The sequence below is a fragment of the Chiloscyllium punctatum genome, chromosome 48, assembly GCF_047496795.1.
Source record: "Chiloscyllium punctatum isolate Juve2018m chromosome 48, sChiPun1.3, whole genome shotgun sequence".
Taxonomy (NCBI): Eukaryota; Metazoa; Chordata; class Chondrichthyes; order Orectolobiformes; family Hemiscylliidae; genus Chiloscyllium; species Chiloscyllium punctatum.
The window spans coordinates 33,665,929-34,242,644 of NC_092786.1; the positions used below are offsets into that span (position 1 = coordinate 33,665,929).

At 40.6% G+C, this 576,716-nt stretch overlaps 1 long non-coding RNA gene and 1 pseudogene across 4 annotated transcripts; both read right to left on the minus strand.

The window, feature by feature from the left end:
* Positions 1 to 7,586: 7,586 nt before the first annotated feature.
* LOC140468876 (uncharacterized) lies at positions 7,587 to 422,972 on the minus strand. 4 transcript variants are annotated; one of them, XR_011955865.1, is made up of 8 exons: positions 422,713 to 422,972; positions 413,014 to 413,111; positions 384,168 to 384,194; positions 383,293 to 383,398; positions 368,526 to 368,620; positions 75,678 to 75,807; positions 57,138 to 57,206; positions 7,587 to 7,739 (listed from the first exon to the last, which is right to left on the minus strand). It is a non-coding gene; the product is annotated as an uncharacterized lncRNA (long non-coding RNA). The 4 variants fall into 4 exon arrangements; XR_011955866.1 differs by lacking the exons at positions 7,587 to 7,739; positions 57,138 to 57,206; positions 75,678 to 75,807; positions 413,014 to 413,111 and adding exons at positions 365,696 to 366,675; positions 405,048 to 405,195 and having other exon boundaries at positions 383,293 to 383,425; XR_011955862.1 differs by lacking the exons at positions 7,587 to 7,739; positions 57,138 to 57,206; positions 75,678 to 75,807 and adding an exon at positions 365,696 to 366,675.
* LOC140468791 (cartilage intermediate layer protein 1-like) lies at positions 396,688 to 403,297 on the minus strand (annotated as a pseudogene).
* Positions 422,973 to 576,716: the final 153,744 nt, after the last annotated feature.

The following is a 576,716-nucleotide window of genomic DNA, read 5'->3' on the forward strand; positions in this document are numbered from 1 at the left end:
GTGTGTCTCTGGCCTCCCTGTCTCATCCTGATCATTTTCCAGAGGCAAGGTGAATTCAGATGGATCAAAATAGATCCAGGTTCGGACAGTGTCTGGGACCTTTTGTTTATTCTTTGTGCTAGATGTTAAGCCCCTCCTCGATCTTGTGGATCTAGAATGGACATATCCATCCAATGCATCAAAATCAGTCTTTGCACGCCAGTATAGACCATATCCACTGATGAATGGTGCCTCCTCTCCCTAAAAGCCCTATCAAACATCATTCGCTAACTTCAAATGGGTGGATATGTCTATAGATACCCCATATGGATGAGTGAAGGATCAGTTACCACAGCCACTTTTATTATTGTTTAAAGATGTTCTGTAGATTAGATTAGATTACTTATAGTGTGGAAACAGGCCCTTCAGCCCAACAAGTCCACACCGCACCGCCAAAGCGCAACCCACCCTACCCCTACATTTACCCCTTACCTAACACTACGGGCAATTTAGCATGGCCAATTCACCTGACCTGCACATCTTTGGACTGTGGGAGGAAACCGGAGCACCCAGAGGAAACCCATGCAGACACGGGAAGAACGTGCAAACTCCACACAGTTAGTCGCCTGAGGCGGGAATTGAACCTGGATCTCTGGCGCTGTGAGGCAGCAGTGCTAACCACTGTGCCACCGTGCCACCCAGATGTTGACTGATCTGTTATTTTCCAGATATGGTCTTTTACACTAATCCAACTCTGGGCTCCCCGTAAAGAAACTGCTTTGATCTGTGAGTCTGCGCCACATTAATTCTCAATTTTAAGGAGGTGCTGGGCAATGGGTATCCTACCTCATATCTTATTGAATCAGCCAGCTGCAGATGACTAAACAGGGACAGAAATGGCACGGAGGTCTGTGGTCAGGGATGATGTTCACTTTTCTGTGTTTTATAAATGCTTACCTTTTACAAACTTCTGCTGAGAACTTCCAAGTGCCTTCCACTTTCCACATAAACACTGTGAAGCTCTTCCAATTTGACAATAGAGCCCCGAATTTGATTAAGACATACTGGTGGAGCTCTCAAAACCCTCTTGAGGGCCCGTTGCTGGGAACCTTGTTGTACAGGTCAGAGTGGGTAAGGGCACCAGATTCACCCCTGTGAGAACATTTGGAAATCTAAGGGCTATTTTTACAACAATCTGACTAATTCATGGTCAGCTTTCCTGATGTAAGCATTTCATTTCCAGAATTTAAGTTCTGAAATACCCAAGCTGTGTTTTGAAATGTGGATTAATTGCCTAGTCCCTGGATCCCTGGCCCAATAACATAACCACCATCATGCCATACTCAACAAGCTTCACTGAAGAAGGTTTAAGCCTGACAGCATCTTTAGCAATTGACCTATGAAAGCAGTAATTATCATAACAAATTTCACTTTGAGTGTTTTCAGAACTCACAATTCAGAATGTAAGCCTTAGGAAAACAATGACCTTTATGGGGTAATAAGGACATTACGCTGGTTTAGAAGGCTTATGCCAGGAGAAATGTTCATTGTCTAGCTGTCTGCCTTTGCTGTTTCTGGACAGCATGTTAAATTATTAGGTTTTCATCAGCATTGATACATATCTGGACGTATGAACATATACCTAAATGCTCCAAAGATTTCCAAGTACTTCAAGGGAAGCCAAAAGTCTCAGAAGATGATCATCTTCTAATGGACAATGTTAGCAGACTAAGCACTGGTGAAACTGATAAAGTATTGTTTTCACAGTGAGAAATGGATTAATGCCCTGAAATATAAATAGATTCAAAGGAGAAGCAGTTTTTTTTTATTTTGGTTTCCCCAGGGCTTATGATAACACCTTTTGCCAACTGGCACAAATCTCAAAGCTCCTGGCAGTCAAAGAAGTACTTTTGAAGTGAAGTCATTGATGTAATGGAGGAAATGTGGCAGCACATTTACATAAATAACAATGTGATTCCAACCAGATGATCTATCATAGACTCATAGGGTCATACAGTACAGAAATAGACCCTTCGGTCCAACCAATCCAATATAATCCCACACTTAACTAGTCCACATGCCTGCTCCTGGCCCATATCCCTCCAAACCTTTCCTATTCATTTACTTATCCAAATGTCTTTTAAACATTGCAATTGTACCCATATCCACTACTTGCTCAGGAAGTTCATTTCACACGCGAACCACATTTGGTGGAAAAGATTTGCCCCTCATGCCTTTTTAAAATTTCTCTCCTCTCCCCTTAAAAGTGTGCCCCCTGGTGTTGAAATCCCCATACTCCAGTGAAATTGGTTGAAGACCATGGGGAATAACTCAGCCACTTTTCTTCAAAATCATGTTGTGGGAAATAATACCGATCCTGGGAGGGAGAAGAGGCCTTTGACTAATATCTTACCCAAAAGCCTGTACATCTGGCACTGCAACATTCCTTCAATGGTATTCAAGAGTGTCACCATCAATTTTTTGTGCTCAAGCTCTGAAGTGGGACATGAACATGGAATCTTGTGATTCCGAGGCCATTCATGCTTCGAACTGAGGTATGAGCTGTTGTACAATAAGTGTAGTCAATGGCTAATTATGTATTTCAATACCAGAATGTTGTCTGATTTACAGGTGGATAACGTGCAGGTAACTAGTCTTTACCCTCAAAACACCACATGCTCAGCCAATTCAGAATGAAAGGTAACAGCGTAACAACTTATTTCTGCAATTAACAATAATAACTAGAATGGACATAGCATCATTAATATAGAAAAATATCCCAAGAGGTATTGTGCTTTCAAATAAACCTGTTGGACTATGATCTGGTGTCATGTGATTTTTGACTTTGTCCACCCCATTCCAACACCAGCACCTCCACACCAATAGGTCAAAGCAGGGCTAAATGTATGCTGAGGGCACGAATAGGGTGGGTGTAGAGGTAGCTGCAGATAAAGGGGGTGGTGGGGGCAGGGTGTGAAGTGGGGATAGTGAGGACAGGCAAAGGGTACGACCTGCTTGGTCAATGGGAGGAATGTACATGGATGGTGGCAGGGAGGAGGAGGGGTCTTCTCTACATTGGGAGAGGAACATAAACTTAGGGAATTGTTCGCTTCTGAACAGGACATATCAGAGTCCCTAGGGCAAAGGCTTTGAGGCTGAACATAACTTAGATTATATAAACTACATCATTGACTTGTCGTGCATTCATATGTAAGATTACTTGACTTGTTCCAGATTCCTTGGGTTGAGGTACCAGATTCCACATTTGGCCATCTGAAAATAAACAGTTTTTTGCCCAGTTACCCATGCCCATTCAAGAGGCAATTGACTGTCAATAGGCTACATGTGGGATTAAATTTCTTCTGGACCAACTGGCATTCAGACTTAGGAAATGGACCAGATACTGGGAAAGTGGTGGCAAAGCAGTAATTTTTTTTATTAGATTCCCTACTGTGTGGAAATAGGCCCTTCGGCCCAACAAGTTCACACCAATCCTCGGAAGAGTAACCCACTTCCCTCTGACTAATGCACCTAACACTATGAGTAATTTAGCATGACCAATCCACCTGACCTGCATATCTTTGAACTGTGGGAGGAAACCAGAGCACCCGGAGGAAACCCACGCTGACACGGGGAGAATGTGCAAACTCCACACAGCCAGTCACCCAAGGCTGGAATCGAACCCAGGTCCCTGGTGCTGTGAGGCAGCAGTGCTAACCACTGAGCCACCATGCCGCCCATGTCACTAGATGAATAATTCAAGGGTATAGGCTATCACGCTGGGGATATGAGATCAAAAGCCACCATGACAGCTGATGAAATTTAAAATCAAACAATAAATCTGGACTATAAGGCTACTTTTAGTCATGGAAACCACCATTGTTGTTAAAAACCTGTCTCTTCCCAAACATAGTTTAGAGAAGGAAATCTGCCAACTTTACTCAGCCTGACCTATATATTAGATTAGATTACTTACAGTGTGGAAACAGGCCCTTCGGCCGAACAAGTCCACACCGACCTGCTGAAGCGTATACCACCCAGATCCATACTCCTACATCTACCCCTTCACCTAACACTACGGACAATTTAGCATGGTCAATTCACCTAACCTGCACATTTTTGGATTGTGGGAGGAAACCGGAGCACCCGGAGGAAACCCATGCAGACACGGGGAGAATGTGCGCACTCCACACAGAGTTTCGCGAGACCCATAGCAATTATTCTTGATGATGTCTGAAATAGCCTGGCAAACTACTCAGTTCACCAACGATGAGAGATGAGCAACAAACCTTCCTAATAATGTTCATATCTCATGGAAGAATGAAGAAAATTTAGATGTGCTGTACATATTGTTTGTACCCAGCCCTGGTGAGCAAATGACATTTGAGAAGTCATTGAGAGGGAGCAATCAGGAGCAAGTAACACCTTGTAGACAGTCTTTCTTTGAGGCCAGTCGGGATGGCACTCTTTGCCACCAGGTCAACTTGCCCTTTGTCTGCTACATCTCAGCAGTGGACTAAATGGTCATTTATTTGGCATTAATTGCTCACTCATGGGCCCCAATCATCTTACTGGCAGGTGAGCCACCTGACCATGCCATTCCTATTGGCATAATTGTGATGGGCATTGGGTGGTGGGTGTCTGCAGTAAGGTGGAGGGGGGGGGGCACAGGTAGCCCTCTGGATTTAATGAATCTCTAGCATTCTCATTCCCTTTGGTGGGGGAATTGGGGGTGGTCTGTTAAATCTAATCTCACGTCATAAAATAAGGGCGTAGACGTTTTGGAGCAGTTTTGAAAGAAAATGATTTTGAAGTATGATAATCAGAGCTCAGAGGTTATACTTATGAGGAAACATGAGTGTGCTGAGGTCCTTTATTCTGGAGGAGAGAAATCCTTTACATTATGAAATGGTTTGATAGGGTTGATTTGGAGAGGTTGTCTGCATTTGCAGGGAAGATCGAAACTAGAAGCTGTAATTATTGCACAGATTCTAATCAATTTAATAGGGAATTCATGAGAAACAGTTCTACCCAGGGAGTCACTAGAATGTGGAACTCACTCCCATAAGAATAGGTAAATAGCATAGATGCTTTTAAGGGAAACTAAATAAACATGACGGAATAACAATTGAGGAATGTTCCCAGTATAACAATGAAGCGCACTTTCAGAAAGTTACAAATTACGGGTGGCGGCACTTTTATTCATCCAGAGTTAGGAATGTTCTGCCGCCTTCTATCATGGCTAAACTACCACTCACCGCCATCCTGACTTGGAAATATATTATCATTCATTCGCTGTTGCTTGGACAAAATCCTGGAATTCCCTCCCCAGTGGCATTATGGGCAGAGCAGAACGACTGCAATGACTCATGAAGGCAGCTCACCCCCACTTCTCAAGGGCAACGAGGGATGGGCAATAAACACTACCCATCCAACGATGCGCACATCCCACAAACAAATAAACAATACTTAAAGGCAAGCTGTAAACACAGTGGTCTGTAACCTACTGAAATTATCCCCAAGTTAGTATTTTGCAAGACTCAAAAGATCTGAACTTTAAAGATATAGCTCTGGGTTAGCGCTGACAAATTGTTTACAAACTGGAAAGATTGAGATCTTGCTGAAATGACATAAAAAAAACACTTCTTTACTCTAACACAGCATGTGCTACATTGCACTCACTGCTGGGTAGTCATTCATTTCTCAGTTACAAATTGAGAGGCAATCTGAAAACAATTTATAATTTCAATACAAGAAGAAGTCTTTGTTTTATAAAAGCTTTTTGACAGGCCTTTAACTGCAAAACCGTTTCTGAGAATGTAACAAATGGAATATTCATTGGTGGTAATGAAGTGCTCTTTTTATCGTTAGGAGCCTCGATGCAGTACGTACACTTTATTATGGGTCACGAACCAAGCACAGTCAAGTTTCATAGGAACCAGACCTGGAGGCAGTGAGCCAGCATCCCAGAAACATTTTAACCGATGGTCAGAGTTGGGTGGGGAAGATTGTTAATGTCGCAGTGAAGAGATTCTGCATGAAAAGTATATTTTAGCCAGATAATCCCATTAATGCTATTCTGATAGGCAGGTGCAAAGCTTATACATATAAACTGGAACATACATAGCGACTCAGTTCACATCCTCAACGCTGCTGCAGACTGAACACTTTCAAATGAAGAATGTGCTCTCAACACTGAAATTTCAGCCGATTAATTCCCAAGCCTGTTTTCTGTATTGCAAACTTTGTGTAAAGCGTTTCCACCTAGTGACAATGATCTGCTTCTAATGAAGAATCTCCAATCAGTAACATTCATCTGTTCCTGATGAAAGATCTCTGGTCAGAAATGTTAACCTCAGAAATGCATCTGATGAAGAGCTTTCACCTGGTATCATTAATCTGTTTCAGATCAAGGGTGTGCACTCTGCAACGCTAACTTGCTGCTTGTGAAGAGTTTCCACATGGCAACATTAACTTGGAACTAACAAAGGGTCTCCATCCATTAAGTTACCTCTTGCTGACAAAACATGCCCATATCACGAAGTTAGCCAGCTTCTGATTGACGGGTCACCATTCGTCATCAGTAACCTACTGCTGATGAGCAGTCTTAACCCAATACTGTGAAACAGGTTTAACTGTTGCTGTTGTGCTATGTCCTTCCAGCCTTTTTCAGTTTGTATTCTTAAATAAGGCTCCTGAGCTGTTTTCAGAATGTGTCTTAAGCCCTGCTGCCTCACAGTGCCAGGTTTGATTCCACCCTCAGGCAACTGTCCGTGTAGAATTTGCACAATCTCCCTGTGTCTGCGTGGGTTTCCTTCAGGTGCTCTGGGTTCCTCCCACAGTCAAAAGATGTGCAGGTTAGGTGGATTGGCTGTGCTAAATTGCCCATAGTGTGTAGGGATGTGTAGGTTAGGTAAATTAGCCATGGGAAATGTAAAGTTACAGGGATGCAGTGGGTCTGAGTGGGATGTTGTTCAGAGGGTCAGTGTGGACTCGATGGGCTGAATGGCCTATTTCCATACTTTAAGGATTCTAAAAGTATGGGGTCAAAATCATAATCGGTGGGAAAAGAAACAGAAATTGCTGGCGAAACTCAGCAGGTCTAGCAGCATCAGTGGGGAGAAAGCAGAGTTAACATTTCCAGTTCGGTGACTCTTCATCAGAATGTTTGTTTTAGAAAATAAACAAGTTTGTGGCAAACAAAGCCACAGTTTCGCTGAGCACCAGCATGCACAGTTCTACCAGAAGGGCATCAGGTAGAATGTACACATTAATTAGTTCCCAATTACATGTGAATTGGAGAGAAAGTGAGGTAAGTCAGCATGAGGTACCAATTCAGCCAATACCACTAACACCCCTCTCATTCCACTTGAACAATACCCCCTTCCTTGTTTACAAATTAATTTACAAGTACTTGATAGGTGACCTTATTTGCTTAGTAACTGTAGATTCATTTATCTTTAAATTAGTAGGTAATGAAGTGGAAAACCACAGTTGTTTAGGACCAAGAATCCTCCTGCTAGTTAACATGATAATAAAATTGTTTTTGTTGTGTGGGTACAATTAGCATTTATCTGCTGTGAGAAGAGATCAATAAAATGCCCGAGGGTGTCACGTCACAAGAATCTGACCATGAGGCCAGTCATGTCATGCTTGTTGCTACAAAGCAGACCTGGAGTTCCAACATCTGGTAGCTCAGTCAGACTTCTGTAGGTGTGAGGAGAATGGCATCACCATCGCTTCAATGAAGTGCCTTCAGCCTAATGACAGAAATAAATTTGACACAGTTCAGAGCAAGTAATCTTTCTGTGTTATCTTAACCTCTTGAAGTCAGTCAGTCTTGACCCACTCACCTTTTTTTCCCCTTGCCTGTTTTGTCTCTCAGCTCTGTCTTCAGGAAAAAAACCATTAATATTTACCCAGTTTTACGACTTAGCGCTTAAAGGGTGAAGTGGGGGAATAAAATGCCTTCAGTTCCACCTAGTGTTAACTAGAATAGGCTTCTAATTTACTGTTGCCCTTTTAAGAATAATACTGGTCTTTGCAAATCATTTACCTTATCCTGCAATTTGATAAACCTCCACATTGGTAGGCTTTTCCATTTTATGTTGACAGAACAAACCTAACAAATGGATTTTTAGCCTTTTTGTTATGAACAGGGGTGATAGGTATATAACTAGCACTTTTGCGTTGGCTAGCCTTATGGTTTGATTGATGGAATTATATTCAAAACTACTAGTTAAAACAATCTGCTAACTTCAAAGGCATTTGGACCATTCCTGCACTGTTGAATGCCTCCACGAAACACATCAGGGTGTGCTATTTGTACCTAGTCCCCTGTTCAAGTACTTCACAAATTGACTGTGGTTGCCTGTGAGATAAGGGTGGTTCATTTTGATTAATTATACAGGAGAATTAAAGCTAGATTTCAATTTTAGCAGAGCTTGCCCTCTGTGACCTACAGCTATCTGTTTTGATTGTTGCTTGTAATTCGGGCCAGTGGGCAACAGAAGGTCACTCGATGGTCAATGTTACTTTTATCGAATGAATGGAAAAATGTGCCATTGCATAGGACTGACCCTTTATTCCCCTCCCCCGTGCAGACATTTTCAGACAATCAAAAGTCTTTGAAAAAAAATGAAACAAGTTTGAGGTAGCAGACACATGCAAACAATTACATGAAGTAATAAGACTTTTAAAAGTTCATTTCCTTACAGGTCTACCTCAGATGTGTGGATGAGGTTAAATGTACTCAGCTCTTTACAAGAAGCCATACACCTTTGCTAATTGTGTTCTTTTTGTTTGCTTCAAACATGAATGAAAAGCATGGGCAGCCTTTCCAGATTGTATCTTTACATTCAACCAAACTCCAATTCTCTTTTATCCCACCCAGAATTCGGAAGTTGAACCATGGATTACAAATTAAATGTACCACACTGAAGTCGAGATTCCTTTGAGCTGGGATTATATCATTGCATCTGCTGAAATGAAGTCAAAGGCCAGAAAACACACGCAATATGAGTGGGAGCGTGTCACGGGGTTGTAACAGAATTTGAAAGGTCCTGGCAATGCTATCGACAGCAAGAATGAAGCTCCAGCAGTTTGTAAGGTCATCACAACCCTGAGATAGTGTTGCAGTCCACAGCTCCTTCCACACATTTGCTCCTATTTGCAGTTGGACACTTAATCTTAACACCATCAGTGTACACAGACCAGTAATCTGAATGGGGGAAGAGCATTTACTATATGATACTTGAAGGAGTTCCTGCTGGTGTAAGTGCTTGAAATGAGCAGCATGTGCTCTGCATTGTACAGATAAGTAAATCCTGCAGGAGGAATTTTACAGTGAAACCAATGTTCAAAAGATTACGTTTCACATGTAGTTTTTACCTTCAAACAAACAACTTTGCCAAGCAAATCACCATTTCCAGCCGTATTCAATCCTGACCAAGCTAGATTATTAGTGATCCATTTGTGCAGCTAACCAATCCTCATGAAGTTTATGATTTCATCATGAATTATTAACTGAGTTATGAGTACTGAGTCTTCTGCTGTATATTATTACTCATATTGTTGTCATAGGACTAATGAAGAAGGATAAAGTGGATCAGATGGGCTTGGGGGATTTGGGGCTATTGTTTTGGAGCAATTTTAACAAAAGCATACTGGGCAACCATGAAAGGAAGAGCTCATATACCTTCTGGTCTGGCAGCATCTGTGGAGAGAAAGCAGAGTTGATCTCTGCAGCTCCTGTGATTCATTTGGAAACTATTAGTTGCTAGGAAAAGGTGGTAGATATGCTGGAGGCAGGAGTCAGGTTGTGGGAATGGGGGACTAGGGGGGTGGGAATGAAGTGAGAGAATTGGTGGATACGATGTCCAGAGACAGAGAAGGACATGGATAATGGGAAACTAGGGAGAAAAAACTAATGACGGGGAACAAAATGGGTGGAAATGGGTTGGGTGTGCTGAAAGCAGTCCATGTTATGAAAGGGTGACAGGATCCCCAGTATAGAGGACACCACTCACAGACCAAAAGCAGACTGGTACCACTTTGTGAATCACCTACATTCCATCTGTAAAAATGACCCTGAGCTTCCAGTTGCCTGCTATCTTAACACACCACTGTGCTCTCTGGCCAACATGTCTGTCTCAGACTATCTGCAATACTCAGCGAGGTTCACAGCAAGCTGAAAGAACAGCAGCTCATTTTCCACATGTGAACCCTGCAACCTTCAGGACACAATATCGAATTCAATAATTTTAGATACTGAATACCTTTGTTCATGTCCTTTACCCACCCTCCACACCCCAGATCTATCTTGGCTGCTTTCATAGGCTGCTTTCTGTACAGCCAACTCATTTACGTGTACTTTGGTCCTCGTTATTAGCTTTTCTTTTTGTTACCATTATCCATCCTTTTGTTTGCCTAACTGTCTTTCTCTCACTCTAGGCTCTGTCACCACCTAGTCGTTCTCTTCATCCCCAGCCCCACATCCCACCCCTGTCTTCAGCATATCTAATAGTTCTGAAGAAGAGTTATTGGACCCAAAGAGAGTCATAGAGATGTACAGACCCTTCGTTCCAACTCGTCCATGCTGACCAGATATCCCAACCCAATCTAGTCCAACCTGCCAGCACCTGGCCCATATCCCTCCTTCCTCCTTGCTTGAGGCATGGCAACCATCAGGTTAGACCACCACCAGTCACTTCTCTCTCTCTCTGATGAGACAGCAGACTTATGGTCTGCTAGAATTATGGTGATTTCACCTTTATTGAACTGCAGAGCTAGTACTGTGATCCATAGTGTTGTAGTAAATGTCCCCCATGTAGATCGAACAAAGCCTGACTAATGTGTTAAAACCTTTAGCCTCCTTTGATAACACTCCGCCCATTCTTTTAGTAGCATAGTAGTTGAAAAGATGGCTAGAACTGTCCTACAGGTTTTTATAGATCAGCATGCGGACAATGATAGGAAAAGTTCCTTGACTAAAGTTTCTGAACCTTCTAGTCGAATGAAATACAATCACATTAGAAAACAATCAATGGAGAAAAGTTACTCAAAGGAAACCATTACAGTGGCACGATATGCACCAAATAGGAAAAGCATTACTTCATATCGAACGTTTATAATAAATGCTCATGAATGATAAAGCATTATTGAAAAAAGTTTAATTTTGTTGTGGCCATGTAAATATTGACACATTTCTAAAAGGTGTTGTATTATTTATAATGGAAATTGATACTTCAAAAAGCTATATTAAAATCAAATGGATGTTTCATGCTTTTGATATATTAGATATGTTGTATATCCTAGAATAGATTGGCCAAAAAGGTCATTAGACAAGATTTCAGGAGAATTAGAAAAATCACAAACACAGCCGGCAGCCAGGGAGTTACACTCCAGGGTAAACAAACATTGTAGCGAAAATGCGCTTAACCTTCTGTCTTTAACTAGAGTTAAACTGTTTGACCTGACCTCTGAAAAGTACATAAAAACACTGGTTAATAGCTTGAATATTAACTCATTCATTACTCGAGGCAGAACTCATTTCTTCAATATTAGACCTGGAGGAAAGTAAAAACAGACAACAGCCCCTTAACAAGATTAACATCAAAGCAACAACTGCTGTAGTCTGTCAGATCTCCTCCTTCATGAGCAGATGGACTAAAGGTGTGGAATTTGGTGTAATAATATCACCCGCATGAATCTAAAACATCTGGAAACATCACCGCCTTTTCTCAAATCCATGATGTGTTTTCTGATAGTCACTTTTTTAAAAAAAACTCATTCTTTGGTTTTCTGCCATTGGGAATGTTCGTTTTCACCCAATGTGGCCTACCAGGTGGCACAGTCTTAGCTCTAGACTCAGCTTTAGACCTTGTAATGAGGCAAAAGGTTGCAGTAAATGAGGAATGAGACAAACTGCACCAATCTTTCTCCCCCAGGTTTTCTTTGACTTCCACCTGTCACATCATCTAGCAGCTTAATTAAGAACTGTTTAGGCACACCCAAAAGGGGCTGAAGGACAGCCAAGGTGTCGCAGCTCAAAAAGCTGTGAAAACCCAATGCTCTTCATCTGAACATTTTGTTGCGGTTGCAGGCCCATATCCTTTATCCGATAGCCTTTGGTTAAAGTGTTTTATTTTTGGAGACCAGGCAGTAAATACATTTGCACAGTTGAAATCGCTTGTTCTAACTTGGCAAATAGGGTTAAAATCAAGGTCATGGTGTCTGTTCAAATTCCAGAACTTATTAAACTGCAGTGAATTTTACAATGTTTACCTTAAGGAAATGAAAAGAACAGAGTGTGTGTCAGATTAATTGATCAAAGAAATAGGTTTTGAATCTTGCAAGATTTTCTGGGACCTGTCAAGTTCTGCTGACTGTGTTGGAAAATCTTTGTCACCTTGTCTGACGAATCAGTCAGAATGGTTAATACCTCCTGCGATAGCTGCACCTAACTATTATCGGTCGTGTTGTGTGCATAGGTCTGTATAATTATTTGCAGAGGAGAAGAATCAGGTACAAAGCAATCGCCAAAAGAATTGCATTTACCAGGATACATTTAGATCCACTATAGGCCTGTGCAGGTCTGTTTGGGCCTGTTGGAAAGAGATTTCACTTAACCCGAAGGGACTCGAACAGACCTGAGCAGACGTGTCGACACGCTGACTTTTGGCCCTTTGAAAGAAAATACTTTGCTTTCAGAACCAGTCAGGTCAAGCACTGTTTTTTTTTCAGAAAGGCGCAAACTCCACATGTCTACAAGTCCATTGAGGTCTGCTTTTGAAAGGACCTTCAGTTTTAGGACTTGCAGATAAAAATCCAACCTGTAGAATGTTTTTCTCTCTACCAATGCTGCCAAACCTGCTGAGTTTCAACAGCATTTCCTAGAATTGATTTCCACTTTCCACAGTATTTTGTGTTAATTGTAAGAGTTAGACATTGGTGTTAATGGTCTGCAGTTATAGTGTTATGGAGTCATAGAGATATACAGAACGGAAGCAGACCCTTCGGTCCACTTGTCCATGCCGTGCAGATATCCCAACTCAATCTAGTCCCATCTGACAGCACCCAGCCCCATCCCTCCAAACCTCTCCTATTCATATACCCATCCAGATGCCTTTTAAATGTTGCCATCGTACTAGCCTCTGCCACTTCCTCTGGCAGCTCATTCTGTACACGTACCACCGTCTGCATGAAAAGTTGCCCTCAGGTCTCTTTTATATCTTTACCTTCTCACCCTAAGCCTATGCCCTCTTGTTCTGGAATTATCCACACCAGGGAAGAGACTTTGTCCTTTCCATGCTCCTCATGATTTTATAAACCTCTATAAGGTTACCCCTCAATCTGCAGGGAAAGCAGCCTCTGCCTATTCAACCTCTCCCTATAACAAATCCTCCAACCCTGGCAAAATCCTTGTAAATTTTTCTGAATCCTTTCAAGTTTCACAACATGTTTCCGATAGGAAGGAGACCAGAATTGCATGCAATATTCCAAAAGTGGCCTAACCAATGTCCTGTACAGCTGCAACATGATCTCCCAACTCCTGTACTTAATAATCTGACCAATAAAGGAAAGCATACCAAACTCCTTCTTCACTATCCTATCTACCTGCAACTACACTTTCAAGGAGCTATGAACTTGCATTCCAAAGTCTCTTTATTCAGCAACATTCCCTCCGACTTTACCATTAAGTGTGTAAGTCCTGCAAAGATTTGCTTTCCCAAAATGCAGCATTGCATATTTATCTAAATTAAACTTCACCTGCCACTTCTGAGCCCATTGGCCCATCTGATCAAGATCTTGTTGCAATCTGACTAAACCTTCTTTGCTATCCACTACACCTCCAATTTTGGTGTCATCTGCAAACTTACTAACTATACCTCTTATGCTCACATCCAAATCATTTATATAAATGACAAGAGACTGGTTAGCTCAGTTAGATCTCATGGAATACAGGGAGAATTGGATACAGAATTAGCTCAAAGGTAGAAGACAGAGGGTGGTGGTGGAGGGTTGTTTTTCAGACTTGAGGCCTGTGACCCGTGGAGTGCCACATGGATCGTGCTGGGTGCACTACTGTTTGGTTGAGCCATTGAAAAAAGACAGGCCAATCCCCAACCCAATTCCCAGGGTTCACAATTTTCAAGAGAGCTTTTTTAAAGGTGCAGTTTGTTTTGAGTTGCAAGCCCATGCCCTAAATTTCAGACTTGGCTGATTTTTTAGGGTGGCATGGTTAGCACTGCTGCCTCACAGTGCCAAAGACCCGGGTTCAATTCCTGCCTCAGGCAACTGTCTGTGTGCACATTCTCCCTGTGTCTGCGTGGGTTTCCTCCGGGTGCTCCGGTTTCCTCTCACAATCCAAAGATGTGCAGGTCAGGTGAATTAGCCATGTTAGATTGTGCGTAGTGTTCGGTGGATTAGTGAGGGGTAAATATAGGGGGGTGGATTTCTCTTCAGACGGTCGGTGTGGACTTGTTGGGCCTAAGGGCCTGTTCCATACTGTAGGTAATCTAATCTAATCTTATTGTGGTGAAATCATTGTGATATGGCCTGCAGCTCTGCCATTTTTAAGGAGTTCAACCGGCTTTTCAAAGAGTAATTCTTTACTGTTGAGAAACATAGTTTGCATGAGGCAAGCTTTTGAAAGTTAATTTCAAACAATCTTTTGCATGGACCTCATGCCAAACTATTTGCCTCACCTACTTCCCAAAAACCCTCATATACTAATGCTAAACTGTGGTCCTTCATTGCCTATTTGCCCACTGTCCATTTATGGAGAAGAAATGAATGCTATGGTGTCAAAAGGATGCATTAAAAAAGGTTAAAGATTCATCTATTACTTTCCACTTTCTTATTTAAAAAAATTCCCCACTTTCTTATTAAAAAAAATTCCTTAACACAAGACAATAGAAGTGTATATCATCCAGCCCCTTTAACCTAACAATAGCAGAATCTGCAAGCACTGGAAACCTTTCAGTCTGTTATAAATAAACATTGAACAATCATCAGAAGCAATGAGAGAGCCAGAGGTGTTCATCAAACAGTTTTCTCTGCACTCAGTGTTTCAATCGTTTCGTGGATATCTGGACTCAAAGTCAAGATTTTCTACTGAGGCTTTTTTCCAAAGCTGACAGGCATTTTCCTGACTCCTTCTATCCGGCTAGAATGAAAATCCAAGCTGATACTCTTATAACCAGACACCCTTTCCACAATGGGTGGGTGCCTATAAACTGGTTTATTGCTGGTTCTGCACCAGAGGAGTGCATGCTGGAAGCTCAAGCCCCAGTGCTCATCTGAAATTGGGCTTCATTTCAATAACCATGTTAAACTGGTGGTACCTGCTTAAAAGGCCCAATCCAGGCTATCTGAATTCCATGTAAAACAGTTGCTCAAACAAGATTTATATTGTAGCGAGAGCCTTGGCAACAACATCTTTAAGGGCCATCGCTGGGTCACATGTAAAAGTGAAAAACATGCAAGATGGGCTTAGAATTTTGGATTATATAATCGTTTTCAAATGAAATACCTCAAGACATTTTGAATGCTGCTTAGACCTCTACAATGTTCACCACTTTTTCTAAGTTCTGTACAAAATGTCTTCTGCCCATTAAAAGGATGATGGGAATAATTATAATGCTGGATCTCATTCAAGGCTGTGGATATGCCCTTTATCCTCTTCATTAGCGTGTAGTTTGGTTCCATGTTGAATAATACCTATGGTCATACTAGTCTGAAAGAGCCTGATCTCATCTGAATATTTGAATGTTTCTTCAGGAAACTGTGCCTGCTCTAGATTATCTCCAGATTCTCTCTGCTTATGATTGACTAAGGTTGGATTTTTGTAGCTTTCTTCAAAATTACTTTATTTACACGACTGTACATTCTGCATTTCTACGTAATGACATCCCTCCCTTGTGCTAACTATTCCATCCCTCCAGACAGGAGAGGATGGGACTGCTGATGTCACTGTTACAGTAGCCTACATGCCACTACTTCAGACATCCTACCGTCTCTGGAACTGTCCTTTGCTTCTGTAAAGGCATCTGTTAAATATTTGTGGACCTGAGTTTAATCAAGAGCATCCAACAATCTTAATTTAACTAAACAAACCATTTTCCTTCAACACTGCTTTAGGCCCACATTCTTTGGAGGTCTATCTTTACTGGATGCTTCATCTAGTCTTTGAGATTACATGAGAACTTTACTCTTATTTTCTTTAACACTATTGCTTGCAACAGGTGTTAGTTATCCCAGTTGGTTAGATAACTAGATTGTGGTGCAGAATAAAGCCTATGTGCTATGTGAACTTCTCTGCCTGCTGTTGTAGCTCATAAAGGGCAGCCTGATCAATTTGCATCTTGTTTGTTGAATGCTTGCACTCAATAACCAATGATCTTTCTCGAATGAAAAGAGGTACTTACGGTTCTTTGAAAATTATGGCTTCTGACTTACCTACCACTTATACTGAGTTTCAATATTTTTATTTTGTGTTACAAGTCGGTTTGTAAAACCATTTTTCAACTTACTTACGATACACTTCATCCTCTCCATGAACCTTAAGCTTCCCTGTTAATCTATTAATATAACTAGCAAAACAAAACTATTAACAAATATGTATGAATGCTGCCCTTAATTGTGAGAGGAATTATATATACAAGTGAAAATGTTCTGCTTCAGTTATATAGGGCATTGGTGAGGCTATCCCAGAAATACTATGTTTGGTTTACTCATTTAAAGAAGGATATAAATGCATTGCAGGCAATTCAGAGAAAGTTTATTTGATTGATAAGTGACATAAACAGTTTATCCTGTGAGGAAACGTTGGACAGACAGGGGCGTGTTTCCAATGGAGTTTCAAAGATTGAGAAGTGGTTGATTGAAGTTTTTAAGTCCTGAATGGTCTTAAAGTGGATTTGGAAAGGATGTTTCATCTTGAGGGTGAGTCCAGAATTACAGTATCATGTTTAAAAATTGGTAGTTTCACTTGAAGAACAGAAATGAAGCATTTTTTTTGCTCAGAATGCTATGTAACTTTGGAATTCTCTGCATCAGGAGATAATTGAGGTAAGATGATTGAATATTAATAAGGTGGAGCTAGAAATATTCTTGCTGGGCAATGAAATTGAAGGTTATCAAGTGTAGATAGATCAGACTGAGTTCTAGCTAATCCAATCTTTTATTTGGGATATTCCATATTCCAGACCTACTCAAGCACCCTCTCTCACCTTTTCTTTCTGGCACATTGCTAACCATATTGGTTTGATTTCTTACTATCTCTGAACTGAAAATCCTCTGCGACTTAACTTCCAATGTCCGGTTTCATAGTCTATTTCAGACTTTTCCTTTTGCTTCCTCAACTGAAGCTACAGTTAGTTTGTCAATATAACCCTTCACAATTATAAAGACCAGAGAATACAAATACTTTACAACATTAAATGAATGTAAATATCCATCCTCAGTTTTACAGACAATATGACCCAAGACCGTATTACAGGCATTTTATAGCAACATTTTTAGACATTAAAAAATATTCTTACTAAAGTTGACAACATTTTCAATATATTTTTAATGGCAAGAAAAATGCCATGTTAAAAAAAAGCTTCCACAATCATATTTTTGAGCATACTGCACTTGCTGTGGATAATTCATGATTTGATGGCTTTAAAAGTAACCAAAATAAATGATCTGGTTATGACCTTGCTGTGCGTAAATGGACTCCTTCATTTTCTACTTTACAATTCTCATGATATTGCAACAATACTTCCATGGCTATAAAGGACTTTGGGACATCCTGGTGTTAGGAAAAGAGCTATGTAAATTCAAATTCTTTTTTTTAATAAAACCTTTTCTAAAATTAATGAGCTTTAATAATTCTTAAGCAGCTAATGAGTCACCTAACCAAATCAAATTTGTGCATGTGCATTAATTCAATTGTGTAACGTACAATAATTTGTCTAAATTTCTCAAAACTGTGTTCAAATAGTTTGCTTGACCAGACCTGAAATGACCCTGCAAGCTGTTATGGAGAATTATCAGCAGATTGTTTAGATGGGTGAGTGGGTCCAAATATGGATCAACTTTCATTTCTATGGCACCAATAAAGTAGTCAAAAGTCCTTCAGTTCTTCACAGATGCATAAGCAGGTACAGCACTACTCAGAGGAGACACAAAAAGGGTGGCTTTAGTAAAATGGTTTGACTAGTTTCTTGGAAGTCATGACAAAGACCATCATGATAGATAACGAAAGCCTCTGACACTAAGGGTGGATCATGGGGTTGGGATGCAAATGAACAGCCAATAATGCCTGAATGTCACCAAAGAAATGACCATGGTGTTAATGTTCAGAAAATCTAAAAAAAATCTGATGAATCTCACAAATTTAAGAAGAACAGAAGATAAAGCGTGAATATTTCTGTGCAGATATATGGGGACATGTCTGTTGAGATTTTAACGAGGTCAGCCAGGTGGATCTCATAGAATATGAGTTCCCTGATTGGGGCTGTAAATTTGATCCAGTCAGGGAATTCTGGCTGACAAATATAAACAGGAGTGTCAGGGGTTCTGCTCGCTCTTGGAGCTGGTTCCATGCTAGCTGGGTCAGTGTCAAGTTCTATACATGTATAAATAAAGGGAGACAATGACAGGATACTATTCTTCGTGCAGTTATTTCAATGTCGAACCTGAAGGAAGGCGATAGTTGTTCAAGCCATCTATATAACACATTGTAGTGGCAGAGAGAATATTATTAAGGATGCAACAGTAAATTTGAAAATAAAAAGGTTATGCAAACTACTTTATTATAATCTGTGAGAAAGAGAATGCATTACAGGAACTATTGGAGGACTTTTGGCAGGTTCCACATTTATCATACAATCATTCTTTTTGACAGTCTGTTAGTGGATCAGAAGGTAGATTCTTCAACTTTCTTCCAGTCAAACGGGCAGATGTGGCATGTTCCAGCTCCTTTTTTTTAATATTCTTAAATCTCTATTCATTGTTCGTACATGTATCATACAATAACAAGAGTTAAAATGATGGCATAGATTGGTTATACCAATATCATTCCTCTATTTTTCAAAACCAATCTCTAGGTTTTACCTTGTGCTACTAATTTCCTTCTCCAAGCAAGGGAAATCACTCCCTCATCTTTCTCATGATCAGTCACTCAGGAGTATTTGAAATGATATACAGCATAGTGAATGTGAACTAATATATAATAGCACTAATAATATGACATGACCCAAATGTATAGATAAAACACTTCTGTATCTAATTATTCATCTGCTTTTTTCACAGAGGATTCAATGAACTTTAAGGTGCAGCTAAAGAAGATTACTCACCTAAAGACCAACCCTGCTTGAGATATTCTGTGTCTCACTCACACACATTGCTACATTCTTAAAGATATTCAAGGAGCTTTCGGTCACTGAGTTTTTACAGCATGGAAAAAGGCCTTCAGTCCATTGTGTCCACACCAGTCATCAACCAGCCATCCTTTCTAATCTTATTTTCCAGCTCTTTGCCCATAGCCTTGTACACGCGGGTGTTTTAAGTGCTTATTGGAAAACTTCTTCAATGTCTTGAGGGTTCCTCCCCTGCTACACTTTCAGGCTGCAAGTTTCAAACCTACCACCCTCTAGGTGAAAACATTTTTTCCTCAAAAACCCTCTCAACCTCCTCCTACTTACCTTAAACCTGCTTATTGATCACCCTAATATGTACCCTATCTATGCTCCTCTTAACTTTGTGCACCTCAATTCGATAGTCCCCTCAGCTTTCTCTGCTCTCAGGAAAACAATTCCAGTCTATCTAGTCTCTCTTCACTTTGAATTGCTCCAGTCTAGGCAATATCCTGGTGAATCTCTTCCATACCCTCTCAAATGCAATTCTATAGTGTGGTAACCAGAACTGCATGCAATACTCCAGCCATGTCTTAATGAACATTACATAAAGCTCCATCATAAACCCTTTGCTCTTGTTTTCAATGCCTTGACTGAAAAGGCAAGTATTTAATTTTCAGGTTAATAGACTCTAGTTGTGGCATGCATGGGATAGTACAAGAATGGAAGGTTAGTCACACCTTGGTGACATTATCAGACTTGTTTAAATAAACACTAATTCTTAATAAAATTAGTTCACACTAGCTATTGCAAAGGCTATCCACTAAGGCATGGTTATATACTAGTGGTAAGAAGCCTTCAGCCCTGTAGCTCACTAACCAGCTAAGTAGTAACCTGCCAACTACTTTTCTGTGAGTTAATGGAGAACATCATACCAATGGGCATGTATAAACAGCAGGCAAACCAAGCAATATACAAGCTAATGAGCAATGACATTTGATGGATACACCACATCCTGTGCAATAAATGTATAGAGCCAGTTGGCTGGAAGCCTGGTTTGCAAATCCAACGTTCCGACCTGAAATGCAACTTTCCTGCTCCTCTGAGGCTGCTTGACCTGTTGTGCTTTTCCCAGCTCCATACTTTACCAACTCTAATGCAAAGTGCTACCAACAGCATGTGTTCAATTCCTGCACCAGCTAATGTAACCATGAAGGTCCCTCCTTCTCAACCACTACCCCCCACTTAAGGTGTACTGACCCTCAGGTTAAACCACCACCAGTTGCCTCTCACTAATGAGAGAGTAGCCCTATAATCTGCGAGGACTATAGTGACTTTATCTTTATCTTTATGATACCTTACCAGAACAAAATGTCCCTACACACTTCACTGGGGTATTATGTTATAAGACTTGGAGTCACAGAAAGAGATATAAGGGCAGATAACAACAGCTTAGGGCCTAAAGACACGGCCACAACTGGTGGCGTGAGTGAATTTGGGGGTGTTCAAGAAGTAGGAATTACAGGAAAACAGATATCATGCAGGGTTATGGGGTTGGAGGAGATTACAGACAAAGGGAGAGGTGAGGCCTTGTCGAGGCTGGAAAACAAAATTGAGAACTTTAATATTCGAGACATTGAGGGGGTTAAGAGAAAGCCACTATGTTTGTGAATGTAATGATCATATGGGTAAGGGGTGGATGAAATTTGGAGCAGGTTAGGATACGTTGGATGATTTCAAGTTTACCCTCAACAGAATATGGGAGTTTAGCATAAGGCGCTCATGAGGCTACTCAAGTCTAGAGGGAACAAAAGAGTGGATGAGGTAAGTGATTGCAGAAGAGCTAAGGCAGGGACAGAGCTGAATGATGTTACAAAGACGGAAATAAACAGTCTTAGTGATGGTGCAAATATGTGGTTGGAAGCTCATCTCGCATGACACCAAGTTGTGATCAATTCAGCCATAGACAGGGCAGCACGGTGGCACAGTGGTTAGTGCTGCCTCACAGCGCCAGAGACCTCGGTTCAATTCCCACCTCAGGCGACTGTCTGTGTGGAGTTTGCACATTCTCCCCGTGTCTGCGTGGGTTTCCTCCAGGTGCTCCGGTTTCCTCCCACAGTCCAAAGATGTGCAGGTCAGGTGAATTGGCCAATCTAAATTGCCCGTAGTGTTAGGTAAGGGGTAAATGTAGGGGTATGGGTGGGTTGCGCTTCGGCGGGGCGGTGTGGACTTGTTGGGCCGAAGGGCCTGTTTCCACACTGTAAGTAATCTAATCTAATCTAATTGCCAAGCAGAAAGATGGAGAATGTGGTAAGGCAATAAAAGCTGTGGTAGGAGGCTGAAGACAATGTCTTCACAAAACTTGATTGGAGGAAATTTTTGCCCATTGTGGAAGTCAGAAAGTGGCCTGAAAACTTAGAGATAGTTGTAGGTTCACATGAGGTAGTGGAGATATCCAGCTAGGAAATATAGTATTCCTGAGAAAGTTAGAATTAACTCATTGTGTAAAATTAGGCAAATGATCCAATTGTTAACCTGATGTCTGGATGCTCACAAGATGTCAGAGAACTAAAGGTTGATTGACTTCTCTTGTCATTTATAGTCCCTGCCAGATGATTGCTGTGCAGAGGAGGCTGAATCCTAATGAGTGGTCAGCAAGGCAAATGCTTCAGAGTTCCACAGTACCTTTGGCCCATTCAATCCCCTATTTCATGGATGACCACCATAGCCCCATTCACAAACTGATATGTCAATCTGCTACTTTACTGTAGTGCTAATCCTTTAAAAACATCTTCTTCATGAAACAAACTGTTGGATCAGATCTGGAATAAGACAGTCACTTTCATTTTACCCATGCAGCTAAGGAACCTTGCATGAGATCCTTATCAATGACAGTAACAAATAAACAGTGTTCTTTAGAATCTCATCATGCTGTTTTTAGTATCTATCATTTTGTTAATCTTAACTGTGGGGATCAATGCTAAATATGAACCAGTGTTTGTTTCTTCCCAGCTCCTTTCCACACTTTTCATTCATATAGGGCGGCACGGTGGCACAGTGGTTAGCACTGCTGCCTCACAGCGCCGGAGACCCGGGTTCAATTCCCACCTCAGGCGACTGACTGTGTGGAGTTTGCACGTTCTCCCCGTGTCTGCGTGGGTTTCCTCTGGGTGCTCCGGTTTCCTCCCACAGTCCAAAGATGTGCAGGTTAGGTGAATTGGCCATGCTAAATTGCCCATAGTGTTAGGTAAGGGGTCGATGTCAATGTAGATGTAGGGGTATGGGTGGGTACGCTTCGGCGGGGCGGTGTGGACTTGTTGGGCCGAAGGGCCTGTTTCCACACTGTAAGTAATCTAATATAGTCTTTTAGAAAACGTATGATCAGTTTAAGCTAAATAACTCAAACGTTGCTTGGAAAACTTAATGTTTCCAGTCTGTGTGTAGTTTTCTTTCCAAGATGGCAGAGAAAGGGTTAACACTCCAGTGGAGCAGCCTGATTTCAGGTGAAGGTCTTTTGATTTCTGAAAGAGTTACACACGCAGATGTTTAACTGAATTTTTAACTTTTCCAGTCATTACGAATTAGATAATGAGAGATCTGAAAGGTGCAGTGAAATTAGAGCATTACTGGTTGATTTTAACCAGATGATTATTCCAGTTGGACTCCAGAGAGTTTTAATTAGTGGGCACAATTTACAAGCCATCCACTGCATTCCAAGGCACACAAACTCCCCCAGCTCCTCAGGAATGCCAACCTTGGTTTTTAAGAAAGGCTTTAACCAAGATGCTTTAATCAGTAAATCAAGAATTTGCAAGCTCATAATCTCAAGGAAATAGCCCTGGGTGAAATGGGGCTGACACTAGCTCAGTATTTTAAAGTGAAACTATAACAAGCAAATATTGTTTCACAGCTGGGTCAAATAGATCTTCATTTGTGCAAAATAATTACTAACAGAGCACATTTAAGGCCAGCTGCAGAGTTCAAACTGAAATTAAGGTGCCTGTTTCCCTTCAGGCATTGGATCTAAAAATGTCCTGAATTGTAGTTTGTAGTCCATGGCTATTGGTGACTGCTGTAACTATTCAAAAAAGACCATTTTCTTTTGGTTCTCTGTGAACCATCAACCTTAACGCATCAAAACAAAAAATAAATGTTACAATGGAGACATTTACATGTCAAGAGATTTATTTATTAATAATAACAGCCTGTGCAAAATTGACAGGCCAACATGTTTTGAAAATAAAAACAGGATTTCCAATTGAAAATAAATAGCCCATTCTGTAATGCAAAGGTATCCTATGACTGGATTAAAGACCTACAAAATTTATCACATGACTGATTAGCAGAACGACTGTTGCTATGAAGAAAGACATAACTGTACATCATAACCTTAAGATATCTCAAAGCACATCATAACTAATTGTGTACTTTTGAACTGTAGTCACTATGATAATGTAGGAAATACAACAGCCAATTTGCATACAGTAAAATTAAACATTTTTTTTTAAAAACAAATCTTTTCATCACTAGCACCTTAACATATCTAAGCTTTGAAAGTTCATGTAAAAAATTGAACATTTTGCACATTGTCATCCAGTCACTATATGGTATGTCTGGTGCATGTTGGATATTGTAGCTCTGCAGGGGTGGACGGAGAACAAAAGTTTGTGTGATGTATCTCTCTCCCTCATGTATGCACACATACACATATACATCAGGTTGAAATATAACTTCATTCACAGGTAAAGAGTCAACAACTAGAGAACAGGACGAAACTCAAATTACAGGCATCAGAAAAATTAGAAGGCCAAAGTGGAGCAAACCTGTTGGAAACATTTCTCCAGTGGCTACATTTAGTGGATTTAGTGGGAATTTTTTTTAAATGTTGCACTTATAGATGTATTTATTGTTGGAAGTTGAATTCTGGCATGTAAATGGCATGGAGATGCAGAGTGGAGCTAATTCAACATCTCCTTCAAAGAGTTGGCTGACACAGGATTTATGGGCCAAATCACCTCCTTCTCTGTTGCGTCCTTTGTGATTATTTGCACTTTGGAAATGCCAACATTCAGGACCATCCTGATGTCTGCAGCAAGTTAGAATTAATTTCCTGGATGTTTCTATTAGCAACCCAGAAGAACAATCAAAGGGGCATCAAAAGTCAGTGTGTGTTTCTTGATGTTTCTTTGAAAACATCATGTTAATTTGATGCAAAATTATTGGAGACAGGAGAAATTGGCTGTTTGACCAAGCATTGTGTTTGAAGGCAAGGGATCATATGATGGATGGGCACACATTATGCTTTAAAGATTATACTAGATTACAAAGATAGTGTTCATATGCACATCTACATAACAGAGGATAAACTCAAGAACAAATTAAGACAAGCCACACAAGATTTATTGAACATAAAAATGGGGTTTAATGTCAAATTGCAACACGTTTCTTTCAGGCATTTCTAAATATAATGTTATTCCCTGATTCGTGCATATGATCAGTTCAAACAAGCCTTTACTAGTCGAACTTAAACTTACTTTTTTGAATCTGAGTTAAATAAGTAACATTATTACAATGGTATAATATTTTCTAAATATTTTTAAACACATTTAAATTGGCATTGATTCTACTGCACCTCAAATTGAAGCTAATCTTTTAAACATTGTCCAATGTAGGAAAACCTTATAAAATATGATAACAAGCAATTTCTAATCCTGTTAAAAATGCAGCTATGCAATAAAATAACAAAGGTAAGAACTGATTGTCAATTAATTTCCAGTGAATAATGCAGGTGAGGAGTGGATACTGCTTCTCCTCAATTCATTGTGTTGGTTGCATGTGGACGACAGATAACATCTTGAGAAAATCATCTAATTTATCATCTAATTTGACTAAGAGGCACTCTCTCAATATTATATGTGATAGCAAAATTGCCCCAGACCACTTCACCCTTTGTAAATACTCAAACCATTCTTTGTTCTTTATAACAAGCCATCCTTCAAATGTCTGCCTTAAATTCAGTTCTTTCCCAGTTACCTCATCAGTAGCTTGTTAGCTCACTCCTACAACATACCATTTGCATATTGTAACAATCACTATCTTTATTATACATAATGATGCTTCTCCCACACTGTGACATAAGTGCCAGATGCGGCCTGAACAATCAAATACTAAACTTAGCAGGTAATACTGTAGATTTTATACTTTTGTCTGATTAAAGCCAATAATTTAAATCAAATAGAATCACACCAGATGCTTAGTGCAGAAATGGCTATTCAGCCCAACTAATTCATGCAGGAATCATGACCCAGCCACAATTTCTTCTAATCTATTTCATCTAACCTAATCAGCATAACCTTCTATTTCTTTATTCCTTGTGTGGTTAACTAGGTTGCCCTTAAATACATCTATGATATTCATTTCAACTACTCCCATGGTTAGAGTTCTAACTCAAGAGGAAAATTTCCAGTTGTCCATCAAGTCAATCTAATATCATAGATTCCAAATTAGATGGTGAGCATCAGTTTGGGTGGTCTATTGGTTCAGTGTTACCTCACAGTTCGAGAGACCTGGGTTCAATTCCAAACTCGGGCGACTGTCTGTGTGGAGTTTACATATTGTCCCCATATCTGAATGTGTTTCCTCCCACAGTCCAAAGATGTCGAGGTTAAGTGGATTAGCCATGGGAAATGTAGGGTTACAGGATTAGCATCAGGGGTGTGGGCCAGGATGGAATGCTCTTCAGAGGCTCAGGGTGGATTTGATGGGCTGATTGGCCTGCTTCCACATTGTAGGGATTCTAAACATATTGCAAGTGAGTGATGTATTGTAATCTATAATTCACCAAGCTGTAGTTCTTGGTATCAACCAACTTAAACAACATAGAGATCTGGAAGGCCATAGTTTCCCTATAAAACTTAGAACGCCTCTCCAGTCAGAGCAAAGGGTAAGATTATGGTTATCTCTTCTAGGAAATCTCCATAATCATGACTAATTGTTACCATTAAAATGTAACAATGAATGAGCAGAAACAGCGCTATGGGGCAGCAATATCCTGGACTACATATTCTGGCATGTTTCATGTCAATGCTTCTTTGTGTAAATCCAACAAAAGGTTGGCTGTCATAGTGTTAGACGATTGTCAGACATTTCTTAACCTCCCCCAGTCAGGGTAAACTGTCATTCCATATGACTGGGACTAGAATGGACAAAACTGCAGTCAACAATGCCAGGCGAGCTCAAGTCACAGGAAGCTCTGCGACTTGAACTCACAGCCATCTGGTTCGAAGGCAGGTGTTGTACCACCTGTGTTACCAGCCTGCCCAAGGCTAATTTTTTTCTCTTTTTTTCCTTAATCAAATGAGGGTCAAGCAGCTGGACTGTGTCCCATAACAAACAATGTGACCTCTCATCACAGATGATAGCTGGAAGACCATGAGTATTTTGTTACACTTTGACTTGAAAATCAAGTAATTGTAAATATTTAATAGGGTGAGACAATGCACTGGAAAGTTATGGGTATTCACTACAGTTTAGGCACTAGAGGACTTTCATTAGGCATCCTTCCTCACTGAACACCGGTGACCCTTTTGTGACTTTGATCGGTGAAATGGGGCTTGAGAATATTCTGAAAGCCCAAATAGCAGATCCTTAAGGTAAACCTTGTGGTTGGGAGAGCACAGGTCAGAAAGTTCCCATCACGAACACGAATCATGACAGGCAGCATTAGATTGCAGAATGGGACTGGACCTTCCATTCATCTTCTTGAGTCAAAGGTCATGAATGGCATTTGGAAATTTCAAGAAAAATGATAAAGGCATGCTGAAAACAGGCAAAAAAATTATTTTCTATTAACAACTGTCACTGGATATGTAGGTTCCAAGTACAAGGGGCAATCGAGCCAAACCCCATTGGTAAGTTCTGGAAATGCAACAGTAGTCATTTAATCTGTATCATATATTTAGTCTTGTGATAATCAGATTACATTTCATGACCATGACAAAACTAATATGAGACAACATTTGAGACCAGAATCCTGTTGTCCTCTAAATGTAAGATATTGGGTCAAATTTTCTTCTCCTCTGGAGGAGACTAGACAATGAAATAGTTGGGTGAGCTGGCCCTGGAGAGAATATTTCACCATTCATATAGCGTCACCACTTAATTCTGGACAAGAAGTTAGAGACTCCTCACTAACCTATTCAGAGATATTATTGAAAACTTCTGGAGCAGTTGGGACTTGAACCCCAGTCTCCTGGCTACCACTGTGCCAAAAGAGCTCTTTGGAGACTTTCTGAAGTTGCTGACAATTAAGGTTGGTATGGTGGCTCAGCAGTTAGCATTGTTGCCTCACAGTGCCAGAGACCTGGGCTCAATTTCACCCTCAGGTGATTGTGCAGAGCTTGCGCGTTCTCTCCATGTCTACATGGGTTTACTCTGGATGCTCCGGTTTCCTCCCACAATCCAACGATGTGCAGATTAGGTGGATTAGCCACGCTAAGTTGTCCATAGTTTCCAGGGATATGCTCGCTGGTTGGGTTAGCCATGGGAAATGCAGAGATAGGGTAGGGGGTTGGGCCAGGGTGGGACTGTCATCTGGTGGACTTGATAGCCCAAATAGCCTGCTTCTACACTGTAGGGATTCTTTGATTCTAAGGTAATGAAGCGGTTAATGAATAGCCACATGAAGGGCTCAATGTGCCTGTAACCCATTACATGCTTTTTGGCAGGTAGAAAATTGGCTGCTTTCCAATTCAGTGGTGCAGGCCTCCTGTCTGCTGGGATTTTGAAAGGGGTGGGGTGTCCATTTGCCCCAGTTTGGGGCCAGTTAAGGCTCTACAGGGGATAGGGTGAGATCTAAACTTTGCCTGGACTTGACATGTCATCCCTGTGAGTAGGTGTTGAGTTTCTTGAATGTTGCAGCTACATTTATCCAGGCAATTGGAAATTCTTCCTTGTAGATGGTGGACAGACTTTGGGAGTCAGGAGGTGAGTTACTTGCTTCAGGATTCATAATGTCTGAGTTGTTCTGATAGCCACGGTATTTATATAGCTAGTTTGGTTCAGAATATTGATAGTAGGCAATTTTATTATGTCAATGCTAATGAATGCCAAGGAACAATGGTTAGATTCCCTCTTGTTGGGGATGGTCATTGCTTGGCACTTGTGTGATGTGAATGTGACTTCCCATTTTTAATCTCAAATCTCCCCCCCCCCCGATTCATATTAACTCTACTTTTGCTGGAACTCCTTGATGCCACACTCAGTCAAATGTAGCCTTGCTGTCAAGGGCTGACATTCCTACCTCACCTCTGGTATTTAGCTCTTTGTCCATGCTTGAGCCAAGGTTGTAAGGAGGTCAAAGAGCTGAGTGGCCCCAAACTGAGTGTCAGTGAGTACATTATTGCTAAGCAAGTACTACTTGATAGCACTATTGATACCACCTTCCATCACTTTATTGATGATCAAGGAATTGGCCACATTAGCTTTGTCCTGCTTTTTGTGTAGAGGACAGATCTGTGCAATTTTCCACCTTGTTGGGTCAATGCCAATGTTGTAACTGTACTGGAAAAGTATGGCTACAGATGCAACAAATTCTGGAGCAAATGTTTTCAGAACTATTACTGGAATGTTGTTAGGACCCATAGCCTTTAACCATTTCTTAATACGGTGTGGAGTGAATGAAGTTGCTTGGAAACTGGCATCTGTGATGTTATGGACTTTTGGAGGAGGTCATGGCTGAATAACGCTTCAGCGTTATCATTTGCACTGACATGTTGCACATTGTTGTTAATGGGAAATATTTGTGGAATCTCCTCCCCCAGTGAGTGTAATTGTCCACGACCATTAGTGACTGTATGTGACAATACTGCAGAGTTTAGATATGATCTGTTGGCTATGGAAGTGCTTACCACTGTCTATCACTTGCTGCTTGCAAGTAGTCTTATGTTGTAACTTCACCAAGTTATTGCCTCATTTGTAGAAATAAGGTAAAAACAATGACTTCAGATGCTGGAAACCAGATTCTGGATTTGTGGTGCTGGAAGAGCACAGCAGTTCAGGCAGCATCCGAGGAGCAGTAAAATCAATGTTTCGGGCAAAAGCCCTTCCTCGGATGCTGCCTGAACTGCTGTGCTCTTCCAGCACCACTCATCCAGAATCATTAGTAGAAATGTGTGGTGCTGCTCTGAGCATGCTCTCTGTCTTCTTCATTGAACATGGGCTGATCCACTGCCTTGATGATAATTATAGAATGGGGGACTATGCCAAACTATGAGGCTACAGATTGCTTTGGTGTACAATTCTGCTACTGCTAATGGTGCACAGCATCTTGTGGATGCCCAGTCTAGAGTCAGTAGATCAAATTCTAGTGACACACACATGATGTAAGGTATTATCAGTGTAAAGGCAGGATTTCATCTTCACAAGGGCAGTGCTGTGGTCACCCTTACCAATATTGTCATGGACATAGACATCTGAAACAGGGAAATTTGTGAGGATGAGGTCAAGTACATTTTTCTCTTTTGTTGGTTTCCTCACCACTTGTTGCAGATCCTCCAGTCTAACAGCTCTATCATTTAGGACCTGACCAGCTCTGTCAGTAGTAATATTGTGGGCCCATGCTTAATGATGGACATTGAAGTTCCCCACCCATTAGAGTTTGCACTATTGCCACTTTGAATGCTTCCTCCAAGTGGTGTTCAACATTGAGTAGTATTCATTCATCAGCAAAGGGGGTGCAATACATGGTGCAGGATCTATTCTTATATTTTTGACCTGATGCCATCAGGCTTTGTCGTTTCCAGAGTCAATATTAAGGCCTCCTCCCTGCAGTTTCTCATTACGCTGCCTCCTCTTGTGTCCTGCCCACTGGGACAGAACATATCCAGGGATGGTGATGGTGGCGTCTGGGATATTGTCTTGCTCATCGAACAATATTTTACAGATAATGTCAGACTGTTGCTTGCCTAATCTGTGAGACACATCTCCAAACTTTGGCATGAGCCCACAATATTCAGAAAGATGCCTTGATTGGATCAATAGGGTTATGTTTGCCATTGTCATTTCCAGCCTCTCATAAATGGTCAACTGGCTTCATTTCTACTTTGAGGCTTTTTGGGTGTTGATCCAACTGAATGCCTTGCTAAATTGTTTCATACTGCAGATAAAGAGTCAACTGCATTGCTATAGTTATGAAGTCTCCAAATTGAGAATGCTACCTAGAGACAACCAAATTTACTAAGTTGGGAAAGGAACAAATTATTAACCTGAATTTTAAATCATTTAATTTATTAATCATTTAATTATTCTGGGTTCAAAGGAGAGTCATAGCAGACTTGAAACATTAACTTTTTCTCTTTTGATGCTGCTAGATCTGCTGAATTTCTCCTGAATTCCAGATGTCAAGCATTCGTTGTATTTTGTTTTTATTTAAATTATTGAGTTTTTGTCTCCTGAGCACATGCAAGCAAGGATCAGTGATTTATATCGTGATTCCATCAGTTTGAAAATACACTGGATCATGTTGCCATCGAGGATTAACACCATGTGCAGTTGGTATTTGCTTATGCCAATGTTTATTGGCAAAAATAAAAATCAGTACTTAATGTGTTAAATAATTAGCTCTTCATCAAAATGTTTCAGAACCCCAGAGGCTAGGGCAAATGGAACACTAGAGTCGGAAGACACATGGGCGATGCATCAGTAATCTGGTCTTCAGCCAAAGTTTTAAAACACAACCAAATTGTTGAACTTTATCCATGCAACTTTAAGTATTTCTCTTCAAGTGATTTAGCCTTTCACATGGCTGTCCTTTGTTCCAGCCTTTGATCCCTTCCATTTCAAACAAAAAAAATTAAACCTATTTCCAGAAGCTTGTCTAAAGTTATGTAAAACAATCCTGAGGGTATTACTGTGAGAATATTGCTTGAAATTAGAATTATTTTCTATTTATTGATGATCCACAATTAAATAATCCTTTTACATTAATTTTGTCATTAAGCTACGTCAATAGAAACAATTTGGAAGTAAAGTTTATGCTTTGTTTTCCTCCTTTAGATGAAAAATAAATTCCATGTAAGATATTTCTGATATGTGGTTGGAACACAGCAGCTGTGAATATAGCATCGTGACAGCCAAAGAGATTGTGTTACGGTTATGTGTTTGTGGTCATGATCTGATGTACGGAATATAAGATTGCGACAATGAGTGTAATGGGAATGAAAGAATGTCTCAAATATGTGACAGGAGGAAGAGTACAATATGGTTCACTACAAGCTGCAGCCAATTTATTTCATGCAGCATGTTTCTCCAAATAGTACAGAGCTACAAAATACTTAGATGTGGTTTGTAAATACCATGAGTACTCAAGTTGAGAATCCCCGACCTTTTATTAACATTAAAGCTACACAAAGGCACTCCCACCAACATGTTTACCCTAATCTGAAACAAGAGAATTTTACACAGGTTACCCTTTTTCTTCTTAAGCAGACTCTGGGAGAAGGGATAACTTGCATCCACATTGGTTGGAAGTGTGATAAGTTCACAATACCACTGGTAGATCAAAGGTGGCTTGGTGGTTCAGTGGTTAGCACTACTGCCTCATAGTACCTGGGATCTGGGTTCAATTCCACCCTCAGATGGCTGTCTGTGTGGACTTTACATGCTCTCTGTCTGGGTGCTCTAGATTCCTCCCACAATCCTAAAACGTGCAGGCTAGATGGTTTCGCCATTGGGAAACATAGGAGGGTGTGGGTCTGGGTGGTTTGCTTTTCAAAGGGTTGGTGTGGGCTTGATGGACTAAATGGCTTGCTTCCAAACTGTAGGGATTCTACAATATTGCTACATGCAGCACAAGAAGTGCTTAAAAAGCATTCCATAGCAAAAGAATTCCAACCAGAAATATGGAGAATTTCTGGGCCTATTGCGAGGAGAGGCAGTGTGAAACTTGCTGTTTTCTGATTACTGTCTGGATTAAAGAGAAAGTGTTGATCTAAAGGAAAAGGAAAATTGGGGGGAATGAGTCTGCCAGAAAAATCATATCAGTCAATTTTTTTCATCTTTCACTTATCAGGACAGTTCACAAGAATATCACTTCAAGGGGAGACAAACAGTTATGCTGCATGAGAGGAGAGTGCCGAATGGTTGGCAAATGGACTCTGAATGTTAAAGGCATTTCTATGGAGACGACTTTCCACCCATAGAGTTTTACAGCAGGGAATAGACCCTTGGTGCAACCAGTCCATGCTGAACGTTATTCCAAACTAAACTAGTCCCACCTAACTATTCCTGGCCTATATCCCACCAAACCCTTCCTATTCATGTACTTATCGAAATATATTTTAAACGTTGTAATTATATCCACATCCACCACTTTCTCAGGAAGCTCATTCCACACATGAACGACTCTCTGTGAAAATGTTTGCTCTGCATAACCATTTTAAATCACTCTCCCCTCACCTTAAAAATATGCCCTTTAGTCTTGAAATTCCCCATCCGAGGGAAAAGACAACTGCCATGAACTCTATTGATACCCCTCATTTTTTTATAAACTTCTATACGATCGTCTGTACAAATGTTGGTTTCCCCTTGCTAGTTGGCTTGTTCAGCGCAAGATAAAAGCTTTCACAAAGTGTGTCTTATTTTCAGCAACAATCAAGTTCAGTACCACCAACGATCAAATTATCAATTAACCTGATGGTTTCTTGATCGCACCATCATCGGAGATGATTTTGGCAAATATGAAATGATAAAAAAGGATAGACCACATCTAAAAGTTGAAGTTCTAAATTGGAGAAAGGCCAACTTTGACGGTATTCGGCAAGAACTTTCGAAAGCTGATTGGAGGTAGATGTTCGCAGGTAAAGGCACAGCTGGAAAATGGGAAGCCTTCAGAAATGAGATAACATGAATCCAGAGAAAGTATATTCCTGTCAGGGTGAAAGGGAAGGCTGGTAGGTATAGGGAATGCTGGGTGACTAAAGAAATTGAGATGATTTGGAAGTGCCGGTGCTAGACTGGGGTATACAAAGGTAAAAATCACACAACACCAGGTTATCGTCCAACAGGTTTAATTGGAAGCACACTAGCTTTTGGAGCATCGCTCCTTCATCAGGTGGTAGTTGAGGGCTCAATTCCAACACACAGAATTTATAGCAAAAAATTACAGTGTGATGTAACTGAAATTATACATTGAAAAATTGATTGTTGTTAAGCCTTTCATCTGTTAGAATACCATGATAGTTTCACTCCTTTCATGTGTAAATCACAAAACCTTTTTTTAAAAAGTTGTTGCATTCTCAGGTTAGCTGTTAACAATGGTGATAGCTAGACAATATGTTGAAGGTGTTAGCCCCCTGTGTTCTCTGTCTATGCCATGATGTTTAGATTGATCCTAATCTAAAAACCTGTTGGACTATAACCTGGTGTTGTGTGATTTTTAAAGAAATTGAGGGTTTGGTTAAGAAAAAGAAGGAAGCATATGTCAGGTATAGACAGGATAGATCGAGTGAATCCTTAGAAGAGTATAAAGGAAGTAGGAGTATACTTAAGAGGGAAATAATGAGGGCAAAAAGGGGACGTGAGATAGCATTGGCAAATAGAATTAAGGAGAATCCAAAGGGTCTTTACAAATATATTAAGGACAAAAGGGTAACTAGGGAGAGAATAGGGCCCCTCAAAGATCAGCAAGGCAGCCTTTGTGTGAGCCACAGAAAATGGGGGAGATATGAAATGAATATTTTGCATCAGTATTTACTGTGGAAAAGGATATGGAAGATATAGACTGTAGGGAAATAGATGGTGACATCTTGCAAAATGTCCAGATTACAGAGGAGGAAGTGCTGGATGTCTAGAAACGGTTAAAGGTGGATAAGTCCCCAGGACCTGATCAGGTGTACCTGAGAACTCTGTGGGAAGCTAGAGAAGTGATTACTGGGCCTCTTGCTGAGATACTTGCATCATCGATAGTCGCAGGTGAGGTGCCGGAAGACTGGAGGTTGGCAAACATGGTGCCACTGTTTAAGAAGAGTGGTAAGGACAAGCCAGGGAACTATAGACCGGTGAGCCTGACCTCAGTGGTGGGCAAGTTGTTGGAGGGAATCCTGAGGGACATGATGTACATGTATTTGGAAAGGCAGGGACTGAGTCGGGATAGTCAACATGGCTTTGTGCATGGGAAATCATGTCTCACAAACTTGGTTGAGTTTTTTTGAAGAAGTAACTATGAGGATTGATGAGGGCAGAGCAGTAGATGTGATCTACATGGTCTTCAGTAAGGTGTTCTGAGCTGAAAATGTGTTGCTGGAAAAGCCCAGCAGGTCAGGCAGCATCCAAGGAACAGGAGAATCGACGTTTCAGACATCAGCCCTTCTTCAGAAATGAGGAAAGTGTGTCCAGCAGGCTAAGATAAAAGGTAGGGAGGAGGGACTTGGGGGAGGGGCGTTGGGAATGCGATAGGTGGAGGGAGGTCAAGGTGAGGGTGATAGGCCGGAGTGGGGTGGGGGCGGAGAGGTCAGGAAGAAGATTGCAGGTTAGGAAGGCGGTGCTGAGTTTGAGGGATTTGACTGAGACAAGGTGGGGGGAGGGGAAATGACGAAACTGGAAAAATCTGAGTTAATTCCTTGTGGTTGGAGGGTTCCCAGGCGGAAGATGAGGTGCTCTTCCTCCAACCATGTGTTGCCATGGTCTGGCAATGGAGGAGTCCAAGGACCTGCATGTCCTTGGTGGAATGGGAGGGGGAGTTGAAGTGTTGGGCTACGGGGTAGTTGGGTTGGTTGGTCCGGGTGTCCCAGAGGTGTTTTCTGAAACGTTCCGCAAGTAGGCGGCCTGTCTCCCCAATATAGAGGAGGCCACATCAGGTGCAGCGGATGCAATAGATGATGTGTGTTGAGGTGCGGGGGGATATGGAAGTGTCCCATGGGGCCTCTTCAGTAAGGTGTTCGACAAGGTTCCCCATGGGAGACTGATTAGTAAGGTTAGATCTCATGGAATAAAGGGATAATTAGCCATTTGGATACAGAACTGGCTCAAAGGTAGAAGACAGAGGGTGGTGGTGGAAGGTTGTTTTTCAGATTGGAGGCCTGTGACCAGTGGAGTGCCACAAGGATCGGTGCTGGGTCCTCTACTTTTTGTCATTTACATAAATGATTTGGATGCGAGCATAAGAGGTACAGTTAGTAAGTTTGCAGATGACACCAAAATTGGAGGTTTAGTGGACAGTGAAGAGGGTTACCTCAGATTGCAACAGGATCTGGACCAGATCGGCCAATGGGCTGAGAAGTGGCAGATGGAGTTTAATTCAGATAAATGCGAGGTGCTGTATTTTGGGAAAGCAAATCTTAGCAGGACCTATACATTTAATGGTAAGATCCTCGGGAGTGTTGCTGAACAAAGAGACCTTGGAGTGCAAGTTCATAGCTCTTTGAAAGTGGTGTCATTGGTAGATAGGACAGTGAAGAAGGCATTTACTTTTGCTTTCCTTTATTGGTCAGAATATTGAGTACAGGAGTTGGGAGGTCATGTTGCGGCTGTACAGGACATTGGTTAGGCCACTGTTGGAATATTGAATGCAATTCTGGTCTCCTTCCTATCGGAAAGGTGTTGTGAAACTTGAAAGGGTTCAGAAAAGATTCACAAGGATGTTGCCAGTGTTGGAGGATTTGAGCCACGGGGAGAGGCTGAACAGGCTGGGGCTGTTTTTTCTGGAGCTTCAGAGACCGAGGCAAAACTTTATAGAGACTAAACCTTATAGAGGTTTACAAAATTATGAGGCATGGATAGGATAAATAGACAAAGTCTTTTCCCTGGGATTGGGGAGTCCAGAACTAGAGGGCCTAGGTTTAGGGTCAGAGGGGAAAGATATAAAAGAGACCTAAGGGGCAACTTTTTCACGCAGAGGGTGGTACGTGTATGGAATGAGCTTCCAGAGGATGTGGTGAAGGCTGGTACAATTGCAACATTTAAGAGGCATTTGGATGGGTATATGAATCGGAAGGGTTTGGAGGGATATGGGCCAGGTGCTGGCAGGTGGGACTAGATTGGGTTGGGATATCTGGTCAGATTGGAAAGGTTGGACCGAAGAGTCTGTTTCCATGCTGTACATCTCTATGACTCTATGACTCTATGCACCTTCTTCTGACAAGGAATGAGATAAGGATTCATTGGAATAATGAAGAGTTGTATCCAGACTTGCAAATTTTAGAACCTTTTTAACTTGAGTTAGGAAAGCTAAGAGATCTTCAAGATGATGGCAATTTTTTTTTGTTTTGCTGGTAAGGTGGGATAATAAACAAATTAAAGTTGAGGTCAGAACAAAGCTTCCTAGGGTGTGGTCAGGTCAGAGTTTGAAACTTTTTGCAACCTAAAATTACTGAAGCAGAATGGTAATCAAATCATTGCTTGAGAAAGAGCATCATTTGGAGCATGAAGAATGAGCTGAAACTAGAGTATGCAATAAGCTGATGACTCAGACTGAACAGGCCAGCATTTATTGCCCATCTCGAATTACCTTTGAGAAGGTCATGGCAAACTGTCTCTATGAAGCACTGTACTCCATGGGAGGTTACATTCAAATGAGATACATGAGATACATATTGCTGTTATGAAGGGAATTCAAAGATTTGACTGAGCTACAACAGAGGAATATAGTTCCATTTTGGGATGGTTTAGAGAGGAATTTGCATGTGGTGATACTCCCATGAATCTGCTGCCTTTGGCATTTGCTATGTGTATTGTCGTTGCTGACCCTCGAAGGTTCTGACTGCTCTTTGTGGGAGAGTGACAGTAGCTTCCATCGGGGTTGCCTGTTACACAATGCATTCAGCTCTCAGTTCCTCATGGTATTCCGGGGCCTCCAATTTAGGGCACTTACCATTAAAGGAAATACCATGGAGTGGGTCCCAGAATTTATTCAGGTATTGGTTTGCTGGTTACACAGACAAGATCCAATCTCACAGGCCAGTAGTTCGGATTGTAGGAAATGGTTATGTCTTTCAATTCTCCAAACTGACAGGTACCCAATTCCAGGCATGGAGTCTGACAAAACTGATGCAATTATGAAGTATAGGTGTATGCAACTATAGGTAAGAAAAAGAAACTGGTTTATTAGAAAAAGGGCAAATGTAAAGAACTAAAAAGATCGAAGCATTGTAATCTGGTAAGATGATGGTGGAGTAGGGCTTTTGACCCCAGGGCTCATCCACTCCAACCACTTTTCTTTTTGTTTCTTTTACTTTCCTTTCTCTGTAGCACGTTCTTTATTTTCTTTTAACTTACCTCTTGTTGAAGAGCCTGGTCACAGCAACCGCATCAGCATGAGTGGGTCCAGCAATGCAGACTCACTGCACCAGCGGTGGAAACGGGTTTGGATTCCAGAGGGTGCCTACTTCCAGCACAGATTCACAGAGGCAGCTTGGAGACAAGTTTGGATTCCAGAGGACATCTGCTTCTCGCACAGATTCACAGAGGCAGCGTGGAGATGAGTTTGGGCCCAGTACAAGACTCAGCGGTATCAGTAGCGGCTGCGTCAATGAGGTGGGCCCGAGGTGGACTCACGGTGGTAGAGGAGTCGAGTTTGGGCTGATGGGGTACCTGGTTCCATCTGCATTGGTAAGGTCCATTGAGGAATCAGAGTGGCGAGCGGGGTAGGTGGAGATGAGATGGTGCTGAAGGGTGGGCAACTTTCATTCCCTTCGCTGAGCCACCACTGATGGACCTCATGCCTGGCCACCATGCCCATGATGGAGCACTTAACACGCAGGATTGTAAAATTGAACTCTTCATTTTTCTGCCTTTATATTCAATGTTTTAATTTATCTTTCTGTGTTTTATGATGGTGCTGGAGAGTTGTGACACTGTACAACACATTTAACTGTATTTTGTAGCAAACTACACGTGACAATAAATAAATCAAATAAATCAAATGGGAAGACACAAATAGATTCATGAATTAGATCTAGGGATAAGAGCTCAGCACATGTTAATATATTCATCCAGCTAATATAGGGGTCATGCACACCTGTATTCATGTGCATCAGGTGTAATTTTAAACATCATGCAATAGATAGCTGGATATTACCCAACCAAGCGTTAAGGTACAATTGCATTTTGTTGTTTGTGACTTTTCTCCATCAATAATTTTTCACATCATCTGTTGGCAGTTATTCATGAGTTTTACTGATGTACTGCCAAAGTCATTAGCCTGTTTCCAATATAAAAGCTAGTTATTCTAATCCTAGATCATGGGTCTTCATATAAATGAAGTTTAATTGACTGAGAACGATGCTAAAACCCACAATAAACAGTCTGACTCAGTCCCATAACACTCTATTTAATCAATAAGTATTGGATAGCAGAATATGAAAAATAAACTATCAAGTAAATGAATTCCCTCAAGTAATTTATTTTTCATAATCTGTTTTATTATATTTATAGAACAACTTTAATGCATTTTCTCAGTAGATTTAAAAATGCAAAGTGCCATTATGAATAGCTGTACCAACTCCAGTCTCGTATCAGATTCTGATACTTTATTCATCCTGGCAGTGGAAAGGTTACAATGAAACACTGATTGTGACCAGTGCTAGAGATTGAAGTCTCATAATACACATCACTTTTTTGGTGCCTGTACCAGTAGGTGTTCCAGGTTGGGCCACGATAATGCTCAGTGTGGATTTTTTAAAAAATCAATGTGTAAAAGCTTCGCCAGTTGAAGAGACCTGCAGCCCTAAAGAAGCCTGGCTGAGCCAGGTTAATCCAGATTGTGTGGCTGGATAATATGGCTGTGATACTTGGCAGCCGACATTGTGCCCTCACTACATGATCTTTGCAAAGAGTGGTTCCAGCAGTAACATGTGCAGGTAATTAAACCACTGCTGGAACCACCAATACATGTGTAGCATAAATACAACAATTAACAAAACCTATAAACCTTTAATCCAACATCATTAATGAATAGGAATCCCATGATGTTATGGCATACTGATATATAGTGACATGTAAAACCCATGGTAATCATTATAATCTGTTTTCCCCTACCGTGATAATTGTAAACCAAGGCAATCAAGATAATTGTGATAAATCAAGTAGTTAAGACAACTATAGTGAGGCCTTCTTTACCTGTAAGAGATTTTCAGGAAAATTAAACAAAGTAAGAAAACATCTGTTTCACAATATGCTGACTACGGATCTAGCAAAATACTGGCCACAATTTAAAATAGTCATTTAATAATTTTGCAATTAATTAACTCACTTATTGCAAGTCTTTGCACGCCACAATGCTTTTACATATTGTTTCACTTCAAAATAATTTGGAGTGAAGGACATCCAAACACTGAGAGCATACCTCTGTAAAGACTTACTGCACAGATATAAAAATAACAATCCTTTAATTGGGAGTTGATAGTTGTATAACTATGGCATCTCTGTTCTGTCCTGCACAAAAGCTCTCAGTCCTTTGTTAGGAAGACAGCAGTTCTACAATGCATACTTCAGTCAAAAGTGCAAAATAATGTGTATGCTTGTTCCAGCAAAAAAAAGATTCATGTTGCAGGCCTGAAGATTGGTATCAGAGACTAGTCTCTATTCATCATCATCTGGGCAGGGAGACCTTTGAGCCTCTTTGTTCCCAGTGAGGAAAGTGAGTTGGGAAAGTGTCAGGAAAGTGTAAAAGCTGATATATAGGCTGCAGTTGTTTGTCTCAGTGACCTTTTGTGGGGACAGAGGTGATCTGTCAGGCACCCTTCAGCAAAAGTCATGCCCTGAGGTTGGTGGCCTTTGACCTCTGAGGAGCAATGGGTCAGACTGTGAGCAACTGTGCAAGCGCCAGTGATAGGACTACAGACCACTGAAACAGAAGAAAAGGCGCCTCACAGAAGAAAGAAGTCGGTGGGAAAAAATGCTAATTTATAGAAGTCGAGTACATATTTCACAGTGCCACGGTGGATCAGCTGACGGCACAGGTTAAAGGCCACAGTTAGCCTTGATTTTCTGAGCGTGTTACTGTAACATCTGTGTGTTAAGAGACTGCCAAGACCAAAGTTCTGACCCTAAGACATACAAAAAGGGTAAAGTGGGAGATTATAACTGCAACCACTGTTTGACTTAAGTTTAACCATCTCAAAGCTTTCATTTAGTCACCTCACTGTTAAATAGATTCAGCCTGGAAATTCATCATCTTCCTCCAGCAAACAGTGCTGCTGTTTATTACCCTGCTCCCAGCGTTAAAACAAAACAGTCTCTTCTCTTTAACTTGGAATTTGAGGAAACAACATATTGATTTGTATTTTTGTACAAAATAAAGCATTTGTGGGATGACCAATGTTGAGAAATATGGCATCTGGTAGCATTATTATTAGATATTTAACAGAAATTAAAATCTGTTTTTGCCAAGCATTACCTGCTGAACTTTAATGATGTTCACTCTGTCTGCATAGTGGGAAATCAACAAAAGCAATGTGTTTGTGCTCTATTGAGACACATCATTTCACTCCAAAAAGCCACACCGTTGCCCACAAATTAATTCTCAGCCAATATTTTGATGTGATTGATTATTGACACATGTACCTAGGTACAGTGAAATGTTTTAGTTTGTATGCTGAACAGGCAAATGATACCACACAATGTGCACAGAGTAATGGAACAGAAGGACAAATACAATGTTACAGCTGCAGAGAAGGTGCACAAAAGGCGAGGTTAACATTCAATTTGAAATTTGAGAGATCCATTCAGAAGTTCAGTAACAGTGGGGAAGAAGCTGTTCTTGATTCTGTTGGTGTGTGTGTTTAAGCTTTTGTAACATTTGCCCGATGGAAGAGGTTGGAAGAGACTAAAACCTGGGTGAGAGGGGTCTTTGATGATGTTGGCTGCCTTTCTTAGACAGGGAGAAGAATACATGGAGTCAGTGGATGGGAGGTTGGTTTGCATGATGTACTGGGCTGTGGTCACAGCTCTCTGTAGTTGTTTATGGTCCTGGACAGAGCAGTTGCCATACCAAGCTGTGGTGTATCCAGATAGAATGCTTTCTATGGTGCGTCTATAAAAATTGGGAAGAGTCTTTATGGACATTTGGGGTGACCGCCAACCACCCTCAAAGATGGAAAGTAGCACACTTCAACAACCAAGGCACTTGTCGCCCTCATACCTACTTGACTCAATCAAAGAACAACTTCATTTCATTCAACATTCACTGTGTATTACTAACAATATGTATGCAACTGGATGAGATACTTTTATGATGAAAGGTGCTAACTCTCTCTTCACAGTGCAACCTGAGTTTCTGGTTACTTCCAGCAATTTCAGTTTTTATAATACAGTAAGCACTTTTCATTTATTTCCTATTGCCATGTAACTCATAATTCACCATGACTATGAAGCATGTAAATAAGCTCATTTAAAAGAATTTTTATTAAAAATCTTGATTTTCTACTCCATAGACCTTTAGAGTGGGAAGAGAATTTATTATACATAAGAATCTAATTCCAATATTATTTTCATTAAGAAAACTTGCATGTAAATTGACTACAATTACAAATAAAAACTTATAAGACTCTTGAAGATTAGGTAGATAAGTGTTTGAAATTTGCATCTGAGGTGGCGGGGTGGTGTTCCACAGTTGAGAGAATTATGGGAGATAACCTCAAGCATGCTTCCCTTCTTTGCTTAGATCTTTGAATATAGGAGTTGGGATGTTATGTTGGGGATGCACAGGACATTGGTGAGGCATCTTCTGGAATACTATGTCCAGTTCTGCTGCCTTGTTATCGGATGGGTAATATTAAACTGGTAAACAAAAGATTTACCAGGATGTTGCTGGGAATGGAGGGTTTGAGTTATAAAAACAAGGCTGGACAGCTAGGACTTTTCTCACTGGAGCATCAGAGGTTAGGGGCATAGATAAGGTGAACAGCAAAGGTCTTTGTCTTAGGGTGGGGGAGTTCAGAACTACCAGTTATATTTTTAATAGGACAGGAGAAAAGATTTGAAAAGGACATGAGTGGCATCCTTTTTTGGAAAGAGAGTGGTTTGTGTGTGGAAGAACCACCAGACAATGTGGTGAATGTAGACACAGTTATGTTTAAAAGACATTTGGATAAATGCATGAAAAGGAAAGCTTCAGAGAGATATGGACCAAGCACAGGCAGGTGTGACTAGTTTAGTTTGGGAACATGGTTAGTGTGGACTAGTTGGACCAAAGAGTCTGTTTCCATGCTGTATGACTCTATGACTCTACATCTCAGCAGTTACCATCACTTCCTCCAGCTAATGACTGGAAAAATGTTTGATTTAATTTTAGTAATCATGATTTGAAATTCGCACTTGTTCTGATCTAAAAATTGTTATATCAAAGGGGTTGTTTATTTGTTAAAATTCAGTCTTAACGTTCATAGCTCCCATTCGTGGATGGTTTTAGGATCAAGGGACTATGGGCACAAACTCAAGGTTTTGGGCAAGAGATAAAGATGAATACAAGAAAGTAGTTTTTTTTAAGACAGTAAGTGGCAATGACCTGGAACTCACTGCCTGCATGGATGGTGGTAACGGTGGGAATGAACGAATTCAAAGGAAATTAGATTCGAACTGGAGGGAAAATAAACTTCAGGGTTAGGGTACGGTAAATAGACAAGGTCTTTTCCCTGGGTTGGGGAGTCCAGAACTAGAAGGCATAGACTAAGGGTGAGAGAGGAAAGATTTAAAAAGGACCGAAGGGGCAACTTTTTCAGCAGAGGGTGGTTGGTATATGGAATGAGCTGCCTGAGGAAGTAGTGGAGGCTGATACAATTACAAAATTTAAAAGGCATCTGGATGGGTATATGAATAGAAAGGGTTTAGAGGGATAGGGGCCAAGTGCTGGTAAGTGGGACTAGATTAATGCATGATATCTGGTCAGCATGGACGCATTGGACTGAAGTGTCTGTTTCTGTGCTGTACATCTCTATTACTCTATGAATAGGGGAACGTGACTGCATGTTCCACAGAATGTCAGTACAGAGTGACCTCCTACTATTCTGTACTGACTTTCTAATTATCCTTTGGCCCAGTATTTGCACGGGCCTGACCTAATTTCCATGGGTAGAAGGATGTTAAATGCATCTTTGAATTCTCTTCTCTGTTATTCGTTCAAGTTTTGAGACCCACTGGCTGTGATTTATAGGTCGTGGGGTGGACATGTTCAGTGGTGACAGACACACTCAGAAAGCTCATTGGATCATGCGCTAGTTGGTTTCTGACTTGACTGGTGAACCTCTTGATCTTTGGCAGACCTCAAAGGTGGAGTGTTTCTTGCCAGAAGCTGCCATCCAATCAGAGACCACAGTTTCAGGATCCTGAAGACCTTCGATCAAGTCTTAGTCTTCAGGAATTAGAAGGTTGGGTGTTTTCTTTTGTTTCTTGTCAGGAGGTGAGGTCATGGGGAGAGATGATATAGGGAAGATGGAGGCAAAGCTAGTGGCTATTATAAACCATGTCAGGACCTGATTCAGGAGAGAGTTGACCAAGTCCTCCATGAAGGTCCGAGACCAGTAGTTTATTGACAAGTGTTGAAAAGGGGAAATAATTGAGTGAATTAATCTCGTCCCCTTCTCACAATCTCTCTCACCACTTCCAAGGAGGAGAAAAATCTGCCTAGTTTGTGTTTAGTTACATGCACAGCACAATCCCATAAGTAAGTGTGAATATCACACACTAGAAATAAGTTTGGACCCACGTGCAGGATTAGGTAGATGAAAATTATTGTTCATGTGTAGTGGGGAAATAACTCCCTGCCTGTCCCATGAAATGTTTTCTTATCTTGCATTCAGCGCATGCTGGCCCAACTGTTTGTGGGGGATGGGTCTATTTCTAACTCCACCCGAAGCATCATCAATACAATTGTCAATGGCTGGCAGGAGGCACGAGCTGAAGCTGAAGAGAGGCAGGTTAACCCCCCCCCCCCCCACCGCCCCAGAGAAGATATGCCCCACTATCGCGTGGCATGGGGCACTGTGAGGAATTGAATAAACTCACCCGTGTAGGAAAAGTGAATTTAAGTGACAGACAGCCACTGACCCTAAGACCATAGCTTTCTTGCTGGGAGTTAAATGCTGAAGTTTTGTTTTCTGTCCACCCACTTCTGTTTCTTAAATTTACCTTGAGAAACCGTAGCATTATACTTGTGGAGAGAATTCAAAGACTGACCGATGCAGAAGTATATGAAAAAAAAAGACAATGACATTTTTTTCACCAAGTTTAGTTGAGCGAAAGAGTGACACAATTGTGTCTTGGCTCTGGCAGTAAACGGAATATCTCACTGCCGATGAGTAACTGGTGATCATTTATTCTTTCAAAAAGGCCACCATAACTCAATTCCATCTCACAACTTGTGAATTATAGCTCTTTCACACTTAGAAAAGAACAGCCATAAGTCAGCGTCATTGGTGAGGGACTCTCAATTTATTTTTGTGCAAAAATCTTCACCCACTCCTCAAGAAGCTAAAGGTTTGCCTAAGAATTTGTTCTGTGTTTACGGGCAAAAAGATTACGTGAACATGTACGCACTTGAAACTGAGAAAAGCTTAATTCTTAAAAAGGGAAAATATGATAACAATTTGGTTTTAACACAAGGCTTTCTAAAATCAAAACTTTAGGAATAATGATCCAGCAAATGTCCAGTTCGCCTCAGAGAATAGTAATAGATAAAAATGTATTTCAAGCAATAAATGCACATTTTGAGTAAGAGCAAAGTAAGTTTCTAAGCTGCATCTCTTTAAAGATCAAACGTGTTTTATTTTCCCATTTTATCATTCGTATTAATGAATTTATCTCATTATTCTCCTTTGCAAAGTAGACACAGAACATTTCAGCAAAGAAAACACATCCCCGAAGCAGTTCCCATTGTAAAAAATAATCAATTGGAAAGTGCTGCTCCGACAGATTGTAGCACACACCTCTGGAATCCCATTCAAACACTTTTAATAGGGGTCACAACTGACAAGCAGAGGGCTACTCCGTGAGTTCAGTGGGAAAAAAAAGTTCCACTGCAAGTGTATTTTATTTTTCTTTCATTTATCAGGCTCCCATAAACATGCTGAGCAATTTTCCAGTACATTAACTGGGGGATCCTTGATATCCAAGGGGGGAGAAGTGGACAACAGGCTGGAGGAAGATGAATGAGGATGGGATAGGAGTGGGCAGTTTTCCCACTGCCCCAGCCAGAGCCCTGGACAAAGTGCTCATTGACTGTGATGCTTGACATGAGCATCATAAACTAGTACAGGGTACAAAAGGTCTGACACCTCAAAGTGCCAGGCACTGTCCAGCTCTATACAACAGGCCTAAAGGGGCTGGCCCAACAGTTGCATCCTTTTGTGACTGGCTTCGACAAGAGTTTAAGATGAATAGAGCTGAGCTGAATGCATACGTGCAATTTTTCATCCCAAAAGACAACATTTCCTTACTGGCATGACATTATTGCAGTGAGTTGAAACATCTTCCCTTTTTCGCAAGAGGCTAATTTCATTTGTACCTTTCACAGCGAGGTGAGCTTGTTTTATTGTCCTCTCTGTTTGTTTTGGACTCTTTCTTTCTCATGGGAACCTTGAGAACAGCTAGACAGAAAAGGCAGCCAAATTAGTCTTGAATTAGTATTTTGCCAGGGAAAGTCTGTGTGCAATTTAGGATTACAGCACCTTACTGAATTAGTACTGAAATTAGGAGCTTAGGGTATTCTAATTATTCAATGAGTAATTGCCTTGCCTTAAGTTTTTAAACTTTTGTGTTATAAAAGATCTTTTTTTATTGTGGTCGAGCTGGTCTGTCACTTCTTGCTGAGCTAATAAATTATGAAAGATTGAAATAATCAGCCCTGTCTGGTGGATCACTAGAACTTAACTTAGTTGAATAATTTGTAAAGAAAGGAACAGAGGGAATGTGATGTTTTTATTTACTGAGCGACATGTGGTCTGATGTGTGGCCAGAAAGGGTGATGGAAATAAATTCAATCATAACTTCCGAAAGGAAATTGGACAAAAACAAGCGAAAATTGTGGAAGTATTTTCTAGAAATGCGATTGAGTTTGTTATTGCATTAGTGGTGCTATATGAACGCAAGTTGCTATTGGTGCACTGCAGTGCAATGGGGAAAGTGCAAGGGAGGAACACTAATTGAATAGCTGTAAGTAAGAGCCTGTAATGTACAATTAACTGGAAGACCTGCTTTGTGCTGCATCATTCTATATCATTCAAGATAATTGATACAAGACACTACCTGCTACACCTACCTAAATGCTGTTACTCTGCCGAATGCACACGTTAAAGTATGTAGCAGCAATATTGAATTCAGATTTGCTAAGTTTAGAATGTGGTCTGTAATGAACCAAGTAAGTGACAACTGGTTAATATTAGCATATATTATTATGGTTTAATTACTGGAAGTACATTTAATCACAGCTCTTTTCTCACCATGTTAAAATTATTTCATAAACTCTGAATGGCTAGTTAATCCTTTAGAATATTAAACATTAAATTTGCAAGTTTGCTCGCTGAGCTTGAAGGTTTGTTTTTCAAATATTTCATCACCATACCAGGTAACATCATCAGTGAGAGTCTCCGGTGAAGTGCTGGTGGTATGTCCCGCCTCTCTATTTATAGGTCTTGGTTTCTTAAGGTGATGCCATTTTCAGGTTTTTTTCAAGGGGTGGTAGATAGGATCTAAGTGGATGTGTTTATTGATGGAGTTCTGGTTAGAGTGCCACTCTCTAAGAATTCTCGTGTTTATCTTTCTTTCACCTTAGAGCCTTCACAGTGCATTCTTTTTAATGGATTACTTGAAAAATTAGCTTTCTAATGTCACATTTGATAAAGTACGATCTAAATTTCTTTAAAACTTCCAAAACATTTGCCTGTGCACCTGTTTTGAAAGGGTTAAAGTTTGAGGTGCATATATTAATAAGTACAGCAGAATCAGTGATGCTGTCCATTCCAATGAACATTTGAACACTGGTAACTGATCAGAACAGCCTGCCAAGTTGCATGGTATTCTCAACCTTCCAAGGAGTGACAACTGGCACAGATGAGGCTGCACTTTGTTTGGTGTAGCCACACTATCTGCCCACTTGATCTTTCGAATCAATGCCAAGTGACCTAGCCCTATTAAGCCCTAGCCAATACAGCAAGCTACCAGTCACTGCAAACCCCACGAAGCATATACAGCCAGGTGGTTAAAAGGGAGAAGAAAAAGTCAATGAATTTATCAAAGGTGCAACAAACAGTTGGCTCTCAGTGAACCTTAAGCAAACATGGGGGAGTAGTTTATTAAACAAGGCTATCAAAATGTGCAAAAGGCTGCCAAGATGAAGCAAAAAATATTGCAAGCTCAACTTTACTCACAAGAAGAAATGCCAAGCAACATAGGCTTTTTATTAGTCTCCTGTACTTAGTGACTCATTGCAATTTTTTTCTGCTTTACCTTGCTAGAAAAAGGAAAACAAAAAAAGAATTAACTTGTTTGATGATCTTAAATCCTACTACATGAAAGCAGAAATGATTATCATTAGGATTATGTTAAAATTACAATGATATTTGGTTCAATTGTAATTGGGGTGGTCCAGTGGTAAAGTGCCAGGGCACTAATGACACTCCATATGGATTTCCTGTAGAGACTAATGACCATGGACATCTGATTAAAACAAGCTATAAATCACTGCACAATGTTTATATTCGCCACATTATCTCAGATATTTTGTTGGCACTACTGAAAGATGAGAAGCCACTGAGCATCCTTTCCATTGGAATAAAAAGAAAGAAGAAACAAATTGCTCAAAAAGAGAAACATAAGCTTGATTGCACATTTGTGGACATGTGTGTCTGAACATATGGGCATAGGGAGTCAGAAATCCTCCCACTGGGAGGATACAGGAACAATGTCAAAGTGTTCGAACTTTGTCATTTTGCAGGTTTATGTCAGTCATGCATGAGCTTACAGTAAGTATCAATGTTGCCTATAGGTGCATAGAGGTAGGGATATATGACAGAATTATTCCCTGCATCTCTACAATTCTAAGTAAATATATTCCTCAAGTATTTTATTGTTATGTGAACAAAGTGACCAAAATATTAACCTGAAAATTATTTGAGATAAATATAGTTTGGTTGCTTGATGAACAAACAAAAAGCAAATCGAAATTCTGTGTTTTATTTTCAATAATCTGCCATCTAGCTCTGCTTGATCCCATGGAACTACCCTTCTGGGTATGGTAACACAACACTGACCAGCACTGGCATATTAATGTAAGATATTCTGGAAGATATCCAGTTCTGGTAATGACATATAATTATGCACGTTGCTCAAGAATTGATTCCAGACTAAAAGTATGTCAGGGAAAAGCACCAGAGTCTCTGTCTCTTTCCCAGAAGCAACAGCTGTTTTTTTAATAATGTGCCTGTTTTGTTTTCTTTACAGTCGGTCACTAAAAGGGAGCTATACATCACAAAGCTAATTTCAGGCTGATTGCAACATTGTTTAAAGGCCTACATCTGGGCAAGGCAGCCTGACTGGATTTATTTTGTTTGTTCAGGCTCTCTCTTTTAATGCCAATTAGATATAGACCATTAAAGCTGCAAGTTGCCATACCTGTCTCAATGAACTGTACAGGTACAACCTCACATCAGTCATGACCTCTCAGCTGTTACAGTTCACTAGGAGTTGGTGATGGATTTGTATTTATGGTTGGCCATTACGTCCAGCTTAGGGTGCAGTTGAGTAAACAAAACACACTATCTTCATCAGGATAACAAAGAGGCGGCAATGTCAATATTCCAGGCACAATGGGAACAGGATTGATTTGAACAAAAGAACTGCAACCTTTCAAAGCAGCTTTGTATTGACATCTGTATAACTATGAATACGAGAATCTACAATTGACATTTTATTGTGTTTTATTTCCATTAAAGGTAAAGGAGGTACAAATTGAAAAATTCATTAATATGACAGTACTATACCTGATCCAGGTCACAGATTAATAACAATTCTATGGAATCTGGAAGCCTTGCATTTAAATAATACCTTTCACTTCCGCTGGATCTCTCAAAGATTCAAGGTCAGAGAAATATTTCAGAAGTTAGTTACTGGTAAATTGTAGGAAACCAATGAAAGACAATGTCTGAACAGTAAATTCCTACAAGTAGCAATGATGTCCAGATGCTGATTAAAGGATAAACATTGGCCAGGACATCAGGCGTTAACACCCTACACTTTTACATCTAACTGAAAAACAGACGGTTTAACATCTCATGTAAATACAACATCTCTAACAGTGCATCTTCCCTCCCTACTTTGTTGGAATGACAGCCTCAATCTTGGTGCTTGAGTCTCTGGGGTGGGACGTGATTGCATAAGCCTCTTTTGCTTACAAGAATGCCGTCGTACTTTGTGAGGTTAAACTGAGTTACTAGAATATCCTGAGACAATTTACGACTGCTGGTTCAACATTTTGCTGGATTCCGAATCAGAAGTAAGATGTGTGCTCTAAAGTTTGCATAATGAGCTGATCAAAATAACAGCCGAAATGGCCTAAGGAGGAATGGTTGTCCCAAACCAAAGAGGAATATGACCCATGAATTTTACCCATCTTTCAATGCTATTCCTCAGTCATTTCCTTTCTGCAAATTGTTCACCGTAGTTTATTTGGAAGCAACTTCACGGCGGAATCAAAGAATTATAGCTTCAAGCTCACTCCAGGAACTTGAGAATAAAAATTAAGGCCACACTATTGGAGCTATTGTCTTTGGGATAAAAAGTTAAACCGTGACTTTGTCTCCCCTCTAAAGTGCATGTCACAATCCAACAACACTACTTCAAAGTACAGAAGGGAAATAGTGTCCTGGTAAATACTTTTCTTTCAATCAACAATATAAAAACAGATAATCTAGTCATTAATTATTTGTGAAAACCTGCTGAGTGAAAATTCTCCCCCACATTTCCCATATTACAACAGTAGACACTGGGTCTAAAATGCTTTGGGACATCTAATGGCTATAAAAGGTGCTATGTAAATGCAAGTTTCTTTTTGCTCGCATTATTAAATAGAAGGAACAATGGATTATTTATAGACTTCACTTACATTCTATCAATAGTAGCAAGAAATATTGTTGTAAAGATGTGCAGCTTAGGTGAATTGGCCATGCTAAATTATCCATAGTGCCCAGGGAAGCATAGGTTGGGTGGATTAGCCATGGGAAATGCAAGGATACAGGGCTAGGGTGGGATGTTGGGGTCTGAAGAGGATGCTCTTCGGAGGGTTGGTTGAACTTGGTCAGCCAAATGGTCTGCTTCCACACAGGCATTCTATGATTCTGTGAATGCATTGACATTATCCACAGACCTGATAAGGGGAAAATAGATACTTGGTGTCAGCCGTGGCCTTGTAACTGAAGTTTATATCTTGATTTGAGAGCAACATTTTAGGTGACAGATCAAATGTAACAAGTGTCCAGCATTGTCTCAGTTCAGAGTAAATTTTGTGCTGGGAATCCAAGTGAGGCTATGAGCCCAAATTCTCAAGTGGATGGAAAGATACCATGGCACTATTTTGAAGAAAAGAGCTGGTGGGTGATGATCAATATTTATATCTCAACCTGCATTAAAATAAATCATCTGGCTGTAATCGTATTGCTGTCTGTGGGATATTGTTAGACATTTTTTTCATGACTAATTTCTTACATTATGACAGTAACTAGATCGTAAAAAAGATTTCATTAGCGGAAATGAAGAAGGGGAGGAGAGACGACCCTGGTAATTATAGACCAGTGCGCCTTACTTCAGTTGTGAGTAAACTGTTGCAAAGGATTTTAAGAGATAGGATTTATAATCCTCTAGATTAAGGATAGTCAACATGGTTTTGAGAAAGGTAGGTCATGCCTTTGAGTTCTTTGAGAAGGTGACCAAACAGGTGGGTGAGGGTAAAGGGTTGATGTGGTATATATGGATTTCAGTAAGGCACATGATAAGGTTCCCCATGGTAGGCTATTATTGAAAATGTGGAGGCAAGGGATTGAGGGTGACTTAACGGTTTGGATCAGAAATTGGATAGCTGAAAGAAGACAGAGGGTGGTGGTTGATAGTAAGTGTTTATCCTCGAGTTCAGTTACGAGTGGTATACCGCAAGGATCTGTTTTGGGTCCACTGCTGTTTGTCATTTTTGTAAGCAACCTGGATGAGGGCGTAGAAGGATGGGTTAATAAATTTGGAAATGACACTGAGGTCAATAGAGTTGTAGACAGTGCGGAAGGATGTTGCAGGTTACAGAGGGACATAGATAAGTTCCAGAGCCTAGCCGAGAGATGGCAAATGGAGTTTAATGCAGAAAAGTGTACGTTGATTCACTTTGGAATGAATAACAGGAATACAGAGTACTGGGTATTGGTAAGATTCTTGGTAGTATAGATGAGTAGAAAGATCTCTGTGTACATGTGCATAGATCCCTGAAAGTTGCCACCCAGGTTGATAGGATTGTTAAGAAAGCATACAGTGTGTTAACATTTATTAGTAGAGGGATTGAGTTTCGGAGCCATGAAGTCATGTTGCAGCTTTGGTGTGGCCACATTTGGAGTATTGCGTACAGTTCAGGTCACCGCATGATAAGAAGGATGTGGAAGCATCGGAAAGGGTGCAGAGGAGATTTTCCAGGATGTTGCCTGGTATGGAGGGAAGGTCTTATGAGGAAAGATTGAGGGACTTGAGCCTGCTTTCCTTAGAGAGAAGAAGGTTGAGAGGAGTCTTAATAGAGACATACAAGGGTGGACAGTGAGAGCCTTTTTCCTTGGATGGTGATGGCTAGCATGAGGGACATAGCTTTAAATTGAGGGGTGATAGATATAGGACAGATGTCAGAGGTAGTTTCTTTACTCAGAGATTAGTAAGGGCATGGAACACCTGTCTGCAGTAGGAGTAGACTCATCAACTTTAGGGGCATTTAAATGGCCATTGGATAAACACATGGATGATAATGGAATAGTATAGGTAAGATGGACTTCAGATTGGTTTTACAGGTCAGCACAACATTGGTGGCCGTAGGGCCTGCACTGTGCTCGAATGTTCTATATTCTTTGTTCTAGTTATGCAATGTGTGGGGACACCCTGAGGTGATATGTAAATCTAATTCATGCTGCTTTTGTTGGCTGGCCACCTGGTTTATGATGACAAATAATGCCAATAGTGTGAGTTCAATTCTTGTACCAGCTGAGGATACCATGAAGGACTCTCCTTCTCAACCTCTCGCCTTCACCTGAGGCATGGTGACCCTCAGGTTAAACCACCAGTCAGTCTTCTCTCTCTCATGGTCCTCTAGTCCTACGATGATTTCACTTCTTTTTAAGCAATGGGGAAGTAACCCAGAAGCCTAGGCCAATGTCCTGCTGATGTGGGTTCAAATTCAACATGGGAGCTAACGGAACTTAAATATAATTAATTAATATGCTTAATTATTTCAAAAAATTCTGGAGCTGTATTTTAGTATCAATGATGGTGCCAGGAAACCATAATTATTTGCCACAAAAACCCATCTGGTTCAGCAATATCCCCTGAGGAGGAAAATCTACTGTCCTTGCATGTGACTGCAGACCCACAAATAGTGGTTAACTCTTAACTGTCCTCTGAGATGGTGCAGCAAGCCATCCCGTTGTACCAAATGTGACAGAAATAAACCATCAGGGATCACCCTGTATCAACTTAGTCATCTGTAATGACAGAGCAAATTTCGCACAGTGGGCCCTGCGAAGTCCTCTTTACGAATATCAGGGAGGGAGGCCTGTGTCAAACTTAGGAGGGGCTGTGGCCACATGTAGTGCCTCAGCATTGACTCTGGCTGCCATGGAGTCTAATGGTATCAGATCAAACATGGGCAAAGAAACATTCTACTGATTAGTACTCAACAGACTGCCCCTAGCCGATGAATCAGTACTCCATCTTAATAAAACACTTGGAGGAACCACTGTGAGTACAGAAGCACTGAATCTTGTCTGGGTGGGAACTTCAATGGCCATCACCAAGTGGAGTCCAATAGCTACAATTACTGACTGAGCTGACTGAATACTGAAAGACCACGTTGCTGCACTGGGCCTGAGGAATTTGTTGAAGAACCAACAAGGAGAGACCTACTGGATCTAAACCAATCTGCCTGAGCCTCCTTTCTATATGTATACAGTGATTTCCACTGCACAATCCTTGTGACAAAGTTCCATAATCACATACTGTCCATTGGGTTGTGTGGTCCTACCACTACTACATGTGATAAGTTCACAATAGATCGAACCAAACTGGGTAATGAGGTAGTATGGGCCATCACAGCACCAGAATTGTATTCATCACCGTCTCTAACTTCATGATCAGCATATGGCCACTGTACCATTACTCAAGACCAGGACCACTCCTGGCTCAATGAAGAATGAAAAAGAGGAAACCAGGACAATCACCAGGCATATGAGAGCTGTCAAACTGGTGAAGCTACAATGCAGGACCACTTTCATGTCAAAGCAGCGTGTGATGAACAGCACTAAGCGACCATCTCACAGCCAAGGGATCACATCAAATCTTTGCAGTCCTGCCACATTAATTGTGAATGCTGGTGGACAGTTAAACAACTAACAAGAGCAACTAACAAGGCTGAAGCATTTACAACCACCTTTACACAAAGGTACTCAGTGAATGATCCATCTCAGGGTCTTTTGAGATTCATCACGTCACATACCAAAGTTCAGCCAATTCGATTCACTTCAAATGATATCAAGAAAAGGCTAAATGAGCTTGAGAGTATAATAATTACCAGCCCTGATAGTCGTACTGAATACTTGTGCTCTAGAACTAGCTGTGCTCCTGGGTCCAGATATTCCATGACAATTATTACACTGGCATCTACCCAAAAATGTTCAGATTTGCCTGGCTATGTTCTGTATACAAAAATCTGTGACACTCCTATTATGACCAATTACTACTCCATTAATTTGCTGTTGATCACTAGCAAAGTGTAGGAAAGTCACCCTGATAGTGCAGTTAACTATCATTTACTTCGCAATAACCTGCTCATTGACGCTCAGGTTCGGTTCTGCTAGGGCCACTCAGTTCCTGACCAAACATGGAGAAAACAGCTGAATTCCACAGATGATATGAGAGTGACTGCCCTTGCTATCAATGTCACATTTAACTGAGTATGACAACAAGGGATGCTGGCTAAATTGAAGACTATGGTAATTGGGGACAATCATACTTCAGAAAAAAGAATAAGGCTATGGTTGCTAGACTTTAATCATCTCAATCCCTGGATATCACTGCAGGAGCTCCTGCAGATGTATGAGGCACAATTGACTTCAGCTCCTTCATTAATGACCTTCCAACCATCATGAGTCAGAAATGGGGATATTCACTGATGATTGCACAATTTTCAACAACATTTGAACTCCTCAGATAAGGAAGCAGTCCCTTTCCAAATGCAGCAAGATCTGGATAATATTCTAATTTTAGCTGATAAGTCGGAACTTAATTTCTCGCAACAGATGAGTACCAGGCAATGGTAATTTCCAGCAAGACCAAATCTAACCATTGTCACGTGGCAGTTAATAACATTATCATTGCGACTCCACTGACCATAAACTGAACTGAGCCAGGTGTGTTAGTATGGTAACTGCAAAAGCCATTCAGTGGTTGGGAATCCTAAGCAAGAAAGTCACCTCTTGTCTCCCCGAATCCTGATACCATCTTCAAAGATGTAAGTCAGGACTGTGATGAAATACTCTGCACTTGCCTGGATGAGTTCAACCCCAACAAAACTAACAAAGCTTAATGCCATCTTGGACAAAGCAGGTTGCTTGATCAACACCCCAACTATTAACCTAAGTTTTCCTTCTCTCTACCACTGATGAACAGTCTGTACTGTTAAATATGTACCAGACAGCAAGAATCTGGAATTAATGGTGACCATGTCAGCCCTGTCAATTGTGATTAAAATCCATCTGGTTTGTTAATGTTCCTTAGAGAAGGAAATCGTGTTTCCTGATCTATGTGACTCCAGCCATCGAGCAATGTGGTTGACTCTTAACGACCCCCTAGACAATTAGGGTGAGTAATAATTACTAGCCTAGGCAGTGATCCCCACATCCTGTGAATATGTTTTTAAAAACCCAAATGCAAACTGCACTGACCTCAGCATCATAGTCCCTTTTAAAAACGCCACCTAAACCCACAAACTCCACCATCTGGAGGGATAACGGCAGTGGACTTATGGGAACACCACCTGCAAGTTCCCTCCAAGCCACACACCATCCTGACTTGGAACAATACCGTCATTCCTTCACTGATGCTGGCTCAAAATCCCGAAACTCTCCTCCTACTTCCGATATGGGTTTATCTGGGGTAAGTGACAGCTTAATGGTATTATCATGGGACTGTCAATCCAGAGATCCAGGTAATGTTCTGAGGACCTGAGCTCACTAAGAAAAACCTGGAATTAAGAGTATAATGATGATCATGAGTCCATTGTTGTAAAAAAAACCATCTGCTTCACTAATGTCCTTTAGGGAAGGAAGCTGCCATCCTTACCTAGTCTGGTCTACATGTGACTTAGGACCCACAGCAATGTGGTTGAATCTTAGATACCTGCTGGGCAATTAGAGTTGGGCAATAAATGTTGGCCTAGTCAGTAACACCCACATCCCATGAACGAATAATTAAAAAAAGCATCTGGAGCACATAGACCAAAGATTTCATTGCTGACTGCTCCCATTTCAAGGTTAATTGGGACGAGCAGCTAAAGCTTTGTTAGCAATATCCACATCCCATGAAAGAACTTTTATAAATTACTCTCTTTGGGGATTCTGCAGCATATGGTAACTGCAGACTAGTCTATGACCCTCAGTGGGTGACCACAACTACACACTTAGGAGAAAGTAAGGACTGCAGATGCTGGAGACCAGAGCTGAAAAATGTGTTGCTGGAAAAGCGCAGCAGGTCAGGCAGCATCAAAGGAGCAGGAGAATCAATGTTTCGTACACAAGCCCTTCTTCAGGAATCCTGAAGATGAGCTTATGTCCGAAATGTTGATTCTCCTGCTCCCTTGATGCTGCCTGACCTACTGCGCTTTTCCAGCAACACATTTTTTTCAGCACAACTACACATTTACCAACATCAATTTCAAGGCTTTTGAGGCAATCCATGATAATTCTAATTACACGACATCCAAAAGGCTAATAATTGCATTATTTGAACACCATGCACTATTCACATCAGCAATTTATATCCTTTGCCAAATATTGCAACCTGCACTAAGAAAGATATAAAAGAAAATTTAAAAATGCCTGGAATGAGAAAGGAGCAGAAGTTTTTAATCCTTTGACCAGTAACATGACACTTTAGATTTTATCACCCATTTTCCACTCTTGTCCCTTCTGTATAATCTTCATTTAATTCAATAGTGTGAGTTTTGGTCTTAGCTTTGCAGATACTGAGCTGAAACTTTACCTTGACCATCAGTGTGTGCTTAAATCTAGAGACTAGACGATCGATGATGAAATAACTGCACAGAGGCCGGTATCGCGTCATGTGCACTGTGCATGGGCTCTTACTAGCTAGCTCAAAGTGAGGAAACTCTCTGAAACCTCTCTTTATATCTGTCTGCCAGGGCTCCCTGATTGGCCCAATCAAGGATCTCATACTCAACAAGATCCACTTGGCCAACCTCATTCCAATCAGTACAGATGAAGATCAGTCCTTGGGACTTGTCAGCATTCTTAAAGCAAATGTCGGCAGTGAACACAATTTCCCCAAGAAAATTTACAAAATTAGGCAATCAGTTACCTTGCTGGTTCTGGCTTCCAAGTAAGTCACAGGAGAGCTGATAATTTTTAAAGAGAGATGTTAATCAACCTAAAGGGAAAAACAAAAAAGAATTTGGAAATGAATGTACTGCTCATACTGGTGCTCCATTTTGAGGTATACAAGTCAGACCAGTATGTGTCATTTACCAGTTTTACTAGGGTTTTCTTTCAGGGAATTCATTTGTTTGGTAGCTGCTGAGGGTTACATGAAGAATCTTGAGTATAGCAAGCCCAAAGATTATTTTAGAAGATTCTGGTTAATATTCTCCAACAGCTGTGAAGCCCCTAACGAAAGATTTCCAAAATGTTAGCAGCAGGACCACATACTACACCGATTAGACACAGGCTGTCGTACTAATGAACAGGTATTTGTTCACACTATGTTACCCTTGTGATTTGGAATTATCACTTACCAACTCTGCTGTATCTAACAGTGACAAATCCACATGTGATTTGCACCAGATCAGAGATATTTATCCTTGAATGGAAGTATATGAACGTTCATTGTGTCTGACGTTGAACTTTATAAGGCCACAAAATTTTATTTGGAGAGGTCAAGGTTACCAATTGCTCGGATTTCAATACTATCGGATTCTTCAATAAAGCTATAGTTCCCAGCAAACGTTATTTAATTGACTTATTTCTATAATATATATTCTTTTGTCTTGTGGTTTTATGCCAAGATCGAAGAATTTGGCTCAAGACGGACTGGTCAAGAAGATGAGGTCTTCAGTCTTGGCTTTCTCTCGAACTCTGTTTTTTTTTTTGCAGATTAGTACCAAACACAACTGTACATAGTAATCTAAAATAATCCAAGCTCTAATCTTACTGTTACATTATTAAGAGATTATCTCCTGAACTGTATTGACCTTCCATTTTATACCAAACAAAGCCTCCCCATGCTGTGCCATTTGTGCCAAACTGTGAAATCATTGTAAGGTGTCTCCAGGCTCCTAAAGCCCTTACACATCTGTACAAACTGGGAAATTGTATTTTAATTCCTCGTGGCTATGGTGACTAGATAATCTGTGCATAATTCCACTATGTTGGGCTCTTCTGTTGAATCCCGAACTTGCACAGAGGCAGATACTAGGGATGGGGTGTTGAGGTCAGCACCTGCTCAACTGAGCAGCTCTTCCCAGTTTTCCATCCAGACCAGGAAAGCCTCAGAAAGGAATACATTAACAATGTGATACTCCTCCACTTAAACTGGTGCAGGGAAAAAAATAATTAAAGAGCGATTATAGGGCCACTGTAGTTTTAAATAGCTATTTGATTTATTTTTCAATTTTTAAAAATGGATGCAGGAGCTATTAACAAACAGCTATTACAAATGGGGCAATTACTTTAATAAGAGGCAAGGGAAGCAAAAGGCAGTCATTGTACAACCTATATTGACTGTCTGTGACATGGTACCCAAGTGATCTCAGAACAATATTAATCTGGGAGTGTGACACTGGAACACTCTTTCAAGTCACAAAAATAAAGATGGACAGTGAAGAATTATTTGCCATATTGCAATAATGTGGCTGTATAAGCTCACTTTGCATCTTAAAGCATAGGAAGATTCACATGTACTTTTTAAAGGCTTTAATCTCAGCTTTAATATTTGCACAATCTTTGATAAAATAATACAAATAATCCATGTAGTGGGACAGATTGATCATCCCTTGTGTTCTTCTAAACATCACTATGATTATTTTAAAATAGTATTGAATTAGATAACACAATATTAGCAATAGATGGGTAAGTAGTCAATTTTCACAATTTAGGGTTTATTTCACTGTATGTTTAAATTGGATAAGCATAGATGTTTTACCGACATAGAAAATATAGTGGGAATTTTAACCAACCAAAAAAATGGGAGTTTGTATTTGGTGAGAGGTTAAAGTGTTGAAAAATCTTCATTTCAACCCTCAACCCATATCCATGGCTGGCAGCCTGATATTTACCACTGTTAGAATCTTATGTGTACTGTTTAGACTGATTCTAATCTAAAAAAAAACATGAGTTAACAGAGTCTTACATGGATTCATGTAGTTATTGAGCTAAAATAAAATGTAACTCCGCAAGCACAACTTCACCTGACAAATGTACATGTGTATGTGTACATGTGTGTGTGTGTCTGGGGTGAGATGTTGTGAGTGTCTGTGAGAGAGGGTGTATGTGTGTGTGTGAGTGTAAAGGGGTCTAAGACTGTGAGAGGGTGCATTTGTGAGTGTGGGAGTGTGTGTGTCTGTAGGAGTGTATGTGAGTGTCTGTGTACGTGTATGTGTATAAGAGTGTCTGTGTGTGTGTGTCTCTGTGTATGTGTGTCTCTGTATGTAGGAGTGCCTGTATGTGTAGTGGTGGTCACCTGTAGTGTGACATCAACCCAAGGTCTCGGTTGAGGCCCTCTCTATGAGCTTAGCTATCAGCATCTGCCCGGCCACTTTTTGCTGCTGCTTATCCCGAAGTCTGCCTTGGAGGATGGTCACCCGAAGGTCCAAGTTCAAGTGTCCTGGACCGCTGAAGTGTTCTCCAACTGGGAGGGAACACTCCTGTCTGTTGATTGTTGTGCGGTGCCCATTCATCCGTTGCCATAGTCTCTGCTCAGTTTCACCAATGTACCATGCCTCAGGACACCCTTGCCTACAGTGTATGAGATAAACAATGTTGGCCGAGTCATATGAGTACCTGCCATGTAACATGGTGGGAGGTGTCCCCACACATAATGGTGGTATCCATGTCCACACTCTGACACATCTGGCAGCACGAACTGTGGCAGGGTTGTATGGAGTTGTCCTTAAAGCCAGACAGTTTGCTATGAACAATGACCTGTTTGAGATTTGGTGGTGATTTAAAGGCAAGGATGTCCTGAGACATGGTGCATTGGTGAAACCAAGCAGAAGCTATGGCAATGGATGAATGGGCACCGCACAACAATCAACAGACAGGAGTGTTCCCTCCCAGTTGGAGAACACTTCAGCGGTCCAGGACACTTGAACTTGGACCTTCGGGTGACCATCCTCCAAGGCAGACTTCGGGACAAACAGCAGTGAAAAATGACCAAGCAGAGACTGACAGCTAATTTCGGTACCCATGGGGAGGGGCTCAACCGGGACCTTGGGTTCATGTCACATTACAGGTTACATAATATATATATATATATACACACACAAACACAGATGCAGACATACACATGTAAATTTGTCGGGTGAAATTGTACTTGCAGAGTTACATTTTACTTTGCTCATAAACTGCATGAAGCCATGTAAGACTCTGTTAACTCATTTTTTAGATTAGAATCAGTCAAAACAGTATGGCATAGACAACAGCACACAGGGGCTAACACCTTCAACACATTATCTGGGCTGACACTAATTGTTAAAGTTAACCTGTGAATGTATCTTTTAAAAAAAATGTTTTGCGATTTACAGATGAAAGAAGTGAAACTAACATGGTCATTCTAACAAATGAGAGACTTAACAAACAATCAAGGTATTTTTCAATGTGTAATTTCAGTTACATCACTCTGTAAACTTTTGCTATAAATTCTGTGTCTTACAATTGTGTATTCCACAACCACCTGATGAAGGAACAGTGCTCCGAAAGCTAATAGGATTCCAATTAAACCTGTTGGACTATAACTTGGTGTTGTGTGACTTTTAATTTTAGAAACTCAGGTATCAGAAGGTAAATATCAAGAAGCTCGAGGCTGCTGTATTTCAGGTTGTCACTCAATATATTTTGCTTTATAGAACATAGAAAAGTACAGCACAGAACAGGCCCTTTCGCCCACGATGTTGTGCTGAGACTTAATCCTAATGTAAAATATCGTAACTTAACCTACGTACCCCTCAACTCACTGCTATCCATGTGCATGTCCAGCAGTTGCTTAAATGTCCCCAATGACTCTGCTTCTACCACCTCAGCTGGCAACGCATTCCATGAATTCACAACTCTCTGTGTAAAGAACCTACCTCTGATGACTCCTTTATACCTTCCTCCTAATATCTTCAAACTATGACTTCTCGTACCAGTCAATCCTGCCTTGGGGAAAAGTCTCTGGCTATTGACTCTATCTATTCCTCTCATTATTTTGTACACCTCGATCAGGTCTCCTCTCTTCCTCTTTCTCTCCAGAGAGAAAAGTTTGAGATTATTCATAAGGCAAGCCCTCTAGTCCAGGCAGCATCCTGGTAAACCTTTGTTGCACCCTCTCCAAAGCCTCTGTATCTTTCCTATAATAGGACAACCAGAACTGGATACAATATTCCAAGTGTGGTCTCACCAGGGACTTGTAGAGCTGCAGCAAAACCTCGTGGCTCTTCAACTCAATATCCCTGTTAATGAAAGTCAAAACACCATATACTTTCTGAACAAACCTATCCACTTAAGTGGCAACTTTGAGGGATCTATGTACTTGCACACTCAAATCCCTCTGTTCCTCCACAAAGTCAAGAATCCTGTCTTTAATACTATATTCAGCATTCGAGTTCGACCTTCCAAAATGCATCACTTCGCATTTATCCAGGTTGAACTCCATCTGCCATTTCTCCACTCAGCTCTGCATCCTGTCAATGTTGCGCTGCAGCCTGCAGTAGCCCACAATACTATCGACGACACCTCCAAACTTTATGTCATCTGCAAATTTACTAACCCACCTCTCAACCTCCTTATGCAAGGCATTTATAAAAACTACAAAGAGCAGATGCCCAAGAACAGAGCCCTATGGGACCCCATGCAACACTGTCCTCCAGGCAGAATACTTTCCATCTACAACCACTCTCTGCCTTCTGTCAGCCAGCCAATTCTGAATCCAGATAGCCAAATCTCCCTGTATCCCATACTTCCTGATTTTATGAATGAACCTACTATGGGAAACCCTATCAAATGCCTTGCTGAAATCCATATACACCACATCCACTGCTCGACTATCGTCAACCTGTCTTGTCATCTCCTCAAAGAGCTCAATAAGATTTGTGAGGCATGACCTGCCCCTCACAAAGCCATGCTAACTGCCTTTAATCACACTATGCTTTGCCAAATAGTCATAAATCCTATCCCTCAGAATTCTTTCCACAACTTTGCTGACCACAGACGTGAGACTGACTGGTCTGTAATCACCAGGGATTTCCCTATTATCCTTCTTGAAAAGTGGAACAACATTCGCCTCCCTCCAATCCTCCGGTACGACTCCCGAGAGTGAGGAGGCAAAGATCCTCGCCAGCGGCTTAGCAACCTCCTTTCTCGCTTCCTGGAGCAGTCTAGGATAAATCTGGTCTGGCCCTGGGGACTCATCAATCTTAATGTTTTCCAAACTTTCTAGCACATCATCTTCATCAATTTTGATCCGGACAAGACTGTATCCCAGATACTCTAAGTCTTCATTTACAACAGGTTCCCTTTCCTTGGTGAAAACTGAAACAAAAAACTCATTTAGTGCTTCCTCTATCTGCTCAGACTCCACACATAAGTTCCCTCTGTTATCCCTGATTGGCCCTACCTTTTCCCTGATCATTCTCTTATTCCTCACGTATGAGTAAAACGCCTTTGGGTTCTCCCTAATCCTTCTTGCCAAGCCTTTCTCATGCCCCCTCCTGGCTCTCCTCAGTCCATTTCTGAGCTCCTTTCTAGCAAACCTGTAATCCTCTAAAGCTGGGCTAGATCCTTGCTTCCTCAGCCTTACGTAAGCTGCCTTCTTCCTTTTGACGAGAAGCTCCTCTGTTCTCATCATCCAAGGTTCCTTGACTTGACCCTTTCTTACATGTCTCAGAGGAACAAATTTGTGCATCACTCGCAACAGCTGCTCCTTAAATAATCTCCACATGTCTGCTGTGCCCTTTCTGTGGAACAATTGCTCCCAGTCTGTACTTCCCAACTCTTCTCTGATAGTGTCATAATTTCCTTTTCCCCAATTAAGTAACTTCCCTCGGTATCTGCACCTTTCACTCTCCAAGGCTATGCTATATGTGAGGCAGTTGTGATCACTTTCACCAAAATGCTCTCCCACTGCAAGATCTGGCACCTGTCCTGGCTCGTTGCCGAGCATCAAATCCAAAATGGCCTCTCCCCTCGTCGGTCTGTCTATGTACTGAGTAAAGAAACCCTCCTGAACACACTTGACAAAAACGGCCCCATCCAAACCATCTGCACTTAGGAGGTTCCAGTTGATATTGGGAAAGTTGAAATCACCCATAACAACAACTCTGTTACTTCTGCATTTTTCCAGAATCTGTTCGCCTATGAGATCTTCAATCTCTCTACTGCTATTAGGTGGTCTGTAGTAAACCCCCACTGTGGTGGCTGTTCCCTTGCTGTTTCTAACGTCCACTCATACTGACTCAGTAGACAAACCTTACTCAACAATCTTCATTTCTGTAGCTGTGATGCACTCTCTGATTAGCAATGCTACACCCCCTCCTCTTTTTCCACCCTCCCTGTTCTTTTTAAACGTTCTAAACCCTGGAACATCAAGCAACCATCCCTGCCCCTGTGAAACCCACGTCTCCATTATGGCCACAACATCGTAGCCCCAAGTAGATCGTAGATCCATGCTCTCAGTTTGTCACTCTTATTCCGGACACTCCTTGTATTAAAGCAGACACACTTTAATCGATCCCTTTGATTCATCACGTGAGAAACCTTCCTGATAGATTCAATATATCCTATCACTGTCCCTGTCTGCAACTGGCCCCCTCTCAGACATGTGGCTCCGATTCCCACCCCCTGCCAAACTAGTTTAAACTCTCCTGAATCACACGAGCAAATCTCCCACTCAGGACATTTGTACCCCTCTAGTTCAGGTGCAACCCCTCCTTCATGTACAAGTCCCATCTTCCCCAGAAGGCTTCCCAATGGTCGAGGTATCTGAAGCCCTCCCTCCTGCACCAGCCTCGCAGCCACGTGTTAAGCTGCATTCGCTGACTGTTCCTCATCTCACTATCTCCTGGCACCGGTAGCAAGCCTGAGATCACTACTCTACTCGTCCTGCTCTTCAGCTTCCAACCTAACTCTCTGTAGTCACTTTTCAGATCCTCAATCCCTTTCCTGGCTATTTCACTGCTGCCAATATGTACCATGATTTCTGGCTGCTCACCCTCCCCCTTCAGAACCCTGGCACCAGGGAGGCAACATACCTTCCGGGAGTCCCGTTCCTGATCACAAAATCTCCTGTCAACCTGTTAAACTATTGAGTCCCCTATCACTAGCGCTTTTCTATTTTCCCATCTTCCCTTCTGAGACACAATGCCAGGCTCAGTGCCAGAGACCTAACAACTATGGCTTTCCCCTGGTAGGCTGTCCCCACCAGCAGTATCCAACACGGTATACTTATTGCTGAGGGGAGCAGCCACAGGGGATCCCTGCTCTGACCGTCGGTTCCCTTTCCTCCTCCTGACAGTAACCCAGCTGTCCTTATCCTTTGTCTGAGGAGTGACCACCTCCCTGTACATCCCCTCAATTTCCTCCTCAGCCTCCCGGATGATCCATAGTTCATCCAGCTCCAGCTCCAGTTCCTTAACTCGGTTTTCGAGAAGCTGGAGTTGGATGCACTTCCCGCAGATGTAGTTGACAGAGACATGTGAAGTGTCTCTCACCTGCCACATTCTGCAGGAGGAACATGCAACTGCCCTGACATCCATATCCTGCTACTCTGAAAGCCCGCACAGAACTAAACAAAGGAAGAGAATTTAAATAAGAGAAACCTGAAAATTTACCTAGTTTACAAACTCTTAGTAAGGTTAGTAAGGTTATCTTATGTTCCTGGCAATAAAGGAATTTTCCATTAATAGAACACAGTTTTACACATGCCCAGAGTGCAAGAGCTGCCCCAGAGTTCGGAACTAACCACCTGCCAGACATCACATGATCTGTAGCTTCCTATATCAGAACAGGGAAATAGAAGTATTCAAATTTAACCAAAGGTCAACCACTGCAATGCATCAGTGAAGCAGTGTAAGCTACAAGAATAATAAACGATACAAATCAGTCCACATAGGATTAACATATTTCCACTTGTGTGATTATTGTCAGGGGTCTCCATGAATAACCTTTTTTTAAAAGCATCACAATATAATGATTGTGAGGGAGAGTGAGCCTAATTTGATGATGCAGTTCACATCTTAAGTCAAAACTAAAACCTGTTTTATTTATGCTCCATTTCATTGAGTACTGTTTATGGCACAGTTGGTCTTTAAAGTTAGTTCTCACCTCTTGCCAAATAAGTACTGAGATCATTTTTTAAAATCTTAGTCAGTCTGACAGTGTCTGTGGAAAGAGAAGCAGAGTTCACATTCTGAGTCCAGTATGACTATTCTTCAGAATTGAGTTTAAGAGCAATATTCATCTTGAAACGTTAACTCTGGTTTTCTCTCCATAAATATTGCTGGAGTTTCTCCAGCATTTTCTGTGTTTGTTTCATGTTTCCAGCATCTGTAATATTTTTCTTTTATTTGAATGTTTTCTATCTTCTTGGATACTCTTCTCCTTTGGCCTGCAACCAGATGTATAACAGTTGACTATTGACCAAGGAGCATTCTACAAGTGCTGCAGTCACATGGCAGGCCCCGAAGCACGGAGGGAACATAATTCGATATCTTCCTGCCTGACCCAAATTAGGTTCTGAGTGGGAAGGGCCAAGCTCCACCTGCTGCCAAAATCAAGCCCTTAAGTAGTCAACGAATAACTGCCAGGGCCTCATCCTTCCTGGACCATATGAGAAAGTAGTGTGCTACCCAACTAGTGTGGCCAGACAGTCATTTTGGAGGAGAGGAGCAGTGGTACTATGGGGGCTCTTGATCTTTGCATGATATAGAGTCATAGAATCATAGAGAAGTACAGAATGGAAACAGACCCTTTGGCCCAACTCGTCCAAGCCAACCAGTTATCCCAACCCAATCTCATCCCACTTGCCAGCACTTGGCCCATATCCCTCTGAACCCTTCTAGCCCAAGACCAACAGCAACTTCAAACAGCTGCCAAACAGCTTCCAAATGAAGACGACACAGCCCTCAGGATGGGCAGGATGCATTCTCAATGCTATTTCCTCTAGATGACAGATGTTGTATCACCACAGATGGAGGATGCACTGAGACACTGGAACAATGCCAACTAATTGAGCTGGACCTATGAAACTGAAGGGATAGATGAAGACTCAGGATTAGAGTGGTGCTGAAAAAGCATAGCAGATCAGGCGGCATCCGAGGAGCAGGAAAATCGACGTTCCGGGCAAAAGTCCTTCATCGGGATAGATGAAGATCCTAGCCTATTGCTGTAAAGATGACAGTTACATTAAATTGTCAGATATCAGGAAGGATTTGGCAGAAGGGAGGGGTGGTGAATGCTAAGAGCCAGCCCCTTCTGCCCTTGCTTTTCATCCCTCTGCGCCTGTCCCACTGTAAGTCACACCCTGCAGTATCCCAGCAATAGTTTGACATCTTCTGTGGGTGGTCCTCCATCCTAGATGTTCGGGGGCTGCTGTACTGACAGCAGCCATTTCCTCCACTGTGACACTGCTGAGTTCTAGAACTGCTGGCCTCTGATTGGTCAGCAACTCTTGGTGGCCAGGATTTCCCTGTCTGGGACCAAAAGCCAGTAGAAAACTCACGGGCAATCAATCAGCTACTTGGTTACTGGAGGCTTTCCCAACTTTGTGGGCTGGGTTTTTTTGTCTTTTGCAAACTATTCCATTTTGAGATTTAGTCTGAAAATGGGAAAATACCAGCCTTAATTTCTGAACTCCTGAGCATCGCTACAGATACAAATCATGACAAACAAGACAGAGATTCGCATTGATTGCACTCATTTGTCTGGCCAGGTTACACACAGCCGACAACACGGTCACAAAAACAAAATGATTCCCTCCTGAGACTAAAGCAGGTTAATACTATCTATTTGAGATCATCTGACATATAATACTCCCCACTTTATTACGATTGATCCCTATCCAAATATACTTTCTGTGACTCAGAGCTACGTTGTTCAGCCTTTTAATGGACTCTTTCTCCCTTACTGCTGAGGACCATATGTAAGAATTTGGATGAGTTTGCAGGGATTTCCTGATGAAAATAACAGCATGGGAGCATAAAGACTGTCACTAGACACAGGCAAGAAATAGGGGAAAAATAAATGGAAACAATTTCAATCACAGTACTGTCCAAAAATTAACAACATATCTAAAGATCAACTAAAAAAATTGTTAAAGCAACGTAAAATAGCTTCAAAGATTTAGAAGCTTAACTTTGAACATAGAAACACATTAGTTAACAGGCATTCATAATTAATAAGGATGTATTTCCTGCCAGGTTCAACTGTTTGCAGCATAGTCTCAGTGAGTTGGAAGCAGCGCCTTTCCCTGCTTTAAACTCACACCCACCTTCTCACTGACAAGACCAGAGGGAAATGTACTGATTGATTTTAGTATTCGTCAAAAGAAGCTCACAGTTTTGTGGAAATATGTGCAAGATCTCTGATAGGTACAATAAAGATTTGATTGCAAGCTAACTCATTTCACTAAAAGTCTCCAGCATAATGTCAAAAAACAAATTTGAAACTAATGGGGTGTTACAACCAATTCACCTCTACCTCTTGAATAAAGGGTCTTTGTCTATGTCCTGAATTGTTTGGTGTGTAATAGTCAGTCTGATTTTCAAACAGAATTATCCATATGACAATTAATTGCACATAACTTCTAAAGAGAATAAAAGGTGCTAATCTATTTAGAAAATTATGATTTTTTTTGTTAATAATTTCCATTAAAGCACATAAAATCCTTTTCTCATTTCCCCTCATTCTGAGTAACAAGTGCATCAAAAGCAGAATCCGCACATTTGGAATTTATTTCATTTTTAAAAAATCTGGATCATTAGCTTGCAAACACAATGTTCTACCTGTGTGCAGGAGATGGTGAACCTCAGTTTAAGTTTAGAGGTTGTTTATGTTAACTTATTTTCAGTTTTTGCCACTTATAAAGCAAACCTTTTGAAATATACTGAACATAATTCAGCACAATCAGAGTTTTAAGATTCAGGATTCATTGCTAGATGATAAGGATTTGAGTGTTAATTTTGAAATTAAAGCCACAGTCATTCAACAATCAATTGAATTAAGAACCAGAGATTTCACAAAGATATAATTACAGCTTATTTGGCAGACACAACTATTGTAATTGTAATGTAGCATTCTAACAATCATTTTGGAATCAAGCTCAAGAATCCCATCTTCACTCAGACAGAGGTAATAATCTTTTTGGTACTTGGTAACAAACGATTTGAGAAGGAGAACACAACCAAATAAAACATTGAGTAAATTGTGAAAAAATTTCCACTTCTTAAAGATCATCAGCAAGGCCATGTTGTGCTGTGAATATCTCCTCCTTGGAGCCAATACTGTGTTTCAGTTCCTCTCCAGGTCTTGTGGACCATGAAATGTGTGTGAATAATGTAGCCAAATAGTTTGATCAAAAACCTGTAAATCTTTTCTGTGGCAGGTGGTAACAGTGCAAATGTTCTTTGATCATCCGTACATATTTGAGTGGTACCCTTCAAACTATGGCCTCTGGTGAGAGACTAGCAATATACTTCAGAAGGAAGAAAAATTGCTGTGGGACCAGATATAAGCAAAAGCTTTATCTACTTAATTTACAATGTAGCATGGGAAGAGAAAAATGAAGGAAGAGACATGAACATATCTTGAGTATGGAGTAGAATCATGCAAAGTATGCTGGGACAACAGTCCACTTAAGGCAATACCCGACTTTCATAAATAAAATGGTCTGACCTGATGTCAGCACAGATGCAATATCTTTCCTGGCAAATCCAACTGTCTACACTAGATTAGATTACTTACAGTGTGGAAACAGGCCCTTCGGCCCAACAAGTCCACACCGCCCCGCCGAAGCGTAACCCACCCATACCCCTACATCTACATTTACCCCTTACCTAACACTATGGGCAATTTAGCATGGCCAATTCACCTGACCTGCACATCTTTGGACTGTGGGAGGAAACCGGAGCACCCGGAGGAAACCCACGCAGACACGGGGAGAACGTGCAAACTCCACACAGTCAGTCGCCTGAGGCGGGAATTGAACCCGGGTCTCTGGCGCTGCGAGGCAGCAGTGCTAACCACTGTGCCACCGTGCCGCTCACTATGAACACTGAAATAATTCATCTAGATTTGGGTTAGGCCAAAAGCCACATGACACCATGTTGTTGTCCAACAGGTTTATTTAAAATCACAAGTGTTTGGAGTGTTTGTCAGATGAGTTGCAGAAACTTGATGCCTGTGTCGATATGCACGATATTCTTCAAGATCCTGTCCACTTTGACCTGGCAATTTGTGGTGTTGATGACAGCCATGATGTGGAGGTGCCGGTGTTGGACTGGAGTGGACAAAGTCAAAAATGCCAAGACATTATGTTGTAGTCCAATGGGTTTATTTGAGATCACAAGCGTTCGGAGTGCTTTATCAGGTGACAAAGGGGCAGTGCTCTGAACGCTTGTGATTTCAAACAAACCTGTTGGACTATAACCTGGTGTCATGTGGCTTTTGACCTTGTCCCCCTCAATCCAACACAGACACCTCCACATCATAGATTTGGGTTAGCTGAAGATTAGAACAGATAGAAAGTGGAGGAAGAGCAATCCTGGGTCCTCCAACAAGAATTGAAAGTATTGAAATGTTTGTGATTGGTAGATTATTAGTTTTGTGAGATAATGACTTTAAAATTTAAAGCACAGTATTTCAGATATTGGAGAACTTCAGATCAAAAATATATGAGGTTGCACTAGCAGCTTTTAACTCAGTGTCATTATATACATTAGATTATTTAGACAAGCAATTGTGGACTGCTTTATTCTTGGAACAGAATTGGCTCTGTAGAAAAATAGAAAATGTAAGAAAGGTTACCTTTGAATATTTGATACTTTTAGTTTGCTTTGTTTGGTTTGAATAAATCATGTTATGTAATGTAAGTGTAATAACTCAGGAAGCCTGGCTAGTAAGGAACATCTTTTGTTGTTGAAAACCAAATTGGAGTCATGATTTGGAGATGCCGGTGTTGGACTGGGGTGTACAAAGTTAAAAATCACACAACACCAGGTTATGGTCCAACAGGTTTAATTGGAAGCACACTAGCTTTCGGAGCGACGCTCCTTCATCAGGTGATAGTGGAGGGCTCGATTGTAACACAGAATATATAGCGAAAATTTGCAGTGTGATGTAACTGAAATTATACATTGTCTGTTTAGCCTTTCGTCTGTTAGAATACAGTGATTTCTAACTACAGTGATCGCTGTATTCTAACAGATGAAAGGCTTAACAGACAATCAATTTTTCAATGTATAATTTCAGTTACATCACACAGTAAATTTTCGCTATAAACTCTGTGTTACAATCGAGCCCTCCACTATCACCTGATGAAGGAGCGTCGCTCCGAAAGCTAGGGTGCTTCCAATTAAACCTGTTGGACTATAACCTGGTGTTGTGTGATTTTTAACCAAAATGGAGCAACTGCTTGTGGCATATATCAGCTAGTCCCAGCCTGGGACAAACAACTCTAGACCTGCATTCACCTTTTCCCAGAAATGTATTAACACACAACCAAAACCATCATGATTTTTTTAAACTAGTAACTACCACCAATAAAATCACTCATGTATCCAGTTGAGCATTTACAAACAATGCCCATTATGGGTTGGATCTGCTTTTTAAAATTTACTTATTTTTCTGTTCAGAGACACACCTCAGCAAGTGCCTCCTGGTCCAGGAGTAGGGACACAACCACTACACCACAAGAGGACAAGTGAGAGTGGCTCATGTGAGGGGATCTAACAGGGCAGGCCATTTCTGGTTACAATGGGAACTCATACTCAACAAGCTCCATGAGGAGATGAATAAATGATTCTGTGTGTGCCTTGTTGGTTTATCACAGTAAGAATTGTACTTTTTCCATTTGCAAGATTGTTAATTATTATCCAGATATTTCTGGGGAGCCCAGCTTTCTTCAAATTCCATCTTCAATGATAATGTTATAGTGATAAAGTATCAGAGTCATAGAAATGTACAGAATGGAAGTAGACCCTTTGGTCTAACACTTCCATGTCAACCAAATTTCCTAAATTAATCAATCCCACTTGCTAGCATTTGGCCCATATCCCTCTAAACCCTTCCAATCTTCAACACAACTGAAATTTGTGCATCGTGTTAACCAGGCAGTCACACAATACAAAGCCCATGACAAAATTTGGTCTCAATAAAGGTGACACCAATGGTTGATTTTTCAAGTGATGGTGAGGCCTTGTCATAAAGCAGAAACTAACGTTGCTTTAGTCAGTGACAGGATCTAGGATGGTATATAATTCACGGTGTCAATTTGGACACTGCCCCAAGACTTGCCTGCCATATCAGAGGCAAGGTAAGTCAGTAGCTGAAGCAGAGCTGCTGGAAGCTAATGTTATGGTTGCAAGACAACAGTACAGGATTGTCATTGGTAGGATGCCCTCAAAATGGGAAAAGTGTGATCGAGGGAAGCCAGGCAAAGCAGACAGGTCTCCTTGATTGGAGTCGGTATTGAACACTGGCAGACCTCTGGTAGGGTGATAGTTGCTAGAGAATGCCCAAAAAGGAGGGCAGGGGTTACCCATTGAAACGTCACATGGATTTATCTGGCTGTCTTCCCAGGTGATGGTGGGCCCAAGCCAGGTAAGGTGCCCAAGACCACAGTAAGTAATCCTGAAGAGACCTAATGGGCTGAGCTGCCAACCTTGCCACAGCCTGCTACGTGGGATGGCAGCAGGAAGGTTTCAGGCTGCCTTCTTGATGTACTCATACTTCCACTGATGTACGGTGAGCCTGACATCAGTGGTGGGCAAGTGGTTGGACGGAATCCTGAGGGACAGGATTTACATGTATTTGGAGAGGCAAGGACTCATTAGGGGTAGTGGGCATGGCTTTGTGCGTGGGGAATCATATCTCACAAACTTGATTGATTTTTTTTGAAGAAGTAATGAAGAAGACAAAGCAGTGGACATGATCTATATGGACTTCAGTAAGGCATTCAACAAGGTTCCTCATGGTAGACTAGTTAGCAAGGTTAGATCACATGGAGTGCATGAAGAACTAGCAAAGTAGAAGACAGAGGGTCGTGGTGGAGAGTTACCTTTCAGACTGTAGGCCTGTAACCAGCAGTGTGCCACAAAGATTGGTGCTGGGTCCACTGTTTTTCATCATTTGGATGTGAACATAGGAGATAAAACCAGTAAGTTTGCAAATGACACCAAAATTGGAGGTGTAATGGATGGTGAAGAAAGTTACCTCAGAGTACAACGGGTTCTTGATCAGATATGTCAATAGGTCGAGGAGTGGCAGATGGAGTTTAATTTAGATAAATGTAAGGTGCTGCATTTTGGAAAAACAAATCAGGGCAAGACTTATGCACTTAATGGTAAGGTCCTGGGAGTATTGCTGAACAAAGACACCTTGGATTGCAGCTTCATAGTTTTTTTGAAAGTGAGTCACAGGTAAATAGGATAGTGAAGAAGTTTTTTGGCATGCTTTCCTTTACTGGACAGACCATCGGCGGGGTGGAGTGGGGGGAGAAGGGGGGAGGGTAGGAGTTAGGACATCAAGTTGCGACTGTACAGGACACTTTTGGTTAGGCCACTTTTGGAATATTTTGTGCAATTCTGGTCTCCTTTCTATCGGAAGGATACTGTGAAACTTGAAAGAATTCAGAAAAGATTGTCAGATGTTGACAGGGTTGGAGAATTTGAGCTATAGGGAGAGACTGAATAGGCTGGGGCTGTTTTCTCTGTAGCATCAGAAGCTGAGGTGTGACCTTAGAGAGGTTTGTATAATCAAAAGGGTTATGGATAGAGTAAATAGACAAGATCATTTCCCTGGAGTGGGAGAGTCCATAACCACAGGGCATAGATTTAGGGTGAGAGAGGAAAGATTTAAAAGGGACCTAAGGGGCAACTTTTTCACCCGGAGGCTGGTGCGTGCATGGAATGAGCTGCCGAGGAAGTGCTGGAAGCTGGTGCAATTGCAGCTTTTAAAAGCCATCTGGTTGGGTATATGAATAGGAAGGATTTAGATGGAAATGGGTCAAGTGCTGGCAATTGGGACGAGATTAGGTTAGGATATCTGGTCAGCATGGATGAGTTGGACTGAAGGGTCTATTTCGACACTATACATCTCTATGACTCTATGACTCAACCATATCCATAACTGTTGTCACGGTAAACATAGGAACTTTCTATTGGGGACCTTGAATTTGGAGTTACACCCATATGAAAAGAAAATCAGTATCCATGGTTATACACGGAGCTCTGCTTATTCTTTTTGAACTGAATGATTGTTGATTGTACATACTCTAAACAGGAAATGCTGTTAAATTGACCAATTAGGACACTTCAGAAGGTTGGTTTTATGTAATTCCAGATTGAATAAGCATGCTGCTTGTGGCTTTTCCCTAATTTTGTGTAATTAGACTGTAACTTAAACTTTCCAAGTTCATTTTGTGTGTTTCTGGCTGCCTTTCTAGACCCAAGCATATCCAGTTTCAGCTTTGCTCTTTTTTTAAAGATTCTTTTTATTTAAGCCTCTTGCACTCCATTCAATTCTCATGACTCTTGTCACTCCTGCACTCTTTGACATTCTTCCCTACCAATTCCTTATCCCTTCAGTATTCCTCAACCTTCATGCTCTGTTACTTCCATCCCACACTCCTTCCATCTAACCAGCCAGCTCATTGAGGTAGTTGATACTAGCCCATGGAAAAGCTTGCCTTAATTTTCACATCCTAAACTGTCATCAATCTGGGCACCCAAAGCTTTGGCTTGGGGGTGAATCAATTTGTTGTGGAAATTGCTGGCCGTGTTAGCATTAATTGCCCATCCTTATTTGCCCTTGAGGAGGTGATGGTAAGCTGCCTTCTTGAATTGTCACCTTGGCAACTTTGTCATTATCTAGTTACAATTGTTGGTACATTCAGTTTTTTTTTCCTCTCAGTCACTTTCTGCCACTTTCTGACGATCATTTCAATACTACTAATTCCCTCTCTTACTTTGTATGAACTCGTTTATATTCCACACCATTCTACATTTGATGCCTTGTTTCTATTGTTTTATTTAAAACCCTCTTTACTTCCTTAGTTATGCAATTTTTAAGAACATGCCCCAGCATTGGCCCAACAGAGACCCCATTTTGGGTGCCAATGGCCCATGAACAAGGAACCATTTTCCCATATCTATCATCGATCTGGCCCTCTAACTATGTACCCTATGCCAATTAGCATGTAGCTCAGGTAATAATTTAGTTTCAATTTTGAGCCTAGATCCTTATAACGTCCCTGACGAACTTGATTCCTACTTCTACCTATGTCATGGCTACCAAGGTGGATCATGACGATTGTATCCTCCTATCTCACTGCAACTTCCTTTCCAGCACTGAGCAGGTGTCCTGCCATTTGCAATGGCTAGCAACACAGTCATTTGGACTCTTATTCGTTGCTGGAGAGAATGGTGTTAATCCCCTTCACTATACTCTTTTTACTATATTTCTTGTTGCTCCCTCTACCCTGAATAGCTTTATATTAGATCCCCTACAGTGTGGAAACAGGCTTTTTGGCCCAACAAGTCCACACCAACCCTCTGAAGAGTAACCCACCCAGACCCATTTCGCTCTGACTAATGCACCAATCCACCTGACCTGCACATCTTTGGACTGTGGGGGGAAACCAGAGCACCGGAGAAAACCCACGCTGACACGGGGAGAACATGCAAACTCCACGCAGACAGTCACCCAAGGCTGGAATTGAACCTGGGTCACTGGCGCTATGAGGCTGCAGTGCTAATCACTGAGCTACCGTTATGCCCCTTGAACCACAGTGGTAAAAAACAAGAACTGCAGGATGCTGGAAACCAGATTCTAGATTAGAGTGGTGCTGGAAAAACACAGCAGTTCAGGCAGCATCCGAGGAGCAGGACCACAGTGCCAATGTCAGTTTGCTCATCAACCTTGCAGCCTGGCTTTCACCCAAACAGTTTAGATGATTTCAAACCTATTGGACAATTGCAGAAAGTGACACTTCTGCTCTTTTGTCCTCTAGGTCCCCTTATCTGTCTCACTCACAGTCACACACTCTTGTTGTTGACCACTGACCAATTAGAAAACTCTATTCCAAGTAATGTGACTGGCTTCTGGCACAAGGAATCCAAGGAACGTACCCACTTCCAGTTACATCTTCATGCTCTGTTAGCATATGGCAGCCGTGATTCCTTTGGATCACAATGGTATCCAGGAGCTCCCACATGCTGCACAGCATCCAAACTCCAATTCTTAATGAATTTTAATTAGTTTTATAATTATGTTCCTCTTTAGCTTTTCTTACCTTTACCACTATTTTGTATACTATGGTAAAACTTAAGAATAAAGAAAACCTTAAAGTCACCAACCAGCGAGCTCTTATCTCGGTCATAGAGTAAGATCCAATTTCAATCAGCTCCAATGAATCTAGTTCTGTCTGTGTTCTCACCTTGCCTGCCCATCTTGGTGCTGACGATTGGATGTCTTGTTTTCTGCACGTTTCCCACTCCTCCTGATGGAGCTGACCTCCAGTCCTGGGGTTGTCACTTCACCTGCTTGTCTCCACTTTCCTTATGTATCTGGCTCAATGGAAGAAAAAGGTCTATTGTCAAATTAACTTACATCTGCACATCCATAATTGCAGCTATCTAGCCTTTGGTGTTCTATTTAACACAATATTCCTGTAGCTACTGATTTACTCAACCACACTCTTACTTGTATCACTGATATACTGCCCCCCCCTCCCCCCCCCCAAAGATATATTACCCTTTTCCATTCAGGTTTTTCCCCCAGCATAGCCATTATCTTTGATCCTTTAGGTCTAAGTAACACAGACTTGAAAGGATTTGGAGAGCAAATGGTCTAACCATCCATTAAGGTAGTTTTTTAGAAATGATTTACAATTCATTATTTTTAAATCAATAATTCCTAAGAAAACTTTAGGTTGAAAAGGTGAATGTGGGAGTAAGATGAGGTTGAATTAAGTTAGAATATCACTGGGGATATAGCAAACCACTTACAAAAGTTTGTCATGAGGTTAAATTAATTGAAAATGAGCTGAAGTTACAGTAATTTTAGAAAATGACAAACTTTACAAGTAATTATCTCTGCTGAACCATCCTGATGCTTCTTGTAAAAAGATTGCAAAATAACAGGCTATCAAAGAAATTTATTAAAATATCATCTTATAAAAATTTGTTAATATAGATCACAAAATCAAAGTAAAGATAGACTATTTTACAAAGCCATAAGAATTTAAACAATTCATGAACCATGTGGCATTAAGATGTGAAAGTTTGCTTTTGTAGGGACTATATTTTCCATTAGGCTTTCATTTGCTGATAAATATTTATGTCACTATTATGTTGCTTTTCTTGACTCAGTATTAATGGTGCATTGTAAGTTCAATATATTCCATGATTACATACATTTCTTCTGCAACTGGTTCAGGTTTGGACGTCTTTATGCAAGACCCATAAGTTTAAAACTAACAGCTACTTTAAGACACTTGACTGATCCAGCAATCCTTTTATTCTATTAGACTCTTAATACACATCTGTAAGTGTAATTTATGATTGCTACAATTTTCAGTCCCATTTTTCACTTAATAAATTATGGTGGAAAAAGCATATCACTTTGAATAATTCCATAGTCACCTGAAATTGCACAACTCAGAGCTATATTCAAGCACTAATTTGGAGAAAAAATGTTCAACACCATTCTTCAGTTTCTAACTGATAAATGCTGGACTAGAACTTCTCATAATTTAAATGTCACTTTTTGGTACTTTCAGTCTAACTTGATAAGATGTGTGCATCCAAAATGTCTCTTTGTCCAGTCTTTGGCAATTGCCTGCAGAAGTTACCTGTTAACAGTTATTCCATTTCCTGCTCTCACTGCTTGAGACCGACAGATTGAAAACAACACTGGTACATTTAATGAATATCCATGATCATTGATTGGCTGCAGGCAGTGAGAATGAACTTAAAGGGAGTCTTCTTTGGAACGTGAAATTGCTCAAATCAATTCATTTACTCGGTGCTATTACTTTCAGCTAAACCTCGCTGTTTGTTTAAGTGTCATTCTCTGGGTTTTTGGCTTCTGTCTATCACCTGAAACTATTTCACAGGAGAGACAATGCAATGGCCATTCAGCATTTCCCTTCATTTTCTCTGCGTTGAGGAAGAGGAGGGGAAATAGAGTCATAGAGATGTACAGCATGGAAAGAGACCCTCCGGTCCAACTCATCCATGCCGATCAGATATCCTAACCTAATTTAATCCCATTTGCCAGCACTTGACCCATATCCCTCTAAACCCTTCCTATACATATACCCATCCAGATACCTTTTAAATGTTGTAATTGTACCAGCCTCCATCACTTCCTCTGGCAGCTCATTCCATACATGCACTCTGCATGAAAAAGTTGCCTCTTAGGTTCATTTTAAATTTTTCCCCTCTCACCCTAAACCTATGCCCTCTAGTTCTGGACTCCCCCATGCCAGGAAAAGGGCCTTGTCTATTTATCCTATCCAATATTTCAAAAGTGGCCTAACCAATGCCCTGTATAGCTACAACATGATCTCACAACTCCTAAACTCAATGCTCTGTCCAAGAAAGGAAAGCATATCAAACACCTTCTTCATTTGTCTTATCTACCTACCACACAACTTTCAAGGAACTATGAGGCTGCACTCTAAGGTTTCTTTGTTCAGCAACACTCCCCAAGACCTCACCATTAAGTGTATAAGTCCTGCTAAGATTTGCCTTTTCAAAATGCAGCACCTCACATTTATCTTAATTAAACTCCATCTGCCACTCCTCGGCCTGTTGGCCCATCTGATCAAGGTCCTGTTGTAATCTGAGGTAACCTTCTTCGCTGTCCACTATACCTCAAAGTTTGGTGTCATCTGCAAACTTATAACCATACCTCCTATATTCGCATCCAAAGCATTTATATAAATTACAAAAAGCAGTGGACCCAGCATCGATCCTTGTGGCACACCACTGGTCACAGGCCTTCAGTCTGAAAGGCAACACTCCACCACCACCATCTGTCTTCTACCTTTGAGCTGAAGGAGCCCTTCCTTCAGCTCGAGGGTAGAAGACAGAGGGTGGTGGTGGAGTGTTGCAGACCATCAGACAGCAGTGGATGCATCCAGCACCCCCTCACAGATACAAGCATCCATACAAATTTTAAAAACAGCATTTTAAGATTTGGAGATGCCGGTGTTGGACAGGGGTGTACAAAGTTAAAAATCACACAACACCAGGTTATAGTCCAACAGGTTTAATTGGAAGCACACTAGCTTTTGGAGCGTTGCTCCACTATCACCTGATGAAGGACCGACGCTCTGAAAGCTAGTGTGCTTCCAATTAAACCTGTTGGACTATAACCTGGTGTTGTGTGATTTTTAGCTTTTTAAGAGACAGTGGTGAAGTGATAACATCACTAGACTAATAATTCAGAACCCAGGCGGAACGTTGCGGAGACAAGGGTTTGAATAGGATGATGAAATTTGAATTTAATAAAAATCTGGATTCAAAACCTAGCATAATGGTGACTATGTAACCATTATTGGTTGTGGTCAAAACCATCTGTTTCTTTAATGTCCTTTAGTGAAGGAAATCTCTTATCGTTATCTGGTGTGGCCTACCATTGGATCCACAGCCACAGCATTGCGCTTGACCCTGGGATTATTAGGGATGGCTAATAAATAGCCAGAAACACCCATGTCCCATGAATGAATAAAAACGTTTCACTTTGAGCTCAGGAATGCACTATAGTTAAGAATGCTGTGAGACAATATAGATGCTGTGCATGTGATTCTATGACTCTAAGTGGCACAGTTTTGACAGTGTCGATAAAAGTTACTGCAGTCCTCGGCCTTTGTGCCTGAGAGTTATTTCAACCTGCTCTTGATGACATTTACAACATTAGCCCTGACACTGATGCAGTAGTTGACCAATGCATACACTTCCCTATGGACCATGATTTGCAGTGCACCTTTAGGGGGTGACAGGATGTTAGTGACTGAATACCACACTGCCACACATACACCTTTTTACAAAGCAATAAACTTCCTCAACAATGGGCTTGTACTCAATGATAACAAATACTTTTCATTGATGGAAGTACTTGCTAGTGAGGAGTAGCAATATGGTTGATGCTAATTAGGGTCCCCTGAGATGGCCTTCAAAGCCAGTCAATTTTCTCAAGAACAATTCTAATGGGTAATAAACAAGGGCCTTGTAAGCAATGCCCACATCCTGTGAAGGAACAACAAAGGTCACCATACTTTGTGGTATGTTCTCCATACCAGTGCTGTTTACAACGCAGACATATTTCTGTTGATTCCTTGGCATGTTGGACTCACTTGTGAAACAGATCTTGGTCCTGGTTCAATTGCCTAGAGCTCCAGATTAACATCTATTGGATGAGGCACAGAGTGTAACCTTGATTATCATGGAATTTGGAGTTGGCATTTCAGAAATCATGCTTCAGCTACTTTGACAGACCTGAGGAGCTCGGCTGTCCACTACAGTTGAAGAGCATGGGTGTGTTTCTGCACCTCAAATGCTGTGTATATTGCTATTTGAAAGAGACTCCTCAACTCTCCTCAGAAGAAAAAGGAAAGCACAGTACAGCTAGGCCATCAAGAAAGAGGCAGTTGCACAAGGCAACCCTCTGTGAGCTGCAAAATACCTGTGAGTACAGCTTGTAAGGGAAACACTTTCTTAAGTGCTACCTGTGGCCTCTGTGCAAAATGTCTTGCCACCCTAAACTCCATTTGATGTAACTACAACTTAAAAACTTTTGGTTCTCCCACACAACTCTCATGTCTACTGATTTGGAAACAATTTACAAGTTATTCTCCAAGGTGTTCTCCCGTCTTGCCAAAAACTGGTTCCTATTACAACATCTGTTCCAACAGCCTATTAAATTATAGAGCTCTCAGCGACCTCCTGTCACTTATTTTTGTTTGCGGCCATACGTCCTCTCACGAACCCTAGTCCTAAACTCCAGTTTCATGCATAGTTGATTTGTTTGGTTGTCTGGAGGGTTTGAGCTATTGGGAGAGGCTGAATAGACTGGGGTTTTATTTCCGTGAAGTGCCGGAGACTGAGGGGTGACTTTATCGAGGTTTATAGAGTGAACAGCCAAGGTCTTTTCCCCAGGTTAGGGGAGCCCAAAACCAGAGGACATAGATTTGAAAAGGTACTGAGATGTAAGTTCTTTTTTAGAGGGTGGTGCCGGTATTGAATGAGCTGCCAGAGAAAGTGGTGGAGGAGGGTACAGTTTACAGCATTTAAAAGGCATGTGGGTAGGTATGCAAACAGGAAGGGTTTAGAGGGATATGGGACAAATGCTGACAAATGGGACTAGGTCAGATTGGGATGTCTGGTGGGCATGGACGTGTTGGAAATTGCACGATGCTATGACTCTATGACTCTATGACCTCCTTCATTTGGTGCTAAATAATTGTTATCCCCCTTGGAATCATTATTCTTGTTACTGCACTACCTCCCTGTCCCTTTAAACTGTTTTAGCACATTCAAAGTTGCTGAATTATTGGTTCCCAGCCCAAAACAAAAGCAAACTCAGTAACAGTGCTGGAAAGTGAGTCTTGTATATGATAAGAACCAGGTAAGGGATTTCTTTCACACCAAACATGGCAAAAATTTGGAACACTATCCCTATAAAAAGCGAGAGATATTGTGGCATTTGAAGTTTTCAAGACTGAGATGAGTCTTTGTTGGATAAGTTTATCGAGGGATACAGAATTGTTTTTCAGATCAGACATGAACTAACTGAATGGCAGAACAGGCTTGAGAAACTAAATGATCTACTGTGCTAATATTCCTGTGTTCCTGACAAAAGATATTGGGATTACAAAGAGCTCCCCCATGACTGTTCCCCCAACTGCCCCTCCAAATGCCAAGTCAACAGAATTACAATAAAAACACGAGCAAATTGTGTACAAAAAAAAGTGCAAAATGTTGGCTTATCTTTATAGTTGAAAGAACAATTAACTTGGCTTACAAAGGTACTCATTCCTGATGAAGGGCTAATACCCGAAACGTTGATTCTCTTGCTCCAAGGTTGTTGCCTGACCAGCTGTGTTTTTCCAGCACCACACATTTTGACTGTGATCTCTGGCATCTGCAGTCCTCACTTTCTCCTGACAAGTGTACTATAACCGATTTTGCTATTTTCACCTTTGCTTATGAAGCTAGCAACCAAACAGACCCAACTCACAATCATTCATAAACACCATGATATAGGGCTGAATTTTCCCAGCCCCTGAACAACTTGGGCAATGGTGACTCAGTTAAAAAAAAATAATGATATCAGTAAAGTGAAACTCCCGATGTTGGAACATAAAGTCCAATTTTCCACCCAAGGCTTGAATGGCAAGATGAGAATCTCACTAAAGAGCAGCAGAAAGTCTTTTTGCAGGAGTTAACTTCTCAGTATTGCCTGTTTTTGCCTCATTTATATGACGTTTACTATTCTCCCACACATGGCAGAGAGGAAATAAATAGCAACAATTCTGAACACGACTGTCCGAGTGGCCACTTAGCGACTGCAGTTCGCCACTTGCTCCTCTGGGCCAATAGTCCCCGACACCTCTGGGCAAACTCCACAGGGTGATGATGTCCTGCTGTCCCAGCTTTCCAAAGATTGGATTCAGACATGCACCAGCCTCACCACGTCATTGTGGCATATCTCCAACTCATTCCGAATACAGTTTTCCACTGAATACTATACTTTGGACCACACAGCCAGTTTCATTGTAATGTTGCTGCCCGAGTACATTGTGTGCATGGAAAGACACTCACGTCACGCATTGAAGTATGGTATAACTCAGGACTATTTGCTAGCTTTTTCTGTGCTATCTCACTTTGTGCCTATTTGGATGCTCAAAGCATCTTGCCTTATCCTATCCTTTTTGCTGCCTCATTCGGAACTGAAGGGCTGACAGTACTGTAGCATGCCTTGTTGTTTAGTGCAGATGGGAACATAGACAGCTCATCATGTCTGGAGCAGTGATCAGTTAAGAGGAGGGACATGTTGCTGAACGGCACCATGCTACGTCAATGTGACACCCACAGTCATTTACACGGCAAACACACATTTGCATCACTGAAATGGTCTTACCTCTAATGAAAGTAGTCCTCAGTCAAGTAAAAACAACTGTCATCAGCCAGGGCATCCCAGCATAACAAGTCAAGGGTAGGGGTTACTTTTAGTCCAGGTCCTTGGATATGGTCATTCGACTACTTAGGGTAGTCGGGATCAGGGGTTCGCTATCATTAAAGTCTGGGTGTGGGACATAGTCAGTCCTGCAGGTCCAGTGCAAACAGTTAAGAGATTAGCAATAACTCATAGTCAAGGAAATCGGTCAAGGGTTTGGTCACTCCTTAGTCTTTCCAAGTCAGTCGGAGGGGTGTGACCCATGAGCAATGACAAGATGTTATGCAACATTGAGAATTAGGGAAGGACACACTCTCCTTTAGATAGGGTTCTAACACGGTCTAGTGCTGAGGATGGATAGCTTCATCCTTGTAGCTGCAGTTACAATGACATTCCATCAGGCAGGTGATGATGTAAAGCATTTTCTGGATTAGTGGTGCTGGAAGAGCACAGCAGTTCAGGCAGCATCCAAGTAGCTTCGAAATCGACGTTTCGGGCAAAAGCCCTTCATCAGGAATAAAGCCTGAAGCATGGAGAGATAAGCTAGAGGAGGGTGGGGGTGGGGAGAAAGTAGCATAGGGTACAATGGATGAGTGGGGGAGGGGATGAAGGTGATAGGTCAAGGAGGAGAGGGTGGAGTGGATAGGTGGAAAAGAAGATAGGCAGGTAGGACAAGTCCAGACAAGTCATGGAGACAGTTACTGAGCTGGAAGTTTAGACCTAGGGTGAGGTGGGGGAAGGGGAAATGAGGAAACTGTTGAAGTCTACATTGATGCCTTGGGGTTGAAGTGTTCCGAGGCGGAAGATGAGGCGTTCTTCCTCCAGGCGTCTGGTGGTGAGGGAGTGGCGGTGAAGGAGGCCCAGGACCTCCATGTCCTCAGCAGAGTGGGAGGGGGAGTTGAAATGTTGGGCCACGGGGCGGTGTGGTTGATTGGTGTGGGTGTCCCGGAGATGTTCCCTAAAGCGCTCTGCTAGGAGGCGCCCAGTCTCCCCAATGTAGAGGAGACCGCATCGGGAGCAATGGATACAATAAATGATATTAGTGGATGTGCAAGTAAAACTTTGATGGATGTGGAAGGTTCCTTTAGGGCCTTGGATAGAGGTGAGGGACGAGGTGTGGGCGCAGGTTTTACAGTTCCTGCGGTGGCAGGGGTAAGTGCCAGGATTGGAGGGTGGGTTGTTTGGGGGCGTGGACCTGACCAGGTAGTTGCAGAGGGAACGGTCTTTGCGGAAGGCGGAAAGGGGTGGGGAGGGAAATATATCCCTGGTAGTGGGGTCTGTTTGGAGGTGGCGGAAATGTCGGCGGATGATTTGGTTTATGCGAAGATTGGTAGGGTGGAAGGTGAGCATCAGGGGCGTTCTGTCCTTGTTACGGTTGGAGGGGTGGGGTCTGAGGGCGGAGGTGCGGGATGTAGATGAGATGCATTAGAGGTCATCTTTAACCACGTGGGAAGGGAAATTGCAGTCTCTAAAGAAGGAGGCCATCTGGTGTGTTCTGTGGTGTAACTGGTCCTCCTAGGATCAGATACGGTGGAGGCGGAGGAATTGGGAATACGGGATGGCATTTTTGCATTAGAGGTAGGGTGGGAAGAGGTGTAATCCAGGTAGCTGTGGGAGTCGGTGGGTTTGTAAAAAATGTCAGTGTCAAGTCGGTCGTCATTAATGGAGATGGTGAGGTCCAGGAAGGCAGCAGAATACTTATGAATGCAACATGTCATTTCCAACAGAGTGTCACCCATATGCCCTTGAATGCTTTTCTTTTTCCATGTCTCCCTCACTGTGTTTCCTGTAAAGAGCTTTTGTGACTGGTGGTGATTAAGCTGGTGCATAGTGGAACTTTGAATGTGATGCCAGTGGTGGAATGCTCAGAGGAATCCGGTTGTGGAAAGTAATTCTGTTGCTAGTGACTGTAAGAGTGGTACTGTAGAAATGTGGTGCACATATGGTGTGGCAAACTGCAGAGTACTGCATGAGATAACTCGCTAAACCTCCTGGAAAAATAACCACAAATCTCCCCGAAGCTGACACTCCTTAGCCAACTTTCAGTTTCTTCACTCGTGACTCGATTTTGCCAATGTACCTCACTGTTCGTCATTCAGTGGAGATCTTCACCCAGAATTAAAGAGGTGCTGACATTGAGAAGGAGCAGGTGAATATTTAGCTATACCCTTTATTATTGCTCAATCAGATATGTATTTTACAACAGAGACATAGATCAGATAAGCAAATATCTTTGATAACTTTGCCAGCTTTAGAGAAGGTTGAGCTGCCTTCAGTGTTACTTTGTCAGTAGCAATTAGTATGATTGCTGTGCCCATCTTCAGTGCATGTCGTTCACTTCAGAAAGCTCAATCGTCAAAATCCTTTATGTTTTGAGCAGACCTCACAGGCAACACTTGCAATGATCAAGGGATTAAGTAATTATACTTCGTTTCCTTAGAACACCTGCCTGAACAGCAACAGCAAACAGGAATCTTGTGGTATTAAAGCAAGTCTCTACTTCCGAAGCTTAAAAAAACTGCTGCATAAAGGGATCATCATATTCAGACACTCAGTCACAAAGGCGGACCAACTTGCAAGTGGATAATCAGCCCAAATCCCACAAAGAATAAGAAAAAGCTGAAAAGAAAGAGCAAGAAGGTGATGTAATGGCCAAGTCACGGTTAGGTAGCATTGTGTAATGTATGTTGGATAAATACTAAAGCAAATGTTCCATCTTGAACAAAAGATTTGTCACTGGTGCTGATTAGGACAAGGCGGCAGCATCAGATCTACTGAACCTGTTTCTTTATGGATAAGCAATACAAGACTGAACATCGCACTGACTTGGACTTGCTGCTGTTTTGTGCAACACAAAAGGGCAGGAATTTTTCCCTGACCAAAACTGCACCCAGGAGCAGTCCTGTGAAAGCAGGCATGAAACCAACCTGAACTCAGATTCCACATGTCATGAATGTTTTTGGAGCCCATTGTGCCCCTTGGGCAATTCTCACCTTTATGCAGAATAATATTGAATAGCTTGTTCTAGAAAGCTCAGATCAAGGATATGTGACTGACTGAAGTTTTCAACAGGAAGAAAAGGTTCTCAATAAGAGTGTGCTCCATGTTCAAATCACTTCAAGTGTAGAATACTGCTTAGAAAACCCAGATAAACTAAAATTAACAAACTGTTTAATATCATTATAAACTGTTATTTTCAATCAAGATGTAAAACTCTAGGACTGTTAAAGACACTGGAAGGTATTGAGTAGATTTAAACGTGCACTAAATTTACCATCAGTCTCAAAGCAAGATTTTGCTTAAAACAATTATTCAGCTTTTCTAAGCTAGATCATTTTGAAAATATCCTGATTGTGGTTCAGAATGAGTGACCACAAAATTGCAACAACGCAGAATAAGGCCTAGGTATCAGCACCAGCTTTTTGAAGAAGCAATTCACCTTGTGTCATTCCCCTGTTTTCTCCCCTTAACTTTGCATATTGCTCCTTTTAAACAAAACAGTTACACTGCCTTTTATTGAACTTGCTACCAGCATACTACCAGGCAGTGCATTCCAGATCTTAACTACTACTGCATAGAAAAGGTTTTCTCTCATATCACTTTTGCTTCTTTTGCCAATTACTTTAAATCTGTGCCTTCTCATTCTCGGTCCTTACATGAGTGTGAACAGTTTGTCCTGAGCTCCTTGGTCCAAACTCCTCAAGGTCTTGAAAACCCTTATCAAATCTAAAAAATTGCTGTGTGTATGAAAATGTCCCATCCTTATTAGATTCTGCTTTACCCTGTTTATTTTTAAACTTGTGTTGTACTGCTAAAAGTGATGCTGAATCAGCCACATTTCTGAGAAACAGAATCCAGAAGTTAAGCGCTATCCTGTCTATTGGTCTTTGGTGAGGAAAGCAATGCCACTGTCATGCAAACTAACTTCTAGAGCTTTTTAGCAGCCTTCTATGGCTAGTGAGACTTCATAGCTGTAAAAGTTACAGGATCGTCAATTCTGCCTAATCATTAGTACTCCCAAAATAAGCGGGGAGATCGTCTGAGTAATTTCTGCATTCCAAGTTTTTCTTTTAAAAAAAGATTCATTTGACATTAGTTCATTCCATGATTTCTAGAGCAAACCACCGAGGTTCTCAGTGTTGTTATCTTTTGGTGTTAAAATGCACATTGCCCAATGCCCAAGACCAAAAAGCCATTGTATTCAGGCCGATCCCAAAATAAAATGCAACTTCATTGCAGCTACCAATTGTAATTGGTGTTTTAATCTTTTTGGAACCAACTACAATCAGTGATAAAAAGCAAGTCAATTACAAAGGGTCAGAATATTTTCTAAAATACTACTGGGAACCTAAGCTAGGAAATAGGTTCCTCGTTTACACATGTTAGATACCCAATTCCTGTTTAGACACTTGGACCTTTTCAGGCCTCCTCAGGACACAGGACAATGCTCCTTAAGTAAAACCTTTTTACAGTGGCATTAAGGTTTAATTGGGCTTGTCCAGAGTATGTTAATTGAAATGTACATGCTCTCACATATAGATCTATGAAGGCATGTGTTGATGCATTGGCACATGAACTTAAACATCACTATTATCTTGCTGTCTTGTGACAGTTCTCGTAATCTATTTATTTAGATTATGTGTTCACAGATGTTATTAAATGCACTTGTTTGCTAAATTATTAATTGGCTATCTTTTTTAACCTAGGTTACTGACACAAGCTTTATTTTCTAAATCAGCAACTCCTACATCTGATCTTTAAAACCAAGATTTTTTAATGGCAAATAAATCTGAGACTGACGCCTGTGTGTACCACAAGTGCTCTGAGCTGAATTCCGACCAGGCATCCCTGAACTCTTTTTTTGCTTCTTTCAAGGCAATAATTCCTGTTGATTCCACTGTTTTTCACAATCGCTTCCTGCATTCTTCCGCATCCCCTTTAGATATCTTGCATGTTTTCTGTTTTAATGCCCTCTTTCCAACCATCCTCAAAAATTCTTTGATGGAATACAGATCTGATTGGCATGACCATCATTTGTTGTCCTTAATTATCCTTAAGCCAAGTGGTTTGCTTGGATGCGAGCATCTAAGAGTCAACCACATGGTTGGGGGTCAATACAGAAGATTTACTTCCCTAAAGGGTATTTGTAAACCGGATGAGTTTTCAGTTTGTTGATGATTGTTTCATGGCCATCCCAGATAACTGAGTCAAACCCACAACCCTGGCATTAACCTGGGTTTTTGAATTACGAGTCCAGTGACATTATTTCTACACCACCATATCCCTTATATATATAAATATATATGTCTACTGTACATATATATGCATTAACTTTAAATCTTTTAATTTTACATTCATATTCTATTTCACATGTTGTAAATTGTATTGATGTATATCGTAATTGTATTAAATAAAAAGTATTGAAACAAATAATAACATGCTGTATCCTACTTCCAACATTCTCTTCAAATCTAAGAATAGGTTGTAGAGTCATAGAAGATGCACAGCACGGAAACAGACCCTTCAGTCCAACTCGCCAGATATCCCAAGTAATCTAGTCCTCTTTGCCAGTACTTGGCCCATATCGCTTTTAACCCTTCCAATTCACGTATCCATCCAGATGCCCTTTAAATGGTTTAATTGTACCAGCCTCCACCACTTCCTCTGGCAACACATACCATGCATACACTTTGCCCAAAAAAGTTGTCTCTTAGGTCCCATCTCATCGAAACTTATATCCTCCAGTTCAGGACTTCCCCACCCCAGGGAAAAGACCTTGTCTATTTACCGTATCCATGCCACTCATGGTTTTATAAACCTCTATAAGGTCATCCTTCAGCCTCCAACACTCCAGGGAAAAGCACTGTAGCATTGAAGAAATTCATCTAGCCCATCATATCCATGCTCGCTCTCTACAAGAATAACTCAGCTAATCCCACTCTCTGCATATCAGAGGAGCTCTGCATTTTTTTTATCTGTTTAGATAATCATCCAAGTCTTAGAATTCAATCTGCGTCCACCATACTCTCAGGCAATGCACACGAGATCTGCGTCACGTACTTTGTACAGAAGTTTGTTTTGAAGGTCTTAGCTTCAATCTCCAAATAAGGGTCTAGAAACTGTCAGGAATAGTTATACCCATAAATGGTGTTTGTTGTATTTTAAAGGAAAGCAATACCTGTGTATATGTAAAGATTATCACGAAAGAGAAGCATTTACTTTAGGGAAGGATAAGGTGTTAGCAAGACGCTATTTAGGATTGCAGTATTTTATGCAGCACAAGGATTATTTCAACTAGCCACTTTGTAAATGCTGAAACAACAAATCCACTGGAAATGTCTAGTTTTTATACAAGAAATGAATGCCCGTTGTTTACATGCTGGCATTTCATATCTGAGTCAAACACAATCATCAGCAATGTTTTATTTACTCTGTGTCTTTGTGGAAGAGAATAACAATTTGAAGGTTAAAGTGCTTTAATTTTGGCAAAACAACAAGGTTTATAGTGATTAATACAACATGTGGCCAAAAAAAAGCTTTAAGTACTAAAGAACAAAGAGATTAAAAACAATTTACATCCAAGTCTATGTGATATTTTGTGGTAAATCACTTACTACATTATATTACAGGGTAGGACATTAGTATACTACTATTGGCATACAAATATTGTTGATATCTCACAACAGTTTTTAATTCCTGTAACCACCAATGCAGCATCCTCGATTGAATGCCTCTTTCTTGCATCAAGATGAACAGATCTACTAACAGCTGTGGGACAATAGCTTAGCCTAATATTATTTCCTGCTCACCGTCAAGCCAAGAAACCAGGCCAGTTTCAATACAAAGCACAACACAGCATGCCAGGGGTAGCATCAGGCACACCTTACAATGGTCTATCAACTCTAATGAAGCTGTAACACAAGGCTAGCTGGATGCTAAAGAGCCAAAGCAGCTGGTGATGGACAGAACTTTGCAGTACTGGGCAGATCTAGAACTAATTTCCAATAAGAATGGCAGTGGGCAACTGGCAACAAATAAACAACACCAGAATTTATCATGGTGGAACCCAATTTGTGACTAACTGAGTCAAGGTTAAGTGGTTTCCAAGTGTCTTCAGGCAAAAGATTTGAATTGACCTCTTGTTAAACTGTCCACAATCTGTTATCCAGCAGATTAGGTTCACCCCACATGAAATGTAGAAACAGCTAGGTGGATAAATCACAGCAAAACCTGTTAGCCCTTACAAAATGAGTTGTAGTGCTGAAAATCTTTGCAATCGAAGTAGTTGTTCCTCAGCCAAGTTATTCCAGTAGCACTATGAATGGGCATCCAACTAATAATGAGGAATAGTAATCAGCTATGTTGTAGCTAAAAAGGAGACAAATCTAAACTGGCATTTACCACCTTCTCAGTCTGCTCCCAATCATCAATCGAGAGCTATAAGGAGTTATCAACAGAATTATTAACTAACTCCCACAACCTGCTCATCACTATAATGGAGTCTATACTGATCCTGCTGTGGATAAAAATGTAAATGTCAGAATTTAAATGAAAGTAGTCCTCTTGAAATCAAGGAGCAACTGACCATGTTTGACAGAGGAGAGTCCTAGAAAGTCTTGACTCAATGGAGGTCAAGGAGAAAACCAATCTATGGTGAGATGACACCTGGTTGCTCTCTCTGTAACTACCATTAGCCCTACAATACTGCACCGTCTCTGCATTCTTCCAATTTACTTTCTGTTGCTCTATTCTGTTCTTCTGTTGGAATAGTATTTTCACTGAACTAGTAGACCAGAAACCCACGCTAATATTCCATGGACATGGTTCAAATTCCATTTAATTAAATGGTGAAATTTTAATTCAAATAATAAATCTGGAATTAAAATCTAGTCTAATGGTGTCACTCAAAACATTCTCGATTGCTGTAAACCCCTACCTGCCCACTAATGTCTTTTCGAGAAGAAAATCTGACATTCTCACCTAGTCTGGCTTATACGTGACTCCAAATCGATAATAATGTGATTGACTCAATTGTCGTCTGAAATGGCCAAGCAAGCTATGGAGTTGTATTCTATAATTACACAGATAAAAATAATATAATTTGATGGAAACACCAGAGACAATAACAGCACACACAGTCTGCAAAGACTTGTCACACAGAGCCTGACTTGTCACATTTGCAACAGCCTGACATTATCTGTAACATAGGACTCCATGAGAATGACAATATCCCACACACCACCATCACCGTCTCTGGTTATGTCCCACTGACAGTACAGATCTACCAGAGATGGTATTACATGGTCAGGAAGGAGTTGCCCTAGGAATCCTGACCACTGACTCCAGACCTCTTAAAATCTCATGGCATCAGGTCAAACATTAACAAGGAGACCTCCTGTTCATTATCATCTACCAACACTGCTTAGCTGATGAATCAGTTCCAGTTCTGTTTGGAAACCACTTGAAAAATGCACCATGGGTGGCAAGAGCACAGCATGTCCTTGTTCTGAGGATGGGGTCGGTTGTTGTTGGTGGTGGTGGCAGAGATCCTCAATGTGTGCTAGGTACCACCAGTACTGACTTAAAGGACGTAATTACTTCACCAGGCTGTGGCAGGGTGAACCAATAAGAAAGGAAATGGTATCTGGCCTCATTCTCACCAATCCACCAATAGTACATGCGTTACTCCATCAGAGGATTGGTAAGAGAGATCACTTTGTGGAAATGCACTGTTGTCTTCGCATTGAGGTTACATTCCAAGGTGTTGTGTGGCACTTTCACCATGCTCTGTGGGTCAGATTTTAAACAGATCCTAGCAAGTCAAAACTGGGACCATCAGGTGTGTGGGCCATCAGCAGGAGCAAGATGTATCCAACCACAATCTTATGGCATATTTCCCACTCCACCAAGCCGTTTAAGGTGCATGTGACTGAACAAGCTGCCAACGAGATCAGATCCAAGCTTTGCAGACCTGCCATATCCAATTGCAAAAGATAGTGGACAATTTAAGATATGACAAGAGGGGGAAGGTTCAAAAATATCCACACCTTCAAAGATGGGAGAGCCCAGAATATCAGTATGAAAGATAAGGCTGAACATTTTGCAAGCAAGAAGTGTAGAGTGGGTGATCCTCATGAGCTCCCAGCATCACAGATGTTCTAGTTTCAGTGTGCATTTAAGCTTGGACTGAAAATGGAACAGATATACCACATAACTGCCAAGTAAAGACCACCTCAAACAGATGTAATCCAAAATAACTGCCCTTGACTTTAAAGGGCTCCATCATCACCAGCACTCCGACATGAGTATCTTTGACAAACCTTATCAACAACTTGCCTATAAGAACAGGGAACAGATTATACATGACAGAGGCTTGAACCATTTGAAAAGGCCATTCGGCCTCTAATGCTTGTGCCAGCTCTTTGAAACAGTGATCGATTTAGTCCCATTCCCCTACTATTAGCCCATGTCTCAACAAGGCGAAAGTCTCAGGAACAGATGGAGAAAATGTGCTTCAAGAGGTTTGGGCATAGCCAGAATGTAATGAGTCTACTTTGTCACCTGGTTTACAGTGATCTGCAATTACACTTGGGTATCGACACTGCCTTTTCATTGTAAGTGAAAGGTCGATGCTACCTTAAATTTTTAAACTACTTGTAAATTTCAGGCACCCACAGGAGACAGATTAGTGGGAAGTCACTATGCGGTCAATTGCTACATTAAAGCTGTGACTGACATGCTGCTTTGCCATGCAGAGAGATGCATCAACTTCATTAACCACCCTAACATCAGCAATAGAGACAGCTGCACTTTTATTGCTTTGCAAACTTCCCCAAGGTGCACGACGTAATTGAGTGCACACATTTGTGCACCAAGCAATAATCCACAATACATATGTCAATCAACATATGTACCTTCCTTTATAAGTGCAAATGGTACACAGTACTACCAAAGAGGCAAGTGTGTGTGAATGCCAGATTTTCAGGCATTATGTATGATCTGTGACAAGGACATGAGGCAGTAGTTCAAAGAGGTTGGAAGGAGGAAATGAATGTGGAATATGTGTTGAAGACATTGCTAATAAACTGCTGAGGTGAAACCCATTTGGATGCAGCATACAACTAAAATGAAGTATTCATTTTTCAGGGCAATTCAGATGTTTTTCCCAGTAAAGGACTGAGAGGAAAGACATTGACATATTCTCCCTTAATCAGATGGAAATTCATTAAGTTTTACTTCATGTTACATCATTTTGTTATTGAACTAAAGAACTGCAAAAAATGGAGGGCTTTCAAGGAGGAACTAGACTGTACAATAGTAGAGCAGATAATATAATCAGAAGAGGAGGCTTAGGAAGCTGGTATTGCTACCAATATGTTTTCGGGAATGGTCAGGTGATCAACATTGACTTTCAGAATAATTTCGATTAGAGATCAAAATATTTTTTGTTTCAAGTGTTAGACTGTTCTCAGGTTTTTGAGGGTCACAACTTTGGCTTTCAGGGCCCATTTTTAGCTTTTATCACTCCTTTTTGATTCTCACTAACTCATGTATTAAATGACGCAGTCACATGGTTACAGTAACTTTTGTATTTGTAAAGGCAGAATTAGAAGAATTCATCAACATCCTCAATAATTATCAAGACTCCTCTAAATGTAAAGCCAAAATACACGAGGTAAGCATTCACTTTCTAGACACCACAGTATTTAAAATGCTACAAGACAACAGGTGCAAGTTAACAATTAAAGTTTTTTTTTCAAAATAATTGAGACTCTCCACCACCGAAGATCCTAGCCTCATTCCTGATGAAGGGCTTTTGCCCAAAACGTCGATTTTCCTGCTCCTTGGATGCTACCTGACCTGCTGTATTTTTCAAGCACTACATGTTTGACACACCTTTACACATAAGCAACCATTGTCTTAAACATACCTTCCTCAGACTGATGAAGTCACAGCAAATGCTTTCCCATCGCATAAGCACAAATTTGGAATATTTTAACCAGGCAGTTATTACCCTTTTCTATTGAATCCCAGAAGTTCATCTCAGATTTAAATTTAACAATTGACTGTCCTCAATACAATACCATTTATTATATTTCTCCCTATGTAGCAGCGCCTGAAAACATGCAGCGTTATGTGAGAGAATCCACATTCATTTGCATGGAATTCATTACTTCAGGTGATTTCTATTTGTCTATGTCCTGGTTAACTGGGGGCTCCTTTGCGGACAGATTTTTAAAAGATTGTTTTTCTCACTATTGTTACCAAGCACAATATGCATTGAGGAGGATGTCACCAACCTATGATTGGAGGAGCATGTCCTCACCAATTCCACCAAACAGGATTTGGTGTAGGGAGAAGTAAAGCCGTTTTCTGTTACCTTGTATGCTTGCCTTCTATACGTAGATGGTATCTCTAATGCCTGCAAAATTTCATCAAGCATAATACATTTGTTATATAGGCAGTTAATTTCTGAAACTGAAGCTCACACTGGCATTTGCATTTAAGAAGTTCAGTTAACAAAAGTAGCTCTTATTCACATGGTAGCAGGTACAATTTCCAGTGCATCTATTTTTTCTTTAGTTATCCCCCCACACTACTGTACAGCAGTAGTGCCACATTCCAGCACCTATCTTGCATATGTCTAGGGGCAAGTAATCACAAGTGAAAACAACTTCATTAATACTCCACCACCAGGAAAATCATCCATGTGACCAAGGAAGCAGTGACAAGCAAAGCCCAGATCCAGCAATGTTCACATGAAATCAAAGGTGACGGGGAGGGCAGGGATTAAATCAAAATAGAATCCAGCGCATCTTTATATGGAGGGCACAATTAGTCAAATCATGCTCAGACAGAATAAAGTATGAACTATAATTTAACAAACTGCAGGGCTGGCTCGAAAATGGGGTGCTCTCCATTTTAACTGTTGTGTCACTTTGATGGTAATGAGCACAGCTTAATTAGAATGCTGCAATTTTGAACAGCTTGAACCCTCAGGACCTTTCCCCAGAATCTTTTGGGATACCTCTTTGCCCTTAGAAACGGGAACAAAGCAGTTTAATTTCTTTAGGAGCAAGACATCTGAGAATATCTGGAAAAAGTCAGAAACTGGAACACATTCAAGGAACTACATAAATGTAAAACCAGCACATAAGCCAGCAAATCACTTACCCTCTGCACTGCACTAATAACCTCAGGAGAGGAGTCTGATGCAAATGCTATCGTTATTAGAGTGGTACAAGCTGGCTACATTGAATTGCACCAAGAGTTCTGCATCACCTATCAGAAATGAAACACAACTGCAAAACAATGCTAGATGCATCGAAGATAAATTTTTAATGTTAAATGGAAATTAAAGATGGTTCCATAAGAACATCCTGAACTTTAAAATGAATGTTCGATATGTTGGTTTTTCAACTGCAATGTGTGGGGCTGTATCCCTGCGTAGAATTTAATCTGAAGCTGCTTTGACTGCTGGTTTGGAATGTTCACTTTTCAGTCACATCTAATGTGCAACCTGACTTCCAAATAACAGAAACCACCACATTGAAAGGCTAAGTTTTAACTAACCAATGCAGGTAAATTCTGATTGCTAATGCCAAGTGGAGCCACTGAAATTATTAAAACCCAGACTTAAGGACAGAAAGAAATTGTGGAGAAAGCGTCAGCTAAAGAAGTCCAATTTGTTGTGCAGTTCTCAGGACAAAATAACTCTCTGTTGTCTTTGATGGTGTTAACAAATCCCTTCAGTGTTGGTGCCAGGTAATATCTCTTTCAAAGACAACAACCATAGGTCCTTTTCCTTCCCAATCCTCCACGGTAATCGATAGGCCAAATTTATTCTGCACCAGTATTCCTGATCCCATTGTTGTTAGCTCACCTCTGCCTCTCAGCAACAAGAGCTAAGTACAGGCAAAATGTTGGCCAGTCTACAAAGTGTCGCTCTAAAGAGGATTTGTTGTTTCTCAGAACTTCGCAGCTTTAGCTCCTTGTCTTTCAAGTTCCAACCATTCATCTGTACTTAAGTCAAATGGTCTCCAGATATGTTGTCAGCACTAAGACACCGTGGGGATCAATACTGACTGGTGGTCTTAAGCATGAGGGAATTACAACCCACACAAGTTTTAAATGTTTTTTTCTCAAAATCTCTTTTGAGTCTCAACATGCTCATACAACAATCATCAATAGCTAAGAAAAACTTTTTTAAGGCTTAGATCAGCAAAGAAGACATAAGAAAAATAAAATGTACCGCATAAAGGATTGGAGAAGTCAAAATATCAATTGAAAAATGTGGACTGCTGTTTAAAAGAAAATTATTTCATTCTTGACTCATGACAGATCAAATGGAGTGAGGAGGATAGTGGGAAGATCTGCTTTATTGTAAATGCATTGAAAGGAGCGTGTCATGAGTTTGCCATTATAAGAACATCTGCAATACTTCCTCCAAGGTTCCCAGTGTGAATTAATACAAAGAAAGAAAAACAACAATGCTGAGAGTGTTGATATTTCAATAAGTAACAGCAGCTTTCATGATCACTGAAGCTCTCTTTAACATCTTCAAGATTGTAGTTTGGGCCCCGTAAATATTTAAAAGGAATGTTTGCTATTTAAGAAATTCAGGCAGGACCTAGATTGTTTTATACAATTGCTGATGACTTAAGACTTCAGGTTTGCCTGTTTATTTGCATTGGATCATTTGTAATAAACTGGGTCTCAAAAATGAGGAGAATTGGATTGTTTGCCAGTTCAGGAGGTTGGACCTGACCCAAACCTTATGGCTCCAGCTCAACATGAATGATGATAAAAATGGGAAACTTTAGCTGAAGATATGAAACTGTACATTACTGGCAGTTAAGTACTAACCCCTACATGAATTGTATTACATTTTATTATATTTAAAACAATCTGTTGACCTGCAAAAGGAAAGCTAACAAATCATATCTTAACTGGAATAGAACGCCGGAACAGAAGGAGGCCATTCAGCCTTTCATAACTATTCGGCTATTCAAGTAGATCATAGCTGATCTGTATCTTAACTCTACAATGATGTTTTAACTCTATTCCCAGTTCCTATCAAAGATCTTGCAATCACTGTTTTGAAATTTTGCAATGACCCAGCCACAAGAGACAAGTTCAGGATTTCCATTACACGCTTGTGTGAAGTGTTTTCTCGATGAAGAAATACCAGCGTTGGACTGAGGTAGACAAAGTCAGAAGTCTCACAACACCTGGTTATAGTCCAACTGGTTTATTTAGAATCACAAGCTTTCTGTGCATTGCTTGTTCGTCAGATGAGGTGACTTCACAGTACTTCACCTCAGGAAGGAGCAGCACCCTGAAAGGAAGCATTTCCTGACATTATGTTCGACTTTTCTGTTGCTTTAATTTTATGATTTTGTGAGAGGAAATAGTTTCTCTTTATCCACTCGATGGATCTTTGCATTAGAATTCACATCAGCATTGTTTGTCAAATGAGCAGATCATCAGGGGTTGCCACCTTTGCCAGTCATTTGTCACTGACTAATGCCAGGATACCCAAATTAAAACAGGTTAATTGAGAAGTGTGGAACAAATGGGATTCATTAAAATATTCAGAATTGTCAGATCACAATAATAAATTATATTAAATCCAAAGGACTTTGGTTTCACAAAGCCCACATGGCCTCTAATAAAGAAAATTGTAATTGACTAATATTAATAGGCTATTGAGGAGAGACAGAGGAAACCTGAAAGAAGCAAATTTAATAAGTTTTGGCATGAACCTTTCTAAGGATTTTAAATAAATATTGAAACTGATTTTTTCTTTGTTTAAGTGACTGGGAAGTACAATGATTCCAGAGGGCAACTCACCACAATCTTCCCCAGGGCAATTAGGGATGAGCAATCAATACTCACCTCACCAGTGATATTCATACCCCCCTGTAATAAGAAAAACATGAAGCCCTATCTCTGCCAGGAGATTGCCATTTGTTACTGGTTGGTTTTGAAGCAATCTTTTCTGCCTGCAGTTGATGATTCCATGTGATATCAGCTTGGTTAGTCCCGAGATAGTTTTTGGGTTAAAGGGATAAAGTTACAGCTGAAAAGTACAATAATTTGTCCTAACTGGCAATCATTCTCAAAACATTCATGTTCTGGAAAAAGAATTCTCACAACTAGTACACAAAAAGGATCTAACTACAGATTGTTTTTTTTAAAGTTGAGGCTCAAGCACATTATTGAGTAAGAATAACGAGTACTCCTCTCTGGATCTATTTCTGTAAGTACCTGATGTAGTTTGAAGAGGCAGAAGTAAAAAGTGACTAATTTTGTATGGCTTCAAAGAGTTCAAAATGAATTATCCACTCCCCACACCCAAAATCTAGATTAGATTCCAATAATGACAAAATGATCAGAGCAGTCAGCATAAATTTACCACAAGAAAAGAGTTACACAAACCCAATTAAATCAGATCCCCTCAGCCAACGTTACCTGGTGCCTAGTTCATTGTTCAGTTCATAAAAAATGCTTCTATGCGTGTTGGACTTTCATCCTAACATAAATATACTCTCAAGACTGCAAGGATCAAGTGCTCACAATGAAAACTTGATACTCCTATTCAAAGGCTGTAGAGGAATTTTAAAAGATAACCCACAACTTTAAGATTAGCATCAGCATAAAGCATGAGTAATGTTGGGAGTGCAAGAGTCATAATCATAGAGTCATAGAGATGTATAGCATGGAAGCAGACCCTTTGGTTCAACTTATCCATGCCGAATCAGATATTCCAACCTAATCTAGTCCCATTTGCCAGCACCTGGCCCATATCCCTCCAAACTCTTCTTATTCATATACCCATCCAGATGCCTTTTAAATAATGCATTTGTACCAGCCTCCACCACTTCTTCTAGCAGCTCATTCCATATGTGCACCACCCTCTGTGTGAAAAAGTTGCCCAGTAGGTCCTTTTTATATCTTTCCCCTCTCACCCAAAGCCTATGCCCTCTAGTTCTGGACTCACCCACCCCAGGGAAAAGACCGTGTGTATTTATCCTATCCATGCCCCTCTTGATATTATAAATCTCTGTGAGACCACCGCTCAGTCTTTGACACTCCAGGGAAAACAGCCCTAGCCTATTCAGCATCTCCCTATAGCTCAAATCCTCCAACCCTGGCAACATTCTTGTAAACGCTTTCTCAAGTTTCACAATATCCTTCCAATAGGAAGGAGACCAGAATTGCACACAATATTTCAAAAGTGGCCTAACCAATGTCCTGTACAGCCAAAACATGATGTCCCAACTCCTATAGTCAATGCTCTGATCAATAAATGGAAGCATACCAAACACCTTCTTCACTATCCTATCTACCTGCAACTCTACTTTCAAAGAGCTATGAACCTGTGCTCCAAGGTCTCTTTGTTCAGCAACACTCTTTAGGATCTTGCCATTAAGTGAATAAATCCTGCTAAGATTTCCTTTCCCAAAATGCAGCACCTCACGTTTACCTAAATTAAACTCCAACTGCCACTCCTCAGCCCATCGGTCCATCTGGTCAAGATCTCGTTGTAATCTGAGGTAACCTTCTTCACTGTCCACTACACCTCCAATTTTGGTGTCATCTGCAAACTTACTAACTATACCTCTTATGTTCATATCCAAATCATTTATATAAATGATGAAGTGTAGCCAGTACTGATCCTTGTGGCACTCCACTGGTCAGGCTACACAGATACTGACATATTCAGTCATGGACAAGTGCAGCACATCAATACAAACAACAAAACTGTGTCACTTATATCTTTAGCCAGACACACCAGGTTATATGATCCATCTTGCCTACCTCCTGAGGACCACAGCATTACAACTACCATTCCTCAGCCAATTCAATTCACTTCACATGATACAAAGAAATAGCTGAGTTCTTGGATAATGGCAAGGTGAGGAATTCTGACAAATTTCTGGTAATAATAGGCAAGGGAGTGGCAGATAGAGTTTAATCTCGATAAATTTGAGGTGCAACATTTTGGTAGGGCAAATCAAGGCAAGACTTATATGCTTAATGGTAAGGTCCTGGGGAGTATTGAGAAACAAAGTGACCTTGGCATGCAGATTCATGGTTCCTTCAAAGTGGAGTCACAGGTCAACAAGGTAATGAAGAAAGTGTTTGTAAACTTGCCTTTATTGGTCAGTGCAATGAGTAGAGGAATTAGGAGGTCATGTTATGTCTGTACAGGACATTGGTTAGACCCACTTTTGGAAAATTACATTCAATTCTGGTCTCCCTACTTGAGGAAAGATGTTGTAAAATTTGAAATGGATCAGAAAAGATTTACAAGGATGTTGCCAGGGTTGGAGGGTTTGAGATCATGGGAGAGGCTGAATAGGCTGGGGCTATTTCCCCTGGCACATCAGAGGCTGAGGGATGACCTTCTCGAAGTTTAGAAAATCATGAGGAGCATGGATAGGATAGTTAAAAGTAGAGGACATAGGTTTATGATAAGAGGGGAAAGATTTAAAAAGGACCTAACGTGCAACATTTTCACGCAGAGGGTGGTGCAAGTATGGAACGAGCTGTCAGAGGAAGTGGTTGAGGCTGGTACAATTACAACATATAAAAGGCATCTGGGTGATTATGTGAATAATAAAGGTTTAGAAGGATATATCCAAATGCTGGCAAATGGGACTAGATTAATTTAGGATATCTAAAGGGTCTGTTTCTGTGCTGTACTCAATGACTTTAATATTGAAAACATGTGCTCCATGTCTCTTGTCAAGCTTTTCACATACAGTTACAAAACCAACTCCTGCCTGGCTATTTCAAAAGCTGAGAGCTATATCCTGCTAATAGAAAGAAGGACAAATCCAAACTGGCAATTGTGGCTCTTGTTCAGTAATTGCCAGCTCACTGACACTCAGGTTGGTTCCATCAGGAACGCTTAGCTCCGGAACTCAATACAGCCTTGCCTAAACATGAACAAAAGAACTCACCTCCAAAGGCAGGTGAACTGACTGCCTTTGACATGAATGCAGCATTTGACTGAGAATGGTCTTAAAGAGCTAGGGTAGAACTGGAGTCAATGGGAAACAGGGAGGATCATCTCTAATGGTTGGAATTATACCTAGTACAATGGAAGATGGTTGTGGCTACTGGAGGTCAAACATCTCAGCCCAAGGATATTGCTGCAGAGATTTCTTAAGGTAGCACCCTAGGCTCAAGCATCCCCAGATATTTCAATGATGGTCTTCCCTCCATCACTTAAAATAGCTATGCTTTCAGAAGATTACTCAATGCACAGCCCTATTCACGACTTCTCAGATATTGGAAGTGTCTATGTGCAGCTCAAATTAGACCAACTTCCAGGAATGAGATGATAAATGATAAGTAATGTTCAAACCACTCAACAATTCCAAACAAAAGGCAAATCTGGCTGTCATGTCCTGACATTTAATGGAAAGACAATCACTGAATTCACTATCAGCATCCTGGGGGTTACCTTTGACCATTGTCAATAGGTGTCTCCTTATTTTCTAATAAATCTCTTCAGAAATGCTATCAGACACTACACGAGCTGGTAAGATTCGACCCTGGGCTACCTAGCTTCAAAGCAGGGACACTACAACTATGCCATAAGAGCGTTTTATATGTACTCACGTAACCAATCAATGAATACTTGCTACCTGCATATCATTAACCTTAATTTGTACAATTAACAATTGTTTCTTTTACTTTTTATCCTGTGGGGCCTGTGTTCACAGCTGAGAGAGCAGCACAACACAAAAAGAGAGTTTCCATGAGAGGAAATGGCTAAGCAAATCACTAAAAATACAAATTTTAAATACCCAAAAGGGCAAATGAATCAGCCAAATTGACTCTCGTGGATGCAATACTTCTGTGTAAGTCTTAATAACTGAGTGATGTCTCAATTAACTTAGTTCCTGTGTTAGAATGCTGCTTTGCCAAGACCACACATTTTGATGAGCTATTTAATCCCTTAGGATAACAATCTCCTATTGCAATTAAGAATTGCCTTTTACTATGTATCAGGTGTGTGTGTGTGTGTGTGTGTGTGTGTGTGTGTGCGTGTGTCCTTCTGAGACGTGAGGGAATATTTATTATCTACATCGGCACAGTGCAAATGGTTTGTTGTGAGCTCAAATCCTGATTCTTGATTTTTAAAATTTGTTTAAGGTTGGGAATACATTCAATGCTTGTTTTGTCCAAATGAAAACAATTGTGATACCTAAATGATAATCTTCTGCAGAAAGATATATTGGCTGTTATTATGAGAAATATCACACAGATCTGACAGGAGGGTAGAGTTTAAACATCACTCATAGGTGATAGTGCAAGATCCATTACACTACCTCAGCAGGGACTTATATGTATACTTAACTAACTATTGAGGGACAAATGGTATTGTTAGTCAAACCAAAAGTATATCTGCATTTAGGGTGGTATGGTGGCTCAGTGATTAGCACTGCTACCACCTCATAATGCCAGGGACACAGGTTCGATTCCCACCTTGGGTGACTGCCTGTGTGGAGTTTGCACATTCCCCCTGTGTCTGCGTGGGTTTACTCTGGGTGTTTTGGTTTCTTCCCACAATCAAAGATGTGCAGGTCAGGTGAATTAGCCTTGCTAAATTGCCCGTAATGTAAAGTACATTAGTCAGGAGTAAATGTAGGAGAATGGGTAAGTTATCTTTCAGAGGGTCGGTCTGGACTTGTTGGGTTGAAGGGCCTGTTTCCATACTGTAGGGAATCTAATATACAATTGACTGACAGTTAGCAGGGTCCTGATTATCGGCCAGGGGAACAGAAGAGGATTATTTATGCTGGAGTACTTCTGAATGTGAATGTGGTGCTTAATCCAGTGACTAAAATATTAAGGAATGGAAGGAATAGGACAACGTAGAAAGGGCAACTTTAAGAAGGAGGGGTTAACATGGAATTGAGTGATGAATGTACGCACGACCTGACTAATGATAAAAATACCCATTAGAAAAATGCACAGAGCAATGTTATGTGCAGGAGGTTCCCTCCAGGTGGGATGGCACAGTGAAGTGAAGGACAATGAGAGCTGACCTCAAGCTCCAGGACAAATTCATTAGTTTTCATGATTGTGACACAGAATCAGCGCACACATTTTGTCTCAATCTGCAACAAGTTTATTTATAAATCTGATATTTTATTTCTGGAAACTAACATTAAATGGACACACACAGTGATGTGGGTCAGCACCAGGGTGAATAAAAGGTTGATAAATTACCTTTCGGGGTGAAAAGAAGCTGGAAATAAATATGCAAATTAAATGGTGAAATGTACAAGAGTTGCTCTTCTGCCTTTTTTAAAATGGTTAAGATGCCTTCCTGACAAAGATTCATCTTAATACAGAAGGTTTTAGAAGTTAAAACATAGTTACTGTACATTTTCAGTTTCTTTTACAACATTGATAAGTAATTATAATTAAAGATGATTTACAACTGCACTTTAAGATCCACAGAAAATATTGAAAAGGTACATACCTTTGCAAATAGCTTAGTTTGAATAATCTATCACAAAGCTGGAGGAGGAAAAAGTAGCTATAATTTAAAATTATATTTATTCCTCATTTCAGGGTTAAGATGGCTGTGCTGAAAATGAAATACTTTATTTTGCTTGGCCACACTATTAAGCATTCTTCTGAAACTTTTGCAATACAAATGGTCACATATGATGTGGTAGAAATGTATCAGAACTAAAAATGTGTTGCTGGAAAAGCGCAGCAGGTCAGGCAGCATCCAAGGAGCAGGAGAATCAACTTTTCAGGCAATAGCCCTTCTTCCTGAAGAAGGGCTCATGCCCGAAACGTCGATTCTCCTGCTCCTTGGATGGTGCCTGACCTGCTGCGCTTTTCCAGCAACACATTTTCAGCTCTGATCTCCAGCATCTGCAAGTCCTCACTTTCTCCTATGTGTCAGAACTATTCAGGTGAAACATTACATAGTTATTATGTTGTCATCAGTTATTAATTGGACATTTTTGATGAGATTGCTAACATTCAGTGATTTTACAAAATTCCTCTGAACTCAGTAGGTGGGAGAAAAATGCCTTTGATATATTTGTTTCAGGTCAGGAATGTAAAATGATTTTTCTATTTTTATGCACAGTTTTATCTGAAACTGGAATGAACTGACATTTAGATTAGATTAGATTAGATTACTTACAGTGTGGAAACAGGCTCTTCGGCCCAACAAGTCCACACTGACCTGCCGAAGCGCAACCCACCCCCCTACATTTACCCCTTACCTAACACTATGGGCAATTTAACTTGGCCAATTCTTAGGCTTGAACAAAATTTACCATCAATGTGCAGGGATGAAAACAGCCATAAATACATGAAAATTGTATTAGGCACCAAGTATATTGGCAACATGCAGAGGTTCAGTCAGATTCAGAGAAAGAACGAAAGCTGAATTTGGCTGGAAATTGGTTATATCAATTCTGATGCATTACACAGAGAATTTCTGTTCTTTAGGACTAGCAACTTTTCTCGTGTTATCTCCCCAGCCTCCTCTCATTACGTATCCAACACGTTATTATGGCATCCCATTTATCATTTCATGAAATCCCTACAGTGGGGATGCAGGCCATTCAGCCCATCAAATCCACATTGACCTTCTGAAAAGCATCCCACCCAGACAAACCACCCTGCCTCCACCACTATCTCTGTAACCTTGCATTCCCTGTGGCCAATCCACTTAACCTACATATCCCTGGACACTGCCGGCAATTTAGCATGACCAGTCCACCTAGCCTGCACATCCTCGGACTGTGGGAGGAAACCGGAGCAGACACGGGAGAATGTACAAACTCCACACAAACAGTCACCCAAGGATAGAATTGAACCCAGGCCCTGTTGCTGTGAGGCAGCAGTGCTAACCACTGAGTCACCAAGCTGCCCGTTCCCCACCACGCCCCCAACACAGTATCCTCCCTCTCGCCACCGGTGGGGGTGCCTGTCACTGCCAGAGTCTCCTCGGATTGCCACTGCCATCTTTAAAATGCAGTTGTGCACGAAATGAAGCAATGTCAGTTCTGAGTGGCCTCTACTGTTTCTGCCAGTTGCCCCACAGGTATTGGATAAAGGGTAATTGTCATCTTACTTTGCTGGTAGGAATCTGGAGGACCTTGTAGATGAACTGGTGCACAGGGGATCCATCCTCTTCCTGTGGGACTGGCGGAGGAGGTCATGCCACCTGATGCTACCAGCCTGGCATGAAATTTCCATGTCCGTGCCATTCCCACAGGACAAAACACCCTGTAGTGCAGGAAGAAGGTCAATGACTTTTGCTGCTTTACAAAAGGGTAACTACCACTTCGTACTTTCTCCTGCACCCACCTTCCATGAAAGCTCATTATCTACCATTCCCACTACAGCATGCAAAAACATTCCTCACCCGCTCTCAGCCACCTAATGGCCCCAGCCTCAATCCTACATGACCTCAGCACTACCTGCTCTCTCACTTAGTCACTTCACCACTGATCTCCTATCTGCACCAACAGTACTTTTATCTCACTCAATTCCTTTATTTCAGTCCAGGAGGAAAAAGGCATACAACGTGCAGGAAGAGCCAAGCTGGATAGTGCGGGGGTGCCAAGGATTTGGTTCCTTCCCATACCCCTGCCACCAAGAGAAGGCGATCCTAATCCTAACTACTTCCAAATAATTGATTGACAGTGCCAAAGCCCCCAAACTGATATTGGATACTACTGTGTGCATATTTTACATGAATGGACTCGTGAAAGTGGTCTCCCTCGAATTGACTGAGGACTACTCCCCTTAGATGTTAAGACATGGCTAGTTGGTTGGTTCACATGCAGTATGTTTGCTGTGTGTGCTGGTGGCACGTGATGCAGATAAAGGATTAGGTTGACATGGTGCCATACAACATGTGCAAACTCTTGATTGTCATGTGCTGACCAACATGACAAACTTCCTAGCTTTGTGTCAGTTCTAAAAACCAAGTCAGAATAGCAGGACCGTGAGCCTTTGAGCTCTGCTTGGAAGGGACAAAAAGCAAAAAGTCATGGTAGGACAAAACTTAAATGGTGTAAGCATTCAATAGCTGCAACGTGAGTGAACGCTGTGATGGTACTGTGGCTTTAAGAGGTATGTTTTGTCCTGGTTTCTTTTGGAGAAAGATTGTGGGATAGGTGCATGAGCAGTCTATGAGAAGATAAACAACTTGTGAAGCCTTGGGTGATTTTTTTTTAAAGGTTTGAACAATAGAAGCAGCCTGAATGGGTGTGGTCAAGCTTTCACCCACAGAACTAGGAGTTGTAGTTCTTAGTTTTTAGCAGTTGCTGTTGGGGTCTTGAAGAAGTAGAAGCTGTGCCTTCCCTGTCTTGGTTACAACCAGAAGCTGGAGATTGTCTGCCCGCTGCAAGAGTTATATGTGAGACAATCTGATTTCTGAATTTGCCTTTTTCCAAGGTTGTGTTTATGGGATGTTACTAAATTGGAACAGCTAATTAGTAATAAAGACCGTATTTATTATTCTATTAAGTTTTCTCTGAGAGTTAAGTTATTCCAATTCTTTCTTTCTTTTGTTATATTTTATCTATTGTAAAAGTCATTGACAATATCAAAAAAGTAGCCAAAACTCAGCACAACTAAAAAAATGGGCATGAAATTCATAAAATGGGTCAATTTAGTGAAATAAAATTTGGTGTGATTACAAATTTTTAATTTTATATGCATGCTACCTGGCCATATAGACTCTGGGATGGAGCATCAGTATTGATGCTGGTCAGCTTCAGTATTGATATAAAATTGAATCCGTAGTGAAAAGTAGGAAGTTGCACAATGTTCCCTTTGATCTAGGAATGCTCTTATGTTTGACAGTTGTGTGTGGTTAAGTTAAGGTGACTAAGCAAGAACAAAAAAAAATCAAACTTCTGAAATGATTTCAAGCCTCTGACTAATTAGTCACACACACACACACACACACACACACACACACACACACACACACACACACACACACACACACACACTCCTGCACAGCCTTTCATTCACCATTGACGTCTGGCTACATGCCCTGACTCACTATTTCCATTCAGTACTGTTCTTACCTGGGACCTAAACATCACATTGCGAGAAAAAGGCTCAAAATAAATTCATTAGTTGTATTTACTCATGATTTCTGACATCTACACACAAAATAGTTACCGTAATGCATTACAATCAATGACCAAACACTAAATTATTAGGGTCATTTAGTTCCTTTTCTTCATAAATCTAGTAAGTCGTACAGTGGATTTACATATCTTGTATACAATGATACAATAATGAAGAATGATATAGTTCAATGACTTTGTCTAGTTGAACTCGAAACGCATCATGTAAAACATAGAAGTACACGATTACCTTTCCTGAGTGAAATGTGTATGCTGTATTGTTTATTTATGCCCCATCTTGTTTAAACTGAGAAAGGCGGAACAGTTTTTTAATTGTCAGATCTGTACTGCACTGCATCAGAGAGGAGAAGGTAGGGAGTATTCATTTTCAACTGTGCCTTCCGTGTATGCCAGCATGAGTAAGTTGTTAGTTAATAATGATGACAAGTAGTGCAAAGAGTTATTTTTCTATGTTTAGTTTACAGCAGTCTAAGATGCATTATGGACATGGTTTTATTCCCAAGGTATTGACAGTAGGGAAGCCTGCAGTGAAGCGAATGCATTTTGCACCTGGTGTAGTCACAAAAAAGGAATTTGTGCCAGCATCAGTGAGCAAGCCTTTTTTCTGAAGAAGGTGCATTTATACATAATACACTGATGCATCTATATGGTATATGGACATATGAATTAGGAGTACCATCTAACCATTCGGCATCTCAGGCCGACTCCATCATTCTGTAAGAGCACAGCTGATCGGATTGTGGTCCCAACTCCATTTTCTTGTCTCCCCCTTTGTGTCATTGCCTTTTTAGTCAAAAATCAATCTACCTCTGCCTGAAAAAATACTCAGCAGACCTGCCTCCACCACTCTCTGGAGAAGAGAATTCCACACACTCCAGACCCTCAGAGATTAAAAAAAAATGGCATTTCCATATTAAACGGGAGAGCTCTTAATTTTAAACCGTGTCATCCAGGTTTAATCTCTCCAACAAAAGGAAACATCCTTTGAACATTCACCTGTGATTCACTGTGTCAAGTTCACTGAGGACCTTCATAAGTTGTAATAGGATCACCTCTCAATCTTCTCAATTCCAATGAATACAACCCCAGATTGCATATCCTTTCTTCACAACATAATCCCCATACCAAGTTTCAGTCAAATAAACTTTAATTAAACTGCTTCCAATGAAATGAAGCCCTTTCTTAAATAGTAATGTTGTCTCCCCAAGGCGTTTACAACTGTAGCAAAATATCCCTGCTTTCCCTTTATAATAGACTAACATTCCATTTGCCTTCTTCATCACATACACTTGAAATTCCAAACCCCAACTCAATACAAAATTCTGATTCACAGTCCAGTCGTATTAACTCACAACAAAGCTAACATTCATTATCCAATTTTAAATGCCTTTCAGTACATGGAAAAGAACCATCAAAAAGTTGGTTACAGGATTCTGAGGCAGTAACAAAGAAGGAATAGTTGATATAGTTCTAAATCAGGATGCAGTGTGGCTTGCAGGTGATATTGCATGTGATGGGTCGTCCCATGCACCTTCTGCCCTGTTCTAGTAAGCAGTAGACTTTGTGGATTTGAAACATACAGCTGACCTATATTGGTATATTGGTAACTTGAAGATGGGTGAAGTAATAGTATAATGGTAACACCAATGGATGAACCAACCAGAAGTCCAGCTTAATGTCTTGGGGACATGGTTTCAAATCCCACCAGAGCAGGAGGTGAAATTTGAGTCCGACAAACATCTAGAATTTAAACTATGGTGACCATGTAACCATTGTTGATTGTTATAAAAATTTATGTAGCTCACTAAAGTCCTGCAGGAAATAAATCTACTGTCCATATCTGGTTGGCCAACTCATGATTCTAGACTCACAGCAATGTGATTGACTTTTAACTGCCCTCTGAAATGACCAGGCAAGCCAGTGAGTTGTATGAAATGACTACAAGAAGTAAAGAAAGGAATGAAACTAAATGAACCACACAGCATGGACTCTGGAAACGACAAGAGTTAACCCTACTGTGTCACCCCAGCAAAAACATCCTAACGTACTCCCAACTAACATATGAAGACCTGTGCCAAATTTGGGAGAGCTGTCCCACAGACTAGCCAAGTAACAGCCTAGCATAGTCATATTCATCATCACTGGGTACGTCCCATCCCACCAAAACATCAAAATCTCTAGTGGTGATAGGACAGTGGTATAAAGTCAAGAGGGAGTTGCCCTTTAAGTCCTTAACATTGACTCCAGACCTCATAAAATCTTATGGCATCAAGACAGGAAGGCAATCGCCTGCTGATTATTATTCATTCCAGCTCAGTTTATGGGTCAGTGCTCCTCCAAGTTGGACATCATTTGGAAATGGTGAGGGTGGAAAGGACACAGAATTTATTCTAGTTGAGGGACTTCAATGTCCTTCACTCATATTGGTTCAGTCACATGCTACTGATCAAACTCATCAATTCCTGAAGGACATCCCTAGTTAAACTGGGTCTGTGGCTAGGAGTAAGAAAACCAACAGGAGGGAAAAAAATCTGGTACACAATCTGGTCTTTACCCATGTACTCAGTACAGATATGTTTGTCCATTACAAAAATAGTAGGTGTGCCAACCACCCAGTCCTCATGGAGATGAATTCTCATCTTCAAACTGAGGACAGCAACCATTCAGCTTTATGGCACCACAGCCATCTTAAATGGGACAGATTCAAATAGATCCAGCAACTCAAAACATGGATGTCCGTGGGATGCTGTCGGCCATCGATAACAGCAAAACTGTACTTAACCACAATCTGTAACCTCATGGTCTGACATAATCCCTACTCTACCATTGCCAGATGATCAACCCTGGTTCAGTGGAGAGTGCAAACTTGACAATGAAGTATCACACTTATGAAGCTAAGGCACAGGACTGGTTGTATGCCAAACAGCATAAGCATCGTGCAATAGACAGGGCGAAGCAATCCCACAACCAATGGATCAAACTGAAACGCTGCAATTATGTCACTTTCAGACATGGTTGGTGATGGATGATTAAACAACTTACAGGAGGAGAGGACTCTATTAATATCCCCATCCTCAATGATGGGAAAGCCCAGAAGAACAATTCAAAAGGTCAGGCCAAAATATTTTTATCCCTTTTCATCCAGACGTACTGAATGAATGATCCACCTCAGCCTCTTCCATATCTTCTCAGCCAGTCTTCAGCCAATTCGATTCACACCATGCGAAATCAAGAAACATTTGAAGGCATTGGAGACGAATGAAGCTGTGGGCTTTGATAACATTCCAGCAATTTTACTAAAGATTTTTCCTCCAGAACTTGTGTACCTGAAATGAAGCTATTCCACAGTGGATCTAAATCATTGGCATCTACCCAACAATGTGGGAAAGTACCCAGGTACATCCTATGTATGGCAGGCAAGACAAATCCAACTGAGCTAATAAGCATTTCTGATGAAGGGCTTTTGCCTGAAATGTTGATTCTCCTGCTCCCCAGATGCTGCCTGACCTGCTGTGCTTTCCCAGCAACACACCTCTTGACTCTGGTCTCCAGCATCTGCAGTCCTTACTTTCTCCATTCAGCCCCTCGAGCCTGCTCTGCCATTTAATAAGATCATGACTGCTTTGTTTGAGTTTTGAATGCCACATTTGCCAATAGCCTTTGATTCATTCACTAACAAGAATTTGTCTACTGCTATCTTAACAATATTTAAAGATCCTGCCTTCACCACCTTCTGAGGCACAGATTTTCATTATGATTAGATTAGATTACCTCCAGTGTGGAAACAGGCCCTTTGGCCCAACAAGTCCACACCAACTCTCCGAAAAGCAACCCACCCAGACTCATTCCCCTACATTCACCCCTTCACCTAACACTATTGGCAATTTAGCATGGCCAATTCACCTAACCTGCACATTTTTGGACTGTGGGAGGAAACCGTAGCACTCGGAGGAAACCCACCCAGACACCAGGAGAATGTGCAAACTCCACACCGATAGTTGCCTGAGGTGGGAGTTGAACCCAAGTCTCTGGCACTGTGAGGCAGCAGTACTAACCATTGTGCCTTATTAAAGATCCAAACATGGGCAAAGGTGCTGAACTCCAAAGGTGAAGTGTAAATAACTGCCCTTAACATCAAAGTTGAGTATGCCATCACATAGCCCAAACAAATCTGGAGTCAAAGGGCTATTTTGAGACACACCTAGCTCAAAGAAGATGGCTGTGATCACCTCAGTTCCAGGACCTCTTTGCAGGGGAGTGTCCTAGACCCAACCATCTTCAGCTGCTTCATCTGTCCACCATAAGGTCAGAAGTGGGGAGATTCACACTGTGCAACACAATTTCTAGCATTAACCTCATCAGCAGTTTGTATCCACACGCAGCAGGTCATTGACAACATACAGCCTTGGGCTGAAAAGTGCTGAGTAACATTCATGCCACCCAAGTGCCAGTCACAGATTATTTCAAACAAGAGTGAATCCAATTATTTTGCCTTGATATTTCACAATTGCCAAGTCCTTTGCCATCAACATCCTCGGGATTATCATTAATCAGGAACTGAACTGGATTAGCAACTGAATTGTGGCTACAACAGAATGAATATAATAAGCTACAGCTCAGACGTGATATACCCGTGATGGGGAAAAGGTATGTTAAAGCCAATGGATGGGGCAGTTTACTCCATGATGGTGATGAATGTTGTTGGAGCTGTCAGACAAATGGAGAACGTTTCATAACATTCCCTGATGTGGACCTTGAAGATCATGGTTATATCAGAGCAAAGGGTGAACATTTGTACTGCATGCAGGTTTGCTCCAGACCTGAAGTTAGTGTCATATGTTTTTCCACAAACAAAAACATAAATTGCTAGAAACACTCAACAGGTCTGGCAGCATCTGTGCAGAGAGATCAAGGTTAACACTTCAGGTCCAGTGACCCTTCTTCCACAATGTTAACTCTGATTTCTCTCTAAAGGTGCTGCCAGATCAGCTGAGCTTTTCCAACATTTTCTGTTTCTGTTTCTGAGTTCCAGCATCTTCAGTTCTTTCAGTTTTTATTCTTATGCATTTTGTGTCAGGATACTGTTAAAGACATTTGAAGTTCCAGGTATTTTCTAATCAACTTGTTTATTCATTATTGTAAGGGAGCCATAGTGCCAGATGATGTGTTATCTCTCATACCTGAAAGAACACAAGCAATTCACTATATCTGAGATGCAAAATTTCAGTACCTGGACAGAAACATAGGTGACATACGGTATAGAATTCCACAGCAGTTATCCTGCCATGTCACTCAAAGATAAATTTCTTGCCCTATATCTTAGCGATACATGAAGACCTGCAAGTCTTGTTGAGTTGCTAACTTTAAAACATTTAACTTCACAGAACTTTCTCAATAATGCTGAACTTTGTTCGTGTAGAATCAAGGGATAAGAGTCTTGTATTTAGATCACAATTCTAATTTAGAATATGTATATGAGAACAAATGTGGCAAAGCCATTTCATCTAAGGATAGTATTCACTTATCCGAAACAATGAGACAACTTACATTGTTGAAGCCGATAGAATTCTGACCGTCAACCATGTCTATGCATCTCCTAATTTTATAGGTTTCTATCAAGGCTCCCTCAGCCTCCACCACTCCAGAGAAAACAACTCGTGTTTGTATCTGCACATACATACTATCAGCTTGTGGGGTGGCACCAGCGAACCAGTTTCAATTCCACCCTCAGGTGACTGTCTGTGTGGAGTTTGCACATTTTCCATATGTCTACATAAGTCTTCTCCAGGTGCTCCAGTTTTCTGCCATCATCCAAACATGTGCGGACTGGGTGCATTGACCATGCTAATTTGTCCATAGTGTCCAAGGATGTGTGGGCTAGGTGGATTAGCCATGGGAAATGCAGGGTTATAGGATAGGGGGATGGGTCTGGGTGGGCAGTTCTTCAGAGGGTCGGTGTGGACTCGATTGACCGAATGCCCTGCTTGCACACTGTCTGGGTTCTATTCTATCTGTGAAATTTACCCAAACCTTTTGCAAAATCTGACTTCGTAGCATTTAAATTATAAAATGCCACAATTTGGCTGTTCTGCAGCTATGTTCTTTCAATCTCACGGTTTGCCTTAATTAAGTTTGAACTATAATGTATAATCAAATCTGGTTGTTTTTCTGATGAAAGCATTGTTTCCATTTAATGGGATAGGCTTTGGCTTTGTGTGATCATGTTAAATGAGAGACGCCATGTTGGCAGTCCATTTTACATCTCATCTAAATTTTATATCTATTGAATTGACTGTCTATAAAAATAAGGAATGATGTCAAACAGACTGCTGATTCATTCCAGTGTCAGACAAAGTCAAGAGCTACTCTGCTAACTCTACACTTCAATATCTTTACTGACACTCATGGATGAAGTTCTATTTTATAGTAGTCGAGTGAAGCCATAAAGGATATTTGGCAGCTAACTTTGATAAATGGAAATATTCCATTAAAACCTGATTGCATAACCTACAATCAACAAGGTCATGAGCAGGTTATGTCATGGGTAAGTCATCATGCATTCCTTTTATCGTGTACAAATATCATAAAACTGCAACCTTTTAATACATTTTAATTGTGAGACCAACTATTTTTAAAATGAAATACTCACATTCACAGAGGCAGAATGATATTCAGTAAATGCAGTCAAAAGATGTCATTTTTACAGCATATCATTAGGCCTCCAAGTAGCCCTGGGTCAAACATCCATTTGCTGTTGCTATGGCATGTTGCTAGGCCCCAAGCAACCCTATGTGCTGAGGTATTCGAAAGGGTCTTGCTGAATGGTTCAGTTTTATGGTGCAATTAAGAGGTTACCAATTCAGGCTATACAACAAAAACGTTTGATTTCCTACGGTACAGTGCAGTCATCGTTTGAAAATGCATGTAAATCTTGCCACCAGGAGGTAAAATGGGGGATTTGATGCATATCCAGTGTAGGTCATCAAAAAGAATATAGCAGTTTTAAAAAGGACCCCAGCACTGGTGACAGTAGCAGCTGGAATGCATGACTATTTGCATGTAGTGGAAAACAGCTGCATCGCATTGCTAACCTCTGGGACAATGTGCATTCAATATGTGTTCAGACAGATTCGGTTGGGTATTGAGGTCAGTGCACTGTCAGCTACAGTCAGTAGGTCTGCAAAACCCAGAAAACCAGCCATGTTGTATAAAGTAGATATAAAACCTTTGCTTTTCATATCCCTTATTGTTTCTTTTCTTTCAAGGTCAAGGTCAAGAGATGAGTTCAGTTGAGTTTAATAAAGTATGAAATGTACAGCAAGAGAAGTGTTGCCCTGCTTACATGAATCTGTAGTTTGAGATAAATACTGTACAGAAATTAATTGAGTGGCCACACAACAGTCACTGTAACTTTGTGTATTTCACTGAAGGTCTCGATATGTCGGCAATATATTAAGATGTTGTAGAGATACACTCTTCACTCTGTTCTTGATATAAGTGTAGGGACATTTATAATTTGCAACATTGGCATTTAATTATGTCACAGTAACACCATTCCATAAATGGCAGCCTCTTTCTCAGATGAATATTGACAACCAAGCTCATTCTGAATCACTTTGAGGAAACAAGGTACTTTGAGTTTATGGGGTTATGTTGTCTATGTTAATGAAAAGTCCCTTACTCAATTCTATTCATTCGCGAACATTTCACCTGATTTATTTTACTCATACATGGGATGTGGGTGTTGCTGGTCGGGTCAGCACTTCTCACCCATCTCTAGTTGCCCTTGAGAAGTGATAATGAGCTGCCTTCTTGAATCACTGCAATCTATTCACTGTAGGCAGGTATACAATGCTGTTTGGGAGAGAGTTCCAGGATTTTGACCCATTGACACTGAAGGGACAGTGATATATTTCCAAGTCAGGATGGTGAGTGGCTTGGAAGGGAAGTTGCAGGTGGTCATTAAATCATTAAACCCCCTACAGCATGGAAACAGGCCATTTGGCCCAATAAGTCCACACCGATCCTCCGAAGAGTAACCCACCCAGACTCATTCTACAACCCTATTAGTCTATATTTACTCCTGACTAATGCGCCTAACCTACACATCCCTGAACTCAATGAGCAATTTAGCATGGCCAAAACATCTAACCTGCACATCTTTGGATTGTGGGAGGAAACCTACACAGATTGGGGAGAATGTGCAAACTCCATGCAGACAGTCACTTGAGGCTGGAACCAAATCCAGGTCACTAGTGCTGTGAGGCAGCAGTGTTAACCACTTAGCCACCCACGTCCTTCTAGATGGTGATGTTCATGTGTTTGGAATTGTTGTCTCAGAACCTTTGGTGCATTTCTGCAGTGCATCTTGTAGATGGTACACACTGTTGTTCCTGATTGCTTGTGGTGAAGACAGTGAATATTTGTCAATGAGTTCCAGTCAAGAAGGCTGCTTTGGCCTGAATGATGTCAAATTCTTGAATATTGTTGGAGCTGTACTCATCTTGGCAAATGAAGAGTATTCCAAAATATACCTAACTTGTGCTTTGCTGACAGAGACAGACTTTGGGAATTCAGGAGATGAGTTACTTGCTGCAGGATTCCTAGCTCTGATGTGCTTTGTGGTCACAGTACTTATATGACTGGTCCAGTTCAGTCTATGCTCAATGCTAACCCCTAGGATTTTGATAGTGGGGGATTCAGTGATGATAACGTCATTGAATGTCATGTGAAGATAGTTAGATTCTCTCTTGTTGGAAATGGTCATTGTCTGGCACTTGTGTGACATGAATGTTCCTTGCCACTTGTCAGCCCAAATCTAGATATCTAGAGGAGTTGTGAATGGTGGTAAACCTCATGCAATCATCATTGAATGTCCCACTTCTGTTGTTATGATGGAAGGAAGGTCAGTGATGAAGATGGACTTAGGAAACTACCCTGAGGAACTTCTGCAGAGATGACCTGGGGCTGAAGTAACTGACCTCCAACAACCACAATCATCTTCCTATGTGCCAGGTATGTCATTAACCAGTTGAGAGATTTTGCAATTCCTATTGCCTTCCTATTTGCTAGGGCCCCTTGATACAACACACTGTCAAATGTGGCTTCAGTGTCGAGGGCAGTGACTGTCTGGTATTTAGCTCCTTCATCCAGGCTGTAATGAGCTCAGGAGCTGAATGGCCTAATCATTCTGTATTTATATTTAAATAAAAATTACAAGCAATTGTTTCTCTGGTTTAACAATCATGTTCATGATTTGCTTGACCGATTGAACAAACTCAAGTGAGGTAATTGAAAACTTTAACCTGAGGATTATTTTCTAGCTTTACCAATTTGGTTTTGATGGGAGAGAGTTCCATCACCTTTTGTATGGAGACATGCTTCCTGGCTGAGCTTCATCAGCCTGAATGAACTAGATCTACATTGTGGGACATTCTCACAAGAGCAAAACAATAACTTGGATTTATGTAACATCTTTAATGGAATGAAAGCATTCCAAGTTGTTTCACAAAAACTTTACAAAGCATAATTGGACAGAGCAATTTATATCTATGCCACAAATGATTAAAAGCTTGCTCAAAGTGGACAATCCGAGAGATGTTTAGATTCCCTATCGTGTGAAAACAGGCCATTTGGCCCAACAAATCCACATCGACTCTCCGTGGTGGCAGCATTGTGACTCAGTGGTTAGCACTGCTGCCTCACAGCACCAGGGTCCCAGGTTCGATACTAGCCTCGGGTGACTGTCTGTGTGGAGTTTGCACATTCTCCCCGTGTCTGCGTGGGTTTCCTCCTATAGTCCCAAGATATGCAGATTAGGTGAAATGGCCATGCTAAATTGCCCATAGTGTTAGGTGCATTAGTCGGAGGGAAATGGATCTGGGTGGGTTACTCTTCGGAGGGTCAGTGTAGACAGGTTAGGCCAAAGGGCCTGTTTCCACACTGTAGGGAATCTAATCTCATCAAAAGAGTAACCCATCCAGACCCCTTCCCTATATTTACCCCTGACTAATGCACCTAACTATTGGCAATTTAGCATGGCCAATTCACCTAACCTGCACATCTTTGGATTGTGGGAGGCAACTAGAGCACCCGGAGGAAACCCATGCAGGCAGGGGGAGAATGTGCAAAGTCCACACAGGCAGTCCCCCCAGGCAGGGGTCAAACGCCAGGTCCCTGGTGCTGTGAGGTGATAGTGCTAACGACTGAGCCATTACACTGCCCTGTCTAGGCAGCTGATGGTCCAGCCAAAAATGATGAAATCATTAAAATTGGTGATGTTGTAGATGGCATTATTAGATGAGTTTTAATACCCAAAAGGACAGTGAAGGTGAAGGGATTACAGAGATAGGCAGGGCAATGGAATTTGTAAACACTGACAAAAAATTTAAATTTGAGGCATCTTGAGTGGAAGCCAGTATGGACTCTTATAACCTGAGGGGAAGACCTTGGTAATTTACATACACTGTTGCCAATCCTTCTCCTGTGCTATTCTGGGCATTTATGGTAGGTAATGGTAAACAGAGAACCATGAGTAAATCTCAGCAGAAGACTCTCTTGTCCATCTTCACAAGGTTTATCACATAATAGTAACTACAAAGGTTGCATTAACCCCGAGACATATCAATTGTTACTAACAAGAAGTACATAAAGCATATGAGTATCCAAGAGGTTCCAAACTGCTAGCTGCTAGAACTACCTAAGGCTTTCCATACTGTCTGATACTCCAAGTAGGGGCTGTTATATATCAGATTGAGCAGAGTTTCAGCATTCTTTAGAGATTAACCTTCTCATATCTTCAACTGAACATAGTCCCACAAGCTATTTTACTTTTAGTTAGCCCATTATACAATGGCATAAAGAGCTACATTACAGGCATCACTTTCTCTTCTCCCTCTGAAGTCTCTGGCTTCACAAATTGAAGTAAACAAGTGGATCCAGAATTCCTTCACAAGATATTCACTTCAAGACTGAAGTCTTGAAAATTTGATAGGTCGTTGGCTTGAAAATCGGCAACCTTGATGTTGATCACTTCTTTATTTCTACTCTGCAGGAATTGTTATCTTTCACTGAGGATGGGGAGAAAGTGAGGACTGCAGATGCTGGAGATCAGAGTTGGGAGTGCAGTGCTGGAAAAGCACAGCAGGTCAGGCAGCATCTGAGGAGAAGGAGAATCGACATTTCGGGCATAAGCCCTTCTTCAGCTGATGAAGAGCTTATGCCCAAAACGTCGATTCTCCTGCTCCTTGGATGCTGCCTGACCTGTTGTGCTTTTCCAGCACCACAATCTCTTTCACTGAGGATGTGGTTGGCCATTGAAGATTTTGCTTTTTGTGCTACATTACCTTCTTTGGAGGATGCTTGACTTCATGAATATCCTTTATGGAAGACAATTGTGCTGATAAAAAAAGCAGCTTCATCTTTAGTATTTCATAGAATCCCTACAGTACGGAAGCAGGCCATGCAGCCCTTCAAATCTATACTGACTCTCTGAAAAGCACCACACCCAGATGCACCCTTTACATTTCACATGGCTAATCCACCTAGTCTGCACATCCTTGAACACAATGGATAATTTAACATTGGCCAAACCACCTAACATGCATATCTTTGGACTGTAGGAGGAAACCAGAGCACCCGGAGGAAATCTGCACAGACACAGGGCAAATGTGCAAACTCCACAGAGACCGTCGCCCAAGGGTGGAACCAAACCGAAGTTGCTGGCGCTGTGAGGCAGCAGTGCTAACCACTGAGCCACTATGCCACCTCTGTGTGCTGGTCATGTGGCTAATCTCTCTCAAGAATTTGGACATGTTACATATCTTCAAACATGCCTTGTGTTTTTTTTTCACTGGTGTAATAGATTTTATTCCACACCAGTGGCATTGACTGTTCTGTGGTGACAACTGGGTGCATCAGTTTGTTGTGCTGTTAGCACTGGATCGACTCAAAGTTCATCAACAATCTCTGGGGGACTGTCTTGTTCAATTGAGGCAGCAGTATTTTCTTGTTGTCTCAAGTTTTGCTGATAGTTATCCTCTGGAGGATTTTTCAATGGATGCAAAACATTTCCTACGGCCCAACGAAATCTGTGGCTTCTTCCCTGCTGATAGAGTCCAGAGATTTCTTTTACACTAATAAATGGTTTCTGCTGGCTGAAACTTCTTTTGATGAAACAGATTTCTGACACTATCAAGACTTGTTGAGTTGCTCCAGTGCTTTCTGTTTTTATTTCCAATAAAGTGGATTTCTGCACGGTCAGTTTTCTTTTTAGGTTCAGCTATTAATCTTAGGAGTCCTATTATGTCTTCCTGTGGATGCGTTTTCCTGGCTTGGTCAATAATAGTTTTCCTTTGTAAGAGGGTATACAGGCTCAGCTTATATCCTCTGGAGTTTAGAAGAGTCAGAGGTGACCTAGTTGAAACATATAGATCCTGAGGCAACTTGACTGGGTGAATGTTTAAAAGATGTTTCCTCTTGTGGGAGAATCTAGAACTTGGGATCACAGTTAAAAAATAATTTCTTGAGATCTTCAATCTATTTTGCCTTCAGCACAGTGGCTAATACTGCTGTCTCATAGCGCCAGGGTCCCAGGTTCAATTCTACCCTTGGGTGACTGTCTGTGTGGCATTTGCACATTCTCCCCATGTCTGTGTGGGCTTCCTCTGGGTGCTCTGGTTTCCTCCCACAACCCAAAGATCTGCAGGTTAGGTGGGTTGGTCATGCAAAATTGCCCATAGCGTGCAGGGATGAATCAGGCACGGGAGATGCAGGTTACATGGATAGTGAAGGGTGGTGGGATGTTTTTTGGAGGGTTAGTCTGATGGAACAAATGGGATTCACCTATTTAAAATGGAGTTGAGAAATTTATTTTTCCTCTGAGGGCTAAGAGTGGTTAGAATTCCCTTCCTTTCCTAAAAGGCAGTGAATGCAGGATCATTAAATATTTTTATTGCAGTGGTAGATAGATTCTTGATTAGCAAGGGGACGAAAGATTATCAGGGTATTCAGGAGTGTAGAGGTGAGGTTAAAATCACACCAGGTAAAAACAATAACTGCAGATGCTGGATTAGTGGTGCTGGAAGAGCACAGCAGTTCAGGCAGCATCCAACAAGCAGCGTATTAAATAGTGGAGGAGGATCAAAGGGCTAAGTGGCCTGTTTTTCTTCCTGGCTCATATGCACAGTTATGAATTTATTAAGCTGCAAACTTCCTTATTCAAGAGTGAGCCTTGTTGGTTCTGGATCACATACACGTTCTCAAGCGGTCATTACTCTTTATGCTGTTGTGAGATCAGAACATTCCGTTGATCTGTGGTGTTGTTCCACCTGCATTACGCAACTCCAGACCTGTCAGTTGCAATTGTATGTGTTTTAGCCAAAGTTGGATAAGACAGTGACAGTGGTCCTGACATCAAGTTTAAATTGAGTATGATGTTCATTAATATAAATTCAGCATATCTGCTTGTGGAAAGTGTCTCATTTCCTCTCGGAATTTCACATGTATGTCATGGATCAGACAGGACCCTCTCAAAATATATTAAGAAGGAACTTTTTCTAATTTTAAAGGCAAATGTGAGGTGCTGTGTTCCAGATACAATTCAATTGGTTTAACTACTCAACATTAAGCAAAACAACTTATTTAAACACTATAGTTAAAATACAACAAAAGAAAGCGGAAATTGGAATAACTTAACTCTATTGGAAATTTTAACAGAATAATAAATTATTTAACTACTACACAGTAACTGTTCCAACATAGTAATCTCCCATAAACACACCCTTGGCAAAGAGCAAATTCAGAAAACGGATTGTCTCACATACAACTTCTGTAACCAGTAGAGAACCCTCAAATTTTAACTGTAATCAAGAGAGAGAAAAATGACTTCTACTTTGTCCAGACACCAACAGTAACTGTCTAAAGTTAAACTAAAGACCCTTGTGCTGTGGTTGTTTGTATTGTTCCAACTTTTAAAAAATGCACCCAATGCTTCACAAGTTGTTTATCTTCTCATAGATTGCTTGGGCGTCTGTCCCCTGATCTCTCTCTAAACGAAACTAGGGACAAAACTATATTTTAAAGTTACAGAGGTGTGTCTAACTCATCCATGTTGACAGGATATCCTAAATTAATCTAGTCCCATTTGCCAGCATTTGGTCCATATCCCTATACAAAGGAACCTCGATTATCCGGCATTCGATTATCCAAATTTTGGATTATCCGAACAAGATTGCAAGATCCCGATCCATGGCTAAACTATGTTATCCAGCATTCAATAATCTGGCATTTGATTAACCGAACAAAATACTCCCTGGCTGTTTCCTTTGGATTATTGAGGTTCCTCTGTAAACCCTTCCTGTTCATATACCCATCCAGATGCCTCTTAAATGGTGTAAATGTACCAGCCTCCACCACTTCCTCCAGTAGCTCATTCCATACATGCACCACCCTTAGCATGAAAAGGTAGCACCCTAGGTCCCTTTTAAATCCTTCCCCTCTCAACCTAAACTTATACCTTGTAGTTCTGAACTCCCTCACCCCAGACAATAGACATTGTCTATTCATCCTATCCATGCCACTCTTGATTTTATAAGCCTCTATAAGGTCACCCCCAACCTCCGATGCTCCAGGGAAAACAGACACATTCTATTCAGCCTCTCCCATAGCTCAAATCCTCCAACCCTTGGAACATCTTTGTAAATCTTTTCTGGACTCTTTCATAACATACCTCCTATAGGAGGGAGACCAGAATTGTACAAAATATTCTAAAAGTAACCTAACCTAAGTCCTGTACAGCTGCAATGTGCCCTCCAAACTCCTGTACTCAATACTCTGTCCAATAAAGGAAAGCATACCAAAAGCCTTCTTCACTATCCTATCTACCTGTGACTCCACTTTCAAGGAACTATGAAGCTGCACTCCAAAGTCTCTCTGTTCAGCAACACTCCTTAGGACCTTACCTTTAAGTGTATAAGTTCTGCTAAGATTTGCCTTTCCAAAATGCAGCACCTCACATTTATCTAAATTAAACTCCATCTGCTGCTCCTCAGCCTATTGGCCCATCTGATCAATATCCCATTGTAATCTGAGGTAACCTTCTTTGCTGTCCACTACATCTCCAATTTTGGTGTCATCTGCAAACTTACTAACCGTATCTTCTATGTTCACATCCAAATCATTTATATAAATGATGAAAAGCAGTGGACCCAGCACCAATCCTTGTGGCACTCCACTGGTCACAGGCCTCAAGGCTGAAAAACAACCGTCTGCAACCACCCTCTGTCTTCTACCTTTGAGCCAGTTCTGTGCCAAATAGTTCATTCTTCCTGTATTCCATGTGATCTAACCTTGCTAACCAGTCTCCCATGGGGAACTTTATCAAACACCTTATTGAAATCCATATAGATTACATCAACCACACTGCCCTCATCAATCTTTTTCATTACTTCCTTAACAAAACTCCATCAAATTAGTGAAACATGATTTCCCATGCACAAAGCCATGTTGATTATCCCTAATTAGTCTTTGCCTTTCCAAATATGTACGAATGCTGTCCCTCAGGATTCCCTCCAACATCTTGCCCACCGCCAATGTCAAGCTCACCAGTCTTTAGTTCCCTAGCTTTTCATTTCTACCTTTCTTAAGTAGTGGCATCACGTTAGCCAACCTACAGTCTTCTAGCACCTTACTGGCAACTATCAATGGTATAAATAATTCAACAACGGGCCAGAATTAACCTCCCTAGCTTCCCACAGAGTTTTAGGCTACAACTGATCAGGTTCTGGGGATTTATCCACCTTTATGCATTTAAGATTTGATGTTATAACCCAACCAATGTTACTACCAATCAAGTCAGATCCCAGAACTAAATTTGGCTTCATAGATTTTATTAAAAAAATTCAATGCAGTGGCTTTTCACTAAAATGTGAGCAGATGAGGCTGCAGATTTGGTTTCAGAAGTTTATTATGCAGAGAAATATAAAATAAAATAAAACAAACTATGCTATGCATAAAAAAATTCAATAACACCCAGCAAAACAAAGCTGCATCAACCCCTGAACATCATCATTTTACTGGTAATCAAAATCAAGAGAAATTTCCTTCCCTACCACATCTATCGATTGACTTTACTGCTGCTTTTTCGTTCTGGTCCCATGACTGTAACAACTGAGCTCTTTCTCAGCTTGGAATAACCAGTGTGGATTTCTAATCAAACAATCCTGGTATGGAAGTTTTCACAAACTGAAACCTTCACACTGAGGTAACATATTCCCTCAACTGCTCTGAAAAATATCCTTTTCCTCAGATCAACTAGTCTTTCATGTAAATTCAGCCAGGTCTCTTTCAAACTGAATACAAAGCTTTCAACTGAATTGTAAAGATCTAGTTCAACCTAGCTTTTGTTAATGTAATTTTTTGCCTCTTTTAAACCAAATAATATAAGCAAACTTATTTAATACTCCAGATCCTTCCAGTCGTCCACTCCCTGGCGTATACTCATTTAAAACGATGATACTGAAAATGCTAGCCGTTCATACAGATAGAGCAGGCACATGCCATGACTTTAAAATCAAAACTCTAAAGAAAAATTTATTTATATATAAATTGCATACCTTTCATCATCAAGGTAATTGTCGATTGCTTTTGTAGCATCAACAAATTACCTTTTTTTGGTAGTTTTTGACATCATCAGCTATAGTACCAATTAAATATAGTAAACTCTGTTTCTGACTTGGTATTCAATTTTGAAACTATTCTATATCCTGGCAAATATTTTCTTCCTGATTTCTAATGTTGTGCTCTTTTCGAACCATTGCTGATGTTGAAATTGCTTGGAAGCATTCGGTCTTTTTCAATTTGTCCTGAATGTGTTGATTAATCTTATTACTGTGATGTAATATATAACATGCAATTGCGATTTTACTTGCAACTGTGTCAAATAATGCTTTAAGTTGCATTTACTGGTAAATAAAACCGAAAGAGGAAGGTTCTGAGGAAGGGTCACCCAAAACATTAACTCTGATTTCTCTTCACAGATGCTGCCAGACCGGCTGTGCTTTTCCAGCAACTTCTGTTTTTATATTTACTGGTGGTCTGTAGGAACTTACTGATACCAGCACTGAAATCTTTTTTTTCTTGCAAAGCATTGCTATTTCTAAATGTTGCTTAGAGTTTTAAAAGTCTGTACTATAGCTATGGCCTTCTAAAAAATAATTTATGGCTCTTGTATCTATTTTTCAAGATATTTGATAGCATTTACAAGTCATGCTCTGGCTAATAATACCCTGGTTTTAGGAATCAGAGGATTCCCACCCATTCAGCTTCTTCTTGGAAAGTCATAGAAATGTACAGCACAGAAACACCCTTCGGTCCAATTCGTCCATTCCAACCAGATATCCTAAATTAATTGAGTTCCATTTGCCAGCATTTGGCCCATATCCCTCTAAACCATTCCTATTCATATACCCATCCACATGCCTTTTAATGATGTAATCGTACCAGCCTCCACCACTTCCTCTGGCTGCTCATTTCACACATGCATCAGCCGCTGTGTGAAAAAGTTGCACCTGAGGTTCCTTTTAAATCCTTCCTCTCTCACCCTAAACCTATGCCCTCTAGTTCTGGACTCCCCCAACCTAGGGAACAGACCTCATTTGTTCATCCTATCCATGGCCCTCATGATTTTATAAATCTCTATAAGGTTACCTCTCAGCCTCTGACGCTCCAAGGAAAACAGTCCCAGCCCTTTCAATCTCTCCCTGTAGCACAAACTCTCCAACCATGGCAACATCCCTGTAAATCTTTTCTGAACCCTTTCAGGTAAGTGTCCCACCATTTTGAACAATATGGAAGGCTTTGTGACCTTTGCTTGCTTCGTGGGATGATTGCCCTTTTACTCCTCTGAGGTCCTTGCTATTTTTCCATGCTTTGCATAATTTATTAATTCTAATAATTTTGTTTTCTTGACAACCTATGCTCCCATCATAACCCTACTGAATTAACCAGTTGGGCAGACATCAAAACCAGTGCGGAGATTATGTAAGATAAAGTCCTGACTTTCAATTGCAGATTTCTCTATATTACATCAAACTCTCTTTCTGTGCTCATAATTTAAAAACTCCATACTGTTATCATTCTGATGAACCTGCACTGTATTTCCAACAACACCAACAGGTATTTGCTGAAGTTAGCCATCCAGAATAGAATGCTGTATGGTAATAAAAATGTGACAACATGTTCAAAAATATGCACACCTCCAAGATGACCAATGCTGACCCAGTATAATCAGAAAGAAAATGGTCTGCATGTTTATGTTTTTCCAATTCATTTTTCCCCGTTTGTAAAGCCTCTCCACCACATTTGATCTGCAGCCAGCATGCTGAGACTGGCTTGGTTGCAGATGTAGTCTGCTGATCTAAAGACCTCTCCATACTGTTCACAGAATGGTAACACTGCTGCTGATAGCACAGACAGTTCAAGGGTGATACAGTATCCATTGGGTTTATCTGCAAATTCCTGAAACTCAGACAGTAAATACAAGTGCAATGGAGTAACAGGCATCATTGAGATATGTGTGCATGGCCTGCTAATTTGAAGTGAGAGTTGTTTTCATTTAAACTGCACATACTTCTCAAAAAATGGTTTCAGAAATTTTTTTTAAAATCAGCACAACAAAAGTTCACAACAGGCTTAGCATTGAATGCATTGGTCCATTAAATGGTAAATAGTCAAGAAACACTATAAAAAGAAACTCGTCTATAATAACTTAGGGACTGGCTTCAAATGTTTTAATTATAGGCAAGCAGTCTCCCGATTTTAGGTTGAAGTTGAATCATTCATTTATTATTGAGATTTACTCATACAAAGACCCCTGCCATTAATGATTGACACATGCTGCACATCACCAACTATCAGTAACTCGAGATGTTTTTGAAACATCTTGAAAACTTCTTACCCTGAGTACTCACCTACTCTTTCCTCAATTTTATTTCTCCACTCTGCTTAGCCAAATTTGTACAACTTTCCGAGACTGTATAAATCAGGAGTTGATTGCATAAATTCAGTAAGTCAATTCAAAATCAATATTGCACCAAATCTGAAACAGATCAAGGATTATGTTTTCAGTTTGGCGATGCAAACTGTGTGATTAAGTATTTAAATGTCATTTGTTGCAAGTTTGGTTCTTTGATTTCAGGGGTAGTGAGAGAAAAGAGTTTTACTGGGTTTGAAGGGACTAATTTCTGTTGGTATTATGATTTCTGTTAAAACAGTTTAGGAAAGTACTTATACACTAATGGATTTTTCTTGATGTTGAATATCACGTTAATATATTATGATTTGTTCGGAAAGTTAAATCTTTACATGACTGGGCAATATTTTTGCTTCAGCATTCGAATTAAACTGAGAAATACATTGGTAGAAATTACATCTGATTTTGTAACTGTTGACTCGCTAAAACAAGTTTAACCTTTTAATGAAGCACTGTTATAATTTTGAATGCAGTAAACTTGTTTATGTTAAATATGAAGGGAAACCAAGTTACCAAGTGTTCTGCATGTGCTTCAGATTGACATTTTAAGTTGCATTTGCCTCACAAGAATTTGGCTGTCTGAAACCCACAGGATGTGAAAGACTGCAACATAGGATGGTCACTGACCTAACTCACCATTGTGTTTAGACAAAAGGACTTTGGTCTTGTCGCAGGTCGTACAGAAAAGACTTATATGTTACCCATTTTTAAGAATAACAGCTGTATCTGTTCCAGAACAGTTTCTATCAGAAAGACTATGCGAAAAGTTATTGAACGATCACCAAGACACCTTGGCAAATAGTTATCCTCATCTAGCATCACAAAGCAGGTTCAGTTCATTCTTACATTGATGCTTGTGGGAGTTTGCAGCGTGAAAATTGACTGTTGCATTTCCTACTTTAAAATCTTGACTATACCACATTAACTGTAAAGCTCTTGGAGATGTCCAATGATTGTGAAAGCATTATTTAAATGATAGTCATTTAAAGTTGACAAAAAGAGACTATTTTATACTTAGCTAACATTACTCAGTGTAATAGTCATATGAACATACAAGGTTTAGTGAAGTCTGAACATTTTTATTTGTTGCAAGCAGCTGACAGTGAGATGTCTGAATCGATCACTCTGAGACCCAATTCAACCTACAGTGATTTTATCAATAACTAGTTTAACAATAAACATTTTAAGTGAAGACTCTTTGTCCAGATTATACATTCATCAGCTTTACAGCTCACATTAATTATAATCTTTTCACGTTACATTCTTTTTGGCAGCTGCACTTTGTATTTTATAAATCTTTTAACTGCATTCAGTAATGTGTCAGAAATATGCTTCTAAAACAGTTGCGCCATTTACACTACAGACTTTGTACTGGCATAAATCTGGACGAAAAGTCCCCAGTTTGACACACAAAACTAGAAGCAGAGACTGAGACTAGATTAAATGTCATTTCCATATGTATAACATTATTATGTTGTGAAATTAGATGAGTAATATTGACACATTACTCACAGGAAAGGAGACTCAAGAACAAATTGAAAAACATTGGCTTAGAAAACATTTAGAACGTTAATTAGTTCATTGTTTCTTTTCTGTTTCCTCCAATGGCATTTCCATATCCAAAATTGGATTTGAGAGTTCAGGTATTTTTTTCATTAGATTGGGGGATAGGGATAATGGCGATAGCAAAGCCATCAATTACTACCTTTGCCAAAAACACTGGTTGGCTCACTTTGTGGGATTTTTAAAAGGACAATTCTAAATTGGTCTGTGGAACCTTGTTTAGAAAAATTGCATGAGGTTGGCCATTGAATGTGTGGTCAAGTGACCAAGGGCTCAAAATTGGACATGCTAAAGCTGGAGAAATTGGCCTGACAGGAAATTGGCCAAAATAAATTAAACGGCGCTATTGGATACAGACAATCATGGAAATCAAGTTTACAAAGGTACAGAGGGAACTCAGGGCTTGACTAATGGAGAAGTATTGATCAGACTTTCTTGGACCTTGACTCTCAGCCAGCACATGAGGACGTGCACATTACAACTCCATGACGTGGCAACAATGAAGGGTGTTAGCAAGACCCAGTTGGATGCTTTATACTCTGCTCATGACTCCATTGGCCAAGGACCACTGAACATTTAGTAAGATCTGAGGTGAGGGGTGATAAAAGCACACACCTTGAAAGTGGAGTCGCAGGTCGACAGGATCACGAAGAAGGCTTTTGGAATGCTTTCCTTTATTGGTCAGAGCATTGAGTATAGGAGCTGGAAGGTCATGTTGCAGCTGGACAGGAATTGGTTCAGACACTTTTGGAATATTGTGCGCAATTCTGGTCTCCGTCCTATTGGAAGGATGTTGTAAAACTTGAAAATGTTCAGAAAAGATTTACAAGGATGTTGCCCGGATTGGAGGATTTGAGCTATAGGGAGAGGCTGAATAGGCTGGGGCTGTTTTCCCTCGAGCGTTGGAGGCCGAGGGGTGATCGTACAGAGGTTTAAGAAATCATGAGGCGCGTGGATAGGGTAAATAGACAATGTATTTTCCCTGATGTGGGAGAGTCCAGCACTAGAGGGCACAGGTTTAGGGTGAAAGGGGAAAAATTAAAAAGAGACCTAAGGAGCAACTTTTTCACACAGAGGGTGGTGCATGTATAGAATGAGTTGCCAGAGGAAGTGGTGGAGACTGGTACAATTACAATAGTTAAAGGGCATCTGGGTGGGTTTATGAACAGGAAGGGTTTAGAGGGATGTGGGCAAAGTGCTGGCAAATTAGACTAGATTAGGTCAGGATATCTGGTTGGCATGGACAAGTTGGACTGAAGGGTCTGTTTCTGCGCTGTGCATCTCTATGGCTCCATGACTCTATGATCAGGAAGTCACCCCCTCAGCAAAGTCTCACAGTAAGACTCATGGCAGAAGACTGCACAGAATTTTGTGACTGTGAGTAAACCCTTGGTACACAATCGCCAAATGTCACTACATATCTACCTGTCCTTAGCATTGGGAAGGATGGGTCTAGCCTTAGTGCCACGAAATGCTCCAAACAGTTGGACCGTTCTGTATCACCTGTCCTTCATGGAAAATTGCAAAGAAAAACACTTTTGACCACAAGTTAGTCAGGAAAATGGTCAGCACGCAGCATCCTCGAGACACTGAGGAAAAAGGACAGGGCGGATCCTGCCATGTGTTTCTCTGAGCAGATTGTCAAAGTCATTTGGCAGAATGCTTCATCAGCAGAACCTTCCAAAAAAACACCAAGAGATCCTTCAGTCTCTTTGTGTCACTGCACACTGCCCTCGAAATGGCTGTGCTGGGGAGAGATTGTCATACATCTTCTGGATTGCGCATTTGCAAAGAAGGTCTGGAGAGAGATGCAGTGATTTTTCTCAAGGTTCATCCTGAGCAGCGCCATGACTCAGGAGTCGGTGCTATATGGCTTGTTCCTTAGGTTGCACACCGAGACAAACATCAACTGGAGGATCATCAAATTGGCGAAAGACATGTTTGGTCTGCCCAAAGCCTATTGGTCTTCCAGTATAAAGAGTTGCCCTTGATCGAGTGTTGCAAGACTGGCACATTCCAAGGTCCAGGACGATGTGCTGAGGGGTGCGTTAAAGCTTGGGGCAGCTGTTGCCAAGGTGCAGTGGGGATAGACCACAGCTTAAGGTCTTTCTACCAAATTATAATGAGGGATCGAACCCTCTCAGTGCCTCAAAATGAACATGTTGGAAACACCTTTTTTTTTAGCAATTGTACAGAGGCTCTGAGAAATGTCAAAATTCCAATGTTTCATTTTATTTCTCTCTGCAAGGGTTGTACAGACCTGCTTTGTAACTTTATCTGTACTTATTGATGATTTTTATGAATTAAGTATGTTTATAAAATTAGAAAAAAAGTGCAACAACTGGAGAAAACCTCCCCTGACCTGCAAAGCCCACCATCGTGGAAGACAGCCCCAGCTCCACACTGGAGAGGAAGGAGATTCCAACAGCCCAGCTCAAACACTTGGATCATTGTGGGCAATGTCCTCTCTCAGAGCTTGGTAAAGAGTAAACATTGTGGGAATTTGGGAAACACTCCCATTGTGTTTTAATAAAGAACATTTTGTTAGTGAAATACAGTTTAAATGCAAACTGAATTCTGTGAACCTTTGTCATCTCACCGACAAGAGCACTTGAGTAAAATGTTGTTGGTAGACAAACTGATTGAAGTGTCCAAAAGCATGGACAATGGTAGGGAAGAGGAAGCTCCAGATTTGATTTCAAATCTCTTGTCCTTCCCTTTCTCTGTTAGCTCTTCCAAGCTTCCAATACCTCCTGCAATTTGAACACTTTGGGTAATAATGACTTTTTATCATCAGAATTTTACATTTTCCGGCCAAGTCCAAGATGGATTGGATTTTTTTGGAGTGATTTTCACCATCAGGTCTGGTGAGTTCCCGCAACATATCTTACCAAAATGTGCCACATCAATTACCTACCATGCTCCTATGATATTTCTCACACCCAATTCCTGCCCCAGCTTACCATGTGACATTCCCAGAACAGTTCAACTTATTGGATATGTTCTAACAGACCAGCACATGTCTATGCCATCTGGACACGCACTGGTATTCTCAAGCTGCCTTGCTCACTCTGATGGACAGGTGCTGACCATGTCAGAGCAGGGAAAGATGGCACATGATTTTCTGGTGGCAAGTAGATGTCGTGGTTGAGGGGGTGATGCAAAGGAGAAGTCTTTTCTTCCCAGAGGACAAGCAGAGGAAGCCATGGCACCTGACAAACTGGTCCCACGTTGCCATTTGGGTCAGTGCTATTTCCAAATTGTGGAGGAATGGCTAGCAGTACATGAGGAACAACCTTCTCCAGTGTTTCAGAAGAAGTTTCACACTTGACTCTCTGCTGACATTCACTGCAAATCTATTACATCCACCTTGAAACAAGGCACATGCTCTATTGAAGGCAATTGATCCCCCAATCTCTGTCACTGACCCCAAAACATCCCACACAACTAAATCTGCCTGCTGTCTCTGCTGTCTTCCCACTCTCCCAGAACACCTCACTACCTTCCTAACAGCTGCACCAACATCAACAGCTGTGCCACCCACTACCATCTCATTCAATTCCTCCTTGTCTCTCAATACAGGAGAAGATAGCCCAAAGCAGGGCACAATGTGCCCCCACAGTTAACTTGCCATTCCCTCCGAGGAGAGAATCCTGGCTCTTCAGTAGAATTCTGGGATAGCTGTTGTGGAGCTGCTGAGACAGCCATGTCCCTCCAACCAAGTATTACCCTATAGGCCACTGCAATCGCATATTAACCCCTTGTTGTTGTCATTCATTTCACTCCTGCTATGCCATGTTTCTCATGTCTCGTAGATAGGGTCAGCATCACACCTTCTTCAGAGAAATGCCAAGATCCCCCAAAGGCCAGATCTGGATTTCTGATGATGAAAATCCCAAGGCTTGAGTTAAAGCATCGCCAAAGTTGCCTCCTGCATCTCCCGCCAGCTCTGATATGGATACCCCTGTGGGAGTGTTTGCCTTCGAGACCACGTTCTGGTGAGCAGCTGACAGCTAGCTGAGGACAAAATGTTCTGGGCTGCTGGCACTCATTGGACCATTGGAGACCAGACACCAGCTCAGCCCCAAGTAGGGAAGGAGCTGGCAGTGTCAGCAATCAGGGAGGAATTGGAGCAGGAGACAGCTATGTAGGAGGCAATGGCCCTTGGTGGCCCAGAGAGTTAATGGGTTCATGGATATCACGATCCACATAAGTATCAAATTGTGGAGAGGGAAGGTCCACTCAAATGTGGAGAAAGCCTGAGAAAAACCCATAGCAAAGAATGTGGGTAAACAAGAAGAAACTTAATCACAGTAATTAATTCGTATAGATTGGAAACCGTTACATAAAGGATAAGCACACAAGTCCATGGCAGATTAAACTCAATTAATTCAATGTGAGATTGAAAGCTGGTCTCAGTGATGGCGAAAGTATCATTGATTGTTGTAAAAACCCATCTGCTTCATCAATGTCCTAGGGAAAGGAAATCTGCCGTAATTACCCACTCTGACCTCCATGTGGTACCAAGACTCACAGTGATATAGTTCACTCTTAACCATCCTCCAAAATGTTCTAACAAAGCCACTCAATTCAAGGCCTCTTCAGGATGGGCAATAGCTGTAGACTTTGCTAGTTATACCCAAATTCCATTGAAAAAATAAATGTTTCTGACGGTTTGATTAGATGGGAGGTATCGCAGAATAGTCATGTGCCCAACACATTGGGAGTAGGGTTTCACCACATGAGCATCCATATCAACTATCTGAAGTCCAGCAAAATGTGCCTTTGGATGACTACTGCTGGGATAGAAAAGGCCATACCAATGTGGCACTTTGGGATATAATGACCGACTACAGAAGGAATCTCAGCGCCAATTCAAAAATACCTTTAGGAACTTTCAATGCAGCTGTGTTTTGGATGCAGGAAGGGTATACATTCCACTGGAGAAGCCCGAGGCCTTGTCTAGGCCCAAGGCGTATGGTGTTTAACAATGAGGTGGAGCATCAATTGAAATGTTTTGTACTGGCTCACTTGGGATCCCCACTTGATGGAAAGTTTATAAAAGCTCATAATGTATGTGTCATATAACCCACAGCCCATCAGACATTCAGCCTCTGTTTAAAGTGGGTGGTTCGGAGAGGTTGGGAAAATTGGAATTAGAAGCAAGTCAGCACTTCGAGGGAGGTTGGGGGAGGGAGGTGGTCCAGGGGCAAAATTGTCGGGGTGGCTTGTGGGCCTGATCAGTGCTCTACGCAAGACCTCATTGTAGATTTAGTACATGTGGTCAGTTGGAGGAATGCTTATCACTGAGTGGGACGGCTTTGAACTCATTCTACCTAGATTGAGCACAAAATACAGGTGGATATTCCAAAGAAATATTGTATCATGGATCATGAAAATGATGAATTTCGAGGGCTACAGAGATAGGGCTGGAGCTGGGTAGCTCTTTCAGGGAGTTGGTACAGACACAAAGATTTAAATGGATTCCTTCTGAACTATGAAATTCTATGATTCCCTCTATCACCTTTAGGATGGCATATTAAACCAAGATCCTCCTGCTCCCTATGGTAGACATAAGAGATCCTACACCACTTTTAAATGAAGAGATGTAAAGATTGTTAGTCAATATTTATCCGTTAGATAATATTAAAAACAAATAATCTGGTCATGAAAGTAACTGCTGCATTTTCTAGATTGCACAAAGTGACTGATTGATAAAAGTACTTAATTTTGATACTTCAAAAAAGTACTTCAGTGTTTTACGATGTCCTGAAATTGTGGGGAAAAAAATCATATATATTCTCCTGAATCACAGTAAGTACCTTTTAAACCCTCAGTGGATGTGTTTGGAACAAGTGCAATGTCAAAATTTAAATGGTATCAAACCCAACCACAACCTACCTATCTATATTTGGTGTTAAAGGACCATGCCACTCTGAGATGAATATGTTCTTTATGATATTATAGCCACACAGACTTTTTTTTCTGTTTTCTAGGTTTAATCATGGCTGGCCAGCTTCCTCAGCATTTAAAAACGTGAAGACTGGTGTGTCGAAGCGGTTAGAGTTTCCACCTAAAACCTCCAAAGAAATCTATTTCTCCTCAGAAAGTTTTGGATCCCTCCATGACACCATCACTACTCCAACTGCAGGTTCCCTACCTTCTTCAAACCATTCCTTACCCAACAGACAGCCACATCTGTCAACCACGCTGGCTTCTAAGCAGGGAAACTGCACAAACACCATTTAGAAAACCATTCCAGTCAAAATTAGTCCGGCATAACGACAGGGGCCTGAGGGAGTTGTGCAGATAAAGTCATAGTGTCATACAGCACGGAAACAGACTCTTTGGTCCAACTTGTACATGTTTCCCACTTGCTTGTGTTTGGCCCATATCCCTCTAAACCTTTCCTATTCATGTTCCTGCCCCAAGGCCTTTTCAACTTTCAAACTGTACCTGCATCCACCATTCCCTCAGGTAGTTCATTCCACATACGAACCACCCTTTGTATGAAAATGTTGCTCCTCAGATCCCTTTTAAATCTTTCTCCTTCCATCTTAAAAATATGCCCTCAAGGTTTGAAAACCCCTAACCGAGGGAAAAGATCCTTGCTATTCAGGTTATCTATGCTCCTCATGGTTGTGTAAACTCTGTAACATCACCTATCAGCATCCTATGCTCCAGATAAAACAGTCCCAGCTTGTCCAATCTCTCCTTATAACTCAAACCCTCCAGTCCCAGAAACATCTTTGTCAATCTTTTCTGCACCCTTTCCAATTTTATAATATCCTTTCTATAGGAGGACGATCAGAACTTTACGCAGTATTCCAAAAGTTGCCTCACCAACGTCTTGTACAACTGCAACATTACATCCCAACTCCAATATCAAAAGTCTGACCAATGAAGGCAAGCATGCTAAACGCCTTCTTTACTACTCTGTCTACCAGTGATGCAACTTTCAAAGAACTATGTACCTGAAACCTTTGGTCTCTCTGTTCGACAACATGTCCCAGGGCCCTACCATTAACTGTATAAGTCCTGCCCATTCATCTGAACAAAATGCAACATCTCCCATTTACCTGCACTTGCTTTCTTACAGCTCAGTTAGTGTCATTAAAGGACATTCCAGGCAGATTGTCCATTAAGGCAATACAGGAAGATCAACAGATGTCAAATCGGTGAACATTCCACCAATATGTGCTTTGACTGTCATCATTTTTGTGGTGGACCTGCTGATGTTAGGGAAGAATACATTCTTGACAAGCAAACCTTAGAAGTAATCTACATTGCTCACATGTATGTTATGTCAATCAACCACATTGGAGTTAAGCCTCTCACACACCTTGGGAGAACCAAATTAAAAATCACACAACATCAGGTTATATTCCAACAGGTTTATTTGAAAGCACTAGCTTTTGGAGTGGCACTCCTTCAACCACCTGATGAAGGAGCAGCACTCCAAAAGCTAGTGCTTCCAAATAAACCTGTTGGACTATAACCTGGTGTTGTGAATTTTAACTATGTCCACCCCAGTCCAACACCGGCAAATCCAAATCATGACCTTGGGAGAAATCCCTTTCCAGGTTAATCATGTACCTGTAAAATAGTACTTTCGATCTTATGATGGATAAAGGCTTCCCGGCAACAGCTGGTCCAATTCAGCAGCATTGGGCATGGCGGACAGGGATGCAATTTTCTGCATACTTAATATTCATGAAAATGTAATATTTTTCTGGAATATTATTCTGCTTTTACTTGTTTCCCCATTTACTTGACCCAGTTACTTGGAGCCTTGTATGAATAATTAAAGCAACTTGGTGCATTTCCAATACATAATGCAATAGGTCAAGGTAGAATTGGAATAAGGCTCTGCCCTCTCAATCAATATTTTAAATGTCAAGACCCAAAGCAAGATAGTCTCAACATTTTTGCATATACAACAATTGCAATTCTGGTCGAGTTCATGACTTGAGTGCTACATGTGGAAATAGTCATCTTAAACTTAATCCAACTGTCATGTGAAGTGACACCAGAAGCAAGCAATGAAATGTGCCTGTTGAATTGTGCAGATCCCCTTTAAGTAAAGATTCAGAGATAATTCCATTAGATATCAATTAGCCCATTTACTCAATACTGTTGCTTTAGAACTGAAGTTCTATGCAGAAATTGCCACCCAAATAGACAGGGTTGTTAAGAAAGCATATGGTGTTTTGGCTTTCATTAACAGGGGGATTGAGTTTAAGAGCCATGAGATCTTGTTGCAGCTCCATAAAACTTTGGTTAGACCACACTTGGAATACTGTGTCCAGTTCTGGTCGCCCTATTATAGGAAAGATGTGGATGCTTTGGAGAGGGTTCAGAGGAGGTTTACCAGGATGCTGCCTGGAATGGAGGGCTTATCTTACGGAGAGAGGTTGACTTTTATCATTGGAAAAAAGAAGGAAGAGAGGGGATCTAATTGAGGTGTACAAGATAATGAGAAGCATAGGTACAGTTGATAGCCAGAGACTTTTTTCCCAGGGCAAACATTGTTAAAACGAGGGGTCATAGTTTTAAGCTGTTTGGTGGAAAGTATAGAGGGGATGTCAGAGGCGGGTTCTTTACGCAGAGAGTTGTGGGAGCATGGAATGCATTGCCAGCAGCAGTTGTGGAAGCGAGATCATTGAAGATATTTAAGAGACTTCTGGACATGCATATGGTCACAGAAATTTAAGGGTTCGTACATTAGGTTTACCTTACATGAGGATCAATGGTCGGCACAACATCGTGGGCTGAAGGGCCTGTTCTGTGCTGTACTGTTCTATGTTCTATGTTCTATGTTCTATACTTGAGCGCAAAATGCAGAATGCATTTCTTGTTAAACACTTGCTGTACAGTCAGAAGTGTCACTTTTCTGAGGAGATTTTAAACTGAAGGCCTATTTGCTCTATTGTTTGAAGAAATCCATCTGAGTTCTCCTTAGTTTATTTGCCAATATTTATTCCCTCAATCAACAGCAATAAAACAGATTAGCTGGTTATTATCAGATTTGTTGTTCGTGGCATCTTTACATGCAGAACCTAAGAAATAGAAGTACATGGAGGCCATCCAGTCCTTCATTCTGCTCTCCCATTCTCGATGATCGTGGCTGAGTTTCTTCCTCTATTGCACCTACCCACACTAATCCATAAATCCATTTGATTCCAAAAAAAGTGTCCATCTCTGCCTTTAACATATTTAACTACTGAACATCCACAGTTCTAAGTAATAGAGAATGCCACATCCTACAACTCTCTGAATAAAATAAAATTTCATCTGCATCGTAAGTTGTGAATCCTTTATTCTGAGAGTCCCAGTTCCTAAATCCAAAGCTAGAGAAACATCCTCCTGGCATCTACCACATCAAGGCCTCTTAGGATTTTACATATTTACTACTCCTCAAATATATTTCCATCTCCATTAAAGGTGCTGGATATATTTAAGAATTTCTTAAATTCTTTCATTAAGCCTATTAAAAATAATTGGAAAATAATCAGACATGATTTGGGGAAACATGATATTAAGCAGTTAGTTATAGAGTCATACTGCATGGAAACAGGCTCTTCAGTCTAACCAGTCCATGCAGACAATAATCCCAAACTAGTCTGCACTTGGCCCATATCCTCTAAACATTTACTTATTCATGTACTTATCTAAAATGTCTTTTAAACATTCCAGCTGTACCCGCATCCACCACTTCCTCTAGAAGTTCATTCCACACATAAACCACCGTCCGTGTAAAAGGTTTGCCCCTCATGACTTTTCTGAATCTTGCTCCTTTCACCTTAAAATATGCCCCTCAACTTGAACTGCCCGACCCTAGGGAAAAGTACCTGCCATTCACCTCATGAATTCTATAAACATCTGCAAGGTCACACCTGAACCTCCTACCTTCCAGTGAAAATAGTCCCGGCCTATCCAGTATATCCTTATAACTCAAAACCTCTAGTAACAGTCACATCCGTGTAAACCTTTTCTGCATCCTTTTCAATTTTAAAAAGTACTGCCTGAATAGTTTGCAGGAGAACAACTTTCAAAGTTGAATTGGACTGTAAAAATTGGTAGAGGCCACGGGGAAAGCTTAGGGAAATTGATCCAATTGGATCGCCCTTTCAAATAGTCAACATAAGCATAATGTGCCATTGATACTCACTTCACCAGCTCCTTCGAGCAGCACGTTCCAAACCCACAACCACTCCCATGTCAAAAGACATGGAGAGCAAATGCATGGGAACATGGCTCACTACAAATTCCCCTCCAAGCTCCTCACATCCTGGCTTGGAAATATATCATTGTTACTACAGTTGCTGTGTCAAAGTTCTGGAACTTCCACTCTAATGGCATTGTGAGTCTAGCAACACCAAATGAACTGCAGTGGTTCAAGAAGGCAGCTCATCATTACCTTATCAAGGGCAATTAGGGATGTGCAATAAATGCTGATCGAGTCAGCAACACCCATGTACCATGAGTGAATGAAAACAAATCTTTGTTTATATTTCCACTTTCCATCGATGTGACGGATTGCTGGTTAAATTTTAACATGAAAAATGGAACTTGAAACATGATCTTGCACTGATGAGCGCATGGCAATATGACAGAGCCTGCTCTCATCCTTTATATTTTGCTAAGTTTTCTAGCTCTTGCAAATTTGAAATAATTGTGACTTAAGTGGCTTCATTGAGTGTAGTCCTTGGAGCTTTCCATGTGGTTGGTGGACAGATATATTAATCACTCAACAGATGACTGCAGGGCAGCAATAAGATGTGGATGTACACCCCCAAAAATAGTTCCTATTCCTTTACAAGTAACAATATAACATATTTGAACTAGAAGTGTATGGTTTTGAACTGAATTCCAGACTCGTGCCCAATCACAGTTCAAACTGAATCTTCATTAGATAAGGTATCTCAGTCCAGAAGTTAACACAAGGCAACTTTGGTGTTTATCTCTTCATTTTATTCATAAATCATCAAGAACAATCATTCACTGTTAATGAAAACATTCACACTCTCTCTTCCTCCCTTAGCTCAAGTCTAAATTTCAAGGAGATGTGCATACATTTTAACCAAACTGATTCCCTACAGTGTGGAAGCAGGCCCTTCAGCCCAACAAGTCCATACCAACCCTCCGAAGAGTAACCCAACCAGACCCATTTCCCTCTGACTGATGCACCTAATACTATGGACAATTTAGCATGGCCAATTCTCCTGGCCTGCAGGAGGAAACCTACACAGACATGGGGAAAGCATGCAAACTTCACACAGACAGTCACCCAATGCTAGAACTGAATCTGGAATCCTGGTGCTGTGAGGCAGCAGTGCTAACCACTGAGCCACCGTTATTGCAAATTATTTAGTTGCATTTCAAAATTGATTTCATTAGTGCAAATGGTTTGAACAAAAAAAAAGTTTGTTTTAAAAAAGAATTCATTGAGGCAGAGTATGCAAACTAAACCAAATTTTTTGCTCTCAAATCACTTTAAAACAAAATGGTGACTCCAGCAATGTTTCTTTTTTCATAAACTGCAAATGTTGTGCAAGTACATTTTGTTCCTTCACTTATATATAGGGTGCAGTCCTGCCTCTCCACACCTGCTTCTTTATCTCCCAGTCTGCATTCCCACTCGCTATCTGCTGCACCTGTGCTCTAACTTGTACCATCACTCACATAAATACCATAAAAGGCCTTGACCCGAGCAACTCGGAATAAAAAGCATTTAACTCCTCACTCTCCAGATGAACAAAAAAAACTTTAGCAAAAACAGCAGAAGGACGCTCCCAGGGTCTGAACTCACTCATCTGGGCTAGCTGCTGGAAGTGTTCAATATTAAATCAAAGTGGCTCTGCGTCCATGTACACGCAGGCACAAGCCAAACAACTGTATTAATAATTAATGGGTTTATCAGTGACTAGTTTTTCCAATGTGAAATGTAAACTGAAACATTAAAGCCAAATAACTAACGCTGACCAAACTAGAATTATCACAAACTTGAGAAACATATTCAAAATACTTCAGCTTGATTTTAGCTGTTATATGGCATCCTGATCATTATTTTAAAATGAAAGTGTATATTTTACAGGATTTTTTAAGTTAGGGGATGTTAGTTATAAATGAACAATTAAAACCAGTTATCTTGAATGTCTACCATGTTGAACACTGATTTGTGCCGATTTGCCCCATTTGCCAGGCTCCTGATCTCATATGGCAAGCAAAGATGGCATGTCTCACAGCAGAAGACCGCACCTGAAAATATCTCTTCAAGCCGTGTTTGCACACTTAGAGTCATACAGCACCGAAACAGATGCTTCAGTCCAACTAGTCCATGTCAAACATAATCCCAAATCAAACCAGTCACACCTGTCTGCGCTTGACCCATCTCCCTCCAAAAATATTTCTTATTCACATACTTTTCCAATGACTTTTAAGCATTGTAATTATACCCACCTCTACCACTTCCGCTCAAAATTCATTCCACAGTTGAACCACTCACTAAAAGAAGATACCTCTCGTGTCTTTTTTACAACTCACCTTAAAAATATTTCCCCTAGTTTTGAAATCCCCCAAACTAAGGAAAAGACACTTGCCATTCATTCTATCTATCCTTGTCATGATTTTCTAAACCTTTGTAAAGGTCACCCCTCAAACCCCAACACTCCAGTGATAAAAGTCTCAGCCTATTCTCATAACTCAAACTCTCCAATCCAAGCAACATCCTGACAGGTCTGTTCTGAACCCACTCCAATGTGATAATATCCTTCTTATAACAGGGTGACCAGAACTGGACACTACTCCAGACGAGTCTTAAGAGTAGATCCATCACTAATACGAAACTACTCTGAATCAGGAGGCTTGGGCTCAAGTCCCACCTGCTCTGGAGGAGCGTAGCAACATCTCTGAACAGGTTGAGGAGGAAAAATATCTGTTACAAAAGCTATGGAGTCAGAAGTGAGGACAAAATTAACAGAAAAATCATAGCCTGTGACTTCGATTTGAACTTTCCTCAGATATGATTAGAATATAGGCTGCATCAAATAAAATATCTTTAAACATGGTGACATTTTAATCATACGTAAGTTATGACCCAACTTTATGAATAAGTATCTGAAAGTTTTCATGTTGTGTCAGAAGTCCATTTGCCTTGATTATCCCTGCTCAAAAAACTGGCTGTTGTGTCTATCTCTGAGAGTAGTGTGGAGTGTTTATCACATAGCACTCAGGCAGTGAAGTTATTTCGCCGTTTATCATACCTCCAATAATTGAAACCCAATGCTGTTTGTCTTTCTCTGACTGTTGTAGTCACTTTAAATTTCTTCAAAATCAGTTTAAACGAGCCCAAATTCAGTGATCAATCCAATGAGTGATTAATTTATTCAGGAGAATAGGACACACCTGTGTGGCTTCAATTGGCTGCTGGCCCTGTTTCTTATTTACCAAGGGTAGATCAAAGCAGGGGATTGAAGCCAATTATAAAGTAAGGCACAGAGCGTTAAATCAGTCAGTAGAAGAATACTTCATTTCCGAGCAATGTCAGTCCGCTTTGTCATGTTTTCTTGTGGTCACAAGTTTATTACAATAGCTGGCTTAATTATACTGATCTACTGAGATTTTAGGTACGCGCTTATGCTCATAAATTTGAGGATGGACCAGCGTCTGGCATTGCCTTGGCAAAACTAACACATTATGCAATGTATGTTTGGCACATATGGATGATATATTTGGAAACACATAATTAGCATCAGTTCATGAGTGTGCGCCAGGTTGGAGCTGATCAAATTCCTCATGTGTTTAAAAAAAGTTCACAGTTAAAAAGAGAGAAAAGGGAGATTTAAAAAAGTTCCCTCGACTCTTAATGTTACCTAATAATCCTTTTGGTTAAGGATTTATTGTGTGTGGTAAGAGGTGTGGCGTTTACCTGTAGCAAGTCAAAAGGTTTAGACAATCCTTGATAATCCAATGCTAGAAAGACCATCACATCCAGAGAAATAAATTGATTGACAGGTACGCCATTTCAAACTTGGCAGCCTGAGGGCTGAGACTGTGCCAGGTGTCGGGTTTTGACGGAATTCAAATTGGGTAATTTTGGGCAGATGCTGATTTGGGGCAATCCAAGCGAGGTCAGGTCAGGGTTCACTTGTAGTGTGAATACAGACCAACTTGCAAGCAATGGAACAAGTAACATGCAGTGACTGACCAAATTATTTTAATTGAGTAAAATAAAAATGAACTAATGAATGGCACATTCCAAAAATGCCCAATCTTTGGGCAACATTGGTTTTCAGACAGCTGGTTTGGAGAGATCATACCTGTAGTTGTGAATACTTGTGCAGGTTCTTTGATCTACATGTAATTCTTACTAACATTGCAAATCTGCTTTCATTGTGATAGGATGAGTGGATGAAGTATGAAAATATATTTACTAAAAATGCTGGAAATCATAACAGGTCAGGCAGCATCCGTGGAGAGCGAGCAAGCTAATGTTTCTCGGCTAGATTACTCTGATCAAGAGTCATCCAGACTCAAAATGTTAGGTTGCTCTCTCTCTTTCTCTCTCTCTCTCTCTCTCCACAGATGCTGCCTGACCTCCTGTGATTTCCAAAATGTTGTGTTTTCAGTACCGATTCCAGATTCTGCAGTAATTTGTTCCTACAAATACTTACTGATGGGAAGTTTTATCAATCACATGACTGTCTCCTTCACTGGAATCTCTAGTAACATTAGTGTTCGCTTATATCTGTATTTCTTAGAAGTTTAGATAAGATGGGGGTTCCACATATGATACCAACTCACTGAATGCGGTCCACAGGGCTAAGTTAAATCGATTTAGTGATTTTTAAAGACTGAAGCTCAAATAGAACACTCCAACTGTGGAAGTTCCACCCCCAATACTTACTGGTCGATATACCCAACAGGAAATTTTCTCATTTGTACATCAGCCCAGTTGCCTGGAAAGCATGGTCCAAAATACCAACATTAACTTGGTTTTCTGTTGTGTAGGTTTGGACAGGGGATAAGACAAACTCAGTCTGGGGTTAGGTGTTAAAAAACATGTGAAGGAAGCAGAGATAGATTTGGAGAGCAAGAGAAGTCTAGTGAAGAGCATTCAGCATTAAGAGCCTAGACAGCTTTGGATGCTGACAGTGGAGAGTTGGGTTAGTGAAGAGTTTTTTGAGGTTGTTAGACTGAAGGAGGTGGCAGCGAAAGGAAGTAGGAAGCACCATATGAAAATTTGAACACGATGTTGGTGCACAGGGTGCCAGTCCACATCAGCAAGCACCAGAACGAGGGGATGGGATAAAGAATTTAACATAAAGCCTGTGAAACTTGAAATTAAATCAGAGGTTTCATGAAAGTTCCACTTCACTACTTCTTTCAGGAGGTAATAAGGTTTCATACATTAATTTTAAAACTTCAGAGGAATTTTGGTTACCTCTCCAGTTCTATTTCAAAGTTGTTATCAGTTACAGATAAACAACTCCCTCAGATGTGTGGAATGGTGAAAGAAGCTAATTCTCTGACACAAGCAACATATAATCTTCCACAAAAATATTACTCCTGACAAGAATGCAATATTTTGTAGGGTTAAATATATTTTTATATATTTTGATAGGTGATTATTGTACATTCGAGAACAAGTGTTCTGAGGATGTTCAGTTCCTTAAGATGTGCCCGGATAGTAAATTAGAAATTGCAGATCTATTCCCTGTATTGAAACATTTATAACATTAGAGTCAGTAACAGAGAAGAAAAATACTCTGATAAAATCCAAAGCAAGTCTGGCAAAATATTTTTTGCAAATAAAGACCAGATTAGTTTTTGTCACAAAAACATTTGCATTTATATAGCAACTTTCACAAAACAAGACATTCCAAAATGCTTTACAGCCATTGAAGTTTTCTTTTCAACATCACACCAGTTGGAATGTAGGAACAGGAGGAGGCCATTCCAGCCCCTCGAACCTGTTCCACCATTCAATAAGATGATAGCTTCTCTGTGACCTAATTCCATGTATGGCCTATGGCCCATTTTCTTTAATAGATTTTGCTTAAAATTTGTCTCAGATTTAAAGTGAACAACTGATCCAGCATCCACTGTCATTGTGGAAGCGAGTTCCAAAAGTCTCTCATCCTTGGTGTATAGAAGTGCTTCCTAACATTTCTCCTGAAGGGTCTGGCCTGAAGTTTCAGGTATAATTGTAGAATCTACAAACAATGGAAATATTTTATCTTTGTCTACCCTGTCTTTTCCTGTTAATATCTTGAAGGCTTTGATCAGATCACTCTTTATCCTTTCAATTCTAGAGAAAGCAGGTCTCAATTGTATAATCTCTCCTCATAACTGAATCTCAAAGTTCAGGTATCATTCTTGTAAACCTGCACTGTATTCCCTACACCGCCAATGTATCTTTACTATGGGTGGTACAGGTCTGTTCACAGCACTCTAAGTGTGATCTAACCAGGGTTTTGTATAACTGCAGCATAACCTCTACACCTGATACTTCAGTGCCCTAGATAGAATCATAGAGTTGTACAGCACAGAAACAGACCCTTTGGTCCAACTCATCCATGCCGATCAGATATCCTAACCTAATCCCATTTCCTAGCACTTGGCCCATATCCCTCTAAACCCTTCCTATTCATAAATCTATCCAGATGCCTTTTAACTGTAGTAATTTTACCAGTCTCTGCCACTTCCTCTGGCAGCTCATTGCATACATGTAAATAGGGCAGCTCTCCATGTAAAAAGCTGCCCTATCGATCCCTTTTAAATCCTTCCCCTAAACCTATGCGCTCCAGTTCTGGACTTCCCCACCCTAGGGAAAAATACCATGTCTATTTACTTTATCCATGCCCCTCATGATTTTATTAACCTTTATAAGGTCACTCCTCAGCCTCTGATGCTCCAGGGAAAACAGCCCCAGCCTGTTCAGCCTCTCCCTGTAGCTCAAATCTTCAACCCTAGCAAAATCTTTATAAATCTTTTCTGAACCCTTTCACAACATCCTTCCAATAGGAGGGAGACTAAAATTGCACTAAACATTGCAAAAGTCACCTAATCAATGTCCTGTGCAGCCAACTCCTATACTCAAATTTCTGACCAATAGGAAAAAGCACACCAAACGCCTTCTTCACTATCCTATCTACCTGTGACTCCACTTTCAAGGAGGTATGAATCTGCACTCCAAGGTCTCTTTGTTCAGCAACACTCCCTAGGACGTTACCATTAACTGTATAAGTCCTGCTAAGATTTGCTTTCATAAAATGCAGCACCTCGCATTTATCTGAATTAAACTCTATCTGCCACTCCTCAGCCCATTGGCCCATCTGATCAAGATCCCATTGTACTCTGAGGTAACCTTCTTCGCTGTCCACTTCACCTCCAATTTTGGTGTCATTTTGTAAACTTACTAACTATACCTCCTATGTTCACATCCAAATCATTTGTATAAAGCAGTGGACCCAGCACCGATCCTTGTGGCACACCACTGGTCAAAGGCTGCCAGTCTGAAAAGCAACCCTCCACGGCCACCCTCTGTCTTTTATCTTTGAGCCAGTTCTGTATCCAAATGGCTAGTTCTCCTTGTATTCCATGAGATCTAACCTTGCTAATCAGTTTACCATGGGGAACCTTGTCGAACTCCCTATAGATCATGTCTACCACTCTACTCTCATCAATCCTCTTTGTTACTTCTTGAAGAAATCAATCAAATTTGTGAGACATGATTTCCCATGCAGCAAGCCATACTGACTATCCCTAATCAGTCCTTGCCTTTTCACATATATGTAAATCCTGTCCCTCAGAATTCCCTCCAACAACTTGCCCACAACCTATGTCAGGCTCACCGGTCTATTGTTCCCTGGACTTTCCTTACCATCATTCTTAAATATTAGCCAACCTCTAGTCTTCTGGCATCTCACCTGTGACTATCAATGATACAAGTATCTCAGCAAGGGGCTCAGCAATCACTTCCATAGCTTCCCATAGAGTGGGAAGAGGTGATTTATCCACTTTTATGTGTTTCAAGACATCCAGCACCATTTCCTCTGTAATAATTACATTTTTCAAGATGTCACTATCTATTTCCCTACATTATATATCTTCCATGTTCTTCTCCACAATAAACACTGATGCAAAATACTCAGTTAGTATCTCCCCGATCTCCTGCAGCTCCACATAAAGGCTGCTTTGCTGATCTCTGAGGGGCCCTATTCAATCCCTACCTATCCTCTTAGAACATAGAACATAGAACAGTACAGCGCAGTACAGGCCCTTCAGCCCAAAATATTGCACTGACCTGTGAGCAATTCCCAGCTCATCCCCCTACACTATCCCAACATCATCCATGTGCTTATCCAAGGATTGTTTTAATCTCCCTAATGTGGCTGAGTTAACTACATTGGCAGGTAGGGCATTCCATGCCCTTACCACTCTCTGAGTAAAGAACATCTGTCAAAGAACATCTCTGACATCTGTCTTAAATCTATCACCCCTCAATTTGTAGTTATGCCCCCTAGTATAAGCTGACATCATCATCCTAGGAAAAAGACTTGCACTCTCTACCCTATCTAATCCTCTGATCATCTTGTATGAATGTATCAAATTCCCTCTTAGCCTTCTTCTTTCCAATGAGAACAGACTCAAGTCTCTCAGCCTTTCCTTATAAGACCTTCCCTTCAGACCAGGCAACATCCTGGTAAATCTCCTCTGCACCTTTTCCAATGCTTCCACATCCTTCCCAAAATATGGCGACCATATCTGTGCACATTTTTCCAAGTGCTGCCACACTAGCGTTTTGTGTATTTGCAGCATTAAAAGAAAGAAGGGAGTGCTCAAGCAATGCTGCTTTTGCCAAAACCCAGGATTGAATCAGGGACCTTCAGATCTTCAGTCTAATGTCCTCCCAACTGAGCTGTTTCAGCTTGTTTTTACTGTATTAATAAAATCCCTTCGGATTCTCCTTAACCCTAATTGCCAAAGCTATCTCATGTCCCCTTTTTGCCCACATGATTTCCATCTTAACTATACTCCAATTGCCTTTATGCTCTCTAAGGATTTACTTGATCACTCCTGCCTATACCTGTCATATGCTTCCATCTTTTTCTTAACCAAAACCTCAATTTCTCTCATCATCCAGCATTGCCGACAAATTGTGCACAGACAGCAATGCAATAATGACCTGGCAATCTGTAGCTTTAGAGACTGCAGTTGAGGAATAAGTATTTGTCAATATCCCTCTCCCCTACGTTTCTTTGAAATAGTGCCATTACGTCTTTTATATGCACCTGAGGGAGATGGTAGGGTTTGAGTATAATGGTTCATTCAACATTCTGCATCTCGGGTACTGCAGCACTCCCTCAGTATGGGCACTGGGAGTGTCAGCCTGATTTATGTGGCAAGACCATGGGAACACGATGTGAACTCATGGCTTTCTGGCTGGAGAAAGGAGAGAAACACACAATCATTAATGTTGTTTTCACCATCCAGTTAGTTTTAATCACGTTACCCTGAATTTCTTTCAATGAAAGAGTATTGAGTCTTCTGCCTCAGCAAGTGGCATGTTTGGCTTTGGGGAGTCATGAACCAATGCCAGTCTCCAGCAGTGTGATATTAACTCAGGGTGATAGTAGAAAGCACTATATCATTTTGTAAGTGAGTTGCCTACCGTCCTCCTTGCCCTCTTCCAGACCAGCTACCTGCATAGCTCGACATCATGCTGACAGGTAACACTTGCACACATAATTGTACTACCCCGTGTGAGAGACTACAGCTCTCAATGCGTTTGAATCCATTCCGAAAAATAGTCATGTGCCATCATCTTACTGTTACCAGACTGACAAGCTTCTATCAGCTGGAGTTGAAGACAGCACTGGAGGGAGAGCTGCCACTTCTTGGCTCACAGCCTCTGTGTTATCTTTAACATGAAGAGGAAATCTCAGACCCACTAGAGAGAGCACAAGAAAAACTCAGTTCTAACAAAGTGCCTTATGTTGTTTTTTACCACTGTCTGGTTTGGTTACTAAGCAGGAACTCAGTCCCCTACCAAAGTCTCAGGATACAATCCTTGTTGAACTTCAAGTGCCCAGAAAAAAAGTCTTTACCCATGAGGTAATATCAATGAAGTTGACCAGCAGTTAAAAACAAAGCATTGGCTTGTTTTCTAATAAGCCATCATGGCTTATTCTGACAGAAATCAAAGGAAAACGGGCAAACAATTGCTGGTGTGGTTAAAAAGACTCAGTATAAATCGTAAAGTTGACTTTTCTCACAGGATAAACTTCCTTTAAACTGATTGAGACTAATGAGGTGCCCATCTGCTTATTTTATTATGATGACAGCTTTTTAATATCACTGAATCAATACAAAAAATGGTGAGCACCACATCAAGCTTTAATATCTTTTGTCTCTAATTTTCTCCCATTAGCTCGATTGTCTTGATAGTGATCATATTAGTGAACTGACCATTCCTTAATGAATTCAAATAATGTGAACAGTCCTTCAGGTTTCCCACTCCCCCCGCCCCATAAACTTGTTAGTTTGAGGGCATAGATGCCAAAGTGTAGAGTGCTTTCGGAACACAGTGGCTGAGTTGTTCCTGTGCCTGTTCAGTCCCTAAAAGTGAGAGTGTCTGCATTGGAACACAAGCTTGTGTCCTATGATTTCCCCTTTTAATATTTTCTGTTGTTTAATTTTTGTTTAACTTCTTCAATGAGCAATTTAAAATTTTACAAAAGGTCCTTCATGTAATTGTATCAATCTAATACTGTAAACCTGAATGGACTGTTTATTTACTTAACTAAGCAGCTTCTAATAATATCTATTGTAATTGACTAAAGCAATGCTAAAAGCAAGAGTACTGTCACTTCATAACACCCCATTAAAGTCACTTACATCCTCTCCATGTCAATACTATTTACTGCAGCTGTAGAGCTTCATAGATTCTGCAGTTTAAGATAGCTCTCTTCCCTTCTGTCCATTAACTTGCGATTATAACTGCAGCACTAAAGCAAAGCTGATTCTCTCTACATTGCTGTTACTCTAATAATGTTTCAATAGTTAATTCTTTATTGGGGTGTGGGCATTGTTGGCAAGGTTGGCATTTATTGTGCATCCCTAAATGTGCTTACAAATGTGGTGGTGGACTTCCTTCTTGAATCGCTGCAGTCTTTGTGGTGAAGATGCTTACTTTAAACTCAAAGGTAATTAGAAATAGAACTTTGATTGGAACACCAACAAATGTCCAAATTGGAATGATACATGACTTGGAGGTGATGGTAAAAATGCAGCAAGAAAAATTGGAACCTGTCTTGAACACAGAAAATAGGGATTAGCTGGGACGTTGATGGCTCCTCTTTGCTTTTTTGGTGTGATGTTAGGATCTTGACTTCTTAACTACTATTACTCAAAGCTGAAATTGTTTTTCACTGATGCTGAACACATCAGCCCCAAATTTAATACCCTGTTTGGTGAGAACAGTATGTACATAGCGTTAAAAACAGAGAAATGTGCTACACGTCCATGTATTCTCCTCCTCCATTCCTGTTTCGACAGATGCATTTTGGGCAGCGTAAAAGGTTCTTCATAAATGATCAGAAATCCAGTGACATCATTAAGACACCAAAAAATATTTAATCTCAGGTTCCCAAACTCTTTCTAAATGCTGGACACACCCCAAAAACTGGTGGCAATTGAATGCAATGATGGAAGAGACCTAGTGCATTAGGTTTTTATTTCTTTAAAAATTGACTTTTTTATCAAATTGCTCCTTTGAGATGCACAAGGACACCTTGAATCTTTCCTGCCCAGGCATGAGCTCTCACCTCCCCCAACCTCTCTCCACTCCAATGCCTCATGCACATTTTAGTACGAGGGATTATTGCCACCATCCACCAGTGGTGAGGTCCAAAGGCCCGAAAACTCACTCCTGCCCAGTGATTTCTACATGGTTGCCATGGGGGCTGAAATGGAGGTAGCATTGATGAATTTAAATGAAACTCAGAAGTTAAAATGGCTCAGGCCTCATGATATGTCTCTGGCACACTTTAGCTCTTCGTGAGACACTACTTTTTCTTCATTCACTCGTGGGACATGAGCATCTCTGGCTGGCCAGCATTTATTGCCTGTCCCTAATTGCGCTTGAGAAGGTGGTGGTGAGCTGTCTTCTTGAACCAGTACAGTCCATGAGCTGTAGGTTGACCCACTACACTTCGGGAGGGAATTCAGGATTTTGGCCCAGTGATGAAGGAATGATATATTTCCAAGTCAGAATGGTGAGTGGCTTGGAGGGGAACCTGCAGGTGATGGTATTATGTGTCTGTCACCCTTGTCCTTTCAGATGCAAGTGGCCGTGGGTTTGGAAGTTGCTGCCTAAGGATCTTTGGTGAATTTCTGTAGTGCATCTTGTAAATTGTACACACTGCTGCTACTGACCGTCAGTGGTGCAGGCAATAGACTTTTATGGATGTGGCATCCATCAAGCAGGCTGCTTTGTCCTGGTTGGTATTGAGCTTCTTGAATGTTGTTGGAACACCGCCCGTCCAGGCAAGTGGGGAGTATTCCATCACACTACTGACTTGTGCCTTGTCGATCGTGTATAGGCTTTGGGGAGTTACGTGCTGGAGGATTCCTAACCTCTGACCTGCTCTTGTGATCACTGAGTTTATGTGATGAGTCCAGTTGAGTTTCTGGTTAAGAATATTGATAGTGGGGGATTCAGCGATGGTAACACCATTAAATATCAGGGCCTGGCAGTCAAACTCCTAGTCTGCAATGAAAACATGTGCTAAAATGCAGTTCAATGTCACTCCAAATCTACAAACACCTTCAAAATTCAACCAGCCACTGGCTACCATCATTTGAGTTGTAGCCAGCATCATTTCCTTCAATCGGGAATGCCTGCTCATCTCTGTCTCAGATTCTATGGCACCTTGTTTAGCCAGATCCAGAAGGAAGTGGATTCCTCAGAGTTGTACAAATTTTTGCATTATAGAAGTGTCCTGAAATAATCAGTAGAGTGTCCAAACTAGGAAAAGTAGGTGTAAGAGCATGAGGGTTTAATGGAACATATGTGTGTTAGGTATCCATCATAGATTGTTTGTAGGCAAGTGAAGAGGATAAGGTGAATTGACGAATGCTGAGGTTACTGGTGCAATATAGCATCAAAAACAGTGCTCACTGATCTTCATTTATGCGAAGTTGTTAAATACTTTGTGGCACTGCCTCCAGATCCTTTGAACTGGCCTCCGGGTATAGATTGCACCCCTATCTGCTTCCACAGTCTTTTGACAATTTGCCTGGAAGGTCTCTTAGCCAACCATGAATAAAGAATATCTCTCCTTCTTTCCAACACCTTCATCAAAACCTCCAGCAGTGTCTGAAAATCATGGACCTCACACTTTCTCATGTTGTACTATTCTTCCATTTGTTCAAGGCCAGATTTACTTGCTGCATGACACCCAGAATGTATTCCAGCCGAGTATACCTTTGCTTGAAGAGATGATACTATGTGAAGCCAGCAAACAATAGGTTGAACACTACTTACATACAGTCATTTGGTGATTACACTTCACAAAGTATTTTCTTGGTTGTAAAGTGACATGGTCATAAAATATCTTATGAATGCAAATATTTTCTTCCATTGTTTCTGATGATTTCTACTATTTCATACTGTCAACAAAATTGCGACAGAGTTGATCATTTCATTAGCTGACATGAAGAGGGGATGACTTCACAAATGCATTTGCTATGTAATGATACATAGTGCAAAAGGAATGTTTTCATCTTGTTATATTCAGGTGAAAATGGATAAAGGTTAGCTTAGTTAGTTAGTCATCTAGTTCGCGATGAAGACTAACACTAACAGTGTGGCCTTAGTTCCTGCTCTGGCTGAGGCTATTGTGAAGGATTCTCTTTTTCAACCTTTCCCATTGCCTGAGGCGCACTGACCCTCAGGTCATCTCTCTCTGTAATGGGAGAACAGCCCTATGGTTCTCTAGGAATGTGGCAATGTTACCCTTTATACTCAATTGATAAATCATAAAATTAACCTTTTACAACATTAATTTTCATGTACTGTATGTAAGTATATTCTTTGGGAAACAAGTACACTCCAAAAAATGCAGAGATAAAAAGTTTTATTGCCTTTGGAAAGCAGAATTTACAAGACCAAGACATAGACAACAAAGTAAAACTGGATACTCTTGCATTGTGATGAGCTTTATGATTACTTAGCCCAGTAATACATTCTATTGGGGTTTGTTTGTGAAGAACGGTCACCAGGGGGAAGAAGTCAACTTCTGGATTAGTGGTGCTGGAAGAGCACAGCAGTTCAGGCAGCATCCAACGAGCAGCGAAATCAACGTTTCGGGCAAGAGCCCTTCATCAGGTTGAAGGGCTTTTGACTGAAACATTGATTTTCCTTCTCCTCGGATGCTGCCTGACCTGCTCTGCTTTTCCAGCACCACTCTAATCTTGACTCTAATCTCCAGCAGCTGCAGTACCCACTTTCACCATGGGGAAGAATCAGAGTCATAATCTAACATGAGAAAAAGAACAGCGAATGCAGGGGATCTCAAATAAAAAGAGAAAGTGCAGATGAAATTGAGTAGGTCTGGCAGTATCTGTGGGGAGAAAGCAGAATTAATGTTTCGAGTTCAGTTCACAAATGCCTTCACCTGCCTCCAACAGTCTCCTTCTACCTAGACCCTTCCCTCTTGCTTTTTACCTGCACTCGGCTTGGTCATTCAGAACTGTCAATGTGACATCGGTTGTCCTAATTTCTCAGCACCACTTCTCCCTGCCCCCACCACCTGATTGAATCTACCTCCCACTCACTCTGTGCTCCACAATCCAAGCTTGACATTGTCATTAAGCCTGGCGATAAGGGTGGTGCTGTTGGTGTCTGGCATGCTGACCTCTTCAATGCAGAGGCTGAGCGCCAGCTCTCGGACACCTCCTTCTGTCTCCCCCTGGACCATAACCCCCACCATCAAAAACCAGGCCATTGTGTCCATGCCTGTCACCAACCTTATCTTGTCTGGGATCACCCCCGACAGCCTCTGTAAGATTGAGTAAAATTCCCCAAGATTAAACATATGGAAGAAACTCTGGATTTGTGCACAAGAACCCGGGGCTTACAAAATTTTTAAAAGGAAAGGGACAGCTGGACTGAGTTCTATGGAAAATACACAACACTACTCCAAAACGGAGATTGCTGTCTGGAACAATTGTTCACACTGGAATCCCAATTGACTCTTCCTCTCTAAAAGGACAATCAACCAAAACGAACAGAGCATATCCCAAGGAAGCTTTTCCACCTCAGGCTGCACAGTGCAGTTTGGGGCCTACAGAGACACTGAACACTCAGCCTCAAAAAAGACCCATTCACACATCGGAAAGCCAATTAACTTCAGAAGAGAACATCAAGAGCTCAATAAAAACTACAGATTTCAGCGGAGATAACACGGTAAGTATCTCACTTCAGGGTGGCCTTTTTCAGCAACAAGCTTCTGCTAGAACAGCTTCCCCACAGGTTTCCACCCTACAACAAGCAGCATCCCCACAGGCTTCCACCCCCAACAAGCAATTTCCCACAGACTTCCACCCTCCAACAAGCAGCATCCCCACAGACTTCCACCCTCCAATAAGCAACATCCCCACAGACTTCCATCCCCAACAAGTAGCTTCCCCAACAAGCAGCATCCCCACAGACTTCCACCCCCAACAAGCAACTTCCCCACAGGCTTTCACCTCCAACAAGCAGAATCCCCACAGACTTCCGTCCCTAACAAGTAGCTTCCCCAATAAGCAGCATCCCCACAGACTTTCACCTCCCAGCAAGCAACTTCCCCACAGGCTTCCACCTTCCAACAAGCAGCTTCCCCACAGGCCTCCAACCCCAACAAGCAGCTTCTGAAGCAAGACCCAAAAGAAGCCAAATTGAGAGGCAGAACCAGGAAGAGGGAATAGAAACCAAGGGCCTCATTGGAAGAAATGATATCTGAAGGGGGGGGAAGCCAAAAGGGACTCTGAACAAGTGCATCCAAATTTGGGCCTCTCCAAACCAGGAACACTGATGGAAAGAACCTCAACAAACAACCATGATCATTAGAAGTAAAACCCGACAACTTGAAGCAACAACCAACTCAACAGATACCACAAGTCCTCAGATACAACCTGAAGTGAAAACCGAGTTCACCAAACCAGAAAAAGTCGAGAAGCCAGGTACTTACCCGATAGATCAAGTACCCGTCTTACTGCATCAGCGGACTCTACCCAAACTAAAATACCCATGCAGTCTGAAGTCTTCATCCAGGCTCCCAGTATGGCAAGCCAGTACAGCCAGGCACACTTCAAAACCGTGTTCTGAGTGGTGAGCATAAACTCCCAAGATCCTAAATTTCTGACCTCGTTAGCAGGGAGGGGTAGGAGGATGGTTATAGTGCATTTAGAACCTATTGGTGGGAATTCTGATGAAGACTCTAAAATTTAATACTGTTGTTTACTGTGTGTCCATAAGATAGCATCTTGAATCAGTGCTTCGAAAGCTAGTGCCTCCAAATAAACTTGTTGGGCTATAACCTTGTGTTGTGTGGTTTTTAATCTCACTAAAGGTGTTGTTTAATGTACTACTGTTCTCCTGTATATTAATTATGTTAAATTCATTGATTTATCACATTACCTACTTTTTGTATTATAATTACCTTGTCTACCTTAAACAAACATAAAAATTCTTTTGCCCCTTAAACATCTGTCTACTGTTCTTCATTCACATCCACAATGTAAGATTCAAACCACTTAAAGATCGGGAAAATAACTGATTGCAAACCAGAACCCTACAACGCCCAGCTCACTGTCCCACAACCCCACACAGCCAGCTTCCAACTTCTCCTCAAAATACACAAATGGTAATCCCCGGGCAATCCCATTGTTTCTGCCTGCTGTTGTCCCTCAGAGCTTATCGTTCCCTACCTCAACTCTATTTTTGTCTCCCCTTGTCCAGTCCCTTCCTACTTACATTTGACTTTTTATATCAGTTTCAGAATTTCCAGATCATGGGCTCCAGCCACCTTGTCTTCACCATGGACATGCAATCCCTTTACAAATCCATCCTCCAACGGGACAGTCTCAGGGTTCCCCACTTCTTCCTGGAAAAAAGTCTGAACTATCCTCATCCACCACCACCCTCCTTGTCCTCATTTTGACAACCTCTCTTTTAACTCTTCCCACTTTCTTCAAATCAAAGGGGGGGACATAGGTACTCTCATGGCCCCCAGTTATGCCTGACTTTTTGTGAGGCATGTGAAACATTCCTTCTATCAATCCTACACAGGCCCCTTCCCATAACTCTCTCTCCAGTACATCAGTGACATCAGTGTTTGCCGCCCTCTCTCATTCTGAACTGGAGAAATGTATCAATTTCACTTTCACGCTGCTCTCACCTGCTCTGACTCCTCCCTTCCCCTTCTCAACATCTCTGTTTTCATTTTTGGGGATAGGTTGGCCACTAATATCCACTACAAATCCACCAATTTTCAACAATATGTCCTCACACCCTACTTCCTGTAAAGTACCATCCCATTCTCCCAGTCTCTCTGTCTTCGTCACATCTTTCTAATGATATTGCCTTCCACAGGGGAATATCCGAAATATCCACCTGCCCTCTCCTCTTCTCTTCCCTCCATGATATCAATAGGGTTCCCCTCGTCCTCACTGACCACCTCTTCAACCTCTGTATCTGCAAAAAAAGAAGTTCAGATGAAAAGTCGCTGGACGCAAGACATCAACCCTACTTTCTTCCCACAGATGCTGCCAGACCAACTGAGATTTCCAACAATTTCTGTTTTTGTTTCATCATCTAACATTATGGGTTGATACGTTCAAGAACAAAAGGAGGGTGAAAGACTAGAAGGAGAATAGGTCACCATTAATGCACTCAACCTATAAGATCGTTCTTTCCAAAAAATAGTTTCACAAATTTAAGAGGCCACGAGATTGTACTTTCCCTGAAACTGTATTAGGGAGGATGTTGGCCTAGAGTAAGTTGGAATTCAGGAAGATGATAAGTGCTGAAAGTGATGTTTATAGATCAGGGAAGTCTAACAGTCCAGTGCACAAATGAATATAATATTCCTGAGAGATGTTTGAATGGAAAACTAGTTTGCAATTAAATCACTGCATAATTTAGATTATCTCCTGGAACATTAGTAAAGCAATACTCCTAGCATTATAAAGTATGTAGAAAGCTACCAGTATCTCTGTAATACTCAGTAAAACTGGCCATCGTAAAGGTCAACCCACCTCAGCAGCTATCATTTTCTTCCTTTCAGTAGCTATTTTGTCTTGCAGATATAGTGATGTTGAAAAATTTCAATGAGTTATAAAAATGATTAATACAAAGCTATTCACAATATACCAGAAAATTAAAGACTTATTGTCACTTTCTGTGACCTGTTTAAAAATAAATCAATGTTATAAAAGGACTCTCCTTAATAGTAGCAGCCTTTTGTTTCTGTCTAAAGTTTCGGTCAACATTTTTGAGGATCATTTTCTCCATGTTAACCGATGATGGAAGTGTTAAGTTTACAGACTGAAATGAACAAAGAAGCTGAACTAAATTGGCCGCGAGCTTTCCTATGACAGCAGCTGCATATAAAAGTACTACGTTGCCTAGCCTGAGATTGTGAAATGTGCTATATAAATCTTAAAATTAGACAAAATTCATAACCATGCGCACTTCAACCTCCTTTCTTCAAATTAAATCAATTCCTTAGAACCATGTGTTTCCCAATTAGTCCAAGCATGAATTCTGAGGATATTCTTTTAAGTAAAGACAATGTGAAGTAATGGAAATAAATGACAAACTGTTAAAGGTGATGATAATTCTGAACAACAAATTGCTTCAAAGAAGACTCTGAACTAAAATTTTGACACGCTACATTGCTAGTTGAAATTATTGATGACTGAATTCATTTTGCTATGGCTTGGAGGTGTCAACTTTTGAATGAACGGGTGACTGTAAAAATGTACAAGGTATTATTCGAAAAAAAGCAACAGCAACAGTATCTAAAATTTATAGTGCCTTTAATGTAATAAAATCATACCAAGGAGTACTGTAAAACATCATGCCCCATAAAGAGACATCGAGGCAGATGAGCACACATCCATATGACTTTAATAAAAGCCATTTAAAAACAGTGGCAGGTTGGAGGGGATTCATACTTGGAGTTCTAAAATTGATGCACGTGAATTTGGGAGATGAACACATGTTCAAGAATTTTCGATAACATCCAAAAGAACCGCAGATGCTGTCAATAAGAAGCTCAGAGGAAAGGTCACTCAACCTGAAACGTTAACTGATTCTCTCCACAGATGCTGCCAGAGCAGCTGAGTTTTTCCAGCAATTCTGTTTCCGTTCAAGAATATTAGTGTGGCAAGGGAGGTTTGAGATGGGATTGTAGTTTGGAATGATGTTGCGTAGGAGGGCTCAGTTTTGTATGAAAAGGGAATTTACAGCAAAGTTTAAAAAGGAGAGGGACAACATCTGATTAAACAAAACTGTTGACAATATTGGTTAACATGGTAACTGAGTTTAATTGCTTTAAGAGCTGTGTTGCTTTAAGAACTGGATATATTAATGAGCAGAAATGATTAACAATGAGTGAAACTACTGCCCAACTTCCTTGGTTGGTCTCGTAGAAGGAAGCTAGCAGGAAGTTGAATACATAGTCATTTACAAATATAAGTTGTAATATTAACTGTTCAAATAAATCTATATAAGATTTACAAGTACACTGAATCCACATTACTTCATATTTGTTATGATTTGGAGGTGTCGGTGTTAGACTGGGGTGGACAAAGCTAAAAATCACAGAACACCAGGTTTTAGTCCAACCCATTTATTCAGAGGCACCAGCTTTCAAAACTCTGCTCCTTCATCAGGTGGTCTTCATCGGGTCACAACCACCTGACGAAGAAGCAGCGCTCCAAAAGCTAGTGCCTCCAAGTAAACCTGTTGGGCTATAACCTGATGTTCTGTGATTTTTAACTTACTCTTTGTTTTTTTATCGACAACACAGAAAATACAACAAGAAGTGGTGGGGCAATAGGCCATCAGGATTAGGATTGAGGGAGCAGAAGGTGGGTCTTGTGAGAAATACGAGTGTATAAAGGGAGAAATGTTAGGACATTTGGGTGGGTGACAGTGATGGGGGAACAATATCTTTCAAGGAATAAAAGCAAAAAGCTGTTTTAAAGATTCAAAATGTTAATGTTGTTTCTGTCTCGACTGATACTGCCTGATCTGCTGAGTTTCTCCAGCATTCTCTGTGTTTGTTTCATTTTAAGAGGAACTTTGGCTCAGTTTTCTGGTGGAAAGGAGGGACATGGCGCAGAGATTGCTGTTTGTATGGTATTGATCTTGAAATCCTAGAGAACCTCGCTTATTGTTGGATTTGAGGGTTCAGGGGATAGGGGACGGGAGGGTTAGGAAGAGGTTTTGCAACAGAGAAAAAGGGTAAATTGTTTCCTGTAGTATTTTCTGGATGGTCCTGAAATAATGAGCAGTTTTAGTAGATGAGTATAGGCTCCATCATGCTTTCCACAGTCCACAGGGCGGTGTGGTTGATTGGTGAGGGTGTCCCAGAGATGTTCCCTAAAGCACTCTGCTAGGAGGCGTCCAGTCTCCCCAATGTAGAGGAGACCGCATCGGGAGCAATGGATGCAATAAATGATATTTGTGGATGTGCAGGTAAAACTTTGATATGTGGAAGGCTCCTTTAGGGCCTTGGATGGAGGTTAGGGAGGAGGTGTGGGTGCAGGTTTTGCAGTTCCTGCAGTGACAGGGGAAGGTGCCAAGGTGGGAGGGTGGGTTGTAGGGGGGCATGGACCTGACCAGGTAGTCATGGAGGGAACGGTCTTTGTGGAAGGCGGAAAGGGGTGGGGAGGGAAATATATCCCTGATGGTGGGCTCTTTTTGGAGGTGGCGGATGATTTGGTTTATGCGAAGGTTGGTAGGGTGGAAGGTGAGCACCAGGGGCGTTCTGTCCTTGTTACGGTTGGAGGGGTGGGGTCTGAATCCCTCTGCTCCAATCCCAACCTCACCATCAAGCCAGCAGATAAAGGGGGTGCAGTGGTAGTCTGGCGCACTGACCTCGACACCGCTGAAGCCAAATGCCAACTCGAGGACACCTCTTCCAACCGCCCCCTCGACCATGACCCCACCCCCCCATCACCAAACCATCATCTCCCAGACCATTCAGAACCTCATCACCTCAGGAGATCTCCCACCCACAGCTTCCAACCTCATAGTCCGGGAACCCCGCACTACCCGGTTCTACCTCCTTCCCAAGATCCACAAGCCTGACCATACTGGCCGACCCATTGTCTCAGCATGCTCCTGCCCCACTGAACTCATCTCTACCTACCTCGACACTGTCCTATTCCCCCCGAGTCCAGGAACTCCCCACCCATTCGAGACACCACCCACGCCCTCCACCTCCTCCAAGACTTCCGTTTTCCCGGCCCCCAATGCCTTATCTTCACCATGGATATTCAATCCCTCGACACCTCCATCCGGCATGACCAGGGCCTCCAAGCCCTCCGTTTTTTTCCTCTCCCGACATCCCCAACAGTACCCTTCCACCGACACGCTCATTCATTTGGCCGAACTGGTCCTCACCATTAACAATTTTTCCTTCGAATCCTTCCACTTCCTCCAGACCAAAGGGGTAGCCATGGGCACCCGTATGGGCCCGAGCTATGCCTGTCTCTTTGTTGGCTACATAGAACAGTCGATCTTCTGTAATACACCGGCACCACTCCCCACCTCTTCCTCCGCTACATTGATGACTGCATTGACGTCACCTCATGCTCCTGCAAGGAGGTTGAGCAATTCATCAACTTCACCAACACATTCCACCCTGACCTTAAATTTACCTGGACCATCTCTGACACCTCCCTCCCCTTCCTGGACCTCTCCATCTCCATTAATGACGACCGACTTGACACTGACATTTTTTACAAACCCACCGACTCCCACAGCTACCTGGATTACATCTCTTCCCACCCTACCTCTTGCAAAAATGCCATCCCGTATTCCCAATTCCTTCGCCTCCACTGTATCTGCTCCCAGGAGGACCAGTTCCACCACAGAACACACCAGATGGCCTCCTTCTTTAGAGTCCGCAATTTCCCTTCCCACGTGGTTAAAGATGCCCTCAAACGCATCTCGTCCACATCCCATACCTCCGCCCTCAGACCCCACCCCTCCAACCGTAACAAGGACAGAACGCCCCTGGTGCTCACCTTCCACCCTACCAACCTTCACATAAACCAAATCATCCGCCAACATTTCTGCCACCTCCAAAAATACCCCACCACCAGGGATATATTTCCCTCCCCACCCCTTTCCGCCTTCCGCAAAGACCATTCCCTCCGTGACTACCTGGTCAGGTCCACGCCCCCCTACAACCCATCCTCCCGTTCTGACACCTTCTCCTGCCACCGCAGGAACTGCAAAACCTGCGTCCACACCTCCTCCCTCACCTCCATCCAAGGCCCTAAAGGAGCCTTCCACATCCATCAAAGTTTTACCTGCACATCCACTAAGATCATTTATTGCATCCATTGCTCCCGATGCGGTCTCCTCTACATTGGGGAGACTGGTCGCTCCTAGCAGAGTGCTTTAGAGAACATCTCCAGGACACCCGCACCAATCAACCACACCACCCTGTGGCCCAACATTTCAACTCCCCCTCCCACTCTGCTGAGGACATGGAGGTCCTGGGCCTCCTTCACCGCCGCTCCCTCACCACCAGACGCCTGGAGGAAGAACGCCTCATCTTCCGTCTCGGAACACTTCAACCGCATCAATGTGGACTTCAACAGTTTCCTCATTTCCCCTTCCCCCACCTCACCCTAGTTCCAAACTTCCAGCTCAGCACTGTCCCCATGATTTGTCCTACCTGCCTATCTTCTTTTCCACCTATCCACTCCACCCTCCTCCCTGACCTATCACTTCATTCCGTCCCCCACTCACCTATTGTACTCCATGCTACTTACTCCCCACCCCCACCCTCCTCTAGCTTATCTCTCCACGCTTCAGGCTCTCTGCCTTTATTCCTGATGAAGGGCTTTTGCCCGAAACGTCGATTTTGCTGCTCCTCGGATGCTGCCTGAACTGCTGTGCTCTTCCACCACCACTAATCCAATTTCCACAGTCCAGTCAGACCCAAAAAATGGTTGGCCAAACTAATTATCCATTTAATCATTTTAAGTCCGCATCCCTTGAACTTATGTTATCGAGATGAGGGCCATATTAGGATGAATTGTCAAGGTGAGAGAGAGTACTGATGTCATTAGTGACAAGGGTATCAATGTAGAGATGGGGTGCAATTGAGCAAATCAGTAACTGCAGAACAAAGACAGGAAAGTTTCTGAAAGCCATCGGCAATATTTATCCCTCAATTTCCGGAAACTTTGTTTTAACTAGCACCTTATAAATCAGCACTCTCAATAAACCGGCAAAGATTATATATCTCAAACACCTTGAAGTTTACCTTAATATTCTGCCCAATTATTACAGGTTTTCATTTATTGACTTCAATGTAAATATAATTGTCATTCAATTGAATGGCGACAGGAAATATCAACAGTTGATTCAAGTCTGAGTCAATTTCTCCTTAAATACTGTGATTTTCTTCAAAGTCCAAGTGGTCAGTTTAGGGTGTGACTGAGAAGGCTCTCTGCCGATAAGTATTATTTAAAGCAAAGTTGTAGTATTATTTAAACAATTTATGCTGCAAATAAAGTATAACAGTGATGTGTATTCCCCTGAAATCAGTTTCGATTACTTAATGTGTGTATTCACATTAGGTGAACTTCTTGATTATCCAGAATATTTGCTCAACCAGCACACTCCTGGTCCCATGGGTGCCAGCTAAAAAGACCAAAATTGTTTGAAGTCTGTATCTGATTTCATATCTCACCATTGTTCATGGTCCCTTGCTCAGCACAAATGGACAATTCCTTATGTTGCAACAGTGATTACAATTTTAAAAATTCTTCATTGTCTCTGACTCTTCTAAGGTCCTGAAAGGCACTGTCAAAAGAAAAGCAAATTCTTTACTTCCTTAAAAACATAATACCATTCTCATAAACATAGAATCTTTTAAGCATAAAGAAATGTGATAGATATGAGATACATCAGAGGAAAGAAGGTTGTAAGAAGGCAAGTTGGCCTCACTAATCTCGTGGGTCTACACTGACAACATTACCACATCTAGCTGTAGTTTGAAAGCACAACAATGTTTTGGCTCCCCGACTGGTAGATTATTCAAATTGTTTATCAAAAGCTGTTCCTCCCAACCTGGCAAAATCTGCAGCTCCCTGATGTTTTAAGTTTATTTTTGTTTGATCTTTCCCTATATCATTTACCCTTGCTGCTTTTCTCTTCAATATTGATTAGAATGAGCAAAAGTATGGAGGAGGGGAATGAGAGGTATGCACATTTGGACTGTTGATTGCATGATTGGGCATAGAGCCATAAGGAAATGCAAGTGATTTCCATTAAACTGAACTCCTGTCACTTCTTAGGACTGGATTGGCTCTCTCTATCATTCTCATTCTTGGAGTGTTTTAGTCAAATCAATAAGGCCAAAACCTCTTTAGAATGTCTGATCTGATTCCAGCAGCTATAACTGTGAGCTATTCCTCTTCAGGTGCTGGCATTCATAGAATCATAGAATACCCATAGCGTGGAAAGAGGCCAGTCAGCTTATCGAGTCTGCAACAATGCTTCAAACAGCATCTGACCCAGACCCAGACCCAGAATCCTGCCCTATCCCTGTTACCGCACATTTCCCATGGCTAAGCACCTAACCTGCATGTCCCTTTCACCATGGGGCAATTGAGCATGGTCAAATCCACCTCACCTGCACACCTTTGGGCTTTGGACATTCCTACAACCTTTAAAGGCGGAGGGGATGATTCATAAAACACTGGTCAAAATTAGTCATGGGCAATAGCAGAAAACAGGTGATGTTGCACTGACCCTCTGCCTAACAGATGTTCAACAGAGCTAAATTTCAGGTAGAACAGCATGCTAGACTGCAAAAGCATGGGCAATGGAAATGGTGGTGTAATGGTAGTGTCCTTAATCCAATAACTGAGCAGCTTAGAAAAAAAAATACCCTGCAACATGGGTTCCAATACCATCACTAGTGGAGTTTATGTTCAACTTTAGAAAGAAATTTGGAACCAAAGGTTAGCCTCAGTCATGATGACCATGATATGCTTACCAATGGTTGTGAAGGAATATCTAGTTCATCGATGTATTTTAAATAAGGAAATTACCATCTTTATCTGGTTTGTACCTGACTCAACACCCCCAATATGTTTGACATAACTACTATTAATAATATCATAAGAAATATGAACCAGAATAGGCCATTCCCCACCTTGAACATGCACCATGAATCAATAGAATCAGGCTGATCCATTACTCTCATGTCCACTTTCTTGCATTTTCCCCTGAACCCTTGAGTCCTCTAGTGATCATGAATCTATCTCTATCGCAACCTTAAATATACACAAGGACTTTTCCCCCTCAGCTCTCTGTGGCAAGATGTTCGAAAGACTCACAACCCTCTGAGAGAATAAATTCCTCCCCAACTCAGTCTTAAGTTGGCACCCCTTTACTCTCAAGGTCTATTTGGGTTGGGCAACAAACAACAGCGATACCCACATCCTATGAAAGAAAAACATCCCTCTCAAGTCCAATTCCTATCCTTTGTTTTCCTCTATTTGTACAGACGTATTGGATGAGAAATGTGACTTGTACATATTGATTCATAAACCATATGTAGTTACAATCTTTTTCTCACACTGTTTATCTATCTTGGTAGCTCATTATGTAGATGTCTTGTTGGAGGTAAGAAGTGATTAGATTAGATTACTTACAGTGTGGAAACAGGCCCTTTGGCCCAACAAGTCCACACCGCCCCGCCGAAGCGCAACCCACCCATACCCCTTGCCTAACACAACGGGCAATTTAGCATGGCCAATTCACCTGACCTACACATCTTTGGACTGTGGGAGGAAACCAGAGCATCCGGAGGAAACTCACGCAGACACGGGGAGAATGTGAAAACTCCACACAGTCAGTCGCCTGAGGTGGGAATTGAACCACTGTGCCACCGTGCCGCCCGGTGGGTAGCTGAAAAGAAATGGACAAACATCTCACCAAATGTACATGGTGGCTGTGGGAATGAGCAAACACTGGGAAGGTAAACAGTTGTATCAACAAGCAAGCAATATATTTCCCATAATTGGCTGGATATTCCATCAGCCCTACCTCAGCAATGCTGATTCAGTCTACGTTCAATCTTCCAAAGTAAAAAGCCATGTGAAATGATACGGCCAGGCAGTGTGTTCCTCAAGTGGTGCAGGTGCACAGCAAAAATGTTGGTTCATTGCACAACTTTTGATGCAGAGTAAGGAGATACAGTTACCACCACCCATATGTTCTTAGATGAAACTGGACTTCTAAATAGGCTCCGATTTGTCAAACTGTGGAGATTTTGATTTCATAGAACATATAGGTTGCTGCTGATGGAAATATGGCATGTTTCTTCACAATTTGGTTCCAGTTTTTTCTTTCACTCTTTTTTTAGAGTGAAGGAGATGAATCTTTCAAGTCAATAGATTTTTTTTTTCAGAGACTTGGAGCGAGATGGGAAATACCATAGTTTGGCTCTGTAACAGGGTGAATGACTCCTTCTTCGTGCAGAAGATAACATAACATTAGTCTGCTTTCTGTCCAATTCGGTTCATATCTCCCTGCAGCTACATTCAACTTTCAGATACAGAATTAACTGCTTTTCAGCAGGTGATGTCATCAGCAAAACAAACAATGTCATTGTTGATGACATCCATCAGGTCAATAATGAAGACAAGAAACAGAATTGTCTCTTGAAGAATTCCCACATGAAGGTTGTGATAAGCCAGTGAATATCTATTTGTTCTGGCCTGATGTTTGAACTGTCTGAAGCACTACAGGCTGGAATGGTCACCCTTGGCTAAGCCATAACTCAAGACGCACATCAGAGAGACTACAGTTTGACAATGGAGTATTACACTAATTCGTCTTTTGAAACAAACAAAGATATCCACAATATAGATTCTCAAGGAAACAAATGGAAGATTGGACTTCAGTTCAGAAGCAGGGAATATAGCACATTGGTGTATGTTGGTCAGGTAAATAACAATTGGGCATTCTGATGGTTGATTGATTTAAATTTAAATGTTATGAGAGAAGTGGCAAACTGTCACACTTACAAATTTCTGTGTCAGATGAAAAGGGGAGTAATTTTAAAAAGTCAATATGGTCTCAAGAAGACCTGGGTATTTTGACTGGATGATGGCATATCAGTTTACAGGGTTATGTTTTAATTGTGGAAATATACAAGGTGCACCACATGAATCAATACTCCATCCCTCACAGCATTCAAATGTCCTCTTAAGCAGTTCATTGAATCCCTATAGTATGGAAGTAGACCACTCAGCCCATCAAGTCCACACCCAGCCTCCAAAAAGCATCCTACCCAGATCTAACCCTCTACCCTAATCCACCACACTCCACATCTGGACACTATAGCATGGCCAGTCCACCTAACCTGCACATCTTGGTACTGTGGGAGGAAACTGGAGCACTCAGAGGAAATCCACCTAGACACAGGGACACTGTGCAAACTTCATACAGATAGTTGCCTGAGGCTGGAGGCAGCAGTGCTAACCACTGAGTCACCATGCCACCCAGTTCGACAGGAGATCCTTTCACAAGATAGACTGTCTGCTGAATAAACGCAACATTTTTTTTCCAACATGCATCAAATAAACTGAACTGAATTTCATTTCACTAAAGGAATAGGTAGATCACATATTTAAACCATGGGAATTTCAAGATCAAAGAGATTCAGTTCCATCTAATTTGCCTTCTACCATTCTAGCAGTTGCAGTGATGCAATGATGATGGAAACACTTGACAAATTGCACCAGTTGTCCTCTATCAGCACGTATGCAAATGCATGGACTTGAGGTGAGCAAAATCCCAAGGACCCCTTCACACTTCATGATCAGTTCTGATGAAGAGTCATCTAGAATGAAAATGTTAGCTTGTTTTCTGTCCATGGACGTTGCCTGACCTGCTGTGATCTCCAGCGTTTGTTGCTTTCAGTTCCAGGAACAGCGGGTTTGACAACCATAGTTTGTCTCAAGAATACTACACTTGATACATGATAGGTCCCAAATTATTAATTACTAAAATAAAATTTTTCATTTGCGTTCAGAGGTACTAATACTCTCCTCATCCATAGCTTGCTCTAAAGACTGACCATTTGGTCACTGATCTTTTTGGAGAGCAATTTTGAATTTAAACTCCCATGATTTGGATGCGGACATAAGGTGTACAGTTAGTAAGTTTGCAGATGACACCAAAATTAGAGGTGTAGTGGACAGTGAAGAGGGTTACCTCAGATTACAACAGGATCTTGACCAGATGGGCCAATGGGCTGAGAAGTGCAGATGGAGTTTAATTCAGATAAATGCAAGGTGTTGCATTTTGGGAAACCAAATCTTAGCAGGACTTATACACTCAATGGTAAGGTCCTAGGGAGTGTTGCTGAACAAAGAGACCTTGGAGTGCAGGTTCATAGCTCCTTGAAAGTGGAGTCGCAGGTAGATAGGATAGTGAAGAAGGCGTTTGGTATGCTTTCCTTTATTGGTCAGAGTATTGAGTACTCGAGTTGGGAGGTCATGTTGCGGCTGTACAGGACATTGGTTAGGCCACTGTTGGAATATTGCATGCAATTCTAGTCTCCTTCCTTAGGAAAGATGTTGTGAAACTTGAAAGGGTTCAGAAAAGATTTACAAGGACGTTGCCAGGGCTGAGGATTTGAGCTATAGGGAGAGGCTGAACAGGCTGGGGCTGTTTTCCCTGGACCATTGACTTTATAGAGGTTTAAAAATTATGAGGGGCATGGATAGGGTAAATAGGCAAATTCTTTTCCCTAGGGTCAGGGAGTCCAGAACTAGAGGGCATAGGTTTAGGGTGAGAGGGGAAAGATATAAAAGAGACCTACGGGGCAACCTTTTCACACAGAGGGTGGTACGTGTATGGAATGAGCTACCAGAGGAAGTTGTGAAAGCTGGTACAATTGCAACATTTAAGAGGCATTTGGATGGGTATATGAATAGGAAGGGTTTGGAGGGATATGGGCCAGGTGCTGGCAGGTGGGACTAGATTGGGTTGGGATATCTGGTCAGCATGGACAGGTTGGACCAAAGGGTCTGTTTCCATGCTGTACATCTCTATGACTCTATGAATCTATCTCCTCTGATTCTGTTGTTTAATAGATTGGCTTGGTTGGCATTATCTAGTTCCTTTAGAATGCGAAAGATAGCAATCATATTAACTTTCAACCTTCTCTTCTTTAGTGAGAGCATGCTCATCTTAAATAATCACTTCTCATAATCTAATTCCCCATTCCCTCAACCATTCCGATTGCTTCTTTTTGTGTTCTTGCAGTCAATTGCTGCAATTTCCTGTCAGTGTTCTGCAAACCATAAGTGTACACACTCATACCAATGATATCTTAATGATGCTATTTGATTTCAATAGTGATCATTTAATATATCCCTATACAAGTGCAACAAAAGTTCATCTGACTGGGATGGTATGATTATCCAATGAAAGGAGAATGGTAGATGAGACTGTATTCTCCATAGTTAGAAGAATAAAAATTGATTGAAACATGTTAAATGTTGTATTGACAAGTTAGATGCAAGAAGGATGTTTCCCTAGCTGAATAAGAGTGGGAGGTGTTGTCTAGAACCAGATGACAGAATCTCAGAATAAGAGGCAAGCCATTTAGGACTGAGATGGGTGTTGAATCTTTCAAATGCTTTATTTGTGTGGGCTGTGGATGTTCAGCCACTGAATAAATTCACAATGGGATGGACAAATTTCTAGATATTAAAGGCATCGAGGAAAATGGGGATAGTGCAGGAAAATGGCATTGAATAAGATGATCAGTCAAGATTGAGGTTATTGGCAGAGAGGGCTCAAATGTGGAGCAGGCTCAAAGGGCCAATTGGCCTCCTTCTGCTTTTATCTCTTATATTAGGTACATCAGACTCTCGCTGAACCACATGGTGAAGGCTTCAATTTACTGATAAATCTGAACCTTCAACAGATTCTCCACACAGATTCTTTTTCAATTATATAAAAGATTCTGGATTCTGCATTTCTCTATATTGAATCTCATCAAACCATTTTATAAGTATATTCAGGTCCTCTTGCAGCTTGTTTTGTTCATTTGGCTAATGCTGAAAATAAAGACAATGTGCTTGGTGACTTCTAGACTCAGATCATTTCGGACTGAGATATGAAAGAATTGTCCCATTCCAATATTCTTAGAACAGCACAGTGTCTTAATGGTTAGCACTGCTGCCTCACAGCACCAGGGACCTGGGTTCAATTCCATCCAAGGGTGACTGTCTGTGTGGAGTTTGTATGTTCTCCCCATATCTGCGTGAGTTTCCTCCCATAGTCCAAACATGTGCAGGTTAGCTGGATTAGCCATGTTGCATTGCTCAGAGTGTTCAGGGAAGTGTAGCTATGATGGATTAGCCATGGCAAATGCAGGGTTATAGGGTATGGGGGCTTGGCTCTGGTTGGGATGCTCTTTAGAGGGTTGTTGTGAACTTGATGGGCTGAATGGCCTGCTTTGGCACTGTAGGGATCCAATGATCATATTAAATATAAGAGATCACAAAATAAACCAATATGGGATTATGTAGTCATATTTTCCTTGGCTGCTGAACATCTCTGTACCATTGAGGATCCTAACGACACCAAATGATGTATTTATTACAGAATAGTTGCATTACTCCTGCTTTCTTAATTTTCAGGTGAAGGATTTCCAGAGGAATCAAAGACTTTGCAGCAATTCAATTGCATTACCTCCATTGCTGTAAATGTATCAAACCCCTTACTGATAATGGACATCAAACTCACTGGTCTGTAGTTTCATGGATCACATTATGATTTTTTTTCTAGCTATTTGAAGTGTAGGAGTGACAGCTACTTTCCTCAGTCCCCAAGTACCATTCCAATTTATGGAATCCCCAACTGTGTGGAAACAGGCCACTTCAAATTCAGGGACCTTTTCTCTCTTTGCTTGTTTTTCTTAACCAGTGGAAATTATTATGGAAGTTCTTCCTATTCCCAATTAGTGGAAGCATTAATGTCGAAATCCATTCTTGCAAATTGCAATTGCAAACCATTAGATATGCATTAGTCACCTGTGCAAAGCTAAAATCAGACTCATCTGTCACCAATAGAATTAGTTGCAGCTCCAATTTTAACGTCCCAGTTCTGCTGGTATAATCTGGTAAGAGGATATTTAAAATAATTTTATCTCTTCTGATCCCATTGCCTTCCAGCCATATTCCACCATATTCCACTATTATCCTACACTTTTTAGCAGCTGAGCAGGATACAAAGGATCCTTCTTGAATAATGCAGATTGGGCTCTGATGAATGTTAGCTCAGCATTTGTTTTCCAAATTTATCATATTGGTTTGTCTTTAGCTTTCTTTATGTTTCTTGCCCCTGCCAACACAGGTCTTGGAATGATGTGGAAGTGCTGGTGTTGGACTGGGGTGGAAAAGTTCAGAAGTCATATGACACCAGGTTATAGTTCAACAGGTATATTTGAAATCACAAGCTTTTGGACTTAACCTGACGAAGGATCAGTGCTCTGAAAGCTTGTGATTTCAAATAAACCTGTTGTACTACCACCTGGAGTCGTGTGAAGTCTGATCAGGTCTTGAAATGTTTTGCCTTCTGTTTTGGTTTTCACTTATTGTTCAGTAAATGCTTTTTGTTTGCATTTTATTTGCACATTCATCTCAATTTATTGTCTATTTTCTTCTCTATTTCTTGATTTTCTTTGTTTTACTTTGTGTTTGTCTCATGTCTTCCTTAATTTTTTTTGCATTATCTTGTCCTGAAGACTTGGCATTTTATTGTGTGTGTGTGTGTGTGTGTGTGTGTGTTAAATACTCATTTTTAAAGTTATTCATTTGTGCATTCCCTCTTTTTTTCCCCATTGACTTGCAAAATCAAAGTGGGAATGAGCGAGAGAGAAAGACTGCAGGGAAGTCAAAAAACAAGAGGTCATGACCCTGAAGACAAAGCAGTTAAAAGCAGATCAAGATGGAGTGGAGAAATGCAGAAGGCTAGAAACGCAGATAAAGATGTCCTGAGTCAGCAGAGACAGCATGGGATTGCGGCAAGTGGGTCGAGAAGTCAGCAGCAATAGAGCAAAGCACTTTGAGACACTGTTGTACCAGATGTACGATGAGTAATATCTGATGAGTTATTTTGTGACCTGGAAGTAATGCTGATGACACTGCATGTCCTCTAATCTCCACGGGTCATAACTGTCACTGGCACTTTATACTTATTATTTCATATATTTTACTGCTCTGTCATAACACAATAGCTAAAATAATTGTTGTAGCGGAAATGAGCTAAGCAAAACTAACTGAACCTGTGGATTTTGCCATCCTGGTGTCATGTAGTATTTATATTTCATAATTTTTCATTGCATATGAACAGTCAGTGGAAATGTAGAGGGGGGTGTGAAGTAACTGAAAAGCCAACAAGAGAATCTAACATAAAATAAATGAAGCCCAAATCTATATTTTAACTCTATCAAAACCCAGGCAGACACTGAGTTAGAACCATGTCCATGTTTCATTTAGGTATCTTCCTAATTATTCTGTTAAGAGTTATTCTAGAATAGGTAGGGAGTGGCAGCAGACCTTCTCACTCACAGGTAGGGACATTATCATTATGCCACAAAAGACTTCCATGTTCATTGAACTGAATTTAGATGAATTAGCTTTATTGTCACATGTACTCAAGTGAGTACAGAGAAAAGTTGATAAGTTGCCACTTACGGCACCATTTTAGGTACAAAGGTACCTAGCTACAGATTCTCCAGTAACAGAGTAGTTGCAGTGTAACAATGTCACCAACATACAGCACCATCTTAGGTACAGAGTACCTAGGCACAATCCTTAGTTACAGAATAGAGAAATTAAGAAAAAAATTACATTGCAGGTATGCTCGGTATAACTTAGTGTTAATGTTGATTGTTAATAAAGTTCGTCATATTCCAAGGCGGGTGGAATCAGGGCTCAGGTACCACTGGATAAACGATAAATAAAAAAAAAGATGTTAAGAGAGGTTTCTCAGGCTGGCAATAAATTGAACGTGCTGTCCTATATCTTTGTTGGGTGCAATATTGTTCGCTACTTACATAAATGATTTGGGGCAAATCCTAACCTCCAAAACTGGGTGAGTTGGAATTGGGTGAGATTTTAGGGCTTTAAAAATCTGAACTCTTTCCCTAGCCTGGCTTCAATCTATCCAATTACGTGGGCTGGAGACAACCAATTCTCAGGAAGCAAATTAAATGCCCCAGTTAGGCGAATGAGGTCAGCTTTAACCCTGGTCAGCTGGCTTTCCTGACCTTAGAATAGGAGTGATTCCCTCCAACCTCACACCTTCGCCTACCCTCCCCACCCCACCAACCAAGCTCCCATCCATCACATTCCACCTATATTATACAGTGCCCAAATTTAGGATTGGATCCTACTCTGAGATTTAATCTGCAGAGTTAAGGGGTGGAATAGTTTGGACTCCCTCAAGCTCTGAAGAGGGACTGTTACCTCCCTGCCTGCTTTCAGCAGATTCTCCTGGATTCACTCCTGCCTGACAGGATGTGAAGCCTGTCAATCAGACTGACTTCTGGGAATTTACAGCAAAAGGTACCACACATCTAGCAGAATCAAAGCTGCCGAGAAATCTGACCTTCCAGCTGTTGTAGCCTGCCAATGAGATTATTGGACTAGCAATTGTGAGGCTCTGAGTAAAATTGTCAGGAGATGGATTCAAATCCACCCAGGGCAGCGAGAAGAACTGAAACTCAATTCATTAGCAATCCTGGAACCTGTGGTTAATGATTATCATGGGTTTAAAAACCCATCTGGTTGACTAATATCATTTACAGAAGGAAATCTGCCATCTTTATCTGATTTAGCTTACTTTTGACTCCTCACATATGGGGCAGTCAATTCTTAACTGCCCCTTGAGATGGGCTAGCAAGTTATTATACTGGAGGAAGCTCATCATCATCTGTTCAAGGGCACTTAAGAATTGAAAATAAATGCTGGTCTTGCCTGTCACATCCGATCCCAAGGAATAATATTTAAAACAAATCTATATAAACCATTCCTGTCAAAATTGAACCCTTGGACTCAGGATTTAGGTGTGGGTAAAATGATGTGTGTATTTGCAAGAAAGTTGTAAAAGTTGTGTGAGATGACCAATGAGCAGAATATTAGCATAGACAGTAAAATGTCCCATTTTCCTACCAACTGTTAGATGGCAAGATGTGATTCTCTCTAGTCACATAGGATGTCTGGGTTCGGGTGGGTGAGAGCCAGTGAGGGAAGATGTTACACACAATAGTAAGACTGGTAGACCACAAACCTTGGTGCAGCAGAAGGAAAATAAGCGTCTGGTGTCTGGTCTGGTCACACTGCTGGAGTGGCCTTCATCACTAATGGCTGTGTTTCCAGAATGTGAAGCTTGCACTGATCCGGGTAGCCACCTCAGACAAGGCCGGCAGAATCTGGTGTTGTGGCCTTCTTTACCTGTCCTGGAGGATGACAATGGTCCTGCTCTGCACCATTTCTCTCTTATTTAATGATCCCAGGGCAAATAAAACAAACTGGGCAGAATAACTCCACTTTGACAGCACAATGATATTTTACATATGGTGCCAGCTCCAGGGATTTTGGTGTCTCCTGGCATCTTGTGGAGAATGGGAATTTAGGACGTGTGAGGAGGCACAGAGATGTAATGCATGATTAATGAGGTAAGTTTGCAAGAAAACACATTCTGCTTCTCTAATCTCCTTTTTGGGAGGGATATCTGATATCTTTACATGTGCTACATGTGACTTCAGACCCACAGCAATGTGTCTGACTCTTAATTGTCCTCTTGGGAATTGTAGATGGGCAATAAATGCTGGTTAATAACTGATACCCGCATCGTATGAACAATTATTTTTAAAATTAGGCCTTGTGGAGACAATCCCTCCATTACGCTCACCAATGAAGGACATTTGTTGCACTTCTGATATGATTCAGCCCATGTTGTCAAACATTTGAAGGTGACCTTAAATTGTCAGGTATAGCTAATGAGGCATATGATTGTGTTTTCTTGGAGCACAAAATCAGATTGGATGCGATATTGTCTTCCTTTATCAGAGAACAGTGATCTCAAAAATATTGAGAGTTTTTGATGGAGCAAGGTGAGTGGGTCAATAGCCAGAGATTATTAGAGATTAAATCATTGGTCAATGATCTATGGGGAAGTAAGGACAAATGCTCTCAATAGCCATCAGAATTCGAATGCTCTCCCTGAAAAGATGGTGAAAGCTGATTTTAAAAGGGAATGGAGGAGGTACGTGAGGAAAAGGACCTCACAGGGTTCTGCACCCTATCGCACGACCACCATTTCAAAAGAGCCAGTGCTGATACAATGGGCTGAATATCCTGTTCTATCCTGGAGGATTCTATGATTCCAAATAGTTGACAACTTTTGTGGTGAATACTGAGAATTTTTGCAAGAGTGAACTGGACTTGTTTCAGACTGGGGAAGCGATGAGCTTTTATAAGAAGTAGGGGCCCTGTAATGTTAATCAGTGTCCGTGCATCCTTCTTGACTAGATTTGATAAGCTAAAGGCAAACAGACAGCAATCTTCTTGCTGCTCTTTAAATAACATCATGGAGTCTCTTAGGCACACCTAAGCAGGCTGCTTGTAATTGGCTTAATGTCTCATCTGCAAGATGATTATTCCAACAGCACAGCTCTCCCTCAGCACAGCGTTGACAAGAGAGCTAGATTATTTGATCTACTCCATGCTGGGGTTTGATCCCAGAAATACCTGGCATGCAAGCAAGAGTTCTATCTACGGAGTTAAACTGATCCTGAACGAATCAAAGGAGGCCCTTTGAGTTAAGTTGCAATTAGACTGATTTTATACATTTTGGGTCATTTGACATAAGGCACAGCATCTGTACAGCATGAGACACTGTGCACATCATAATACAAATCCTGCTATTACTTTCCTAAGAAGTGTAATGGGCGTGATGGCTATCTTCTGGGAAATGCCACAGCAACAGAGGAGGGATTTTTAAAATTAGTATTCTTTTCATTTTTATCACTTGTGATGTGCATCTGGGTAGATAACTATTTCCGCCATATTAACATGAAAGGGGAGTAGAAAAATGGCTTTATAATCTCCACTAATACAAAGAGTATCTCACAAGCAAATGGTGTGATTAGGATCATGGCTTTAGGCCCCACTTTTCACTTCTCCTCCATTATCCAAGCATTTGCTTCCCTCACACCTCTGTGAGCCTCACTTTGGCACTTTCTTCTGCATTAAACGTTGTAGGTCGTTACAAGTTTCTTTTTGCATCCACCTGCGTTTTAAGGGCTCAGAAGGCAAAAATTGAATCTGGAAGAAAATTGCACATTTTACAAGAGTTTGTATTCACATTTATGATTTATGAAGCCCAGATACAGTTTAATTACAGGCTTTGTGCGAAAGGAATACACTGGTTTCTTGGCAGGAGTTGCATTTATGCTGGAAGCAATGTAGATGTAAGGAAAAAGTAATGTCTTTTATCTTTGTCAGATGAAGAAAGAGGTTGAGCCAACAAGTGGACTCTTTGGCTGTGGCCTTGGGTCTGTAGGTGTCTCATTTCTGCTGATTTGTGCTCGAAACCCTATTTGTATCCCTAATATAAAGAGACAAAAAGGTAGGAAGCCAAAATGGAGCCGGCCAAACGTGGCGATAGCTGAGAGTCTATGAAATACCTAATAGCATCTGTTTATACAGTTCATGTGCACAGCTGTAAGGCAACTATTTATATAGGGCAGGAAACATGGGAAGAAAAACTGGGCACCATGCCCCAGCTGAAGCAGCTTCATAAAATAATGCCTATCCCCTTATGTTCGGAGCATACTAGATAGTAATTTGAAACTTAGTGAAACCAAGTGATGTCAACAGTACATCCTATTAAAATTTCTGACTGCTGGTGAGGTTCCAAGACTTCAATGCTTGCAGTATAGTTTCTAACTGCTGCATTCGTAAAGCGTAAAGCGATGTTCAAAATCAGCATTAAATGGTAGTAATTTCCCAGTCTCACACAGAGCTGTGATGTTGTCAGGGCAATTATAGAGGACCTTAGTATTGCATCTGAGGTGTGACTGATAGTGCTTCATGGTGTTAGTAGGATTCGGAAGAGACCAAATTTCATTTTATTTAGGATCTATTATTATAATTATTTCAAAAGAATCAGGGAATGATTTTCACATTTATTCTCCGTGGTGGAGAAAATTAAAGAGAAAGAAGCTCAAATTTGTCTTTTTGGTTCACACAGATAGGAAAAAAAAACAAAGCGAGATAGTATTTAACCATTTAGAATCCATCAATCGGAATTTTCCAAATAAGCTTTTTCCAGCTCCATCTCTAACAAAACTGGCCCAAAATCTCTGCTCTGTTATGCACCATCAGGTGAGGATTTGAAGACTTCTGGTGTTTGATGAGGTGTGTCTTGGTATTTTGCAGCTGCTGTGAATTGGAGCTGTTCATAAAAGTTCCTCCGACAGAGATAAAGGACCCTACGCGGGCAATGCATCAAGACATTGATGCAAATAAGGCAGGAGATGGAGCCCTGTCTTAAAAAGAGATTTGTAAACTTTGTCAACATTCAGAAAACTGTAAACCAATATAACTTCTTCTATAGTTGCCTCAAGAAAATATAAACCAATTTAAGTTATTCTGAACTTTAAAGGTAATTTATTTGAAAGCTGTAAGGTAATTGCTGAAGCCCATCATATAATTGAGTGATCTAGACGAATATGAAGGAAAATAATGCAATGTTCTATTTCATTGCAGAAAATGGCACTAAATTTGAAAAAAGAAAGGAGTTTTTGGAAAAGGAACTGGAACATCTGGGTTGAATAAGGATTTTTTTTATTATTTCCTTCAAGCTTTTCTATTGTTGTTTCGAGATTTCCAGCTGGGAGTGAAATCAATTTTAGTAAACTTTTATGTAAGGGCATGGCAAATTTATTGTATACATCTTAACCCCTCGAGTACCGAGCTCCCTCTGGAGTCTGTGAATGCATCATGCACCAAAACTATCATGTTGGAGAGCATGGGGCATAGAGTCATCAAACCATAAAGCCATAAAACACGGAAATAGACCCTTCGGTCCAACTCGTGTATGCCAAACATGTCCCCAAACCAAACTAACCCCACTTCCCTACATTTGGCCTATATCCCTCCAAATCTGTCTTCTTCATGTAATTATCCAAATGTCTTTTAAATGTTGTAACTGTACCTGCATCTATCACTTCCTCTGGCAGTTCATTCTACAAACAAACCATTCCCTGTGTGAAAAGTTGTCTCTCATGTTCTTTCCAAATCTTCCGCCTCACACCTTAAAAATAGCCCCCCTAGTTTTGAACTCTCCCACCCTAGGGAAAAAAAAACTTGCTTTTCGCCTTATCTATGACCCGCATGATTTTATAAATCTGTATAAGGTCACCCCTAAAACTCTTACATTCCATTGAAAGAAGTCCCAGCCTATCCAGCCTATTTTCCTAACTCCAACCTTCCATTCCCAACAACATCCTTTTAAATCTTATCCGAACTCTTTCCAATTTAATAATATCTCTCCTACAGCAGAGTGAACAGAACTGTATACTGTACACCAGAAGAGGCCTTACCAATGTCCTGTGCAAACTCAACATGACATCCCAACTCCAATCCTCAAAGGTCTGAGCAATGAAGGCAAGCATGCTTAATGTCTTGTTAACCACCCTGTCTACATGTGATGCAAATTTCAAAGAATTATTTACCTGAACGCTAGGTCCCCTGTTCTACAGCACCACCCAGGGCCCTACCATTAATTATATACATCCCGTAATTGTTTGTTTTACAAAAATGCAACACCTCATACTTATCCAAATTAAACTGCATCTGCCAATCCTCAGCCCATTGACCCAATTAATCAAGATCTCTTTATAATCTTACATAATCTTCTTCACTGTTGACTCCACCATCAATTTTGATGTCATCGCAAACTTGTTAGCAATGTCTCCTAAATTCTGATCCAACTCATTTGTTTTAATAACAAATAAAAGTGAACGTAGTACCAAGCCCTGTGGAATATTACTGTTCACAGTCTGGAAAACAACCCTTTACCATCACCCTCTGTCTCCTATCGTCAAGCCAATTTTGTATCCAATTGGCAAGCTCTTTCTGAATCCCATGTGATCCAACTCTTCTTAATAATCTACCATGTGGAACCTTGTCAAAGGCTTGACTAAAGTCCATGAGAACAATGTCAACTGCTATGTCTTCATCAATCTTTTCAGTTACTTCCTCAAAAATACTAATCAAGTTCGGGGAGGTGATGACCGAGTGGAATTGTTGCTCGACTCTTAATCCAGGACAACTGATGTTCCAGGAACTTGGGTTCAAATTCCACCTTGGAAAATGGTGGAACTCGCATGCAGTAAATTTTTAGAAATTCTGGAATTAAGAATCTACTAATGACCATGAAATTATTTCCATAAAAAAACTATCACTCATATCCTTCAGGGAAGTAAAATCTACCATCCCGACCTGTCTGGCCTATATAAAACTCCAAACCCACAATAACATGGATGACTCTCAACTGACTTCTGACATGGCCTAGCAAGCTATTCAGTTCAAGGTCAGCTAGGGATGAGCAGTAAATACTGGCCAGCCAGTGATGTTCGTGTTCCCTGAGTGAATTAAACAGCACTGCACATTTCCAAATCCCCCAGTCAATCCTAGTAACTTTGGAAGCGTTTGTGATTTCTTAATGGCAGGGCGGCACAGTGGCTCAGTGGTTAGCACTGCTGCCTCACAGCGCCAGAGACCTGGGTTCAATTCCCGCCTCAGGCGACTGACTGTGTGGAGTTTGCACGTTCTCCCCGTGTCTGCGTGGGTTTCCTCCGGGTGCTCCGGTTTCCTCCCACAGTCCAAAGATGTGCAGGTCAGGTGAATTGGCCATGCTAAATTGCCCATAGTGTTAGGTAAGGGGTAGATGTAGATGTAGATGTAGGGGTAGGGGTATGGGTGGGTTACGCTTCAGCGGGGCGGTGTGGACTTGTTGGGCCGAAGGGCCTGTTTCCACACTGTAAGTAATCTAATCTAATCTAATCTATTATTTTCAAAACCCTGTATTTTTTTCACTTGAAATCTTCTACATCACTGGCAAAGTCACACTTTTAGTCCAGCACTAACTTCAGAAGGTGGTCGTGACATGCTGATGCTAACATTATGTCAATGACATTTAATCACAGGATTGCTCTTCCCAGATACTGTAAAAGGTTAATGTAAGAAAAGAAGTACATGACTTAATCCTTGTATTTTTCAGCAGGCAGGATAAAAAAAAATCCAGCAACTTGCACCGTTCCTTATTGCTCAATCTCAGTCTCCTTGCCTCTGAAACCTACACATGTTAGTTTTCTAAAGCTTCAAGATGCAGAGGTAATGAGTGGAACCAGCTGCTTTTGTTCAAATTACAAACAGTAATAGAACAAACCGCAAAAACCATCTCTAATACCTTGTGTTGCACTCAATAGGTAGAAAAGCTATAGGTTCAATAAGCAATTTGCACCAAATTAGAGTAATGTTATCACGTGTATTATTGCTTTTAGATTAATTTAAGATGAGGTGTTGGAGATGAACCAAATGCAACTTTGAATAGTCAACACGAGAAATAATAAGGATGTAGTTCAGGTTGTCATTAGCAGATGAGTTGAAGATGTTGCAGGGATGCAATTTGATGGTCTTGATGATGGCATAAAACATCATGGGTTAAAGGGGAACCAATGGATGTATTGTACTTAGATTTCTAGAAAATATTTGATAAGGTGCCACATCAAAATTTATTGCAAGCAATAAAAGCTCATGCTGCAAGGGTAACATATTGACATGGATAGAAGATTGGCTGATTAACAGGAAGCTGACAGTAGGAATAACTGGTCCTTTTTCAGACTGGGAGGACATCATGAGTGGTTTGCCACAGGGGTCAGTGCTGGGCCCTCCGCTCTTTACAATCTATGTCAAAGATTTGGATAATGTGACAGAAGATACAGCAGCTAAATTTGCTGGTGACACAAAAGCAGATGGGAAAGTGAGTTGCAAAGAGGACATAAAGAGCCGACAAAGAGAAATAGACAGATAAAGTGAGTGGGCAAAGATCTGTCAAATGGAAAATGATGCGAGACAACGTTAAATTGTATATTTTGACAGAAATAATACAAAAGAAACATACTATCAAAATGTTGAAAGGTTGCAGAGCTCTGTGATGCAGAGAGACCTGAGTGTCCCAGTACATTATTCCAAAAGGTTAGTATGCAGGAAATGATCAGGAGAGCTAGTAGAATGTTATGTTTTGTTGCAAGGGAAATTGAATGTAAGAATAGGGAGGTTATGCTTCAATTATACAAGGCATTGGTGAGACTGTATCTGGAGTACATGTTAATGTTTTAGAAGTATTTCACAGAAGGCTTATTAGACAAAAAACCAGAAATGAGTGGATTGTGTTAGGAAGAAAGGCTAGTTTGTAACCTTTGGAAGTCAGAAGAGTCAGAGGTGACTGAATTGAAACATATGAGAACCTTAGGTGACCTGACCTGATGGATGTTGGAAGGATCTGTGACCAAATCTAGAACTGGGGTCATGGAATCCCTGCAGTGTGTAAGCAAGCTATTCAGCCCATCAAGTCCATAATGACCCTCCAAAGTGCATCCCATGTAGTTCCCACCACCAACAACAACCTGTAACCCTATAACCTTGCATTTCCCATGGCTAATCACCTTATCTGTACAACCCTAGACACTATGAGCAATTTAGCATGGCCAATCCACTTAACATGCACATCTCTGGACTGTTGGAGGAAACTGGAGCATACAGAGGAACACAAACAGCCAATATGCAAACTCCACACAGACAGTCACCCAAGGGTGGAATTGAATTCATGTCACTGGTGCTGTGAACTCCCACCCTAGGGAAAAGATCTGTGTTATTCACCCTATCATGATTGTTCAAACCTCTGTAAGACCTGTTTTTAAGTCAATCAAATTGACTTAACATCACTAAAGACAATTGTCCATATGATGATAGTAACCAAACCTTAGTTCCATCTCAGATGACCCTCCAATCCAATAGTGAGCCAGGACTGCATTGTCAGAGCAGCCGTTTTCAGATGAGATGTTTAACTAAAACCTTCGCTGCTTTCTGAGGTGGCTATGTGAAACAAAGTCCATCAGCACTATTTTGAAGGGATGCTGGTAAAAACTTATCCCTCCACCAACAATGCTAAACGAAGGATCTGGGAATGAGCTCTTTGCTGTTGGTAGGAGTTTGCTGTGTGCAAATTGGATACTTCATTTCTTACATTCCAGTGGTGATGACAAGATGTTAACTGTGCTTCATCGGCTCGAGAACAAGTTAAGGTACACTAAGAAAAATGTAAGCAGACAGTGAGGTCTGCAGATGCTGGAGATCAGAGTTGAGAGTGTGTTGCTGGAAAAGCACAGCAGGTCAGGCAGCATCCAAGGAGCAGGAGAATCGATGCTGATTCTCCTGCTCCTCGGATGCTGCCTGACCTACTGTGCTTTTCCAGCAACACACTCTCAACTAAAAACAATGTAAGTCTTCCTTCCTTTCTTTCAGTATTCTCAAATTAAATTCTATGAAATATAGCAGACTTTACATTTTACTCCAAATCCATGAGTAAAAGACAGAAGAGACAGAGATACAAAATTTAGCTCCTCAAAATTGATGAGTGTCAATCTTTAATGTAATATTTAAGGAGTGGCAGGTGACTCACTGCTCATCCTATTTCAATGTGTATTTTTGCAGAATGTGCATTGCTTTTTTTTTGAAATACTTGCTTATAGCAACATCTTGTGGAAGCTGCACCTACAAGATATAGAAAAGCACAGCTTGCAGAGTGGAACCTTTTTTTAAAATTAATGCTTTGCAATAAGTAGCAGCCTTAAATCAGAAGCAACAGCAATTAATGGACTTGCAGTGGATCTAGAATGATGCCATCACAAGAAAAATGAAAACTCTTTAAATTCTGCACAAAGAAAAGAACGATTTCTTGATTTACAAGTAGATTGCCAGGGTTGGAGGATTTGCACTATAGGGAGAGACTGAATAGGCTGGGACGGTTTTCCCTGGAGCGTCAAAGGCTGAGAGGTGACCTCATCAAAGTTTAACTAATCAAGAGGAGCATGGATAGGATAAATAGACAAATTCTTTTCCCTGGGGTGGGGGAGTTCAGAACTAGAGGGCATAGGTTTAGGGTGAGAGGGGAAAGATATGCAGGGGACCTAAGGGGCAACTTTTTCATGTAGAGGGCGGTATGTGTATGAAATGAGCTGCCATGAGGAAGTGGTAGAGGCTGGTTCAACTGCAGGATTTAAAAGACATCTGGATGGGTATATGAACAGGAAGAGTTTAGGGGGATATGGGCCAAGTGCTGGCAAATGGGACTAGATTAGTTTGGGGATATCTGGTCGGCATGGACGAGTTGGACTGAAGGGTCTGTTTCCATGCTGTATATCTCTATGACTCTATGACTCTGTAACTGTTACCCAGTGCCAGAGATTGATCAGATCTTGTAGGTAAATGTAGTCCTCCTCCAGGACACAACATGTTTTCGAAAACTTAATCCTGTGCGTCTTCAACTATCCATCAAGGTAAAAAGCCTTTAGGATGGAAGACTGCAGGGTTTTGATGGTTCAATAAACAATAAAGTTTTGACACACATTTGCTGTTGCAAGTGCTGGTTTTTGTCAGTTAATTGTAGTTTGAAATAAAACCTGCCCATGTTGTGTTAACATCGAGAGAGATGCAGTAGAAATAATAACAATATAATAACCAATACAATTATCTTTGATAACTATTATAACACTCACAGCATACACATTGGGTTATTATATTACAATGTAGCTAAATTACAAAGGAGTATTTTCAAACAACGCAAAAATGGAAATGCACATGAAGACTGAAGTTCAAGTCTGAAAGCTGCTTGGAAAATGTTAATACTGAAGAATATAATACAAAACTGAAACAAAATGAGAACAGCAATGGCACAATATTAACTAATGCAGAGTTTGCAATTTTTTTGACTGCTTTCTTTTTGGGCTAGGTTTTAATAAGAAAGCATGCCTGGAGAACAGCTTTAGGAAAGTGAATATCTATAAAGTCATTGTTGCTGGGCTGATGATTCTGGTAATTTGGTTTCAGATCTTACCACAGATTATAAATGCAGACCCACAGTAATGTTGTTGACTCTGAGCAGCCCTCCAAACTAACCTAGCAATTTATTCAGTTGTATCAAGCTGCTACAAAGTTTCAAAGGAATGAAACCAGACAGTTCACCGATGCACCACTATTGGTAAACCTAGTCCTCTTGACCCAGAAAAGAGCGCCTTATTAGTGTTTGTGGACCAGTGCCAAAATTGGAAGACCTCTCTCAAAGACACAATCGCAGAATTGTTCCTTGCAAATACTACCATCATCATCCCTATGTATGTCAGAGCACAGAGTACATCAGAGGTGGCAGCACAATTGTATGTAGGAAGGAGAGAATCCTCATATTGACTCTAGACCCCATAAACTGTAATGATGTCAGGCCAAACATAGGCAAGAAAACCTTGTGTTGATTATTGCATACGGCCACCAGCATTCCCACCCTATTCTCAGCTGGTGAACCAAATAGTAGGTGACATTTGCACCACACAAGTGCTAGGCAATAATTATTTTCAATATGAGAGAACCTGACCATTATTCTTGACATTCAATAACATTATAATCACTTAATCCTACATGATCAACATCCTGGCAGTTACCACTGTCAAGAAACTGAACTGAACTAGTCATGTAAATACCGTAGCTACAGAAGTATGTCAGAGTATAGGAATCCTGAAACAAACAACACACCTCCTGACTCCCCAGAGGCTGTCCATCACCAACAATGTGTAAGTCAGGAGTGTGATTGAGTGGAGGAGGAACTTCTTCACGGAAAAGGGTTGTGAATCTGTGGAATTCCCTGCCCAGTGAAGCAGTTGAGACGAGCTCATAGAATGTTTCTAAGGCAAAGATAGATAGATTTTTGAACAGTAAAGGAATTAAGAGTTATGGTGATTGGGCAGGTAAGTGGAGCTGAGTCCAGGAAGGGATCAGCTATGATCTTATTGAATGGCAGAGCAGGCTCGATGGGCCAGATGGCCTACTCCTGCTCCTATTTTCTATGTTACTTTGTGATGGAATAGTCCCACTTGTCTGGATGTACAGCTCCACCAACACTCAAGAAACTTGACACCATCCAGGACAAAGCAGGCCACTTGATTGGCCTTACATCCACAAACATTCACTCCCTTTATCATGGTAGCAGTAGTGTGTACTATCTATAAAATGCATTACAGAAATTAACTGAGGCTTCTTAGACAGCACCTTCCAAACCTCTGGCTATTACAATTTAAGAGGCCAATGGCAGCAAATACATGGGAAAGCCATCACCTCCATCTTCCTCTCCAAGTCACTCATTAGCCTAAATTGGAAATACACTGCTGTTCCTTCATTGTTGTTGGGCCAAACTCCTAGAATTCCCGCCCCCCCCAACAATATTGTGGGTATACCAATATCAACTAGAGTAGTTCAATGAAGCAGCTCATGACCACCTATTCAAAGACAAATAGGGATCAACAACAAAAGCTGCCCAGTCCGAGAAGCCCACATCCCTGAAAGAACAAAAAATGAATTCACTCCACAGGAGGCCAATTAGTTACAATGTACATCATCCCAATTGTTTGAAACCTTCTTCCTGACTGTACCTTGGGTGGCACATTCCAGGTGAATCTGAATTGTAAGATTTTCTAAAGACGTTTGTTGCTCTGTCTAACATATGTGTGATGTAAACCCTATCTTTGATTGCAGTACACCTAGTCAAGGACAATTGAATTAGATTACATATCAAACAGATACCACAGAATAACACTGCACAGTGGGAGTGGTTTTGCTGATTTTCCTGACATGCTTTTCTAGTAGCTCTACCCTTTCTCCAAATCTGCTGCAAATCATTCCAATATTTATAAGTAGCAGCCTTAAATCAGAAGCAACAGCAATTAATGGACTTGGAGTGGATCTAGAATGATGCCATGGCAAGAAAAAAGAAAACTCTTTAAATTCTGCACAAAGAATGATTTCTTGATTTACAGGGAGATTGCCAGGGTTGGAGGATTTGCACTATAGCGAGAGACTGAATAGGCTGGGGCGGTTTTCCCTGGAGCGTCAAAGGCTAAGGGATGACCTCATCAAAGTTTAACAAATCATGAGGAGCATGGATAGGATAAATAGACAAAGTATTTTCCCTGAGCTGGGGGAGTTCAGAACTAGAGGGCATAGGTTTAGGGTGAGAGGGGAAAGATATGAAGGGGACCTAAGGGGCAACCTTTTCATGTAGAGGGTAGTATGTGTATGGAATGAGCTGCCATGAGGAAGTGGTAGAGGCTGGTACAACTGCAGCATTTAAAAGACATCTGGATGGGTATATGAATAGGAAGAGTTTAGGGGGATATGGGCCAAGTGCTGGCAAATGGGACTAGATTAGTTTGGAATATCTGGTCGGAATATTCATTCCGTTTTGAACATTATGATGCATTGACTTCCACCACCCTTGCAAGCAGTACGTTTCAGATTAGGGCTTGAACATTCTGCCATGACCAAAACCTCCATTATAACAGCTGATAGGGCAGTTGGTATTATTCAGACTGATAGATACAAACATCTTACTATATCTTTGGTTTCCACCTGCCAAGATTCTGTCAAGTGGGATTGCATATATTTGTTTTAACATTTACTCTGATTCTTTTGTCAATTACTTATGTTCTTTAATCACTGACCATTCAGCCAGTGGAAACAGTTTCACAGTTTCATAGCAATAGAAGCAGGAGTAGGCCATTTGGAACGTCGAGCCTGTTCCACCATTCATTAAGATCATCGCTGATCTATCCATTGTCTCAGCTCCTCTGACCTGCATTATCCCCATAACCCTTAATTCCCCCACCATGCAAAAACCCATCCACTGCGTCTTGAAAATATCTAATAAAGCTGCCTCTACTGTTTCCTTGGGCAGAGAATTCCAGAGTTTCACTACTCTCTGGGAAAAGCAGTTTCTCCCCATCTCTGTCCTAAATCTTCTCCCCCTAAACTTGCAGTCATGTCCCCTAGTCCTCGTCTCACCCAGCAGTGGAAACAACTTGCCTGCCTCTATCTTGTCTATCTCTTTCATAATTTTATATGTTTCTGTAAGATCCCTTCTCATTCTTCTAAATTCTAGTGAGTACAGTCTCAAGCGGTTCATCATTTCCTCATAGGGGTAACCCCTTCATCTCTGGAATCACCCTGGTGAACCTCCTCTGCACCACGTCCAAAGTCAGTGTATCCTTCCTTGAGTAAGGAGACCAGAACTGCATGCAATATCCCAGAAGCGGCCTCATCAACACCTTTGTACAATTGCAGTAGAATCTTCCTACTCTTAAATTCAATCCCTCAGCAATGAAAGCCAATATTCTATTTGCCTTCCTGATTGCGAATCAACTTTTAACGATTCATGTATGAGCACTCCTTAGTCCCTCTGCACAAGAGTATGCAGCAATCTTTCACCATTTAAATTATACTCTGACTTGCTATTTTTACTTCCAAACTGGATAACCTCACATTTACTAACATTGTACTCCATCTGCCAGACCCTTGCCTACTCATTTAACCTATCTAAATCTTTCTGCAGACCCTCCACATCCTCTGCACAGTTTGCCTTTCCACTCAATTTAATATTATCATCAAACTTGGATATCTTACATTAAGCCTCTTCTTCCAAATCATTTATATAAATTATAAAGAGTTGCGGGTCCAATACCACCCCCTGAGATACCCCACTCACCACTGACCTCCAACCAGAGAAACATTCATTTATCCCAACTCTGTTCTTCCTAATGATTAACCAGTCCTCCATCCATACTAGTACATTCCCACAACTCTGTGCATTCTTATTTTATGGATAAGTTTTTTATGCGGAACCTTATCAAATGTCTTCTAGAAATCCAAGTATACAACATCCACCTATTCCCCTCCACCCACCGCACTTGTTGCATGCTCAAAGAACTCCAGTAAGTTTGTCAAACACAACCTTCCCTTCCTGAATCCATGCTGCGTCTGCCTGATGGAACCCTAGCTACTCCACTACAACCCTTTCTGGTTTCGAACACCCTCTAACAAATCTCTCCTTGTCCTTCTCTGCTCATAGAAACGTCCCAGCATCTCGCTTCTTTCCAAGTAACTAAAGTCCCACATGTAATAACCATGACTGAATATTTTGCTGCATATTTAAAAAGGAAGTATGTTCATTTAAGAAAAATTGCATGTTTAAAAAGTCTCAATCATTGCTCATGTGACTTAAAACAAGGGAAGAATGACATTTCAACAATGAAAGTGACTGAAGTGGAAATAATTTGGTTTTTACAATATAAATAAAATTTTGCTTCACCAGTAATTCTCTTTTTTTTCCCTTCTGCAAGTAGAAGTTCTTAAATAATGTCCTCTCAATGTAAGTTTAGACCACAATGTGCAGAATCAACCAGACATTTTGGCAAAAAAAAACTGCAGATGCTGCAAATCAAACAAATACAGAAATGGCTAGAAAAACTCAGTGAGTCTGGCAGCACCTCTGGAGAGAAAGCAGAATTAATGCTTCGGGTCCAATGATCCTTCTTAAAAACATTTTTGGCATGCAGCTTATAGCGGAGCCTTATCGAAGGCTGGATCATTGTTGTGCTGTTTGCTCACATCTTGCACCTTTTCAACTATGTTCAATGGAGTGAGCTTTTGCGTAATGGTAGCACTCCTGGCGTAGACGGTGTCGCATTCAAAGTGCACTTGAAAGAATCTTAGCAACTGGAAACCAAAGATAAGATAAGATACTTGTACCTCATCAGTTTGAATGAGACAAACCACCCTATCAGCTGTTATCCAGGAGATTTTGGTGACTGCAGAATGTTCAAGCCTCAAACTGTTCAACAATTTGAAAATCCTGGCACTATCTCAGGTTATTCTTCGAAAGTGTGAAGACAGGAAAACATGAATGTTTTATTTTTTGATTCAGAATAAGGCAGCAGTGTAACAAAAAGCAAATATCACTTACTGTACATGTTGCAGTCAGCATAAATGAAGGTGAATTTTTTCTACATTAACCAGTACTCTCACATATATCAGGATAATACACATATTCAAATGTAGTTTCAATTTTACAGACTCCTGACTGGAATGTGACAACAACTTTCATATATCTAATGTCCTTAACCTGTAAAATGTTTCAAGATGTCCATTCTGCTGATGGAGTATATCATAGAATCTTTTGGAAGTTAGTGAGGAATGTGGATTAACAGTTGCTTTCTGATGAAAAACTGATTCAGTTGCTACTTTAAATTTTATTTGAATAATTTGCAAATTTGGCTTATTTTCACTTTGGTTAACTGAAATAGTAATCCAGAAGTAAAAAAACAAATATTTCTGGAGAAAGCCAACAGATCTGGCTGTATCTGTAGAGAGGAATGCAGAGTTAATATTTTGAATCTCGTATGATTCTTCAGTTCTGAAAAGAGCTGGAGAATGGTGACTTTTTTTGGCTGTAGACAGAAGGAGGAGGAGGAAGAAGTGGAATAGATTGGGAGAGTACTTAGAGCAAATATCAAAGGCAGGCATGATGGTGGTAGAGGAAAGATAGATATGAAAAATAGGTGCAAATGTTAGATGTGCGTAGTGATTGGAACCAGGCAGATCCCATTGAGTATGAGATCCCCAATTGGGGTTGTTAACCTGGGCCAATCAGGGATCCCTGGCTGACAGATATAAACAGGGGATTTAGAGTCTCCTCATTTCAAAGTGACACTGAGCAGGCTGGCCACAATTAGTGCACTGTGCACAAGGAAATAAGGGATAACTTGGTGATGGGATATCGGCCTCTGTGCGGTTATTTCAATGTGAAAAGGAGAAAATGAGTGCACTCTGCTGAGATCAAAGCTAACAAAATAGAGGACAGTTGGGTATGTAAGAAAAATGGAAGACAGATGTGTATTCTGAAGTTGTGGAAATTAATGTTGAGTCCTTGAGACTATAAAGTGCCTAACTAGAAAATGAGGTATTGTTCCTCTACCTTGCATTGAGTTTCATTGGATCACTGTAGTAGTCCTCAATTCCTGCTTTTTTCAGTATTTGCAGTATTCTACTTAGAGTCATAGAGATGTAGACCCAGGAAAACAGACGCTTATGCCCAACTTGTCCACGCCAATCAGATATCCTAACCCAATGTAATCCCATTTGCCAGCACTTGGCCCATATCCCTCTGGATCCTTCCTATTCATATATCCAACCAGATGTCTTTTAAATGCTGCAATTGTACTGGTCTCCACCATTTCCTATGGCAGCTCATTCCATACACGCACTACACTCAGTGTGAAAAAGTTGCCCCTTATTAGCCTTTTAATTTTTCCCCCGCTCACCTTAAACCTATGCCCTCGAGTTCTGGACACCCCCACACCAGCGATAAGAATTGGTCTATTTACCGTATCCATGCCCATTATGCTTTTATAAGCCTCTATAAGGTCATCCCTCAGCCTCCAATGGTCCAGGGCAAACAGTCCCAGCCTGTTCAGCCTCCTGTTTTTGCTCAAATCCTCCAAAACTGGCATCATCCTTGTAAATCTTTTCTGATCCCTTTCAAGTTTCACAATAACCTTCTGATAGGAAGGAGACCAGAATTGTACACAACATCCCAAAAGTGGCCAAACCAATATCCTGTACAGCCGCAACATGACCTCCCAACTCCTATATTCAATAAAGGAAAGCATACCAAATGCCTTCTTAACTATTCTATCTACCTGCGACTCCACTTTCAAGGAGCTATGAACCTGCACTCTAAGATCTATTTGTTCAGCAACACTCCCCAGGACCTTATTATTAAGTGCATAAGGCCTGCTCTAATTTGCCTTTCCAAAATGCAGCACCTCACATTTATCTAAATTAAACTCCATCTGCCACTCCTCAGCCCATATATTTGAATAATAATCCAGGCTCTTGGTCACTGGTTCATATCCCATGCAAGAATAAATCTGTGGAGTTTAAATTCATTTAATGGAATATGGATTTGAAAGCTAGATCCAGATATTCCAATGGCAGGACAGTCATTGGAATATTACAGACTGCAGTTGCAGAGTTGGACCCTGCAGAATCCCAGACACAGTTGCCTGTGCGGAAATTGCCTTGGAAATTAAAGATTCAGAAAGGCAATTACCCCCTGTCTAGAACTCTCTGATACAAAATCTTTAACATTGGAGAGTTCTACATCTGTTAATTTAACAGTAGCCTAGGAAATGTAGAATGATTAAAAACCTTGTCTAACTCCAGGGTAACTATTAAGTTGACACCTGCACACTGCTCCAACAATTTAATACATCACCCATACTCAACCCAGATCTCTGACAACCACCCCATCCAGAGTCCCCCACACCCAACAGTATTACATGCCCTAACCTCTACATCACCATGGAATATTTTTGTTCATTCGTTCATGGGATGAGGACATCACTGGCTAGGCCGGCATTTATTGCCTGTCCATAATTGCATAGAGAGGGTAGTTAAGAGTCAACCATATTCTTGTAGGTCTTGAGTCACATGTAGATGAGACAGGTAAGAAATTCAGATTTCCTTCCCTGAAGGACATTAGCAAAACCAGATGGGTTTTTCCAACAATTGACGATGGACTCATAGTCATAATTAATTTCCCTTAATTCCAGATTTTTTTGAAACTGAATTCAAATTCACCATCTGCCATGGTGAGATTTGAAGCCAGGTCCCCAGAACATTACCTGGGTCTCTGGATTAATAGTCCAGCGATTATACCACCAAAGCATCACCTCTCCCATAATCTCCCAACCTGATACCTGCTATGCCATATTCCCCTCATCTGAATCCTGAAGACCTGATATCCCTCTAGTCCCAGCACTGACACCCCAGCTCACACACCCTCATCCACAACTGACCTCAGTACCTCCAGCACCAAACCACCCTCCCTGAAACTTTCCTTAGCACTTCATTACTTACCTGGTACCCTACACATCAGGCACCTTGATGCCTTACTCAACTTGTCCCTAACTCCTGAGCCATCTGCAATTTAATATACAGACATAACCTTTCACAGCAGCTGGCAAAGTGACTGGCTCTGCATGTGGACACCTAAACCTCAGGATTCTGTGAGCTCACTGTTGTTAAAAAAAAGTGCATGTCCTGTCATCCTCATCCAGCTTGGACCCAATTCAATGTGGGGCTTGACTCTTAATGGTGCTTGGATTGACCATTCAGTTCAAGAGCAGTTGGGAATGGGCAACATGCAACAATTCTCAGATCTCACGAAAGGTTAAAGTAAAATCAGGGTCAGTTTAAATCCCCAGACTGTTACATGACAAAAGTAAACGGTGAGAATATGATCAATAATTAGGATTTCACCCATATTCAAACCCAAGAATATTATGGTAACAGTGAATAAGTTGACATTGTTGTTATTTATTTTAATTTGAAATAGCATGCTTAAGTAAGTTTCTTTATCAGCGTACACCACAGAGTTGTAGTGCTTCATGCAATGCCAAATAAATGGGCCAACAGAACAGGAATGCAGGATCACTGTCACGTTTGAATTTTGATCTGATTTCTGCCAAGTGTTTTAAATCCATTGACAAATCTATCAATAGCATTAGTTAAATTCATTTAGGACAGGAATCTGCCAGCAAGAACTATTCTTGAGCTAGGTCCCACTGAAACTAACTCGTGAAAAGCTTGCCTGTAGTGAAATGTTTAGGTCAGCAAATGCATTAATGTCAGATTTCACCAAGCTAATACTCTCAGAAATCACATGTTAAAGCTTTCCTCTGCTTTCAGTACCATAAATTCGACAGTGCATGCAGTCAGGGCACAGATGTTAAAATCTAACAGCATCCTGAGTGCCCACAGCACCAATCTGAAGCACCCCTCTGGGTTTCCTAAAAATTTAATGCTTTTCAAAATGTTTTGCTTTTAAAGGGGTCCACTTTCAGGAAAATCTTTTATTGTTTGATATGAGGCAGGGGAGGAGCGGGCAAAGATAAACAAAAAAAGGTACCTTTTTTTGCACTCCAAAGTCTAATCCAAAAGACACAATGAAATTTACATCCATGGTATAACCAAAGCAGTGTCACTTTACCTCTGCTACACATGAACATATCTAAATAGTCCTCTTTTCCTTAAGCTGCTTTTTTTTTCAATGGTGTGGCCATTTAGAAACATTCTTGGCTGAAAGAAATGAAAAGCTTGCAAATTAGGGAGAGGCACTGCTGATTCCAAATATCACATTCAAAGAGTAAGATAAAAAGATAACAAAGAGCCAGTGGCGTATAGTTGCCCAACCCCCCAACCGATCGGGATATAACATCTAACCCCTTCACAAGCACATGCACACACTCCTTTAGTGTTCCACCAGCAAGCGTTCGTCAGTCATTGCAAATAAGACTGCAAGTGGCAGCACATAACTCCATCTTCAACTAAACTTCTCAAGGTCACCAGCACATTACTGGGTCACTCATAAATAAGTCGACTAAAGGGGCAAAAACACTCTTCCCATTCTTTCCTGTTGAGATTATTATCAGCATGCATCTGGCCAGCAAAGTGATGCCTCCCCATGGTACACAAATCCAGCAGATGCTGAACACATTGGAACCTGACTGTTTATTTTCAATATCCAGGGAAAAAAAAATTAACAGCGTTTGACTGTTTTAGTGTCATTTTAAAGAGCTTACCAGGGCCATTAAAACACTAGAACAGAAGTGAAGGTATTAATAAAACTTTCCATTAATTGGGATCTGCAATTGATTAGAAATCATTGGCTTAATTAGAACAAAAACTCACGTTTCCTAAACAGAGAGTTTAATTTGCATCATATTGCTTAAAGCTATCAAGATAGGCATCTGAAAGTCAAGGGACACCTTATTTGAATGGATAAATTCAAATAATATTCTTAACAGCTATTAAAAGCATAATTAAGTCATTAAAATGTTCTTAAATCATACTTGCAATTTCAAGGTAATTCTTTGGTTTCCATCAATAACATACTTAATGTCATGGCACATATTGAAGTAAATATTAATTGAGTGTTTGGAGCAAACACATTTCAGCTGTACAGACCAAGTATTACTGTTAGTGGTATTAGTGATCCACCTTAATTTAAAGTGGTGTAACACCTCTTTAAAGAAGTGGAGAAAGAAATGTCACATGAACCTGTTAAGCATTCGTTTGCTGATATCATCAACAAAGATTTTCTAGGTCCCCGTGACCTGACACCTTCAGAACTGACAAAGCAGTAAAACCAAACCACTCCTTTGTTTGCCTGTCTCCTTTGTACTTTAGAACCATCAAGTACAATAATAATAATTGAACATCAGCACACATACAGCTCCGAACTGGAAGGGCCAAAACCAAAGTGCAGGAAATTGCAAAAAGCATTCAGCTCTATTTAGAAAAGAGATTTTCTAATTTATGAAGCATCTCAGTAGCATTGATGTAAAGATAATGTTTTCACAATAAATCCAACAAGGAATTCACTGGGAAACATGGTTACCAAGACAATGATTAGAATGTCAAATTTGTGATCATGTGGCATACTTGAGGTGAACACCAGAGATTTGTTTAAAGGGATCTTGGATAACTACATGAGGCAGAAAGGAATAGAAAGACATGCTACAAGCACATGATATAGAAAACCTAGAAGCCCGGTGGGCCTCAAACATCCTACAGATATGTCGGATTGAATGATTAGATTTACAGAGATTTTGTTCACTTTTGAAGAGTAATTCTACGATAAACTGAAATTATTTTGAAGGTTTACTGAATGTACTCTCTCACCAATCCCTGATTGTGTTGGTTCAGTTCCATTTCCCCAGCTTAAAAGGGTGAGCTTCCCTCAGCAGTTGATAAAATAACTGGGCCATTTATTGGCCTAGGATGTGTTCTCTAGTTTCTGCAGGAAAAGGGGTCACTACTGGAACCACAGGCAGCCCCACGTGCCTGGGAGCCATGAATTTGGATGAAGAAGAGCTATTTTGACAGGACCATATTGGCAGACCCCAGCAAGCAGAAGGAGGGTGGTGGTGGGGGAGAGATAAGTGACTGGAATAGACAGGATCATGGGTAAATTCAGGACAGGGTGGGGAATATTGTGCCAAGAGTCCTTCATTGCCCACCAGATATGGCACCCCACCTCAGCATAGAATAAAACTGTCAGTTGGGCCTCCCCTACATTTATACAATCATTACAGTGTGGAAGCAGGCTATTCAACCCATTGATTCGAGAGTGTGGTGCTGGAAAAGCACAGCAGGCCAGGCAGCAGCTAAGGAGTAGAAGAATCAATGATTTGGGCACAAGCCCTTCCTCAGGAAATGTCGATTATGCTCAAAACGTCGATTCTCCTGCTCCTCAGATGCTACCTGGCCTGACATGTTTTTCAAGCACCACGCCCTTGACTCTGATCTCCAGCATCTGCCGTCCTCCCTTTCTCCTAGTTGAATTCAGCCCATTGGGTCTACACTGACCCGCTAAAGAGCATCCCGCCCTATTCCTGTAACCCTTCATTTCCCATTGCTAGTCCACCCAACCTTCACATCCCTGGACACAATGGGGCAATTTAGCATGACAAATCTACCTAACCTCCAAATCCTTGAACAGTGGGAGGAGCTCCCAGAAGACACCCACGCAGACACGGGGAGAATGTGCAAATTCCACACAGACAGTCCACCCAAGGGTGGAATGGAACCTGGTCCCTGGCACCAGTGCTAACTGCTGAGCCACCATGCCATCCTATTTGATAAAATAAAGGACCAGTATTGGCAGAATAAGAACATGGTGGTTTGTCTTGGCCCAAGGAATTAGTGGGCCACCTTTACTATAACCAATACACCAGGAGAGGTAAGTATGTAACAGGCTTATTGGCACCACTGTGGCACCTGATTTTAGGTTCTGAACATCTTGCCTGCCCCATCTGCAAGTAGACTTCCTGGGCAGTGGAAGGAGTGAACAGAATGTAAAATTCCAACCATAAAATGTAAAAGTTTGATTTTTCCTAATTTACTGCTAAAAAAATGTTCAAGGTACAACAAGTCCTGGCATGAAATATGATATCACTCAAGAGCTAAAATGATAAAATCAATAATGTTCTTTGTTTAACGTCACACACCACTACCTTCATTTTTAGGAGGAATCTTAAAACTAATATAACAAGAAAAGTGAGTGCCACAAAAAAGTCCCTTTCTCATGTTTGCTTTATGTAACAGTTATCACCTTGTAATTCATTTCAACTGTTCTCTTCAATATGATTTGAAGCCTAAAGCTTTTTCTAGTCGCAAGGTTGAAAACGTTCTGCTGTGAACTTTCAGTCAAGCAACTGCAATACGCTTTGGCTCAATTGTTTCCACCACTGGCAAGATTTGACCAAAATCCTTTTGCATCATATTTGCACTGAGTTTGTGGAACAATTACATAATGCATTTCATTGAATGTGCAGATTTTTTTTAAAAATGCCAACGTTCACTATACAATTGCAGCTTAAGACAATTGGTCGTGAAGCAATTTTGTTCTTCAAATGAAATATTCCTGTCAGGGTTATGCCAACTATGTCTCTTTCTAAGAGGTGATTTCACAGAAATTCAAATTGCTGCAACTTCAATATCTACAGAACAAAATCAACAATAAATTAATATGACTAAAACCTTATTTCATGAATCAGTTGACTATTGTCTACCAATGGCGCTGTAAATACAGCAGCATCCTTTGTCATATTTGTATTTCAATGAAAGGGTAACAAAATAAACCATTCATTTAGAGTGGATATGGAATACTACCAGAACCTTAATATTCTCTAGTACCATTGGTCAATGTAAATCAGAGAACACATAAGGTTAATTTTCACCCATATTGCTGCTGGGATTGCATGTATTGTCACCATCACCCCAACAACCACCATAAATGATGATTTGGAGATGCCGGTGTTAGACTGGGGTGTACAAAGTTAAAAATCACACAACACCAGGTAATAGTCCAACAGGTTTAATTGGAAGCACTAGCTTTCCGAGCACCACTCCTTCATCAGGTGGTTGCGGAGGACACAATTGTAAGACACGGAACTTTGCTATAAAGTCCGTGCCTTACAATTGTGTCCTCCATAACCACCTGATGAAGGAGCAGCGCTCCGAAAGCTAGTGCTTCCAATTAAATCTGTTGGACTATAACCTGGTGTCGTGTGATTTTTAATACCATAAATAATGACTCTCTTGCTCTGTCACAGTTTTGTGATTCATATTTTAAGTTGCATTTCTCCTTACTTTGATGTTCCTACCTGCATCTTGGACCCAAAAGCTGCCTCCTCTTCCCTCAATCCAATTCAGCTAGTACACAAAGAGCTTCCCATTGACAATTCTCCTGTAGCTCTGGGGTTTTATTTGGAAATAAAGGAAGAAGGGGAAATAAAAGAAAGGCAGATTAACCTCAGGGCCAAAGGAAATTCAGAGCTCTCCCCCACCAGAACACCAATATGATGATTATACTATGCAATCTTAAATCAATGGATGGCTTGCGTTACGAAGGTACCCAGCTTAGAGTCAAGATGTCTCACCTTGCAAAACAACTTATATTCAATCTCTAACACAGCCATTCCACTGCAAGTGTATGCAAAGGTTATAGCCACCTTTAACTTTTATGCTATGAGGTGAGTACAAGCTGCTACAGGGACCAGCACAAATCCAGCCAAGTATGTTATGGGTGCATTGTTCACTAAAGCAAGTAATTTTATCTTGTTCCCTGAGGGCAGTCAATGGCAATGTGCCAAAGCACTATGGTTTCACAGAATGGCAGGATTCCTGCAGAGTTACAAAGTCATAGACATTTTCCCCATTCTTTACATAATTGTGGTTTTCTCCACCGAGATTACTCTGTACCCAAAAATTGGCCAAGTTTCTAACTGCAGCCTAATGTAACCAACTTTCAGCAATGACTGTACAAGACTTCAGTGGTGTGTGAGTGTTTATGGATAGTGGTGAGTTGCATGGATAGACTGGCATTCTGTATTTTCTGCCCCAAGAGTTACCATTGGAGAGGTGTCAAGACAGCATCCAAGTGCTTGCAATAAGAAGTAACACCATAATTCACACCCATTCCAGGCCTGCCATAAGTGCTGGCTACTAGCTCTGAATGTTAACTGACAGCACAGTAGTCAGAGATTTCATGGAGCCAGTGCAGACCCTTTTGAGTTAAAAATCACACAACACCAAGTTATAGTCCAACAGGCTTATTTGGAAGCACTATCTTTCGGAGCACTGCTCCTTCATCAGATGGTTCATCAGCAGCACTCTGAAAGCTAGTGCCTCCAAATAAACTTGCTAGGCTGTAACCTGATGTTGTGTGATTTTTAACTTTGTTCACCCCAGTCCAATACCGGCACCTACAAATCCGAATGTTTTGAGTGTTTCTGTCATGGGGAATCTCCTTGTAAATATTCTCGAAGATCCTATTATGCCATTCAAAGTTATGTTAAACTTTCTCTCATCCATGGTAACACCCCAATCTGTTACTGAAATCTTCCTTCTAAACTGTAATCTGCATCATTCTTGCCAATATTTGCCCATTGCTTATACTGACCTTCTAAATGCAATGGCTATCAGCTATAGTTCTTCAGGTTTTTTATCGAATGAAGGTTGACTCTCTCTGATTCTCCAGCTAGTCATATTATCCTCTTCAACTGCTGCCATCCGCTTATCCTGTGCACACATTTGTTTGTTACACAGCATACATTCCCTCAGACTCACTTTCAATCCCTTCACATGGCTCCCTGATACGCAGTAAGGGACTCACTAAAGTAAAATCAAAGGGTGTGGAAATGATGGGAGCTCCCTTTATCAAGGGGTCTGGATATATTTTTCTGCCACACATCTGGAAAAAAAAAGATGATTGGACAGTATGCCAAATACTGAAATTAAGATGGGTCCACTTTCAGAAACATGCGGTTTCCATGATCGGAATTACTAACTATTAATCCAGGATAAAATAGCAGAAGCAACATGTTGCCTTGAACCCACAGATGCGTCCTATTTCCCAATTTCCCAACCTTTACGGCCTCCCATTCCGTAGTGTTCATAGTTTCCTTCTACACTGGGTTGGCTTGTGTTTGGAAAATAATCATTAATAAGCAAATTACCTTCACTCTTAAAGGTAAGCAATGATTAGTTATTTTCTTATCATAGTTCATAACAGGAAGTGATGATGTGTGTAAGTGTGCATCATGACTAGGATCATGTGCAAATGGGAATTCCAGGCTATTGTTTTGATAGTCCTCAAGGTCAGTTCTCTGATATTGATCAAGGAAAAGCTTACATGTTTTCATTAAGGTGGTAAAAACAATGACTGCAGATGCTGGAAACCAGATTCTGGATTAGTGGTGCTGGAAGAGCACAGCAGTTCACGCAGTATCTAAGGAGCTTCGAAATCAACGTTAGGGGCAAAAGCCCTTCATTAGGATTCCTGATACATGTTTTCATTAGCCCATTCATGGTTTGTCCGCTGCCCATGGTCTTTCAGGCATCAGATTGTCATAGAACATAGAACATAGAACATAGAACATAGAACATAGAACAATACAGCACAGAACAGGCCCTTCGGCCCACGATGTTGTGCCGAACTTCTATCCTAGATTAAGCACCCATCCATGTACCTATCCAAATGCCGCTTAAAGGTCGCCAATGAATCTGACTCTACCACTCCCTCGGGCAGCGCATTCCATGCCCCCACCACTCTCTGGGTAAAGAACCCACCCCTGACATCTCCCCTATACCTTCCACCCTTCACCTTAAATTTATGTCCCCTTGTATCACTCTGTTGTACCCAGGGAAAAAGTTTCTGACTGTCTACTCTATCTATTCCTCTGATCATCTTATAAACCTCTATCAAGTCACCCCTCATCCTTCGCCGTTCCAACGAGAAAAGGCCGAGAACTCTCAACCTATCCTCGTACGACCTACTCTCCATTCCAGGCAACATCCTGGTAAATCTTCTCTGCACCCTCTCCAAAGCTTCCACATCTTTCCTAAAGTGAGGCGACCAGAACTGCACACAGTACTCCAAATGTGGCCTAACCAAAGTCCTGTACAGCTGCAACATCACCTCACGACTCTTGAATTCAATCCCTCTGCTAATGAACGATAATACTCCATAGGCCTTCTTACAAACTCTATCCACCTGAGTGGCAACCTTCAAAGATCTATGTACATAGACCCCAAGATCCCTCTGTTCCTCCACCTGACCAAGAACCCTACCATTAACCCTGTATTCCGCATTCTTATTTGTTCTTCCAAAATGGACAACCTCACACTTGGCAGGGTTGAACTCCATCTGCCACTCCTCAGCCCAGCTCTGCATCATATCTAAGTCCCTCTGCAGCCGACAACAGCCCTCCTCACTGTCCACAACTCCACCTATCTTTGTATCATCTGCAAATTTACTGACCCACCCTTCGACTCCCTCCTCTAAGTCATTAATAAAAATTACAAACAGCAGAGGACCCAGAACTGATCCCTGCGGAACTCCACTTGTAACTGGACTCCATGCTGAATATTTACCATCTACCACCACTCTCTGACTTCGACCGGTTAGCCAGTTTTCTATCCAATTGGCCAAATTTCCCTCTATCCCATGCCTCCTGACTTTCCACATAAGCCTACCATGGGGAACCTTATCAAATGCCTTACTAAAATCCATGTACACTACATCCACTGCTCTACCCTCATCCACATGCTTGGTCACCTCCTCGAAGAATTCAATAAGACTTGTAAGGCAAGACCTACCCTTCACAAATCCGTGCTGGCTGTCCCTAATCAAGCAGGTTGTCATGTTGACTTGGATTAGTTTTCACTTGTTCTTAAGCCTTACTTGAGGTCATTCTACACATGTGTGGCATCTATCATAGAACTCTCTGCTTCAGAGTCTATGTTTCTGTAGAATCACAGAATCTATGCAGTGTGAAAACAGGCCATTCAGCCCACACTGAACCTCCAAAGAGCATCCCACCCAGACCCACGACTAATCCAGCTAGCCTGCTCATCCCTGAACACTATGGGCAACTTAGCATGACCAATCCACCTAGCCTTCATGTCTTTGGACTGTGGAGGAAACCAGAGCACCTGGAGGAAGTCCATGCATACACGGGGAGAATATGCCAACTCCACTGAGACACTTGCCCAAGGCTGGAATTGAATCCAGGCCCTGGCATTGTGAGTCAGGACTGCTAACCACTGAGCCACCAATCCACCCCTTTGATTTAACCTTCTGAGCTTATGAATCTGTGCTACAGATTGTGTAAAGTAAGTGAACTCATTAATTCAGTAACCCAAACACACGTGAAATTCTGAAACAAATATTTTTTTTACACAAAAGCAATTTGTGTTCTGAAGCTGTTCCTGTCAGTGTGAATTAAATACATTTATCATTCTGAGCATTACAAACTGGACCATTGCACAACATTTTGAGCTCAGATTGTGTGATGCGTGATTTAATTGTGACGGTTGAAACTCTGACCACAAAACATGGGTTAGAATATTGTTAGGGCCAGGCATGTGCTTACTATGGAATCAGAATCCAGAAGCTTGCCTGCACGTGGTATTATCAATAATGACACACTTCACTGATTTTTGTCTCAGTGATGTCCAGCAATGCTGCTGCAAGGCAAATTCTGTGTAACAAACTGAAAGATTTCAACCTCCTGTCAGTATCAGAAAGATATTTCACAACAGTGTGACAGTCCCGATCCCCAAAACAAAGTCATGGACATCAGAATTTTGGATGGTTCAGTGGTTAATGCTGTTGCCTCACAACACCAGGGGCCTGGGTTCAATTCCAATCTATGTGGAGTTTGCACATTCTCCCCGTTTCTGCATGGGTTTCTGCCAGGTGCTCTGGTTTCCTCCCACAGTCCAAAGATATGCAGGTCGGGTGAATTGGTTATGCTAAAGTGCCTGTCGTGTTAGGTGCATTAGTCAAAAGGGGATGGGTTACTCTTTGGAGGGTCAGTGTGGACATGTTTCCAAACTGTAGGGAATCTAATCTAAACTAAGATGTAAAAGCTAGAATTACAAACACTGGTCCCTTGAAGGGTCAAGGGAAGATTGTTTCGCTTGTAATCAATCTATTCAGAGATGTTATTACACATATCTGGAACAGACAGCACTTTAACGTGGATCTCCTGACACAGAGGTAGGGACAATACCACTGCACCACAAGGCTCAGCCAGAACTGATCTAGAGTTGTTTGAGAGTAGATGATGCTCATCAGATTTTGTATTTATGACTTGAGTTCTTTCCTTTCCAACTCCCCTTCCCCCCTCTCACTACTTCTCCCTCACTTTTGGTGGCTTGCACAGCACTTAATGGGCTATTGTTGTGTGTACGTTATTCAATTGAAAACACAGGTGATGTACCGGTGGTGGGTAATAGATAAAAAATACCTTGGGTGATTTGGTGATAGGATAAAGAAGACATTCAGCTGTGGGTAAGAGCATTTCTGGATATAAAAGTAAAGAAGAGCTGAGTTCTATACTCTTGAAGCTTTCAGTGAGACGTGGTAAGTTTATAAAAAACAAACTGAGTTATTCCCCCATCTGTCAGCTTCTGGATGGAGAAATTGTCCAAAAAGGGAAAGGTGGAAACTGATGTTTGTGCTAAACCATAGATTTACAACAAAAACCTTAGCAAATATCTGAAAGTCTTTTGCGGCCAAATTCAACAAAAGACCATAGGACTGAAGTGGAAGTAAGGCCATTCGGCCCATTGAATCCACTCTGCCATTCAATCATGGCTGATGGGCATTTCAATACCCAACATGAGGATATCATTGTATGTCATGGTGGATTATGTCAATTTGGATAAGTGATGCATGGGTTACTCTTGGATCATGGAACCTACTGGAATGTCTGTAAGTCATGGATAAAGTGAGGACTGCGGATGCTGGAGAACAGAATTGAGAGTGTGGTGCTGAAAAAGCACAGCCGGTCAGCCAGCATCCAAAAAGCAGGATGCTGTCAATTCTCCTGCTCCTCAGATGCTGCCTCACTTGCTGTGTTTTTCCAGCAATGTGCAGGCTTAACTTTCATTTAAAAGTGGCCATTAAAATATAGATCAAGATTGCAAGATGCAAACCAGACCAAAAAGAGTTGCCATTAATTTGTTCTTAAAGCCTGAGAAAAGATCATCTATTTTTGCTATAATTGTGAATCAATATTTCTAAGACAATGGGCTGAGTCTTATTTTTGTTTTGACTGAGTATGAGTTGCATCAAGTTGCATGGAGTGATTTCAGTCCCAAGGTCAAGCAAGTTTTCTCACCACATCTTACCAATTTTCAGCCTACATTTGATGTTGCAGCTCTCATATCTGATTATTGCCCCATCATAGCATGTGTCATCTCCAGAGCAATCCAATGCTCACTGGAGATTCCAGGATTGATCAGCATTCCTGCTACAACATTACTATGAAAGTGGTTGCTGCAGCCCAAGGTGTATCACTGAAGTACAGAACCATCCTATAGGTAGATCGTAGAAGGATCCCAAGGATCCTCAAAGCCTGGCACATGTTAGTGCCAATATCCATGGATGTGGAGTGTGTATGTGGTCTTTGCCTATGGAGTGTGCCCAAGTTGTTAATGCCCAGTGTCCAACAAGGAAGCCTTTTGGAGCAGGTGGAGAGGTGAAACCAACAAGAACCAGCTCTGATTTCCATGTGGGTTTTTTTTTGAGCAGCTTGTTTGTACGGTGAGTTTGGTAAGATCTCAACATCTGGTGACTTGGACAATTAACAAAGTATTTAACAATCAAGACTGGAACAGTTAAGAAAAGAAGTGAGTCAAACAGTCAGGGCAGACAGGAACAAAGCAGAGAACAAGGTAGGATTGATAAATTAAACTACATTTATTTCAATGCAAGAGGCCTAACAGGGAAGGCAGATGAAATCAGGGCATGGTTAAGCACATGGGACTGGGATATCATAGCAATTACAGAAATATGGCTCGGGGATGGACAGGACTAGCAGCTTAATGTCCCAGGATACAAATGCTAAAGGAAGGATAGAAAGGGAGGCAAGAGAGGAGGGGGAGTGGCGTTGTTGATAAAGGATAGCATTACAGCTGTACTGAGGGAGGATATTCCTGGAAATACATTCAAGGAAGTTATTTGGGTGGAACTGAGAAATAAGAAAGGGATGATCGCTTATTGGGATTGCATTATAGACCCCCTAACAGTGAGAGGGAAATTGAGAAACATATTTGTAAGGAGACTTCAGTTATCTGTAAGAATAATAGGGTTGTTATGGTGGGAGATTTTAACTTTCCAAACATAGACTGGGACTACATAGTGTTAAGGGTTTAGATGGAGAGGAATTTGTTAAGTGTGTACAAGAAAATTTTCTAATTCAATATGTGAATGTACCTACTAGAGAAGGTGCAAAACTCGACCTACTCTTGGAAAATAAGGCAGGGCAGGTGACTGAGGTGTCAGTGGAGGAGCACTTTGGGGCCAGCGACCATAATTCTATTAGTTTTAAAATAGTGATGGTAAAGGATAGACCAGATCGAAAAGCTGAAGTTCTAGGTTGGAGAAAGGCTAATTTTGATATTAGGCAAGAACTTTCAAAAGCTGATTGGGTGCAGATGTTCACAGGTAAAGGGACGGCTGGAAAATGGGAAGCCTTCAGAAATGAGATAATGAGAATCCAGAGAAAGTATATTCCTGATTGGTGAAAGGAAAGGCTGGTAGGTATAAGGAATGCTGGATGACAAGAGCAATTGAGGGTTTGGTTAAGGAAAAGAAGGAAGCATATGTCAGGTTTAGACAGGATAGATCGAGTGAATCCTTAGAAGAGTATAAAGGCATTAGGGAAATTAAAGTATAAAGGCAGTACTTAAGTGGGAAATCAGGAGGGCAAAAAGGAGACATGAGATAGCTTTGGCAAAGACAGTTAAGGAGAATCCAAAGGGTTTTTACAAAAACATTAAGGACAAAAGGATAACTTGGAAGTGAATAGGGCCACTTAAGGATCAGCAAGGCAGCCTTAGTGTGGAGCTGCAGAAGATGGGGAGATACTAAATGATTATTTTACATCAGTGTTTACTGTGGAGAAGGACATGGAACATATAGAATGTAGGGAATTAGATGGTGACACCTTGAAAAATGTCTATATTACAGAGGAGGAAGTGCTGATATCTTGAAACACATAAAGGTGGATAAATCTCCAGGATCTGATCAGGTGTACCCGAGAACTCTGTGGGAGGCTATGGAGGTGATTGCTGGGCCCCTTGCAGAGATATTTATATCATTGATACTCACAGGTGAGGGGCCAGAATACTGGAAGATGGCTAACGTGGTACCATTATTTAAGAAAGGTGGTAAGGACAATCCAGGGAACTATAGACCAATGAGCCTGACGTGAATGGTGACCAAATATTTGGAGGGAATCCTGAGGGATAGGATTTACCTGTATTTGGAAAGGCGAGGACTGATTAGGGACAGTCAACATGGCTTTGTGTGTGGGAAATCGATGGAGTTTTTTGAGAAAATAACAAAGAGGATTGATGAGGGCAGAGTGGTGGACATCAGTAAGGCATTCGACAAGGTTCCCCATGGGAGATTGGTTAGCAAGGTTAGATCTCATAGAATACAGGGAGAACTAGTCACTTGGATATAGAACTGGCTCAAAGGTAGAAGGTGGTGGGCGAGAGTTGTTTTTCAAACTGGAGGCCTGTGACCAGTGGAGTGCCACAAGGATCGGTGCTGGGTCCACTACTTTTCCTCATTTATTTAAATGATTTGGATATGACCATAGGAGGTATAGTTAGTAGGTTTGCTGATGACATGAAAATTGGAGGTGTAGTGGACGGCGAAGAAGGTACCTCAGATTAGAACGGGATCTTCATCAGATAAGTCAATGGGCTGAGGAGTGGCAGTTGGAGTTTAATTTAGATAAATGTGAGGTGCTGCATTTTGGGAAAGAAAACCTTAGCAGGACTTATACACTTAATGGTAAGGTCCTAGGGAGTGTTGCTGAACAAAGAGACCTTAGAGTGCAGGTTCATAGCTCCTTGAAAGTGCAGTTGCAGGTAGATAGGATAGTGAAGAAGGCTTTTAGTATGCTTTCCTTTATTGCATATTAAGTATAAGAGTTGGGAGGTCATGTTGTGGCTATACCGGACATTGGTTAGGCCACTTTTGGAATATTGCATGCAAATCTGGTTTCCCTCCTATTGGAAGGATGTTGTGAAACTTGAAAGGGTTTAGAAAAGATGTATAAGGATGTTGCCAGGGTTGGAGAATTTGAGCTAACGAGAGATGCTGAATAGTCTAGGGCTGTTTTCCCTGGAGCGTTGAAGGCTGAGGAGTTACCTTATAGAGGTTTATAAAATCATGATGGGCATGGATAGGATAAACAGACAAAGTCATTTCCCTGGGGTGGGTGAGTCCAGAACTAGGGGGCATAAGTTTACAGTGAGAGGGGAAAGATATAAAAGAGACCCAAGGGGCAACTTTTCACATGGTGAGTGTACGGAATGAGCTGGCAGAGGAAGTGGTGGAGACTGGTACAACTGCAACCTTTAAAAGGCATCTGAATGGGTATATGAATAGGAAGGGTCCAAGTGCTGGCAAATGGGACTAGATTAGGTTGGGATGGACGAGTTGGACTGAAGGGTCTGTTTCCGTGCTGTACATCTCTATGACTCTATGACTCTAATTGAGAACTTGCTGCTGTCAAATCTCACTAATCCATTTGGAAAAGGGTACAAAATCTGGGGAGATGATCTAGGCATCAGAATAGGGCTCTTGGTCCACCTCGTTGATTCGACTATTCCGCTCACCACAATCCACGACGCTCTGAGTACAGTAAGATTCCACGTTATGTTACACATGCTAGTAAAGAAAATAACATTCAGACTCCATTCATTAGCTCCACAACATCAAAACAAGCCGTGTTCTTCAAATAGTTGGCTGTTTGTAAATCCTTGACCTTTGTACATTCATACATTTCCACATCTATAGAACACTTCCAGGTCCAACTTAGTGACTCTTTAGCAGGAGTCAGTGATAAGCTGACCAGTTTTTTGCTCACTGAAACTGATTTGGCCTCTACTGCCCTCTTGTGCCCCCCAGTCTTGCTCCTTGTTAATCCTTCAGACCTTTAAAGGTCTTTATTGAGACTCTGCTAGAACACAGGGCATTTGAATTACACAAGAGCTGTATTTTATACTCAGCCACAGATTCAAACCTGTTGCCAGCTGATCTGTTAATCACAAGTTCCATCTGAATTAATTAACCTTTAATTTGACCCAAGTTCTTCAGAAGAAAGGGCATGCTTGCCAGAAGTACAGGCAGAGATGTTATCAGGGCTTAAAAATCACTGCCTGTACTTGAGATCAAAGAAAACCCCATTGCCTTACACTGGTGATTAACGTTAATTAAATTAAATAAGTGGTATTTAGACTCCATTATAGACTAAAAGAGAAAAAAAACTATGTCTGAAAAAAATTTCATTATGTTTCAAGGTTTATATTGTAAAAACAATATTCAGCTTTAAATATTGTCTTCCGAACTTCTGAAATCTTTGAATTATTTTAAAGGATACATAGAATGCACAGAATTGTGCTGTCTTTATCATTACACACTAGAACAGGTGTCAGATCCATGGAATAAGACACAATATAGCCAATTAAAATATGAATAGCTTTCTCTCAATATATTTTGATTGCTAAGGTTCCCTAATAATGAAAATGAAATCACTTACCACCAGCATTGAGGCTCCAATTACACTCTATTTATAAGCTCATCTATTTATAAGTTGATTACCTTGTTAGGATTTATCAATAATAGAATTATGGACTGCATGTGCAAATTGTAATCATATATAATACAATGATACAAATACTCACAGATGAGACCAAAAATAAGGCAGCTTAATGAAACTACATAAATGGGCCATTGAACATACCAATGATATAAATTCAATTAAATATTAATAAACTATAAACATATATGTAATTCATTTCTTTACTGCAGAGAACAAAACTTTCACAGTCACTGTCCCATCTGCACAGCTACAGCATGAATATGCATGAGATTAGATGTGTCAGTGCTCAGTCCATTAATAATCTTGTCATCTGACTTGCGCAAAGTTTCAGCTCTTTGCCTCCAATGTGCTCATTCTCCGAGAGACAAGTGCTGGAGTAAGAAAAAAATGTGTGTTTTCATTGGGTTTAAGTGGTTGAAAATTTGGGTGGATTTTCAGATATAGGGAGAAAAGCAGTAATGAATGTAGAGTCTTGTTACAAAGCAGAAAGCCGTGGGTGTAATGGTATGTGCACTGACCTTGAGGAGGGACTGTGGGTAGCCTGCTTTCGTAGGTAGCAGTTGCACAGAGGTTTGGGTTACAGCCTCTCTAGTCATCCATCATCTAAGCCTATTCTCCTCTTTGACAGCTTAGTACAAGGCCTGACATTTGACACCAAGACCCCAGGAGCAGACCCAACTGGGGCCCAGGGAGTTTGAAAAAAAGGGAACGTATATGCTATTAAAATAAGAAGGAAATGCATTCTCAAATTGAGCATAAACCACAACAACATCTGAAATCTAAAACGGCATGGTTAGCCATCCTGAATTCTAAAGGAAATTATAATTAGATTCATGTGGAACTGTGTTCGGTAGAAATAGAGAATAGGGGAACTCTCTCAGCGTGACACCACTACCCAGTGCATTTGCTGGCTTCACAATGACAAGTGATATCCCCCTTTTTAATATTCTGGTGTAAGTTGAAGAATTTGCATGCTTCAATGAAGAGAAGAGCCAAGCACAAAGGAGAACTGATGCAAAGTTTTTAAGCAGGGGCTTAACAATTAACACATCTCAATGGCCTTACATCAAGTAAGATAGTGAGACACAGAGGGAGAAATAAAAAGACAGAGGGCTGTCCATAGCCCAGTGGTATGTCTGGTTGATTTTATTAGAGATTTTTCTTCAGTACTTTCACGGATTGACATCAGGGAGGAATTCACATGTCGAGACAGATAACATCTTACTGCTGGCAAAAGGGTCTATTCAGACTTATATGTTCATTCGTTGATAACTTATTCTGCATTGCCTGGGACTGAAAGATAGACATTTCTCCTTTTATCTCCTTATACTTGCTCTCTGCATACTAAAACCCTACAGTGACACAGATACATCTCGTCACCCAGACACATAGGACTGCCTGCTTACAGTTTGTCTCACTGAGGTTTGGATCCTTAAAGATGATATAAAAAGTGAAAACCTTCTGTTACTGTCATTTAGACAAGTTCTATTCATCTCAAATCCAATTAGGATTTTAACCAAAGATTAATTATTATTTCAGTGAAGAGGCTACGTGACACATACTGGTGATGATGTGTCAGAATACTTACACTGTCTGACTGTGTTGAAGTAAATGTTGAGACAACGGAAGCAAATAGCTCCTAACTTGCATCTATTGTAGGAAGCAGGGTTTAGAACCTTGCAAAGGCAAAATGGTCCTCTTGTATACATTTCACCTCTCAGATTATGAGAAGACACAAAAAGTGTAAATGTACATTGAGTCATAGAGGTGTGATTCAATAAGAAATGTTAATACAACTCCTTCCCAACTTCATTCCTGCAGGCAGAAGGAACCTTTTGTGTTCATGAAATGAAATCAGTTTGTAATATTTCTAACAGAGTTGGACACAGAGCTTTATCTTTGTATGAAACTAAAATGCATTCCTAATAAATTTGTGAATGATGGCAAACAAAATAAATAATGGAAGTTTTAATCGAGCATGCAAGTCAAAACTTATATCCCCAGGCATATGATTGTGATTTCCTATACATGTAAAAGAGTATCATTGCCATAAAAATGAGAAGGCAAATCTTGTTCTAGGTAATCACAAAAAAACTATCCAATTTATGTCACAAGTTGTAATTTGCATAGAATACAATTAGAAGTGCCATTATATGTTATTTCACCATGATGCAACTCACAGCATTTCTCATTGACCCTCCCCATGATCAGCAGTCCTCGTTAAATGTAAGCATGGTCACAAATTGACATGGATGTGGGGATGTGCACCAATGTTTGGATTCACATCTCCTCCAATTCTGAAGCAAACCAGGTCTCATATGCAGGAAGACCCAGACAACATAAGTGGCAAGTTATATTAATGTTACACAAGTGCCAGGCATTGACCGTCTCCAACCTAGTTTTCTCCTATTTTCCTTTGATCATTTCCAACAAGAGAGAAGCTAATCATCTCCACCTGATGTTCATGTAATATCATTGCTTAACTCTCTCAATGCCAACATCCTGAGAGTTATCATTAAACAGAAACTGAACTGGTTTAGCCTTATAAATACTGTAGCTTCAAGAGCAGGTCTGATGCTGGAAATTCCATAGTGATTAATTTGCCTCCTGACTCCAGAAAGCCTATCTGCTTGTCTGCCTGTCCAAGGCAAACATCAGGAATTTAGTGGAATACTCATTTTCCAAGTTAATTTTTGGAATGTAGGCATTGCTGGTTAGTCAGCTTTTTTTGCCCTTCTCTAATTATCCTTGAGAAGGTGGTGGCAATGTGCCTTCTTGAACCACAGCAGTCATGTGATGAAGGAATGCCTTTAGTGTTGTGAAGAAGAGAGTTCCAGGACTTTGACCCAGTAACAATGAAGGAACTATGAAATAGTTCCCAGGATTACCAGTATGTTGATGATGGGGGTTTAGCGATGTCCATACCATTCAATGTCAAAGGGACATGATAGGGTTACTTCTTGTTGGAGATGGTCATTACTTGGCACTTGTGTAATACATTTGTTATTTACAAGCCTGAACGATATCAAAGTCTTTTGAACATAGCCTCCTTCAGTATCTTAGGAGTCATGAATGGGCAAGTGCACTGTAATTAAAAACAAACATTTCAACCTCTAAACAAATGATGGAGAAAAGTTAAGAATGAAGCTACTGAAGATGGTTGGGCCTGGAACACCACCTTGAGGAACTCCTGCAGTCATGCTCTGATATTGAGATAAATAACCTGCTAATACCACAAATATCTCTTTTGACCTAGATATGACTCCCACCAGTGGAGGCGAAAGTGAGTACTGCAGACGCTGGAGATCAGAGTCAAGATTAGAGTGGTGCTGGGAAAGCACAGCAGGTCAGGCATCTGAGGAGCAGGAAAATCGATGTTTAGGGCAAAAGCCCTTCTTCAGGATGCTGCCTGATCTGCTCCCTTGATGTCAAAGGCTGTCACATTCATTTTCCCTCTTCAGTCATGCTATTTTATTTAGGGTTGAACAAAAACTCTAAGAGATCAGGAGTTGAATTTGGCTGAGTGGTCGTAGCAGAACCCAAGTTATTGTTAAGTAAGCAGTGCTTGATAACATTGTTGATGACATCTTCCACCATTTTGCTGAATGTTGAAAGTGAACGGAGGGACTAGTAATTGGCTGGGCTGGAACTGTCCTTTTTTTTTAGCAGACAGGATGTTACTGGATAGATGCCTATGTTATTGGAACAGCTTTGCTATGGGAACAGCTAGTTCTGGAGCACTATTGTTGGAATGTTTTCAAAGTCCATAACCTTTGCAGTATTCATTGCTTTCTGTTGTTTCTTGATATTACATGGAGTGAATCAAATTGGCTCAAGTGATGATGGTAACCTCAGGAGAAGGCCAAGATGAATTATCCACTTGACACTTCTGGCTGATGATAATTGTATGTGCTTCAGCCTTATCTTTTGCACTGAAGTGCTAGGCTTCTTCATCATTGAAGATGACCATATTTGTGGAGCCCCTTCGTCCAGCAAGTAGTTTAATTGTCCACCAACATTCACAACACTATGGGGCAGGGTTGCAGAGCTTAGCTCTGATGCATTGGTTGTGGAATCACTGAGGAACAAGTGAGGACACTGCAGATGCTGGAGATTAGAATCGAAGAGTGTGATACTGGAAAAGCACAGCAGGTCAAGCAGCATCCGAGGACCAAAAGAGTCGACGTTTCAGGCAAAAGCTCTTCAGCAGGAATGAGGAATCACTTAGCTTTGTCTATTGCATGCTGTTTATGCTCACTGGCAAACATGTAACTCTGTCTTTCAGCTTCCTCATTTTTAGTTGTGCCTGGTGCTGCTCCTGGCATTCCATCCTGTCAACTCCCTTGAAACAGAATCAATCCTCTGACTTGATGAGAATGGTAGACAACTGTTGCTGGTGGCCCACAACACTCATGGATATTCAAGCTTGGCTGACTAGATCTGTCCAAAACAATTCCCATTCATGGTAATGCCATATATCCAACACAATGGAGGCTATCCTCAATGTAAAGGTGAAAAGCAATCATCCCTGTGAGATGGGTTTGGTTAAAATTGGATCTTTTCCATTATATCTTCCTCAATCTAATTAATTCTTCCTGAAATAAAAAGCCAAACATTTCTGAATGTACAAATCAGTTAAAAGCTCAAACAGGGAGAAAGTGAGAACTGCAGGAACTGGGGATCAGAGTCAAAAAGTGTGGTGCTGGAAAAGCACAGCAGGTCAGGCAGCATCTGAGGAGCAGGAGAATCAACATTTCAGGCATAAACCCTTCATTAGGAATGTGCTCAAGCATATAAGGAAACCACCCCCACCAAAGTACTGCAGATGCTGGAAATCGGAAACAAAACAGTAGTCACTGGAAAAACTCAGGAGGTCTGGCAGAGAGAAAGCAGAAGTTAACTTTTGGGTCCAGTGACCCTTCTGGAGAGCATATTGATAGCATGTTCTGTTACAAGTGTGTCTCACATAGTTGGAGTTTGGGGTTTTGGATGGGAAGGATTTGAATAGAAGTTTGAACAAGATTTGCTTTTCGGTGACTTCTGAATGAATTATTGGCAGCGTAACTAAATCCTTGTTCCTTCATTTATAAAAAATAAATTTGATTATTAATATAAACATTTAATGTTGTCTGTTCCATGCAGGTGAGCCTGTCTGATGCAATGTCGGCTGCTTCCTATGAACATGATGTAAAAATACTGTTACCTCGAGTGAGCAAGAGAACTGAAACTAACTGCAAACCCAAAGCTGATTTGGGCAACCCCTGGATTATTCCATTTTATCTGAATTTGACCCAGTTCAGACACGATGAAATATGCCTGTTACTTTAAAAATAAACACATGACACCATTTTCATGTTTCTCTTTCCCCTGTGTTCCTCTGAGTATGTGTAGCTATTTTTCATGTCCTGCCACATTAGTCCCTATTGGACTGTGAGTTGGTTGTGCCTTTTTATGTAGTTTTGTTTTTTTTTGACATGATTCCATTTTTAGTCTATTTCCTGGTGGTCTGATGGTAGGTGCATGGCCTTGTTCTCTGACCACCTTGGTTGCTTCATTGATCAGGTTGGAGGGGATGGGAAGGAGAGAGGAAGGTTATTGATGCTGGTTGTTATAGATGTACATCCAATCCTTGGAAAAGATATATCCAGGTTATACTGCAGTCAAGTAAAACATGGACACTTGCTTTCTTTATCATAATTTGTCTGTCTTTAGTTTCCAAATATGATAAGCATACTTGAACGGTTTGATAGACCTCTGAGGTTACCATGAAGGACTCTCCTTCCCAACCTCTCCCTTCACTTGAGGTATGGTGACCCTCAGGTTAAACCATCACCAACCATCTCTCTCTTTAATGAGATAACAGCTCTATGATCTATTTAGCTCATTGGTATGGTTACCTTACCCCTACCTTTTTACCTATCCATAATTAGCTGCTCAGTGGTTGGTACTGCTGTCTCATAGTACTAGAGACCTTGGTTCGATTCCATTCTTGGGCAACTGTCTGTGTGGAGTTTGCACATTCTCCCCGTGTCTGCATGGGTTTCCTCCTGGTGCTCCGGTTTCCTCCCACAGTCCAAAGATGTCCAGGTTAGGTGGGTTGGTCATGCTAAATTGCCCATAGTGTCCAGAAATGCTGACTAGGTGGGTTAACTATGGGAAATGCATAGATAAGGTAGAGGGGGTGGGTTTGGGTGGGATGCTCTTCGGAGGGTAGTGTGGACTTTATGGCCTGGGTGACTGGCTTCCACACTGTCGGGATTCTATGATAACAGCCACACAAATCTGATTTGATATGTCAACTCTTGGTTGTGATAGCATATTCCAAGTTTGCTTGTCCCCATTTTGTTATTAATGAAATAAATAAACCACATCCTTTGATAGGGAAAGCACCTCGAGACTTCACTTCTTTCTTTGTAGACAACAGAATTGTTTAAAAAGAAATACAGATAGTGTTAGCAACATGGGATATCTGAGTCTGTTCCAGTGGAATTGCATGTTGATTTGGTTAGACCATTACACCGTGTGTGAGTTAGCACAGAAGTGAAGAGAAATTTCTTCAGGCAGAGAGTGGGGGCCCTGTGGAATTCTCTGCCACAGAATGTGGTTGAGAGCAAAAAAATTGAAAGTTTTCAAGGAGGATTTAGATATAGAGAGGAAACTTGATTATCCGAACGACACGGGTGGGGAGTACTTTGCTTGGTTAATCAAATGCAGCATAATCAATACCAGATAACATAGTTAGCCATCCACCGTACCTTGCGATCTTGTTTGGATGATCTGAAGTTAGATTAATCAAATGCTGGATAATCAAGGTTCCTCTGTAGTTCTTAGGGCTAAAAGGATCAAAAGGGGAGAAAGCAGGAGGGGGGAACTGAGTTGGATGATCAGCCATGATCATATTGAATGGCCAACAGACTCAAAGACCTTCTCCTAATCCTATTTTCTATGTTACTTTGAGACATTCTGCCCCAGAGGGCAGTGGAGGCCCAGTCTCTGGATTCATTTAAGAAAGAGTTGGATAGAGCTCTCAAGAATTGTGGAATCAAGGGTTATGGAGATAAGGCAGGACCAGGATACTGATTAAGGATGATCAGCCAAGATCATATTGAATGGTGGTGCAGGCTCGAAGGGCAGAATGGCCTACTCCTGCAGCTATTGTCTATTGTCTATTCAGTCTTCAAGCCATAGAGTCATAGAGATGAATATAACGGAAACAGACCCTTCGGTCCAACTTGTCCATGCTGATCAGATATCCTAACCTAATCTAGTCCCATTAAGTGTATAAATCCTGCTCTGATTTGTTTTTTCCAAAACGCAGCACCTTACATTTATCTAAATTAAACTCCATCTGCCACTCCTCAGCCCATTGGCCCAACTGATCAAGATCTTAATGTAATCTAAGGTAACCTTCTTCGTTGTCCACTGCACCTTCAATTTTGGTGCCATCTGCAAACTTACTAACTGTACCTCTTATGCTCGCATCCAAATCATTTATATAAATGACGAAAAGCAGTGGACATAGCACCGATCCTTGTGACACACCACCGGTCACAGGCCTCCAGTCTGAAAAGCAAAACCACTCTCTGTCTTCGACTTGCAAGCTAGTTCTGTGTCCAAACGGCTAGTTGTCCCTGCTTTCCATGAGATCAAACCTTGCTAACCAGTCTATCATGAGGAACCTTGTGGAACGCCTTACTGAAATCCATATAGAGCACGTCCACTGCTCTGCCCTCATCAATCCTCTTCATTCCTTCTTCAAAAAACTCCATCAAGTTAGTGAGACATGATTTCTCATGCACAAAGCCATGCTGACTATCCCTAATCAATCTTTGCCTTTCCAAATGCATGTAAATCCTGTCCTTCAGGATTCCTTCCAACAACTTGCCTACCACTGATGTCAGGCTCACCAGTCTATAGTTCCTTGGCTTTTCCTTACCACCTTTCTTAAATAATGGCAACATCGTAGCCAACCTCCACTCTAGTCTGAGATGGTCTAATTCCTTTCTGGACCTATATCTGCTCCAGGTGTGGCTATTTTAATTTCAGACTGTGTTAGCTATTAGGCAAAAGTGAGGACTGCAGATGCTGAAAACCAGAGTTTAGATCAGAATAGTCCTGATGAAGGGCTTTTGCCCGAAACATCGATTTTCCTGCTCCTCGGATGCTGCCTGACCTGCTGTGCTTTTCCAGCACCACTCTGATCTAAACCCTGTGTTAGCTATTAGGTCAACTTGACTGCTGTGGTAACTTAGAATCAACAGCCATTATAATTCACATTCAAGTCTAATTAAAGATCTTTGTTATTTTGCAAGGATGGAGGAAATATCATAACTAGGACACCAAGAAAGCAGATTAATGTCTTCATTGACAGTGATAGATTTGCAATTGTCTGACACATTTGGCACTGGAAATTAGTTAGTTATTCAGAATGGAGAGCAATTTTAAAATGAGTGAAAACTACAAGCAGGTATTGCCTTACAATTGGTAGTATGTAGCCCGAGGACAATCTGTGGTAGTGGGTGATAAGCCATCAAAAGTTAGTCTCTGAAAGAATATTATGAAATCACAAAGTCTGAAACAACCCATAACCACAATAAATTAGTTAGAAAGAAATGATGCCGGTTGTGTTTTGTGGCTGCTGCTTGCAGGTGCTGGCTCCAGGCAACATACTGCATGTGTTGTACAACATAGCAATAACAGAATGTTGAAATCTCTTATGGTCTTACAATAAATATAGCTTGATGTGGATTCAATAGGGAAAACCTCATAAAAAGATCCCACTTTTGATCCATACCAAATAGACTTATCACTAAATCATGACGTGCTTGATCAATTTGCCAATACCTTTGCTATAAATCAACGTGCTCTAACCAAGAAAAGCATGGCTCAATCAAATTTGAAGAGACATCAAGAGACCTTCAAATAATGCAATATGAAATAGGTGCAACCAGAGTTGTAAATTATAATTAAACCATAAGTTAATGTAGCCACAGGTTTTTATTTGAACCTGAGTAAAAATGATGTTATGTATAAACAGCAAGTAAAACTTGTTGTGTATAGATTAGATTCCCTACAGTGTGGAAACAGGCCCTTCGGCCCAACAAGTCCACACCAATCCTCTGAAGAGTAATCCACCAAGATCCTACGTTTACTTCTAACTAATGCACTTAACACTATGGGCAACTTAGCTCAGCCAATTCACCTGACCTGCACACCTTTAGACTGTGGTAGGAAACCGGAGCACCTGGAAGAAACCTACGGAAATACGGGGAGAATGTACAAACTCCACACAGACAGTTGAACCTGGATCCCTGGAATTTGAGGCTAACCACTGCACCTCTGTGTCCTTCACATTGTTCACTTGTAAAGCATTGAATTAAGTGAGAGAGATTTTCAAGTATCTTTCAACTTCAGCATTCCTGGCACTCTCATTCATGAGTCAGAACAATTCAAGTCTTACTTCAGGATTTCGGCACAAAACTCAAGGTTAACATTCCAGTATGCTTCATTGTCAAAGGCATAATCACAAAGTTGCATGAACAGAGTTTCTGTTCATTGCCACATGGCTGTTTGTGGAATCTTGCTGTACATAAATTAGCTGTCTTATTTACTACACTACAGCAGTGATCATGCTTCAAAACTAATAAGTTGGCCATGAAGCACTTTGAGAATGTCTAATGGTTACAAAAGGCACTATATAAGTATTTCTTTCTTTAGTTGTGTAAGATTTCTAAGATATTACTTGAACCTCTTAATGATTTATGAGAGAAAACAGGATAAATATGGACCAGAACAGTAAGTTGAACAACACTTGGGTGGGATACTCTTCGGAGGGTTGATGTGGACTTGATGGGCCAAATAGCCTGTTTCCACACTGTAGGGGATTCTATGATTCTATTCTATGGTAGGTAAGATTCTGAATTACTTAGGAGGCATAGTGACTCAATGGCTAGACTGCTGCCTCACAGAGCCAGGGACCTGTGGAGTTTGCACACATTCCCCACATCTGTGTGGGTTTCCTCTGGTGCTCTGGCTTCTTCCCACAGTCCAACAATGTGCAGGCTAGGTGTGTTAGACATGGGAAATGCAGGAACAGGGTAGTGGGGTGGGGATGGATGGGATGCTCTTCAGAAGCTTGGTGTGGGCTTGGGCTGAATGGCCTGTTTCTACACTGTATGGATTCAATGAACACCACTTAAATGAAACATTGATGTAGTTAGTTCTAATCCACATTAGATAACCGTGTAGAGTGAACCCAACTGTTCAACCTCAATTAAATTGAATGTTTTCAAAACCTGTATTTTTGTTTAAAGTCATGCAGAAGAGATGGAATGGCATCCTGTTCATTAAAGCTTTTACAATTCTTTTTTAATGGGTCAAACACCAATAGAAATATAATACTATTAATTTTAATCCTCCACTTCCCCTTTTAACCCTATATACCAGCTCTGCCCAGCAACTGTAATCCCAAAGGTAGATGGACAGCATGGTGGGTCAGTGGTTAGCACTACTGCCTCACAGTGCCAGGGACCTGGGTTCAATTCCAGCCTTGGGCAACTGTCTGTGTGGAGTTTGCACATTCTCTCTGGGTATGAGTTTCCTCCGTGTGTTCCAATTTCCTTCCACAATCCAAAGATGTGCCAGTTAGGTGAATTGACCATGCTAAATTGCCCATAGTGTCCAGGGATGTGTAGGTTAGGTGTGTTAATCAGGGGAAATGTAGAGTAAAAGGGTAGGGGAATGGATCTTGGTGGGATACTCTTCGGAGGATTGGTGTGGACTTGATCGGCCAAATTTCCTGTTTCCGCACTGTAGGGGATTCTATTCTATGGAATTTAAGACTCTGAATTACTTAGCGAATCCTTAGTGTCCCAATGCAAAGTGGGATGGAAATTATTGTCAACAGTATTATCATAATAAATCTTAATGTACTCAGGTAAAATTCCTCTGTTATTCAAATGCACACCTCCTTAAAATAGTAACTTGGAGCATTAGGATGAAGTACACTAAGGCAATAAGTGACTTCACCTGACAAAGGAGCAGCATTCCGAAAGCTTGTGATTTCAAATAAACCTGTTGGACTATAGCCTGGTGTCGTGTGACTTCTGATCTTGCCCACCCCAGTCCAATACCAACACCTCAACATCAGAGTAAGTTCTAGTCTTGTAGGTTCAATGCCAGGGTTTGACGAAAACTTGTGTCTTTATGGTGAGAAGAATTATGCTCACTGCTTTATATTTTGCTTCTACAATATCATTTTAGTGTGAGATCTCTTTTGTTTAGGTATTTCGCAGCATGTGATTTACTATTCCTGGAGTTGGTGTAAAGCATGGTTCAGGTTCAGCACCAAGATTGAAATTGGGTGGTGGAATTAAATGCCCATAACAGAGTCTACCTGAATGCCTAACATTAATTCAGTGGATGGAAAAGCAGTTAGACTCCATTATATGTCAGTATAATCACTCCTATCAAATTCTCTTCTGTGGGTGCCCACAGATAATTCACACCAAAGTATAATCAAAGCAAAGTTATCGCCTAAATATCCTGCAGTTCCCTGCAGATTTAATGAGACTTTCTTTACATTGTTGTATTTAAATATGCCAAGATGCTTCTTCAAAGTGATGACGACTTTGAAGATATTTCTGATCAAATATAAAAAAGATGGGAGTTGATCTGATAATGTATTGTTAACTATTGAGGTATGTTAACTGAGAAAGCCCCATATTAATTCCCTGGCTAGCTGACAACAATGATGGTCAATTCCATCAGTGTAATCTATGAATTCCAAGGAGGGGAAAATGAAACATCATGGAACCTAGCACCTGATTCATACCCATGAACACGGAGAAAGTGAATATATTGGCATTGGGTGAGTAGAGGACAAGGTTCAACTGTGAAAGCTTGAAGTGAATTGAATTGAATTTATTGTCACATGTGCCGAGGCACAGTGAAAAGCTTTGTTCTTGTGAGCAATACAGGCAGATCCCAGAGTAAAATAGCATAGATAAGTAAATAATAGGTAAACAGCGACAAAAACCAAAACACAGGTACAGGCGAATGCTTTGTGAGTTTGTGAGTCCATTCAGTATTCTAACAATAGTAGGGTAGAAACTGTTTCGAAACCGGCTGGTGTGTGTGTTCAGGCTTCTGTATCTTCTCCCCGATGGCAGAGGTTGTAGAAAAGCATTGCCAGGGTGGGATGGATCTTTGAGAATGCTGCTGGCCTTTCCTTGACAGAGGGGCTGGTAGATGGATTCTATACATGGGAGGTTGGCCATTGTGATTGTCTGGGCCAAGTTCACCACTCTCTGTGACTGTCCCTGATCTTGAATGGTATAGTTGCCATACCAGGGAGTGATACAGGAACAGCTTCTTCTATCAGCTGGGTATTCTGTAGGCATTCGTTATTTAGAATCTTTCACAACCACAGGGATATCAGAGGGTAAATGCAATGGAATCCTCTTGCATTTTCTCCTATTGTGGCACAGGCTCAAAGCAAGATGCTTGCCAAGATTCTTCAGTAAAGAATGATGGATCAACAGTAGCCTACAAGGAAGAAAATAATCAAAAAAATTGAAGAAGTTTTTTTTAAAAAAAAGGGATATGTTAGGCCAATTTTCAAAATTTCTGAGGACGATGGCTTGAGAGTGTTGCTCCATCATGATGAGATTTTCCCAAAAAATTGGCCACATGTTTTAGAACCAAAAGGCAAGAAGCCTAAATTTACAGTGGGGCTCTCCCGGTCTGCAGAACCATCGGAGAAAAGCCTAAGCTGTCAACCTTAGCCACTTTTAGAGCCATTGAGTCATACAGCACAGAAAAAGACTCTTTGGTCCAACTCGTACGCAATGATCAGACATCCCCATCAGGTCCTATTTGCCAGCGTTTGGCCTATATCACTCTAAACCCTTCATATTTATATACCTATCTGGATGCCTTTTCAATGTTGCAATAGTACCAGCCTTCACCACTTCCTCTGGCAGATTGTTCCACACACACATCACCCTCTGCATGAAAACGTGACCCCCTGGGTTCTTTTTAAATCTTACCCCTCTCACCTTAAACCTATGCCCACTAGTTTTGGACTCACCCACCCTAGGCAAAGGACCTTGGTTATTCACCCTATCCATGCTCCTCATGATCTTATAAACCTCTGAGGTCATCCCTCAGTCTCTAATGCTCCAGGGAAAATAGCCTGGGCCTACACAGCTTCCCCTACAACTCAAACCCTCCAACCCTGGCAACATTCTCGTAAATCATTTCTGAACCCTTTCAAGTTTCACAACATCCTTCCTATCACAGGGAGACCAGAATTGCACGCAGTATTAGCTACAGAATGAAGCATTACATTCATTCATTTAAATAATGGCGAAAATAATGGCGAAAATACAGGGAAGACTCTGAATTCAGGTACACACTGTGAAAACACTGATACTAAAATAAACACTCAATTGTTAGTTGTTAATAAAAATAGATGAGTGGAAGTTTTCTTGCTCAGTGAGATACACTGTTGTCTCCTTTTATACTTTTACCTGTCTCAGCACTCATGGTCCAGATTGAACTGTTGAACTGGAATGAGACCCTTCAATATTTTGTTTTTTTGTCAGACATTGTTTCCTCACCCTTCAGTTTAGTAAAATTTTATGCTATCAGTTGCTGGAAGTGAGAGATGATAATGGCAACAAGGCCATCTGGAGAGTGATATCAGTCTATCTCCTCAACCAATAAGATTTAAGGATAAAGAATGGAAAGGAAATCTGACAGGATTATGATGAATTAAGACAGAGAGAGAGAGAGAGAGAGAGAGAGAAGAAAAAAACTTAAGTTAAAAACTCCCAAGTATTTTAAATTTAATAACAATTTTACTCCTGCAAGAATACACACCATAATTTCAAATAAAAAACGAAAAAACTGTGAATGCTGTAAATCAAAAACAAAACCAGAAAAGCTCAGCAGGTCTGGCAGCAATCAGAGTTAATGTTTCAGGTCAGATGACTCTTCCTCAGAACAATTCTGAGGAAGGGTAACTCGAACTGAATATTTGCTCTGGTTTCTCTGCACAGATGCTGCCAGACCTGCTGAGCTTTTCCAGCAATTTCTGTTTTTGTCCACAACTTCAACTGTTCCATTTCTGTGCTGGCGAGGTTGACTAGCATTGTCAGAGATTTATGCTCTTACTGTTAAATCTCAGTGTTAAAAGGTTCTGTTAAAAGTCACCATTAGATACTAGGTCTAACTTTCTGTGGGAACTTAACTATTTTTAACAGAGCAAATGCAGCAATTTCTGGGAATTTACCATGAGTTGGTTGCTTTTTGTGAACTGATTAGCAGAATGACACAAATCATTCAGCAATTTGTGGTGATTGCCAACACATGGGCAACATTCCCTTGAAAACACTGCTGTACAGTCAATTTTGCTTTTTTAATGTGCAATGCCTTCAAATATTTCTGTGTGGCTGCTTGTTGGAGTGATATTTAACAGGGAGTAAGGTTTCTGTGGTATCCCTTGGGTTACGTGGTGGTACACGGCCAGTATAATAGATAGACTTCGCAGAAAGTGTCTCTTCCTCCTCACAAACTGGTGGATCATTTACATGGTAATAAGTGCTTGCCCATTAAACTTGCCCATTAATTTCTCTGCAAACTCCGGGACTGTGGATTTGGTGATCAAAATCAGCATTCTTCTAGATGTACAACGTTGGTTACAATTTTATGTCCTTACAACATTTAATAATTGAAGGAAAGGGTAAGACGAGAGAGGTAGAAAATGTGAAAGAAAGCAGTGAAATTTTTATATAGTCTGTCCGGTTTTAAATGCCGTTAGTCTTCCATGGTAAATGCCATTCTATGAAAGAAATGCTGTGCTCATTTTATGTCATCAGTACAAGCACCTCTGCAGATACATCCACTAGATCATGTCCTGGTTTGGATCTAAATCAACGAACTACAAGCAGCGCCATATGGTTAATTTTTAAGCTGGCTGATCTTGTGTTTAATAATAAAGTGGGAGGCCAGGAACAGGGAAGGCTGTGTCTAAAGGGCAGAGCATCATCTTATTAGTCGAAAGTGACTTAATTGGGAGGGGGGGGGGGGGGTGGGGTGGGTGGTGCTGAGGGAGATCTAGTTGTTGCGTGCCAGTCGTATTATCCTCTCCAGTGACTTCAGCATTCTTTGTAACAAATTGCGCTCATTCAGTGGGCAAACTGCAGTCGCATGAGTCCTGCCAGGAACACTGGTGGAAAAGATCATCCATTCTGTGAATCAAACTCATCCCTGTTTATTCCTCCTAATAGCCCACCCCACAAAGCAGCATTTGTTAGTTCACTGTGCATTTCAGGGTGTTTGAGGTGAGAAGAATATGCTTCACGTTGCTTGATTTTAATAAGCAAACGTTTCTGTCGATATGTCTCGCTTCTCTACCTTCTCTTTCTCCTGTCTGTCTCTTTGTTTATATCCATATTCTCATTTTTATTTCTCTTTCTTTTTATTTCTCTCTCCTTCCTTCCTTCCCTCATTCAGTCACTGTGTGCATATAAAAACCCACCATAGATTTTCGCCTTGCCGATAGAGTACTAAGGAAGTCAGACAGATAACAGGCTGCCATAAGCTCTACTACTGAAGCAGCTAATCTCAGCATGATGTTAAGACAGTAGGAGGCCATTTTCTCAGCAAATACTGACAGCTGCTTCATGCAAAAAAAAGAGTCAAATCTATCTGCAGAGCATGAAGCCGAGAATGGGCAGGGTGAGAAGAGCAAGATTGATGGAGTTATGGTTGGCCTGTAAAGGGCAGCTGGGAGTGCAGGGAAATAATCAGGAAAGGGCGGCCAACACCAGCTCTCCGACGGGAGAAATGAATCCTGCACCTCAACATTATTAAGTTGTCAGGAGCAGTGATGATGAAAATCTGAAGGTCAGGCATAACAAGAGGCACCTTACAGGGGTCCTGACCTTCAGAAGTGCTATGTTCTTGTTTATCTGCACCTGACCTCTCTCCACTATTCTTCATTTGATAAGGGTTTGTTTTTTTTTCATAATCTGTATACCTAGTGATATTGGACTTCCTCTAAAACTGATTGCCGAGGCTGTGAGCTATGCACACAACAGGAGATAATAAACAAAAGGACACACAAGGGATGTGAATAGAGTACAAGAGAGCTGGATAAAAGAAGGCATTCAGCAGATGAAAGATTTTAGTAATATGCTTTCAGTGTACATCTGTTAGTGGCATCCTAAAATAATGATCAGTCACAACATTGTTCCAAATGCACCTCTAGTTTCCCAATATTAATAAGAGTAATATCGTGGTGTATTTTAAGATCATTTTAATCATAAGAGAAACAATTCTGGATATTTCCTAATGGCCATCTGTGATGCTTCCATGCAGGTAGAGATTGAAACATCACTTCTCATTAAGTTACAGTGGATACTATGAACTCTGCAAATGGCAGTGAACTTGTTTGTGAATATTTATAATAATGTTCAAACATCTGTGGATGAATATTCAAATTACAAATTCATATTTATTGCAGACTAACATTTGAATGTAGCATCAACATTTCTAGTGAACATTAATGGAATACACAGTTAGAATTAGAATCTAATATTTCAGGTAAGAGCACAAAGAGATCTGTCTTACCTTTCTGACGTAAATGCTATCAAAAAGACCTTATTAATTATTAGACTTAAATACTATTTTATGCTTCTAATTGCTTTGTTCTTGCTAAGCATCTTTTTTTCTTATGTTTTGCGACCAACAATGATTTGCGACCTGTTATTTTTCTCCTAGCCATGGATGAAAAATTAGATTGGCCTGATTATGTACATAGTGCTGGCTGATGGGGAAAGTTAACAAAATTTCTTTCCATTATGAGTAAAATGATCACAAAATGGCCACGATATTTTCATCACTACAACCACACTTTCAATTTCCCCTTATGAATGAACGTAGTAAAGAGGTGTGCAAAGGTTGAACAGTATTCAAAATGTGTTAACACCTGCTTTACCTTAATTAAGCACGTTAAGGTGTTTCTTTAAGATTTTTTCTCTTGGGAGCTGTCCTTAGTTCAGGTTTTACTCATATTAGCTCATCTCCCAATACAATACTCATGCTGAACTGCAGGATCTGCTTTCTTATAAGTATTGAGCTATTTAATGCACAGTGTATTTATTTTACCACTTAAATGGAACTATGTGTAACCCAGACCATCCCTTTAAAACCTCAAGGTCTAATTTATATAAATAGGTCTGACCTCAAGTCAATTTGGGGGGAGTCAATTGGCAAGTTATTTTTAAATGCGTGACTCCTCCTTCTGGTCTGAAAACCAGTAGGAAGTGACAGGTTTTTTTTCTCTTTGATTTCATGCTTTTAAAAAATGCTTTGTATCCACCACAAAATGTTCCCCTTTGAAATGATGAGACAATGTATTTGATACCATCCACCAGTTCCCAAAATGAAGTCCAAAGGATGTTTAAAATCAATACTAGTCTGAATAAAAATTTCTCCTTGAATATTTTCAATTCGAATATTTACAGTGATCAAATGACTACACTTTGGAACTTTCGATTTATATGTTATGCCAGAAAATATCCATCTCTGAATCTTTCTTGTATTCTGCAATCTCTTGTGTTGGGCTGGTACTTTCTTTATGAAGGTGGGAAGGATAAATCTGCTCAGTTCACTATGGAGGCTTGATTATACCTTTGCTAGTTTTGAGAGAATCTTCAGTTGTTTCAATATAAGAAATAAACACCTGGAGACCGTGGGAAGTGGGATCTGTGTTCTAAACCAGGTGATCTGGCATGGGAATATCTGTTTTGGATACAATCCAGCCAATCTGTTGGGAGGGAGCGAGGCAATACTCAAGAACTATATTTTTTCTTTGTGAGAAATACTTTGTCTGTTTATCTCATTTGGCTCTGTCTCAGTTCAGATCTCCTCTCTTTGTAGCTTCTACCGGTTCAATTTTACCCTTGGGGGACTATTTGGAGTTTGCACATTCTCCCCATGTCTGTGGAATTTCCTCTGGGGTGCTCTGGTTTTCTTCCATGGTCCAAGGATGTGCAGGTCAGGTGAATTGGCCATGCTAAATTGCCCATTGTATTAGGTGCATCAGTCAGTGGGTGCAGGTTGGGTGGATTGGTAGTGCTAAATCACCCCACAGTGTCCTGAAATGTGCAAGTTAGGTGGATTGACTATGCTAAATTACCTCATAGTGTCTAGGGATGTCGAGATTAGGTGGATTGGCAATGCTAAATTGCCTATACTGTCGAGGGATGTGCAGGTTAGTTGGATTGGCTATGGGAAATGCAGGGTGATAGGGATAGGGTAGGGGGAGGGTCTGATGGGATACTGTTTGGAAAGTTGTTATAGACTCAATGGGCTGAGTGGCCTGCTTCCACACTGTAGGGATTCTATGATTCTATGATATTTCATACACAAATGTTCTTTGAAAATGTTTTGCTATGGTGGTTTACCATTGTTATCCACTCTCAGAGACAGGTCCCATGTCTACCTCTGCTAGAATAGACAGAATAACCAGGCATTGTGTAGTACAGAATGGTTATTCTGTACTACACACTAACTGGCTAGCCAACTGATCCAACCAGCACCTCAACCTCTTTTTCTCTATAAGTAACAATATACCTCTGAGTCACCAGCTACCACTTGATACTTACATCCCCATTCCATGGTGCCCTTTTGAAGGTTACTCTCACTTAGTTGACTTTTGGAATTTTAACTCTAATCTTAAGGAAGCAACTTTGTAAAATGAGTAAAAATAGGTCAGCCACTTGTTATACAGCTCTCCTGATTTTCATTTGGGAAATAACCCCAGTCTTTTTATAATGTCAATCATTTGAGGAAGGAGTATTATACACTTTGGAGGAATTAAAAGCATATATTCTCATCATATCTGTTAACTGGGCACAAAATGCTTTATCACCGAGTCCATCTTCCGCAGTTGCACTGGCACCACCCCCCACCTTTTTCTCCGCTACATCGATGACTGTATCGGCGCTGCCTCGTACTCCCACGAGGAGGTTGAACAGTTCATCCACTTTACCAACACCTTCCACCCCGACCTCAAATTTACCTGTACCTTCTCAGACTCCTCCCTCCCCTTCCTAGACCTCTCCATTTCTATCTCGGGCGACCGAATCAACACGGACATTTACTATAAACTGACCGACTCCCACAGCTACCTAGACTATACCTCCTCCCACCCTGCCCCCTGTAAAAATGCCATCCCATATTCCCAATTCCTTCGTCTCCGCTGCATCTGCTCCCAGGAGGACCAGTTCCAATACCAAACAACCCAGACGCCTCCTTCTTCAAAGACCACAAATTCCCCCAGATGTGATCGAGAATGCCCTCCACCACATCTCCTCCACTTCCCGCTCCTCCGCCCTTGAGCCCCGCCTCTCCAATCGCCACCAGGACAGAACCCCACTGGTCCTCATCTACCACCCCACCAACCTCCATATACATCGTATCATCCGTCGTCATTTCTGCCACCTCCAAACGGACCCCACCACCAGGGATATATTTCCCTCCCCTCCCCTATCAGCGTTCTGAAAAGATCACTCCCTCCGTGACTCCCTTGTCAGGTCCACACACCCCCACCAACCCCACCTCCATTCCTGGAACCTTCCCCTGCAACCGTAAGAAATGCAAAACTTGCGCCCACACCTCCCCCCTTACTTCCCTCCAAGGCCCCAAGGGATCCAAGGGATCGTTCCATATCCACCACAAATTCACCTGCACCTCCACACACATCATTTACTGCATCTGCTGCACCCGATGTGGCCTCTTCTATATTGGAGAGACAGGCCGCCTACTTGCGGAACGTTTCAGAGAACACCTCTGGGACACCCAGACCAACCAACCCAACCACTCCGTGGCTCAGCACTTCAACTCCCCCTCCCACTCCACCAAGGACATGTAGGTCCTTGGACTCCTCCATCGCCAGACCATAGCAACACGACAGCTGGAGGAAGAGTGCCTCATCTTCCGCCGAGGAACCCTCCAACCACAAGGGATGAACTCAGATTTCTCCAGTTTTCTCATTTCCCCTCCTCCCACCTTGTCTCAGTCCCAACCCTTGAACTAAGCACCACCTTCCTAACCTGCAATTTTCTTCCTGACCTCTCCGCCCCCACCCCACTCCGGCCTATCACCCTTACCTTGACCTCCTTCCACCTATCGCATTTCCAACGCCCCTCCCCCAAGTCCCTCCTCCCTACCTTTTATCTTAGCCTGCTTGGCGCACTCTCCTCATTCCTGAAGAAGGGCTCATGCCCGAAACATCGATTCTCCTGCTCCTTGGATGCTGCCTGACCTGCTGCGCTTTTCCAGCAACACATTTTCAGCTCTGATCTCCAGCATCTGCAGTCCTCACTTTCTCCTATCACCAAGTGAAGCCTTATTCCAGGGCTCAGAGTAAAGCAGCTCATAGGAGGCAATGATGTGGTGGTATTATCATTGAACTGTTAATCCAGAGACCCAGGGAATGTTTTGGGGACCGGGATTTGAATTTCACCATAGCAGATGGTGGAATTTAAAATTTTTTAACATCTGGAATTAAGAGTCTCATGATGGTCGTTAAACCATTGCCATTTATCATGAAAAACCCATTTGGTTCACTAGTGTCCTTTAGAGAAGGAAACTGTCATCCTTAGCGGCTCTGGCCTACATGTGAATCCAGGCCCACAGCAATGTAGTTGATTCTCAAATGGCTTCTGGGCAATTAGGAATGGGCAGTAATTGCTGGCCTAGCCTCTGATGCCCTCATCCTGTGAATGAAAAAATGTTTAGTGAGGTACTGAAAAGGTATTCTGTCATCATTCAGGTAAAACCTTCAACAATGCTCGGTCAGTTTGAGTGAATGTATATTATGAAAGAAACGTAGAATCATTGGGGAGAGTGAGAAGATCTACAGAGATGATTCCAAAAAATGAGAGGATGAACATATCAGGAAAGGCTTGTTCTCTTCTCTGAGAACAGAGACCTGAGATGTGACTTAATCAAAGTCTTTAAAATTCTGTAAGGTTTGTTGGATTGGGTACAGACAGAATGTTTTCTCATGTTGGGAAGAGTGTAATGGAATGTTGTCAACATAAGATGAACACTGAGTAATCTAAGGGAATTCACCCAAAGATTGGTAAAAATACAAAACTTTATAGCAAGGAGTGGTTGAAGCAAATAAAGGACGTATTTAAAGGTAACATATGAAGAAGAAAAAGACAGAGTTACAATGGGTTTTGTTGGGAAGAGATAGGAGATGATGTGGAACTTTTTAAAAAGTTAAGTTTTACTGTTTTAAAAGTTATTGCCCCAAAGTAGAACATGCACAGCACAAACAACTATAATATTCACTTCTATTAATCATAGCAGCAAAGAAATATTTTATAACAGCCACAATGTTACACATGAATCCTATTTTCTAATATCTATTCATTTGGATGGAAATGATCGGAAACAATTGTCATTATACTTTATTACTTAACACTGGGGTGTGGATGTGAAACTGGACAAGCTTGGGGCCAATGTAAAATAGGTGATGTAGTGAATATTTTGTTCTGTGTTTAGTTCCACTGACATCAATAAGGCCAGGATATAAAGAGGGGTATTTAGAAGGATGAGGCAGGATTCCAATGAAACTTTAAGAAATGTGAGACATCTGAATATATCAGGTTTGGAGATGATGTTTCCATTTGTAGGAGATTCTAGGATCTGAGGGTATAGTCTCAGAGTGAAGGGACAACTCTTTAGAACTGAGATGAGGAGGAACTTCTTCATCCAGTGGGTGAATCTGTGGAATTCATTGCCACAGAAAGCTGTGGAGGCCAAGTTGTTGAATGTATTTAAGATAGCGATGGATGGGTTCTTGATTAGTAAGGGGATCAACGGTTACATGGAGAATTGGTTTGAAGAACATACTAGCAAGTATCTATAAAATTAGCTCTCCAGTGTGTTGAAGCTCCTGGTGATCTGCCCTTTTGGAAATCCAGGACAGCTTGTAGAGCATAGGGAAAACACACAAACTACTGCATTCACAATTTAAAATGGCAACTGTAGCCTAAATGATTCTGGCTGTGCATCTTCTCTGATGTGAAGAAAAGGAAGTTGAGGTAATCGGGAGAGCCAAGGAACATTCATACCACATTACTGCTCTTTAACTGTATTTTGAGTTTCTGAATATTTAGCTATGGTCCCCAAGAAAACAATGCCAGAGGCAAATACTCCCTTGTGCTGGTCATGACACAATAGCTCTGGTGGTTCTATCTCTCATGGTGACACTCCTTGGTCCTTGGAGGCACCAATACAAGATCATTAAGCATTAGTTTGCCTTTAAGCCAAAGTTGTGGGTTCAACACTAATTCCAGATTTCTCGCACATAACCTAAGCTGACAACTCACTTCAGCACTAAGGACGTGAGATTTGGATTTACTGTTGGCTAATTTTCCCACTCAAAATGCCAGTCATTATGTCAGAGTCCCATGAAAAACTGTCAATACTAATTCACACAATGTACTCAAATCCAATTCTACCTTCTTTTTCAATACCTTAATGGGCAGTTCATATAACCTGTGCATCAAAGACTGTGGGCAAGTAACTGGAGGTAGGTACGATAAAAGTGTGATAGATTACAATTTGCACTTGTTGTTCCTTTGATTAATAAGACACTAAACTGTGTGGAAATTCAATTTCTTCCAGTGTATATACACTTCAGTTTGATCATTGAAAAAAGCCTGTTCTGATTTTTAACTTCAGGAAATACATAATAGAGGATATTTCCTGGGGAATCATGAAATACCATTTATATTCTGCACATGACCTGGTAACTCATGAGTAATGAAGTTCTGAGTGAAGGTATGAAGGTCATCTGTACCCACTGAATATTGAGCAAGTTTCAATATCTTGCTGTACTCTTTAAGTCTGAAAGTTTATGTTTTTGAAGCAAAATAAATGTCTTCTTGAATTTTAATACAGACTTATAATGTAGATTTATATTATAATGTAATAATGCAGTTATTTTATTTATATTTTATGAATTTATTTTTGTGTTTTAACTTCTTTAAAACAGTTGCCAGTTAAATTGTGCATTCTGATGGTATTGTGTTTGTATCAATTCAAATACTATTTCGAAGGATTATGAAAAACATTGAATGCTCCATTAGATGTTGTACAGTATGTAAAAGTATGTTTGTACAATCTTAAGAACATAAGAAGTAAGCACAGGAGAAGATCACGTAGCTTTGTTAGGTTTTGATATTCAAGACCACAGTAACCTCATATAGGCAGCGAATCATTCAGAAGTTTCCATATAGTTTATTAAATTTGTTAAGGAGCAGCAGCTTAGACATGATGTATTTGTTAATTAGACAATAAAAGAGTAAGATCCGTGACAATCGAGAATGGTTTATGGTTATCAAAGGTAAAAAAACAGGGAGTTAGCATAGAGTGAATCAATCTTGTTAAAACTGGCAGCATTCTGTTTTCTAATGGACGAGTTTGGAATTCCTTTGCAACATCTTCCTCTTTTGTGTCCATCCTCCATCAGAAGAAGACAGCTGCCTGGCAAGCACTGCTATCTAAAGAGGTGCCCCCTGTTGATGTATCCTGCTAGTTCAACCTACATCAATCATTTGTCTGGACCCTTTTAGCCAAAGGGAACAGGACAACTGCTTACATCAGAATAGTTACTGTCCCCTTCCCCATTTTTCAAATATTAATTCATGGCATCAGGGTGTCATTGATTAGGCCAGCATTTATTGTCCATTCTAATTACCCAGAATGCAGTTAGAGAAACCACATTGCTGTGGATCTGGAGTCACATGCAGGCCAGACTAAGTAAGGCAGTTTCCTTCCTTAAAGAACATTAGTGAACCAGATGGGTCTTTCCGGCAATCGAGAATGGATTTGTGGTCATTATTTGACTCTTAATTCCAGATATTTATCGAATTCAAATTCTAACACCTGCCGTGGCAGGATTCAAGCCTGGAGCCCCAGAACATTACCTGGGTCTCTGGATTAATATTCTAGTGATAATACTACTAAGCCATTACCATTAAATCTAGTTTTCATTCCTTTGGCGAATAAAACTTCTATTTCCCTTTACGCTGTTGACATCAGGATATACCTTTGCAGCCAGAGAGTGGAACATGATGGCCTTGGTGATCCTTTTGCCTTGTACATTCCTCTTGTTCTTGTTTGTCACAAGTTATTTATGTTTGGACAAAGGAGATAACTGATGAAACAGCTCTTTTATAAAATTGTATGCTACTCAAAACAAACTAGAAAGAAAACACAGAAAAGATTTTGAAACAGACCACAATTTCTAATAGCCCGTCAATCCTGCTGTACCATTCAATGTGATCCTGACTGCTCTTGGGCTTTAGGTCTATGTCCAATCCCAATCTGTCTCCCTGGATTACCTGAGAGGTTAAATATCTGTCTATCTCAGCCTTATGTATATTCAATGATAGTGAATTTCCTCTGGCGTAGATAATTTCAAAGATTAACATCCTTTAAGTGAAAACAAAATACTCTCCTCATCTCAATCATAAATGAACTTCCCTTAGCCCCTGTTCCCAGTAGGAAGAAACAATGTTTCACTTCTTACCTGTCAAGCCCCGTCTTGAATGTTTCAATCAGATTCGCTTCTCATTATTTTAAACTCCAGAGAACTTCGATGCAATTTATTCAGCCTTGTCATCATAGGGACCAATCTATTGAACTATTACCAATCTAAGTCTATCCTTCCATAAATATGGAGACCAAAATTAATACATATAACATGCAGGAAAAGATGACTATTTGGCGTTTTGAATCTGTTCCTCCGTTCAATAAGGTCATGACTAAATCTGATTTTGTTTTGAGTTCTACCTTCCCCTCCACTCTCGATAACTATTGATTCCCGTGACTAACAAGAAAAACCTTGCCTTAAAAATATTCAGTGACTTCTGAGGCACAGAGTTCCAAAGTTACACAACCCTCACTGACAGGAAAGTTTTCTTCTCATCTCTCTCCTAAAAGGGTGATCTCTAATTTTAAAACAGTGTCCCCTAGCTTTGGACACACCACAAAAGGATACAGTCATTCCTCTGTATCTGCGAGGATTACATTTCTGAGAAACCCTGCGAATTATGAAATTTGCAAGTGTGGACCTTGGTTAAAATTCACAGAAATGTGAGTGTTGCCCACCGATGTTGAATTTTGTTGTTGTTTATCTTTTGGTGCAGATAGGCAAATTTGTGATTTGTGAGTTTGTGGATACAGAGAATTTACTGTATATCCTTTCCACGTCTGCTTTATCAGGATTTTCTACACTTGAATCGAGTCGTTCCTCAATCACTCTTCCAAACTCCAGTGGAAACAAATCTAGTTTGTCCAACCTTTCCTCATAATGCAACCCATTCATTTCTGGTATCAATCCAGTAAACCTCCTCTGAACTGTCTCCAAGGCCTCTACATCCTTCCTTAAATAAACAGACCAAAACCGCATACAGAATTTGTGATGCAGTCTCACCAATGACCTGTATAAATGAATACAACATCTTTACTTTCATATTCGATTTGTCTTATCAGAAAGAAAAGCATTCCATTTATCTTAAATACCTCCTGCATCTGGAGAAAAAAAAAATCTGTGATCCTTGCACAAGAACATCTTGATCCCTCTGCACCTCAGAATTCTGTTGGTATTTCCGATTTAGATAATATGCTGCTTTTGTTACTCTTATTGCCAAAGTGAACACGTTCATGTTTTCCCACAGTGTACTCCATCTGAAATGTTTTGCCCAATTACTCAACCTATTTATATTAATCTACATTCTCATTATGTCTGTTTCACAATATAGTTTCCTCCCTTTCTTTGTATCATCTGCAAATTTAGCTACCACATCTTTGTTTAAGTTATCTAATTCAATCATATGAATTATGAAAAGCTGAGACGATAATACTGTCCTTTGTAGAATTGCACTTATCCTATCTTGCCATCATTAGCCAATCTTCAAACCAAACTAATGAAGGTTACTGAGTGTGCATTTTATGTGGGAGCTCTCCAAGCCCAGTTAACTTATACCTAGACTCCTTTATTCTTGTACTCCAATCCCCTTACACAAGTAGCCAACATTCCACTTGCTTTCCTAATGACTTGCAGTACCAGCATGCTATTATTTGTGATAGTTGTATGATTTATAAGTTTCCCATCTATTAAAAACAAATTGCTTTTGTATTCCAACAAATAAAGTGAACTACCTCAACACTTCTTTACTTTATACTCCTGTCATCTTCTTGTCTATTGACTTATTCTTTCAAACTGTTTGGTGACTCTTTGTGTTCTCACTCCCTCCTTGCTTTGTATCATTAACAACTTTAGATACATTACTCTTAATGTCTTTGCCTAATCATTAACATAGATTATAAATAGCTGAGGTACCAACACTAATCCTTGAGATTGGTATGGTAGGAAGATCCTATGAGGAAAGGCTGAGGCACTTGGGGTTGTTTTCTTTGGAGAAAAGAAGGTTTAGGGGTGATTTGATAGAGGTGTACAAGATGATTAGGGGGTTAGATAGGGTTGACAGTGAGAACCTTTTTCCGCGTATGGAGTCAGCTATTACAAGGGGGCATAGCTTTAAATTAAGGGGGGGTAGATATAGGACTGATGTTAGGGGTAGGTTCTTCACTCAGCGAGTCGTAAGATCATGGAATGCCCTGCCAGTAGCAGTAGTGGACTCTCCCTCTTTATGGGTATTTAAGCGGGCATTGGATAGGTATATGGAGGATAGTGGGTTAGTGTAGGTTAGGTGGGCTTTGATCGGCGCAACATCGAGGGCCGAAGGGCCTGTACTGCGCTGTATTGTTCTATGTTCTATGTTCTATGTTCTATGTTCTATATTCCACTAATTGGACCCTACCAAATTGAAAATGTCCTATTTATACCAACTCTTTGCTTCCTTTCTGACAACCAATCCCCTATCCATGCTAGTACATCAGTTTAATCTGTATATTTTTATGTCTCATTGAAAGACTTTTGGAAATCCAAGTAGACCACATCAACTGGCTCTACTTTATCTCCTCCAATAGTTACATCCTTAAGATATCTAGTAAGATTATCAAATGGAGTTTTTGGTAAAATCATGTTGAGCTGTCCTAATCATATTATTCCATACACATTGTTAATAATTCATTAATTAAAAATGCCAACACAATCATGGTGACTGATGTCAAGCCTGTAGTTTCCTGTTTTCTCCCTCCCTTTTTCCTTGAATAACAGAATGACATTTACTAACTTCAAATCTTCTAGAACAAATTTTGGAATCAACACTGTCATTTAATATTTGTCATCAGTGCAAGTTTTGCAATGGTGCAAAGTGATTTTCCCTTCATAAAAAATCTATTCTAGGTAAATCAGAATCCAATATCACTCCAGATCAGAGGAATTGTTTGGAACTATGTATCTGATTTACATATCATCAGTTTAGCACTGTTGTAAAGCCATAACTGTGTTGCACTTACATGAGCTTGTAGCCTAAATGCAATACAAATTCCAGTATGATGTGAAACCTGCTTTATAAAGTGCTCAGAGTGTTTGTTGCACCTCATGCACATATAACTAAACACATCAACTTTCAGATTATACATTCAGACATCAGGAGTTCTCCCAAACTTTCTCTTTTGAATTTGGGAGAGAATTATATATCTTGGTGCAGTGCAATTCACACCATTGTCATTCCTGACGAGGATAGTTAGAATTCTACTGAGGAATTGAACAAAGATCTCATGACGACAAATTGTCTATGCATAAACTCTGCTTAGTCAGCAACAAAATAAGTGTTGGAGACATGTGAAGTTGTTACAGGAAAGATGAAGGAATACAGTGCTGTAACGTAAAGTTCTCTTTAAAGAAGGAACTTGTGTTATTGCAATGGTTCCATACCAGCCAAGCAGTGTGCCTTTAAGATTATTGCAAGACATTGTGATATATGATCTCTAGTATAAAGGTGCCATTCTTGACTTCAATCACACACTCAGCACAATGGACTTAGTGTGGTGTGTCAAGTCAGTAAGTTATGTGCATGTAATTTACAGTAACAAAAGAATGCCTAAAACCCAAAGTAATTGTCTGTGATGTTATTGCATGTAAACAGTATTGTCAATAAACTTCAAGATGTCTGCCTCAACAAAAATTCAATTTCTTTGGTGTGTGAACTAACATAAGGCAGTACTCAGACCATATCATACACCCAGTGATATTTGACCCAAGAAGTGACATCATGATGGCAAAAGTGGACACTATAAGCTGATGTTACTAGCTGGTATTCAAGGCTGAAAACATGATAGCAGCAGTGGCCATTTAACAGTGATTTTCAAACTGAACATACAGTTAACATCAAGAGTAAAGTGCCACAAGCTGGAAAAGCAAGAGTTGTGAGTACATTCTCTAAAAAGAATGCTCCAGTTCACATCCAGTTTCACAAAATGGGAGTTTTAAAAAGTGCTGAAGGACATTGTTGGAAAGAAGCAAGAAAATGGTGCAAGATCCTAATGACAAGCATACGGACAGTAATTCCAACTTGATCCAGGACAAAGATTTTAAAAATTGAGATTTTCATGAAACGTTTTTCTATTCATACAAGGCCATATGTTACAGTGAGCAATCGTCAAGCCCTGAAATGAAATGGTTGATACAGCCAAAAAGTATATCATCAACCACCCATCACAAAGGATAGCAACTCAGATCGTGAAGATACCAGGCCAAACAAGATCCACCCATTTATGACAAATAATACACATCCCTCCATAATGATGGAGTGAAGCTTTCTCAACCAAAGTTTGGTAGCTGTAGAAGGACTGGATCTGGTCATGTTGGACATCCATCAGAAAGTTAACTAAATGCGCATAGATAATGGACTTGGCTTTTTTTTATTTGGCTAAGTCTGAATTGCATCATGTTTTTGGGAAGGTTGGTTGCCTTAATGCTGAGTGAGTTCCTTCATTGCGTCTGACTGAACTCTCCTCATCAATTACTTATCATGGTCCTGTGGCATCTCATAAATGTGATTTCTGTCCCAAATCACTCTGTGCTTTTCCCAGGCAATCCACTCAACACTCAGTGGATATTCTGCAATTGATGGCATCCTTGGCTATTATGGAGCTGTTAGTTCAGAACTGCCCTGCATGGTTCCTGAAGTTTGAACTGACCATGGCAGACAAGGGGGAATACATACCCCGTTTTGTGGAGAAGGTCCTGTGCTTGTGGTGATGCTGATATGGGACTTCCACCTCCCCTGGACCAGCAGTAGAGCACCCTCTCCTCATCACTGAAGGAATGCTTGACCCACATTCTTGACTAAATTGCTGAAATATACCTCATACTCGATACATGAATAATGGCACCAAATATAGTCCTGGAGAGGCCAACCAACATTTCAAGAGAAGAGGAAGTGTGAATTGGTTTTCTCCCCCTCCCCCCTTTAAATTTGATTTGATTTGATTTATTGCAGTCACATGTACCTAAGTACAGTGGAAAATGTTGTTTTGTGAGTAGTACCGGCAGATCATAGCAAACTAGGATATACATATCATAGGATGCTTAGACAGAGAGAGGTTTTACAATTTACACTGCACAGGAGGTGTGAAAAGCAAGATCAACATTTTTTGAAGTTAGAGAGGTCTGTGCAGTAGGTTAATAATGGTAGGAAAGAACCTGTTGGTGCACGTGTTCAAGCTTCTGACAGAAGAGGTTGGAAGAAAACATTGCCGGGATGCAATGGGTGTTTGATGATATTGGCAGCTTTTCCGTGGCAAAGAGAAGTGCAAATGGAGTCCATGGATGGGAGGTTGACTTCCCTGATGGTCTGGGCTGTGTACACAACTTTCTGTACTTTCTTACAGTCCAGGGCAGAGCAATTGCTTTACCAGGCCACCCAGATAGAATGCACTCTATAGAGATAAAGCAAAAGAGAAAAGAAAAGAACTGTAGCATATTCCTCACCCTGATCTCTTTTTACAGCCAATGGTGGATTTAGATAGTGGGGTGCCACAGTGGCCCAGTGGTTCGCACTGCTGCCTCACAGCACGAGGGATCCGGGTTCGATTCCAAACTTGGTGACTGTCTGTGTGGAGTTTCCACATTCTGCCCGTGTCTGTGTGGGTTTCCTCTTGGTGCTCCAGTTTCCTCCCATAATCCAAAAATACGCAGGTTAGGTGGAGTGTCCATGCTTATTGGCCTTTGTGTTCAGGGATGTGTAGGTTGGATGCATTAGTCAGTGGTAGATATAGGATAACAGGGTAGGGGAATGGAGCTGGGTGGGTTACGCTTTGGAGGGTCAGTGTGGACTTGTTGGGCTGAAGGGCCCGTTTTCATATTGTAGGAAGTGAAAGTAGATTTCACCATACAAGTTTTTCAAAACAAAGTTTACTTTTTTTTCAAAAAAAAACACATCTTACTGTAGTTGAGCTCCAGTTCCTTTTGGCAATTTGGACTCTCCAACAATATTGAAAGTGATGAAATTTAGATGGTCACAGAGTTAGGGCAGGAGAATGGCACTCGCTCGGTACCTTTTTTCAGGAACTGTTACAGATACATTGCTTTGAATGGTCTCCAACTATAAAATTCTATGATTCTATTTGCTTTTGAAAACAGTAATTTCCAATTTTAGTACACCTTACTTTCCCTGGTTTAGTATATGGTGATATAAGTGTTAAATCACTTGCACTTGTCCTGTGAAAACGTGCCTGTGTTTCGCCTTTGTTCTTTTTTTCACAAAACTCTATGTAGTATTAGTGAACATAAAATTAAAGAAGACATTTCGGTACAAAAGATTTAAAATATCACAATAGCTTTTTCTTTCCTGTTAAGAATAAGTAATTAATAGATTTTGTGGCTCTCTATGTGACTGGGTTGTTAGTGGCTGATAAATGGTACAAAGGGTGCTGGGTCACGTGTTTTAGAGAAGTAAGCTGCAGATGGAAAGCGAACATGTTTTTAAGTGAAAGTGTTTGCTCTTTGCTGGAATTTACCAGCAAAGAAATTAATGTGGCAACAAAATAAAGCCACCCATGGATCAAATTTGCTGTTAAGTGGAGCTGGCTGTTATCTGACTTGTCCTTAAGTGAGGTGACCTGTATTTGTCACATGTCACAGGAAATTGGATTCAGTCAGCAGAAGTCTGAGAATAAATTCAATCTGCTAAAGGTTGGGTTAAACTGGGGGGAAAACTGTGAAGGGATCAGTCTATCCAAGTTTAGTTTTATGTGATGTACTGCAGAGAGAACTATCTCATGTATTTACATGCGATTCAGTTATGCAGAGTCTTATTATGCCTATTGGCAACTTTAAAATAATTTTTTTGTACTGTCAAAGGTGCAATATTTCACAGCACAAAACAGGACCATTCAGCCAGCCCTCTGTCAGTGCCATTTCCAAACCAATCCCATTACCCACTCAAATAAAAGCAAAATATTGCAGGAGCTGGAAATCTGAAATAAGCACAGAAAGTGCTGGAGAAACTCTGCATGCCTGGCAATATGTGTGAAGAGTGAAACCCAGTTAACATTTTGAGTCCAGCATGACTTTTCTTCAGAATAGTCTTCTATTCTTCAGTTCTCATATGTCTTGAATCATTAACCTTGTTTCTCTCTCCACAGATGACGATAAACCTGTTGATTTTCTCCAGCACTTTCTATGCTCGTTCCACTCTACATTCTCTTCCCTCCTGTATATGAGAAACACAGCCATCTAAACAAAATACAAAGACCTCCTGGCATTGAAACCTCTGTTACTGCTGCCTAACCTAACTAGACTTAACTTGGAAATTTCTTGGGGGAGGTAGGGTTATGCAACCATAAGGACTCTGGCTGGAGAGTACCTGAAGCTATTAATTGCCTAGCCGAATAGCCTTCTTATGTGCTGTAAAATATTGCACTTTTGACTAGAAAGCAAGATTAATTTTAAGTTGCTAGTTGGCATTGAAGGATCCTGAATATCTGAACCATGTGTAAATACATGCAACAGTCTTCTCTTCAGAAGACTTCGCAGATTTTGGATAGTCTGATCATTTCACCAAGTCTCTCAGAGGAGAGTGAATTTAAATGGCCACTTGCAGGCCTTCCCAGGTATCCCAGGTTTCCATGGTTAGTGGAAACTTCATACCCACTCAAAGCTGCTAGTTAAATCAAAAGCCAGCAATCCTTTTGCTCACTTGCACCACTGGGATGATAGTGGCCCCTGCAGGAATAACATGCCCATGAAGCCTTGGATTGAGGAATGGCACAAGTTCGAGGTTGAGGCATGTGGAGGATGGTTTCATGGAGTGAGATTCCCCTTCCAAACTCCAGTGGATATAGCCCCAACTGAACCAATTTCTTTTCATAAGTCATTTCTGCCATCCCAGGAATCAGTCTGGTAAACCAGACTGTTGCACTCCCTCCAAAGCCAGAACATCCTTCCTCAGATAAGGAGAGCAAAACCGCATGCAATACTCTAAGGGGTGGTTTCACCAAAACCCTGTACATTAGCAACACGACATGTCCTGCCCATCCCCCAAATCCACAAGCTTGTGGTGCTCCCTGAGTGACAATTGATTAGATTAGATTCCCTACAGTGTGGAAACAAGCCCTTTGGCCCAACCAGTCCACACTGACCCTCTGAAGAGTAACCCACCCAGACCCATTTCCCTCTGATTAATGCACCTAACACTATGGGCAATTTAACATGGCCAGTTCACCTGACCTGCACATCTTTGGACTGTGGGAGGAAATCCACGCAGACACGGGGAGAATGTGCAAACTCCACGTAGACAGTCGCCCAAGGCTGGAATTGAACCTGGGACCCTGGTGCTGTGATGCAGCAGTGCTAACCACTGAGCCACTGTGCCACCCCTAAGGGTGACTAGATGTTAGTTTAATACAAAAGGTTGCAGGATGTGTCTCTTAAATGATCATTAATTGCCCATTTAATGCTTTCAATTGACATTGGGAGTGGGAAGTCCTTTCAAGGATCTTCCCACAATACAGCCAGGAAGGGCCACATGCCACCCTCACACCTGATTAAATGACCTCCCCAACTCTGAATACAATATGATGGCATAAAATTCTGCCCACACTCCCAACCACTATGTCGCTCTAGTAATTGTCTGAAAATCATGCACAGTGCGCATTCCAAATCTCCAGCTACACTGGCAGATGAAGCTCCCTACTGGCAACGCAGGCTCTACAAAACCACACACATAATCCTTACACTGAAGAGTGAGGAAACTTCCAACAAAACTCTATTGTTTCTAAGTTACTGTAATTGACTTTAATACAACAAAATCCTTTGCATGATTGCAGAACACATTCATGAAAAGAATACCAGAAAAAAAAACGCTGACAAATTGTGTTCCTTTTCACATTCACAGACAACCAGTGCAAAAATACTAAATATGCTTAGAGTGCTAGACAGGGCAGATGTTCAGAGAATATCCCCCCTGGCTATGGAGTTTAGAATTATGGGTCAAGATAAGGAGTTGGATATAAGATCTGAGTTGAGGAGAAATTTAAAGGCATCAGGAGATAAATGGACAGAGCTGGAAAACAGAATCAATGTAGAAATTTAGCACTGAACTTACTGAATGATGGAACAGGCCAGAGGAACCATATCCCCTATTCCTGTTCCTTTCTCTTAAGTTCTAATTCTCTTTTATTGGAAAATTAGCATGCAACACTTTGAAGAAGACTGCTTCTGTTGTGTTCAAGAAATTGACTTGACAAATGTCTTTTAATAAGGATAATGGCACTTTAAAGGGCTTGGTTCCCATTATCATCATTTGAACATCACATCACCTGTGAGTTCCCTCTAAGGCACACACCACTGCGACTTGGAATTGTTTTGCTGTTCCTTCACTGTCACCGAATTGAAATCCTGGAACTCCCTTTGTAACAGTGCACCTATACCAGATGGACTGCAATGGTTTATGGCAGTCACTCACTGTCACCTTCTCAAGGACAGAAAGGGAGAGGCAACAAATGCTGGTCTTGACAATGTCCCCATCCAATGAATAAATGTAAAACATCTGAAATGACAGTAAACTCATTTGCACACAATTCCTGTCAGCATTTCAAAAATGTTTCTCAGCACCATGTATTCTATATTCATTGCCCAGAGTAGATTTAACTCTGAGAAAGGGCAGAGGCAGAGCTAACACAAACTGTGACAAGTAAAACAGAAAGAATATGGAAGTGTTTCAGAATGAAACCCTGTGAGTAATTTTTAACTTTGGCTAAAATCAACTCACACCAATAGACATCGCTTGATCTTCACAGAAAATTGTGGGAGATAAACAAAGGCAGTTAACCGGTTTTTTTACTCCTCAGCTGTGGCTCAATTGATATCACTGTTGCCTCTGGTTTACATTTTTCCAGATTTAACCAAGTTTCCCACAAATAGACAGGGCTGATATACCTCAGTGCAGTACTGAAGGAATTCTGCAATGCCTGACCTGGTGCCTTTCAAATGTTAAATTGAGGCTCCATCTGCCCACTCAGGCAGATATAAAGAATCACTTGGAATTATTGCAAAGAGGAGCAGGGAAGTTATCCTCGATGTCCTGACTGATATGTAATCTTAGCCAACATCACAAAAACAGACTACAACATTGCTTTTTGTGGGAGCTGGCTGTGCATAATCTCACAGCCACATTATAAAAGTGAGTACACTCCCAAATTGGTTGTATGGTGCTTTGGGATGTAAAGTGGTAGTGAAAGGTGCTATATGAATGCAAATATTTCTATTTTTTTAACTAACGCTTATTTGAGAGCTTTAGGGACCTCGAGTTTACATTTGACTTTCGAGAAAGACTTTAACTGTGGAGTCCACATCATAGTGAAACCTACGAGATCCATGTTCATCGCCATAAATGTAGTTAAAGCAATGGGCTGGACCTCTGTAAAAACTTCATGAGCATTAAGCAGTCAGCTGAATCTGGTGGAAAGCACAGTAGGCATTTGGGAACCGGTTTAGCTAGTTTTCTATTAGACGTAATTGAAGGAGAATTGGGATATTCTGTAATTGCCATCTAATCCTCTTCACAAAATTTCTGCCTCCATCCAGGAGATGTTTAACCTTCAGTCAGGTATAAAGAGGCAATTCTTATTTTGCTTTTTTGATTATACATAGGATGGAAATCACACAATACTTCGTAAATGAAATACCAGGAGAGTTTTACAACTTGAACAAAATCAAGTGATGCATTTGTTTAGCTGTCCAAGATAATGTTGCTTTTGGAGCGGTGAGATTGTTACACTGAATCAGAGCGACACCGGCAGGTTTTGAGTTATGGGACGACTGCTTATGTCAGACCTCAGATTGGTTTATTCCATGCTGGTGGGAGTAGTACAGCTAGAACTAACCACAGAGGGCAAGCAGAAAACATCTTTGCCCTTTCTTTTTGTATGAATGAAAGGACGGAAAGATCAAGAACTTAAAAGAAAGAATGTGGTGCAGGAAAAGACCTCGATACCTAGATCCACCTGATCAAATACAATAGAGTAGAATATCCTTTATTGTCACATGTACTGAAGTACAGGAGTACAGTGAAAGGTTTTACAATGTCGCCTCTTACGGCATCATCTTGAGTACAAATCTTAGACACAAAAAGAGGAATAAAAAAGAAAAGTATTTGCATTACTTCACAGTGATTCATAGTATAAGTTAGAAATATGACATAGCTTGAAAGATAAACATTACAGTCAGATAAACAAATTACAAATAAACATTGTATTGCAGCAGCTTAACATACGGGTTTCCGTAACTGGTCTGACTCCATGCGCCAGACCCCAGTGCAACAATTGTCTCTTCTCCACTCCAAGCGTCCAGTCTGCTCTACACATGCTCTCAGCTGCTCCAAGCTAAGTTTTCTTCGTATCATTGATAGTCGTAGGTGAGGTACCAGAAGACTGGAGGTTGGCTAACATGGTGCTACTGTTTAAGAAAGGTGGTAAGGAAAAGCCAAGGAACTATAGACCAGTGAGCCTGACGTCGGTGGAGGGAATCCTGAGAGACAGGATGTACATGTATTTGGAAAGGCAAGGAGTGATTAGGGATAGTCAACATGGCTTTGTGCACGGGAAATCACGTCTCACGAAATTGATTGAGTTTTTTGAAGAAGTAACAAAGAAGATTGATGAGGGCAGAGTGGTAGACGTGATCTATATGGACTTCAGTAAGGCATTCAACAACGGTTCCTTATGGTAGACTCATTAGCAAGGTTAGATCTCATTGAATCCAGGGAGAACTGGTCATTTGGATACAGAACTGACTCAAAGGTAGAAGATCGAGGGTGGTGGTAGAGGGTTGCTTTTCAGACTGGAGGCCTGTGACCAGTGGTGTGCCACAAGGATCGGTGCTGGGTCCACTGCTTTTCGTCATTTATATAATGGATTTGGATGTGAACATAGGAAGTGTAGTTAGTAAATTTGCTGATAACACTAAAATTGGAGGTGTAGTCAACAGCGATTAAGTTACCTCAGAGTACAATGGAATCTTAATGAGTTGGGCCAATGGGCTGAGGAATGGCAGATGGAGTTAAATTTAGATAAATGCGAGGTGCTGCATTTTGGAAAAGCAAATCAGGGCAGGATTTATACACTGAATGGAAATGTCCCGGGGAGTGTTGCTGAACAAGGACACCTTGGAGTGCAGATTCATAGCTCCTTGAAAGTAGAGTCACAGATAGATAGGATAGTGAAGAAGGCGTTTGGTATGCTTTCCTTTATTGGTCAGAGTATTGAGTACAGGAGTTGGAAGGTCATGTTTCGGCTGTACAGGACATTGGTTAGGCCATTTTTGGAATATTATGTGCAATTCTGGTCTCCTTCCTATTGGAAAGATGTTGTGAAACCTGAAAGGGTTCAGAAAAGATTTACAAGCATGCTGCCAGGATTGGAGGATTTGAGCGATAGGGAGAAGCCGAATAGGCTGGGGCTGTTTTCCCTGGAGCATCAGGGACTGACGAGTGACTTTATAGAGGTTTATATGAGGGGCATGGATAGGATGAATAGACAAGGTCTTTTCCCTGGTGTCAGGGAGTCCAGAACTAGCGTGAGGGAGAAAAATATAAAAGGGATCTAAGGGTCAACTTTTTCACACAGAGAGTGGTGCATGTTTGGAATGAGCTGCCAGAGGAAGTGGTGGAGGCTGGTACAATTACAGTATTTAACAAGCATCTGGATGGGTATATGAACAGGAAGGGTTTAGAGGGATATGGGCTAAGTGCTGGCAAATGGGGCTAGATTAGGTTGGGATATCTGGTTGGCATGGACACGTTGGACTAATGGGCTTGTTTCCGTGCTATATATCTCTATGACTCTATGTCTCTATGTCTCTATGACTTGTTTCCCACACTGGCCACTGCTCTGGGACTGCCTCTTTTCACCGGCCCCTGCTCTGGGACTCACTTGCCCACACCAGCTGCTGCTCCAGAATTCACTTCCCCGTGCCAATGTTGAATTAAACGGCAATCATCACTCAACAGACAATAGCATGCCTTCATCCCTATAATCAAAGAACTTGTGAGAGACAACTGAAGCCACCTGATGATATGCACTTTTAATCTTCAATATTTTGTTTTATATTTTTCCATCTATATGCGTGTCAAACGATCTGTCTTTTCCATGTCTTATTTGTCATGAGTGTGCATATTTGGGGATTTTCAAGGTGTATAGTTAAAGTTGTTTGGTAGTAGATTAGCAATCCTTTCATTTCTCTGCCATATGCTAAAGCATAAATGTACTTTCCACAAATAGTTATTTTTCTGGTGTTATTAGCTTTTGTCCTGAATAGTAGGCAAAGTGACCATCTGGGTGGTTTAAATTAGGTATTTACACATTTGTGATGATTTGCTGTGGAACTTGAATGTCAGCACACTTTTCCTAAATAAGTCACAGGATAGGAAAGGCAAAAGAAATCAACACAGTAGGTTTCTTACAAAGTAAGATGAATAGACATAGAACTGAATGCAGTGTTGCTCCTTTGGCTGCATGAGAACCATGTGATAACTGGTTAAATGAGACAGGAGTGATTTGACTAGGTCAGTTAGATACAACGTTGCTGAAAATATTTTATAGTACAGTTTTAGAAAATGATTTAGTTCAATTGCTAATCATTTGAAGTAAATACTCCATGGAGCCCAATTAAGTTCATTAAGGTAACAACCAACTCAAGATCAATTCTTTCTCTGAGAAAAAATGTGTTTAATTACCTGTTATATAATTCTTAATAGTGATTACGTAAAATCTGTTTTAAATCATTTTGTTGACACAAACTACTTGATGATTTAAAATTCAAAAGACATAATTTTTTGGTCTTAGTATTCTATCTTAACTTGATGGCTGATTCCAAGGGTAGTAATTGTTTCTCTGTCTTATGGAGCTTGCCAACAAACTGATTTGACAATACTTGAACCATGTTAATGGTATATCCCCTTTGTTTTACATTTTCATGGAGCAATACAAAAAGGAAGACCTGCAATTATATAGAATCTTGCATGATCCCTTGACATTCCAAAATACTTCAGTTAAGTGCCCATTCTCATGTAAGAAATGTGGCACTCAGATTGCCCACAACATGCTTCCGTAGTCAGCAAAGTAATAATCACCAGATAGTCTTGTTTTCTTTTCTCTGTGGTTGTTTGAGGAATAAAATTTCATTCGGATACAAGGCCTAGCTCTTGTGCTCTTCCTTGAAAGGGTACCATAGATTTGTTTGCCTCTTCTGTAAGACAGCACCTCTGATTGTATAGTATCAAACTGCACCATTAATTCTTGCAGTCCACACTCAAAGGGGACTTGAACCCACAACCTTCTAACTTAGATATGAAGGTACGACCAAGTAAGATATCATTGATACACAAAGTCAGAATAAAGCTCTTCCTATAAATCTTTTTTATTGTTTGAACATGACTTCTCTTCACTCGGTTGAAAACCTGTCAGGGAAACATAGGGGCTGATTTGAATGTTCAGTGGCAAAACTTGCAAGACCCCAAAAAATCTGGGTCTCTGATGATATTGGAATTTCAATTGTCAACCCCTGGGAAATTGAGTCCCATCAATGGCAGGAGAACTGTCTCCCTGCAATCAACAGATAACAGTTTAAAATCTTCCCCGGAGAACGCATGGCCTCTGTCCATTGTTTATATCATTGGATTCTGATCATAAGACCTTAAGATCACAAGATATAGGAGCAGAATTAGGTTGTTCAACCCATCAAGTCTGCTCCACCATTTGATCGCGACTGATTTCTCAACACTATTCTCTTGCCTTCTCCTTTGAGCCCCTTACTAATCAAAAATCTCTCTATCTCAGTCTTAAATGCACTCAAAGGCCTCTATGGCCTTTTGTGGCAATGCTTTCCACACATTCTTCACAGTTGACCTGAAGAAATTCCTCTTCATCTCAGATATAAAGGGTTATCCCTTCACTCTGAGGCTGTGCTTTCAGTTGTCTGTCCTGCTAGTAGAAACATCTTCTGCACATCCACACCATACCAGCCTCTCACAGCACGATGGCACAGTGGTTAGCATTGTTGCGTCACACCGCCAGAGACCCAGGTTCAATTCCTGCCTCAGGCTACTGACTGTGTGGAGTTTGCACATTCTCCCTGTGTCTGCGTGGGTTTTCTCTGGGTGCTCTGGTTTCCTCCCACAGTCCAAAAATGTGCAGGTTAAGTGAATTGGCTATGCTAAATAGCCCATAGTGTTAGGTGAAGGGGTAAACATAGGGGAATGGGTCTAGGTGGGTTGCGCTTCAGCGGGTCAATGTGGACTTGTTGGGCCAAAGGGCCTGTTTCCTCACACTGTAAGTAATCTAACCTAATCAATACTCTGTAAGGTTCAACGAGATTTTCCCTCATGCTTCCAAACTCCATTCAGTCCAGTCCAAGAATCCTCAACTGCTCCTCATATAAGAAGCCCTTCATCCCCAGAGTCATTCTTATAAATCTCCACTGGATCCTCTCCAATGCCAGCACATCCTTCCTTAGATACAGTGCCCAAAACTGCTCATAATATTCCAGATGTAGTCTGACCAGAGCTTTATGCAGAGTCAAGAGTGTGGTGCTGGAAAAGCACAGCAGGTCAGGCAGGCTGGAATTTCCCTTCCCATGTGATTGATTATGCTCTCCAACACATCTTATCCATGTGCCATACCTCTACCCTTGAATCCCACCCCACCAACCGCAACAAGAACAGAAACCCCCTGGTCGCCACCTTCCATCCCACCAACCTCCATATACATTGCATCATCCTTCACCATTTCTGCCACTACAAATGGATCCCACCACCAGAGATATATTTCCCTCCCCACCTCTATCTGCTTTCTGTAAAGACCATTCCATCTGCAACTACTTTGTCAGGTCCACACCCCCCAACAACCCACCCTCCCCTCCTGGCATTTTCCCCTGCTACCGCAGGAATTGCAAAACCTGAGCTCACACCTCCCCCTCGCCTCCGCCCAAGGCTCCAAAAAAGCCTTCCACATCCATCAAAGTTTCACCCGCACTTCCATACGTGTCATTTACTGTATGCGTTGCTCCCGATGTGGTCTCCTTTACATTGGGGAGACAGGGCACCTACTCACAGTGCACTTCAGAGAACACCTCAGGGACACCGGCAACCAATCCACCCCACTGCCGCATGGCTGAACACTTCAACTCCCCCTCCCACTCTGCCGAGGACATACAGGTCCTGGGTCTCCTCCATCGCCACTCCCTTACCATCCGATGCCTGGAGGAAGAACGCCTCATCTTCCGCCTCAGAACCCTCCAAACCCATGGCATGAATGTAGATTTCACCAATTTCCTCATTTCCCCTCCCCCCACCTTACTCCAGGTCCAACTTTCCAGCTCAGCACCATCCTCATGACCTGTCCTATCTGTCCATCTTCCTTCCCACCTATCCGCTCCACCGTCCCCTATCACCTTTACCCCCACCTCCATCCACCTATTACACTCTCAACTACCATCCCCCCCAGCCCCACCCCCTCCCATTTATCTCTCCACCCCTAGGGCTCCCAGTCTCATTCCTGATGAAGGGCTTTTGGCCGAAACATTGATTTTCCTGCTTCTCTGATGCTGCCTGACCTGCTGTGAATTTCCAACACCACACGTTTGACTCTGATCTCCAGCATCTGCAGTTCTCACTTTTGCCAGAGCCTTATACAACCTCAACAGTACATCCCTGCCTTCTGTATTCTAGTTCTTTTGAAATGAATGCTAACATTGCATTTAGCTTCCTAAACGTCAACTGAACCTGCATGTTAACTTTAAGAGAATTCAAAACTAGGACTCCTAAGTCCCTGTGTGCTTCAGATTTCTGAAGCCTTTCCTCACTTAGAATATAGTTTATGCCTCTATTCATCCTATCAACGTGCACAACCATAACACCATAAAATAAATGGGTAGTATTAGGCCTTCAGTCCATCAAGTCTCCTCTGTTTCCACTTTCACACATTGTATTCTATCTGCCACATTTTTGCCCACTCTCCTAGCCTGTTCAGCCTCCCCACTTCCTCAACACTGCCTGTCTCTCCACCTATCTTTGTGTCAGTACTCTCAGTTTATTTGTCTCAATCATTCAAATATAACGTGAATAGTAATGGTCCCAACACTGACCCCTGTGGAATTCCACGAGTGTCAAACTACTGATAAAGACCCCTTTATTGCCACTCTCTGCCTTCTGTCAGTGAGCCAATTCTCTACCTATGCCAGAGCCTTGCATCTAACAGCATGTGTTCTTGTCTTATTTAGCAGACTCATGTCTGGCCATTATTCAAAGGCCTTGTGGAAATTGAAAATATTCACTGGCTCTTCTGTCCCCAACTTACATGTTATTGCCTCAAAGAATTCTAACAGGTTTGTCAAGCATGATCTCCCCTGAACGAAGCCATGCTGACTCAGCCTTATTTTACTTTGCCTTTGCAAGTTATCAGGAATCATGTAAATAAAGCAGGCCAATGCTTTATTGCTTTGGTTAGTTTAGATTGTACGGATAACTTTAGCAGGAGTGAATGAGCCTTCTGCCACATCAGGAGACCACCCACGTGCCCATATCTTGGAGAGACCTGGAAAGGGATCCTGCAAAAGGATCCCAAGGAAATGCCCCCCATTCTGAAATATCACTGCTCCCTTGCTTCACCGACCTTTCTTGCAGTCTCCACTTTGGGGCCAAACTATGGTTCCTGGGACACATCCATGCGGCTTCTCTGGACCAGACGCAGTACTAGCAGTAGCCATGCCTCTTGGCAGTGCCGTTGGGATTCAAAGTGGGTTGTCAGCCCATCAAGTACTGAAGTCTGCTGGCCGTGGGATCTCATGTTGAAAAGGGAAAAGGAGACCCCGATGCTAAGCATTTAATTATCTGTTGAAGATAGAGAACTAATGGGACTCCTAGAAGCAATGGGGGTGTGGTTGCCATGACTTTCTGGTCTGTGGGTGGGCTGACCGCTGTTCTGTAAAACCATAGTCACTTGGTTCCTAACAGGCCCAAATATGAGGTGAGTCCAAAATCAATTGATCCTCCCTCTCATATCAAATCCCAAACTGTTCAAATACTGTATGTCAAAATGTTACTTTCTTACCTTCTTAAAGATTATTCCATTTGGATTAGTCAGTACCAACTCCTTCCTCATCTCCCCTGGAGAGCCTGTTCCATAAGTTTGCAACTCATTTACTGAAATAAAGTTTCTTCAGATTAGTTCTAAATTTACTTCACTTCAAATACAGTCCATGACCTCTGATTCTTTTGTTTTGAATGAACTTGTCATGGTTGAATTTGCATATTTTAATTTGTGGCTTGCCACGACATTTGGACAATGGTTGTGACAGAAATAAATTATTTCCAGTCACAACAAGCCACCAGTCAACCTGCAAATACTCCCCCCAACCCTCAGCGAAAATAATCTATTTTAATGACAACACAGTACGGACAGTTTTCAAAAGAGTTATGGTTGTGTCAAGCTGTTTCTGACTTTAATGTTGCTGCAGAGTTTTTTTGCCAACTGTGACTTATTTCAGTCGAGGAGTCAGACATTTTTGCGGGTTGAGGGAAAACATTGCAGTTGTGTTCAGCATCTGGAGAGATTCATCACAAAACTGTTGCAGCTCCTCCTCTCTCTTGTGCTATTTTCAAAACTCTACACCCCTCTGAAATACTGACTTGAGCAAAAATGTTTCATGACTCTTTTAACTCATTTTAATACATCCACAAGGACAAGATAGAGGCCAGCAACTAAGTGCAACATGAAGAACTGCTTGGGACCTTCACAATTCAAAGTGTACAGCCACATGAATCACACAGTAAAGGCTCCCACACGATATAATGAAATGCATGCATCACACTCAAATACCTACATTGCATAGGGCAATTATATAATGCAGGAGAAACAATGGTAAATACATTATGATGTAAGATTAGTTATCCTTTTAGCACTCTGCAAGTGTTGGAGATATTTAAATATTTTCTTTACAATCAACGCAATCTCTTTGATGTCCACTGCGATAGCATGCCTTTGGTCAAGAATAGCATAAATCAATTGACTCTTCATCAAGTGGATTTGCAGTATGTGATAATCTTACACTTTCTAAACAAACTTGATTTTTCTCGAGTGGCTACTGTTTTTCGAATTGCCGTGCAATCAAAAATAATTCTTTTCCCTTGAGAAGCCTTATGACATAAGTGTATAAACACGTTAGGAATTAGTAATTAAAATGATGTGATCCAAGTTACTCAGCATCATAGAAACCTGGAAAACTGTGATCGATCGATGCAAAATTAACATTTTAACAGATGAAGTCAGCAATCATGGCAGTTTAAAAAAGCTCCAGTCAGTGTGAAAAAAAACTTATAACATGAGTGGAATGTAGACCTGGGGGAACAATGAGAATTTAACAGCAAATCAACAAGCCTGCAGGCATTCAACAATAGCCAGGCTTTGCAACATAGCAATAATCTTTATTTCAGCATGGACCTACACAGTGGGACCTGGTTGTACAAATCTCCTGCTGTGCTCTGAGATGAGAAAGGTTGCTTGGCAGGATGAAAATGTGCAATCCCACTGTGGCTGCAAATGACAGAAGGACAAGTAAAATTCATTGGGAATAAAGGAGCTGGCTTAAAATGGTTGGATAACAAATAATTTTTATACTAAGATTCACCAGGAGTCTCTAACAGTGAAAAAAATGCTCTGCACGATGGCAAAAAGAAAAATTAGTGCCATTGTGTTCAGCTCCTAAAGGTCACTGCAGCAACCTGGTAATTCAGAAAATCATAAAAATGCACAGAGCAAGAAAATGAACATCACTTTTGAAACAGAATCAGAAATTTCTTGCCACTTCATCTCACAGATGACAGCATTTCCAAGCACTTATGCCAGAAATTTTCGTTATTTGGCAATTGAAGTGATGCCCTTGTGCTGGAGGACACATTTAGCTATTTAGTGAGACCTCACCAATGCGTCTGCACTTTCTTGAATTTATTCAAATTAGTTTAACAATATATCTGCATTTTAAATGGACACTAGTCTTTCAGTACATGTGACAGTGTTTTACAAGAAAATTCAACTCTTATAGCTGGGATTATTTGTATCAATCTACCTATTAGAGGAGTCTATCAGAACTGATTTGATTTTATTATTTCTTTGAATAGTTGACAGTTTCTGTCATTTAAAGTTTTTCAAGTATCTGAAAACAGAGTCTTCAGGAAACTCCAAATTTACTGGGCAGAGATGTGGTCATCTTTGTTCTGTGAATGATTACACCACCTTGGAGTGACAGCTGTAAATGCTCCACAGCAACACTCTATGTCAGGAATGCTATTCATGGTTTGGAGGTGCCGATGTTGGACTGAGGTGTACAAAGTTAAAAATCACACAACACCAGGTTATAGTCCAAAAGCACTAGCTTTTGGAGCGCTACTCCTTCATCAGCTGGTCTGGAATTGTATTGACATTCTTAACATTCAATCTTGTTATGGTATTGATGAAGAAACTAAAAGTTATTTCAGAATGGAGCATCACAAGAAAAATCCCAAGTGGATTTAAAAAGAGCAAGGGGCTATCAGATTGACAATAGCATTGGAACAGCATGGAGAATCCAAAAGGTGTCATCATACCAAACACAGGAAGAATCCCAAGACACACAGACCTGGTTGTTTATTCACATTTTAATATTAAATTGAACAAGTAAATAAAAACCAGTAAAACTTGTGAACGTCACATGCTGGTCTGACTCATTTTGTGTACAGCACTTCAAAATTGTGCTTAGTATGACCAATTTGTTCATTTCCAAGTATTACTGTTTTTAACTGTTCTTTTTCTATCTGGAATATGAAAATATCAAGGGAAAAAAATAAATACAAGGAAAAGACAAAGGCTTTGAAACTAATTGAATAGCTTTATCAAAGGGCAAGTACAAGTAAAATCACAAACACAAAAGGCTGAATAGTCTGCTTCTGAGGAAAGTAGTTCTATTGTAAAAGGGCTATGAAGCAAAGTAACTGCACAGGAAGCAATGTGTAAAATAAAATCAATCTATCAGTATTCAGTAAATTGTTCTAAAATCTTAAATATGTTGAACTGAAAAATGGTTACAGTAAGTGCAAATTAATCCAAATTAAGCTGATGACCATAATTTACTATTAAATCTGCACCAGTAGTCAGCAAATAGTTTTTGTAGCATGGTGGTAGTGTCCATGCTCCTGGATCAGAAGATCCCACCTCAAGATGCAATTATCATAGAAGTGTCTCATAACACATCTGAACATGGTTTCTGTTTAAGAATAACTGTTGGAAAATGAAATAGAGTAATAATTGCAGTATAGGCAACTGGGGCTGGGGAATGTGTGAATCTGTGGTCACTGATTGTCCCAGAGACCACAGCTATGGGAAACTTTTAAATCTTGAGTCACTCCGTCTCAGGTGCAGGAAGAAATTTCAACCTGGTGCAGGAATGGAGATATTGGAGTAACAGGTCCTATCCATCACATACAAGGACAAACTCTCCAAGGGAATAAGGAAGAAAGCAGCTTGGAAGAATAGCTAGAAGGCTAAGTAAGATCTCATTGAGCAGTAGTGGTTGACGATGCCCTCCAGCACATCTCCTCCACTTCCTCCATCTCCACCCTTCCACTTCACCCCTCCCAATGCAACAAGGACAGAACCTCCTTGGTCCTCACCTTCCACCCCACCAACCTCCATATACACCGCATCATCCTCTGCCACTTCTGACACCTACAAACAGATCCCAACCACGAGGGATATATTTCCTTCCCCATCCCAATCAGCATTCTGGAGAGACCATTCCCTCCGTGGCTCCCTCATCAAATCCACGCCCCATCAAGAGCCCACATCCCACTCCTGGCACCTTCTCATGCCACTGCAGGAAGTGCAAAAGCTGTGCCCACACTTTCCCCCCTCACCTCTGTTCAAGGTGTCCAAGGATCCTTCCACATCTGACTGTATTTTACCTCTACCTCCACCGATGTCATCTACTGTATCTGTTGCACTCCATGTGGTCTCCTCTTCATCAGGGAGACAGGATGTCAACTTGCAGATCATTTCAGAGAATATCTCTAGGACACCTGCACCAACCAATCCCACCACCCCGTGGCTGAACACTTCAACTCCCCCTCCCACATCTCCAGTGACATGCAGATCCTGGGCCTCCTCCATCGCCAAACCCTAACCACCCGACGTCTGGAGGAAGAATGCCACATCTCCTGCCTTTGGACCCTGCAACCACACAGGATCAATGTGGATTTCACCAGTTTTCTCATTTTCCCTCGTCCCATATTATCCCAGTCCTAAGCCTCCAACTCAGCACTGCCCTGTTGACCTGTCTATCACCTTTCCCACCTATCTGCTCCACCCTCCTCTCTGACCTATCACCTTCTTCCCCACCTTCATCTACCTATCACATTCTCAGCTACCCTCAGCTAACGCTGAGGGTTGAATGGTCTGCTTCTGAGGAAAGTAGTTCTATTGTAAAAGGGCTAAGAAGCAAAGCAACTGAGCAGGAAGCAATGGGTAAAATAAAATCCAACTATCAGTATTCAGTAAATTGTTCTAAAATCTTAAATATGCTGAACTGAAAAAAGTCACAGTTAGTGCAAATTAATTCAAATTAAGTTGATGACCATAATTTACTATTAAAGATAAATCAGCACCAGTCATCAGCAAATAGTCTTTATAGCATAGTGGTAGTGTCCATGCCCCTGGATCAGAAGGTCTTTGTTCTAGTCCCAACTCAAGATGCACTTATCATAACAGTGTCTCATAACACATCTGAACATGTTTTCTGTTTAAGAATAACTGTTGGAAAATGAAATGGCGTAATAATTGCAATACAGGCAACTGGGGAATGTGTGAATCTGTGGTCACTGACTGTCCCAGAGGCCACAGCTACAGGAAACGGTTAAATCTTGAGTCACTCCATCTCAGGTTCAGGAAGAAACTTCTAGCTGGGGCAGGAATGGAGATATTGGAGTAACAGGTCCTATCCATCACATACAAGGACAAACTCTACAAGGGAATAAGGAAGAAGGCAGCTTGGAAGAATAGCTAGAAGGCTAAGTAAGATCTCATTGAGCGGTAGTGGTCGACGATGCCTTCCAGCACATCTCCTCCACTTCCTGCACCTCCTCCCTTCAATTCCACCTCTCCCAGTGCAACAAGGACAGAACCTGCCTGGTCCCCACCTTCCCCACCAACCTCCGTATACACCGTATCATCCTCTGCCACTTCCGACACCTACAAACAGACCCCACCACTAGGGATATATTTCCTTCCCCATCTCAATCAGCATTCTGGAGAGACTATTGCCTTCGCAACTCCCTCATCAGATCCCATGCCCCCCAAGAGCCCACATCCCACTCCTGGCACCTTCCCATGCCACTGCAGGAAGTGCAAAAGCTGTGCCCACACCTCCCCCCTCAGCTCCGTCCAAGGCTTCCAAAAGTCCTTCCAGATCTATTTTACCTGTACCTCCACCAATGTCATCTACTGTGTCCATTGCATCCGATGGTCTCCTCTACATCTGGAAGACTGGATGTCAACTTGCCAATCACTTCAGAGAACATCTCTGGGATACCTGCACCAACCAACCCCACCACCCCATAGCTGAACACTTCAACTCCCCCTCCCACTCCTCCAATGACATGCAGGTCCTGGGCCTCCTCCATTGCCAAACTCTAACCACCCAATGCATGGGGGAAGAATACCTCATCTCCTGCCTTTGGACCCTGCAACCACACAGGATCAATTTGGATTTCACCAGCTTTCTCATTTCCCCTCCCCCCACCTTATCCTAGTTCCAAGCCTCCAACTCAATACCGCCCTCTCGACTGGTCCATCACCTTTCCCAAAAATCTCTCTGACCTATCACCTCTTTCCCCACCTTCATCTCCCTATTGCATTCTCAGCTACCTTCCCCTCTACCCCAACCCCTCCCATTTATCTCTCAGCCTCCCCCCATCCCGGCCCACAAGCCTCATTCCTGAAGAAGGGACTATGCCTGAAACATTGATTCTCCTAGTCCTCTGATGCTGCGTGACCTGCTGTGCTTTTCCAGCAATAACAGTCTCTCCATTTTCTCCTCATAGAGCAATAGTCCTGGTGGGGAAGGTGTAGACACGAAGCTGAATAGAAAGATTTCGGATTCAATAATTACGGCAATAATTTCCTCGGCAGTCATGATCGGTGGCCTAGAATCTAGTCTTCCCATTGACAATGGAAGGAAAATCCTAGTATTAGATTAGATTCCCTACAGTGTAGAAACAGGCCCTTCGGCCCAACAAGTCCACACTGACCCTCCGAAGAGCAACCCACCTAGACCCATTCCCCTACATTTACCCCTGCACCTAGCACTACAGAGAAAGGAGCTTGGAACATGTGGGATGTGAGCCAGGTGGTGATAGAACCAAAAGCTTGTGGAAATAATACAGAAATTAGGTCTCACTATAAGTACACTAGGAGTCATGCATTGAATTGAAAATTAGGTAATGATTTTCAGAATGTTAACCTAAGCTACATGCTAATTGTCAAAGGGACAAAGAAGTTAAAAAATTAAATGCATCTTAACAATGGGTTCTAATTCATGTGGCACTGGCACCAGTGCAGGAACAGTAGGTAGATATACAGCTGACTGCATGTAAACTGAGGTGGGTCCAATGTCCTAATGGAAAAGATACAATCGATTGTAGAAAGGACATTCAATCAATGAGGGAGTGCAGAAGGCAGAATTTGGATTAAACATGTAATCCAAACAGAAGAGGAAGGAAGGAGAAGAACAAACTTTGGAGTTCCATTGGAGATCTAGGTAACACAAACACTCAGTCACTCGGTGAACAGAAATGGTAACAGGGCATAATAAAAAAAACTGTTAAAAATAAAGCAGGAACAATGAAAAATAAAAACATATTTCCTGAATGCCATGCTAAAGTGCATCTGTTAGTAAAAGTGTGATGGTTCAACAAGCGCAGGAAATAGACTATCTGAGCAGAGTGGGAATTGTACTGAAATAAGAGTTACATACATGAAAGCACAGAGCAGAGAGACAAAACAAATGAATTAGATGCACAAAGTTTGCTTAAAGGATATGATGTTGTCACCATTACAGAGACTTGGCTACAAACTGGGGTTGACAAGGAGCTAAATACTCTTGCTTATAGAATACTCAGAAAGAAAAGGGTAATTCCAAAAGATTCACAATTCTAATAAAAGACACCATCGGAGGAATGTGAGATACAATATGTACAGAACAGAGGAACAGTGAAGAATGAAAGACTTTGGTGGGAGTTGAATGTAGCCATGGCATTAGCTACGTAGCAGAGTTACAGATAAACAGAAGATCAGAGAAACCTGTAGCAGAACCAGCATGATTATAAACATAGAACATAGAACAATACAGCACAGAACAGGCCCTTCGGCCCACGATGTTGTGCCGAACTTCTATCCTAGATTAAGCACCCATCCATGTACCTATCCAAATGCCGCTTAAAGGTCGCCAATGAATCTGACTCTACCACTCCCTCGGGCAGCGCATTCCATGCCCCCACCACTCTCTGGGTAAAGAACCCACCCCTGACATCTCCCCTATACCTTCCACCCTTCACCTTAAATTTATGTCCCCTTGTAACACTCTGAAAAGCTTGTGATTTCAAATAAACCTCTTGGACTATAACCTGGTGTCATGTGACTTTTGACCATTAGATTAGATTACTTACAGTATGGAAACAGGCCCTTCGGCCCAACAAGTGCACACCGCCCCGCCAAAGCGCAACCCACCCATACCCCTACATCTACCCCTTACCTAACACTATGGGCAACTTAGCATGGCCAATTCACCTGACCTGCACATCTTTGGACTGTAGGAGGAAACCGGAGCACCCGGAGGCACGGGGAGACACGGGGAGAACGTGCAAACTCCACACAGTCAGTCGCCTGAGGGTGGAATTGAACCCGGGCCTCTGGCGCTGTGAGGCAGCAGTGCTAACCACTGTGCCACCGTGCCGCCCAAGGGAGATAGTAACTCACATCAGTTGGGAATGATGAAAAAAATCAATTGAAATGTATTCAGCTCATTTTTCTGACAAACAATACAGCTGTACTAAGTTTAGTGACGTGTCCAAGAACTAGAATTAGTTTCCAATCAGATTGCAAAGGATACTGAAACAAATTCTAACCATACCAAGCAGAATTTGTCCTTGGACTTGAAAGGGGTGGGAGTAGAGACCAAGGATCATGAAGCAAGATTTTACATTTAAATGATGTAAACTTCAATGGAATGACCAATGGAGCTGTTTATGGGTAAACCAACAAACAAACACTGGGAGATTTCAAAGGTTTTGTTTGTTTGAATTAAAAACCAATGCATGCCAATAACTAATCAAATGCCTCATTTCTGCCATTAATCGATTGGAGAGCCAACGAGCAAGGTAGTATTAATGTGAAAGCCTGCATTGGTTCAAGCGAAAGGGGAAATCCATTTATCCAGAAGAACTATAAAAAACAACTAAAGGTATATAAAAAATAATAAAGTATACAAAACCTGCAGGAAATATCAAGGTTCACAGTAAGTACTTTATCGGAAAGAAAAGAGTAATAAGATATAATGTGGATTGACAAAACAGCTATTGCAGCCAATGTTATAATGGATTTTAAGGAAAAAGCAGCCTTAAAGTCATAGAGACTTACAGCATAGAAACAGACGCTTTGGTCCAACCAGTCCAAGCCAACCATAATCCCAAACTAAACTGGTCCCACCTGCCTGCACTTGGCCTATATCTCTCCAAGTTAAGTTGTTTTTTTTGTATCTATTTCCACAGTAAAGTTAGATACCAGCCTTCAAATAATCATAAACGTAAGACAAAACGTCATTATTTTTAGTACTATTTTTTGGGTGGTGGTAATAAAGAAAATGATGGCACACAAGGTGGACAAACTTCTATAATGGCTTGTGTCTGACAGTATTGAAAGAAACAGAGTGGAAAATGGAAATTGCGTCACAATTTCCTGAAGATCTCTCGATTTGGGAATTGTGTCTTTGATTTGGAAAGTTGAAAATACCACTCTCATGATCATTACAAGTCTGAAGAAGAAATCAGAACATTATAAGCCTGTCAAATTAATGGCAGTAGCTTGTGGAACCTATTATTGGGGGGGAGGGTGACTGAGCAGTTGAAGGACAATGATCTGATAGGAGACTCAACGTGGACTTCCGATAAAAGATCATTGACTTGAAATGTTCAATTTTTCGGGGTGGATTATAATCCCATTTTCAGAATGAAATCCAAGTCAGGAACTTGGAAGTAGCATTTAGGTGGGAAGAGGGATGTCATTTTCCTGGAGGCAGGAGGGACAAAAAAATCTGCAGATGCTGGAATCCAAAGTAGACAGGCAGGAGACTGGAAGAACACAGCAAGCCAGGCAGCATCAGGAGGTGGAGAAGTCAACATTTCAGGTGTAACCCTTCTTCAGGACTGCGGGTGGATGTAGGGGAGCGACAGATAAAGGAGGTGGTGGGGCAGGGTGGTGAGGTGGAGATAGGTGAAGACAGGCAGAGGGTACGATCTGGTTGGTCAATGGGAGAAATGAATCCCGTTGGTGGCAGGGGGGACTGGAAAGGTGGGGGAGGGTCTGGGAAGGCAATCAGGATGGGGAGGGAGGTTATTTGAAATTGGAGAACTCAATGTTGAATCCTCCAGGCTGTAGGCTGCTCAGGCAGAAGATGAGGTGTCGTTGCTACAATTTGCGGTTTGGTTCGTTGTGGCAATGGAGGTGGCCAAAGATGGTCGTACCTTCCTGGAGGCAGCCAAGTGAGAGTCCGGATGTGAAAGTCACATTCAGTAAAGGACAATAACCAAATTCTGATACTGAGAGGCTGCTTCATTGCAGTCACGGGTAGAGTCACAGGCTGCTTTTATGTGTAACACAAGCTTCACTGCTGTCAGCAAGCTATAGGTATATTTTCAAATACCAGCTCTGCCAACATGGTATCTTTTGTAGTCATCCACTGGAATCACCTGAAGATGCTTTGTGGCGAAACTGAGGACTGCAGATGCTGGAGGTCAAAATCAAGATTAGAGTGGTGCTGGAAAAGCACAGCAGATCAGGAGGCATCTGAGGAGCAGGAAAATTGACATTTTGGGCAAAAGCCCTTCATCAGGAATGCCCTGATTCTGCCTCGGAACACTTCAACTCCTGGGCATCAATGTGGACTTCACTAGCTTCCTCATTTCCCCTCCTCCCACCTTACCTCAAAACTATAGAGGTTGGGTCATTAATTTCAAGGTCGAACTAACAAATTATTCATCAGTAAGCGAATCAAGGGCTATGTGGAAAAGACAGGTAAGTAGATTTGGAAACTATTAGATTAGCCATGACAAACACCTATCCCAACCTGCCAACTCAGCACCATCTTCATGACCTACCTGCCAATCTTCCTTCCCACCTATCTGCTCCACACACCTCTCCAACCTATCACTTTCATCCCCACCTCCATCCACCTATTGTACTCTTGGCTACCTTCTCCCCAGCCCCCCTCCCCCCCCCCCCTCTAATGTCTCCAGCCTGGAGGCTCCCTGCCTCATTCCTGATGAAGTGCTTTTGCCCGAAACGTCGATTTTCCTGCTCCTCGGATGCTGCCTGACCTGCTGTGCTTTTCCAGCACTACTCTAATCTAGACAGTGATCTCCAGCATCTGCAGTCCTCACTTTCACAAAATTGGATGAGGCTCTGGTCAGAAGACAGCTGGAGTACTGACAAAGGTTTTGATGCCCTTATTGAGGGAAAAATATACAGGCATTGGAGGCAGTGCAGAAAAGGTTCATGAGATTGTTCCTGGATATGGAAGGTCTGTCTCATAAAGAGAGATTGAGAAGACTGGGCCTGTACAAAGTGGAGTTTAGAAAAATGAGGTGACCTTATTGAGATTTATAAGGTTCTTAGGGAAGTTAACAGGGTAGATGCAGAAGGTTATTTTCCCTTATTGGTGGGCATAGAATCAAAGGGCATAATCTCAGAGAAAGGGGCACCATGTAAGATAATCATGAGGAGGAATTATTTCTCTTAAAAAGTAGTGAGTCTGCAGAAAAGCTATAGAGGTTGGGTCATTAAGTTCAAGGCTGAATAAACAAATTTTTCATCAGTAAGTGAATCAAGGGCTCTGGGGAAAAGACAGGTAAGTAGAGTTGAGAATTATCAGATTATCCATGACAAACAAGGCAAGGGAAATACATGCTGAATGTTAGGACCCTGGTAAGCACGATTCACAAGGCACCTTGGTGTACCGGGACAGGTGGGCAAAATGATTATGTAGATTTATGCGATACTTGCCCTTATGGCCAAAACAGGGAGTTTAAGAGCCAGAAAGTGATGCTGGAACTGTATAAAACTTTGGTTAGGTCACAGTTAGACGATTGCGTGTAGTTTTTGACCAGCACAGTCTCGATGGGCTGAAGGGCCTTTTATTTGTGTTGTAGACCTCAATGACTATGACACATTGTCACTGCCACAATGCCGTCACCTCCACAGCTCTCTTTGACCACATGATGAATCACCCTGTCCCCGCCTCCCCCTTTATCTGCGCTACCCCCTCACCCACCCCAGTCCTGAAGAAAAGGACTCGACCTTTGCACCCGAAAAGTCGACTTCTGCACCTCCTGATGCTGCCTGGCCTGCTATGTTCTTTCAGCCACCTGCCTGTCTACCCTGAATTCCAGTGCCTGCAGTTTTTTTGCCTCAATGACACATTGAATGGCAGACTTGATAGGTGGAATGATCTAGTTCTACTCCAATGTCTTATGGTCCAGCTAGTTACAAGATATCTGAGAGACATGGAAGTCCTTGGGAAGATCTCAAGCAAAACTTAAGAATAACTACACATAACTGCTACTGAAAAACTCTGGTTATTTACGAAACATCAAGTGAACAACAACCCAGTACTGATTAGCTCCTCCCAGGAATAGTTCTTTATATCCTATTGGCTCATCTGGTGATGCCAGTTAACAATTTCAGGTAACTAACTGTTTTATACAACAGGTGCCTCTGCCGTATGGGCAAAGCCTGGCCATCAACAGGAGAGGCAATATCACCATGAAGGTATCGTCAGTGGGAGGGAAGTGGCATCCATTTCAACATGGAGAACATTAGTAGGTACTTCAGTGGATTGGAGCTAATCAAAATGGGTTGCAGCTTAGATCTTCCACTTTGGAGCTGCTTCTGATCTATTGTTGAGCTCTTGAGATAGCATGCATCCTTTGCACTGTGAGAAAATCCCTTCAGTAGCATGGACAATTGAGGACATCTCTTATGATTCCTGTCACTATTTAAGGATTTTTTTTGTCATTGAGTCCATTGGTTTATGAGTCCAAAAGCTTCAGCTTTTCATCATACAAATTAATGATTTCGTCCAAGGAATACAAAATATTATAAGCAAATTTAGAGGTGACATGAAGTTAGGAGGAACTCTAAGTTACCCAAAGATAAGTAACAAATTGCAATGGAACAGAGAAGGAAGAAGTAATTGGGCAGAACGGTGTAGGCCATGTCTGAAGGTCCAAAACCATTCATTTTAGATCCATTAAAGAGAAATCAAATAATCTTCATCATGGAACAAGATGAAGAACTGCAGAAGGGGGCAAAAGATTTGGATGTCCAGATAGATAAATCGATATGAGCTTGTACAGAGATAGAAAAGTAATCAAAGTGGCCCTTGACATTTTGGCTTTGCTTCAAAAGGTTTGAAATACAAAGGAAAAAATCTCAGCTGTATTAGATTTTACTGAGAGTCTTATATTGGTTTTGGGTATCACACCTCATGGAAGATATGATAGACTTAAAGTGCAAGGTTCATCAGAATTAAATCAGGAGTTAAAGTGTTAATTCGTGAGGACAGGGTGTCATAAAGTGATTTGAACTCTCTTGAGTTTAATAGGCTGAGGAGTGATGTATCAATGCATTAGAGAGATTAAGTATTTAGTATAAAATTTCATAACAAGAGCCAACAAATTCAAAGTTGAGACAGGCCATTCAGAAGTGCAATCAGGAATAGTGTTTTAACACAAGGGGAAGTGGAAATCAGAAATTCCAGAAGACTGTGATTCTGTGATTCCTCTATTCTTCTATGAATCATGGGTAAATTGTAATTTTCAAACATTACAACTGAGATGGGAGAAGTATATTGTTTAAAACTAGTCCCAATATTTCATGGATTACAATATAAATTTAAAAGTATTTCACCCAATCCCAGTAGAGTCAATTGCACACTTTCTTCAGAATAGTCTTAGAATGAAACGATCCATCAACCCAGGTTATTTTTGCAAGCATTGAATTATTGATTTATTAGTAAGCAAAACTCATCCAGAAAAGGTGAAGGATTTGTTAACACAGCCAAGTTGTCATGAAAAAAAAAGTTTAGTTCATTAAATAAAAAGGTTTAGGTAAAGTTGCCATAGCCTGGCCAGATCATAGGGCTGCTCTCTCATTAGAGAGAGACGATGGTGGTGGTTTAATCTGAGGGTCACTATGCCTCAGGCAGGGGGAGAGGTTGAGAAAATGGGACCTTCATGGTAACCTGAGCTGATGGAAATTGAACCCAAGCTGTTGGCCTATCTCTGAATGACCAACCAGCCAAACCACCTTAAAAAGAAAAACATTTTCTGGCCAAAGATAATTCTGATGTTTTTCACATGTGATCATATCACTGGTTGGCTCTAGGATCTCAGCAGACACTATTTCCTAAGAAATACAACATTGAGAAGTCCTTACAATCACTCTTATCCAGAAGAACAAGTAATCAGGTTTCACAATGAATTCACCATAAAGCTGCTTCAGAAGTGGAAGACATGAACTGGGTAAGTTTTTCTTAGCAGTCTGCCCACATCTAACTCCAAAACAAAAACTCCAAGCTTACAAACATTATTCTAAAAGAACAGCCATAAAAACAAAGCACAAAACAGTCAGGTGTTTTTTTTTTCTGAAGATGTTCAAGCGAACTAGACTAGAACATATCACAAGCCCCATGATTTCCAAAAAGCTCTGTTAAATATAACACTTACATTGCCTTTTCATTGACCCTTCAAAGAAATCCAGACATGTCTTCAGTCTTTCAAACCCAAATGAATTGCTTTGCAAACACAAGATAGAGAAAGAAAAGTAAACATTGTTGAGGTAGAGAGCAGCAATGGTGGAACAGTCTGAAATTTGGGTGGTACGGTGGCTCAGTGGTTAGCTCTGCTGCCTCACAGGGCCAGAAACATGGGTTCAATTCCAGCCTTGGGCCATTGTCTATGTGGAGTTTGCACATTCTCCCCGTGTCTGCATGGGTTTCCTTTGGGTGCTCTGGTTTCCTCCCAAAATCCAAAATTGTGCCGGTAAGGTGAATTGGCCATGCTAAATTGCCCATAGTTTAGGTGCATGAGTCAGGGGTAACTAGAAAGGAAATGAGTTGGAGGGTCGGTGTGAACTTGTTGAGCCGAAGGGCCTGTTTCCACACTGTAAGGAAACTAATCTAAACTGTTAAATGAACAATGTTCCACCATTAAAGCATTACGTTAGCACTAGCACCAATATTCTGATGGATGTTACTTCTAGTGGAAAATTCTACAAGTGGAGATAAACAACATGAAGCTATTGGAGCAGCTTGTTGTTTGAATTGCTCCCCAGTCTGTTGGAGCTCCACTGACAGGCACCAGAAGGAGCATAGCCCTCTGTGACCATATTCTGTGGCATTATATATCAAAAACAACTGGGATACTTTGGCGATAAAGCTGTTTTCTAACCCCATTAATACCATGTGAATATATAAACTGGCTCATTGCATTCAGTACTATGGTGGTGTGTGATTTACCATTGGTCTGCTGTGTGTGAGTCCAGTATTCAATGGTGTTTGGTAACTTTGAAAGCTGTTTTCTGTCTGTTTATGAGCTTGCAGTTGGAGATCCTTTTGTTGCCATACGGGGAGTTCTACACCATCTGTACTGGAGTGGTTAACATCAACAGGGAAATGTGATAAGTGACATTAATAATCAATAAGAGTATAAGATTGCAAATTCCAATCTGGAGTCAATGGCAATCAGTCCTACTTAGGAATGCAAAATTCAACTCCCTTTGGCAGTTCCTGCACTTCGGTTATTTTTTTTATGACTGTGGTGTGCAAGACTGTTTATTTCCAGTGCTAGAAAATAAACCTTTTAGACAGGGTCAAAAGAGCAATAGGGGCAGTTAAACATTTAATATGTTAGTATGGCATTATGCTGTCTGCTGTTTTAACTGAAGCGGTACACTGTTTATTTTAAATAAGTACATGTCTTCATAATAATAGGGGTAATGGAATGCCTTAAATGTTAAGCATTCATCGACTCCGTGTACGAGCCATATATGCTTTTAAATTTTCAAATACTGATTGACTTGCTTTTAAGGAGGAAAAGATAGACTCATGTTCTAAAGTTTGAGCTATCAACTCGCAGACATCCCTTCGAAATCTCTTAGAAATTATTTCAAATAAATTAAGGGTATACCCTCAGCTTGGATGACCTCTTACCTGCTTTTGGGTTCAAAATTAGGACAGATACGACATTCAGCCTTTCTTTTAATGTCGAGAATGTAGAAAGCACTGCTAGGTGAGATCACCATGCTCAAAGACATTTAACTTCATAAGTTAATGTCATGTATCTGCAGGTTAGATTGACAATGAAAGGAATGTTACCTTCTGCAGTTGTGTCGAAACTCCCATGGCTGTGTTTTTTTCAAATGCTTAAAATAATCCAAGAGAAATAATAATCAGAATATTACACTTCCCCACCTCTGGGGTTCATTGGAACGAAGGGGGGAAATTTGGTCAGATCATTTACAAATGCTGAATTTGCTGGAGAAACTCAGCAGGTCTGGCAGCATTTGCGGAGAGAAAGCAGAGTTAACATTTTGGGCCCAGTGACCCTTCTTCAGAACTGATTGTAGCTGGGTAAAGGTCGGTATATATGCTGAAGATAGGGTGGGAGGGATGTGGGGGAGGAGTAAGCAATAGATTGAGATGGAGCCCAGAGAAAGAGAGAGAGAGAACAACATTGAAACTGAAGTAAGTGCGGATGCTGTAAATCAGAAACAAAATCAGAAATAGCGAGAAAACTTCAACAGGTCTAGCAGCATTTGTGGAGAGAAATCAAAGTTAACATTTTGGGTCGAGAACATTCTGAGGAAGGGTCACCTGATCCAAAAGTTAACTTTGATTTCTCTCCACAGATACTGCCAGACTGCTGAGCTTTTCCAGATAGTTCTTTTTTTTTTGTTCGAGAGAGAACAACACTTGGTCAGATAAAAGAATGGGTAAAAGTCAGCCTGGGGGAATCAATAGCTGCTGATGGAGATCATTAATTGTTGACAATGGGTTGGGTTGTGGTCACAGCCCACCACCTATCTCCTTTTTATGACCACAATATCGTGTGGCAGAGGAGTTTGGGAAACCCACTTGCGCTACAATCCATGACAGACTGCTTAAGACCTTCTTCTGCCATTCCAGAATTTTTCATATGTGGCCATGGGCCAAGTCAAGTTTGAAACCCCTCAGATCATACTCCTCAAACTGTTAGTGGACAGCTGACAGGGGTGGGGGCATGGTTCCTCTTTGACAGCATCTCTGCAACCATCAGAGGCCCTCAGTGCCACCAGCAAGATCTGGCCTTCTGCCTGAATTTTTCCTCTAGCCTGTGTAACCTGACTCTCACATCCCTTGGCCCTCTTGCCATGTCCCGCAGCCTGTTCTGAGTCAAAACCCACATAACAATCTAACCCCGCAACATACTTGTCCAACCTGTTCGGGTAGACAGTCTACATCAGGAACGAACTGCAGTCTCAGCAGTAGAGTCCGAGGGTAATACATCATGGAAACAGACCCTTCAGCCCAAACTGGTCCATGCTGCCTACTCAACTACTTCCAATGGCCTGCATTTGGCCCATATCTGAGATTAGATTAGGTTAGATTCCCTACAGTGTGGAAACAGGCCTTTCGGCCCAAGAAGTCCACACCAACCCTCTGAAGAGTAACCCACCCAATCCCATTTCCCTCTGACTAATGCACCTAATGCTACGGGCAATTTAGCATGGCCAATTCACCTGACCTGCGCATCTTTGGACTGTGGGAGGAAACTGGAGCACCCGGAGGAAACCCACGGGGAGAATATACTCTAAACTTTTCCCATCCATGTGCCTATCCAAATGTTGTTTTAAATGTTGCTATTGTACCTCTGCCAACCACTTTCTCTGGCAACCCATTCCATGTATACACCTCTGTCTGTGTGAAGACATTCCCCCTCAGGCCCTTCTTAAATCCTTCCCCTTTCACCTTAAACCTATACCCTCTAGTTTTCAATTCCCCACCCTGTGAAAAAGACTATAGGCATTCATCCTATATATGACCCTCATGATTTTATGCATCTCAACTAGGTCACCCCTCATTCTCCTACGTTCCAAGGATTAAAGTCCTATACTGGCCATACTCTCCCTGTAACTCAGGCCCACTCATCCTGGCAACATCCTCGTAAATATTCTTTGCACTCGTTCCAGTAGCCACTGGTTCGGAAGGTTCTGCTGAGACCAGAGAGGCAGGATCCTCTGCCCAGGTAGATGTGAAGGTTCCTTTCTGGAGCCAGTCAATAACACCACTCAATGGGATTGACAAAGTAGACATTGAAAAGATATTTCCTCATTTGGCGAAATCAAGAACAAGAGGTCATTGATTTAGGATAAGGGATAGCAGACTTAAAACACAGATGAGGAGAAATTATTTCTCTCAAATGATGCTGGGACATTGAGTAAATTTAAGGAGGAAATTTTTAATTAGCAATGGGTTGAAGGATCATGGAAAGTGAGCAGTTGATGTGGAGGTAAAATCAGCTGGGATTGTATGAAATGGTGGAACAGGCTGAATGAGCTGACTTACCTGAACCTACTCCTAGTTCTCATTAGTGAACCAAATGGGGTTACTATTAGGTTAGGTTTTCAAACTTCTGATTTTTATTGAATTCAAATTTCATCTTCAATGGTGGGATTTCAAACAAGAAATTGACCTAAATCCTAAGATTACTGGTCTACCGCCATCTCCCCTCAAAGCTCCATTCATCTTTCATTAGCATCTGAACAAGTCACAGAATCCTACACTGTAGAAAGAGGCCATTTGGCCCATTAAGTCCGCAACAACACTCTGAAGAGCATCCTAGCTTTCCCCCCAGCCTGCACTTTACAGGGCAATTTAGCATGGCCAGTCCACCTAACCTGCACATCTTTGGATTGTAGGAGGAAACAAGATCACCTGGACGAAACCCAAGCAGACAAGGGAAAACTGTGCAAACTCCACACGGACAGTCGCCCGTGGTTAGAATCAAATCCAGGTCCATGGTAGTGTGAGGCAGCAGTGCTACCCACTGAGCCACCATGCTGCCATAGAAGCTCCCTGCAGCAAACTGAAATTTTGTCTATTTTGGGTTTCACCTGAAGCAGGATTGATGGAAAGCTAAGTATATTTATGAGATTAACTTACGAAACCTTAGTGTGCCATTGCACTTTCAAAATCAACAATAACTTGCATTTATAGAGAGATTTAGCATGCTATATGAGGGGCATTGTCAGAGAAACTTAAGACTGAGCCAAGCATGGAGAGAGGAGAACAAAAGCATGCTAAGGAGATAAGTTTGAAGGGACATCTTGAAGGTGGAAAGAGAGAGAGAGAGAGGATTTAAGTATGGATTTCCAAATCTTAGAACCCAGGCATTGAAAACATATTCAGCCTCTTTGTTATTTCATGCTATTAAAGCCTATAGGCAGGATTGTTTTGGGGTTCTTGGTTATTGAAATTCTATTAGCTTTCTTTTGGAGAGCCTCTGCTAGATTTATAACTTAGTCTTTATGCACAAAAACCTTTCTGGGCTTTAGGAAGTATGGCATGCATGCATTAAGAATCATTGCAAACTGTGATATCTGCGGTGTCAATTCCTCAGCGGTGGTCTGCGTTTTTGTGAAATTGATTGTGGGTTCTCAGAGTAGATTGAGCTATTGGTGGAAATTCCCTGACCAAAATGAGTTATGTTTGGTAAATCCAAATCTGGGGCTTAGTGTCGGTTTTGAAGAGCTGCCCAGCTTAATGGAATGTGTCAAATTATCCTGGTTCTGCATGTTCTGACTCTTGGGCACTGAGACAAGCAATCTACAGATATATAACGCTCTTGCTAACAAGGGATGGAGGGGCCTGTACTGGAATTAAAATAACAGCTGCTGCATGGGCTCCAGTCCATGGACATACTCCACTGCAACCATGTTCATTGAAGGGAATCTTATTATTGAATGTTAACCAAGTTTAACTGATAACAGTTAAGAAGAAATTTTACATGTAAATAAAGGCATTCAAAATCACGAAGGTTTATGCTGGAGTAAATGCAGAGAGAAACTGACAGTAGGATCAATAACTGAAGAACACTGATTTTAAATAAGTGGCAAAACTGCCAGAGGTAGAATAAGTGTGTTCTTTTTAACTTGCCAAATTATTGTGTTGCCTGAAAGGGACATGAAAGCAGATTCAGTAATAACCTTCAAAAGGGAATTGAATACTTGAAGGAGTGATAATTGCAGAGCCTACAGTGCAATGGGACTAATTGGCTTTTTCAAAGTCTGTGAACAAGAACTTTGGCCTGAATGGCCTCTTTCGAGCTATGACTAAATATATTGAAATGGTTGTTAATACATCTAGTTTTCTACTGCCTTTAAAGAAGAACAGCTCAGTCATTTTAAAAAGATTTGGGTCAGTAAGTATCAGGAAGCTTGAATGAGGGCTGGGGCAGCCTTCATTCTTTTTGAACAAGGAGAACATAAGAAAGCAGGATTGAGAAAATGCCATTCAATCCATCAAGATAAATTAAGTAAGCCGGAATTCGAACAAAAGCAATGAGAATGGCATTTGTGATGTAAAGTCAGCAAAGTAATACAGTAGATGACAAGGCCTTAATTTTCAGTTCTCCGTGGGATTTCCCATGTACATTGCATTACAGTTTTTGAAAGGACAGGTTTCAGTGTAATAGATCTGCCCCACAAAAGTGTACATCTGTCAAGACCTACCTTTGCTGCGTTGATTGTTTTAACATAATAAGTCTGGCCTTGCCCTGCAGGATAGCATTTCAGATTCATTCATGAATTGTTTTGGATTTCTTTTCTGTAGTTTGCGGCTGATATGCAAATAGGATGGGAAGCTTGCTTGTGAGCTGCAGGGTGAGTGAGACCTCTGAGCTAGGAGATTGGACATGACTGGCTCAAAAGTACTCATGTCATCGAAAACAATTTTCACTGTTGATTGCCATTTCACCTTCAGTGGACAATGGCCCATACTGAGTGGCGTCAAAGGCCATAAATCACAAGATTATTGATTTCTGGCATCAGACAGCTCCGACTAAAGCTCTGAGGTGGTCACAGCAGCGGTCTGTGTAATAACCCCAAACACAATCTTGACAAGTGCAAACAAGAAGAGAAACATTTAACAAGCAATATTAACGAGAGTTTGAATCTCCAGGGGAGTCTGTCTTTCAAGAGTTCAGGTACAGATAAGTGGCTTTAGCACATAGGCATGATAAAACTGGTGGCAACTGCAAGGGTTGGCAAGTTCAAGTGCAAACAAATTGTCTCATTAATACAGTGACATTTAATATAATGATAACTCGTTATTAAATATTTGACAAATCCGTAGGTAATCTTTTAATTAATTTATTCTAACTTTTCAGTAATTAGTATATCGTGCTGGATTTGCAGTATCTTCAGGCACTGCTCCTTTGTCGCTGCATTTCAATTCCTGTGCTAGGTGAGGTAACCTTGAAAATCCTGATTTCTCATCCTTTCGCCTCACCAGAGGCATTGTGACCCCCAGTTTAAATGGACCACCAGTCGTTTCTCTCCAGTGAGACAGTAGCCCTGTGGTCCTCTGAGACTATGGCAACTTTGCCTTTACACTAATAAAAAAGGTGTGAAAACCTAAAACAAAAACACAGAATGTTGGAGAAACTCAGTAGGTCTGGCAGCATCTGTGGAGAGAGGAACAGAAGGATGTTTCATAGAATCATAGTCATAGAGATGTACAGCACGGAAACAGACCCTTTAGTCCTACTCGTCTATGCTGACCAGATATCTTAAATTAATCTAGTCCCATTTGCCACCATTTGGCCCATATCCCTCTGAACCGTTTGAGTTTATCACGAGTCTTCTTCAGAACTGTAAGAATCTAACTTGTTCACTTTCCTCTGGAGAACTAGATGTTGTTTTGTTGCCATATAAATAAGCATTTACTTGCATATATAAAGTGATTGAAAAATGACTTGCATTCAAGTCGTATCTTTCATGTCCTTGAGGTATCTCAAAGTGCTTTGTAGTCAATGGAGTAGTTATAAAATATGACCACTGTATAGGAATGGGTTGCCGATCTGTGCAGAGCAAATTCTTACAAAAGGCTCTATGCAAATGATCAACCACTTCTTTGAGATTTTGGTTGCTCAAGGGATAGATATCATTCAGTAAGAAATCCACCGCTCCTTTTAAACCATGCCATAGAATCATGTTATGTCCAACTGGGAGGGCAGACAATGTCTCAATTTAACATCTCACTCCAAAGATAATATTTCTGACAGCACAGCATTCACTCAATTCTGCACTGAAGAACTCTCAGATTTTTGCAGTGAGACTTCAACTCATGACCTTTTGACTCAAAGCGAAACATGTCCCACCTTTAGCTCTACCTGAGAACTGAGCAAACAGGCCCAATGAGACAAATTTTCCTTCTTTTCGTGTCATACTCAGAAACATGAGAAGATAAAATGTTGAGTTGAATTGAACACTTGCTCTTTGCTGTTGGTGGCAAGATCAAGCTATCCCAGATCTGGTGCAACATAGGTTAGATATTCCTTCCAATACACTCCAAAAATAGACCCTACTCCAATTCCACTCTGCACTAGTTACAGACCGAAAAATGATTTTTGTTTTAAAAATTAGTTTTAGCATCAATTGCACAAATAGTTGAATTGATGGTTCAAGATATAAAGATAATTAAGATATGTGTACAACATGACGTAGAATCTGTGAATAATTATTTCCAGGTTTTTAATAATGACATTAGTAACAGTCCTGTGCAACAGTAGAAACATAACAAGTAAATCAGTGAATATTGTGATGCCAGAATGCCTTTAAGAGAGATTATATAACATTATAGCTGTAAGAAGCATGTTCATGATATTGGCACTGTATTATCACGTGAACTGAAGGTATTGATGGTCTCAGGTGCCATCTTAATGTGATCATTTGTAGCATGATGTGGTACTAGAAAACAGGCTCTTCTGCTGTAACTAATTAGCCTAACATTAGTCCAGACACTTGTGTCTCTAAATGTCACAACTGTATGGAAAAGTCAGCTGTAATAAATGTCTGTTGGGTCCTTCAATACTATGAATCCCATACCTAGTTTTGTGTGTTCTTGTGAATAACACAAGCATTTCCACATTGCTTTATTAAATAATTCATTGTAAGCTATGCTGCCTCAGTTAAGCCTTATTTGGACCACTGCATACAGTTTTGGTCATAATATAAAATACAGTAAAGAGTCACCAGAGATGGCAATAGGAGATTTACAAGGATGATACTAGAAATGTATAGATATAATGTCATAAAATGATTGACAGACTAGGTTTCTTTCCTCTCAAGAGAAGATGGCTAAGGAATGACTTAACTGAAACCTTTAAGCTTATGACGTTTTGGATAGACAGAGAATGTTTCCTCTTGAAAGGAAGATTATAACTCGAAGAACAGAGGATTCAGGAGCAGGAGTAAGTTTTGAGCCGCTTATCTGATTGTGATTGCAAGCTCTCTTCATCTCTAGCCACCTCCCATAATCCTCAACTCTCTTGTCTATCAGAGGTTGAAAGATTTTCATCATCATACTTAGAGTCATACAATCCCTACTGTGTGGAAACAGGCCATTTGGCCCAACAAATCCACACTCACCCTCCAAAGAGTAACCCACTCAGACTCATTCCCCTACGTTTACCCCTAACTAGTGCACCTAATCTATACATCCCTGAATACTATTGGCAGTTTAGGATGGCCAATTTACCTAATTTGCAATCGTTGGATTGTGGGAGGAAACCGGAGCACCCAGAGGAAACCCACGCAGACATGGGGAGAATCTGCAAACTCCACACAGACAGTCACCCGATGCTGAAATCGAACTTGCGGTCCCTGCCACTGTGAAGCAGCAGTGCTAATCCCTGAGCCACCGATGCCAACATCAATATAAGAGGCCATCAATTATAATATAGTCACCAAGAGATCAAACTGGAAATTCAAAAGAAACTTCTCAAAAGGAACCAAAGTGCGGGTAAGAATGTGGTACCATAAGGAATGGTTCAAACAAATACCTTAGATGTTTTAAGGAGGAACAGCAAGTTCTTTGTCTGAATATAGAGATGCATACATTATTTGTGTTCAACCTAACATCAGCCAAGCAGTATATTGCTCCTTATATCTGGAATAAACAAAATAATTCCATTTGGCTACTGTAAAAGTCAAAAGACAAATATATTTTACCACTTTAGAACAAATATGGAGGGTAAAACAGTGTTAGTTATGTTCTTTCGAGTTGACAATAGTTTCAGATCTGAATATTGCTTGGCTTCCTTTGAGAATCAGTGAGACCTGAGAAAATTCTTGCTACCTCTAATTCAAAAATCCTACTTATTGATTCCTTAATTTTATACAAAGTCATATATGAATGCAGTTGAAAACATTTTATGTTTGCATTTTAAAACATTGTCTTGTGCACTTAGGCTTTACAGTAATACCACTGAACAACCTTACATGAATGCTAAACAATTTTGGACAAAATATTTTTTCAACTTCTCTACCAGTCAATGCACTGTTTCAAAGATATTTCATTGTCTGTACAGAACTGTAAGATAGCCTGCAGTTGTGAAAGGTGCTACATGAATGCAAGTCCTTACTTTATAGAGGCATTAGACATTTACTTGAAATAGCCTTTGTTCAAGTTACAACAGAACCACACACAATGCAATACAACATACTTCGTAGGATGTACCTTCAGTTAAAGAGCTCTAACCTCATCGTGTTAGCATTTTTGTTCACTCAGCTCAGACTTACTATCAGACTGAAAATTGATAATATGCTGATGAGCAATTTGGCATTACAACCTACTGTGAAATAACACTAGTTTGGGTGGATAATCTGTCTTGTTTTATGGGCATAGCATATCCTTGGGCAAGTTTTGGCAAGTTTCATCAATGGTTTGGACAGAATTTGCAGAACGTGTGCTTGGATTGGAGACAACACATTAACAAAAGTAGCAAAGTGCTGACTCAATTCAGCCACATGCTTGCATACTTCTGCAAATCCTGGCTGGACTGAGGCCAAAAGGTGCTCAGATGGCGTCTGCTTGGAGCCCCGTGGAAGATTAAATTCAGCTTGGAAAAAGATCTAGGATGCGAGTTTGCTTCACTGCAAATTGGATCGAATTTCAGAGCTTCATTCCATCTGAATACAGCTGCACCCAAACTCTGTTTCCAGGAATGGGATTGGAAATGGAACATGGAAAAGAGCAGCTGTTCCAGTATAAAGTGCTCAGATTGTCTGCTTCCCAAAGTCAATCCTATAAAGTTGGCAGTGAGTTTAGATACAGTATCAAACACACCTCTCCACAATCTTCCTCCTCATCTTTGCCTTCAGGTTGAATGAGTTCAGGCAACTAACCCTGTTTAGACAGGGTTATTGGAAGGAAGAGGAATTACGAAAATGATTCATTGGCAATGCAGAGAATAAGCCATCTGGTGCAATCCTAATTAAATCAATCCCTCTTAGGGAAAATCAAATAATTCCACCACACTAGAATTACTAAACAATAGATGTACCGAATTTAACTGAAAATGACTCATAAATGATGACCTGGCAGTCTTCAATCCTGCTCTGAACACTGTGCTACTTTGCTGGAATGGAACTACCACATTTCATTTCAAAAGCGTTAATTACTCTCTCTTAAAAAAACTAGTTATAATTCCTCAAAATAGCTTATCGTTGAACAACGAAAAATCAAAATTAAACAAACACAATGCTTGTCTTTGTTTTAAAAATGGAAGTGTGAAAGTAAATTATGTAAAATTGTGCTGGTCTTATAAAGATTCATAGAAACATAAAAAATAGGCACGAATAGGTCATTCGACCCCTTGACCCTGCTCTGCCATTCAATACGATTGTGTTTAATCATTGAGTTCCATACTCTCATGCCTTCGTCCTTTTAGCCACCAGACCTATATCTACCTATGATTTAGAGATGCCGGTGTTGGACTGGGGTGTACAAAGTTAAAAATCAGACAACACCAGGGTATAGTCCAACAGGTTTAATTGGAAGTACACTAGCTTTCAGAGCGACGCTCCTTCATCAGGTGATAGTGGAGGGCTCGATCGTAATGCAGAATTTATAGCAAAAATTTACAGTGTGATGTAACTGAAATTATACATTGAAAAATTGATTGTCTGTTAAGCCTTTCATCTGATAGAATACATTGATAGTTTCACTTTTCACTTTCATGTGTAAATCACAAAGTCTTTTTTTAAAAGTTGCATTCTCAGGTTAGCTGTTAACAATGGTGGTAGCTAGACAATATGTTGAAGGTGTTGGCCCCCTGTGTTCTCTGTCTATGCCATGATGTTTAGATTGATTCTAATTTAAAAAGTGAGATAACAGAGTTTTACAAAAATTCATGCAGTTTTTGAGCTCAGAGTTCTACATGAATGCATGCAGTTTTTGAGCAAAGTGCAATGTAACTCTGCAAGTACAAATTCACCCCACAAAATATATGTGTGCATGTGGGTCTTTGTCTGTCTGTGTGTGTGTATGTGTGTGTCTGTCTGGGGTGGGGGTTGTGAGTGTGAGAAAGTGTGTGTGTGTGTGTGTGTGGTGTGTGCAGAGTGTCTTAAGTCTGTGAGTGGGTGCATGTGTGAGTGTGGGAGTGTGTGTGTGTCTATAAGGGTGCGTGTGGGTGTCTGTGTGCGCGTCTGTGTGTACCTGTGTCCGTGTGTATGTGAGAGTGTGTGTGTGTGTATTGCAATGGTGATCACCTGTAATGTGACATGAACCCAAGGTCCCGGTTGACGCCCTCCCCATGGGTACCGAACTTAGCTAGAAGCCTCTGCTCGGCCACTTTTCTCTGCTGCCTGTCCCGAAGTCCACCTCAGAGGATGGTCACACGAAGGTCCGAGGCTGAATGTCCTGGACCACTGAAGTGTTCCCCAACTGGGAGGAAACCCTCTTGTCTGTTGATTGTTGTACGGTGCCCATTCATCCATTGTGGTAGCCTTTGCTTGGTTTCCCCAATGTACCATGCCTCCGGGCATCCTTGCCTGCAACGTATAAGATAGACAACATTGGCTGAGTCACATGAGTACCTGCCACATACAAGGTGGGAGGTGTTCCCACGCGTAATAGTGGTATCTATGTCCACAATCTGACACGTCTTGCAGCGTCCACTGTGACAGGGTTGCATGGAGTTGTCCTGAGAGCCGGGCAGTTTGCTACGAACAATGGTCTGTTTGAGGTTTGGCGATTGCTTAAAAGCAAGTAGTGGAGGTGTGGGGAAGGTCTTGGTGAGGTGCTCATCCTCATTGATAATGTGTTACAGGTCACGAAGAACATGGCGTAATGTTTCAGCTCCTGAGAAGTACTGAACAGTACTTCTGTCAGTTGCAGCACGTGTCTGTCTCCTGAGGAGGTCATTATGGTTCCTTGCTGTGGCACGTTGGAACTGGCGGTCGATGAGATGAGCATCGTACCCCGTTCTTGTGAGGGCATCCTTGAGTTCTTCCAGGTGTCCGTCACGTTCCTCCTCATCTGAGCAGATCCAGTGTATGCATAGGGCTTGTCCATAGGGAATGGCTGTTTTAATATGTTTTGGGTGGAAGCTGGAGAAGTGTAGCATTGTGAGGTTGTCTGTGGGTTTGCGGTAGAGTGTGGTGCTGAGGTGTCCATCCTTGATGGAGACGCATGTGTCCAAGAATGAGACAGATAGTCGAGAGTAGTCCATGGTGAGTTTGATGGTGGGATGAAACTTGTTGATGTCACTGTGTAGTTTTATCAGTGACTCCTCGCTATGGGTCCAGAGGAAGAAAATGTCATCAATGTACCTGGTGTACAATGTTGGTTGGAGATCGGGCATAGAGAAGAAGTCTTGTTCGAACCTATGCATAAAAATGTTGGCATATTGGGGTGCAAATTTGGTTCCCATAGTTGTTCCGTGTGTCTGGATGAAGAACTGGTTGTCAAAGGTGAAGACGTTGTGATCGAGGATAAAGCGGATGAGTTGTAGGATGGTGTTTGGAGACTGGCAGTTGTTGGTGTTGAGTACTGAGGCTGTTGCCGCGATGCCATCATTGTGGGGGATGCTGGTGTAGAGTGCGGAAAAGTCCATTGTGACGAGGAATGTTCCCGATTCGACTGGTCTGTGGGTGCTGAGTTTCTGTAAGAAAACCGTAGTGTCGTGACAGAAGCTGGAGATCCCCTGTACAATAGGTTTCAAGATGCCTTCCACATAGTCGGAGAGATTCTCACATAGGGTCCCATTGCCCGACACGATGGGACGTCCCGGTGTGTTGGCTTTGTGTACCTTTGGAAGGCAGTAGAAGTCGCCTACACGAGAAGTACGTGGGATGAGGGCACGTAGGGAACTCTGAAGGACTGGATCCAAAGTACTGATCAGTGTGTTTAATTCTCAGGTGTGTTCTTTGGTCGGATCAGCTGGTAGTTGCCTGTAATGCTCCTGGTTGTTCAGTTGTTGGTACACTTCCTTGCAGTAATCTGTTCTATTCTGAATGACAACGACTCCTCCTTTATCTGCTGGTTTGATGACAATGTTGTGATTGGTTTTGAGAGCCTGGATGGCATTGCATTGTGAATGGGTGATGTTTTGCTCTACCTTGTGGGTACGGCTGATGAATCTGGCATTTATATATTTCCTGACAGTTTGAGCATACATGTCAAGCCCAGGGCAGCGGCCCTCGGGTGTGGTCCATGTTGACACCTTCTTTGGTTGCTCCTCTACAGATCCCTGTGATGACTGTTCCAGTTCATCAGTGGGTTCATTGGGATCACTGCCGGCACCTTGAAAGAATTCCCGGAGTCTCATTCGTCTGATGAACTCCTCTGTGTCTGCTGCCAGAACCAATGGGTCCATTTTGGTGGTGGGGCAGAAGTTGAGACCCCTACTTATGACTTTAATCTCTTCCGGTTGAAGGGTGTGGTCCGATAAGTTGATAATAGACTTCCCTGCAGTGAAAATATTATCTACGGTGGTTCCAGGGTGGGCTTTGCTATTACTGGTGAGAATGCCAAGTTTCTCCAGTTTTTTGTTCTTGGCGTACATGCATGTGGTGTAGTCTTGTTGCCTTGTCTGTTTGGCAATGTCACATAATTATATTAATGTATCCTGTGTGCAGGCTGTGGTGTGGACTCCATCTGAATTTCAAGGTTGTGGCGCCTGCTGTAGAGTTGGTGCATGAGATGATTGAGGAGTTTATGAGAGGTGCGGTGGCAAAGTCTCTCTGCTTAGTCTTGTTGTAGGTCAACCTAAATGGGTTCATGGTCCATAATCCTTTCGGGATCTTTCCTGCTTGCCTGCATTCCTGTAGAAACTTGATGTCTGTGTCGATAAGTGCAATCTTCTTGGAGATCCTCTCCACTTGAAGCCGGCAGTTAGTGGTGTCAATAGTAGTCATGATTTGGAGATGCCAGTGATGCAGTTTTTGAGCTCAGAGTTCTACGTGAATGCATGCAGTTTTTGAGCAAAGTACAATGTAACTCTGCAAGTATAAATTCACCCCACAAAATATATCTGTGCATGTGGGTCTTTGTCTGTCTGTGTGTGTGTGTCTGTCTGGGGTGGGTGTTGTGAGTGTGAGAAAGTGTGTGTGTGTGTGTGTGTAGTGAGTGCAGAGTGTCTTAAGTCTGTGAGTGGGTGCATGTGTGAGTGTGGGAGTGTGTGTGTCTATAAGGGTGTGTGTGGGTGTCTGTGTGCGCGTCTGTGTGTACCTGTGTCCGTGTGTATGTGAGAGTGTGTGTGTGTAGGAATATCTGTGTGTGTGTGTGTATTGCAATGGTGATCACCTGTAATGTGACATGAACCCAAGGTACCGGTTGAGCTCAAAAACTACATGAATTTATGTAAAACTCTGTTATCTCACTTTTTAGATTAGAATCAATCTAAACATCATGGCATAGACAGAGAACACAGGGGGCTAACACCTTCAACATATTGTCTAGCTATCACCATTGTTAACAGCTAACCCGAGAATGCAACTTTAAAAAAAGGTTTTGCGATTTACACATGAAAGAAGTGAAACTATCACTGTATTCTAACAGATGAAAGGCTTAACAGACAATCAATTTTTCAATGTATAATTTCAGTTACATCACACTGTAAATTTTTGCTATAAATTCTGTGTTATGATCGAGCCCTCCGCAACCACCTGATGAAGGAGCGTCGCTCTGAAAGCTAGTGTACTTCCAATTAAACTTGTTAGACTATAACCTGGTGTTGTGTGATTTTTAACTATATCCACCTAGTTCTTGAAAGCACAATGACCTTTGCTTCAAATACTTTCTCTGATAGTGAATTCCACAGTCATCACTCTTTGGGTGAATTAAAGTCTCCTCATCTTAGTCCTAAAAGGTTTACCCCTTATCCTTAAACAATGACCCCTGGTTCTGAACTCTCACACCATCGGGAACAACTTTCATGCATCCCCCCCGTCTAGTCCTGTTAGAATATTAAACGTTTCTATGAGATCCCCCCTCATCCTTCCAAACTCATACACGATAATACCATACAATCAATATAATCCCAACTCAATTTCTCCTCATTCACCAGTCCCTGTCATCGCAGGTAACAATTTGTTCAACCTTCACTACACTCCCTCTGCAGCAAGAATATCCTTCCTCAGGTAAGGAGACCAAAACTGCACACAATATTCCAGGTGTGGCCTCACTAAGGCCCTGTATAAATGCAGCAAGAAATCCTTGTTCCTGTACTCGAATCCTCTCACTATGACGGCTGACGTACAGTTTGCCTTCTTTACCTCCTGCTGCACCTACACACCTAAAGTCCTGGAGAAACTCAATTGGCCTGGCAACACCTGAGGAGAGACAAATGGAGTTAAAGTGTTGTGTCCAACTTGACACTTCAGTTCTGAAAAATCAGATTGGGCTGGAAATGTTAACTCTGTTTCTCTCTTGATAGAAGCTGCCAGGACTGCAGAGTTCTTCCAGCATGACCTGTTGTTATTTCAGATCACCAGCATCAACAGTCTTATCGTTCAGTCTTATTAAGAATTGATTGCCCATTTCAGGCTTGTCTTTTTAGTGGCAAGTTGATATTTTTCAACCAGGCTGGTTACACTCCAAGCATTTTTTTTGTTTTACTTAGTCCCAGTTGTTTTGCATCAATACACTTCTAACCATGACAGAATGGCTATAGTATAGGAGTGTATTGTTTGACAATTTAGCCAGCCCTTTTCCCCTACCCTTTCCCAGGATCCAGGCAAATCTTTGTTCCCTTCACGCATTTATCAAATTCCCTTTTGAAGACCAGTTTGAATCCGCCTCCATCAAGTCTTCAGGTCAACCAAAATGGATTTGAGAGTCTTTTGAGTCCCCTTGGGGTCTGAAGTATGGCATTTTTAATATGGTTGGCCCCAAGTAAGCTTGTGGAAATTATGGTTGTGAATATTTTATCATTATTGTGTTCTACCTCAGTGAATAAATCAACTAGAATTCTTAAAAAGCAATTCTACAACATGAAATACAATGCATCATTTGTACTATATGTTATCAATGTATAATCTGCTGGTTTGGGACAATCTGGCTGGAGTAATGAAAAGCCATGAAGCACTATTTGGTTTGCATAGACGAGTTTCCATATTGTACATCTGTATGACTCCATTACTCAATCTTGGATTTCCAAACAGTTGTGAAATTTAAATAACTCCAACCTACAAATCTACTTTTTTTGTCATGCTCGTACTGATAAAGTTTCATAGCACAAGCATTGTTATTCCCAAACTAATGCAGCAGGTGGTGTTGGTGATGGGGGATGTGGATGGAGTTGGAGGAGGGGAATCATTAGCTCTACGATAGAAATTGAAATTAATTCATATTGCCATTAACCAAAGATACCAAGATTAATGTTCACACAGGGGAAAAAACAGAAACTGAATTCAACATACTTTCTCTCAACCTCCGAACATTTTCTCCCAACCCTATACTGTTAATATTTCTCAGACCATCAATAGTCATTAGCTTTCTGAGTAAGGTTGTCAAATTAGGGCCAATTAGTGCCAAATTAATATAGTCTAAAGCATTAGACTCAGCTCCAGCAGGAGTTCAATTCATTTTGATGGCGAACAGGTTATTAAAAGAATATTAATTGATGAAAGTTAAAATGCTATAGGACACTATATTTAGGTGAGTAGGTTTAAGGCCACACTTTAGTTGCTTTTATATTGTACTTAGTCATTAATGGGTCATTGGCTCAGATGTGGGGATCCTGAAGTCAATAGCAACCCAGGGGCTAATTTGATGAAAATCGAATTCATGCCATAATGCAGTGTATTTCTGTAAGGCATAACATTTTTAGGTATTTTCAAAGCTAACCAAGCAAAAGAAAACAAAAAGCCAATTTCAGGATGAACTGAAGTCAATGACAACAATTTGCATTTACATAGCGCTTTAATGTTGTAAAATACTTCATAAGAACAGAATCTGGTATGAGCAAAAGGAGGACTGAAGTGAATTTTAACCAAGGTCATTCTACCCCTCTTAAGTTCAAACAACAAGGTATTGTTTGATTTACTCCTTTCACTTTTTAGTGTCTGCTCCTTATTGAGATAGGTTGTTTCCCAAATCTTGGCTTTTGGATTCCAAGTTTTGAAATAAACCCAATACAAAGTCCTTCAAAATGGGATCAAAGATGGGGTTGATTTACAATACTTTCAAAGCACAGGGGAATGCCTTTGCTGCTCAGACATCACACACACTAGCTGTTAGGAAGTTTAGGAAAACTGGACAGGAGAACAGATAGGTTCTAAGTTACAAGTTTTGGTAAATCCAGAGGTGAAAATGAGCCTGATGTTTAAGCATATTTTCTTCAGTAAACTTGGCCCACTAGTGTCCATTTATGCACCCAAAGCATGGGCATCTTTCCAGCCAATGAGTTGGACACAGAGCTGGAGGGAGTAAGGGAAGTTACCAACTCAGCCTGGAGTCCTGCTGCCCCTCTGGTGGTCAAACAGCAACTGACTGAGACAGCAGGATGCAATGTAATCGTAATAGCATTAGACTAGTAATACAGAACTCCAGGTGAAAGTTCTAGGGACATGGATTTGAATCTCATGATGGGAGATGGTGAAATTTGAATTTTGTAACAAAAAAATGAAACAGAAGTAATAGTTGTTGTTGTTAAAAAAAACCTGAGTCACTTAGGGAAGAAAAGCTGCCCGCCTTACCTGGTTTGGCCTATATGTGACTTCAGACCCCCAGTAATATAATTGACTCTTAATCAGAGAGGGGCAATAAATGCTGATTAAGCCAGTGACTCCCACATCCCATAAATGAATTTTTAAAAAAAATTAACAAGTGCAGATTTCAGTAATTTGATAAGGACAAGCATTTCATATACTGAGGGCCAATCACTGAGGGCTAATTGAAAGGTTGCTAAGCTAATCATGTAGCAGGAGCAGGTTACAGAAAGATGAAGGCGATGTAGCTATGGATACTTTGAAAATAAGAATAATGATTTTAAATTCGAGCCATTGCTGGATGAGAAGTCAATGCAAATCAGTCAAATGGGGATGACAGATGGAGAGGGCTTTGACTACGTTGGGCAGCAAAGGCAACAAAGTTTTAAGTCACCTCACATTATGAAGGCTAAATGATGGCAGTCCAACCATGTCAACATTGGGATTGTCAAATCTAGGGGTAACAAAGGCATGAATGGGCTGAGGTGAGCAAGAGATAGTGAAGGTAGAAGTAGATGGAGCAGTTGTGTATTTGGGAATTCACCTCAGTGTCAAATAGAACATCAAGGTGGTGAACAATCAGATGCAGTGGCTAGCAAAATGGATAGAGTCAGGAACCAAGGAAATTAGCTTGTGTTGGAGACATCTTCAGTCTTTCCAATATTTACTTGAAAGTGGAGATGAGGTTAGGATGATGAATTGGGTGTCACGAGTGCATATATGGAATCGGATATTGTATTTCCAGATGATGTCATGTAGAAATATCATGTAGATGAGAAATAGTTGGGGCCACAGATCGTTGCTTTGGGAATTCTAGAGGCAATGGTGTGGGAGTATGAAGAGAAACCACTAAAGGTGGTTCTCGCACTACAACTGGATAGATAAGAAAGGAACAAAGATATAGTAGTCCAATGACTGGATGACAATGCCGAGACATTGGCACAGAATGGTATGTTTAACCATGTCAAAGATTGCAGGCAGAACATGGACACATTGGATGTTATTAATTATTTGATAAGGGTCTTTTGGGTGTTGCAGCAATGGCAGAAAACTTCAGCATGGGAGTTGCGAGAAAGATGAGTACAGATTTAGGAGCTAACAAGACACTCAAAGGACTTTAGAAAGGATAAGGTCGAAACAGCATTCTATAGAAAAACTTGAAAATTATGACACAGGATGGCATTCATTACAGTGTACTGTCAGTAATTTTATGCATTGTTGATTATTCTCCATAAGTCTCTTAAGTTGTGTCCAATAATTAAGTAAGCACTGAGTAAACACAAAATACAAACTTACTGGAATGTTGTGATAACAGTATAAGTACGTGATAAAGTTACAATATCCTAAATAGCATTTCTCAGGATCATCAATTTATTTTTCGACCTAATATTGAAGATCTGCTATCCCCAGATAATTGCGAGACAAATCAATGAAGGCAAACTGGATCACCATCCAATGTTGTGTTTGCTGTGCTGAGGCAGTGCAGAACTCTTCAGATTGTATTAGGTACTGTCAGAAGCTGGTACTTTATTAACTAAGTCTGTGTGGTGTTTGTGCTGTTTTGATCAAAGGCTAGTGAGATGCAACAAATTTTCTCTTGATCTTACCTCTGATCAGAGAATCCCTACAGTGCAGAATCAGGCCATCCAGCCCATTGCGTTCACACCAACCCTCTGAAGAGCATCCACCCAGACCCACCCCACCTCCATAATCGTACATTTCCCACAGCAAATCCACCCAGCCTGCACATCCCTGGATGCTATGGGCAATTTCCCATTGCCAATCCACCTAACCTATACATCTTTGGACTGTGAAAGGAAACTGGAGCACCTGGAAGAAACGCATGCAGAAACGGGGAGAATGTACAAACTCCATACTGACAGTTACCCAAGACTGGAATCGAACCCAGGTCCATCCCAAAGTGAAGCAGCAATGCTAAACATTGAGCCACCATGCCACCCCAAATTGAATTCAAGTTTCACTATCCAATTCAGTGGGATATGCACCTATGTCACCAGACCTTTAACCTGGGATCCTGGATTGTGAGTCCTGTAGAATTACCTCTGTGCCACCACCTCCGTCCACCCCTTCATCCATCTCCTGAAACACTGCCATATTTAATCAGATAACTGTGGTCAGAGGTCAACCTCAAGTTTTTGCTCATTGTAACAAGCAATAGAATTCACTTTGTGGAGGGGGATATAGGGGTGGCTCAGCAGTGTGACAGACAATCACCCACCACATGGCTAGTCCATGGTGAGAGTACATTCTAGTGTCCCTTTAAGAATTCCCTTCTCACTGACATTGTGGTGAATAGTGACATGTCCTCTGCTGAGTGGTCAACGTTTCAACCATTAGTGAGAAGCTAAAGAGGCCTTATCACTGCTATTTATTATATAGAAGGGGAATTAAAAGCCGATCAAGAAAGGAATCTATAGTATTGTACCCATTCTTCAAAAGTACAAATTGCGTCTACCTGATATAAATCCTGGACCATCTGCAACAAATGAATAATTTCTCGTAATCTTCCAAGAAACAAGGTTAACAGCTATTCTAAAATAATGCACAGCAGGGGGAGAAATGTATCCAGTAGTGCTATGCCAGCTGATTCCCCATGTTCAGGCAGTAGCACTTCCTGCTATTTGCACAGACAGAATGACAAGTGATGCTACATGAATGAATTTCTCTTCCAGACCAGATTCAACCAATATAGTACCAGAGAAACTAAAGCCTTTTAAATTGGGAGTTAGTAAAAAAATACCATCTCAGTGAGCAGAAACAAGCTGGATTAACATAGTTAAATACTGGCAGCAACAAAAATAAGATCAAAACTGGGGGATATAGATGATGCAAAGGTTTCCCCCTTCAAAGTTAAATTCGCTTATTTTTCTCACTTACAGTTTCAGTGTTTTCTTTACCTCAGTGTTTAAGTTTTCAATTCCTGTTTTATATACTATAAAGTTTTCGACATGTTCCCTCTCTTGGTTGTAACTTTAGTTGTTTCTGCAATGTTCCATCACATATCATGACCTTCGAACTGATACCTGCAGCTGCTGTCATCTACAATTCCAAATCGAGGGGATCTTAAGTTCCACCAGCTATATTGGAGAAATTATTTCCACCACTGGAACTTCATATTTTCATATATATTAACATGCATGCACAAATTATATGTGTTGCAGAGATGCTGTTGTCTCAATGGTAGTTCTCTTGCATCCTAGTCAAATTGTTGCATATTTAAGGTACATTCCAGAGATGTGAACACATCATCCACATTGACGCTCCTGAGCAAGACTGAAGGAATCTTTTATCAGAGCATGGAAAATTTTAGCTGCAGTAGATCAATCCAGCTTCCTCTGTCATTCAATTAGATTATGGATGATCTTCTACCTCAATGCTACATCATTTCCCACACAATCCCAATATCTCTTGGTACCTTTAACATATGTCAATCCCTGCCTTGAAATTACTTAATGGTTGAGCTTCCTTAATCTTCTGAGGTCGAGAATTTCAAAGATTTACTACCCTCTAATTGAAGAAATTCCTCCTTATCTCAATGAACACTCAGTAAGAATTTCCCCACCATTGTAGTACAACCTCTCTGTTCTCCCAATATGTTGTTTCATCAGCTCAACTGTTGCTTTTCTGTTGACATTAGACAGTAAACCCAGACAGTGTCTTGATGGGTCTGTAAATTTATCCACAGTTCATGAAGATGTTGGCAACAACAGAAAATAAAATCTAAATGAAAAAGGTTTTCAATAACTTTATGGTTTAATTCATAATTTGCTGTTGAACACCAGGACGCTAGCTCTGAATAGGTTACAAGTTGTAGATCCAAGCTACAATTTAGTTGAGACAATTGTAACTTCATCTACAACAAATCTATACATCACTCTCCACAAGTTCAATAAGTGCATTATACATACATGCCAGTGTGGTTGTAACTCATTGGGATTATTACTTATACCTTTGACTGTGTGAAGGTATTTTATATCATAACATATAGCATAGGAACAGGACGTTCATCCCATATTGTCTGCACTGATGCTCAGATTCTAAAAGATTCCTTTCCATTTCATCTTACTCATCTCAAACTTTCAGCATTGCTAATTATTCACTGCTCTCCCACATAATTATCTATTTTCCTTGTGAAAACTTCTAAATCATTTACCTCATCCACGTCAACATTCTAATGATACTCTCAATAAAAAAAATTCTTCTTGTTTTATTTGATTTGTCAGCAACTATTATGTTTATGTTTGCTGGTATTGGAATCCCCTACAAATGAAACATTCTCTCCGCACCCTCTCTATTCAATCCATTCTTTATTTTAAAGAACTCTGTCTTTCTAAGGCCTTACTTTTCCAAAAGGAGAAAGAAGGATCTTCAATGTCAATCCTTCCTGTTAACTGTAATCCTTTCTGTCCCTGTAAATCATTTTTGCCTTTTCCACAGTGCCTTTCTGCCCCTTTTTTTAGTATGCAGAATAGAACAAAGAACAAAGAATAAAGAAAATTTTCAGACTATGAACAATTCCTGAAGATCTGTATCCCTCTGCTCCCCACCTACTCATGCATCTGTTCAGACGTAAGTTAAATGAATCTACCGTGCCTGCCTTTACTACCTCTGCTGGTAACACATTCCAGGCACCTACCACCCTCTGTGTACCCCCCTTAAATTTTCTACCTCTCACCTTGAACGCATGATGTTCTGTTATTGAATCCCTCACCCTGGGAAAAGCTTACCTCTATCCACCCTGTCTACACCCTCAATCAGGTCCCCCCTCAATCTCCTTTTTTCTAATGAAAACAGTCCTAACGTACTCAACTTTTCTTCATATCTAGCACCTTCCATACCAGGCAACATCCTCATAAACCTTCTCTGCACCCTCTCCAAAGCATCCCCATCCCTTTGGTAATGTGGTTACCAGAACTGTACACAATATTCTAAATGTGGCCAAACCAAAGTCTTGTACAATTCTAACATGACCTACAGCTCTTATACTCAATATCCCGTCCAATGAAGGCAAGCACACCATATGCCTTCTTGACCACTCTATCCACCTGTACAGCCATCTTCAGGGTACAATGGACCTCAACTTACAGCTTTCTCTGCTCATCAACTTTTCCCAAGGCTCTTCCTTTTACAGTAAAGTTTGCTCTAGAATTAGACTTCCCAAAATGCATCACCTCACATTTGCCTGGATTGAACTCCATCTGCCACTTCTCTGCCCAACTCTCCTATCTATCTATATTCTCCTGTATTCTTTGACAGTCCCATATGCTTTCTGCTACTCCAACAATCTTTGTGTCATCTGCAAATTTATTAATCAGACCAACAATGCCCTCTTCCAGATTATTTACATATATCACAAACAACAGTGGCCCCAGCACTGATCCCTGTGGAACACCACTGGTCACCTTTCTCCATTTCGAGAAACTCCCTTCAACTACTACTCTCTGTCTCCTGTTGCTCAACCAGTTGTTTATCCACCTAGCTAGAACACCCTGCAAACCATGTAACTTCACTTTCTCCATTAGTTTACCAGGGAACCTTATCAAACGCCTTACTAAAGTCCATGTATATGACATCTACAGTTGATCTTCATCGATCAACTTGGTTACTTCCTCAAAGATCTCAATTAAGTTTGTCAGGCACGATCTCCTCTGCACAAAACCGTGTTGCCTATCACTGATAAGCCCATTCCTTTCCAAACATTAATAGATTTTATCCTTCAGTACCTTCTCACCACTGACGTCAGGCTCACTGGTCTTTAGTTACCTGGAATATCCCTACCACCCTTCTTGTACAGGGGGAACAACATTAGCAACCCTTCAATCCTCTGGCACTTCACCTGTGTTTATGAATGCTACAAAGATATCTGTCAGGGCCACAGCTATTTCTTCTCTCGCCTCCCTCAGCAACTTGGGATAAATCCCATCCAGTCCTGGGGATTTGTTTACCTTAATATCTTTTAGTCTACCCAACATATCTTCCATCCATATGTCAACATGATCCCGAGTAAACAAACTTTTATCTCTAATCTCAACATTCATCATGTCCCTCTCCTCAGTGAACACTGACGCAAAGTGACCATTGAGAATCTCACCCATTTTCTCATGTTCAACACACAACCTTCCTTCTTTATCCTTAAGTAACATTTTGTGCAGTACTCAAACGGGGGAGTTTGATTGAGGCAATGATGGTTCTGGCCATCAGCTGAAGAATCAGCAAGACACCATATTGCCTACTTTGGGGGAAGATTAGAGTGGTGCTGGAAAAGCACAGCAGGTCAGGCAGCATCCGAGGAGCAGGAAAATCACGATGAAGGGTTTTTGCTCAAAATGACCATTTTCCTGCTCCTGGGATGCTGCCTGACCTGATGTTCTTTTCCAGCACCACTCTAATCTTGACTCTAATCTCCTGCATCTGCAGTACCCACTTCTGCCTACTTTGGGGGAAGGCTGCCGAGCTATAATCCAAACAGGCAATCACCAAACCACCAGCAGACATCAGGATCTGGGGCAGGATGATTGTTTGCAGCTATTTTGCTCAACAGCGCCACCAGAGGGCTTGTGGCTGCTGGGGGCAAAACAATCATCCAAGTCCCAAAATTGTGAAATTACCCAGAGGGAATTGGTGGTGATTCTCAGGGTAGGGTAATAGGGATGCATTTTTAGGGGATGTTGGAAACTTAGGGCATGGGGTTGCAATCAGTGGACTTGCCCCTACCCATGCAAGGTCCGTTGAGTTCCTTTGGATATATTGGTGTTGGCAGGCAGTCCAGAGATGGTTCACTGGATGGTTCATTGACCCATGGTATGGATGGATTGTTTTATGAGGAGAGCTTGTGTAGTACGAGAGTACGAGCTTGTACTCATTAGAGTTTAGAAAAATGAAAGGCAACCTTATTGGAACACACAAGATTCACGGGGGACTTGACAGTGTAGAAGTGGCAAAGTTGGGTCCTCTTGTGTGAGAGCCTGATACCAGAAGGCATAATGCCAGAATAAGCAGTCACCCATTTGAGACAGGAATGTCTTCTCTCAGAAAGCAGTGAATATATGGAATTCTTTGCCACAGAAAGCCTTTGGAAGCTGGGCCATTAATTTTATTCAAGGCTGAGATAGACAGATTATAATCAGTAAGTGAATCAAGAGTTATGGGGAAAAGGCAGGAAAGTGAAGTTGAGGAATATCAGACTGGCCATGATCTCATTGAATGGCATAGCAGATCTGATGAGCTGAATGGCTGTTCCAAAGTTGAGAAAGTTAGGCTCCTTCACTAAGCAGCAAGAATGAACAGTTTAGAAGCTTTATGACCATTTTGTTTCTGATGTTTACCTACAAATAACCAGATTTATTCAATTTGAATTCACAATTTCCAATGGCTTCATACCAACCCTCAACCTTGGAATGCAATTGTACAGTGACTATCTCTTGCCATCACATCAGTCCAAAGTGGATTTGGCAAGGCCAGGCCCAAGGTTTACTTGTGATATTTGAAGATAATGATTGTTAGTTCAAGAGAATCAGTGGATAGTGCAGGCTGGATGCTGCAAAACAAAGATTAATCTGTCCTTGCATTGAAGATGTTGGTTTTCTATTGTGTTTTTGTTTTCTCTAGCTCCTAAGAACTGGAGTTAATGCAACTTTTAGTAAAATTTTACAGCTCAGAGTTATAGAGTCATAGAGTTGTACAGCATGGAAACAAGGATGGCATAGGGGCTCAGCAGTTAGCACTGCTGCCTCACGATACCAGGGTCCCAGGTTCAATTCCAGCCTCAGGCTACTGTCTGTGTGGGTTTCCTCCCACAATCCAAAGATATGCAGGTCTGGTGAATTGGCCATGCTAAATTTCCCATAATGATAGGTGCATTAGTAAGTCGGTCTGGGTGGGTTACTCTTCAGAGGGTTGGGTTGAAGGGCCTGTTTCCACACTGTAGGGAATCTAATCTAAAAACCCTCAGTCCAATTTTTGCACATAATCTAATCCCATATCCCTCTAAATTTTTCCTCTTTTTTTATCCATTCACAGGATGAGAATGTTACTGGCTGGGCCAGCATTTATTGCCCACCCCTAAATTGCTCAGAGGGCAGTTGAGAGTCATTGCTTTGGGTCTTGAGTTACATGTAGGACAAACTGGGTAAGGATGGTAGGTTCCTTCCTGAAAGGACATTAGTGAACCAGATGGGTTTTTCCAACAAGTGGTAATAAATTCATGGTCATGATTAGACTCTTAATTCCAGATTTTTATTGAATTCTTGAATCTGTAGATTGATTCTGCCTGCACTGCACTCTGGGGCAGTGAGTTTCACAGATTCACAACCCTCTGAGAGAAGTAATTTCTCCCCATCTCAGTTTTGAACTGACCTCCTCTCACTCTGTGTATGGTCTCTTGTTCGAGGGTGTCCCACCAGGGGAACATCTGTTCAACTTCCATCTTATCAATCCTCCAGTATGTTAGCTTTAGTCATGAAAAGAAGATGAGAAGGCCTCCAGTACCCAGAACCTTTTTGGTCAGCCAATAAATGTAAATGTATCTAAATACTGGCAATTTTCCACCTGGAAGTCTGTGGAAAATCCCAAGTGAGTCAATGCCTCACTTGCCTCACCCCTTGAGCTGATTTTGTCGCTCACAAGATTCTTTCGTATATTAAGCACTCTTCATGTGAACTGCTTCCAGACATCAATCGTGAACTTACCTTTTTCCAGCTTCCATCCAAGCCCCCTATCCATTCTGCCTTTGGTTAATTTGAAGTACTGCTTAGGATTAACCATTTCTCCTCCAGCTAGTATCTTGTGAACACCCTGAAATTTCCCTTTTGCCAAAGCTCCCATTAATTGAATTGCACATGTCCAGAATAAACAGTTAAGTGGAAATACATAACAGGAATGAGAAAAAGCTTAATGTATTTTTTTTAATCAGTACTTAAATTATAGAACACCTAAGGTTCCACAACATAGATTACTTTTAATAATTAGATTTAATAAAGAGAAAATATGGGTAGTTGCTTCCACACTACAGAACCTATGTATTTTCATTCTTTCAAAAGTTTAGCAAAAAATAAATCTAAGTAAAAAAAGTGATTGGCAATGAAGTGAAATTAAGCAGAAAAGATGTACATTAGAGGTAAAAAAAACACATTGTAATATGTAAACTTTTACGATCACTTCACCTAAGGGCATGATGAAATTCTTGATAATCTGAAATGAATAAAATGCACTCAGATTAATACTTGCATGCAAGTGGATCAATGTTGTGTTAGAGTATGGATTAACCACCATTATTTTTCTGCAGAGATGAATCTGCGTAAATAAAATAACACTTATTTGAAATGGTGTCTGGGGATTAGTTTTTGTATGTGAGCATTGTGAAGCATTTGGCTCTTGTTTCACAGGCAAATCTCGTCAGTCTACGTTAACAATGGACAGAGCTGACGCTGCTGCTACTGTTACTGTTCATGAGGAAATGGAAAGTCCAGCACAGACCAGGTGCTTTTATTGTGGTGGCAAAGGTTAGACATTATAAAGTCATCAAACATAAATTATAAGACTATTCATTACTGTCTAGACTTGAATTATTAGGGATATTGCCTCTTGACCCAGTTGCACACTCATTGTTCTTTTTCCTTCCCTTCACTAACTCTTGTTTGCATTTGACCTCTGGCATGGCCCCAGTATTTAGTAAGAAACTAAAGTGCAAAAGCAAGAGTAATTATCAATTTTTTTCCCCCCAAATCCTTTGCAGCAATTTTGACAAAACCTTATTGTGATTTTCATAATTATAGATTTTTATCAAAGTGAATTGCAATTGAAGTAATTCAGTAAATCGTATGCACATTTTACTATATATGCTGATTCTAGTTACAAGTGAAATGCAAGCATGAATTCACCAGACCCATACTCTCATTAAGAAGCAAAACTTCAAGGCAGTGACATATTCCTGACTTTGACCTGAGCGTATATCAGATCTGAGAATTTACACTATGATTTATTTAAAGTTTTAACTGCACTGTAAGAATTCTTTTTAAATACTATCTCCAAAAGTTAAAAACAGAACATGAAACATTAGCCAAAAAGCTAACTCATCTCTTAAACTAATATCAACTGAAAATTATCATCCTAACTTCAATCCTACAGTTTTAACTGTAATATCTAATCCTGTCTAAAATAAAACTAACAACATTTAAAATACAGAGCTATAATTTAGTAATGACAAAGCAATCAAGTATTTGAAAGAGTACTTTCTTCATTGGTGTTCCGGACATCAAATTCTGAATAAGTTTAATCAACTGAGAAATATCTTTTATGTTCAGTCATTACCTTGTCCAAACCCCTTGAGCCCTTGGCTTTCTGTGGCTTATTGACTGGCTCCTTGTGCCTCATTTCATTGAGGATTATCACCAGTGTTTCAATTACTGTTGAACTCAGCAAACTAGTGAAAGGGAAATTTACTCCTGATGTTAGGAAGTCCTTGATGCAAAAAATAATGAGCACTTGATATGTTTTTCCAGGTGGGTTAGAGGAACCAAATGCCTTGGAGTCACTTGACAACCACTTGGATGCTAAGATGAGGAGCTTCTATGGCTAATCCCCACTCCCAGAAAGGACCATTTCTCAAGGTCAGTGCAATGCTGGAGCACACCCTTGTTCCATCCATGAATACGAATGGATTGACAATCAAGGGCTTTCCACTCCCCAACCTTAACCCAATTCTCTTCATGGGAGGAAGGCATGCCTCTCAAAATAGAATAATCCTTAGGAACGAAAGAACAGAACTAATCATTCAACTCTTTAAACATCGTCCACCATTGGAGCATGGATAATCTGTGCCTTTACTCCCTTGCCTTGAAGGCACTCTGAAAGCCTGTGATTTCAAATAAACCTTTTGGACTATAACCTGGTGCTATGTGATTTCTGACTTTGTCCACCCCAGTCCAACACTGGCACTTCCACCTCATAGCAATTGTCACATTATAGCTGCAATTCTTGAAGAGCTGCAGTTGTGTGCCATTTTCCAGTTAACATTGATAAGTGAGCTTGCATTAGCATTCCTATTCCAAGAATTCTTAATGAGACCAACTTTGGGAATGATGGGAATTTGGCCCAGTGCTGTATTACAAGCATTGATTCATGATCCCTACACCATGAACCAGAAAAATCTGCCCCCTCATATCTTAGATCATAAGAATGCCTTATGAAGGCACTGATTACATCCTTGAAGAGTCATAGATTATTGAACTGAATGCACCTTCAGCAGGGAACAGTGTTTGAAGAGAAAAATGTTAAGAACTAAGGCTGCAATGTTGTAGCCTTCAAGCATGGATTTAACCTTAAACCAGGATCATTAATTTTTAAAAAAAAGAGAGACCCTGGCTCTTGGCACAGGAATAATGCAGAATTCCAGAACTGCTCTATAATTGGCATGAATTAAATTTTCCATTTTTTTTCTGACTCTGCTACAATATGCATCCCCTGTCAAGAATTTCCACTTTAAAATGAACTGTTTTGGGTGTTTTATCAAAATATGGAAAGTAACAAGTCATGAGTGGAAGGAATAACAATTTTCCCAGTGGCTCTGTTCCAATTCTGCAGCCCAGCCTCAAGAGCTTCTCTCAAGGAAAGAGCTGGTGATTTCTGAAGGTTTATGATTAAGACAAGCTCTGCCAGTATTAGATCAGCTTCTTTTAAGTATGAGTCTGGAACACAAACTATTCTAAATTCAGCACCTAATTTGGCAGTATCAATCATGAAGTTCTCAGAATAAGGAGATGACAATCTGTGCACTTTGTATTTTGGGGTCATGTGTATTGCAGTAGGGATTTGTTTTGCCTGAGTAGGAGTCTCCACATCCTCTGCCTTGCGTTGACTAAGCTCAGAAGTATGAAACAGTTGCAACAGAACCCAACCTCTTCACTGCTGCTCCTGAATTTCCCAAGAGAAGCAGTGGGGCGTAGATTATGAATCTGCAAATATGGGCATGGGCATAAAGAAATGTGTCTTCCAACATGTTTTCCATTATATTGCACTCTAACAGCATTGGATTCTCAGAATGTTCATGTATCCCTGGGATCAGGTGTTGCTATGGCGAGGCACTGTAAGATCTGAAGCTGAAGTGATCAGGTCTACTTCCCTATCCATGTATCACAATTTCTTAAAGACAAAATTATGTCTTTAGTTGTGTCATGGGCAACTAGTCTCATGAATTCTCAGAATGATGTTGTAGGAGCCCATAGCTTCAATCCAAGACATTTTGCTTTTAACACATTGTCGTGATCAGATACAAAGAGCCATTCTGACAATTTCATTGACCTTACATCCAGTTGAGGTCTGCTGTTACGAGGGGCTGAAGATATACGGATTACCAAACAAGCAGCATGGGGAGGACCAGGGTAGAGACCGGGGAAGCTTCTGACGTGAAGAGGACCATTCAGCACCTCCCTACAGTTCACCCCCTCCTGAGCCAAGACAGAACACTCTCCAACAATCAAATATAAAAATGTACACAGTCCCCTGTCTCAGAAGAGGATCCTAGGAGAAAGTGAGGACTGCAGATGCTGGAGATCAGAGTCGAGAGTGTGGTGCTGGAAAAGCACAGCAGGTTAGGCAGCATCTGAGGAGCAGTAAAATCAATGTTTCGGGCGTAAGTCCTTCATTATGAGCTTCTCGGATGCTGCCTGACTTGCTGTGCTTTTCCATCACTACACTCTCAACTCAGAAGAGGATCCGTTTGACAATCAAAAGCCAACCACATCACTTAACTAGGTGTCACTACTTAAAAATAAGGGGTTACCCATTCAAGTCAGAATTTAGGAGATTTTGTTTTCTCTCACAGAGGACTATGAGTTTTCAGAACTATCTTCCTTGAAAGGAATTGAAGCAAGGAGTGGAATCTTTCCAGACTCTGAAATGATGAGGGCTTTGGTGAAAAATGCGGGATACTTGTGAGAGGAAATGAGCAAGGCCCATCCTGATGTCAGAAACAACAAGCTGTATTTTCCACAGAATTCTGGGAGCTGTGATTTTCACTAGGTGGCATTGAGGTGCCTATTGATGGTGCCTGTTATCACTCGCATTAACTGCACATTTCAATTCGTTAATATGTAGCTTCCTATCATGTCTCTTGCCATGAGGAACCGAGACACTAGGAATTCCTGACATAAATGTTTGAGTGGGTACCTGGTGAATGCATTTTCCCACTTGCCCTTCCAGACTTCCATTTTTGACACACTGCATGAACATTTCAGATTATGTTCAGTGGGTCTTGGACTCCATGTTTGTGAGGTATTAGCATCTGAATCCTGTCAGCCTCCCAGAGCCCTAGATGCACACTGATAGCACACTTTTGCACTTTAAAGCTGCATTTCAGGGCACAATAGCAATTAGCAGTGAAATGCAGTTGCAAGGGCACATTCCACACAGAGACAAGTGCCCAGCTCAGATTGGACCAGGCTTCACCCCAGGGTTGCTGGATTGCTCCCTTAGCTCTCACTCACTTAGCATCTATCTGCATGCTCACAGCATCCTTGCCTTGCCTGCAGCACAGTATATTTTAGCACTTTAGCCAGAGCCTAAAGACACACAGCCCTGTCGTTTTGACTTGGTGTTTAGCACACATACAGTGCCAGGCTGCTTGTCATGCTGCCAGCAATGATCAGTCCAGAGGTGGACATCTCACTGTGTGACACAGTGATAGCTCAGTCTCACACCTGCACATGTGCCAGCTGCCTGTGCAGCAACACACACTGCATGATGCTTCAACCAAATGACTATGTCTGAAAGTCTGTGCAGAGCAGCCCTCAGTCCAGTCAAGGGGGGATGCTCTATGTCAAGTGGGATCTTGGTCCAGTCAGTCAAGGGCAGAGTCCACATGCAGTCTTGGCTTCAGTCAGTCGTCCACTTGAGGAGGTCCACTGTCTGTGGAATGAGCCATAATCAGGCTTTCTCAGAGCTAAGAACCTGTCCTGCTCCTTGCATTTCTGCCACAGATCATTGTGTGCAAGAGTGATGGATCCAGTCAGAGTCGGGGTGTTCATTGCAGGGGCTGCCTCACTGAGGAGGTGAAGGCAGACAGAAGAGGAGAAAATGTCACAGAAAAAAAATCAAAGCAGCAGAAAGGCCTCCTGAGGGTGTAGGCCGTCCAGTACAGAAAGAGGCCACAGCTATAGAGTTTTGCAGTAGAGCCATTATTTCCCTCTCAAAGCTATTTGTTTCAGATGAACAAGGTGCAATGCTAAGATAGAGTCAATACACGAGATAGGGTTGGGAACTGAGGAGGGGGGTTGTTCTCTCCTGGTGGCTGAGGAGGTAACTCCTTTCTTGAACTACAATCTGACTGGCTCCTTCCATTGCACAGACAGTATGATCTGGCTGGAATCTCTGTGCCAAGCATTGTAACCCAGACATGATTGATACCCAGTTCCAGTCGATGAGAGTTGGAAGCAGCAGGCAATCGAGGACTGTCAAATGATTCATAGGATCATAGAATCCCGACAACATGGAAGCAGGCCATCCGGCCCATCGAGTCTACACCAACCCTCTGAAGATCAACCCACCCAGACCCACCCTATCCCTGCATTTCCCGTGGCTAACCCACCTAAGCTGCACATCCCTGCACACTAATGGGCAATTTAGCATGAACTATCCACCTAAGCAGCACATCTTTAGACTGTGGGAGGAAACCCACACAGACACGGGGAGAGTGTGCAAACTCCACACAGACAGTCACCTGAGGCTGGAAACGAATCCAGATCCCTACCACTGTGAGGCAGCAGTGCTAACCACTGAACCACCATGCCGCTCTTTTAGGTAAACATGCAAGTAATCTGCTTGTATTCTGGCAGTGAAATGCAGCCTCTGTTCATTTTATTTCTGCTCCTTTCCTTTAACAGTAAATGTAACATAATCCTTGGACTTGACACTGCTTGAATGTTTCTCTATATGGTCCACCACTGGACAGTGATAAGGTGTTGGTCTACAATAGACATTGGGAGCACAGTAGCATTGACTGAGAAACAGCAATAAGGTGAGATATGGCTAAAGACAGATAAGCTCTGTGACCTAGTGGTTAAACAGTGAATGGGCAAGAAAATGGATGTATATGCACAAGGACATGTCAGCTAGCTCGGTGCCATGAACAATATCTGTTCATGGCCATCATATTACCAGTGAAGGACACCTTTAGAGTGCCAACGTTTGGCTGGGTGTTCAGCTGGTGTTGCAAAATACCACATGTACCAGTGATGCCAGTCTATTTTGAGATATCTGGGAGTGGACAAAGGAACTGAAGGTTTTGTAGCTAAGTTTGCAGATAACACAGAGATAGTTGGAGGGACAGGTAATGTTGAGGAAGTGGGGAGGCTGCAAATGGGCTTGGACAAGTGAGGAGAGTGGGAGGAAGGCTTGCAGATGGAATATAATATGGGGAAGTCTGATGTCCTGCACTTCGGCAGGAAGAATTGAGGCATTTTCTAAATGGGGAAATGTTTTGTAAATCTGAAGCACAAGGGGAGTTCACTACAGGATTCTCTTTAGGTTAACGAGCAAGTTCAGTTGGCAGTTAGGAAGGCAAATGCAAAGTTCGCATTCAGTTCAAGAAGGCTAGAATACAAGAGCAGAGATATACTGCTGTGACCGTATCAGGCTCTGCTCAGACTGTAGTTGGAATATTGTGAGCAGTTTTGGGCTGTGTATCTAAGGAAGGATGTGCTGGCGTTGGAGAGGATCCAGAGGAGGTTTACAAGAATAATCCTGAGGGTGAAGGGTTTGTCACATGAGGAGCAGTTGTGGATTCTGGAATGGGAGTTTATGAAATTGAGGGGGTGGGGGAGGGATCTGATTGAAACTCAGAATTCTGAGAGACCTGGATAGAGTGGACGTGGAGAAAATGTTTAATTAGTAGGAGAGACTTGGACCCAAGGGCACAGGTTCAGAGTGAAGGGATGACCCTTTAGAACTGAGATGATGAGGATTTTCTTCAGCCAGAGGATAGTGAATTTATGGAACTCATTGCAGTGGAGCCCAAGATATTGAGTATATTTCAGACAGAGATAGATTGATTCTTGCTTAGTAAGGGGATCAAGGGTTACAGGGAGAAGGCAGGAGAATGGGATTGAGATGCATATCTGCCATCATCAAATGATGGAGCAGACTCTATGGGCTGAATGGTCTCATTCTACCCATTTATCATGTGGTGTTGTGATCTATGCCACGTTCTTGCATCTGTGACAACTGGCAGAATTAGGCTAGTATTGGACGGAGGAACATGTTAATGAGGTGAACAACAGCATGAGAAAACTCTCTCAACCTCATGGAAAGAGCTCCTCTATGAAAGCTGATAAAAAATGATTTTTGTTTGCTTTCTTATAAATAAAAGCCACGCCATCATGTTTTCCTCCAGAATCCTGTTTAAAATCTAAGCTAAATAACATCAACATATGTGTGCCTTCGTCTTGGAGCTTAATGCTGAAAAATGTGTTGCTGGAAAAGCGCAGCAGGTCAGGCAGCATCCAAGGAGCAGGAGAATCGACGGTTCAGGCATAAGCCCTTCTTCAGGAATGAGGAAGGTGTGCCAAGCAGGCTAAGATAAAAGGTAGAGAGGAGGGACTTGGGGGAGGGGCATTGGGAATGCAATAGGTGGAAGGAGGTTAAGGTGAGGGTGATAGGCTGGAGAGAGGTGGGGGCGGAGAAGTTGGGAAGAAGATTGCAGGTCAAGAAGGTGGCGCTGGGTCCGAGGGTTGGGACTGAGATAAGGTGGGGGGAGGGGAAATGAGGAAGCTGGAGAAATCTGCCTTCATCCCTTGTGGTTGGAGGGTACCTAGGTAGAAGATGAGGCGCTCTTCCTCCAGGCGTCATGTTGCCAAGGTCTGGTGATGGAGAAGGCCAAGGGCCTGCATGTCCTTGGTGGAGTGGGAGGGGGAGTTAAAGTGTTCAGCCACGGGGTGGTTGGGTTGGTTGGTCCGGGTGTCCCAGAGGTGTCCTCTGAAGCGTTCCACAAGTAGATGGCCTGTCTCCCCAAGGTAGAGGAGGCCACATCGGGTGCAGCGGATGCAGTAAATGATGTGGGTAGAGGTGCAGGTGAATTTGTGACCGATATGGAATGATCCCTTTGAGGGAAGTGAGGGGGAAGGTGTGTGCGCATGTTTTGCATTTCTTGCGATTGCAGGGGAAGGTGCCGGGAGTGGAGGTTGGGTTGGTGGGGGATGTGGACCTGACGAGGAAGTTGTGGAGGGAGTGATCTTTCTGGAACGCTGATAGGAGAGGGGACGGAAATATATCCTTGGTGGTGGGGTCTGTTTGGAGGTGGTGGAAATGACGAAGGATGATACGATGTATCAGGAAGTTGGTGGGGTGGTAGGTGAGGACCAGTGGGGTTCTGTCCTGGTGGTGATTGGAGGGGCAGGGGCTCAAGGGTGGAGGAGTGGGAAGTGGAGGAGATGCGGTGGAGAGCATCGTCCATCACGTCTGAGGGGAAATTGCGGTCTTTGAAGAAGGAGGCCATCTAGGTTGTTTGGTATTGGAATTGGTCCTCCTGGGAGCAGATGCGGCGGAGGCGAAGGAATTGGAAATATGGGATGGCGTTTTTGCAGGGGGCAGGGTGGGAGGAGGTGTAGTCTAGGTAGCTGTGGGAGTCGGTCGGTTTGTAGTAAATGTCCGTGTTGAGTCGGTCCGTGTTGAGATAGAAATGGAGAGGTCTAGGAAGGGGAGGGATGAATACAGATTTCTCCAGCTTCCTCATTTCCCCTCCCCCCACCTTATCTCAGTCCCAACCCTTGGACTCAGCACCGTCTTCTTGACCTGCAATCTTCTTCCTGACCTCTCCGGCCTATCACCTTCACCTTAACCTCCTTCCACCTATTGCATTCCCAACGCCCCTCCCCCAAGTCCCTCCTCCCTACCGTTTATCTTAGCCTGCTTGGTACACCTTCCTCATTCCTGGAGAAGGGCTTATGCCCGAAACGTTGATTTTCCTGCTCCTTGGATGCTGCCTGACCTGCTGCGCTTTTCCAGCAACACATTTTTCAGCTCTGATCTCCAGCATCTGCAGTCCTCACTTTTTTCCTCTTGGTGCTTAATGCCTGGGTATGAATTTCACCTGATGGTCAGAAAAGGCCCTGATTCTCCCTTCTAAGCAAATATGTCTTAAACAAAAACCCTCACGCTGAATGAACATCAAAATTCCTTGGGCTCGTCGTGGAGTTGGCATGACATAACCAAACATGCAATTTCCTGATGCCAACATGCCCAGTCAACATGCTAACCAGAATGTAGGGCTATAATCTGGTCTGCCAGATTTCATTTACTTATGGCTTAGTCATTCATTTTTCATGCAGATAATTGTTATATAAATTTGTCACTTGGGGATTATGCAATGAAAATTCTGAGAAATGTAATACTTTCCCATTCTAGAATTTTGATGAGGTAAAAATTCCCATGAAGTTGTAGCTAACAAAACTCATGATAAAATGAGATTGTAAAAGTTTGCCTTCTAATTCTCTGCCTGTTGAAAATGTTAAGGCAAACTTTCATGGGACCTGTATGAGTGATAATTATCCCTAATTCTTTGTAACATTCGTTGGGGCTATTTACTATGCAGAATCCCATTGAAGCAAGAATTGAGTTTTAAGGCAGATTCTTTTATGGTCAAACATGAAAGCTGATTGTATCACTCTGTCACTGACACCAAACCTATCCTCCCTCACTTTAAAATTAAGCAATGTGACGAGCAACAATCATTGATGGATTGATAGAATACTGGTTGATGGTATTAGACCAAAAGCCCAAAGTTGAGAGTTGAAATCTTAACATAATAAATTGTGAAGTTGAACTCATGGGGACAATTTTAACATGATCCCTCCAAATATCAATGCCCTACCAAATTCCAGGGTTTGCTGCCCAATAGGTTGGATAACAATTACAAGACAGTGGGTTCGCACCCCCGAAAAAAGTGTACTCTTGATTCATTTTTGCATTCCATTTAGTTGAGAATGTCTTACATGAGTGAACTTACCTAATTTGAACTCAGACAAAAGCTGAACAGTTAAATGTTCCCTGCTGTATCCTTAATGGCAACATCTCTACCAATTACTTGCCACTCAACCAGCAGCCTCTTCTTATCCAGTATAAATTGTTGTTCCCTTTGAGCTTGGTATACCTGTGATTCTGTCCTGATGAGTCCAAGATGAAAAGCGTTTAAAGCATGTCTCTTTCCTTCAGCAATGTCCAACTGCTGTCCTGCCAAATAACCGAATATTTCACATATGGGTCCCGTTGCCATTTTACCATTTTGTTATTCGTCACATTCCCCTAATATTATGCAAGGTAGCGGCAGTGTCATTTGAACCTGATGACACAAGCAGGAAGCTGGAAGTAAACAGGCAAGGACTTGGCTGGTGGAAATGAGCACACCTGCACTACCAGTTCTAGAGAAGCTGATTTCAAATTTATAAAAATGGCACTGTAGAAGTAAAGGAGAGCTCATGTAGCCAGTGACCATAAAGCTATTGGATTGTCATAAACATCCTGAACAATTCACTGATGTCCCAAAGTAACAAAAAAGCTTTATGTACTGACTAGGTCTAGGCCCATTTGAGTCCTTCACCCTATGATGGCATGATTGGTTCTTACCATCGTGAAGTGGTCAAACAATCCGCTAGTCATTTCAAACCATAAATAGCAGTTCAAGAAGAAAGCTCATCACCATTTTCTCAAGGCCACTAAGATGCCAGCAATGCCTATATCCCATGAGCGAATAAAAACTACAACCATCATTAGTACATAGAAGATCAACTTTGTTGCATTAAACTGTCATCACGTTTGCAGACTAGATTCTGGCAGAAGTATTTTATCTGCAATAATGACAAGTGCATTAATATTCATTATTCTGAGCAGTGAAACAGTCTGAGCATTGTTGAGGTGAACTTTGTGTTTAGCAGTGCAGTTGTCAGAAGTGAAGGGGGAGGGGTGGTCAGTGTGAGTGTTGTGGTGGAGGGTGGTGGGGGCGGGTGCGCGGAGGGGTTACCTACAGTAATGTTGCTGTGTTACTAGTATTCAAGGTGTGCAGTTTCCCCAAAGCAATAAAACCATGTTGATGGCGAGACGGAATCCTGTGTTGCATGGCAAGTCAACCAAACAAAAATATTGCTCACAGCCAGATAGCAGAGTTTCCCTCCTGCAGTGGGTGTGGTGTCAAGAGACACCAGCTGGAAAAAGAAACTGTGCAGAGATCATATGCTTTTAAAAAATAACATTTGAGGAATTCAGGGTGAATTTTTCCAACAACGTGCACTGAACTGGCAAGACAATGGAGTAAGAACCATTATTAAAGCTGAGGTAACCTTGAAGCTTCTTCTTATGTAGCTACTTAATACAGCAGCTTTCTCTCTTATATGTTGTAGTGGCTATTTAAAGGGGCCACCTCATTGTTAGTAGGCACAGACATAGTCTGAACAATGAGGAAGATCAGCTCTATGTCCCGGCTGAGGTTTGGAGCTGCAAATCTAAGAGATGGCTTGAAGGAAAAGTTTCCTCCTGAGGATTTCTGGTCACTAGCCCTTTGAACAAGTCCAAAGCAGCCTGAGATGCACAATTTTCCACCGGTTGAAAGTCATTTATGAAATCCAGCCTATGCCCCTTGGCAAAAGAAGGCTTGCTGAGCAAATACAGTTGAAAACATCCAGAGCATGTGTAGATGTGTGAGAAGAAAAATTAATAGCTTTAGGGCACCTGTCAATGCTAGGCTGGACAGTATTTCACTGTGTGTAATAAATGGCTAACCATGTGTGAGGGCACCTCGCACCTTCAATGCATTATCTGGGCCAACATGGCACCTATTGTTAAAGTTAAAAATCACACAACACCAGGTTATAGTCCAACAGGTTTATTTGGAAGCACTAGTTTTCAGAACGCTGCTCCTTCATCAGGTGATTGTGGAGAGCATTCCGAAAGCTGGTGCTTCCAAATAAACCTGTTGGACTAAACCTGGTATTGTGTGATTTTTAACTTTGCACACCCCAGTCCAACACCAGCATCTCCAAATCATGCCTACTGTTAAACTTCACTTGAGAATGTAACTTTAAAAACGATCTGGGATTAACAAATGAAAGAACTGAAAGAACCCAAGTAAATGTGATACATTAAAAAAACGGTTCACTTTCGCTTTTACTGGAATTCAAATAATAGCTGATTCTCGTGTTAATTCTGACTTCCTGGCAGTTTATTCAGTGCCTGCTTCTTGTTGCTGATTTGATCATTCTCTAATGTGCAAACAACAGCGTGGGATTGGCTAGTTGGATCTCCACTCAGTTTTTCCTTAGCTTGCATGCATGTTTCAATCTGGCAACTCGAAAAATTCAACCTTGTAACCTCACATATTTTCCTGTGAATCCTTTATCTCACTAACTAGAGGGAGTTGTATTCATTATACTGGTGGTCCGTGGTCTAAGTTCCCTTGCGGTCTGACACAGACAAACACAAGTGATTTTTCTGATGATTTAATATGTGGAAATGCTTTGGGTTTCACTGGTGGTCCAGAAAGGGAACATTCTGAGTTCTCAGGTGGTAATGTGGAGAGGGATACATCTGATTTTGCTGGTGGTCCAGTGGGAGGGAATGTGTCAAAAGTCCCTGGTGGTCTAGCGGTGAAAATACATCTGATTTTGCTTGAAATCTAATGGGAGAAATTTACTGACAACATAGCAAGTGTACTACTACACGCTTTCTACTTAAAGTTGTCTCTTTTTGAATTCAAAGTTATAAATAACTTATAAACAAATGTTATATTCTGTTTCAATATAATTCTTCATTGCCTGAAGGTTAGCAAATTCATTTTTAAGTACCAGTTTCTAGATTAGCTGACACCTACAAATTTTTAGTAAATAGACTTGTCATTAAAAAGGAAAGAGAAAAAAGTCTTTATTTGCTGATAGATCCCAAATAATATAATCAAGTGAAGAATGGTGTTTTTTCAGCGTGAGGTCTGTTGATCTGTAATCCTGACTTTTCACACTCGTGCATTAATGAATGACCGCACCTTTTGTAATAAAGCCAGACTTGCAAGATCACAAGATACTCATGGATAAGTAAGAACATACAACCCTTTTTGAACAAGTTTACACTTCCTCCTGCCTAACCCACAACCCCATTGCTATTTATAGTTATTTCTTAAATAAATGCAGGTTTTTCACTTCTGTTGTGCCAATCAGGCACATATTCCAAGCATTAAACACTCTCTCTATGAGGAAGTGCTTTCAGAAAGTTACTTTTTAGTAGTTTGAACCTGCAGGCCTTTGTTCTACTTCGACAATTTTATTTAAAAGTCGTATTCCAGGGTAATAATTTCTGTACATGACCCTGTACAACTCCACAGAATCATTAGTTTACAGGGCACTCAAGTAAAGTTAATGGATGCACATACCTGCTCTGCGATCTTTATTTAGCATAGTGAGTACATTCATTTGTGTTCCAATCCATTGGTACTTCACGGCTGTTTTTTCACTCCTTCACACTGACCAACAATACCTTGTAAATATCCCCATTAGTGTCTCTCACAATCTGAGATAATAATTTCACTGACTCTGAAAATTTATTTTTGTTTTTTTAACCTTGTTTTCAAATTCACTTTTATTGATATTGAAGTCTTGAATTATACCTTGGTACACTTGTCACAAACGTATGTTACTCAAGTCTTCCCTTCTGAATTCTTGGAGGATGCAATCATTTAGAATATGTATTAACTTGTGCAGGTTCAAGTTAATTTGTTATTCATTCACAGAATGTGGTCATCAATGGAGAACATTCTCATCTCTTCTTTGACAGCTACCTTGCTGAAATAATGTTATACTTTTTCTCTACAAGAAGCCTTCCTTTAATATAACTTGCAATATACTGGCCTTGGTATGTTTATTACAGTAGTTATGTACTTTACAAGAATTAGCTTCGCAGTGGTGAAATGCATTGAGTCTACTTGAAAGAAGATGAAGAAATTCAGACAGACAAAATAGCTTGCATTTATATAGCACCTTTTGCAAGATATTGCAAGTGCTTTACAGCCAATTGAAATGTATTGACAGTTGTGATGTAGAAAACGCATCTTTTTTTATCCCAAAATATTGTCCAAAACTCATTGATGTGATAATGAAAAATAATCTGCAATCTTCCAACTCCAAAGCAAAAACACGAGTGATTGGGTTTTGGAATTGGAGCTCAAAATGGCACACGCAGGTCACAGATGAGAAGCTAATCACATTACATATAGTCAATTGTGAAATTTGTTAAATAATTTCAAATAGTGCATGCAAACAATTGTTAGATGATACAGTTCAATAGTCATGGCGAACAGAAGTTTTTTTTGGATAATCAAAATTCAGTTCTGTAATTACAACTCTCTGTGGGTACCTTGAGGATGAATTCAACAAATGTTAACAGTTTTGACAAGCAGCTGCTGAGACAGGTCTGGCTGTCATGTAAATTAAACTTGGAGTACAATAACACATTTCTCAAACTCCCTGTGCAAGAATTAAGAGTTTGCTGTTGCTAACCTATGACTTTCCACTCAGTGGGTCAAACACCCTGCAGCCCCGCCTTTCCTCTCCTGAGACCCTGAAAAAATATTCCTCTGACATGGAATCCTGAACACCTGCATTTCTTTCACTGCTGCTCTGTCATGCTGGATCCTCTTACTCTGAACTGTTCCTGTTATTAAGGAGGAATTTTGATCAGGTTTCACAAGTGACAACAGAGCTGGTGCAGTTCTGAATTCGAAAATAATTTCGAAACTAAGTGAAGCAACCAGCAAGATGAGTGGCTCCTTTCCTGATGTAACAGCGTGATTATATCATAAGTACTTGTTAAAACCAAAAGTACCATAAATATTTATGCAGAAGTGGTAGCTGAAAACTTCCCTCTGTTCTGGTTAAATCAGTTCATTACAGAAATGCGTGAAATGATCGTTATTAATATGAAAATGGTTTTATGAGGTGGGGAGGTTGGTTTCCCAGCTCTACTCACCTTACAGTTAAATGCTCTTCAGGAAATTGACCAAGACATTCTGAATTGAAGTCATGTGACAGAAACACAGATGGCTGTGAGTAGTAGGAACAGACGGGAGATTTAAATATATAGGGCGAAACCTTTGCATAAAACTGGTGGGATAATGGATTAGCAGTCTGGTCTACAACTTGCATTGGAGTCCATGGAGAAGAGTTGTAGAATATATTTATGTAATCAACCTGCTCAGAGATATTGTTACACACTTCTGGAGCAGGTGGGACTTTAGCCAAGGCTTCCTGGCTCAGAGGTAGTGACATTACCACTGCACAATAAGAGTCGACCAGCATGGTCACGGTCCATATTGGTACTGACGACGTAAGCAGAAAGACAGATGAGGTCCTACAAAGGGAATTTACGGAATGCAGGTCCTCTAGGGTTAGTGAGGCCAGGAAAAGTACCACAATTGAATGTGTGGCTAAAGAACGGTGTAGGAGGGAGGGCATCAGATATCTGGATCTAGACCAAGCATCTAGCTGACAATGAAAAACTGCCAAGGTATGTTGTGTACACAAAAAGCAGGACAAATCCAATCTGGCAAATTACCATCCCATCAGTCTATTCTTGATCATTAATAAAGTGATGGAGGGTGTCATCAACAGTGCTATCAAGCAGTTCCTGCTCAGCAATAACCTGCTCAGTGACACCGAGTTTGGGTTCCACCAGGCTACTCAGCACCTGACTGCATTACAGTCTTGGGTCAAACATGGACAAAAGAACTGAATTCTAGAAGTGAGGTGAGAGTGACAGCCCTTGACATCAAGGCCAAATTCGACCAAGAGTGATATCAAAGAACCCTAGCAAAACTGTAATCAATGGGAATCATTAGGGGAAATTTCTCTGCTGGTTGGAGTCATATCTGGCACATTGGACGATGGCTGTGTTGTTGAAGGTCAGCTCCAGGACATCTCTGCAGGTGTTCCTCAAAGTACTATCCTAAGTACAACCATTTTCAGCTGCTTCATCAATGATCTGTCTATCATAAGATCAGAAGTGGGGATGTTCACTGATGATTGCACAATGTGCAGTGCCATTCATGATTCTTCAGATACTGAAGCAGTCCATGTGCAAATGCAACAAGATCTGGACAATGTCCAGGTTTGGGCTGACAAGTGGCAAGTAAGATTTGCACCATACAAATACCAGGCAATGACTATGTCTAATAAGAGACAATATAACCACCACCCCTTGACAATTCATTCATATTTCCATCACTGAATCACCCACTTGCTGGGGTTACCATTGACCAGAAACACAACTGGCCTCATTGCATAAACACAGTGTCTATAGGAACATGTTAGATGCTTGGAATACTGTGTTAAATAACTCACCTCTTGACTCCCCAAAGTCTGTCCCCACAAAGCACAAGTCAGAATTATGATGGAATACTCCCCACATGCCTGAATGGGTGCAGCTCCAACATCACTCAAGGAGAATTCAGCTACTTGATTGGCACCACATCCACAATCATTCACTCTCTCCACTCAGTAGCAGCAGTGTGTACTTTCTACAAGATGCACTGCAAAAATTCACCAGTGATCCTTTGACAACACCTTCCAAATTGACAACCACTTCCATCTAGAAGGATGATTGTAACAGATAGATAAGAAAACTACAAGCTGCAAGTTAACTCAAAGCCACTCATCATCCTGACTTGGAAATATATTACTGTTCCTCCACTGCGGCCAAGTCAAAATCTTGGAATTCCCTCCCAAAGGGCATTATGAGTAGACTGCAGCAGTTCTAGAAGGCAGCTCACTACTTAAGAACAACTATGGATAGGCAATAAATACTGTCCAGTCAGCGATGCCCATATCCCTGTGAATTAAAAAAAATCATTGAGATCTCTTCCAGGATCCTTGAGATCTCTCCCATGACAAGAGGAACCTGTACAGGAAGGACATGTTTATCCTAAATTTGAGGGACATTAATATCCTCGCAGGGAGGTTTGCCAGTGCTACCTGGGAGGGTTTTAACTAACGTGGCAAGAGGGGTGGGAACCAGAGTAGTAGGTCAACACGTGGAATGATTGAGGAGAATGTAGAGACAGTAAGCCTAATAGGAAGAACAGCAGGGCCAGATTAATGAACACGGCAGGAATGGAGGTCTGAAAAGTATTTGTTTTATTGCAAGGTGTATAACAGATAAAACAGAGGAGTTTAGAACTTGGATTAGTACATGGAACTATGATGTTGTAGCTAAGAAGGAAATTTGGTTGAGCAAAGACCAGGACTGGCAGCTCAATGTTCCAGCGTGTTTCAGGGGTGATAGAGAGGGATATAAAAGTGGAGGGCAGTTGCATTTCTGATTAAGGAGAATGTCACAGCTGTACAAAGAGAGGACAACTTTGAGGACTCTTCCAACAAGGCCATTAAATGTCCATGGTAAGTCAGATTGTGGAGAATCCCAACAACATTTTATATGTTTATTAGCAGCACGAGTGTAGCCAGGGAAAGAGCTGGTCCACTCAAGGGCAAAGGGGGAATTTATGCTTAGAGCCAGAAGTGGTTGAGGTCTTTAATGAGCAGTTCATATCAATATTCACCAAGGAGAAGCATATGGGTTTTGCTAAATTTATGGAGGGGTATTTGATATTCTTTGGCACATCAGTATTAAGGTGAAGAGGTATTGGATGTTTTTATAAATGTTAAGTTAGCTAAGTCCCCAGAATCTGTTGGGATCTACCTCAGGATATTGAGGGAGGCAAGGGAGGAGATTGCTGGGGCCTTGACAGAGATATTTGTATCCTTTCTAGCCACATGTGAGGTCTCAGAAGACTGGAAAATAGCCAATGGTGTTCCTTATTTAATCCAAGAAATTATGGGCCCGTGAGCCTTACATCATTGTTAGCGAAATTATTGGAGGAGATTCTTTGGGATAAGATTACTTACATTAGGAAAATGGTGAATTTATTAGGGATTGGCTTGGCTTTGTGCAAGGGAGGACTTGACGAAGTGATGAAGATGATTGATCAGAGTAGGGCAGTAGATGTTATTGAATGAACTTTACTAAAGCATTTGACAAGTTACCACATAGTAAGCTCATCCAGAATATTAAGTCACATGGGATCCACGGTGAGTTGGTAAGTTGGATACAAAATTGAGTTGGTCATAGAAGATAGAAGGTAGTTGTGGAAGGGTGTTTTTTTTTCTGACTGGAGATCTGTGACCAATGGTGTTCTGCAAGGATGAGTGCTGGGAATTCTGTTGTTTATAATCTATATAAATGATTTGGATGAAAACGTAGGTGATCTGATTAGTAAGTTTGCAGATAATTAGGAAAATGTTGAAGGAAGGTTGTCAAAGGATACAGCAAGGTATAGATCATTTGAATGGTTGGGCAGAGAAATGGAAGATAAAGTTTAATCCAGACAAATGTGAGGTGATTCATTTTGGGAGGTCAAATGCAAGTAGGTTTACAGTAAATGGCGTTGATATATAGAGGGAGATTGGGATGCAACTCATAGCTCCCTGAAAGTGACAAAATAGATGATAAACGTGGTAAAGAAGGCAGATCACATGATTGTTTTCATCAGTTGGGGTGGCACGGTGGCTCAGGGGTTAGCACTGCTGCCTTACAGCACCAGGGTCCCAGATTCGATCCCAGCCTCGGGCGACTGTGTGGAATTTGCACATTCTCCCCGCGTCTGCGTGGGTTTCCTCCGGGTGCTCCAGTTTCCTCAGAATCCAAAGATGTGCAGGTCAGATGAATTGGCTACGCTAAATTTCCCAGAGTGTTAGATGCATTAGTCAGAGGGAAATGGGTCTGGGTTGTCTGCTTTTCGGAGGGTTGGTGTGGACTGGTTGGGCCGAAAGGCCTGTTTCCACACTGTAGGGAATCTAATCTAGTCTCTGACCTGCTCTTGTAGCTGATTAGTATAGAATAGCATCATAGTTGATGCAGACATGATGGGCCGTAGGGCCTGTTCCTATTCTGTACTGTTCTATGACTGCTGATTTTACAGTTGAGAGGCTGACTAAGAAACCTCAATATCTATTGACAGTCAATGACATAATGTAGATCTTAGAAAAGGCATTGGGTTTTTATTGTCAGCTGTGACAGCCTTTTGGTAATTTTGTTTTTGATGCAAGCCCACAAATCACCAGATTTATAGAATTCAATTGCCCAACTAGCTATACACTGTTTGCTGCAATGGGATTGAAACTGGTTGATGGGTAATTTTCGAGCTTGTTAACTTGGCTGGCAGTCCTGCAGAGTCAATATGGCCCATTCCATCCAAGAACCCACACAATTTGTGTTTCATTAAAGTAATTGAAACAAAAATCAGATAATTTTACAATGTGCAGGAAAACCTCAGACCTCCAAATTACTTCCAAAATGTGAAGATGGATATCATATCATTAATCTTGGAGTTGGAAGATTACTGGAACCACTACACCAAATGCGCTATAAATTATTGCAATTTTTATTCAGCAAATAAACACTTAATTGCCCTGATTTTCTGTAGACTGTTCATTGTAACCACTATTATACAGTATCATTATAACTCTACGGAATTCCTTTCTTAAGTAAAACTTGAGTAATGAAAATCTTTGAATATTACAGCCCGATGCGCACAAAACAAAGGAATTTCTTCTGCTCTGGTATAGAAATAGGTTAACTTTCATGAAAGTTATGATGCTTTGTGGTTGACTCTTAATTGCCCTCCGAAGTGTCTAGAAAGCCACTCAATATAAGGGCAATTACGGGTGGGCAACAAATGCTAGTTTTGCCAGTGACCCTTAGATCCAGAGTTGGACCAAAGGTTCTGTTTTTGTGCTGTACATCTCTATGACTCCACACTTATTTCCCAATCATTTATCTTGCAAACTATAAATTCCAAATTAAAAATGTAAAGGGATTTAGTGGTTTTATCTTTCTGGTTTATTGCCTGTAAGAATACTTCAGTGTGATTGGCTTCTTACAATGGATCATGACATTATTACTGTTAGTCTGCCTAGACATCTACTTGACATGGTATCAGGTCCAAACTGTTGTTAGGGATGGGGAGTTCATTGCACTGAGGGCACTGGATCTTAGAACTGTCTTTCTTTCATTTCAGTGCTGACTACTATTGCTTTGCTTTGAGGCAAGGTTTACTATAGGAAACATTCCAATAAGTCTCATGCTATTCCAAATTGACATTTCAATAAGGAATTTTTGAGTTCCAGTCGCTTGTTGGGCTTTAGGTTCTTAAGCTAAAATACGTAAGTCATTCAGCTGAAAGAGATAGTGTTTTGTTGGCATGAATTTCTGAATGCCTTTGTGGTGCTGTCTCTCACAAATTGTAGAAACAAGACTTACACTTTTGGCACTGAGCATTAGCATCAAGTATCGTTGCATTAAGACTAGTTCAGACCAACTGCAGAGTTAAATGCCCTCTAATCTGCTTAACAAAGTGCTGTAAACATGATTCCAAAAGAACATCTATCGCTCAAAAGAGTAATCTTTTCACCATTCAAGCCAGCTACCCTACTGACCCTTCTGAAAATACTTCAGTACTAGCGTGTCCAAATTATTAAAACAAACACAAAGATCTGCGGAAGCTGAAATATGAAACAAAATAAAGAGTGCTGGAGAAACACAGAGGTCTGGCAGTTTCTGTTGAGACCAAAACAGTATTAACATTTAGAGTCCAGTGACCCTTTATCAGAATGGAGAGTGTGTTCTAAAGAAGACTTGATTTAATTTCCAGTGCTCTCTGTCTTGGGGTCCCAACTATTAGCAGATTTATGTTGTGCAAACATATACATATGGTGCGCACACACGCACGTGCACACAATCACGCAAACACACGCGCACATGCACACAAATACATACACATCACATGTCTGTATAAAATCAACTCACCAAAGACTCTTGAGAAGCAACAGAAGAAAAGCTTTACTCACAGCTATTGAATTTAACTCAGAAATGAAAGACAACACCCTAACTTTGTTAATTAGGACTTAATTTGTCAACTAAAAGATCTGCAGATGTTGTAAATCAGAAATAAAAGCAGACGTTACTGGAAAAGCTCAGCAGGTCTAGCAACATCTGTGAAAAGAAATCAGTGTTAACGTTTCGGGTCTGGTGACCCTTCCCCAGAACAGTCCTAAGGAAGGGTCACCGGACCCAAAATGTTAACTCTGATTTCTCTTCACAGATGCTGCCAGACCTGCTGAGCTTTTCCAGCAACTTCCGCTTTTGTTTTTAATTTGCCAATCTTTCGTCCATTGTGAGGTTTTCCACTGAGGTAGAAAGAATCCAAAACAAAAATACTATTTAAATGGGAACAAAACAACCTGATACATGAATCATAACAAGTTAGCATGCAGCTAAAGCAAGTCGTTAGGATGGCATATGCAACTTTGGCCTTAATCCAAGGGAGAGTAAAATATTAAAATAGCTTTGCAACAACACTGTTTAAGAAGGGCGGTAAAGACAAGCCAGGGAACTATAGACCGGTGAGCCTGACATCAGGATACAAGTATTTGGAAAGGCAACGACTGATTAGGGATAGTCAGCATGGCTTTGTGCATGGGAAATCATGTCTCACAAACTTGATTGAGTTTTTTGAAGTAACAAAGAAGACTGATGAGGGCAGAGCAGTCAATGTGATCTGTATGGACTTCAGTAAGGCGTTCGACAAGGTTCCCCATGGGAGACTGATTAGCAAGATTAGATCTCATGGAATACAGGAAGAACTAGCCATTTGGATACAGACTGGCTCAAAGGTAGAAGACAGAGGGTGGTGGTAGAGGGTTGTTTTTCAGACTGGAGGCCTGTGACCAGTGGAGTGCCACAAGGATCGGTGCTGGGTCCACTACTTTTCATCATTTATCATAATAATTTGGATGTGAACATAAGGGGTATAGTTAGTAAGTTTGCAGATGACACCAAAATTGGAGCTGTAGTGAACAGCAAAGAAGGTTACCTCAGATTACAATGTGATCTTGATCAGATGGGCCAATAGGCTGAGAAGTGGCAGATGGAGTTTAATTCAGATAAATGTGAGGCGCTGCACTTTGGGAAAGCAAATCTTAGCAGGATTTATACACTTAATGGTTAGGTCCTCGGGAGTGCTGCTGAACAAAGAGACCTTGGAGTGCAGGTTCATAGGACAGTGAAAAAGGTGTTTGGTATGCTTTCCTTTATTGGTCAGAGTATTGAGTACAGGAGTTGGGAGGTCATGTTGTGGCTGTGCAGGACATTGGTTAGGCCAATGTTGGAATATTTATGCAATTCTGGTCTCCTTCCATTCGAAAATATGTTGTGAAACTTGAAAGGGTTCAGAAAAGATTTACAAGGATGTTGCCAGCATTGGAGGATTTGAGCTATATGGAGAGGTTGAATAGGCTTGGGCTGTTTTCCCTGGAGCATTGGAGGCTGAGGGGTGACCTTATAAAGGTTTACAAAATTATGAGGGGCATGGATAGGATAAATAGACAAAGTCTTTTCCCTGGGGTGGGAGAGTCAAGAACTAAAGGGGTTAGCTTAGGGTGAGAGGGGATTGATATAAAAGAGACCTAAGGGGCAACCTTTTCACACAAGGGGTGGTACGCGCATGGAATGAGCTGCCAGAGGACGTGGTGGAGGCTAGTACAATTACAACATTTAAAAGGTATCTAGATGGGTATATGAATAGGAAGGGTTTGGAGGGATATGGGCCAGGTGCTGGCAGGTGGGACTAGATTGGGTTGGGATATCTGGTCGCCATGGATGGTTTGGACTGAAAGGCCTATTTCTGTGCTATACATCTCTATGACTTGTCTGAAAGGAAAGATTGAGTAGATTTAGCTTTTACTCATTCGTGTTTCGAAGAATAGGAGGTATTTTATTGAAACGTGCAAAATTCTGAGGGAGCTTGACTGGGTAGATGCTGAAAACATGTTTTGCTTTGCGGGGATCTGAAATTAAAAGGCAAACTTTCAGAATAAAGGGTTTCCATTTCAGACAGAAATGGAGACAAATTCCTTCCTGTAGAAAATTGTGGATCTTTGCAATTGTTTACCCTTGAAAATAGTGGATTGTGGATCAATTAATATCACACAAGATTGAGTTAGATAGATTTTTGATAGTTCACATGAAAGTGAGGAACTATGTGGGGTAGGCAGGGAAATTGAATTGTGGTCACACAATCAGATCAGCTATGATCTTATTCAGTGGTACGGCATGCTTGGGAGAGCCAGATGGTCTACTCTTGCTCCTCTTTCTTATGCTTTTAGGTTTCATGTTCTTGTTCTAAGTTTAAAGCTTGATCCAGTTTTTTTTTAACTGAAAAACCCACCATTAGCATTTTCTTCACCATTGAACAAAAATTGAATTGGACCAATTGTATAAGCATGTTGGCTCCTAGAGAGGGTCAGAGCTGAGTATTCAGCACAAGTGACTCATCTCCTGTTTGTCGATAAGCTCTCAACCATCTACCAGACACAAGTTGAGAGTATGATGAAGTACATCCCATTTGTCTGGATGAGTGCAGGTCCAACAACACTTAAGAAACCTGACAACATCCAGGACAAAGCATCACATTTGATTGGCACTACATTCAATGGATTAAACATTCACTTCCTCCACCACCACTGTAGCTGCAGGTGTACTATTCAAAAAATGCACTGAAGTAACTTGTCAAAGCTTCCTTAGCCTCACCTTCCAAACCTGTGAACTCAAGTAATTGGAAGGATGAAAATAGCAGACACATGGGAACAGTTTGATGTTCTTTCTCAAATTAATCACCATCATCACCTTGAAATTTATCACAGTTCCTTCATGGTGAAAAACCCATATCCGATCTCCCTAACCGCATTGTGGGAGTATCTTTGTCACATGACTGAAGGATTCAAAAAGGCAACTCAATTCCCAAGGTCAATTGAGCATGGGCCACAAATATTGGCCTTGTCAGTGATGCCCACATCCTTTGAATGAACAAAAACAAAACAAGACACCCATCTTGTTTATCATCTCTCAAAATAACTTCAATTTTGCACATTATTCTGCTCAAGGCTGATTTCTCAATTTATTTTTCAACTTCTTTCTCTGTTTTCTTTTAAAGCAATTTAGGGCCTAGTAAGTGTTCAGGTGCATGATTACATATTACTCTATGATAAAAACACAGTTTGGATAGGTCAAGTAAATAATAGGATTTCCTTGAACTGACGCAGACAAATGGATCGTCCTAAGTAATCGAACAAACACAGAACAAGGTTATTTTTTTCTCTCAGCATTGTATTTGGTTGTGCTTTAAGCAGTTATCAGCAATGCCCATGGAAAAGCTGTTTGAAGCTGAAATCCACTTTTAAGTGATGTAATTCAACAATGCACAAAATCTTAATATGGCTATTCTAAGTTGGAGACTAACAATAAGAAAATGCCAGTCAACATATCCATTCCTATTGAGTACAGAACTGGTGGATTTTTACATTTGGATTTGTTGCATTGATTCCTCCATTAATCAATCCATTTTTAGAAAATTTGACTCAAAATCCAAGTCCCGTTTCATTTTTGACCAAATTTGTGTCTCTTCAACAGATCTAGCTTCAATCTCTCTAATAGGGACCCAGTTAAGACTCAAAACTTGTTTGATTTGCTAAGCTATTTCATTCCAAAGAAAGGTGCATTTACAGAGTAACTTTGATTAGATTACTTCATTTCATGTAATAAAACCATTGCCATGTATTAAGACAAAACAACTTAATTCCAAATTCATTTATTTTTGTGGGCGTGGGTATTGATGGCTAAGCAAGCATTTATTGTCCATTCCTAATTGCCCAGGTCAAGCTGTGCTATCACACCATGGATCGCACCCCTGGATTACTGATTAACATATTGAATTTCAATTACATTTTATTTTAACAAGAAGAATGACCAAATAACCAAAAGTTGACTGCGCCTGTAAATTCACTTGCTGCCGAGAGAAAAAGATGACGTGAAGGTGCTGGTGTTGGATTGGGCTGTACAAAGTTAAAAATCACACAACACCAGTTTATAGTCCAACAGGTTTATTTTGAAATATAAGCTTTCGGAGTGCTCCTCCTTCATCAGGTAACTAATGGGGCAGGATCTGAGGACACAGAATTTATAGTAAAAGATCAAAGTGTCACACAACTGATGCAATGTATTGAATAAACCTAGTTTTCTGTTAAATCTTTAATTACTTAGAATAGGGATGCAGGATTTGATTGATTAACTCTGAAATGTTACATCTGAAGAGGTGTCAATTAAGTTTCAAAAGGAGAAAATTCTCTCTGTACTGAACTTGTAATCTTCTGGGAATATGTCAGATTGTGAACGTCATGGTAAAACTAGACAATGGTCTGTGCATGAGATATATTGTACTTTCCCTCTTTCAAGAAAAGCAGAGTCAGGTGTCAAAAGTGAAATTCAGTGCTGGACCATATATGTTCATGGCGTGACAATAGTAGTGTGGGGACTTGTGTACCATGAGACTCACAGCTCTGAGAATAAAACTCCCCTGCACTGCATGTAAAAAGAAATGAAAAGATAGCCTCTCACTTTGAGTGCTGCCTATCAGGCACTGCTGAAAGAAGTTAGGACAAACAAGTTTCCAATCAATATACAATGCTTAGAAATGCAAAATAGAGTGTTCAACTACTAATCTCAGAGCAATCGGTAATATCCACAACGGCTATAACATTCAACTATACACTCTTCATAAAGAATTCAGAGGCTACTCCCTCTTTTTTATAACTTTTATCTTTTTAGACTCACCTTTTTTTTGAATCATAGAATCCCCGCAGTGTGGAAGCAGGCTATTCAGCCCATCGACTCCACATCGACCCTCCAAAGAGCATCCCACCCAGACGCACCCACCCAATCCCTACAACCCTGCATTTCCAAAGACTAACCCACCTGGACACTATGAGGCAATTTAGCATGGCCAATCCAGCTAACCTGCATCTTTGGATTGCCAGAGGAAACCTGACCATCCAGATGAAAACCACTTAAATGGGGGGGGGGGGGGGGGGGGGGGGGGGAAGAATGTGCAAACTCCACGCAGAGAGTTACCTGAGGGTAGAATCAAATCCAAATCCCTGCTGTTGTGAGGCGGCAGTGCTAACCACTGAGCCACAGTGTTGCCTTTATTTGTCTGTGTGCATGTTTTGCATTACCATTTCAACTCACACTTAGTAATTAATAAGTTCATTTTTGTTTAATCCAAGGCAGTCTAATTAAATTGGCTCTACTCAAAATATACGCTCATTTGATTTGTAAGAAAGGTATCCACAAAGAAAGGGATCCATTTAAGGTAGTAGACGAACAGGAGGCTGGAAGAACACAGCAGGTCAGACAGCATCAGGAGGTAGAGAAGTCAACAAATTGGGTATTAACAGTCCTGAAGAAGGGTTATACCTGAAACATTGGCTTGCTGCGTTCTTCCAGTCTCCTGTCTGTCTATTTTGGATTCCAGCAGCTGTAGTTCATTTGTCTCTGATCCCTTTCAGGTAATCTTGTGAGAAACTGAGGGGGCAGTGAATAGCCAAGGGGAGCCTGTTCATCCCTCCTCATCTGAGAGCGTAACTGTTTGAGTCATCCCATCTGATGCTGGAACAATTTACGGAACCTCACCTGCTCATAACAGTACTGAGCTGCCTTTTTGGATTATTGCAGGGATGTTTGTATGCTGTAGGGATGCCCCACAGTTCTATGAGGAAGGGAGTTCCAGGATTTTAACACAGCACCAGTGAAGGAACAGCAATATTGCTCTAAGTCATCATTGTGTGTAAGTTGGAAGGGAAATTGCAGATGGAGGTGTTTCCATGTGTCAGGTTCCCTTGTCTTTCTAGCTGGGAGAGGTCATGGATTTGGAAGATGGTGTCAGAGGAGCCTGGAGGAGTAACTGCAGTGGGTTTTACATATAGTACATGCAGCTGCCACTGAGCCTCAGTTCATAGAGTCCCTATAATACAAAAAGAGGCCTTTGGACAAATTGAGTCTGCACTCACCCTCCGAAGAGCCAGCTCCCACTCTGTCCCTATATACCCACATTTGCCATGGCTAATCCGACTGCCTACACATTGTTGGACTTTAAGGGGCAGTTTCCTATGGCCAATCCACTGCAAGTTTTGGATTGTGCAAAGGAACCAGAGCACCCAAAGGAAACGCACGAGGAGGATGTGTTAACTCCACACAGGCAGTCACCCAAGGTTGGAATCAAACTTGGGTCCCTGGCACTGTGAGGCAGCAGTGCTAACCCTGAGCTACCATGCTGCCCCCAAGTTGGTCGCTTTATTTGAATGGTGGGAGCAGAATCCCCATTGCAACAATGGAATTATTTTCAGGTTGAGAAACCTAATCAGTCAGTTAATAATCTTTTCCTTAAAAGCCAAATAAAACCTTCTTCTTGGGTGTTGCCACAATGAAAGAAGCTGAGAAATTTGATTTAGTTGTTCGGTCGGATGAAAAGTTTCTTTTGAAAGGGTCCATTGTATACTTCTTAAAGGCTCAGCAGTGCTTGGATTTTCCAGGCTACAGCATCCATAGGGATGGTGAAGAGATCTGGTTACCTTTCCCCATCTCTGTCCCCTACCTGGTGGCCTTTTGGTTTTAGCTGGTAGTCCAGCTAAAGGCCTGCATCGAGGTGAACTCTTTGAAGGATGGGGAAAGGAGGAGGGCAGTGTTTTCATGAAAACAGAAATGGATGACAGTGACAAAGGAGGTCAGCACCCAGAGAGTGTACCTGCTAATCAGGAGGCTTGGCACTAAGTGGATTCAGTACCTCAGGAATGCATGACGGGCAAGTTACTTAATATTTTTAGATGTTTATCCCCACATTCTGAAATGCCTATCATTCTTCGGTACAGTGCACCTCAGAGCGTGACATAATGCAATTCCACAAATTCTCATGCTTCAATGCAAATGAATGCAACAATCAATTCGGTATCAAGTTATCTTTCATCATCTGAAAGATGTTGATTAAGGTATCCACCTGAAATCAAATATTGACCTTCAGCCACAGCCTAATGCTTTGAGAAATAACTTGACCAAATAGAAGAATTTTCAAGATATCCATCACCAAAATCATCCCAAGATGGCAGTCATTGCAATTCTGAAATATGATTTATTTATTCATTATACATTCCTTCCTCCTCACTTCTGAGATAAATCATTTTAAGTTCTCATTTGACTCTATGATTCTGATAATCTCAATCCCATGTAGACCTAATTGCAAACTATCAACATATATTTCTGAAATAGCAACAAAGCTAGCCATTTCTAAAATGATCATCCGTGCTCTTAATTTAAATGTAAAATCATAAAGAAAGACATGCTTGATGAGGTTAGACCATAAATGCTTCCATAGCTTTGAAGCTGACCCTTGTTAAAAGCCTGAATTAAAGAGCTGTTGAGCTATGAATGTTTGTGTTATCAGTGCATAAATCTATAATTAAGATAGTCCCCCTTTTGTTGAATACTGTCTGTTTCAAGCTATATATGGAGACCACAATAAAATTGCTTAATGTCTACCAGACAAGAGTCTTGATGCCTATCAGTAGTCCACTGTGAATGTTCTTTGTGAAAACAGCCTTTGGAGATTTATGTTGGAAGAACCCTCAACAACACAGAAGAAATCACCAGGTTTTCATAAAGTAATAACATTAATTTGTCCAATGCTTTGTGACATAATCTCCAATAAATAGTTGCATCATAAAAATGCATTTAACAATGACAAATCAGGCACAAAAATCTCATTTCATTGACCGCACATTAAAAGGTACATCCAGTTCAGTTCATAAAAATACATAGCTTTGGTTTGAGGAAATGTGTAGAAATGTTTACTACCAGCAACATAAAATATTTTCCTTCCTGTTCCTTGCAATGTAATATTGAATATTTTTCTTCATACATACTTGGTTGAAACTGGAAATCAAGTCTTTGTATGGGTACTTATGGAATTACAGATGAAAATTTCCTAAAAGTTTCAACATTTTCCTGCATAATAATATCAGTGACTTAACGGCATATGGTCCAGTGTGAGATGATCCACAGGGATTATCTAATGTTGAGAAAATTCTCACCCATTTTCTGTCAGTGAGAAAGTTGGCTGAAATCGAGGATTTGTCTACATTTCAACTACTTCCAAATTTTTATCTATATTTATTTGACCATTATACACATTGTCGGGTCCTGCAAGGTTATGACATAATCCATACAGCACGTTTGTGCGATCCTATTTCATCCTAATGAAATCTTTGCAAAATGTACTTGTGAAAATAGTCATGAGAAATAATATATATTTATGTTGGGAAAATTGGAAAAGCTAGAGAATATTCTCAACAAATATATCTTGGAACTGATTAGATACATACGATAGATAATTCTGTAAGTATTTCCTAAAACATGCATCAAGCTGCATTCTCAAATTGCCAATTCTGACTGAATTTTCAGTGACTCTTACACTTCTGGTGTATTGGAGAAGGATTGACATTTTTAGATCATTGGAATCTCTTTTGGGGTAGAAGTGACCTGTACAAGATTGCACCTAAATTGGAAGGGGACGAATATACTGGCAGAGAAATTTGCTAGACCTGCTTGGGAGGATTTAAACTAGTAAGGTTGGGGGGGAGGGGGGGAGGGGGGTGGGACCAAGGGAGATAGTGAGAAAAGAGATCAATCCGAGACTGGTACAGTTGAGAACAGAAGTGAATCAAACAGTCAGGGCAGGCAGGGACAAGGTAGGACTAATACATTAAACTGTAATTATTTCAATGCAAGGGGCCGAACAGGGAAGGCAGATGAAGTCAGGGCATGGTTAGGAACATGGGACTGGGATATCATAGCAAATACAGAAACATGGTTCAGGGATGGGCAGGACTGGCAGCTTAATTTTCCAGGATACAAATGCTCCAGGAAGGATAGAAAGGGAGGCAAGAGAGGAGGGGGAGTGGCATTTTTTGCTAAAGGATAGCATTACAGCTGTGCTGAGGGAGGATATTCCCGGAAATACATCCAGGGAAGTTATTTGGGTGGAACAAAGAAATAAGAAAGGGATGATCACCTTATTGGGATTGTATTATAGACACCCTAATAGTCAGAGGGAAATTGAGAAACAAACTTGTAAGGAGATCTCAGATATCTGTAAAAATAATAGGGTAGTTATGGGAGGGGAGTTTAACTTTCCAAACATCGACTGGGACTGCCATAGTCTCAAAGGATTAAATGGAGAGGAATTTCTTAAGTGCGTACAAGACAATTTTCTGATTCAGTATGTGGATGCACCTACTAGAGAAGGTGCAATACTTGACCTACTCTTGGGAAATAAGGCAGGGCAGGTGACTGAGGTGTCAGTGGGGAAGCACTTTGGGGCCAGCGACCCCAAATGCCTTCTTCTATTTGTTTTAAAATCGTGATGGAAAAGGATAGACCAGATCTAAAAGTTGAAGTTTTAAATTGGAAAAGGCCAATTTTGACTTTATTACGCAAGAACTTTCGAAAGCTGATTGGAGGCAAATGTTCGCATGTAAAGGGACGGCTGGAAAATGGGAAGCCTTCAGAAATGAGATAACAAGAATCCAGAGAAAGTATATACTTGCCAGGGTGAAAGGGAAGGCTGGTAGGTATAGGGAATGCTGGATGACTAAAGAAATTGAGGGTTTCGTTAAGAAAAAGAAGGAAGCATATGTCAGGTATAAACAGGATGGATCGAGTGAATCCTTAGAAGAGTATAAAGGAAGTAGGAGTATACTTAAGAGGGAAATCAGGAGGGCAAAAAGGGGACATGAGATAGCATTGGCAAATAGAATTAAGGAGAATCCAAAGAGTGTTTACAAATATATTAAGGACAAAAGGGTAACTAGGGGAGAATAGGGCCCCTCAAAGATCAGCAAGATGGCCTTTGTGTGGAGCCACAGAAAATGGGGGAGAAATGAAATGAATATTTTGAATCAGTATTTACTGTGGAAAAGGATATGGAAGATACAGACTGCAGGGAAATAGTTGGTGACATCTTGCAAAATGTCCAGATTACAGAGGAGGAAGTGCTGGATGTCTTGAAACGGCTAAAGGTGGATAAATCCCCAGGACCTGATCAGGTGTACCCGAGAACTCTGTGGGAAGCTAGAGAATTGATTGCTGGGCCTCTTGCTGAGATATTTGTATCATCGATAGTCACAGGTGAGGTGCCGGACGACTGGAGGTTCACAAACATGGTGCCACTGTTTAAGAAGGGTGGTAAAGACAAGCCAGGGAACTATAGACCGGTGAGCCTGACCTCAGTGGTTGGCAAGTTGTTGGAGGGAATCCTGAGGGACAGGATGTACATGTATTTGGAAAGGCAAGGACTGATTAGGGACAGTCAACATGGCTTTGTGCGTGGGAAATCATGTCTCACAAACTTGATTGAGTTTTTTGAAGAAGTAACAAAGAGGATTGATGAGGGCAGAGCAGTTGATGTGATCTATATGGACTTCAGTAAGTCGTTCAACAAGGTTCCCCATGGGAGACTGATTAGCAAGGTTAGATTTCATGGACTAACGGGAGAACTAGCCATTTGGATACAGAACTGGCTCAAAGTTGAAGACAGAGGGTAGTGGTGGAGGGTTGTTTTTCAGACTGGAGGCCTATGACCAGTGGAGTGCCACAAGGATCGGTGCTGGGTCCTCTACTTTTTGTCATTTACGTAAATGATTTGGATGCGAGCATGAGGTGCACAGTTGGTAAGTTTGCAGATGACACCAAAATTGGAGGTGTAGTGAACAGCGATGGAGGTTACCTCAGATTACAACAGGATCTGGACCAGATGGGCCAATGGGCTGAGAAGTGGCAGATGGAGTTTAATTCAGATAAATGCGAGGTGCTGCATTTTGAGAAAGCAAATCTTAGCAGGACTTTTACACTTAATGGTTAGGTCCTCGGAAGTGTTGCTGAACAAAGAGACCTTGGAGTGCAGGTTCATAGTTTCTTGAAAGTGGAGTTGAAGGTAGATAGGATAGTGAAGAAGGCATTTGGTATACTTTCCTTTATTGGTCAGAGTATTGAGTACAGGAGTTGGGAGGTCATGCTGCGGCTGTACGCAGAGGGTGGTACGTGTATGGAATGAGCTGCCTGAGGATGTGGTGGAGGCTGGTACAATTGCAACATTTAAGAGGCATTTGGACAGGTATATGAATAGGAAGAGTTTGGAGGGATATGGGCCGGGTGCTGGCAGGTGGGAACCAAGATAGCTGGTTGGCATGGACAGGTTGGACCGAAGGGTCTGTTTCCATGCTGTGACTCTACTTTTGAATTAAGGTCTTCATGACTCAAAACCAGAATATTTTATTTGTTGAGGTGCTTCTATCCAACAAGATAATTAATGCAAAGTTTAATACAGTTCCTTACATCCCAACTGCTAACTCCAAGTTTCTAGTTAGTAACTCCGGAAAATAAAGTTCCTCAGGTGAGTGTCCTGTCGACTTCTGAATATATAAATTTTAAGAACTAGTCATAACAGATGGAAGCAGAGGTAAGTCACACAACCACTGATATCTGTTCCCCAATCAATAAGAGCATAGTAAACACTTACATCCACTCCAGTTTCCAAATCCATACTCATATTCCTTCAGCCTCTTCCTGCCCAAGAATTTATTGATCTCACACTTCAGCCCTGTGAATGAAGAAATTATTTCTCAGCCCTCTGCTAAATGACCAACCTACAATCCTGAGGCAATGACTCTTAGTTGAAGATTTTCTAGCCAGAAGAAGCAGCACTCAACATCTATCCTGCCAAATTCTCCCTTAATCCCATGTTTCGCAAAGGTTACCTCTAAATTCTTCCAAAGAATTCTCCTCTTCCTGATTGTTTGGGAATCCAAATTATACTTCTGAAAATGTGATGACCTTTTTGTTTATAAGTTCCATCTATATGTCTTCAGTTGAGGAATCTTTTAAGAAGGAACTGTCTTTATTGCAGTAATTGAATTCATTATCAATATTGCAACACCAGTTCCTCTTTTTCGCCCCTCTCTGTCTTGCATGAAGATTCCATCCCACAGAATATTGAGCTGCCAGTGAGATCCCTCCCCTCAAGCATGTCTCTGTGACAGGAATTATACCACATTTTCATGTATTAATCCAAAACCTACAGGTTATTTTCCTTACTTATGACTTCTTACATTTATATACATGGCACCTGCACTTCCATGTTCCTTTTTGCCTTAGCCTGATGATATAGTATGATCAGGTGACCCATTGCCTGCAGGATTGTCACAGAGACATTGATTTCTTTTCATGATGAAAATGTAAAATGTGGAAACCAAGTTTAATCTGAAGCGAACTCTGCAATTTGCAAACTGTAGAGCCGCACTAGACAGCCTAGGACAATCAATTCCCCATTGAAGCCAGGCAGGCCTGGAACTGCCTAGCATGATACTAATTGCCTCATTGTTTCAGAGTGAATAGTTGTTGATGCCTCCAGTGAAAGTGCTTCACTAGAAGGATGTTACACAGACCTGGTGGCACCCAGCTCAGTCGGAAGCCAGAGGCACAGTGTAACAAGGACACCATTCGACAGTTGAAGGTTCAATCCATGTTTTTCCATTTCCAAATGCAGAAAGTAGCTACCTCATTGGCTGCCTCCTTGTCTGTTGCTAATATTGGACACAGGCCACAGAATCTTCAAAATGATTATGCAAAGAGAGTGATAAAGGGGCAACCTGGAGTCCCAGCCTGGCTCTGCTTTTGCACCTTCTTCAACAGCGTCCCCAGAGAGCCCCTTTGGCAGCTGAGCTGCACAGCATCTCCAGCTCCTTGTACCTCGTGGCGAGCATCATCAAACTGACCATGCCCTAAAGACCACCTCGATGAGATGACCCGAAGACCAGAACCAGCCCTTGACAAGAGCGGAAGACCAAATTGACAACTGCAGACCCTGAAACATCAGCCAACACTCGAAGACCGAGGAACAGCCTGCTCCAACCTTATCGAACGAGGATTGCCAACCCTTTCAGACTAACAGTTCAAATACAGTGGTACCAATCTGTGAATAGGGTGTAGTGAACCCTAAGAAGTGTGTGTCAGAAGGATACAGCTAGTGTAGATTTGAGACTGTTTACTGAAGAGTCCTGCAAGAAGATTAATCATCTTTAATAGCATTCAATTAAAGTATGCAATAAATTCTGATAAATATTGTTTTTCCTTGATAAAGTATTTGTTGTGTCGGCCCTTCTCCTGACTCTTGCCCCCGTTGTCTATTTTACTGTGTAATTAAAAAAGGGTTACTGCACACTGGCCAGTGTTAGTCAGGGTATACCAACCCATCTTTCACTTTCCAACAGTATGCTCTGCCTTCCAGACTGACTTAGTTTTCCTTTGATACCTTTCATGTTCTCCATGTCGTTGCATGGGTTTACACTGGGAGCTCCGGTTTCTTTCCACATCCAAAGATGTGCAAGTTAGGTGGACTGGCCATGCTAGATTGCCCATAGTGTTCAGGGATGTGTAGGTTAGGTGTGCTAGCCATGGGAAATGTATGGTTACAGGGAAAGGTTTAGGGGAATGGGTCTGGATGGGATGCTGTTCGGAGGGGCGGTGTGGCCATATTAAGCCGAATGGCTTGTTTCCACCCTATAGGTATTCCATTGTGCTTGGATTTGAACTTCTGCAAAAGTAGACTCAATGGTTCACTGATCTAAAGCTCTTCAGCCAAACATTAAAATGCTCTATCCTATTCTGATACTCACAAGCATGAGGCAATTTGAGTAAGTCAGACATTCCAACCTTTGAGATCTTGCTTTACAATCTGCTACCTACCTCCCTAAATTCTTGCTGCGGGATCTCATCCCTCTCTTTCTACCTATGTCACGGTACCAATGTGATCCATGTGTTCACCCTCACCTTTGGGAACGCCCTGCATCTTTTCAGTGGCCCTGCCCCAAAGGAACAAAGCACAGAACCCTGGAGTCATATCTATGGCTGCGGAAAAGTCCATCTGCAACCCTCACTATGGAAATACCTACCACTATTACTGTTTCTTTCTATCTTCTCCCCCTAGTGCAACTTGACTCTGGCTACACTTATCAAAGAAACCATTACTCATACTGTTTTCCAACAACTGTTCTTGAGTCAGATGTACCCTGGGGCTTTCTTGGCTGCCTACCTCCCTTCTTCTGAATGTGATTTCCTATTCATTTCCTGCCTGCCCTTCATTAAGCTGCGGAAAGACCATATCTAAAACATGCTCTCCATGTAACTCCCATGGATGCACTGCGGTGCCTCCAAACTAATGCTCAAACTTCAGAACCTGGCACATAAGCTGTTCAAACCATTGGCACATCTTACAGATGCTATCACTGAAAGTGGGAGGAGCATCTAAAGCTTTGCACAGGACGTGCAACACACGAGACTGAGCTCGGCTGCCATTTAAGTCAAATTGCTCTTGACCAGAATTGGTAGAAATTCCTTATAGCATTAACTCTAAACTGTAGATTCAGTAGAAAGTAGAAATTCTCTGCCTTTTTAAAAACAAATCAGCTCCTTCTCCTCTTCCTACAAATTTTTTTCCTTGCAGAAGTGAGAAATTTATGCTTTCTGAACTTATTGTAAAACGACCAATCAACATACTATTGAGATATCCCTCTCACATCTTTTCAATCACTGTTGAATAACTCAAGGCTGGAACTCCTACGCAGGTCTGACTCCTTTTGCGCTACCCCCAACCCCCCAAGTCGTGAAACTTGCTGAAAGGGCAGAAAAAGACAAAATGCTGGAGAAACTCAGCAGCTTTGTGGCAGTACCCAGAAAAATGGAGTTAACCTTTCACGTCCAATATGACATTTCTTCAGAAATCAAGTAACTTTCTAAGTGTGTTCTAATCAGTGTCAGCGCAGACCATAGCTTTCCCTGAACTTCACTTTCATTCACTTCCAGTGATGTAACTGATCATTCAATAATCTGGTGAAAAGGAAGATATCTGAACAATGTGCTGCAAAGATTGCAGGGAGGCATTATTTTAATAAGCAAACTTTCCTTTTAAGTGAAACATGAATCTTTAATCCTGGTCAAATTTGAGTTCATAAGCACCAGATCTACTTATTAGCCTGACATCATGGTTTATGACAAGGGCTTATGACAATATATAAACGTCCACCATATTTTCTTGTCAGTTCAGATGAAAAATAATATCTTCTTGCTATTACTAACACTACTGTCCAGATATACTTAACAAGGACATGACACATGGAAGAAACATTGTGAGAATTGTGCAGTTTAAAAATTATGCTTGCCTCATGTCCAGAATAGAGTCAATAATTTAAATGAGTCCATGGTCCTTACTATTTCTCTCCACAAGCCCTTAAAGAGACAGACTGATAAAGTTTGCATATGACACAAGAATTGGTGGGGTGGTAAATTGCATGGTGGAAAGCCTTACACTACAGGATGATATAGACAGGTTAGTCAGATGGACTGCATTGTGGCAAATGGAATCTAACTGCCGAAAGTATGAGGTACTGTACTTCACGATGATTAACAAGCCAGTAGATGCTGAATGGTAGGACCCACGAAGTAATGAGAATCAGACAGAACTTGCTGTTCACGTTCATGGATCCTTGAAGGCAGCAGCATAGTCAGATTGGGTGAACAAGGAGGCATATAGGATGTTTACCTTTATTAGTCAAGGCATTGAATAAAAGAGCAGGAAGGTTATGATGAAATTTTATATAACATTAGTTAGGCCATAGTCGAAATATTGTGTGTAGTTCTGTTGCTACAAGATAGAAAGGATATGATTGCTCTAGAGAGGATACAGACAAAATTCACCAAGATGTTAGCAGGGTTGGAACAAATTAATTATGACGAGAGACTAGATAGGGTGGGGCTGTTTTTCTGAGAGCAGAAAAACTGTGGGAGGTCTCAGTTGAGCTGTACGAACATCAACGACCTTAGTAACTCTGTAACAACTGGTCCCATAACAGAGACAACTACCTCCTGTGTGAGGATCAGATATCTTTGACCCTCTGCCAGTTCTGCTCTGCCCCTGCTACCCTTCTGTGATCTTCCTCTTCGAGATGGGGAAGAGCATCAATGATTGATTTGCAAAGTGTTGGTTGAGGTGCCTGCCATGGCTGAATAGCAGAAGAAATAGGAACTAGGAGTGAGGTTGGCATCATTGGGATGTGAGTGAAGGTGAGTTGCATTTGAATATGAGGCATCAATTTTGAGTTTCAGGAACCACTGATGCTGATGTGCTGTACAGTGCATGTGAGATGTTGGTGATTCTGTGGGTATGAGGGTATGTTCATCAATTAGGGTGGCATGGTGGCTCAGTGGTTAGCACTGGTGCCTCGCAGTGCCAGGGACCTGGGTTTGATTCCAACCTCGGGTGACTGTCTGTGTGGAGTTTGCACATTTCCCCTGTGTCTGCATGGGTTTCCTTTGGGTGCTCCAGTTTCCTCCCACAATCCAAAGATGTACTGGTTAGGTGAATTGGCCATGCTAAATTGCACATAGTGTTCAGGGATGTGTAGGTTATGTGCCTTAGTCAGGGGTAAATGTACAGTAATAGAGTAGGGAAATGGGTTTGGGTGGGATACTCTTCGAGGGGTAGGTGTGGACTTGTTGGGCCAAAGGGCATGTTTCCATGGAGATTCTATGAACTGTGACCTGTGATAAGTCATTAAACTGCTTGAGACACTGATGCCAGGCCTTCAAAATCAGACTGCTGGCATTGACCTCCCTGGTCACCTGTTCCCATTTTCCTCAAAGGATTTTTACAGGCACTTGATCTCACAGAGAAACATGACACTCTGTGCCTTTTCACTTCAATGGCTAATACTCAATCATGAACTTGTGAATTATTTTTCTTTATTAGTGTTTCATTAGTGTAGCTCTTATATGTAGCCAATGCGAATGCAGTTAGATTAGAGCAACTCTCTTCTATTGATTTCAGTTCCCCTTTGATGTGAACTGATTACCTTAAAGTCAAGCAGCATGTGATGTGAGTGAAGACTACTTGGCTTCCTGCTGAGCAGTGAGGTGGACGCCTTTTCAGAAAAATGTTTCAGCCAGGTAAATGAACCAGATTTGTGTCCATTTTACAATGCCTCAACAGCTATTGAGTGTGTGAAGGTAGTGTATGTGTGTGTGCATGTTCGTACGTATGTGTGTGCGTGTGTGTTTGTACATATGTGCGTTTTGTATGCAAATCCTGTAGCCAGTAATGGGCCATTGTCCCTCAGCCTTTGCTGGAATGTACATACGTAACCATCAGCTACTCAAGCACAAATATGGTGAGGGGAACGAATGAGGAATTATAGCATGTAACATTTATTGTTTGGATCACTTCAATGATATAGATATAATCGCTGGGATTCAAATTGGATTTAGCTCTGTTCAGTGCCTGCATCTTCCAGTCAGATTTCACTGTATGTAAGATGGGAAAATACCCACATTTTCTACATCTTCTAAAGGCCAGAGGCTGCAGTAACTATTTGAAAAGGTTATCCTTTACACTGCAGAACCATATATGGACTAAGTTTTTATTCATTTCAGTATGGAAGATTACACGGTGACCTGATTGAGGTGTTTAGGATTAATAAAGGATTTGATACAGTGGGAAAATAAATTATTTTTTCTAGTGGAAAATCCAGAATGAAGAGACTCGACATTAAAATGAGAGCCAGGAGTTCATTTGACATCAAGAAGCAGTTCTTCATACACAAGGATAGAATGCTTTCCCTCAACAGATGAGTTGAGAGTAGGATAATTGAAAATCTCAAGGTGGAGAGGAATATAGTTTTGTTGTTCGATAATTTTATGGTTAATGGAACAGAGATAAGTAAATGGATGTCAGACATGGAACTGTCATGATCTAACGATAAAAACAGAAGAGGCACATGTGGCTGCTTCTATATTCCTACCGTAAGAACTGGATTAGTTTTAAAACTTGAGTCATACTTCATTAACAAGTCTCAATGCTTTTGCACACCACCAACTTCTAAAGCTTTCATTGGTTCACTTTTAATTACGAACAATGAATGCAATTCAGAAACAGTTTGGAAAATGTTTGGGGATGGTCCAAGGATTATGTAAGTGCACGCTTCATCTTAATTTGGCCATGTGGTGACCACATTGGAAAGGAGAGTTCACGATACCCAAAAAAAAATGCTTGAATAAATAGATACTACTTGGTTTAGACATCTGTAGGCCACCATCAATGTTCTTTGGATCTGGTTACAAGACATTGACAGTTGACTAGTGATTTATGCATGCTACTTTTGTAAGCCACAAATTAAGTATGTTTCTGTTTAACTTCCTTCATATGCTTCGCAAATTCTTGTTGAGGTCTATAGACCGCTACTTCTGAAACATCTCTCAAGGATTTCATGCGTTCATCTCCTATTAGAGTTGAGACAATGACAAATGGCATGTACAAGCAGTGCTACTTCCAAAATGCATGTGGAATTCCATGAACAGAATTGAGGGGGGTTCAGGTTAGTGTGTTACCTATAACTAAGTAATAAAATCAGAGCTTTTATAGATTCGTATTACACATAACAGAGGAAATCATCCCCTTGAATGTCTGCCCAAGTTAACTTGCCAGAACCCATTTTCTGGCATCTGTTACAAAGGAAATCTTGGCTTTGTTGAGTCTTTCTGGCAATCTTCAACTGTTTTGATTGGATAATGAGACCTCTTAATTGCTCAATTTAAATCCATGGGATCAAAGCAGATTCTCAGCTTGTTCAGTTTTACAACAAGCTTCATTATTTAAAACCAAGTATATGGATTGACTCACAGTACATTCCTTGCAGGGCAATATCACTTCATTCTGATGCGGAACATTCATTTTGGTAATAAAGAGTTTTGAGCCAATCATTACTTGTGTTCCTGGTTGTGTAGTGGTAATATTACAGCTTAGAAGCCCGGATGGATATTCTGGAGGCTTGTGTTCAAATCCCATTACAGCAGATAAAAGATCAGTTATTTTAAAAATCTAGAATAAAACATTTTGTAAACAATATTCTATGCTTCTTGGATAGTCAAAAAAATCATTAAAGTTCGCTAATGTCTTTCAGGGGAGGAACTCTTCCATCTTTAAGCAATCTGGCCTGTGTATGATCCTAGATGCACAACAAGGTGTTTGACTCATAACTGAAGACTTGATTGGCAAGTTCAGAGGGCACTTAAATGTCTCATGATCACCCAGTCAAAGATAATAAGGAAGGACAAGAAATGCCAATCTTCCCAATGACACTGCCATCCAATGGATGATGCTTTTTTTAAAGTAAAGATTTCTTATTAACACTTTTAATAATTATATTTAGGATGGCTAGTTCTTAAGACAAATTCCCTGTCCATCATGCCATTATTTCTCTTTCCAAGGGCATTATAAAACTTCAGATGCTCTCATCATATCTATAATTTTCTTATCATCGAGGTTTAAAGCCCCAGCCACCATTTAGTCAGGCTACTATTTGAAGTAAACTTTATTCAGGCTCCCTATATTGTTCAGCTTTCAAATTAAAGACTTGCATTTATATAGCAGATTCATAGACCCAGGACATTTCAAAATACTTTACTGTCAATTAAATCCTTTTTTGAAGCCCATTCGCTCTTATAGGAGATCCAGTCATCAATTTCAACACAGTTGGACCACACAAAATGATGAAAAGATAATGTTATTTTGTCAAGGCATACTGAACTTCCAGAGAAAACTTCCTAGTTTGTTTAGCATTGCTTAGAAAAAATACTTAAGTCAAAATCTTTATTTTGCGTTCATCAGGACTAGGATATGAGGAATCACATTTGAAAAGGGAACAGCAATTTATCCAGCATGAGCAGAGGGAGCTGATTGGTTATACTATGGCTGGCATGGAAATCCAGCTGGAACTGTTAACGATCAATCATAAATAGCTGACTAGTCTCTAATCAGGCAATTGGACTTTAATTGATCACAACATTCCCACAGGTAATGCAACAGTGATTAATCGTTTCTATAACCCTTTACCATGCAATATATGAATAAATTCCTTTTGCCTATAAAGAACAGGGTCCTGTGTTACCATAGATGTTAGCGCAACATCGAGGGCCAAAGGGCCTGTACTGCGATGTAATGTTCTATGTTCGATATATGGATCCTAACACCCACAGTTTGACACCTAAAAGCATATTTCAAGCTTAATGGCATCTTAGGGACGTTTACTTACATTAATGCTGCTATATCAATGCAAGTTACTCCTACAGTTTTATGAATTCATCAATCACTAATTGAAGGATAAAATAGCAAAGTAGATCCATGATCAAGAAAGCATCCTGAAGCAAATCTCTAAAAATAAGATAATGTTTTTCATGTGGGCTTATATCTTAAAGACAACCTTGCTCAATCCCTCTGGTGTCTTTAATATTCATTCATGATCCCTTCAATCACATGGACTTTATGTTATTTATTTAATAAACTTTAAATGATGAAGTTGCTAGAATACAATGCAGGTTTCCAGTGAAGGGAAGATTGTAAGTAGAAATTCCAAGAAGAAAAAGCATTTGAACAATTATTTGTTAGTTTATTTGTCCATTTAATAAGAGAAGCTTTGCATGATTTTAGGCTTGTTTCTGGTGGCACCATCGCAGAGCAATACCTCGGTATTAAAGCAAAAAACAGAAACCAGAAGGACAATGTTTTATATGTGTCTTTAGGTGATTGGCCCACTTTTATAAAGTGCAATATTTAGCATCTTTTTAATGTTGTTTATTACTTTTGACAATTCTATTCTCATGCCTCCCCTTCTGATGGGATTTATACCATGCTAGACTACTGTTCTATAGATATAAACCTCAGCATGATAGTAGACAAGACATTTAATCTTGGATTGTATCAGAGCAGATCTTCAAGGTGATCTCCACTTGACATCTGTGCACACACCCAGAAAGTCGATAGCACCTTCTTTGTCTGTTCCAAATGTGTACAGAGGCCAACTTTAGCAGCTCTGGATAAACCAGTATTCCATTGAGGATGATGCAAAAGCTGTCTTGCACGATTTGACCACAAAAAAAACAGGCTGGAAGTTTCAATGTGCTGTTGGACAGTGACAGTGGTCGCAGGTTCACACGGTGAGATCCAGGCAAATTGAATAAGATCTTAAAGTTAAACCTTACGAAGAGGGACAATTAAGGCCCAAAAGCTTATAGATCTTATGCAAACAATAGGTCTTGATCAGATTCAACAGCCTTTTCAATGAAGTTTGTTCATGGTGCTGCATAGCCTAGGTGTGTCCAGTAAATTACTGGAGTACGGTCACTAATTAAAATTACTGCTTACATATCGGAATTCTAGATTTCCCAGGGCTGGTTAAAGATGCAGAAAACATTGTAAGAAAATGTTGAAATGCATCCCTGAAAGTGCTTCTTTAATGAAAGGAGTTGATGTCAAAAGTTACACATTGGGATTTGCATATAGCACCACATTAAAACAAATACACTTTTTGAATTAACTGCGGTTGCGTGATTTGAAGGTTATATTGTCCATATGAGTCCCATATCAAAACAATACAGTGTAGTTTAATTATACAAGAAGGCCAGCAGGATAGTGGTCCAGTGATGAACCTGAGCACTGAAATAAATTAAGTTACTATCATCCGATAGAGCATCACTAAATCGATGCATTGCTTCCAAAAAAAAACTTTAAGACATAAACCTGTCAGACACTGTGTTGAGGTAAGCCCCAATTTTCCTATTCACTGGCGCTGATGCAAATTCTGCAGCTTAGTCTGACAGAGAGTTCTGCGAGGATGTGGAAGTGCGACTTTCTCCTGCTGGCACTGCATCTGCCTAAATATTAATACCTCATCAATAGCCTCCAGTGGGCATTGCCCATCCTCGTGGTCAATACAGGATTTTGTGCACAGTTGGTGTGCTCCAGAGATAGATATATTTGGTTTTTTTACACTTTATTCTACGGGCTTTATTTTCTTCGTGAAGCTGTGCTTGTGCTTTGCCAGGTTCCTGATTTTGCATTGACAGTAGCTCATTGAATTTGTTGCTAAAACGTGTGGCCCTGCGCTTCTGAATTGTGCTAATGCAAGTTTTTCACATGGCATTTTGGAGCCAATTGCTGATTGCCATTGTTGACCTTGAGTGCCAATACCTTACTTATCAGTGAGAGAAAAGTTTGATCAGGTCATCGTCCATTAATACTGTTTCAGTGCCATTCATATGTTGTGAACCAAATGAAGCACAGGTCTGTTAGGCATTGTACCAGCAGTGAGGTATTATTTGTAAGAAAGAGCGTATATTTCATAGAATGCCAGGCCATGTCTTCTGTCTCAAAGTGTCAGTGAATAATTTGCCACTGGGTCCTCTGACAATTCCGTTCTTGACCAGTTCACAAGAAGGTGCTTGTGTGCCTGTGACTTAAACTCGAATATAAATTCTTAATTGTTCCTTTACTTAATCGTCAAGACTTACGTTTAAATCTGATAGGCCAGCATCTCAATGGGCTAATGTAGGACTAGGCTCAGACCTGGGTAATAGCTGCACTCTAAGAGATGTTACTTGAGAGATCAGAGACCACCTGCTCCCAAAGGATAGTGAGTATCATTCAAGGTCAATCAAGTCCTGAACAATACCTTAATGCATTTACAGCACTTTGTACCATGGCTATACATTGCACTATTTCTTTCTCACTAAATCTGATTCCATTATTTCCTGACCTTGCATCACGCATAGAGAGAACATTGCTCTTGCATTACAAAAAGGCAAGAATTTCATCCATGGTTCGAAAACAATTTCAAACTGTATGTATGAATATCAGCTTACGTGAAGTATTATCAGTTGAAGGACACACACAGCCAAGATAACTTAATGGAGATTGGCATGATTAGACTATTGTCCAACTTCACATTAAATTTGGTATGTGACAGAGTGTTTAGATTTTACGAATAAATGCTTAATTTATTGTAAAATTTCTTCTAAGGGATTTATTGTGCAAAACTTCCTGTCACATACCAAATTTAATGTGAAGTTAGACAATAGTCTAAGTAAGAATTTAAAGTTATCCGTTTAATGAAAGGGGTTAACATGTTTCAATGACACATCCTGTGGCCTAAATATGCATTTAATTTTTATAATTACCAATAATTAGCATACATGCTTATCAAAAGTCTAAAATCCCTGGGAACTTGGTGAAAATGAAAAGATGCCACAGATCCTTCCACAGAGGATGCAACTATGATTGTGGTGGGGAAAATCACAGAAATGATAAGATAGCTATTTTCTAACCAACCTGTATCAGAGATGTTAACATGCATGTGTGGAGCAGCTGGAATTAGAACCAAGGTTTCCTGGCCTGGAGTAAAGGACTCTACCACAAGATTCCTCAACTTTTGATCAACCTGTTCAGATGTGTCATGATACACCTCTGCAAAAGGTTGGTCTTGAACTCTTGGTCCAGAGGTGGAGACAATGGTATGAAGAGAATAAAAACTCTTATGTCATTATGACATTATGAACTTTCAAAGAGTTAATGTGATTTGCAACACTGAATGCACATTTCCATTTTATTCTTTGGATCCGGACACCTGTCGTTAATCAAGATACTGTGCTCAGTATCTTATTTCAATCTTGAATAATGATCGACGGAGTAAGGATAGATCCTGGGCAACAAAATTGTCATAAGGGCACAAATATGCCTCAGAATTACATATCAATGGGAGTCCTGCATTCTACACTATTGGAAGATTACTAAGCAGGTGAATCATGCAGTGTTACTTCCTGCCTGTTCCTGCATGCTTGCCATATTTCCTAATTGGCTTCTGTGCAGTACAATGATGAAGGTGTGCATTAGAATAATCAATCTTATTATTCCCGACACAGTTTTGAGTGGAAAGTGTGCCAAATTCTACTGTTAACATGTTGCACAAACAGTACATTGCTGCAGTCTGTGATCTGTTTACCAGATTATAGAATGGAGAGTGGGCTGCTACCTACTGGAAGTGAAAGCAGGAAATTTTGGGATACCATGGCAACTGTATTCAACATTCCACTAGCTCATCAATTGATGAGGAAGGGCCAGTAAGAGTACCTAAGGGCTGCCACAATGCCATATAATATGCAGGCTATACAATTATGTTATGTCCTGCCAATGCACAACAAAACAGGAAAGAAACTTTGCATAACACTTATTTGGTCCTCAGCACTTTTAGAATCGAGTCAGAATCATTACAGTGCAGAAAGCCATTGTGTCTGTGCTGGCTCTCCCAAGGAGTACTTCACATAGTGTTCCTCCTTCTCCTGTCCCCATAGCCCTCTTCAGGTGTTGGGAATATTTAGAAATTGAAGAAAGATTTACTGCTCCCACTCCGAGTAGAAGGCCGCTCTGCCCATAAAATCTGTATCAGCTTAAAAATGAACCATCCATCTCATCCCATTTTCCAGCACTTGGTCTGTCCCTCTGGGTTATGGAACATTACCAAATATTAATTACATGAGTTGAGGATTTTACTCCTAGCATCCACATTCAGAGTGATCTAGACTCTTGCCACCACCTAGCACATCTCCCCTCCAGTACTTGTACTAATTACATTAAATCTCTGCTTCTTACTCAGTCAAAGTCAATGATGCATTTTTGAAGGGTTGTAATAAATGCAAAGCTGCAACCAATTTGTCTACAGCAAAGTCCTCCAAAAAGGAATATAATAATTACCAAACTAGTAGTTTTACTGATATTGGCTGAGTGGTAAATACTGGCCACAATGTACTTCACATCTGGAGTTATATAAGTATACAGGGGTACTATACCGACAATTGTTATGGAAAGCAGAAATTGTTCCACCTCTTTTTGCAGACAAGGAGAAATTCCCATCTGATATTAGCCGTGATCATCAAAGTCAACATGCTCTTGAAATTTGTACCATCTTTTGCTTCTAAGCGAGAACTTATTGCAGTCAACAAATGCATCAAGGAAGTCATTGATCGTCAATCATAGGATTTCTCTTTAATACATTTCTCTTTAGTCAACAGCAGCAACACAATCCTACAGGTATGCTGAATTTTCAGGAACCAAAAAGTGGCCATTGATTACGTTTGTGATTGCACTTCTATGTTTTGGCAGTTGCTAGTGCTTTGTCCCAGGGAAGTAAAATTGGCGCAGTCACTTCTAAGGTATTCACTTGGGACATTAGTAGGAGGTGCTGCTTTATAGAAAACTGAGATTCAACTTCAGAACCATAAGAGTTGCTACCTTTGCATAGCAGAAAGCAGATAATAGTTCATTCACAGTAGCATGGATATGGATGCCAGACTCCCCAACTACACCCATGCAGTTTCAACTGAGGAAGTACTCCTTAGGGATGATGCTAAGCAGATATCAATCTTCATTCTAAATCTCTCGGCATGAGAACAAAGACAGGAACCTTATACAAAGATCAACTGCTTCAGCCACACACTGTGACTGCTACTGGTCTGCTCGTGCAACGGTAGCTTCACAATCTCCAGGTCAGAAGCACTGGATTCATGTTCCTTTTTAAGACTTGATGGCCAGGGAAACTTTGTCATAGCATAGCCAAACTGATTGATTGTTATCAGTAAATGTTTCTGATATAGTGATAGTGGATGATTGGAGTGGGAGAATGGCCAGAACAATAGTAGCTATAGCACAGTTCTGAAAAATGTGCAGGTTCTTACTATAATCAAGGTATATTTTTGTCTAAAAGGTCCAACCAACTCAGTGACTCTATTCTACCAAGAGTGTTTCCAGAATTTGTTACAAATATAACTAGGCAAATGGGGTGGCACGGTGGCTCAGTGGTTAGTACTCCTGCCTCACAGCACCAGGGTCCCAGGTTCGATTACAGCCTCAGGTGACTGTCTGTGTGGAGTTTGCACGTTTTCCCTGTGTCTGTGTGGATTGCCTCCGGGTGCTCTGGTTTCCTTCTATAGTCCAAAGATGTGCAGGTCAGGTGAATTGGCCATGCTAAATTGTCCATAGTGTTAGGGGCATTAGTTCAAGGGAGATGGGTCTGCATGAGTTACTCTTCGGAGGATTAGTGTGGCCTGGTTGGGGCAAAAGGCCTGTTTCCACACTGTAGGGAATCTAATCTAATATGGGACATCTCTGGGGCTATGCAAGACAAATTGTTCAATGACAGATCTTATTAATTATTTTTACTAATTATTCTGCAGTAGTGATAAAAATGGATTATCATGCTTTAACTTCCTGCAAATTATGTTTAATACCTGTGATCTGATACCATGATTTATAAAAAGAAAAACACTAACTTAGATGGCCTCAGTTTTCAGTTGACCATAGGTTGAGACAGCTCCTGGAACCATCAATAAACAACACTCTCTCAGCATATAAAAAAGAACATCATCAACATAACTGAAACCTGTCCCTCAGATCTATGCATCCTGACTTGCACCTTTCTGCAAATTCTGTGTATTGGTTATCTAACACAGAAAAACAATTAAGTCACATATGAGAGTATACAAAGGAACTGTATTTCACACAACAGCTTTTGAGCACAGCAGCTTTTGAGTAGAGCAGAGAGAGGAGAATGATGGATTTGTAACAGCAGAACTAGAAGATATGATATCTCTGTCTCACTTTTTCTCTCAGTCTCTATGAACACAAATTAAAGAAAAGACATTCACCCAGAATGGGTGGCACAGTGGCTCAGTGGTTAACACTGCTGCCTCACAGCACCAGGGTCCTAGGTTTGATTCCACCCTCGGGCAACTGTCTGTGTGGAGTTTGTACATTCTCCCTGTGCCTGCGTGGATTTCCTCTGGATGCTCTGGTTTCCTCCCACTGTCCAAAGATGTGCAGGTCAGGTGAATTGGCCATGTTAAATTGCCCATAGTGTTAGGTGCATTAGGCAGAGGGAGAATGAGTCTGGGTGGGTTACTCTTCTGAGGGTTGGTGTGGACTCGTTGGGCTGAAGGGCCTGTTTCCACACTGTAGGGAATCTAATCAAGAACTTGAAAATTGCTACAAATTTCACTTCTATTAAGGTTACAAACCATTAACTAAACAACAATGGTCTCAGGTTAACCTAACAGCTCCAGGACTGGTAGTTTGTTTTATTATTTTTCTCGAAGTTTATAAGTAGTAGAATTTCTCTTTCACTCAAGAAAACCTTGTAATTCATTTCTTAACGCTAACTAGTACTAATTGAAATTTTATACAGCTGCAAGCAAAACTGCATTTAAAATCATTGTGGTGGGATTTAAAAACAGGGTAGCCAATTTACTCCTCCTTACTTCATTATTAGCATTCACTGGTTGCATTTTTATAATTAGATACTCAGTTGAAACTTTAAAATTTTGCAGGAATTTTGTTATATGAGTTAGTCAATTTAATTTAAGGCGTACCATTGAAAATGAGGATACACAGGCATAATGGCAAACAAAGCCCTTACTTCCAACCAGTATAACACTACAGCATGATTTCAGTTGCTCGGCAACCACCAGTCTAAGTGAGCTTGAAACTAAGTCAGGGTTTTGCGAACTAAGCTTCAGTTGTGAGATTAACTATTTGCTACAAATTATTTGTGTAAAAGTTGATTTTTCATCATTCACTGGAATGAAATCAAAAGTATCATCAGCATCTTTGTGCAGAAAACAATTAACTCACCACATATACAGTTATGCACAACAAAATTCTCATTCATTGCCATTAATGGAAAGTAGTAGCATTAAGCTATTGTCAAAACTGTATATACACGTTATAATGCCTGGGGATTAATGAGATTAAATCCTGCATGATATCAGGATTACAAAAGTCACTGGTAGATTTGGAAGAGAATATGCAGTATATAAGGTCTGAATACCTCTGTCCCACATTTAACTTCCTGAACGTGTTTGCTTACATTGCAACCATGATTACGTTCAAAAGTACTTGATTGGTTATAAAGCATTCTTGAGGTCAAGTAAACAAGTAAAGAAGATCTTTAACATCTAAGTGCTTTGGAATTTATGTCGCTGTACTTGTGCTTGACAGAAATGATGATAGTACTGTATAATGCCAGTTTGCTCGAAGGTACCAGTGGTGGCTGAAGTCTTTTTTTCAATTCTGAAAAATAGGCAAGAGAAGCAGCTAATAATAAAATGGTCTGTACAAAAAAAAAATACCTTTTAGCACCACTTATATCGTGGAAATCTGTGAGTCTACTCCAGTTGAGTGCAATGTGATTTTTCAGTTTGACAAAATTATCCAAAGTGAGTATTTGGTCAGGTTTTAATCCCTGAAGGAAGCTTCAATCTTCATCATCACCCATTTCCCTCAATCCACAAATGGCCAAGTACTTTCAGCCACACACTAAATGCAGATTGGATTGATTGAAGAGCATCTTAAAGTCTATTTAAGTGGCTGCAAAAAGCAAGGAGCAGGCCTCACAAGAGGGGAAAGCCGAAATAGAAAGACTGCAAAAGGCTCATTCAAAAGGCCAACTCACTTGATTTCATGTCAGCAACGAGGCTCAGTCAGAGCCAACTTGAAGAAATGAGAAAGATACTCTTCCCATTCTAATGGTGAAGTCTCAAAGCATACAGGATAGATAGCTGGATCGGAAGAATTGGTCCAGACATTATTCAAAGGACAAAAGCACAATCTCAACCAGATTTTGTTAACTCTGAAAGATTCAAGAAAGGTTACACCAAGTCGGAAAGACTGTCAAATAGATGAAACAAAAGTGGAAATTGCTGGAAAAACTCAGCAGTTCTGGCATCATCTGTGGAGAGAAAGCAGAGTTAATGTTTTGGGCCCTTCGTCAGAATGACATGGCCAGTGATATGAAATTATAGGCCAGCCTACCTCATTCCAAATCCAATCTGCTCAGAATATCCAGCTCAGAGGGCCATCTCTAGCTCTTTCTTAAAACCTAACGTTTTGTCCATGCTTTTGGACATATTTCCTTCAATTCTGTGATTCAATAATCACATTTTATCAAATACAGTCATGTGAAATTCGATGGAACACTTTGCGATTTAAAGGCTCTAAATAGATGCAAGTAATTGTTGTTGGTTCATTGATTCTCTCCAGAGAAATAAGCAAATATCTGAGCACCAAGCATCCCTTGCAGATGAGTCAAAATCTAAATGACTTGTGATTACATAATTGAGTGATTGCACCCTTTCGACAATTACAATAAACTTTTGGTAAGCTCAAAATAGTACTCATAAGGTCCAATTTTTGGCAACACCCTGGATAAAGCAGTTTATTTGAATTGCAGCCCATTAATCATTATAAACAGCAACACCCTGGTAACAGCAACAGTCCTGGTGTGTATTGTCAATTGGATGCATTGCAACAATTTTCCAACGCTTATTTCAACAGTGTTTCACAAACATCTACCTCCTAAAATGGACAAGAGTAGCAGATCTGGCAGAGTTCCAAATTCCTCACAAGTTACATGCCATTCAGACTTGGACATATATTGACATTTGTCATTGGGTGAAAAGTCTGGAATGTATTCCTAGTGACACTGACTCACCTTCAATACACTCACTACAGCAGTTCAAGATGCTGCATGACCACCAGTTGATCAATAAATGTTAATAACATCCATGTCCTGAGGACAGAAAGGATTTGAAAAACCACAGAGTTTTACTGCACACATGCAAGGTGTCAGACACAGCCTTGTTCAACGAGCCAAAATATTGCTTCTCTCTGGAATCAGGTCTGAAATGATAGGTCATTTTCTGACTAGGTACAGAGAGCAACAAACCAATGAAAAGGATCTGAAAGACAAATGCATCATCTACTCCATGCAGGATTCTTCAACAATACTGACAAGCTGCTATTATTACCATTAAGTGTCTTCATCCTTTTTGCAAGAAACTCTCTGCAGAATGCTAACATTGTGCCACCTTGCTAGTAGCCTGCTGCAGCCTCTACCTGCCTCGCCCAGGACTTAACTAAGCTTCCAACCTGACATACCCCACAATCAGTGGATCAATAACAGCAAATCTTCAGATAAGACCTGAGGACCCTCAAGCCTCTTGCTTCAGATAAATACAGCTTTAGGGTTGGGTTTGTACAAGGGCTCAGATTATCTTCTACCCCAGATCTTTACAAAGTTGTTCATTGCCACATCTCCAGAGCTTTATTCTGTTCTCATTAAAAGAGTATTATTTTCTTTCTCATCAGGCAGAAAGTGCCAAGCTCAGTCAGGAGGTTGGGTGTGTTTAACATGATAAGCTGCTTAAGAAGACACCTATGATAAGTGCTGGTCAGTCACCCTCCAATCCCATTAACACAAGGATAACACAATAGTACTGTGTGTCAATCAGCTGTGGAGTGCTCAAATTTGAAAAAAAATGATCAAGGTTATATGGGTGACCCTTGATCTTTAAACGGTAACCCAAATTTTATATTCTTCCATTAGATCAAACATCCTCTTTACATCTGACCAGTGTGACTCAGTCTGACTCACAGGAGGGAATGATTTAACTCTTGAGAAGAGAGGCATAGATAAAGGTAGGTAGCCAACAGCTTTTCTAATCTAAAACTAGAGGGCATAGATTTAAGGTGAGGGGGAGAGATATAAAAGGATCCAGAAGGACAAATTTTTTCACACAGTGGGTGGTGAGTGTCTGGAATGGATTGTCAGAGGTGGTGGTGGAAGCAACTACAATTTCATTCTTTAAGAAACATTTAAACCGGTACATGGATGGGTTAGGTATGGAAGGATATGAACCAAATGTAGGCAAATGGGACAAGTTTAATTGAGAAAACTGGGCAGCATGGGCACGTTGGACCGAAGGGCCTGTTTCCATGCTGTAGACCTCTATGACTATGACTCCGATATTGGGAGGTTTTACTGAACCCAGCTAAGTAGAGAAATGAAGCAAAAATTTTATTTTACTGATTGCCTCTGTCTGTATGTGGCTTGATTTGGTATCTACAGGGAAGGCCACAATCATGCACTTCAGTGAGGAGAGCACAGTTGGAGCATCTCTAAGCATCCCACTTTTATTTACACTAATTAACCTTGTGAACATTGCATTTTAGCTACAGATCTGGTTGTAATAAGGGGTTCAAGATCATGCCTCTGTGTAGACACAGTTTCTCAGCAAGGTCAAATTGTAAGGTCTTATTATTGACAGAACTTTTATTGAAATGCATAGAAGCACATCCTGATGATTTTTTTCTTATCCTGTCAAACTCTCAAAAATGTTGTTTCCTGCTTTGTCCTTCCCCAGCAAGAGACAAGTCATACCTTAGGCTTTAGCAAGATTCCTCTTCGCCCTATTCTATGAATTATCTTCTGTGCTGTTCACCTCTCACATTCTTGCCAGTTTCCATTGTTACTTTCATGCCAGTGTCAAGAGCTTGAATCAAATAAATCCTGAGTATTATAGATAGTTTTCAATCAACCTGTTCAGAGATGGTATTGCACGCTTCTGGAGCATGTAGGACTTGAACCCAGGCCTCATGCTCAAGAACTAAGGACACAATGACTGCTACAAAGCCTCTAATCCTGAGTATGGTAGATTTATTTCTAATCTACCTGTTCGGAGATGTTACTGCCCGATAGGAGTGGAATCGACTCTCCTTGCTCGGAGGTAGAGGGACCAGCACAAGGGCTCTCCCATTCTAAGTATGGTATGCCTGCATAACTGAAATAAAAAGTAAAATGGGATAAATTACTCCCACCAAATTAGTGGCATGATAAGTAAAGGACAATAATTTAGGATTAGCAGCAAAATAACTACGTGAGAAATTAGAAAGTGTTCGCTTTTTTTAAAGACAGATGATTGTTAAGGACCAGAAACTGTGATGAAAGCAACTTCCACCATACAAGTTAAAATGGAAACAGATACGTTTTTGAAAATGTATCCATTTTCAAAATAAAAGGTTGGGTTAACAGGGCAATAGGATTAAATGCATAGTTGATGCGGAGATCGGGTCTAAGTGTGATACTTCCTTCTGTGCTGCAAAATTGTTTGATTCTATGAGTTACACTTAGCAAACCAAAAATATATTAATGCCAGGTTAGACTTGTTTCTCTCAGGAATAATTTAGAAGTGTAGACAAGAGTTAGCACCCATCCTGTTAACACTAATTAACAAATTCACTGCACCTAGGCGCACAGCTGTGCAGTCCAAGTCAAATGCTCTGAGCAAATTAAACCCTTTAGTATGTCTAAACTACAGGGGAAATTATTTACCACTAGATACACAGAATGAATACATCTTCACCAGATTCTTTGTCAGAGTTCAAATGTTCTGTTTAAACTGGAGAATATCTTACGTATATGAAAAATAGAGCCAGAAGTCATCAGTTCTAAAACTACAAATCTTTTAAAATAACAACAATAAAACAGATTGTGAGATCAATGTTTAAAAAGAGAATGACTCCATACTCATCTCAGAGATGAGCCTCCATTTCTCATGTGTTATTAGTGCTGTCTGCTAGAAAATCAAGGAAATTCCTGCCTCTCTTGACTTGTTAAGCTTTCTGCATTGTTAGACTAAAGGACTCTTTCTGTATTATGAGTCAATGAGAAGTAACCATTTGATTTCAGCCACTGTTCAAATGTCATTGCCAAGATCATAGGTCCATATTAATTAACTGGATTTGATTACTCAAAGGGTTAAAGCTTCAGTGAGACACCACAATGAAACTGGTGGTACTGGAATCTCACTCTATATAACAGACGACTTACATTAGAAGGTTTCTGATTACAGTATCATTACTTTTACAGCAATGTTCAGTTCAAAAGTATTCTTGGAACCACTGACAACGAGTGTTGGAACGGTAAGATTGCCACATACATTTCAGCACTACATTCTCAAAGTCAACTTCAAGCCATTATATTTTCTTACTCACACAAGAAGCAAAGAGTTCTATTTATCTAACATCTTATGTCACTTATGGACGAATCACACTTTCAGGCACCTTCGCAGTTAAAAGACAAGTGCCAGACTTAATGTGCATCAAACTCCCAGGAACAGCAATGAAGTGAATGGCAAGATAATCCATCTTTGTTAAAGTTTGAATATTGGCCAAAACATTGGGAGAACTCCTTGTTCTTTATGAAAAAGTATAGTGGGATCTCTATCACCTTACTTAAGCAGCTGGATAGTTAGAACCTTGGTTTGTCACCTCTTGCTAAGATGAATCTAATTGACGTAGAGAGATTGCACATTTTTAAACAGTTAACTAGAATTTGATGAGACAATTCTAGTCTGCTATGTTAAATATAAGCATTTTGGTACATTGTAACCCAGCTGAGACAAGTTAGTTGGGCAAGCAAGATTCTTACCTGAACAGATCAGGGAATCAACAGATGAGGGAAGCAAATGGGTGATAACTGGAGCTGGAGTACAGATCAACCATGATCTAATAGAATAACATACAGGCTCAAGGACTGATCCTATTCCCTATGTTCCAAATCACTTCCGACAAGTGTATCTTCAATCAGTTCCCACCAAGTTCCATTGCTAATAATTGTCCAGGAACAAAATGTTATCTCAAACACAAAAAGGCTTGATACATTGTTTTTTACCCAAGGAAAGCACAAGCACTTTAATTTTACTAACAATGTTTTTCTTTCATTCTCATTATAGCAGATAATTCTCTGCCATTGCTATCATTTTTTTCAAACATTTAGTTTCTGTTTGTTTTTCTCATTAAAAAAAACTCTCAGGATTTCAGGTAAGGATTTTGATCAGAAACCTCATGAGCCAGTATTCCTAATTTATTGCTTCATTTGTGACTGCTGATAGAGCAAGCCAAATTTATTCTGATTTGCACAACCTGTGCCCATGTCTTGACAATGACTAATTATAACCTGCTTTAAAATAATGAAAGTGTCTTAAAGTGTCTAAATGCAATTTGTTACAAAAACATGTGGCACGGTGTATTATCCCAGCTCAGAGAAGGTTGATTGATTAGATAACACAGGGCATCAAAGAGTCTTTAAACATTACAAATGGATGGCCAGTCCCGTCCAAAGGTGCACTGGGAAACAATGCGTCTTTTTCTTGCCCCTCTGTATATTCCCTTGTAATCAAGGCATAGTTTCTACAAGCTCTTCATTGTAGAATGAACCTTCAGGTAATATGCGAGGAGTAATTGCAGTGTTTGAACAAAGTACGTACGAAAACATGCTGCTTTAATAGATTTGATCAGGCTTCATTTAAAACAGAACACCTTCCTGACAATGCAACAGAAAAATGTAACGAGACGACTGAATTAAGCCATGCCCCGAGAATGCTTTATTTAATTATTTTCCAGTTTTACACAAATAAATGTAAGAAAGCTTGAGCCACATTTGGCTGATGCCGAGTAAATAATTATGGATAATATTATCGTGGAGGTTTACTTGCCAGGACTTGTGGCTCTATGATTGCATATTAATGACAGATGTGTTGGTTGTTTCTGCTCATTATATGTTCTATTTATACATAACTGGAATGTACTTCGGTCTTTACAGCAGTGCGTGAACCAAGTAATTCAATTCACAAAACACTCTTCACACAATTAAAAACAGGGAGATAAATTCTACTCCACTGTGCATGGGCACATTTTATGAGCTGCACTACGCCTTATGCCAGTTGCAGAGTGTGTTAGTTTATGGCATGCATCACATTTTTTATGAATATGTTTAGTTGCATTGTACCTGCATTTTCTTTTAGTTCTTGGAATGTTTCAGAATGACATAAGTTGCCACATAATATGTGCCTGGAGTCACATGCTATCAGCAGGTAAAAGTGGCAGGTTCCTGTCCCTTCCCTGAAGGGCATTAATGAACCAGTTGGGTTTATATGACAAGCTGGCAGCTTCAATTACCAGTATTTTGGATGCCAGCTCAGAAATTGCCAGACTGATTGAATTCAGTTGCAGAATCTGACGCGATGGTTTTGAATGTGTGCCTCTAGATTTTTAGTCTGCCCATATTTGGAAAGAAGCCACTTTTACACATGACAATTTAATCTACCATTTTGTATTTGGAGCTAATAGGACTTTAAATGTTCATTGTCTAAAACAGCTTGAGAAATAGTGCAGTGTGTTAATAGCTGCTATTGATACATTTATTTAACTGACTTTCCAAACTTGAATGGATACTAGGACTGGGTGTGGTGTGCCAACCGGGCTGCAGTGGAATCACATCGATGTTATTGATAATTTCAGAAAGCTTATATGTAATAAGCATTTCAATGAATAAATAACTTCCCAGTTGATAGGCATTTTACAGATTCCCATCATGAGTCAAAGACATCTATTATTATTCCTCAAGGCACCTTGCTTTGTTCTTTAGAATGCTTCACTGTAGGACTTCTGAACATTTATAGAGCATCATCAGCAACAGGGTATCCTTTGCCCTTGCTTTGTCCCCAATGTGTATTGGGTTCTCATCTTTGCCTACAGATCTCGACAAAGTTACTGAGAGTATGCATGGCAGACAGTAGTGCATTGTGTCAGGAATGTGTGTTAGATTGCCTAGCAACACTACTTAATCTTGAGAAATCGAGATTGAAATCAAGGGTCTGTTTACAGAAGGACGAGTGGCAATAACAACAATATTTTGTGTTTACAATCTAAAAATAAGGTGGAATCATTAAAATAGACTTCATTTCTTCCCCTCCCATTCACATCATGAATGGTTCAAACGCTGTATGACAGATATCATCCTATTATTGATTGACATCTGTTCTTTGCATATATTATGTGTGCTCTGTTTATCTTCTCAACTGATGGTCACTTGTATCCCAGCACAATGCACCCAAAACAAAAATAGCCAAACATGCATGTCTCAAATTTGACTCAGGCCACGAAGCCACTTCTATTTAATGGCAATGTAAATAGAACAATTCAGCCTGCGCTGATTTGGTCTGAAATAGTACACAAAGTACCAGGTCCCAATTCCCAGCCTAATGTCAAAAACACATTCCTGAATGTAATGTCAGAAGAGCTGGTTCCATTTAGATTGATAGGTTCTCAGTGGGCTCCGCCACTACCGGGGCACCATGCATCCTTTACAAACATATGCCCTCCTTGACCCTAGCACATGCACAGATGCTGACTACATCAGTACATGCCTACAGGATGAATGTACAAGGGGAGAGGCTGCTGGGATTGCAATCTACTGACAGCTTTCATTGTGCTGTCTCCGAATTAATCCCGACATAGAACCTGTCTGAGTCAAAGTTACTTCATCACATTCGAGAACACTGAATGCAGAAGTGGTCATAGACCAAGCTGACATCAGGGTAAAATGAGGGTCCCAAACTGGTGTTTATTGGTAATGGGATCTGTTCAACAATCCTACAGCAGGAGGCCTCTTACTTTGCAACCTGTACCCACCTTCCAATTCAGGCTAGCAGATTTGAAAGTTCAGCAGCATCATCAAATGGATTGGTTGCTCCCAAAGTGGGCAGGGGCCCTCAGTCGATTGGATAGATAATCTTTAAAAACTCAGAATTTTGTGGGAGGGGGATTATTGGGGCTACAGTGTTGCATTCCTGCAGGATGCCTCCTCTTTGGGCTACTGTGATTCCAGATCTGAAATAAAACCCACTCACATCCCCTCTGTACTACTGCAGAGGAGTTCCAAAACTTAGCTCACAGCAACCTAAAGTTCCGCCTTTAATGAAATAACCCTTAATGATGCAAATTCATTTTATTATCCATCATAGAATTAACCACTGAACCTTGTGAGCAGCTGGGACTTGAACACAGTCCTTCTGACTAAGAGAGAGGGGCACTACCACTGTTCCACAAGGCCCTCTAATTCACTTTATAACATGTTTTGAATCAATCTAACATGACTGACCTTGAGGGCAGGTGGGACTTGAACTCAGGCCTTCTGACCCAGAAGCACAGACTCTATCACTGTCTGACTAGAGTCTTTAAAAGGTACAAGTACTTGTAATCAATCAGTTCAGACATTTTATGACACGTGTCGAGAGTGTGGTGCTGGAAAAGCACAGCTGGTCAGGCAATATCCGAGGAGCAGGAGAATCGACTTTTCAAGCATAAGCCCTTCATCAGGAAAGATTAAGGGGGATTCAACATTCTTGTCTGGAGGCAGGGATTTTACAATTATAATTCATCTTTCAGTGTCAAGTCTATTGTTGTACCTAATTAATATTGGAAGAGTATAAACTACAATTGAGTCTTAAGGAGCAGAGGCACTTGTTAGATTAGATTACTTACAGTGTGGAAACAGGCCCTTTGGCCCAACAGGTCCACACCAACCCTCCAAAGAGCAACCCACCCAGACCCATCCCCCTACATTTACCCCTTCACTTAACACTATGGGCAATTTAGCATGGTCAATTCACCTAACCTGCACAATTTTTGGACTGTGGGAGGAAACCAGAGCAAACCCACGCAGACATGGGGAGAATGTGCAAACTCCACACAGACAGTTGCCTGAGGCAGGAATTGAACCCTGGTGCTGACATCAGGCTAACCCTGGCTAACCACTGTGCCACCGTGCCACCACTTGTCTTATGCAACAAGATGTAGCATGTTGCATGATAGCAATAGACACAAGTTACATTAAAGTGTTAGGCACAATTATTCATGCCATCAGAAGATGATGTGTCTATTTCCATCGGGACCTCTCATTTATTGCCAGACTGAGTTGAGCTGAGCACAGATTTAACATTAACTCTTTCAGAGTCATTACCTTTTACCGCAATTCCGTCCAGGTATCTTTCCCTCCCAGGTAGTTTACATTTATTCATTCAAGTTAACAACTGCATTTACATTACCATTACCCCATCTTGCCCAAGTCTCTGACTTAAAATCTCAGGTAAACTGGTAGGTTTCACAATTCTTCCAGAAGGCATTTATATCAGACCCGGAATGGAGGGATTACCTTATGAGCAAATGCTTAACAACTTTCCTCACTGGAGTTTAGCAGAATAAGAGGTGATCTTATTGAAACATATAGGATTCTTAAGGGGCTTGACTGGATAAATGCTGAGAGGATGTTTCCCTTCATGGTAGAATCTAGGACCAAAGGGCATAGTCGCAGAATAAAAGAACGTGAATTTAAGAATGAGATGAGGAGGAATTTCTTCTCTCAAAGGGTTGTGAGTCTTTGGAACATTTTGCTATAGAGATGTGGAGGGCAGAGCCCTTGTGTATAACTAAGGCTGTGATAGATAGATTCTTGATCAGTAGGTGAATAAAAGGTTATGGAGAAAACAGGATAAGTGGATGTGATAAACTTGCTATCAATAAGAATTCTATTGAACACTGGAGCAGGCTTGAGGGACTGAATTCTGATCCTATTTCTTATGGTCTAAGACAACTAAATTCTTCAAAGGCTTACAGGGGATGAAGTAAGGGTGTTTCTTTGGTCAGGGGTGTCTAAAACAGGTATTAAACCATTTCGGACGGAGGATGAGAAATTTCTTCATTCATAGAGTAGTTAATCTTTAGGAATGTCTACTATATAAATTCAAAACCAAGCTTAAAAGATTTCTTGATACTTAAAGCATTAAGGAATTTGGTAAAGTGCAGGAAAATGGTGTTAAATTAAAAGATCAGCCAATATCTAGAATAGATTAGAGTGGTGCTGGAAAAGCACAGCAGGTCAGGCAACATTCAGGGAGCAGGAAAATTGATGTTTCGGGCAAAAGCTTGAAACATTGATTTTCCTGCTCTTCGGATGCTGTACATGCTGTACTTTTCCAGCACCACTCTAATCTAGACTCTGATCTCCAGCATCTGCAGTCCTCACTTTTGCCAAAATCTAGAACAGTAGAGTACAACTGAGGGGGTTAAAAACCTCTGATGTTCCTAACTTCTTTCCCCGAGTGATTGGTAAAATTCAGACTCTGTTAATTTAATAAAGTGGACTAGCATGAACTGATGGTCTGGTTGATAATGTGAAGAGATTCCTCTGTGAGGTATTAAATGACTTAACAACAATCATGGCCTAGTAAAGTAGGCCTGACCATGTAATGAAAAAATATTTACCTTAATATTGTTTGGAAGAATATTGTTTTGAAAGCTTGAGGAAAATTGACTTATTTTAACCTTTGTCGAAATGCTTGGAGTGGTTTCTTCAGAGCATTTCTTCAAATTTAGGACTGAGATGAGGAGGAATTGCTTTTCCCAGAGAGTAGCGAATCTTTGGAATTCTCTGCCCAAGGAAGCAGCAGTGGCAGCTTCATTAAATATAATCAAGACACCGTTGGATGGGTTTTTAGATGGTAGAGGAATTAAGGGTTATTGGGATAATGCAGGTAGGAGGATCTGAAATGATGGATAGATCAGCCATAATTTTAATGAATGGAAGAGCAGGCCCAATGTGCCACTCTTACTTCTATCACTATGAAAAGGGGTCACTGGTAATTCATTGTAAATGAACTGGTGATTGTTGCTAGCCTTAGTGGAGTCCTCTGATGCAGCTGAGTTGAAAAGTGGTTCACTTGGAGATATGTTTGTTTTATCTCACTCAACTGAGGTTAAGACTTATGAATAAACTGAGTTGGAAGAAAACTTACTATGAACAAGCTGCCCAGCAGATTTCTCCAATTTCTGAAAAAGAAACCCACACGTTGAGTTCAGGTTAAACCAATTTGTTCCTTTGAAAGAATGATTGATCAATTATCTCCAGATTGTACTTCATGAGTTAGCTGCGTCTGTAAGGCTTTGGAGGTGATAATAAATTATTTGTCATGTGACCACAGCAAGTAGAACATCAAAGCAATAAACTCCTGAATATCCTATACTTTTTCAATTTGTCTCCAAGAACAAGACAATGGCCAAAGTGTTTTTTTATTTTCCAGAAAGTTAATACATATTTGCAAGGAGATCTGTTTTTCTTTCTCCCCCAGAAGAACATGAGCGTGTGTGTGTTTTGGGCATATTTATTATGACAAGCATTTATAGCTCGATATTACTGACAGTGTAGATGTTAAACAATTATTCAACATTATTGAACAAGTTCTGTCCTATTAATAAACTAATTCTTGTGTTAATGAAAAAATCTGTTTAATTGATCTTGTTGTTTTAAACCTGATATGAATACGTACTCAATTGGTTTTCATGCTTAATAGAAAAAAAGCATTTTTATTTTAAGTTGTGACCTGCAGAATAATGGGACTTTAGCAAAGGTGGACTACTCCAGCCTCAGTCAGAACCCAATGTACTTTTCAACCTGAAGGCAGTATGAACTGTTCAAAATGCGCCTTGAACATATTAGGTACAAAGTTTTTCCTTCATTTTGTGTTGATGTACAGCATGGAAACAGACCCTTCAGACAGCCCCAGCCTATTCAGCTTCTCTCTTTAGCTCAAATTCTCTAAATCTGGCAACATCCTTGTAAATTTTTTCTGAACCCATTCAAGTTTTGCAACATCCTTCTGATAGGAGGGAGACCAGATTTGCACACAATATTCCAAAAAATGGCCCAACTAATGTCATGTGCAGCCATAACATGACATCCCAACTCCTATACTCAATGCACAGACCAATAAAGGAAATCATGCCAAATGCCTTCTCCACTATCCTATCTCCCTGCAACTCCACTTTCAAGGAACTATGAAACTGTACTCCAAGGTCTCTTTGCTCAGCAAGACCCACCAGGACTTTACCAATAAGTGAGTAAGTCCTTCTCTGATTTGCCTTTCCAAAATGCAGTACCTCACATTTATCTAAACTAAATTCCACCTGCTACTCCTCAGCCCATTGGCCCATCTGATCAAGATCCTGTTGTACTCTGAGGTATCCTCTCACTGACAACTACAACTCCAATTTTGGTGTCATCTGCAAACTTACTGACTATATCTTCTATATTCACATCCAAATCATTTATATAAATGACAAAGAGCAGTGGACCCAGCACTGATCCTTGTGGCACACCACTGGTCACAGGCCTCCACTCTGAAAGGCAACCCTCCATCACCACCCTTTTTCTTCTACCTTCGAGCCAGTTCTGTACCCAAATGTTAACACAAATTCAGCGATTAATTACATATTTACTAAGTTTTACTGATTCATAATATTTATCAGTCATCACAAGGCAGCTCATCATCACTACCATCTCAAGGGTAGTTAGGGCTTATCAATTAATACTGACCCAGCCAATGATTCCCATATCTCATCAATGAATAAAACAAAATGTCTCTCATTTACTTTGCTCAGCTGTGAACATAAAAATATTTTTACTCATTCACTTTAGAACATGCAACTTGCATCTTAAAAAAGAATTATGGACAGAATCCATGGTTCAGTGTTGGGCCTTTCATTTCTTGACCAGAAGACTATCAGATAAAGGAGCACAATTAGGCTATGCAGCTCATCAAGTCTACCCTGTAATTCGATCACGGCTATTTGTGGAGGCAGTGACGGTGACGGCAGCACCTGGGGGCACAGACCAGTGGTTTTGCTGGGGAGCCACAAGGCAATTGGTGTGCCCGAACAGAACTCTGGTGGTTGGCGGCATCATGAAAATGGCTGGGGTCCCGGAGCAGCACCAGAATGGGACAATGTGGAAAGCCCAGCCTGGAGCATCTGCAGGCCCATGGCTAAAGAAGGATATAATTTGGAACTTTAAATGTTGATTATTATTCACTACTTTGTACTGGCAAGGACTGTAATGTTGAATTTTAACTTATTTCTTTACTTTTCTACTCTTTATTTAAGGGTTTGTACTTAGGGTACCTTGTACCTAATTTGGTGCCATGAATGATACTCCTGCATGCCTGTAGTTCAGTGCATTTGACAACAGAATCTAATTCTAATTCCAATTCTAATGATATGTTTCTCAACCCCATTCTCCTGTCTTCTCCCTGTAATCCTTGAACCCTTTATGAATCAAGAACCTAGCTTTTCTAAGTTTGAAGCATTTGTATTCAAGTCAGACATACATACAAATTTGGAGCAGCAGCAGACCATTCAGCCCCTTGAGCCTTGCTCGGCCTTTCAACAAGACCCTGGCCTGGACAAATTTCCTATTGTTTTTGAGGTTAGCACTTGAACGTTCCTTCATTGAGGGTATTGTGAGGGTCAGATGGTTTTAAAAGAATGGGAAGTGTGGGGCTGAACATGAGCATTAACTGAACGTTGACCAAACAGCCTATTTCTACACTGTAAATATTTTGAGATCTACAGTAACATTTCTGTGCCAGATAAGGATAAAGAATGTCATTGTATTTCCCTGTTGTTTCTCTAAGCATGCTGTCCGTAGCTCAAAATTGTGAAATGAAAGTGAACTTCTTTTCTGCCACTTCAACTCCTTCATGATCACATCGAATGGCAGAGCAGAATTCAATGCCTTGTTCTTCTTTTCTTATCTTCTGATGCATGTAAACACCACAACTTAACACCACAGCAATGACTATACATACCTTATAAGTCATGTCAGGCTGTGAGGTTTAAAAGGTGCCTACTCTCACAATTCTCCTCTTGATATGCATTGCAATAGAGATACATTAGGCGCTGGTTGCAAATTAGTACAGATCCTATTTCTGATCAGGAATAGCCATAAAGTCACATAAAGCGCTGTATCTAATCTGCAATACCTATAAAGCAGTGCTTTAAAAAGTCTCTAATCCTTTGGAACTGTAACTAACCACTGCCCTGCATGGTCTACCACTTTCCTGAGCTTCTTGTAATTGAACACAAAGCCCTGCTACCACTTTATTGCTTTTTCTCTGCAGCTGTCAACAGATAGAGTTATAAGAAGAATTTTATCCACAAGTCATAAAAGTTTAAATTTAATGTTGAAGCCATGTTCCCCAACAGGTTCAATTTATGATGCTTTGCTCTTGATTTTCTTCTTTCAATTGTCTGTCAAGCTCACAAAACCCCACCCCCAACCTTGCTGGAGATTCTAGCTTAGGTTTTTTATTGGCATATTGTCTGAAGTTTATACATTTTTCAAATGGCCATTGTTGCCTGAGAGTCTAGATCCTATCCTCACCTATTAGCTGAGCTTTCCTGTTTCTCATCTGGAGTACTGGGAAGAGTTTATTATCAGTCTGTATTTTGCTGACCTTAGCAAACTCAATGCTAATCAGAAAATAAAGGATACTTCCTTCTCAGGTTAATTTTCATCTGATGTCTGTAGCCATAACATTGTCCTTGGAGGGTCCAATTTGGTTCTTTTGTGACTTAATGGCATATTCACCTTGGGTTTCTGCCAAGAGGATAGATGAATGGAAGATATTCCCAAGGGGAACCTTGTTTTATTTAAATCAAGGATCACAACTGTCTTGGCAAGGGGGCTCTTCAATTCTACAGCCTCAATTCTGGAGATATCGGCCAAAGTTAAGACTATCGTCCTCTACTGTCTTTGTGCCTTCAGTGGAACTGAACACCACCTATACAGGGACACACAACTAATCAGAGAACTCCATAGAATGATTGGAGGAACAAATTCGACATAACACAGAACTGAATATGTTATCAATCAATTAACATGAATACGGAAAATTGCACAGGTACATCTTGAGCAATGGCCTGTGTGGAGTTTGCACGTTCTCCCCATGTTTGTGTAGGTCCTTCTAGTGCTCTGGTTTCTTTGCACAGTCCAAAGATGTTCAGGTTAAATTAATCGGCCCTGGGAAATGCGGGGTTATGGGAATAGAGTAGGGGGTGGGTCTGTCTATGATGCCGTTCAGAGGGACAGTGTGGACCCAATGGGCTGAATGGCCCGCTATTACACTGTAGGAATTCTATGATTTTATGAATCTGTATAAATGGCTGTAAAAAACTATCATGGCTCCAAAATCATGTCAGATGTTAGGAATCCTGCAGCAAATATCTCACCTCCTGTCTCCCCGAAGTCTGTCCATCATCTGCAAGGCAGAAGTCAGGAGTGTGATGGAATACTCCACACTTGCCTGGATCAATGCAGCTCCAATAACACTTAAGAAGCTTGACACCATCCAAGACAAAGCGCCACCTGATTGGCATGACATCCACAAACATTCACTCCATCCACCAGTGATACTCAGCAGCAGCAGTGTGTATCATCTACAAGATTTGCAGAATTTCACCAAGGTTCCTCAAACAGGACAATGCTAAACTGTGGCAACCATCATTTTGAAGAACAAGGTGCAGTGAATACCTAGCAACACCGCTGCTTGCCAGTTCCTCTGCAAGCTACTCACCATCTTGACTTGGAATGTCATTCCTTCAACGTTGCTGGGCAAAATCTCAGAATGCCTTCCCCCAGTAACATTGCAGGTGGACTGCTGTAGTTCAACAAAGCAGCTCATCATCACCCTATCATGGGCAATACGTGCTGGCCCAGTCAGCATCCACTGTGGTTCAGTGGTTAGCACTGCTGCCTCACAGCACCAGGGTCCCAGGTTTGATTCCACCCTCGGGCTACTGTCGGTGTGGAGTTTGTACATTCTCCCTGTGCCTACGTGGGTTTCCTGTGGGTGCTCTGCTTTCCTCTCACAGTCCAAAGATGTGCAGGTCGGGTGAATTGGCATGCTAAATTGCTCATTGTGTTAGGTGCATTAGTCAGTGGGAAATGGGTCTGGGTGGGTTACTCTTCATAAGGTCAGTGTGGACTAGTTGGGCCGAAGGGCCTGTTGGGAATCCAATCGAACAAATCAGAAAATGCCCTCCGGTTAGGGGAATATCAATGTCTATCACCAAGAATGGTTTTGTAGAATCACTACTGACTGAACAGGTCAACTGAAGGACATAGCTGCTCGACACCTACAGTAGGTGAAGAGAAAACCAATAAGAAGGAAAAACATACTTGACCTCAACCTCACCAAACTACCTGCTGCAGATGCCTCTCTCTCTGGAGATCCATTTTGAATAAATAATTAATTTTTAAAAACTTTTCGAAAGAAAGTGCTTACATTTCTGCAGCACCTTTCATGATCACATCTGGTTTCATTCCTTTGTTGAGGTTTTTAAGAAATTTGACATAACTACTTGTTGACTATTTCAGGGGGCAGAGGCAATCCTAGGCAGTGGATCTGAAGTCACATGGGTGTTAGACTGGATAGGAACAATAGATTTCCTTCCCTAAAGGAATTTAGTGAACCAGATTAATTCTCGTCACAATTGGTGCCTCTTCATCGTTAGATTTTTAATTCCAGGCTTTAAGGATCAGATTTAAATTCCATGATTTGCCATTGTTGGATTCAAATCTAAGTCCCCAGAAAATTAATAGCCCAGTGACAATACAACTGGACCACTACCTCCTGTCCTTAACAGAGTGCTGAAATAAAATACAGGTGATGTTCTTATTCATTAAGTACTAGGTGACTCTTCTGTCCAGGTAGCATTCTTGTTACAAACATCTATTAGTGTAGGGAGGTATGCACCATCTGAGCAATGATTAAGAAGTATAACGTGAGATGCCAGCCCTCAAATTAATCTTTGTAATGGCTGCGTGCAGCTCCAGTGAATGTAAACCTTTCCTATCAATCTGTCCCCAGGTTTGTCTTGTGAAACAATGTGGCTCTTGGAGCTCATATCCCCTGAGAAATTATCAGTGTTGGTCAGTGCTTGGCCCACCCTGGTGAGCCTGGCCTGATGAAGGGCTTATGCCAGAAACGTTGATTCTCCTGCTCCTCGGATGCTGCCTGATCAGCTGTGCTTTTCCAGCCCCACACTCTCAACTCTGATCTTCAGTATCTGCAGTCCTCACTTTCTCTTAGGTACCAATCAAGTCAACTTTTCCTTTCGAAATGAGAGGAGTTCCTCTTTTACTCAGTCTAAATTCCCAGCTGCAGCTCTCTTTAAAAGTCACTTTGAAAGCTGCCATTTCCTGTAACCCAATATTCCTGGGCCATTTCTTTAATTTTCTTTCTTTTGGCTCAATGCAATGAGCAGAAAGAGGACAGCCTGCCCAGTAAGTTAAGTTTGTGATTTCCTCTCACATTATAATGTATATGGGAAAGTTAATGGGAAAACAATTCCTTTGAGATTTTCTAAGCACAGTCGTTCATTTTGTTTATATTTTTAACCCGTGATTTAGCAGTCTGTAGCACAGATTGTGGGAATTAGCAGGATGCTATGTCACCACTCAGCCTCCAGCACTATTTATAACCATTTAACTAAATTTTCCTAATCCCTCTTAATTACGAGTGGGTTACATTACAAAATGTATCAATTAGTAGCTGATTAACAAGTGGGTGTTATTTTAAGTCTATGTTATTATTTCTTTACTTTGCGCCACCTATTCTTTTCAGCTCCTTATAATAACCCTATTACTGTAACTTGAGGTGAAACCGGAAGCTGTAAATACCTGACAGTATAAAATCTGATCACAGGCAAAAAAGCAACAAGACATTTATTACATGACGAATCATCAATTATCATCACAATGACTCAAATTGTTCTGGTATGGAACTTTCTCCAATCCTGGTCTGCAGCTGTTCAGCAAAACAAATACACTATTTAAAAGTAACATTAAATGTAAATGTGAATCTTCAAGCATTCTTTATTTGAGGTATCCCACATAAATAATAACACCTTGCATTTATATTGCATCTTTATTCCAGAATGTTCTTGCAAGGTGGTTCACAGAAGATTATGAAGTGCAGACAAACTTCAATAAGAAACATTTCAAGGTTGCAGGAAAAGAACAAGAGTGGAACGAGTTGAATAATGCTTACAAGGAGCTAGTCCAAGTACAATTGCACAAGTGACCTTCTGTGCTGTGTGAATTTTTTGAATACAAATGGATCTTGAGGCAAAGGAGCAGATACTAAAAGGACTGACCAAACGTTGAATCGATGAGGTTGGTTAGAGAATGGAGCTTAATGGAGAGGAGTGATTGGTATGGTGGCTCAGCAGTTAGCACTGCTGCCTCACAGAGCCGTGGATCTGGGTTTGATCTCAGCCTTGGATGATTGTCTGTGTGGGGTTTGCACATTTTCTCTGTACCTGTGTGGGTTTGCTCTCACAGTCCAAACATGTGCTGGTTAGGTGGATTTGCCCCGTTCAGTTGCCCAGACTGTCCAGGGATGGATTAGCCATGGGAAATGCAGTGTTACACGGACAGGGTAAGGGAATAGGTCCATGTGGAATGCTCTTCAGAGGGTTGGTGTAGACTCAGTGGGCTGAATAGCATAAAAATGTGTAATATAGAACCTATATTACACATTATTATTTGCTTTAAGACTCAATTTCAAGACAAACCACATGCAAAATTTTCTGAAGAAGAACCACTGGACCCACAATGTTAACTCTGCTTTCTCTCCACAGATGCTGCCCGATCTGCTGAGATTTTCCAGGAATTCCCATTTTTGTTTCACATACTAATCCCCCTTTTTATAGTGTAACTCCTACGAGTTGCATAAAAGTATTGCATCCAGTTCACATCCATCATAGAAGGGAGTCACAGTTCAATGTGACATACTTTATTGTGAATACAAACAGTTTTCAAAATGTTGAATATCTATCATTGACCCAGAACTGGAGATTTCCTTTTCAGTTTGCACTCATTAGTGACAATGCCAGAATGCATGTTCACCTACCAGCCTTTTCACCTGGAGCATAAAATATTGTGATTGCTTGAAATGAACATGATTAGAGACAAAAACCTGCAAATGCTGGAATTCAAGGTAGACAAGCAAAAGGCTGGAAGAACACAGCAAGTCAGAAAGCATCAGGAGGTGGAGAAGTCAATATTTCAGGTGTAACCCTTCTTCAGGACTTGGGGTGGGTATGAAGGGAACTGCAGATAAAGGGGATGCCTGGGGCAGGGTGGTCACAGCACTGTGGCGTTGGGAAAGGGACTCACTAAGTGCACGTCTGAGGGGGGTCAGAGAACCTCTTCAAAGTGGGCATCCTTTAAAGAGACCTCACAATGGTACAAATTTGGTTAGAGACAAAACAAAACTGCAGATGCTGGAATCCAAGGTAGACAAGCAGGCCCACCCCCTTATCTGCAGCTCCCCCCACCCCCACTCCCAGTCCTGAAGAAGGGTTACGTCCAAAATGTTGACTTCTCCACCTCCTGATGCTGCCTGCTGCCTGGCTTGTTGTGTTCTTCCAGCCTCCTACTTGAATTTAGCATTCTGATATTGTCCTGATGAATGCAAGATAAAAATCTTCAGCAATATTTCTCTCTTTTCAGCAATACTCAAGTTCTACAACTTCCAAAATGTTCAGTTGTCAATATCTCGAATGTCACTGGTCTCCATAACTCTAGCAGTCACTGTCTTTAACCTACTCAATGATTGGGTTCCCACAGCCCTTGACAGTAAAGAATCCCAAAGGTTGACCACTCTCTGGAGAACATCCAGCTCCCATTGGGTACCCACAGTTCCCAAATTCTAATCATGTCAGAAATGTGAATCTTGTTATTTATAATACAATATTTACAATATAATTATTAATGTAAATGCAAGATTTTGTTGCTGTTTCCATTGAAGGACTGTTCCAAAAATTATAGTATAGGATTACTCCCAAATCCTGGATTACACCCAAAACATTTGATATTTGAATAAACAAATGCAATAAAATTTGTCAGGTCATGTTGCGGCTGTACAGGACATTGGTTAGGCCACTGTTGGAATATTGCGTGCAATTCTTGTCTCCTTCCTATCGGAAAGATGTTGTGAAACTTGAAAGGGTTCAGAAAAGATTTACAAGGATGTTGCCAGGGTTGGAGGATTTGAGCTATAGGGAGAGGCTGAACAGGCTGGGACTGTTTTCCCTGGGGTGATCTTATAGAGATTTACAAAATTATGAGGGGCATGGATAGGATAAATAGACAAAGTCTTTTCCCTGGGGCTGGGGAGTCCAGAACTAGAGGGCATAGGTTTAGGGTGAGAGGGGAAAGATATAAAAGAGACCTAAGGGGCAACCTTTTCACGCAGAGGGTGGTACGAGTATGGAATGAGCTGCCAGAGGATGTGGTGAAGGCTGGTACAATTGCAACATTTAAGAGGCATTTGGATGGGTATATGAATAGGAAGGGTTCGGAGGGATATGGGCTGGGTGCTGGCAGGTGGGACTAGATTGGGTTGGGATATCTGGTTGGCATGGACAGGTTCGACCGAAGGGTCTGTTTCCATGCTGTACATCCCTATGACTCTATGACTCGAAGTATAATTCTGTGTCTGTTTAGATTTTGACCAATATGTTAATTTCAGAGCTATGGACTATGTGGATAAACTGATTTTCTGATCTGCATTGTTGATAGTACAAGTATGTCTTAAATAAGTGTGGGTAAGGAAATAGGTGAGAAGTCACAATATTCATTTTCAGATAAATACCAAAAACATTTCTCCAAATCGTTCTCTCAACGTCTGTCGAAAACCTCTGATTCTCCAAAAGTATACGATTGGATATCTTGAAAGTGTATTTATGTGAATGCCCCTGATGATAATCATGATGCTTTTATTGGTACAGTAAATCATCATGCCAGAATGAGGTGGAAGACTGGACTCCAAGGTAACCAGACACTCCCTCAGCATCTGCACTGATCTGTGTGGAGACAGAGATCTGGACAAGTGTGAAGGCAGCATGACCCTGGCTAACAGCTGATTACCCAGTACTAGGAAGTTGAAAAGCCTAATGCAAATTGCAAGCCAAATCTTGGATAATAGCAGTTTGAACATTCACAAGAAATATTGGAGCGTTCAGTTGCAATATGGTCTGGAGTTGTTCTGCATTCCACTAAATGACTGTGCATCGACCCTTCCAGTGTTGTATATTCCACAGACCTGAACGTCTGCACAAAATATTTTGCTTCAGTAGCAGCAGTCATACTATATGTATATATCACTGCAGTCCTAGTGTGTACAGGGAACAATTCCAGCTAATGCTTTTGTCCACAGGTTTATAATCCTTGCTTTCCCCTTTGCCCTAACCACTTGTTCCTCTTGATTTTGTACTAAGTTTCATCTACTGTCTCCTTCTAAAACCAATAATTTTTTCAAAATATCAAATAGATAGAGTCATCCTGATATTTGTGATAGAGGGAGTCAGTGATGAGAGGTTAGGCTTGTCTCCAGCACTGGCGACTGAGGCTGGCTCTTCAAGAGACTGTTGACAAAATTAAGGGGACCATATGTGGAAATCCTGACAATAAGATATCTTTTTAGAAAAAAAAACTTGTGTGCCCAAAATGTTATTTGGCAGCTGCGGTGTACAGTGCATGTCTGAATGAAGGGAGTCTTCAAAGAAAATTCATTTTCCCTTTGTTTCTAAATGAGGAGCTCTCCTTCTCTGGCTTATTGCTGCTGCACCTTTAGAGCTCCAGCTGAAAAAGTAACACATTTATCCCATTTGTTTCTTTCAACTGAATTGAAAAAGTTCACAATTAAACTTGATGTCCAGCCACACAGTAAGCAGTAGCAACAATTCTTTATGTGCTGCTGCTCCTGTAATGCAAGAAATACCATCTTTCCAACCAGTGACCAATTCAGAGGGCCAGTCTGGGCAGGGTACCCACTGTAAATACTTAGTTTGACCACGAGAGAAAATAGGTTCTGCTTTTGTTAAATACTGGATTAGTGGTGCTGGAAGAGCACAGCAGTTCAGGCAGCATCCAACGAGCAGCGAAATCTTGATTTCGCTGATCGTTGGATGCAGCCTGAACTGCTGTGCTCTTCCAGCACCACTAATCCAGTATTTGATTTTCAGCATCTGCAGTCATTGTTTTTACCTCTGCTTTTGTTAAATCAAACTAACAGAACCAACAATTAGAATTTAAAACTAATTTGAGGGTCTGAAATGGAGCATCTCATTTCCAGCGCCTTTGGGGTGACCAATCCAGAGTCAATCACTGCATTATCACAAATTATTACTGAACGTTGCTGTTTCTCGCTGAATGTGCAGTGTAGGCATTGATGCATGCATTGATCTTGATTTTCCAACTATTTTAACATTTATGAATTGTACATAATGAAACACATGCTCTTGATTGGCATTGCAAAGTATGAGACCTGTGGCTTGTATATATCCAATGTAAAGTCTCAGCTATTTAGCTCTACCACCTTCCGCAGTAGTTTTGCTCACTTGGTAATACCAAGGTTGGACTGCTGACTCTGAAGTTGCTGAAACCCAGTTAGAGTGGGAGGTTTTGCTGCCACCTCTGGTTTTAACACACTACAGCTATTCAAGAAGACAGCTTAACACTACTTTCTGCAGGATGTTTAGGGAAGGGCAAGAAACAATAGCCTGGTCAATGATACCCATATCCCATGAGCAAATAAATTAAACATATCCCCCACAACAGTCATAAATGCAACTTTAACCTAATGTCCTATCAGGAGATTGAATGCACCATGAGCTTCATATCCTGACCAATTTTACCCTCCAGCAGGATCAATAGGTATATCATGCCACATTGGATATTAGACCGAATACGGTGTTACTTTGGCCTCTTGACTTAGTTTAATAGTGGTTCTATTTTGTGTAAAATTTTAATTCTGAAAAAAAAAGTGCTTTTATGTTGTTCTTTAGCTGAAGAATCTACTCCACAGTTTAAAGGAAGACAAATACCACAACTCTGGCATCTTTGAGAAATTTAAAAAGGGCGACTCTAGATCACTGCATACATTCCTTGGGCAGTTGGAGTGGATACATTGATGTAGCCAACTTCTGGAAAGATTTCACTCCTCAGCCAAGAACTCTGATCTGCAATATACACAGGAAAATTGACAGAATTGCGAAAACACTGCTCAAAGGTCTCACGTACTATAAACTGAATTTGACTCATTCACTCACAACAGAACAGAAGAAATAGCAGCAGTAGATGACCATCTTGGCCTTTCAAGTCTACTCTGCCATTCAATAAAGATTATGGCTGATCTACCCATGGATCTAGCTCCACCTACCAGGCCACTCAACATAACTCTTAATTCCTTTGCTGTACAAAAATCTATCTTTGACTTATAACCATTCAACAAGGTAGCCTCAATTGCTTCACTGGGCACAGAATTCCATAGATTCACAACCCCTTGAGAGAAGAAGTTCCTCCTCAACTCAGTACTAGATTAGATTAGATTAGATTACTTACAGTGTGGAAACAGGCCCTTCGGCCCAATAAGTCCACACCGCCCCGCCGAAGCGCAACCCACCCATACCCCTACATCTACCCCTTACCTAACACTATGGGCAATTTAGCATGGCCAATTCACCTGACCTGCACATCTTTGGAGTGTGGGAGGAAACCGGAGCACCCGGAGGAAACCCACGCAGACACGGGGAGAACGTGCAAACTCCACACAGTCAGTCACCTGAGGCAGGAATTGAACCCGGGTCTCTGGTACTGTGAGGCAGCAGTGCTAACCACTGTGCCACCGTGCCCCCACTAAATCTACTCCCCCTTATTTTGAGGTCATGTCCCTTAGTTCTAGTTTTGCTCGCCAGTCAAAACAACTCCCTGTTTTTATCTAGTTCTAGTTCTAGTTCTAGTTTTGCTCGCCAGTCAAAACAACTCCCTGTTTTTATCTATTATTTTCATAATTTCATAAGACATGTTCCTGTAAGATCCCCCCCTCATTCTTCTAAATCCCAATGAGGATAGTCCCAGTCTACTCAATCTGTCCCTACAAGCCAACCCTCTCAACTCCAGAATCAACCTAGGTAAACCTCCTGTGAACCCCCTCCAGTTCCAGTACATTCTTTCCTCAGTAATGAGACCAAAACTGTATACAGTACTCCAGGTGTGGCCTCACCAGTATAGTAAAAGAGTGAACGTCATCATTGAAGGACAAAAGTTTCATTGTCCCTTTTTCCAGCACTACATATCAAAATGGATCATGGCTCCAATCTTGGATTGTCCAGTGGAATTAATAGATAGAATAACCATATGGTGTGAGTGTTCCAAACATAAATGTTCCAGAGGAAGGTAATCAGCAATTTGTCAAAGAGTGCTGTGCTGGAAAAGCACAGCCAGTCAGGCAGCATCCAAGGAGCAGCAGAATTGGTGTTTCAAGCATAAGCTTTCAATCAGGAATGAGGTGGTGGCCCAAGGGGGCTGAGAGATAAATGGGAGGGGTGGGGTGGGGCTCGAGGGATGCTCCTTGGATGCTGCCTGACTGGCCGTGCTTTTCCAGCACCACACTCTTGATTCTGATCTCCAGCATCTGCAGTCCTCACTTTCTCCTAACCAGCAACTTGTGCCAAGAGTATCCACAACCTGGGCCCTAATCTCTCAACTTCGGTCTTTAAACTGTCCTGTCTGTCTCCGCTCTCAGGCCAGTTTTTAAACACTTACCACTTTAACCAATCTTATTGTCATGTCCTATTATTTTCTTCTGTAAAATTTTGTTTAATATTGTTTTTGTGGAACACCTTACATTACATTAAAGGTGTCATATAACTGCAAATTATTTTTGTTTGTGTTATGATAACTAATATTTATCTAGTGCCTTTACACAGCTTATCTCTTGTAGATGTTCAGATGTTCCCACCCTGCCAACATAGCCTCAAAAGAAGTTAACACTGAGCAAGACAATGAGACCATGCATGCTATATTGAACACTGTGGCTCTCCAACACTTAATCACCAGATAGGCAAATGCACACAAACGTTTCCCAGTTTCAGTCAACAGCAGATTGGTGTTTTTCTCTTCTAAGTGAAATTTGTCAAAACAAAACCCACACTTGAGCATATGACACCTCTCAGTGTTTGTGTAATTGTCCTTTCTGCACCCTCTTTTCTCTTCTATGGGTCTTCATCATAATTATGGTCAAATTACGAAAGGCAAATGTCAGCACATTCTGATGCCAAGCATTCCTTGGACACTGATAAAACACATTAGCTACAAAATCACGAATATGTCAAATGCAGACTTCAGGCCAGCACAAAACAAATGTAATTACCTTTAACTGCTTTGTGGACTGCGTACAAGCTGATTTTTGAAATTACAAAGTGAATAATAAACTTCTACACTGTATGAGAGCACATTTATTCTTGCTCAATCAGCACGCCCCAGTTAACAGGCTACATTTACGAGTATTTTACCCAAACAACAAGCAACAATAGTCCTGAAGTCCAAGTGCAGCCACATACAGAGAGAAATTGTTTTGAACAGACCTGACTGAATCATATTTTAAAAAATCACGTTCTTGTATAATTATCAGAGAATTGTACAGAAGTAGGCCATTTGTCATGCTCATGCAGGTTCTTTAAAAGACACAACAAATTAGTAACACCCTCTTTCTGCTTTTTTCCCATAGCACTTCAAATATTACCTTTTCAATTACAAACCCATTTCCCTTTGCACTGAAACACTGAGTCTACTTTCACCATCGTTTCAAGCAGTGCCTTCCAGATACGTAAGGCGATACATAAAAAGCATTTCTTCACATTTCCTCAGTATTTTACTCATTATCAATGTGTCATCTGGTGTCTGACCTTCCAAATGGGGAGTGGTGGCAGTGGTGTAGTCATTGGACTAACAATCCAGACACCCAGCAATGTGCTGGGAACAGGGGTTTGAATGCTTTTGTCACAAATGGTGAAAATTAAAATGCAACAAAAATCCAGAATAAGTCTTCAGTGTAGAGGTGACTATATAAACACTGGTGATTGTTATGAAAATACATCTGGTTCACCAACAAAAACAGAAGTTTGGGCGGCACAGTGGTTAACACTGCTGCCTCACAGCGCCAGAGACCCGGGTTCAATTCCTGACTCAGGCAACTGACTGTATGGAGTTTGCACGTTCTCCCCGTGTCTGCGTGGGTTACCTCCGGGTGCTCCGGTTTCCTCCCACCGTCCAAAAAAAGATGTGCAGGTCAGGTGGATTGGCCATGCTAAATTGCCCGTAGTGTTAGGTAAAAGGGGTAAATGTAGGGGTATGGGTGGGTTGCGCTTCGTCGGGTCGGTGTGGACTTGTTGGGCAGAAGGCCCTGTTTCCACACTGTAAGTAATCTAATCTAAAAAAAAAGTTGTTGAAAAAGCTCAGCAGGTCCAGCAGCATCTGCGTAGAAAAATCAGAGTTAACGTTTCAGGTTTGGTGACCTGATGAGTTTTTCCAGCAACTTCAGTTTTTGTTCCTGATTTTGAGTTTCCACGGTTCTTTCAATTTTTATCTGGTTCCTAATGTCCTCACCTGGTCTTGCCCACCTATAATCCTAAAAATTTAACCACCCTCTTGCAAATTAGGGATTTGCAATAGATGCTGGCCCATTCAGTGGTGCTCATATCATATGAACAGAGGAAAAGAAAGTTCATTATTTTGGTTTATTCTATTATCCATAATTTTGAACACTTCAAATAAAGCTCCTGTTAACTTTCTCTGCTCCGAGAACAATGTCAACTAGTCTCACTAGATTACCGAAAACCCCTCATCCTCACTTTCTTAAAACACTTCCTGATTCAAACATTCCCTGCCCTGAACATCAGTCAATTGTCAGTCCCTTGACTCAGGAACAGTTTTTTTTTATTATCAAAAATATACTTTATTCATAGAAATCTTTGGTGCATGTACAGTTGATGATGCCATTCAAATGTAGACTGTCTTTATTTTCCAAGATCAAATTGAGTCAATGTTCACAATTCTCTATGTTAATCGTCCAACCTCTTAACATTTAGCTGTGGCATCAGCGGAGCCCCATTACTGAATGGACCCTGTTATTCTTCGGCAAAAGGACCTTACACGGTGATCTTTCCCCACCGCACCTTAGCAGTGGCTGCCCCAAGCTTTAGCATGTCCCTCGGCACATAGTCCTGGACCTTGGAATGTGGATGTTTGCAACACTCAGTCAGGGTCAACTCCTTCAACTGGAAGGCCAGCAAGGTTCAGTCAGACCAAAGAACGTTTTTCACAGAGTTGATGATCCTCCAGGTACAGGGAACAGACCATACGGCACGGAGTCCCACATCACAGAACTACTTGGGACAAACCTTGACAAACACCACTGCATCTGTCTGCAGACGTCCTTCGCATAGGCACATTCCAGAAGGAGGTGTGTGGACAGCCGCTTTGAGGGCAGGGTGCGGTGGTGCAGAGAGTCCGGGTATGCATAAAGGATCTCACAGGCAGAGCCCTTCTCATCACCAGCCAAGCAATGTCCTGGTGCTTGTTGGAAAATTCTGATGATGATGAGGCGTTCTGTAAAATGACTGACAGTCTGCACAAGGAACCACTTCACAGGATCTGCCGTCTCCTTTCTCCGAAGGGTCTCAAGGATGCTGCATGCTATCCACTTCCTGATGGTCTTCTGGTCAAAGTTGTTTTTGCACGGTCTGCCTTGGCGTCAATGTTTCTGGAGAACATCAGAATGGTAGCCTGACATCCACATCAATACTCTTTACAGAGGGAATCACTGAGTAATATTCGAGTGCACAAGCCTTCCCTGATCTTTCCCCTTCTTTATTAATTCACAACTTGGAGATCATTTTTTATATCCAACTGTTGTCCTAACAAAAATTCTTTGTGCCCTCATTCAAAAAAACAAAATTGGTAAATTCAGTTAATCTGACCTCTCTGCGCTCTGCTGTGATCGACACATGCCAATAGTTGAACCTAGCTTCAGGTTACCTTGGGCATTCACCCAGAGTGATAGTGGGTCCTCCATATAGAGTGGTATAAACAGTACCTTTACATAGCATGACAATGGACATGTCTCATGTATTAAAACATTTGAGCATTTGCACCAAGACATACCTCAAGGAAGTTTTGAAAGATTTAAAAAAGACCTGTTCGGATAAAGTACTGAATATATTTGTAATATACACCATTTTCAAATACACTTTAATTATAAATCAGACTTGTGGTTAAATAGAAACCAAAACAATCAAAGGGACAATTTAAAACTGCAGTGTAAACATTTCAGCATGAATTCTGCATTGGCTGAGTGCTCAAATTATCCATAGAAAATAATGTCTGGAAATTGGAAGTATCAAATAATATCAATAGGATTAACTGAAGCGTTAAATTCTGTGACATTTCTGATGGAAACTCAAGATTGTGTTTTTTAAGTATTAATCAGGATCTACAGTTCAGTTGAAGAGGACAGAGGATTTTTACAACACGTGTCTTGCAAACTTGCCACCAATATCTATTCTTAAACATTTGATCTTGCATACAAAACACAATACAATTGGACATTGCATGCAAAGTAAACCTGGGCTTTCTAACGAACAATGATGGGATCAAACCTTACTCCTCATCTCGCTATGGATTTCCTCTGGCTGTTTACAGCTTGAAGAAAAGACCCCACAGTGCCCTCTAACTATCAAGGGCAACTCAGTCTAGGGTTGGACAAAGAGGCTAAAAAGGGTCTGTGAGATGCTTGACCTTTTTGGCCTGTCCTCAGGCCCTGAGAATATCTTTGCCCTTTTTAAAAAAAAATTCTGCTCCAGGGTAAGGATTCAGTGGACACTCTGTCCCCTGCACAAAGCCCAGGAATGAAAGCAAGGAGTGGAGTGAGAGAGAAAAAAACTCAATCACAATCCTCTTATCAACACCTTCAATCACTTATCTGATAGCCGGTGTTTGGCTAGTGTTTGGCTGGAAATTAAAAAAAAGTGACAGAAAAGATTTAAAAAATGTGAAAACAAAGCAGTGCTGATTAATGTGTGTGAATAGCCCAGCAGCAAATGTCAAGGCAAGTTATTGTAATTTATCAGATGTGGGTGCTGTCATAAAAAAAGGTCTGTGTTCAAAATGTCATAAATAGTGGAAAGTCAATTATTATAAAATGCAAAGCTTTTTAATTAGTTTACTACTTGGCTGATAGGCCACAAAATTCAGTCAACAATATAGTTTGCGGCTGGATATTAATCAGTTAGAAATCCCATTTTTTTCCCCCCAAAAAATAGAAGAAGAAATAGATTAATCTAACAAATTAGAAAACATTATTTATTTTCAGGATAACTGACAATTCTGCTTTATGTACAAAAGAATGGTAGTTATTCTACGTGTGAATTACCATTTAACTGTCTTCCCTAGAGATCATCTCATCAACCCCTTCCCCCTCCCTTCATCCCAGAATAAACAGATTATCTCACTGGTGACAGGGAGGTCCAGACGGTCTTTCACTTGTGCAGGAGGAGTATCATAACTCACAAGTGCCTGTGTCATTCACACTTGTGAAAGAACCCCATAACTCACCGTCATTGCTGAGATATCCTTGATGTCTTTTGCGGCCCTCATCGGCAATAAATTTCAGCAGAGCTCTAATTTCAGCACTTTGAATACTGCATCATCTGTAGTAATTAATTCAACAATAGGAAACAAGGTAATCAATAATCAGCACAAAGATGTGTATCATAGATGAATAAGGCATGTCAAAGGTATCCTTAATCTTATCCTGTGCTGCATTTTTCACTTTCAAGATGCATTACTCTCTGATAGAACCCCTGTGTTACAAAAAAAATGAACTGAAAATAATAGCATGAAGAATGTTAAACAGGGGGAGGCTTGCAATCTATGGCCTATCTATTAGTAAGATAACATGGGGCAATTTGGAGCTTTTTAAAGATTGGATGAATGATTTGCTTTCTTCTGTAGCTGCAACACTGCTAAATGCTAATAAATTGGTCTTCCTTCCCAATCTTCACCATTCTATCCATCTGGCAAAATCTCCAGACGATAAAACCCCTTGTCTTGTGGCCTCCCTCTCCACTTACCCTATTCCCAGTGGCAAATCTTTTAGCTAACCTAAACCGACTGTTTGAATTCCCCACCGACTTACCTACTATTTTCCATCTAATTGTTTTCCCTTAATGGCTCCTTACATTCCTATTTTTGGCTAAATTTTTGGCTGGCATCTTAATTTCTCTTCCCATCACCACACATCTATCTTCTATCTGTGAATCACCTTGGAGACATTTTTAGTTTTGAGCTAAAAGTGTCATGAAAATTCAAGGTGCTGCTCTCAAATGTCATTCTGTTGACCAAGCCATAAATTTCAAAAAGAGAGTTTATGACATATTACAGTGATTGGTGCTGGAAGAGTTAATTCCCTCATTCCCTCCCACTCCAGACAGTCGTGCTGTAGGAAATTCCGCAGCTGGTCTCACAAGTTTACAGCTAAATAAATGAATGCACACTTTCAAAGCAATCATGTTTTGTGGCTTTTAGACATGGTGCATCAAATTATATCTGGTAGTTACAGGGCCATCAGGGAGTATCATATATCAGCCTTCAAAAGAACTTAAATGCTAGATATGGTACAGTTTACACTTTTTCCTGTACATGCCTTCTGCAGACTTTTTGGCTCAGAATAGCTAATTGTGCACCACAGTGGCAGGAGCTTTGTGGATAAGTAATTAGTGGGAAAAATTCTCTTTCTTTTTCAGTTTTTGGAAAATGTTTGTGTTCGAGTGTGTGCGTGCATGCGTTAGTGTTGGTTGAGGTGTGTGACTGATGGAGTGGGACTGTAGAGTGAATATTTTATTACTTTGTACTCAGTGACAGCATCAAGATTGTCATGTTTGGCACAGGTCAGATGTAGTGTGGTGTTCCCTCATGTTATCCGAATAGTTGTTTCAATTCTATTTTAACAGTATATGAGTAAAAGAGAATGAAAATCATTAAGCGAACTCTTGCTGCTATTAACGATGTAACAATTTCATTCTTGGGGCTGCTGCAAGCATATTTTCATGAGTAATGCATGCCTGAGCTAATCCTCAATTAGTTTTAGGGAACTTTCAACGCGTGGTATAGGTCGGATGATGTAAGACTGCCTTCAGGAGTTAGCTTCATGCTGTTTTAACTTTGCACCAACCACAGGCGCACTCAACCACTGCATAGCTAAATTTCACAGGAGTGCAAAGGACTGTCAGGAACATTTTCGCAATCTTTTATGACTAAACCTTTAAAGGTAAGCAGACTGTCCTATCGTCAGCTGCCAGTAATAGGATTTAACCAAAATTTGGGAGGCCCACACTCAATTTCATGATGAGTGGATGTTTCAGTATCAGCTGTAATACTGCAATCTATTGGTTGCCCACCACCACTGAGTTGAATATCTCTGATGGTCTGTCATCCTTGTTAGCTCACTGTTCACACATCAGCCTGAGGGAGGAAGCATGAAGTGTCGACTTTATGACATTGCTGGATCAAAATCGTGTAAGTTTGAACAGTTGGCAAAGCTCACTCTCAATATGCACCAGCCACACCCCACTCCCAAGCACAGCATATACATTAGTTTCCCTTTCCAGATAAGCTAACCTTCAAAGAGTAAGATTGTTCAATTAGATCCAATTGCCTTGTATTGGAAGGACATTTCGGACATTGGCCTCACATCCATTGGGATCTGCATTAAGCCTGCTAAACTTGACTCAAATAGAAGCTTTAATGGACAATCAAAATAACTGACTGGCTGTCCGTCTGTCTTTGAGATGAACTTGTTAACTCAGTTCTTGAGGTTGAGGTCTCACTTCACTGTCCAAGTTAATGTTTAGTTTAGAATACTTAGACTAGTTGATGTATAAGAGCAGAATTACACCATTTAGACCATCGAATTTGCTCCCCTATTGAATCATGGCTGATATATTTCCAAGCCTCAGAACCAGAAATGCCTCAACTTGGCTCTCCAGTTTACCAGAGAGGGTGCATAGAATAATGGAGTTAATATCAAAGTTGTAAATATTGGTGATGAAATAATAATGTCAGAATCACTTGAGTCGGTTGAAAGTTTGGGGGAGGCAGGATCTTCATGAGGGTATGATGTATCTGTACATCAGCTGTAAATAAAGAGTCTTGACATAGATGACTCAAGGCAGCAACCTTTGGGAGATTAAACAACCCCAAACTCGATTACACAACAAAAGCACAGCAACGGCACAAAAGCAAGCATTCGTGAAGAGAATCTCGAGGTTAAGAAAGTAAACCAAAAAACTTAAGATGTATGAAGATGTCAGGAAGCACATAATGGCAACAACAGTGAGTTGGACCACAGACTCAGAGACCAGGCAGCAAGGAACAAAGACTCAAAGTCATGAACAGAGGTACAGGCACAGCAGGAAATGCAAGAATTCTCCCTGGGCTGACAAGAAACATGGAATCTAACCTAGCATTCCCACCAGAGTGACACAACATGCCGTGGAATAGAAATGAAGGTTCACCAGATACAGAATTACTTTAGGCATGGACAGGAAAAACCAGAAAGTAGAGAGCAGTGTTTATTCTCTGCTGTTACCATTGCTAATGATGTATTAACAAGACAGGGCATTGATGAGATTACAACTTAGTCTCAAGTGGCAATATAGACACTTTGCTCATTTATCAGTGTTAGTTGGAATGTAATTATTGAACAAACAAAGTTTAATAGTTAGAAAGAAAAAGTCAGGTGAAAGAATAGATTTTTTTATTAATGATCTTTATCATTTGATGGAGACCTGCACTTAGGAAAATTTAAGAACAGCATTAAATTCCTGATGAACCATTGTCAAGGCTGCAGATGAGATGTTTTCGAACCTCCTGGAGGAGAGACTTTTTAGTACTGGAGAAATCAAGTCAATTCATGAAGCAAACTGAGCTCAGGAAACAAAATTGGTCATAATTTTGAGTCAAAACTGAAGGCTTGTGGAAGAAATTGAGGGAGGCAATTCAATGTGTAGGCCTCAAAAAGGGCAAGAAGTCTTGGTACATCAAAAAGAGGAAAAGCAAACCAAAAGGCCACACGACCAGGAAGAACATCCAAGAATTGGAGCATAGCACCAAAGCTATTAACTAATTGGTGACTCACAAGCAGACGGCCAATCCCTAAAGCAAGTGTTTGAATAACCAAAATGAACAGTCCAAGACTTACCTGGGGGATAAAAAATGATACTGAAAACAAGTATTAAGACCTGGATTGATTAGAAGTTGATGGACAAACTAGATGATTTTAAATTAGATCAAGGAGCTAATGTTTCAGTACTATCAGCTCAAGTTAAATAGCTCAAACAAATTACCTTAGAAGCATCACACATTAACATACATGGTCCTGGAGGAACTTCAACACAAGTAAAAGGCTCAATCATAAGAAAACTCCAGTAGAAACAATTAGCAATCCTTGAATCTCTGTTATTCAGAATAATGAATTTTCTCTACTAAGTAGAAAGGCATGATTAAAGTTGAGATTAACCTCAAAAGTTGATGAGTTTGTTAACGTCGTACCTATGAATGAATTGCAAAGTGAGTTATTGAAATTTCAGGGGGAATTGAATCAATTATAAAACTAACTATCATGTTTCTCTATGAGGTTACGTTAAACCAAATTGCTTATTTACTCCACAAGCCAGGCTTGTCTGCTACTCTTAGACAAAGTGAATGTCAAAATAGAAACTACACCAAAGATTCAGTCCATCAGTCACTTTGGCAACAAGATGGTGTCCAAAGATGGTTAAGGTCTCAAAACCAAATGGCTCTGGGAGAATCTGCTTGAGCTTATCTCAATAGTGGGATGCAAGGATTCACCCAATAGCCTCATTGTATGAAAGCTAAACAAAACTAGTCAAGAATGCTCAATTTATCAAACTTGATGTGAACACTGGATTCTGGCAGTTATGTCTGGACAAAAAAAACAAAATCTGGATTGCAAATTACATTCATAACATCTCTTTGACACTATTGTTTTAATGGATTTGAAATTATTTCCCTCCAGAATTTTTTTCAGAGAATTACATCCAACATATTAGAAGGCATCGAGGGTGTAACTTGCCAAAAATGTGATTTACTGATAGATGGATCTACAAACCAAAAAGAGTCAGAGATAGTTATGAAAAGGTTAATCTGAATTTGCCAAGTCATTCATGTCACTGCAATTACTGTGGTTTTCTCAAAAGCAAAAACTATAAGAGAATTTCTGTAAATGAGGAATAGCAAAGAACGTCAAAGATTCTTTGGTGTGGCAAATCAAACAGGTTAATTCCTGTCAAACTTTCATGAATTCAGCGAGCCCTTGAGGTAACGTTTACAGCAGGATTAACAATGGCATTTCAATTTGGACCAGCAAAAATGATTTTGAAAAGATTAAACAACTCCTAACCTCTTCAGGAAATCTTGTCACCATAAGATCCACATTTACTGACTATAGTAGAGTCATAGAGATGTACAGCACAGAAACAGACCCTTCTGTCCAACTCTTCCATGCTGAGCAGATATCCCCATCTAATCTAGTCTCACTTGCCAGCATGGCTCATATCCCTCCAAACCCTTCCTATTCATACACCCATCCAGATGCCTTTTAAATGTTGCAATTGTACCAGCCTCCACCACTTCCTCTGGGAGCTCACTCCATACACGCACCACCCTCTGCGTGAAAATGTTGCCCCTTCGGTCCCTTTTATATCTTTCTCCTCTCACCCTAAAACTATGCTCTCTAGTTGTGGATTCCCCCACCCCAGGGAAAAGACCTTGTCTATTTATCCTATCTTTGGCCCTCACGATTTTCTTCCAGGACAAGTGCAGGAAGAAGGTCAACGAAGGTTAGTCTATTGTGATTATTAGTAGAGACAGACAACATTACACCACCACAACAAAAGAAGTCTTAGCAGTAATATGGGCATAAAACATTTTCAGATTATGTAATGGGACCTATGTTCCCTTTAAGCTACAAGGCAGCTACTCAGAAGGTCTGCACATGTTGATCAGTGTGCTGGTTAGCTCAGTTAGTTGAATAGCTGGCTTATGATGCAAAATGATGCCAACAGTGTCTATACAATTTCCACACTGGTTGATGTTACCATGAAGGACTCTCCTTCACAACTTTTCCCCTCACCTGAGGTGTGGTGACCCTTAGGTTAAACTACCACCAGTTCTTTCTAATAAGAGAGCAGGACTATGGTGACTTTACTTTTTAGTAGTTTTCGATTAAAGCTCAGCCATACAAAGAGTTCTTCTATCTGCGATTCCTCAAAAATGGCCTGCAAAGACATTTGAGAATTACAAAGTGTAGGGGAACAATGTCAGTAAGTAATTAGGTATGAGAAGGTTCAAAGTCAGTCTGGTAGTCAGGTATCACACATTCTCTCAATAAAATGATTTTTAACTGCATTCCTCATGTAGTAAAACACCAAGAACAAAGTAAACCATTATAACCTTCTTATTTCTCATCAAGGTCTGGGATTACCTGTAATGGATTTCTTCAAGTAGAAGGCATGACTCTGCCTCTATTGAGGTGGAAGACAAGAGGACAAAGAATAGGGTTAGTTGGAGATACTGGTCATCTGCTTGTCACCTCAGCCAATCCTTGGTTTGACAGCAAATTAAGGCCTTACGTTGTGAACTCATAGCTGCATATGACCCTCAACTTGCCACCAGCCCAGTTACCCAACATCCTAGTAAGTGAGAAAAATCACAACCTGCTAGATCAACCTGTCTGTCCTATTGGTGGTTCTCCATTTGTCCCAGTACAGGCTTAATAAAAAGGAAAGAATTGGTAAACAAGGAGGTGGCGATAGAAAGCCAACCCCTTCTCCCCAACCCCGCTGTTGCCTCCAAGTCTCTGGATTCCTATCTGTGACCCCACCTCGTGAGTCCCAAAAGAAAATGATCTTCTCATTTTTGGATCCCTCTGAAGACCAGACATCCAGCAATGATCTCCCATGATCAGAAACAGCTGGACTCCAATTACCTGGCAGCTTCTCGCGAGGTGGGACTTCAATGTCGAGTCCTGTGATTCTCCAGCTTGGTGAGCTTTCTCATTGGTGGGGGTGGAGAGTCAGTCACCATCGCGCATGTTTGCCCTGACAGTTAGACTGCAAAGCCGAAAAGGTCAGCTTACTGTAGAAGTCTTCATTATTGGTATAGACTGACTTCAATCCACCTTGAATGGCAATCATTCGTATCGCATCTCAGTAGCTGCAGACAATGAATACCTCAGAAGAATTTGATCTACACATGATATCCCAGACATTGTCACACCAGAAAAAGAATTACAATTTACGAATGAGTGAGTATGATATTATGCATATCATTCATTCAGCTCATTAACCTTAAGCAAATGGAAAAGCTGAGAGAGGTGTATGTGCAATTAAAGCTTTGCAGAAGAAAATTGGAGACCTCAATCTTCCTCAATTGCTTGTTCCTCACTGCTACAGAATGGATCATCACCATTGGAGTCACGAATGGGTAGAAGATTGAAATCACAGCTTCCACCTCTTTCAAACACATTAACATCTACACTTACAGAAAATGACCACAAGAAACTAAGATGAAGAGCAAAGGAACAACCTAGCCTGAGACTGGTAGCATGGGGAGAAACCATATGGGTTCAATATGCTTAACAGAAGAACAAAAGAAAATGGGGCATACTGCTTCGAAGGAGAAGAAGAAAGCTCTACAATTAGCTCTGTAGCCAACCAAGAGAAGGATACTTGCAGTGATTGGGAGAGTGCAGAACATCCTCAATCTACAAAAGCAAATCCGAACCAGATCGGGAAGTTGACAGACATCAAACCTCTGATGTCTGACACTTTGTTAGGGAGGTATATAAAACGCAAAGGTGACAGGGATAAGACTTGGGGAGATGTAGAGTAATTGGTTTAACACTAGAAAGGTACATCATGATGATGTCAATGATCATGTAATAATGATGACAGAGGCACAGCTGTAAGTAGAGAGATCAGAAGGGGAGCAGAAACTCATGTGAAAACATTATGTAGGTATATATTAAGCAGTAAGTATGGCGGTTTTTGCATAAAGTACTACTTTGGGAAATTAGACAAGCTACACAAGAGAGGGAGAAGGATTTAATTAGCAGTGGGGAGTGTAAGGTGTGGCAAACAGCTTCCTGAAAATTTAATGAAAAAGGCAAACCCTGTTCCTCTTGACTCCTGAATAAATATAGTTTCATTTTAAAAAAAAAGCAAACTTAGCTTTGCAGAGGCAACATTCCATGGTCTTCTTATGGACTTTTGGTTTGGATGCCAAGCACACAAAAATACCAACTGCAGTGTACAGGAAGCATATTGCTATCAACCATTGGCAAATATTTTGGAGGAGGCTGCAACAGGCCTTAGGAGCCTTTATGTACATACCCAAAGGCCAAGAGCAGGATCTTCCCTCTTGGGTTTCTGAACCTCACAATCAACCAGTGAGTCAGAATCACACATCACCCCTTTTCATGATGATGACCAATCCCTTCACATTTCAATCCTTATCAGGGCAGTCCAAGAGGTCTTTGTTTCTTCCTTGAAAAGAGATCAAATTAGTCTAAGTCCATAACCACCCTCCTCCACCTGGCTGAATATTGAAAAACTTCTCATACAACTCCACTCACTTTCTTCAAATATAATGCTGTTGCTGTGTAGATCAGCTTGGGCCCTGGCTCTACCTACTTTTCTATAAGATACATGAAGCTTTTCTTATTCATTCAGGCTCTTCTCTGTTACTGTTTTTTTCTGATATGATGATGTATTGGTCCCATTTCCAGTTCTCATCTTGAATTGGAAAATCTCATTGGCTTTAACTCCAATCCCCTTCCTTTTCCACTTCACATGGTTTATCTCCAAGTCTTCCTTTCTTTTCTTGATATCAACTTGTTCCATTTCTGGGATTAGGCTCACAAGTAATATTCAGTACAAGCCCACGGATTCCAAAGTTAAATTGGGTAGCTTTCTGTCGGGACAATTCCATTCTCCAAGTTTATCTGTCTGCTTCATACTTCTACGCTGGTGTGTACAATCTGTCTTCCTTTTGCTTCAATAAAAGATTCTCGCTCTTAAATCATGTCCAAATAATTTCACACACTCTGCTCTCATCTCTTCCTCATCTGAGAACCTCGATAAAGTCCCCATTCTTCTCACCTTCCATTGCAGCCACCTCTTATTCAATAGACCATCCGCTACCATTTCTGCCAATTCCAGCTTAATGCCACCACCAAACATACCTTGCCCCTGTCATCCCTTCTCAGCATTTTAAAGAGACTGCTTTCTCTATGACACCCTTGTCCCCATCTCAGTCATTCCTAATACTATTCCCAATGACACGCTGCTATACGAGTCAGAGAGATGTACAGCATGGAAACAAGCCCTTTGGTCCAACTTGTCCATGCCAACCAGATATCCTAAACTAATCTCATCCCATTTACCAGCATGTGGTCCATATCCCTCTCAACCCTTCATATTCATATACCTATCCAGAATACTTTTAAAATGTTATAATTACACCAATCTCCACCACTTCTTCTGGCAACTCATTCCATCCATGTACCACCCTCTGCATGAAAACGTTGCCCCTTATGTCCCGTTTATATCTTTCCCCTCTCAACCTAAACATATGCCCTCTAATTCTGGACTCCCCCCATGCCAGGGAAAAGACTTTTGTCGATTTACCCACTCCATGATTCTGGGTAATCCAAGATGGAGGTTGACAAAAAAAAATGCGGCTTGAAGAGCTACTCCTTTCTTTTTTGAGAATTTGAGGTGTTGGAGCTGATTTCCTTGAATTCCAGGAGCAGTAATTATGGTTTTATAAACTATTGCATTATTTTGTATCTTTGGGGAATAAAAAGATCAAAAAAACAAGGAAGAGAGACAATGGTCAGTGAGAGAGTTAGACAGGGAGAGAGAGAGAGACAAAGTATAGATATGCAACCAGCATTCCATCTGACTATTTTTGTCCGTCTGCAAGAGTCACAAGGTCCATGTGCGAACCTAACTGGAAGTGGATGCTGCAAACAACATGCCAACCAGATCACAGAGTGCACACAACCTTGAGGAAGCATTGCATGCAACATTGAATAGTTACAATCTATATTAATAACTCGGATGACAGAAGTGAATGCACTCTTGCCAAGTTTTCAGATGATACAAAAGTAGGTGGGAAATCGAGTAGTGAGGGTGGCACGAGGATTCTTGAAAGAGATAGAGACATGTTAAGTGGGTGGACAAAACTTGGGAGGTGGAATATTATGTGGGAAAATGTGAGGTTATGCATTTTGTCACGAAGAAAAGAAGAGCTGAATGTTATTTGAATTGGGAAAAGATTTCAGAAATTTGCATCATTGAAGGATTTGAGGGTCCTTGTTCATTAATCACAAATATCTGGCATTCAGCCAAAAGGCTGTGGAGGTCTGATAATGGGTGAGGCATGTGGACTGTTTGCCCTTCATTTGACAGGTAATGGAGGATTAAACATGGGGATGTCTTGCTAATGCTATAAAAGGCACTGGTTATCCCAAAGTTGAATTACTATGAACAGTTTTAGTTCACTTGTCTAAGAAAAGATGCACTAGCAATGGAGGTAATCCAGAGAAAGATTGATCCCAGGTATAGTGCCTATGAGGATTTTCTCTGGGTGCTTCAGTTTCCTTCCACATTCCAAAGATATGCAGGTTAGGTGGATTGGTCATGCTAAGTTGCCCACAGTATCCAGGGTCAGTGTTGGGACCACATCTTTTCACTTCATACATTAATGATCTAGATGTAGGAACTGAGGGCATTCTGGCTACGTTTGCAGACAATACAAAGATAGGTAGAGGGACAGGTAGTATTGAAGAGGCAGGGCGGCTACAGAAGGATTTGAGCTGAAAATGTGTTGCTGGAAAAGCGCAGCAGGTCAGGCAGCATCCAAGGAACAGGGGAAATCGACGTTTCGGGCATCAGCCCTTCTTCGGGACAGGTTAGGAGAGTGGGCAAAGTAGCAGCAGATGGAGTACAACGTGGGAAAGTGTGAGATCATGTACTTTGCTAGGAAGAATAGAGACAGGACTATTTTCCAAATGGGGAGAAAATGCAGAAGTCTGAAGTGCAAAGAGATTTGAGAGTTCTAGTCCAGGATCCTTTCAAGATAAACTTGCAGGTTTATTCAATAGTTAGGAAGGCAAATGCATTGTTGGCATTTATTTTGAGAGGACTTGAACATAAAATCAGGGATGTGCTCCTGAGGCTCGAGAAGGCTTTGGTCAAACCACATTTGGAGTATTGTGCATAGTTTTGGGCCCCATATTTCAGGAAGGATATACTGGCCTGGAAAAAGATCAGAGGAGGTTCACGAAAAATGTCCCAGGAACGAAAAGCTTAACATTTGAGGAACATTTGAGGACTCTGGGTCTATATTTGATGGGATTTAGAAGGGTGAGGGGGACCTAATTGAAACTTAGAGAAGTCTGGACTGAACAGATGTTGGGAAGATGTTTCCATTGGACAGTCTGGATGCAAGGGTATGGCCTTAGAGCAAAGGGAAGACTTTTTAAGAATAGAGATAAGGAGAAACTTCTTCAGCCAGAGAGTGATGAATCTATGGAACTCACTGCCACAAAAGACTATGGAGGTCTGGTCATGGAGTATATTTAAGACTGAAATAGTATCAAGGGGGTTAAGGGTTGTGGGGAGAAAGCACGAAAATGGGGTTGAGAAACTTATCAGCCATGATTGAACAGCAGAGCAGACTCAATGGGCTGAATGGCAAAAGTGAGGACTGCAGATGCTGGAAATCAGAGTCTAGATTAGAGTGGTGCTGGAAAAGCACAGCCGGTCAGGCGGCATCCGAGCAGCAGGAAAATCGATGTTTCGGGCAAAAGCACTTCATCAGGACTTAAGGCAGGGAGCCTCTGGGATGGAGAGATAAATGGAAGGGAGTGGGGCTGGGGAGAAGGTTGCAAAGAGTACAATAGTTGGATGGGGGTGGGGATGAAGGTGATAGGTCAGAGAGGAGGGTGGAGCGGATAGGTGGGAATGAACATTTGGCAGGTAGGATAGGTCATGAGGATGGTGCTGAGCTGGAACGTTGGAACTGGGGTAAGGTGGGAGGGTGTGGAATGAAGAAACTGGTGAATGTGGACTTCTATTGTACTCTTTGCTACCTTCTCCCCAGCCCCACCCCCCTCCCACTTATCTCTCCATCCTGGAGGCTGCTTGCCTTCAGTCCTGATGAAGGGCTTTTACCCAAAACGTCAATTTTCCTGCTCCCAATGGGCTGATTGTCCTAATTTCTGCTCCTACGTCTAGAATCCCTACAGTGTGGAGGCTAGGTGATTTATTATATTTAAAATGGAAATAGATATGTTCTTGATTGTTGGGGGTGGGGGGGGGGTGGCAATGGTTACAGTGAGAAATCAGGAGATTGGAGTCTCGAAATTTATCAGCCATGCTTGAATAGCAAATTCGATTGGCTGAATGGCCTTTTTCCTCCGACATCTTATGGTCTCCTGGATTTGTAGTTTGGATGAATTAGATATGGGAAATGCAGGGCTACGGGATAGGGTATGGGGTGAGTCATCGTAGGATGTTCTTCAGAAAGTCTCTGTGGACTTGATGGGCCAAATGGCCTGCATTCCCACTGTAACGATTCTCTGATTCTAACATTCACTCCGTGTACTTTCCCCCAAAGCAACCAATTAAAGGCTCCAGGAAGAGTTCCATCACCAAGATCGGTGGACAGGCTGTTGACGTTGGACAGTCAATCAAAGGCATCCCAGTCTCAACACAGTGGCAGGATATCATGGCAACAAAGGGAAGGGCATATCAAAATGGAGACACCTTCTCTTCAAATATTTCAGAGTTAAAATGGCCTTTGGAGCTCGAACACCACTGTATGGGCTGGGGATCCTATCTATAGAGAACAGTATGTTTGCCCAATTTGGGCAAGTAAAGAGAGAGTCTCTGTGTTTACCTGGGCCATTGGTCCCATTCTGTGTTGCTAGAAGAGTCATCCTTAGGCAGGGAAATACCAATTTGCTTCTGTTAACTAGACTGAATAGGCTTTTAATTGGGTCCATTGGCTATGTATTACTTTCAGGTGTACCCTCCTCATCGTGACATTAGGAAACCAGCCAGTGTTTGAGGATGAGTGCAGAATGAGCATGCAGGCTTCAAGTGTGAATTCTACTCGACTGCTGTTAGTTCCAGTCTCAATAGGGGCTAAAAATTACCTCTACTGCCTACCTAGAGTACCTTTGTCCCTAAGATGGTGACATCATACACTTTTCACTGTACTCCTGCAGGGTAAAAACAATCACTGCAGATGCTGGAAACCAGATTCTGGATTAGACTGGTGCTGGAAAAGCACAGCAGTTCAGGCAGCATCTGAGGAGCAGGAAAATTGACGTTTTGAGCAAAAGCCCTTCATCAGGAATACAGGCAGAGTACCTGAAGGGTGGAGAGATAAATGAGAGGAGGGTGGGGAGAAAGTTGCATAGCATAGAGTACAATAGGTGAGTGGGAGTGGGGATGAAGGTGATAGGTCAGAGAGGAGGGTGGAGTGGATAGGTGGAAAGGAAGATAGGTAGGTAGGACAAGTCATGGGGACAATGCTGAGCTGGAAGTTTGGAACTGGTGTGAGGTGGGGGAAGGGGAAATGAGGAAAATGGTGAAGTCCACATTGATGCCCTGGGGTTGAAGTGTTCCAAGGCGAAAGATGAGGCGTTCTTCCTCCAGGCATCGGGTGGTGGGGGAGTGGCGGTGAAGGAGGCCCAGGCTGTCCATGTCCTCGGCTGAGTGGGAGGGGGAGTTGACATGTTGTGCCACAGGGCGATGTGGTTGATAGGTGTGGGTGTCCCAGAGATGTTCCCTAAAGCACTCTGCTAGGAGGGGTCCAGTCTCCCCAATGTAGAGGAGACTGCATCGGGAGCAACGGATACAATAAATGATATTGGTAGATGTACTCCTGCATCCCTGTACTTAAGTACATGTGACAATAAAACCTAAATCTAAAGGCCAAATCTAAATCCATTTCCATGATGTGTACCTGGAGCTCTGTGGGAAAAAGTGAACACGACAGTGTGACATGTTGATTTGGCATGAAATAAGTCAATGCCATCAACCATATCCAACACCCTGTGACCACATTTGCACCTATAATGGTATTGCATTTCTTGACCAAAATGTTAAGTTATTCACTCAGTCAATTTCTACAAACCTATTGATCATTATTTGTTCAGACATGAGCAGGAGGGATAATATAGATAAAGAACTTAAAAGCGAATAATATGGATAAGGCTCAGATGGCATGAGTGTGACTTGGGCACTCCTGTTGCACAAGATATTAACTACAGCAACCCTAACCCTGCTGAAATGGTTCTGTATCCCTTACCTCACCTCGCTTCCAGCATTCCATAGAAGCTAATGAAATTTTACATCCAAATTTAAATTGATAGACTCAATTAAGTAGTCAATTCATTTAATTAGAAGTGAGTAGAAAATTAATCAAAATGATTAGATTTGCATAACACATTGTAAAAACACTTCGAGAAAAGTTTGATAGGCATTTCAATATATAGGAGAAACATGCCAATAACAAGGTTATAAGAGTTTCTACTGTATCATGTATCATTAGTTGAGACACTTCGTAGCAGTTTAAAAATGCTGTACATACTTCTGAAACCATAAAATGCTGAAACATCTTATAAAGGATTGCATGCATATGTAGATTTCATTTAGTTTATTATCCAATCTACCTTTGAATTTCATCATAGGAAACAGACTGAAATCTGTAGAATTACTGGGAATTACTGATAGAGTCCAGGAAGGATAGATTGCTTCATACCTCCCTCCAGGGATTTGAACACTAGAAAGAAAAACTGGTTATGCTGCAATAAGCCTTTTGTTTTTCAAGTTATTCTATTAGTGATATGACAGGAAATCATTATTAGAACTATAGAGCAGCATTCAAATTTCATTGAAGCGCTCTAGAATTGGAACTGATTGATGTTTATCTGAAATAAGCCACATTGATTAAACTGGCAAATGTCAGCCCAGTTTCTCAGTGTAAACAGTTAATGTTAGTTTCCAATCCCAGTAGTTGAATTGCGCCCTATTTCCACTGAAAGTTATATAGTGATTACAGGATTTCCTGATTCACGAGAGCCTACAATAATAAAAATTTCACAATTGTTCCAACTAAGGAGGAGACTCTTGTTCCCATCATGTCTGTGTTGGCTCTCTGCAGAAGAAATTAACCAAATGCTACTCCTCTGATTTCATCTTGGTAACCCTGCCATCCTCACCTTGTCTGACCTGCATGTAACTCCAGACCCACAGCAATGCAGTTCACTCTTAACTGTCCTCTTGGCAGTTAGGGATGGGCAATAAATGGTTGGCAATGTCAAGATCCTGTAAGATAAACAAATAAATGGATTTCTGAAAAAAACATCAAGTAACATAAACTACCAATTTCAAATTAAGGAAAGTCCTGCAAGTATTATAATTCTAACATAAAAATGAGGAAAATGGCTTAATACTTCAAATTGCACAGCATAGAACATTCAGAACATCGGTAAAGACAAAATATATCAAGAAAGTAGTTCACCTGTTTTTTTCCTTTTTAGAAATTGTGCATAGAACCTACATTTTTCATTTTTTAATAGCGCAGATAAGTTCAAAGACCAAACCAGTTGCATAGCATGTCAAAGGTAGATTATGTTGCATATTCATAGTACCAAACATGTATTTCTACAAGAGTAAACAAATAACATTCATAATAATAAGAAACAAAAATAACATACTGATAACAGGCTATAACTCCAAAATTTTCAATGTGCTTTTGACATCCTGCTTCTTTTGTGATAAGCTGGGAGGGCGGTTTCTGCTGTTGGCAGGATTACACAGTCATTGTGTAAATTGCTCAGATATTGCAGTTAGTGCAACTCTGCTGGTAGCCTGAAAAATTTGCTTGTGGATACATCTCATTTTGCACCGTCCATTTGAAACTTCAAGAAAAAAAAAACTCTTGATAGTCACAAGAAACCTCTGAATGAAGGTTAACTTCTATTTATCGTTTCAGAGTGGCCGACTGCCCCTGACTGCTGCAAGGAGCTTTTCATTTCAGTTTGATATTGAAACTTCTGGCATCAAGAAAAAGAAAATCATGCAAGTATCTCACCTCCTGGCTTTCCATTCAAGGGTGAATCTGAGAAAGAACATATCTCTGGTCAGTAATCAGAAGACCAAAGTGACCAATAAATTTGGCTCATTGTCATAAGACTCATTAATAGCTTGGATTTTTTTTAAACATGTCAACAGAAAACCCCTTGACATAAAACTTGCACCTCTACTAAACCGAAGTGAACTGAACTTGTAAGAAAGATGATTTTCCAGAAGTTCAAATGGTTGAATGCCCATCTTCAAATTTGGAAAAAGGCTTTGTAATTTCTGCAGGCAGTACAATATTGGGCTGACTGTGGGCATTCATTTTAAAGACATGGGATTTTCTCCCAAGAGAATCACAACCAAACATCCATTAATTCTGCTAGTAATGAAGTTACTATTTTCTCATAAAATTAGTTCATCTTGTTCATGATGAACAGGACTCTCAAAGTCATTTAAGAGACACAAAAGTCAAAATTTAACACTTTGCACAAGTCAAAATCCAACTTTGATCGGGACAAAAATATAAGGTGACAAAGTAACTTAATTGGTTGTTTCAGAAATAATTGGCTAATAATTCTTTAGATTCTCCTTAGACTCATGGTGGTGCCACAGGGTTGAAGAATTGCCTTTGGTTTTACACCCTTGTTCTAGAAAGGGAATAAAAATAAACCCAATTACAGGCCATCCAGTTTAACCTGGTAGTGGGGAAGATTTTTGAAACATTAATTTGGGATAATGTTAATAGTCACTTGATTACATGCAGATTAATTAGTAAAAGCCACAACCTGATTTGTTCAGGTCAAGCCATGTTTCAACTCACTTGCTTAAGCTTTTCAATGAGATAAGATTTTAACAGGAAAATAAATGCAAATAAAGATAAACTATTTCCACTGGTTGGGGATTCTAGAACTAGGGGGCATTGTCTGAGATTTAGGGCCAGACCATTCAGGAGAGATGTTAGGATGCAATTCTACACACAAAAGGTGATCGATGTTTGTAACTGTCTTGCATAAATTACTCTGGACTCTGGATTAGTTGTTAATTTTAAATCTGAGATAGATAATTTCTGTTAGGTGAAAGTATTAAGAGATACTTATGCCAAAGACATGTAGGGAGTTAACCACAGATTGAAATTGATCTCACTAAGCAGTGAAACAGGAATAGCCTATTCCTTTTTTAAATATTCCTACGTTCCTAACAGAGAAAGTTAATGGTGAGAGTGATGCTATTAATGTGGTGAACATGGACTTCCAGAAGGCATCTAATGAAGTGCCACTCAACAGGCCTCTGAGCACAGTTAGAAGTCGCGGAATTAAAGGGACAATATCAACAAAACTTACTAAGGGTGAGACAATGTCAAAGAATTTTACAGCAAGGCAAGTGGTAAATCAGCCTCTGGTATGTGCTGGCTCTCTGAAAGAAACCCAGTTTGTCACATTATCCTGTTCTTTCCTCATAGTGCCACAACACTTTTCTTTTTGTGTAGGGATTCCAATTTTCTTCTGAAAATTATTGTTGAAATCTATTTCAGGTAACCTTTTGAACAACACATTCCAGATCATAAACAGTCACTGCATAAAAAGGAATCCTCAGTTCTCTCCGAGTTATTTGTTAATTATGTTAAATCTGTCCTCTGGTTCCTGACCCATTTAACGTTAGAAACTTTTTTTCCTTATCCACTCTATCCATATCTATCGTAACTTTGACTATCTCTTTTTATTTTAACTTGAACAAATCTGCATTTTGATAAATAATTTTACTGTCTCTACTCTCTCCACATATCTGACATCCCATATCCTTGGTACCATTCCAGTCAATCTATGCCCTCTCCGAAGTTTTGACTTATTTTCTAATAAGTATTCCTTTTAAAGAATATGGGGCAAGGGCAGATACATGGGAGTTGTGTCATAGATCAACCATGATCTCCCCCAAAATGGGTTAAATGGTCAACTACTCTTCCTATATGTGATGCCATGCATTGAACGCACTGCCCTTTGAGGTCTACCTGATGTTCTTTCTCTGTATTACTGAAAATTGCTCCCTTTCAATTTTCTCTACTGTTCCCTTTTGAACTTTCCACTATTGCAACTGTTTCCACAATATTCTCAGGCAGTTCATTTCAGTTATTTAGCAAAATAATTGTTCGAAACTCATTTTATATTGATAGCACTGCAAGGCAGATTCAGAAAGCACCATTTGTCAAGCTGGTTTATCATTATTTAAACGTGGTGTTGTAATAACTTTCAAATGATCAACATTTAGTTGTACATAATAAATCAGACTCATCCTTAAGTCATGGAACCTAAAGGTCCATTGTGCTCAGTTTGTGCCATTTTTCATTGAAAAGCAGCTGTATCAGAAAGCCATTAATTTTAAAGTCTCATTCTGTATCTTTTGGAATACACTGTGTAGCAAAAATGTGGATGTTTCCCATCCAAAGATTCCCACACTTATTTGGCCCAGATTTCAGGATGCTTTCAAAAGCTGGGAGTTTTCCAAGCAGTCATTAAAAAAAGTCCAAGATTTCCCAATCAGCAGAACATCAACAACAAACAGCATAAAACTCTAATCCTGAGTGACCTATATAGAAACATTTGCTCATTAATTTAATTTTTTTCTCCCTTGGCATATTCCCAGAATACACCCTTAAAGCAACATGTCCTTAAATCTTCCAGGAATTAAATTCCAACACGCTTGATGATCAATACTAAATGAAGAATGTTAGATAGAAATTATCCCCAGATTTGTTCATGGTTTAATAAAGAGATGCGGCCAAGGTACAAGACAGCACTAGCTATGAAAGTGTATTGGGATGGAAGCTTAATTTATAAATCATTGCTTTAAAGTATAATTAGAACTGTTTGATAAGTCCCTCAAGATGATGTTATTAAGAATCTTTGGCTGTAGTTGTTCCACTGACTGGCCTCTGTGGAACACTGAGCACCACAATGTTGCAGTGTGTCACGCACTGGACAATCCTGGGTCAGAGGTCACAGGCATTAGTTTGCAACAACAGCAGCTTTAAAGGTATAAAAACAGCGAGTGCTCAGAATCATTGCACACTGTTCTGGGTGTTGGGTTTACACATCCAGTTTGCTCAGCAGCCAGCTGCTGTAGCAAGTCTAGCCACAGATTAAAAACACTCATGTGTTAAGAATGAAAACAAATCTCTGCTTATGTGTTACCCTACTGCAGAAACACAATATGAGATTCTCATCGTATGGATCACAAATTTCACCTCACTTTTCATTAAAAGCTGAAGCCCTGTGTACTGCTAACTCACTTTGTTTTCCTGTTCTCTTCTATTTCAAGATTTGGATGGGGCTGGAAAGGGAAGGGACTTGTCTGTTTCAGAGGATCTATTTGTTTGTGAGCTTGCCTGTGGACTTCGCTAAAATAATAAAATATAGGTCCAGAATGGGTGGGTCTCATGGGGGATGGATTGGGTGGGTGGTAATTGGGTGATCTGGCTACATGTTTCACTTCCACAGCATTGTCTGTTCTTGGTTAGCCCTGGAAGTGGTCATCCATGGTTGATTTGAAGTCATCCATGACTATAGGGTAGTTCAGGGTATCAAAGTTATCTACTGACACTCACAGTTGTGTTGTGTTTTACTTTTTCATGCATTGTCACTGTATAATAACATTGTACATTGTTATTATTATTTACTTTATGAATGAGGAACTTGAGTTTTGTTTCCAGGTACATGGATGGGATAGGTGTGGAAGGCTATCGACTAAACGCAGGCAAATCGGACTAGATTAATTGTGAAAAGTGGGCGGCATACACAAATTGGGCTGAAAGGCCTGTTTCCATGCTGTAGACCTCTACTCTAGCATGGTGATACCGAAACAACTTAACATCACTCCTGCAGGTTCTTGTTCTTTATTAAAACCTATAAACTGTCCATTAACTAAGTAAATGGATGGAAATTAGCTGAAGACTTCCAAGACCGATCACAAATGAAGTAAAAGGTACCTGTCTTGTCTCTGCTATGAATGTTTGGCAAGAACAGTATTTCTTGTCAGCTCATTTTGATGTAAAAAATGTTTAGTTAATGCAAAGTAAACGGCCTTGATAGATGACGAGCAATGTGGCCATAATCTACACTATCTCACAATGTTCTCTTACAACTGATCCTGGATTTCATGTCAGGAAATCAACATGTTCTAAGATTAGAATACGTAGATTTCTAACAATTGCTTTCAGCTTAGTAATTAATCTTGTACGTGCTGCAAGAAATTTGTTCGAGCAAATCTTGAAAATACTACTGAGGAGATGATTCTTCATGTTAATTATTTTCCCAAATTTCGACTGATTTGGTGTTTTGAATGTTGTTCCAAAAAACTGGTACAAATCCTTCCACTGGGCTCCTCTATGGATCAAGTCAGTCAGACCACAGTGTTTAGTTTTATTGACCCAATCTGGATTCCATAGTTCCCCAGAGACAACAGGAACGTAAGGGCTACAGGTATTACCATTTTTTAACCTTTATGCTACAGTAGCAGCTCATCAAAGATTAATTTAAGATGCAATTTTGTATGTAGCTTTTGCAAAGGAGCATACAAGTCAATACTATTTAACTAAACATTTTGTTTAAATGTAAAGCTTTAGAACCCAGCTCTTTGACCAAGCATTCAGTTTGCACCATTTAATATTTCCTTCTTTGGCTTTCCATTGATTTTTATCAGATGTTACTATGATGTGCCCTGGGACTATGGTCTCAGTTAATTGTGCTGCATGAATGCAAGTTTTTATTGTTTGATTTATTTATCTGTACACAAACATGCTATGCCATTTATTGCATAAAATCAGATGAATTTCAGTGCATGTCACAAATCAATAGCCCGAATTTTGATATTTACAAATACTCATCTTCATCTTGTTCACCAAGTTTTGGATTTTAGCCAAAAGAAGTACGAAATTTCAGCTATTAATATAAATACTTTTAAAACGTAGGTTAAACAAAGAACTTACATTTAGAAGCCTAACGGGAGATGGTGTTATGGTCAGTTTACTGGCCTAGTAATCCAGAGACCCAAATTATTGCTGGAGAACATGAGTTCAAATCCCATTGTGACAGATTATGGAATTTCAATGTAATAAAATTCTTGCTTAACTAATGATGAAAGTGTAACCATTGTTGATTGTTGTGAAACCCCATCTAGATAACTGTTGCCTTTTTGAGAAAGAAATTTGTAATCCTTACGTGGTCTGGCCTACAGACCATCTCAATCCTGTTGCTGCTTAACTGCCATCTGAAATAACTCAGTCAGTTCAATGGGCAATAAATGATCAAAAATAAAAATAATCCACAACCTCCAAAACATCCCAAAACACTGCACTATTATTAAGTTACTTGTCATATTTAGTTACTGCTTCTACATGAGCAAAACTAGCTTTGGGTGTATGAACAAGCAAATCGGATAATCGGACGTTTGTTCTGTTCTATTTCTAATGTTGATCAGAATGCAAGAAGCCCTCCTGGCTCTTCTGTCAGTAGCACTCTCAAACCTTTATTGCATGGTTTGCAAGTAGATAGAGGTTTTCATGTGATCAGGTGAAAAGAGGGTTATTTGAGGTTGTCTAATCACTCAAAAACATATACTGCTTGAGTCCATGACTTTTTTTTACATAAGAAATGTTTAGTTATGACACCAGATCTATATACATACAAGATCTATATACATACACTCACCTGAGTGTAGTGCTTCAGATCTCCTGAGACATTATTATATCTTCAGTATGTATCAACTCAGGAATCTGTTCCCCTGATACAAATCCAAACTGCATTCTGGATCCACCAGCAGATCATGAGGAATCCCACCACTGTTATCCAACAGAATAGTTTAATATTTTCCAGTAATGTTGTTAACCTCATTGCTGTACAAACAGTGCTCTGCTTTAGCAGTCCACCTGAAGTACAGCACATCTGACAGTACAGCTGGCTGTCAGTGTTACCGTCAGTGTTACCAGCACTGTCAGTTCAGTTGATGCACTGGAGTTGGATTTGAATGCACAACCTTCTGGTATGGATGTTACCAACTGAAATTAAACTGAGAACCTGACAGAAAGCTTTGATGAATTAATAAAATCTGATTTCTCTTTCACAGAATAATAAAGTATGCTTTCTATTCTCTCTTTTAACTAAACAAAACGGTGTTTCTATATCAGAGATATTTCCACATTTAAAGTGTTCCTCTTTGTAGCAATATTGCTCTTAACTTTATAATCTTGTTGATATATATTAAATGTGGATTTATTCAGTTCAGTTGTATTAGTTACTCACTGCACCTATTAAGGAAACAAAATCTGAGCAAAATATTTCAATGCTGTATATTTACAAAAACATATGCCACCAAAATTAAGTATCAAGAGGATATTAACAATGCAGTTTTAAATAGTGGTGCATTTATCCAATTTCATCACTGAGAAATTTTAGATAATGTTTGGATTAAATATAAACCATCATTATTAAAGGTCTCTGTCAAGAGGGTAGATTTAATCCAACAAAATATATAAATATTAGCAGTAGCACATATGATGAAGGATTAACAAATAATATTGAGAATGATGTAGCTGTAAAAGTCAGGCTCAATGAGCTCTCGTTTTATTTTAGGTTTAAACTATTGATTACTCCAGATTAGATTGGGCTTCAAATGTATTTTTGATTTTCATAAATAGTGACATCTGTGTGATGGAATGCAAGGTGCCCCTTTACATTTGTGTCCTGCTGCATTACACATCTGACTGTCTATTGATCATAAGGCTGGCATCAAAAGCAATGAAGTTAATTATAGGAAAACATTAAACTATTCCGTTGGATAACAGTGGTGGGATTCCTCATGATCTGCTGGTGGATCCAGAATGCAGTTTGAATTTGTATTGGGGAAACAGATTCCTGAGTTGATACAGACAGATATTACGTACAATGGATGTGGAAACATCTGTGAAGAAGACAGACTTAACATCTCAAGTAGAATTTAGCATTTTCTCCATCTTCCATTTCCCCAGTTCCAAGTGACTATAATTAAAATGTAAAATATTAGTGTGTGCATACAAGCCACATGCAATTCCACAGTGGGGAAACTGTCCATTGATAGAACCTTCCAACATTCAATAACCTTACGTTTTAGATCCCTCTTTTTCTTACCATAATAATGCAGTTATGGGTGGGCTATAAAAAGTCTCCTGGTCAAACAGGGAGGGTCTGCATCACAACCAAAGCTTTTCTGCCCAATTCCATTGCTATTTAAATAAAATGTAAGAATGAAAAAGTGTTTTTCAAATTTAGATTTCACTATTAAGATTGGCTTCACTTTATCATGCATACATCACTATTATTAGTAGAGACTATCTAAATCAGGGAACTAAATGTTCTGGCACAAGTTATGGGTGCCTTGCATTGATGGTTGGGTGGGAGTTAGGGAAATTTTCTTTCTTGTGGGAAAAACAATGTTGTGTTTTACTATTGATTCTTTGAAGGTTTATGTTAGTGTTGGACTTGCCTCTCTGTTCGACATGAATTATCCTGCAGGTTTTATCATGACCTTTTCATGCATTGTAAGGTACATCTCCATATGGTTTTGATAATTTCAAAGTCTTGCAAAGACTCAGTCAGGTGACACCCTGCAATGACACATATTTGGGCATTACTTCCTTACCTTTTACATCCTTCTTTTTCTCACCATGTTGGACTATCCAGATGAATCCTCCCACAGGATGTCAGGCCCTTCCCATTTCACTGTGACCTATCTCCAACCCCATCCTCTATTCTCTCTTGGATCATTCTTTCACATGCCCAACAACCATAGCTCCAGCCACACCCTTTTCTATAACAGCTGCTTTCTCTTGCAGCCTTCCCTCATGCCATAGGTTCCAACAAAGAATACCACAGCCTCAAACACATACACACAGCTGACCAGTACAGGCGGCCTTTAACAGATTGTGAACCAGATGCCACAAGATTTGCATGTATCGTTGATTTCATCCTGAAAGCAGGAGGTAATTGACAAAGGAGATATTTTTGCCAATATATATTCACGGCATGCAAATATTTCACAAGCACAAATAAATTGGCCAACATGAGGCATGGCCCACCTCAAATGAGCTATTGACTATATCTCTGCATCTCAAACCTATTGTCGGGAAATCAAAATGTCAAAATCCCCATTTCCCTGTTCTTGGAAGTTTTATAAAACTCTGCACCATCCACCCCCTCCCCACAATGTGTTCAAAAGGTTGTTCACTTCAGTCATGATGACTGTATCATTGCACCATGTTTCTAGAGGAATAAGGCATAAGTTTGGAAGTTCATTACAGACCAGATTTCTTTAAGAAAAGAGCTGTTATTGGAAATCTAAAATGCATTTCAGCATGTCAAAATTTGAATGTTTAAAATGGGTTAGTGTTTCATGTTTTAATGTTTCACGAGGTCTATTATCACAGGGGTGTTAATTCCTGTTATCTCCCATCACTTCTTTGGTGCTAAGGTGTTCTGTTTAAATGGCAGTTATCGGTTTTAGCAAAGCAAATTTCACTGGTCAGAAGTTTTGCCATCTATTAGCTGTTGTGGTGGATAATTCTTGAAATTGCCGGTCGGACAGTTTTAAAGATTTGTGCAATTGCTGAGAAGGCTCATTAAAAATCCTAAAGCACCTGTAATGTTACCATTTGTAAACGGATAACTGGGTTTGTGATCCATTTTTTTGTTAATGGCCTTAAAGATGGTCACAATATTTCTCTTTCTATCAAGTCCTATAAGCTTAAAAAAAATAATGGTACCACACAAGACATTAAATATACTTTAATGGCAGGCTGTATAAATTTCATTTTTGGGAGGGTGTTTAATCATGATTTAAAATACAGAGGAGACATGGTATCATTTAAGGTGATATTTATCATTTATTTTTTTACTACCACAACCATCAAAAGGGGAAAAATGACTGAGTGCACTATGCTGATCTATGATAATAGCAATGTGTCATGCAAATGAGTGAGATGACATATCAGAGGTACTTGTGTATCTTAATAATTCATATGTGATACACTGAGTAAGGGACTTGCTACCATCCATCAGTGACAGGACAGAAAATGATTTAACTAGAAAAATCAGCCGGAAAAGCTTCAGTGACCACTTACAGCACAGTGAATAATGAAAACTAGCAGATCAAAAGCTAATATGTTACTGGAGACAGTGGAATAGAATAGAGACTACCAGGAAAGTGATGTCCCCTCTGCCAAAGTACAAACACAATGCTAATCAGTCCCAAGCACAAGAGGCTGGCGCAGTTGTTAATCACATTTGTTTAGCTTTAGTTGGACAGTGGCTGCCAATGACCTGTCTGCTCCAAAAATGTTGCGTGTTTGTGAATCACGATGGGTTAACTCCCCAGTTCCCAGCCCAGATGACCATTTTCTAAGTCATGTATTGTTTGTTGACTATCAGCTTAACTCAGCTGGCTTTCTGCCACTGGGTGGACAATTAAGGCCAAAAGTATTGGCACTCCTGCCAAAGACCAAGGGTCAAGTAGCAAGAGGACGCCTTGATCTGTTTTCTCAGGCCAACATACCCAGTCCCTCGGCACTCAGGTTTCATAAAAGCAAATCATTAATGAAGTCATTTATCATGCACTGAGATGTCACCCAAATTAAATATCGGAAGGAATATTGTTTCAGTTTTTTTTAACAGTAATGCCTTTTCCGTTTTCATTACTGACAAGTTTGAGTTAGCATTTTGAATTAAATAAAAACCACAGTTATTAAATGACACAATTGAGGACTGTTTTAACCCAATACCTGCATGCAAAAATGTTAGTGCTAGCACAACTGGCAAAGGATTGAAAAGCAATTAAGTTTGATGTAGCAGTAATCAGTAAGACTAAATTAACTCTTGTTTTATTTTGTTTCAAACCATAGATGCTCCAGATCAGACTCAGCTTTAAACTTGCTTTCTGCTTCTGTTAAGTATCATTACTTTTGTGATGAGGTACAAGATTGCTTTTTGTGTATTATCACCCTAACCAACTGCCTATTGAATATAAGGCTGTCATTGCAGCAATGCAGATAATTGTTGCAAAGCTAAAAACCTCCTCAGTGCAGCAAAAATTGGGATTTCTCGTGTTCTACTGTTGGGTCTATGCTGTATTTTCAAGTGGTTTTAGATTAGATTAGATTACTTACAGTGTGGAAACAGGGCCTTCGGCCCAACAAGTCCAAACCGCCCCGCCGAAGCGCAACCCACCCATACCCCTACATCTACCCCTTACCTAACACTATAGGCAATTTAGCATGGCCAATTCACCTGACCTGCACATCTTTGGACTGTGGGAGGAAACCGGAGCACCCGGAGGAAACCCACGCAGACACGGGGAGAACGTGCAAACTCCACACAGTTAGTCTCCTGAGGCGGGAATTGAACCCGGGTCTCTGGCGCTGTGAGGCAGCAGTGCTAACCACTGTGCCACCGTGCCGCCCACTAAGGTAGAAGACAGAGGGTGGTTGTGGAGGTTTGTTGGGAGAGACAAGTTCATGAGCTTTGGGGTCTGTGTTCACTGCCAGACTCGATGGTTTGAGTCCATTTCACTGATCCACATCAAAATGTCCAAAGTAGAGCTGTGTGTGTGTGTGTACAGTGTATTGACAGTCTAAGTAGGCTCATAAACTTGCATGCAGTAATCAGCATTGACCTAAAGGTTCACAAGTAGCTGGATTTTATTGGCAGTGATTATAAAACTGCTTCCAAAAGAATGTTTCCCAGTCTCTTGAGTTTAAGAAGGAACTTTTATGTTGGGTGTGTTCAAAGTAATTACAGTCCAAACAAGTCAGGGTTAAATCAATTTGTTGGGACAGGATGGAGGAAGCTTTGTTTTGCATCTGTACTGTGCTTTATAAACCTTGGAAGCTTTAACATGCTCAAAGTGTGTTGATGTTTGAAGGAGAGATAATTTTCTCCTTTTGTTTTAGCCCCTAGATTTACTGACTCTCTAGTTTGAATGCATTATGACAAATAAACAACTGAGCTGCCAATCAGATAATGTGCTAATAAGGTTGAGTTGCCCATTAACCCCATCAGCAGATGCATCAGTGTAGCTGTAGGCTGCAAATTTGAGTGCTAATGGAAGGGAGATAGTAGTAGAAAGCTCATCTTACCAATGAAATGTTTCAGACTGTCGCATATCGTCTGACAGAAAGGTGAAAATGGGGATTATTGTACATCACAAAACCCTGATTAAATTCATTATGAGTCTGTACCCCTCATTCAGGCATGTGATACTGCTGACCAGCCATGGAGGAAAACTGCCGCAGTTAGAACAATAGAGGGATACAGGACAGTAGGAGGAAGTCATCCAGTACCAATTTCAGGAGATTTCAGACCCAACTCCATGTAATAGACTGCCTCAACAATTAATAAAATACTGCAGATGATGTGAAACAAACATAGAGAATGCTAGAGGAACTCAGCATCCTGAAGATTCACATCAGATTTAAAATGTTAATTCTGTTTCTCGTTCCACCTATTCTGCCAAACTAGAGTCATAGAGATGTACAGCACAGAAACGGCCCCTGTGGTCCAACTCATCCATGCTGACCAGTTATTCTAACCTAATCTAGTCCCATTTGTCAGCATTTGGCCCATATCCTGCTAAACCGTTCCTATTCATATACTTCATCTAGATGCCTTTTAAATGTTGTAATTGTACCAGCCTCCACCACTTCCTCTGGCAGCTCATTTGATACATGCACCACCCTCCACATGAAAACGTCCCTTAAGTCCCTTTTAAATCTTTCCCTCTCATTTTAAACCTATGCCCTCTAGTTTTGGACTCTCCTACCCTGGGGAAGAAAGACCTTGGCTATAGATCCTATCCATGCCCCTCATGATTTTATAAACCTCTTCAAACACTGATGCTCCAGGGAAAATAGCCCCAGTTTATTCAGCCTTCCATATAGCTCAAACTATTGAGTTTCTCCAGCATTCTCTTTGTTTGTTTTAATATCTATTTCAGTTTTAACCTGCCTTCTCCTGACAACTTGCAGGCTTTTCATTGCAAGACTCTGTTACTGGAATGGAGTTCATTGGATCTGATATGCTGCACCCTGGTATTTGGGACTAGATTGTTAAAGGAAGTCATGATTTGGAGATGCCAGTGTTAGAATAGGGTGTACAGTGTTAAAAATGACACAACATCAGGTTATAATCCAACAGGTTTATTTGGAAACACTAGCTTTCGGTGTGCTGCTCCTTCATCAAGTGGTTGTAGAGTATAAGATCGTAAGACACAGAATTTATACCAAATGTTTACAGTGTGATGCAACTGAAATTATATGCTGAAAAAGACCTGGATTGTTTGTTAAATCTCTTTAGAATGAACATGTTGATTTCAGATATTTCATATGTCAATGCAGAACTTTTTTAAAGTTACATTCTCAAGTGAAATTTAACAATTGGTGTCATGTTAGCCCAGATAATGCATTGAAGGTGTGAGGTGCCCTGTGTGAGGCTGTCTGTGCCACAACGGTCAGGCTGATTCTAGTCTAAAAAAAAAGGAAGTGGAAGATTTAACAATAAATTTCAGCAGGTTCAGGCAAATATTTGAAGACTTTGTCAGTAATGGCAGGTAATGATCGCAAGAACAGTGAGTTCCAGGGATAGAAAACTCAGAGGACAGCAGGACAAAGGTTAGGAATGACACGATTTAAAGATGAAAATTTCAAATATGTTGGAGGAACTGGGAGCTATTTGTGAACAAGGAAGTACTGAGGTGACAGGGCAGGTGTTAGAAACAAATCCCATAAGGATCCCATAAGGACCACTGGTGATGATCGTTACTACAAAATAAACAGGGTGAAGGAGGTTACACTGACTGCTTTCTGATTCTTCTGCTAATTTTGTTAAGGCGTATTTATTTGTTTGATGGCTCAAGACTCTACAAAAACTTCAGAGAAAGACCTTTCAGATAAGTATATTATCATTTGCAGCCCCACAACATCATTTCAAGATGATTTCCTGTACATAAAATTGGAAAAATATTCACAAATTTATGCTTTCTGGCCTTCTGCTTGAAGAAGGTGCCACATGCTGGTCCTAAGGGAAAAATGCATGACCAGTATCCAAAGTACCTGTTCTGCTCGCACTAACATCCATCTGACTTTTTCAGTGATGATAGTAAACTTGTGTAAAATGAGAACACAATATATTTCATCAGAATACAATGCCATAAATAAAACAGAAAATAGTTATTCAACCGACCGAGTATAGATTTCACTCAAACGTCGGGAAAGCAATTTATCAGAAAATTTGGCTTCAGTCTTGGCCAGGAGGCTTGGATGGAGCAAAGGGGACCTTTATGGATGGGGCAAGTACAGATACCTGTCATAGAGGAAATGCTACAACATGGATTCACAGCCAACAAGCAGAAAACAGACAGCAGGTAGAGAAGCAGGGGATCTCAGGGATGGGCAGACTGTGGTCAGGGGAAGATTATTGTGGATGCTATGACACAATTTGGAGATGGGGACAGCAAATAAATTTCCATGGGAACAAGTAGACTGAAAGATACTTACTGAAGAGATACTTATTAAAGGCAGCACAGTGGTACAGTCCGTTACAGCACCAGGGATCCAGGTTTGGGCAACTCTCTATGTGGAGTTTACGCGTTCTCCCCATGTCTGGGTGGGTTTCCTCTGGTTCTCCAGTTTCGTTCCACAGTACAAAGATTGGTCATGCTAAATTTCCCATAGTGTCCAGGGATATGTAGGCTAGGTGGATCAGCCATGGGAAATGCAGGGTTACAGGTATAGGGTGGGATATTCTTCGGAGGATCAGGGCAGATTTGATGGGCCAAATGGCCTTTTTCTGCACTGTAGGGATTCCATGATTCAAGGTGGAAAATATCATGGAGATGGGAAGAAGTGGTAGAATGTGGGGTGAAGATTAAAGGAGTGAGCAATTGCCAGAAGGGTTCTAAGGTAATCTTGCTGGTCTAGGCAGCACAGGGGGAAGTGGTTCTGCACTGAGATTGCTTGTAAACCATGTAGATTTGGCCATTTGTGCTTTCATTCACCTTTTTAAAAAGATTGTTTTTGGGATATGAGCTTCTCTGGTGAGTCCAGCACTCACAGTCCATCTCTAGTTGCCCCTGATCTGGTAGTAGTGAGCCAGCTACAATTGAATGGTTTGCTAAGCTATTTCAGAGGGCAGTTTGGACATGGTCCAGGGTGGTAGAATTGCTTCCTTGAAGTATATCTTCTTAGATTAGATTACTTACAGTGTGGAAACAGGCCCTTCGGCCCTACAAGTCCACACCAACCCTCCGAAGATCAACCCACCCAGACCCATTCCCCTACATTTACCCCTTCACCTAACACTAGCTTTAGCATGGCCAATTCACCGAACCTGCACATTTTTGGACTGTGGAGGGAAACCGGAGCACCCAAAGGAAACCCACGCAGACACGGGGAGAATGTGCAAACTCCACACAGATAATTTGCCTGAGGCGGGAATTGAACCCGGGTCTCTAGTGCTGTGAAGCAGCAATGCTAACCACTGTGCCACCATGCCGCCCTTCTCTTCATTTCAAAAATACACTTTATACACAAAAACATCCTTATATGCTTACATAGTCACAAATGCAGTTCAGTTCTCTACAGTAGCATATGAAGAAAAATTTGAGCACTTCAAAAGTAAAAGATGAATTATCTCCCAGCTCAATGGATTAACAGAATTGCCTTCCTTCTTCAGGAAGTGTTGATTTTGTGGTTGACTAATCAAGTTTCTCAAGTTCGGCTGTTTGTTGGGAAGAGTTTGTTGAATCTAGGGCACTGGGACGCGGGTCCTTGTGACATTGCTTTCTGCACGGAGCTACTCTCTGCTTTCTATACTTTTTAAATTGATGAAGACTGAGCAAATGATCTCTCTGTCTCTTTCCTCTCTTTTTTCATCCCATGCTCATGTTATGATTTGGAGATGCCGGTGTTGGACTGGGGTGTACAAAGTTAAAAATCACACAACATCAGGTTGTAGTCTAACAGGTTTATTTGGAAGCACTAGCTTTCGGAGCGCTGCTCCTTCATCACGTGCTCCTTCTCTACAACCACCTGGTGAAGGAGAAGCATTCTGAAAGCTAGTGCTTCCAAATAAACCTGTCAGACTATAACCTGGTGTTGTGTGATTTTTAACCATGCTCATGTTGTTCACCTCTGGGCTTCTTGGGGAGTTCTGCAGACTTTGGAATATACTCTTCCAGCTCTCCTGCTTCTCGTTACAATTAAAGGTCAATGCCAACATTAGACTTCATTACTCTGGATACACTGTCTGAACTTACATGGAAACATCTCCCCAGTGCTATTTCTTTAGCTGTCCTGGATTCTGATCAGTTACTGTGTAGATTCCATTGTTGTGGCCAAGGGGATCGATTGGAGCCAACATGGTAAATTCACTTGAGTCATTGTTGACAGCAAGAGAAAGGTGGTTGACCAGATATTCCTGTGACATATTGTTCACACTTCCTCTGTAGCATTTACCTTGAGGGATAATCTTCACTAATGTGTGGTCAATGCGTTCTTAGTCATAGAACATTCCATGACACCTGATTCCAAGCTAACTGCAGAGATGCCCAAATGGTCCACAGCACGATACTTGGCATATTGCGAATGCCATAAATTTCTCCAGCTGTCTGAGAATGGGACCCGCCTGTTTTTTGAGTTCTCATGGTGATCTCTTGAGGGCTGTGGAGTTTCACCTTTCTATAACAAGCTCTGAATTCCAGTGGCCTTGACCACCATGCAAGATAATCTTCTGTTCAGCTCATTGGGTCATCCTCATCGAAAAGTATAGTGTTAAAAGCATAACTGTCTCCTTCGCCTCTGTAAAAGCAGAAATGACTTACACTGAATGAAGCCTCTTCACATCCTTTAAAATTTTCATAAGGGTAAATAGGACCATTCATTTCACCTGGGACAGTAGCTGTTGGTTTGGCTACATTTCTTTTAAAAGCTGTCTTTTTAATGTTGGCATCTTCATGATCTGATCTTCTATGCTGCAGCTTATTGAAGTAAGACTGCTGAACACCTATTGTATTTGAGTTCATATCTGGGAAAGATGCGACTGCCTCAAGTTCTTCTCCCTCTAGAGTAGCCATCACGTAGGAGGTGTAAGCATCTGGCTGCTGGTCATCATAGAAAGCTGGCAAGCAAGCTCCATTTGGACCAGTGATAACACTGTCAAATCGACCCAAGCTCTGGGACTAGAGGAAAAGCCTGAGTGGGTTCCACATTAATAAGTGACGCAACAACTCCTTTGATCTGATTACTTTGCTTGTTTGCTTCAAAATGTTCTAACTTTAACATAACACCCTCTGCTTTCAGGGACATGAAGGGTAAAAAGTCTTCTGTTTCGAATCTCCATATTGCCCACCAGAAACTTTCTGTCTTCTCATTTACCTCGTCGAATAGCAATAAAAGTAAAATCAAAAGGGACAAAAGGGAGGACTGCAGATGCTGGAGATTAGAGTCAACAGTGTGGTGCTGGAAAAGCACAGCAGGTCAGGCAGCATCTGAGGAGCAGGAGAGTTGACGTTTCAGGTCAAAACCCTGGTGAAGCCCAGAAAAACCTTCACTTGTCCTGCATTGAGGCTTTCCTTTGCTACTTCATCTACAAAATCAAGAGAAAACATGCCATATGTCCTCAAAGAAAGAACGTCACCTTCTTCATGGGCTGCTGAAACTAAAGAGACATCCCTTGGATCTAGAAATGTTACACTGGCTTTGACTAACCCCCTGTAAATATCTCCATTCTGCCTGTAGAAGGAGTTGGGAGGAATCTCCAATTCCACTATGGGATTTTGGCTTTCTACTGCCCCCAGTGAGATGGCATTGCTGACAGAACAATCCAAAGTCACTGCTGGCTTCTTCCTTAGAAGTTGAATCTCATGAATGACAGAGCTGCCTTTTTTGTTAAAGGGAAGAATCTTGGTTGTGTTCACAAGCTTGCCATACCGAGCTACAAAGGTGAGCACTCGCCGATCAATGTCTGCAGGAACCTGAATGGAGAATGTTTCCCTGTACCCAGTCATAATATATTCAATTCCCTACCGTGTGGGAACAGGCCCTTCAACCCAACAAGTCCACACTGACCCTCTGAAGAGTTACCCAACCAGACCCATTCCCTCTGAATGACGCACCTAACACTATGGGCTACTTAGCATGGTCAATTCACCTAACCTGCGCACCTTTGGACTGTGGGAGGAAACCGGAGCACCTGAGGGAAACCCACGTAGACATGGGGAGAATGTGCAAACTCCATACAGGCAGTCGCCCCAGGCTGGAATCGAACCCGGGTCCCTGGCATTGTAAGGCAGCAGTGCTAACCTCTGAGCCACCGTGCCAATATTAATCTTTTTCCCACTCATGAAAATCAGTCCAAACTGCAGACTTACCATTATCGGCAGCAAGTCCACAGCCGTGGACAATTGCCCTGGTTTCAACACACTTCTAACAACCAACCTGCTGACCACCTTGGTTGGAAGCACATAGTTGGTGCAGGAAATCTTCCTCTCCCCTAATTTCACTGCTCCACAGCAGTAAGTTGTTGTGTCATTGCATCGTGGCTCTGGTTCATGCTCACCACTGCATGTTGCAACAGAACATTTTCCCACATTGTAGTAAAATGACTGAGTCAGATTCTGGTAACTGTCATAAGGAAGCTGTATTAAATGGCACTCAGGTTTGGGATTGCATGAAGGAGCACCAAGGACTTCCAAAACAAAAAAAAACATTGATTTTAAACCTACATGTTTATTTTACATCACATCTCTATGAAGAATCTCAAAGCATTTCAGATATGGTGACCCTTGGTCTGGTGAACACAGGAAGATTCTGTAAAAGGCTCAGTTTTTTTAATAATGTATATTTTGAGGGTGGAATTCTGGTCACCATCACATGATCATTTACTGCTGTCCTTCATAAAGTGCCACAATATTTTAAACATTCACCTGATCACCATGATTTATAAAATCATGAGGAGCATGGATAGGATAAATAGACAAAGTCATTTCATTGGGGTGGGACAGTCCAGAATAAGAGGGCATAGGTTTAATGTGAGAGGGGAAAGATATAAAAGGAATGTAAGGGGCAACTTTTTCATTCAGAGGGTGGTGCATGTATGGAATGAGCTGCCAGAGGAAGTGGTGGAGGCTGGTACAATTACAACATTTAAAAGGCACCTAGATGGGTATATGAATAGGAAGGGTTTCAAGGGATGTGGGCCAAGTGCTGGTAGGTGGGACTAGATTGGGTTGGGATATCTGGTCAGCATGGATGAGTTGGACCGCATGGTCTGTTTCCGTGCTGTACATTTCTATGACAAGCAAATATTGGATTTTGACTGTATTCCATAAACAAACCAAAAGTATCTTCTTTTGTACAAGAATATATTTCCATGCATTTGAGGCAACGGGAGGGTCCTATAGCTGAACAGATCATCATTTAAGTTCATCAGGAACACTCAGATGGTGCCCTTTCCCCACTGCGCTTTGGCGGCAGCTGCCCCAAGTTTTAGCACATCCATCAGCATGTAGTTCTGGACCTTGGAATGTGCCAGTTTGTAACACTTGGTCAAGATTAACTCCTTATTCAATTTAATGTCAGATCCCATCCTCTAGGTAATCCTTGTCTGCTGGAAGCCAAGCTTAGATATATGTGTCTCTTGTATGGTCAAAGTACCCTTGGTCCGCATTATTAAACTGAGTGGATTGCTGTTTAAAGAAAACCCATTTGCCTGTGGTAACTATGACTTTCTCTCCAACAAGTTTACATGAGGCTATTGAGTCTTGTTCGTGTGGAATATTTTAACCTAACAGACCCAACTGGGAACAGGCACGCTGTCCATTTCACACATGATCGATGGTTTGGAAGTCAATTCCTGTAAAGGTGCAATCTGTTCAAACTCAGCTCAGTGCTGCCATGTAAATCTCTGCAAGCAACTTGTGCTGCATCAAAAATCTCTGATGCTATTAAACCGTGGTTTGTCTGACAATTGTTACTGATACAGTGTTTCATATTTATACCAAACCCAAATAACAAACTTAGTTACACAAATACTGGGGATTCACTTCAATCCCACATACATTCAAACCCGTCATCTTGCATTCCCTGTTGTAATCTGTTTACATAGTTCTTAAATGTCAATGTTTTCTCTGTTAAGCCTATTGTTGAAGAAAAACTGCTCAAAGGATCTGTTGAGTTTTAAAACTCCTGAGGCATTAGGTGTACTATTCACAAATCAACACTGCACCGATGCTGTCAACTGATTTGTGTGCAGTAAGGAGCCCTTTTTACAATCCTTACACAACCAAGTTTATTGCTCAGTGCAGCTAAATAAAAACTCATAAAAATGTGGTTCGATGTTTCAAACTCCAATTATTCATCACAAAGGTAGGAAGCAAGGTAGTAGTTATAGTTTGAAATTTAATGCTCAGGGAGTCATAGACAATTCTGATTCTGAGGGCTCGAGGAGTATAAACTTTTACACATCTGCAGACTGGAGAATACTGGTTGGATAATTGTAATGCATGATTTTTATGTGTTTGTCTGGCAAGAGGAAGCAAGCAAGAAAGAACTTACATTTATAAAGCAGCTTTCATGCCTTCAAGAAGTATGCCTTTGAAATGTTTGAGGATGGGAACAGGTATTCTTACCACCATGTGCCCATCACATACATTAGAGTACCCCGGCACAGTGCATTGATCAAAGTTGGATTGGGGAGAAATGTACATTAATTGTACATCCATGAGGCAATGTTTAATTTAAATGTATTGAAAACAAAGTGAGCTCCTTTATGGTCTTAACATCTTCAAACCTAAAGTTCTTCTATGACAGGGCTACCCAAACTGTCGGTCACAAACCACAGTAAGGTTGCAAGGCAAAACATTTACATCAGATCTTCCAATGCAGCAACGGTTATCATGGAGCTTTGACTAACAATTACAAAACCACTGGAAATTTCAGAGCTTTTTTTGAAAAATAGGGGCTGAATTACTGATAGGTTAGTGCTTAGGTAGCCCTGTGATTTAAACAGCTTTCTCACATCACTCTCACAGGTCTCCCATCCCCTCTCCTTTCCTTTCCCAACCATTCTGACAGATCTCCCCACACTAACCCCTCATTTGTCCAGAGCATCAACTTAGGGTCACAATGGGCAAATGTTTGAGAATCATTGCTGTATCAACTGCACTCAAATGATTCATTGCAGCCAGATCTTTGGATTAGGGAATGTCACTGATCAATCTCTTGCTCTATGTAAATAATTCTCTTGCTATGGAAGAGCAGGACAGACATATGCTTTGTTTTCTCATTTCCTTTACGAGACAATTTATCAGAAGTTATTATGTAGAATTATACTTCCCTAATAGTTCTGTGAAAACAGGCAGGACCACACCTATTAAGAGTGCCAAGTAGTGCCCAATATCATGGCATTGCTTAGGTTACATATATATCTGCAGCAGCAGTGGCAATGAAACTGTCAGCATTAGCCATCACTACTCCACAGAGACTGACACCAACTCTAGGAGTCTGCATAGTGCAGAATAACTTGTAAATCTAGAATATGATTCGATGTTTCTCAAAAGCTAAGCTGTTGAGGTCTACCTGGGTTGTGATTAAAGAGCCATTTATGAACTAATGGAAACTTTCACTTTTAAGAAGTCAAAGTCAAATTTGCCAATTATGCTGAAAAATACATGTATTTAAAAGTATTAAATAGACTTTAGCTTCTATATTAATCCGACCATAATCATTTTAAATTGAAAGTAAACAGCCCACTGTTTTTAACTTCCTGAATTCCTGTCTGCAGGAATACTTCAGTCTAATTGGCTGCTTGTGCTGTAAACTAACCTGGTGCTGTTGCCTGGAAATCCCCTTGTCTCAATGCCAGATTTGAATTGGCATCAGGAAACTGAATGTTTATGCTGTAGACATCTCCAGGTCATTGAGGACAAACTTTCTTCAAGGTCAACAATGAATGCCATTGTTTCGCTACTGGCTGTAAAACGCAAGCAGCGCGTTTCAAATAATTATTCATTTCACCTTGTAAACATTTTAAGTTAACAGATCTTGGTTTTCAGATGAGTCAAACTGCATAAAACAATGCGATAAGAAAAATATTTACAAAGAGGATTTAACTTCGGAAGAAGGCAAGCTGCCATTATAAACACCACTGGAAGACATTAGCTGTGTTTCCATCTCTAAGTAGCTGATATCAGCTGATGTAAGGCAACTGGTGTGAACTTCCTGTGCTGACTGGCTTTCTCTGATGCATTTACCCTCCTGCACATTGAGTGGGGAGAGACCAGAGTTGTAAAGTATGGCGCCGGAAAAGCACAGCAGGTCAGGCAGCACCTGAGGAGCGGGAAGAGACCAGTCTTGGTTGTGAAGCCTGTTCTAGTCAAATAACCTAATGGCACTTACTGGCACAGCTCGTGAGTGAAGAATGTCGACTCGGCACAAGTATCAGTCAGCGTCTGGTGTGGTTATATCACCACTAATTATCATTTTGTTTGGAATAAGGAAGAGGCAGTGAGGGTGCAGCTGAAATAAAAAAAACAAAATGGCAGCTCACACCATGTAGTTGGGAAACAAGCAATGCCATTCATTTTAATTCAGCAATGATTTCAACCAATTTGTAAAAGATGAAATAATTTTCTTTGAAGAATACATAACCGATGAACCAGGTCAATTTTGAAGCATTGGGGAGAAGAATAAAAGTTTTTCAATGAGGCGTTTCCCTGTTTAATTCAGTGCCTTCCAGAACCTTTCAATAAACCCATTTGACACTCGTGCCTGAAGTTTAGCATCTCTGCTAAGGCACAAGTTCTGTCGTGTTCATCCATTGCTCATTTTGCACACTCCCAATGCCATACTTGTTCCCCAATGCACTCTTCCCTTTCAGTAGCATTTAACCATTTTGTCTCCTGTTTAACATGAACTGTGTTTAGCAAGGATTGAGGGAAGTTAAAGAGTTAAATAAGTAGTAAGCAAATTTCTGTATATCCTCAATCAGGCACACTGGAATTTAAAGGCTTATATTGTGCTGTGCCATTCAAGATCAGCAACTGTTACCTACTAAAGAATTCCATGGAGATTTAAAGCACCAGTTTCTCTGACAAGATAATGTGAGTTTGAGATACTTGATTATTCACATCAAGGCCACTTTTTATTTGTGTTGTATTGTTAGTAAATTAATCCGCAGTGCTGTTAAATGTGATGCAAGCTATACACTGTATTTTTTTGATTCCATTGACATCAATGGTGCCCTGATCATATTTTTAATGGTCACGTATTTTATATCATATGCCTCACCTGACTAATGCAATATTCTCAGAGGTGGCATTGTGCCTGTATTAGACTGCACATCAGAGATCCTGAGGTAGGAACAGTAAGACAGATTTCCTTCCCAGAAAATTCTTGGGCACCCTAGTTTATTTGACAAAACCTTATTATGGCAGATGGGAAACTGTGGTCCTGGAGCAGTTGATGAAGCCCTGGACATTGTAACATCAGGCACCCTGATAAGGGTTTGTGCTGTGAAGAAGATAGGCCAAGAGGAGGGGGGATCTCCATTTTTGAGGGGGGACGGTATCTGGTAAAATGGCTCAAGTATCTGCTTGTGGAGCAAAGAGGGCACAGAAACATAGAAAATAGGAACAGAGATAGTAATTCAGCCTTTCCAGCCAGCTCCACCATTTAATATGTTCCAACTTTGTTCATTGTTCTCATTATCACTCCATATCCTTTGATCCCTTTATTCCGAAGAACTATGTATAACTCCTTCTTGAAACCATTCTTTGTGAATTCCAGGCTCACTACTTTTCAGGGTGAAGGAATTCCTTCTCAACTCAATCCTTAATGGACTAATCATTTCCTTAGGCTGTGACCCCTGTTTTTGGACTCCCCAGTCACCAGGAACATCCGTTCTACATTTACCTTGTTAAAACTTTCTAGGTTGCCATGAGATTGCCTCTCATTGTTCTAAATTCCAGTGACATAATCCTAACAGATCCAATTTATCTTCATTCTTTCCATCCCAGGAATCAGTCTTATAAATCTTTGTACACTTCCTCCATAGCGGGAACATTCTTCCTCAGATAAAGGAGATCAAAACCGCATACAATACTCTTGGTACCATCTCACCAAGGCTCTGTATAATTGCCGGAAGACATCCCTGCTCCTTTACTCAAATCCTCTCACTATGAAGGACAACATAGAATTTACTTTCTTCATTGCCTGCTGCCCCCAGGTGCCCCCTGGTCCCCCAGGGATCTTTCTTCTATTGGAATGCCAATTAATAAGCCACAGAGGAACAGAATGGGCAGCTGACAATCTTTGAAGCACTATCAATCCGGCTGGAGACACGAATATCATAGAGAACTCGTGGCTGACTGTCTACAAGGGCAGTCCCAATACTACCTGCTCTTAAAGAGGGGAAATGAGTACCTAATATGTATTTTGATGCAATAGTATTTGTTATTTTCCCAACGAATGGATACAATAGTTTAAAACATTGCTCCCGCTGGCTTTACTCAGCATTTGGCTGTTTTCATTTTGAGGAATAGTAATAATATATAAATCACCACCCACAGCACCCAATGATAAATAGATCACAACTCACGATTTTCAAACAGTGCCATTCATTTTCTGGTATAAGACAGGCAGCTAACATCAGAAAGGAGGAATATTAGTGTATTTTTAGTCTGGTCCCATTTTGTGCCATTATGCCTGGGACTTCGCTTGCAGAATGTACTGGTTACAATGACACTTACATACAACAGGCAGTTACAGAGCTAGCGTAAGTTTTTGTGAGGTGCGAGAATGCAAGGATATGAATGAAGGAATACTTGAAGGCTGAATGTGTAACTCCTACAATGTGTCTCATAGGCTTTAGTAGCATTCCTTTAAAAAATTTTAACATTGCGCTCTAACACTCATTGTAAGTGATAGATATTCTGAGTACAGTGTGTTCTTGGAAAGTGTGGCTGGCTCCAGTTCTTATGTCTGATCTGGGAAGTGAATTAAGCTCTATATTAACATTGAGTAGCCGTATGTGTATGAAGGAATGAATACTGGCTATCCCATCTTTGTAGTGCTCTCAATCATTTCTTGCTTCTTCATTCCAAACCAGATCTCTGTCTTCTGCTTGATTAGCTGTAACAAAGCTCCCACTGCTGTCCCCAAGAAATGGAAGGTCTCCTCACCCGTGACTGATGATCTAGACTCTTGCTGTTCATGGAAATTACTGCTATTTGAATGTTGGGGCAATGGTGTTTTCAAGACTGAAATTAGCAATTTGATGCCAAATAAGGTTTTCATTGGATATGGAAGAAAACCAGGTAGACAAAGCTGAGGTACATATCGGCCATGATCTCATTGTGTAACGGAGCAGACATAACCGATTTATGACATACTCCTGAAACTATTTACCCTGCAACAAAAATAATGTAACAGCACATTATTTCCCAATATTAATAAGTGTGTCTAGATGGGGAGGCACTGGTCTAGTGGGGTTATTGCTACACTGTTAATCCAGAGACCCAGATAATGTTCTAGGGACCTGGGTTTAAATCCCGCCATGGTAGATAGTGGAATTTGAATTCAATAAAAAATAATTTGGAGTAAAGAACCTGATAATGATTGTCTTTTAAAAAACCCATCTGGTTCACTAATGTCCTTTAGGGAAGGGAACTGCCATCCTTTTCCGGTCTGTGTGACTCCAGACCCACAGCAGGGTGGTTGAAGTTCAACTGCCCTCTGGAGAATAAGTGATGGGCAATAAATGCTGACCTAGCCAGTGCTGCTCTCATCCCATGCTAGAAAAACTGAATAGCCTGAAGATGGATAAATCACCTTGACCAGATGGACTATACCACAGGCTTCTAAGGGAGATAGCTGAAGAGATACAGAGGTGTTAGTGGTGATCTTTCAGGAATTGCTAGAATCAGGGAATCCCAAAATACTGGAAAGTTGCGAACGTGACACACCTGTTTAAAAATGGAGTAAGGCAAAAGTTGGAAAATTACAGACTGATTAGCCTAACCTTGGTTGTAGGTAAAATCCTGGAATCCATTGTCAAGAATGAAATATCTGAATATTTGCAAGTGTATGGTAAAAAAAAAAGGGCAAAATCAGCATGGTTTCATCAAGGGGCAGTTACGCCTAGCAAATCTGCTGGAGTTCTTTGAGGAAGTAACAAGCAGGTTAGACCAAGGAGAGTCAATGGATGTTGTCTACGTGGACTTCCAGAAGACCTTTGCAAGATACCGCGCAGGAGGTTACCAAGTAAGATAAGGCCCATGATGTTCAAAGCAAGGTGCTAGCATGGATAGAAGTTTTGCTGTCTGGCAGAAGGAAGAGAGTGGAGATAAAAGGGTCCTTCTCAGGATGGTAGCCAGTGACAAGTGATGTTCCGCTAGGCTCAGAGTTTGGACCACAACTTTTCACTTTATACATTAATGATGTAGATGAAGGAACTGAAGGCATTCTGGCTAAGTTTACAGATGAGACAAAGATAGGTAGAGTGACAGGTAGCATTGAGGAGGCGGGGAGGCTGTAGAAGGATTTAGACAAGTTAGGAGAGTGGGCAAAGAAGTGGCAGACGGACTATGATGTGGGAAAGCGTGAGGTTATGCACTTTGGTAGGAAGAATAGAAGCATGGACTATTTTCTAAATGGGGAAAAATTCAAAAGTCTGAAGTGCAACGAGACTTGGAAGATCTAACTCAGAATTCTCTCAAGGTAAACTTGCAGGTTGAGTCAGTAGCTAGGAACGCAAATGCAATGATGGCATTTATTTTGAGAAGACTTGAATGTAAAAGCAGGGATGTGCTTATGAGGTTCTATATTTAAGACTGAGAAAGGTAAGTTCTTTAGTATCAAGGGGATCAAAAGCTATAGGGAAAAAGCAGGAGAATGGGTTTGTAAAACTCATCAGCCATGATTGAATGGCAGGGCAGACTTGATGGGCTGAATGGTGTAATTTCTGCTCCTATATCTTATGGTATTATGGTCTTATGAATAAAAAAATACTTAGTTTTGTCCTTCAGTATTTAGTCAAAGGGTTTTGAACTGGCCAGTCATGGAAACTACAATGAAGTGAGCTCTCCTGAGATTGTTGGCAGTTCGGAGAACATTCATTGAGTTGATTTCTGGGAAGAAGGGTTTTCAGTTGAGCAGTTTGGGTGTATGCCCATTGTAGTTTAGAACAACAAGAGCTGATTTTCTTGAAACATGTAAGGTTCTGACTGTTGCTCATGGGAATATTTCAATGGGAAACACAGTTTCAGAATGACTTGTCTCTCATTTAAGATGGAGATATGAAGCAATTCCTTCTCTCAGAGGGTCATCAATGATTGGAATTCTATACCCCAGATCTCAGTGAAGGGTGAGCCATTGAATGTATTCAAGGCTGAGTTGACAGATTTGTGATCTTTATGGGTTGCAGGGGGCAGGCAAGAAAATGGAGTTGTGGCCACCATCAGATCAGCCAAGATCTTGATGAATGGCAGAGGAAGCCAAAGGCCAAGTAACCTATTTCTGCTTGTGTTTATTATGTTCTTATGAGTCATATTCAACTATATTTTTAGATTGGTTTTCATTAAGTTGGTGAGGGTCCTGGCACTACACATTGCTGCAAATCTCAAAATGAATTTCGACATAGATACATGCAGAGTTTTAGATTTTGTTGACTGAAATAAGGACATCATCTATTACTTTAAAAATAATAAACCAAGTAGTTTAGAAGTGTACAGGGAGCTAGGAATAAACATACGCAAATCACTCAACCGTTTGTTATAGGTTAGCAATAGCATAACTTCTGCAAATCAAGCACTGCACGGGAGGTTTAGAGATAATAAATGATGTTAATGCTAAATCTACATTGAGCCTTTTTTTTAGCCCACACTGAGTACAGTTTTGATCATCATAATGTAAAAATAAGTAATGGATTGTATTGCCATGTGGATTTAGGGACCTTGATGTAAGCCAGAGAAGATATAAGGTGATGTAAATATGGTACCATGGTGAAAAGAAATGGATGAATAGGTGAATATTTCATGTGATAGGTTAAACAGTGTTCAGCTAGGTCGTAGAACACTCTGAGTTACTCCTGAGATGGGGACTGCAGAAATAAATACAGTTAGCAAAACAGTTTTCTACCGAAGTATAACACAACAATAATTGTTGGCATTGCTTAACCCTGTAGACAAGTACTCTGTCCTTATAATACCTGGTCCATGACTGCTCAATCACTCTCTATCACCAAATAAAGTCAGAAGTCACACGACACCAGGTTACAGTCCAACTGTCTTATTTGAAATCACAAGGTTTTGGAGCATAGCTAGCCCCTTCATCAAACCCATTCACCTGACAAAGGGGCTATGTGCTGAAAACTTGTGATTTCAAATAAACCTGTTGGACTACAACCTGGTGCTCCATGACTTATGGCTTTGCCCACCCTAGATCAACACTGGCTCCGCCACATCATGGCTGTCAAATAAATGTTTTCATCATTTAGAAAACCTACATTTGTACCAGAAACATGCCACCTGTTCACCTGTTGTGCAGTACGTGTGGTGGCAGTGTGTGTGTGTGAAACTATGCTGTAATGAAAGGGTGAGGGAGATGTAAATCAAAGGCCCTCGCACTATTCTGTGGAAACTAAAGGTATCATTATTAGTCAGGTCTTAATTTCCATTAGTTGCATTCATTATAAATCCCCTGACAATGTGTGGTTCCGTTTCAGTGTAAAATATTGAAATCAGACAAAATAATTAGAACAAGTGGCACAGACATTATTCAATCGCCACTTAAAAGTCATACATTCTTCCCTTAATTTCTATGTAACACTCTGTTTTATCTTATTACTTTGTTGCAAGAAAGTGTTGATGAATTAGGTGACTACAGACTTCCGATAGTGAATTAAAAAGTAACAATTCAACTGAAGGGTTCAAATGGTGTCAAAACTCTCAACAGTCAAGGTGGTCATTTTGCAAAGTCGTAAAAGAAAAATACCACTGATGCTGTGAGTTTGAAATTGAAAACAAAATGTGCCGGAAAAACAAAATTCTGTTGGCTTGGCAGCATCTGTGGAGAGAGAAAATGGTCACATTTAACTTGGAAATTGAATGCTGCTTTTCACTCCACAGATGCTGCCAGATGTGCTGAGTTTCTGCAGCACTTCCTGTTTTTATTTATTTGTCGTTTTCCATCGTTTTCTGGTCAGTCTCTCACTGTCACGTGTACTTTCAAAAGTTAACCTTGCAGATTCTCAATGTGAATGAGTAGTGTTGGTGAATAGATTTGACATGAATGGTTTTGTTTTTAAAACCCATCAATGTCCTCAAAGCTTCCAGTAATCAAGAATCATACATAAAGATGGTAGATTTGCCTGATATTGATTGCATATTCACACTGAACTGGGGTCGTTACATCCCAATTTATCTGAGCTCAGAAACTTTGATACAGGTTCTCACTTTTCATATCTCCACTGTACATAATTTATAAGACACAATGCAACAGCTCATGAAGCTTGTCTGTGTGTCTATCCTTTGTTTTCTGTCCATGTTTCCATTTGTTAGAACGTGGACTTCCAACATTTCATCCATGTGTTTGGGGAACACATTGCAGTAGGTTGGCTGACCATAAAACTCTTACTGCCTGCACTATTTAAAAATCACTCATGTGGCCAACATTTGCTGTCTTAAGTTTACATCCCCTGGTTCTAGAGTCATCAGGCATGGGAAATATCCTACCTACATTTATTCCGTGTTGCCCATTAGGAATTTTAAGAATCTCAATGAAATCTCCTCACTTTCTTCAAAGCTGTCTGGAGTGTGGATAGTTTTTGCAATCTCTCTTCATAAGACAATTCTGCCATCTCTCTGTAGGCCTCTTCAAAAGGTACTTCAACTAGAAAAGAAAAGGCAAATAAAGGTAAACTTTTTCCACCGGTTGGAGACTCTAGGACTAAGGGACATAGTCCAAGAATTAGTGCCAGGCCATTTTCAGGATACATGCACTTCTACACACAAAGGGTGAGCATGGTTTGGAACCCTCTTCCACAAATGGCAATTCATGCAAGATCATTTGTCAGATTTAAATCTTAAATTTATACTTTTCTATTAAGCAAATATATTTAGGGAGATGTGTCAAAAAGGCAGGTGTATGTAGTTAGGCCATAGATCAGCCATGATCTCATTAAATGGTGGAACAGACTCTTGTTTCAGTGGTTCTTCCTATAAAAGGTTGGAGTACAGTTATGTTTGGGACAGAGCGGGTGGAAAGCAGATTTTAGTTAAGGCTGATAGAACAATCTAATGAAACTACAGGCAGGTTCAGAATTATAATAAAAGGTGAGTTGCGTTAAGCCACTGGAATAGCAATTCACAACCCCAGATTGACGTTTGAAATACATGGGTTTGAATCTCACCATCGTAGATAATGAAGTTTAAAATACATACAAATCTGAAAAAAAAAGACTAGCCAAATAGTAACCATGTAATCATGAATGAGTGTCATAAACCCCCATTGGGTTCACAAATGATGTTTAGGGAATGAAACCTGCCATCGTTACCTACGTGTCACTCCAGACCTATGGAAATACGTGGCTGACTCCTAACTGTCCTCTGGGAAACAGAGATAGGAAACAAACTCAGGCCCAGCCACAATGCCTGCATCCCATGAATAAATTTTTAAATATATATTTAGTTACTGATAGATTTCTGATGACCAGTGGTGGACAAGGTTGTGGGGTTGGAGTGAGTTAAAGGCATTAAAATCTTTGAAAGCTATAATCCTATTGAATGTTTGGACAGACGCGATGGGCTGGATGGTCTACTCTTGCTCCCATTTCCTAAGTTCCTATCCTTAATATTTGTATGTTCACTCTAAGAGGCAAGTTGGGTGGGAGATGCATGAAAGATCTTGGTGTGACCTATTCTGCTTGTGAAAAATCCAGTCCTTATGTTTTGCCAACTCTGAAGCTGCTAAGTATCGGTGGCACAGTGTTTAGCACTGCTACCTCACAGCACCAGAGACTTGGGTTCAATTCCCGATTCAGGCAATTGTCTGTGTGGAGTTTGCATGTTCTCCCTGTGTCTGTGTGGGTTTCCTCCAGATGCTCTGGTTTCCTCCCACAGTCCAAAGATGTGCAGGTTAGGTGAATTGGCCATGCTAAATTGCCTGTAGTGTTAGGTGATGTTGTAAATGTAGGGCAATGGGTCTGGGTGGATTGCTCTTCGGAGGGTTGGTGTGGACTTGTTGGGCCAAAGGGCCTGTTTCTACACTGTAAGTAATCTAATCTAAGTAGTTTACATCTTAGCTTGAGTCCTGGGAATTTTTATAATGATTTGAAAGTTGATTAGAAACCGCAGGAAGAAAATGTTTGCAAATGATGGGATACATATGTAAGTGAAAAAATTACAGAATTTTAAAAAACTCACTCATGTCGAATTTTTGTATTCGGTATTTCAACTTAGTCTGTTAAAATCAATGGACCCATTTCTGGTAAGTACCTGCTTCCATTTTACACCTTCCCCCAAGAGCAGAACCAAGACTGAAGATTTGTTATGTAAGGAGCTCGGGTATAAACTCATGTCTCTCCATTACAAACATTTATCTTGGCCGGGCTGTTGGAGAGGATTGACTACCTCTTCTAGATTAAGTCTGTCTTCACTGAATAGATGTTTTATGTCTTTGACACTCTCAGTATATGCAAGAAATTTGTAAGAAAGATACTCCAGGTGGATTTAGCAAAGACGACCTTCTCCACAAGTAGCATTGTCAATATTTCAGCAGCTGAATGAATGTTTTTGTGCTGTTATCTCTTAGGTCCTTGAACCCATATTCAGACCTCAATGATCTGTAATGAATAGTACTGTGGAGTTCTTTTCTTCACAGAGGGCTGTTATGCCTGGGCAGTTAAGTATATTCAAGGCTGTGATTCTTAATCAATAAGGGAATTGAGAAAAGTGAAGTTCAGGATTATCAGATCAACTATGACCTCATTAAATGGTTGTGTAAGCGCATGGACCGAATGGCCAATTCCGGCTCCCTTATCTTACAGTCTTCTGGAAGATTTGCGTCATTAACATATAAATGTTAGATTAGACTACTTCCAGTATGGAAACAGACCCTTCGGCCCAACAAGTCCACACTGACCCTCCGAAGAGGAACCCATCCAGATCTATTCCCCTACATTTACCCCTTCACCTAACACTACAGGCAATTTAGCATGGCCAATTCACCTAACCTGCACATCTTTGGACTATGGGAGGAAACCGGAGCACCTGGAGGAAACCCACGCAGACACGGGCAGAATGTGTAAACTCCACACAGACAGTCACCCGAGGGTGGAATCAAACCTGGGACCTTGGTGCTGTGAGGCAGCAGTGCTAACCACTCTTGACTCTGATCTCCAGTATCCACAGTGCTCACTTTCTCCCACCCAAAGGGAATCCTTGCAGACACAGGGAGAACTTGCAAACTCCACACAGAAAGGAGGCCGGAATCAAACCCAGGTCCCTGGTACTGTGAGGCTAACCACTCAGTGAGTGTATCACCCTGTTAGAGAAAGGTTAGTGGAAAGAAGGGCAGTCCTTTTTCACATGAGGCTGTGCTTCCCACCAAGCTAGCCTGATTATAGCCCCTGACTAGCCCTATAGCAGTGCAGTCTGGGTGAAAGGGACACCCAATTGAAGGTCAGTGGTCTTCTGCACTTTACAAGTGTGAATAACCCAATCATCTTTCTGCTAACTTACACTTATTCAGATGTTGTCATTATGCATAAATATCTCACAAAGATTCATGGACTATAACCCTCATTACGGCATGACTCATTTCCCCTCAACAGCTCTACCTCACCTCATCCTCCAAAGTACTGACCTTTCCTGTTTTCTGTACTTTATCCTTATTCACTGGAGACAACACTCCTCTTTTGTCACTAGTTTTCCATTCAATTATATCATTGTCAATCCCACCCTGCCCTTTGTTTCATTTCAAGGGAAAAATGGGGCATTGATTATGAAATCAAAGTTAAACAAAGTTGGAAGTTAGTTTATCACCCCTCATCAATGTTATACAACTCAATCTAACTTCAAGGAAGCTTGGATTTGTGTTGGGAGGACTCAACAATTAAGTAGTTCTCATCCATTTGTACATCTCTCAATTATTATCGTAAATGAAAAGTGAGGCAAGTTTTAAGTATACACACAAACTTGAAATTGTTCATCATTTTGCATTATTCTTTTGCAATTTCAATCTCTGAAATTATCAAAAGCAGCATTCACTGACATGAGTCTTCAAACATCCATAGTTTATGTAATTTTCATTAAGATACAGAAACGGCACTGGAAGTCTCTCAAAGTTTCTGCTAAAACAGCAGGGGAGGACAATGTTCAGCATAAGAGATCAAAGAAATTTGAGTGTGAATCTATATGCTTATATTTAAGCTATTGCAAACTGTCCTCATCTTTTATGTGGATTCTGCTAAATGTCTGCCTTCCTTTAGCTGAATAGTCTACTCTTGTTCTATTTCCTAAGTTCCTACACTCAATATTTGTATGCTCCTTCTTGGAGGCAAGTTGGGTGCGAGCCATGTGAAGATCTTGGTCGGTCCTACTCTACTTGTGGAGAATCCAGTCCTTATTTTTAGCCAAGTCCAAAGCCATGAAGGAGTTTTCATCTTAATTTGAGTTCTGGGAATTTTTATAGTGATTTAAAAGTTGATTAGAAACTGCAAGAACAAATGTTTGCAAGTGATGGCGTACAGATGTAAGTGAAAAAATTACAGAATTTAAAAAAAAACTCATGCCCAATTTTTGCATCTCGTATTTCAAGAAAATCTGAAATTAATGGACCACTTTCTAGTAAGTACCTGCCAACACTTTGCATCTTCCCCCAATAGCAGGACCAAGACTGAAGATTTGTAATGTAAGGAGCTTGGGTATGAACTCATGTCTTTACATTGCAAACATTTATCTTCGCAGGGCTGTTAAACGAAATGTACTACCTGCTTGAAAATTTGAGCCATGATTTAGCATTATCCCACCCTACCGTGCAAAGTTGTAACTCACATGAAATTTCTGGCAATTCTAAATTAACTGAAAGTTTTTGTCGAATAGCCTGAAGTCATAGTTATGGCATTTTGCTGTGATTGTCTTTATTTCTCCTTACTCTAAAATATATCTTCAGGATCTTATAGCATCAGAATAATCTATATCAAAAATTGAAAATTCACTATGTATTTTCTGAAGCAATTGTGTATGACTTGTGGACACAATAGTTTGCTGGCTTCAAACTTGATTAGATTCCCTACAGTGTAGAAACAGGCCCTTCAGCCCAACCAATCCACACCAACCCTCCGAAGAGTAACCCACCCAGACCCACTTCGCTCTAACTAGTGCACCTAACACTATGGGCAATTTAGCATGGCCAATTCACCTGACCTGCACATCTTTGGACTGTGGGAGGAAACCGGAGCACCCGGGGGAAACCCACGCAGACACTGGGAGAATGTGAAAACTCCACACAGACAGTCACCCAAGGCTGGAATCAAACCTGGACCTTGGTGCTGTGAGGCTAACCATTGAGCCACCATGCTGCCCCTTTAATATTATTTTTGAAGTGCGATACAAAGAAGGATTATTTCCTAAAATCACTACCTTCCTTGGGATTGACTGTGCCAGGTTAGCCTTTTATCTTATTGTAATTGTCAGAAATTTTTTGCCAAACTGAGCCAAGGGAGAAATCACTGTAAAATTTATTTCAATTCCAGTTCAGGAAATCCATTTTGTTGCAATCGAAAAGAAAATATCACATAATATTTAATCAGATTATACTTTCAAACCGCCAGCTATTGTGCATTTCTACATAAGGTTCCACAGAGTGATGACGCCACTGTGGTGTGGGATGATTGGGTGGCTTCAGAATGGAAAGAATTTTACAGATGTTGGGTGAAATTATTTTCTTGTTAAAGCAGAGACAAATCTGCTAAATACTTGTTTCCAGAAGCAATGGCAAAATGACTGCTTTGGGAACATAAGCACCAGAGAAATGAGAAGATCCACGTTTTATTTTTAACCTTTTTTTTTGCTGCTCATTTCTGTGCAGAGTTTAGCTATCAGTAATGAATGATAAAAAGGACAAGCTGTCTGCAGAGGTCACAATTTATTGCAATGACATCATTCTTCACTATCATCACCCATGACAGTTTGACCTTCCAGTTTGGAAGTGAAAGAGTATTGTGGAAAGAAAACATTTTTTTTTAAAGCTTTTCTGTGTCCTTAAACGGATCATCAGGAAGGTTCAAATACTGAAGATTACTGTACATTAAGTATATTTATTCTCATTAAAAATTTGGAACAATTATGCAATCAGTTTCAACTGATCACTGGTCATCACTGGAGAGTGATATGAGAAGCATCTTAAACCTTTTTTTTGGTTGTAATTCCCTGTCGACATGTTGACCATCCAGTGAAAATCATGGTTCCACTCTGTTTTGATCAGTCCCCATCATAAAGGTTGCTTGGTACTCAATTTTTCTTGCTGGGCTTTTGAATTTGTTGATATATTGTACATGAGAGAAGTCAAAGAAGAATTAAGCAGAGAACAAAGTGGACAGAAAGGCAAATCCTATTGTCCTGAATCAACATACAGCGATACAAAACCATAGATGAGGGCAAGTTAGTTAAAACAAAAGGTTGTGGAGAAACTCAGCAGGACTGGGCAGCTTCTGTGGAGAGAGAACCAGAACTAATGTTTTTGAGTCAACTGACTATTTTTTAAGTTAAAAATCACACAACACCAGGTTATGGTCCAACAGGTTTAATTGGAAGTACACTAGCTTTCGGAGCGACGCTCCTTCATCAGGTGATTGTGGAGGGCTCGATCGTAACACAGAATTTATAGCAAAAATTTGCAGTGTGATGTAACTGAAATTATACATTGAAAAATTGATTGTCTGATAAGCCTTTCATCTGTTAGAATACAGTGATAGTTTCACTTCTTTCATGTGTAAATCACAAAACCCCTTTTTTATGTTGCATTCTCGGGTTAGCTGTTAACAATGGTGATAGCTAGACAATATGTTGAAGATGTTGGCCCCCTGTGTTCTCTGTCTATGCCACGATGTTTAGATTGATTCTAATCTAAAAAGTGAGATAATGGAGTTTTACATAAATTCATGCAGTTTTTGAGCACAGAGTTCTACATGAATGTATGCAGTTTTTGAGCAAAGTGCAATGTAACTCTGCAAGTACAAATTCACCACATAAAATATATGTGTGCATGTGGGTCTTTGTCTTTCTGTGTGTGTGTGTGTGTCTGTCTGGGGTGGGGGTTGTGAGTGTGAGAAAGTGTGTGTGTGTGTGTGTGTTTGTGTGTGTGTGTGTGTAGTGAGTGCAGAGTGACTTAAGTTTGTGAGGGGGTGCATGTGTGGGAGTGTGTGTGTCTATAAGGCTATGTGTGGGTGTCTGTGTGTACCTGTGTCCGTATGTATGTGGGAGTGTGTGTGTGTAGGAATATCTGTGTGTGTGTGTGTAGTGCAATGGTGATCACCTGTAATGTGACATGAACCCAGGTCCCGGTTGAGGCCCTCCCTATGGATAGCAAACTTAGCTATAGGAAGGGCCTCAACCGGGACCTTGGGTTCATGTCACATTACAGGTGATCACTATTGCACTACACGCACACACATATATTCCTACACACACACACACTCTCACATACACACGGTCACAGGTACACACAGACACCCACACACACCCTTATAAACACACACACTCCCACACATGCACCCCCTCACAGACTTAAGACACTCTGCACTCACTACACACACACACACATTCTCACACTCACAACCCCCACCCCAGACAGACACACACACCCAGACAGACAAAGACCCACATGCACACATATATTTTATGTGGTGAATTTGTACTTGCAGAGTTACATTGCACTTTGCTCAAAAACTGTATGCATTCATGTAGAACTCTGAGCTCAAAAACTGCATGAATTTATGTAAAACTCTGTTATCTCACTTTTTACAGTAGAATCAATCTAAACATCAGGTCATAGACAGAGAACACAGGGGGCTAACACCTTCAACATATTGTCTAGCTATCACCATTGTTAACAGCTAACCCGAGAATGCAACTTTTAAAAAAAGGGATTTGTGATTTACACATGAAAGAAGTGAAACTATCACTGTATTCTAACAGATGAAAGGCTTATCAGACAATCAATTTTTCAATGTATAATTTCAGTTACATCACACTGCAAATTTTTGCTATAAATTCTGTGTTACGATCGAGCCCTCCACAATCACCTGATGAAGGAGCGTCGCTCCGAAAGCTAGTGTACTTCCAATTAAACCTGTTGGACTATAACCTGGTGTTGTGTGATTTTTAACTTTGTACACCCCACTCCAACACCGGCATCTCCAAATCATGCCTTTTTTTTAGTACTCCAAAGAAGAGTCATAATTGACTCAAAATGTTAACACGATTTCTCTTTTCCCATATTTCTAGCACTTTCAGTGTTTATGTTAGATCTTCAGCATCCACAGCATTTTGCACCAAATTTGAATGAGAGCAAGTTTATCATTTGCTGCTGTAGAGTGGGTTAACTCATTGAAAAGAGACCCTACGTCCTTGAATGTTGGAGGTAAATGATCACATGGCATAATGCAAAGAACAGGGAGTTCTCCTAATGTCCTGGCCAAGCACTGTCTCCCAAAACCAACACCACCAAAACACTCATTGTTTGATCTAATCGGTCAATGGTCAGCCTAATCTAACTGATACAGAGATAAAATGTACTGACACAGTTGTTGCACAATGGGTTGGTGATCAGATATTTTATATGTCATGGAAAAGGCACTAAACGATGATATAGTGCCTTATATGGAAGTTAAAACACAAATATTCATCCAATATGGGATGACTCAACTTCACTGGGTAGGAAACACACCTTACCAGGCATAGAATCAAAGAAGGATGAGGTGGAATTGAAAAAGCAGTGTGAAGATGAGGTGGATTAATTTTGTGCCCCGAATTGTTATAAGCTGAAAGGTACAAGCTGACAGGTGATTGAAGCACATTGAAAAATTGATTTGCAAAAGGAAATTGAATAAATATTTGAAGCAGAGATCATTGAAAAGCCAATAGGGAAGTGTAAAGAAGTGAGACTAATTGCATAGCTATTTCAAGGGGCCCGCAGAAGTATCATAGGCTGAATGCCTTCCTTCTATCACTGTGTGATTCTGTGATTTTTCATCTACTCCTAACCAAAGATAATGGGTGGAATTCCACATCAAAATGCTAGCACTGAGCTCAAGGGATTGGGAGGGAAATTGCAGTCACACTACTATCACTATTTCCCTGGTTGCCTGCAATACAGATTAGAAAATGGTGCCCTTAAGACACCTGGCATTGTGTGCACAGACACCTATAAGGGCCATGCCGACATGAAGCTTCTGGTTTGAGGGACATTTCAAACCTGTAATTGCCAGCATTGAGAGTTCACACCATCAACTTTACATTGAATTGGACCCATACCAAATACTCAGGTGACAGAATGTTAAGTGTTGCAGAGGTTACTGGTTACTTGGTCGATGAAATTGCCTGAAATTGACAAGTTGCCTGCCAGAAAGAGGATACTGCAGGTTTTAACAAGTCTTATGCAGTTAGTAAAATTTACTGTCAAAGCATTTTTGTACTGACGCACAGGCAAATTCATGAAGGCATCACAGAAAAGCCGGATAATCTAATTTTTTTTTTTGCCTTTAAGCAAGGCACAAGATCTGAATGAAATCTTTGGAATTGCTTCGTGGCTTGTCACCCTCCTTTCACCAGGAGTTCGACATATAGCTGCCAGTGTCTACTTTCAGAAACATGTTTCTGTTTGTACTGGGTGCACATTATCTGCCACATATAGCCTTGGCATTATAGTGAAGTCAACACACAGTGGCTCCAAGCAATGTGCAGGTATGTAGCACGGTGCTGGAGATAAGATTAGCTGTTCAGCGAGGTCTCTGACTCAAACAGCTGCGGATCCTGATAACCTGAGATGTGGCACATAAGCTGTATTTTTTTTTCGTGTTTGTTGGCAAACATGCTGGAGGGGCCCCCAAGGAAAGCAAAGGCCTTCAGCAAAACAAAACCAGCTTCATCTTTCTGAAGGGGAGCATCTCCCCCACCTGGTCACGATCAGCAACCCTGAAGGTAACCAGGGTCGTAGGTCACACTTGTCCTGAGAGGCCTTCAGGGATTGTATTCAAGTCTTCATAGCAGTATGCATTAATTAACCTGTCCTATGTTCTGTTTAATCGATGAGAAAGGGTGAGGAACATTTTTAAAAGCATTTTTAGGAAGAATATGCTCCTTCAGCAAAAATTTGAATGTATCTCCAATAAAAAAAATATGAATTTAAGCATTAAACTGGCTTCTTTGTTCCCATAAAAAAGCTGCTAGGTTTTGTCATAAATAAAAGGAGATTAGTACTGAATACTTACAGTTTAGAAGGAATCCAGACGATTTCAAGTTTGGAGAGGTTAAAAGTAGGGGGTATAGATGTCTGTTGCTGCTTTCAAAATGTGTATCTGTTAGCTGTCTGGATGAATCAAGAATTATAAGTTTTTTTGTGTGTGACGATAGAACCATTCAAGTGATCGAGGGTGAAGCACAGATTTCTCCCATTTCACATTCTATATCACTTTTCATTTCCTCTTTCTTTACAGAAGTAGCCAGAACTTGCCTAACAGGCTCTGGGAGTGAGGACTGTGAGCTAACAGCTTCGCCAAATTCCAGCTTCATTGTTATGACAGCCTGCATATCAGCTACAGCAACAAGCAGTGTGTGGGCGTTTTGGGAGAAAAGGAAGATGGACTTTATAAAAAAAACACACACACAGATTCGTTGACAAAGTGAGAACAGAATAAGACACAGCAATTTTCAAAAGTTTCAGCTACATGTAATCTCCTAAAAGACAGCTTAGTACTGGCTCCACATGACTTAATAACCCATTGCTTCATAGAAGTCCCCACTTTGAATTAAAGACTCTTGACCTTTGCCCACTTAACAATTGTCCTGGCTCTTTTGCAGCATATTAACAAGCCTTTTGAAGAACTAAAATTGGTATATCAGAACTGAAGCAGAGCAACCAGCTAACAGGATTGTCAGAGCAATTTATCACTTTGTGTGTTGGTGCCAACACCCAGTGTTGTTTCAGAATTCTTTTTACACTATCTCACCAGTCTATCCTGCACAGGGTAAATCTTGTCATTTTGACACCCTGGTAGTGTCTGATGCTTAATAATCAGTTAGCCTTAGTGTTCAACTTCTTTTACAGAGCCTACTTTTCTGTCAAATAATAATCAGATCACAATTTTAATATAGTAAATGTTTTCCATGAAAACTTGTAAAGTTGCACATGCTTTGCTACTTTGCCTGACTTTCATAAGTGTTCACTAGCAAATAAACAGTCTCAGGACTGATTCCTCAACTGGTGTGGCCGTTAATTCTATCCAAAAATTTGTAAAGCAAAAATTAATTGCTCTGTCACAAGCAGGTCATTGAATCCCTATAGTGTGGAAGCAGGCCATTTGGCCCATCAAGTCTATACTGACCCTCCGAAAAGCATCCCACCACATCTGTGGGACCCTGCATTTTCCATAACTAATCCACCTAACCTACAGATCCCTGGACAGTACAGGCAATTTAGCATGGTTCATCCACTTACTCTGCACATCTTTGGATAATGGGAAGAGCAAACAGACTTGGGGAGAATGTGCAAACTGCACATAGTCACCTGAGGTTGGAATCAAAACCAGGTCCGTGGCACTGTGAGGCAGTGCTAACCACTGAGCCACATTGCCACCCCAAAGATGACATCAATCTTGCTATTACTCGGAAATAGTGTTTGACTTCTGCAATATTTTCTCAAATACATTTTCTAATGGAAACTGCCACTCTGATTCAAAAACTTCTTATCAAAAAGTAAGGTGTATTCGACCTACATTTTATGTACTGTGATCATATAGTCTACAGGCCATAACAAAGGAAACAACTCAACAGTATCATGTTAAGCTGATATAGGACTGAGCAAAAGTGTCAAATGAATGCGTGAGAAAAGCTACACTGTGAACAGTTCATATTACATTACTACTCGTCTCTATTAGATTTGGTCTGATGGAATTGTTTTATGATTTTGAATGGTGCAGCACATTGAATGCAAACAGCAATTTTGAAGTTAAAAATCACATAACACCAGGTTATAGTCCAACAGTTTTACATGGACTCATGCAGTTTTATTTTAGTCAAAAACTGCATGAATCCATGTAAAACTCTGTAGAACTATCCAAAGGGTTTGTCAGTCTGACACAGCATTGGGACACAGACAGACTTCACACCTATTGTTTAAAAAGCTGAGCTAATTTGAGAATGTAATTAAAAGAATTTCTGGGGTTTACATATCAAAGAACAGATCCCATTATAAAAGTTGAAAGTTTTATTCGAAGATTGTTTACTATATCACATCTCCATGACACTGGACTCCCCATTGGCTATAAATTCTGTGAGCATGATCTTAACCTCCACAACCACCTGATGAAGGAGCAGCTCTCCAAAAGCTAATGCTTCCAAATAAACCTGTTGACTATAACCTGATGTTGTGTGATTTTTAATTTTGTCCACCCCAGTCCAACACCAGCACCTCCAAGTCATAACAATGTTTGAAAGGATCATCTGATCGTAACTGACTTCTGACACTTACTATCAATAAGATCTATAGTATGTGGTAAAACCTAGTTTTTGAATAATAATATTATAATGAACAGATATATTTTAATTAAGGGTATATTTTAATTAAGAGATTGAACTTTAATATAATTATCATCAATTAATTGAATTTTACTGTAAACAGGGAGGTCTTTATTTTGCTTAGTGATACAAGATTAAAGTTATTATGAATTTAAGAGGAAAAAGACTTTATTTTATTGACTCACGTGTATTTTGAGCAAAAAAAATTCCAAACATTCATCTTACCAAATATGTCTTCATTTCTTCTAGAGATATATTCTTCTGACATACTATACTCACATTTCTTTACTGTGTTATCATCTTCAAATATTGTTAATTCATCAGGGAATGATTCAAAAGGCTGAATGACTGGTTTGTTTAAGGTGTGCTGTGATAAAAATTCCTCTGATTTAATTAGCCTTCGTGTCAGTTCAAATACTTTGGGTTATATCAGAATCTTTGCCAGTAAAGTTAATCTGATAAGAGATTGTCAGTGCTCAGTCAATTATCAAATTTACTTAAATATCTGGGCTCCTGTCAATAAGGGTTTTAACTTTGGTAATATTGTTGGCAATAGATGACATAAATAATGCACATTAATCTGACTTTGCTGTATTTTGTGTTAATTGATTGAATAACTAATACCAGAACCTGATTACTGTCTTACAAATTACACACTATACACTTTAATTCTATATATAAATGTAAATTAAAATATTTACACTCAATCTCATCCTTATATAATAATTGACCCTTGTTCTTTTATTAATACAAGTGGCATTTTGGTAAAGTATCATTTAAGGCCTTTTTGTAAGATCTTATTAATCATATTCAAATAGGCTCAGCTGTCTGTGAGCTTTCTGGTAATCTTTGGTCACCTTTGTTGGTAATATTGTCTGCACTCACCTGTGGAGCTAATGCCCTGCTAAGTATTCACAATGGGCATAAAAACCACAAGTTAATTTTGGAGCGTCTGATGTCCATTTAGAACATGCCAAATCCAACAAATAAGCGTTGGTCAGCCGAGCTCAACGGCAACATCAGTCCTGGACACAGAAGTTTATCTGTGCCAAGACTTTAGAGATCAACTTTGTTTGTCATAATTTACAGATGGTGCCCATGATACAGTGAAAAGCAAAAATGTGTGGGAACTAAGACTGAGTATGTGCCAAGGTTAGGAGGCCTGGAGCAAAAAAGGTAAAGAAAGATACTGTATTCATGGAACATTTGTTAAATTTTCAAGATGTACAAAATGGAAAAGAAATATATTGACTTATATCAAGCCTTTTGTGATCCCAGGACTATACAAAATTAATTTTAAAACCTTTTTTCTATTTGTTATCACTTCTAGAAAATTCAACAGCCAATCTGCACTCAGCAACAAAATAATGATCAGATATTTTGTTTTAGTGAGGCAGTTTGAAGAAGAAATTTCAGGCAGAGCACCAAGGAGCGGTCTCCTGTTGTTCTTCAAATAATATCATGGGATCTTTTACATCTGCCTGAGACAGCAGACTTAGTTTAAGCTCTCATCTGAATGACTGCCTCTGACAACGTGGCACCTTTGCAATATTACAATAAAGTAGCACAGAATCATGTCAAAGAGCAGTCACTGTTCAGTTCATTGAGCTTGTTCTGATTCTTTGAAAGAACTATCGATTAGTCTCACTCCACTGATGCCTCTCCAAAGCCCTAATAGAGTTTTAAATACATCTTTAATTTCTGTCTATAAGTTACTGTAATATCTGTTTGTGCACTCACAGAAACATAGAAAGTAGGAGCAGGAGTAGGTAATTTGACCTTTTGAGCCAATTCCATCATTCAATTTGATGATGTCTGATTATCCAACTCGGTACCCAGTTCCCGCTTTCATCTCGTAGCCTTTGAACCATTTAGCTGTAATCACTATATCCAACTCTTTCTTGAAAACATTTAATATTTTGGCCTCAACTACTTTCTGTGACAGAGAATGCCATAGGGTCATCACCCTGTGAGTGAAGAAGTTTCTCCTCATTTAACCCCCAAAAAGCTAACACTGTACCCTTCCATTATGACCCCTGGTTGTGGAATCCCTGGTCATCAGGACTATCCTTCTTGTATTTACTCTGTCTAAGCCTGTTCGAATGTTATAGGTTTCCCTGAGATTCTTTCTCAATCTTCTAAACTCCAGGGAATATAGTCCTTGCTGATCCAGTCTCTCTTCATAACTAATTCTGCGATCCCAGGAATCAGTCAGGTAAACCTTTGTTGTTTTTCCTCTGTCCTTCCTCAGATAATGAGACAGAAATTGCAAAAAAGTACTCCAGGTGTCCTCTCACTGAGGCCTGTATAATTGCAAAAAGTCATTCCTGCTCCTGTAATCAAATCCTCTCATTATGAAGGCATGCCTACTGCATCTGCAGGCTTGTTTTCAGTGACTGTTGTATAAAGACAATCAGGTCATAGAAATATAGAAACAGCAGGCCATGCAGCCATTCAAGCCCGCACTACTATTCAATACGATCATGGCTGATTATGCAATTTCGGTATCCCACTCCCATTTTCTCTCCACGCCCTTTGATCCCTTTAGCCACAAGGTAGCGGAAGGATGTTGTGAAACTTGAAAGGATTCGGAAAAGATTTACAAAGTTGTTGTCAGGGTTGGAGGGTTTGAGCTATAGGGAAAGGCTGAGTAGACTGGGGCTATTTTCCCTGGAGTGTCAGAGGCTGAGGTTTATAAAATCATGAGGGGCATGGTTAGGGCAAATACACAAGGTCTTTTCCCCGCACTGGGGGGAGTCCAGAACTAGAGGACACAGGTTTAGGTTGATAGGGGAAAGATTTAAAAAGCATCTAAGGGGCAACTTTTTCATGCAAAGGGTGGTGCATGTATGGAATAAGCTGCCAGAGGAAGTGATGGAGGTTGGTACAATTACAATATTTAAAAGACATCTGGATGGGTCCATGCATAAGAAGGGTTTAGAGGGATATGGGCCAAGTGCTGGTAAATGTTAACTAGATTAATTTAGGATATCCAGTCAGTATGGACAAGTTGGACTGAAGGGTCTGTTTCCATGCTGAACATCTCTATGACTCTATGAATGCATGACCACGTCTAGCTCCCTCTTGAATTTATCTAACAAATTGTCCCCGTTAGCTTCCTGTGGGAGAGAATTCCACAGGCTCACAAATCTCTGAGTGAAGAAATTGTTCCTCATCTCAGTCCTGAATGGCTTAGCCTTATTCTTAGACTGTGGCCTTTAGTCCTGGACTTCCCCAACATCGGAAACATTCTTCCCGCATCTAACCTATCCAGTCCTATTCAAATTTTATATGTTCTTATGAGATACCCCTCATTCTTCTAAATTCCAGTGAGTATAAGCCCAGTCGATCCAATCTTTCATCATATGTCAGTCCTGCCATCCTGGGAATCAGTCTGATGAACCTTTGCTGGACTCCCTCAATGGCAAGAATGTCCTTCTTCAGACCTGAACAGCAAAACTGCACACAATACTTAAGATGTGGTCTCAACAAGGCCCTGTATAACTGCAGCAAATCTCATTGCACCTCCCATATTCCCAATTTATTGCCATTCAGATAATAATCTGCCTTCCTTTTTTTGCTACCAAAGTGCATAATCTCATTTTTATCCACATTATACTCCATCTTCCATGCATTTGACCACTGGCTTAACTTGTTCAAATCACACTGGACATTATGTACAATGGATTACAACCATTAAATAGTCACTTGGTACAAGTATTTCTGCTCGTCTGGTTCTTTTATTACGGTGGATTATGTGCTCAGGTTTCTGGCAAGGAACCTGAATCACATATATTTGACTGGAAATTGAGAGAGCTAACAATACAGACATTCCTTAACAAATTAACTGGAATGAAGAGTCTAATAATGACCATGAATCCATTGTCAATTCTAGAAAAAACCCATCTGGTTCATTGATGTCCACTTGGGAAGGAAACCTCCATGCTTGACTGATCTGGCTTACTGGTGACCCCAGACCCACAGCAATGTGGTTGACCCTTAATATAGGGATGGGCAATAAATGCTGGCCTCATCAGCGATGCCCTCATCCCATGAACAAATAAAGAAAAAAAAGAACTTCAATGTCCCCTCACTATTGTTTTGATGGACAATGCAGCAACCAAGCTGTGCACTGTTAGATCTCGTAACTAAAAAGTGACAGTAAGCAAACAACCTGTACCTTTTCTAATAGCGAAAGCACGTGGCTTTTAGTTTAACATCCCGTGTGAAAGAAATCACTTTCAACAATGCAACAGTCCCTCAATGATAATTGATGTATCAAGCCCTGGGCTGGACCTTGAACCCACACATTTGGACTCAAAGGCAAGATTGATATCATCAAGCCAAAGTGCTAAGTGCTTCTTTTTTCCAGTTTCCTGCCAATTCCTTAATGACATGGGCAGCTGTCAGAGCACACATGCACTCAGAAGTCAGATACAAGGCTAAATTCCAGTGAATTCAGCATCTTTTTTTATATATACATTAGATACAGCTTAAGAACCTGACACTAAAAACATTAATTGGGGTGGTTCATTTTCTGAACATCTGTTGCTATGATTCACAAAGACAAAAAAACCCATTTCAAAATGTGCCATAATAAGATGTTAATGGCTATTTGACCTGTCGAGCCTGCTCTGCCATTTAATGAGGTCATGGCTGATCTGATAATCCTCAACTCCACTTTCCTGCCTTCTCCCTATAACCTGCAATTCCCTTCCTGATTAAAAACCTGTTAATCTCAGCCTTGAATATATGTAGTCACCCAGACTGTGGTAAAGAATTCCACAGATTAACTACCCTCTGAGAGAGGATAACTCTTTAACTCTGTTTTATATATACAACTCTGAGATTATGTTCTTTGGTCCTAGACTCATCCACAATCTTTCAGCATCCGCCCTCAAAGGATCACTATTGACAATACAATTCAAAACACGATATTTTGCAGTTCGCTGTTGAATTTAATGGTCTAATGGTAGTAGAGGGTGGAATCTTGTTTCTTGAGAGTAGGTGGGGAGGCAGACCTAAAGATGGGACGTTTACTTTCTTGGCGTGGATCAAGTTTTCTCATACAATTATGTTCATTTAGAGTTCATTACACATGCATGTGCAGGTAAAATACCATAATGGACAGCTGGACAGGAAGCTCTAGCCCCATTAGGAGGTTACCAGGATTCAACTTCCTGGTGTCATGTTTAAAAGGCATTTTGGATAGAAAGATAACTTTGACTGTCTGTGATTCAATCACTCAATCTTCACTCATTAGAATCAGCCACTCTGGAAATGTCTGACAGCAGGCAAAAGACATGGCACCACACATTAGTGATACCTCCCTAGAGGTTGTTTTGAAGATTATAGAGGAGAGAATGGAAGCTATATTCTCTAGGGATGGCAGCAACTGTCATCTTGACTGACGAAGACAGTCTGGAAGGAGCTGGCTACAGAAGTCAATGCCCATAGGCAGTTCAAGAATTCCTGACTCCAATGCTGGAAGAGAATGAATGATTTGCTGTACTCCAGAAGGGTGTCTCCTCAATGCTTTGTGTCTCAGTGACTATGAGGTAGCATCGTAAGGGCCACTGCAGAGAACTGTCACACAGGGAGTTGGAGATCACAAATCTCTGTCACACAGGAAGTTGGGGACCAGATGTGGAGGTAATGGTCTAGTGGCATTATTGCTGGACTGTTAATCCAGAGACCCAGGTAATGTTCTGGTGACCTGGATTCAAATCCTGCCATGCCAGATATTGAATGTTAGGATTTGAATTCAGTTCAATAAAAATCTGTAAATGATAGTCTAATGATGACCATAAACCAATTGCCGGAGAAACCCATTTGTTTCACTAATGTCCTTTGGGAAGGGAAACTGCCATTCTCTTCTGATCTGGCCTACATGTAACTCCAGGCCCAATGCAATGTGGTTGAGTCTTAACTGCACTCTGAGCAAATAAAGATGGGCAATAAATGTTGGCCTAGTTCCTCGGATGCTGCCTGACCTGCTGCGCTTTTCCAGCAACACATTTTCAGCTCTGATCTCCAGCATCTGCAGTCCTCACTTTCTCCTCCTAGTCAGTGATGCTCACATCCTGTGAATAAACAAAAAAAAATTGTGTGATTAATGTGGTATTAATGGTGCCTCTGTGATATTATCTCTCAATCATTTACCATAGTTCATACTTAAAATAGAAATATAACTCAGGCAACTCATACACATCAGCTCGCAGACCTCATTCAACAGTGAGATAATGTACATTACAAATGGACAGCATTTCACCAAAGACTTGTGAAAGACAAGGCCACAACAACTAAAGATTGCTTCAGGTTGAACACTTCAGAGATAACTCATGCACACACATCATATAATGCTTTATAAAAGTAACATACCATGGATACTGGATATCTATAATAAAAAATGGAATATGTTTGAAGCCTGGCAGTATCTGTGGAGAGAGAAACAGAGTTAACATTTTGAGTCCAATATGACTCTTTGTTGGAACCAAATGTTTTTAAGGTTTCTCTCCTTTTGCCGGAGTAGAAAGTGCATGGTAAGCATGAACGTGGCAAGACATTGGGAGGGCATGTCCGATGTAGGGCTCCTGAAACCCCTTTGAGGGGCAGACTGCTGGGCTCTCAGGATAGCAAGGTAAATGTACCCATGCTGTTGGGGAGACTGAGTATTAACAACCATCAAACTCATCTCGACCAGCCCTTTGAACCACACCTTTGACAGCCTCAGATGATACATTGCCAAAGATATCCTCCCCACTCTCAACCAGTGCCTACTCAACGGGTGATCCATCTACATTAAGCTAGGGCTCACTTGTTGTTGAGTACAGCACTAACATGGACCCATAGATTCAGAAGAAGGAAATGGCCAAGGTCTGATGATTTATGTTATCTTTCTAGAACACCGCGAGAAGTACTGAGCACTGAAATTTGCTGCCCACTGGGATGAATATAATATCTGGAAAATAGGGATGAAAGTCTGATGTATGGGTTTCTGGCAGTGTATATAGTGATGGGCAAGAAACTATAGATGGCATTTCCCTTTCCACACTCATGCCTTCTCTCATATTTCATTTTCTCCATGATTTGAAGGTGCCGGTGTTGGACTGGGGTGGATAAAGTAAAAAATCACACAACTTCCACTCTTATTCTCTTAGCCTCAATGCCAAAACAGAAACACACCATCAAACCAGATGTGACTGGATTGTCAACAGTGCTTCCAAATAAACCTGTTGGTCTATAACCTGGTGTTGCGTGATTTTTAACATTTTCCCAAGTTTCTGTTAGCCCTTATACTATCTCGCTGGGTGCTCCTTCTCATTCTCTTTATCTCATTCTCATCCAGATGCCAATGCCCAGCCATAAGTTAACAATGTCCCTATTCCATCCAGCTACCCTTTCTCTCTCTCCAGCACTTTGAATTACCCCATTGTATTCACCATCTGAAATGTGCAGTTCCCACTCCTCCTTGTTCCCCTTGCTTCTGACACCATGATTCACCCCTCAGCACCCTAGTATCCAGCTTTATTCCTCAGTTTCCCTGTTAATCACACCCTTCAAGTTACATTCCCTATCCTTCCTTTCGACCTGAGGCACCTTTATCCAAACCTTTTGAGTTCAGCCCCTTTTTGAGTACAGCGCCCACTTTTGGAGATAAGCCCTGCATTGCTCTATCCCGGTCAGGCATGCTGGCCTCACACAGTGTGGCAGCCTCATTAGGGCAGGCTTCCCGATCCCACACCCACCCCAGTCATGATCACTTTTTGCTCTATAAGCATTTAACAGCAACAAGTAAGACTAGATAGGGCTGAAACCTCTCATGGACTGATTCACTGCTTACACTACAAACAGTTGTGCAAAGAAATGGATTGGTAATGAAGAAGCCTTGTTACTGAAGAAGGTTTTTTGATTTGATTTGATTTATTTTGGCTTGATTTAGGGCAGCACGGTGGGTCAGTGGTTAGCACTGCTGTCTCACAGCACCAGGGACCTGGGTTTGATTCCTGCCTCAGGCGACTGTGTGCAGTTTGTACATTCTCTGGGTGCTCTGGTTTCCTTCTGCAATCCAAAGATGTGCAGGACAGGTGAATTGGCCATGATAAATTGCCCATAGTGTCAGGTGCATTAGACAGGGGTAAAAAATATAGGGTAGGGGAATGGGTCTGGGTGGCTTACTCTTCAAAGGGTTGGTGTGGATTTGCTGGGCTGAAGGGCCTGTTTCCATACTATAGGGAATCTAGTCTGGATATTATTGTCATGAGTACTGAGATACAGTGAAAAGTATTGTTTTACTTGCTATCCAGACAAATCATATCTTACACAAGTACATCCGGGTAATAGAATAGAATGTTGAATACAGCTACAGAGAAGGTGCAGAGAAAAATCAACTCTGGAAAAATCTATCTTGACAGCCTCAGCTCTTATTTAGGTAATTGAGTTTCAGTACACAATGCCTCCCATTTTTGCCTCGCTAGATTGCTTCCATGAATGTAATCCCAGCGTTCTCTTCATGGGTCTTCATGTGCTTGTTAATGAATGCAGAAGAGATTCCTGACCATTGAGATCAAGAAAGCCAACCTGTCTGGAAGGTTCTGAGAAGCTGATACCAAAACCTTAACCTGCCATCGTGAAACTGAATTTAGCCCAATTAAGTTCTCCTGCCTGCCTCTTAAAATCTCCAGGTGGGCTTGGAAGTTCCTGCCTTCAGTTTTGAAATGAATTTTTTCCAATCGCTTCAGAATGAATGCTGGCACAATAATGCCAGTAATCATGTTTTTCTAAATGAGGAATGTTGACTTGGAATTTTCAGTGGTAATGACAGTGAAACTGTCAGCAGTCACCTTCATTTCTCCACTGACTCTAATATTACCTTTGAGAGTCTACAAGGGCATGCAACTCCAGAGGTCGCTGTTAGTGATGCTGCGCTGCTCACTGTTTTGGTCTCCCTAGACCTCAATCGATATAAAGTGATTGAATTATTGAGGACTTCCACTCTTATTCTCTTAGCCTCAATGCCAAAACCTTTTTTCTCGAACAGTAACATACCATTGAATAAGATGTGACTGGATTGTCAACAGTTGTCAACTGACTTCACAATTACCTGTAATTACTCCCATTGGATCCGAAATGTAAATGTTATATGAGTGGAATGTCAAATTTCTCCATTGCAATCATGAAAAAACATACAGCTTTAGAAATAATATATTTTACATGAGTTTGTTTATGACACTTTAATTTTGACCTGAATTCAAACAAAAGTCTTTTATTTTGCTATCTGCCATTTTAAATTAAAAGTGATGATAGTGACTGCTTGATTTGACACGATGAGGAAACTTCAGTGTGAATGCTTCCATTCCGCACTGACATAATTGGTGGTACATGCCTGGAGATACTTTTGACTTGGTGCCAAATTTAAACTGCCAATAGGAAAGGGAAGACCTCACAAAGTTTGCTTGATCTTTGTGCTGCTTTCTCTAAATGCTCAGCTTCATTCCTGCACCACTACTCCCAAAGTCCAAGACATTGTTAGAGAATGCTACTGCAAATGATAGCTCCCAAACAATCCAGAAAATTTTTAACCTTAAATAATTTTAATTTGTGAGGTTGTTTGAAACTTATCAACAAAGCTGGCAAATTGGAATTAAACAATATGATCAGATATTGTTTTGTCATGCATAGCATAAACTAAATGGATTGCAGAGATGAAGTCCATGTCATTCTAACAATTGAAGTCAAATAGTAGCTCAGAGGTATATTCAATAACTAATTGTGTTAATTGTTCATTGACTGCACAACATTTCCGACTTTTCTCGCTGACAATAACATACCCAATGGAAAGGTCATGCCTGCAGTTTCTACAGAATGGACTGCAATATTAGAAATATATGACATACTTATCAGAATTTCATTAAAACATTTTCCAAGTTTTGCTCTGATTCTTCAATACCATCAGGTTCAGTTTTTTGGGGTGGGGGTTTGGTTCTGCCCTTGTTAAAGACCAATTATATTGTTGAGTGGGCTTCTGCACAGTGGAATGGCTGCATTAGATTTAGATCACAACAACATTGCTGAATTTTTTTGAAATCCGTTCAGGGGAAAGAAGGATCACAAGACAAAAAAAACAGCATTTATTTTCAATCCCTAACTGCCATTGTGAAGTTGGTGAGAAGCCATCTTTTTGAATCTAATCCATGTGATGCAGATCCAGTCACATTGCTGTGAGAGAGCAATTCCAGGTCTTTGACCTGGCAACAGTGAAGGAATAGCAATAGATTTCCAAATCAGTGTGTGGTTTAGGAAGGAATCTGGAGGTGGTAGTGGTCCCATGTCTCTGCTGCCCTTTTCTGTTGGGTGATAGAGTTTGAAAGCTTGGAAAGTGATAGAATATTGTTTAGAAACTAATATTGGATTGATTGTTAAAATGTTATCTCCTAGGCCACTTAAAATAATCAAAAGGGCACTTGAAATCAAATTTAACGTTGATCTTGCACTTTGTGCACTTTCTCTGCAGATGTGACATTGCATTCCTTGCTCTATTCTATTACCCTAATGCACTTTGTATGGTGTGATCTGCCTGTATAGAATGCAAAACAAAGCATTTTCACTGTACCTAGGTATATGTGACAATAATAAATCGAATCAAATCAAATCAAAATCATTCTGTCTGCTCTATGGCAATTAGACTATTATGAAGAGTATAGATCTTCATAAATATACTCTTTAAATGTTACTTTGTTCTGTTCACAAAGTATTTGTGAGCAATTCTGTGAATTCACAATTACATAGAATAGAAATATTAATGTAGGTAACTGAAAATACTGAGAGAGAAGCAGATGATGCCCTAACTTTATGGAAAGTCAGCAAATTATCAAAGTTCTTGCTAACTGCATGTGGCACAATTCACTATTGGAATGCTTGAGTTCCTGATTTCTCTAATTGTGAGCCACCATTACACATTTCTTTATTGTGATTATCTGAGGCTGGCTAACCTTTTAAGAACTGTGTCACTCAAGGAAAGATGTGAGATATTCTTAATTTTTGGTCAGTAATTTAAAAAAAACTGGATACAAAAAGCTGTTAAGGTTGCAGCAGCAACTCATGTGACTTTTGACATTTGGACCACAGACTGTGTAGTTTCCGGTAAATTCCTAATTATAAATAATGAGCAGCGGGAGGTACCTCACAGCCATCTATGGAATTTACACATTGCATTGTTTAAGGATGAGCCAACACCTAAAATCAATGGAGTTGCCATGTCTGTCTCCAGAACAAGTAAGTCATTAAAGACCCCTAGTAACATTGCAGTCAATGGGAAGTAGGGGGAAAATTCACTACTGAACAGAGTCATACTCAACACAAAGGAAGATGTTTGCGGTTTTTGGAGATCAATCACCCCTGGGGTATATCTGCAGGTATACCTCAGTGAAGTGTCGTAGGCCGATCTATCTTCAACGGCTTCATCAGTAATCTTTCCTTCATCACAGGGTCAGAACAGGAACTTTTGTTGATTGTTGCACAATGTTTAGCACCATTCACAAAGCCTCAGATACCAAAGCAGTATGTATCTATAAGTAGCAAACATGGACAGATAAGTCATAAGTAACATTCATGCTGCACAAATGGAAAAGGCCAACACAGACAAGAGAGAATTGAATCATTACCCTTGACTTTTAGTAGCACTACCATCGCTGAATTCAGCATCATCAACATCCTGGGGATTACCATTAACCAGAAAGTGAACTTGATGAGCCAAATAAATATTGTGGTGAGGAGCTAGGAGAGGTTGGACAAGCTAGAAGATTTTTTTCTTCAGAGTGTAAGAGACTCTGGGGAATCTTATGGAAGTGTATAAGATCACGAGAGGCATGGATAGGGTGAGTGCACTCAGTTTTTTTTACCCAGGTTTGGGGAATTGAGGTCTAGAGAGCATCAGTTTAAGGTTAGAGGGGGAAGGATAAAAGGGAACATGGGGAGGGGGTAATGTTTTTACACAGAGGATGGTAAAAATATGGAATGAGCTGCCAGTGAAAGTGGTTGAGGTGGGTAATCAACAATATTTAAAAGACATTTGGATAAATCCGTGAATAGGAAACATTTAGAAGGATATGGGCTAAGTGCAGGGAAATAGGTTAGCATGAATGCACATTCTGGTCAGCATGGACCAGTTTGGGCCAAAGGGCCTGCTTCCATGCTGCAGGACTCTCTGACTCTAATATGGCAGTGACTGACTCACCTCATGTTTTCCCAATGTCTGTCCACCATCTACAATGCACAAGTAATATAACATAATTAGTCACAGCCTATGAGGGATAGACAACTCTCTCAGTTAGAGAGACAAGTGGATATGTACCAAGAGGTATCATTCTGCTTCAGATTGCAAGAATAGGAGGCAGCCCTGCATGAACTACTGCAGCTGGTTCAAGGATTGAACTCACACTGTTGGCATTGTTCTGCATCATTCTTTAGACATCTAAACAAGTGAGCTAACTAACCCCCACATGTATGTTTTCAATTCAACTTTATTTTAGCAATTGTGCCAGTTGAGCAACTCCTGCAGTGTATCCAGAAGTAGTTGTAATTTTGGCATGAAGACCCATTGTATTTTCCATTACATTTATAAACATGTTTTATTAGGAGCTTCATACTGCAGACAATGAGATAACACCTGTTGTGGAGTACTTTACTGAACCGTTTTGTATTCTCATTTAGCTATTACTGAATGTATTGAATCTTTAAACTCCAACATCTGTTTTCTTTTTATGAACATGCAGTAGAAAATTTGAGCTGAATTTTAATTGTTACATTAACAACAACTATTCAACAATAAGATGTCTAAACTTACTGATAAACTAATCCTTCTGATAACACCCATGATAGCAATTACGGAAGTTGTGTTTTGTTAATTTGAGATGAAAAGATATTTCCCCTAGAAATGCTAACCTTTAACAAAAGCTTCTGATAGGAAGAGGCTTGTTGTGCCAGTGTAGACTGTTATGGTCCCTGTCAAAATATCTTAAGAATGTAGCCTAGATCCTCACATGTTCGTATTTTAAAGGTAAATGAGAAATGCTGTGCTTAAGATGCAATTTGATTGGTCAAGCTATTTGATGTTAAGCAAAGCACAATTTATTCAAATACTATAGTTAAAATACTACCAAAGTAAGAAGAATTTGGAATTACTTAACTGTATTAGAAAACTAACAGAATAATAGACATAGTCGCTATTACTAATTAACTGTTCCAATATAGTAGCATCCCATAAACACACCCTTGGCAAAAGGCAACATAAAGCAGATTATCCCACATTCAGTTTTCTAATCCAGGTGGAAAGAACATTAAAAGACAATTCTGAGAGAAAACTCAGAGAGAGGTATAGCCGCTGGGAGAGATTCACAGCCTTCCAACACTGCTGAGACCCCATCAACAACTGCTGAAAGCTAACTAAAACTCCTAAGTCTGTGAGAGTTGATCATACCCACTCAGGCTGTTTCTATTGTTCCAACTTTTAAAAAACCCGAGGCCCTACAAGTTGTTTATCTTCTCATAGACTGCTCTGTACCTGTCTCCAGTCTTTCTCAAAAAGAGACCAGCTCAAATGCACCTCTTAAAGCCACAGCATCATCACAAGACTGGAGATGCATGTTGGGAAATACAGAAATTCTGACACACTTGACTACTCAGGAATTATTCAGGAAGATGTCAATCTGATGGGCAATTACCCAGTGTTTAGAATTATTCAGAAATGTCTCCAATATTGAGTTAGAGTTTGTGGAGAGATCAATTCATTTGACTACCAATGCATGGCTAAAATCTTGCTCTAATGCCTGTATAACCTTACAACTACAACACTGCCTGTCTCTGTCAACTCACCATTGAAATCTCCAAACACTCCACCTCAAAGTGACACAATTACATCCTCACCCTCCCCAGACATACCCTGGACACCACCAAACTTGACTCAATCTAACTGCTGAATTCCCCAGACATCTGACACCCCTCCTGCCCTGACCATTTCCATGACCTGAATGCTTTTGTAACCTAACACTTCTCTCCTGATTCTCCTCTGTCACCTCCTTGACCCAAATACAGTGCCTGATCTCCCCCCAAACTGACCAGAGCCCCTGACTTCTCGACAACATCCCCAACTCAACCAGATTTGATATCACTACCCCACTCCCACTATACTCACCCTCATCCAGCTGCCAAACTAACCCAGACCTACCTGCCATCCTATCCACCTACCAACTTACCATTTTACCACTCTACCCACCTGCTAATCTATCCACCTGCCACCCTACTCACCAAGAGACACATGAAACTTGAGCCACTTTCCTTCCTTATCCTCACGCATTCCCTAAGAATCACTGAACTACAAAGAATATTAAATACAAAAAGCTAATTTCATATATGAGTTAATATCCTTAAATGTTCATGAGAAATAGGAAAGTTCATTTCTTTAATAATTAGCTCATAGCAATTACATTAAATATTGAAAAGAAACAGAGACAAAAAGGGCTATATAATGCCAGAAAAATGCTGAAGACCCTTCATGAAACCTATCTCACAGTTTCTATACCTCTGCAGTCTGCTGCTACCCTTATGGAGTATTATCTGCTCTTACAGCATCATGGGTGGTGCAGCTTAGAATGGTTATTTTTAGAGATAATTATTTGGTATCATCATGAATATACAGCTGTATTGCTGGAAAACATCAAAAATAACGTGTGCTAAAATTCTATTACTCATCAAAAGGGCTGAAATGGCTAGCCTTAGTAGCATTCTCTCCAATATGGCAGCATTTAATATGAGGATTTTCTCAGAAATGATAAGACCTCATATGGTCCAGTCATAGAGTTATACAGCACAGAAACCGACTCTTTGCTCCAAACTGTCCATGTCAAAATACCTTAAACTGATCTAGTTGCATTTGCCAGCATTTGGTTCATATCCCTCTGAATACTTCCCATTCCTGTACCAGCCAGATGTTTTATATGTTAAAATTATACCTACCTCCACCATTTCCTTTGGCAGCTCATTCTATACATGCACCACCTCTCTGTGTGCCGAGGGCCTGGTTTTCTTTGAGAGAGGCTTCAGGGATTAGACATCATTGGAAGCCTGACCATAAAGTGCAGGATATCTAAGTAGGTGGACATTCCTATGGTTGGTGTAAGTCAGAACATTTCCAAAGCTGATCAATGATAATAGTCACGTTTATAACTTTCTGCCTTCCCATGGCTCCCACCATCCATTTAGGAGACGGAAGTTATGTAAAACCACTGAGCCATAATCTTCCTCCAATAATGTCTTCTCTAACCAACTGAAAACACAAGGAACAAAAATGATATGGTTACATGCATTAGAATAAAAGTGTGTTAAGTCACAAAGGACAGTGAAACAAGGCATACCAATAACAGAATCATTTTAAAAGCCAATCTTGTCAAAGAGTGATACATTTTGGTGTACTAGCACATAGATGGCATCACATTTTTAAGTCAGGCTAACCTGTTGAATAAGCCTCTATTCAACAAATTTCTTATTGTTTACTGCCTTTGATTCAATTAAATCAAAATTGGAAAAGTCAGACAGTTGACAACTGTGCAGTTGATTACACTATCAAAATAAACACCCAAAGAGAGAAAGGAAACTGCTGTTCAAATAGGACTGACAAGTGGATGGAAGGCTTCAGAGAGAGCTGAGCTACCTATTGTTATTAACTTTTAAAAGAAGTTAAAAATCACACAACACCAGGTTATAGCCCAACAGGTTTAATTGGAAGCACACTAGCTTTCGGAGCGTCGCTCCTTCATCAGATGATAGTGGAGAAGTTATAACACTTGACAATATGAGACTTTATCAGTTCCAAAGAAAATCCCAACTTTAAATGTTGCAATGTAGGAGTGAACACTATCAATACAAACCATTTCAGCCTACTTGATCAGTAATAGAAATGTAGCACACATACAATCTTAGATGTTTTCCAGTATTACAGCCGTATATTCATGATTATAGTAAATAACTCCCTCTAAAGTTAACAAATACAAATCAATATAGTACCAACACAAATACAGTGCACTTCAATAATCCATTTTGATGCATTTAGCTCTTTGTTTTCACTGAGACATCTAGAATGTAGAAATCACTAATTCTGAAATGAAGAGATAGAGTGATATATATCAAGAAGTAATGATAAGACAATGCAAAACCTGTCAGTGCTAGCTGAAAGCTAAGAATGAGAACTCTGCAGGCAATGTGAACTCATTGTGTGGAGATTATGACAGAATGACATTCAGCGGCCCCTCTAAGTTACTTCCTGGCTGTATGGGCGTCTTGGGTCAATGTGGGACAGTGACCCGTCCGAAAGCAGAAGTCCACACTGCAATCATCAATTGCTGTGCATGGAATGTATGAGATGCTGTGCATGCACACAGCTGCGCAGCTTTGAGAGAATGTTAGTGCGATTGTCACTGGAATAGCATCCTAGAGGCTAGAAATCATGGGAACCAATGGAGATGATGAAAATTGAATCCAAATAGACCCTGAAATTAAAAGGCTAATGATGAACATTGTTGTGAAAACCCATTTTGTTCACTAATGCCTTTTATGGAAGGATACGTGCCATCCTTATCCTGTCCACCTATGTGTCACTCCAGTAATGTGGTTAACTGCCATCTGGTATGGCCTAGCCAACTTCTTTGGTGTATTGAATTAGTAAAAAGTCTCAATATAGGAATGAACTGAGACAGGACAGCTGACATTGACCTCAGCAGACTCAGACTTGTTGACCCTGCAAAGTTCTACTTGCCCGAACATTATTTCGCCAATGGGAGAGCTGTCCCACATACTAATCAGCAGCAGCCTGACATGGTTATACCTTTCACAGTAGGACCCAGCAACAGCTGGGGGCAGAGTCATATAAAGTCAGAAGGGAGTTGCCCTGGAAGTCTGCAGCATTGATTTAGGAGCTTGTAAAACCTCATGATATCAGATTAAATCCAGACAATGAAACCTCCTGCTGTCTTCCCTTTCACTGCTGATGAGTCAATGCACCTCCTCCATGTTGGACATCAATGAGAGGAAGTATGGAGGATAACAAGGGAGTAGCTTGCAGTCTGTCCATTATCAAGAATGGCTCAGCAGCAATAATAAAGACCAAGTTGATTGGGTTTTAAAAGATGTGATTGTTAGATTGGCTCAGCTGCCAGTTGTGACTGAACCAACAGGAGAGAAAATACTTTTGACCTCTTCCTCATCAATCTGACTGTAATGTGCATGACAGTATGAAAATAAGTGACCATCTCACAGTCCCTTGTGAAGACAATGTCTGTGCTAACTAGCATTGACTTCAAACAGATCTGGCATCTTAAGACTGGACATCCATGAGGCAATGTGGACCATCGACAGCAGCAGAAGTGTACTCAAACATAATCTACAACCCCATGGTCCAATATATCCCCCACTCTACTTCTACATCGAAGCCAGAGGCTCAGGCATTCTTCAAAAAAGAGTGCAGGAGGGCATGCCAGGAGCAGCATCAGGCATACCTATAAATGAGGCATCAACCTGATGAAACTGCAAAACAAGATAGCTTGTGTACCAAACAGAGGAAGCAATAAGTGATAGACAGAATTAAGCAACTCCACAACTAATAGATTTAAGTTCCGCAAATCTGCCACATCCAATTGTGAATGGTGGTGAACAATTATACAACTCACTGGAGTAGGTGGCTCCACAAATTGCCCGAGTGTCAATGATAGGGTAGCCCAGTCACCATTCAAATGATAAAACTGAAACATATGCCACAATCTTCAGCCAGAAATGGATAACTCAACTTGGCCTCCTCTGGAGTTCCTCAATATCATAAATGCCCGTCTTCTGCCAATTCCGGTCACTCCATGTCATATCAAGAAATGTCAGAGAGAGAGGTCCACTCTTAGTCTACTCTCAATAATCAGTAAAGTGAGGGAAGGTGTCATCAACAGCACTATTACGAAGCACACGCTCAACAATAGCCTGCTCAGTGACACCCAATTTAAGTTCCACCCAATTTAAGTTCCACCAGGGCCACTCAGCTTCTGACCTCATTCCAGCCTTAGTTCAAACATGGACAGAAGAGCTGAATTCCAGAAGTGAGGTGAAAGTGACAGCTCTTAAAATCATACTGCATTCGACTGAGTTGGTATCAAGAAGCCCTAGCAAAACTAAAATCAATAAGGGGTATCGGGGCAAACTCTCCACTGATTGGATTTAAACCCAGCACCCGCCTCAGGCGACTGACTGTGTGGAGTTTGCACGTTCTCCCAGTGTCTGCGTGGATTTCCTCCGGGTGCTCCGGTTTCCTCCCACAGTCCAAAGATGTGCAGGTCAGGTGAATTGGTCATGCTAAATTGCCCATCGTGTTAAGTAAGGGGTAGATATAGATGTAGGGGTATGGGTGGGTTATGCTTCGGCGGGGCGGTGTGGACTTGTTGGGCCGAAGGGCCTGTTTCCACATTGTAAGTAATCTAATCTAATCTAAAAAAAACATAGAAAGATGGTTGTGATTGTTGGAGATCAGTCATCTTAGCTCTAGGACATCTCTGCAGGAGTTCCTCAGGGTAGTGTCCTAGGCCCAAACATCTTCAGCTGCTGCATCAATGTCTTTCACTTCATGATAACGTCAGAATTGTGCATGTCATCATCATCAGTCAAGCAATGGAGGGGGACATCAATGCTGCTATCAAGCAGCACTGACTTAGCAATAACCTGCTGATTGAGGCTCAATTTAGTTCTACCCGGGTCACACTGTATCTGATCTCATTAGAGCTGTTGTCCACACGTGGTCAAAAGAATTAAACTCCAGAGGTTAAGTAAGAATGTATTACTCAGCAGTTTTCTGAATATAGCATCGAGAATGTCTTGCTAAACTAGAATCAGTGGGAATTAAGGGGAAAATGCTCTCTTGGTTGGGATCTACCTTGCACAAAAGAAGGTGATTGCAGTTGTTGAAGAAAAGTCATCTCAACCCTAGAGCAACCCTACAGGAGTTCCTCAGACCCAACCATCTTTAGCTCCTTCATCAATGTTAAGCAACATGCATGACACTTCAGATACCATCCTTATGCAGCAAGATCTGGAGAATATGCAAGCTTAGGCTGAAAAGTGCCAAGTAACAGCTGTGCTCCACAAATGCCAGGCAAAGATCAAGTCCAACAAGAGAGAATCGAACCATTACCACTGAACCTTCAATGGCACTACTATCACTGATGCCCCACGACCAATATCCTGGGGGGCTTACAATTGACCAAAAACTAAACTGATTAACTATATAAGTACTGTGGCTGCAAGAGCAGGTGAGAAGCTAGGAATACTGGAGTGACTAACTCACTTCCTAATTCTACAAAGCCTGTCCATCATCTACAAGGCACAAGTCAGGAGTGTGATGGAATACTCCACACTTGCCTGGATTGGTGCAGCTCCAAGAACACTCAAGAAGCTTGACACCATTGAGATTGAAGCAGCCTCTTTGATTGGCATTACATCTACCAGGATTCACTCCCTCCACCATTAATGATGATGACATCAGTGTGTACCATCTGCAAGATGCACTACAAATATTCATTAAGGCTCTTGAGACAGCACCTTCCAAACCCATGATGACTACCATCTAGAAGGACAAAGGCAGCAGTTATATAGGAACTACACCACCTGCAAGTTCTTCTCTAAGCGATTCACTACGCTTCATAAATCTCCTTGCTTTGCTCTCCAATCTTCTGAAGTATCTTCAGAAGGAACCCATTCCTCTGACTGACATCTAATTCTCAGTCATTGACCCTTGTAGTAAAGCATCTTGGGATGTTTCAGAATCTGTACTCAAAAAAAAGAGAATATGGCAAGCTGACAAAGAAAGGTTGTGACAGGGAGCAAACGTTTATAAGTCAAAGAAAGGAAGCTTCTATCAGATAGTATGATTTCATTGGCTTCAAACAGCATTCTATAGATTTATGATGAATAAGATTTTGGATGGATTTGGAATATTAAACAATTGATGTTTGGTAAGGAGAACGCTATCACGCTTGGAATGAAAGAGAAACTAGTTGTTGGAAGCAACTGATTTTGTGCACAAGCCTTACCAAAGGTCAAACCTGCATGCTGGTAGAACTCATTTAATTTGCCTTCGCTATTTTGTGGATCGTAGGAATCAGACTTTTTAACAATAAGGACACCAGTCCCCTCACACACTCATCATGCTAAGGACTCGTAAATGGTGCCAGTAGAGTGAAGCCACAGATAAGGCATCAAATCCTCATGTGAATTTAATACGCACCCAGCAGGGTCTGACTGCAGGCGGGCCTGAACTCATAGACACCCTTGTGCTTGTGAAGGCCGCGCGACATTGAGCTGACATCTCCAGATCACACAAGTGATTGCCTGCCCCAGTATGTTTGCTTCGGTGTGGGAACGGTTTCTCTTTGGGGCATCCCAGGATGTTCTGTTTTGCTTTTGTTCGCATGTTAACTATGTAGAGCTGTGTTGTCTGAATTGTAATCAGTGTCAGTGCTCTGTGATTTTCAGTATTTTTTGAAGATCGTTATCAGGACCCTGAAGCAATCGAGTGGAATTCTAGTTGCTACAATTTGCTGATCTATGAGTTCACAGAGCCTCTGAACACCACCTGGCTACTAATCCCTGACACTCCCAAGTGAACACTAAAGCAGCAATCTGAAAATATAAAGTCTGCAGCTGGGGCTGGGGAATGGGACTGTGAAACTGTATTTTGAAAATAGTACAAGCCTACAAAAAAAATCAGCATGTGGTAAAATAGTGGAAAGTTGCTCACAAACAGGATATTGCAGCTTCACAAATGAATAGAAGCTTATGCTTTCAAAACACATACAACCACATAAACCTCTTTATGTATAATGTAAGAGCCAGAAAATACTAGAACTACAGCTTTTGCTTTATGCGTGGGACCCACAGAAATGGTACAACAAATTAAATTCATTTGAAAGCAATTCAAAGCATTTCAAAGCCTGACACCTGCTAGCAGCACAGTTATTTTCCTCTGGTCAAACCCTGTGCTATCTATTGAAGACAACAAAAAAAAATGCTGTCTCTTTAAGGAAACACTTCCAAGTGCAGGCCCCATTGCAGGTGACTCGCTTTCTCCATTGTACTAGAAAATGGCATTATTCTTTATGGCAGAAGCAATTATTCTCCAAGTATATCATCTGTGCAGCATATACTGACTAATACTTCGGGTCAATTTGATGGTGGCTCTTTGCACAATCAACATATTATTGCCAGGAAGGACTGCCTTCATTTGGAGGAAGTTGGAGAAAGAAGGTCTTGTAACTGTTACTTGATGACAGATGAGCAATTAGTCCACAAAGTACGAGAATCGTCTTTGTTTCCTCCAACTCTGTGCATTTTAATTATCACAAGCAGTTCTACCTGATAGTTCTCAGCTCCTGTCCTATTAAACTCTATTCTGAGTGACTGTACAATTGTCGCATCAAGTGTAGGGAACATAAAGTGATCAATGTAAGCAGAGAGTGGTAATTTATCACCTTGCCACCTTTTATTGCTGTGTAAGGACTGTGTCTCTGCATAAATGCCATGCAAGTTGAAAGTTTAAGTTACTATGGCTGTAAACCGAGGCATCAATGAGCCACCCTTGAGAGAGAAGAAAAGTGCAAACCTTTCTGTGCTACCGCATGGTGCGTCATATAAAAATAAGAGTTTATTACTTTCCAAAGCCTGAACCATGAGATTTTCCTCTTACAACACTAAAATGAAAAGTGGATAACGTTCCAATTCTTGCATGTGTTTGTATATAAAAAAAGAGGTTGGTCTTATCTGAAAATGATTCCAGATTTTATTATTCACATCTTAAGGGTTAAAAATTATATGGTTGCCACTCAGAATTCTGTTGGAATAAGGAGGTGCATGCTTTCTTAAGAGCTAGCTTAGAAGCAGACTATTTGTTTTTTGTTTGTAAAACATCTTTCCAATCATGTCAGGAGTTGTTCTTCTCAGTAAATATGTTTCCTCTGGTTATTTCCACCATTGCTGCTGGAAATAAGCATTGCCTCCCTCAATTTTGGAATCAGACAGCAATGAGTTGCTTTCAGTCTATCTCAATCTGACTTATGGGGAGAAAGATTCCTGCTGGCCACCCGAGCATATTTAAATAGGTAATTAAGAAAGCTTTCTTCAGGAGCTAAGCTCTAACTCACTTGGAGAGAGGATATCCCCACATCATGAAGGGCCACACCACAAGAGAAGCTAGATGCAGTAGAAAGAATTGATAAACAGTTTGCGATGGTAAAAAGAATCACAGCATTACATTAATACAGAAGAAGGCTATTTGGTCCATCATGCGCGCAGTGGGTCTTTTACCCAGAGCAAATCTCCTGCCTTTTCCCCAGTTCCCTCCACAACATTCCTTATCATCCAATTCCCCTCTCCAATGCCTCAGTTGAAACTACCTCCATCACATTTCCAAGCAGTGCATTCCAAGCCCCATGAAATATGAATTCCAGAGCTTAGAGGCTCAGCTGCTGAAGACTTGGCTGCCAAAAGGTGCAATAATCCACAGTGAAGAGGTGCAAGAGGCCAGATTTGGAGAAGCACAGATATCTGAGTGTTTTAGGGCTGGAAAAACTGGCACAGATGGGGAAGGGCATTGCTGTGGAGGGATTTGAACATGAGGATGAAAACTTTAAATATGATCAAGGCATTGCGGGCTAACTTCAAAGTTAAACACTAGGTTCTATTTTTAGTCTCTATCTGATTGTGTCCTTTTTAAAGCATTGATGTTGTTCACCAGCCTGCTGAGGAATAATCCTCTGCAAAATCAATTGGAGTTTAAGAGAACTTTTTAAAATTGGCCCTATTTCTTCTTTGAAGTGCTCCAGTGCTCTCTCAAATGATCAGTCCACAGTTATCTACTGCCAATCTGACTTGACATTTGAAAAGCAGCAAAGTTCTTCTAGCTTCCATCAACATAACCCATTACATGGCAGAGATTGAGAAATGCAGTCCGGAAAAATTCAAAGGCTGGGAATGCTTATATAGGCACCAATCTGGTTAATACTAAAACTGAGAAAGGTCATAAATCTAGAAGGGGAGGGTGGTGAGAGAAGTGAAGAAACTGAAACTCCTTACCTTCCCAACTTGTGCACAATGATTGAACATACATACACAGCTTTGGATACACATGTTTATAGCACTCTACTCCTCATCACCCAAGGCTAGCAACTGCTATTGGCATTAATGGCAAACACAGAACAATATAGGACTGCACGGTGGCTCAGTGGTTAGCACTGCTGCCTCAAAGCGCCAGGGACCTGGGTGCAATTCTGGCCTTGGGTGACTGTCTGTGTGGAGTTTGCATGTTCTCCCTGTGTCTGTGTGGGTTTCCTCCCACAATCCAAAGATGTGCAGCTTAGGTAAATTGGCCATACTAAATTGCCCGTAGTGTCAGGTGCATTAGTCGGTGTAAATATAGGACTGGGTCTGGGTGGATTACTCTTCGGAGGATCGGTGTGGACTTGCTGGGCCAAAGGGCCTGTTTCCACACTGTAGGGAATCTAATCTAATTTAATATGGTAAGCTATACCCTTGTTATTTTGGCCAAGATATTAACCCTTTAAAATAAAACAACCATTAAATAGCTTTGCTGAACTGTTAAATGACAAATACTTCTTGGGTGTGTGAGGATTTTCCACTTAGCTCAGCAACATTGGTTTCAACACGGTGATGAGAAGGGGACTGTGAAAATAATGACATATCAGAACAGTCCACGTTTAATTTGTTTTTTCTGACTGACTCAATAAAAATGTTGCTGTTAAAGAGCAAAAAAGGTAGTTATTTTACTTCTGTGCACATGTAAATGACAGCATTTAAGGTTTGGATGTTTTAAATGAAATATTACAGTCCCACAAGTCTGCATTTCCAGAGACATGCTACCTGGCATAATTACAAAAATAATACGTGCAATGACAGGTAAAGGTTTTGAGCCAAATGGATGGTCTAATTGTTAGTGATTGATGTAGATTAACGGATAACTATTTATGCTTGTAAGCTGTCGCACAATTTCTTTAAGTGCCAGGTTGTATTATCAGAAATTCACCTTTATAAATGAAGTGTTCACATGGACTGCAGTGGTTCAAAAAGGCAGCTCACCACCATCTTCTAAAGGGCATTTAGGGATGGGCAATAAATGCTGGCCCAGTCAGCAAAGCCCTTGTTCCACGAGTGAATAAAAAAAAATCAAATTTAATGTAGCATGGTGGCTCAGTGGTTCGCACTGCTGCCTCACAGCACCAAGGTCCCAGGTTCGATTCCAGCCTCGGGCGACTGTCTGTGTAAGTTTGCACATTCTCCTCACGTCTACTTGGGTTTCCTCCGGGTGCTCTGGTTTCCTCCCACAGTCTAAAGATGTGCAGGCCAGGTGAATTGGCCATGCTAAATTGCCCACAGTGTTCAGGGATGTGTAGGTTAGGTGCCTTGGTTAGGGGTAAATGTAGACATTTTGATGGGATACTGTTCAGAGGGTTGGTGTGGACCTATCGGACCGAAGGGCCTGTTAGCACATGATAGGGATTCTATGACATTCTATGATTCTATGAAAAACATTGTGGCTGTGGTTTCATAGTCAAAGTGAAATCAAAGCAGTCTTCTGATTGGCTGAGAAGTGCTGGAACTGGTGACCATTAACATTAATCAATTAATTAAAAGCAGGATAGGATCAAAGGGCCAAGTGGCTTATTTCTACTTCTAATTTATATGTGTATATATATATTTATATGTAGGTATATTTGTATCTATGTGAATGTTTATATACACTGGGTTCAGCAGTGTATGTGGAAGTGGATGTTTCTATAACAAAAACAGAAGTTACTGGAAAGGCTCAGCAGATCTGCAGAGAAATCAGAGTTAACATTTCAGGTCCGGAAAGTCATCTTTCCGAGGAAGGGTCATCACATCAAATATGTTAACTCTGATTTATCTTCACCGGCGCTGCCAAACCTGCTGAAATTTTCCAGTAACTTTTGGTTTTGCTACTGATTTACAGCATTCGCAGTTCTTTCCTTTTTTTGTGTATGTTTCTATTTCCTGGATTTAGCAGCGTATTTGTACAGTTAAGTGTAAGTTTCTATATTCTGCATTCAGCAGGATAGAAAAAGTTCACAGCAAATCAAGTTGATTTTTCACTGTGCCTCTTCTTTCCTTTGAATTTCTCAGAATATGAGTTCCAACTCTTTTGGGAAACATTCCAAGTCTCACAACTGCCTTTTCTTTGCTTGAAGTTAAAAATCATGGCAACATTTTCCTACAAAATTCAAACTGACACCATGAAAAATAGGCTGACAATTCACTGTGAGCCTACCTTCCGGCCCACAAAATATGATTTAGACCTATTAGGACAAACTCTTCAATATACAAGTATATTGAGATTAAAAGCATACATGTAAAAAGAAATGCATGAAGAAGTTTGCTCTCTTTTATTCTTTTTTTTATTCTGTCAGGTGAAGGAGGTTGAATAGGAATGTGATGATAATGGACTAGGAATCCAGGGGCTCCAGGTTAATGCTCTGGAACCATTGATTCGAATTGCACTTGTGCTGTTGTTGGAATTTAAAGACAATTATTCAATTATCAGGAATAGTGCTATGCAACTACCGGTCATTATCATAGCAACTCTGCTGGTTAACCAATCTGCTTTGTGGAAAGATATCTGACACCTTCGCCCGTGAATTCATCTCTTAATCACTCCCTGACATGTCCTAACTGACCACACAATTCCAGGGCAATTAGGGATGGCAACAAATGACTGCATGCCGGTGACATCCACATTCTCTGAAAGAATAAGGAAGAAAGTAGCAAAATGAATAATACACATTGTATTCATGTACAGTATATGTGTGTGTGAGTGTGTGTATACAATTAAAAAGGTCCACCCAAAATCTTAATGACACAAGTTAAGATCACATGAGATTAGTGCTAGGTTAGTTTGAATAGAGGATCAGCTAACTAACAGAATGCAGAGAGTCAGGATAAATGGCCAATTTTTTGGCCGGCAAGACATAACTAATGGGGTGCCACATGGGTTGGTCCTTGGGTTACAAATATTTGCAAACTAAATTAATGAGTTCAGGAGGTGATGGTGTAGTTTATTATCGATAGATATTTAATTCAGAGATCCAGCTAATGTTCTGAGGTTCCAGTTTCATATATGGCCATGACAGATGGTGAAATTTGAATTCAATAAAAATCTGGAATTAAGACTCCAGTGATGACCATGAATCCACTGTCAGAAAAACCCATCTGGTTCACTAATGTGAAGGAAATTGCCAACATTACCTGATCTAGTGTATAAGTGACTCTAGACACACAGGAATGTGGTTGAGTCTTAATAAATACTGACTTAGGTAGTGATTCCCACATCCTGTAAATGATTAAGAAAGAAAATTGGATGCAGAGACAGAAGGTACTAGAAACAAATTTGCAGACAACAATTAGTTAGTTGGGAACTTAAGTTGCAATGAAGAAATAAAACATTTACAAGTGGATAGATTAAGTGAATGGACCACAGTTTAGGAGATTGTGTTTAACACGGATAACTGAGGTTACCGATTTTTGGTCAGAAGAATAGAAAAAACATCTTATTATTTAATTGGAGAGAAACTTTAGAGTGCTTCGATATAGAGGGGTCCGGGTGTTCTCATGACTAAATCGCAGACATCTCTGTGCAGGAACAGGTAAGAAGGACTGCAAATGAAATTTTGGCATTAATTGCTAAAGGAATGGAGTATGAAAATAGGAAATTGTTAATACAACTGTAAAAAGCATTCATGAGGCCACACCTGGAGAATTGCACAATGTTTTGGCACTCTTACTTGAGGAGGGATATAGTTGTACAGTAGGCAGTTCAGAAGATGATTGCAACATTGATTCCAGGAGTGAGGTGTTTGTCTTATGAAGAGGGATTGAGTAGTTTCAGCCCAAACTCTCGAGAGTTCAGAAGAAATCTCACTGAGGTATACAAAATGCTAAAAGGGATTGATAAAGTAGATCTGAAACAAAACAGAAATTGCTAAAGAAACACAGCAGGTCTGGCAGCATCTGTGGAAAGAAACCAGAGTTGACATTCTGAGTACAGTGACTCTTCTTTGGAGCTGTTAATAGCTTGGAAAACAGGGATTTATGCTAAATCTGAAGTTGAGGGTGGGGAGGGGAAAAGTGACCGGATAGTGGATGTATCTCTCTCTGGGTTTCATTTCTACTCATTCTCCTGCCCTTTGCCTCCCCACCATCCACACCTCTCCCACAAGCCCCATATTAATGATCTCATCTTGGTGTGTCATGGATTAATTCAAAGTTTGCAAATGACTTGCAACTTGGAAGAATTGTAAACTGTGAAGAGGATGGTGTGGAACTCCACTAGGATTTGAACATGTTGGTGGAGTGGGCAGATAGGTAGCAGCTGAGGTTCAATGCAGCAAAGTGTGAAATGATGCATTTTGGAAGGAAGGAGGTGCAATTCTAAAGGGAGGGCAGGAAAGAGGGACTAGCTGTATTGTTGCACAGATCACTGAATATGGCATTAGGATGAGAGAGCAATTAATAAAGCTTAATCAATAGGGGGCGGCACGGTGGCTCAGTGGTTAGCACTGCTGCATCAAAGCACCAGGGTCCCAGGTTCGATTCCAGCCTCGGGTGACTGCCTGTGTGGAGTTTGCACGTTCTCCCCGTGTCTTGTTAGACTGAAGGCCTGTTTCCACACAGTACGGAATCTAATTAATCTAATCAATAGAAGCATAGTGTACACAAGAGCAAGGAGATGATGTTGAACTTCTACAAGACACTTATTAGACCTCAGCAGGAGTATTATGAACTGCTCTGTACACCTCTTTATTGAAAGGATATGGACACAAGAGAGAGAATATAGAAGCAATTTATGAGAATGGTTCCAGGATGTGAAATTTCAGTGAAGAGGATAGATTGACGAAATTGGGATTGTTCTCCTTAGAAGACGAAGAGGAGATATGGTAGAGGTTTTCAAAATCATGAGAGGGCTGGATAGAGTATATGGGGAGAAACTGCTCCCATTCAAAAAAGGATGAAGAATCAGTAGATACAGATTTAAAGGGATTTGCAAATGTGAGGTGAGAAAGATCTTTTTTAGATGACGAATAGTTAAGATATGGAATGCACTGCCTGAAAGTATGATGAAGGCGGTGTTTAACTGAGACATTCAAAAGAGGTTTGGGTGATTATTCGTCTAGAAATAATATGCAAGATTATGGGGATTGGCAGGATGTAATGAGGCTCATTTGAAAAGGGGATCCAGACACAATGGGCTGAATGGCCTTCTTCTGCACAGTAAAACCTCTGTGATTCTGCCATAAGAGTGATCCCTTGACTCTGACTGTCACAAGTGGATGTCTGACAGTGACAAAGCCCCTTGACCTGATCATGGACAGTACCCCTGAGTGACTGGGCTGAGACCCGTGACTGATGGTAACAACCCCACCCAATAAACCCTCTCCACCGTGCCCTGCCCTCCCCACCCTACATTTGACAGAGGACTACTTTCCTCAGACTTTGAGAAATGGCCATTTGTTTGATGCACATGCAGTGTGTTTTGGAACAGGCAGTGGCAAGCGTTGGAGGAGTGAGATTGAAAAAGCACCGTACTGTACAGCAACATTTGAATTGAATTAACTTTATTGTCACATGAGTACAGTGTAAAGTTTACAAGTTGCCACTAATGGTGCCATCTGAAGCATCAAGGTACCTAGGTACAAACTCTTGAGTGCAATTTCTTAGGGAAAAAAAAATTAGGAAAGGTCCAGCATTACCGACCTTCAACAGTACAAAATCATAGCAATAAATTAGAAAAAATAGTGAAATAAAACGTACAGTGTAACATGTTCAGTCCTTTGACTGATGACTGCTGGCAACCAGGATGAGCCACTTGGCTTTGTATCTGCGTTAAACAGGAGAGCAAGGCAGGAATATTGTGAACTTTTAAAATACAGCTGAGGGAAGGCAAGGCACAGATGCTGCAAGCATCCAGATAAGGACAAAGTGTCCTAAGACAGCAAGTGAGTGGCTCTGAAATGCAGCTTGGCCCAGTCCGTGAGTTAGGTCTTTGTCAAATGACCATACTGGTATTATCACTGGACTGTTAGCCCAGAGAGCCAGGTAATGTTCTGGGGTCCTCAGTTCAAATCCTGCCATGGCAGATGGTGGTTTTTGAATTCAATAAAAATCTGGAATTAAGTATCCAATGATGACCATTGTCAGAAGAAACTCGCCTTGTTTACTAATGCCTTTCAAGAAGGAAACTGCCGTCCTTACCTGGTCTGGCAATGTGGTTGACTCTTGACTGCACTCTGGGATGGGCAATAAGTGTTGGCCTAGCCAGCGACGCCCTCATTCTGTCAATGAATAGCAAAAAAGTGCACACATTAGCTTTATCACAGCATTTTAATGTGAGCAGCCAGCGCACTCCCATGTGCAATATTCGATTTCAGAAGTGTACTGGATTTTAGTGGATTGGAGATTCATGACGATGGAGAGGCTGGTATGTGTTGGATGCCAATGTCATGGATTTGGGCTGCAGGCAGACTGTGCCAAGGGAGTGTCCCCTGAGATGTTGGTGCCAGGTGCCGGAGCTGAAGTTCTAAAGGAGCAAACAGTGAGTTGGAATGCCAGAACCATGCTCTGGCTTGTATATTGATAATTTTCTGCAATTAGTTTCTATCAAACAGGTGAAACAATGGGAGTCTGCATACTGATAGAGTGAGATTAAGTAATAATGAGGGTGATAATGAGTGATAGTCCATGTCAAAAGGTCTCTCACTGCTCACTTGTAAGAATCTCACCTTGATGTCCATGGCTTGGTTGATAATACTATCCTATAGTACTAAAAGTGACCAAGTTAATGGAATAAGAGCTTGAAGAGAAACAAATTTACTTACATTGTGACGCATTTGTACATGTTAGAAACAAGATATAGGTGTCTGTTTTATGTAGGCAAAAGAATTTTGTACAAACATTGCACCTTTTACATGGGAAAAGGGGGTCATGGAGACAACCAATGTAGCTGCATCCCAGTGGCAACACCCCCATCTCCCCGCACCCCATTAAGTTCTGTTTTCCTCACCTGAGAATTAACTGTTCTTGCTGAATTTCCATGCCAATAATAGCTCAACAAATCAGCACCCTTATCTCATTTGTATAAAATGGTGTTGCTTTCTCCTCGTGTATCTGCTCCTGAGCCTGGCCAAAAACAGGTCCATGCAGCAGGCCGTAGAGGGAGTCATTATGGCTGACTGACTGCCCCTCTTCCATGGCTACATTTGAGTCCGGGTGTATCTGGAGAAGGAGCACGCTGTGTCTACCAACTCCCTTGAGATGTTTAGGGGGAGGTGGGCATGGCAGGGAATGGCGTGCTTTATTTCCCCCTCCAGCTCTATTTCGATTTAACCCCTGCCCTTCCCTTCACTTTTTTTAATCACACAGCACTGGCCACCCTGGTGTTTCCTTTCTTTCTGGTGCTGGAAATTGAATAAAGGTTTATACATCTGTTGTCTTTCATTGTGTCTCACACCTGCACTCACACAACATGGGTGCTGGGGAAAATATAAGCACTACCATAGGTAGGTGGTAGAGTGGGGGGTAAGAAAAAAGAAAAAAAACAAGAACAAAAGATGGTGTCACTTTTTCTAAGTCTGCTTCTTGCATCCTAGTTGTGCTCAGTGCAGGATAAACAGATGTGACTTCTTGTCTCCTTTTGGCAATGTTCAAGCAATCAAAGTAAGGTTGCCATAGTCTTACCAGACTACCAGGTCACTCTCTCAATACAGGGACAACTGGTGGGTGGATTAACCTGAGCGTCACCATGTCTCAGACAAGGGGGAGAGATTGAGAGGGACAATCCATCATGGTGACCTCAGCCAGTGTGCAAATTGTACTCATGCTGCTGGCATCACTCAGCAGCCAACTGATCATATAACCTTCAAAAACGTTGTAAATTATCACAGCTCCTCCTGCCTCAGAGCATCCCCTTTCTCTTCACTCCATCTTTGACTACAGGCTTTTGTTCCTTTCCCTTTTATTCCTCCTTTGCTGGCTGTGATTTAGCCTCCATGGTTCCTTCCCTGCAACCCCTTCCACTCATTCTCATTCTTTCAGAGGTTCCAGCTTTTAACCAACCAATTGGCTTACTTCCTCACCCTCCTTTTGTTGGTCCACCCTCTGTGTTCCTCATGCTTCTCTGAAGCATCATGAGATTTTTTTTCACCACTTTCCAATTATTATATAAAAGGAAGACATCATTGATGTTGTGGCATTGCTGGAAGTTTGGGACCAATTATACTGCTCATTTTTTGAGCCAGAAAATAATAAGCAAAAGCACATTGCAGAAAAAGGATGGTTTCTTGTTTCACTTTGGAAGTAACTCACCTAGATAGCCATGGACACAATTCAAGTTGATGGCAGGTCCTCAGTAACTATCACACTTACATCCTTGTTAAACTTTGTAGTAAAGATCTTTGTCTTCATCTTTAAGACTTTAATTCATATGAACTTTCTCTTTTCAATGCTGAACTGTTTATTACTTTCTCATGGTCCATTAATGGTAGCAATGCGCACACCCAATACTTCCTTGTGCTCTTGAAAGCTTAAATCTTGGCTTTACCTTGCTGTTTGCACCTTCAAGAATATTCAAAGAAGTTACCTATCTTGAATTAATTTTCATTTACATCTAATTTGTTATTATACACCTGCTACCTAGTGTTCATTAGCTGGCTTGTAAAGCATCTTGGAATGTTTTTCTATGTAAGTTTGCTGAGCAAGGTAAGGGTTGTTCACTTTCAATGTCTGTCCACTTATGAAGTCATTTCTAATGAATGCAACAATGCAAGAAGTGACAAGAACAGGTGAACCTTCGATTACAATGTTGGTAGGATTCCTACAGATACAAAAAGATGTGGTCACTTTTTCAGGACATGCAATGAATTGCTCGAAAGAGTGACTTGAAATAAAAGTACTAATACCCGGTATTGCAAAAGTCCACCTTTCCTTTATCATTTTGATTCTGGCTACTTTGCACTATACCAATAAACGATTCTACCATGCAGCTGAAAAATCAAATCCACCTTTATAGCTTCACAAGTGATAGATGTTGGTGCTGACAGGCAATGCCCATTACTAAGATGATAAATTTAGCAGAATGCTAATGTGGAACCTTCCTGAAGATGGCTGTTGCACTTTGCACAGAGAACACCCTGTGTAAATGGACACCAGCCAGAATATTTCCCAGCAGATAAAATATGGAATGAGTCAGTCATGACCATGGCATCAAACAATCAAGCATATCAGAGTAAGGTCAGACTGCCACATTTAACTGTAATACTTTGAGTATCTGCTTTCCTAGCCTTGGCCTAGTTTGCCCTTCAGTTTTGGCAGTGAGACAAGTTGTATAATGATATGGCTCTCTGATTTATAGAAAGGCATGCTTTTCATCTGATATTGTTATATATTGAGGACTAGGATTCTCTCTCATACGTTAAAGGACCTTTTCCCACTTTCTGTGCTCAGTCATATTACAATCAGAAAATGCAATTAATATGAACAAACCAGGGATTTTATGAAATTCTGAACTGGACTGAAGGAAGTTGTTGTTTCATGCACCTCCTCAAAAAGATCAATTCATTATAGCATATAAAACTGGGTGATCCTAATTGGTTTTGATCAATTTTAATGTGTCTGCATATGTTGCATAAAAAGAAATAGCTTCATTATGTTGACAGTATTCTTACCCTCCAACGTAAAATTTATGGTTGCAAATTTCAGCTTGGTCACACTACGTGTCTTGGTGCAATTTGCCTAACCCAGTGCAAAAAATGATAGAATTTGCAGAGCACAAACTGACTTTTCCCAGATTTTTGCTGCTACTTTAAAAATGCTACAGTACGAGCTGGCTCAGACCACAAAATAAGAAAATTGTCCTCAGCTCAAATAAATTACGTTAAAAATCACACAACACCAGGTTATATTGTTGTGTGATTTTTAACTTTGTCCACCCCACTTTAACACCGGCACCTCCATATCAAATAAATTAACCCTGCATATTTCTAACAGTACCTGTTTGCAAGTACTTATGGAGGCTCTTATTATTAAAGTGGGAGAATTTCTGTAAAAGGGTCACTAAACTTGAAATGTTAATTTTGTTTTCTCTCCATAGATGCCTGCTGAGTTTCTCCAGCAATATCTGTTTCTCTCACACTATTAATTTTTTGGGGGGATAGGGTAGGTGTTAACCAATAACACTGATATCAGTGGTTTAAACATTTCAGAATATATATTTTTATTCTGGCAAAAAAAACTGATCACTATAAACTAATGAAAGTAATAAATGTAAGTGGTTCTGTCCAACTTTCAAAAGATGTTTTCAATTATTTAAAGTTGGGGTACTCACTGGTATTGAATTAAACACTTAGATTAAATTGCTTAGTTTATGTGATCACCTAATTTTAACTCTATTAATAAAACATTGCCTTTTAATATATCAAAGAATATTTTTTAAAACCATTTTTTAAAAATCTATAACACGCCCACTTTGCAACACATGTGCTCAGTGAAATGCAAATAAGTTTAAGAGGAAACTTGGCAAGAGAAAACAGCCTCAAAAATATCACCGGATCGATCAAAACGTGTTACCAGATCATGACTTCCTCCCAAAGCACAAAGAGCCTGATTTATCATGGTACCTGTTTAAATGTTGGTGGAAACAGATATTAGTCTTGGGTGCAAACAAAACTAAAGAAAGTGTGAATACTGGTTAACCTGCTGAAATGATGGTACTCCCAAACCCAAAACCAAATACACACAAGATTGGGAACCTGGCAGTCAGGTCATAGAGTCATCGAGGTTTATACCATGAAAGCAGGCCCTTTGGCCCAACTTGTCTCTGTTGCCCAATTTTCACAATTACTCGAGTTCCATTTGCCTGTGCTTGGTCCATATCCCTCCATACCTATCCCAACCTTTCCCTGTCCACATTTCTCTGATATGACAGAATTGTACCCATCTCCACTACTACCTCTGGCAGTTTGTTCCAGACACTCGCCACTCTCTCTGTGAAAATAAATTGCCCCTCTGGGCCCTTTTATATCTCTCCCCTCTCATCTTAAACTTATGCCCTCTAGTTTTAGACTCCCCTACCAAGGGGAGAAGCTGTTCGCTTAGCTATGCCTCTCATGATTTCATAGGTGAACAGTTACAAATAAATAGTCAAACATCAAATAGGAACAATGTAAAGAGTAGATTTCCCTTTAATTGAATAATATTAATAAGTTACTACCACAGCCTGGACCACTGTGTCATTTTCAACTAAAAAGAAGCTTTACATTAAGCTGCCCAATAGTCAAAGTTGACTGAATAAAAGTACTGCCCGGATCAGAAAATTATTTAACAAAAAAACATAAATTCTTTTTCCATTGCTTTGCAATTGAAAGAATGCAAATCAGCACAGCGATATATGAACAGAAATGTTCCAGTAACACTGAGCTTTGGTAATCAGAGTAGTGAAAGGAGCACACTGGAAAGCATGATAGGAGCTTTAACATGGCACCCTCCTGATAACAATTTGTATCCTTGACAATGTTGCACAACTCTTTGCAGGCAGTGAAGTAACATTTCCTTGATGTGTGGAGAGGTCTATATGGTGGACATGTATCCCCAGGACTCTGTTGGACCTGACAAGAACACATTTCACTTGCAACCTTTGACCTTTGAGAATGCATAGAACAAATTTACTGCGCTATAGTCCTTAGTGACTCACTTTAACCCATTCAGATCAATAGGAGCTAGACAAATCCCACTATAAATTAAAGAAATTCCTGATTTTCTTTTAGGATCAATAGGGGTATGGTGGAATCTTGCTACAATTTATAATCACAGAAATGGATGATCCATTGAGTATCATGCTGCAAAAGAGATAATTAATTTAATTGGTTCACAATTCTCTCATTCAACACACAACCTGCGCAGTAATTTATATATATTCAGGGAGAAACCTCATTGCATTTATTTTAGATGCAGATTTTTATCCATAGCTAATTGATTTTTATTTAAATAAAACATTTTATTTGTATTTACAATTTGTGATTTATTCAGGAAATGTCACCCATTGGATCTATTTGTTTCATTTTAATCTTTGAATTTATTCTTCAATATGAACGGGATCACCATTAAATAAGAATTGATTTACGTTCAATCCTGTAATGATAATTTATGCTAGTGTAGGTGATGAGACCATAAGTTGTAGAAACATAGAATCCCCTTCAATGTGAAAGCAGGCCATTTGGCCCACTGGATCCACACTGCCCCCCTGAAGAGCATCACACCCAGACCCATCCTTATTTTCCATGGCTAATCCACTGAGCCTGTACATCCCTGGACACTGTGCGCAACTTAGCATGGCCAATCGACTGACCGACACATCTTTGAACTATGGGCGGAGGCTGGAGCACACAGAGGAAACTCACGGAGAATAAGTAAACTCCACACAGCCAGTTGCCCAAGGCTGGAACCTATGTTGGGCACTGAGGCAGCGGTGCTGACCCCTGAGCCACCTGTGCCACCAAGTTATGACTGTTTATTTAGAAGCTGCTCTTGTATAGCAAGCTTTACGTCATTAGATCTGAAGCATAACAAGGATAGGATAAATAGGCAAAGTCTTTTCCCTGGGGTTGCGGAGTCCAGAACTAGAGGGCATAGGTTTAGGGTGAGAGGAGAAGGATATAAAACAGACCTAAGGGGCAACGTTTTCACGCAGAGGATGGTACGTGTATAGAATGATCTGCCAGAGGATGTGGTGGAGGCTGGTACAATTGCAACATTTAAGAGGCATTTGGATGGGTATATGAATAGGAAGGGTTTGGAGGGATATGGGCCGGGTGCTGGCAGGTGGGACTAGATTGTGTTGGATATCTGGTCGGCATGGACGGGTTGGACCGAAAGGTCTGTTTCCATGCTGTACATCTCTATGACTCTATGACATCCAACTCAACAGGCAGACAGGTCGAATCTGTCACCTCAGAATTATTTCTCTTATAACTATGCAGCCCTTGTTTAGTATTTCATTAAGGTACCAGCCTGTCCTTTTTGCTCAAAACCTTGGAGTTGGTCTTGAAGCCACAACTTACCGAAGAACATAAGAAATAGGAGTAGGCCATCTGGCCCCTCGAGCCTGTTCCACCAATCAATCAGATTGTGGCTGATTATTTTCATGGACTCAGCTCCACTTATCCACCCACTCAACATAATCGTAAATTCCTTTACTATTCAAACATTTATCTATTTTTGCCTGAAAAAATTCACTGAGGTAGCCTCAACTACTTCACTTGGTAAGGAATTCCACTGATTCAACTGAAACAACTTAATATTTCAGAGACACAATTGTTAACTGATGAACCATTGTGCACATAGGAAAATGCTGAATACACTCAGTAGTATCCATGGAGAACACAAAAAAGTCATTAACCTTCCTTCCACAATATTCTACCATTGTTGACACTTTACCTTCATCTCTTTCGGGTGCAGTGATCGATCATAAGCAGCATTTGGTTCTAACAGAAGGAACTGGTCGTGAGAGCTATGAAACGGATGTTATATTCATAGATGACTTGCAGCAGATTTTCGCTGCATTAAAACAAATGAAATGCAATAAACATTTAAACTAATGAATTCCAATAAAAGTTTGCGCTATTTTCATTGAAAAGATATTTTAAATTGGGTACTGTAGATCTCAATTTTCCAGTCAAACTATTTCGCCTGTTAACTCTCAAGAAGGAGGAAGATTTTGAAATGTGTTCAGATCAATTTGCACTACATCGCTTCAATTTTTTACAATATCTTCTTAGGAAACTTTAGAGTAAGTAAAGAAGTACAGATTTACTGGTAATTCCTTTGAGTTGGAAGGTAAGGATAAATTGTGAAGAACTGTCAGATACTTAAATTTCTAATATTCCAACAGGCAATTAAAATGAAAACATAACTATTCTTAATTCAGTTCTGTCAGAACATGCAACATGAATTTAAATATACAAGTTGAGTTCAGAATGATAAATGCTTATATATAACACACTTTGTGCCCATATGTTTTAAGGAATTATTTCTAAAAAAGTGTCATTTCAAAAACAATACCTTTTAAAAAACTGTTTTTCTACTGCAGTTTAAGTATTAAATTGTTATTTGATAACAAATTTTCATGGTAAACAAACAGCATTCTCCAAAAACAACAAAAAAATGTTAACCTCAGCACTTACGATTGCCATTGCTGTGAATGTATCCCTAGTGGTATCAGTAATCTTCCATTGGAGTGAAGAATTAATACTGCACTTTTCACAAAAAGCCATCAAAGATCCATTTTATTTCACAAGGACAGCACCAGCTACAATTTTCACTTTAAATCTTTTACTTTAAACAGTGAGGACAATTAAATTCAGATATATGTGTGAGTAATTCTATTACCACTATTTTGGCAGCTGGTATTACAATCTCCTTATTTTCTCCAATTAGTAACACTATGATGACTTAAAAATAGTTCCGACAAAAGGAAACATTAGCAACTTATAAGAATGGATTTTTTTTTTTGCAAATGTGAGTCCCAAAGTGCACACAATGATCTGAGTAAATTCTCTTGTTGACAAAAACCATTCATAACAGATATTTGGACCATAGCTTCAATATGATATTACTGCATCTTTTTTGCAAGTCTTTTCCCATACCAAAAATATTACATATTCAATATAATTTTCATGAAAACATAATTCAGATGTGGGCAATAATGCACGTTTGTATTTCTAATGAGCTATTTTTGCATTGGGGATAATTTCCCACTACCTGGCAGTGTTCAATTCATCGCCTCTCTGTAATCTCTTAAACCACCAGTAACCATTTCCAAATCTGATCAACGGGCTTAATGTTAAATGGGAACCATATTACCAGTAGTACCAAGAAATGTCATGCTTTCCTATCTCCATCAACCATGCAATATCTAAGCTAGCCTTCATTTTAAATTCTCAGAATAAACATACATCAAATAGGTAAAACAAACTACCATTGACCAACAAAAAAAAAGTGACTCCCTCATTAGTTAGTTCACTTTTCACTTTTTGTTATCTATTTGTGGAATGTGAGTCTTGCTGGCAAAAATATTTTATCTTGAAAGGTGATGCTGAGCTGCCTTCCTGAACTTCCGTAGTCTATTTAATGTGGAAATTGTGTTAGTAGGGTAATTCCAGATCTTTGCCTTTGTGTCAGTGAAAGAATGGGACTTCTCATTCCAAGTTCCAAGTCAGGATCCTGTGCCACTTGTAGGGGAACTTTCGGGTGTTTTTATGCACCTGATGCGCCTGTGCTTCTAGATTTTAGTAATCATGGATTTGAAAGGTGCTGTCATATATCCTTACTAAGTTGCTGCAGTGTATGTTCTCAATGGTGCATACATCTGCCACTGGTGCTGGAGGGAGTGAATATTTAAGGTGGCGAATGAGATGGCAATCAAATAAACTGTTTTATTCTAGAGAGTCGTACAGCAGAGAAACAGACCCTTTGGTCCGACCAGTCCACACCAAACGTAGTCCCAAACTAAACTAATCCCACCTGCCAGCTCACGGGGTCATATCCCTCCAAATCTTTCCTGTTCATGTACTTATCCAAATGTTTTTTTAAACACTGTGATTGTACCCACATCCACCACTTTCTCAGGAAGTTCATTCTGCATACGAATCACTCTCTGTATAAAACGTTTGACCCTCTTGTCTTTTTTTAAATGTTTCTCCTCTCACCTTAAAAATGTGGCTCGCTAGTCTTGAAATCCCCCATCCTAGGGAAAAGACAACTACCATTAACTTTATTTGTAATCCTCATTTTTTTATAAACTTCGGCAAGGTCGTCACTCAAACTCCTACACTCCAGGGAAATAAGTCCCAGCCTATCCAGTCTTTCCTTAGAACTCAAACTTTCCATATCTTATTAATCCAGCTCCCTTATCCAAATTATGTGAATAGCTGGGGCCCTTCCCACTTATTAGTGCCTTTCACTTCAAAAATTGCCCATTTATTCCAATCTCAGTTACATCCTTGCAAAACTTCTTTACACCCTTTCCAGTTTAATAGCATCTTTTCTATAGTAGGGTGACCAGAATTGTAAGCAGTACTCGAAATGTGGCCTTACCAATATCTTGTACAGCTGTAACATGACGTCCTGACTCCTGTGCTCAATGCTTTGCCTGATGAAGGCAAGTGTGACAAACACCATCCTGTCTAACTGTGATTCCACTTTCAAGGAATGATGTACTCCCAGGTCTCTTTGTTTGACAACACGACCCAAAGTCTGACCATTACTGCCGTAAATTGTCTTATGGAAATGTAGCACCGCATATTTATTTAAATTAAATGCCATCTGACATTCCTCGGCCCACTGGCCCAATTGATCAAGATCCCACTTTGCTCTTAGATTACCTCCTTTGTTGTTCACTATAAAACCAATTTTGGAGTCATCTGCAAACTTATTAACGATTTTCATCGAAATTGTTTATATAAATGCCGAACAACAATGGACCCAGCAGCAATCCTTGCTGTATGTTATGGTCACAGGCCTCTAGTATAAAAAGCAACCCTCTGCCACCACCATCTGTCACATGCCATTAAGACAATTTTGTATCTAATTGGCTAACCTTACTAATTGGCGGCACGGTGGCACAATGGTTAGCACTGCTGCCTCACAGCGCCAGAGACCCGGGTTCATTTCCCGCCTCAGGCGACTCTCTGTGTGGAGTTTGCACATTCTCCCCGTGTCTGCGTGGGTTTCCTCCGGGTGCTCCAGTTTCCTCCCACACTCCAAAGATGTGCAGGTCAGGTGAATTGGCCATGCTAAATTGCCCGTAGTGTTAGGTAAGGGGTAGATGTAGGGGTATGGGTGGGTTGCGCTTCGGCGGGTCGGTGTGGACTTGTTGGGCCGAAGGGCCTGTTTCCACACTGTAAGTAATCTGATCTAATCTAATCTAACCAGTTTACCATGTGGCTCTTTGTCAAATGCCTTGTTAAAGTCCAAGTAGACAACATCTACCCTACTGCTGTCATCTGTCTTCTTCGTTACCTCTTCAAAAAACTCAGTTAGATTTGAGAGACACAATTGTTCATGCACAACATTATGTTGACTGTCCCTAATCAGTCCTTGCCTTTGCAAATGAATGTACATCCTGTCTCTCAGATTCCCTTCCAAAAATGTATCCATTATTTATATTAGACTCACTGGTCTGAGGTTCCCTGGTTTTTGCTTGTAGCCTTTTTTAAATAATAGTACAACATTAGCAGCCTTCCAGTTTTCCCTCCAGCTCCACCCTCAGACTCCCCATTTCTCCGTTCTCTCCTCACCCTCCAAAAATCCCCCATTTCTCTGTCTTCTCCCCAACTCCAGAATCCCACACCTCTAGCCTCTCCTTCCCAGACTCCCTGATCCTCCAGTCTCTTCTCCCCAAGACTCCCCAGTCCTCCAGCCTCTCCTCCCCCAGACCATCCAGTCCTCCCGCCTCTCCTCCCCCAAGCTCCCTGTTCCTCCAGCCTCTCCTCCCCCAGACTCCCCAGTCTTCCAGTCTATCCTCAGATCCTGTTGAGAAATCATTCTCTTATTCTATTAGTCTCATAAAAACTCATAGAAAGGCACCTTTTGAGAATTATAGCTATTTTTTATGCCTTCCAAAGTTCACAACAATTGCCAGAAGTTCTTATTGTAATGTTGTATTTGTTAAAAGTCAAGTAGTGTCATAGAGTCAGAGAAATGTACAGCATGGAAACAGACTTTTCGGTCCAACCTGTCCATGCTAACCAGATATCCCAACCCAATCTTGTCCCGCCTGCCAGCACCAGGCCCATATCCCTCCAAACCCTTCCTATTCATATACCCATCCAAATGCCTCTTAAATGTTGCAATTGTACCAGCCTCCACCACTTCCTCTGGCATCTCATTCCATACACGTACCACCCTCTGCTTGAAAAAGTTGCCCCTTAGGTCTCTGTTATATTTTTCCCCTCTCACCCTAAACCTATTCCCTCTAGTTCTGGACTCCGCAACCCCAGGGAAAAGACTCTATTTATCCTATCCTTGCCCCTCATAATTTTGTAAACCTGTAAAAGGTCACCCCTCAGCCTCCGACGCTCCAGGGAAAACAGCCCAAGCCTGCTCAGCCTCTCCCTATAGCTCAAATCCTCCAACACTCCCAACATCCTTGTAAATCTTTTCTGAACCCTTTCAAGTTTCACAACATCTTTCCGATAGGAAGAAGACCAGAATTGCATGCAATATTCCAACAGTGGCCTAACTCTGAGCAATAAAGGAAAGCATACCAAATGCCTCCTTCACTATCCTATCTACCTGCGACTCCACTTTGAAGGAGCTATGAACCTGCACACCAAGGTCTCTGTTCAGCAACACTCCCTAGGACCTTACCATTAAGTGTATAAGTCCTGCTAAGATTTGCTTTCTCAAACTGCAGCACCTCACATTTATCTAAATTAAACTCCAACTGCCACTTCTCAGCCCATTGGCCCATCTGGTCCTGATCCTGTTGTAATCTGAGGTAATCCTCTTCGCTGTCCACTACACCTCCAATTTTGGTGTCATCTGCAAACTTACTAACTGTACCTCTTATGCTCACATCCAAATCATTTATGTAAATGACAAAAAGTAGAGGGCCCAGCACCGATTCTTGTGGCACTCCACTGGTCACAGGCCTCCAGTCTGAAAAACAACCTTCCACCACCACCCTCTGTCTTCTACTATTGTCTCCATTGTATTAAATGTTCTCACGTTTTTAAAATGTATTTTTAAAAAGTTTGTATGTAATATTTTAGCTTCTAACTGGTATGACACCATCTATCAAATTAAAACAAAAGTGGAGTAATTCAGGGGACTTTAGTTCCAGGTTTGCTGTCTGTGAGAATACTTCAGAAGGATGACAGTTTGCCCTGCTTTCTGACATCACTGTTACTGGATGCCTGTTGATTCCCTTGATGAATCATTGATTCAAACTGCTTTTGAGAAAGGAGCAATTTGTGGCACCGAGATTTCCAGATTCTTGTGAGGATCTTTCTTCAAGTTCAGGGTTGAGCACCATTGCTGTCCTGCCAATCACCAAAACCCAATAGCATTCAAGTAGGAATCGACTTCCACAGCCATCAGTCTTGATTATAATTATTTTTAAGATTTAGACTGTAGTTATACTACAGTGACTGTTTGTTGTGTTTTCAAGATGTATCGGTGCTGGAAGCTTTCAGTTATATTATCTTGCCTATATCGCTCTGAACTTAGGAAGCTCTGACTTGTACATGTACACATGCACACACAGACAAGCATATGCACACAAACATGCACAAACACACAAGCATACACACACAAACATGCACACACACACACACAGACAAGCACACACACACAAACATGCACACACATAGACAAGCATACACACAGACATGCACACATGCACACACACAGACAAGCATACACACACAAACATGCACACACAGACAAGCACACACACACGCACACAGACAAGCATACACACAGACATGCACACATGCACACACACAGACAAGCATACACACAAACATGCACACACACACATGCGCACACACAGACAAGCATACACACACAAACATGCACACACACACATGCGCACACACAGACAAGCATACACACACAAACATGCACACACACACATGCGCACACACTGACAAGCATACACACACAAACATGCACACACACACATGTGCACACACACAGACAAGCTCACATTCATGCAGGCACACATGCAGACACAAACACGTGCACAGACACACATGCACAGGCATGCAGGGACACACAGAGACACACACAAACACACACATACAGGTATACACAAGTGCATACACACAAACACGCAAACACACACACGAGAAAGTTGGTGCTTCTGATGACTCAGCTTTTTCAATTTTAATTCAAAATTGCTCTGTGACCTTTGCAGTTACACTGCAGGTGACCTCTTGTCCAAAAACCAAACTTCAAAGTCTGACCAGTTTTGCTTTTGGCATAATTCTCTGTTAAATGGATACTCACAGGCCAGCTACAGTGGGCATTTCTAATCCAAGTCAAAAGGCAAAGTCAAAAATACAGTGCCCTACACCTGCTGGCAGGAGCACACTGGAGGGGGGAAGTTCATGGCGTAACCATGACATACTTGTACATTGCATAATCCATATTCTTGCAGTTTTGCCTCAGGTTAGCACAGTGTCCAAGCGCTGACTAGGTAGACCAGAATGATTGCTGGGAGACATTCTGAGCCCCAGTAAGCATTTAATCTCAGTTAGTTATATTCTAGACTTTATGAAGGTTAATTAAGATCTTATGAAGTAATTTTGTAACCTGCCACATCATCCAGATCATGTATAGGAGCAGTAAAGAGGAGCAATCCTTCGCATTCGACAATTAAAAATTACTTCAAAATCCTTTCAACTAATGGCCAAGAAAATAACAGAAATGCACCATTCACTTTTCAATTTGTGCCACCAATCTTCCTGTGAGACAATAGCAGTGACGAAGCACATTTTGGATACTGAAGGGGTGTGGGGAGGGGAGGAGGGTGGCATGGCAGGTGATGAGAAAGACCCAGGAAAGAATTTTCAGAGGCTAATGAGAGGGGAGATGGAATTGAATTGGGCAAATACTTCCATGCAACTGGCTGGTACGCTGGTAACGAGGTGCCATTCTGCCCTCGAGTCATTGCCCAGCTTGCGGGGAATTGCTACACAACGTGGATAATTGAGGTAATTTTGTGGCCCATTATTTCCTGGTTTGAAGGCAGGTTCCTCACAGTGACTAAAACGTGATCAGTTTAACAAGGCAAGAGATGGGACTGTTTGTATATTTTTCAAAGTACTGACCCCTCTCCCTATTCCTATCATATTCTTTAGACTCAGACAATGCCACCCTCACCCTGATGGCCACCTTTGTGTGTGGCTGCATCAAGCTGTGCGTGGATCCCCGGTACGCAAACACCAAGTGTCACTACGTACTGAGGTTCTACCTGTCCCCGCTGTTGCGAAGGATGGGCCTGGCCTCGCTTCTGCGGAACGCTCCCAATAGTTGGACTGTTCCATATCACCTGTCCTTCGTGGAGAAGTTTATGAAGAAAGACATCTTTGACCACAAGTCCATCAGGAAGTGGTCAGCACATAGTGTCCTTGAGACCCTTTGGGAGAAGGAGAGGGTGGATCCTATTGAGCGGTTCCCTGAGCAGACTGTCAAAGCCATTTGGCAGAATGCCTCATCACCAGAACTTTCCAACAAGCACCAAGACATGGCTTGGCTGGTGGTGAGAAGGGCTCTGCCTGTGAGATCCTTTATGTACACCCGGACTCTCAGCCGCACTGCACGCTGCCCTCGAAGCGGCTGCAGGGGGGACGAGACTGTCATACACCTCCTTCTGGAATGTGCCTACGCAGAAGAAGTCTGGAGAGGAATGCAGTGGTGTTTGTCGAGGTTCATCCCAAGCAGCGCCGTGACGCGGGACTTCGTGCTCTACAGTCTGTTTCCCGGGTCGCACACCGAGATGAACATCAACTGTGCCTGGAGGATCATCAACTCAGTGAAGGATGCTCTCTGGGCGGTCTGAAACCTGTTGATCTTCCAGCTGAATGAGTTGACCCCAACTGAGTGTTGCAGACTGGCACATTCCAAGGTCCAGGACTACGTGTTGAGGGACGCGCTGAAGCTTGGGGCAACTGCCGCCAAGGTCCGGTGGGGAAAGACCACCGTGTAACATCTGTCTGCCTAAAGGAGAACAGGGGGCCTCATGCAGTCATTTGGGCTCTGCTGACGCCTCAGCTAAAAATGTAATCGTACAGACCTGTAAATAGGGATGATTACTCTGTTTCGGTATGCAAGGAAATGGAATGTTTACATATGTATGGCATGTCCAACTGTACAGATCATTAAAGTATTTTATGAATAAAGTATATATTTGAAATATAAAAAAATTCTTTAGACTCAGACAGTGGGTCTCCTGTGAAGGCATTGCCCCTTCATTGAGCCTTAATTTGAGAAGGAACTTCTTCACCCAGAGGGTTGTTAAATCTATGGAATTCCCAGCCCAGTGACACTACTTCAGCAAATGTTTTAAAAGCTAAGTTAGTTTTTTTTTGAACAATGAAGAAATTAAGGGTTACGGTGAGCTGAGGCCACAAAAAGATCAGCCATGATCTTATTGAATGGCGAAGCATGCTCGAAGGGTCAGATGGCCTACTCCTGCTCCTAGTTCTCATGTTCATGTTCAGAGCCAGGTGGATTCATAGAATCAAACCTGGGTCCCTGGCACTGGGAGGTAGCAGTGCTAGCCATTGAGCCACTGTTTTGTGTTTGATCATCTCAAGCTATTTACTATTGATGCTCACTGTGCTTGATTAGTTAAGCCTGGCTGTGCATTCAATTGGAAGCACGAAAGCTGTGAAAAGAACTGTAGCCTGGAGTAAACATATAAAAGCACTGTAAACAAAGACTTGTTACGCACATAAAAAGAGAAACTACACAAAATTGTACAGCTGTGGCCTTTTGTGAAATTTATTTTGACTTGGTCTTCAGAGGGCTTCTGTCATTCTTATATGGGACATGGGTATGACTGAGAAAGCCAGGATTTGCTCACCATTCCTACCTGCACTTGAGATGGTGATGGTGAGCTACTTTCTTGAACTATTGCTGTCTACCTGGCAGAGTATAATCCTCAAGTCTGTGGAGAAAGGAGCTCCTGGATTTCGATCCACAGAAAATGAAGGAATGGTGAAATAGTTTGAAGTTTGGGGAATATTTGCAGTGGACAGGCTTTGGGAAGATCGGTGGCATGCTACTGCTAAATATCCATCCTCTGACCTATACTTGTAGCCACAGTATTCATATGATTATTTAGTACAGTTTTTGGTCAATAATAAAGCCTCCAGGATGTCGATAGAAGGGAATTCCAGGAAGGGAATGTCTTTGAGTGTCAAGGGGTAAAAGCACCATTGCTGAAGATTTCCTCACCCCACATCATGGTCCAAAGAGGCCAATTGATTTCTCCTGGATGTTGTCAAGCCTCTTAAGTGTTTCTGTGTGTTGTTGGAATTGCACTCACGCAGGCAAGCAGAGAGTATTCCACCACTCTCCTGATTTGTGCTTTGTAGTTGCTGCTCAGGAGTCAGGTGGAGAGTTACTCAGCATAGAAATAATAATACTGGATTAGTGGTGCTGGAAGAGCACAGCAGTTCAGGCAGCATCCAACGAGCAGCGAAATCAACGTTTCGGGCAAAAGCCCTTCTTCCAGCACCACTAATCCAGTATTTGATTTTCAGCATTTGCAGTCATTGTTTTTACCCCATAGAAATAATAATATTGACCAACCGTAATAGTCATGGTAATCATTTGGCTAGCCCGGATCAGTTTCTGATCAATGGTATCCCAGGATATTGATTGCGTGGGATTCAGTGAAAGGAATGGCATTGAATGATTATGCAAAACATGTATTAGCACAGTGTCTGGTCATGTACTGTTCACACATGGATCAAGCAGAGGACTGCATTAGTTAGTTGACCAATACTAATGGCATCTTCTCCCATCATTGCACTGCTGTAATCTCGATGCTACAGGGGGCCTTGATGACTATCAGTTAACCACCTTTAACACATGTTAAGTTTCTGAAAATTGGCAATTTTGTAAGGAGGAGTCAGCGTCTTTGGGCAGTTAATATGGAAGAGCGCAATATATGTGGAATCGGTCATAGGCAGTACTTTGTGCTTTGAGACATTGGGACAGATACTATGTGCATGCACATTTGCTTAGCTATACCTTCCTGAATTCTTTAAAATTCCAGCATACTGCATCTTCAACAATCAAGGTCAACAGTTTCCTTTCAGGTTTGGGTTAGTGCCATTCCCTTCTTGAATGTTATTCTGAAGGATCAAATGGAAAACCTATCCCTCACCTTAACTACTTTGACAGTCACTTAGTAGGGAATTAGGGCAATATCTAGGTGACACTTTCCTACAGATTCTACTTCATGTCACCATCAGTTTTTATTTTCCTTTCCTGATAAGTAGTCCCTTCTTCCTCCTCATTCAGCCCTCACGACCTTAATCACAATCATTTTGAGTTGCTGCCGCAATGTGTTTTTAAGGCCCAAAAGCCAACAATTACTTTTAACTGGTCTTTAATTTGGACCCGTAACACTAATCTTGAACAGCAGTCCTTCATGTCATTGCATCACGCTCAAACTGTGCAGGAAGTAGATTTTAACAATGTTTGTAAGTGAGCCCTGTGACTTTTTGAAGAGGCTATGCGAAGCCTCACATAGCCTTCCTGATGGCTTTTGCAACCGCGATTTCCAAAATGGCCAGATAATTCTTCCAGATTTTCAGAATTAATACAATTAAGTAGAATACAGCCAAAACAGATGCATTTGCTAAACCATCTTGTCTGTGATTTTATTTTACTAAGGTCTAATCTTCAAAGGGATTTAAACATGGAAAAGACTCCCTTTAGAATTATCTCAGTCTTTTGTTTCACATAATTTCTATGTGCACCATTGAAACTCTGTCAGCAACAGTCAGATGGAATCCCTGCAAGGATACTGTCTGCAGCAACCTGAATAAAGCAGCAAGGATTTTTGACAATGACTTCTTTTTAAACAGACCAGGTCAGGCATTTTGTAATGTTGCTCACTATCGTGTATTTGTATCTTGTTGGATCCTTTGACCTTGATATGTTGCTTCTTTTGAATAGTACATTTGAACAAATGACTTATGTGTAGTGGCATGGTGACTCAGTGGTTTGTAATAATGCCCCACAGTGCCAGGGACTTTGGTTTGATTCCACCCTCGGGTGACTGTCTCTATGGTGTTTGCATGTTCTCCCCATGTCAGCATGGGTTTTCTCTCAGTACCCTGATTTCCTCTTACTGTCCAAAGACATGCAGGGTAGGTTGGTTGGCCTGGCAAATGCAAGAGTGTGGTGCCGGAAAAGCACAGCAGGTCAGGCAGCATCCGAGGAGCAGGAAAATCGATGTTTCGGGCAAAAGCCTTTCATCATGACGAAGGGCTTTTCCAACACCACACTCTCAACTCTTATCTGCAATCCTCACTTTCACCATGGAAAATGCAAGGTTAGGGTAATGAGGTGGTGAGTTGTCTTTGGCGGGGGTGGGGGCGTGGAGGGTTTGGTGTGGACTTGATGGGCCAAATTAATTGCTTCTACATTGTATGGATTCTATAATTAAGCATATCCACATCAGTCTAGCTGAGTTTTAATTTCCACCTTCTGAGTAACAATAATATGAAAGCAAGAGTAGGTCATTTAGCCCCTTGAGCTTTCTAGATCATGGCTGATATTCATCCAAACATAATTTTCCCTCATTATCCCCATTTAGAATACTGTGTCCAATTTTGGTCCCCACACCTCAGGAAGGACATACTGGTACTGGAGCATGTCCAGCAGAGATTTACACGGATGATCCCTGAAATGGCAGGCCTAACACACGATGAATGGCTGAAGATCATGGGATTGTATTCATTAGAGTTTAGAAGGTTGAAGGGAGATGTAACAGAAATTTACACGATAATGCATGGCTTAGAAAGGATGGATGCAGGGAAGTTGTTTCCATTAGGTGGGGAAACTAGGACCCGTGGGCACAGCCTTAGAACTAGAGGGGTCAACTTAGAAAGGAAATGTGGAGACATTTCTTCAGCCAGAAAGTGGTGGGCCTGTGGAATTCATTGCCACAGACAACAGTGGAGGTCAGAACGTTAAATGTCTTCAAGGCAGAGATTGATAAATTCTTGATCTTGCAAGGAATTAAGGGGTACTGGGAGTGTGTGGGTAAGTGGAGTTGAAATGTCCATTAGCCATGATTGAATGGTGGAGTGGACTCGATGGGCTGACTGGCCTTACTTTCATTCCTTTGTTTTATGGTCTTATGGTCTAATTCATTGATGTCATTAGTATTGAGAAATCTGTTGGACTCTAGATTCATAGAGTCGCTCAGCATGGAAGCAGACCCTTTAGTCCAACAAGTCCATGCTAAATACAATTCCAAACTAAACTGTTTACACCTACCTGCTCCTAGCCCGTATCTCTCCAAACCTTTTCTATTAATTTACTGATCCAAATGACTTTTTGATGTTGTAATTGTATCTACATCCAATGCATCCTCAGTGTTGCATCAGTGTTCACTGAGGAGAGGAACATGATGAATGTTGAGATTAGAGATTAGTCAGGATCATGTTGATATAAGTAGGGAAGATGTGTTGGGTAGGCTAGAGGTTATTAAGGTCAAAAAATCCCCGGGACTGGATCGGATCTATCCCAGGTTGCTAAGGGAGGTGAGAGAGGAAATAGCTGGGGCCCTGACAGATATCTTTGTGGCATTCTTAAACACAGGTGAGGTGTCGGAGGACTGGAAGGTTGCTCATGTTGTCCCCCTGTACAAGACGAGTAGTAGGGATATCCCGGGTAACTACAGACTAGTGAGCCTGACGTCAGCAGTGGGAAAGTTGCTGGAGAAGGTACTGAGGGATAGGATCTATTTATACTTAGAAAAGAATGGGCTTATCAGTGATAGGCAACATGGTTTTGTGCAGGGGAGATTGTGCCTTACCAACTAATAGAGTTCTTTGAAGAAGTGACCAAGTTGATAGATGAAGAAAGAGCTGTTGATGTCATATACATGGATTTTAGTAAGGCGTTTAATAAGGTTCACCATTAGTAAACTAACGGAGAAAGTGAAGTCACATGTTGTGCAGGGTGTTCTAGCTAGGTGGATAAAGAACTGACTGAGCAACAGGAGACACTAGTAGTTGAAGAGAGTTTCTCGAAATAGAGAAAGGCGACCAGTGGTGTTCCACAGGGATTAGTGTTGGGGGCCACTGTTATTTGTGATATACATAAATGATCTTGAAGAGGGCATGGTTGGTATGTTCAGCAAGTTTGCAGTTGACATGAAGATTGGTGGAGTAGCATAAAGCATAAGGGATTCTCAAAGAATACAGAAGAATATAGATAGACTGGAGAGTTGGGCAGAAAAGTGACAAATGGAGTTCAATCCAGACAAACGTGAGGTGATGCATTTAGACAAAACTATTTCAAAAGCAAATTTGGAAACAGAGTCATTAGGGACATTTAAGTGACTGCTGAACATGCACATGGATAATAGTGAGTAGAGGGGTGCATAGGTTGTTATTATATTTTATATTAGGATCAAATCTCAACACAACAATGTGGGCCAAAGGCCCTGTTCTGTGCTGTACTTTTCTCTGTTCTATGTTCTATGTTCTATTATACGAAGAATGTAAGAGCCTTGGGAAAAGTTGATAGGCAGAGAGGTCTGGGAGTGCAGGTCCCTTGTACCCGGAAGGTTGCTGCACAGGAGGATAGAGTGGTCAAGAAGACATATGGTATGCTTGCCTTCGTTGGACAGGGTATTTATTGAGTATAAGAGCTGGTAGGTCATGTTAAAATTGTACAAGACATTGGTTCCAGTGCATTTAGAATACTGTGTATATTTCTGGTCATCACATTTACCAAAAGGATGTGGACGCTTTGGAGTGGGTGCAGAGAAGGTTTACGAAGATGTTGCCTGGTATGGAAAGTGCTAGCTGTGAAGAGAGGTTCAGTAGGTTCGGTTTGTTTTCATTAGAAAAAAGGAGATTGAGGGAGGACCAGATTGAGGTTTACAAAATCATGAAGGGCATAGATAGGGTAGATAGAGACAAGCTTTTTCCCAGGGTGAAGGATTCAATAACGAGACGTTACACTTTCAAGGTGAGAGGTGGAAAGTTTAAGGGGGATACATGCGACAAGTACTTCACATAGAGGGTGGTGGGCTTTTGGAACATGTTGCCAGCATAGGTGGTAGAGGCAGGCACGTTAGATTCATTTAAGATGCATCTGGACAGATGCATGACTAGGTGGGGAGCAGAGGGATACAGATGCTTAGGAATTGTGCGACAGGTTTAGACAGCATATTTGGATTGGCTCAGGCTTGGAGGGCCGAAGGGCCTGTTCCTGGGCTGTAAATTTTCTTTGTCTTTTGTTGTTTAAGTTCATTCCACACGCAAACCACTCTCTCTGTAAAAAAAATTACCCCACATTTCTTTTTTAAATCTCTTTTTTCAATTCTTTATTTAAATTTAAATTTCTTTTTTATATCTGGAGGGCAGCATGGTGGTTCAGTGGTTAGCACTGCTGCCCCAGAGCACCAGGGACCTGAGTTTGATTCCAGCCTCAGGTGACTGTCTGCATGGCATTTGCACATTCTTCCCATGTCTGTGTGGGTTTCGCCTGGGTGGTCTTGTTTCCTCCCACATTCCAAAAGATGTGCCGGTTAGGTGAATTGGCTGTGCTAAATTGCCCATAGTGTTAGTAGGAAATGAGTCTGGTTGGCTCACTCTTTGGACGGTCAGTGTAGACTTGTTGGGCTAAAGGGCCTGTTTCCATGCTGTAGGGTATCTAATCTAATCCTGTCACCTTAAAAATGTGCTCCCTAGTCTTGAAATCCCCCATCCTAGGGAGAAGACAAGTATCATCTACCTTCCTCAATCGTCTTGGACAGAGATTTCCAAAGATTCACTTATGGCCTGTGTAAAGGCCTTAAATAGCTTTATTTATCTAAGACTGACTCCTGTAGTTTTAGAACAAAGTGAGGACTGCAGATGCTGGAGATCAGATTTGAGAGTGTGGTGCTGAAAAAGCACAGCAAGTTAGGCAACATCCGAGGAGCAGGAGAATAGACATTTCAGGCAAGAATCCTTCCTGATGAAGGGCTCTTGCCCAAAACGTCTATTCTCCTGCTCCTTGGATGCTGCCTGACCTGCTGTGCTTTTCCAACATCACTCTCTTGTCTCCTTTAGTTTTAGACTCACCCAGTGTCCCCACTGAAAAATAATACCCAGTTAGTGGAAACAACCATTCCAGTCCTGTCGAGCCCTTTATAAATTGTGTAAGTTTCCATGAACTCTAAAGAATAAAGGCCTATTCCCTTCAGATCTCTCCTGATTGTATAGTCCAGCCATCCCAGGAATCAGTCTGGTGATTCTCCACTGCAGTCCCTCCAGAACAACCACATCCTTCCTTATGTAAGGGGACCAAAAGTGCACACAATAGTCCAGATGTTTCCAGAACATAGAGTTTATCATATGTCTTTGACATGTTAATTTCTGTGTGTAACTTTCATTATCAAACACAGGAATATTAATCCTTTCAAAACCAAATATTCAAAATATATCAGTAACCTGAACCTCAACACTTCTTCTTAATCCATGGATGCTGCCTGACCTGCTGAGAATTCCTACATTTTCTTTTTTGCCAGTGAAACATATTATGGTTGAAAATATCGTATTAGGTTTGTAAGGTTTAATGTGTGGGATTATGTGGATAGTGCCTCCCATAATGATCATGTGAATTGGTGCATATCTGAGAGACTTGGAGGCAGTTTGATCATGGCTTCAACAGACTATGACATGCTTATGCAAAAGTGTATGTGTCTTAATTTGTAATTTATCATTATATGAACTTATCAATGGTTCAACAATCTTTTCAGAGATAGACTAACCAAAGTAAATGGCTAAGAGTTTGTTCTGGAAAATGCTTTATCATTGTGGGCACAGCAAGGAGATGTTACAATAAAAAATCAGCACTGTAACAGACACTTTCAATATCTTCTACTTGGCCAACAGTCATGTGATGGATACAAGCATACAAGGATGCCACTCTGTCCATTATACTCATGCCTGCTCTATACAAGAATAATTCTGATTGTTCCACTCTTCTTCCTGTTTACCCGGCTCTCCAAATTGTTTTCATTCAGATAAGTATCCAACAAATACCAATATTCTAACCCTAACCAGGAGTGTTCTCTTCAAACTATTCATTGTCAGTCTGAACTGAAACTCAGATTGCCATTGCAAATTGCAATTGCACGTTGTTGTATCCATAAAAGCTCAGTTTTTGCTTGTATTAAGAGTATAGTGGAAATTATTAGGTTCAGTCATACCTAGCTCTTTCTCTAGTGTTTCATGCACTGTGATATACGTCTGTTGGTTTTTTAGTTGATGCCCCAGAGTCTACAAGTTCAAACAGTAACAATAGCACACTGAAAACTGTTTACTCAGAGTATTTTCACATAATGTCTATGTCTCCCTCTTGTCTATAAAGCCTGATAACATTGTGATTGAACTGAACATAATGAGGTCTTTAAAAATTCACAATAGCATTTGTTCCTAAAAATAAACAATGCAAAACTGTTCCCTCACCAGTTATTAAAATGAATGCATCAAAAATACCATCCAAAGAAACTTATTAACACACTCGCACTAACAGATTATGTATGTTACTCCATACAAGAATATCGCTCTTACACATCATTATATATTTTGAATGTATATGTGCTGTGCTCATGTTACAATTTTGTATGTTAATCATCACTATGCCCAATTGTTCATATTGAATCTTAATTGCTGATATACATAGAACTACAGACAAATCAGGCCATTCGACCAAGCTGTTTTTGTCAGTTAGCTCAGTTGACTGGATGTCTGGTTTGCAATGCAGAGTGACAGCATAGATTTAATTCCAGCACCAGTTGAAGGTACTATGGAAGTTCTGCCTTCTCAAGCTTGTCTATCACTTGAGGTGTGGTGACCCTCTGATCAAACTTACCACCAATTATCTCTCTCTAATGAGAGAGCAACCCTCTGTGACCAAGGCTATTTATTTAATGCTCCAGACAAGCCTCTACACTATTCACATCACCTTACCTGATCAATATGCCCTTACTAAAATATCAGGGAGGCAAAGGCTTAGTGGTGTTGTTACTAGGCCATGAATGCAGTGACCTAGGTTAAATTTCTGGAACATGGGTTCAAATCCTGCCATGGAAGATGGTAGAATTTGCATCCAATACACATCTGGAATTGAGACTCTAATGATGACTGTGAAACCATTGCTGACTGTCAGAGGAAAAGGTTATGTAGTTCACCAGTGTTCTTCGGGAAAGGAAACTGCTGTCCTCAGACCCACAGCAACATGGTTGACCTTTAAATGCCAGCCTGGCCAGTAATGGCTTCATCCTGTGAATACATTTTTAAAAATAGCAATCTAATAATATGCAGTTTGATGTGGTGGGCCGCCTTATTGGGAAATCCAGATTAAGGGGTTCAGTTTCAGAATAAACATTTACCCAGTTAAGATGGAGGTGAGGAGGAATTTCTTCTCTGAGAGTGATAAAGCTATTGAACCGTAGTGAACAATGGAGATTGAGTCATTGAACATATTCAAGGCTGAGTTAGAGAGATTCTTGAATTCTAATGGAATTTAAGATTTTGAGAAACAGATAGTGAAGTGAATTTGAGGCCAAAATGTAGTCAGCCAAAAACTCAATGGATAGTGGAGAAGGCCTGAATATAGCCTTTTCTAGCTAACATTTCTTGTGTTTTTTTGTGTGCTTCAACTTTGTTCCGCATTTATTTATTTATTTTCCTTGACAATGTATCTATGCTCTTCACGTCAACTGTTTCATGTGGTAGTGAGTTCTATTAGTTGCTGTGTTCTGGGATTTTCCCAGAATCCCTTATTGGATTTATTTATGATTCTCTTATACTTCATGTACCTAGTTTTGCTACACCTGATAGAAACATTAGATATCATCTTACTGCCTCTGAAAGTTTGCGAAGGTTGGAATCAAAGAGAATTCCAAACCAGTTGGTAATGTCAGCACAATCTTACTGGAGGAGGATAATTAAGAGACCAAATAAGATAGCAGCATCAAGGATGGTGAGTAAAACAGATACCCAGCTCACCAAATGTGAGTTCCTACAGTGTTTTCCTGCTGGAAGTCCATCCAGTGGCAATAGTCAGTGCTGTGCCAGGTGGAAGAATGTAACTACTGCAAGATGGGACAACCTCAGAAGATGTGGTTCATTTGTAAAGCTTTTTGAGTCTCACCTACCTTGCTATTATGATGGAGGATCTCCCCTCCACCGAACAGCCTGTGGATGCAGATATGAACCAGTGCTAGAAGTGGCTTTGGGGCTGGGTGTGAAAAGTAAAGACAGATTTAGAGATGTTCCCTGCTCTGTCACCAGGTCACCACCTCCAGAGGAGTCTCAATTTTACCTGCATCATTGGAACCTTTACACCAATAGATAGATAATGGTGTTGGATGTCTCCAAGTGGCTACTTCATTACCAGCCTCAGACGTATAGCCACTTTGGAACTAAAACCAGGAAGTTCTGGAGAAAATTCAACAGGCCTAGCAACATCTGCCGAGAGAGAACAGTTAATGTTTTAAGTCCAATATGACTCTTCATTTTCGAAATGTTAACTTTGTTTATCTCTCCTCAGATGCTGCCATTTTTATTTCAGATTTTCAGTATATGCAGCACAAGAAGAGCGTAGGAGAGCCATGAACAGCCACAATGGACAATCAATCAAATAGAGGGAATACTGCAGCTTCTAAGCTGGGTCAAGAGGACATAGTGCTAGGACATCTGTAACAGTCCTGGAGGATATGGACCAATGGAAAAGTTAACAGCAGAAACCTTATTATATCAAATCTTGATATATTAACATTTTTGGTAATCTTTTCAATGTTAACGTATAAACAGACCCTTTTATAAAGATCCTTACTTTTTTTAGTTTGTTTAACATTCATTAGCCCAGTGGAAACTATTTGGTTCCTCAAACAGTGCTGGCAAAGATTGATTTGTTTTCTTGTTTCATTTTGTTAAAACAAATCCTTCAGTCAAGGTCAAAAGTGAGTGAGAAAATGTTCTGTTGGTTCCTGCCACATCTGAGGGATGATCACTCTTCCATGTTGAACACCACTTGGAAGAAGAGCTGAGAGCAATGAAGGCTCTGAATGTGTTCCTGTTGGGAAATGAGGTTTCAATATCCAACCCCGAGAATGGTTGGCAATGCCATTACTTTGAGTCCTGAAGAACACAGCTAACATATTGGGATTGCAAATGTTAGTCAGAGAATCAACAAAAAGTGGGGAGAAAATGACCATATCCACATAATTCTATCTGTTGTCTGACTGTGCCCATGTGCAGTTTGTGCTATCCATGTAGCACCTTGGTCCTGGAGGAATGCTGTCTTGTTTTTATTGCATCAGTTGTATATGGTAGAAATGACAAATAAGGCTATTCTTGAGTCTTAAGTGTTGTAGATCTAACAACCCCTGACAGCATTAGCCAGAATCACTACTGCACAGTCCATGTGGATATAAAGTCCTCCCTCGCAGAGCAGACGTTATGCTGTATGGGCACTACCATCATAATGAATGGAATAAATTAAGAACAGGTCCAGAGCTCAAATTGGTCATCCCTGAGGCATCATATGCCCTCACCAGTAGCAGAATTGCATTTTGTATAATTTGAAGCCTTATTAACTGGTATTTCCTTCATTATGCCAATACGATCAAACAGGAGATCAACCATGGTTCAGTGCTGAAGGCAACAGAGCAAGCCGGGGCAGGAGCAGGTGTACTTTGAAATAGGTGCTACACTGGTGAAGCTACAACACTATGTGCATGCTAATCAATGTTGAAAGCACACAGATAAAGCTAAGCAATCTCACAATGAAGTTCAAAGTACTTTTTATCCCTCCATATTCAGCTATGAATGGTGATGGACAATTGAACAACTAACTGGAGGAAACTCCAGTAGTATTCTCATCTTTATGAATGGTTAAAACATGATGAAACATATTCAATTATCTACATCCAAGAATGCCTTCTCAATGATCCGTTTCAGCCTTGAATTGAGATTCCCACAATCAGATGGCATTCTTCAGCCAATTCAATGCATGTCATCTGATATCAAGAGAGAGATTGGCAACTAAATTGGCAGGAGAATGGGAACCTCAGAAAGATTCAAGGGACATAAAACAAATAAATAAAGTGGAAAACATTAATAAACAGATATAGAAGACAGACAGAGTAATGGCAAGAATCAAATGAGACCAAAATGAAAATAAACCTGAAACGATTGAATTAAAGGCACCATGTCTGAATGTACATGATATTTGCAAAAAGCTGGATGATTTCAATACACAAGTTGAGTTAAATTAATATGATTTAATTGGTGTTGCTGAGAGCTGAAGCTAGGGTGACCATGATTGGAAAGGAAAAGGAGGTGTGGTGTGCTCCTAATAAGGATGATGTCAATACCACAGAAAGTGAGGACTTTCAATTGAAATATCAAGATGTAGAATCAATTTGTTTGGAGCTAAGAAACAGCAAATGAAAGCAAAAATTGGTGGGAGTTGAATATGGAATACTGAACTGCAGTACGAATGTTGGACTTGTAATAAATTCCAACATGTCTCAACTGTTGTACAAGCCTATCTGAATCACTAATGTCCCTGAAGGAAGGAAAACTACCATTCTTACCTGATCTGTCCTACAGGTGACTGAAGATCCACAGAAATGTGGCTGACACTTTATTGCACTCTAAACAGGCTCAGCAAGCCACTCTATTTACCAGTCACTAGCTAGTCTCAAATCAGAAATGAAAGCAGATGGACCGCTTACCATCAACAAAGGCACTGGAAACAAAGTGGCAAATACATCCCTGCCAACTCTTCCTCTCCTTATATCTGGGAGCTAGAGGTGAAATTAGGAGAGCTGTCTCACAGACTAGTGAGGCAACAGCCTGGTACTCAGGGAATTATGCCTAACATGTAACTCCATCATTATATCTGAGTATCACCGGCACAGTGTTGTTCAGGCAGGAGGGAGTTGTACTGGGAGTCCATGACACCTCATAGCATCAGATAAAGCAAAGCATCAGGCAAGGAAACATCCTGTTGATTATCCGGTATACCCCTCAAAACCCACACTAATTCTCCTTATAAATCAGCACGCCTTCATATTGAATATCATCTAGAGGCAGTACTGAGGATGGCAAAGGTGCAGAATGTATTGTGGAAGCCCCTGACAACATTCTGGCAATTGTACTGAAAATGCGTGCTTCAGAACTAGCCATGCCCATAGCCAGAGACAAAAGAACTGCAGGTGCTGGAATCCAAGGTAGACAAGCAGTTGTAGTACACTACCACATTGACATCTACCCAACAATATGGAAAATTGTCCAGGTGTGCCCTGTACACAAGAAGCAAGACAAATCCAACCTGATCAATTACTGCTCCAGCAGTCTACTCTCCAATATTAGTAAATGCTATCAAGCAGCACTTGCTTAACAATACCCTACTCACTGACACTCCATTTGAATTCTGCCAGGGGCTCATTATAATCTTGGTACAAACATGGAACAAAGCTAAATTCCAAAAATGAGGTAAAAGTGACAGCACTTGACAACAAGGCCATCAAAGAACCTGATAAAACTAGAATAAATAAGAATCAGAGGAAAACCTTGCAGTGGTTGGAGTCATATCCAGAACAAAACAGTTGGTTGTGATCATTGGGGTTCAGATGATTACAGTTCCAATAACACTCAAAAAGCTCAAGCGCATCAAGGACAAAGCAGCCCGCTTCAATGGTGTCACATCCACAAACATCCACTCACTCCACCACTGATGCTCAGATGCAGCAGTACCATGCATAAAGATGCACTGCAAATATTCTTCAAGGCTCCTTTGACTGTACCTTTCAAACCCATAACCACGACTGTCAAGAAGGACAAGGGCAACAGATATGTGGAAACATCACTACCTGCAAGTTCCTCTCCACGCCACTCACCATTCTGACTTGGAAATATATTGCTGTTCCTTTAGTGTCAATGGGTCAAAAATCTGGCACTCCCGCCTGAACTGCATTGTGGGTCTGCCGACAGACAATGGACTGCAGCAGTTCAAGAAGGCAGCTCACCACCATGTCCTCAAGGGCACCCTGGATGGACAGTAAATGCTGTCCCAACCAGCAATACCCACATCCCAGAAACAAATAAAGATAAACAAAAAGAGATCCAGGGAAAACTGTCAAGTTCCAAGCTGGAGTCACCTTAATCACTATACATCACCACAGGTCTTCAACTGCTTGATCAACAACCTTATCTTTGTCGTAATGTCAGGAGTGTGATGTTCGCTGATGATTGCAAAGTGTTCAATACCATTTGCAACTCCTCAGATCCCAAAGCAGTCCATATTCATATGCAACAAGATCTGGACAATAATTGTGAAATAACAATTAACATTTTTTGCCATAAAAGTGCCAACCAATGACCATCACCAATTAAAGAGAATCCAGCTGACTTCCTTTGACTTTCAACAGGATTGGCATGACCAAAATCCCCATGATCAACATTGTGTGTGTCAACAAAAACCTGAATTGGACCTTCCCTATAAATATTGTGGTTAGAAGGACAGATCAGAGACTTAGTGGAGCAAGTAAGTCTCCTAATGATTCCCCAAAGGTTGTCCACCTCCTGCAAGGTACAAGACAGGAGTGTGACAGAATTCCAATTGCACACATTAGTGCATTTCAACTATAATCAAAGGGGTGTTTGATATTACCTAGGATAAAGCATCTTACATCCACCATTCTAAGTATTCAATCCATCCACTATCTGTACACAATGACTACAGTGTGTGCCACCAAGAATTGTGTTGTAGCAATTTGCTAGGGTTTTCTTGATTGTATCTGTCAAACATGTGATCTCTTGTGCTTTGAACAAATGTACAGTGAATGCATGGGAACACACTCACATACAAGTTATCCCCAAGTCACACACCACCATAATTTAGAACTATATTAGTGCTTTAGAAGCAAATTCCAAGATTACTAACCAGCAACAAACAGCATGATGACTGTACGTTCCCCATTTGAACTGTAGCATTTCAAAAAACCAGCTTACCATGGCCTTCTCAAAGTGAGTTCGGGATGAACAATAAATTTCCCTCAAATTCCATAAATGAAGAGTAAAAATTCTAACAAGAAGGGACAATAGGAGAATCAAGGGGGAAGTGTATTTAATTTTCTGCTGATTTAATGGGACGTGTCTGCTGTATCTTAGTCAAGACTTCTCATGTAGAAGGTATGAGGCTAAAATAGCTGTCCCAATTTACCTGAGGGTTCAAGTCAAAGTATTTTTGCCAGTGCTTCTTTGTTCACTATGAACAAGAAACATGGAGCTGGACTTTACACATCCCAGTGGTGGGCTTGTGGGCAGAAAGGCCTCTGATACCCTACCTGCCTCCCAGCCATCTGCCCAGATGCTATTTTACCAGCAGCAAGGAAGCCACCAATTGACCGGTCCACCCTGAACTAATTGAGGCAAGTAACCATAAAAGGTCCTCATCCTGCCACTGCTGGGGTTTCACTATTTGGGGGAGAACCCATGCCAAGTTCCCAGCCCATCAACTTTCATTGACAGTTGCTGTCAGACAAAAGGGATGTCATGCCTACAGGTGTCCTCGAAGTTCTCAGAAATCTTCCTCAGAATGTAATCCCCTTCCTCACCTCCTCCCATCACCCCTGTCAACTTTGACCCCTCCCCCACATCATTAGTCCACCTCCACTACTTTCCCCATTTCCCATTGAATCTAGCTCCATGGCTTCCTCACCCTCTTGTGTTTCATCTCACTGTCAGTGCGCCAGTAAAGAGACATGCTCACAATATCATCAGTGGATCATAGCATACGGGGTTATCATGCTCCATCTTACCTCAGACCACTTGAAGCATGGCGCACTATTGAAAGTACCAACAGCTTGATACAAGCCAAGGCATTTGATGCCCCTGGATTACATGTTGGACAACAATGGTGTCTGAAACAGAAACAGAAGTTGCTGGAGAAACTCAGCAGGTCTGCCTGCATCTGTAGACAGAAAGTTTTGAGTCCAGTGACGCTTCTTCAGAACTGGTTTGTGTCTGTGGAATACTTCAATACCACCACATCCATACTCAGTTTCTTATGTTATAGAAATATCTGATTAAAAAAAACTCCCAGAGACAGACTTGCACCACATTCCAAATTTTTTTTTTCTGGGTGCAGATGGGGATCCCAATATCCAATAAAATGCAGCCTCTAGGGAAAATGAATGGCTGGTAATGTTCATTTTTAGTTTATGATTGGGCTTGACAGGATCTGAATCTTTACCTGTGGTACAGAAATTTACATACTACAGATTTTAATATTATGAGGAGTTGTAGATCACCTGCAAGATGAGAAAATGACAGAAAAAAATGCAAGAGAATTGGTTTGACAAGAGTTAAAATATGAACAATGCAATGGCCTGTTTTATTATCTTTAGAATTGTATCTCGTTTGAAAATACTACTTCACATTCTGGCAGATATTAACACATCTTTATTTTATGACTCAATGATGAATGGCCATCACATAAAATATATGTTTTAGGCTTGGTTTCTGCCTTTGAGAGGGATGCAAGTGGTGTATCACGATGTTTCAATTACCCATGCCAGAAGCGAATGTGAGCATTATAAAACATTAATTCTGCATTTTTATTCTAACATCAACACTTTTAAATGTGAGATCGTCCCTCCTTTCTTCATAATTCATGATTTGGCTCATTTTTAGCAGGATTTGGCAGAAAACCATTTGACATTTGACCACTTTTCTTTCTATTGGGTCAACTTGCCATTACTAAAGGAGCAATGCACTCTTCTGACAAGCCTGAGGAACATTTTGGCCCCTGATCTTCTCAGTGGTCCTCCGGCCTTCTCTGATTGACCCCTTTAATGGGCACTTTTCCTACCATAAATTTAGGGTTTCTGTTGTCAATTTGGATCATTCTTATTGTAAAACATGTATTTATTGTAGCTTAAATCTCTATGACTATGCATTTCATTTATTGATTCATAGAATGATGTTTTTTCTGGCAAAGGCCAGAACTTAGTTCACTCCTTATTGCCCTTGAAAAGGTGGCAGTAAGTTGCCTTCTTTAATCGCACCAATCCATGTGATGTAAGTAGATCCACAGTGCTTTTAGAAAGGCAATTCCAAGATACTGACCTAGCAACTGGGAAGGAGTGGCAATATAATTCTACATCATGATAGAGTTAGGTAAGCCTTCTAATTTTTTAAAAATTGGCACATGCAGTGATTACTTCAAGATATCATACATAAATCACATCACTCCACTGTCTCTCCCTCCCTTTTACTCACTGAAAAAAACATTTGGGGGAAATGTGATAATTTATTGAAGACAATGAAGCATAGTTTGATGACAGAAAAGAATTGAAACATCCTTTTGAGCCCAGATCTTATCCATTCTGCCTACTTTCCTTTCTTCCTTCCTTCCTTTCCCATCTTTTCTCAGTTTTTTGTTAGTCTTTAGAGTGTCTCAATTTCCTTTTGGAGGCTGTGGCAGCAATGAAATGTGGCAGTGGTTGGGGCCCAGCATGAGCCCGGAGATCAGCAAGGTGGCAGTGGGGGCAGCAGAAGGCAGCAGCGATGTGGAGATCTGAGCCAAAGCCTTATGAGTGGCATTGAAGCCTGGCATGCCCAGGTGGGTCTTGGTCCTGCATGGGTGAAAGCATGCCCAGATAGGTCTTAGTCCAGCATGGTTGAAAGCATGCCCAGCACCGAGGGGGTACAGCGAACCCGCTTGGAGCATCTGTAGGCCCATGGCTCAAGAAAGGACTGCAATGTTTGACACTTTGGTTTCATTTCTTTATTTTTCTCCTTTTATGCAGAGAAGACATATAGTTTTTCTATAACATGCGGTTTGTCAGTGCAAATTGGCTACAATGCGACTGATAAATTGTGGATGTTGTTTGCAGAACACAAATTTTCTGCTGAACGGGCAAAGTGGGTCTTCCATAGCACAATCCTCTCCAGCATGATTTCCAGAACGGTTTCCCATAGAGTGATTTTCTATAATGCGAGGTCGCAGAGGAACACTTCTGTCGTGTTATAGCAGAACAACCCGTAGTGCTGAACATTTTAACTTATTTCTTTATTTTTCTAATTCTTTAACTAAGATTTCCTACCGAGGTTCATTGTACATAGTGTATGCTGTATGTGGAAACTTTGTACACTTTTACCCCGTACTTGAGTAAAACTTATTTGTAATTTTAAATCTAAATCTCAACACCCAAACTCAACAACTGTCTGAGTAACCATAAATACGACCCTCACTTAATGAATTAATGATTAACCAGTTAAAGTTCTCACTGTCATTTCTTGCTGATCTGTGATTGTTGAAACAATGTCCATGATGCAAATTTCTTTCCCTAATAATCTTAAGAGTCTGAGTTCCAGACTCAATCAATTATGCATTTGGTACATGAAAAACACTTGCAGCTGTGGGCCAAAAAGTCAAGATTTCAAATCCCATTGCAGAGACATACCCAGACTATTGATTCAATGATGTACTGAGGGAGTGCTGCTTTGCCCATTTCCAACCTTCTCTTGTTCCCTCTGTCTGGCCAACTTAATAAGTCAATGATATTTCCTTTCTAACTCATGCTTTGGAGTTGAGAATACCACTAGCAAAGCTGGCACTTACTGACCATTCCTAGTTGCCCTGATAAGTTAGGGGTGCTATAAAAACAGTAAGTATTTTGCTTTTAATTAAGCTAGAGGTGCACCTTCTTCTTGAACTGTTGGTAGATGTTCAAGTCTTGCTTAGCCACTTTAAAGGAGAATTATTCAAAGGGCAGTTAAGGGTCTTTGATGTGGAATCCAAGTAAAATATTGACAAAAGTGGGTAAGGACAGCATGTTTACTTCTCAGTCTGGTCTTTAAAATAAAGCAACATAATTTACTGACTTCTTCATAAGAACTGAAATCAAATTTGCAAACTGTTATTCTGAACTCATGTCTTTAAGCCATTTATCTGATAAAATGCCCACTACATGATCACCCACTTAGCATTTGCAGATTGATCTTTCTTAGTCTGTTATTCACTTTGGAGGTTTGTCCACCTTGTTTTAATCCCATTTTAAAACCGAAGCAACTGATTGCTTTTCTTTGCCAACATATTCCTTTCTAGGACGCAGTGGCTCCATGGTTAGCACTGCTGCCTCACAGCACCAGTGACCCCAGGGTCGATTTCAGCCTCAGGCGACTGTCTGTTTGGAGTTTGCACATTCTCCCTGTGTGTGCATGGGTTTCTCTGGGTGGTCCAGTTTCCTCCCACAGTCCAGAGATGCGCAGGTTATGTGAATTGGCCATGCTAACTTGCCCATAGTGTTCAGGGATGTGTTGGTTAGGTGCATTAGTCAGGGGTAAATATAGAGTAGGGGAATGGTCTGGGTCGGAGGATTGGTGTGGACTTGTTGGGCCGCAGGGCCTGTTTCCACATTGTAGGGATTCCAGAAATGATTTTTGAAGGGCAATTTCTTGAGCACTATTGAGTTGCCACCATTTGGCCCAAATGGTCATTGACTGATGAGAGATAGGCAAAGCTCTAGTGGACATCACAGTCAAGCTGCAGTTAGCCCTTACCCATTTGCTAACAAGTTTGCTAACCAGTAGCTGTTTTTCAATGTCTAACTAAAAACATCAAATGCAATGTTCTAGTATTATGAGAGAAATCACCCAACTTTGTGCAAAATGGATATCCAATTAAGGACCTTCCTGATCTTTGTAATCAGTTGGTCTCTGGATAATCTCACTGAGCAATCAGGGAAACATACTCAATTAGATTTTCAGTAACGGTATTCCTTAAGAAGTAGGACATTATGAAAATGCAAATATATACAACAATCTGTAATCACAAAATACTTAAATTTTAAAATGTAATAACCTGATATTACCAGGCTTTAGGTCTCCATTTCATGTGATCCATGACTGAAACCACATTGCTCTCCGAAGTCCCTTGACAGATGTAATCTTACTGATCAGTTCCAAATTGATAAAATGTGACCAAATTTTCTCCAAGTTACATTACAATTGAGAAGAGAGCTGAAATTCAGAAGGAGCAGTTTCCAATAGATGGAGACCATCATTATGGTGCATTATAGCATTGATTTGTAAAGGGTGGTCATTTTCTGAACTATATATGTACTTACATAGGTTTTAAAGAAGGGAATCAATTGCATGTATGTAGGTCACGAAGCTATGAGATAACATCTCTCTACGCAGCTTCATGCTATTGTAAAGTCATGTTGAGAGCAGGATTCCTGTCTATTACTTTAACAACAGATCTACAACAAGCATGTTTGCTTCAAACTCCACATTTACCAACTAGTTCTCTCTTTGTCTAAGTCATAATGCGAAGGCCAAGTTAGCCATTTTCACTAACCAAGCTTAGCAAGTCCAATCAATCTTACTTCATTGTAAAAACAGAGCTGAAGATAAGAGTTGGAATTGCACATGCACCTATTTTCTGCTGGATTCATATATGTCTGAAATTGCTAGACTGATGAATCTCACAGCGTAGACTCTTTGTTAGACAACTCCTATATTAGATTAGATTACTTACAGTGTGGAAACAGGCCTTTCGTCCCAACAAGTCCACACCGACCCTCTGAAGAGTAACCCATCCAGACCCATTCCCCTACATTTACCCCTTCACCTATCACTAAAGGCAATTTAGTATGGCCAATTCACCTAACCTGCACATTTTTGGATTGTGGGAGGAAACCAGAGCACCCGAAGGAAACCCATACAGACACGGGGAGAATGTGCAAACTCCACACAGACAGTTGCCTGAGGTGGGAATTGAACCCAGGTCTCTGGCACTGTGAGGCAGCAGTGCTAACCACTGTACCACCATGCCACCCAATTCTAGTATGCGCGTTAAACTCACTGAAAATTTGACAGAAAATTCTTACCCATTCTGGAAAGATGGATGGGGCAACTCCAGTCAGATTTGGAATAGGATCAGGGGTAGGAGCAATTTTTAAGCTCATCACCCAGCAGAAATGAAACAATTTGCCACAGAATTGGTAAGGCATGACTCTTTTTACAATTTTTCATGGGATGCGGGCATCACTGGATGGCCAGCATTTATTGACCAATTAGCATTTAAGAGTCATTCACATAGCCAGGGAACTATAGACCAATGAGCCTGACGTCAGTGGGCAAGTTGTTGGAGGGAATCCTAAGGGATAGGATGTACATGTATTTAGAAAGGCAAGGACTGATTAGGGATAGTGAACATGGCTTTGTGCGTGGGAAATCATGTCTCACAAACTTGATTGAGTTTTTTGAAGAAGTAACAAAGAGGGTTGATGAGGGCAGAGCAATAGATGTGATCTATATGGACTTCAGTAAGGCGTTAGAAAAGGTTCCCTATGAGAGACTGATCAGCAAGGTTAGATCTCATGGAATAAAGGGATAACTAGCCATTTGGATACAGAACTGGCTCAAAGGTAGAAGAGAGGGGGTGGTGGTAGAGGGTTGTTTTTCAGACTGGAGGCCTGTGACCAGTGGAGTGCCACAAGGATCAGTGCTGGGTCCTCTACTTTTTGTCATTTATGTAAATGATTTGGATGCGAGCATGAGGTGCACAGTTGGTAAGTTTGCAGATGACACCAAAATTGGAGGTGTAGTGGACAGCAAAGCGGGTTACCTCAGATTACAACAGGATCTTGACCAGATGGGCCAATGGGCTGAGAAGTGGCAGATGGAGTTTAATTCAGATAAATGCGAGGTGCTGCATTTTGGGAAAGTAAATCTTAGAAGGACTTATACACTTAATGGGAGAGTCCTAGGGAGTGTTGCTGAACAAAGAGACCTTGGAGTGCAGGTTCATAGCTCCTTGAAAGTGGAGTCACAGTTAGATAGGATAGTGAAGAAGGCACTTGGTGTGCTTTCCTTTATTGGTCAGTGTATTGAGTACAGGAGTTGGGAGGTCATGTTGCAGCTGTACAGGACATTGGTTAGGCCACTGTTGGAATATTGCGTGCAATTCTGATCTCCTTCGTATTGGAAGGATATTGTGAAACTTGAAAGTACTCAGAAAAGATTTACAAGGATGTTGCCAGGATTGGAGAATTTGAGCTATAGGGAGAGGCTGAACAGGCTGGGGCTGTTTTCCCTGGAGCGTCGGAGGCTGAGGAGTGACCGTATACAGGTTTACAAAATTATGAGGGGCATGGATAGGATAAATAGACAAAGTCTTTTCCCTGGGGTTGGGGAGTCCAGAACTAGAGGGCATAGGTTTAGGGTGAAAGGGGAAACATATGAAAGAGACCTAAGGGGCAACTTTTTCACACAGAGGGTGTGGAATGAGCTGCCAGAGGAAGTGGTGGAGGCTGGTACAAATTGCAACATTTAAGAGGCATTTGGATGGGTATATGAATAGGAAGGGTTTGGAGGGATATGGGCTGGGTGCTGGCAGGTGGGACTAGATTGGGTTGGGATATCTAGTCAGCATGGACGAGTTGGACCGAAGAGTCTGCTTCCATGCTGTACATTTCTACGACTCTATTACTGGGAGTTTGGAGTCATGGGTAGGCCAGACTAGGTGAGGATGGCAGATTTTGTTTCCTAGAGACCATTAGTGAACCAGGTTGTTTTTGATGATAATCAGCAATGATATATGTCCATCAGTAGACTAGCTTTTAATTTCAGATTTAAAAAAAAAATTGAATTCAAATTTCACTGTCTGTCATGGTGAGATTTAATCCTACGTATCCAGAATATGACTGGGGGTTCTGGGTTTCCAAATCAGTGACAATACCACTACTCGATTGTCTCCCTGTGACTTACTGGCCTGTTCCTCCTGCCATTTGGGGCTATTGTCTCTTTACTTTCCAACATGTTCAGACTATTCAACATGCTGTATTGTCAATGAAATAGTTATTGTTATTAGGTAGAAAAAGTGCAAGTCAAAATGTTCAGTAGTAATGAGCATATTGCCCATTTTGCAAAAGTAAGGTTTGATGCAGGGGTTAACATCATCCAAGACACTACACTCATTTTCAACAGAGTGGAATTTTTTAATGTCTTTCTGAGAGGACATTTGGAGCTTCAGTTTCACTTGAAATAACAGACTGACTACTGGTTAACACTGAGGACCTGCACAGCTGGATTTATGTGCAGAGGCATGTGGAGCGAGGTTTGAACCCACCCTCTTTAGATTTGGAGATAAGAGTGTGACCAACTGAACAATGGCCAACACAAAAGCTTCTCAAACATAAGAAGAATCCCCAGATGGGATTTAATTAGATGATCTAGGCTGTGATTCTGGCTCAGAATACATCTCTGTAGTGTTTGATAAATGTCTCCCCATTAATGCCTCCCTCTCATCCCCCACAAAATATCTTCCCCAAAGATATAGTTGTCAATTCAGAAAAGCCAAAGCTGACTGTCTGAGTGAATTAAACTTGCCAAGAAGATACAATTTGAACAATTGTCTGTATATCCACCATTATGTTGAGCCTTGGAATCTACCAGGAACTAATAAAAGGTTGTCCTTCAAGTATTGATATTTTGTACAGATTCTGCCTGACTTTGAGTGTTAACAACATTTTCTGTTTGACAGTAGGAGTGCTTGAAACTGAACAGCAATTGATCCAACACCACCACTTCTCTGAAAGAGTCAACAAGCTGGTTTAAAGACTCAAAGCACCAAGCAATTTAATATTGATAATTGCTTGGTACTCACAGCCTCTATGCAATATTATTGACAATTATCTTTCACCACTCGATTGGCAACTGGGACATGGGGAGGAAAGAACTCATATACATATGTACACTCATTCTCTACCTCTGCAGTCTGGATTGCAAGTTAGGGAACATCTACCTTTTATCAGGAAATAGAATACATTCCTTGGTACATCCACATCTGAGCAATAAAGAAAATATCTTATGAATTGGTGAGAAATACGTTTGAATTTCATTTGAATAGAAAGTACAGTCTAATAGGTCGTACAGAACTTGAAGAAAGATAAATATTTGTTGAAGCTTTTAATCTTACAATCATCAGGGCATTTCACAAGAATACCAATTCTTAGGGAAAACCAATATTTATGCTGCATCAGAGGAGAATATTTATTGGTTAGCATATGGACTCTGATCTAGGTGTTGCCCTGGAGAATGCAACCATTTTTATGATTGATAGTTAATAGCCAGGCAGGGTGTTGTGCTGACAAATGACCCAGCAAATTGCTGTCTCCTATTTTGTTAAGTTGAAATAGGCACACTGTGTGCACAATGTTTTTTCCATCTGTTAAGCACAGGGTATAATGTATTAATATGTTTTGCATCCAGTATATCCCAATCTGCCATAGTATGATTACAACTGACAATTTTAAATTAGTTTGTCAGTGTAATGTCCTTTATAGTTGGGCTTATCCAGCAAATCCTGTCCAAATGCAGAATTAGGAGGAGAAAGTGAGGACTGCAGATGCTGAAGATCAGAGCTGAAAATGTGTTGCTGGAAAAGCGCAGCAGGTCAGGCAGCATCCTGAAGAAGGGCTCATGCCCGAAACGTCGATTCTCCTGCTCCTTGGATGCTGCCTGACCTGCTGCACTTTTCCAGCAACACATTTTCAGCAAATGCAGAATTATATTTAATATTAGACACACTGTAAGTTTTCAGGCATATGTGGCAAACAGCCAAATGTTGTTTGGTATGGTCCACCAGTCTTTAAGAAATTTGGTCTGTACACCTGGCATCACAATGACAGTGAAATACACATACCGCACTTCTGAATTATGTGATAGAATATCCCTTTGGCTTAATGATAGCATCCTGTTCATGGGATACACCAGACTCATGTTGCCACTGCAAGGTAGCAGCATTAAACAACTAGCTTTACCTTTTGCTCAAACCTTTGAGATAACATAGCCTTCCAAGGTAATCTGAGGTACACTGGGCACTTACCACCACGAAGAGTGACTGTTTTCGGGATGTTCATGGGAAGGCCATACATTTCAATGCTTGGCAGATCATGCAAGGAATTATACTGGAAACCAATTTTGGTTTGCTAGTTGGACTTGCGGCATGATGCACTTGCATCTACTGAAGATCCATATATCAGTACCCTGTTGTTTGCATACAGCAGAAATATGTAAACAGAATGTACCTGTTTCAACTCAACAAATTAGGTGACTGCCATGCTGGTTCAAATCTCAGGGCAATGCCCTGCCCAGTCAGAGTCAACCTGACTGATGTAAAATTTAACCAAAGCCTGGCAGTCAACAGTCAACCCATATTAATGGGTGCACTCTCCATGACAATATCTCTACCAGTTGCAATCCACTTGTCAAACACTCTCCTCCCAAGCAATAAAAATGCTAGTTTTTCCTTTGAATTAGTATTCTTGTGAAATGTCCTGATGAGTATACAGTTTTGAATGGGTCAGAAGTTCATCCCAGTGATGTTTCAATCCTGGAATCACTAATTATGACATGTCTACACTTATTCAAGATTAGTGACACATAAAATACATATATCTGCCTTACCTGTATACTTGTGCTATTGGCCAGTGCACTTCCAATGTTGATCGCTCTTTCGTAACACAGTCAATGAAGTCTACATACTACTGAAGGCCTTTTTTTTCCTTAAACATAGGCTATCTCTTGAAGCTAAACAAACAGCTTGCTGTAGTGGAAATTCTTGGAAACTAATCAAGACAGATGGAAAATCCATCATCACAGATCATAGGGCACAAAGAAATTTTGGAAAAAACGGGAGTCAATGAAGATTGGGGGATCACTTCACTGGTTAATCAATTCATGTAAAAACAATGTTTGTTGTGATCGTTGGACACTGGTCATCTCAACTTCTGGACCTCTCTGCAGGAGTTCCTCAGGGCTATTTTTAATATTTTTGATCAATCTATTCAGAAATGTTATTAAATGCCTCTGGTGTAGGTTGGACATGAACCTAGAGATACTTCCATTGCACCACAAGAGCCCCTTAGTTCCTCAAGGTAGTGTACTAACCCCAAATATCTTCAGCTGCTGCATCAATTACCATTGCTCCATTATAAGGTGGGAACGGGTGATGTTTGCTTAAAGTTGTACTATTCAAGCCACCTCCAATACTGAAGCAGTCTGTATCCATATGCAGGAAGACTTGGAAAACATTCTGGCTTTAGCTGATCAAAATCAAGCAACATATGTGGCACACAGGTGTGAGGCAATGACCTTTCCTTTTCCCCTAGACATACAATGATGTTTCTCTGCTAAATTCTCCACTATCAACATCAATTGATCAGAAACTGAGCTGGATTAGCCATATAAATACAATGGATGTAAGAGCAGATCAGAAGGTAGGAATTGTGCATTGATTAACTCATCTCCTGACTCCCCAAATCCTATCTAGTATGTACAAGACACCAGTCAGGAGTGTGATGGAATACTCCCACTTGCCTAGATGACTGCAGCTCCAACAACACACAAGAAGATTGGGACCAACCAAGACAAAGCTTCTCACTCAATTGGCACTTCAATGCCACCTTCAACATTCAGTCACTTCATGACACACAGCGGCATCAGAGTGAGCCATCTCAAAGACGTACTGCCATACCTCACCAAGGTTCCTCTGACAGTATCTTCCAAACCTGCAACTGCTATCAAGGGGAAGCAAATACTTGTGAATACCATCACATGCAAAATACAGCATCCTGATTTAGAACCATGTCTATATTCCTGCTGTCACTGAGTCAAAAATCTGTAATTTACTTTCTAGTAGCTGTGTGGGTGTTCCAAAATCCCAAGGACTGCAGTGGTTCAGTACAGCTTAGTGCTGCCTTCTCCAGTGCAATTAGGGATAGGCAATAAATGGTGGCCTAGCCAGCATTGCCCATATCCCATGAATGACATTAGCGGTGTAAGAAGAGAGATGCTGTGGTCCCCAAGGTGGTCAGGACAAGGATGAGCCTCAGAAGGGAATGGAAACATTTGGTATGGAACAACAATCCAGGAGACCATCAGCCAGAACATCAGCCATTGTGCTGTACCGTGTTTGTGTGGTGTGCCTGCCTTAACTGAATAGTTGAAAGTATGAGGGAGGGGCAATCCCCAGCATTCTGGATGTACGTCAACATTCAAGTAATCCACCACCTCACCCACGTACACCTGCCAATGCTACCAGCCTTGTATTCTCCTCTTATGGCTTTCATTTTTTATCCAGCTTTGTCAGATACATAATCCAAAAACATCTGATTTTTATACCATGTATTTTATTAACATTATTAGCAATTACCATTGGTTGTGGGACAGATATTCACAATAAGCAATCTTCAGCAAATGCTTCAGCTATTTAAAAGGTGAGAAGGTGGAATCTTTTTGCTGACACTAATTTAAGCTACATTTATCAAAACTACTATCTATCAAAGTTTAAGCCAGTACTAGGAATGGCCAGCAGCCATTAAAATGGCAACAAAGAGCTCTGATGGTGAAAGATTCAATTAATGCACTCTCATAACAGTGACTAGTACTTCAGAAGTAAACACAATAATGATGTTGATGTGACTTAGAGTCATAGAGCTGTACAATATGGAAACAGACCGTTTGGTCCAACTTGTTCATGCTGACCAGATATCCTAAATAAATCAAGTCCCACCTATCAGCACTTAGCTCATAACTCTCTAAACCCGTCCTATTCATATACCCATTCAGACACTTTTAAAATATTGTAATTGTACCAGCCTCCATCACTTCCTCTGGCAACTCATTCCATACACGCACCATCTTCTGTGTGAAAAAGTTGTCCCTTAGGTGCCTTTTAAATCTTTCCCCTCTCACTTTAAACCTGTACCCTCTAGTTTTGGACTCCACTACCCTGGGGAAAAATACTTTGACTATTCACTTTATCCATGCCCCTCATGATTTTCTAATCTTGTATAAGATCACCCTTCAGCCTCTGATGCTCCACGGAAAATAGTCCCAGCTTATTCAGCCTCTCCCTGTAGCTCAAACCCTCCAACAACCTTGTAAATTGTTTCTGAATCCTTAAATGGATATTGACCATATTGTGCCGATTGCCAATATAATTGTGAAAAAGAGGTCTGAAATAGATGAGGAGATTTACTGGGTCACATTTTGCCGAGATGTCACCAACACTTCATACGTTATGGTAGTCACCAGGAAAAAGGAAATATTTAGTCATGGGCATCTTGCTAGTAGCTCACCTTTGCAGACAGGACATCATGAAACCAGACTGCTGCTATAGGAGAGTGAAGAGGGTGGGGAGGTTGAGTAGCATATACTACTTTTGTGTGTAAAAGAAATCCCTTCTGCTCTGGATCATCACCACCAGGATCTCCAGTGACACACTATGGGTGTCCTCTCACTCAGTTTCTGACCCATCTTCTGACTATTGTATGCTAGCCAAAAGTACTTCACATCATCAGTGTATGTGTGAGCCAAGGGTTCATGTCCACAACTCCTGAAATATGCACCTAATCAGCAGGTGTGTGGCTAACTGACCAAGTTTCTGGATGGAACCTGAGGGCATGTTCACATCATGATAATCATCAATTAGCCCCTAATTGTTTCACCATCAAATTGTTATTAAATATTGTTATTAAGTCTGGACTTTCAAACAGGCATTTTTCATTAGCTCAGCATCCATTTGGCATCTGTTCTCACCCATTGGCCAAAGTTACGTCATATATTTTTGGAACTTCCACCGGTAGAACAAAAACTCATTCCTTCCATCTCACCCCACACTGTGATTTGCCCCAGAATGTCAGACATTTGCTGCTTTAAATATTAAGTCTTCTTCATTAAGTCTTCTCTACCCACAAAGAGATAACGCATCAAATCTGAGTGTGAGCACAGCAGATTCTGTGCCATGAGGTCTTGCCAGAATAGCTAAAAAGACTAACGTCTGAGAGTCCTGGCAAAGAGAGAAGATACCCTGCTGAGCTTACAAATGAAGATGCAACCAGAAGTGAAATATATAAAAGTAAAACCAGTCCGCATGCAAAGGAACATGCTAGCTTCTGGAAAATGCGCTTTCACTGATTTTCTTCTTGAAGCCAAATAAAATTAAATCTGAGAACATGGGGAACCTTCTCAAATCCAAAGTGAAAAAAACAACAGTGATACAGATTCTATGTTTATGACAGGAGCTAGCAAGGACATGGTGGAGTCAGTATCTGGAATATCATGCTGGAAAAGCGCAGCAGGTCAGGCATTCCTGAAGAAGGGCTTATGCCTGAAACGTCAATTCTCCTGCTCCTTGTATGCTGACCTGCTCCTGACCTGCTGAGCTTTTCCAGCAACACATTTTTCAGCTTTGATCTCCAGCATCTGCAGTCCTCACTTTCTCCATCTAGATTATCATGAAAATCAATGTCGTTTTCCAGAACCAATCAAGGGTTGGACATGCTCCAATACTGCAGGAAGAAGGCTTGTATGACAGTGAACAGTTATTAGTGTTTTTATTGCTCAATTATCTTGATGGTGCATAGTTTAAATAAATATATGGTTCACGCAGTAAGGACAGCCCTTAGCAATATTAGAAGAGACCAAAAGGTCTTTACCTGAAGGACCATATTCCTATAAGTTTTTCCTCTATAGTAATTTCATCATCCAGAGAGTCATTTCCTGGGGCAATTTTGTCAACTTTTTCCTTCTTGAGAGTCCATTGTGGTCCTTTTCCATTACTGGAGCTATAGTTATTAATTAATGTTTTTCAGCTACATCCTTCATCACTGATGTTATTCACATCTATTTTTCATTTGATTCAGGTTCAATGCAACAGCATAATCAAAATTGTTGATGCTTATAACTTTAAGATTGCTTTTTAACACTCTCATGTCTGTTCTAAAGGAATGATGGACAAAATCATTTGCTTCTGAACTAGAACACAACCAAAGTTAAGAGAAAAAAATGTTCTTGATTCATTGAATTACTTCAAAAAAGAATTTGGAATAGTGTGCAAGGAAAGACAGTTTCAAAAGCATTGTTTATAAAAGGCAGTTGAATATGCAACTGTATGAGCTGCAATATTGGAAAAACTGAGCTCAAAGGCTTTTGACTTTCTCTTCTACAAAATTAACTGGGCTAATTAAAAATTGAACTGCCACCACCAACAAAATCACAATCTTTCCTACACCACAGATACGATGTTACAATCTTGCTCACCAGAATGAAAATGAATACCTCAAGTGAGAGTGGTGCTGGAAAAGCACAACTGGTCAGGCAGCATCCGAGGAGCAGGAGAGTCAACAGTTTGGGCACATATCCTTCACCAGGAAGGGCTTTTGCCCTAAACGTCGACTCTCCTGCTCCTCAGATGCTGCCTGACCTGCAGTGCTTTTCCAGCACCCCACTCTCCACTCTAACCTCCAGCATTTACAGTCCTCACTTTTGCCCTGAAAACTGATACCTGACAGCACTTTCAAACAGGACCATCACAGGGTTTGTACATTGCTTTGTTTCAACCTATGAGTTCTCTGCAAATGTGAGGTGGTTTCCCTGTATCAAAGCTGTCTCTACATTAAGTTTATTTTTCACTTGCCCAAATCATGGGTTTATTTGTCTCGTGGGCTACATTTGCTTAATTTACTAACGCGTGAAAATTTGTCTGGCTGTTTCTCCTTTAAGCCCTGCAAGTCTGCCTTACAGCTAAGCAAAACAGTGCATCAGCAATATTCCTTTATCATTCCAAACGACAGTCCAGTGCCACCTGGTGCATGCAAGTGAAGGAGATTAGGTTTTACAAAATACAAAAACTGTTTCCTCAGTAACATTTTTTAAAAATAAAGGTTAATTGCTGAATAGGAGAATTAAACCTCCCACAACGTGCTAATCTTAGTAAACCTAAGGTACGTTCTTAAAAGGCTCCTTGATATTTTTCATCACAGACATACTAGTATCTGGAACTGAATATTCTTGTCTTCTGCTGATCAGTGTTGGATATTACTAGAAAGTGTGAGGAATGTTGGCTGCCTGCTTTGACCAGGATCAGATCCCACTTTCTGGTTGCAAATTGCCTCCCATATTTAAACAATTTTCAGCCAACAATGGAGTTGAGCAGCCTACATTCAACAGCTAGCAGTAATCCACAAAGGATATTATTTAGACTCTACAGTTGATTGGAAGCATGGTCACATTATGCCGAGGCTCCAAAACCTATTCTTCCAGGTCAATACTGAAATTTGTAAATTCTTGAAGGATTGAATAAGCTAATGTAACATTCTAACAGTCCTATTGATCTGTTTTGCAGCTACAAAAGATTTGCTTCGGTTAAGCAGGTCAGAGCTGACAGACTTCAAATTTAATTTCATTTTTTATTGAATTGAACAACAATTTATTAAATCAAAATCACACATCATAATCTGATTTTTTTTTAACTTCCTGACTCCTTGGTATGTGCGACCTTTTAAAAATTCCAAGTTCGAGCTTGACATATTTCCTTCTCAACTATGTCTACTATTAAGTGAAAATAAATAAGAAATTGTTGTGCTGTTTAGAAGGGATAGGCTTTGGATCTTGTAACCATATTAAGTACATTACTGAACTAAGTATTCCCATGTGCATAGGTCTGTAGCATACTTACATTGCAAGTTGAGGCATTTAGTCCTTACAGTATCTTGAGCACATAATGTTGCCATTGTATTTGTGAATTCCCTCCTTTCCTATATTCAACATCCTTTTATCATTATAGACAATCTTTTAAAGATTGCTAATGGTTTGTGATTGGCAAGTTTGCCTCAGAGATGCAACAGTAAAAATATTTTAACTGCCTGAACCGTCATAACCTGAAAAAATACATTCTTATGTTCTAGAGTTAAAGTACAACTGCACTGTTGAACGTAGAGGATGTAAAAGTATGGGTATGGTTAGTTTTGAGTACCCTACCTATACAAAGGGCAGTACACTGGGATTTTAGGTATCAGACATCATGAAAATGCAGTGGCTGCAGTTTGCAGAAGTGAGTTCTCCAATTTCCAGGTAATGGGCATCTTGGTAGGGACTGGGTGGACCTTGTGAAATCCACAAGAGTTCAGCGATGGCCTGGAAAGATCATAGACCTTGATATTTCCATTGAAAATTGGGAATATTGTTGGATAAGTATAAGGAGGCCAGGCCTGGTCTAGGGGATGGTGGAGGGTGGGAGGCCTTGGAAGGTAGGAGTCAGGATGGAGCCGTTTGACCATGGGATTAGGAATGGCATTTCTTAAGTAAGTAGCTGCATATTCATACTTATGTGGCATTTAGTACTGTTCTTTCCAAGAGGTAGATACATCTGAAGCCATGTTACTAACCAAATAGCACCCATTGCCATCAATTCCAATTTTAATGTAATTTTGTTTTTCCCAGATTAAATGATTAAGAATTGAGCAAACAGAATGTGGGACAGCTAATAGTTAATTGGCAAGATTATCATTTAATAGGCACATCCTTATAAGCCACTCATGTTAGGCCTTCATTATTCATAAGTTATAGATCTTCAAACTAGTGAAATTATCTTGTCAAGCAATGCTTTGTAAAAAGCACTTTATTCCCCCTGCCACCACTAATCTTATCTTTCCTATAGAAACTAGGATTTCAACAGAAACACATTAATGTGAGAAATGACAATTTTATGTGGTCAGTTAAAAATTACTTGGGCAACAATTATTCAATTTGCAATCAACTACAACTTGACAGGCAAATAACATTATTCTAAGATAATCATTTTCCTAATACTTCCAATTTTCTTTGCCTCAAACTACCTTTTTTAATAATTGCAAATATTTATCTTAATTGGATAGGGCTGAGCAACATGCTTTGGTTTTCGTATGTTCAACTGAGAAAAAAAAATCATAATCCATACATCCGGACTTGGTTTAGATCTGGTCAGTAATCTGTAAATTAAAACAAACCCTGTGTGCTTATATTTGCTAAATGGGCCATACAATTAACAGAAACACAATTGCAAAGCAAATTAAAGTTTGGTTTAGATATTTAAATGTAAGCATCTTTCTTGTGAGCAACTGTAAAGGATTAATATGTGTCTTATCACTGTGCTAACTTGTAAACACTGGTTGGTCAGTAAAAGACGAAGGGCCAAAGGTAGTCAGGACAAAAACATATGATGCAAAAGGACCACTTCAACATGCATGACAAGGATGCTTAAGTGGCTATGCTAATGCTGTATATTTACCCTTAGTTTGTGATGTATAGGAGCACAGAAGTAAGCGAAGGCCATTCCACTCGGCACGGTGGCTGAGTGGTTAGCACTGGTGCCTTACAGCACCAGGGTCTCAGGTTTGATTCCAGCCTTGGGTGACTGTCTGTGTGGAGTTGGCACATTCTCCCTGTGTCTGTGTGGGTTTCCTCCGCGTGATCTGGTTTCCTCCCACAGTCCAAAGCTGTGCAGGTCAGGTGAATTGGCCACACTAAATTACCCACAGTGTTAGGTGCATTTGAAGGAAATGGGTCTGGGTGGGTTACTCTTCGGAGGGTTGGTTGGGTTGAAGGGCCTGTTTCCACACTGTAGGGAATCTAATCTAATCAAGCTTGTTCGGCCACTTGTAAGGTAACATTTGAGTACATTTCACTCAATGAATATGTACTCATTCCACTTTAGTGATCACTTCATTATCTACAAAAAGCAAGAATTCTATGAATTCACAGACCAAGTCGAAAGCTCTTTATCTTTCATATTTGTTGCTCTAACTTTCCCTGGTTTTCAGACCCCCTTATTTCTCAACAAATTGTCATTCATTGATGCAAAAGGTGCTGTACTTGCTGATACCTGTCGCAGGCATCAACCTGCTAAGAAAATCCAAATCTGTCAATTTGTCAACATTTTGCACAAAGGATTTTCTTTAACACCCCCACAGTGATCAATGCATGTCAATATTATTTGTCAGCATTACTTATCAATTTGGATGGAATGGGGTCTGGAGTTTGTCAGAAAATGGATGTCGTGTGAGGCTGGTACTTTGAGATCCAATCAGTATCTTTGCAAAATGTGACAGAAGGCCATTTGTATCAGATGCCATTTACACTCATTGTTGGTCTGCACAAACTTGGGAAAGCTGATGGTTTTTGAGTCAAGTTTGATTTAGTGTTCTCAAAGTAGTTACATACAATAAATATGCTGCTAAAATACAAATCTCTAACCCACATATTTTTCCTTAAATGAATATTCTGTACAAGAATGATTTATTCTTTAATTTATTTATGTTATTTGAATACAGACACAAAAATTAGAGAGCATATTTAACTTGATTATATTTATTAATATATTGTAAAGCACTCTTGGACTCTTCTTAAAAAATAATTGTTCATGGGATTTAAACATCACTATTAGGCCAACATTTATTGCATGTCCCAAGTTGATCTGGAGAAGGCAATGATCAGTGGCCTTCTTAAACTGCTGCAATTCACGGTAGATAAATACACACCCACAATATTGTTAGGAAGGAGTTTCAGGATTTTGGCGCAACAGGGAAGGAAGCAATTAGTTCCAAGTCAGGATGGTGTGTAGTTTGGAGAGAAACTTGCAGGTGGTGGAATTTCAATGCATTTATTGACTTTGCTCTTCTAGGTCCTAGATTTGGAAGGTACTATCAAAGATGTCCGGGTGAATTACTGCCGTGCATCTTATTACATGTACACACTGATGCCATTGTGCATTGGCGGTGAGGCGACTAAATGTTGAAAGTGGTGGATCAATCAAGTGGGCTGCATTGTTGTGGATAGTGCTCAGCTTTTTGAGTGATGTTGAAGTTTCAATTATCCCAGCAAACAATCTATCAGACTCTTGACTTGGGCCTTGTGGATAGTGAACAGGTTTTGTTGTGTCAGAAGGTGCATTACTTTCCACTGCTCTTATGTCCGTATTAATATGGCTGGAGCAATTCAGTTTTTCACCAATAGTAACCCCTAGGGTGTTGATCACATATTCACCATTACCAGATTGTATAAATGCAAGAACTTTATCTGTAAGAATGCAACAAATTCCAGGAGTACACATATTGAAAAACTGGGCAGATAGCAGGCAAACACAGTACAACCTTGAGAACTGTAAAGTAATATATTTGGGTAAAAGGACAGTTAAATAAAGATATTTCTAAACAAACAACTTTTTGAGGAGTCGAGGTTTTGAGTTGCTCATGAGTTATTTTGTCAAAGCAGATAATTTCCTCTCTAGCAAGTAGAAAGATGGAAATCACAAAAATGAGAACAGTGCGCACCATAGGTTACAAAGCTCAATGACTCAAAGTGGAAATGGAATTAAGTATATAATAAAGCAGTTGTTCATCTCATGGTGTTGCCTCAAACCCCACTGGTTGTAGCTAAGCAGCTTAAAATGACTGAACAAAATGGAGACAATATTTGTGATCCATAGCGGAATAAGTAGCTATCGCCATAAACTGAAGCAGCTTCAGTTGCATAATCTGAGCAGAGAGAATAGAAGTTGCAGCAGGGAACAGCAAACCTGGGGCCAGAGATCCAAAAGTAGGTGAATTAAAGGAAATAATCTGTGCCCTAACCTGTTGATTAGGTCAGACAAAGTGTTGTGTTACATTCAATTCACCATAAGGATTACAGGATGCACTAAATCATCAGTGAGCATGGAAGTAAGACAATTAACTATTAACTTTTTGTGTTTGTCGTGGTTAAAATGAGTTCAACCTGCAGCAGAAGCTTCATTTAAAAATATTGACAGTAAATGGGATTAAAATGCATGCATGTGGTATCTGTTTAATTTGCTATTGAACTTGCAAAATTGCATCTCTCATTCTAACTCAGAGGTTAGATTTTTTTTCGCTAAAATATATGCCAGCATTTTTTTTGCCAAGCTGCGGCTTATTATAAGAAATAAAGTGCTTGGATTTGATGCCAGAGTTTAAGCATTTTCTATCATTGTCCAGCTGTGTCAGTTAAAAAAAAGATACCATCTTTTTGAGAGTTATTAATGTCCAGCTATAAACTTGGAACCAAAATTCCTTTAACGTATGCGGCTCCTGTCACCCTTTAATGTACCTTTGGTTTGGAGACAAAAATAACAGCATGAAGTCCCTGAGGGCTCGTAACACCCTGACATGTTTTCAAGAAGATACTGATATGATGATAAAACCTAATAAACACAACATAAAAGCCTTGACCAGCCTCACAGTGTGTGCCAGTGTAAGCAAATCCCTCACCCAAGGCAAACAGAAAGGCCTAAAACCCAAGGACGTTCACTGAGATGCTCTTACGAGAGGAGATGGGGGGAACTTGAGGCCATAACCTCTGTACGTCAGCCGGACAGAAAGTGATGAACGTGTTTGTAGGAAAATATTTTCGCTCAGTTCAAATCAGTGAGGAATTGATTATAGGAGCTGTGAACAAATTCCAACCCAGTTATTGCAAAAGTCCCTCTCAGTTGCCACAAATCATCGCGGCTGATGTTTTGGTGGAAAAAAATTAGAAAAATTTCAATTTCAGGAACTTTATTATTTTCATTAATCATTGCAGTGCTGTCACCCCTGTCCTTATGGTTTAGCAGGAGATCTATTATATGGTCCATTTACTCTGAACCATATTACCTCATATGTTTTCCTGGCTGACCAAATAAGACTTAAGAGATAAAACAATTTACTGTTCATTATGATCCGTGTCACTGAAATCAATCTATTAACCTCCGTTAACTGGATCTGTGGTGATATCATGCACACGCGTGCATGCGAGAGAGACACAGAGAGAGAGAGAGAGAGAGAATCTGCAGCATGTCCATAAAGTGCAGGAGACATGTAATTTGCCGAGCAAATACAGCTTCATTTTCTCGCAGTCCCTGCCGTTTCAGCATCTTCAAACAGCTCCTGACCTGTGAAAAATTCTAACAAATTGGCTCCTATTGTGGAGCAAAGGTGCTTACAATGAGGCGATGGTCAGCTGGTCCCAGTGTGCAGAAGGGAACGCTGCTTAGGGTCACTGCCTATGGTCATGGCCTATGTGACAGGAGTAACCTACTCTGCACTTTGCTTTCTTCCCCAAATTGCTTATTTTAATTCAAGCTCAGGATTGCATCTGGTTCTGCAGGGCTGAGTGAATGCAGATTTTCCAGCATGTGTTTGTCCAGCAGGCTGGGAGATGTGGAGGAGGTGGGAAATCCCCAGAATTCCCAAATAGCAGGAGGTTGCATCGGTGCAGGGCCGTACAGATTTGGCACTCTGTCACAACCAGTGGCCTCTATCAATAGTGAGCCTCCCTATGAATAGAGAAGAGATTCAGAAGGGGTTAAAGATGCAGATTGGTGCTGCCAGAAGTAGTAAGGAGGGGGAGTAAAATGGACAGCAGAGGGGAGGGAAAGGTTGTCTGTCTCCAGCCAGGATTAAAGACATTTCAATGAAAAAAAAATAAAAGAAAGCAGCTGGATGAAAGGGCCAGTACCCCTATAGAATGAGACAACAGAGAGTGGATTAAAATAAAGAGACAAAATGATTTTGAAAAAAAAAGATAATTATGCCTTACAACAATTACGCCAGCTATGAAGTGAAATTATAATAGTCCTTCAAAACTAATTTAAATGTGATGAAAGCGGCTGTGCAAGACAGCAGAAAATCATAAGGTTTACGATGCAGATCTCAGCTGCAAAGATAGTGATCAGTTTATCCTCTGTACTTTCACGTTACCAGCAGGGCCCATCAGTTTCAGGTTCGACAGGCACTGTGATGGAAGTTTGCAATGGAGTTAGGAATGACCAAGGAGTATACGGGGCTAAAATTATAAAACAGGATCTCACACATAAGCCACTGAAGCAGACGAATAATTAGCAACTGCCTTTGAAATGTCCGTTTCAGTTCTAGTGCAAGTCCAGACAGCTGTCACCTTGCGACCAACACTTATTTTATTGAAAATCGACTCCATCGAGTGCTAAGACTTTAGTTTCATTCGCAAACTTCTGAGGCTTATATTTTGTCATTCTTCAAATAACGACTCCCTCACCCATCACAAACCTATTTTTAAGACGAAAATTAAACCTGGACTTGATTAATTGAAACTGAGAATAAAGTTTAAACATTCAATCTTACTACAAGCAATTATGATCAAATGCAGTTGAGCATAGCATCTATGACAGCACATTATTTAGCACCAGATAAATGAATTACCAGCACTTTTTCAAGTGCAGTACATATTTATTTATATTATATAAAATACACAATCTCATTAAAAAGAGTTTGTGAGATCTTTATTTAAATATCATTTATGTACCTTAGGCTTAAACCACTGTGACATGCCACCAATAATGAGTTGAACGAATTCTGTTTGCTAATAAATATTGACTCTAACAATGGGCTAATACTTAATTTTATCTGTCTACCTTTTACCAATCTCTCTGCAATTTCTATCTGTCTCCTCAGGGTAGATCTTAACTTTGTATGACACTGAATCAGCAGCTCCTTGTATCTCTCTCAATTTTTATTTTCACAGGGCTGCTAATTTGCTGCCACTTTTATTTAACACGAAAGGTCAAAAGACTTATCCCTTCTTCAAGTAGTTAGATGTGTTGCTGGGCTTTAGAACCCAGTGTGATCTGCTCGGTCATCTTCCCTCGTGAATGTGTTAACCTTGATAGTAGGCAATGAAAGGGCTATTTAACAACAGGAAGCATCGCAATCAATATGTTTTTTTTAATATAAAAACTGGCATTCACTTCCAGCTAGGCCAATGTCCTTTTTCTCACCCCAGGAGTGTTAGCATTAATGGCAACATTTAGCCTGGCTTCACCTCAGTTTTGCACAGAACATTGTTTTGTTTTGGCTAAATGGAAAGGTTATTAGAATAGTAAGAATTGCTTGCAATGATGTCAATGACATGGCACACTGAGTATCTGATTTTCTTCTTTTAAGCTTAGGATAATTCTGTCAGTTTAGTTTGATTCTGTTATCACAGTCATTGCCACGAGATTTTGAATCCAATCACTTTTATAGATATGAGGGGGAGCCCTCTTGAGATTCATTTCTCTTTATTGCAAGACTTATTTTTTCAATTCATTCACAGGATGAGGTGTTGCTGGCTAGGCTAGCACTTGTTGACCACTCTAATTATCAAGATGGAAGTTAAATGTCAATCACATTATTGTGTGTTTGGAGTCATACGTAGGCCAGGCCAACTACGAACAGCGAATGTCGTTTTTTTAGAGGATGCTAGTGAACCAGTTAGAATTTTATGACAATTGACAGTGGTTACATGGCCAGCATTAGACTCTCCCTCAATTCTGGATTTTATTGAATTCCAGCTTATCTATCTGATATGGCAGCACTCAAACTCATATTCACAGACCATTAGCCCATGGTGCTAGATTACTAGCTCAGCAATATTACTATTTCATCATCACCTCTCTCATCCCCTGTGACTGTGATTGTTCTTTAAATCATGCTTTAAAAAGTAACAAGTAGGGTTGAATGTAATGCTCTTTTGCACATGTGATGACCACAGGCAATTGACTGAGATGGCAAAGGGTGGCATGTGAAGACCCTCATGCCTGCTAACTTCTGTGCCATTTAAGTCTGAGGTAGGATGACTTGTCAATGGACTTCCTGCTCCATCATCCATTGAAGTCCTTAGGTGGGCAATTAATGACCAAGAGGGAAAAGTAACAAGGCCATGCCAAGCACAAGATCAAAGCTATTCTACACAAAAAACATGCTTCTGCGCCCCCTGGTAGCTGCTTACAAGGCACAATAAACTCAGTGGGGAGTCGTGTGGATGATTTTCTCTCTGCAGTCTTTGCATAGGAATTGAATTACAGGAACAACCGAAGGAGGGAATGAGAAAACAGAAAACAAATAATTCTGCATGCAGACATTTTGATTTGGTACCATGATGAATTTATTTGAGTAGTGATTGTACCTGCTGCAATCACATCAGACTCTAATTAGTGCTTGGATTGAGCAGATACAGTCAGTTTGCAACCCTCCATTACTTTCCAGTGTCACTCTGTAATCCAACAAACAGGAGAGAGGCACACACAATTGGTCCAAACCTACCTCTCAGTTCTGAATCACAAGAGTTCTTCCAGGCTGTACATGCTACACTAATTTCGCAGGTAAGCAATGGGAACTGACAATCATATACATTGATTACTCTTGTTCTAAGTCACAAATCTCATCATTTTCAGATATATATTTGTGAGGTGATTTTTGAATAGCTTCTACTATTTTTTTCTCTATAAACAACAATTTGAGAGAATCAGGGAATAATTTATTGGATAGAGGAAGGCTTGCTATTGCATGAGTGATCAATGTCGACTTTCACCTGTCTCACTTGGTTCTGTGAGAAATCATAACTAACACCAACAAGACACGGCCATGCATTGTTCTGCGATATCCCAGCCTATTGAACATCAAATCAAGCTACCAAGCCGTCATTCTTCAAAGGCAAGAAACACCCATGATAGACTTTGGCACTAAGATCCATCAAGTTCACATCAAGGGACTTTCATGGATGTATTGTGAAGATCTGAGAGTGTTGAAGCAGCATAGCATCGAGTTCCTCACACTTCATAAACCAATGTCTTCAATGGTCACAAGGCCAACTCGCTAAAATTCTGTGGATGCAACTAGTTGCCACTAACCAAAAAAGCAGCCTGGACATAAAATTGTAGAATTCAACACATTTTGAGCAACTGAAGAAGCCACCTACAACATCAAAATCATAACAGGGAGCTGTGCAGTCCCAGTGAATATAGAATGATTAATTTAAAATAGCTGAAACTCACTATCCCAAATGCAGTCAAGTCAGCCAAACACAATGATGACTTTAACAACTGCCCACACTATGTGAGGCTAAGAAGCAAATGAAATTGACAGAAGCCATCACGGAGTAAATGCTTATGGAAGATGCACAATTAATCTTTGATCCAACACAGACAATATCCTCTCTATTAGATGGTAAATTCACCACAACCTTCTGCACCAAAAATAAAAGCAAAACATTCCTTGACTTCCCAAATGAACAAATAAATCTCTTGGTGAAACTTAACTAAAGCCAAATGGCACTGCTTTTGGGAAGTTATCAATTAAGTGGAGACCTGAACCCTGACAACATTGGAACATTGTCTGGTTTATTGGCCTCCATATCAGTGCTAACACAAATGAGGTTGTCAGGGAGAGTCCATGAATTACTGGATCGTAAGAGCTACACGATCTGAATGTATGACAAGTGGGCAGCTGCCAAATAGTGAAGCTCTTGATAGTGTCCTAATAATGTTTCTAGATTGTGCAGGACACCACTGATGGATTGAGTGGATCTAGTCAATCTGTCTAGATCCCTGCTTTCTTTTTCTTCATTCACAAGATGTGAGTGTTGTAGTCTGGGCCAGCAGTTATTATCCAGTTTAACTGTCCTTGATAATATAGCAGTGATTCTGCCTTCTTGAACTGCTGCAGTCAGTGGTGGGAGTGTGGGTGGGTGAGGGTGGGGAACTGGGGAGATAGTGGGAAGTGTTCCGAAGTGGTGGTAGGTGCACCTAGAGTGCTGATAGAAAGCAAGTTCCAGAATTTTGATTCAACAACAATGAAGAGATGGGGATATAGCTCGAAGTCAAGATGGTGTGTGACTTGGTGTGACTTGGAGGAATACTTGCATTTGATGGTGCTCCCATGCATTAGTTGTCATTATTGTCTGGATAACAGAAATCATGGCTATGAAAGTTGTTGTAAAAGGAACATTCGGGTGTACATCTTATAAACAGCACATATTGTTGCCATTGTGTATCCATGGTAGAGGAAGTGAATGTATAATGTAACAAATGCATCTTGCTTCAGTTAAGCAAGATGCTTCATCGTGGATTGCGTCAAGCCTCTTGAGAGTTGTTAAAGCTGCACTATGCAAGTGCGGAGTATTCCATCACACTCCTGATTTGTGGTGGGCAAGCTCTGGGGATTCAAGAGATGTGTTATCCTGCACACAGCCCGTAGCCTCTGACCTAGTCGTATAGACAGAGTATTTATATGACTGATCCAGTTCAGGTTTTGTTGTGATTTTTATCTATAGGATATGATAGTGGGGGATTCAGTGATGGTTATGCCATTGAATAGTAAAGAGAAGTGTTTGGATTCTGTCTTGTTCAACTTGTCAATTGCCTGTGCATTTGTGTGACATGAATCTTGTCACTTACTAGTCCAAGATTGGATCTTGCTTTATATAGATATGACTGCTTGGGTAGCTGAGCAATTATGAATGGTGCTGAATATCATTAAACAACCTTATTTCTGACCTAGTCTTGGAAGGAAGGTCATTCATAAAATAGTTGAAGATGGTTAAAGATCACACAACACCAGGTTATAGTCCAACAGGTTTAATTGGAAGCACACTAGCTTTCGGAGCTAGTTTCGAAGATGGTTAGACATGGAAGTTGCACTGATGAAAATGATGAGTGATATCATAGCATTGAGATGACTGACCAGCAAAATCCATAACCTTTGTGCTAAGTATAACTCCAACTAATGCAACGTCTCCCTGATTCCAATTGATTCCAGTTTGTCTTTGTCAAGGGCAGTCATTCTCACCTCACCTCTGGAATCCTGGTGTTTTGTCTACACTTGGGTAAAGACTACATTGAGATCAGGAGCTAAGTGGACTTGGAGGAATCTAAATCGATCAGACTGTTGTGGAACAAATGTTACTTGCTAGCACTATCGTTGGCTGAGCTAAAGATCAGACACAGAACCATGGGCCTATAATAGGCCAGGTTGTGTATCATCTTTGATCTGCTAATTATTAATATATGAAATCCCAAGCCCCATAGGATTTCAACCTGGAGAAGAGCAAAAAAAAGCCACTCAACAACACTAAGTGAGAGTTCCATTATCAACTGCACAGAACAATGGTCATAATGCTCTACACAGATTAAATGAAGGAAGGCTGACCTGTAATGAACAAAAAGAAAGCTGGCCCATAGAAATGGTATGCCCCAGAATTCCTTCACTCACTGGGCTCCAAGGAATTTCAATGGATGTGGATCAGTTCCATCCCAAAAACAGGATGGGGCTAATTTATTGTCATAGTAAAACTGGGAAAGACAATTGATGACCCAGATGTTAAAGGTTGATAACAATTTTTTTATATAACTGATGAAAATCTGAAATGCACATTCCTCTGGAGAATTGTCCCCTTATTGAGTCAGCAATCCCTGAAGACATGGGAAATTCTAGTCTAATTATGACTGCTGAAGCCACGTTTGCCCCTAGTGGTGACCACAGGGAATGGATTCCAGAAGAAATCAAGATGGATGTCGCTTTGGTAGACCTGTTTAATGACACACTCTGGATTAAGAAAAACTCATGCTGAAGCTTGCAAGGATCAACCAGTGCCTCAGAATGTAGCTCCTGCTATCCATTTGAACAACAAAGTCACCACATCCCAATTGAATACCTGAAAAACATGTATTGTAATTTTCATAAATGGATACTCAATTCAAAGCCCCCATAAAAAGTCACTATATTCAATTTCAATAATGGAAAAGCCAAGCATGTGAAAATGACCTTTTGCAACGTTGTGGTCTGACAAGATCCTACTTTGGCATAAAGCTGGACTGCACACTAAACATTTTCTGCCAAGCCAAAGTCAGTCTTATCTCAGAATTGGCAAACACATGCTGGGGCATATCAGAATCAGTGATTTTTGACATCAGCAATGATGACGGTATACTCAATAACTGATTACATAAGTCTGGGCCAGAAGTAGCCATGTATGGACTGTTGATGCACACCTCAGATTAACAGCCCCAATCAGAGAGCCCTGGCTGTCAGATAAAAATAAGAATGTCAGATAATCCTGTTCAGGTGAGCTATAGGGAGAGGCTGAATAGACAGGGTCCATGATACTTGGAGCATCAGAGACTGAGGGATGATCTTTATAGAGGTTTATAAAATCATGAGGGGCATGGATAGGATAAATAGACATGGTCTTTTCCCTGGGGTAGGGGAGTTCAAAACTAGAGGGCATAGGTTTAAGGTGAGAGGGGAAAGATATAAAAGGGACCTAAGGGGCAACATTTTCATGCAGGGGGTGTTGCAGGTATGGAATGAGCTGCCACAACATTTAAAAGGCATCTGGAGGGCTATATGAATAAGAAGGATTTAGAGGGATATGGTCCAAATGTTGGGAAATGGGACTCGATTAATCTATGATACCTGGTCGGCATGGTTGGGTTGGACCGAAGGGTATGTTTCTGTGCTGTATATTTCTATAGGTCTATGAATATTACAGTACTTGACCTTCCTAGTTAACCCTAAAGCAATGGCTGCCTGGGTTGTTGGACAAAACTCCCCTATCTATTCACTACAATGTTATCAAAAATCCAGTGAATTGTGGAAAATGTATATTCCCATACAGCAAGATGCCAACAACATCCGCAACACTGTTGAAAGTCATCCTAATCTGTGTGCTTGCTGGTAGGAGCTTTGACTGAGAGTTTCTTAAGCTGTGGCTGATTATTCTGATGGGATGTTTCCAATTTACTTGGTTGACAAGAATCACAGTACCAGCAATGAATGAAATTGCTTCAAACCAAACCAAATTGATTTGAGCCAGACTTAATAAAGATGGGACCGTTAAATATCAAATGAATAATTTGAATGTGTTTTGCTGGGTAGCAAGAAAAAAAAGATCAATTAATTGAGTGGGTTCCTGCGTGGATGTAAATGTTTCAGGTCTTGGTTCCATATTATTATAGAAAGTGTTGTAAGACTTTGAAATGTTTTGCACAGTTTTGCTTATGAGCTTCATTTTATTCATTCTTCGTAGATGTTGCTCACCAGCCATGTTTATAAGCTATTATTTTGTCAAATAAGAGACAATCATTGTATAATTGTTGAGGTCAGTGAGTTATATCGTGGGCTAATTTACCAGCCATTCATTGTGGCCAATGAGTTTGAGATGAACAATGTACAATTCCCCAGGAACATAGGAGAAAGTATTTCACAATTACCATCCATAAATAGGCAATAGAAACTGGCCCTATTTTAAAATTGACTTATAGGTTCTAGTCTAAAGCCAACATAAGACATCAGTGTAGAGTTCAAAGCAAATCTTTCTTGAAGTTCCATTTTCCTTGTTCACATATATATGTAACAGGTTGAGGAGGAGTGGGTTCAAGTGTCCCAGTCAAGAAAATAAAAACTTGATCATATTTCAGGTCAGGAGTCTGAACTGAATTTTTATGAGGCCAGGAAAAGGGCAATATCATTCTCCTGGATCAAAGTTGACAAAGAATGGGATTTTTACAAAAGTTATTTGTTGGATTTGGCTGTTGCTAGCCGGGCTTGCATTTAATGCCCATTCCCAATTGCATAGAGGGGCAGTTAAGATTCAATCACATTGCTGTGGGTCTGGAGTCACATATAAACCCAACCTAGAAAGGACAGCAGCTTCCTTCTCTGAAGGACAGACAACAATAATTTAATGGTCATCATTAGATTCCAAATTGTTATTGAATTCAAACTCCATTAGCTTCCATGATGGGATTCAAACACAGATCCTCTGAACATTACTTGAGTCTCTGGATTAATAGTTGAACGATAATAGGCCTAGACCAGTGATTTCTCCTAATGTGGAATGGATAAAAGTAACTGCTGAAGACAAGAAGGCGTTCAGGTATATGGTTCAAAGATGCTTGTTAAGCCAAGGTCAACAAATAATCGGAACCTTAAAATGTGTAAAGCAACATCAGAACTCTTTAACAGGTATCCCTCTTCCCTCCTCAGAAGACCAAGTTATGATCTGAAATAATGGGAAGAAAATAATATGGATGAGCTTGGTTTGCCATTTTAATCATCCAGTTTTCACTGGCTAGACAAGGTTAATCAGCCTTAATTTTACTGTCAATGTCAGTCAGTTTAGTTCATTGCAACAGCCCACATAAATCTTATTTTATATTTATGATATTTCAATTGATGATATTATGATCCCAACTGTCTTTAATCTATTCCAACTCACTTTAAATTTAAAATCACTTGGAGAACATATCTAACAAGTTCACTTTTACATAGTAATTTCCCCATCGTACAATAAAAACTATTTAAACTGTGAGAAAGTTATGGAGAGAGAAAAAAAGTTACTACAAAGATTTTAATAGTTAATACTACAGTTGAGATGCAGGGTCCACTTGTGACATTTGGAATGTGTTTATTTTTTATTAATTGTATACTTAAATTGGCAAGCAAACTGACACTGTTGCATTAATTTAATGGACTGACAAATTTATGTCAAAGTTTCTGTGACAGATGATATAAAATATGTTGCATACTTCAGTTCATGTTATCTTTTCCCTTCGTACTGCCTGAAGAGAATTAGTTCCCATGTCTTGCACGATGAACATCATAAATTTATATTTCTAAAAACTGAAGGTCATCTTTTTATATTTTCATTTAATAAATTAAATTGGCAATGCATTAGTAAAACATGTCTTCCACAGACTTTTAGTTTTAAGTTATTGTTGGCATGTATACTTTATATCAGAAAAAAATGTTTTGGGTTTATTTTAGTAACCATTCAAATTTAATATTCATGCAAATGTATTGTTTGCAAAATGCCATACAATGTAAAAAGAAAAATTTTGTACAAATTAATGATTCAATCTCTTGATTAAATGTAAGACTTTTGGAGATAATAATTTTAAAAGACAAATATACTTAGTCCAAACACAAAAGATTATGCATTCTGTTGCAGTTTTTGCTTGCTTTTTTAACAAATAACTTTAGACAGTAACATTGTCACTATCAATGTAGAACTCAATTATTTCTCAGGAATATTTGTCTGCTTTGAAGCAACAACATTAAACCTTCTCAAAGCAGTTCCTATTGTTGTGGATTTGTGAGGTTTTGATTTCAGACAAAATTCTCCATCATTACATACCCCAACAGGGTGGCAAAACTGCCAACACAGAAGAACCCTCTAGTTCCCTGTTGACATGGATATTAAATTCATCATTTACTTTTGAGTTAGATTGGGACTGCCATATTGAGATTTGGTAAGTTGTTTTCTTGTATTTATGTTCTGAAAGACCAGAGCTATTCAAAATTGTCTGTTATAATGATTTCTTGTTTTTTTCTGGTTTCGCATAGGTCTTAATTTGTGAAGTAGCAAATAAAAGGTTAAAATTTACAGTATGCAAAACTTGGGGAATAATTTCAAAGGAGCAATTCATCAGCACTGCCAGAATAGCATTGTTAATAAAGTACGTGACATTTTTCCTGTATCAAAGCAGTCAGCAATTCTGTTAGGGAGTTTCTGATTTGTTCGTACACTGTAGAATGAATAAAATGCATTGTGAAAACTTGACAGGACAAGGTTTTGTGGCAAATTTTTCTGGTCAAATTACTCTGCAATTTCCAAAGAACAGTTTCTTCAAATAATGTTATTATCATGGTGCTTAAAAAAGTGAGACAATTCTGCAGCAAAGCCATTTCATCCAGGTTAAACTAGTTTATTTAGTTGAACTCGTCAAGTGGCAGACTGATCAGTAGCAAGTTGAAGACTGTCTCTCCCCTGCAGCTTTCAAGATGTCTGCTGATCATAACATATATAGGATGGGAGACAGTTTGGAAATGTCAGAAAATCTCCACAGTGTAGCATTTCATGATTTTATATTCCACCAAAAATATTGAACATTTGAAATTATGCAATATTCTTGTGAAAACACTGGCATGAAGACACAAGAATTAGTCTTATTTTATCCATATATATTGAGGATACTTGTTAAATTGCGATACTAACTACAAGGAAAAGAAATAAAAAATAAAAAATCATCCCCAGGTCTCAGTAAAATTCATTTCGTGTCACCAAACCAGTTCAATGGACCAAACAGTGAGGCAGTTCCACAGGCATGTCAAAAACTTACAAAATTTATTTCAAAGTTGTAATAAATTGGTTAAATTGCTAACTATAGGCTTGGGGAACAAAAAGGCTCCAAAGCATTTTAAAATGATTAAATTCATCGAGCTAAGAAACATCATAAATACTGCAAGACTGACACTTTTCTGTAACATTTCTCTCTGTTAACTGAGATGAAAGTGGCCTTGAGAGGGAGAAAATGGCCACAAAAATACCAGCTTTTAAACTCTGAATATTTAATTTACTGATAAAAAGGACCTATTTCCTGCCTGAGCTGCACAAATAAAAAAGGCACATCTTAGGAGAGAAGCAATGAGCAGAAAATGACCTTTTGTGAGTGGAGATGAGAGAAGGTGCACAGCTAATCCTGAATGTCTCCTATTGGCTGACTGGTAGTGTAGAAAATGTCTCCATCTGGACTAATCTCCTCTCAGTTGGATGAACTGAGACTCTCAGTGTTAACCTGACATTTTACAATAATTACCCTTTCGTCTGACCCGAGCCCAATCTCGCGCTCTCTTATAAATATCTTTGCTTCCAACCCCTTGACTCTTGTGTTAGAGATAGTGGGGTTGATGATACGATAATAATATGAAGGGAGTGGGAAGTTGAAGCACTGTATGTGTTTTTTTTGATCTCATTCCCAGCTATCTATCAGCCCTTGGTGTCTTGTAATAGGGACATGTTAGAAAGGAATATTATGGCATATTAAGTAATGCTTTCTTATCACACTAAATAAAATATGTTTCTAATCAGCCTCACTCAGCACCAGGCACTTATCAGTGCTGTGGGGAAATGGTGCATGGAAATGGGTTCAGATGGAAAATTAAGTTCAAAGGTTGAACAGTACGGTTCTAAGGCTAACCAAAGATGAAATGTGGCTATTTGTTTTAACCAAGTCTGACTTCATCTTCATTCTAAAGGTCAACATGATATAAAAAAAACTCCAGAAATAATTTATCTCTTTGTGTCCCAGTCTCATTTCACTTATTATGCTGGAGACAGCGGGTCGTTGAATCTTCAATAATATGCAATCAGCTGCCTTGTGAGAAAGGGCAGTAATAATTGTATTTTATGCTCCTTTTTGTTTACTATTATCTGATTCATTAGTGCTGCAGAGAATTTGTGGGTGCTGCCACTCTATCATCTTCATTTCGGAATGGCAAGAAAAACAAAAAAAAAATCAATATTAATAAAATGACATGGTAAAAGAAAGGCTATCGACTTCACAGTATTTTTCAAGGCAGCTTTGCACTGTGATCTATTCAGTGGTGGAATGGGGAGACGCTGTACAACACAATCTCAGTGCTCTTTCCAATCAATTTTTGGATGAAAACGGGATTTACTCGTGTCACGGCTTTCACAGCATCACGTGCCCACTTAATTACATCATTACCAAGCTCCAAGTACGTTTACTGTCTGCGAAGCATGTAGGAAAAATCCTTGTCAAATGTTTGCAAAGGGAATGTGGAACGATGAAGACAAGATTCAGTTCAACAAAGTGTTTGTTAAGCCCAGTGCTCTCCATGTGTTGCAACGTTCACCCTTCTGTTCACTAGCATTGGAATTACAGCATTGGCACTGATAAGAGAGGGTAGTGTCTAATGCCAGCCACAGCTAGGGCAAAGACAGGTGTAGGAACACGTAAGCAATGTGACCATCTGAAGCTGGGAATAGCATTTTGGATAATCCATTTACAGACTCCGATATTAAAAAGGAAATATTGTGGGGGGTGGGGTAGGATGAAGGAGGTTGAAAGCCTACATTGCTGTTTGTCAAAGCTTTATATGCAGTCTTTTTATCACACTTAACCACGTCTTTATTGGGTAATTGAATTATAATGACCAACCTTAATTTCTGATAGCAGCTTCTAAAGAATTATCTCAGAAGTGTCATTTTACTTATTTTAAGAAATGGCATAAGTGCTTGGGCTGGTTCTATTAAGCAAACCATTATGAAGATTTAATTTGGGTAATTGATCTGGATTCTACAGGCCATTAGGATCAGAGTTAAGGCTCCATTTTCCTTTGTGTTTGCTCAGGATGTTAACATTCTGGGCTAGGGAATTTATAGTATAGATTAGTTTCACAAATATTTCTTCACTGAATGCATACAGTTAAACATGCAAGCCATGATTTTGTTACCCCATATTACTCAAAAGGACAACGTTTGGTCAAGTGAGGTTAGAATTTTTAAAAGAACTATTTAAGTTGTATGTGCCCTGAATGCATTAGACTTAGACTTAAACTTAATCACAGCTTCATCAATTTAAAGTCATTATTTTAGGGAGGTGTCTGTATCTCAAGCATCAGTGTGAAAATGAGTGCATGGTCTAGCCAGATAAGCATATGAGGAAGAAAAAATGGAAAATATGTTGATAGAGTGTGTTGAAGTGATGGGAGGGAGGTTTGTATCAAGCATAGACCTGTTAGATTGAATGGCCTGTGAATATTGGTACAGACCCAAATTGGTGCTGACTGGAAACAAATTTGCCTACTATTTTAATAAAGGCACTAACTTGTTAATTCACAATGGGTTACTGACCTTGTTAGAATCATAGGAACTGGAATTGTACATGATTGCTTCGGATTTTATACTTGAACAGTGCAAACATTTTTTATCAGTACAAGATAGAAAAACATGATTAAACAATATTTTTAATAATAAATAATACATTTCAAGTCATTCACAAAGATGCAGTTGGAAATTGCCCTGGTTGCTTGTCCTCTTGAGTGTTTAGGTTCTGAGAGTCTATTAAAAGCAGTAAGAAATGCTGCAGGACTTGCATTCATGTGGCACCGTTCATGTCCTCCAGATTATAACACATGTACAGTCAATTAGACACTGCTCAAATGACTTTTACGATGTAGGAAGCTTAATCACCAAAAAGTGGATAGTAGGATCCCATGGACTACTTTGAGGTAATAGTCAGAGAGTCTGTTTCTAGTGTGTTTACTCAGGGATAAAGTAGGCCAAGACACCAGAAGGAAGTTCCTTCCTCCAAATGCTACTGTGTGATCTATGTCCATAAAGTAGGGCAGACAGGTCTTGGCTTAACTTCTCCATTAACAGTGCAGCCAATTTTTATATCGTTGACGTGGTGCTCTCTCAGTACTGCACTGAAGTACCAGTCCAGATTTTGCACTCAAGTCCGTGGAGTGGGACTTGAACCTACAACCTTCTGTCTTAGCAAGTGCATTACCACTGAACCACGGCTGACACCATTACATGTTTCTCTAATGTGTGCAACATAATATTCCTAAACCATCAAGTTCATCCAATCTGCGCTTTGTCACCAAGCACAAGCATGTTGTATTAGGAACATTTCCTGTAAGTGATGGAGAAATTGTCATTTCGGGGAAAGGGTAAAAACTGCACAAAAAAAATTTAATGGGAGGATTGGCAACTTATGTCTATTTGTCCCATGTGACTGTGTAAATGGCTGTAAAGGTTAAGTGTTTGTACCATTTCACTCCTGCAGAGATTTTACATAATGATTTTTGACTGCACAGCACACAGAGGACAAGCATCAATCTGTGGGTGACACAAAGTAGGGAGTGCTTACACCCAGTTTATTTTTGTGCATTGGGGTGGGTGGAAGGGGAGGAGGGTGGTGGAAATCTCAGTCACAATGTTTTATTCAAACTGATCCCCATTATTAAAACCAAACTGACATTGATAATGGAGAAAAGGACGTGAGCAATATTATGATGCTTATTGTGCTACATAAGTCAAGTGAACAGCAGGAATCATCCTGTCAAGTGGGCAGCCTGTCTGGAGGTCACATATCAGCTCCCTAAGAGGTCAATTTAAAACTGTCACCGGATTCCACCAGCTACAGCACAAACACATCATCCCTCTGCACAGAGTAGCTTGTGGTATAACTGCATTACAGGTCAAGTTCAATGTAACTACTGCAGAATTCTTCATCACTCAAACTAGAGGAGATTTTTTTTAATTAATTAAGTGTTGTGAAGGGTAGTGACAATTTCAGGCAATAGAATAAAATTACTGCATGGAGTGGTGATTTTTGTGGATGTCTATTGCATCACTGATGTGGATTATGGCCAAGGGATCAGGAGTAGGAGTGAATTGAATGAATTTCATTCCATTATCTTTTACAATAGATTTTGCTAAGATTAAGAAAATGACATCTGGAACAAATACAGGAGAATTCTAATATTTGATGATGGCTTGTTGCCAGATGAAAACTGATGCTGATTGAGGCTGGGATACAAGATACAATTCATTGCATCTTTAAAATAAAAGCTAGGGAAGAACACCAAACCAGCAGTACCCACCTGTATTCTGCTGATTTGGGATTTAGGTTCCAAGAACCAAAACATGGCCAACTTAAGCTTAATTGGATTAAAACCACTTTATTTTAAATGAACAATAATTAGTTTCAGGGGAACAACAGCATTGTTCAAAGTCAAAAATGAAGTTGTAGTTACCAAAAGTTAACATGTTAAAGCAAAAGCTTTTAGTAGATTTCTGTACCATGCATTTGCCAGGGTTGTGGTCTAGCACAATGGGATATTTACTGTTTTCTATAAGTGGATTAAAATTGTTTATAAAAAAATCCATTCACAACTTTACCCAAGATGTGCAAAGGAGTTCTTTCACCATATGTTTATTTTTTATAGTGGGTTTGCAATCTGTGTTTATTTGAAAAGTAGTATGTTCTACCATTTCTACAGAGGCCAAGTATTGATTGTTATTGCTCACATTGAGATACTTTCCTTTGAAAAGCATTGTTTGATAGATAAAAGTATGATTATAAAGTTACATTAACATAACACTCATGGGGTAAAAGAACGTTGTGGAGTGCTTCACAAAGATGTGATCGGCCAATAATGGATTCTGAGCATATGGTGGAAGTACTAGAAGGAATGGACAACAGCTTGGTCAAAGATTTGTTGTTCTGGGGAGAACTTGAAAGTGGGAGGAGATGTGGAGTCATGGAGGTACTCACTTGTCTGAGAGATCTCAGCATGACAAATGTTGTAAGTTGATTCATTAAGATTCTGGAATAATGGCAACTGTTGTCAATTGTCGAAAAACCTACCTGGAACTTTTTCATCCTTACCTGGCCTGTCCTATGTATAAAACTCGTCAAAAGTGAGGACTGCAGATGCTGGAAACCAGAGTTAAAGTGGGGTTGAAGTGTTCTGAGGTGGAAGGTGAGGCATTCTTCCTCCAGGCGTTGGGTGGTGAGGGAGAGGCGGTGGAGGAGACCCAGGACCTGCATGTCTTTGACAGATTGGGAGGGGGAGTTCCACCTCGGAACACCTCAACCCCAGGGCATCAATGTGGTCTTCACCAGTTTCCTCATTTCCCATCCCCCCTACCTTACCTCAGTTCCAACCTTCCAGCTCAGCACTGTCCTCATGACCTGTCCTACCTGCCAATCTCTTTTCCCACCTATCCGCTCTACCCTCCCTTCTGACCTATCACCTCCATCCCCATCCCCATTCACCTATTGTACTCTTTGCTACATTTCTTCCCCACTGCCCCTGCATTTATCTCTCCACCCTGGAGGCTTTCTCCCTCTATTCCTGATGAAAGGCTTTTGCCTGAAATGTCGATTTTCCTGCTCCTTGGATGCTGCCTGACCTGCTGTGCTTTTCCAGCACCACTCTGATCTAAACTATGTATAAAACTCCAGATCCACATCAACATGGTTGACTCTTAACTGCATCTGGGAAATTAGATGGGTAATAAATACTTGACTGATCCATAATACCCACATCCTATTAACAAATATGGAAGAAGTGCTTGGCCAAAATATATGAGGAGAGAACACATTTAGTCATCCCTCAGCTCAGGATTTTATTTTTCTGCATTGAAGAAGATCAACATTGAGAAGAGTATCATTGATTTCAGCAATGACAATAAGGGTTTCCATTTTGGACACAATTTACAACCACGGTACTTAACATGCTCAAGATTGCATTCATATTGAGAAGCATTTGGTTTTCAAAAGTTTCTCATAAACCTAATTTTCGATTCTTCTGGTTCTTGCTTGTAGCTATCATATATCTCAGTTTGCACATTGCTGAATGTAAAATCTGTGTTCATCTATACAATCAGGCAACTTTGCAGGAGGTAAAATTCTGAAGAAAAGTTATTGATACAGATATAGATAGACTGGAGAGTTGGGTGGAAAAGTAGCAGGTGGCTTTCAGTCCAGACAAATGTGAGGTGATGCATTTAGGCAAGTCTAATTCTAGAGCGAATTATACAATGAATGGAAGAGCTTTTGGAAAAGTTGATGGGCAGAGAGATCTGGGAGTGCAGGTCCATTGTACCCTGAAGGTTGCTGCACAGGTGGATAGAGTGGTCAAGAAGGCAGAAAGTATGCTTGCCTTCATTGGACAGGGTATTGAGTATAAGAGCTGGCAAGTCATGTTAAAATTGTACAAGACATTGGTTCGGCCGCATTTAGAATACTGTGTACAGTTCTGATTGCCAGATTACCAAAAGGATGTGGATGTTTTGGAGAGGGTGCAGAGAAGGTTTATGAGGATGTTGCCTGATATGGAAGGTGCTAGCTATGAAGAGAGGTTGAGTAGGTTAGATTTATTTTCACTAGAAAGAAGGACATTGAGAGGGGACCTGATTGAGGTTTACAAAATCATGAAGGGTATAGACAGGGTGGATAGAGACAAGCTTTTTCCCAGGGTGAAGGATTCAATAGCGAGAGGTCATGCTTACAAGTTGAGAGGTGGAAAGTTTAAGGGGGATGCACGTGGCAAGTACTTCACACAGAGAGTGGTGGGCATTTGGAATGCATTGTCAGCAGAGCTGGTTGAGGCAGGCTTTGTAGATTCATTTAAGATGCGCCTGGACAGATGCATGACTAGGTGGGGAGCAGAGGGATACATATGCTTAGGAATTGGGCAACAGGTTTAGACAATACATTTGGATTGGCGCAGGCTTAGAGGGCCGAAGGGTCTGTTCCTGGGCTGTAAATTTTCTTTGTTCTTCTTTGTTCTTTGTTCTGTGTACAATTCATGGATGGCAGTTAATAGCGATCACTTGATGCATACAATTGAAAATGGGGTGGTCACAAATAATCAGCATTTATATCAGAGTAGCTCGTCCTCCATCTTTGTGTACTGAAAATTACAATAACTGAGAATGATGTCAAAAAACTAAACAAAACTATTTGCTTGTTACTTTGATGTATGTTAGCCCAAGGTGAATTATCTAGATAATATTTAAATGTTTATGCAGATCTATTAGCAATCTTGTGCCCAAAATTAACAACTAACTTTAAGATTCTCCCCCAGTGTCTATGATGCACTATAGTAGAGTGATAGAAAGTGAAGACTGTAGATGTTGGAGATCAGAGTCAAGAGTGTGTTACTGGAAAAGCACAGCAGGTCAGGCAGCATCCGAGGAGCAGAAGAATCAAACTTTCGAGCATAAGCCCTTCATCAGGAATGAGGCTTTTGACCCAAGGGGGTGGAGAGATAAAAGGGGGGAGGGGTTGGAAAGTAGGTTCTCCTGCTCCTCAGATGCTGCCTGACATGCCGTGCTTTTGCAGCACCACAGTCTTGACTGCATTAGAGTAGAGTCCAGGCCAAGTTTACATTTTTATATACAGTAGTGTATACCATTTACTCTAAACTGTGTGGCCACATTGTGGTGTTGCCATTCTGAGGTTTCACTTATGTCAATTGGTATGCTGATGAATTGACTTTGATTTCAGAAGTCACTGCTGTGCACAGACCTGGGCCATACACCAAAAAAAAATTAGAAGTTATATTTGTTCTATGACATGTGATCTTCCAGTATAAAAGTACCCTGCCTCATCTATAGTCATTCTGACTGTGCAGGCAAGTCAGTTAGCTTTAAAAAAAGAACAAATAACTGTAGATGCTGAAAATCTGAAAAACAGAAATTGTTGGAGAAACTCAGCAGGTCTGGCAGCATCTGTGGAGGAAAAGCAGAGTTAATGTTTCAGATCCAGTCATACTACTTTGCTCCCTGAATCATTAACTTTGTTTTCTCTCCATGGATGCTGCCAGACCTGCTGAGTTTCTCCAGCAATTTCTGTTTTAGTCAGCTCCCTGTGTATGTAATTACAGTTTCACTGGTGAGCATAGAACTCATTGTGTAACACTATGATATTGCAGCCCTGTAAGTAGTCCATGTTGTAAATAAACTTTAAATATCTGTCGCACAAAGAACTTGCTCACATGTGGTATGTTATATGGACAAACAAAAATTGTAAACCACAAACTGCATCAGACTACAGGCTAACTCAATGAGGAAAATCCCATCATTAATTCAATCTGGGGATATAGCTGACTTAGTGTTTGAAACCATGTTCTCATGCCACGTTTCTTAAACTAGTACATCTGATTAAAAAATATATATTTTTGCTTTAAACCAACAAATATTTTGCACTAATTTCATTTGAATTGGGCTGAAGAAATTTGTTCAACCAAGGACCGACTTCAGTACCCCTATGTAAAGTTTGATGGTCAGTTTGTGGCATGAAATTACTTAGAGAAAGGCAAAATAATTATAGATGATTCTTGAAAGAGAGCCGAGCTACGTTCAAAAGGTTACTGTCACTTTCTTTAGATGGTACAAGTATGGGTCTTGAAGTTTGGCTTCACAATTGCTTTTTCTTTTCACAGTTTGCTCACTGAGACTTTTAGTTATTACCACAACATCACCAGATTATTCTACCCTATAGTCTTCAGGTGTTCTCTTCTTCTGCACCATAATGTACAAAAGTAGACATGCTGCTCTTCAGATACATCCAATACTGCTCCCATTGGAGAGGAGGATGGACAGCAGGGTATGGAGGTGCCATGAATAATGCAGTGTGTCTGAAAATATTTAGAGTCATGGAGTCATAGAGTTGTACAGCACGGAAACAGATCCTTTGGTCCAAAATGTCCATGCCGACCAGTTATCCCAAACTAAGCTAGTTCTATTTGCCAGCATTTGGCCCATATCCCACTAAATCTCTGCTATTCATATACCCTTCCTGATGCTTTTTAATTGTTGTGATTGTACAAGCTTCCACCACTTCCTCTGACAGTTCATTTCAAAGACCGAACTGTGATGTCCAGAGGCAGTCAGCTGTGATTTACGTAATGAGTGTCCAATTCATCTCCCTCCACGTGGCACGGCTGGCATTTATGAAAGGCTCCTTGCTATTTACACCCAGAAGGCATTCTCACTTACTGCCCAACTCTTCCATTCAAAAAGGTGCAACGTGTCGGTACAACAATAGTGCAATAGTGGCATACGAGACATTAGGAAATCCAGGGATATTTTTCATTTTCCTGTAAACAGAAAAAAACCCCAAATTAGCATAATAAGTTTAAGTTGGCCATAGTATTCCTTGAAATAAAGATTAACATCATAATTTTTTATTACATACAATATATGTTTATGTTCTCAGGAAATGGAAATTAGGGGCTCAGTCAAAACATTGGCTGTTCTCTCCTGAGACTAATGCACAAATCCAGTACATTTTGATGACATGGCAGTTAGAAATGAAAAAAAAATCTGGTTGGTCTCAAACCAGTTATCAGTGGTTGGAGTTACAGTCAAGAAAGCTATTCGTATTTCAGGACTGATTGTCATAAAATTGGTTGCTTTGATAAAAGCAAGAAAGAACGGATACTGAAAGTCAGAATATTGCATTGTTAAGGCAACTTTCCCAGACTTTTGATCACTGTGTAACCTCTATTTTAAAAAAAAACTTTTATTCTTAATCAAATCCATACCTGAGTAGCTCGTTGCTGACACTGACTACAAAAGGAACGACTTACTTGGGAAAGATTATTGATTCAAAGAAAATGCAAGGTGTCCTTTAGAGTAGTGAGACTTTGGGTTACACTTTGACTGAATTCCAAATGCTACACTTTCCAGCTGATCTGACTGCTTAATGCAATTATAATTGAACTTGTTGCTTTCTCTGTTTCTTTAAGCCATTTTGAAAAGCCAGTTCTTCACAAGGAACGAGACCCTATGAAAAGAGTACACAATCCTACAATCTTGAGCTGGATCTCCTAATCCCACAAACGCCACTCTTGCAGCCTTACAGGTAACAGGTGCATGGGAACACCCCCAAAGTCAGACATCACCTTGGTTTGGACACATAATGGTCCCTTTATCATCTCTGAATCTGGTTGCCTGAGAACTCTGTGGTAGTGCATTCAACACACAGATTGCAATGGTTCAAGATGAACCATCCTGATGAGGACAATGGAAGAACAACAAATTCCAGACTTGACTACAACAACCATATTCCAGGAGTGAATTGGAACAGAATCTGTTGGCCCTATTCCTTTCAACACACCTTCCTTGTACAGTGAACCCTTTAACACTGAAACAATAAATGGAGCTATCCTTCTACACTGTTGTTTGCTGGTACGTAAGGAAATTGAAGACACCGCAAAATCTATTTGGCCCATTAAAACTCTATCTTCAATTATCCTGTTTCTGCCCATTTTGGTTATTAATATAATTTGTTAGTCCCTGAAGCTTTGTCTTGAGCTATGTGGTATATTATATAACAAGAATCCCAGATTTGTCTGACTTAAAAGACTTTACTCAACAAACTATCAATTAATTAAATTATTGTGGGTTTTAACCTTGTCAAACATTAAATGTGCATTTTCTGCATTTCACCTTTTTTTCCCCCTTTTTGGGTAATTTCCTCAGAACAGTTTGTGGACATTCTGAGAACTGGAAACAGCAAGCACTCTGGGTGGCTATTACATTTACAGGGACAAAAGTTTCAACAAATATTGACTTAACATGGTTCTTGTTAGTATTTCCTGTAGCTATTTGTTTTAGCTCTGTTTTGCAGTGAAATAAAGCTGCTTGTGATATTTCGGCGGAAGGGCTGGATTGTTGGAATCACACATTTAATTTCCATTTGGAGGGAGCAGGAGACAACATCAAAATAAAATTCACATGGAAGAGGGTTACAATGCCAAAACCTTTCTTTACTTACCAATACATTAAAAAAAAGATTCTTTACTATCTCTGTGCAGTTACGAAAACCAATGCCAAAAATGTTTTTGTCACTTTTGCTTTGAAAAGGGCATCAATTTGAATAATGATGCAGAATCCATATACAAATCAAAGTCTTTTGTCATCCGCAGAGCACTAAAACTGCAGACTACAGGAAAAGAAGAATTCAGAAATGCGTGCATTGGCAAATTTCACTCTCGTCTTTTCCTTTTAATTCCATTTTCCCTCTAATACTGCTCAGTACACTTTTGTGGCTGTCTAAATACCCTTAATGGTTGGGCTGAGACAAACTGCCGTTAGCAAAGAAATTTAATTTAAGTGGAGGGTGACAGCCTTACCTTTGCGGTTAATTGGCCGTTTTGTCTAAGAAGTTAATTGTCTATTTAGTCCAGGTAGTTGTTGAAATGTTTAGCTGCTTTGAAACTCTGATCTCGTCATTAATGGTGCATGAAATGAAATGCTTGATACTGCAAATAAAACCAGTGATATTCAAGGATGTTATTGTAGGTAATGCTTTCAAACTGCATTTTAATGGGTCCTAGAAGATTAGGGTAGTGTCAGCTGGAACAGTCTGATCCCTTTTCTGACGTTGTTAGCTTCCTCTTCATTTGCTTAACGGCTGTCTGCACAGATCACATAAGCATTACAACTAAAACAACAAAGGCATGCTTTGTTAGCAGGCCAATTTGAATAATTTGCATAATATCTACTTTAAAATGGGTCTTTGTGAAGTTATTATTTAAATATATATACTGTCAATTTGACCCTACCCAAGAGATCTAACAGGAAGAAGGGTCGATCAAACTCTTGTTACTAAATACATTGCCATAGGGAGATTATTTTTAATAAAAGGGTGGACCAAGGGAGGTAATTACAATGTATACCATCATAAATATCAGGATCACAGAGGAAAATACTTGCTACCCCACTTCAAAAGGGACTGGAGGCATGAATGGTAGATCTTTTCATTTAATAGGTGGATAAAACACCAATTTTACTGCAAAGTAGATGGATAATATCTTAAGAAGAGCTTTGCGTGTGATAATAGCAATTATGAGATTTAACAAGAGGAACAATCTCATGTAAAACTGTGGGAAGAAGAAGATCTGGAGCAGATGTACAATACTTCAACATGACGGTGTCACAAGCATGTGGCTGGTTTGAATGCTCCTATATCAACACACCTTATTTTCACAACCATTGAAGATTTACAAAACAATTTTCTGATGATCCTGCACAGCAGCACCCAGATGCTCAGTATTTCCAGCTTTCTAATGTGTACCATATGGAATCTTGGTAGCCACATTCTTATCGGTCCTATTAATCTACATATATCATTGGCTCAGTCAGTGGCATTGGTGTCTTTATCAATCTTTTGTCGTTCAGTAACCACTTCAGGGACTTTAGGCCCGTTACAGAGATGTAGTTCCAAGTTAGAAAGGTATTTGACTTGAATGGAACTCCACAAAACTGCTGCCACGTCTTTCCATCCGATTGAGGTCCTGGATTTCGAAGCTGCTGTCAGAGAAGCTTTGATAAGCATTTCTGCCCTCTGGAGCAATCATTCTCAACTGCTCCAATACTGGAAGTCATGCCTTCATCTTCTGAAGTCCTAAGCTCCAGAATTTCATCCCTAAATCTTTGTCTCTTAGCTTCCTTTTAAAATGTTCCTGAAAGACTTGCATTGTTGGCTGAACTTCTGATCATCTAACTCGTTTCTTTGTTTTTGTGGTTTGGTGTTTTGGGCACTCTATTGCACAGTGGTAGTGCCCATGCCTCTGGCTTGGGAGACCTGACTGAAGTTCCACCTGGTTTAGAGGTATATAATAACATCTCTGAACAGGTTGATCAGAAAAATAGGTTAAATTTTGTTTGGTAAAGACTGACAATTGATCACACATTGACAAGACCCATCTCTAAACCTCACCATCAGATTTGTCAGCCCCTCCAAAAGTTTCTAACTTGTTCGGTTGCCGGTCTGACATTCAGTACCGAGCAATCAGAAATTTCCTCCAACTAAATATTGAGAAGACTAAACTCATTTGTCTTTGTTTCCTGCCATAAACTTTATTTCTTAGACACTGAATCTTTCCCTCTTTCCAGCAACTAGCTCAAGCTTAACCAGACTCTTTGCATTTTTGATTCCAAGTTGCACTGGCCACCTCTACAATTGGTTGCCCTATTTTTCACTTCTGTAACATTGCCTGACTTTGCCCCTTCTCACTATTTCTTATCCGAGTGTCTGTTACCTTATGATTCGTTATGCCATTGCATTCCTGACTGGCCTCCAATTACAAACCTCTGAAAACGTGAAGTCATCCCATCAGGCCGTAAGAATCAGGAAAAGGAGTAGACCATTCAGCCCCTCAAGCCTGGTATGCCATGCAATAGAATCATGGCTGATTTAATATTTCTCAAATCCAGTTTCCTGCATTTTCCCCATAATCCTTGATTCACTGATTGATCAAGAATCCCAAACCCTATGACTTGTGTCCTAACTCACACCAAATCCAGTTCATGGCCTCAATGGCTCCCAGCTACAAGCACTGTCTCTATTTTAAAATACTTGTCCTGATTTCAAGATCCCATGGCCCTACCTCTATCTTGAAGATAATATCCAGACCTATGGCACTCCATGATTTTTGCACTTTTATTATTTTATTTTAATTCATTGGAGTGAATGTGGACATCAATATCGTCAGCGTTTTAATTGCTGTTTGCAAGGGAGTTCTAGGATTTTGACACAATGACAGTGAAGGAGTAGCAATATAATTTTAAGTCAAGTTTGTGAGTGGCAAACATGCAAGGGGTGGTGCCCACACCAATTGGTGTCCTATCCTTCGAGGCAGTAGAGGTTGACGGTTTGGAAGGTGCTGTCAGGAGAACATTGATAACTTGCAATTCTATCTCTTGATCATCCCCAATTTTAACTGTTCTAATTTTGTAAGCCATGCCCTCATCTTCTAAGATGCTACGCTCTAGAATTTTTGCTATAAATCCCTAAGCTTCTCAATCTCCTTTTGATCCTGTAAAATGCTCCTTAAAAATGACCAAACATTTCATCACCTAATTTAATATCACTTAATGTGGCTTTTGTTTTTGCATTGTAAAGCTCTTGTGAAGTATTTGGAGATGTTTTAATGCATAAATAATGTAATTTAATTAAAAGTTTTTGTTGTGGTACAGTGTTGGAGGTGTTATCTTTCACATGAGGTGATGAAGTATGCCTTCCATGAGATGTTCTGTTCTCTCCAGTTGACATTAAAGATGTTATGGCACTATTTGTTAAAAAGCAGAAGATTCTTCTTAAAGTCTCAGACAATGTTTATCCATCAACAAAAGTCACCAAAACAGGTCATTTTGTTCTTTAAGTCAAATTGCTGTTTGTAAGAGCTTTGTGTAAAACTGTGAATGGTTTTGATCCTCTAAACAAAAAAAAATACTGGCATTGGAGACAATCCAGAGAAATTTTGCTAGGTTGATTCTGGGTATTGAGGGATTTTCTTATGAGGAATTGTTGAGTAGGTTGTGCCTGTACTCTTTGGAGTTTCAAAGAACAAAGCCTAGTGAAGCATATAAGAACTGTAGAAGACTTCACAGAGTAGATGGGGAGAGGCTTTTTTTAACCCTGTGATAGATCCTAGGACCAGAAGGCATAATCTCATTGTAAGGAATTGCCCAGTTAGGACAGCGATGATGAGGAATTTCTTTTCTCAAAGGGTCAAGAACCTGTGAAATTCCTTACTGCAGAGACTGGAGCAGTTGAATTGTTAAGTGTATTCAAGGTTGAGATGGATACATTTTTAATCAGTAAAGGAATAAATGGTTATAGGGAAAAGACAGGAAAGTGGAATTGAAGACTGACATTGTGAGGAGGAGAGTTTGGAAGTCCAAAAGGGCGTTGACAAGTTGGTGATGGGTGATAGGTGGCAAATGGAGTTCAAGGTTGCAGAGGGGTTATCTCATTGAATCAGAGGGGTTATCTCATTGAATTGTAGGGGCTTAACAGGGTAAATGCTGAGAGGATGTTTCAGTTCATGGGAAAGCCTAGGTCCAAAGGGTGCAGCCTTCAAATAAACAGATATCAATTTAATACTAAGATGAGAAAGAATTTCTTCTCTCAGAGGATTGAGAGCCTGTGGAACTCTTTGCCACAGAGAGCTGTGGGGACTCAATCTTTATGTATCTTTAAGGCTGAGATAGATTCATGTTCAGTAGGCTATCAAGGATTATGGAGAAAGGACAGGATGTGGGTGTGAGAAATGTTGGACCAGACATAATCTTATTGAATTGTAGAGTGAGCTTGAGGGGTTGAATGGCCTACTATTTCTTATGGTCTTCTGGAGTGTGAGGTGATGCACTTTGGCCAGAAGAATATTGAAAGACAATGTGAAATAGCGGTCAAATTCTCAAATGGGTGCAGGAGCAGGGGGACCTGGCTTTAAATGTTTGCAGGTAATTGAAGGTGGCAGGGGGAGAGCAGTTAAGGAAAGCATACAGTGTTATAATTTTATTAATAGGGACATAGAGTACAGCAGCAAGGAGGCGATGTGCAACTTGTATAAGACCTTGGCTGGATCTCAGCTGGAGTATTGCAACCTTATAGGAAGGCAACGAACACAGTGGAGAGAGGGCAGAAGCAATTTGCAAGAGTGGTTCCAGGAATGAGAAATTTCAGTAATGAGGAGAAATTGAAGAATTTGGACAGTTCTTCTTGGAAACAAGAAGGTTGAGAGGAGATTTGATAGAGGTTTTCAACATCATAATTGGGCTGGAAAGAATAGCTAAGTATTGATAAAAATAGAATGAGAGGGCACAAGTTAAAAGCAATGCTTGAGTGAAAGCTCCTGTCATTTCTTATAATATGCTTAGTAAGCAGGACTTGAAATACAGTGTGTAGTGTCCATGCCTCTGAACTAGTAGCTACATGTTCAAGGCCCACTCCAGGATTTATGATGAAGGATCATGCATGCATAACTGGTACAGCATCAACCTGCAAATTGGTTCAAAAATCACCAATGACAGACAGTAAGAATGGGAGAAATCCTGGTCAGCAATATGATGGAAAGAAAAATAAATTTCCTCACATATCTCCTTTTTACTCCACCCACCCCCCCCCAACTTCATCTTATGTCCCTTAGAAATTAACATTTCCATCCTGGGAAAAAGATCTCAACTATCCACCCTATCCATGCCCCTCATAGTTTTAAGTAATTCTGTTAAGTCATCCCTCGGCCTCTGACACTCTGGTGAAAACAATCCAAGTTTGTCCAATATCTCCTTATAGCTAATACCCTCTAATCCAGACAACATCCTGGTAAACCTGTTCTCCACTGTCTCCAACTATTCATATCATTCATATAGTGCAGCTACCGGAACTGTGCCCAGTACTCCAAATGTGGCCTGACCAGAGTCATAGAATCATAGAGATGTACAGCATGGAAACAGACCCTTCAGTCCAATCGTCCATGCCAACCAGACATTCCCAATTCAATCTCGTCCCACCTGCCACCATCCGGCCCATATCCCTCCAAACCCTTCCTATTCATATATCCATCCAGATGCCTCTTAAATGTTGCAATTGTACCAGCCTCCATCACTTCCTCTGGCAGCTCATTCCATACACGTACCACCCTCTGTATGCTTATACAGTTACAACATACCCTTCCCATTTTTACACTCAGTGCCCTGTCTGTTGAAAGCAAGCATGCTGGATGTCCTCTTTACCACCTTATCCACTTGTGTTGCTACTTTCATGGAGCTTTGGACTTGGACCCTAAGATTATTCTGGATATCAATGCTCCCAAGGATCCAACCATTTAAGAGATACTTTCTTCTTGCATTTGACCTCCCAAAATGCATCACCTCATCCAGATTAATTTATATCTGTTATTTTTCCACCCAACTTTCCTATCAACCTGTATCCTGCTGTGACCTTTGATATTCTTCCTCACTGTCCACAACCCCACTAATTTTGGTGTCATCTGCAAACTTATTAATCAGACCTCCAACACTTTCATTCAAATCGTTTACATATATTATAAACAACAGAAGTACGAGCATTGATCCTTGTGGAACACCAATGGTCGCAGATCTCCAGTCAGAAAAACACCCCTCCAAAACTACTCTCGAGGGCATAGGTTTAGGGTGAGAGGGGAAAAATTTAAAAGGGAAATAATGGGCAACTTTTTCATGTAGAGGGTGGTGTGTGATTGGAATGAGCTGTTAGAGGAAGTAGTAGAGACTGGTCCAATTATAAAATTTAAAAGGCAGATTTTATGGATGGATATATGAATAGGAAGGGTTTAGAAGGATATATGCCAAGTGTTGGAAAATGGGACTAGATTAAGTTAGGATATCTGGTTGGCATGGACAAGTTGGACCAAAGGGTCTGTTTCCATCCTGCACATCTCTAGGACTCAATGACTCTAAGGTCTTTACACTGGGCCACACAATGTTTGCCTTTCAATCACTAGGACTTCAAACTGACTGGAAGTGCTAGGCACTGGCCAAATCTGTAATACATTTTCGATGCTACATTATCCTTTCATGATGATGAAGTCCAAGCTCAATTTCCAGGCTTCTTTGGACATCATCATTTGGGTGGAAGACACAATAATGCCGCAGAGGGAAACACTCCCAAATTTAACGACAAAAAATTTGTGAAGGCAAGAATAAGATATTGACATAAAGAACATCTGTACAGGACATTGATTCGGCCACTTTTGGAATACTACATTCAATTCTTGTCTCCATGCGATGTTGTGAATCTTGAAAGAGTTCAGAAAAGATTTATAAGGATGTTGGCAGGTTGGAGGGTTTGAGCTAAAAGGAGAGGCTGAAAAGAGAGAGGCTGAATAGGCTGAAGTTATTTTCCCTGGAGCATCTTAGCTGAAGGGTGACCTTATAGAAGTTTATAAAGCCATGAGGGGCATTGATAAAGTGAATTGCCAAGGTATTTTCCCCAAATTAGCAGACTCGAAAACTACAGGCCATAGGTTTGAGGTGAGAGGGGCAAGACTTAAAAGAGATTTAAAAGGCATCTGGATGGGTACATAAATAGGAAGGGTTTAGAGGGATATGGGCCAAATGCTGGCAAATTGGACTAGATTAAGTTCGGATATCTGGTCGGCGTGGATGAGTTGAACCGAAGGGTCTGTTTCTGTGCTTCATAGCTCTTTGATTCTATGGGACTAAGTGACAACTTTCCAACTCAGATATTGGAGAAGACTCAGAGAAACAAAGCATTTTATTTTATTTTTACAGTGGCTGGAAACAGAATTCAAACCATGCTGAGAAATGGAGCCATCTTGAATATAAATCTCACAATGTCTCGATGAGAATACATCTGAATATTCAAATCGGTAAGTGAGGCGACTAAAGTAAGCAGAGAGTGGAACTGGATTTCTCTGCATTCCAATGTCCATTTAAAATGTCAAATGTCACACGCCAACAGGTTACAGTCCAACAGGTTTATTTGTAATCACAAGCTTTCATAGCGCTGCCCTTTTGTCAGATGAAGCCTTCACCTGATGTCACTTTGCCTCATGAACGGGCAGCTGTCAGAAAGCTTGTGATTTCAAATCAACCTGTTGGACTGTAACCTGGTGTCGTGTGATGTTTGATCTTGTCCACCACAATCCAACACCAGCACCACCACAGCATTTAGAATGTGAGAATGAAGGAGAAGTTTGGCTTTGGTGTACATCCTATTCCCCTCACAGCAGTGGACTGGAAGATAGCAGCAGAATTAAATATATTAATTACAAAAAAAAAGGAGTTAGCAGAGTCTCGAACTTCTTTTGCCAATATGTTTGTGATTACTGATTTAGAATGAAGTAGTTTGTGAGTATCATGTAATCATTCCTCCAATAAACTGTGTGCTACAATGTTCACTCACTGCGGGTTGTCTTGCCACAGAACTATTAATTTCTGAAGGCTCACCAAAAACCTCAAGCACATTTGCAGCCTGCTGAATCACAATGTGGCTTCAACATAGTCTGCTTGATTCTAGCTGAATTGATAGTACTAACCAGTAAGTACACTTGGCATGTGTCTTAAAACCTCTAATAAATCCATGAACCTATGTTTGCAAATCCAACAAACAGGCAGGAGCATCTTCCCAACATTAATGCGCATTTACCAGTGTTAGGATGAACTGAATAAATTAATCAAAATGGATTACCACAATGTCCTCCTCCCATCACTCTCATTGGCCTGCCAAGTTTATACTATTCAAATGCTGCAATAATAAGAACAGAAAATGAAGACAGGGAACTGAAAATGAACCTTAAAGGAAATCAAGGAAAACAAACAACAGATGGACTATACAGGAGGTAAAGTAAAGATGTGAGAAAGTTAAAGGATTGTAGAAATGTTGCAAACAGATTTGAATGAATTAAAGAATAGAAAAATCAATGATAAGATTAAGGCCTCAATTTAAAATGTAAATTAATCTGCTTTGGATAAATCAAATTAAATTTAGACATTTGGATTCTATTCAGATAGCCCCTTGCTTTAGAAAAATTCTCTCTAATACATGCTTGGTGCCATTTTGTTCGAGATGTGAGATGTCACATTATCTCAATGTGCCTATTTACTACAGTGCATTACCAGCTGATACACCACATGTGTTTCCGTATCCAACTGTGGACTTCTAGTGATCTGGAAAGGAACTCATCTTGCAGCTCTTTGTAAATTGTTTTGTGTTTCAGCCAGAGTTTACACAACCAAGGAATAGGATATCATCCATTCACCTTTTTTTAATTCTATTTCACTGGTTTTTAGTAAATTCTATATGGAATCTATAAAATATCCTGCTCCTTCACAAATCTGATCTTTATTTTGATTGTTTTGTAGGTCCAAAGTGGATGACCATTCTATAATTTCATGGTAATCTCATTCTTCCCTATATTAAATTCCATTTTCCACAGTTTTGCTCATGTAGTTCATCTGAACAATGTTTCTCTGTAACGTTCTGCTTCCATTATCAATACTTACTATGTCACCGAATTACCGCCATTAAAAAAAATCCTATTTTTTGTTATTCACTCAAAGGATATGATGATGCTGGCTGGGCCAACATTTATTGCCCATCCCTAACTGCCCTTGAAAAGGTGGCAGTGAGTTGCCTTCATGAAGTCTATGCTGTGTAGGTAACCTTAATATGCCATTACAGAGGGAGTTCAAAGATTTTGACACAACAATAGTGAAGGAACAACAATTTATATCCAAGCTGGGTGGTGGGTGAGTAGCTTGAAGGGCAACTTGCAGGTGGCGATGTTCCCATGTATTTACTGCCTTTGTCCTTCTAGATGGAACTGGCCATGGGTTTAGGAGGTGATGTGGGTGAATTTCTGCAGTGCATCTTATCGATAATACACATTGCTGCTGCTGAGCATCAGGGATGGAAAGAGATGATTTTTAAGGATATGGTGTCAATGAAATGGATGGTGCCAAGATTCTTGAGTCTTGTTGAAGCTGGACTTATCCAAACAAGTAAGGAACGATCCATCACACTCCTGACTTGTGCCATGTAGATAGTGGGTAGGCTTTAGGCAACCAGGAGGTGGGTTATTTGCTGCAGAATTCTGAGATTCTAACCTACTCTTACAGCCATTTAAGTGGCCAGTCGACTTAAGTTTCTGGTCAATGGTAACACTCAGGATGTTACCATTCTTAACGTAAATCGTACATGTAGTAGAATAAAGCTAGCCTCTGTACAAATCCTGAACGGCAGGAGGATTAAATGGACATCACAACTCACATGCTGTTAATCTGAATGTATGCCATTATCCCTCCTGTACAGATTCTACCTTCGAATCAAATCCCTACCATACACCAGCTTCTATTTTCTCTTATTTTTGCTCACAGTTTGTTGTGCAAACGTTTTGGTTGTATTCTCAAAGTCCCAATAAATGTCAAACAGTCTCACTTCATTTCCTTTTTCAAGCTGTCCTGAATGCTTTCATAGGGAACTAGTTAAGTGCTCTAATAGATGTATCACCTGCCCTTCTGGTCCAGTTTCAGCTGACAATTGTGGGGTTAATTTGTCTTTTTTTCCCAATCCGAATGCAAATTCAGATTTGAAAGGCAGAATCTTACCATTGTTATTAAGGTATGAGTTGAAACCTGGATCTTGATCCTGAAGGATTCTGAGGTTCATCTGACTACGTGATATTCCAAAAAGTGACCAACTAACAGGCCAACCACAGGAGTCATTGTCTCAGACGATGAGATTGCAGCTCAGGTGGGAGAACGAATGGAGCTCCTGAACCAATGGGTGGCCACTGGGAGATGTGGAACCTGCTTATGTAGAAAAGAGCACTTCAAGATCGAAGGCATCAATATTGGTGTCGTTTCTAGTCCACCATGTGATGGGACACCATGTCATAGGATAACCTGTGGCACAGCCAAGAACCCCTGGGACCAATGGGGTGGGGATGAAATTAGAACAGGCTTCATTGTCAGGAAGACATCATTAATGTCACTAGTTTCCCCTAAACAATCACTTAATTGCAGGTGACCATTCTACCTGTCAGTGCCATTGGGTAGCTAATGAGGTTCTGGTTCCATCTCTGCTGAAATCACTTGGAGGGAGAAATATATCTGAAAGCTGCCCCAACATGAGACTTTCTGATATTCCTTGTCTTCCTGGCTCCAAGGCTATATCCACATGGCTGATATGATTCTGCCCAAAGATTTTTAACTGTGTGAGTTATGACCCCAAAACTGAATTGTAGTTAATCCTTGTTCTCAAACTCAGCAGTTTTCAGTGGATCACAGAATTAATGTTAATGGAATTTCTTGCAAATCTCACTTTTATTTGAGGACAGTTTAGCTTCTGTCACGTGATGACTGAACACAGGAAGACAACTGTTGGAAATTTGTTCAATTGTTCTTTCCCTTTTACTACCGATAGCTACAAACATTCAAGACTAGTCTGTTAGAAAGAATTTATATCAGATATTACTGTATGTAGAGCACAAGTAATTCTAACTAGTGGTGTCCTGATCAAAATTTATTTTTCCATCAGTATCAAAATAGATGATGCGACCATTTGTTTCATGCTTGTAGGACATTGTTGGGTTTAAATTGACTGCCTTGATTCCTGCACTACAAAAGTGGCTATACTCGAAAAAGCATTTACTTGGTTATAAAGCACTTTAGAACAACACAAGATTATCCAAATGCAAATCTTTTTAAACTGAAGTTGCTGCTTTTCATGTGTGCCATTTAACAGGTTATTTTACTGTGGGATGGAAACAGACACGATTCCAGCCTCATTTGATTTCAAATTTCCTTAATTTGCAGCAGTGGGTGCGGAATTATAATCAGATGAAGGAACGCTGGTTGATGTTCCTACACAGAATTGTCAAGGTGTATTCTTGCAGTTACCTGTTACTCTGACTGCTCAGCATAAAGCAAGATTGTAATTATGACCTAATCCAGATTTGGAAAAAGTTTATGGTTCTGTTAATTAGCCATGGATACATGGTCATATTCTTTAAATAACTAGAATTTAGATGTAGCCTGTCTGATTTTTGTAGTAAACCATTAGAAGACAGCTGTGAGACTGGACTGTCTGCAAACCATAGGAAATACTTTTCTCATCTGCACAATAGCTGGGAGATCTTATCCAAGAGGTCTTATTCCTGAAGAAGGGCTCATGCCCGAAATGTCATTCCTGAAGAAGGGCTCATGCCCGAAACATCGATTCTCCTGCTCCTTGGATGCTGCCTGACCTGCTGCGCTTTTCCAGCAACACAGTTTCAGGTCTTATCCAAGTCCTAATCAGATGATACACAGATGATTAATTGACATGTTCGAGTTCAACAAAGAGCCCAATCGAATGATTCTATCCAATAATGACAATGTTTCTGTTGAACATTCTGTTGACAATGTTTCTTTATGAAAGACCAGCAAGATTGGAATATATGTTGTAACATTTCTTCAATGTATTGAATGCCATTACAATGAAGGCATTGTGGTGACTAATCAGTCTACCATGTGGAACTTAGTTGAATGCCTTGCTGAAACCAACATAGACAATATCCACTGCTCTGCCTTCATCAATCTTCTTTGTCACCTCTTCAAATCCTGTCCCTCAGAATCTAGAAGGCACAGGTTTAAATGAGAAGGGAAGTGTATAACAGGGACCTAAGGAGCAACTCTTCATGCAGAGGGTGGTGCATGTCTGGAATGAGCTGCGAGAGGAAGTGGTGGAGACTGGTACAATTACAACATTTAAAAAGAATCTGGATAGATACACAAATAGAAAGGGTTCAGAGGGATGTGGGCCAAATCCTGTCAAATGGGGACTAGATTAATTTAGGATATCTGGTCAGCTTGGCTAGGTTGGATTGAAGGGCCTGTTTCCTGCTGTCCAACTCTATTACTCTATGACTAATTGTAGTATTGTTTAGTCAAGCACAAATATCATATTTGAAAGTCTAGAAAGTTTAGCTTTCTCCATAAGTCTTGCTAATTATTGAATGTTATAAAAAAGTATTCAGAACAAAATATTTTAAGTTCCAAAAGACCACTTTGTTATTTTTTGGGGTAATTGCAAAGAATACGGTGGCAGATTCATCACCTATTGGACATTCCATTCAAAACTGAAGGTATCCAGGATGTGGAAAGGCTGTATAACAGGTGGATCATGAACACCTATTGTGTGGTTCCGTAGAAGCTGGATTTTGCCCCTTTTCAATAATAGTACCATCTTGTTGGGCATTTCTTCACTGACTTGCAAATAAATCTGCAAGTTTGCAAGCTGCACCTTCAGCTTGATCTCAATATCTGATGGTTTGGCAGTTGAGCCTTTCAGAGTGGATGGGGTAGCATGGTAAGAATTGCACACGTTCCCCACTGCATTTTTTCACATTAAAGGTTTAAATGTTAAATCTGTGTTACGATGTGTCATTCACTGCAGCTGTTAAAGTACCACATTCATAGGTGACTTTGTCTACTTAGAAAAACCTGGTTTTGCTATTAACAATTTTTGAAATCTTTGCAAGGAAGTCGGAATCATGCAAGTTCCTTTCATATTTGTGTGGTTCACTATCATAGGGGACGATTCACAATTCTATTCAGTCACCAGGTTATCAATAACATAATGGAATATATTGTTTGGCAATGCTAGCTTTCCAATTGGATGAACAGGAATACTAGCTCCACATCCAGCACAAGAGAAAATTTCTGATCTGAGCAGGATCATTCTCACTTTGTTCCTTGGCCCTTTGGTAAATCTAACTATAACAATGCATCAAATGAATACAGCAGACTGATTCTCAACTGTGCAAAATATTTCACAGTTGTGCTCGAATCAGAATACTTTAAAGTAGAGACTTTGCATTCTCTGGTTTTAAAATATACCCATCTCAAAAAAATCCCAGTTCCCAGAAGATTGCATTTATTACCTGTTAGACAGATAAGTTATGTGGTTTCATCACAGTTCTGCTGAAGAGATATGCCAGAACATAATCATTCCCTATTACATGCTTGGTCGTCCAATTTATTTACTTCTACTTCACTTCCTTTATTGACATAACTCACATTTGTCAAACTATTAGATCCAATCCTCACTGATTTTTCAAATCATTACAGGGCAAATATTGCATTCTCAGTAATTGGCCTGTAAGCTTTACATGTACACAATGGCCAATTCTACTGGATCTTTTGGGGTCAACTTCATTATACGTTCAACAGAATCTCCTACTTGGATTAACCCTTCCACTGTTGGCTCACACAGTGTTTGCATGAGAAAATCTGAGGGTCTGGCAACTTGTAAAGGCCTATCTCAAAGTGCTGAAATCAATGGAAATGAAAATCAAATCCAGTCACCAAATGATTCTTAACTACTTGTCTGCATTTTATAAAAATGAGTCTGGTGAATGTTAGAATATTCATCTTCCTACCAAGACACAATTACATGCATCGCTATTTTCCTTCTTTTATCTCCCTTTGTTCCTAACAAGAGAACAACCCATCTCTGATGAATCTTCCAATATCGTTAGTGTAAGGAATTTATCAATTATTAATTCAGATCAATAATTTACTTACTGTTTACAGTATTTATGAAACAAATTTCATCACCTGCATGAACATTTTATTATTTTCAGTCTCATCTTTCTAAATTATGTGAATACACAATTTCATTTTTCATTTTAATGTTATTTTTATAAATTTTAACTGCAGAAAGAAGTCCTGGAACAATCAATTGTCAGAATTTGGTAGGTATGGAGGTAGGAAAGGGGACGTAAGACCACAACTAGACCAGCCAAGACCTCATAGAATGGTGGAGCAGGCTCAAAGGGCTGGAACCTATCCCTAAATTCTATGTTTCTTCCAACATTCCCTCTAATTTATTTTCTGTACTGTATGGACTTCCTCTGAGAGGCTACACAGTTCTGCAGATTAGAGGCAGCATTGGTAACTTTCCCAAAAGAGGGCTGTCTGATGACTCTGCAGCTGAAAGGTGAGACCCCTATAATCTCCACTAAAACCAACTCTGGGACAACTACTCTTTGCTACCTTCCCCCACCCTCCTCTCTGACCTATCACCTCCATCCCCACCCCCATTCACGTATTGTACTCTATGCTACTTTCTCCCCACCCCCATCCCCCTCTCATTTATCTCTCCACTCTGCAGGCACCCTGCCTCTATTCCTGATGAAGGGCTTTTGCCCGAAATGTCAATTTTCCTGCTCCTCAGATGCTGCCTGACATGCTGTGCTTTTCCAGCACCACACTAACCTCAAATCTGGGACAAACCTACAATAACACTCTCAACAAATATACCAGTTCCTGCTTTGTGCCTCAGTGCATGTTTGCTTACCTGATGTTTCTTGCTTTTGCATTAGTGCTGTGAGTGAAGGTTTATGACAATAGCCTTTGTCAACTCGGAAACATTCTTCTACTCGGCCAATCCCAATAAGGAATGATAACTCTGGCCTGTGATGAAGGCACATGTTCTTATGTTCTGGTCATGGACAATCTGCATCTGGAGAAAGAGGACCCTCCTATGGTTTAAGAAGGCAATGAGTACAGAATGTTGCTATCAATAATGACCTGGATTTTAAAAAATTCCATGGTGGTGAAAATATTACTTTGTTTTTTAATCCTGCTATTAGCTTTCTAAAGCCTAATAGAGGTGTTTGGTACTGTGTATAAGTCAGCAGCGATTTGTGTGATGTATCTTTGCATTGATGATTGACTGATGTTGGTGATATTCCCTGTGGTCGCTTAGAATGGGCCTAAGGCACAAAGAAATTCATGGCTGTTGTGATCTTAACTGTTAATGTCAGTACTGTCCCTGAAGGGGAGTTCATGTGCAGGTCAGATTCAAGCAATCGGCGCAACATTGTCAAGACCTCCTTGGCGTAACAAATCCTATGAATACAGTTATATTTGGACACTTGCTTATGGGTGTTCCTATGTACACAAAGCTGCACAGCGAGGGAAAAGTCTGAGCCTTCTCATCTTTCATTCTCTTCCTCAGCATCCAAAACTCACAAACATAGAGCGACACCCATAGAAATTCCTGTATTCCCATTATCAATCAAATTACCTTGCAGAGAAAATCCTCACTATCCGAAAAATTTTAAAAATCTTATGAAGTGCCTGATGATCAGTTATGAGAGCTGTTTAGCTTTGATCGTTGATCCTTACTCCCACCCATCAACAAACCACCCAAAGTTCTCAGTTCATTCATGTCTTCAATCTTTTCTGTTTCAGTGTGCTTTTTCTAGCGTGGGTCACAACGGGTCTCTATATCTGTGGCCCCACCATTGGTAAAAGAATATTCAGTATCTCTGAAATTCATTTGCACCCAGTTTTCTACCTCTTTCTTGACCAACAATGACTTTTTCAAAAATTTATTGTGGATGAAACTAGAACGAGAGGCCTCAAAATAAGGGGAAGCCGATTTAGGACTGAGTTGAAGAGGAATTTCTTCATCCTTCACTGGAATTGCCTACTAAGTGAAGTAGTTGAGGAAAACTTATTGAATGTTTTTAAGGTGAAGATAGATTTTTGAACAGTAAAGGAATTAAGAGTTATACAAGTGGGCAGCTAAGTGGACCTCAGTGCATGAAAAAGATCAACTATGATCTTAGTGAATGGCGGAACCGGCTTGATGGGCCAGATGACCTACTCCTGCTTTTATTGCTTAAGTCCTTATGTTTGCTTCTCCTAATTCAGCTTATACTCCTGTTTTGTGCCTATTGCTCCCTCTGGCAAGCATTTGGACACCTCATCACTTGGATAGTCCAGTATAAGCCTGGCTAATTGTTACTCAATGGCAAGAAGGTGAATTTATCTGATCAACTTAGAATTATTCTGGTATGAATCTAAAAATGGGTCTTCATGATTTCAGGAGCTGGATTTTAAAAAAAAGTATTTCTAGAATCACTAAATGTAGATTTTTATACACCAAATATATTGCCTTTATGATTGAAAAAATGACCCATTTTCACCAGATCACCACATACAGAGAGCAACCTGAGGCTTTCAGATTGAACTTGCTTTTCTAGAGCAGATTGCCTGAAATTGACAAAACAAAACATTGTGCAATTTTAAGCACATATTCCACCCAATGCAAATCCAGTTTCCACAATCTCCTTTTCAGGTTTAAAAACGGACCACATTCCCCAGTTGAATTTAATGACTATTGTGAGTTTCTGTTAATTTTGCTTATTTGCTTGTCTTTGAGAAGATTCCAAAATTAAACTTTTTATTTTGTTCATGAAGGAACCAGCTTAATTTTTGAAACTTTATTCACCACTGTAATTGACTGCCATACACCAACGTAACTAGTAAATGGCTCTGTATGTGTTGTACAATCATAAAGAGCAAATTACTTCTGAATAGCTCTTAATGCTTGATGGTGATTGAAATATTGGTTACTTTTAAGAAAGCTATTTCCAGTTGTATTAATCAATCTACGCAAAATTTCCATTCTTAGCAAATTAAAGAATATACTTAAAACAAATTTTTAAAAGAAAAAAAGGGTTAAAAACTGTCTAATTTGTCACAGATTTTATGTTCAATCAGTTTGAGTGAAAACTTGAAATACTGAAATAACTCCTAAAAATCAGATGAATTTGAAGGCAATTTCTACTCAGATCATTGAGCCCGAAACTGAAATTGCATCCTCACAGCATTGGTTTTTCCGAGTAACATTTTACTGAACCAAGTTAGCATTTTGTGACGATTTTGTATTTGTGTCTGTGATTCATGGAAACATATTGATGTATCATAGATGCCACAACTCATACAAAGGCATTTTTAAATTACCTTTCTGAATTTTTAAAGCTATTCAAGTGTCTCAAACATGAGATAAGGAGGGCTTTGGTAAATTGTCTCCTGTGAAAGAGCAATCAGCCTTGAAGTACGACAGCCCATTTTTGAACAGCAAAGGAATTCAGAGTTATGGTGAATGGGCGGCTAAGTGGACCTAAGTCCATGAAAAGATCAGCCATGACCTTATTGAATGGCAGAGCAGGCTCGATGGGCCAGATGGCCTACTCCTGCACTTATTGCTTAAGGTCTTATGTTCATTTCTCCTAATTCATCTTATACTCCTATTTGGTGTCTATTGCTCCATGGAATGGTAAAGTGCCCACACCTACTGGACCATTGGGCTGCTCTTTCATAAGGGAGAGATGACTGTTGATGAGTTTAACCTCAGGGTCAGCAAATTCAGGCCAGGGAAAGGTGTTGAATAGGAGAATCCTTCATGGTAATCTCAGCTGCTGTGGGAGTTGAACTTATGCTGTTGGCATCACTCCACATTGCAAACCAATCCATCCAAGTTAACTAATCCCTTGGTCCACATCAGTAAATGTAATTTAAAGGACTAAACTATTTGCATCTCCTTATGTGACCTGCTTAGAATTATCTCGGAAGGATTCGTACCAGCTAATTGTTCAACCAGAGTCATGTGCTGGACAACTAATGGAGGATCTTAATGTTGCAATTTCTGGGGGCTTCGTGAGTTTGTCCAGTAAACTCATAGTACAAGAAAATCCCAAATTGTACCTGCACTGAATTAGCTACTCTCAACTGTGATGGTGACAGTGTTGTTATGGATTACAGGGGAACACATTCTCTGCTCCCTCAGTTGAAAAGTCAGGTAGCAGGTTGATAACTGTAAATCCGATGGCCCTGAAAGCCATGATATGCTGGGGGAGGTCTTAGTTACCTGCGAGTGGGACGTCTGCCCCTCAGAGATAGGAATTCATACCCTTGAGAACTGCCTGCCAATCTGATTGGCCAGTCGTTCATGTAGTCTCTATACTGCCAGAGCAAGTAGTCACCACAGATGAGACTACAGGCAGTTAGTTCTATCTCCCAGGCATTTTGATCAATAATAGATTAGTGATTTGTCAAAGGGGGTGAGAGAGGTAGGAATGTCAGGGCCAGGGCTGGATACAAAGTGGAGTAATCACCTTGTTCCCAATGAGCCCAATCCCAACTACTTGAATCTATCTTCATAACTGAATTTTCCCATTCCTGGAACCATGGTTATAAATCACTTATGCACTGTCTCCAATGCATTCTCTTATTTCCTATAATATGGGACCATAACTGTACACACAATAGCTTCTGACATTCACTTCAAGGCACAGATATAGGCATTGGATATTTATGAGGGTGTGAAAGTGGCTAGACATCTTTGCAATGAGCAACGTAAAGTGTGGTACTTTTCTGAGATTCTGCTTATCAATCAGTTCATTTTGAGTGCTAAGTCATTTGTCAAGCTTCTTGAATGTTGGTCGAGCAGTACACACTCAGGCAAGTGGAGAGTATTACCTCAGAATTTTGACTTGTGCCTTATATTGGTGAATGGAGTTAGGAGGGGAGTTAACTTGTTACGTTCCTAGCATCTGACCTGCTCTTGTAGTTACACTATTCATGTAGCTAGTCCAGTTCAGTTTCTGATCAATTGTAACCCCAGGGTTGATAGCAGAGGATCTGGTTATGTTAAAATCATTAAATTTCAAGGGGCAATGGTTTGATTCCTTCTTATTGAAGATGGTCATTGCCAGGTACTCGTGTGGTATGACTGTTATGTGCCACTTGTCAGCCAAAATCTGGATATTGTCCAGTCTCATTAGAGTTGGACTGCTTCAGTATCTGAGATGTCGCGAACAGTGCTGAACAGCCATTAGTGGACTTTCTCACTTCTGACCTTATGACACATAGAAAGTGAATGTTAAATAGATTGAAGATGGTTGGGCCAAGGACACTATCCTGAGGAACACTTGCAGTGATGTCCTGGAGACAACCATAACCATCTTTCTTTGTGCCAGGTATGACTCCAACCAGCACAGACCACTCCTGCAAATCTCATTGTGTCCAGTTTTGCTCAGGATCCTTGAAGCCACACACACAGTCAAATGTGGTCTTGGCATCAAGTGCAGTTACTCTCACCTCACCTCTGGATTCATGTTTGACCATGTTTGTACCAGAGCTATAATGAGGTCAGGAGCTGAGTGAGTTTAGTGAAACCCAAACTGAGTATCAGTAAGCAGGTTAATACTGAGCAGGTGCTGCTTGATTATACTGTTGATGATACCTTCCATCCATTTACTGACGATCAAGACTACACTGATAGTGTGGTAATTGGCTGGGTTGGATTTGTTTTGCCTTTGTTGAACAGGATATACCTGGACAATTTTTTGCATTATCGGCTAGATGCTAGTGTTGTAGTTGTACTGGCTGCCAATTCTGGAACACTAGACTTCGATACTTCTGTTGGAATATTGTCAAGGCTTCATCACTTGATGAATCCATGCTTCTCCACTTTGAACACTATTTGAAAAAAAGACACTGAGAGTAGCAGAAGGGCACAGAATGTACATGGTGTAGGGACTTCACAATACCCATCACCAAGACTGGCTCGGTAATGGCAATAATAACCAATTTGGCTAAATCCCGAAAGACTTACCTTTCACCCCCTTCATGAGGGTAATTGCCGTCCTGACATCTCGATATGAATATATACGGTAGAAAATATCATACTCCTGACTTGTACCCTGTGGAAGATGGAAAAGCTTTGGGGAATCAGAAGGTGAGACTTTCACCACAGAGTGCCCAGTCTATGATCTGTTCTTGTAGACACAGTATTTATATAGATAGTCCACTTTAATTTCTGATCAATGGTCACTTCAGAATGCTGATGGTGGAGATTGAATGACAATAATGCCATTAAAATCCAAATGTTAATCATTCCAAACCAGAGCAGTAACCACATCTTGCTGGACATGGGTACAGACTAATTTACTTTCTTAGCACTGATGAATAGATCTGAAAACTGTGCAATGCTCAGAGTACATCCCTACTTTTTACCTTACCATTGAATGTAATAACTGTCATATCACTTCTGAAATTCAGCTCTTTTATTCAAACAATGATGTTTGGAGTCGATGATCCTGGTAGAACCCAAAAAGAGCATTGGTGTGCACATTCTCAGTGAGTAGTGCAGTTTGAGTACTCTGTTGATGACACCATCGATCATGTTGTTATTGATAAGAGAGTAGACTGATAGAATGCCATTTGGCCAGATTGGTTTTGTCATGTTACCTGTGAACAGAACACACCTGATCAAGTTTCAACATTATCAGGTAGATGCCAATGTTGTAGTTTAACTGGAGCAACTTGCTTACATGAACAGCCAATCATATGTTTTCAGTACTAAAGCCAAGATATTGTTGGAGCTGATAACCTTTGCTGTATCCATTGCACTTAGCTGTTCCATGATATCATAAAGAGTGAATCAAATTGACATCTATGATGGTGGCAATCACAAATGGATGTCAATACAAGATTAATTGATTTTAAAGAAATAACTGCAAAGAGTTAAAAAATGACTTGTGGTGATAGTTTTTGTTTTTACATTGGGCAATTATGTTTTCATCGAGGAGTAGGTATAAGAATCAAAACTGTTGAATTTAATGTTGGCATATTCATTGATGGGATGTCAAATGGGTTTGAAAATTCAACTGGGATTAATTAAGTTAAACAGAGCAAATGTTTGAAACAAAAAATGGTCTAGGTTATGTGCAGCATTTGTATGTTGGAAGCCTGTTTGTTATTTTGTTCATTTTTTTATCACATTACAAGCCAGCTTTTGACAGCTTTCATTTGTCTAAAACAATTAAACACATTTCTAATAAGGTTTCTCATAAAGCTTTGCTTGAGTACCCACTGCTGCATAACTCATTAAAGAAATCAGTGAAAATAATTCTGAAAATAAATACAAATGTGACTTACATATCTCGATTTAAAAGGTTAAAACTATTGTTTGAATATGGAGAAACAGTGTAGTCATTTATGATCAAGAATTATAGATATACATAAGATCATTAGCAATGGTAGTAAACCATTCAGCTCTGAGCTTTTCCTGTCGATCTGTTAGATCAGGACTAGTGCTCCATTTACCTACTTTTGTTCCATATATTTTGATACCTTTAACTCACAAAGATGTATCTCAATGTTGCAAGATCCAATTCTCCAAACATCTATACCTTCTTAAAGGGAAAGAATCCCAGATTTCGACTACCCTTCATGTGAAGAGCTGCTATGAGATTTTCTTCATGAAAGGCTTGGATTTAATTTTACAATTAGGAACTCTTGCTCTTGAATCCCTTAGAAGAAATAATTTCTCTGTATCTACTCTAGCACATCCTGCAAACATTTTAGATACTTTGATGGCTTCTTGATTTGCCAGTATGTGTAAAATTTCCATAATTTATCCAATTGATGATGCAATATGATGATATTATAAGGCATGAGAACAAGGTAGAAATTATTGATGGGTATCTTTTAGACTTTAGTGTTTAATTATTGTCTTCCAATTGTTTTCAATTTTTGTTTAAATTCTTACATCGCATGCAGTGGTCATTAAAATAGAGACAATTAGAATGATAATCAAAATAATGTAAAAAGGAAATCAATGCACCAAAATGTAAAAATGAGTGAGTCCAGATCTGACAACAATCTAACAAAACAATAGTCCTCTTTATTTTATATATTTATTTTAGGAGCAAGAGTGTAGCTAGGGAAAGCCTGGGCCCACTTAAGGATAATGGAGGGAGGTTATGTGTGAAGCCAGAGGAAATGGGCGATATTCTTAATGAGCACTTTACATTGGTATTCACCAAAGTGAGGGACATGAGGGATGCTGAGGTTAGGGAAAGTTGTGTAAATGCTTTCAAGCAGGTTAACATAATGAGGGAGGACATTTGGGTGTCTTGAAATTGTTATGAACCAAGCCAGACTACCTCAAAACATTTCAAGAAAGTAGCCTGGACCTTAACTTTGCTAGTTGTTTTAAGCAGGTGTACAGTGGATATTCCAGGAGTGATGCAGCTGTCCCGACCACTTAGATTTAAACAAAACAGGATTTATTCGCAATTTTACCGAATGAAACACAAACAAAACAGAACAGAATAAACTATCCGAAAATCCAACAGATTATCCCAACTTAATGGTGCTATTCCAAATACTTGTATCAATCCTCATAAACACCCTTTGGCACAAAAATCAAACACAAGCTCTTACAGGAGAGAGAGAGAGGTAAAAGAGAGATTCAGCATGGAACACCTTCTTGTCACTGTTTCTTGGACCAGCAGCCTGTAAACTGACTGACTACTTTCACCGAACAGCCAGACTGCTAAAAAACAACAAACCAAATGAAGAAAAGTTGAGCTGGGAGAACTAGCCACTCCCCTTCCACTGTACAAGTGTCTTTTCCTGAGGCAGTATCTGTTAGCAATAATCAAATTGGCCCTAAACCCCTTTAAACCTGGATTCTTCAGAATTACTACTTTTATGACATCTCAGAAAAAAAGGCCAAGGACAGCATAACCCTTGTTAAAGGAGCATCGTCATCACAATATGCATTAAGGTAGACAAATGCCAAAAAACAGATAGGATCTATTCCAGGAGATTGTGGGAGGTAAAGGAGGAAATAGTTGAGACCTTAATAGACATTTTTCCCCCATCTTCTTTGGCCTCAAGTGAGGATGAGGACTGAAGAATGGCCGACATTGTTCCTTTGTTTAAGAAGGGAAACAGAAATAATCCAGCTAATTATAGACCCGTGAGCCCGATGTCAGTGTCGGGGAAGCTGTTGGAGAAGGTACTGCGAGAAAGTTTTATTTACATTTGGAAGCAAATAGACTTGTTAGTGATGGGCAGCATGAGTTTGTGTGGGGAAGGCCATGTCTCATGGATGTTGTCTACATGAACTTTAGTAAGGCATTTGATAAGATACCTCATAGCAGGCTGATACAAAAGCTAGAGTCTCATGGGACTTGAGGTGTTCTGGCTAGATGGATGCAGACTGGTTTTGTTATAGAACATAGAGTAGCATGTTTTTCAGAATGGAGATCAGGAACTAGGACCTTTGTTGTTTGTAATATATGTACATGAGCTGGAGCAAACTGATGGTAGTCTGAGTAGCAAGTTTGCGGGTGACACCAAAATTGGTGGAGTTGCAGATCATGAAGAGGATTGTCAAAGGATAAAACGGGGCAAAGAGAGATTGCAGATTTAGGCTGAGAAATGTCAGATTGAGTTTAATCTAAAGAAATGTAAACCTGTGGCAATACATTCTGGAAGAGCAAATTCAGGTGTGAATTATACAATAAACAACAGAACATCCAGAGCGATCTGGGCATACAGGTCCACAGATCCCTGAAAGTGGCCACATAGATGGAAAAGATGGCCAAGGAGGAATCCAGCACACTTGTCTTCATCAGCTGGGATAACAAATATAAAAATTGTTTCAGCTACAAAACTTTAGTTAGGCCATATTTGGAAGATTGGTTGCAGTTCGGGACACCACACTACCTGAAGTACGTGGATGCTTTGGAGTGGGTACAGAGAAGATGTTGCCTGATTTGGAGGGGTTTTGATATAAGGAGAGTTTGGATAAACTTGGATTGTTTTCACTGGAAAGGTGGAGGCAGAGGTCTACAAAATTATGAGAGGCAGAGTTGGGTGGATAGTCAGCGACATTTTCCCAGGGTGAAAAGGTCGACTACAAGAGGGCGCAGGTTTAAAGTGAGAGGGAAAAGGTTTAGGGGAGTATTGTGGGGAACATTTTTCACACAGACGGTGGTGGGTGGTTGGACCTCACTGCCAGTGGAGATGGTAGAAACAGGCACATTAGCAATGTTTAAGGCACTTGATGGACACTTGATCTTGAGGTGAAGAGAGGGATAATAAATAAGAGGTCTAAATAAGGATGAGGAATTGGTGCAGACTTGGTGGGCAATAGGGCCCGTTCCTGTGCTGTATTGTTCTTTGATCTTCATCCTCTACTTGATGTCATGTGACCATCATTTTAATTTGAGACATACTGTAGATGGGCTGAATGGTTTCTATGTGTACTGAAATGTTTCTATGTCTCCAAATCATTATGGAAGGTGTTCAAAGCCATGTTGATGAAATCACAACAAATGTAGCTATAGGAAGGTGACAAAAAATAATTTTCAGTTTTGAAGCAGGAATGTAGGAGAATTAGGAGACTGATATATTAAACTTTACAAAACTAATTTATGAAAGGTTTTGTAAAGGTATGTGGAGAAAGGATATTTCAACAGGTTGGTAATTGGAGGATGTCAAAATAAAGATTGGCAAAAGAATGAAGGGTGGATTATTTTTATTTCATAGAAAGATGAGAGGACATGAAATGTCATCGAAGTAATTTAGGATTTAGTTGCAAATTATTGAACTCAAAAGGTTGTTAAGATAAATATCTGTTTGGGATAGTTGGTGAATACACTTCAATACTTATTTTCAGCCTTTTACATCAAGTAAATGAAATTCATTGGTTATATTGAAGCAGAAATGATCTCATTTGATGTCTGTCCATAATGCATAACATACCTACAGACAAAGAAAGATCTAACAAAGGAGGACAAGCACTTCAATGTGGAATTCAATGAAAGTCACATAACATCAAACAGAGGCTTGTCATTTGCTATATTGGTGTCAGATATGGATATAGTCATCTTTACCCATAAATGAGTGTTCAGGACAGTTGGGTTGGCATCACTTATAAAAAATGAAATTTTAAGGGGCTGGGGAAAGGAAACCAAACTGGACACTTTTCAAGATGCATCAAAGGTGATGAAATTCCCTTTCCCTAATCTTGGGTTACAAATGTCTAAATTTTGGTTCTGCTATGTTTTCCTGAACCTGTTGTAATTCAGACAATAGATTTCCCTGTGGAAAGCAAGTTCCACTTAAATTTAGGTGAAAGGGAAAAAAAAAAGAGGGTCGTCAGGAAGGTAATTTTTAGAGGATTTAATCTTCCAAAACACCTCTTCATCTGAATACCCAAAGGTAAACCAAAATAAATTTGTTGAAGAAACTCCATACATTTCGATTCTGTTTCCTACCAATCTGTTTGATAGGGCAATGGGTATACCTATGCAAATGTGCTGTCATTTGGCATGTAATGAAACTCTATAACCATACGACATACGTTCTTTCAATATTGGGCATGATTCTGACATTTCTACTTTCTCGCCCCTTTCTCAAGGTTGACTACATCCCTATTTCCACCACAAAACAAACACCTTCTTCGAACTGATGACATTCTTTTATGCAGAATGTATTCTGTTGCTGACCTTGAATGATGCCCTTTTTTTCACAATTTGGGATCAATGCATACTCAAATCTGATTAAAGTTTTTCTCATTAACCACTACTCTTTTTTTTTGTTTCTTGCTGGTTTGTCCAAACATTTATTTTATCTTGACACAAGGACCTTGACTTGTTATTTTTGGATTTCATTAAGTTTTATAGTCAACTGACATGCAAACAAAATCATCAGTTACCTTGACTATAAGTATGTTTGCTCATGATTTATTACTAATTTGGTCAGTATTTGCATTTGTTATTGGCAGATGTAATTCCATATGAACATTTAATTGCATTAATGTCAAAGTTTACCATCAATATTCTGTGCTGTACTTCTTTTTGGTTTGGAGAAGTATGTTCATAGATGATGTTTAAAACTTGTATTGCATTGATCGCAATGTTATGGTATTAATAAATGCTCGACAGCCAAGCTAACGTTGATTTTAGAATTGCCAGTCATAACACCTTCATCTTAACTATCATGATTAGGTGAACTTAATTGATCACAAGCACAAAATCAAATAGAGATGTGTTTCACACTCATCACTAATTTGAAAGAGTAACTGATAGACTTCCCTCACTGGCATGAACCATGAAGTTGTCTAAATCACTCTTTTGTCCTACTGTTGGAAATCCCTTTAATTTATACTGCACATAAAATAGCACATTAGTTGATATCTCACTATTTAAAAATCTGTAATAACCTTTTGTTAGTCACATGATTGATGCCCATTTGTTTATTACAGTAAAGGTTAATGTATGCTCACTGCTGTTTTTCAGTCATGTGCTCAGGACACTGGGGAGTTTATAAATTCCAGTGATAAAGAAGTATATAATACTAAATATTACAGGAGTCAAAAGGCAAAACACCACCAGGATTGCATTAAGAAGAGACTTTGAAAATGTTGCACATGTCAAGTTAAAGCTGGACTTACACAGCAGGCCTGTTGGCATCTGGAAAGGAATGTTCATGTTTCAGAGGAGGCTGCAGGTGAAACTCGTCGGTCTTGACTAACAGAAGAGTCAAAAGATGTTGGAGGTAGGCAGGATCATGGAACTGAGACCAGATCAGTCATGTAATTGTTGAATGGCGAGCAGGCTTGAGGGGCTGAATGGTCCACCTTTGTTCCTAATATGAAGGCCAGAAACTTTCTTTGTAGAACTGAACCAAACATGAAGAGGCACTAATGTTTTATCTGTTGTCCTCTCTCCCATTTGTAATTTTCTTCTGTAAAGTGCTATAAAGAAAGTTATTTGCTCTCAAATGTAGAGATCAAATGAAAAAATAAACACTAAAAGTATTAACTTATCTTTTCCTTTTCCTTAATCAACTGAACTTACTGTTTGAACTTTTTAATGTGAAGATTTTAATCAACTTTTCAGAAGTTAATAATATGGGTTGTTTCCTGAAGCTCACAACCTAGCACTCATCCCTAAAGGTGCTCTATCACACCTTCCTAACTGTCTAAGCTTCTCCTCAAAGTCCCCACAAGTGGCTTGACCTCAAATTTGTTTGATATGCATCTGCGAGGCACTGTGTGATTTAGGTGTTATCTAAATGTAATTTGTTGCTTTTGCTCATGATGGGTCAGCGTATGATAACCTAACAACATTACCTCACATATCTGGTAGGGTGTATATTAGTCCAAGAATGACATGCTCGAATTTTTCATACTTTCAGATAACAAACAGAACACACCTAAATTCAACAGTTATCCACTAAACATGCCCTGTTTCTGATTAATAGCACTTCCATTTCTTTAAAATATTAATTAATTAAATGTTCAATGAGATCGTATGCGTTTGCAAATGACAGTTTGTCCTTTCACATCAGTTACTGTAGTAATGATAGTTCATGGTATAAAGCACAAAAAGCAGGTTATCAAAGTGTTAAATGGAATTTCATTAAGATGACAAAACATCAAACAAACTCTATATTAAGCTGGTAGCACCTTTACAAAGAAATGTCATTGAAGTTTACAATACGTTAGCTCTGTCGGTTTAGCTCACTGTCGAGTCTTCAATAATAATAAAATAAGAAAATCCCTCTGTCCCCAAGTGCTGTGTGTCCACAAATTAATACCACGGTGATGACATTTCTGGTTTATCACGCAGAGCATAAAAATTAGGGCTCTTTCAGCCTAAATCTAATTATAACAAACGAAGCACTCAATCAAATCGGCTGTTCTGCAGCGCACAAAGCATTGGTAATGTAATTTCAGAAGATCTAGGCCATGACTGGTACGTCATGTATTAACAATATCTAATGTGGCTCCTGTAGGTAAATGAATATGCTAACAAGGCAAGGTCAATGCTAAATCTAATATCTTTAAGCTGTTTAATTCCAAATAGTCCTTAATAAATCAATTGACCAGGAGAGTTGATGCTTCTATCAATTATTCAGCAGACAGAATAAATATTTCAGATGATTTGATGGGCTGGCTTGCTCAGGTCTTATAGAAAGCTTTGCATTTCATTAATGCCTCACTTAAAGTTTTATACACTAGGACATGCAGGTGATTTCATGTGTAGAGGATTCCCAGCTAGCTATGCTCTGTAGAAGCAGCCACACTGCTGGATTTTAGCATAAAAGGAAGATAATATCGATTTTTTCAGACTGAAACATCGGCAAGCAAACCAAAGAAACTGAGACTATATGTGTCCCATGGAGAAAAGTCTAATAGGTCGCTATTTTGTACATTATTTTGGGTGATCTTTCCAATTCTCCTGAAAACTTGTATTATGTTTTTGTTTCACAAACATCAATTGTCTTCTTAATAAAGTAGGCAGTCTAATACATTACCAAGTTAAAGAAACTTATTAAGTCCACCTCATACAAAATATGTTTTAGATCTCCCTGTATCATCTTCTGGTGATTTATGAATTGTTGGTATATCATAAAGATATCTAACAGAATGTATAAAGACAAGAATAAATATATTATAAGATGATTACAGCTGATGGTTACCAACATTTTTTTAAACAAGAAAATACTTATTTACCTATGTTATCTAGTCATGCAATTATTATCAACTGTTGGTTCATGTGAACAAAAATTCATTGTGGGGAAGATAAATTAATTTTATTTTTACTTGATGGAGACCTGAATTGGAGATGGACTATATAAAAGTGGGTATAGAGATTGCTACACATGAGATCTATCTCTAATTTAGTAGCAATTAGATACACAGCCAGTAACACATCCCACCATTTACCAGAAATGAATGATTCCTATAGATCTTATTTGCTTCAATTTCCACTCACCTGCAGCTTATTTTTAATATATAAATTTCCTAATGTATTTCCTCTCAAAATTATCAGTTGCAACTCTGTCTTAACAGAGTGAAAATACTTTCTTCGTCTTCATTAGCCAACATTCACAAAGGGAAAATAATAAAAAGGAAACATAAGGGAACAAATTTCCTGGTAGGCGATAAAAATAAAAATGAAACTTCTGGAAATCTAAAATTAAGGAGGGAATCTACCCAAAACATTGACATGACATTTGTCTTTGCAGATAATGTTCTGTATTTCAGCATTTTTCTTTTTTTATTATCAGATAAAAGGCTTTCAGGCAGCTTCCTTGATGGTTTGAGAGTTACTGAACTACAGTTCATACACCGTGAGGAGGCAGGCCATATAGAATCTTTATGTTGGGTAATCAGGCCATTGAGCCCATATAGTCTACAATGACTTCCAAAGATCATCCCACCCTGTCCCACAACCCTACCCTATCCCAATAACCCGGCATTCCCCATGACTAATCCACCTTGTCTGCATGCTATGTGCAATTTAACATGGTCAATTCACCGAACTTGCATATCTTTGGACTGTTGAAGGGACCCAGACAAAACCCACGCAGACACAGTGAGAATGTGTAAACGCCACATAGACAATCACCCCAATTGGAATTGAACCTGAGTCCCTGGCACTATGAAGCAGTAGTGCTAACCACTGAACCACCATGCCACCCTGCCAACTGAAATCCCACATTGTTGGTATATTTTCAATCACGTGCTTGCTAGCCAACTGTGCTTATTGGCTTTCTCCTGAAAACACACTTCATTTATTTTTAATATATAATGCAGCATGTTGCTTGCAAGACCAGAATTTACTGCCCATTCCTAGCTCCTAGTGAGAAGCTGCCACCTATTTGAAGTAATGTCATCCTCTGTGTAGGTGCTGCCAGAGTAGTTAGATGTGGAGTTCCAGTGACAGTTATTAAACTTGGTGACTTTGACAGGACAGTAGAGGAAATTATGCTCATCCATACCTGTTTGGCAAACTGTCCTGACATAAACTTGAATGCTTAATGACATGAATTGGAATTACAAGAGAATATTAAGGCCATTTTTTCTGAATTTTAAAAATTTAATAAAACTTAAATTAATTATATTTCATTTCCATGTTAAATGCTTCTGTAATTCCTAAAACGGTGTATGAAACACTTTGCATGATTTATCAATTGTACAGACCCTCAAATAATTGCACTGCATCTCTCTCTGCAGCCTTGAATGATGACCAAGGTATGTAAAAAAGATTTGATTCCATCAAATTTTAAATATAGCTTCAATTTTAAAAAATACAGTAAAAGAAATGTATATAGCATTATAACCTAATGAATCTGTATTGTCACAAAACATATCACGTACATCCTTGGTATAAGTATTTCTAAATTTTGTATCACATCAATGTATCAATCCACGTAGACAAATTAAAGATTTCTTTAAATCCCTCTTGCTTGTCTTCTGTCTCTTACTTTAAAATGACTTTATAAATCCAATTTATTGATAAACTCTCTGTTAATGGGCAGCACGGTGGCACAGTTGTTAGCACTGCTGCCTCACAGCGCTGGAGACCCGGGTTCAATTCCCGCCTCAGGCGACTGACTGTGTGGAGTTTGCACGTTCTCCCCATGTCTGCGTGGGTTTCCTCCGGGTGCTCCGGTTTCCTCCCACAGTCCAAAGATGTGCAGGTCAGGTGAATTGGCCATGCTAAATTGCCCGTAGTGTTAGGTAAGGGGTAGATGTACATGTAGGGGTATGGGTGGGTTACGCTTCGGCGGGGCGGTGTGGACTTGTTGGGCCGAAGGGCCTGTTTCCACACTGTAAGTAATCTAATCTAATCTAATGGGTATACAAGATAATGTGACAGTGGCAGTATCGGTACTTCTGAGCTGAAGGTATTGTGTTCAAATCCCACTTCAGGCCTTGATGGTCATGGAACTTCCATTCATAATTTGGCCAAACAAATTGCAAATCCTATCAATATACATGATGCCAGGTGATAACAGTGGGAAATGTTCCTATCAACCATCCTGCAGAAGGCATTGGCAATCCTCTGCAATATTTTGCCAAACATGATCATTGACCAATTCAGTGGGTGCCATAGTTTCTAATGCCCTGAAAGACCATGGTGACTGAAAAGAGAAAGAGAATGGCAATACACAACTTGGCTTTAAGAATGACAAAGAAAGTCCGACTGCTATTTATCCAATTTGCTGCTCCTCTTAAATGGGTACTCCCAGGATACAGTGGAAGATATAGTGGAAGGTGTCCTGAGGTTACCTTTTGTGTGCTCATCATTCTCAGGCAGTAAACTGAGATAAGAAGGTAATACAATTAGGAGAAACAACAAATCATTTGTTCACTGATTCACAAAACAAAAGTTGCGTTCTTCGATGTGACTTGTGACATTTCCACTTCCAGTCCCCTGCCAAAGTGTTGGCTTTGCGACACAGATTGTTTCTCAATGAGCCCACACTGGAATCCTTCCTGTGAGCTGGAAGCTGAGCCTGAGCTGGAGCTTGGGTCACTCTCGCTGTTACTTTATGACTAACATTTCATGGAGAATGGTGCAGTTCGACTCCAATTAACAGGCTTTATGCTTGACTGCAAGTGTCTGCCACACCATAACAAGACACTTAGGAGCTCTCCAAACCTTGGTGCAATTATCAGCCATTCAGGCTGAAAGGAAGTATGATGTATTTGGATGTCATTTTTTTTTGGAGCATTGTGACTGATTAAAATAAAGTTATAATTAGTTACTGGTTAAGTAATTATTTAATTAGTCACAATATATGTGACATATGGAATGTTGCTTGAAGCTGTTATGGAATATTTTGACTATGATATACTGCAGAAGACTCATGCAATTATTTAATTAAATAATAAAGGTCACTAGGGCTGTTTCCTATACCATAAAATCTAGCTAATGCATACAGTATTCTGTACTGTAATGTTAATTAAGTGTAATATATAGATGCTTTATATTAGCTTCTTTCTTACAGGATATAAATGATATGCAAAATTGTTTGCCACTCAATAAATACTTTAAGCAGGCTCAAATCTTCATGAATTCACAGTCAATCTGAAAAATAACCTCATCACATAAACCCTTACTTAGCATTAAGCCACTGTTTTGTATAAATTGTTTCCTAAAGCTGCTAAATCCTATAAAGAACACCGTCTTAGCTCTTGACTATGATAATTATTCTCCTAAACTCAACAACTGTGAGAAGCTCATACCTTACATGGATAGAACAATGATGAATCTGCAAGGTCAACTTGTGAAAAAATAAATCACAAGCCAATACTTGCATTTATTTGGGACAATATCACTTCAAACCATCTTAAAAGTGTTTCACAAAGTAAATTATTTGTGGAGAGCTGTGGTTATTCTTATGTAAGTAAAGAATATAGGCAAAAAGCAAGATGTTCAGATTATATTTTGACAATGAGGAACTAAACAGTACAGATCTTTCGCTAGAAACATTTTATGAATTGTTGCTGTTCATGCATTCTATAACTCTCAAGAAGCAATTTTCTAACATTTCTAATGCATCAATACTAGGAGCGTAGTGTTTTGAATCTTTCTTCTGTGACCTTCATTTTCAGTCTTGTATTCAACAAAGTCTGAAAAATTGCATTAACCTTTCGGGAACTGAATTTCTTTTGATGCTGCCAAACTACCTCAGAAGGAGAAAAATATCAAAATGTTAGCAGGGTGAGGATCCATAGGGCACAAAGGTCATCAATGACAGCTTATTCACTTTGCCTTCATCCTTCATATTGGGCAGAAAGACAAAATCAAGCTATTCTGTTAAGTTGCATTTCTGTCACATCCATATTTATTGATTAGGTTGATTAGGTCTAGTCAGTGCCATTCTGATCATTAAACAGAAGATGTTGGTTCATACCTCACTACAGATTTTGGATGTATGATCTGAACTCAGTTCAAAGCAAGTGAGAGCCATTTGACAAAGATGCAATCTTCAAGTTATGACTCGTTTTGTAGAAAATTAGGCAGAGTCCAGGTTAACATGTCTCGTTCAACCAACACCAATAGGAAAACAAACTTATGAGATACTCATTAAATTATAGGTTGTGTGACATTGCCGTGTGCAATTTATCTGCTACATTTACCTACAAAACAGTGATTACATTTCAAAAGTAATTCACTGCTAACAAAGCATTCTGGGAATATCTTAAATGGTGTGAAAGGTAGATTCAGAAGTGCTTCTTTCTCTGAAACATTATTTTGATGGAGATATTAGTCCATTGTATAAAAATGTTAAGCATGCCTTCACTAATCTCGTAAGTAGCAATTTCAAGGATATGTGCATTAAAATGGAGTTTGTGTTGGCAGAGATATTTTTGAAATGTCATTATCACTGGAGCAGCATCAATTCTCTTTCTATAATCACACATCTGTACTCTCATTTCCTCATGAATCTGACTTTCTTGTGCCCATTTACCATATTCTGCTATATGCCCAAAACAAACTGTTTATCTTTCACAGTCAGATTGCTAACACAGCCTGATATACAGTAACTTAATCACTGCCACTATCACAACATCACGCCAGCAGTTCCTGCTGCTTCCATCACTACCACAGCACTACTTAACAAGTATCTTAACTTCACTCTTAATTTAGACATTTGTTAACTCATCAAAGTGGTAATAGTATGCGGCAATGAAACATTTTCACCTTTTCTATTCTTTATTTTCAGGTATTGCATGATCAGATTCAGAATGGGTGTTGAAGTGGGTTTCCTCTCTATTCGATTCCCTAACTTTCTCTCATTTTCTACAAGTCATAATCCCAAACTGAACAAACCATGCTCCGTTCTGTATATAAAACTTTTCTTTTGCAACAATTTACATTTGTATAATGTTTCTGACATCCTAGTGTCCACAATTCTTTACAGAAACAAAGTCAAAAATATAAAGCTGTGAAGCAGGAGGTAATACAAGAGGTTTATTGAGGGGAAATATTGGATGTGGAGACGAAGATGGATTAAGGGTTAAACTGTCAGAAGTATGATGCCTAAATGATGGAATGGAGGAGAAAGTGAGGACTGCAGATGCTGGAGATCAGAGCTGAAAATGTGTTGCTGGAAAAGCGCAGCAGGTCAGGCAGCATCCAAGGAACAGGAGAATTGACGTTTCGGGCATCAGCCCTTCTTCAGGAATGAGGAAAGTGTGTCCAGCAGGCTAAGATAAAAGGTAGGGAGGAGGGACTTGGGGAGGGCGTTGGGAATGCGATAGGTGGAGGGAGGCCAAGGTGAGGGTGTTAGGCCGGAGTGGGGTGGGGGCGGAGAGGTCAGGAAGAAGATTGCAGGTTAGGAAGGCGGTGTTGAGTTCGAGGGATTTGACTGAGACAAGGTGGGGGAGGGGAAATGAGGAAACCGGAGAAATCTGAGTTCATCCCTTGTGGTTGGAGGGTTCCCAGGCAGAAGATGATGCGCTCTTCCTCCAACCGTCGTGTTGCCATGGTCTGGCGATGGAGGAGTCCAAGGACCTGCATGTCCGTGGTGGAGTGGGAGGGGGAGTTGAAGTGTTGGGCTACGGGGTGTTTGGGTTGGTTGATCCGGGTGTCCCAGAGGTGTTCTCTGAAACGTTCCGCAAGTAGGCGGCCTGTATCCCCCATATAGAGGAGGTCACATCGGGTGCAGCGGATGCAATAGATGACGTGTGTGGAGGTGCAGGTGAATTTGTGGCGGATATGGAAGGATCCCTTGGGGCCTTGGAGGGAAGTAAGGGGGGAGGTGTGGGCGCAAGTTTTGCATTTCTTGTGGTTGCAGGGGAAGGTGCCGAGAGTGGAGGTTGGGTTGGTGGGGGGTGTGGACCTGATGAGGGAGTCATGGAGGGAGTGGTATTTTCGGAATGCTGATAGGGGAGGGGAGGGAAACAGGTCCCTGGTGGTGGGGTCTGTTTGGAGGTGGTGGAAATGACGGCAGATGATACACTGGACATGGAGGTTGGTGGGGTGGTAGGTGAGGACCATTGGGGTTCTGTCCTGGTGGCGGTTGGAGGGGCGGGGCTCAAGGGCGGAGGAGCGGGAAGTGGAAGAGATGCAGTGGAGGGCATCGTCGACTACGTCTGGGGGAAAATTGCGGTCCTTGAAGAAGGAGGCCATCTGGGTGGTAAGGTTTTGGAACTGGTCCTCCTGGGAGCAGATGCGGCGGAGCCAAAGGAATTTGGAATATGGGATGGCGTTTTTACAGGGGGCAGGGTGGGAGACTAGGGGTTCATGTCCATCCATCCCTCAAAGTTGCCACCCATGTTGACAGGGTTGTTAAGAAGATATATGGTGTGTTGGCTTTTGTTAGCAGGGAGATTGAGTCTTGGAACCATGAGGTTATGTTACAGCTCCATAGTGTCCTGGTTAGACAACCCTTGGAATATTGTGTCCAGTTCTGGTCCCCTCATTATAGAAGGATGTGGAAGCTTTAGAGAAGGTGCAGAGGAGATTTACTGCATTTCTGCCTGGACTGTCTTATGAAGAAAGGTTTTCTCATTGGAGTGAAGAAGGATGAGAGGTGACTTGATAGAGTTGCACCAGATGATGAGAGGCATAGATAGAGTGGATAGCCAGAGGCTTTTTCTCTTGGTGGAATTGTCTATCACGAGGGGGTATAATTTTATGGTATCTGGAGGAAGGTTTAGGGGAGATGTCAGAGGTCAGTTCTTTACTTAGAGTGTGGCTGCGTGGTTTGCATTGCCAACAGTGAGAGTGGAGTCCGATACATTAGGGACATTTAAGCAACTCTTGGATAGGTACATGGAAGTTGGTACAATGAAGAGTATGTAGGTTAGTCTGATCTTTGAGGGCCAAAGGGCCTGTTCCAGGTTCTATGTTCTAAAATTGGAAATGCATGCAGGTTCATGGCTAAGGATAAAGAATGTCGGAAAATGTTTATTTTATTTCATAACAGAAAGGGCAAACAGCTGAATTCAGTTACAAGTATATCTATGAATCACATAAACATATGTAAAAAAAACCCTTAAATTGAGGGTTCTTGTGATGCAGTGGTGGTGTCCCTATCTCTTAGCCAAGAGGCCTGTGTTCACATCCCACCTGCTCCGAAGTGTGTTATCATATCTCTGAATAGATTGATTAGAAAATATCCTGGTGTAGAGGGAAGATGATTATGAAGTGATTTAGCAGTGGAGAAAATAAACCAGGTGATAGTTTTGGCTGAAGAACAGGAACCCCAAAAACATTGTGTTCTGGGTGAGTCAGCTGTTTGTGTGCTAAGTACACTCTTATTCACAGCCAGTGGACTGGGGCAGAGAAAGTAAGTAACCAGAGATCAATATTGGAGACTGGTGCAGGTCAAATCTATCAACAGTTTTCATATGTATCATAATAAACAAAAGATTAATTTAAAAGGTCAGTAATTGGGTATTCCTCAACAAGTATAAATGAGGGAAAATATTTCACAAAGAAATTTGAGATGATACTTCTAAGTGGGGGGTTTCAGAGAGATAATAAAGTTTTAAAGCATAAGTTGAGAGAAATAGGAGAGGGTGATGTAGGGATAGAATTAGAAGATAATGAAGAACTGGCAGGTTAGTGGGGGAGGTAAGAACTGATGGCGATACCTGGATCGAGAGAAGTCTGGTGTACTCAGGCCTTGGGCTGCTTAGTTATATCTGTGGATGGTATATGTTCTGCAGGCTCTTGCTTGCTGGTTGTTCCCTCAGGGATTCTATACTCCCTTGGTTCTTTAGACTGCCAAAGTGACACCCAGAGTCATAGAGTCATAGAGCTGCACAGGTCAAAACCAGACGTTTTGGTCTAACTTGTCCATGCTGACCAGATATCCCAACCTAATCCAGTCCCATTTGCCAGCACCTAGCCCATATCCCGCTAAATCCTTCCTAAACACATCCAGACATCTGTGTAATTGTACCAACCTCCACCACTTCCTCTGGTAGCTCATTCTATACACGCATCACCCTCTGCATGAAAAAGTTGGCCCTAATGTCTCTTTTAAATCTTTCCCCTCTCCCCTTAAACCCACCCTGGGGAAAAGACCTTGTCTACTGATCCTATCTATGCCCCTCATGATTTTATAAATCTCTATAAGGTCACCCCTCAGACTCCAACATTCCAGGGAAAACAACCCCAGCCTATTCAGCCTCTCCATAATAACTCAAACTCTCCAATCCTGGCATAATCCTAGTAAATCTTTTCTGAACGCTTTCAAGCTTCACAACATAACAGGGAAACCAGAATTGCATGCATTATTCCAAAATTGGCCTAACTAATATCCTATACAGCCACAACATGACCTTCCAATTCCTATACTCAATGCACTGACCAATAAAAGCAAGCATACCAAATAATATCTTTACTATCCCATCTACCTATGACTCCACTTACACACTTAGTAACTGCATTGTCTTACTAGGCTGCTTCTGTTCTAAGTCCCTTCAATCACTAAACTGTCTTCATCTTCGAGTAAATTTCCCCAACTCTCTACAGTAAAGAAGTAAATTCTTCATTTACACTAGAAATTTACATTTTAGGGAATGCTCTCCATTACAATTTTTTTCTTCTGCTCCTCTTCAAGCCTTGATCACACATTTCCCTCAGGTCAGTTTCAGGTGGTAAGGTAGCACCATGGTAAGCACTGCTGTCTCACAGCACTGGGGATCTAAGTTTGATTCCAGCCTTGGATGACTGTTTGTGTTGAGTGTGCACATTCTCCCTGTGTCTACGTGGATTTCCCCTGGTTGCTCTGCTTTCCTGCCACAATGTAAAGATGTGTAGGTTGGGTAGACTGACCATGTTAATATTTCACCCAATCTTTATCAATCCAAGTGACTTACATTTGCTCAGAGATCCAGAGTTGCAAAGACAATAGTTGACCCAGTGCTCCATGAAGACTCACTTTTTGTTTAAGTTAAACATTTTTGAAATGATGGAGGACTTCTAGAACAATATAAGACAGACTTAGCATTACTTGAAATTTAAGAGCAGGTTTGCACTAATTTTATATTTCAACAGATAAGGTAAGGGGCAGAACATTTAGAGAAGATGTGAGGAAAGCTTTTTCACCTAGAGGGTGATGAGAACCTGAATGGATATTGGAGGCAGAAGTCCCTGTAACATTTAACATATGTTTAGATGTGCATTTGTGAAACTAAGGAATACAAAACAATGGATCAAGTACTGGAAAATGGGATCAGAATAGTTTGATGGTTTTTGCAAGGTTTGTGAAGGTTTGTAGCTCAGATTGAGGTTTAGCGTGTAGGTTTGCTTGCTGAGCTGTGGGTTTGATATCCAGACATTTCATTACCTGGCTAGGTAACATCATCAGTGGCGACCTCCAAGTGAAGCAAAGCTGTTGTTTCCTGCTTTCTATTTATATGTTTGTTCTGGATGGGGTTCCTGGGGTTTGTGGTGATGTCATTTCCTGTTTGTTTTCTGAGGGGTTGATAGATGGTATCTAGATCTATGTATTTGTTTATGGCATTGTGGTTGGAGTGCCAAGCCTCTAGGAATTCTCTGGCATGTCTTTGCTTAGCCTGTCCCAGGATAGATATGTTGTCCCAGTCGAAATGGTGCTTTTCTTCATCCCTGTGTAGGGCTACGAGGGAGAGAGGGTCGTGTCTTTTTGTGGCTAGCTGGTGTTCGTGTATCCTGATGACTAACTTTCTTCTTGTTTGCCCTACGTAGTGTTTGTGGCAGTCCTTGCATGGAATTTTGTAGATGACGTCGGTTTTGTCCATGAGTTGTACTGGGTCTTTTAAGTTTGTTAGTTTTTGTTTGAGAGTATTGGTGGGTTTGTGTGCTACTAGGATTCCGAGGGGTCTTAGTAGTCTGGCTGTCATTTCTGAAACTTCTTCGATGTATGGTAAGGTGGTTAGGGTTTCTGGCTGTGTTTGGTCTGCTTGTCGTGGTTTGTTCTTGAGGAATCTGCAGACTGTATTTTTTGAGTATCCATTCTTCTTGAATACGTTGTATAGGTGGTTCTCCTCTTTTCTGTTTAATGGTTGTTTTGGATTGGTGCAGACATGATGGGCCAAAGGGCCTTTTCCTGTGTTATAGATCCCTATGACTCCATGTGAAATAGTAAAACAACAGATAGTCTGAGATAGATGAGAGTACATCCTTGTAGTCCTTACCAAGACTCACACAAAAGATAACACTTTCACTGGCAATATTTTCTGAATAAGCAATACTTGATATATAAGGAGAATGTCTTCTTACCTTGAGAGGAAATGAAACATCACTCCCAGCTGTCGCGCTTAGAATTGTATCACAAATTCAAATAGATACAGCAACATACTAACTCTCTCTAAGCACATCAAGTGTTGATAACGTAGTCCCTAATGATATCAGATCAGAACTACAGCTTACTTTGATGCTCCAATGCTAAAAGAAAAGAAAATGCAGGGATAAGAAAGTCAATACCAATTTTAAACATGCTTTTCAACTGCAAAAATATTAGTAAAAACTTAAACAGTTCATGCATTATTTCCAAAACCTTTTAGTTGTCACTCATGTTTGTTAGTAAAAAGATTCATGCATGTCCATTAAATTCACTGAAAGGCAGGCCATGAAATAGTTTTTCCACTGCTCTGCCAATCCTTCTACAGCAAATTCAATTTTGAGCTGCCAAAATGATTTTTGATCTCCAATTTTGAAAAAAATGATCTATTAGAAATGTGTTCCCTAAGTGCTAATGTCATCTTTCATAGCCATAACATTATTATTTCTGTTCAAATCGTGTATAAAGCCATTCTTCAGTTTTGCTTTTAATAGTTCTTCCTTCCATTCATCAACACTATTTTTCTTCACATGCTTCACTAAGGATAATACTATTTTTCCTCTCTCTCTGTGCTGAATTCAAGACGTGCGCAATCTTTGCAATGCTTCCTGCACGTTATACCGCATCAAAAACATCAATAGCTTCTTTCGATTTTGTCAGACTGATTTTAATAATCAGTGCTTTCATTTAATACTTACAACAAAGCTGTTCCATAGAATACACTGTTTCCCACCCCCCAACTTTCCTTTCAAATTCTATATTAAGCTACATGCAAAATATGTGGTTACAGTTTAATAGTTCACATAAAAAAATTGAAAGCTGGTAAATGTTCAACCACATTAGTAATAAATGTTTTTTTTTCCCTGCACACCGTGACTGGTACAGGCTGCAGATAAAATTGACTAATCTCAACCACTTTTAATCATTCCCTCTGTAATTCACCTGAAGAAAAAGCAAAATGGCATCATGAACATTCAGCCCAAGAAAAGATTTTTGCAATCACTTTTCTAATACCTGCCATTCACTTTAAGTAAATTGAATGGTGAATAGACTATATTTCATGATTTGAGGACCAAAATTCAAGGCATTAGATGCATATGACACCTGCCAGTGTTCATTTTGACCAAAGGCTGAACTGGCTTGGCCACATAAAAACCATGGCTATAAGTGTAATTGGTTAGGAATTCTGTCATGATGAACTCACTTCCTGTCTCCCCAGTGTCTCTCCACCAACTATAAAGCACAAGGCAGAGATATGATGGAATATCCTCTACTTGTCTGGATGAGTGAAGCTTCAATAACACTCAAGGAGATTGAGACCAGTTTAAACATCCTGCTAGATTGGCACCAAATCCATCACCTTTACCATTTATTGTTTTTACCACCTATGCAGCAGTGTGTGCCGTTTACAAGATGGCATGGAACAATTCACCAAGACTCATTTAATACCACATTCCTAACTCACAACTTCTACAGGGAGGAGAAAGTGAGGACTGCAGACGCTGGAGACCAGAGTTGAAAAATGTGGTGCTGGAAAAACACAGCAGGCCAGGCAGCATCCGAGGAGCAGGAGAATTGACGTTTCGGGCATAAGCCCTTCTTCAGGAATCTGCTTATGCCTGAAACATCGATTCTCCTGCTCCTCGGATGCTGCCTGACCTGCTGTGTTTTTCCAGCACCACATTTTTCAACTCACAATTTCTACAACCCAAAAATCATAAGTCGGTGCATGGGAACACCTGCAATGTCACCATCCAGCATGGAACTATATTGCCATTTATTTGTTGCCACTGGGTTGACAACATGGCATTGCTTAGCACCACTGTGGGTGTTTTCTTTAATCCAAATACTGTAGCATTTCAAGTAGGTAGCTTACTACCACCTTCACTAGAGAAATTAAGAGATTGGCAATAAAAACTGGTCTAGCCTGCAAGCCCCATTGTTCCCTTGAATGAATAAGGATAATTACAATGAAACTAAATGCAAGTGATTTCATTCTCCAATACAGCACTGTAAGAGGATATTTATAACCATGAAGAACTTGCATAGACCTTTGATTATGCTTTACAAGGTAAGGCAGTGCTTTGCCATTAGCTTCTGTGGGTCCTCAAAAGGTTCTTACCATCTACCACAGGCATCTCTGAAGGATTTACAGCCTGATAATCAACCAGGGGGAACCACATTATGTGCAGATATTCTGTAGCCACTAAGTTGTGAATTATTTGTACCCAGAGCTTCTGGCTGAGAGATAGGGACAAAACCACTACACTACAAGACTCCTGGGATGTGATTGACTTACAAATTGAGCAATAATCCAATGATATTTGAATTAAGTGTTTATGTTTGCAATCAATTATGCAAATGTTTTACAGCACGGAAAAGTGGAGAAATGCTGGTGCATTCACTTTATGCAGTTTGAGGGCTGTTGTGGTATAGTTGTGGTGCCATAAAAAAAATAGAAAAATAAGAGCAAGAGTAGGCCATTCAGCCCTTAGATTCTGCGAACCCATTCAACATGATCAAGGCTGATCATCTAACTTTCGCCTTCATTCCCTTGAACCCTTTTAGCTTAAGAACTGTATTGAGCACTTTCTCAAAGTCAGAAGTCACATGACACCAGTATCGTCCAACAGGTTTAGCCAGGAAGTCCAGGTTCAAGATCATGCCACTCCAGCATGTACTAGCATCTCTGAAAAAGGTTGATTGAAAATATTTTTTATAAGCTCAGAATTACTAACAAGAATTTTCAATTTCATATCAGCACTTAGCTTGAGGTGTAAATCAAGCTAAGGCTTCAGGCATTTTCACTCTTTCTCTAAGAAACTTAAACCGCGGCAGGGGCATGTTATTCCTGCCTCAGGCGACTCTGTGTGGAGTTTGCACATTCTCCCCGTGTCTGTGTGAGTTTCCTCTGGGTGCTCCGGTTTCCTCCCAAATTCCAAAAATGTGCAGGTTAAGTGGATTGGCCATGACAAATTACCTGCAGTGTTAGGTGAAGGGGTAAATGTAGGGGAATGGGTCTGGGTGGGTTGCACTTCGGCGGGTCGGTGTGGACTTGTTGGGCCGAAGGGCCTGTTTCCACACTGTAAGTAATCCAATTACAAAAATCTAATCCAATTGACTGCTGTATCCTGGGATTTTATGATTTGAATCTTGCCCGTGTAGTTCTGTTGAGACTCTCTGTGGTCTACTCAAATGTTTTCAGTTTTTGACAGTATTTTCAGCTGTGTTAAGCTTTACATGACGCTTCAGTGCAGATACCAGTGCTTGTTTTTAACCTGCTGATTACTACATTCACAGAAGCTGACAAGCCTTGTGTGTTTTGTTTACTGCCAAATATCTAAAGATGTACTGATTGGAATTTTTTCTTCTTTCTTCTCCTTGGCTGGCTGCGACTATTGTTGAACTTAAAAGTTCTTAAGGCTGTACCAACCAATGATGCGGTATTATAATGGATTAAACCTTCACCGCTGTTCACAATCTTCAAATATACAGCTCTGAGCTGCTGGCATATTGATGAAGGATCACTGGACACAAAACATTGACTTTGCTTTCTCTCACAGATGCTGCCAGACCTGTTGAGTTTTTCCAGTATTTTCTGTATTTGTGCCAACATATTGTATTGATGTGACTGAGGAACCTTGGGTAGTCTTTTTTAAAATTCAATCACAGGATGAGGGCCTATTTATCATCCATCCCCAATTTAGATTTTTTTAACCCGATGGACACTTGAGAAATAGGGGATTTTCTTTACCTGCATTAACTCTTTCATGCACACAATCTCTCTGTTATTGCTTCACGCACAGTGATTAAATATTGTACCCATTCCAACTTGCCTTCTCATTTATATACCATCAAGATCAAAGGTGAATGACTAAATGGTCAAAGTGACAGTAAAGTTGCTTCTTACTTGAACCTTGCACATTTAGTGGGAAGTAAAGGGCTGAATTTTCTTGCAGGCACCAGGAATCCTGCCTCAGGAACATTTGCAGATCACAATTTGTTCCAATTTGGCAGCACGTGGATTTTTTTACACTAGAGAGTGAAACATGGAACCTGGTGACCAGTGAGAGCACCCACAGGACTGACCAACTGACAGCTGCACTGGGACCATTCCCAATTACCCAGAGGGCAGTTAAGAGTCAAGCATGTTACTGTGCATCTGGAGGTCACATGTAGGCCAGACCAGGTAAGTACAGAAGTTTCCTTCCCGAAAGGGCATTACTGAGCCAGATGGGTTTTCTGACAATTGACAATTGACAATTGATTCATGGTTGTTCTTAGATTCTTATTTCCAGACTTTTATTGAATTCAAATTCCTTCATCTGTGTGGCAGGATTTGAAGCCAGGAACCCCAAAGCATTGCCTGAGTCTCTGGATTAACAGTTCAGAAAAAAAAACCATTAGACTGTCACCTTCCCTTTCACTGCAGTCTTTCCTTCTATTAGTTGCAGTCTCAGCTACTAAGACAAAGTGATGAAGGATACCCAGTTAAATGATCAGCCCAATTTTGATGAACTGTAAATAGTTTTATTACATGTTGCTTAGTAGCTAGTTACAATACACCTGGGATGCATGATGGTTTTTTTTGTAAGACTTCAGACTCAACTTACAAGTAAGACTACATTATCTTAGCTGCAGCTGTGGTAGAACAACAGCTTAGCAAAACTCTGAAAACGTTTATAAAGACATACAAACATCCATTTTACAACTGGTTACCTCCTTCCAGGAACATGCCTTCATAACCTGATTTGCAGAGCTTATCACATGAGGCAGTTTTTGGCATTTACAATGCTAAGAACTTCGAGCCATTTTTGTTAACAGAACCTTCTGCAGCCTTTCAAGGCTATCTTCCTCTGAGGTGCCTTCACGCTCTCCTTCTGGCTCTCCAGGCGTGCTCACCTTGATCCCAGTGCAGCTGTCAGTTGGTCAGTCCTGTGGGCGCTCTCACTGGGTCACCTGGTTCCATGTTTCACTCTCTAGTGTGAAAAATATCCACGTGCTGCCAAATTGGAACATATTGTGATCTGCAAATGTGCCTGAGGCAGGATTCCTGAGGCCTGCAAGAAAATTCACCTCCTTAATTCCCACTGAATGTAAAAGGTTCAATAGCAAGAAGCAACTTTACTGGCACTTTGACCCGGTCAGTCACTCACCTTTGGTCTTGATGGTATATAAATGAGAAGGAAAGTTGGAATGGGTACAATATTTAATCACTGTGCATGAAGCAAAAACAGTGAGATTGTATACATGAAAGAGTTAATTGCAGGTAAAGAAAATCCCCTATTTCTCAAGTGTCCATCGGGTTAATATATAAAAAAATCTAAACATCCTTAAAGGGTGGGAGACATGACCCTCCTATGTCCAACTAAATTGAAAATGCAGGCTCCAAAAGATGTAATTTCCTTCAATATAAAAGGTGAGATCTCACTAAACAAATGTGGTAGAAAGAGTTCACATTAAACATAGCTCTCCGCTTGGTAACTGACAATCACCGTGACACAAACCTCATGGACAACAAATAAACCAATCTTAGAAAATGTCTTTGTAGATGTATTATAATCAGAAATGACTAGGTACCATAAAAGCCAAAATGTAGACACTCGGAGCTCTAACTTAACAATGATTGTAAGATGTGAGCATAACTGGAATGTTCTCATTAATGTACAAATTAATACAGAGTATCAACAAGTAATTGCAAACTTATATATTACTTGATATGATGTTCAGAGATGTTTGTTATTGTATTAAGCAGTTCATGGCCAGCAGTCTATATGTGTTTAAATAAGCAATTACAAATGCACATTAAAACAATGTGTAAAGGCTTGTTTTCCAGACAACTTTAATAATATGACCAACACTGTCTGCCTGATATTCTTTCATTGCAGGCTGAAAGCTGAGAATGTAATTACTGAACTCAACTTGGAATTTCAGCCTTAAGTAATAAATTAACACAACATCTTAAAACACATCATGTGTTTTGAGCTGAGCTGTCCTTAATTAAAAGATGGCCAGGCTACAGATAAGTATCTCCTATTGGTTCAACAAATTGTCACTGATAGTAGCTTAGAGCTCAAGCAGTTACAGTCAGACACAATGAGGGAACTTTGAAAGTAAAAATGGTAGTTAATCATTGGGAAGTATAAAAACTGAAAAGATTGTGGATGCTGTAAATAAAAGATAAAAATAGAAATTGCTAGAAAAGCTCGAGAGCATCTGTGGAGAGAAATTAGCATTAACGGTTCGGGTATGGGATAGGGTCACTCAACCCGAAACTTTAAATCTGATTTCTCTCCACAGATGCTGCATGACCTGCTGAGCTTTTCCAGCAACTTCAAAAGTACAAACATGCTTAAAAATAATCTCTAATTTGAAATGTGTTCTCCATACTCCAGTCCTCTTTAGCCCCCTTTAAGTTTTGCATTTTTACATTGCATCATCTGATACATGTCATATGTACTCGTTAAAAAGTGTTTAATGACTTCATGCGCAGTAGTCATCAGCTACTCATTGATACCATGATCTATGGAAGGTAATGGGAACTAAGCATTGCACTGAGATCATACTTACAACGAAGAAATTATTGTTTTGAAGCTGAGTTTTTGCTTACGTTTTCTGTGCATGCTAAACTAAACTAATTTACCCTGAGCTAATGTAAATCAATGGCAGTGACAATGGGGAAACTTGTCCAAGTATGTGTTGTTCACAAAAGAGAACCTAGCCAATTATCACTCGTATTCACCACTAACCACTAACTTGCTTGCTGACGCTCAATTCCGGTTTCACTAAATCGACCTGTCACCTGGCCTCATCTCAGCCTTGACCCAAATATGGCTGCATGAGCTGAATGCCAAAAAGATGTGAGAGTAGTTGCTTGGCCCAACCATTGTCACCATAAAATTAGCTATGAGCTTTTTGTGAATGATTCTGCGGATTGCAGCTCCTTCCTAAGAAGGGTCACTGCACCCAAAATAGCAACTCTGCTTTCCGTCTATAGATGCTGCCAGACCTGCTGAGTTTCTCCAGTAATTTCTGTTTTTGTTTCTGATTCCAGCATTCACACTTCTTTGGTTCATTGTCTGATCTCAGTGGATGCAGTCAGTTGCTTGAGTCACTGCCAGGGGGTAGACGGTCACTACAGTTTATGATAGTGAATGCCGGTCCAGGGGATTTGTGGAATGTTAACTGGGAAACTGTATACAGATCAGCCAGGAGCCTGGTCAATCATCAGCTGGGATTGTCAAAGTCAGTCAAAGGGGTGGGCAATAGTCAGCCTTGGGGGTCAGCTCAATGGAAGTCAAGACGTCTTTATTTGTGGCCACTGAGATACTGCTAGTAGGGAAGTGGGGAACTCATTTTTGGGACTGATGTCGGCATGTTGGATGCAGTGGAGATAATAAGTGTGAAGGAGGGAACATCGATGTATAAAATGGTGGAACTTAAAATCAATTTTAAAAATCTGGAATTAAGAGTCTAATGATGATCATGAAGCTACTGTCAATTGTTGGAAAACCCATCTGGTTCACTAATGTCCTTTAGGGAGTGAAACTACCATCCTTACCTGGTCTGGTCACCATGTGACTCCAGAACCATATCATTATGGTTGGCTTTTGGTGACCACTGGGACTCATTGGGCCAAATGTTGTCTTTCATGTGAATTGTAAATGAGCACTGGAAATGGAAAATGGCTGTGAATGCACAGTTTGTTTTTCTGTCTGAGCAGCTACCCTCTACTAGCAGAGAGGAACCCTTCATGAAGCTCACCAAAATCAGCACTCAGCTGATTTCCGATAAGTGTTGACAGTGTAGTGCTGGAAAAGCACAGCAGCTCAGGCAGCATCTGAGGAGCAGGAGAATCGACGTCATCAGGACTGAGGCTTGTAATCCAAAGGGGTAGAGAGATAGGGGGTTAGGGCTGGAGAGAAGATAACTGAGGGTGCGATAGGTAGATGGAGGTAATGGGGGTAATGGTGATAGGTCAGAGAGGAGGGTGGAGCGGATAGGGGGAATGAAGGTGGACAGGTAGGACAGGTCATGAGGGTGGTGCTGAGTTGGAAGGTGGAACTGGGATAAGGTGGGGGTGGGGAAATGAGGAATCTAGTGAAGCCAACATTGATGCCGTGTACCAAAAAGGCATTCTGCTAATGTTCAGCCAATTGTGTCCAATGTTAGATGCCATTCTGTAATTGGACTAAATGTGCTAAATAATCCTGAGAATGCAATTAATGTTACAAGACAAGCAAATCAGTCTTCCCTCCTCTCATTTGCTAATGTTGAGATTGATTTATTCTGCTCAGTAACTTTGAAGTATACACAGCTCTGGAACATAAATCATTGTAAAAACATTCTCTTCAGAGAAATGCAGGGACATCAAGGGAGGTAATGGCTTAGTGGCATTATTGCTGGACTGTCAATCTGGAGACCCAGGTAATGTTCTGGAAACCTGAATTCAAATTTTACTATGGCAGATAGAAGGAAGAGGAGTATCTATTTGGATGGATTGGTGGGTAATGGCTTGACCCCTCCAGGAATGTAATACTTCTGTTATTCCTCTTGTTCTTCAAATCCCACTACATACCTCTCCCACCCCTCCCGAGTTTACCTAATCTCTTCCTGCTCAAAACTTCTGGATTCCAGGAGTCTGGTATCCATGTTGTCTTCTTGCAGTCCCAGCAATGTGCACAACTAAGTCCTAGTGCTGGTGAGACTGCTAGTGCTGCCAGCCAATTAGCTTG